The sequence below is a fragment of the Aythya marila genome (genome assembly GCF_965140915.1).
Source record: "Aythya marila genome assembly, chromosome: 20".
In the NCBI taxonomy this organism is placed as follows: Eukaryota; Metazoa; Chordata; class Aves; order Anseriformes; family Anatidae; genus Aythya; species Aythya marila.
In genome coordinates, this window is record NC_139061.1 from 6,902,565 (window position 1) to 7,334,862 (window position 432,298).

General features: G+C 54.6%; 18 protein-coding genes and 3 long non-coding RNA genes across 61 annotated transcripts; 6 read left to right on the forward strand and 15 right to left on the reverse strand.

Annotated features, from left to right (window-relative positions):
• Window positions 1–1,630: 1,630 nt before the first annotated feature.
• Window positions 1,631–12,338, forward strand: NEK8 (NIMA related kinase 8; the record flags this gene model as incomplete). The annotated part of the gene is made up of 15 exons (XM_082776603.1): window positions 1,631–1,677; window positions 2,019–2,224; window positions 3,242–3,474; window positions 4,209–4,340; window positions 4,530–4,738; window positions 5,114–5,193; window positions 5,309–5,490; window positions 5,690–5,840; window positions 6,845–6,921; window positions 8,125–8,242; window positions 8,533–8,683; window positions 8,889–9,052; window positions 9,322–9,480; window positions 9,647–9,805; window positions 11,219–12,338. The coding sequence occupies 15 exons, from the start codon at window positions 1,631–1,633 to the stop codon at window positions 11,245–11,247; spliced, it is 2,097 nt and encodes a 698-aa protein (XP_082632729.1). The 3' UTR covers window positions 11,248–12,338.
• A 3,136-nt stretch (window positions 12,339–15,474) lies between these two features.
• Window positions 15,475–20,498, forward strand: TRAF4 (TNF receptor associated factor 4; the record flags this gene model as incomplete). Its single annotated transcript, XM_082776675.1, has 7 exons — window positions 15,475–15,617; window positions 17,605–17,656; window positions 17,978–18,082; window positions 18,168–18,329; window positions 18,514–18,675; window positions 18,754–18,909; window positions 19,375–20,498. The coding sequence occupies 7 exons, from the start codon at window positions 15,475–15,477 to the stop codon at window positions 20,005–20,007; spliced, it is 1,413 nt and encodes a 470-aa protein (XP_082632801.1). The 3' UTR covers window positions 20,008–20,498.
• Window positions 20,499–25,278: 4,780 nt separating this feature from the next.
• On the reverse strand, window positions 25,279–59,949 carry FAM222B (family with sequence similarity 222 member B; the record flags this gene model as incomplete). Of its 5 annotated transcripts, XM_082776665.1 has the most annotated exons (3): window positions 25,279–29,614; window positions 34,432–34,559; window positions 59,594–59,949. In XM_082776665.1, 2 exons carry the CDS (start codon window positions 34,511–34,513, stop codon window positions 28,035–28,037), a joined length of 1,662 nt encoding a protein of 553 aa, XP_082632791.1. In that variant the 3' UTR covers window positions 25,279–28,034. The 5 variants fall into 5 exon arrangements, 4 of the variants coding, with proteins under 4 accessions (XP_082632791.1, XP_082632792.1, XP_082632793.1 ...); XM_082776666.1 differs by lacking the exon at window positions 34,432–34,559; XM_082776667.1 differs by lacking the exons at window positions 34,432–34,559; window positions 59,594–59,949 and adding an exon at window positions 51,484–51,500.
• A 66-nt stretch (window positions 59,950–60,015) lies between these two features.
• Window positions 60,016–66,128, reverse strand: ERAL1 (Era like 12S mitochondrial rRNA chaperone 1). 3 transcript variants are annotated; one of them, XR_014318861.1, is made up of 12 exons: window positions 65,991–66,128; window positions 65,627–65,773; window positions 65,419–65,546; window positions 65,241–65,318; window positions 65,021–65,067; window positions 64,698–64,759; window positions 64,136–64,248; window positions 63,402–63,791; window positions 62,785–62,934; window positions 62,418–62,498; window positions 61,909–62,105; window positions 60,016–60,170 (listed from the first exon to the last, which is right to left on the reverse strand). XR_014318861.1 is itself a non-coding variant. In XM_082776211.1 (11 exons), exons 1-11 carry the CDS (start codon window positions 66,082–66,084, stop codon window positions 61,983–61,985), a joined length of 1,413 nt encoding a protein of 470 aa, XP_082632337.1. In that variant the 5' UTR covers window positions 66,085–66,128; the 3' UTR covers window positions 61,141–61,982. The 3 variants fall into 3 exon arrangements, 1 of the variants encoding a protein (XP_082632337.1); XR_014318862.1 differs by having other exon boundaries at window positions 60,016–61,119; XM_082776211.1 differs by lacking the exon at window positions 60,016–60,170 and having other exon boundaries at window positions 61,141–62,105.
• Window positions 66,129–69,617: 3,489 nt separating this feature from the next.
• On the reverse strand, window positions 69,618–87,522 carry FLOT2 (flotillin 2). 6 transcript variants are annotated; one of them, XM_082776495.1, is made up of 12 exons: window positions 87,421–87,503; window positions 80,819–80,900; window positions 78,527–78,595; window positions 77,161–77,251; window positions 73,609–73,732; window positions 73,137–73,255; window positions 72,705–72,818; window positions 72,493–72,612; window positions 71,862–72,076; window positions 71,521–71,704; window positions 71,277–71,426; window positions 69,618–71,112 (listed from the first exon to the last, which is right to left on the reverse strand). In XM_082776495.1, exons 1-12 carry the CDS (start codon window positions 87,467–87,469, stop codon window positions 71,074–71,076), a joined length of 1,356 nt encoding a protein of 451 aa, XP_082632621.1. In that variant the 5' UTR covers window positions 87,470–87,503; the 3' UTR covers window positions 69,618–71,073. The 6 variants fall into 6 exon arrangements, with proteins under 6 accessions (XP_082632621.1, XP_082632616.1, XP_082632617.1 ...); XM_082776490.1 differs by lacking the exon at window positions 78,527–78,595 and having other exon boundaries at window positions 87,421–87,522; XM_082776491.1 differs by lacking the exon at window positions 77,161–77,251 and having other exon boundaries at window positions 78,505–78,595; window positions 87,421–87,522.
• A 1,686-nt stretch (window positions 87,523–89,208) lies between these two features.
• On the reverse strand, window positions 89,209–92,451 carry DHRS13 (dehydrogenase/reductase 13). Of its 2 annotated transcripts, none has more exons than XM_082776156.1 (5): window positions 92,233–92,451; window positions 92,034–92,152; window positions 90,910–91,033; window positions 90,489–90,800; window positions 89,209–89,549 (listed from the first exon to the last, which is right to left on the reverse strand). In XM_082776156.1, the coding sequence occupies exons 1-5, from the start codon at window positions 92,369–92,371 to the stop codon at window positions 89,287–89,289; spliced, it is 957 nt and encodes a 318-aa protein (XP_082632282.1). In that variant the 5' UTR covers window positions 92,372–92,451; the 3' UTR covers window positions 89,209–89,286. The 2 variants fall into 2 exon arrangements, with proteins under 2 accessions (XP_082632282.1, XP_082632283.1); XM_082776157.1 differs by having other exon boundaries at window positions 89,211–89,549; window positions 92,245–92,451.
• A 577-nt stretch (window positions 92,452–93,028) lies between these two features.
• PHF12 (PHD finger protein 12) lies at window positions 93,029–123,853 on the reverse strand. 4 transcript variants are annotated; one of them, XM_082776292.1, is made up of 15 exons: window positions 123,388–123,852; window positions 122,801–122,982; window positions 109,087–109,159; window positions 107,160–107,547; window positions 106,505–106,625; window positions 105,218–105,350; window positions 104,357–104,521; window positions 103,525–103,686; window positions 101,659–102,475; window positions 99,632–99,754; window positions 98,180–98,323; window positions 96,530–96,628; window positions 95,923–96,005; window positions 94,208–94,346; window positions 93,029–93,943 (listed from the first exon to the last, which is right to left on the reverse strand). In XM_082776292.1, exons 1-15 carry the CDS (start codon window positions 123,451–123,453, stop codon window positions 93,609–93,611), a joined length of 3,030 nt encoding a protein of 1,009 aa, XP_082632418.1. In that variant the 5' UTR covers window positions 123,454–123,852; the 3' UTR covers window positions 93,029–93,608. The 4 variants fall into 4 exon arrangements, with proteins under 4 accessions (XP_082632418.1, XP_082632420.1, XP_082632419.1 ...); XM_082776294.1 differs by lacking the exons at window positions 122,801–122,982; window positions 123,388–123,852 and adding exons at window positions 114,964–116,046; window positions 116,123–116,307; XM_082776293.1 differs by lacking the exon at window positions 99,632–99,754 and having other exon boundaries at window positions 123,388–123,853.
• A 1,529-nt stretch (window positions 123,854–125,382) lies between these two features.
• On the reverse strand, window positions 125,383–138,898 carry SEZ6 (seizure related 6 homolog; the record flags this gene model as incomplete). The annotated part of the gene is made up of 17 exons (XM_082776698.1): window positions 125,383–125,454; window positions 126,292–126,394; window positions 126,486–126,606; window positions 126,737–126,775; window positions 126,861–127,058; window positions 127,160–127,351; window positions 127,445–127,639; window positions 127,720–127,916; window positions 128,015–128,153; window positions 128,393–128,587; window positions 128,674–128,840; window positions 129,306–129,474; window positions 129,562–129,747; window positions 130,036–130,228; window positions 130,874–131,007; window positions 131,078–131,641; window positions 138,835–138,898. 17 exons carry the CDS (start codon window positions 138,896–138,898, stop codon window positions 125,383–125,385), a joined length of 2,928 nt encoding a protein of 975 aa, XP_082632824.1.
• A 3,399-nt stretch (window positions 138,899–142,297) lies between these two features.
• On the forward strand, window positions 142,298–145,450 carry PIPOX (pipecolic acid and sarcosine oxidase; the record flags this gene model as incomplete). Of its 2 annotated transcripts, XM_082776441.1 has the most annotated exons (8): window positions 142,298–142,423; window positions 143,050–143,198; window positions 143,411–143,612; window positions 143,701–143,883; window positions 143,951–144,103; window positions 144,175–144,333; window positions 144,452–144,527; window positions 144,606–145,423. In XM_082776441.1, the coding sequence occupies 8 exons, from the start codon at window positions 142,298–142,300 to the stop codon at window positions 144,734–144,736; spliced, it is 1,179 nt and encodes a 392-aa protein (XP_082632567.1). In that variant the 3' UTR covers window positions 144,737–145,423. The 2 variants fall into 2 exon arrangements, with proteins under 2 accessions (XP_082632567.1, XP_082632566.1); XM_082776440.1 differs by having other exon boundaries at window positions 144,452–145,450.
• Window positions 145,451–145,987: 537 nt separating this feature from the next.
• Window positions 145,988–179,044, reverse strand: MYO18A (myosin XVIIIA). Of its 13 annotated transcripts, none has more exons than XM_082776426.1 (49): window positions 177,172–177,192; window positions 172,348–172,412; window positions 171,434–171,489; window positions 170,258–170,926; window positions 169,962–170,024; window positions 169,636–169,713; window positions 169,105–169,245; window positions 168,369–168,425; window positions 167,801–167,888; window positions 167,617–167,726; window positions 167,365–167,541; window positions 167,037–167,247; window positions 166,739–166,881; window positions 166,210–166,310; window positions 166,066–166,129; window positions 165,724–165,868; window positions 164,380–164,391; window positions 163,727–163,900; window positions 163,554–163,644; window positions 163,257–163,449; window positions 162,667–162,753; window positions 161,700–161,841; window positions 161,454–161,613; window positions 161,186–161,372; window positions 160,827–161,067; window positions 159,889–159,998; window positions 159,736–159,801; window positions 159,314–159,442; window positions 158,710–158,853; window positions 157,753–157,842; window positions 157,538–157,657; window positions 157,344–157,455; window positions 157,120–157,247; window positions 156,863–157,017; window positions 155,729–155,852; window positions 155,442–155,642; window positions 154,998–155,108; window positions 154,577–154,681; window positions 154,355–154,501; window positions 154,147–154,260; window positions 153,839–153,955; window positions 153,682–153,765; window positions 153,380–153,517; window positions 152,395–152,580; window positions 152,153–152,292; window positions 151,491–151,535; window positions 149,698–149,820; window positions 147,590–148,786; window positions 146,562–146,699 (listed from the first exon to the last, which is right to left on the reverse strand). In XM_082776426.1, exons 2-48 carry the CDS (start codon window positions 172,385–172,387, stop codon window positions 147,598–147,600), a joined length of 7,308 nt encoding a protein of 2,435 aa, XP_082632552.1. In that variant the 5' UTR covers window positions 172,388–172,412; window positions 177,172–177,192; the 3' UTR covers window positions 146,562–146,699; window positions 147,590–147,597. The 13 variants fall into 13 exon arrangements, with proteins under 13 accessions (XP_082632559.1, XP_082632548.1, XP_082632552.1 ...); XM_082776430.1 differs by lacking the exon at window positions 177,172–177,192 and adding an exon at window positions 173,132–173,242 and having other exon boundaries at window positions 169,210–169,245; window positions 172,348–172,416; XM_082776421.1 differs by lacking the exon at window positions 177,172–177,192 and adding an exon at window positions 173,132–173,242 and having other exon boundaries at window positions 172,348–172,416.
• Window positions 178,136–212,682, reverse strand: NUFIP2 (nuclear FMR1 interacting protein 2). 5 transcript variants are annotated; one of them, XM_082776439.1, is made up of 5 exons: window positions 212,267–212,682; window positions 207,905–209,614; window positions 201,443–201,475; window positions 200,789–200,843; window positions 178,136–178,263 (listed from the first exon to the last, which is right to left on the reverse strand). In XM_082776439.1, exons 1-4 carry the CDS (start codon window positions 212,430–212,432, stop codon window positions 200,791–200,793), a joined length of 1,962 nt encoding a protein of 653 aa, XP_082632565.1. In that variant the 5' UTR covers window positions 212,433–212,682; the 3' UTR covers window positions 178,136–178,263; window positions 200,789–200,790. The 5 variants fall into 5 exon arrangements, with proteins under 5 accessions (XP_082632565.1, XP_082632564.1, XP_082632562.1 ...); XM_082776438.1 differs by lacking the exon at window positions 178,136–178,263 and adding an exon at window positions 198,282–200,182; XM_082776436.1 differs by lacking the exon at window positions 178,136–178,263 and adding an exon at window positions 198,282–200,490.
• Window positions 186,644–191,416, forward strand: CRYBA1 (crystallin beta A1). The gene is made up of 6 exons (XM_082776676.1): window positions 186,644–186,696; window positions 187,335–187,399; window positions 188,300–188,418; window positions 190,084–190,225; window positions 190,870–191,012; window positions 191,179–191,416. The coding sequence occupies exons 1-6, from the start codon at window positions 186,666–186,668 to the stop codon at window positions 191,324–191,326; spliced, it is 648 nt and encodes a 215-aa protein (XP_082632802.1). The 5' UTR covers window positions 186,644–186,665; the 3' UTR covers window positions 191,327–191,416.
• An 806-nt stretch (window positions 212,683–213,488) lies between the features above and the next one.
• LOC309886049 lies at window positions 213,489–222,318 on the reverse strand. Its single transcript, XR_014318888.1, has 3 exons — window positions 222,181–222,318; window positions 219,445–219,532; window positions 213,489–214,080 (listed from the first exon to the last, which is right to left on the reverse strand). It is a non-coding gene; the product is annotated as an uncharacterized lncRNA (long non-coding RNA).
• Window positions 222,319–222,723: 405 nt separating this feature from the next.
• LOC309886047 lies at window positions 222,724–233,612 on the reverse strand. The gene is made up of 4 exons (XR_014318886.1): window positions 233,282–233,612; window positions 233,064–233,155; window positions 222,914–223,132; window positions 222,724–222,804 (listed from the first exon to the last, which is right to left on the reverse strand). It is a non-coding gene; the product is annotated as an uncharacterized lncRNA (long non-coding RNA).
• Window positions 226,659–227,264, reverse strand: LOC309886048. Its single transcript, XR_014318887.1, has 3 exons — window positions 227,251–227,264; window positions 226,852–226,947; window positions 226,659–226,712 (listed from the first exon to the last, which is right to left on the reverse strand). It is a non-coding gene; the product is annotated as an uncharacterized lncRNA (long non-coding RNA).
• A 636-nt stretch (window positions 233,613–234,248) lies between the features above and the next one.
• On the forward strand, window positions 234,249–305,824 carry TAOK1 (TAO kinase 1). The gene is made up of 20 exons (XM_082776620.1): window positions 234,249–234,806; window positions 263,003–263,229; window positions 266,997–267,068; window positions 269,981–270,082; window positions 271,733–271,778; window positions 272,675–272,771; window positions 273,564–273,677; window positions 274,491–274,582; window positions 277,129–277,222; window positions 278,639–278,720; window positions 280,683–280,850; window positions 281,766–281,969; window positions 283,199–283,333; window positions 283,918–284,154; window positions 284,927–285,055; window positions 286,521–286,724; window positions 287,174–287,413; window positions 291,113–291,325; window positions 292,408–292,590; window positions 296,473–305,824. The coding sequence occupies exons 2-20, from the start codon at window positions 263,098–263,100 to the stop codon at window positions 296,932–296,934; spliced, it is 3,006 nt and encodes a 1,001-aa protein (XP_082632746.1). The 5' UTR covers window positions 234,249–234,806; window positions 263,003–263,097; the 3' UTR covers window positions 296,935–305,824.
• Window positions 298,594–308,163, reverse strand: ABHD15 (abhydrolase domain containing 15). Its single transcript, XM_082776621.1, has 2 exons — window positions 307,291–308,163; window positions 298,594–306,340 (listed from the first exon to the last, which is right to left on the reverse strand). The coding sequence occupies exons 1-2, from the start codon at window positions 308,145–308,147 to the stop codon at window positions 305,875–305,877; spliced, it is 1,323 nt and encodes a 440-aa protein (XP_082632747.1). The 5' UTR covers window positions 308,148–308,163; the 3' UTR covers window positions 298,594–305,874.
• A 371-nt stretch (window positions 308,164–308,534) lies between these two features.
• Window positions 308,535–317,092, reverse strand: GIT1 (GIT ArfGAP 1). Of its 2 annotated transcripts, XM_082776629.1 has the most exons (20): window positions 316,937–317,092; window positions 314,000–314,133; window positions 313,794–313,906; window positions 313,600–313,705; window positions 313,424–313,510; window positions 313,169–313,299; window positions 312,982–313,076; window positions 312,848–312,890; window positions 312,261–312,309; window positions 312,090–312,162; window positions 311,331–311,428; window positions 310,983–311,222; window positions 310,740–310,892; window positions 310,419–310,646; window positions 310,209–310,262; window positions 309,849–309,935; window positions 309,680–309,753; window positions 309,394–309,576; window positions 309,251–309,314; window positions 308,535–309,177 (listed from the first exon to the last, which is right to left on the reverse strand). In XM_082776629.1, the coding sequence occupies exons 1-20, from the start codon at window positions 316,986–316,988 to the stop codon at window positions 308,965–308,967; spliced, it is 2,277 nt and encodes a 758-aa protein (XP_082632755.1). In that variant the 5' UTR covers window positions 316,989–317,092; the 3' UTR covers window positions 308,535–308,964. The 2 variants fall into 2 exon arrangements, with proteins under 2 accessions (XP_082632755.1, XP_082632756.1); XM_082776630.1 differs by lacking the exon at window positions 310,209–310,262.
• A 2,369-nt stretch (window positions 317,093–319,461) lies between these two features.
• On the forward strand, window positions 319,462–327,708 carry ANKRD13B (ankyrin repeat domain 13B). Of its 4 annotated transcripts, none has more exons than XM_082776445.1 (15): window positions 319,462–319,676; window positions 323,144–323,279; window positions 323,412–323,536; window positions 323,631–323,676; window positions 323,856–323,999; window positions 324,085–324,274; window positions 324,920–324,986; window positions 325,075–325,156; window positions 325,234–325,298; window positions 325,388–325,518; window positions 325,653–325,810; window positions 325,938–326,090; window positions 326,181–326,341; window positions 327,056–327,136; window positions 327,297–327,708. In XM_082776445.1, exons 1-15 carry the CDS (start codon window positions 319,566–319,568, stop codon window positions 327,522–327,524), a joined length of 1,878 nt encoding a protein of 625 aa, XP_082632571.1. In that variant the 5' UTR covers window positions 319,462–319,565; the 3' UTR covers window positions 327,525–327,708. The 4 variants fall into 4 exon arrangements, with proteins under 4 accessions (XP_082632571.1, XP_082632570.1, XP_082632568.1 ...); XM_082776444.1 differs by having other exon boundaries at window positions 327,056–327,132; XM_082776442.1 differs by having other exon boundaries at window positions 323,814–323,999; window positions 325,938–326,341; window positions 327,056–327,132.
• A 1,156-nt stretch (window positions 327,709–328,864) lies between these two features.
• Window positions 328,865–334,825, reverse strand: CORO6 (coronin 6). Of its 3 annotated transcripts, XM_082776448.1 has the most exons (12): window positions 334,673–334,801; window positions 332,505–332,704; window positions 331,838–331,960; window positions 331,280–331,409; window positions 331,005–331,186; window positions 330,734–330,853; window positions 330,372–330,491; window positions 329,914–330,018; window positions 329,672–329,817; window positions 329,530–329,587; window positions 329,202–329,432; window positions 328,865–329,054 (listed from the first exon to the last, which is right to left on the reverse strand). In XM_082776448.1, exons 2-12 carry the CDS (start codon window positions 332,700–332,702, stop codon window positions 328,932–328,934), a joined length of 1,536 nt encoding a protein of 511 aa, XP_082632574.1. In that variant the 5' UTR covers window positions 332,703–332,704; window positions 334,673–334,801; the 3' UTR covers window positions 328,865–328,931. The 3 variants fall into 3 exon arrangements, with proteins under 3 accessions (XP_082632574.1, XP_082632572.1, XP_082632573.1); XM_082776446.1 differs by lacking the exon at window positions 330,734–330,853 and having other exon boundaries at window positions 334,673–334,825; XM_082776447.1 differs by lacking the exon at window positions 330,372–330,491 and having other exon boundaries at window positions 334,673–334,825.
• A 1,236-nt stretch (window positions 334,826–336,061) lies between these two features.
• Window positions 336,062–425,167, reverse strand: SSH2 (slingshot protein phosphatase 2). 3 transcript variants are annotated; one of them, XM_082776502.1, is made up of 16 exons: window positions 425,036–425,081; window positions 412,797–412,886; window positions 393,979–394,022; window positions 369,168–369,271; window positions 364,702–364,766; window positions 360,782–360,903; window positions 358,395–358,463; window positions 357,545–357,610; window positions 356,194–356,388; window positions 354,268–354,361; window positions 354,016–354,144; window positions 351,484–351,530; window positions 350,143–350,289; window positions 348,184–348,384; window positions 343,096–343,939; window positions 336,062–341,846 (listed from the first exon to the last, which is right to left on the reverse strand). In XM_082776502.1, the coding sequence occupies exons 2-16, from the start codon at window positions 412,806–412,808 to the stop codon at window positions 339,912–339,914; spliced, it is 4,074 nt and encodes a 1,357-aa protein (XP_082632628.1). In that variant the 5' UTR covers window positions 412,809–412,886; window positions 425,036–425,081; the 3' UTR covers window positions 336,062–339,911. The 3 variants fall into 3 exon arrangements, with proteins under 3 accessions (XP_082632628.1, XP_082632629.1, XP_082632627.1); XM_082776503.1 differs by lacking the exon at window positions 412,797–412,886 and having other exon boundaries at window positions 425,036–425,167; XM_082776501.1 differs by lacking the exons at window positions 393,979–394,022; window positions 412,797–412,886; window positions 425,036–425,081 and adding an exon at window positions 382,697–382,824.
• Between the last annotated feature and the right edge of the window lie 7,131 nt (window positions 425,168–432,298).

Genomic DNA, 432,298 nt, shown 5'->3' on the forward strand with positions numbered 1-432,298 from the left:
TGTCCGTGCTGGGCGTTGCACGGTTGTGTGTGTGCGTTGGGCGTTGCACGTCCACGCTGGGCATTGTACGTGGGTGGGGGTGTGCACCGGGCATTGCACGTTCCTGCTGGGCATTGCACACGTGTGGGGTTGTGCATTGGGCATTGCACGTCCATGCTGGGCATTGCACACGTGTGGGGGTGTGCATTGGGCATTGCACGTTGCTGCTGGGCATTGCACATCCGTGCTGGGCATTGCACACGTGGGGGTGTGCATTGGGCATTGCACGTCCATGCTGGGCATTGCACGTTCCTGCTGAGCATTGCACACACATGCTGGGCATTGCACACGTGTGGGGGTGTGCATCGGGCATTGCACGTTCCTGCTGGGCATTGCACACCCATGCTGGGCATTGCACACGTGTGGGGGTGTGCACCGGGCATTGCACGTTCCTCCTGGGCACTGCACACGTGTGGGGGTGTGCATCGGGCATTGCATGTCCATGCTGAACATTGCACATAGGTGTCTGTGTACTGGTTATTGCATGTCTGTGTGAAACATTGCACACGTGTGTGCATGCATCGGGCATTGCACCTCTGTGCTGGGCATTGCACGTGTGTGCACATGCATTGGCCATTGCATGTCCATGTTGTGCATTGTGTGTATGTGTGCACATCAGCCGTCCCATGTCTGTGCTGGGCATTGCACGTGTGTGTGTGTGTGTGCATCAGCCATTGCATGTCTGTGCAGACATTGCACATCCATGCTGGGCATTGCACCTACATGTGCATGCACCAGCCATTCTTTGTCCCTGCTGGGCATTGCATGTATTGCACGTGTGCATGCATGTATTGGCCATTGCGTGTGCATGCTGTGCATTGCACGTGGGTGTGCATCAGCCATTGCACATCCATGCTGGGTATTCCATGTGTGTGTGTGTGCATCGAGCACTGCACGTGCATCCTGGGCATTGCACAGACGTGGGCATGCATTGGGCACTGCATGTCCATGCTGGGGGGCTGGGGCTGGGGGGGCTTTGAGGCCCCTTTAGTGCACACCAGGCGTCGCCCACCCGCAGGGCGTTACACATCCATCGCAGGCACTGTGTGCGTGTCCTGGAGCCCCCCCTCGGTGTCCCAGCGCTGTCACCTCGCCCCCAACCACCCCAAACTGCTACAGGGGGGGATTTAGGGACCCCCCCAGCCCCCATCGCGCCGTGCTGGGTGTCGCTAGATGGCAGCACGGCCACACCGCATGGCTTGCGGGGGGGGGTGGCAGTGCCATCGCTGTCCCTGTGCCCCTCTTTGGGGCAGGGGGGGCTCCCCCCAGTGCCAGAGACCTCCCCCCAGGTGCCAGAGACCCCCCCAGGGGGGTCCGAGAGGGGTCCGGAGGGGGGCAAAGCTGGCTTGGGGAGGCGGCAGGGAGGGGATGGGGGCACCCAACAGCCGGAAGGGGACCCCCCGGTGGGGTGGGGAGCGGTGAGGAGCCGCCGGGGGGGCTCCGTGGCCGTAGAACGGCCCTAAAACGAAGTGTGGGGGGGGGGGAGGATAACGGGCGCGGAGCGGAGAGTTTTGTCCGCCCGCGGCCGCCGTAGAGAAACCCGGAAGTGTCTCCATGGAGACGGGGGGGGCCTGGGCCTGCAGGGGGAGCGATGGAGAAATACGAACGGATCCGGGTGGTGGGGAGAGGGGCCTTCGGGTGAGGGGGGACGGCTGGCGGCTGAGGGGGGCTCCGGGGGTGGGGGTGTGAGGGGGTGGGGGGCGGCAGGGCACCGCGGGGTGGTAGGCCGCAGGCCTCGTTACCATGGCAACAAGGCTCCGGGGCCCGTTGCCATGGCAACGCGGGGTCAGTGTGGCCCCCTGGGGTGGGGGCTGACCCTGGCTGTTGCCATGGTAACGGGAAAAGGGGGGGACATGGCACCCCCCCCGGGATGGGGAAGGGGTTGCCATGCAGGCCCCGTTGCCATGGCAACGCGGCAGGCCAGGCCCAAGTGTCACCTCAGGGCTTCCTGTGTGTCCCCCCACCCCGTGTCCCCGCAGCATCGTCCACCTGTGCCTGCGCAAGGCCGACCAGAAGCTGGTCATCCTGAAGCAGATCCCCGTGGAGCAGATGAGCAAGGACGAGCGGCTGGCGGCGCAGAACGAGTGCCAGGTGCTGAAGCTGCTCAGCCACCCCAACGTCATCGAGTACTACGAGAACTTCCTGGAGGACAAGGCCCTCATGATCGCCATGGAGTACGCCCCAGGTGCGCCCCGCTCGCCCCTCGAGCCTGTGACAGCTCCAGGGGACACCGAGCATTCAGCTCGCCTTGGGTCCATCTGCTGTGGCCTCACGTTGTCCTCCAGAAACCCCCAGGACTACAAACGAGGCCTTCTGGAGCAGATACGGCCCTTATAGATCTTTCCAGAGCAGCATCTGTGCGTCCTGGTGGGTGCCAAGCTGACCAAGAGCCAAGTGGCTGGGCGCTGGCACAGGTTGCCCAGAGAGGTGCTGGAGTCGCCCTCCCTGGAGATCCTCAGAAGCCATCTGCTCGTGGGCCTGGGCAATCGTCTGTAGTGAGCAGGGGGTGGACGTGAGGACCTCCACAGGTCCTTGCCGACCCCCAGCCATCCCGTATTTCTGTGCTCACATGCCTTATGCCCGCTACTCCTAACAGATACAAAGAGATTTCTGACACCCCTGCCGATGATAAGTGTTCCACCATCTGCCCCGGGTTTGGGTTTCGCTTATGTTTCCTTTTGTCAGCTCTTGGCCACGCTGTTGGTCGCACAGATCTGTGTGGGAAGATGTGATTTCTAACGAGCCTTGCCGTGGAGTGTAAGATTAACTCAACATTTGCATGAGCGTTTGTTAAAAGTTTCGCAGGAAACCTGAATCGAGACCTCTCCTTCTCGACAGGGGCCTCTCAGTGCCACGTGGCCTCTTGGACTGCACGAATTTTTGTCTGCAGAACAGGCTTATCTTGTTCTGCCATCGAGGTTTGTGTCCTGACAGGGCTCCAGGAGCTGTAATTTTCGCGTTCCTTTTTCCTGCTGCCTTTGACAGTGTGTCAACAGCGACTTCTCCCTCGCTGTTTCTTCATCCCACCAACTGTGCTGCCATTGTTCTCCGCACGGAGAGAACGTGCCACATGTCCCACCAGGACGTGTTCTTTCCCATGTGCTTGGCTCGTTAAGATGCTAAATCCCCCACATTTTTAGGCTGGGCTCGTGCTGCCCCGTGCAGCCACCCTTGCTGACAGCCCTTGGCTGCCCTTTTGCAGGGGGCACGCTGGCGGAGTTTATTCACAAGCGCTGCAACTCCTTGCTGGATGAGGACACCATCCTGCACTTCTTCGTGCAGATCCTCCTGGCTCTTCACCACGTGCACACCAAGCAGATCCTGCACCGCGACCTGAAGACTCAGAACATCCTCTTGGACAAGCACCGTATGATCGTCAAGATCGGGGACTTCGGCATCTCCAAAATCCTGAGCAGCAAGAGCAAAGCCTACACGGTGGGTGGCCTGGCCTCGCAGGGGAGCTGCTTACAGCCACGGCAGCAGGCTGGAAACGCTGGGCTTGGCTCGTGATGGTCTTTGGGGAGCTGCTGTAGGAGTAAGGGTGGAGGTAGGATACTCACAGTAGGCCGCACAGTGCTGCCTTGCTCCTCGGAGTTCATACAGGCTGGTAGCTTCGTGCCCGAATTTGTTGTGGTTCTTTAGGCTGCAGAAAAGTGGGCAAGAGCTGCCTGCCCAAGCCTGGGAGAGGAGAGGATGGGGTGTCTGAGCCCGCTGGTGAGGGTCAGTTGAGATTCTCCTGTTGCCACCCTAAGGGATGGTGTTTGCAGGCTCATCTGACACACACCTGGCACCTGAATTCCTGCCAGTGCCCCGCTGTCCTGCCCTGCCTTAATCTCCTCTCTGTGCCTGAGATTTTGGTATCATTCCCTACCTGTTCAGACCTGGCTGGGCGTTTATATCTTGCTCATTGCTCTGGGCTTTGATTCTCTCAAGTGAAGAGGAGCAAAATGAGAGGAAATCTCTGTATGTGCAAGGGAGGCCTCCAGGAGGCAAATCCTCATATTTTCTACCGAGATTGTCAGCCAGACATTGACACCGGGGAACAAACGCCCAGCTCCCCTGAGCTTTGGTGCTCCAGCCAGTCAGTGCCCTGGGCTGTAAACCAAGCTGATCTCCTTCCACCTTCCTGCCTTTCACAGCGTCGCTGTAGATTTCTCCATCCCTTTCAGGTTGTGGGAACTCCGTGCTACATCTCCCCAGAGCTCTGCGAAGGGAAGCCTTACAACCAGAAGAGCGACATCTGGGCTTTGGGCTGTGTGCTGTACGAGCTCGCCAGCCTCAAGAGAGCATTTGAAGCTGCGGTAAGACAGACCGGGTTTGCGTGCAGTGCAGGGAGCTGTGATCCCTTACAGAGGTGAAAATGCCTGCTTGGTTCACTCCTCGCTGCACCTGACGGTGTGAAGGCAGAGGGCAGTGCTGAGAGTGTCTTAAGCCTTGGCCTCGCCTCTGCCTGCCCAGCCACTGTACGTCTCTGTCTCGTTTTCTCTCAGAATCTCCCTGCCTTGGTGCTGAAGATCATGAGCGGGACGTTCGCCCCGATATCGGACAGGTACAGCCCCGACCTGCGCCAGCTCATCCTCAGCATGCTGAACCTGGACCCTTCCAAGCGGCCGCAGCTGAATGAGATCATGGCCCAGGCCATCTGCATTCGCCCCCTTCTCAACCTCTACACAGACGTGGGCAGCGTTAAAATGAGGAGGCAAGCGATCCTGCCGCGGCTGCGTCCCTCGGGAGGGGCTGCCAGGGCTCACGACGCGTCAGACCAGCTCGTTGTCTGTGTTACAAGCCCCACAAAGGGTTGTCCCCGTGCTGTTCTGCTGCAGTACCCAAGGTGCAGCAGCTGCAGGCCCTGTGGCTTGTGGCCGCAGCAGGTGTGGGCTTGTCGTGGCGGTAACAGAGAGCTGGGAGCTCGGGGGGGAAGCACGCTGACACCGACTTCCCTTTCTCAGGTGGCTTAAAGCACCTGCCGAGGCAGTTCTGTGAGCTAGGCAGCTGTGGCTTCTGCTGTAGGTCTGCCCAGAACCTTCTAGGGTGGCCCTGAGCTGGCGGTAAGGACTGGGCTTTCATTTGGCAGGCCTGAAAAGCCCCTGGCTCCGGTGCCAGCAGTGACCCACGGCCGGACGGGGGGACGAGTGAACAGCGCCCGGCCACGGGGTGAGTCCTGGCAGGGGGCTTCCAAAAAAAAAAAAAAACTCTTTCTTGGGTGTCGGGGGGTCAGAGAAGCACTCGGGAGAGAGGACAGTAAGAAACGTCGCTGTTTGACCCGCAGGTGTTCGAGGTGGCTCAGCCAGGACGGGAATCCCTCCTCCCCTGTCGTCCATCTACACCTGGGGGAGCGGCATCACCACCCCGCTCCGCCTGCCCATGCTCAACACCGAAGTGGTGCAGGTGTCTGCTGGCAGGACGCAGAAGGCCGGGGTCACCAAATCGGGGCGGCTCATCATGTGGGAGGTGAGCCACGGGGAACCTCGGGTGAGCAGTGGCCACTGAGGGCTCCAAGGTGATTTCTGAGGAGGAGAAACTTCCCCTCACCGCACAGGTCCTGGCCCTGCATCCCCCAGACCACAGTCTAGTCCAGGACGTGGATGGCACTGTGGGAAGGGGCCTAACTTGATCCTCCTGCTCATCTCTTGCTGCTTCTCCTCTCCAGGCTCCCCCGATGGGTGCTGCAGGAGGCCCCTCTCTGCCAGGAGCCACCGAGCAGCTGCAGCCTCAGTTTGTTTCCCGTTTTCTGGAGGGCCAGTCTGGTGTGACCATCAAACACGTGTCCTGTGGCGATCTCTTCACAGCCTGTCTCACAGGTGAGCTGCTGCCATGCTCCTTTGCCTGGATGAGTCCCAGGACTGCCTGGTTTGGTGCCTGGATGAGTCCCAGCTGAGTCCCGGCCTCGTTTGGTGCTGTTACAAACGCAGTGTGACAGCCTGGGCTACCTGCTCGGAGCAGAACTGGGAGATCCACTGGGCTGGGATGAAATGAAGGGCTCCGTGGCATGCTGTGGAGCATCAGGTGGGGTCAGGCACAAATCACAGGACCTCACATGATGTGCTGCTGATCAGCCGGGTCCCAAAGGTCCGTCTGCTATGGGGAAGGCAATAAATGCATTCAGTTTGTTGTCCTGCCTGCAGCGGTGTCACCTGAAGCCAGAAATGGCCTGAGCAGTGGGGCCTGGAGCCTGAGGAATGTCTGGGAACTTCAGGCATTTTCTGTCACGTACTGTGCGAGCGTGACAGGGACACAGGCAGTGACTGGTGGGGACTGGCACGGCAACAAGAAGTCAGCACGAGGGGTTCCTGTGAGCTCCTGGGGGGCTGGTTGTCCTCAGCTGCAGGAAGGCAGGGCCTGACGCCCTGTTAAAGCGAGCCACGAGGCTTTCTGGCTGGGAGGAGAGCACGCACACCAACCTGAGGGAGCAAAACCCTCCCGGGGGTCCTTTGGGAGCTCTGTTTGCCCTTCTGCCGGGGCTCAGGGCGGTAGATGACAGACGAGCAACCCCACCAGCATGTGTTTGTCCTCCCTCCCCGTGGCGTTTCCTGCCAGCGCTCTGCTGGGCGGCTGCTCGCTGAGCAGCTCTGTGTATTTAACACCTTGCCAGGCCGTGCAGCCAGCAGCTCCTGCGTACACAGCTGCACCAATGTTATCTCAGCGCCCCGCTATCACCCTGATGGTTGTTTGGCGAGCTGTCGCGGCGCATCGAGGCTGCTGCTCCCTGGAAGCTTGCTGAAGCCCCCACGGGCTGTGTGTGTGTGCTATGTGCCTCTCAGGGCATCACGTGTACCACTAACACCACTTCGTTCTGCTTTCCCAGACCGGGGCATCATCATGACCTTCGGCAGCGGCAGCAACGGCTGTTTGGGGCACGGAAACTTCACGGACGTCAGCCAGGTTTGTCGCCGAGGGGCCGGGCACGCTGCTCCCCCCGGGGCAGGGGACGGATTGCGCTTTATCCGCCACGTGAGACGGCTCATCCCAGCGCCAGGGGTGTGCATCCCAGGCGTGCTCTGGCATCCGCAGCCCTCCCCCTCCTCTCCTCTCCTCGTCGCTGCGGGTTTTAAAAAGCCCAACCTGCCTCTTTTTCTCTCCAACCTCCCCCCCCCGCCCTGCACAATGATCCCTTTGAGCGCGGGGGAAGTCAAGAGCTGCCTTGTGGTTGCTGTTGGCAGGCGCCCAGCTTGGAGCCTGCCTCCAATCACACACCTGCCTGCTTCACTCTTGGCCTGCAGCTGCCAGGGTTCACTGAGAAAAGTTATTTTTCCAAAGAGCCAGTATTTAAAGAAGAGCTGTGTGTTTCCGATTGGCTCCCAGCGCCGGGGCTGAGGGGCTGTTGTTCCCTTCCAGCTTCTTCCTCGCCTGCCCTCGGATGTGGCAGCAGCCGATGGCTTCCAGCCGAGGCCGGGGACTGGTGCCATTTGTCTCTGTGGTCAGCTGGCTCATTTGTGCCTCGCTCCGGCCGGAGCTGAGCTGCTGGGTGTTTATTGCTTGGGGAGGGGGGGGAAACCAATTGGGAGCAGCAGCCAGCTCCCAGCAAATGGTGCTTTTCACTTCAGGCACATAATGAGAAGGAGGCTTGCTGCGGCGAGGTGTCAGATCTAACAGCAGGTCACAGCAGGGGCTGGACGAACCGCGGAGATCGCCGTCTCCCCACGCCCTAACGAGGACGTGGCGATGGCTCACGGCTCCTCTGCACCGGAGCTTTTCAAGCCAACGCATCCTGCACCAAGCCCCTGCCTGCTCAGAGCGGGCGTTAACAGCCCCTGGCACTCCCCGCACGGGCAGGGGGGCGAATCCCAGCCCTTCGGCTCAACCTCTTCCCCCTCCAAACCGTTGTGCTGGCTGCTTTCTTCCGCCCCTGAGATGTTTGCGTTATCTTCTGCGCTGCGTGCACGTAGTCTCTTAAAACCCTTTGAAGGCTGTTTGGAACAGAAAAACAAAAAAAATTTGCCGGTGTTTGTGTTGGATGAAAACTGGGATGGTGCCAGCGCTGCGCTGGGGCTCGAGGGGAGGGGGGGGGGGACAGGGTGGGAGGGATGGGAGCAGCCGGGCGGGCTGGGAGGTCTCGGCTGACGGCTGCTGCTCTTCCCCTGCCAGCCCAAGATCGTGGAGGCCCTGCTGGGCTACGAGATGGTGCAGGTGGCCTGTGGCGCGTCCCACGTCCTGGCAGTTTCCAACGAACGGGAAGTCTTTGCCTGGGGCAGAGGGGATAATGGTAAGAAGGGCTCTGCTGAGCCAAACGGGGCTCCTGCTTTCCGTTGCCTGCTCCCACGTGGCCCTGCTCGCCTGCAGTCCGCTCCAGATGTGCCAGGCTGGGTGGGTGTGGACAAGTTGCAGCTGCTTCACCGCATACCAGGGCCCCCGTGATCGGGTTTTCGCTGCCTTTCCTGGTGATAAGTCCCAGGCTGGGCTCTCGCAGGCAGCCCCGTCGATGCAGTGGCTCCTGGGGGTGTGCTCAGTTTGTGCCTTGCCCTCAGCTGTGTCCTGTTTTGTTCCTCCTGCCAGGTCGGCTTGGGCTGGGCACCCTGGAGTGCCATAACTCCCCCCAGCAGGTAGCAGTCCCACCGGAGCACGAGGCTCAGCGGGTCATCTGTGGCATCGATTCCTCCATGGTCCTCACAGTGAAGAACCAGATTCTCGCTTGCGGGAGCAACAGGTAGGGGAAACAAGGGTCTGGGAGACCTCAGAGCCTGCCTTACAGCTTCCTCAGGCCCTTGCTGCGTCCACCACAAGGATTGTCTCGAGAAGACATCTCCGTGTGATGCTGCTCCCCAGCTTCTCACTGCTGGGGCTGCAGTTATGCTCGGGCAGGATTTGACGCTGGCTTCAGCCAGCTCTGAGCTGCCCTTTTCTCTTTGCAGGTGTAACAAGCTGGGCCTGGACCAGATCAGATCAGCAGAAGAACCTTCCCCGGAGGACCAGGTGGAAGAGGCCACTGTGTTCACGTGCGCCCAGTCAGCCCCCTTGAACCAAGAGCCGATTGTGTGCGCTGACATCGGTACGGCGCACTCTGCTGCGGTCACAGGTGAGGCGTGGGTGCCCAGACCCCTGAGAGGGGGCTGCCTTTGCTCTCTCTTCCTCCCTTTCTTGTAGATAAAAGCCTAAAAGAGGCTCAAGAGCCAGCCTGCTCCTAATGCTGGAGCTCTGTGGAGTAGGATGCTCAGCGTGGTAGAGAGCAAAGGGGTTCTATGCATCCTCGGGTGACACCCCTTTGTTTTTCCCATCTCTGTTAGAGGTTTGGGGCTTCCTTACATCCTTTGACACCCCGTTTGTTTCTCCTCTCTCTGTTGTCAGCTTCTGGCCAGTGTTACACCTTTGGGAGCAACCAGCACGGGCAGCTGGGCACCAATTCCTGCCGCAACAGTCGCGTGCCTCACCTGGTGGTGGGGCTCCAGGCCATGAAGGTCACCGTGGTGGCTTGTGGGGACGCCTTCACCGTGGCCATTGGAGCAGGTGAGGCTTAAACCCCCGCGTGCTGGGCTGCAGCAGGCCCTGACTTCCCTGTGCCTGGAGTTCACGTTGCTGGTTGAAGCAGGAGAAAGCTCCAGGTGGAGGGGAGGCAGTTCCCTGGTGAAGGCCACCGGGAGCCCTGCGTGCAGCCAGCCGTGTCCCTCTGCAGACGGCGAGGTGTGCACCTGGGGGAAAGGAGCCAGGGGACGCTTGGGCAGGAAGGACGAGGAAACGGGAGCGCCGAGGCCTGTGCAGCTGGAGGAGACCCATCCATACCTGGTGACCTCCGTAGCCTGCTGCCACGGGAACACGCTGCTGGCTGTAAAGCGTGAGTAGAGGCTTTGCTGCCGAGATTCCTGCTCTCACAGCCCAGCCAGACACAATGCCTTGTGCCCAGAGCTGCGCCGAGCAACCCCGGCACATAGCTGTGCATTATTCCTGTCCATCTAGAGGAACAGAAATAACCTGAAGTGCAGAAATACTCCCCTTCCGCCTCACCACCCTGTGGCACTGCTGTTTTCCCCCGGGCTGGGGGAGCAGAGAGGGGTGGCAGAGGCTGGCTCACGCGCTCCCAGCCAGGTGGGCTGGCCGGGCTGCAGCTGGTGGGGAGCTGGCGTGCCGAGTATCCCGAAAGAGCAGCCCTCTTAATTGCTGCTGCTGAAATAAGAAGCTGAGATTTGAGGCGTCGTTTTGGCTGCCGGCTCTCCCTTGTGGTTTGGAAAAGATAGCGATGGTTTTTGTGGTTCCTCTCAGCTGGGGCCAAAGGCAGCCTCGCTGCGTGGTTACAACGTGCCCGTGGCATCACCCTGCCCTTCCGCTGCCTGGGCGTACGATGGGAGCCTGGCCCAGAGTGCTGGAGGGGGCCTTTCTTCCTCCTTTGCCGGGCCGATTATGGCCTCGGCTCTGGGCTGAGGGATCCCAGCCCCAGCCCACTTCAAGGAGGCTAATTACAGCCCCGAGGGGAGGAGGCCCGCTGGCTGCCCCAGCGCAGCGGCATCGGTCCCGTTGCTGCCATGAGTGCTGAGCTCTCACGTGATGCGTGCTGCCGTGAAGGGGACAGGGGGAACAGCCAAGTCCCCGGGGCTCAGGAACAAGCAGGGAATTTGCCGTGGGAGCAAAATGCTGCAAGCTGCACCCCCCCCTTCCCATGCTGGAGTCACGCCGAGCTCTGGGCAGCTGGGCTGTGGGCTCCCAGGGGCTGAGCTCACAGAGGCTCGGCTGTGAGATTCAGCACCAGGGCTGAAGCTCTCATTTTGGGCTTTCACACAGCTCAGTCCTCTGGAAACCTCTCCAAAAAGAGCCCGAGCTGGCGACACGTTTGATGTTCCAGCCACTTTCAGGTCTGGCCGTGAGCTGGGAGGGGTGCTGGCACTGCCGAGCCGCGCTCCACCTTTGGGGCGGCAGTTGTGCACCGCTCTGCGGTTTCCTCCCATGTGGCCAGTGCTGTTTTTGACCGGCTTGGACTTGTGCCTGCTTTATTGTGAGACTGCTGCTGCGCCCTTTGCTCAATCCCACTGCAAACACAGGCCTGGGATAACTGGGAGAAGCCGGGCGTGCTGGAGAGGAGGAGGAAGGCGCGAGCCTCGAGATATTTCCTCCTGCTTGGGCTCTGCCACTGACGCTTCCAGGAGCAGCAGGGCAGGGTTTGCATTGCTCATCTGTTGCTGCAGGACACTCCTCGCTGCAGCTTCATCGAGCGCTGGCTGAGGGCTTATTCATGGTGTTGTTTTTTGTCTTTCAGCTGCCGTGGAAGAGTCGCCTCCGCAGTGAGCTGGAGGTGAGCGGGGCAGCATCCAGCCTCACCCTGCGGGTGCGGAGGCTCCGTGTAGCCTGCCTGTGCCGTGTCCCTGCGCCCAGAAGGGAGCAGCAACGACGGGGAGCTCCTGACGACGGTTCCCACGGAACCAGAGCTGGTCTCGCATCACATCAACGAGGGTCGTTGTGAACCTGAAGTGCCTGAGAGCCGCTGCACTGGACCTGCCGTGGGGCAGACGTCCCTAGTACTGTCTCTGCCTTTGGTGGGTGACACTGGGGCTCTTCCCCACCCTGTTGGAAGTGCCTGTAGAAGCAGAAGGGCTCTCCTCTGCCGCTGGTGAGCACAGAGGTTGTTTTCCCCTGTGGAAACTGTCTCTGGTTACAAAGCCCGGGCTGACAGCTTGGTGTCTGAGAGAACTGTCAGCCTCTGCGCAGCAGTGTCTGGAGTTACAGCCCCAGGCACTACACTGGGTGACTAAGTGCAAACCTCTTTTCTAATTAGAGAAGTCTGGCCTTTCCCATCCCCCCCTGAAAGCCTTCTGCCCGTTGCTCGAGCTGTTCAGCACGCTTTCAAGGGTCCTGGCCTGCACGGCTGGCCAAACCCAGCGCGAGCAGCGTCACTCCTCGTGGTGCAGCGCGGCCGCCCTCCCGCAGTGCCCCCCAGAGCTCTCCCCTTCCAGCCCCGGGGAGCCCAGCTGAGGATCCTCCAGCTGATGTTTGTCCTCGGGCCCCTAAATCCTGCTGCTGACCAGCTCGCTGGCTCCCGGCCGAGCTAGTGGAAGGCAGCAGAACACAGCGAGCGATTGTCTCCAGGTGAAGTTTTTTAACCCAGATCTCCACGGGGAGATGATGAATTTTCACCAGGGATCCTTTCTGCAGGCAGGAGGGGGGCATATCACCGTGTCACAGACAGGAGTTACGGTTTTTATCTCCAGAAGGGTCGTTTCCTTTCCTTTCCTTCTTTTTTTTTTTTTTTTTTCCTTTTCTTTTTTTAACTTCTGTCTGCCCTGGGCCATTTTTTGATGAGCTTCTGTCTCTGATCTGTCTGACATTGCAAATGCACTTGCCTTTCACATCCATCTTTGTGCTGTTGCCAATCTGTTGTGTATAAAGTCGGTGCTTTCATAAGCTGGCTGAGATGGAATCTCTCTAATTATTTTTGTGATTCTCTCCCGTCTTCAATGAGGGAAACCTCGCCGGGCTCTGCTAGGAGCCGACTGATCCCTCTGTCATGTGAGAGGTAATGAATTTCTGCAGCTCTCCCGCTCTTCCCTCCTTCGCCTCGCAGGCTCAGGCTGGGGAAGGGAGCAGGTCCCGTCCAGCCAGGAGAGGCGTGTGCAGTCCTGGCTGCAGACACGGCCTCCCTCTTTGGCTCCTGGCAGGGTGGGTGAATGGGTTTTTCCCCTGCCCTTTTTGTTTCTCGTGGAGCTGCCTTTTCAGGCGGTTACACCCTGCTAGCCCAGGAAGCCGGCTCGCGTTCAAAGGCTCTGCCGGTGCCTTGGCCCTCGCCTCTCGTGCTGCAGGTTACGGGGACAGCTCTGGCAGCCCTGCTGTCGGTGGAGGGGAAGGTGGAGCTGCTCCCAGACCGACCTGAGCACCGGGATAATTGCAGGGCTGTGGAAAACCACCTCGCAGCCCCTCTGGGCCGCTGTCTTTCCTCCTGTAGCAAGAGATCCCTCGTGGCTGTGCGGTGCTCACCCTGCACCCGCACAGCCCCTCTCTTGGGGCTCCCCACAGCCCACACCACCTCCAAACACACCCCGTAAGGAAGGATTCCTGCTCCAGCCTCACCAGGCGGGTGACAGGATTCTCTGCCACCCTTTGCCTCGCCAACAGTGACACCAAAATGCTTCTGCCCCCGGGCCACGTGCAGCCCTGAGAGCCCAGCTCCTTGTTCCAGCACGCTCCTGGCAGCCCCCTCTGCCCTGCTGGCCTTGGGTGGGTTGTTTTATGGCTTAACAAGGGGCTTCGCACAGCACTGCTGGTTCTGGGGGTGGCACCAGCCCGAATATTGGGACATTTCCCCCCAGGCAGGGGGCTTGGTGCTGGGCTGGGGGTTGTGCACCGAGGGCCGGAGCCCTGGGGATTTCGCAGCCTGCGCGCTCGGTTCAGCTGTGAAGCCCGGCGAGATGATTTGAATAATTTAATACCGGGCTGTGACCAAGCCTGGAGAAAGGGTAAAGGAAACAAAGAGGCCCCCAGCCCCGAGCAACAATAGCTCTTGAAACGACAAGCCGAGGCACGTCCGTGTGCCGGAGGCAGAGAGCAGCCCCGGCAAATAGGCCAGTTGCATTCCTCACGTCTGCTGCTTTGTTTCCCTGCAGAAGCTCCCGGTGAAAACTGCAGGTCTCAGGGCTTCTGCCGTGAGCCTTGCTTTGTCCCTGCACCCCGGTGCTGGAAACGCCTGGAAGAGCTCGGCTGCAGCCCAGGGGCTGAGCACAACCCGGGGCCGTGATGGGACCGAGGGCTCCCGGTCCTTGGTGGTGCATCCCTGATGGTGCTGACCTCAGCTGGGTGCCCAGGTCTGTCCATTTACACCGAGATCTGTTCATTTTCACTGAGGAAAAGCTGCCTGCAGGGAGGCAGGCTCCGAGGGCTGCAGGTTCCCATGCCTGCTGAGCTGACCCGTCCCACTGCCCTCGGCCCCTTGCTGTCAGCAGGGAATGGCCAAAACGTGCCTGCTGCTCCCTGAGCTGATCTGGGTTGGTGCTGGCACCTGGCCTGGTCACAGCCCCGTTCCCACGAGGCTTCGCAGCCACCGTCCATCCATCCATCCATCCATCCATCTGTCCGTCTGTCTGTCCAGCACCTCGCCTTCTGCGGGCACCGGTCCCCAGAACAGGGAGCGAGCTCTCCCCACTCCTTCCCCCGGGGCAAAAGGCGCCGCCTTGGCTTCTTTAGAAGCCAGAGCGGCTGTTTTCTGGTTTTCTGTCCCTAAACACAAGGAAAAAGGGAAGGAAGGAGGAGAAGGAAACCTCCCCGAGCCCAGATGGGTCCAGGGGGGGGACATAGCCCCCTCTCCAAAGGCGAGTGCCCTACCCGGAGGTTGAGTGTCGCCTTTGTGCGAGACAAACGCCGGGGCTGTGATGTGGAGTGCGGGGAGGGCTCTCATTAGGGAGAGGGGGGAAAGGAGGGGAGCTTTGTTTGCAGGGTCTGACACCTCTGAGAGCCATCCTGCCGGCACAGCCAGCGCCTTCTGATGGCTTTGTCAGCTCCGGGCTAATTAGCAGAGATGGCTCTTCAGCCAGGTTAGAAACGGAAAAATTGGGGAACATCAAAGAGGTGGGGGTAATGGTGACAAAACTCTGCCTGGTCCGTGCCTGCTGGTGCAGGGCCTGCAGGACCCTCCTGGCCATCACCCCATCCCACAGCCGTGGCCAGGGATGGTTTTGGGATCGGACTGTGTCTCAGGGAGCTGGGATGTGTGTCAGGCAGTGGCTGTTTTTGTTATGTGTTTGGCTCCAGAGCGTGCTGCGACTTGGTGGCAGAACCAGAGGGACCCAGTCCTGCCCTAGGGGCTCCTGGCTCCGAGCAAACCCCCCCAGGAGAAACCAAATTTGAGCAGCCCCAACCCCCTGTGACAGCTGGCGGGTGGCACCGCTGCCAGCTCCCTGCGCTCACCCAGCTGTCTATTATTATTATTTTTTTTTAATTTAATTTTCATTTCTTGCACGTTGTGTTTCCAGGCTCAGGTTTACCCCGCTGCTCCCCCCCCGGCCGCGGGCTGTCAGCGTGTCGGGGCCCTCGGGAAAGCCCCGGGGGTGGCCAAATTTTTTTTGTGCTCAGCACACGTGGGGCCAAGCTTCACCCAGGGCTGTTTGCTACCAGACCCAGGGGATAGGAGCCCCAAAACCTCTGCTAACTGGGAACCACTTCCATGGGGGGACTGGAACCAGTAACCCCAGCTGCTGGGAACGAAGCCCCCCTTGGGGCGCAGCACCAGCTCCCCCCAGTACCCCCTGCTGCCCCACAGCCCACCCTCCATCCCCCCCACCCCCTAAACCCCCTAAATCCACCCCAAACCCATCCAACCACCCCCGAGGGGGGGCGGGCAGAGGGGCTGGGGGCGGCGTGGCTGCGCTTTTGTCGCCGCCCCGGGGAGGAGCCGGGTGTCGGGAGCCGGGAGCCGGGGCTCGGGCAGGAGGAGGAGGAAGAAGAGGAGGAGGAGGAGGAGGAGGAAGGCTGAGCGGGGCCGGGAGCCGGCTTCGGGGCCGGGGGTGGGGTGGGGGGTGTGGGGGGGCGATGCCGGGCTACGACTACAAGCTGCTGGAGCGGCCGCGGCGCCGGGTGCTGTGCCCGCTGTGCGGGAAGCCCATGCGGGAGCCCGTGCGCGTCTCCACCTGCGGCCACCGCTTCTGCGACACCTGCCTGCAGGAGTTCCTCAGGTGAGGACCCCCCCCCCGGACCCCCCCTCCCCGACCCCTCCTTTTAACCCCGCCGGGATATCACGCAGGGTCCCCCCCCCCCCCCCCCCCCACACACACACCGCACCCAAGGGTGCGGGCGCGCACGATGGGTGCTGCAGGGGAAAAAGGGAGAGAGGGGGGGGGGGGTGCAAGGCGGCCCCCCCAGGCGTGACAGCGAGCCGGGGGGGGGCGAGGAGGAAGAGGAGGAGGAGGAGGAAGAGCAGGAGGAGGAGGAAGAGGAGGAGGAGGAAGGCCAGGCGAAGCGCCGCGCTCCCAGCACCCTCCAACATCCTGCCCCGGCCGCGCAGGAAGGAAGCAGCACCCCGGAGCCCCCCCAAAACCCACCCCCGGGAGCCCCTTGGGTCCTCCCCACTTCTTTTTCCCCGTCCCCCTCCATCTCCATCCCCCCCCCGGGCTTGCTGCGCCCCCGGCCCCGCGTTCCGCCCGCCGCCGCCCCCGGCTCAGCCTCGCCCCGCTCCGGCGACCTTTGCACGGTCCCCGGGGTGGGGGGGGGGCACCGGGGTGCCCGAGGCCGGTTTCGTAGAAACCGGGCGTTCCCGGGGCCGGTGCCAGGCTGTGCCTCCGCTCCCGCACCCACCCGGGGCCGTGGGGCTCAGTTCCGGACACGAGGGGATCTGTGCTTCCCCCCCCCAAAAAAAAAAACAAACAAAACCCTTCTATTTGGGGTTTTGGGGGGGGTCCTGCCCCTTCGCCCCTGCTCACCACGAAGGTCAGAGGCAAGGACGGTGCCCCCGGTGCTGCCTCAGCACATTCCCTGCCCGGCCGAGCGTGAGGAATGGGGAGGCTTTGTCGGGGATTCGCGCCCCGGACCCCCGCCCCAATGGGGATTCCGGCCCCCGCACCCCGATACCGGGCAGGGCCGGTGCTGCCGCCCTGCTGCGTCCCCTCCCAAAGGCCATGGGGCGATGCCACCTCCCAAAAAGGGGCCTGGGGCTGCTGCTGGTGGCGGTGGTGGTCCCGAGGGAACGCCCAGCAAACACAGCGGGCACGTGGCAGAGCAGGGGCTGGACGTGGCCATGCCCCGAGGGCTCGCACCCCGCTGTTGACCCCATTATCCCTTGGTCCCCAGCACTGGGGCTCAGGGGCTGTTGGGGATGTCACCGAGCTGATCCCGGTGACATCCCAGGCCAGCACACGCCGGTGGCACTGCTGGGATGGCCACAACACCCCGCAGCCCCTTGGCAGCCCCGGACACCCCCGTGCTTGCCAAGGGCACGCAGAGCGATCGGGGGCACGGGGCGACCTCGTCCCCTTCACATCCCTGCCTGTCCCTGCTGCTGTCCCCATGGGCAGCACCCAAAGCTTCCCACCCCGGGCACGGTGCCATGGGGTGACGGTGGCTCCCGGCCAGCCGTGCCCGGTGCCATTGTGCTCCCCGTTGGGCTCCGTCCCCATCCTGCGCCCAGGGCTGGTTCTTGGCATGAGCTCCCCCGTCCTGCTGCGGGGTGGGGACGCGGCGTGCTGGGGGTACACGGCTCCGTGTGCAGGGCCCAGCTGCAGGTCCCGTGTCCCCCCACCCCGTTCCCACCTCGCCGGGGTGGCTGGCGGGGCCGTTTCCTGGCGAGGGGCAGCCCCTGGGGCCGCGCATCCGGGCTGCACATCTGGAGCCCAGCTGCTGGCCCCGGCACCGGGGGCTGCCCTCGGCCCCCTCCGGCCCCTGCCTCCATCCCGGGGAGGGGGTGTGAGGGGGCTCCAGATGGTGCCAACCCCCCCCCCCACCCCCCCGACAGCAGGGGGGCAGCCTGGGGGGCGTCTGGCGGGGGCATTTCCCAGCTCTGACAGATGGAGCGGCTGCCGCCGGGATTAGGGCTCCCCGAGGGCTGGATTTGGCACGCCGGGCGGGCAGCGCGGATGGGCTGGGGGCTGGGGGGGTCCCATGGGATGCCGTGGATGTGTCACCGCCGTGCCCCAGCCCTGCCTGACCCCCGACCCCTTTCTCTTGCAGCGAAGGCGTCTTCAAGTGCCCCGAGGACCAGCTGCCCCTGGACTACGCCAAGGTGAGCCTGGAGCTGCAGGCACGGGGCCAGGGCACCCCGCTGGCAAGGGAACGTCCCCATGTCCCCACCGAGGGTCTCTGCGCCCCCCCCCACTTGGCACGGCCCCGGTGCCTGGCACGGGTGCCCGTGCGGAAGCAAGAGCCCTTTGTGCCGCCGCGCTGGGAAACGGAAACCCACGGCCGACAAAGGGCGCTTGTTCGCGTGCCGGCGGGGGGATCCGGCCCCGGGCACCGTGCCCACGGCTCCCCGCTGGGTTTTGGGGGGAGAGGAGGGGGCCGGTGGGGGATGCTGACAGCCCGGTGCCGTCCCGTTGCCCAACAGATCTACCCCGACCCCGAGCTGGAGGTGCAGGTGTTGAGCCTGGCCATCCGCTGCATCCACAGCGAGGAGGGCTGCCGCTGGAGCGGGCTCATCAAACACCTCCAGGTAGGAGCTGGTGGGCAGGAGAGGAGCGGGGCTGCGCCTCGGGGTGCTTTAGACCCCCCCCCTCTGACCATCCCTGCGCCCCCAGGCCCACCTCGGCACCTGCGCCTTCAACGTCGTCCCCTGCCCCAACCGCTGCAGCGCCAAGCTGAGCCGCCGCGACCTGCCCGAGCACGTGCAGCACGGCTGCCCCAAGCGCCGGGTCAAGTGCGAGTTCTGCGCCAGCGACTTCACCGGGGAGGCCTTCGAGGTGGGCACCGGGGTGGGGGACACGCTGGGCTGGGAGGGGGACATGCAGGTGGTGGGGGGGGGTAGCAGGGTCTCAGGGGGTGCAGGGTGGCCATGGGGGACCTGGATGGGGGACCCCGTGGGGACAGATCCTGGTTGTGGGGACAGATCCTGGCTGTGGTTGGTGACGCTGCTGCGGTCCCCAGGGCCACCAGGGGACATGTCCCCAGCAGAGCGTGTACTGCGAGAACAAGTGCGGGGCCCGCATGATGCGGCGCCTGCTGTCCCAGCACACCCTGGCCGAGTGCCCCAAGCGCACGCAGCCCTGCACCTACTGCGCCAAGGAGTTCGTCTTCGACACCATCCAGGTGAGACGGAGCCCGTGGGGACGAGGCCACCCCGATGGTTCTCTGCGCCACCACCTGACCGCCGTCCTCTGTCCCCAGAACCACCAGTACCAGTGTCCCCGGTACCCCGTGCCCTGCCCCAACCAGTGCGGGACGCCCAGCATCGCGCGGGAGGACATGCCCAGCCACCTGAAGGAGAGCTGCAACACTGCCATGCTGCTGTGTCCCTTCAAGGAGGCTGGCTGCAAGCACCGGGTAAGTGTGGCCCCAGCCCCGTGCCAGCGTCCCCGTCCCCATTCCATCCCGGTGTCCTTACGCCACCAAGTGCCCCGCAGCGTCCCCACAGCTCTCCTGCCCTGACATCTGTCCAGTTCCTTGTGGGGTTCCTGCTCTGCTCTGCCCCATCCCTGTGGCCACTTGGTGTCCCCATCCTGTCCTGCGTCACTTTGCCATCCTGGTGTCCTCCCCGTGCCATCCCGGCTAGATGTCCCCGTGCCATCCCATCCAGGTGTCCCTGTGCCATCCCACGGTGACGTCCCTGTGCCAATCCACCCTGCTGTCCCCGTGCCATCCCAACCACCTGTCCCCATGCCACCCCTTTCCTGTCCCACCCCTTTGTCCCCGCGCAGCCCTGCGCCACCCCTCTCCGCCACTCCATCCCCGCGGCCCCCTCCTCCTTCCCCATCCCACCCCCCGCTGACGTCCCCGCCGTCCCCGCAGTGCCCCAAACTGGCCATGGGCCGGCACCTGGAGGAGAGCACCAAGGCTCACCTGGGCATGGTGTGCGCCCTGGTGAGCCGGCAGCGCCAGGAGATCCTGGAGCTGCGGCGCGACGTGGAGGAGCTGTCGGTGAGCAGCGACGGGATCCTCATCTGGAAGATCGCCGACTACGCCCGCAAGCTGCAGGAGGCCAAAGCCCGCAGCAACTACGAGTTCTTCAGCCCCCCTTTCTACACCCACAAGTACGGCTACAAGCTGCAGGTCTCGGCCTTCCTCAACGGCAACGGGAGCGGCGAGAGCAGCCACCTCTCCGTCTACATCCGCGTGCTGCCGGGCGAGTACGACAACCTGCTGGAGTGGCCCTTCTCCTACCGCGTCACCTTCTCCCTGCTGGACCAGAGCGACCCCTCGCTCTCCAAGCCCCAGCACATCACCGAGACCTTCCACCCCGACCCCAACTGGAAAAACTTCCAGAAGCCGGGGAGCTCGCGCGGCTCCCTGGACGAGAGCACCCTGGGCTTCGGCTACCCCAAGTTCATCTCCCACGAGGACATCAAGAAGCGCAACTACGTGCGGGACAACGCCATCTTCATCAAGGCCTCGGTGGAGATCCCCCAAAAGATCCTCGCCTGAACCCCGGATTTAGGGGGGGGGGACAGGGGGCCGCGAGCTGCACGCCCAGCCCGGGCTGACCCCCACGGTGCTGAGCCCCCCGCCCCGGCGCCGGGGACCCCGCGGTGGCCGCGCCGGCGGCTCTCAGGGAGGCGGTGGAGGGGCTGCCCCCGTGCCCCCCGCTGGGGCTGGGACCCCGCCGTGCTCGGTGCTCAACCCCTTCTCAGGTGCCCGGGGGGTGCCGGGGGGCTGGGCCCCCCCAATTTCCTCACTGGGGTGCCCGGTGGCCCCCGCCAGCCTTGCTGGGGACCCAGCTTGGGTCCCCGCTGCCCAGAGCCATATTTTGTAAGCCGGTGCCCCCCGGGAGCACGTTTGTTATTTATTACCCTGGGCCGGGGCCCGATGCCCCTTTCCCTGCCTCTTTTATTTGTTTTTTTTTTTTCAATAAACTGTTCTTGTATTTATTAGGGCTGCCTGGAGCTCCTTCCTGCCCCCCCCCCTCCCTGTGTCTGGGTGCCACATCCTGGGACAGCACCGGGGGGGGGCTCCACGTCCCCAGTGCCTCCCCACGGGGGGGCTGGGGGGCACGGCGTGGGTAATCCCTGACCCACATCCCTGCGGCAGACGGGCTCGGGTGCAGACGGTTAATTCGGTAATCACCGGTTTGGGGGGGGCACCAGGCCACCCCTATTATCCTGCAGCCCCCCTCCGATGTCCCCCCCCCCCAGCCCTTCGTTAGCTCAGGGGCAATCAGCGCTCCAGGGGAGGCAATAATTCGGGGTAGATGGGGGGCGGTGGGTGGCCGTGGGGGTGTTGGGGTGGTTTGGGGGGCTCGGCTGGATCAGGGCCCATGGGGCCCCCCCCAGTAACCCCAGTATGATGGGGGGGCGCTGCCCCCAGTCCGATCCCATGGCTGTGTTCATGCTATCCCACTGGACGTGGTGCCCCCCAGACTGATCCCAGCTGTGCTGGGGGGCACACGGGGCAGCTTGTCCCACCCCGGCCCCCCCTGGCTGTCCCAGTGCCACACTGGTGCCCAGTGCCAGCTGTACTGGTGCCCAGTGGCCACTCACACTGGTGCCCAGTGCCAGCTGTACCAGTGCCAAAAGCCAGCATTGTACTGGTCGATGCCAGCAGTGCCCAGCCTCAGTTCCCATTGGTGCCCAGTGCCACCCCATACTGGTGCCCAGTAACAGCCTTTACTGGTGCCTGATGTAATCCCATACTGGTGCCAGGAACAGCCTTTACTGGCCTCTAATGCTATCTCACACTCATGCCTGGTATTTGCCTGTACTGGTGCCCCACCTGTTCCGTACTGGTGCCCAGTAACAACCCATACTGGTGCCTGCTGCTGTCCCATGCTGGTGCTTGGTATGTTCCTGTACTGGTGTCTGGTGTTATCCCATACTGGTGCCCAGTAACAGCCCATACTAGTGCCTGATGCAGTCCCATACTGGTGCCCAGTATCAACCTGTACGGGTGCCCCACCAGTCCCGTACTGGTGCCCCCAGCAATCCCATACTGGTGCCCAGTATCAGCCTGTATTGGTGCCCAGTATCAGCCCGTGCTGGTGCCCCACCAGTGCCGTACTGGTGCCCAGTATCAGCCCGTACTGGTGCCCCCCGGTCCCTCCGGTGCTCGCTGCCGCCGCCGCGCGGTGCCGGGGCTCGGGGCCGGGGCAGGGCCGGGGCTGGGGCCCCCCCTCCCGGCCGGCCGCGTTCCCTTCCCGGCGGCTCCTCCCGGAGCAGGGGCCGGGCACAAGCCGGGTTTTTCCCTGCAGAGCCCAAACCCGCATTTCTCTTTATTTTTTGGGGGGGCTCTCGTTTTGGAGAGCGCTCAGGGTGCCAGCACCAGAGCACGGAGCCGGGCTGCCCCCCCCCCCCTCCACACAGCCTTTTGCTGAGCTTTGCGCCAAAAAAAAACAGCCAACAACCCATGGAATTGTGAAAAATGATTGATGAAATGAGCTGAAAGCTGCAGGTCTCACACCAAAAGGCCAGCAGCTGCGGATCCATGTTGCTGTTGTGCGGCACGATGCCCCAAAACCGGTGGAAACCACCCCAAAAATGACCACGACCCCAAGCCACCTTTTCCCCGTTTTCACCCCCCATTTTTTTTTTTTGTTTTCCCCTCTCTCCCTTTTCAATCTCCGGTGTGAAATTTGCCCTTTGCACGGCTTCACCCCGTACCCGCTCCCCTTCACCTCTCCCCCTCCACGTCCCTCCGGGATCCGTTCGGAGCCGGGGAGGGCAAATCCCCACCGAGAACTGGGTTGAGCAGCAGGAGATGCTCTTATAATTCACGAGGGGAGGAGGGAGACGAATCGATCCGCTGCTAAATTTAGACTCAAGCAGAGAGTTTAAAAATAAACTTCCTGGAAAGTTGTGGGAAGTGCAGTGCAAAGGACCCTAAAACATATCGGGGCTCCTTGCTCGCTGCCCCAGCCCCGCTGTGCTCGTGGTCACACCTTCAGCCGAGCTGTCTGAACCAGGCATTAATATTTCATTAGGGTAAAAGAAAAACACAAAGACAAAAGTGCTTTTTGCATCCTTTATTAAAAACCTGCCCGGGCTCAGCTGCCTCCCCCAGCCCTTCCCAGGACTGCGGGGTTTGAGCACCAGGACATCAAGGGAGAGGGTTTACGGGGTGGGCAGTGAAACCCCGCTGCGATTTCACCTCTTCAGTTTTAACACATCTCCCAGGCCAGCAGCCCTCCCGGCTGAACCCACGGCTTGTACCCAATTGCCTCGAAATTAGCTTAAACTAATTAGATAAAACACTCCGGTAATTTTATTACAATTTGGCCTTGTCGAGCGCTGGAAGAGCGTCAGAAACGTGGTGGCTGCACCACGACCCCAAGAGGGCTCTGCATGCACCCAGGGCCAAGTGCTGCGTGAGGCTGGATGGCAAATCTGGGGCCAAAAACGAAGAATTAAATTGGTTTTGTGGCATTGGCCAGGCTGGAGCAGTGTGGAGGCACCGGGCAGGAGCCACCCCCTGCCCTCGCGCTGTCCCCAAGCCCCCTCCCTTCAGCTGGGGGGAAATCTGGGGACACAGCGTGGCATTTTAAGATTAGGGGTGAATTTAAGTTTAATGCTGTCCTGTCCCCAGCCTGGTGTTTTATTTGCTAGAGCTTCCCGTGTGCTGATTTTCTACACCTCTCCTAGCGCATCGCCTACCTTGGACCCAATTCAATTTTGGCAACGTGAGCCCAGCACAGGAGGAAAAAACCAAACACAGCAGCTGAACCATCAAAAAAAAAAAAACCCACACTCGACCTAAAGGAGAAGTTTCCAAGGGCTGAGCCCACTCTGCCCCCCCCCCAGAGGCTGGGTTCCCCATGCTGATACCAGGGGTAGCTGATGTGAGAGGCTTTGGAAGAGGCTCTGCAGAACGGATTCCTCCTTGTGGAGACTGATGGAGACAGCAGACACCGAAGTGTGGTTCTGGCAACCCCAGGAAAAATGTTTGTTTGTCATCAGAGAAAATTTAGACGCCCATGTCTTTCGAGCAAGTGCAGAGGGGTTTGGAAAAAATCAGTCGTTCTCTCTTCTTGCAGAGGAAAACGTGCAGCGAGTCCCGTCCAGGAGCTCCATGATCGCTGGGAATGGAGGGAACCCCCCTTGGCTCCATTTTCGGGAAGAGGTCTCTGAATGTTTTGATCCCCTTTAAAAAAGCTTTACTTATTTTTACGCTGAGAACCCAAACTGGGAATTTATTGCACGCGCTGTTGGTGTCAAGGCTTCCCAGGGCATCGCTGGGAGCAGCCCCCATACCCCGAGCCCTTCTCCCCCCACCCCGTATGTGCAGGGCGAGGGACGGACCCGACCTCCGAATTTGTTCCACCTGGGCAGGACGTCAGCCTCCTCGCCCCCTGGCTCTGTGAGCAATTCCTTCAGCACCTCCCTGCCTCTGAGCATCCCTTCTGTTCCTCCAGCCCCCCTCTGTGCTCTTAGGGGAGAAGAGCAGCCAGGTCGTACCCCCCTGCACCCCGAGCCCCCTCCCCAAATTCCTTTAGGACGTGCCCAACCCCAGCCAGCAGCAGGCACCCGCTGGGTATTTCTGTACCCCCCCACGGTACTCGCCCTGCACACAAACAGCACAAGGGGCAGAGGGACCAGGGCTCTCTTTCTCTCTCTCTTTTTTTTTTTTTTCTGCTTTACTTTTTTTATTTTTCCTGCAGACAAAAAAAAAAATAAAATAAAAAAAGATCTAGTTCATACCCGTAGCACATAAGAAGCAGCGTATATAATCAGTATGTGGTTTAATCAAATACAGCAGCAATTCCCCGTTGTCTCCACCGTGAGCCCCAGCAAACATTTCTGTTTGGTTTCTACGGGAGTGGCCAAGTCCCACGGAGACGTCTTTCACAGCGTAAGCTTAAAGAAAGGAAATTCACAAGTGTCTTTATAAAACGGTAACTTTGGGCTGTAACAAACTGGGCTTGAGATTTAACAGCTTCAAAGCTTCTGCTCAAAAGAAAAGACACGGAGATGGAAGCTTCCTCCTGGGAGGTTTTACACCACTTTCCTGTTTAACCCTTCCAGAAGCTATTTCATGCCAACCTCTGGCTGGCAAGGGTGGTGCCAGAAACCACCAGGATAACAAGATTCTGCTAAACCAGTGTGATACGGTACAGGGGACGGGGGTTGGTGCTGACAACACAGCATAAATAGTTCCAAAAAAACGCCTGCAAAGACCCTGCTCTTGGCTCAAAGAGCAGAATTGCCACCTGCGGGTACCCAGGCTCCGCGCACGAGCATGGAACCAGAAATCTGGAGCTCGCATTTCCTGCGCTAGAGGTCATGAAGCCACTGAGCTAACGAAGAAAAAAAAAAAGGCAAAAAGGCAAGAAGGGAAGATCTGCGCTGGGAGCAGGGCTGTGAACTCCTGGAAGGTTCCCCGGGAGCCGAGGGGTGCTGGTCCCTGCGCCGCTGCTGCCACCGCGTTCGGCACCGCGCGTGGCACCGGCCTCCGGGCTGTCCTTCAGCAAGGAAAGGACCCACAGAGCGTGAAATAAATGGCACAGAAACACCTCCTACCGCACTGCGGGGCCCCTGGCCTCGGGATTAAGCCTCACCCGCTCCTCCCCGAGCAGCAGTGCCCCACGGGGCTGCCCTGCAGGCTGAGGCTGGGGTCCCTGCGCCCGGGAGGGAGGCAGGGCAGTGGCTGTCCCTCTGTGCAGATCTGATGGGGAAGGAGAAAGGAGAAGCTGTTAGCTGCCGTTCAAAAAAGCCCTCGCTCCTAGAACAACAAAAAGGAAGTGTTTTTGCATGTTTTACTCGGAAAGCGATGGCTGTTTTTTCAAGCAGGCACCTGGCAACGTCCCGCCTGGACGAGGCTTGGGAATATTTTTGCTTGGGAATGGTTTTGCTTCCCAGTCCTGCGGTGCCAGGGCAAAGTCTCGGAGGTCGTGGCTCTCTGCAGAGCAAATCGCAGCGGCTCCCAGTGCACATCCAGCGCTAGCAGCCACATCAAAACCACTTCGGCAAAGGCCACGACAACGGGGCTCTGCTCAGGGCTCTCTCTTAGGAGAAGAGCAGGAAAAGGGGAAAAAAAAAAAAGCTTTAAATAAGAGTCTGGGGTCAGATTTGCAGCAGGCTAACGAAGAGAGGAGATGGCAATATTTTATTTAGTAAAAAGGTACGTATTCAGGTAGCAGAACACCTTACAGTCACTAACTTAGCAGGAAAGGTTAAAGTCATAGCACAGCCCTCGATCGATTTGGGGAGAGGGGAGACGCCAGGGAGACTGTAAGGGAAGCAGCTTCAGACTCGAACCTTGGCTTCCAATATAATGTATTCAGAAAAATATTGCATGAAAAGCCTCAGGATTTTAGTTCTTTCATAGATGTATATTTACCAGTTTTCACAAAGACTGCAGGAATACGATTATAAACAATAAATTAGGACTTCATGTTGCTATCATTTGGCATAACACAATCAGGCAATTTTTCCTTTTTAAATATAAGGCAACACAAGCCAACACATAATTTAATCCGTCTTTAGTCAAATTGCTTAACTTTGCTAAAGAGTTATCACTAAAGAACGGCTCATAGTACACTTAAAGGAATTTAAATAATGACATAAGTGTACTAACTTACGCAAGGAGTCAGAAAACGTACTCTGCTAAGCTTTGAAACCTAAATATTTGTTACAGCCCAGGACTACACATCTAAATTAAAAAAATACAAATAAATGTTTTCTAATTTTTCCATTTACGAAAAAACTTTAAGAATCTCTAGCCAACTATGACGTCACTTCAAAACTTGTAAGGTTTTTTTTTTTTGTGTTTTTTTTTTCTCTTTTTTTTTTTTTGAATTTTTGTATGATGTCTTAAGATTTTAAACCATGCTCGTTAAGGAAAGTTCAAGGAGCAAATACTTAAGGCTTTGTTTTTCAAAGGGCTGTGAGGGAGGCCAGTGGATGGCAGAGGCCAGTGGGTTCACCCATACACAATGCTACTCAAACCCACACTACCAGGCGACATTCATACAGAAATATTACACTTAAAAGTTACAGTGTAGAGCAATAGGTTTTTTTTTTTTTTTTTTTTTTTTTTTAGCCAGTGTACATATAAAGAATCAATGCATTTATTTGTTGGTTGTTTTTTTTTTGTAGTTTTTTTTTTTTTTTTTTAATTTCCAAACTTGATTGTGATCATTATGTTCAAGTATTAGCCTCGTTGACAGAGATGAGGAATTTTCTACTTACAACAAATTCGGCTCTCGGAAAAGGAAAGGTTTCAAGACATGGAAGAGAACAAGACGCTGAGGTTACCACCAGTTAGTGTCCTACCGGTCACTGACTCGACTAGCTGCTGCGAGTGACTTGGGGAAGGAACAGAAGTAGTTAGGCACCGAGACTCCGGGAAGAAGAAGGTAGGTTATTAACAGCTCCGCTAATTCCCAGAGAGGAGGGTCGTTCCAGTAAATCAGCTGGGGCGTTTTGCTGTAGGATACGGGACTCTAAAGCCCCCCCCCGGGTGTCTCGTGGCCGGAGCTTCGCTTCGGATCCACCGCCTCCCGTTCCACCAGAGCTGCTGCTGGAATGTGAGAGCATTGAGAACGTGGCCCCGCGCCACCGGAGACGAGCTGGAGTTAGGTCTCCTCGCCCTGAAATTCATCCTAGCTACCAGAGGAAAGAGGCTGAACCCTTTTTGGAGTTGTCAGTGGGTCTGGATTCCCGGCCCTTCGCCTGGGGATGGCCAGACTCCTAGCAGCGAGGGGTTCAGACGACGTTAGCTGGCCAAAGAGGCGCGGGGAAGGGAAATGTGATGCAGAAAAAGGCAGCTACCGACGGCAGCCAGGCTGCCTGGGCCCTAAAACCGCCAATCCCCCTCTCCCCACACCCTGTCTGTAAAAAAAATACCAAAAGTATCGGAAAAAAATAATAAATCTGTCGGAGACTCTTGACTTTGGACAAAGTCTAAACGATAAACGGCGGCATCTCCGCGAGAAACAGCTGGAAAGCTTCTTCCTATGTTAATGCCTCAATACGTACCCCTAGCTAGCTCTTTGCAAACGTAGGCTTCTTTTTCAATTAAATAGGCCTCTAGACAGTGCAAATGGTCAATGTTTAATGCATTAATGAAATGGGCTTTCGAGCTGAAAATAAGCCCTGCTTCCTGACAAATTCTGTTGCTCTTAATCTTCGGAGGAAATTGAGATGGAAATTTAAGCGGCTACACTACCTGGCTCTTCAAGGAGCTGGCGAACGGATGCAACTGCGAAACCCTGCAGCAACTCAACATCAGTCCAGCACGCAGTTACTAAGCAGAAGGCAAAAGCAGCACAAAGGGGATTCTGCGGTGAGGAAACAGCTGTGGCGTGGAGTAGTGTAATGAAATTCTTGGAAACAAAAGGCATGTTAAATATTTGATGCATAAAGGAGAGAGAGATAACATGTAGGCAAAGCTTTTAAATATACAGTATGTCTTCTTCCAACGGTTACTATAATGATCACACAAGTTTGCAAGTTAAAAATGCCTTGCTTATTAATTAAAATTAAGACTAAACCTCTAATTCTGTCTGTGAAAGTGACTGCAGCCTATCTATACCCTGGGTGTTGAATATGAAGATTTCGACTATCGGTTGGTTCAGGTGCTCGGTTGATGGGGGGCCGATGGACTTTTCCCAGCACGGCCATGCTCTGATCTCTGAAGCAAGACTGCTGGAAGTCCCCGCTTAGGTAATCCATGGTCTGCATCACATTATTCTGGCTGGATGGACCAGCTCCAGCTCTGTAATGAGTTCCTCCCGCGCAATCTAGCGGCGCTCCTGCCGGCTGGCCCCCGTGGAAAGGCATGGCGAGGTCCTGGGACCCGGAGCTGTCGCTGTTGGGCGTGGGCAGGATGTTATTCCACATGGGCTGGAAATAGTGCCCGTTGGTGTACGGCAAGGGTCCCTGCAAGCCGTTCACCGGCGGAGAGGGGGTGGGCTTCTCGAGGGGGGGCTTCAAGCTGAACGACTGGCCCATGCACAGTTCTTGGGGGTAGCCGGACGTCTTGCCGGGGAAGCTCTGCCCTGCCATCTCTCTCTGAGGGTGCTTCCCCGCCAGCCCGGCAGGCCCAGCAGCGTCCCCGCACATTTGCTGCAGATGTGCAAGCTGGTGCTGGTTCCAGGCGACCGATTTGATCTCGTTCTGGTAGGCGGGCGGCACCCTGTTAATATTCACCATGGGCACGTTAACGGAGGCAGAAGGAATAGCAGCAGCAGCATGGTCTACAGGGTTTACTACACAGGAAGGCATGGGCGTAGGGACGTTGTGAGTAGATACCCTGGTACTTGCATTGATAAGCAGGTTGCGACTTATGGGGCTGGGGTTGGCGATCTGTCCCTCACAGACTGAGGTAGTGCTAATGCCAGCTCTGGCCTGGCAGAACTGGTTGATCTGATGCACGATGCTGCTCAGGTCCGGTGGCTGGTTCTGCTGCAGGGTGGCAGCCATAGAGAGGGGAATGGTTGAGGTAGACACGGTCACATTCGGCGGCGCGTCTGCATCCGGCATCTTTCTGCTTCCATGTAAACCCGGCTGCAGCAAGGGGGCGGGGGGGTGCTGCAGAGTCTGGTGTGCCATGGGCTGAGGATGCTGCAAGCCCTGCGGCTGCTGCATATTCTGAGGGTGCGGCAGCGCCTGCGGGATCCCCTGAGGGTGCGGTAAGCTTTGTGGCTGTGGTATCCCCTGAGGGTGCTGCAAAGTCTGTGGCTGCGGGATGCTCTGGGGGTGCGGCAAAGTCTGTGCATGCTGGAGAGCCTGCTGGCGAGCAAGCGCCTGGGGGTGGGTTAAAGTGCTAGGTGCAACGTAAGGGGTGGAAGGGGGATTCATCATCGCTTCCGGCAGCAGGCGTGTGCGTGTCCCGTCAAAGTCCTTGATAATTCCTTTCGCTGGAGATTTGACTATGGCCAGGAGGCCCGTTTTCGTGGTGGCCTGAGACGGGTAAGGACTGTACCTCTGGCCCGAAGTATCAAGTCCGTTCACAGTACGGCGTATGTGTTTCCTCTGGGGAACCTTGACGCTGTTGGGGAAAATCTTTATAGTCAGTGGGTTGTTGGCGACCTTCTTAGCATAAGCATCCAATTCTGCTGGGGTAGGATACTGTGCAGATCTCATTTTCTGTGTAGTGTCCCCTGCGGAGAAAGGAAATTCATCAATACTGACTCCGGCAAGCCAGGGACCAACCCCAGGACACCACAACCACGCAGCAAGGGGAGGAGATCTCCAGGGAACCGAGAGGCACCAACTTCACCTTCCCACACCAGCAGATCATCTACCACATCCCTCGTTCCCTTTATTACCTGGAGACCAACAGAACCCCAGTTCAACTTCAGGATAAAACTGCCCAGAGGAGCCAAACCAAACCAGTGTTTCGCTCAGAGCACGTTTACAGCTGGACAAAACCAGGGAATGTGCTCTAAGCATTCGAGCCTGCAGTACTTATTGTGGCTGGTGGTGGTGGGCCAGCCTTTCGTCTCTTAGTTTAAGGCTGCCTCCCCGTGACCCTTCGAGCCATTTGCACAATCTTTAGCGTGTAATTCAGAAATCAGAAAGTTATGAATTAAACATGAAACTCGCGTAACGCCGAGGTGGGAGCCTTACAGAGCACTTCGGCTCAAGCCTCCACTTAAATCTGAGCTCTCTTCTAGATGCTGCCATCTGAAAGCACTCTGAGTGTCTTTTTGTCCATTAGGAAGTCCTTGTCAGTCCAAGTTCAGCAAATGGAAGGAGGCTCCACGTACGTTATTTTATGGCTAGCAATTATTTCTTCGGCTGAATTTTCAGCCTGGCACCTTGCTAGGGACAGCAGCCCGCTATCAAACAGCAGAATTGTGCGATTACCTCACAAGATTAAAACCGTGCTGCTCCGCAGACACAGACAAAAGACTTCTGGAGACAGAGGTGTGGTTTCACGTAGGCTGATTTACGGATACCTACCTTGCCTACCAGCTTGAAGTGCTTTTGGAAAGAACTTCAGAAATCTGGGGAAGTGCTTGTGCCTCCCGTTGCAATCTCACTCCAAGCAGAGACTTGGGCCCTTTCCCTACCACAAGGCTCCTACTTCAGAAGTCATTTTGTAATCTTCAAATAATGGCTCACAGCTTTTACAATCCCACTTTGCTTTTGCCTTTCTCCCCCCCCCCCCACCTTGCAAACAGGAAAAAACGCCCATCCTTTTTGCTCCACTTCTCAGCATCCCCGTGCCTGAAAGGAGGTGAAGCACAGGAGCCAGCTCCTCCAGAGCCCAAGAGCATCCCAGCCCTGCATCTGGCTCTCTGAGCCGCGGAAATCGGAGTGCTTGATGCTCTCAGGCGAGCAGCCTTTCCTTTTGAAAAATCCATCTCTGATTCTTCTAAGCAAATTGCCTCCAAAAGGCTCCCGAATGCAGCTGAAGCCCGAGGAGCAGCCGGCTCGCACTCGCTGTCTCTGCGTCCTGCGGCTTCCAGCCTTCCCGAGCCAGGAGATCAGTGCTGCTCTAAGAGCACTCACCGTCGGAAAGCAAGGGCCAGAAAACGGGAAATGGGATGAATACCGAAAGGAAGGATAATTATAGAAGTATTAAAAATACCTTTTGTGAAATGAGAAGCTCTGCAGGCGGGCTGCCGTGGGTCCCTAGCACAGCACGCACCGCGCTGCCGTTTATGCTCGTCCCCTCTGCGTGCTGTCCAAACACGGGCACACAGCACCCTTCTTCTTAATCAAAGCACTCATTTGATATTAACCTGAATATCCTCTCTGTTCCTATCCCCGTATCTTCCGCTGCGGGCAGGTGGTTTCTGTCTGTCCTTTTGAGAGCTGCTGTGTCCCTACCAGGGAGCAGAACCTCTGAATCGCGTTCACCAGAGGCCAAGGCCTCCGTGAGCTTCCCAACCTTTATTTTTAGCAGTGTCCCAAACTCATCCAGTTCTGTTTCTTCCCCCTGGGGCGACCCCTTGCAACACGAGTCAGGGAAGAGCCATCAACAAGGGACAAAGGAACGCATACCTCACGTACCTGCAATCCTGAATCTGGATGGATTCCTTCCTCTGAGGGTGAAAACAACCCCTCAGCCAGGCTTAAGCAACACACCAACGTCACGTTTGGTACCCTACAAAATGGTAAACCATCTTTTAAATCCCTTGGCTGGGATCTTCTGGAACCAACCATTCGAAACAGATCCCTTTTTGTAGACAGCTAACTTGATGCTCCTCTTACTGTGAACTACCTCAGTCCATCTCCTTAGGCCTGACCAAGATGCTGGGTCCCAGTGTGCTGTGTAAAATGTTGTGCTGTTCTCACGAGCCTGAATATCTGACCAAAATACCCTATAAATCGGTAAAAAACGATTAGGTCTTGTAGCTAAGGGAATGGAAAACCAGAATAGACCGAAAGAAAATGTTGCTATGAGGAAGAACACGTGTGATCTGTGGGCAAGCACCAGAGCTCTGCACCAGGCCACAAAGGTTCCGTGAAGAAAACAATGGGACGGTGAACGCGAGGCCGAACACTTTTTGTTGAAAAGCAATTATTTCCTGTTTACTACAGGGTAAAGCTGTGCATCCGAGCAATTACCCCATAAACTGATGGTGCTAACGCCGAGGCACGCGGCTCATCTGCTGGCATCCTTGCAGGCGTCGCACCACGCCGGAGCTATTTTTGTCAGATGAGATCCACTCCTCTGCCTCACCTCAGCGCTAATGCAGCATCTTTCAAGTGCACTTCACATTAAGCCTTTAAACCCCACGGCTTTTCGAATTGCCTATGGTTAAATTTTCATCACCGTTAAATAAAACACAACCGGGCCTTCAGGATTCCTGCCCTGTTGAGGGCGGCTGCAGCAGGACGAGCGAAAAGCAGCCGTGCTCGCCTTCTGCACAGGGGTCTCGGCTGCAGAAGACTTGAAAAAAGGAGCCTCAGCTCCCAGATCGGAGGTGATTTGGGCTGAGGATGCTGCCTTCGGCCTCAGCTGCCCGCACGGCCTGTCCTCTGATGCTGTCATAGGTTGGGATTCGAAGGAAAATAGGAAACCTGGAGTCCCTTAGTGGTTCGGTTTCAAAAGGAAGAAATATAAGTGATCAATCCTCAAAGCTCCTACTCCACGGACCATCTTTAAGAAAAATGCCTCTTATTTGAAAGTAGGAATAAAAAGGTAATCGAGCCAGTGTGGAATTTTAAGTGTGAATAAAAGTCTGATCCAGAAACCGACACTTAAACCGTTAATACAAACACATGCTCAGGCTGAATAAAGGTTATCAGGTGGAGTTCTGTGCCTTTTGCTGAAGCAACACCACCATTATTAAAGCCCTATCCCACCCCCCATCAAAAGTCACGAGTCACTGTTCATTAAAAACACTCATTAACTCAGCTTTCCCTTGGCCAGGGGCTAGAGCACTCGTGCATATACAGCGCGGAGAGAAACGCACCAATTAATCTTACACACATCTGCAGCAGGGGTGAGCGAGGTCTGTGTGAGCAGTTTCCTCCTCCATATAAATCAGAACAAACTGGAACAGCTGAGCACTACCACCGCCAGCCAGTGCCTGCCAGCTACTTTTGTCCTAAATTCTTTTAACTGCAGTGCCCCGAACACTTCACCAAGCAGCAGGCAGCGACGCTCTGGGCACGGGGATACGTCGTCCTCCGGAACAGCAGCGGGTACCATCAGGTTAAAACACTGCCTCGTAAGCTGTGTAATTAGCAAACACCTGAATTATGCACGGCTACGCTGGCGTGAACCTAAGTGATTTGCTTTCAGAGCTGAGCTTTCCAATCCGCCACAGACGCTTCTTGCAATGCCAGAGCCGAGGCACGGCCTCTCCACGGCAGCCTGCCTTTTGGGTAAGCTCGTTTTAGTCAGCAAAACTCAGACTGGGAATGGAAAGGGAGAAGGGGGAAGCCTGGCTTCGCACCACCTACTGAAGTCCTTTTGTGAGTAAGGATTTCTGCTGTAGACACAAGTGTGGTTACAGGCACCAAGCCTGTGGAGTCGGCATAAACGCTCCTCGAGAGGTGCTGGGGAGCACACGTGTACGTGAACAGTGTCACGCGCCACCGGCAGGACTGGTACTTTGAGAATGTCACCCTCAACTGCAAAATTAGCTTACCTATTTTCAGCAGCATCTTACCACGTTAACGATTTAGCTCTAACCGGAGTGTTAATTACTTGGTTTTAAAGAGTAACGAGTCCACGAGCAGAGCGAGGGCACCAAGATCTCCCGGTGCACGTTTCACGCACAGCTCACATCCCTGTGAGCCACGTACACGGCTCTGACGTAGAAACCTTCTGAAATTTCAGCTGAACAATCAGGGTACGACAATAAAGAGCAGAGACAGCGTCAGATTTTAAAAACCTCTAGCCAGTAACCCTGTATTCCCAAGTGTTAAGTCCTGAAAATACCACTTCGGCTATCGACAGGAACACTGGAGTTATCACAGTTCTCTGCAGACAGATTTTGAGAGGCACCAAAGAGACATCAGAAAGAAGACGGAAACTTTGAACTTTAGTAATTTGGGCTAGATCACGAATATTTGCAGTACATGCCCCAGGTGTGTACAACAAGAGAGCTGACCTCAAAGGGTTTGCATTAGCCCAGTCTAGCTTTTACGGGTGTCTACGAGTAATTAAACGAATCGAAATGAAAGAGAGTCGGGAAAAAGTTGTGTTAAGGAGCAAGTCAACCGGCACGCTTTTAGCACAACATGTTTCCAGCAGAGGCATGAATCTCACAGAAACCTTGCCTGCATTTTGGCTCGTGGTGGTTAAAATTACCCTTTGGAAAGCCTTGCTGCACGCACGTGAACCTCCACAGCGCTTTCTCGTAGCCATTGCTGAGGGATGCCTTGAAGGCACAACAAAACGAGGCCTCTGACATTAAATGGTTTTTCCACTGTACCCTAAATGTTTATTTCACAGCTGTACCAGAGCCAGATTTAACAGTTAACCACATCCTGCAGACAAAACGTCACTCACATTTCTGAAGTCCAGTGTTCATCTGCGTGTAAGAAAGAAGCTGAAAGGAGAGGTCACCTGGTCCTGGCAGACAGGCCAGCATGGCAGACAGGCACTAACACAACATGGGGCATTCACTCCTCTGCACACTGCAACAACAGAGAGACAATTCAAAGTTATAATACACGGAGGAACACGGAAAAGAAAGGCAGAGAGCCGTCCCTGGGAGAAGGCCTGACCAAGCACAGACGCAGGACCACTGGCCTGTACTGAATCTCGTGGCAGCAGTGGAAACACTTTGAGAAGTGGGTCAGCTACCTGCTTAAACCAAAATACCTGTCTTGCTCTCTGCTGGCTGACAAGCAGAGGGGGATCCTTAATTCTCTCTTGGATTTCAAAGACCATTGTTACGGATGGCAAAGAAACCTCTCCTTCATTTGACTGGCTCTCTCACATTGCATGAAGAGGCAGGGCACGTGCTGTCCTCTTGCTCTGCACGGGCTCAGAGTTTCTGGCCCCAAGCCCTCACAGCAAGGCACGAAGCACCAAAGCTGTTTGTATGCAAGCTCTGCACAGCTACACTCGAAGCCCATCATCAGTGTGCCAGTACAAGGTGGGTCCAGCAACAAAACCAACTCAGGATTCAAGTCTCCCAGCATCACCAGGGCTGGGGAGAGATTTTTTGGTTGGAACAAGGTGTTTAGAGGGCACCTGGCCCAAGCCCTTGCTGCAATCCTCCCTCCTACAGCAGGACACAGCACTGACAGCCAGCCACGAGCGCTTCACGAAGCTCAGGAAAATGATGCAGCTGAGCCAAGCTGGAGAAATCAGTCCGATTTTCCTCCTTGCCCAGATCTCCACAAGCATCAGCACTGCTCTACAAGCACTAGATCACACGCACTACCAGAAACGGAAGATGTGCAGCTGTAAAACCTTGCAAAACCAACTCCACACCTGGATTTTCTGCTCACCCTCTGCAACAGGTGGAGTGCTCAGAGTCCTTCCCGAGGTGCTGAGACACAAACACCCATCACAGCCACGTCTCAGAGGAACTTCAGCAACTGAGCCGTTGCTTGCCGTCCACAGATGAGATTTCTTCATGACTCTAAGTATGCAATATTCAGGGAAAACTTCACAGACATCCTGTGGGCAGCAATTTCTTGCCTCAAATTACACCCAGCAAGACCAAAAGAAAAAAATAAGACTCCAGCTCCTTTTAATCACGAGACAAAACCACCATACACTGCCTGAGCTTTACTTGCGTGAGCAACAGAAATGCTCGGAGTCAGCAAGAGAAAAAATTGTATTTTTCACATTTCATCGTCTTTGTAAGACTAAAAAACAAGAGCTATTTCTCAGTGGAAAGCAGGCAACAAAATTAAGAACCTTCACCACCAGATCACATCACATCCACCCAACTTTTGCTCTCGTAAGGTGTGATGCCAGTCCAGGATTACCTCTTAACTGCATGGCCAAGGGAGTTTGGTGTCTGAACCACCACTGATAGCGCGTGCAGCCCTGAAAGAGAGCAAAGCCTGCTGCAGAGTAGCACAGCACCCAGACTGAGCGAGCAGCAATTCCTCCAGCGAGACAGGGGCAGGGGCTGCTCACCATCAGCATCAGCATCCATGACAGCCCCAGCACCAAGACATGGATTTCAGTATTTTAGAGCATGCTGTAAAGGCAAGTTGCTCCTGCAGAGAGATAATCACTTCGGGCAATGCCAAAGGTTCACACAAGACTGGGGTGGCAATAATAATTTTAAAGGAAATATCTGACTTAAAAAAAAATCATTTTAAGTGGAAGCATAAAATCATTCTCTTAGCCTGATTTGCAATAAGCAAATTGATGCCATCTAGGTCACTGCTGAGCATTAAAAAAAGGAATTCAGACTTAGGCAGAAGTGCTGACCATGACTCCATTACTGAATTCCATATTATAATTAAAATCCTGCTCCATTTTTTGTTCTCCATGAAATTAACATTTCTACAAAACGGGTATCTCGGTACTTGACAACAAACGCATTTGAAACATCTTTACAAATGCATTCATTATTTTTTTTTTGGTTAGAAATTAATTGACGTTTATTCCTTATGAGATTTCTCCTGCTGACCCTCAACAGGAGCTGGTGCAGACAGGTTGAGCAGACCACGGGGCTGCCACGAACTGAGAGCTGCTGCGTGTTTGGGTTAAGGTGAGCATCCCTGGCTGCCTCACACCCTCATTACACCTCAGGGTCCTGACACGGGGGCTGCAGGGCCCATCGCCCCCTCTTGTGCTCGGCTTTATTGCCTCTAATTAGTCCAGAGCTGGAGAGAAACTGAACTTGGCACGGCAACAAATCCTACCAGCAGCCTTGGCTCCGAAGCTGCAACTTGTGTGGGCACCAGCACCTGCGAAGCTCCCCACGCTGCCTCGGTCCTGGGAGCACACGAACTGTGTTACTGGGGGAACTGGGAAGGGTCAAAGCACTTTGCACCATGCCAGGATCAGCAGAACCGTCCTCTAAACTGGTCAAACTGGGCAGCAGGCTGCCCGCTAGGCTCTGGCAGCTGTAAAACCCTTACCTTCAAAGTTTTTCAATCGCATTGTAAAGCGCTTCTGTGCATCACCAAGCACAGCTGAACGAGCTCTGTCTTGAGAATGTATGTAAAAAGATAACGTACGGTGCTAGAGAAAAACAATCATTAGATTAAATAAACAAATACCTCTCTTTGAAGTGATTTTAATCTAATCTGGCTGCAGGATATAATCCTACCAGCACGCGGACTGCAGTACACTCTAGGAAATAGTTAGCAGGTTTAGACACATGAATAGATTTTTTTTTCTCCTAAGATGCATTAATAATTAAAACGTTTTAAGCTTAACAAGGATTTACAGTGCTTGGGGTTTCGGAGTAACTATAACGTTGCCACAACGACTGTTCCAGCCAGCCTTACCTTGTTTTTTTTGGTCTAGGCAGCGCAGCGCATCCTGCGGAGGGCAAGCCAGGGTTCAGGGCACGACAGGGAAACTCACCTCTACCCACTGCCAGGGACACCACCCTGGATAATTTCAGCAAAACTTACCAAATATCGCCTTTCTGGACTGAATACATCGCGAAAAAATACATGCATGATTTTCTGGCTGATATCCCAAGCGTACCACTGCCTCTGCCAGGCCCCGCGCCAGGGGGAACTTTGACACGGAGGAGTAAAAGCGAGGTGTAAAGTGACTCGGCACCGGTAGGAAATCTCTCATCCTCCAACACAGCTTTATCATTACATAAACAGACCCCACACACCGAGTTATTGCCAGGATTTTAAATACGAGTGCCTGAAGCTCTCGAGAGGCCTTCCAGGGTAAGCACACAAAGGAAACGCTCGCCGTAAACCACCCCCGGGCAGTGAAATATGGGAAGCCGAGCTGCTTTAGACGAAAGCAAGCTGCTGAAGTCTAAAGTTAGGATCATGAAAGTAAACACGCATGTTTGAAATTCCAAACTGCGGGCTCGGGGCGGGAGGGAGCAGGAGCATCTACCCGCACAAAAGAAAAGCTCGCAACTATTCCAAGTTTCCAGCACCCCGGGGTCCCGTAAGCTGGGAGTTAAGCACTCGGGGCTGACCGACACGCTTCGCTTCTCCTCCTCATTCACGAGGTGGCCACGTGAGATTCCCGAACTGGAGGCAGGATTTATGGAGGACCCCCAACACGGGCTGCACGGTCCAAGTTCACCATATATATATGTGTGTATATATATATATATATATAAATGATGCAAACAAGACCAAAAACGAAGGTGGGTTGTGAAGTTTCTTGGGTCCAAACGTTTGCAGGAGCTTTCCAGGGAATATAATTGAATCTGGGCCCATCCTCCTGCTCCAAGGGAACCTCGGCGTCTCATTTACCCCCAGCAGGCTGCTCGGGACCGAATGAGACTCAGTCCTTTTCCTTCTCCTGAACATAAAGGGGGTAAAAAATTTGTTCCCATCAGCTGCACACGCCGAATCCCCTGCCAACCTCGGTGCTCAGGATGTTTTTTTCCCAGCCTGTTGGGTTTTACTCAGCACCCCGGTGGTCCTGCAGCTCCCTGCCTGTCTCCAGCCCTGCACAGCCCTCTCTGCCCGGCCACTCACTGCACCCTCTGCTTGCTCGGGGCTGCTGAAAAGCCGGAGGGAGATCTTACCTTTTCCTGGAGAGAAATTACCAAAGGAGCACCGTGCTGGCGGCCAGCTGGTAGCTCATCCCCTTAATGATTTTTTTTTTTCTAAACGGAAAAGTGCAAAAATAAGGTGCGGAGAGGCGGTCTTTTGAAACGGCGATAAATCACGATAGCACCAGGGGTGTTTGGGGGTAAATAAAGAGGAGCACTGAACAATAGCAAGGCGCCTTTCCTAACGAGCACAGTGCTCCGTCAGCGTCTGCCTGGACGGGACCTCTTGGCTTCCTGCACCCGGCTGGACCTTTTGCAGAGCCCTGCAACAGTTCCCATCAAAATCAATCCCTGCTCCTCGCGGTTTAATTACCTATGATTTCGCTTGTAAACTGCTTCACCTTTCAGGCTGACCTCCATTTACGACGTTACTCAGGCAACAAAATTAAAGAGTTTGGAGTGGAGAGCAGGGAGAATTGAAATGTGCGGGGCATGCTTTGGGGAAAGGGCAGGCACCTGCTGCAGCACAGCTCCCTCCCCGAGCCAGGATGGCAACGCTAGGTGAGTGGAGGAAAAAAGCAGAAGCTTTTGGGTAAGAGCACTTAAATGGGACGCTGCTCGTATCACGCTCCTCGTGCCACGCGTGACATCGGTTCCATCAAATCCCCTCCTCGGCTGAAGCGGCAGCGAGCTCAAGGTTATGCTCTCGGAGTTTAAAAAGCTGTTTTTAGGTCGGTCCCAAGAGATTATTTTAAAACACGGCACAAGGCAGCTGCTGGAGAGGAGAAGAGTCGGCTTTAATTGTACGATGGGTTTTTTACATAGCTTCTGACCTTTCGTCTAATTGAGGCCTGAAGAAGGGAAAAAAAAAAAAAAGAGGAAAAGCTACACGTCACTTCGGTTATTAAAATCCATCAGGCTCAGACTTTAGCCCTGGGATAACCGCAGCCAAAAAATTGACTCGCAAGTAATTATCACTGCTATCTGCAATAAAAGTTAATTGGACATAATTGAACTAAAGCCCTAATCTGAATGAAGCTGTTGCTGGCAAGAAGCCTGCTCCTGCCTGCACTTTGCAAATGAAACTGCTAAGCAGGGAAATGGACAAACACGGGGCTGCTCCCACAGCCTGCAAACAGCTCGTTAGCTGCGCCAGGAGAAAGCCATTAGCGGGGCCCATCCTCACCAGAAGAACCTTCTGACGATACCCAAGTGGGACAGAGGGAGAGAGTTTCCAAAGCAAGTTTTCAGTTTTACAGAGCTCATGGTGCTATTGAGCAAACCCTCGTATTTGTCAAAAAATGCTCAGTTTGGTGAATCTCCCGTCGCTGTAAAATTATGCACTTTTGGAGCGTGGGGAGATGCTAACTCCAAAGGTTTCCAGTGTTGATAATTCGCCGCCTTCGTGCAGTCTGAGGGGCTTTCCTGAGCTAGGACGAGCTGCTCTCATCTCCTCCGGGCAGCAGACTGAGCTGCACAGTGCAGGTGGCTGGGGGCAGGGGATGTGGAACCAAATTCTCACCGATTCGCCCAGCCTGGTTTGCATTTTTGTGAACTACCAGACCAGAAAAGGGCAGCCGTCTCCCGTGCTACTTTAGAACTTCCTCCCACTTTTAATTATTAACACCCTGCCCTTCACCAAAGCGTATCGAAGCACTTTACGAACATCACCGAGCCCGCACAACCGCTCCGAGACGGGCAAAAATTGCACAGGGCTCATTTTACAGAGGCTTAAGGGGTTTTTGGACCAGCTTTATATTACAGGACGGGTCTCATGATTATGGAGCTCGCCTACGATAGGAGAGGTTGAGGGCTGTAGCTGGCTCACCACGGATCCCTGACGTGGTTTTGGATGAAGCATTTCATCACCCCATGCCACGGTTGCTCCTTCTGAAAAGGATGGTAGCGGGTGACACTTTGCTACCACGGGAGAATATCCAGGAAGACAAATTAAACTGCAGAGCATCCAATGCCCCCTCGACGGATCACTTACAAGGTCAAAATCCGGGAAGGAAGGGACTGGAATCGGACCACACTTCGTACGCCTCAACTCCATTTACTCACCGCTGCTCCTCTTCATTTTCATGTGTCAGGACAGAGGAGAATTTTAGCTCAAGAAAGCTGCAACAGAGAACTAGTGATATAAATTCCCTTTCATGACCTAAATCAGTGGCTTATTTTACTTTACTCAAAGCCTATCACCTCTTTTTAAGCCTATTTTTAGATTTAACTCCACATTTTGCAATGTGGCAGGAGCTGATAGACAACACAGCCCTAAGTAGGTCTCGCCAGGTGTTGCAGGTCTCTTCTCAGGCTAAGGGAAGATGTAAAAAAGACAAGTCAGAACGTTTGCAGGGCCTGGCCACAGCTTCAAAGGAGGATTTCTGGCTGTGCTTGAAACACATATGCCAGTGGTCAGCTATGAGACAGATGAGATACTGCCCTCACCATGGGAACTCGAGCAAGAAATAGGAAAATCAGCCCATATTCAAAGGGAATTTGAATAACTTTGGATCTGCCTCCTCTGAATTTTCGCTAGACTAAAGCACTCTGACCTTTAATTAATTTTCCTTCTCCTTTTAAATGGTAACTTCCAGCTCCGAGGCTTTTAACGCGGTGTTGGCGGGGGTGCAGGAGCAGGCTGGGCTGTACCCCAGCGATGTCGAGCAGTGCACAAACCTGCACGGTCATTTCGGAGAGAGCACAGGGTGCTACGACGGCTGAACTGCCACAATGAACATCAGGGGCCGGGTAAATACAGCCCTGCCATCGATGTCAGGGCTTGCCCAGGATCTTAGGCTTTGATTCTTATTTTCAGAAGACAAAAAGCTCCCTGCCAGTCGCTGTAAAGGCTTTGATTCTTATTTCCAGAAGACCAAAAGCTTAACTTTCACTGAAAATACCACGTTTTTCAACGAGGTACTAAGGGAAGCGAAGCAACATTCCTTCCTCAAAAGCATCCATTACCTTTGGGGCAAACTAAAGCCACGTTCCTCCGACTGCTTGAGCACCATCTCTGCTGTAACAGGGAGCACAGACCCAGGAATCCTACACGCCGGTATTTCGGGGTATTTCGGGGTATTTAGGTTAGCCCCGATGACGTGCCCACGAAGCACGCCCCGAACAGCCAGCCTCCAGGATGCTGCTCGCACACAGCCCAGCGGAGGCAGGTTTCACCAACAGCCACTCTCCCTTCTCATGCACGACTTCCTTCTGCCTTCAAGCGATAAGAAACCCAGCTGCAGGCTGACCCTCTTCCCAGGGCAGAGGGCACGCTGTTAACAACCACCAGCAGCACGCCGGTGTGTGCCCCGTGCCTGTTCCCTGCCCCTTCCCACGCCTTAAGGTGGCCGGGAGCAGCAGGAGGTGTAATTCTGGGGTTTGTTTTACCACGAAGGACGTCCAGAGAGCCTCCCTCGCGATTTCTCCTGCACCAGTGCTGGGCCACAGGCCTGGCTGAAAAGGAAGCTTTGCTTAAGCACAGCCACAGAAGGGGAAAGGAAATGTGAAATACTTCTCTCTCCAGTGGCTGCCTTGCACAGATCACTGTTATCTTTAGCTCCTCTCATTCCAAATAACCCTGTAACAGCCCAGAATTAAAGCCTTAATGGGGACTTACACAAATGCTTATGGCTGCACAGGACAGAACAACATTTTGTCCTTTAAAAATACCATCAGAAGTTAGAGATTCTGACAGTTCCCCGAGCAGGAAGGTAGCTCTCCTCCTCTGTTTCGTACAAGCTGATTATTTAATATTTTTTCAGAGCTAACTTTGAACAAGTTTCACCTACATGCAACACACAAAGAGCAAGCCAGATGCGCTAGATATTGAAAACTCCGCTTCGAGTCCCGCTTTAAAAATAGACTCGCTTGAAAAACGAGAAAATATTTGCAAATAAGATGAGGCAGAATGAGCTGCACTTCGTGCAAAACCCAAAACGGAACTGGTGCTAAGAACAAAAGCAGTGACTCACTCGCTGAGCAGGTGCCGGGGTGCGGGGTGGACACGGTGGCCGGTGGCACGCGGGCTCTGGGTCCTGCTGGCCATGCACGTGTGCCTTCCTGCCCTGTGCACTCACACTGCGAGCTGCTGGGCTCAGGGCTGAGCTGTTTGGCCACCGAGCTCGAGTCCCACCTATGGGGCAATGGCAGCAGCCCGCTGACAAAGCAGAGGCGTGCACAGACCATTTTTGAGATAGAGGAGTGGAGATGGGCATCTAAGCCGTCACCGTGCTGGGGCTTCCTGCCGGACCCCGGCCGAATCAGCTCGGAGATAGATCCACGACCGTTTGCAGGCTCCAGATAAGAGCTTCTTTAGCTGGAGATGTCGTGCAGCCCTGCTGTCGAGATGACAAGCCTTCCAAGAACTCGAACAGAAGCCGCCACAGCAGCACACGACACTCAGCAGCGGCCAACACAAGCCGCCAGAGGAACACGGAGGGGATGGACAGATGCTGCTGTGTTTTCCTACCGACTTCCAGACAAGGTGCCACCGCCCCGACGGCTCACAGACACAGACCTACCGTCCTCACCAACCTGCCACGAAACTCGAAGGCCGTCTCCTAACTCTACAGAAAAAAGGAGAAGAAATGCACTCTTTGGGAGGTACCATACAGAGCTCGTGCTCTGCCCGGTGCCTTTCCAAGAAGGATGAAAAGTGGCCAGCGGCACCGCTGGCAGTTCAAAACAGCCCCGGGGAAAGCAACACGAGCACGCAAAGGCATTTTCAAAGGCACAAGAACCAGAGATTTTTGTCTGCTGGCCCCACAGAACAGCTCCGAGCGATCTCACCTACTTCTCTGAGCAGCCACGAATGCATCACCGTCAAGAAGAGCTTACACTCGAAGGGATTCCTTTTCCCACAGCAAGGTTTACTGACTCCAGGTGAGCAGGAGCCTTTGGTTTGCTTGCGTGTCCTTCCCCCTTTGCACTTACCTTTTTATATACGAAAAAAGAAAGAAATGGTGATAAATAAAGCGCGTGGACAGGCCACAGCTGCAGCTGTAACATCCCTTGGATGTAAGCACAACCTGGCTGCAGGGGGGAGAGCCTGGCCGAGCGCCTACCCCAGAAAGTCACCGAGGCAATCCCCCAACGGTTGCTTCATTTCCAGGCAATTTCTCTGCCCTACCATGGAGTAACCAAGCTAGCTGCGGTCAATGAATTCTAAAAGGTAAATTTTTCTACCTTCAATTAACTGCATTAGTAGTGTTTATAACCGTGCGATTGATAAACGCTCTGCAGAAGCTGTAATTAATGTATTTTTTTGTCTTGGAACACATAGCGAACCCCTTGGCACTCAGACACTTAATGAAAAGCAATTTATCAACCTGCTTTGAATAGCTCAATCCGACTCCTTAATGCAAGGAGCAGCACGCTTTGCTCAAGGCGCTCCAGCTCTGTGAAAGCAACGCGTGCTGCAGAATCACAAATGCCACCAGACACGGTTTGGATTTCGACAGGGATGACACCAACCAGGATGCTCATCGTGCTGAGGATGGGGTGTTTCAGTAGGATCTGGGGCTTAGCTGGGATCCTAGCCCCGGGTGCAGATGTGGTTTTCCAGGAATGAGGTTTAAAGGGTGCTTTTAGGACGCTGGATGAAGCTCTGGATTCTCCTCCTGTGCTTCACAGCCACGCAGCGCTGACCCGCACGGGGACGCAGACAAAAATAAAGTGCTTACGGAGCATCTGAATGCTAATTTCTCAAATTCGGTGTTGCTTCGTATGCTTGACACATGCAAAAAATAAAACAACTCCACCGCCAACAAAAAAAAAAAACAGCGTTTAGAGGGAAAGGCTTGACATCCCAGAGTTTTATGTCGGTATTAGCTGCTGGGGGGATTAGCCAGCCTTCAAAGCCTAAACTCTAAACTCGCATTTCTGGAAGCACAGGCTCCAAATATTCAATACAGAAATGGGTCTGTCCTCCATATGGCAGCCTGCATGGAAGGATTACATATTTCCATCGCACACGTGAGCCCGCTCCCCGTTCCTGCAGCGTCTTGCCCTCTTCCATTTGTCTTTTGATTCAGATAAAAGCCAGCGCAGATCCTAACTGCTGATACGGAGAAAGGCACAAGACACAGTGTGACTTTGGATGAAGGAAGGAAAAAAAAAAAAAAGGACTCGGGTCCAGACTGCTAGAGCATGTCAAGAGATTGGCTTTGAAACTACAGAACCAGAAATGAAAGCGCGGCTTTTTTATTTGATTTGATCAAAGCAACTGGGGACTGGGAGGGGGGGGGGAGAAAGAAATCACATCCTACAGATGCAGGCTAAATTTTAACTACTTCACACATAATGCGGGACCAGCTGATCCCACAGAGGCATAAATAAAGAGAGAAAACAAAGAGGTAAAGTCACTCTGGCTCTGAATGCGCTCTTTCCACAGATCGCTGCTTCAGGGTCTGCCAAAGAGCAACAGGAACCCATTTCAAAGCAAGAAAGGCACAGGAAGCATGTACCCAGCACTCTCGCCAGGGGCACACATTTGAAGTCTCCAGCGAAGAGCAGAGGAGCGAGCTCCTGACGACACAGAGAAAACGCTCACAATGCAACGGCTATTGGGGTAAATAACCTGCTCCTCCCTCCGGGACTCTGCTCCCCAGATCCGACTGCGAGGTAGCAGCAGCGTGAGACAATCCTCCAGAGGCAGGCTTTGTGCTGCCCGCTGAGAATTACCAGCAGGTAATTCTTTCTCCTCGCCCAGAGCATCCTCTCTGATCCACGCTGGGCACAGGAGGAGGAGGTTTTGCGGAGTACAAACCAGAGCACGGGTTCTTGCGGGCCCCAAACGGCAGCAGGGGAGAACCAGACGGCCGCAGCTGCCCCCCTCCCTGAGAGGAAGGGTTATAAATACCTGCCGGGTGGGCTGCGTGCTTGTGGAAATGACTGGCTGCAGAAGGTGAGCCGTTTCCTCCGGGTTAGCACGGCCAAGCTCTTTGCCTTTCGCTAAAAACGAAGCAGAAGTCATTTTAACACGTGAGGCAGACAAACAGTCGCGCCCAGGGGATCAAACAGCTCTCCAGATGTTTATTTTAAATGAAATTCAGAAGCCGGCACGAACCAGATTTTAAACGCTGAATAATCCGCACCGTAATTTGCATGAGAAACCTAGGAAAAAAAAAGGGAAAAAGGTTGCGTCCTACCGCTCCGAAACTCTCCAGGAACATGCAGGGGTCAGAAAGGACGTCCTGAGGAGGAGGGCAGGAAGCAGGGAGCACAGAACTGAGCAGCAGATCTGTTCCCAGGCTCTTCAGCTGAAACCTCCAAGCACGAACAGCCCCGTGCTGAAACCTGACGGCTGTTGAGTGCATTTCTGCCTCCTGCGCTGTGTGCTCCGACGGATGCTCCACGCACACATCCTGGGGCATCTCATGTGAGAAGCCTTTTGACCTTCCTCACCAAGATTATTCATAATCACGGGCTGAAAAGCGTCTAGAAATCTCAGCCCTACATCTTGAAGCTCCTTCCCACCTTGCTCCTGGAGTGAATGCCTCCTGATTGTGCGAAAGCAAGAATATTCAGCCCTCAATCTCGTAGCTTGGGTGTTATGCTGACAATGTCTCCGGAGAGCGGAAGAGAAGCGAGGACAGATTTCCAATAGCTCAGATGCTGCTCTGGAAGAAAAGCTGCTACACAGCAAGAGAGATAAATAGAGAGGGAAAGGAACACGCCGGGGAACTTCTCCCAAGGTCACATCAGGATGCCGAACGCCACCCATCTGCAGGGGGAGATTTAGACGCCGGGTTTAACTACCTCCATCCATTTGCTTGTTGGCAGCCACTGTCCTCATTAAACCAAACTGGTTCTGAGCATGAAAGGAGGGCGCAGGGAAGACGGTGCTAGCTAATAAATACAACAGGAAAGGCAACAGAGGCGGGCCTGGATGGAAAACGCAGCCATGCAACAGGCAGAGACTGTGCAGAGCCAGTGTGAGGCTCAGCACCATGGCACATCCCCAGCGGAGCCTCCAAGCCAGGCTCGTGGCTCCCGACCTGCAGCAAAAATGAAATTCTGCAACGTGCAGGCACGAACAGCACCGGGATGCCGGCAGGAACCGGAGCTTTTATGACTCTGCTGCCACGCAGGGTCACCCGCCCGTCCCAGCTCCTCACTGCTTCGAAACGCAGGCTGTCGACACGTGGCAGATCACCCAGGACAGAGCGTGGCGTGAAGGAAAAGCCCTGCCCCAAATATTAGATCAGTTCCTGCTGCGTGCCCTCGTCACAAGAGTGCTTCTCGCCCGTCTCAGCGCTCCGACAGACTCGCTGGGCAGAATTTCAAGCTCTGACAAAGTGATCTTATCACTCCTGCGCCGCGCTCGCTACACAAGCCCCTGATTCAGCAGCATGTAGAAAAAAAAGAAAAAAAATCTTCATTTGCATGAGAAGCACTCGCTGATCACAAAGTCTTCTGTTCAGCACTCCCCTTCCCATCGGCAGCAAGATGTGAGAGCTCTGCTCTCATTCTGCTGGCGGCCGAGGTGGAATATTCTGCCTGTGCTCCCCACGTTTGAAGGCGATCTTTCCCCAAGATTTTCGCCGTGTTTCGGAGTACCACAAAAGCTGCACACATCCAGTGCCAAGGCCCTCGTGTGCGATGCTTTCACTGGCACTTTTAATAACCCTGCCGCACAAAGGAGGTTTCATATCAATGCGCAGCCACCGCAAACACCTCCAAAATGTCTCAACAAGTCCGGTCTTTTCCAGTCTCCGTTTACAGCGCTCGGTGCCACGGCTTGCAGAGCTTAAAGAGGACGGACTGCCATCGAGAGGGAGGTGCAGTCATGCGGAGAACAACACTCTGATTGCAGTGAGATTAATCTCTGTCGTGGGAAACCCAATAAAACACGTATTTTGTTATCTTTCTTGACAAAGGGGCTGTTAAAGCTTAACTGCGTTAGCAAAGTTTTGCCTTTGGACTAAGCCATGAGCCTGCAGCATGGAGGTAATGCACACCGGCAGAGGCAATTAGTCGGTTCTCTCCTGATTCGGAGGGAGAAAGTCCACGGTTTCAGCAGCTGAAGACTTTATGCAACAGTCCCGTGCCCTTTCCCGATCACCGGTGGGTCACTGAGGCTGGTCCCAGCCTCCAGGCAGCTCCAGAGAGCTCCTACCAGCTCTCACCTCCAGCTATCCGCCAGAGTTTGTCGCATCCCACACACGCGCCCCGAAATCACACAGGACCCTGAGCTAACTCACCAGAAATACCTCCCATCCACGCAGCGACGCGGTCCCTGTTTGGAAACATCTCCTTTCATCTCAATCCAGCGCCGAGGAGTCAGGATCCGATCCCGAAGAGGTGCCGGGGCTGCTGCTGCTGCCTCCCGTGCGTCGCCGAGCATCTCGGCCGGCGCGTGGCCGCGAGGCGACGGCCCTACGACGGCTGCTGCTCAGCAACTCGTGGAGGCTGCATTTTGGAGCACGCTGCTCTAAGCTGCTTTGCTGGCAATTTCTGGCCCGCGCGGCGTGCGAGAGCACAGCCCCGGCCTCACAAAGAGCAGACCTGTAAATGACATCTCGAGGATTAAACTGATTGAGATGCAATTTGCCTAGCAACCATTCATTAAGCAGAGTTCACAAACAGGCCAGCAATCTATTCCACCTCCTTATCCGAGCAGTAAACAGATAGCAGTCTCTGCTGTGTCCTCTCTCTGCCGGCTCAGACACGTTGTAAACAGATTTTTCAGAAGTTTCGACTCCTACGGTCAACGGCGGAGCACAAATCCTGCCCTCCCAGCGCCAGGAATTCGGTTCCAGCCAGCGCCTCGCCGGCCTCGAGCAGCTCCAGAAGGACGACAACGCAAATCAGAAGGCGAACGGTGAAACATCTCTCCGGGATTTTCTCACCTCGAGCACTAAGTCTTTATCCCAGCCTCCTATCCCAATCTTTAAAGAAAAATCTTCATCACGCGAGCATTTGGCACTGCTGTTCTGATCGCTGAGAAAGACTCAATGAAAATCTTGTTCCCCTCCTTCGTCTTCTGAAAGGAATTGAAAGGCACTTCCAAAGTTTTTGATAAAGGTTCCCCCTTCAGAGAAGGAAGGAAAAGTCACATTCTCCCTCCCATTAAGTGTTTTTCCTCAAAATAAGCACGACAATGCCAGTGGCATCAGCAAAAATCAAGCCAGCTATTTATTTCAACGTCAAGAATTCAGCTGGAAAGTTTAAGCGAAATCGTGATTCTGCGTCATTGTTTCCCCACAGAAACATCCAATACTACCCCGTTCTGCCCCAAAATTAACCAACAAAGCTGAGCTCGGACACATTGCAGACTATATACCTGTACCTGCATGGTTTTCCTTTTTTCTTCTGGGAAATCACTGCGACATCCAGCACGCTCTTACAATTAAATATGCAAGAAAGAAGAATTAAACTGGCTATGAATAATTAATCTCACATAATACTACTTCATAAGGGGAGTCTGGCTGAATATTCCCACAGAGGAGACGTCCCCAAATACAAGGCACACCACGACCAGTGGCTTTCCTTTTCTTATAGGGTCTACGAGTAACTCCATGGCTGCTGCTTGGTTCTGGAGTAGGTTCTTCCCGGCCGTGCCTCCCTTCTCCTCCTTTTCCCTGCCCATCAGGGTTTAGGAGAGCTTGAAGAAACGTGCGAGTGTCGAGAGAGCTGCTGCACCGCTCATCTGCACCTCGGAGCTCGCAGGCTTCCCAAACACTACCCATTAAAAAGCAGAAAGCAATTATCTCCCTTCCCAGCGGAGGATAAAGCAAGTATGATGCAACAATTACTTACAAGATAGTATCAGGTTAAGGTTGGGAGAGAAAAAAAAAACAATTAAAAAGGTTTGCAGGAGCTAAGGAATGCAGTTTGCTCTCCCAGAGCCTATCTGGAGGAGAAAGATAGCATCAGCTCGCAGAGCAGACCTTCCTGCTCCGGGTTTAGTTTTGGAGGCTACGGGACATAAATCGCAGCAAAGCTACGGCCCCATCCCTCCTGGCTCTGCCTCACTAGTTTCTAGAGCAAAAATCAACTGAAAATAGGTTTTTAATTGAAACCCTGAGTTGTTTCACCTAATATTTACTGAAGTCTCCATAAAATTGGGATTTGGCCCTGGGCACTGTGCACTAGGTACCCGTGGGGTCAGCTCCATGCTGATCACTTGCTCCACGCGGAAATCCCCAGCTCCCCGACGTTTATCCGAGCAGCACGGCACGCAAACAGCCTCCTGCTGCAGAGCACGACTCTTGGAGACGTGCATTTGAAATCAAACCACACTCGGTGCTGCTTAAAGCAGAGCTGGGCACAGAGATGGTGACAGCCCTACGGCTCAAGCCCCCGCTGGAGGATTCGGTGCATTTCTCCACCACAAACACGAGTCGGGGGTCCTCCTCCACGCAGGCAAAGTCATGTTGGAGATGTGCTGGTTTAATATGAATTTTCTATTAAAAATTAAGAAGATTAAATGAAACCTGTGAGCTGGAAGGTGCCACGAGTGTTGCTCCGCTGCCGCGCTCGCTGCCCGGAGGAGCTGGAGGCAGAGGCAGACGGGGATGGGGCACAGCACTGCTGGCTTTGGGATCCCCCGCAGACTTCAGAAAGACTCCTTTATTTCAGCAGGAGGTGAGGACGGCGGCTGCACCCCAGTGCTGCTGGGTTTCAGCGGCACGGGGGGTTTACTGCCTGCCTTCTGCTCTTCTTTTTCCTTCATGCATGCGAGCACAGGGCAGGTGGCTCTCCATCGCATCCGTGGCGAGGGCTGGAGGAGCAGAACCCCATTTCCAGGTGCTTTTGGGGGTTGTTGCTACCAGCCAGGAGCTGGATGGAAGGTGGAGCCCGTAAACACATCATCCTGCTGAAAATCCCAGCGCCTTCTCTCCTGACATCCAGTCCTCTGGGCACCAGCACTGATCTTTGCCCATTTGCGAGCTCGTCCCTTTCTGCCTGCCCGAATTTAATCGCCTTGCCAGGAAGCATCCTGCAAATCCCCGGAGTTTACAGAAGCCAAGTTTAACCTTCAGTCCCTAGGAATGCTAACAGAACAGAAAAAAAAAAATTAACCCCGGCGCAACGACAACAAAAAGTCCATATCTGCACTCCTAACGACGCAGCAAAACGCAGCACGTGGCGGTATTTCCGAGCACCTTGCTGGGGATAAAACAGCAAATGGACCACAGCTTCCATTTTGAGGAGCAGAGGGAAAAGCCAACGGAGCCGAGGCCATCAGCAACAAGGCACAAGGGTGGGAGAATTAAAGGGAATACAGCACCACGTTTAAGCGATTTTAGAAATGTCACTGATTTGAAAACCAAGTCACCTTAAACGTTTCAAATTTCGCCATCTCTGGCACTTTTCGTGGCTTAGCCTACTTTTCCCAACCTCATTTGCATCAGCCCAATAGGCCTCCTGCTGGGAGGCATTAAAATGGCAGCCCCCCATGGAGACGGGCTCCCTTCACCAAGCCAGGCTGAAGGACTAATAAGTATTCCTAAAACATTTTAAAGCCATTAATGGTGTTTAGTAAACATTTATTTAGAATTAGTGCCACCGGTAGAAGCTGCCTTAATGTGTTCTGCTGCAGCATCTGAGGGAAAGGTCGGGCAGAGCACCAGGTACCCCCCAAAAATCCCAAAAGCCCCAAATCCGAGGCTCCTGCCCTATGCCACCCCACTGATTTGCCATCCCCGACCCCAAAGCTGTTGTCTGGGTATCAATGTGTGATTCCCAAGAGCGCAGGGAGCCTTGCAGACCTCCTGGCTGGGGTTTGCAGGGGGGAATTTGGGTTCCTCTGACCGCCCGTGGCTGGAGGTGGACCCCCAGTGCCACACCTGGTTCCCAGCAGGGAGCTGTGCAGGATCAGCACGTGTTTTTGTGGTGTTTGGGACAAATCCACTCCGCATTTGGCAATTCATTCCACCAGCTGAAGGGAGAGACCAGCACAAATGCAGCGTCCAGCTCGGCGGTACCGATACCTTGAGGATTTGGTACAAACGCAGGGTGCTCTCCACGAGTGGCCGGGCGACGCGTTATCTGCTCGGAGCCATCTGCAGAAAACCAGGTAGGGTTTTATCGAAGCTCTGGAAAGCAGAATAAATCATTTCCTCCGTATCTGTGATCCTGACAGAGACAGACGCTGCAAATCCGCGAGCCGGCGAGTGCAGGCTTGTCTGGTTAGCAGAAATAAAATTATATCGGCATCATATCTGATTTATTTTTAATAAAAAAGAAGGCAAACCAGACCTTTAATATTGAAACAGTCACAGCCAGCACCTCCCCGGCCCACAGGAGACATCACATATAGAGTAGAATTGTGAAAATAAACCCAGGATGGGCAGTGGCATTTCTCCTAGGAAGAGCCATCGCAGTCGAGACGCGTTTTAATTGTCACACGTAATGAAAAGCACCCGATTCCTTCTTCATTCGCTGTCCTTATTGCTAACAGTGTAGGGCTGTAAGGTTTCTCAGGGTGCTTTCTGACACCACCAGCGTGGCCGTGCCCCGTCAGGGGATCAGGAGCGAGCCCGGTGGCCACCACCATGCGGTAAAAATAGCGCAGCCCCCTGCCACAACGTCCCTACCAGGTTCCCGGCACCAATCCCTGAGGCATCTCTGCATGAACACCCCGTGGAAGTGGGGAAACCGGCACTGGAAACTCACCGAAGGGGAACGCTGATCCCTTGGGACATCACAGCCACTGCTTTAAAGCCTCCTTTCCCCAAAGAGCCCTCAGCTCCATCTCCGAAAGCTACCAGAGGCTAGTAAATAAATTATATTCCCCAAAAGCGCTGTGAACAAGAGAAACTCCTCCAAATTCAGCGAGAAAATCCTCGCTGAATTTGGTCCTCAGGCAGCAGCCACGTCCAAGGGTCCACATGGGGTGACTGGGATCCGTGTTTTATTTCCCAACACCCTCGGAGTAACTTCTAACACCTGAACTCGCGGCTGCCCTGGGTGTTACTGGGTGAGCCGAGCGCTCCAACGTGTGGATTACGACAAAAGAGCCACCAAGCATCTTCAGAGCTCACTTTCCTCCACAGATGGAGGTTCCTGCGCTTCCACGGGCAGTGCTGCACCGGAATAAAATCCGATTTAATTGGCTCCTAAACAGCCGAGCAACCGCTTTCATTTGATTTCAGCGGCAGTGATTCCTAAACCAAGCGGCTCGACCTCCAGCACGGGATGACAAGCAAACAGGACAAGCAGAAAGGGACATCACAAAGCTACCTGGAGCCCCAATCTGTCAGCCCTGGGATGCCACACAGCCCTGCAGCACCCACTGATTAACCAGGACCAGTAAACGATCCGATCTTTGCTCCAGAGGAACCGCTACAGCGGCTGGGATTGAACCCTAGGTGCAATTTCCCTCGTGCACGCTAGATGGGAGCATGGAAAACCTTAATTCTTTCCTGCCTTGGCTGAATGTTAAGTGGCTGAAATGTATAGCACGCTGTCACATTCGGAGAAGCCTCTTCTGTCCTTCATCTGCAGCTTGGCTAATTGACACGCTGCGAGTAAGAAGCTGCCCGGAACTATTAGGCTAAGCTGTGCTGGAAATGAGTAGTAAATAGGAGAGAATATACAGCAGAAGTATTAACCATAGCATTCAGGCCGCTTTTTAAAGCACACGTATTCCATTTCCAGAGCATTTCAATAACCAGCGCCGATGAGATCCATCACAGAAATTGGATTTAGGTTTTAGAAACCTTTGGCTTATTTTCACAACCCAGTGATTCTATAAATACCACCTTGGTCAGGAAGAGGAACGAGAGATGGGAAGGTGCAAGAGGCTTCAGGAACGTTGCTGGAGCTTTGAGTGGGAAACAAACACATTTCTGGAAGATACTGGGGGAAGCATGGGGAGAAACAGCGCCCCGGAGTCTTGCAAAAGGATCTCAACACAGATGAGAGCAGCAGAGCATCGAATCTCCCTGGGATTTCACTACACAGAAGTCTTCAGGAAAGTCTCTTAAAAGTCACTTGTTCCCAAACCAAGCCATTTCTAAATTTAACCACCGAAAAGAACTCGGCTCAGACAATGGCACCACCAGGAAGAAAGGCACTGGGAAGAGCTGCTCTCCCTCGCCCGCTTCGGTCTTTTCACTTATTGATTTTCCTCCACATTCATTCACGAACGCTCAGCACGGTTGTGAACAACCTGAAGTCAAAGAACACACGAATTACCAGCTCTAGGAACACATCGCCTGATCCAGAAAAGCCAAGGGCTCTCCTGGAAGTGCACAACAGGCTGGGGAGCGGATAAAGGGCAGCCAGCAAATGCCCGTGGTTCCCTTCCACAACGAAGCCCAAGCATCCTCTGTCATCCCCTAAATGGCTCTTTGCCCCCCCAAACCATCAGGCTTCGTCCTCGGGGTCCTCGTTTATCTCCTGAAACTCAAGGAATAGGAATAAACTCGTCAAAGAACGGGCTGGTTACAGCTGCTACGAGCCAGCCCCGCTCGCCTCGGAGAGGGTCCCGGTGTCACCTGCAGGGCCGTGGGGAACAGCACACCAAGACAAGGCTGCTCCACCGCTGCCCCAAAGCAAAAGCAACGAGAAATGGTGACAGAATAAAAGGAAGAATGGAGACAAATGACTTTGCTGGAGAGTGGAGTAATAAACTGGGCAAAAGGCTCTCCTTTCCAGGTGTTAAGTGGTTTTTTTTTCCCGTTCCATGCTAAAATAATAGATCAGCAGAGGAGGAAGTTACTCCAGGGAGTGGAGTTTCCATTTTTTTGGAAAGGCTGACACAACGCCCTTTCCATCCAATGGAATCTGAAATACACAGATTTATGGGATTGGCTCGAGACAGCCATCGTAGGACACTTTTCAAAGCCTTCTGCGTGCAGGAGCTGCCTACGGAGAGGAACAAAACGAGCGGCGAGACAACAGCCACAGGAAAGGGCAGGGCTGCGGGACGCGAGTCCTCCAAAAGGCACGTTCCAAGTTTTTAAGCAAGCTGACAGCAAGAAGAGGGATCGCAGGATACAGCCGAGGGTGCAGGGGGGTCAGGAAACAAACAAACCCCGCGGCGCTCCGTCCTGACTTCTGCAGGCAAGAGCAAACGAAACCACGTACCGTTTCTTCTTCCACTGCGCTCTCCCTCAAGCCCTGAGTGATTTTTCCCTGCCTCCATCCACCCGACAGGGCGGAATTAAGGGGCAGGCAGAGCCCGGCTCCCATCCTAGCTGCTGAGCACAGGACGGGGAGACAGCCCGAGTCTGAGAGGCGAAATTGCAGAAAAGAAGCGAAAGGGAGACGGGCTCCGAGCAGCAAAGCGCATCCCCTCACCTATTTCCACTCGCCCTCACGTGGTTCCCGAATTAGAAACAATCAGAATCCTGCTGGAAACAATATACAGCTCCCTAATTGGGTTGTCTGCGCTGCAGACGTCAGCAGCGTATCGCCTGGCAGATCGCTTTTTGAGTGTTTTTTTTTCTTTTTTTTTTTTTTTTTAAATACTAAAAATAGCTTCGCTTGCCTGGTTCACCTTCCCTGCACCGCATCGCTACGAACCTACAAATCCCTCACTCACCGCACGGCGGCTGCGAGCTGGGGGCGTTCAGGATCCGCTCCCTCCGGAGGCAGGATGCGGCGCCTGGAGCCCTTCGACAAAATCTCCCCGCGAGCCTCGTCTCGGATGCGCTGTGTTTACAGAAATCCTCATTTCTAACACATTTCCCTGTAGTACGCCCGTCAGCGCATCTCGTTAGAAGCCTGGAGCAGCTCAGCTACCTCCGAACAAATAAAGAAGCCAGCAGCTCGCTTCAGCTGCCCCGTGTGGTTTGTAAACTTTAAAGCCTCACCCCACCAAACGACACTCCTGTGAGATGATCCCGGTAACAAAATATCGCTGTTTTCTTCACAAAGCCTGGGAACTTGGATCTTCAAGCACAGCGTCAACGAGTTACACGCTGGGAATCCACAAACTGAGCATCGTTTCTGAGCACTACCGGAGAAAATCCTAACAATAAACCACATAAAAAAAACAAGGGGGGAGGCGTGATGGCAGACAGACTGCACTGGAAAAGGGTCTGCAGGGTTTATAAAGCTGGATCAGCCGTGGGCCACAGTCACTGCTTCTTTAAAATGCCCAATTTAAATCAAAAGCCGAAAGAGGCAGCCAAAGATCCTGCCAGTCTCTGGCAGTCCCAAACCGAACCCGGCTCAGGTTGACTGAGGCCAAGCTCCTGTTTTTTGGATAGGAAGTTTAGCTTTTGAAGAATGCAATCCACAGGAAAATATCTTTGGGCACGTTTAAAAAAACAACCTGTGAGGATCCCAGCTGGCAGGACACCTTTTAGTACCTCTGTTCCTCGGTAGCTGACTCAGTATTTGCAAAACAACTTCTTTATAGAAAGAAAAAAAAGATGAACAGTGTGACAAACTCCTTCGAGCATTCATAGTCAAACCGATGCTGTGCAATTAAAAATTGCTCACAGAGCCCATTGTGATTAAGATTTTACCACGAGTCACAAAATGCAGTGGGGAAGTGGCACAACGCACAAACAACGGGTTGAAATTCTTCGCTTTCCAGCCAGAAAAAAAGCTTCAAACGCAGTCCCTTCCAGATTTCACCAGCCTCTGAAACCTGTCCTCACCTCCAGCAGCATCTCACCCCAAAACCCACCCCAGGGGCTCCAGCGGGCCGGCGGACGGGCAGCCTGATACTCAAACCGTGGCTGCGGTGTCTCAGCGAATTGCTACGTGCTCCTGAGGCAGTTCTTTAAAAGTTCCAGCCGTCTGCTAAATAAATCAGGCAAGCTGAGCTTTGGCTGCGCTCTCAGTGGGGTGGTTAGTAATTCCATAAATCCTGGAATCCTGGAAATGACCAGGCTTTAGAGAAACGCGACATGGACATGACTTCATCGCCCATCCCCATCAATCAGCGCCTCCCCTCGCTGCCACAGCTCGCCTGCTGCAGATGAGGGTGCTGAGCAGCACGGGCGCGGGACGTTCTGGCTCGGGGCTCTGAGGACAAGAGGTTTTGGGGTGGCAGGAGCGTGCCTCTGCCCTCTCCATCCCTGTGGGCCAGCCAGGAATGAGTCAAGGGCGAAAACGGGGAAGAATAACCGTGAATGGACGAGCCACGGTGGAAGGGAAAAGTGAAGGAGGAAACAAGGAGTTTCCATCCCATATCGTGGTGTTTCGGTGCGTGCAGCTGAGGACGCAAGCTAAAGCTCGCACACATCTTAAAGCAGTCTGCATTTCTGGAGAGCACAGATACCTCGACAGAAGCCTGACTTCTCCTCTTCATCTCCAGTAACAGTTCCCAGAAGCAAACGTAGCTAAAGCAGTGTCTCTGTCAGAGGACAACTTGAAACAAATACAAATAAGACCGGAATTACGGCAGATAGCCAAGCTGCAAAGAACAAAAGGGGGTTTTAATTTGATGTTGGGAGAGAAAGACAATCCTACGTGGACACTCTCCAACGTACTTCTGATGTTATTAACAGCAAGAGCACCTCAGGCTGTGCTAAAGCAGAAAAAGCATGAATCTATTTGCAAAGTGAATGGAAAGGGGGGATCAAAAATACAATCTTATTAAACGGCGTGCGTTTGGTGCTAAGTGCATTATTTATCCGCTCGAGAAATTCCCCAAATGAGAGCGGGTGCCCGAAGTAAGGTCACTGCTTGATGTCAATTCCAAAGCAGAACTGCGCCTTGTGAGGATTTCAGCACATGCCTGCTCTTTTATCTCAGCACAAAACGAGATCTGTTTTTTTTTTTTTACACTTCAAAAGCCACGTAAGGCAACAAATAAAACACACGCCGAGCATGAAGGCCCAGAAAACATGCCAGCATCTCTCAGCAATCATCCTTCCCGTGTCATCCGTTCTGTCAGATTTATCTGGTTTTGCTTAATTCGGGTTCCACTGATAGGCATCTTTCCTCTCTAGACCATCAGGCCGGGTAGACTTGAACTCGATGTGGCTTCTTAAAATAGCAGAGAGAAACTACAGCCTATTCATCAACCGCTCTCCCAGCTCCAGCTCTGCTTAGGACTCTCCCCGAAGAGGGTCAATCTCTGATTTCCTCACCTCAGAAATTCTACCCGACCGCACCGTGTAAAGAGCACTTGAAAAAACAGATACAGCCTTTCTTTTTTGGAAGCTTTTCCCCCTGAAAGCTGTATTTATTGCGGAACAATCCTATATTTATTGTAAATCCCACTCTCCTTTTGTCCTGACTCATACTTGTTTGTGATCCAAAACCTCCTCTACCAAAATCTACCAAACAGTCAATTTTCCTGTGCTTGCTTTCCATTCCTGCTGCTTTTTTTTCTCCCCTTTTCAAGTCCTCTTGGACCTGTTTTGCACCGCTCCAGACCCACCTGCCTGCTGCTTCTGCATCCTTTGCTCCCTGGGCTGCTGCAGGCGGTGAGACCTTGTTCTCTTCATCTCTAATATCTGTAATATGTTTCAACAATGTCTTCCCCGCTGCCTTATAAATCTACTTAAATGAATGCACTTCCTAGCTAAGGCAGCTCCACTCCTCCTCGCGTTTTTAACCTCTTTCAGCATCAGCCCTTTCCACTTTCATCGAGTCAAGGAGCCTCACGTGAGGATCAGGTCTCTGTGACAGCACGATCCTGTAACCTGTGCTCACAAGAGCGGCTTTCACGTGTGTTTTCAGAAAAGAAAAGAATGAAACATCCACTGAATTCAGCCCATGATGGCTTTTCCCTCTACGGACTGCTTTCTAGCTTATTTTGGATGAAAAATTGCAAGTGCTCTGCTGCTGCTTCCCATCCACGTGAAATGAGTAACGCTGGGCTCTAACAAGTTCAGATTCAGGTGGCAAAGACCCGCTCGGAAACGCGTGCGCAGGGAGGAAAAAGCAACCATCACGAGTCTGCTCCTGCCAAGGCAGCAGCAGCAGCCACAGGACTGAATCAGACAAAGTTCCTACAGCACGTACACAGAGCCCACGGAGCCCAGGAGGAGTTATTTGAAGGTATCCCCGCTGCTCCGGCACAGACACCGCTCGGGAGCCCTGCAGGGTGCTGCTCTCTTACAGCCACCCCGAAAACAAAGCAGCGCCTTTCTGCAGCAAAGAGGTAAAAGCCTTAGGGGAAAAAGTTTTCTAAGCGAGCTTGTGACTTTAGTTGTGATAAAAATGAACGAGAACGATTAGGACCATCGCAGAAAGTGGGTGCAAAGTGTTCCTGAACTAGGCAAGGCCAGAACCGGGCTGCACGGGATTTATCCTACGGGCGGTACGGGGCCGGGAGAGGCAATGTCAGCGAGGGCAGCACACCTCGGCCAGCCCCACACCGCCCAGCCGAGAGCTTTCAAGCACTTCACCTCCTTCAAGCAGCCCGGTCGCACCTCCTCCTCCAGCTGTCTTTCTGCGCGTTTTTTTTTTTGTGTGTGCGTGTTTTTGCATTATTTTTTTTTTTTTTTTTTTTTGCTTTCCCCTTCACGCTCCGCCGTTCAGCTTCCCGTTCAGGTGCTCCAGAAAAAGGGCTGGCAGGAAATCAGAGGGCCCAGGGCGGCGTTAACAATGGCTCTTGCAAAACCGCGCCGCCGAGAAGCCGCTCCAGCTCCTTCTCCCCCCCCCCCTCACCCTCCTTTTTCCACACACCCCTCCCCGGTGCCTCCGGGAACCGTGGCACAAAGGAATCGCTGCGAAGCTCCCCGGGGAGAACAGAACCGGGGAGGGCCCCCCCCCCACTTTAGGAACCGGGCCCCGGGGCCTCCCGTTGGGGCCGGGCCGAGCCGTGAGGGCCCCTCCTGAGGCGGGCACCGGGGCTGTGTGAGGAGAGGAGGGGGGGGGGGGGCGGCCCCGTGGAGCCCCCCCCCCCCGGGCGGTACCGGCGGGCTCCGGTCAGGCCGCAGCCCTCACTCCCCCCCCCCCCTCCTTTTCTGTCACCATTACACCTTTTGTCCCGCGCGCGCTGTCGCGACACTCCCCCTATCGCGACAGGCGGCGTGAGGATGCGTGTGTGGAGAGATGGGGGGGGAGAAACCGGGAAGGACAATGAGGAAAAGAGGCGATGGGGGGGGGGGGGAAAGAACGGAAAAGCCCAGCTCGCCGCTTGTGCACCCCCCCCCGTACACCTCCTGGAGGCCCCGCACTTACTCTCGGTGCCCCTGCCCGGGCCTCATGGCGCCGCCGCCGCTGTGCCCGTGCCGGCCCCGCCGCTCCCCCCCTTCCTCCTCCTCCTCCTCCGCCGCCGCCGCCGCCCGCCCCGGCCGTGGTGGCTGCGCCAGGAGCCGCCGCGCATGCGCCCCGCCCGCCAACGGCCCCCGCCGCCCCGCCCCGCCGCCATTACAGCGCCCCCTCCTCCTCCTCCTCCTCCTCCTCCTCCCGCCTCCTCCCCTCAGCGGCCCCGCCGCCATGACAGCGCCACCGCGCGGCCGCCATTAAAGGGCGGGAGGAGGGCTGAGGGGATGGGGGGTTCGCGCGTTTCGGCGCGGAGCTACGGAATAAAATGTGTGAATTTGTGACGGAAAAGCGGCTCGCTGTTGAGTTTTTGTTTGGTTTTTAATAAAAATGAAGGAGATGGGGTACAGAAGGGAAAGGGGGACGCAGACAGGCGCGGTGACATGGCGCCCAGGGGCTTCTTCAGGGGGCTGTGGTGGCTCTGAGGGGGCAGCTGCAGGCTGGGGAAGTAACGCAGAGCTCCCCACACAGGGACTGGGACACGGTACTTGTGCTGAGAAAGTAGAATCACAGAGTCATAAAATCATTAGGGTTGGACCAAATGATCTTGGAGGTCTTTTCCAACCGTCACCCTCCCGCCAATGTTACCCCAAAGGGTTTGGGTTCCCTGTAGGAACCCCCAGAAGACCCTTTCAGATCTCTCCCTTCAGCCCAGAGGTGTTGGTTTGTAACAGCACACTGGATTTCACCCCAATTTCTGGAAGGAAACTATTCAGTACTGAAAAAATTGAGCCTGAACTCAAGCCCACAGACTCAGCCCCACTCCTAAAGCAGCACACAGCACCACTGAGCGCCCCCAGCCCCCTTTGCTCAGCCTGCAAAAGCCTTGCCCACACCCTGACCTGTGTCAGAAGCTCTACATCCTCAACAGCCTCCCCAGCCTGAGCTGCTGCCCCAACTTTGGCCTCTTCTTCAGCTCTGATGGTCTCTAACTTCCAGTCTGCAACCTTGGTGCAAAGAGTAATGACTCTGTAGTAATGTTCCTGTAATAAACTGAGTCCCTAAGAAAAGGGTTGCCATCTGTTTCTGCATGACTAACTAGCCCTTCTGAAGTAAGCACCTACGCAATGCTGCTAGAGGCATCTTCACTCCAAATCCCTCAATGTTCATTCATTAGCCAAACGTCCAAATGGGTGTAAAGCCAGGACACCACTGGGCACCAAAACCAAGATGTGTCGAGGCAGGAAGACACCTATTCCCTGCTCTGCATGCCCTTCTTACAAACATGCTCCAGCAAATGCTTGTGTTCAGCAAGCAGTTCTCTGGCCTCTCTGCTCCCTTCACCTGCAGTCATGGAAGCAGCTCGCATACACACCAAGAACGGATCACAGTCCAAGCTCCATTTCTCTGCTTCTTCAATAATCCACTCAGAAGAGGGTGTCACCAGGTACATCCCTCCTGAGTCAGCACCACCTGCCAGGAGCAGTGAACTGCCTAGGACACTGAGGGGAAGGATGCCAGGGTAAGGAGAAGGAACACATTTTTATTAACTAAAGCATAGAAAAGGTGAACGTGAAAGAAATAGCTGGCAGTCGTCTAAGCGGAAGGTGCACACATGCCTGTGGCAAGAGCTCCAACACAGCAGCTGGAAACCACTGGCCTTCATGACCTATAGTTTCAGAGCTCTCTGCCCCACCCCGTTATGAGAATGTTTCTGCTAGCCAGCAAACTCTTCCAACTCAAGCTCCCTGGGCAATACTGACTCCCTCGCAGCTCCACTCACAACCATGAACAGGGTGCAGGGCAAGGAGCACAACAGAAAAGAGAACACCACATGGGCTGGGGTAGCCCCTTCCTCCTGCATTACCACGGCTGGCATCACTCAGCCTTCAGAAGAGATGATAAACGTGCGCTAACAATTCTTCACTGCGACCCTTTGCTAAAGGACAGGAGATGTTCCCCCACACTTCGAAGAACCACAATATTCACCCTTCCCTTTTTGAGCCAGACTCTTGACTCAAATCATCCTGAACTTCCAGCCACAATCGCTTGGCAGCAGGGATGTGGGACACAGCCCAGAAGCAGATGACAGCTCTGCAAATGCAGTGCTAGAACCACACACGCACCAGGTTCTCCGATGTGCGTCCCGTTTCCATACGATAAGGCCTCGTAGAAGATCTGTAGAGTTTATTTCCATTTGGGCCATTCCCCAAAGAATAATATATTCTACTTCAGCCCGCTATCTGGACTCCATCCTCCTGTTTCTGGATTGAGCAAAGGTGTTAAGATACCTGCAGCACAAACTGGGAGCGGTTTCTCTGCATGACCACAGAGCTCAACGGCTGTCAGAGCCTCCTCAAAGAGTTCAACTCTTCACCTCCACCTTGAGCTTCAAGCGGACATCACAGAGGAAAGCGTTCATCAGGTCCTGGCCAGCCTCCTGAGCGATCCTGCTGATAACCGTACCTCTTTTTCCAATCAACATCATCTGCATTAAAACCCAGAGAGAACACCATCACTCTCATTCTTCCTCTGGGGAGGAGTCACCTAAGAAAACAAGGGTGCGGGCACAGAAGCGTATAGAATATAGCAGCCAGGGATGTCCTACGACCAAACCATGGGCAACTGATTGCTTCAGAAAGGTGCAAGGTGTTACTGAACAGCCTGTGACTGTCACAGACCTGGATCTTTCCAACACAGAGCCCACTGCTGAGAGAAAAGGTGTCTAACACAGCAAGGGCACACACGCAGGAGCAAGGGGGCCTCCTCTCACACTCCCCAGCTCTCTCCTCTTACTCACCATATGAGACTTCCTTGGGACCACGAGGTTCTGCACAATGAGGAGCTCTCCGCTTGGCCCTTCCTCCCACAGCTCTGTCACCTGCAACAGCAAGCACACGATCTCACAATTCAGCACAGGATCTCCGGAGCCACAAATGTGACTCTTTCACAGACTAAAGCTTAGCTCCCTGGTACATGCACATGTGTGACCCCACTTAAAACACACAAAGGCTCTCGCTGCCCGACACCCAACTCCCAGGTCATCCCACGTGGCCTGTGAAGGGTCTGGTAGATTTCACAAACTCAAAAAAAAAAAAAAAAAGGAATTTTCATCACACTGCCAACAAAATAACTTGAAGGCAAGTCCGCTTGCACACGCTTCCCACCTGAGTCACGCCATAGGGCACCTCCAGGGGCAGGTACTCCAGAATCTTCTCCCTGATGATATTGTCACAGATCTCTTGAGGGGACTGGCTGGTCAGGACCCCGCTGTGAAACTCCCACGGGCCTGGCTTGGCTTGCATCAGGAGGTAGCGCTGTCAGCACAGAACACCCATCACACCCGTTAGCTGCCGCGTGCCATCCTTGTAGGGCCACAAAGCTCTGTGGTGAGTTGCTATGAGGATGCTCCTGCTAGCCACCAGGGCGGTGGCGTAATATCTTTGGCATGGAATGGAGAAAGGGAAGCTTCTGAAACTGAAACAATCCCAAAGGTCACACCTCCCGAAGTCATTTGTACGAGCTACAAAAGCCTACAGTACTACTCGCAGCTGCGTGATGCTGCATCGGGCATCCATCATTATGGACAGGCTGCTATTTGGGGAGCCTCAACGAAGACAGAAAACTCTGGAGATGTCAAAAGAGAACACATCCCCCAGCACAGACCCACGCCAGGCCAAGGACAGCAGCTCTGCTGGCTCCTCACAGGAGGAGCAGCTCAGTACGAAGCCCTAGGGTGCCACGAGGTGTTTCACAGCCTAACAGCAGCTCAGACTTCAGTTACCTTCAGCGTATCCACCTCCTCTCCTGTGAGAGCTGCCAGCATGAAGATCTCCTGGAAGCGTGGCCAGCCCTTCCTGTTTTTCAGATCTCTGCATTCACGGGGCTTTGGCCCTTGTGCTTCTATGACACGATCAGGCTCAGGAGCCCTCATGTCACTGCTGCTATCCAAGCCAGAGCCTTCTTGGGCTTTAACTGTTTCCTGCAGACCAGGAGACTCGTGGGCCCGGTTCTCAGGTGGAGAAGCCTGAGTGTTTTTAAGAACAGTTTTTGCTGAAGAACTCAGATTGTGTTTAAATGGAGACCTCACTTCCAGCTTCTTTCCGTTTACAGTTCCCTCTGTTAGCTCAGTTACGAGTTCCAGCAGGATGTACTTCTTCTTCAGCAGATCCACCTGGTACGAGAGAGAGGTATCACAAACTTGTCCCAAATGAGGCTGGCATCTGGACCCTGGCTGTTGGGGAACTGAAAGAATCCCCCCAGGGCCAGCAGCTGCACCAGGACATCTGCAGCTGAAGCAGACAGCTGGCCAGCTCCACTGTTGGACCAGCGGTTGTTTCCAGGCTGATTTAAATTCTGTTTTGCAGCAGACAGCTGCAGGGACACGTGTGTGCAACACAGACACGTAAACACACAAATATTCTGCAGTGGAGAGGAAAATCAGTGTCCTTTGACATACCCGGAAACACATTGGCGTGACTGACTGCTAAAGGCAGGACAAACGAGCTCCTCATTTACCTTGTTCAGAACCAGGACGCTGGGGACGTGGGGAAACTCAGAAAGACACTTCAGCACCTCTTGGCTCAGACAGCTTCGTGTCCAGTGATCCGACACATCCACCAAAACCAGAACTGCCAGGAAAGTGAGGGAAATATAACCGACCTGTGTTTTCCAAAACCTTAGTTTTAAGTTTCCTTGCAGCCCGTGGTTGAATCGTTTCCCTCCTGCTGCTACTTCTCTCTCTTGTAGAGGACAGCATGCAGGTGGAGCCAAAAAGGAGTGTTTTATTTGATAAAACAATAAGCCCAATTTATACTTGCTGTCCTAAAGAGATCACACAGTCTAAAACGCAACATCCACACCCAAATATTAATCTAAGCTTCAGACCAGACAACGCTAATCCCCTCCCTTGATTAAAAAATTCAAGTTTCTTCAATGCCCTTCCCTCCTCTCTCCTAGTTCATGCTCCCAGCACTGCCCTTACTGCCCAGTAACACATCCAGATACCGCAGTAGGAGGTCTCTAGGTTTCTGTGGCAGATAAAGGGTTTGGTTTGATGCAAAGGAACTTGAGCACCCACCTAAATCTGCATGTTTCATGCTGTCCCATGGGTCTGTCAGCATGGCCTCTTCTAGTTTATGCCTGAAAGACAAAGGCAGATGGATAAGCCAGACATGAGCTGGACGACAACCATCTTCCTTCCCCCTGCAGGGGAGGAAGCAACGAGGCTGGAAGGATTCTACAGGCTCTGTGTGCTGCTGAAATAGCAACAATAAAAAGGTGAGAAACCAAAACGAGGCTAAAAATAGAAGTTCCTGCCCTTTCTATTTTACAGACTTGTCACTTCCTGCTCTATCAAACCTCAACTCGACAGAACCTCGTCTCTCCCTGCAGCAGCGATACCTTTTGGCTTTCAAGGGACTGGTGAGGCCAGGCGTGTCCAGAATGACCTAGGAAGGAAAAAAAAACAGATCCTGTCAGCCTGCCTGCAGCCAGTGGCATAACTAGAACTTACATCTGCGTGATTAATTTTATAGAAGATACAAATGAGAAAATCCTGCGCTATCTGGCTAGCACTCCCTGCTGCCTCAGGCACATCATTTCGGCAGCGCGGGAAACTCACCAGCTGGGTGTCCTCAAACGTGACGACTCCCTGGGCTTTGCATCGGGTTGTGTGCACTTTCTTCGAAACAGGGAAAACCTCCAAGAAATTAAAAACATTACACATCTAGAGCACGTGAAAGAAGGGATTTAGCAGCCCGAATTTGGTGCTGTAACACATTTATAACAGCGTTCAGTACCTTTCTGCCCAAGAGCTGGTTAGAGAGCGTGGACTTCCCGGCATTCGGTGCTCCAATGATGGCGATTCTTAAAACCTTGGGGTTCTGGGGCTGGTCAGGCCGGTCCCGTAACAGCCGTTTTTGCTCCTCTGGTGGGTTAGAAGGAACCCGAATGTTGCTAAATCCCCACTGACAGCCCCAGGGACGGCCCCGGGCCGCTACCACTCACCTTTACTGGTGGCCACGGGCGGCGGGTGCTGGCCCAGAGCACAGGCCGGCTTCTCGGCGGGGATGCCCAGGATGCTGCCGAGCGCGGAGCTGCTCCCGCTGCAGCAGGCACCGAGCCCCCTGAGGGCCCGACTCTCCAGGGGACGAGCTGAAAAAGCAGCAAAAGCTCCAAATCGTACCGAAAACGCCCCAAAACTGAGGAGAACCGTTCCCACGAAGCCCAGCCGGCTGCCCCCTCACAGAGGGCCGCTGGGCCTGCCCCCGCTTCACACGCACGGGACCGGCCCCGCTCACCCCCAGTAGCTCCGGTCCCGGGTCCCCAACCCCAAGGCCCCGGCTCCAGGTCCCCGGTCCCCGGTCCCCACCTGCCCCCCCGGGACGCGCCCCCGCCGCCGCCGCAGCCCTCAGGGCCCAGCCCAGGGCCCTGCCCGCCGCCGCCACAGCGCCGGGCGCCGCCATCTTGCCCCGCCGCGGGGCAGGGCGGGAATGCCGCCGCCGCCCGCGCCCATTGGCTGAGAGGGGGCGGGGAGCATAGAGACGGGGAGGGGCGGGGCAGAGCGCCGCGCCGCGCCGCGAGGGGTTGTGGGAAGGAAGCGGGAGGCTGGGGGGGGCGGGGTTAAAATGGGCGGGAGGGGGTTGTGGTGGTGTGGGCGGGGTTTAAACGGAGCGGGCGTGGCTTAAATGGAGTGGGCGGGGCTTGTAATGGAGCGCCCCCTGCCGGCCCCGCCGTGTGTTGCAGGAACACCCAGTTCTCCCAGTGCTCCCAGTGCTCCCAGTGCTCCCAGTGTGCCCAGTGTCCCCTGCCACACAGCCCAGTGCACCCCCAGTGTGCTCTGTGTCTTCTGCCATGCAGTCCCCTGCCTTCTGCTGCACCCTCCCAGTCCAGCCCAGCGCACCCGTCTGTCCCAGTACCCCCTGCAGCACTCCCCAGTCCATCCCAGTGCGCCCCAGTCTGTCCCAGTACCCCCTGCAGCACTTCCCAGTCCATCCCAGTGCGCCCCAGTCCATCCCAGTGCCCCCTGCAGCACCCCCCAGTCCATCCCAGTACCCCCTGCAGCCCAGCCCATTCCCCTCAGTGCTCCCCAGCGAGCCCCAGCGCTCCCAATTCCCCCCTGCAATGCACCCCAGTGCCCCACTGCACCCCAGTGCTCCCCAACTCTCCCACAACACACCCCAGTGCCTCCCAGTGCTCCCCAGTGCCCTTTACAGTGCCCCCCAGTGCTCCCCAGTGCCCCCTGTGACCCACCCCAGTGCTCCCAGCACCCTGCCCGCACCCCCTGCACCCAAACTCCCCGTAGGGCGCCCTGTCCCACCCCACACCCCAGAGCCCCGCCGGACCCCAGCACCCTGGGGGCACACAAAAAGAAGGAAAACCAGAGCCGTGGTGCCGCGAGCGCCTTTATTGCCCCCAAACCCGCTCCAGGGGGGGCTCCATCTGCGGATCCGTGCCGAGCCGTGCCGTGTGCCCGGCCGGCGGCAGAACCATTACCATTACTAAACTCAGTAATGGTAACGGTTTCCCCGCCGGCCGCGTTCCCTGGCTGCATCCAGCGCTGCCCCGCACACTTGGGGTGCCCCAAATGTCCCTAAATCCCTCCCCAACCCCAATTCCCCGTCCCCTCCGTGCCCTCGCGGTCCCACGAGGCGGCTCTCGTTGCGGTGGCGGGGTGCAGCCCGGGGGAGTACATCATCTATACTGTAGTGTCTCATAGCCAACTTACAGTATACGATGATATCCAGCCCGGGGCGGCGGGAGCAGCGCCTGGAGGAGAGGAGAATAGGGTCAGCGTCCCCCTCTTGTCCCCCCCCCACGAGCACAGGGGGGTCCCCCCGCTGCTGGCACCCACCTGGCGGGGTGCTGCCGGGCCCCCCACCCCGCTGGTTCTGTGGGGTGCCGGCTCTGCCCCTGATTTATAGGAGCTGCCGGGGCTCATCTGCATATCTCGGATCTGCAGGGCACAGCGGGGGCGGCCCCATAACCCCCCCGGTAGGGTGTGGGGGGGCTCGGTCCCCCCCCCCCCAGCAGCTCCGTGCCAGCCTGGCGAGGCTTTGACACATTGGGGACACCAAGGACAGGGGGCTCCCGGGGGGCGCCTTTGTGTTGAAGGCAATGGGGTGGCCCCCATGAGCCCCCTCCATGCGTTCCATCTGTGGCTTGCACACCCCTAAACTGGGAGCTACTGGTTGCAAACTGGTGCCCAGGGGGTGGGCTGTGGGTGTCAGGGGTGGCAGCCCCATGGGGACAGGGGTGCTGGGCCACCCCCCAGCCGCGTGTGGCCTGCCGAGAGCCGTGTCCCCGTGTCACATACGGTTCCCTGAGGGACAAATCCCTCAGCCACGTGTCCCCAAGAGGGCCGTGTCACCTCCCTGTGCAGGACCACGGCCGTCCATGTCCCCAGGCCACGCGTGTCCCCAAACCCCGTGTGTCCCCACAGGGCCAGCGCCGTGCCCGGGTGTTTGTGGTGGCGGGGCAGGGACGTGCTGGCATTCCTGGAAGCCACCTGTGGGGACACGATAAGTCCCCATCTGCGTGGGCACCCCGATAAGCAGCAGCCACGGCTGCTGGGGACCCTGCCCTGGGGCGTGAGGTGTCCCCCGGACCTGCTGTCCCCTCCGTGTGGTGACAGAAATTGGGGCAGCGTCACCTGTGCTGCCACGGCCAGGCCCAGCACGAGGCCACCAGGATTTGGGGACAACCAGGGGCCGTCCCCTGCTCTCTTTGCCCCTTGCTGTGACCCAGGGGTCCTGGGGGGGCTGTAGGATTCCCCAGAATGTGGCACAGGCACCCCAAAACCAAAAGCAGGGACTTCACCAAAGCGTCCCCATCCCTTCCACCACCCGTGGCACAAGGGGACAGCCCTGCCCCATGTCCCCGCACCCCATAGCACCAAACGGGGCCAGGGGGTCCCCAGCAGCCCCCAGACCAGCACTGAGGAGCCGATGGGGGGGCCCCGGCTGCTGCAGCCCCCCCGTGGTGCTCAGGGCAGCGCCTGGCTGCAGATAAGGAGCCACCGAGCCGTCCCCACCCTCCCTATCAGCAGAGCCACCCCGATGGGGGGGGGGGACATGGGACAGGGGCCAGCCCGTGCCCCTGGGGGGACACGGAGGGGCTGGGGGCGTGAGGGGGCTGCAGGAGGCAGCAGGACGGAGCCCCCGTTGCTGGCTCTCACTGTCCCCATGGGTGTGCTGAGGGGGGGCAGAGCCACCCTGCTGTCCCCCAGAAAAGCGGGTGCCATGGGACAGAATCACGGAATATTTGGGGTCTGGAGGGGTCCTTAAAGGCCACCGGGTCCAAGCCCTGTGCCATGGGCAGGGACAGGGACGGGGACACCTTTCACTCCAAGCCCCATCTAACCAGGCCTCCATCACTGCCAGGGACAGGGCACAAACATCTCCGAGGGTCCTGTCCCTGTCCCTCACCCCCCCAAAACCCCTTCCTTACATCCCATCAAACCCACCCTGCTGCAGTTTAAAACCTTTATCCCTTATCCCGTCCCTCCAGGCCCTGCTGAAAGTTTTTCTCCATTTTCCTCACAAGGCCCCGTGGGCAAGGCCCGGCCTGGGCCTGGGCCTGCTCGGGGACACTGGGGACAGCGGTGGTGGGAGCTGCTGGGGACAGGGGGGCCTTGTGGTGTCAGTGGTGTCCCCACAGCGCTCAGCTCCATGGGGTAACGGTGGTGACATGGATGGGGCGGTGCAGGAACGGGATGAGGCCTCAGGCCCAAACAGAGCAGCCCTGGGGATGGGACGAGGAGGCTGTGGGGACGCGGTGATGGCAGAGAGACCTCGATCTCTGCAGGGGCAGCACAAATTGGGACCACGAGCCCCGATGCCAGCAGGAACACCCAGCCCGAGCAGGGTCCCACAGCACCCGAGCAGCCCACACCACGGCTGGCCACGCACCGGCTGCCGGGAGGGCGAAGCCTCCATCCCCAGGGACGCGGCAGCAGGGGACAGGACGGGGACAGGAGACACAATTTGGGAGCCAGGGCTCGTGGTGACACGTGGTGACAAGGCTTTTATTATCGCACAGCAGTGACACGGCGCAGGCATGCACACGCACATGCAGATAGGGCGCCCTGCCCGGCACGCCCGCCGGCGAGCGCCAGATCAGGGCCGGTGGCCACGAGTCGGGGGCTGATAAGGCCGGGCCCCCCCCCACCCCATAGAGGGGACAGGGCGCTGCTGGCCCCACAGCAGGTCACCCTGGCAAAGGGACTGGCCAGTACCTGTGGCACCACCAGGGCAGGGGTCCCCGCACCCCCCTGCCACAAATTGGGGTGGCACCGAGCTGGGGGTGAAGGAGCTTGCACAGGGACCGCCGCCAGATGGGGTTTTTATGGACACATTTGTCGGCTACACCCACACCACAGGCGGCGAGACGGATGGGGACAGGGCACGGGGCGGTGGCAGGCACTGCGGGGACACGCACAGAACAGACTTTTTCATGCTGGCAGCAGGGAAAGCAAAGCCACTGGCCAAAAGACACCAGGGGACTGAGCTTTTGGGGACAAAGGGTTTTGCAGGAGCACTGGTCCCCAGGCCAGCTGCAGGGGCTGTGGTGCCAGAGGGGGAACGTCCTCACTGCGGTGCACGAGATGCACGGTGGCACTTGGGGCCAGCAGCCTGAGCAGTTCTGCCTCCCTTTCAAGATGAAGCAGCTTTGGCACCACGCTACTTTTTGGGATCCTTGCAGGGCCGGGAGGGGATCCAAACCGCCCCTAGCCTGCCTGGCCCTGCAGCACGGCCACCCTGCGGGGGTCCCTGAGCTGGGGAACCTTTGTGTGCCCTGCTGGGGAAGGGGCACGGCAGCCGAGGGAGCTGGCTCGGGGTTGAGCAAGATCCCAGGAGGAAAATCCCTGAGGGAAGGCAGCAGGGGAGCGGGCACCGTCCCCTGGCAGTGCCCCGGTGCCACCCTATCCGGGGTGTGACTGTCACCTCCGGGGAGCCCTGCACGGGCAGGACAGGGCCTGGTGGCACAGCAGGGCCCCCGCGGGCCAGACAAAGAAAGCTAGCCATAAAAACAGCCGGTGGGCAGCAGCAGGGGTCGGGAGGGTCGCTGTGGGAGGGCAGGGAGCCCAGGGGAGGGCCTGGCTGTTCTCTTCCTACAGCTCCAGGCGTCCTGCCGAGTCTTTTGGGGTGGCCGCCCGAGGCCAGAGAACAGCGAGGCAGCACCAGACAAGCTGCCAGGAGTGACTGCGGGTCGGGGGGGGCCAAAGGCCGGCCAGATCCAATACAGGGTTAGTTACAAAATAAATCTCCTCCCACCCTTTGGAAGAAAGAAAGAGTGGCTGGCTGAGCATGCATCCTTCTGGCCCTACAAAAATAAGGCACCAGAGCTTAAAAACGAAAACTCCGATTGTCTTTGATAGAAAAGGAATTCCCGAGTGTTGAAGGCAGTCGATGTCGAAGTGCAGAACGGGGAGGGCTCTTCACTAGCTTCGGGCCTCATGCCTGGGCCCCGGTGGCTTTCTGGATCAGGGGAATCTGCAGGAGGGGAAGAGAGAAGCTGTTAGGGCTGGTGGAGAGGAGGCAGGGAGCTGCGCTGAGCAGCGCTGGGGCACGAGGCTCCCCAGAAGCCTCAAGAATTTAGGGTGAGTCCCAGCACCCCGAGAGCCGCAGGGGTTGCCAGCTGGGGGTCCCTGGCTCACCTTCGTGAGGTCCACGCCGGTGATGGCACGCACGGAGGCGGGGATCTCGGCGAGCAGGCGGTTCACCTCGGAGGTGGTGCTGCTGCTCTCCCCGCTGAGAACAACGATCTCGTCCACTTTGGAGAGGGGAGCAGCCACTTTGGCCGCGATCTGGGGAAGGAAGGAGGGTGAGGACCCTGCCTGCGTGTTCCCAGCCCGGGAACTCAACACCTCTCAGAACAGGGGAGAGCCGCCCCCTCCTCACCTCGGGCAGCGCGTCCAGCATCAGCGCCAGCTGGGCGGCCTCCCCGTAGCGCTGCAGAGCTTCGGCCTTCAGCTTCATCCCCTCGGCTTCTGCCATCCCGATGGCCTCGATCACAAAGGCCTCCGCTTCTCCCAGCTTGCGGATCTTTTCCGCCTCCGCCTGAGCCATGAGGACTTGCCTCACCCTGCCGAGGGAAAGCCAAGCCCTCCAGCAGCCGGGACCCTCGCAGCCCTCACCCGGCTGCCCTCCCTCCCTCAGCGCCGTGCGTCCCCTCCAGAAGCGACCTCAGCACTTCGCCGGGGACAGAATTGGACCCTCTGACGAGGTGGGGGCTCACTCACTTCTCTCCCTCAGCGATCTGCTGGATGCGGTAGGCTTCGGCCTCGGCCGGCCGCTTCACGGTGGCGATGAGCTCCTTCTCCTTCCGGATGACTTCTTTCTCTTCGACGTCAATCTGCTTCTTGCGCTGCACCACCTCGATCTCGATTTCCTCCTGGCGGATCTTCTGCTGCTCCCGGGCGCTCTGGAGCTCGTAGGCCAGCTGGGCCTCCGCAGTCTGCAGGCAGGAGAGGGGAGAAAAAGGGGTCTTGGCCGTGATCTGCTGGGTGCAGACGTAAGGACCCTTGGCAGGCTCTGAACCAGACGTGGCTCCTGCTCTGGACCAGGCCTCCACTCAGGGAACATGTCCCAGTCCCCAGTGCTGTGCTCAGGGTCCTTCTCTGTGCTATTATTTGAGCACAGCCAGCTCTGGGTTCAGTTCGGGTGACCCTCCCCATTCTTCCACCTCCTCCTAGTCCCACCTAACTGCTGCAAAGAGGGCAGGAGAGGAATCTGCTGCGAGGAGCACACACAGAAACGTGGGGTCTCCATCTCTAGCTCTGCTAACACACGAGGAAGGAACCTGGAAAGCCCCAGAGCTACCAAGGCCACCACAAACCATGGAGCAGCAGCGGGCTGTCGGGTACCTCTCACCTTAATGTTGACCTCCTCGGTGAAGGCAGCTTTCTGCAACTCAAAAGCACGCCTGGAATCTGCTATTTTGGTATCCGCCATGAACTTGACATCCAGCATTTCCTTCTTGCACTCTGCCTCCTGCGGAGAGCAAACAGAGAGCAGAGCTCAAGAGCCTGCAGCTGGAGCACAACAGGCAGCTGAAGGGAAGCTCAGCACGTCCCGGGACTCACCCGAATGCCCGCGTCTCGCTCGGCTTCTGCCACCCCGATGTCTGCATCCCTCCGGACAGCCGCCGTCTGAGTCTTCCCCAGGGAGCTCAGGTAATCCACTTTATCGTAGACATCCTGGGGAGGAGGAGATAAGCTGCGGTCACTTCACACGAGCTGCTCCATCTCGCTCCCTTCCTGCTGGAGCTCACGGCCACCATTTGTTAGGGCCAGGTCAGAAAGGGCCGTGTCAGCCTGCTGGGCTATCGTTGAGCTCCTCCACCAGCCCTGTTTGGGGCTCGCAGGATGGGAGCTGTCATGGAAAGCCCCAGAGGGCTGTAGGTTGTCACCTACAGCTCTGCAGTCACCTACAGCAGGGGCACGGGGCCAGGCTCAGCTCCTGTGTCACAGCACGGCCGGCTGCAGCCCAGCCCCATGCCCCTCGCCTGGGCATACCTTGATGGTGAAGCTCAGGATCTCGATGCCCATGCGACCCACGTCTGGAGCTGCCACCTCCCGCACCAGCTTGGCAAACTGGTCCCTGTCCTGGTAGATCTGCTCCACCGTCAGGGTTCCTGCAGAGGGAAGGCAGGGAAAGCACTTTATTAGGGGGAAAAAAAGCCGCACGGAAACAGCAGCACGGGGCTAAGCTCAGCAACATCCTCACTGCCCAGAACCTCTCCAACCACGAGGTCAGGCCTGGGCACGAGGGGGCCTTTTCAGCCCACGCCGACATCTCCAAAGCGCAGCCACCACGCACAGGCTACCTGTGACCCCCGGGGACTTGGACATCTCTTACTGCAGGCACTGAAAACTCATTTATCACGACATCCAGCAGCAGATGCTGCAAGGGAGGAACCATCTCAGCTGTCCCATCTGCGGGGAGCAGAGGAAGCACTGCCTCAAGGCTGCGAGAGCCCCTCCGCACCTAGGATGGAGCGCAGATGCCCCTCCAGCGTCTGAAGGACCACGTTCTTCACGTCCTGCACGTTCTTCCCCAAAAACTGCTCGCAGGCCACAGCCAGGAGCTCCTTCTCGGTCATTATCTTCACCTGGAGACAGGAGACAAAAACCAAAGGGCTGAATGTGCCTCTCCGTGGCGGGACGTGCACCCAACAGCAGCAGCAGCAGCAGCAGCACCACCACCAGGCTGCCAGGCCCCCGTGCCACCGGAGCTCCGAGGACCAAGCCGAGCAGACCCCGTGCCGAGCCACCGGCCTCACGGGTGGGCTCCTGCTCCCTGCTGCTGGGGACAGCCCTGCGGGCACGCCTGAGCCCTCCCGAGCCAAGGTTGCAGTGTCTGAGGCCAGGGCAGGCACCCCAGCACCTCTCCAAACCCTGACGGTGGCTCGGCACGGAGAGGTGCTCCCTGAGGCCATCCATCCTGCAACATCTGAGAACAGCCCCACCAAAGAGCCCCAAACTACCAGTTCAGTCCCTTAACCAAAACCAGACCTAGGAGGAGAGCATTTTCTATCATTACCCTGTCCAAAAGCCATTTTATTACCCTTCTCTCCCTCCTCCTTTGCTAGAATTACTCTTTCTGAAAGGCAGAGGACAAGGAAGAGCCTGGCGTGCCCAAGGGACACCTTGGGAACGGGGGCTGTGCTCGGTGCTCCCTGCAAGGAGAGGGGACGAGATGGCTGCAGCACACCAGGTACGCCCTGCCCATACCTGGGAGCTCCTGGCCACGTTTCGTGTGACTCCTTTCACGCGTGGTGACCAGCACCCCTCCGTCCCACTCCCTGCAATCTGTTAATGGTCCCCAGAGCTGGGCACAGCCACCCCAGCTGCGCTTTCACCTCCCAGCCAGCTCCAGCTGTGACAGCACCCCCAGGCTGAGATGAGCCAGGGTCTTAAGAAGGTCCTGCCGGTCCTTTTTAAAAGCAAACCGGGTTAAAAATCCCTATGGATTTTTAAACCTCCACGCCAGGCAGTGGAGATGCAGCACACGCCCCCGGCTCACATTCAGAGCCCTACAGGTGCCAGCCACAGGGAGCTGCGGCCCCAAACGGTGGCAGCTCCTTTTGGCCAGGCCCTATTGACACGGGGTGCTGAGCGAGTCCCACAGCACCCTCTCATGGAGAATTTGGGGCTGGGCACTGCCTGCTGCTGAGGAAGGGCTCTGGCCCAGGAGATGCTAGAGGCAAGCTACATCCTACCTCCTGCCCCATGGACTGCTGCTGCCCGGCATCGTCCTGGCTCAGGGACCTCCAAAAGGGACCCCGAGGGTCTCGCCATGGGCTCTTGGTGTCAACGACACTCAGCAGCAGTGGTTACGGTGTGTGTCCTCTCCCAACAACCCCACCTTTGGGGAGCCACAGAGGAGATGGTCAGAGCACAGAGCAGGCTCACGGGGAGCAAGGGAAGGGTCCTGCCTCTGCAACAAATCCAAAAACCGGGTTTATTCGGGTGCTGCTACACCCGAACCAGCCTGGAGTCAGCTCACCACGCAAACCAAAACAGGGCCGAGAGATTCGTGCTCAGCTCATTTCCAGTTCTCATTTTCCCCTGCAACAGTCGGTGCGTCTTCAAACGTCTCCAAATCAGAGAGTTTGGCTGGCACGACAGCAGCACAGCTACAAACCAACCCCACCTGCAGGAGCAATACTGCCGTGCCCAGCTCCAACCAGCTGTGTTCCCCACAAGGGGTGAGCAGGAATAACCCAATGGGCCCAAAGCTCAGAAAAATGGGGCAGAAGACACAGCTCTGCTGGTCTGAGGCAGTGTCCCCCACACCCCAAGCGCCCAGCTGACAGGGGAAGGAGGCCACTGGAGCGCTCCTCACTTGTGGCTTTAAAAAAGAGCATCCTTGGGAACACTCAGCGCTTCTTTTATTGCAACAAACATCTAAAAAAGTTGTTTATCTGGTAGTAAATTTGCTTTTTTTTTCCCTAAAAGAAAAATGGTTGCCTCAAAAGTTCTCCCTCTGGACTTCTGCAGAATTCAGAAAAACTCTGCCCCCTACCTCCCAAACCCAACTGCCTCTGGCATGCTTCAGCACGGTAATTCCCTGCATCTCATACTCCTAAACCTTGTAAGGTTTTTAAAATGAATGAACTGACAGCAGAAAAAAAATAAGTGAATGGTGGGAAGAAAGAATAACCTAAATGAGATGAATTTGGAGCTGCGTTTTTAATCAAGGCACCTGGAGATCCAGCCTTCTAGCAGCGTGCGCTGCCTACTTTTTGTAGGCAATGGAAGAATGCCCCAAAACTATGCTAAAAAGGGAATGTTTAACAGAAATACCTCCCCTGAATGGTGTCACCAAATGCAGGACAGAAAGGACTGCAGAGTTACGACACGTGGGGGATGGAGCCATGGGCACATGCATTTTGCCAAGCATACGAAGACCACTGAGGTTAGGTGACATGTTAGTACCTAAATGGGCAGAAAGAGCTGAAAAAATGAAAATGAGGATGCTTCACACTGGCCACCAGCGAGGAAATGCCCTCAGCCCCTGGAATTATCCGAGCTGTGCTGCTCCTGTCTTACAGGCTCCAGCAAGAGCCACCCTTGGAGCCAGGAGGAGCCCACAGAGCCCCCGTGCTGGGGCTCCTGGGCACAGCCACGTTCCCAAGAGCAGCACAGCGCAGGAACAGCCCTTTGCCTTGTGCAAGAACCCAAAAAACTACTCCTGGCTGATTTTACATCCTTGTCTACGCACTAGACAACACACAATTACTCCATGGTGTCAGCTCAGAGCAAACCAACAAGCCTCAGGAGGACTCTGGTGCCCTGCAGAGCGCTGGGTGAATTCCTCCTGACGCTCCCGAGGGGCTGTGGCTGGCTCTTCCCGGGAGAGCCTCTTGACGCACGTGAGATTTTGGGTACGTCACTGCAACCTTCTCCTGCCAGCGTCCCGCCCCAGGCACAGGGACAAGCTGTGTCAGGGCAGCACACCCCAAAGCCTGGGAAATGCAGGTGTTTAAATCGGCACGAACTGGATTTCACGTGTGGAGAAGGCTTGAAAGAACCAAAATTCCTTTCAAGCCGGAAATTTTATGTACAAATTTTATCGTCCAGAGGGACCGAGCTCTTTCTTTAGGTTTTAACTCACTGTGAAGAATTACAAGATCCACGTGCTAATGATAATAAAAATAATAATAATGATAACAACCCAAAAGACGCCATCTCAGGAGGGAATGGCTCGGTTCTGTGGTGTCACACAGAGCTCCAGGGGCACACCAGCATCACAAAGAGATCAGTCACCAGCACACACCTCATTTGCCACGGGGACAAATGAGACACCAGAAAAAGAGGGATGATTTTGGGGAGAGGAGAGGTCACCCCCCCCGTACAACGCAGACATGCGGTCGTGAGCTGGAATCAACGAGGACAGCGTGGTGGTTTTTTTACAAACACTTCTTTTAAAGCAGTTGGCTTCTGTTCCTGGACAACAGCAACCTTTTAAGGGGGAAAAACCAGACGCAGGTTAGAGACATGCAATTCCTGAAAGGATGGTTTGGAGTTACTGTACCTGTGCCACACCTGTGACAGTTAAAGCTACCCCCTCCGCCGTCTCTACGTCCTCACACCTGGGCTGTAACGTCATTATCTCTAGGGAAATCCTGCCAAAAAACGTAAAATATTTGCACGTTTCCAGGTAACACAGGCTCAGCTCTCCCCTCGCGTCTCCTGCCCCAGGCCACCTGCAGCTCTCGTCGCAGGTAATGTCAGACAGGCACGGGGGGCACCCAGGGGCTGAGTCCGTCCCCGGAGGCAGACAAAATGCTTTGGCCAATAAAAGATTTCCAAATCATGCTTAAAGGCGATTTATCAGCAGGGAAAGGCCGGGAGCCAGGCTGGCAATAGGACCGTGACCCCACAGGAATGTGGCCAGGAGCTCGCGGCTCCAGGACCCCGTGGGAGGCTGGTGTCAGGTTTAAGAGCACAGCACGGACCCCGGGTGCGCCCACCCGGCATCACCACCCCCAGGGTAACCCTGTGCACACCCTGCTTGGCAAAACCCAGCGCTGCAAGAAGCCTCTGCCCCTGCTGGGTTGGCATTAACACAGACCTGCTTCCTCAGTGCCTCACCCTCCCTATTTTTCCTGTCTCGTAACCCGCAGGCAGACAGGAGAAGCGAGTCTCCAGCTCCTTGGGGCCGTCCCTGCACAGCATCGGGCACCCTGAAGCTCTTGCTGCAGCTCCAGAGCCTTCTGATGGCCTAACCCACACCTCGAATTAATTTAAATGCTGTGCAAGTCCCAGGGAGGTTTGGTGTCAGCACTACGCTGGTTTGCAGCCGCTCGCAGTGCTGAGCAAACACTCGCCCTCTGGGTTGCAACTCCCCCAGGGTCTCCGTGCCGTGCTGTTAAACGTGACAACACCCACAGCGGGCTCTGCCTCCACGTGGGGGAAGAAGGGCTCAGTGGAAACCCACATCCAAACTCAGAGAGCCGGCTACAGCTGCAGTTTCCCCACGGGTGCACGGATTTCCTTTTGAAGTGGCACAAATCCTGGCTTCCCACCTTCCCCAGAGGCTGTGCAGAGCCCGGCCGTGTACAAGCTGATGCCTTTCTGCCCTCCACCAGGCACAAAATGCGATCAGTGCTGCCGAGGGGAGGGTCACAGCCGGAGCAAACCTCTGCAGCGCCGTCGGAAGGAGCTGAATTTGGGATCTGGCCCCGTGTGCACCTGTCTGCATTACCCACAGAGCAAGGGCCGGAGAAGGGGAAGGAGAGGAGAGCTCTGAGATTTGCCCTCTCCCGTTAGAAAACCATTCGTTTTGGGTCATCCTGCTGCTGCTGCTGCTGCTGCTGCTGCTGGAACCAGAGGCAGAAGGGTTAGCCGCGCCGTGAGGAAGCCGGTGGGTTATTACCTGTGCGACCCCCGTTACGTACAGTGGGACGCCCTCCGACGTCTCAATGTTCTCGCAGCGACAGAGGATGGTCATAACCTCCAAAGACAGTCTGAGCAGCGAGGAACAAGGGCGGGACAGCAAATACACACAGCGGTTACCAGACAGTCAGACACTCGGTGCAAAGGACAGGCGGGACTCGGGGGGCTCGGCTTTTCCCTGCCCTGTTCGCATTTCTCCCTCTGCCCGCTCCCAGGACTTTGTAATGCTGGCCCAGAGCAGCCCCCTCATGCTTAAAAAGCACAGCCAGATGCTGTAACGGGGCTGGATGGGGTCTCATCCCCCCCCCCAAATCCCATTTGATGCTGAGCCATGGGTCCCACCCGCACTGCCACCCTGAATTCAGCTGGAATTTTCTCTCACCGTGCTTTTCACAGACAGAAAATTCCTTTTTGTAATCGTTTAAGTGCTTCTGTGCCAACACGTACGATGGGCTAGCAAAATAAAAGCACCAGGGGTCTGGCTACACATCCCTGGCTAAGGCATTGATGAGAGAAGGTGCTCCCAAGGCTGTCCTCAAACTCTGAATAATACCACTTGGTTCCCTGCTTCTCGGGCTTTTATTGCTGACCCCTAACCAAGGACAGGATTTTTTACTTTTTTCCCCCAATCCTCAAGGTTGCAGCAGGGCAAGAGCCCAGCTCCCTGCCAGCTCTAACTGTTCCTTTTGTCCCCAGTCAGTGCTACCTGGCGGGGTGCCGCTGCTGGCGACACAACGGCCGCTGCCTCCTCGCGGCACCGGCAGCTCCAGAAAAGCTGGCCTCATTTTGGGAATCAGCCTCAGCTCTTCACGTGCCTGCAGCAGTTTGTGGAGCACAGCTTATGGGATTTGGGCAAGACTCTGGTTTGCAAAGGAGAATTAAGCCCCGTATCCCATGGCATGAGCTGGGGGTGAAGATTTTGAAGTGAAGGATTTGTTTGGACGCTGGCAGCGCTCTCCGAGCCCCGTTTGCCGGGCGATGCAGGGACCTCCAGCTCGCTCCTGGCAGGCAGTTCTTCGCCCTGGACTCACCCCTTGCTGAATTTAGCCTCCTGAACGGGGCTGAATCTCCTGCAAACGACAGCTCAGGGCCCTGCACTGCTCTCTGGGCTTCTCCCACCGCGAGACGAACGGGAACAGCAACCAAAATTTGAGGAGGAAGCCAGACCGAATGCACTCCTCGAGCACTGTGCCAGAGCGCAGGGCCTTTCCTTCCCCTCCCACCTTACACAAGCATCGCTAGGGACCCCGGGCCGAAGCAGGGGGTGTTAGCTGGGGTCTCTCCATGCAGCCAGCGAGCTGTCGTAGCCCTCGTAGCAATCCCTCGTGGCAATCCCACGTGCCAGCCACCTGGGAGGGGACCCAGAGGCGTCGTGAGCCCATTGCCAGCAGCAGCCAGGGCTTTGAACCACACAAGCTGGGTGACCCCAGGAGAGCAGCTCCTGCAGGAGGGCATCGTCTGCAGAGCAAGGGCAGCAGCGTGCTAGCTTTGTCTGCTGGTGGTGACACGGGAGCAGGGAGGAGAGGTGGCAAGGGCAGGTGGTAAAAGGTTAACTGCAGCCGCTGGGCTTCCCTCCATGCAGAACCCCAAAAGTCACGTCTTTGGGTTTTTCCCTATCTATTTTTTTTTACATAGATAGACAAAACCTGCATCAGGGAGCGTGAGGGAGGTGTTAGGACAGAGGCACACTTAGGAACATTGCCACAGGTCCTAGGGATGAGGAGCTATGTCAGCAGGGCAGCAGCAATGACAGCACGTTAATTGAGAGCAGTAATGAGCAGCAAGCAGAATCCACGGCTGAGGAAAGGGAGAGAAAGGAAATCCCGTGGTTTTAAACAGGAACGTGGTCTGCTCTTGTGGCAACAGCAGTCAGCACACCTTTAGCAATCCAGGCTACAGGGGCAAGGGCCCGTTTGCTGTGGGGTGAGGGCTGGGGCCACCCTGGGCAGAGTGTGGCAAATCCTCCTGGTGCTCAGTGCTCACAGCACCTCTGCCCTGGGCAAGCTCAGCACTCACAGAGGACAGCCAGAAGCTGTGTGGCTGTGAGAGACCCTCTGATCACCAAGGGCACGAGACAGGGCCCACGCTGCTCCTGCCACGGCTGTACAGGGGGAGCCTTCCTCTGAAGAGCCCGGAGGTGGCTGCAGACGGAGGCAGAGGGCTGGGCTGATGCTCAGCCGTGGTTTCTCAGGTACCGGCCGGCCCTGTGCTCCTAAAAATCCTCCTGACAGCCCTGCTGGAGCAGCTCTGCCTAGCCTGTACCCTAAAACCTCGAATAACTGAGCTCTGCTTACCTTTGGGTGTCAGTGATGCACCACCACGCCCAGGCCCAGCCTCCGTACACGTACTGCTTCACGTCAGAGCCACAGCAGCCACCTGCAGCACAAAGCACAGAGATTGAGGGATTATATACACGTGCCAAGGAAAAACCCGCACCCTAATGGGGTGAAGCACAAGCTGAACAACCTCAGAGCACCGAGGAAAGGGTCACCAGCTCTGCCAGCCCCTCGGAGCAGGGAGAGCACCTTGCATCAGCTGCCTTACGGTGCTGCGAAGCCCTGCTCCACAACTTCACCCAGGTGAATCCCAGCACGCTTGCGGTGTCTGATAAATAATGAACACAGAAAACTCTTCCCAGGGCCCGCAGGGAAGAGTTGAGACTGTCCCAGCATGGCCCCAGTAAGCAGCACTGGAGCTGGAGCTCCCTCCTGGTGGACACGGGGAGCCCTGCGCTCTCCTCCCCTCCTCAGCCCTTCCTTCTCACAGCCGTTTCCCAAAGGCAACCTTTTTTATAACTGGCCTACAAATCCAGAAAACTGCATTTACAATAAATTGCTCTGACAAACAACAGCACACAAAGCTACTCTATTTCAAACCAGGGTTGTATTTTACTTTCGTAAGGCAGTGTCAGCAAACAGAACCACCCTAAGCTGGGACGCACCAGCACAGAAGGCCACGTAAGAAATCCTTCTCCTTTCCCTCACCAGTCACCTCCACTGCAAATCAGCAACCCTGAAACCTCCCAAAAAGCCAGCAGGTCAACGTTAGAGGCAGGGAGAACCCTCAAGCTACCCTTCAAACACCTCCTGGTTCTGGCAACAAGTACTGTGGCACACAAGGCTTTGATGTTCCATCACGGAGCCGACCACGAACAGAGCATGGGCAGCCCCCAAATCTCCTCCAAGAGGCATTTCCCACCCCGCAGGGCTCCGAGCAGGCAAGACAGAGCCAGCGTGGTGGTCTCGTGCTCCACAGCACAGAGGAATCGCCTCTCATGACCTTCTTCTGTAGCTGGAGGGCTACGTCAGGCGGGCAGGGTTACGGGAGCTGGTGTCACAGCCCCGCGAGGCAGTAACTCCGTGCCTTCTAACATTTCTTGGCGGACGTGAGCCCGGCCAGCTCGGCCGGCCAGCCAGGCCCTTGTTTTCCAGGAACAGGAAGGGAGGTGTTGCTGCAGCGCCGCGTGGAAAGGCCGTTGGGTCTGCGGGATCGACGTGGTCCTCTGCTGCTGCGCCGCTGGGAATTGTTTCATAACCTCCTGAGAAAACTCCGCGCCCTCGAGCCGCCGCTGTTACAAGGAAGGAACATGCCTCAGCACACAGGTTTTGTTGTTTTTTTTTTAATATTTCTTCTGCAGGCAGCACAAGGAAATGCCTCGTTTAGGATCACACCCAAAGCCAGCCCTGTGCTTGCCTCCCAGGAGCGCGTAGCGCAGCTACACAGCTCTGCTCACTGAGCTACGCTGCGTGGCAAGAAGTGTTTGAGGCATAAGAAAAACAGGGAAACCTAAGACATTAACCAGGGGAGGGACGCCAGCTGGTAGCTTTCACACAGGCTGGGCGTCTGAGCTGAGCAGAGCTCGGTCCTGGTAACACCTCAGAGCAGCCGATCGCTGATTCCCCATTGCAGCTCTGCAGCCCCGCTTCCCAAATCTCAGAGATCAAGTGAAGAAAAGGAACGACCAAAGTGAAACCCTTGCAAGGCTGAAGAACAAACCCTCTAGCACGATGAGATGTGGCAGAAAAGTTGCCTTTTCCAGCTATAATACACCCAGCCTGGGTCCCCCAGCTACTTGGACATCACCTCCATGAGCAGCCACCACACCTCATCTGGGGGCACCGTGCTACAAACGGAGGATTCACGACCTCTGCCCAGATGGAGGGGTCCTGTGTTCATGCAAGAATCCCCAGAGCCAAGAGATAGCACGTTGTCTGTTTTTTTATGAAATCAGATTAACCATTTGAGATAAACAGTTCTCTGGCAAATGCAGGAAGCCTGCCCTAATGGACAGCACGCAAGGAAGAAGACAAACCCTGAGGGTTAAGGGAACACGTGGCTCAAAGCATCAAGGCCAGCCTTGCAGGACAATTTAGGCTCGTGAACAAGCTCCGTGTCCTTTGATCTCCCGAGGTAACCTGAGGCTTGTAAGGTGGCAGGAAGCGGTGAGCGTTCAGGAAAGCAAACCATGGCAGCAGGCTGCTCGGGTGGCCGGGCTCCCTCCCAGGGGCTGCCCAACGCCCAGCACAGGATCAGAGAGCGATGCTGCTGCCTTCACGTGCACGGGAGCTTCCATCTGGCACTGGGATCGCCTCCTCTTGCTGCTGGAGGTGGAAACAAACAGCTCGGTCATGTCAGAGGGATGATGCCAGGCTGGCCGGAGCATCGGGCTTGTGCTGGGAAATGTCACGGGGTGCTAACAGCCGCGTGCAGAAGGACAAGGCACAAATTGGTAACTGGAAAGAGTTGCTGGAAAAAGGCATAAAGGAGAGGGGAGAAAAAGGCGAAGGCATACGTAAAGCATCTCATGGAATAAAGCAGAGTCTAGACTACAGTCAGCACCCTACGTCCTACCGTGAATATAAATCAGGCTTTGTCCCATTGCAGAAGTGGTGCAAGGTTAACAAGAATTTATTTCAACAGATGCAGCATTCTGAGCGGATCCGTTCAATCCTTTGCAGGTCACTACAGCAGGTGAAAGCAGGTTGTGCTGGTTAGCTTGGTTTGGAGACAAACTGAATCAAAATCACTCAATTTAAACTACGAGCACCTATAGTACAGAATGGGTTTAAAAACCACACCTTTAATTTAACCAATCTTGTAAACAGAAACCCAGAAGACTGAAACCACCATGGAGACGCATGACAAAACCACTGAGATTTTACCCAGAATTCATCCTGGAAACAAAAAGGGAAGTCCAGAGGCTATTTTGTCTGCCTCTTTTCCTGCCATCCTCTCTGAAAAGCCTTGAGGATTTAGCAAGCATCTGATGAGGGAGAGCTGGAGCTCCAGCACCTGCAAGAAGCTGAAGAATTAGCTCCTGAGAAGGAAGTTGGTGTCTCCTCGGGGGCTACAGAAACCTCCGTAGGGTTTCTGTGCTCATGTAATCGATTGTCCTCACCTAAGAGCTGTTCTTTCACATTGCCAAACCGCATCGTGTTTCTTTTGGGCCATTTGGGCAATCTGTTGAGTTCATTTCGAGCCTAATCCTGCTCTCCAAAGCTCTCAAATCCATTCCCAGCTCGCTGCCATCTGCAAACTCAATAAGCACATTCTCGATTCCATTATCCCAGCCAAAACAAGGAACTCGATAAATCCTTCCAGCCGAACAGTGAGCCACTGTTAGGTTCCCTGGCAATGGTTTTCCAGTCACTCTCGTACCAGTTTTGTAAGATCTGAGAGCTCAGCTCCTCCTCACACTGCAGGCCTCTTGCAGAACGGGCAGGGTTTGCAGAACTTCCAGAAGCCTTTATTTCAGGCTTTCAAAACTCATAAAAGAGCCTGTTCTCTTTTTATGGTACATTGGCTCAAAATCGTGACCTCTTACGGGAAGTAGAGGGCTGTGAGCGCTCAGATTAGATCTGGAAGGGTTAATTATCCCCGAGTGCTGGGGCCTGGCATGAAATGTTTACACAAACTAGAAATAAAATGCCAGCTCTTCTTTGACTTTGAAAGAGATTAAAGAGCCCCAGAGGGACTTGACTTAAAAATTCGAGAAACTGAGCTGGATGCTATTTCTCGAGCTGACTTCTGAGAAATCACAAGCCAGCGTAAGAAGCCTCAGTAAAGGCGAGGTGTGCCACAGCTGCTGCTCTTCCCCACACTTACCTCACCTGAGGGGGAAGGCAGATGAGCTGGATGTGGCTTATGTTCATCAAATACGTGTCGGGTGTTTTCTTCCGAGCAGTATTTGTTTCGGTGTTCTCCTAGGAAATAAAGCTAGACCGACTGGGCTGTCACTTCCTGGCTTTTTTGTTTTTCTCCTCCTCTCACATCACGAACTTTAGCTGAAACAGCAGTCTGTCCTGCCCCAAAAACGCTGTGGTCTGCACCGACTGCTCCCGTAACACGCCTGCAGGTGTCCAGCTCGAATTTGCCACCCTGCAGCCCTTCCAGCCAGGATGGAAGACGGCCAAGCTGCAGAGATGTGGGCAACGCTGCCTGCCCAGGGGAGCTGCAGGATGAGCAGAGCCATTAAATATCGCATCTCCTCATTACGAGGCCCTGCAGAAACCTTACAGCGCCGTCTTTCAAAAGGAGCAGATCGATCCTGAGCCACAAAAGCTGCTTTCACCCAGGCTGTAACCCAAAACCAGTGTCACGGATTGGAGAGAATCTATTTATCTTAGTGGGAAGAGCCTGACGTCAGGATGAGCAGATATTTTCTGCTTCCCCAAACTCTCGGCCGGCTTCAGCCGTGGCTCAGAGCAGCCAGGAAGGAGCCAGACACCCGTCAAAGGCTCCCCAGGGCTTGCACCGAGCCTCACTGGCAGCTCCCAGCACCACTGCTCTTTGGCAACGCCAGAGCCACGTCCCAGAGGGACCATAATCACCTAGGTATGGCTCCACGGAGCATCCCTGCCATGCCTGGCCTCCGCATTTCACAAAGGGATTGCCTGAGAGCAGTTTCTTAGAAGGAGAGGAGCGTTGCTCAAGAAGGGCAGGACGTTGCTCAAGAGGGGCAGGACGTGAGAGCCAGCAGGCAACTTCCCAAAAAATGCCACGAGGCTCCTGCACGCACACAAGTTCCCAAGCCACAGCTCCTGCGGGGCTGGAGGAGCTGAGATGTACCACGAGGAAGTGAAAAGAAAAAAAAGAACACCACTCCTCAAGGAACAGAAAAAAAAATACATGCCAGAGGAGGCACGTGACAGAACTTCCTTCAGCAGCCCCAGCTAAGTTTACAAGAAGGAAAACTTTCCACTTTGCTTCATGATGTTGAGGTGCCTTCCTGCAAAGCGAAGCCTTGCAGATAACAACCGTATGACAATTCAACACCGCAAGCCAAAAGCCTCCCGTTAACTTGCTGTTGGGTTATCCTTCCCTTCCCTCCTCCCTCCCCAAACCTGACCTAACCCCATCCAAATAAGCACTGGGCCATGAGGTCCTGTCTGTTTTTCCCCAGGGATTGCTTGAGTTTCTGGAACCAGAGCTGCCCGGGGCTGCACCCTCCTGCTCCTGCCCTGGCTCTTGCACAGCACGTGGGTGCTGAGGAGCTGTGGGGTGGCTGCAGGGCTCTGCAGGGCTCTGCTACCCCCAAGTCAGTGCTCTCAGGGGACAGTAAGTGCTCACAGGTCACAGTGGAGGGCAGCCGGGTCTGGTGGCAGCACCGAACCCAGCTCCGACCCCCAGGGCCTGCCATGATTCGTGCTTTCCCCCCAGAAGGCGGCTGTGTGCTGAGGAGCATCCTCGGCTCGCAGGCCGTAGGAGAATGCAAGCAGATGCCACAAATTCCTGCCGGCCCATCCTACAAAGCCGCGTTTTAACTTCTGAAAGGAACAGGGGTTAAACCAAGCTGTTAAAACAATGCCATACTGGCACGGCCCCTCAGTTCACGCACTGGATGTGGCATTTCACCAAGGAGGGGTCTCCTGGAGGGAGGCGCAGCATCAGCTCTAGATCTGCGGACCAGACCCCAGCTGGAAGCACCCAATTTCTTCAAGGTTTTCATGTTTTTTTCCCAGCTTTGGGACCACAGACGTGCAGCAGCTGCTCACGGACCAGGAAAGCTGCAGGAAACTGCTGCTCCAGCCAGCTGGCGGGTGCGGTTTGCGACCCCTCCGAAGCGGCGGTCAGAGGGCACATTTGTTTCCCAAACTGCAGCCTGTTCCTGCCATCTCTTCAGAAATTCCCATAATTATCCGAGAGATGAACTGACAACAGCCCAGCTGGGCTGTGGCCTGCTGGATATTTTGGTCCAAAAGCATGACGATGTGGTTTCACCGCAGAGCTGCCACCACAGCATCCCCCTGGCACTCACCCCCACCTCCATGCGAGTTTAGGTTCGAGGATCACAGCATCGACCTCAAAGCCAGCCCAGCGGTGACAAGAAGGATGTAACATGACCGAGGGCACACGAAGTGACACCAGCCTGGACCTAACCCCGTTATTTCCTTGCACGTGGCCCCATAACAGCGGGGCACGCAGCGCTCACAGCAAGCCCTAACATCACCTCACCAGACCTGCCTGCAGCCTGCCTCATGCCAACGCATGGACTCGGGGGATTTTACAGCTGGTTTAATTAACACAGCCTAATTAACCGGCTCACCTGGTGGGCTTACAGCATCAGCACCCCTGTGCAGCGCTGACACCCGGGGTGCTGGTGGCTCCTCGGCCACCGAAGGCTGCCAGCCCCAGCGTCACGCCGTGTCCCCACCTGCTGCCACCCACGGTGGGGACACGGCTGCAGCCCCTGTGACAGTGCCCCCCGCCACGTCCTCCCTCGTGGGGCACCCCAAAAACCCCTCGTCCTCCCTTCTCACCCCCTAAACAACCCCCATGACAGAACCACCCCCACACCACCTCCCCGCTGTCCCCCCTCAGGACGGGACCCCCGCAGCCGCAGCGGCTCCCCCAAAAGCCCCCTCCCCGGCTCCCCCGAGCCCCCCTCGACCCGTACCTGACACCACCAGCGCCTCGTTGGGCCCCACCGTGTGGCAGTTGCCCATGGTGGTGCCGCCGCCGGCCCCGCCGCCCGCTCCCGCAGCGCCCCGCGCCGCCCCGCCCGGCCCCGCCTCGCGGCCGCCATCTTGGGAAGGTCGGGGCAGGCCGGGGGGGCGGGGCCAAGGGAGCGCGGAGCCGCCGCCATCTTGGGGGCAGCGGGAGGGGGGTGTGCAAGGGGGTGTGCAAAGGGGGTGTGCAAGGCTGGGTGTGCAAAGGGGGTGTGCAAAGCAGGCGTTATTGCATGGTGTGCAAGGCGGGTGTGCAAGGCAGGAGTTATTGCATGGTGTGCAGGGCTGGGTGTGCAAAGCTGGGTGTGCAAAGCAGGCATTATTGCATGGTGTGCAAGGCGGGTGTGCAAGGTGAGAGTGCAAGGCAGGGCTTATGTGGGGTGTGCAGGGCTGGGTGTGCAAGGTGGGTGTGCAAGGCAGGGTGTGCAAGGCAGGCGTTACTGCATGGTGTGCAAGACTGGGTGTGCAAAGCTGGGTGTGCAAGGCACGTGTTATTGCATGGTGTGCAAGGCAGGGTGTGCAACGCAGGTGTTACGTGGGGTGTGCAGGGCCGGGTGTGCAAGACTGCGTGTGCAAAGCAGGGTGTGCAAGGCAGGGTGTGCAAGGTGGGTGTGTAAGGCAGGCATTATTGCATGGTGTGCAGGACTGGGTGTGCAAGGCTGGGTGTGGAAGGCAGGTGTTATGTGGGGTGTGCAGGGCTGGGTGTGCAAGGTGGTTGTGCACGGCTGCGTGTGCAAGACTGCGTGTGCAAGGCACGGTGTGCAAGGTGGGTGTGTAAGGCAGGCGTTATTGCATGGTGTGCAGGACTGGGTGTGGAAGGCTGGGTGTGGAAGGCAGGTGTTGGGTGTGCAGGGCTGGGTGTGCAAGGTGGGTGTGCACGGCTGTGTGTGCAAGACTGCATGTGCAAAGCAGGGTGTGCAAGGCAGGGTGTGCAAGGTGGGTGTGTAAGGCAGGTGTTACTGCATGGTGTGCAGGACTGGGTGTGCAAGGCAGGAGTTTTGTGGGGTGTGCAGGGCTGGGTGTGCAAGGCTGCGTGTTCAAGGCTGGGTGTGCAAGCTGCAGTATGTGTGTGCACGGCAGGGCAGGTGTTATTGTGGGGTGTGCAAGACAGGTGTCACTGTAGGGTATGCAGGGCTGGGTGTGCAAGACAGGGTGTGCAAGGCAGGCATTATTGCAGGCTGTGCAAGGTGGGTTGTGCGAGGCAGGCATTATGGTGTGCAAGGCTGGGTGTGCAATGCTCAGTGTGCACGGCAGGGCAGGCTTTATTGCAGGGCGTGCACACTTCAGTATTTGCAGGTGTGTACACAGCAGGGCATGTTTTATTGCAGGGTGTGCACGGCGGGGCATGCACACTGCAGCAAGCTGGTGCATGCACTGCAGAATGTGCATGTGCAAGCAAAGCAGGGCACGCACTGTGTGAGGTGCAGCACGTGGCTGTCTATGCCCGTACGTGCAAGGCAGAGCGTGCTGTACTGCAGCACATGCCCACTCTGCAAGGCTACACGTGCTGCTTTGCTGCAAGTGCAAGGCGGGGTGACCCGTGTGTGTGTGCACAGAAGCTGTGCTGCCTTGCGAGGCGTGCACGCTGCTCGGCAGCTGCTGCAGGGCAGCTCAGGGCGCTGCAACCCGCGGTGCTGGAGCAGGAAAGCAGCCTGCACTGCACACACGGCCACCGCCTCCCCAAAACGAGGGCACCTCCTCCACCACCTCCACCTCGCCGCGTCCCAACCCCGCTGGCAGGCGACGCCGTTGCAGGACGCTCGGTTTTATTGCACGGGGGACACAGGGAGGGGGACAGCGGGCTGGGGGGGGGGTCACGGCGCCAGCCCCACCAGCCTCTCGCTGGCCTCCCACAGCTCCCGGGCCACGGCGTCGTCGCGGGCGTGGGGCCACGGCTCCTGCAGGCAGCAGTCGGCGAAGTAGCGGCCGCTGAAGCGCTCGAGGCCCTCCTGCGTGGCGCAGAACAGCGAGGTCTCGGCGCCCTCGGCGGTGTCGCGGAAGAACAGCCAGGCCAAGGGCACGAAGAGAGGCTTCAGCCAGAGCGGGAGGTGGCGGAACAGCTCCGTGTTGACGAAGCCTGGGGCGAGGGGAAGGGGCGGTGTGGCAGACGAGGCCCGGTGGGGAAGGGACCCCCCGCCCACAGGGTGCTGTTTGGTCAGGGTGCTGCCTGTGCCTGAGCCTGGCCCGGCTTTGCAAAGCTGCTCTGCAGTGCACGGTGCTCTGTGTGAAAAGGATGCGCTGTGCAGGGAGTGCACTGTGCAAAGGGATGCGTCATGCAAAGGGATGCACTGTGCAAAAGGTGAGCTGTGCAGAGGGATGCTCCATGCAAAATGACGGTGCACACAAAGGGATGCAAAAGGACACACCATGCGAGGGGATGGGCCGTGCAAAGCATGCACTGCACCAAGGATGTTCCATGCAAAGGATGTGCTGTGCAAAAAAGGCATCATGCAAAGGGTGCAATGTGCAATGGAATGCACTGTGCAAAGGGACCCTGTGCAAAAGGTGAGCTTTGTTGGATGCTCTATGCAAAAGGATGGTCCACGCAAAGGCAGGCGCTTTGCAAAAGGACACATCATGCACGGGGATGTGCCATGCAAAGCATGCACAGAAGGGATGTTCCATGTGAAGGGTGCACCGTGCAACAAACACATCATGCAAAGGGTGCAACGTGCAAAGGGATGCTCTATGCAAAGGGACCCTGTGCAAAAGCTGAGCTGTGCAGAGGGCTGCTCCATGCAAAAGGACGGCCCAAGCAAAGGGATGCACCGTGCAAAAGGACACACCATGCAAAGCATGCGCTGCACCCAGGATGATCCATGGAAAGGATGCGCTGTGCAAAAAAGGCATCATGCAAAGGGCGCAACGTGCAAAGGGATGCTCCACGCAAAGGAATTCTCTGTGCAAAAAACTTCTCTGAGCACAGCCTGCACCGTGCACAAAGCAAAAACCCCGTGCTCTTCACAGGTGCAACGCAGGCACCGCATGAAGGACGCTGCGCCCGGCGGGGCCCTACCTGGGTGCACGGCGTAGGCGGTCACCTGGGTGCCCTGCAGGCGCGTGGCCAGCTCGCGGGCGTGCAGCACGTTGGCCAGCTTGCTGTCGCAGTAGCCCTGGAAGGTGGGCAGGGGGCCGGGGGGCGGGCGGCCCAGCGCGGCGGGGTTCAGGCGGCCGGCGCGGTGCGCGGAGGAGGCGACGATGACCACGCGGCTGGGAGCACTGCGCTGCAGCCGCTCCAGGAGCAGCTGGGTGAGCAAGAAGTGGCCCAGGTGGTTGACCTGGAAGGTGAGGCTGAAGCCGTCCTCCGTCGTCCCCCCGGCGCTCACCCCTGCGGAGGGGCAGCGGGCGGTGGGGACGGTGCTGGAGGTTGGGGAAATTTGGGGATGGTTTGAGGGGGGTGGGGAGGGTCCCGGTCCCTGTGCAGCCCGGGGGCTCACCGGCGTTGTTGACCAGGAGGTGCAGGTGGGGCTCCTGGCGCAGGAAGGAGCTGGCGAAGGCGCGCACCGAGCGCAGGCTGGCCAGGTCCAGGGGCATGAAGAGCACCTCCGGGTTCCCCGTCTCCTGTGGGTGCAGCGGGGGGGGTGCTGGGGGTGTTTTGGGGTGTCCCGTGGGGGTGTTTGGGAGGGATACTGGGGGTGTATAGGGGGGTACTGGGGTGTATGGGGGGTACTGGGGGTGCTTGGGGAGATACTGGGGGTGTATGGGGGGTACTGGGGGTGTATAGGGGGTTACTGGGGGTGCTTGGGGAAATACTGGGGGTGTATGGGGGGGGTACTGGGGGTGCTTGGGGGGATACTGGGGGTGTATGGGGGGGTATTGGGGGTGCTTGGGGGGATACTGGAGGTGTATGGGGGGTACTGAGAGTGTATGGGGGGTACTGGGGTGTACGGGGGATACTGGGGGTGTATGGGGGGTACTGGGAGTACTTGTGGGGGTACTGGGGCCTATGGGGGGCACTGGGAGTACTTAGGGGGTACTGGGGGTGTATGTTGGGATACTGGGAGTACTTGGGGGTTACTGGGGGTGTATGGGGAGGGGTACTGGGGGTGTTTGGGGGGGGTACACTGGGGATGTGCTGTCAGGGTGCCCAAGGAATGTCCTGGGGGTGCCCAGGGATGTCCCATGGGGGTGTCCTAGGGGTGCCGGGGGGGGATTTTGGAGGTGGCGGGGTACACTGGGCGTGTTGGGGGGGGTACACCAGGGATGTCCCAGAGGGGTGCACCAGGAAGGCCTGGGGGGTGCACTGGGGGTACTCAGGGGGGCGCTCGGGGTGGGGGGTGCAGCGGGCTGTCCCATGGGGGATATTGGGGTGTCGAGGGGGTGCCCTTGGGGTGCAATTGGGGTGTGTGGGGGCACTGGGGGGGTGCATGAGGGGTACCGGGGGGTGCACCGGGGGTGTCTGGGGTGGGCACGGTGGCGATGGTGCCCAAGGGCCATCCATGGGGGTGCAGCGGGGTGCCCGGGGGGGTTACTTATTGGGATGCCCGGGGACGTCCCCCTGTGGGGGTGGGCTTTATGGGGTTTCGGGGTGTGTGTGCGGGCGGGGGGGGGGCGCTCTCACCGTGCGGATGCGGCGCGCCGCCGCCTCCCCGCGCCGCGCACAGCGCGCAGCCAGCACCACGCGCGCCCCGCAGCGCGCCAGGCCCCGCGCCGTGGCCTCGCCGATGCCACCGCTCCCCCCTATAAAGCACGGGAAAGAATGGGAGGGGGGGTTATAAACCCCCGGGGGGGGGCCGTACCGGGCCGTTCCCGGTCCGTACCGTGCCGCTCACCCGTGACGATGGCCGTGCGGCCCCGCAGATCGGGTCGGGAGCGGGGTTGAACGGGGGCGCGCAAGCGGTGGCGCAGGAGGACGCCGAGCGCCAGCAGCAGCCCCGCGCCCAGCAGCGCCCACCCCATGCCCGGCCCCGGTTTTTCCGTTCCCGGCTCTGCGCCGCCTGCAGGAGCAGCCCCGGAGCCGCCCGGCCCGGCCCCGGCCTCCCGGCAGCCCCGGCGGGAGGAGGAGGAGGAGGAGGAAGAGGAGGGCACCGGGGGGGGGTGCTGCGCTGCTCGCACCCGCAGCTGGAATTTGGCCCCCGGAGCAAGGCGAGCTGCTGGGGAGCATTGGGTGGTTGCAGCAGGATGGGTGGAAAAGAGGGTAAAACGGTAAAAAAAAATAAGGCTGGAGGTGTGCAGCCCTCCCTCCTCCAGGCCTGGAATGGGGAAAATGAGGTTCCCCCCCCCCCCGCCCCCCGTCTCCCCGGGTGGTGGGCACAGAGTGAAGACAGACAGGCAGAGAACGGGATGTGAAGTATTTGTTTTTATATACAGAATACAGGAAAGTTTCTGTAAAGTCTAAAACGTTACAATTACTATGTACAGTGGAGCTAGCTGTTCTGCGGGGGGGGGCGAGGAGGGGGGTGGCTTATAAACAAAAGAGACAGACAGGTTACGACAAACGAGCTGCTACAATAAGACAATTTGAGGAACGTCATACCACATGTAGCACTGTACACAGCTTTAAAACATTGAAAATGCCATCACTGATGTATTTACACAGAATCCCAACACTTTTCCTTATTCGAAATAAAAAAAAAAAAAAAAAAAAGAGGATGGACACCAGGAAAAGAACTCATTTCTCACTGCCCATAATACACAGTAGCTACTTGTAGTGCAACCATAGCAGGGAGGGATGGGAAAAAAAATAACTGTGGGAAGAAGAGCGCTTCTTTACATTAAATAAAACAATGATATTGTATAGATTTGCTGTATGAAAACTGTATTTCTCTTTTAATATAAAACTATTGTCACTGGCACAAAATAGAACAAGTTTCTGATTATTTTACAACTGCATGGGAACTATCTGTCAGAGAGAGTCCTCGAGTCAGACAGCGGTCGCCCCTCGCTCTGACGCGTCCTGCTCTCGCTGCAGTTTTTCCTTTTAAAATGAAATGTATAGTACAAATATATGTGCAAATGCCCCTAAAACTTGAGCAAAAAAGAAAAATTAAAAAAAGTTAAACGTTCTTCATTTCATGCAAACGGCGTGTGAACAGTCTCTGGGCTGACATAGAAAATCCCACCTCGGTTTGTACATTTTTGCATTGCAAGAGTCTGAGGGCGTTCCCCTTGCTCCAAAGCTCTCTTCCTACAATTCCTAGGGAACAGAGTTGGACCGCAGCACGGGCACCTGGTGGGGTTTCAGAGAAAGCTTCTCCTCCAAGTCCATGTCTTGTACTAAGGCAGTGTCCCCCTTGGGCTGTTTGGTCGCAAATTCGGTAATGCTGAACACAAACTGCAGGCAGCCCAGCTTGATGTAACTGCCGTGGTGGAGCAGGGCCGTGCCCTCCCAGCCGGCCCCGCTGCCCCCTATCAAGCTGGAGCTGCTGGCTTTGCAGTTGCAGGGTTTCCGATGCTGCCCTTGTGCCTGCGAATTCATCACAGTGGCTTCTTCATGCGGCTCCTCTTCCTGCTTCCTGCTTTTATGGCGCTCTGGAAAAAGGAAAAGCGACGTCAGGTACAGGCTGGACGGAGCCAGGAGGTTGTTTTCATCAACGGGGACTGCTGCTGGGGTGCCTCAGGAGCAAAACCCTGCAGCCGTGAGGCATTTCAGCAGCAAGAGGCTGACGCCAGGGCTGCAGAGGAAAGGAGAGACCCCCGAGAGGTGCAGCAGCCCCGAGGAGGAGCGACGTGCACCCGCTCCTGTCCCCCTCCAGCAGCTCCCCCATGTGGGGCCGGCCCCGTCTCCACACTCACTTATCACGCTCTGCACTTTGGCAACAATACTGCTGGGAGGAGTGGGCGCCATCTTCTCCGAGAAGTCACACGAATAGAGGACGTTGTCCACGGTCGTCCCATGCTCACTGTAGTTCAACAGCTCGTAATGTTTCGTATTCTGAAACGAGGGAGGAGGAGGAATAAAGACACCAGGTCAGAAAGGCTTCTGCCCATCGGGAGGACTGAAACATGAACCCCTCCCTCCCTACAGCTGTTGATGGTAAAATAGGAGACATTAAATTGAGTTCTGTCTTCAGAGAGCAGCACCCCTAAGCTGGTACACGGCTCACAGCACAGCTGGCTTCCCAACCAGCTGCTGCCCAGGATGCTTCCCAGCAGGCAAATAGGGCCGGGCAGCTTTGAAGAGGAGTGGGTTTTACCTGCTGCACTTGAACCGACAGATCTTTTGGAAATGGATTCCAGCTGATCCGTGCACAGCAAGCACGCTGTTTTAACAGGCTAAGTTTGTGCCTAGTGTGGCTTAGTCCCGTGCCTGGCAGGAAGAGGTGTGCTTTGGGAAGCAGGCACAAGATGAACAGAGGGGTACCGGTGTGCAGCAGCAGACATGGGGTAGGGTGGCTTGGATTTACAAACCTTCCACGAAGGCCGAAATGCCAGGAGACATTACCGTGACATAGAGCATGACACCAGCAGCCTAACACTCAACTGAACTCTGCAGAGGATGTCGACAGCATAGAAGAGATTCCAGGTTAGCTCAGAGGAATCATCTGACAGCAAGAGCTTGTCCTGCCAGGGCTATGGAACTTCAGTCGAGTTACAAAAACTTGCCATGCACAGGGGAGCAAGTTTTCAAGTAATGGGCTCGGACTGCAAACGCCCAGGCCAGAAACTGTAGACAGAGCTAAGCAGGAGAGCTCTGCCTCTTTTTAGAGCAACCACAACCACGGGAAGGTCTCCAAAGGACAGAACAAGTTCAGTGATTCCTTCGGATCGACCGCTGTGAGGAGATGCTTCGGCTCACATTTAGGATCTGGATCCCATTACCACTCGGGCTCTGGAGCTTGTAGTGCACCCGAGGAGCAGCTAAAGCAGTTTGTGGGTTAATCCTGGATCCTGCACAGCAGCTGGTTGACAAATGGGGACAGAAAAGACTACCTGGCTTCAAAAACTGTTGCCATGCTAAGAGACATCTCCGGTGGCACTTTTATTGGCAGACCAGTCTGTTCACTTCAAGAACAAACTCATCTCTGGCCTGTAGTTAAGAGGCAACCGTAGACCTCTGTTTACACTGAGAGCTTAACTAAAACTTTAGTTAAATAAGAGGCATGAAGCAGCTCCCTGTTTTGTTCCCGTCGAGGTTCTACGTAGGCAAGTAAAGCTTAGCTTTTATTAGCACAGCTGCATCAAAAAGTATCGAACCATTTCCATGATTTTTTTTTCTTCTTCCCCTGGATGCCAGCGGTGACAGTGCTTACTTGTGGTCAGTCTTTGTCCACGAGCAGTTAGCTCAGAGAAATCCTGCTGGCAGAGCTCTGTGCTTCAGAAAAGGGGTTTGACAGAAAATGCTGACGCAGCCTTCACTGGAGTGAAACCATTCACAGCTCTGGCTCTTACTTTGTAGCCCACAAAGGAGCACCACACAAAGACAACCTGCTGCCTGCATCTCCAGCTCTCACTGCCATGCATGCCAAATAAAAAAAAATAAAATAAAAAAAAAGGACTCAGGCACTCACCTCATCGTAGAATATGCAGGCATGTTTGCCGGACACGTAGTTACAGTGACCATAGCTTGTAAGGCACACATCCATATCAGCTCCTGGCAATGGGGAGGACAAAAATACTGGGTTTATTTCAGGGAAAAAAAGAAAAAAAACCTGTCAGGCAGCAGAGAACAACAGACAGAATTAAACTTCAATTAGCAAAACAACAGGGGAGCAACTGCCTTTGTCCGCACTCCCAGGCCTGCATGAATAATGCTGCGATAAGCCACGAACAAAGTTTCAGTGGGGGAAGGGAGGGTTGGGGCTGCACGAGGCAGGAAGGCTGCAGAGTATTTTGGTGTTGCTGGGCCTTTCTGGAGCGCCAAAAGAATCTAAGCAGAGAAATAAAACCCACAAGCAACCCTTAACTCTCCTCTCCATCAGGCAGTTAACCTCTAGGAGCCATCCTGCTGTTACAAAGGTGGAAGATTCAAGTGGATGAGGAATTTCCACCCTTCTTGTTAGCAAAAGGGGTCCGTTTGGGTCCGTTTTCTTCAACGCCCACTTGGCAAATAATCAGGGAGGGCTGGGAAGAACCACCCTGAATCTTAGAGGTCACGCTGGGGAAAAAGCCACTCACCTGTCCCGATGTAGAGGGTTCGATAGCACATATTGACTGCACCCCCCAAGCCCATCAGAGGATAGAACACAGCCCGGGCTTGCACTTCCTTTCTTTGCGCTGCAAGATAAAAGAGAAAGGACTTGAACAATCTTATCAGCTACACAGGCTGCTTGACGCCAGGCTCTCCAGAAAGCACCGATCCTAAGAGGGACGCAGGCAGCTTTGGCCTAAAGGTTTCCCAACCCTCTAGGAATGCGTGTGGATTAAACATCTTTGTCACCAGGGAAAATTGTTCTTCCCAGTTACCCACACAAGCCACGCAATCGTGGAGTGAGCACAACGGAGCCGTGCTGGGGAGAACACAAGCTTCCTGCCACCAGCTTCTTTCTTAATCTCTCCCGGTTTGGGTAATCAAAGACCTGCCTCTTGCTGTAAAAGCACCACTTTAAAAAAAAAATAATAATTGGTGAACGTCACCAACTGAGCAGCTGAGATTCAGCTTCCAGTGAAGCTGCAGGAAAACCACACGGGTTGAGCGGGGTCCAGGACTGAGCCTCCAGAGCAGCTCCCTGGCAGCAAAGTTCAAATCACACCTTCTCCCATGCCCCAGTGAACTGGGCAGAAAATGGTCTTCTGTGGAACAGAGATCACACTCCAGACCCCACAGGCCTGCCAGGATTTCAGCAGCTGCCTTTTGGAGATAAGCCCCTTACGCAGAGCCTCTTCTGATAGCACATCTGGGTGGTAGTTTTGCAGCAGGAGCATGGTATCAAAGAACAGAACATGAGGATTACAAGAGATTGTTTGCAGAGTCACCTGTGTCAAGAACAGTGGGGTTGGATGTGCAGTGCTTAATACAGCAGAAACACGCAGCCTCCCATCTCTGTGCAGCTGCCCTGCAGAGTCCTTTCAGCTGTCCAGCTCTGCTGACTCAACAGGGCTCACTAGAGGTTTTAGATCTGATTTTTATTTCATCAGCAATGCTAAACAGTCAGCTGGATGCATCATCCTGCCCGGAAAGGGCCAGGGGTTAAGACAGCACCAAGCTGCCTTTTGGGAGGGAGGCTGCTGAAGGATTCTCAGGGCAGCACAGGAAAGCAGCTCCAAGCACAGCCTGGTGCTGCATCCTACAACAGGGCTCAAAAAGATTGACAAAGTGTTTAGTGAATGCTGCGATGCTACAGCAGGCAGGCAGAGAGTTTCAGAAGGTGGTTACTGGTACTAGCAGGCTTCCCAAGATCTTATCTTGGGTATTTAGCCCCAAAACCCATAGCAGGCAACTGCTCCTGCACCAAGGCTGTCCGGTTAGTGCTTGAGGGCAGATTAATCCTGACTGCATGCAGAGGAACAGGAAGGCACAATCCCCGTGCAGATTTAGGTGTTGGTAATGTTCATAACATAAATCAAGTGACCATAAACAAAGCCAATGCCAAACTCAGGCCCATGGAGATTGTTTTTATTGCTATAATTTGAAAAAAAAAAAATAATTACAGAGGGACCTGTAGGATTTTCTGGCCAGTGGGGAACCAGAGCAGGAAATGCAAGGAAAGAAGCCTGAGAGGTGGCACCAGGCAGATACCAAAAGAGGGAAGATCTTCAACCAACAGGCAAGGGAATGCCAGAGAGCTACGGCTCAACCCAAACCGACTGCTCTAGGGCTGCTCTTACCTTCGACGTGGTTTGCCACGGGAGACTGCTGATGGGCACTGACACCGCTTGCTAGAGACTGAGCTTTGGAAGGGAAAAGCTGATGTATTCTCTGCAAGGCCAGAAACTTGATCAGCTGCTCATCCAGCATATTTATCTCAATCTCTGTTAACAAACAAAAAGCAATTAGTCAAGTGATTCGCGGACAGGGTGCCATCTGAGCTGGATTTAACCGTCCCATTTTCCAGCGTGCCATTTGCTTCTCCAGCAAAGACTGCCAAATCCTGCAACACAAGAACGTTACGTACAGGCGGTCAGGCTTCATACCAACACCTCACGTGAGCAGCACGTGAGGAGAGCGTCAGCTCCGGCTAGAAAGCTGTACTTCGGGCAGCAAGCACAAGTTCAGGGCAACGAGGTCTGATAAACTGAAAATCTGCTGTTTCAGCTCAGAAGCAACAGGTCTGCAGAGGTGGACGTTGCCCCTTTTGGCAGCGGGTTGGGTCCTTCATTTCCTAGCCAGAAAGGCTGGCTCTGTGCTGCAGAGGAAAGCAGAAACCACTCTGGGGCAGCTACACGCTCCTTCTTGAGTCACGCGCGGGGTCAATTAACCAAAACAAGGTAATTCAGGCAAGATTTTCAACCAGCTTTGAGGCAGATCTGCTGCTGATAGCTGCGGAGTGATCCCGTTTGCGAAGCCCCACGGAGATCTGCCTTCTGGGAGAAAAAGCAGGCTGCCCGACCTCTTCTCCACGTCAGCAGCAGGTCAAACAGCAGGCAGAAGAAGCAGAGCCACGAGGGCCCTTCCCGAGAGCAGAGAGGCAGCCCGGCCGAGGGGAGCAGTCGGGGCTCACCCAAGAAAAGAGGGTGACCACGCCAGAAAGGCTCTTGTTCAGAAGCAGGCACCGGCGACAGCCTGCCGTGCTGGGTAGCAATCTCCTCCTCCTCACGTCGCTCTGCTAAGACTCTGCATTTCTTGCCAAGTGCAACAAAAGGAGAATAAAAAATAAAAATAAAAAAAAATGATGCCAGTCCAGGAGACGACTGACAGAAGCAGAAATCAATCGGAAAATTAACGGAGCCAGTAAAGCCTCACGAGCCGGGTGACCGCTCGATGGCACGATGGGGAGCCGTGGGCTTCCTGCACGTCGGGAAGCCCTGCGGGGTGCAGGCAGCACCAGGGCACGGCAGGGCTGCAGGTTTCTGCACGCGGATCCCACCTGGAAAGCAGCCCGTGCAACAGCACCGTGATTGTTCCCCAGAAAAGCTTCAGGCAGGAACACTTCATTGGCCTCGCTGCCTTGGCAACGCTCCGAGCAGGGAAGCTGTGGTATTTAAGGGAAGGCATTTCCAGCCCCTCCCTCACCTGACTGCAACCCTTTCATCTCGGAGCTTCTCCTGAAGCAGAGCCTGGGCGCTCGGGAAGCAAACAGGCAGGGCTAGCAGAAGACTGAGAACGAACTAAATACTCACCGCCGTCCACAAACGCTTTCAGGGAACTGCTGAGGTCCAGCATAGCTGCGGAGTTTGAAGTGAGTGATGAGGGCAGAGTTAAAGCGCTTCCTATGGATAAGGTGCTGGGACTGACCTTACCATCTACAGAGAAAGATGGTGCAGAGAAGATATGTCACTGTGACGTTCGCCAGACATGCACCCAGCCCCTCGGGCTGCTCGCAGCTTCCACGCTGCTCAGAATGATTAATTCTGCTCGGAGCCACGCTTTGAAAAAAGGCCCGAGTTACAGGCCGAGTGCTTTCGGCCCCTCGCAGAAGGATTAGCGTGTGCCTCGAACTCAGGATCAGCTCTCGGGCTCTGCACCTAAATATTTTAAGGCTCTGCTCCCCCGTCTGAAGGAGCAGCGATGAGAGGCTGCAAGCGATGTCATGCTACAGAGGCCGGGAAGATGAGCACCGAGCCCCCAGCAGCTCCAAGAGCTGGCTAAACCTTTGCCAAGTGGCTGGGTCTAGGCCTGAACATGCAGAAAAAAAAGCACGTCTGCTGCATCCTTTTGATTTCTGGATGATTATCGGCTGCGGGGTGCAGTGTGCTGCCTGGTAGGAATGTGACAGTCGTTGGCAGGATTTATTATCCACCAAATACAATCCCACTGCCTCGGCAGTGACTGCGCAGCCCAAAGAGGCAAATGCCAGGAAGCAAAATCCCTTTAAGGCATGGTCGATACCAGTTCTTCTCAAGCTGGTCTGCTCAGAGCTACGGTAAGCCTGAAGCTTATGAAAAAAAGGGTCACAAATCATTTGTATTTTTGTCAGTTTGCACCCGCTCTGCAGAGCACCATTTAAGATGTAAGCACACACGTGTGGTGTTAGATGTAGTCCATCTGAACACATTTACGCCTTTCCCAAGAGAAACTGCATCCAAATGATGGTTTAGCGGAACCCAAACTTCACGCTAGGAGAAATTTAACATCTTAAGTAGCTGCAAAATGATGAAGGGGTTGGTTTGCAGTGCTTTTCAAGCCACAAGGAAGAGGCTTCCTACAGCACAGCCCCTTTTCTTTCCTCCTCCTAAAGGCCCCCCAGCCTTGCACGTCTAAGCAGGGCACCAACTAACAGCCCTGGGGTAACTCGGTTTGTTTGGCAATAAGCAAGGAGACCAAGTGCTCTGGGGACTGCTTCCAAACACGAGATAAAACCCAGAAGCTGCCTGTAATAATTTTTTTTTGTAAAGAACAATAAAAGATGGTGCCTGCGCTGCCTGGATTGCTCCACCCAAGCCTGCCATTGAGCAAGGACTGCAGGAGAAGTGACAGCTCTGGCGCTTGCTTTCCAGCCACTGCTTCCAACCCAGCCTGCACGAGGGGGCTAACGGCTTGAGGTTAGAGCTGCTGGGGCGAAGGGAGGAGGAGAAGGCTTCAAGTGAGAGCTTATTCCAGCAAAATTTACGAATTATGGGCCGTTACTCCCGCCCTCTCCTCCCAACATCTTTGACTTGATGGTTTTATACTGATGAATGGGTGCAGGAACCTCAGCAGCAAGGTTCTGAGCTGTAACCCAGGGCAGAAGCAGTACATCCAGCCCGTGACTGCCCCGTGTGAGCAGACTGGCAGGCACTGAGCACACCACAACGCCCCAAACCCACATTTCTCTAACATCGAGGCTGTGCAGCTGAAGATTTCTAATACCTCCGTACCAGAGGACGCAACCATCACCAGGACAGAGATGAGAGGTGCAGGAGAGCTGTTCTGGGAAAGGCCTGCCTCGCAACCAGCCAGTCCTTTAGAGCAGCCAGCTGTTGAGATGTTGAGAGCAGGATTTACACCCACTGCTGCTTTCCAGAACCAATTGGATCTATCACCCTGCTTCTCAGGGTGGAGTTCCCTGCATCCCATGGAGGGACCTAGGACATAGAAGACCTAAACTTCCCCCTGCTCTCTACAGAAAGCCGAATTCCCCATTAAGCAAGGGCGTGCTGCTAGAGCCTCGAGGTTAGCTGAACGCCTTCTCAGCCCTGGGGGCCAGGATCAGCCCTTGGGCCCTTACCTGAAGGTGGTGCTGGTGAACAGAATCTGTTTGTGGACCCGACAGCTGAGATCCCATCTCCTGCAGCCTGGGGAGGGGTGAGAGCCCTGGTGGCAGTCAGAGGGGAGCCCACGGATCGCAGGTCTGCTGTCAGGGGCGGTCCGATCTGCGTCTGCACATTCTTTCTTTGCAAAGTGCTGGTGGTGTCCAGGCTGGCACAGGAGCTCGATATGGAAGTAGGCATACTCGTGACCGGCACAGAACCCCTTTGTGCACAAGAAACGGGTCCCGCGACGTTCTCCGTTTTGACGACGGTTCCGATCGTGTGATTCAGCAGCCCACACGTCGCTGGGGGCGTGAGGGGCCTGGGCCACGTTTGCCGGTGCGACAAAACGGGGATTGTGTTACCCGACCCCATCAGCCTCTGGGAGTCAGTCAACTGTGCCGCAGGTTCGGACGAAACGCCGTAGAAATGAGGCCCGTTGACCTTCACGTCAGAGGCTGTGGGCCCGTTGGAAGTCCCGCAAGAAGCCCCCTTCTTGGATTTGTCTATACAGGAGCTGCAGTTGACCTCTTCCTGTGACAAAGTCTGCTGGGGTTGCGAGGAGCTCAAGGAATTCTGAGTGGTAATCCCTGAGGTGCAGGATGACATGGAATAGAGGGAAGGTGTGGGTGCCTTGTCAGCTGCCTGGTAAGGGTTGGCGAGTGCGCCGTCTGCCACGATAACAGGCTTAATATCAGCCTTCTCTGTTTGCTCAGAGTCCCAAAGCGAAGTCATCTGCTTAGCAGATAAATGTTTCAATATGCTGCACTGGAGCGCAACAACACTACAGAGCCACTGGGAAGAAGACAGAAAAAAGAAAAAGCACGTTAGTTCTACAAGCAGACAGTGCTCCAAGCCTCAGCCACCCCATCGTCCCCCCCAGCCCGCAGAAATCCAGCTGCCCGACTGCTGCAGAGCGCTCAGCATCTGTTCTGGTGCTCATCTAGCACCAGGAGAAGTCTTGGTTCAGACATACACGTGCATGTCCAAAATTAAGTGCTGTTTATCTCTGTGCTGGGGACAGTACAACGAGGAGCTGAGATTACAGGAGAGGGAAGGCAGCAGACACTCCCCTCACTTCACATTTAAAGCACTGCAAACTTTTCAGCTAGCTATGTACGTATTTTCCACTGACACGGGCTTCTCTCCAAAGAAAACCCTCTAGCTTACTCTGTTTCACGCTGGGAAGAAATGCTGATCTACCTCACGTTACTGGGAGCCACCTGCAGGGGTGGAGAGCACCTTTTCTTCTACACCAGGTAGAAGACGACCAAAAAACTTAAATTTTTAAGCTTCACGGTGAACGTGCCCATGCCATATATAAGAACCTTGTCCGAGGTAACAGGAATCAGACCACAGAACCGATGGCAAAGCAACGTGCCTTCGCCTTGCTGAATCCAGCAAGAAATTTCATGCAAGACTTGAACACTCACTTGACCTTGATTTGAAAATCTGAGGCTATCGGCAATAAAAAGCAGCCCAGAAATGTGACGTTAACACACAAACGTGTCAGAGAGCAGCCTTACATAATCAAAGGGGAAAGTATTTCCCCTCAGCCAGGAAATAAAACTGACATCTAGACAGAAAGCCCTCAACTCCGCTGTTCAGACCAGGCGACTCTCTCACCACTTTCCTGAAGTGTCAAACGAGGAGCTTTACATTTCAGCTGCAAAGCCGAAATGAAGTTTTAATGGGCAAAAGTGTCAGAACCAAGACGAGCTATCACCTTCAGACACACGATTTTGAGACCGGTTTCCTAGACAACTGCTCTGATCACGACTGAAATGGAAGAGGACCGTCGTACCGAAGCGACTACAGAGTCCAAGCATTTTGACTTCATTTACCTCCTGTTGTTCTGTCTGGCTGGCTAAGTGCTCAGTGTTCAAAAGGTGCTTCTGCAAGGGTTCCTCGGGGATCCCGTTACAGATCAGCTCGCCGTCTCTAATTGCTGCAGGCGCAAGTAACGGGGGCGGAAGCCGGTATTGGGACTTTATAGCATCAGGAACCTACATTGTGGAGAAAGAAGATGACACATGAGAACAATTACTCAAGAATGACTGGTTAAATGAAGTGCCTAACCAGCACTGTGCCTTGTGTTTGCTGCTTTCTGACCCAGAGGAACCCTGCAGACAATACATTAGAAGTTTCAAGTGCCGAGTACTTTAATTTAATGCAACTATGCTGAAATTAATAGGTTTCATTCCCTTAGGTCAGGCATGACTTCAGCATAACGTGGTGGCTCCAGCATAAAAAAAAGTCACGCAAAGAAAAGGCGAGGTAAGAAGGGAAACGTTTAAAATACCTATATGGCATTTTTCAGGCATTCTGGCAGAAAATGCTTTTTGTGGTTTAACAGGGAACATGCGGCAGCCCAGATTCTGCCTCCAGTGCCACCTTCAATGGGTTTGTGTTGTACTTCTCGTGCCTGTGTCAGATTTACAGGCTTGCTCCTAAGAGCTGAGCGTTACGGTTGCTGGAAAACGAGCTTCTTAAATCCTACACGTAGTGAAAACTGCTCTGACTGCTGACTTCCAGACCTCTCACCACACGTTTATTCAGACCCCACCTTCTTCCTCCTGCCCCGACAAGGCGATCCCTATGGGGCACGCCGGATTCCCTTCCAAACTAAAGCACGCGCGTGGGGAATTCTGCCAGTACCTACTTGTTGACACTCACCTTCAAACCCTTTCTCTTCACTGACTGAAGAACTCTGCGATTCGGAGGATGTTTCTTATGGATTCGGTTTAAGAAATCCACTTTGACAACATGCTGAGATATGGTATCCTGGAACCGGTCAAATACTCGGCACCGATTACTCAGGGTCAAGTTCTTCTGGTTCAGCTGGGTGATCAGATAATGCCACAGAAGTTAGGGATCTGCAGGTCACTAAGGCACCCTAAGACTCTCATAACGCCTTGTAGCACTGGCAGTACAGCATCAGCTCAGCTTTAGACTATTCGCTTCCTGCGGCACTAACCCTTTCTGTTAAAGGGCACATTGCTGGAGGTGAATACAAAAGCACTTAGAGGCCTCCGAAGTAGCATCAATGCTCTCAGAAGCAGTTTCTCTGGGCACAAGCCCTTTGTTCCAGCCCCCTGTTTCCTGAGTATTTAGTCTCAAGTACAATGCTCTTCCACAAATGAAAGCTCCCGCTTGGAATGAACGCTTTTTGGGTTAAGCATGCAAAGAATTACTTCCCCTATTTGTAGCACTGTGCTGCTTTGTATCACAGTTCTGGAAGCTCATCTAGATCTTAAGAAGTCCAGTCTGAAAACTAGACAAGCTGCCAGTGAGTCACAATCTGAGCTGTCAGCTTCAGTTACGGGAAGGAGTTCCCCCATCCTTATATTTTATTGCAGCGAGCAGCATCATATTCCTTTGGAGAGCGTGTTGCTTGCAGCAGGAGCTTTACAAGCGTTACAGGGAGCAATAAGAGCTCGGAAGCTGTTTTACATTTGTTGTACTTTGTCCTTTAATGGACCTGCCAGGTTCCACTCCAGCATCCGGTTACCATACTGCAATCATAGTCCTGCTTACCACCACGTGCTCTATGTGATTTGGGCACATCCATCTACCCAGAGGCATGGCAGTAAGAGGTGGCTCCAGACAATCCATGTGGAACAGGAGTGGGCAATAATCACACTGAATGAGAGGTGCCACTCTGCAACTCCTGCAAAGAGAGAGCCATATCTTATTTCCCACGCAGAAAGCAGAGCATTAACTGAACGTGCAGGCAGGCTCGGCTGGCCACTTCGGCTTATCTTTCCCCACCAACTCCCCTAACGCTGTGTTACTTGCATCTAAAATTAGGCTTCAGATTTGTAACTCGATCTATATGGACCTTCTGCAAGGCCCACTCAGGGCAAAAGGACCTGCCCATACACGAGGGTTCCTTGGTTCAACAGAAGTCCTTTGGCAGGAGGAGATCCCATTGCTGGAAAGCTGCAAAAACCTGTCTGAGTCACATAAGAGACTTCTCAAGTTGACCTTGTGCGTTAGTTCTGAATGGCTTCATTTAGAGCAAAATTCAGAGATCCAAAGGAAATCGCAGGTTGTCACAATTTTCCTCAGACCAACCTTGTGTGAAGCTGGGACATTTACTTCAATAAGCCTGAGATGTTCTCAGAACACACCTCAAACTCCAGAAAGCTACCACCCCCACTGCTCTGGGTTCTCTAAGCAGTCAATTCTATGACAAAGCCATCAGCCGTTCCCCACAAAAGCCCACCTGAGTCTCCAGCTTCATTCCAGAAACCCACCCTGACCGGGTTCCTGAAATAAAGTTTTTTGGTTCTGCTGACATTTTGAGCCAGGATTTATCGGTGCTTTTATTTCTGCAGTTATAAAAGAGCACAGCAGTATTTTATACTAGTTCTAAGATTTACTATTTCAGCACAATACTCCTGTTTGCCTTGGGCTTGTATCTCTCTGTAGATTTCTATTTCCTAAAGGTCACCTCCTCACATATCTCCTTCACAAACCATAAACAAACATCTCAGTTGTCTAAACAACCATCACTAGAAGTCTTCCTTGTAGAAAAACACTGAAGGCAATACAGCTCGCTCTTTTCAGACTACACTTTAAAACCTTTACAGCCATGCAGGACTGCAGAAGCCACACCTATACTTGTCACTAAGCATTTGTTATTTAGCAAGGACAATTATTCCTCCATTTGTTTAGCAGATTGTAAAGCGAGAACTGACAGGGAATGGAAAAGGTAACAGATAGTTTGCTCTTTTCATCAAGAACTTTGTTCCCGTGAAGGGTGCAGCTACACCAACGGGCTTCCCTGGAAGAGTGAGCTTCCCTGGAAGAGTTACGTACCTGTTGCATGTGAAGCAGACTTTGACCGGCAAGGGAACCAAACCATTGTGGTCTAACTCGTGTTGTGCTTTCTTGACGTTCTTTCCTGTGGTTTCTTCCTTTCTCCTCCTCTTGCTAGTACCTGAAAGTAAATTTTAAAAGGCTTTGGGTTACCCACATAGCAGAGATTCGCTTCCTGGCTGATACACATAATCTTCTCAGGCAGAGGCAAACAGAAAAGGCAGGAAAGAACTGCTTAAGGAGCCCTTATCAACCACTAAATCTAGAGTCAAGTGACAGAAATGGGCTTTAAAGGCAGACATACTTTAAGCTTAAGGCACAGGATGTCACTGAAACAATTACGCTGTTACTCGACTAAGCTATTGTACCTAGAGTCAAAATCAAGTATTTGGACAACTGGAAACTTTTTCTTCAGATCAATGATCTAGACTAGGCCGAATACAGAAAACATCTATTTCAAGGAGGTGGAACTCCCAGCAGCATTCCCACTGGGGAAGCCAAGAGGCCACCTGCTGTTGTATGAGGACCAGGGGCACTTCTGCACTCTATTTTCACCAGACAGCATCACCAAAAGCACAGCTACCAAGGAGCAAAGAGGGGAGAAAAGGCAATTTGGCAGCAGGATGCAACTGCAGACACCTTTACCAACGCTCACCTGGAAGTGCTGTGGTGCAGGTCAGTTCATTCGGCAACTGGAACTGCGTTGGGTTCCTTTCCATGGCAGCAGCAATAAGAAGCTCAAAGGGTCGCTTCAGCTGGGGCTGCCCACAGTCCATTTCTGCAATGGCAGAGTCATCATCCACGTCAATTATGTCCTCATCGACATCATTCTGCTCCGAGTTGGGGGTCTCGGTGCTGGCATTGGATGTGGGAGTGCCAGGCCGGCTCGCTCTCCTTTCCAAGATCCTGGCATGCGCATTAGCCCTGATGCTGCTGCTAGACCTGTCCAAGAGGTCTGCGTCACTGGTTGGGGAGGTGGTCCTTTTCCCAGATTTGTCCACCAATCCATTTACCTGCCCCAGCTCTTTCTTCTGTTCTCGCTTCTGCACGACATGAATAGGCAGGCTTATCATGGAGGCCACAAACAAAGCACATCAACCTTGACAAATAAGCAATCGAAGACAAACAGCATCTGAAAAGGCTTCAGCCACTTTCTGCGACTTCCCCCGTGAAGTCACCATAAAGCCTTGACCTAGCAAAACCAATTTGCTTGCAGCTAACACACAGATGACAAACCAGCTGAAGGGAACCAAGCACAGGGAGGAAAATTAGCATGTCTCTCCTTTCAGGACAGCCGCATTTGAGTCCACATCAGGACAATGTTTCACAGCTTCTAGTCCTAAACACTTGACAGATCAGACAACTCTGTTTACTTTGCTAGCCAACACTGAGAAACTCCATGGTAGACCACTCATTGTCGACACAGTCTATTAACCCTGGCAGTGCATCTGAACCCATTACAGAACAAGGAGCTTGAGAACACAAGCACAACATAAAACCAGCACACTATCTCTTGACGCCAGGGCTCTTGAACAAGGTGGGCAGAGAGGACTGCAGCAGAGGAAAACAATACATGGCAATCACTGAAGGATCCATTTTTGCAAGAGAAGGGGGCAGCTGCATGGCCTGGTAGCGGCAGCTGAACTGCTCCAGTGCCAGCGTCACCAATCTACAAGATCACTATGAAGTGGTCTGTAAAAGGAGAGAAGTGTTATCAGACAATTTTTAATAGAGAATTCTTTTCGTTGGTGTTGTGGTGTTTATTTGTTTTTAAATTTGTGACCCTCCTCTGTGCTGTTAGCAGATGACTGAACAGTACCCTGGAAACAGAACAAGGAAATAGCTTCGGGAACAAAAGACTGAGTACAGAGTTTTCTTCAAATCTGTTCTGGGTGTCACTTTAAGGGAACAGTTACTAGTTGGTTGGTACAGTTTCTAAATCCTCTGGTACGCAGTCTTACGTACTCACAGCAGTAAGATGTTTACATTGTGCAAGACAGCTTCCTGGAGAAAGAGTATCAAGGAAAATAAGACAAGCCACAATCTTGCCCAGTCATCTCCTCCCCATCCTGTTCAACAGCCCAGGAAATCACAACTCACTGTGATTTCACCCTCTGCTGATGTGCAACTGCTGTGAAGTCACACTCCTAAAAAACGCACATTAACCAGAATCACAGCCCTGATGCCAAAGCTACATTATCAGGCCACCTGTTTGACCTGAACACAGCTCACCTCCTCCAGCATGAGAGCCCTTCCCTCTGTGCCTCAGTTCTCCCTCCCTTCCAGAATGGGAGAAAAGGAAAGCAGGTTAAAAGGCACAGCTTGACACAAACATAGCAGGCACTTCAGTTTTGTGGTTCTTAGTAGCAACATTAAAAAATACCAGGACAATCTCATCAAGACACCTTGGCTTTCTTGCAGCCTGTTCCTAACAAAGCCCCCTTTACGACCCTAACCACAAAGAGCAATTCTGGTGGCGTGTACATTCACATTAAGGGGAGAGGAAATTTTAAAATAAAGGGTTCACATTTCAGATAGACAGTCGGAAGGGCAGGGAGCACAGTTGTTACAAGAGACTTTACCTTTCGGCGCACAGTGCAGCGGTGACACATCCACTCCCCTGGAGGCAGCATTTCCTCACTGAGCGGAGGGTTGCTAGAAGAGAAATAAAAAGCAAAGCTTTACTGTTATTTCTGGAACATCTCATTTACACGTAGCCCAAGTCAGGGCAGCTCTGTCACCAGTGACGTTAAGTCTTCCATGACTCCCGTCTCATCTCCACGATGCAGCATGCTCCATGTTTTTAAGAGGACAGTCTTAGAACTGAACAGCAAAGATAAATGGACAATACATTTGTGTGCCATAAGTATACCTTCCCCTGACGCTCAATCCGCCTTAAATAACTTGATTACTTGATGTAACACTACACAGATTACTGTGCAGCAAGCATTCTTATAGTGAGGCATTTCTAGCCCTTGAATTTGCAGTGCAAATGCAACTGAACGAGCTGCCATGAAGCCTACCCACTGCTTCTCATGTACTCCATCCCTGGGCACACTAACTTCATGGTGGAAACCACCTCCTATCTTAAGACAACCCAAATACTCTTAAAAGTGTCACCCTGTACAGCTTGCCTTGGCTATGAAGCACAAGATGCATCCTACTCATATGGATTTGCACTTACTATAAAGGCTGTATCACATCAAAATGACATTCTCATTTTGATTCTAGAAATAAACCCAAGTAAATTAGACGAAGGAGCAAGGAAGACTATTTTGAGAAACGTTTTTTCCTCGGTGAAAGGCAGAGCAGCATATGTTAGATGATACGCTTCCCTTACAAATCCTACTACTAGCTCGAGTACTTTCCAACACCTCTTTATCATTAAGTTTTGTTATTTCAGCAAACTGCTGACTCTCGCAGGAAAAACATCCACGCTGTCAGATAAACAGCTAGTTACCACGCAGCACGGCTTTAAGATCTGCTTGAAAGAGTCCTGCCTATCGATGCTGGAGATAATTACACAGGAACTCCACAAAGCAAGGCCTGTGCTGCGTGCTCAGCGGATGCAGCACCACCAGAAGGACGTGGAGGCTCCTTCACCCACGCCAGCATCACCTCGGCTATGGCAGGGTTACAAGATGACCGCTGCGTGGCCACACCGGCGAGGAGCTCACAAGGCCTTGCCCAGGAAGCCGTGTGGGCAGCCAGCCTGCTCCAGGAGACTTGTTCCTAGCAGACTGAAATCACACAGGGTCCCAGGCCGGGCTCCCACGCTTGAGCTATAAAAACAAACGCGTTTCCTTTGTTCAGGCACGGCCCTGGCAAGCCTTGCCCCGTGCGCATGCTGTCGGTCCCACAAAGCCGCCTCAGGTGCCACAGCCACCAAGGGCCATGCTCAACCTTGAGCCACACTTTGCCTGGGTGACCAGGGGGAGAACGGAGCAAGAACCAAAGCGGTGTGAGCCGCGGCGTTTCTGGTGTCAGGCCCCGGGGAATTCAGTAGAGCCAAGACATCTGGCAGCCATTTTGAGGAGCAGCGCAGGGTTTCGGAGGCCTCAGCGTTGCAGGCGGCTCCAGAAACGCCACGCTCTGCCCGTGCACAGAGACGTACCTGCAGCTTCTGTTTCTCATTTCCTGGAGGGCCGGGATGAACAAGAGATCAGGCTCTAGATGACAGCACCAAAGCCTCAGCCACCGCCTGCTTTACACCAAGCCTCAGGTGTTTGGCTGAAGCGGCGACTCCCCCCTCCCCGGCCCACGCTAATCTCCTGCTGACAGAAGCGTGGAAAGGGGGTGGAAGGAGGGGAAAGGAATGAACGATCCCCATGTGCTCGCTGCCCTGTGAATCCAGGCTCGGCCCTGAAACAGCTCAGCTTTTACCCCTGCTGCCAGCAGGGTTTGTAGGTCCGCAGCCACAGTCAGCACGCATCGCCCGGCCCACCTCCGCCTCCCCTCCCAGCACCCCAGGGAGGAAAAAAAAACAAAAAACCCACAGCCTTTGACTCGTGGAGGAAAAAACCCACAGCCTTTGACTTGTTCGCGGTGGATCTGAGCCCTCTGAAGCCGCCGCCGAGCGTGCCTCAACTCCTGGGAACACGTCTGCCCCATCCCAACGCACGCGCGGCCTGCCAGGCGTCCACGCGCTGCCAGGTGCCTGGGGGCATCTGTTTTACCTGCTTGCCTTCGTCTGACGTGCCTCACAATGAAACAATTAATACCGCCAGGAATCCTGAGAGGTGGCTGGAAGAGTCAGAACGGGCTCCGTGGTAAAGGCGTGTGGCGTTATGGTCGTGGGTTTTTTCATGTTTGAACTATCTGCTAGGGCAGCCCTGTGTACACAGTGCCCTTACGGGACGGCTCACCCAGGATTTACTGGAATGCTTCTTCCCAAAAGGCCTGGGAAGGAGGGGAAAAGACGAGCCTCAGAGCAGCAGCGAGGTTTTGGCTCTCAGACTAGCCTCCTGAGGTGTTTTTTTTTTTTTTTTTTGCTCGCTGTCAAGGCCTAACTGCTCCAGCAAGTGTATTAAAAGACTGATTCTGCTTCTCCTGGTTAATGAACTGTTCATCAAGGCAGCTCGCTGCACTAACAAAGACTGATGAATGCTGTTCCTGGACTGCTGGCCTCTCCGCACGGAAAGAGCATTTCCTGGGTCTTCACATAAAGCCAAGGAAGTGCTAAAGAATGCTATTTTAATTGACTAGTTATGACCGCATTCTTCAACCTTTTACTGTAAGCATAAGAGAAACTCATTTTTAAATCCGACCAAGGCGCTTGATCTTCATAACCAAGGTAAGAATTAGCACTTTGGCAGGAACACCACGGCCGCTTTCTCCCTATCTTTCATACGTTCATTAGCATGCAGATCTCCAGCCGCCAGTGTTTGCTGCCAACATGACCTGTAGCTGCACAGCACCAACTTTATCCTCACTTCCAGCACATCTCCTCTGAACCACACACCACTCCGTTGTGCTGCTCTGCAAAATTTTGGCAAACATTCACTTCGGAAAGGTCCCCCCCTTTTGTCATCACAGGCAGGAGCGATGGCCGGGGCTATTTAACCTGCAGGGTTTGGTCTGACCTGAATCAAATGTGCTCAGACAAACACATTTCTGAATTTAAGACAAAGACAGATCCAAAAGATGGAGTCTGATTTTTAAGGTTAACATCCACACAAACACCTGGAAGAACAACTCTGAAAATTACACATGTTCATCACTGCCTATTCAAAAGCCACTACACCAAATTGCTTTATTTATTTATTATTTATAATACTAGTCTAATAGCTTTTTTTTTTTTTTTTTTTTTTGAAATAGCCAAGTAGCATCTCTTGAAATTCACAACAGATTTATGTTTTCACGACTTGCTTTTGCAAACTTTTGGACTAGCTCCCATGGTCTCAGCATTATGCAGAGCCCCACTTAAATAAAATTTAAATAGCTATGATGAAATCAAAAATCTCCAAGAGTCATCTGTGTTCGGAGTTTTTAATCAAGCAAACAATAGCACAAAGCCACTCAGCTTTTCAATTTCACACTCTGGAGCTCTCATACATCAGCTGCCTGATGTTCGTCTAAATCCCATAATTACTCTTCACTTTGCTGACCTCAATAAATAAGTAAACACGCTCAAAGAACGGCACCTTTCTCAATGCAAGCCGGGCCACGGCTCTCGGAGGGAGCGTTACAGGCAGACCCGTGGTTATTTACACACGGCGTGCCTGGTGGCCATCTCACGTCAGAAGCATGTCGAGGCCGCGGAGCGCATGCCCCAGACCCACTGGGCTGCAGGCTGCTGCTCTCAGGCTGGGGTAAAGGTGGCAGGAAAACACCACGGTGTCTGGAGGAGCTTTCTGCAACGACTTGCCTTTGATTTTAGTCGTTTTCAGCAACTGGGCTTAATATTTTTGCTGCGCGGTGGAAACTAGTAACCCTGTGAAAAAAAATCTAGGTAAGATTTCTGAGTTTTGTGTCCTCAGAAAACTTCCCTTTACCTTAGCAAGGCTCAGTGACAGGCTCGTGATGAAGGACGCCGGTTACGGCTGCCAGTAAAGCAGAGGAAGAAGCATTCGGCTCTTCTATCGGGCTCCTATTTATCCTGATGATGGATAGAGGTACAGCTGCTCTACCGGCTTCATAAAGAACAAGGCTCCCTGGCTTCCTACGGCAGGGCCTCAATGGCAGCCCGAGCTAAAACAAACCAGGAAACCAACCACGCTGCCCGCACATTACAAGCGCCCCATTGAGAAACAGAGAAGGTTGCATCACTGACACATTCAGGCCTCTGGAGCGGTTTTGCTGAGCCCAAGTTACACGTTTCTGCTCACAGCTGCTCCCAAACCCTGCAGGAAGACACCTGGGACACAGCGCTTGCAGCCCCAGCCGAACCCATAAAACCCCACAGAACGAGGCAGCAGCTGCAGCTTGGTGTAGGTTCCCTGCTGCAGCTCCCTTACCTTCCTACTGCGAGTCCTGGATCAAAGAGGAGTTTACTATTTTCCGTGAAGAAAGAAGTGAGGCTTCATTACCTTAAGATAATTACTGGGAATACTGTCAGCTTTCCATGCCGGCAGCGTCTAATCAGCAGAGGTCTACAAAAAGTTCTTCAAACTCCATCTGCTCCTTAAGAGGAACAAAGTCCTGACGCTCAGGAGCACGAGAAAATCCTCCTGATGAACACAAGGATTTCTCAAGCACCGAAGCAGAGACCACCAGACTTCAGACAAGCTCAGCACAATTTCTGTTCCTCGCAGTCCTCTGAGCGTGACCCGATCGTGTTACAACCAGCAGAGTTTTAGGAACTTTCTGATCTCAAATAGGCTCACATATTGTATATGTTACACCTACTTAAGGCCAGCAGTGCAATTCACATGAACTGCAGAGCATCAGCTGCTGTACTTCTGTATCTGTGGTACAGATTCCCTTCCCCTAGGGGAATGAGTGGGAAAAAAGCTTAATAGCAGCCAGCCTACGTTTGTTTACATCGAGGTGAAAGTATTGAGCATGTATAGAAAAAGCAAGGAGAGCTGTGTACATCAGCAAGGAGACCTGGGCATCACTGGACAGGTCAGTACACGATTATTTTGGCTGCCACTAAGCAAGGATGAGGACAGAAGTGACCATTTCACATGTCACAAATTATACTGTTATAGGGCCACGCTGAGAGAAACGATGCATGCAAGGGAAGATGAAGGTACCCTAACAATCTGTCCATATGCCAGGACAAAAGCAGAGCAAGACTTGAACCCTAAGAGCCTAGGACATTAATACTGCCAGGGATGCAATCTCCCAAAGTGTCATTCGCTGCGTGCTTCTTGCATCCTTCCTTACACCACTCCTGCCAGCCTGGTGCTGTGAAGAGCACTAAGTACCACCTCGTGGAAGCCTGCATTACCTGCCTTACTTCACCTCTCCTCCTCTTCATCACCAGTGCTCCTGCCCCTCCATGTGCACATGGGCACCCCTTAGGCTCTCAGAAAATCAGTAAAGTTCTCTCCAACACAAAGATGTCTAACTTTTTTGTCTTGGGCCTGAAATCGGGAGCTTCCAACAGATTGGTTAGGCTGCATGAAAAATGTGACCGCCTGATGCCACGGGTTCCTTCTATTCATAGGAAGAACCTGGCCTAGAGAGCACTCCCCAGACAACCCATTAGTTATTATCCTCATTAACAGCTGACAAAAAATAAAAAATAAAAGCCCTTTTCCCCTTAATTTCAGGTGTTGGATTTCCATATATAAAAATAAGCACATATCTGTGCAAGTAGATATGAATGAAAAAATATGTATATTGTCACGTGTACCCTCTAAGTACTTTTTTTGGTTTTAATTTAGTTTGGTTGGTTTTGAGCTCTGATATTTGGGACATACTTGCTAGCAACTGTCTGGCTTTGTATTTATAACCAGAAATCAGAGAAGTCAAGAGGAAGACTTGTTGACTTTGGAAAATTTGGGTCATACCCCGAAATTCAGACGTTTTGCACATCCCATTTCTTTCCTGCACATCACTCCTTACGCCTGCACCGCAGACAATAGTAACAATAGCCCGAATTCAATGGCCAGATCCATCATTAAGTGTTCGGATCTTTATAGCACCATCTTCTTAACAGATTAGAAGTCATCTCCTCAAAGCTGGCTGACACATAGGGCAGCAACGGGGAGAAGAAAGAGGGCTGAGGAACAACACAGCTCTAGCGAGAATCGGTTCACCCGATCGTGTCTCTAAAGAACAATAAATGAAGAGACAGCTCTGGGGGAAAGAAAAAAAAAAATCAAAACAGGTTGGAGAGGTTTCTGAAAGGTGAGCACATTCAGCCCTCGCGATACTGAATGTGTTCAAAGGAGACGGGGCTGAAAGGACGGAAGCAATAAGGTGGCAAAGGGAGACCAAACGCAGGGAAAGCAGAACATCAGAAGAGGCTGAAACGCAGGCCCATAAAAGCAAGGATACGAATTTGCTGCCACACGGCCAAGTGCAGCACAATTCTGACACCGACACGGGGGCTAGGTTTTCCCGAGAACACCGGGGAGGAGAGGGAAATGAAGAGCAAGAAAAACAGCCCCCCAACCCCAACCAAAAGAAGAAAGCACAACCCAAAAAGCGACCTTACGCCGGGGTATAAATCCTTTTCTGCCTTTTCCCGATCACCTTCATATCCTGCTCCCGTTGCTATTCTAGACTGAGATCACCGGGAGGTTCACATGACGCCCTGCCCCAAGTCAGAGGCTGTACAGGCAGGTGTTTCACACCAATCACTGCCGCTTGCCAGAAATTCAGCATGGGGTTTTCAGCCTGCCAAATTGCATCCTCAGGCCACTGCTTTCTGCGGGGTTCAAAGGCAGTAATCTCCAGCTCCATCTAGTTTACTTCAAGTGACTCGTGCAGAGCAGACGTCAGCAGAAACGGGTTAGAGTTGGGTTCAGGCGCTCCATTTCCCCCAGCCAGCTCAGAGGCTTTTTGTACTTGAGATTTGATGCTGGAAGGACAATTTAGAGGGTTTTTCCTTCCTCTTTTCTGACTACGGGAAGCGTTTACTCCGTGCCCTAAACGAAAACGTGATTGCATTACCACCAGTGCTTCATTAAAGACAAGGTGCAGCACTGTTGTTACACAGCTTACAGACACCAGGCCCCGCAGCAATCCTGGGAGAAGCTGGGCAGACATCTAGCGTGCCGTGGAGCTGCAGGCAGCGTAAGGAAAAGCCGGCTCCGACCATCTGACTGCGTCGTAAAATCCCAAGTTTAGCCAGTAACTCGACGTGGCAAGCGGCTTTTTGCTTACACTCACTCCTTTCGGATCCAGCACTTCGTACTCCCAGAACAAAGCCATATTATGTTCTGAGATACGTTAGCATTTTCAGAACTCCGAGCTCACTTCCTGACTGGTTTAAAAAAAAACAACAGAAAAAAAAAAAAACAGGTAGCTGAGCCATTCTCACATGTGATTTATATTGCAACAGGCAGCGTTCCCTGAACGTTCAGGCTTTGCAACGCCTGCTTTCAGGAAGACACACACCTCTTTCCTGCTCTGCAAGGAGCTGCTTGCTTTCTTTGCAGCAGATTCCTGCCGCTTGCTGCTCACAGTGGCTCCCGAGCACAGGACAAGCTCAGGAGCCTCACAAACCACCAAGTCAGTCCAGAAAGAAAGACAGTTTAACACCCACTTGCACTACACACAGGGGTTTTTTACACCACCACCACAACAGCAAGTGCAAACCAAGTCAAAAAGGTCACTTTCAGGGGGCAAAACGCATATCTGACCCTTTCTCTTCCTAAAAATACAAAGTTTGTGGTTAAAAATCAGTAGCTGACAACAGCACGGGAGCACTCCCACACACCAGCCCTACCAGAAGCACAGCAGGAGGTCAGACACGCTCCCCATTTACTATCCCCACCTAAAGCAACTTCGGGAAATGGAGAGAGGGGAGAATTATCAGAGCGTCACACCACTTGGTGCGCTCACACGGTGGTCCTTCTCCCATCCCCAGCTTGAAGATCTGCAGGCAGCTGCACGACCGAGCTCGCGTGCAACGAGCAGGCACCAGGCAGGCTGAATGAAGGTGAATATATTTACAAGATAGCGCTAAGATCTCCATAACAAACAGTCATTAGCAGATTAGTATTCTGAATCTAATCCAATTAAGAATTTCCTTTGCAAATGCCTGGAGGAGATGGAATTCCTCCGGGAAGACCTTTCCACGTTTTGAAACGCTCCCGTGAGTCATGCCTGCAGGTCCCACGTACCAGGAAAGACCAGCTCCGGAGCAGCTACCGAGGCCACTTCATCCGAGGGAACTTCGTCAGGATCAAAACTCAGCTCCAGGACAGCACCGAAGGAGTTCTCAGCTCCGCCAGTCCCAGTCACGGTGAAGCTGGCACCTCCCCAAGCAAAGGGATGAAACCGCCGAGAACTTTCCTTATTAACAGCCTCACGCCGTGCCCTTTTACAGGATCAGGCCGGATGTTTGCCACGGGGCTGGTCTGTACACGAGCTGCCTGCAGACAAAGCCTAAGCGAAGCAGTTAAACATCCCCTCGTTGATTTTCAGGATCCTCGGGGCTTGCAAGTCTCGCCCCTTCACGCTGATGGTGGCGATTCACAGCTTGATCCCAACGCCTGGCTCGGGCCAACTCGTGCCCACGCTGCAGAACTCGCTCATGCTCAGCTGAACCCGAGCACACACACGCTGCCAGGAGCTGGGATTTGCCAGCCCCCCAAATGAGATCAGTTCCTCCGCTTCTCCTTATCGGTGGTTTTCTGCTGCCCTCGGCTTAAGGTCACAAATTCAGGTTGACCTTATCTGGTTTTGCACCGAGAGATTTAGGCCGAAAATAAGGGGGGGAGAGAAAAGCTTTCATTGGTACGAGCGCTGCAGAGAACTGCCAGGACCGATCATGTTACCACATCTGCAGACACATGCGCAGTGACCCCGCGCTGGGAAACCAGGCCAGTGCGACTGCTTCCTTCTGGTTTGGGAGCTAGACCACGCTGGCCCCGACAGCACCGAAGTACCAGAAGGGGAGATGCAGGGCAAGAAAAGCTGCCTGCCTCTTTTTGCCCCTCACTTTCCTGTTCTAACAAACTCCATCAGTTAAGACTGAGAGAGTTAGAGCGACGTTTTGCACAGAACTGCACTCATACAGATGTTGGAGCAGGCTTTTGCCAGGCGTTTAATGTAAAAACCAAACCAGGAAACCTCAAAATAAAAGCCTTCGCTGAGTTAAACTACACTTTTTGAAACTGTCAGAAGAGCCAACGCGTCCGAATCGCACCGACATGTATTTAATTCAGAGTCCGGGAGCTGTGCTCCTCCTCAGGTCACTCAGGGCTGAGATAAGCCTCTGGGCAGCTTCCTGGCCACCTTTCCCGGCAGGGGCAGATGCTTTGGGTCCTTTCAAAGTTTCACCTGAAAGCCGGAGGCAGCCCAAGAGGCACCTTCAGGGCAGGATCAGCAGAGACAATAGCCAGGGTGATGCTCCCCTCCCCTCACCCCCTCCAAAGAATGGGGATTTATGCAAAAACGAAGGGAGACGGAATGCTGAGATAAGGCAGGGCGGTTTAGACCTGAATGAGGCACGGAAAGAGTTACTAATGTCCCTCCAGTTAAACCCAACTCCTTTTTCCATTCCATGCACCAAGCATTTAACCCGTGCGACTCAGAGAACGTCCCCAAGGCTCAGCTCTGGCTGCTCCCCTTTGCAGCTCCGTCACTCCCGTTCGTTCTTCGACAACAGCGCTCGGGAGGAGGCTGCCAAATCGGAGGGGAAACGGAGCCAAACGCTCCAAATATAAACACGGCGAGAGGCAAGTGCTGCAAGGAGTCCGATGGAGCTCGCGGGCCCCGCTCGGGATTCGGCGTGCTTGTCCCAGCAGGGCTGCGGGGAGGTGCAGCCCGGGGAGATGCAGCCTGTGGGGGAGAAGCTGTTTTGCCAGGCAGCACCCCGACGCCGTGTGCTTACGGTTAAGGGGCAGTTGGTGGGATTTAGGCAGCTCGGGTGGCTCCGCCACGCTAGCAGCACAGCTCCCAAAGCCAGCAGCAGGCGGTTTTAGGAAGGACTCGGAACGGCGGCGCCCGGCGAGGTGAGCGATTTCCAAGAGGGCTCCTCCAAGCAGAAACTCGCAGCGAGGCTTGAAAGGGAACACAACACTGGGCTGCCTTAGCTCTCCCTCCCGCCGTCGCTCCCCTCCCCCAGCTCGCTCCCGAAACTTTTTTCCTCTCGCAGGGATCTCTCTAATCCTCCGCTGAGGCTGGAACAAATTCGCAGCACCGCGAACCGGCTTCGACACGAACTCTGCTTACCCACAGCTTAAGAAAACACAGGGAGTTCTAGCAACCACACAGCGGGAGGGGAAGGATAGCAGAAGTGCTGGGAAATAAAATGGTTTTTCAATCGCACGAAGGCAGGGCACACACACAGCGTTAGCACAGAACATCAGGACGAAACGCTTCGTGCGCCACGGCCCCAGCCCAGGTCACAAAGAGCAGAGGATCAGGAGCTAGAAGCCGTACGCTCTGCTTCCACCAAGTACCAAAGGGAGAAAAAAGCCTCTCTGGAAGTTCAAACCTGAAGACAGTCACCTGGCTGTGATATTAATCCAAGTGTGTCAAAATTAAGTATCTGGAAGGGATTGTACACTTCCCCAACCGAGGCAGGTTATCTGCGCCCTCCTGCAGCAGCCCCCGGAGGAGCCTTACACCCAGCGAGGGATTTGAGTGATTCGGAGCTGGTGCTGTGAGAAGAGCCCAAACCCTCCCAGCAGCCGAGCCGGGGAGGCGCTTCCACCCACAGAAACTCAGCCACTTCCACGGCAGAGCTGGGTATTTACCCTCAGAGACGCGCAGTGCCGCCAGCCACGAGATTCTCAGCATTCTGGCCGAGCGTTTTCTGGTTTCTGTAGAAGACGAAGGGTTTGGGGGCTAAGTTGCTTGTTCTTATTCATGCCAATTCTTATTTCCAAGCAGCACTGAGCAGAACAACTGCAAAGAGCGCAAGGACCACGTGCGGCGCCTCACGTACCGACACAACCCCAGCACTGCATGGGAGCTGCATGATCCGTGCAGCTCCTTTTTCAAGGAAAGGCAAGCTTGGGAGCCACAAACTTCTTCCCTAAAGAACCAACGTGCAGCTGTGTACAACACGACACCGAGGAGCCTTCCCTACACAGAAACCATTCTGGTTTCTGGGCCAGGCTTGTCTCCAGCCCACTGCATTAACCCGGGCCGATCACGCCTCGCCTTTCATTTTCCATCATCTCCTACACAGCACCGACCACAACCCCTTGGCCTACGAGGAGCTTTTTGTTTTCTATATTGATAATAAATGCAACCTGGTGCTAGAGCTGGCAATAAATATTTAAAGAACGGTTAAGCTGTTGACACAATTCAGCTACCGTGCTACAGCAGCGTATTTAAAGTGCTGTTCCGATTACTTAAAACAAGCGTTGCATTACAGCTGCTGCTCTTTAAATAAAAAAAAAAGAAAAAGAAAAAGAAAGGAGGCAGAAAGGAAGCTGTAAGTGCAGCCTTTATGCCTAAGTTTATATCCAGAACGGAAGTTTACTTTAAGCAAGATGTAGGAGGTAAAGGGGAAGAAAATGTGGAAAGAAAAGCCCAGCATCCCTCTGACACAACCTGGCCTGCTCGGAGGACTCGGCAGGAAGGCAGGACGGGGCCCTCAGGAGCAGCACGCAGCAGGGTTTGGGCTTTTGCTGGTCATCTGAATGCTCACCACCCAGGAGATATCCCAAGGAAGGTGAGAAAAGCAGGAACTAACAATCAGAACTGCACCTTCTGACCCTGTCCTGAAGGGCAACTAGTTAGCCAAAGGGTTTTTGCGATTATAACACAAACCAACTCAACCCTGGTACAGCCAAAGCTCCCCAGCTGTCTGGCTTACACGGCCATTTCCCACTGACCAGCTGCAAGAAACTTGCCAGATTAAGTCACAAAATTTAGCCAGATTTAGCCCTGCACTGAACAGACTCGTTTACAGCCGAGGTTAACTAGGATCCAGAGCCAACCAAGCAACTTTGCAGCCTTCATGACAGGTCTCCCATCTCGAAATCTAACATCTTAGCCTCAGCAAGAGAAAGCTCAGGATGTGTTCGAGAGTACCTGAAAGCAAACGCCACGTTTTAACCAAATAGGCCCAAAATAAGGAGGAAAAACCTTCAATTAAAGCCCACCGAGACGGTGGGATGAAAAAAAACCTTGGTGCCATTCTAGCAAGCGCGGAGGATGTGCAGCACCAGCAGCAGCACTTCCCCGGGGCAGGAGGGATGATGTCATGGCTGCTACAGCATTGTCGGGTGAGCCTGGCCCTGCGCTGCTAACGGGACACTCCCTGCACGACCGCGGCCGCACGCTCAGCAATCGGTATCAGCAATCCCTTAATAAGTGCTCAGAGACCTGCAATTAGCATAGAAACACGGCATAACCACCAAGAAAAAAAAAAAAATAGGGAAAAAAAAAAAGGAGACAGCTGGAACAGGGCAGCAAACAAAGCTCCAAAGCATGAAAGAGAGAAAGGAATGCGGTTAAAAAAAAATTCTCCCCTAAGGAAGAATCCTCCGTGCGCCCGAGCTCCAGCTGTTTGACTCGCCCCGCTCCCTCCTCCACCCCGTTTCCCCGCTCTGCCTGCGCTCGTTTCGCACCAGCCACCAGCCCCGTGGCAACTGTTGAGCAGCCTCTGCCCCACCTGGGCTCTCCCCCCCGCGCGGGAGAGGAGAGAAACTTCGGGGCTGGGAAAAAAAAGTTCAGGTGTTTTTCTCCTCTGCTGTGAGGCTTTTGTGCGGACCCGGTGCCCTCCTCCCCGCTGCAGCCTCGCAAACCGCCTCCGCGCGCGCACCTCCGCGCCACGGCCCCGAGATTTGCATGCAGGAAAAAAAAAAGCAGAAAAAAAAAAAAAAAAAGCAAAGCTCGGCCTTTTTATCAACAAAGCCGCACCGACTCCGGGCACGGAGAAGAGCCGGCCACCCCCCAAAATCCACGGCGCTTGGATGAGCCAAGCAGGTCTCCGGAGTCAGGAGGAAGGCAAAAAAAAAAGGAGGGAAAGGAATAAGCCGGGCCAATTTTTAAACTCCGCAGGCCCGGATTTCCACGGAGGGGGAGGAAAAGGGAAGGTATTTGCGCCGTTGAGCTACCCGGCGAGGGCCGCGAGGGTTCGGGAGTCATATATGCAGCCAAAATGGCGCTGAGAATAAAAATATAATTTAAAGGAAGGTCGCCATATTGTAAACAGTGAGGCAGGGAGACACAGAGGCAGCAACCTCCATTATTCCCAGCAGCTGCAGCAGCACGGAAGCGCCGGGAGAACGTCAGGCCCCGCGCGGGGGGAGACGCGGCCGCGGTTTCCACCCCACATCCCAGGGGGGGGGAAGGAGACCCCCGGGGGGCGTCCCCAGGGTGAGGGGTGAGGAGGGGAGGCCGAAGGCCCCGGGGGGGAGGCGGCAGGGCTGGCGCGGGCAGGAGCAGCCAAGCGGCCGGGCTGCGGCCTCGCCGCTCCTCGGGGCCTCTCGGCACAAAAAGAAAAGAAAAAAAAGCTGGAGGTGCCCAGGGGGGTGTCGCGGTGGCTGCCCCCCCCCCAAAAAAAAACACAGAGGGGGTGCTGCCTTCGTGCTGCGGGTCTCCCAGAGGGGTTCACGCCTCCTTGATTTTTTTTAAGGTTGGCCTCCCGGCCCTGTTCGGCCCTCCTGGATCTAACGGGGAGCTGCCGGAGGAGGAGGAGGAGGGAGGGAAGGCAGCGAGGGGGACGTGGAAGGAGACGGAGGAAGGGAGCGACGGCGGCGGGAGCCTTACCAGCACTGGAGGTGGAAGGCGGCGGGGCAGTGGTCGCAGCAGAGCAGGTCCCCTCCTTCCTTGCAGCTATCGCAGCTGTCGTGGTTGGTGGCCCTGCCGCTCCGCCGGGGCTCCTTCTCGGGCCTCCTGCTCTTCTTCTCCCCGTCCTCGCTCTTGGGGGGAGCCAGCAGGGCCTGGATTTGCTGCGTGCACACGCACACACACACACAGAGAGACACAAAAACCCCCGGCGGGGCTTTCAGGGGCTGCTCCACACCCCAACCCCACGACCCCCCCTCAACCCCACGACCCCCAGCACCACCCCAAGCCCCCCACCACCCTTCTCCCTACCCCGGGGGGGGGGATGGCGGCGGCCGGGCCCGCCCTGCGCCCTGCAGGGGCCTCTCCCGGGGGCTGGGCGAGCCGCCGCCTTCCCTCCACACTTCCTTCTATGGCCACAGGGCTTTTTTTTTTTATATTTTTTAATTTTTTTGAGGGGGTCCCCGTGTGTGTGTGCCCACCCCGGTCCCGGTGTTTGGAAGCGGGGCCCGGTGTCTGTGTGTCCCCCCCCCCCTCTCCTCCTCCTCGTCCCGGCGGCCGGGCCTCACCTCCATCAGCCCCCCGGAGGTGTCCAGGTCGTAGACGATCGTCTTGGTCTCCATCTTCTCCCACATTCAGCCAGCCCCGGGAGCGGCCCCCCCCGCCCCGAGCTCACACACACACACACACACACACACACACAGAGGAGCGGAGCACCGGCAGGCGGGCAGCAACCGGAGAGGAGCAACCGGAGAGGAGGGCACCGTGAGGGGAGCCCCCCCCCCCCCGCCCCCCAACGCTTCTCGCTCCTCGCCCAGAGGCCTCGGCCCTACCCCACGGGCCGCTGCGCTCCGCCCGCCGCCGCCGTCCTCCTCCTCCTCAGCACCCAGCCGGGCCCGGGGGCGGCTGCGGGGGACCCGCCGCCTTCTGCCATCCCCGTGACACCGGCAGAGGGCTCGGGGCTGAGCTTTTGGGGTGAGGGGGTGAGGGGGGAGCGGCCCCGGCCCCGCAGCGCCCCCGGCTCCGCTCCGCACCCGCCCGGGCCCCGCCGCCGCCGCCGCCGCCGCCGCCGCCGCCCCCCGCGCACGCGCAGCCCGCGCCCCGCCGCCCCCCGCACTGCGCATGCGCGGCCCGCGCCGCCGCCGCCACCGCCGCCGCCCCTCCCCCTCCTCCCCTCCTCCCGCCCGCCCGGCGGAGGAGGAGGAGGAGGGGGGGGGTGGGGATTGCGCATGAGCGGCGCTGCTACCCCGCTCGCCCCGCCTCTTTCCCCGCCCACCCGGCTCGCCCCGCCTCTTTTTCCCGCGCAGGCGCGGCGCATGCGCAGGGGGGAGGGAGGAGGAGGGCGCGCGCGCGCAGGCGCGTGGCCGCCGGCACGTTCCGAACGCGGAGGGAGGGGGGAGGGAGAGGGGGGGCGGGGTTTAGAGCGGCGCGGTGACGTCACGGCGCGGGGTTCGGCGCGCCGGCGGAGGGCGCGTCTGACGTCACCGCGGCGCGGGCCGCGCCTCTTAAAGGCGCAGAGCACCTGGAAAATTTGGGGGGGGGGCACCCAGGGGGTGGGGGCTGGGGGGGGGGGAGCAGCGTGGGGAGCACCCAGGGGTGCTGCAGGGCGGTCCCTCGGGTGGGGGGGCGCGGTACACAACCCGGGGAGGGCTTTATAGGGTGGTGGGTGCCCCCCCACCCCCACCCCAGGGACCCCCCCATTACCCCAGGGACCCCCCCAGGACCCCCAGTGCCCCCCCCCGCTCAGCACCACTCCAGGATTTCTTCTAAAACACCGCTTTTTTTATTAATGATCCGACCAAAAGATGAGGGGGGGGCTCCTCTGAAAAGGGGGGGGGGGGGGGCACGCACCCTATGTGACACCCCCAGCCCCAGGGAGGGGGGGGGGGGCACACAGGGACACAGCCAGGCCCGCTGCCCCCCTGCCCACCCCGGGGCTGGGGGGGGGCAGATCCGGCCCCATAGGGTGCCAGGACGTGCGGTTTGGGATTTTTTTTTTTTTTTTGGGGGGGGGGGGGACACGGGGACACCCCCATGGGTGCCCCCCATCCCCCGGGAGGGTGAAGCAAGCAGAGAGGGGGGGACACCAGGAGGTGGGGGGGGGGGCAGCATGCTGGGGGCACCGGGGTCAGGAGGGGGATGGGGGTGGGGTGGGGGCACCCTGAGCCCCCCCTCGTGTCCCCCCCCCCCTTTAGGACACCCCATTACCTTGCTGGCTGCCCCCCCACACCCCCCCCGGCACCTTCAGGCTGCCCCCCAGGGACCCCTGCCCATCCCTGGGGGCTCCCCACGGCCTCGCACCCCCCCCCACCCCATTTGGGGGGCGTCCTCCATCACTGGGGAAACTGGGGGGGGGGCTCAGCACCCCCTGCCCACCCCCAGCAGGGGGGTCAGGGGGGGGCTGGGGGAGACCCCATGGGGGTCTTGGAGGGGTTGGGGTGGCGGGGAGGTTTTGGGGAGGGGGGCTCCCGCCGGGGGGGGGCTCCTTGCGGGAGGTGTGCCTGGCCCCATAGGGGGGGTTATGGGGGGGGGGGGGGGGGCAGCAGGCACACGGGGGGGGGGGCTCAGGAGGGGGCTGCGGCACCCCGGGCTAGATGGACACCTCGTATTCCCTCGTCTCCTGCAAAGGAAACAGACTGCGAGGGGTTGGACACCCCCTGGTGCTGCGGGGTGCCTGGGGTGGGGGGGAAACGTCTCCCACCCTATACGGTCCTGGGGGGGGGGCACATCCCGTAGGAAGCTTGTCCTACAGAGCCCAGTCCCTGGGATGGGTGCTGCGTCCCGTGTGGGGGCGTCTGGGGGGGCTGTCCCACCCCGGGTATAGTGCTGGGGTGGGTGTCCCATCCCATACTCGGTCCCCAAGGTGGATATCCCATTTAATAGGTGGCCCTGGGGGTGCACGTCCCATCCCATAGGTTGTCCCCGAGGTGTAGGTCCCATCCAGTAGGTGGCCCCAGGGGTGAATATCCCATCCCATACACGGCCCCGTCCAATAGGTGACCCTGGGGGTGCACGTCCCATCCCATACCCGCTCCCCAAGACATAAATCCCATGCAACAGATAGCCCCGGGGGGGGTGAATATCCCATCCCATACACGCTCCCCGAGACATAAATCCCATCCACTGGATGGCCCCATGGATGCACATCCCACCCCCTACCCGGTCCCTGAGACACAAATCCCATCCCACACATATCCCTGGGGCTGAAAATCCCACCCCACACACACTCCCTAAGACCCACATCCCACCCTATAACGTCCCGGGAGGTGCCCACCCACCCCATACCCCTCCCCAAGCCCCCCCTATCCCACCCCACTCATTCCCCAGGGGGGGTGCACGGCCCCCTGCGCGCACCCCTTGGGGACACGCAACCGGGGGAAGGGTCCCCGGGGAGCACGATCCCCCCCCTTTATCCATGGTCTTATGGGGGGGCGCAGACCCCCGGCTATGGGGGCGGGGGGGCCGGTGCTTACTCCGGTCTCGTAGGTGGGGTTGTCGAACGCCGACTCCACGGTGATGTGGTCGTAGGGGTGCGAGCCGGAGAGGGGCAGCTGTAGGGCCGGCTTCCCCTGGAGCCTGCGGGGAGACGGAGACAAAGAGGGGACAACGGAGGGGCTGGGAGCATAGGGGGGGGGGTGCTGGGGACCCCCCCCAGGTGGGCACTCACTTGGAGAAGTAGAGGTAAACGCCCGCGATGAGCAGGGCCACCACCAGCACGGGCAGGAAAACGGCGATGGCCACGTTGGTGCCCTCCAGCGCCGGCCCCGAGGGCACAGCCTTGGCCACGGCTGCCCCGGGGGGAGCAGAGGAGGAAGGAGGGGGCTCAACGGGGGGGGCACCCGGCAGCGGTTGCACCCCCGGGGTGCTCACTATGCGCTAGCACCCATGGGTGCCCCAGCAAGCCCCCGCTTCCCTTACCATCCAGGTTGCGGTTGCTGTAAAACTCATCGTAGGAGGCTGCAAAAGGAGCTGATAAATGGGGAGAAATGTGGGGTGGGGGGGTCCACGGGGGTGTCGGGGCAGGGGGTGGGGGTCCGCTCACCCGCTTTGCAGATGGGGGGAGAGCCGCTCCAGCGCGAGGGGTGCCCGGGCAGGCAGCGCAGGGTGCCCTCGCCCAGCAGCGCCCGGCCGGAGGCGCAGGAGAAGCGCAGCGTGGCCCCCGCCGGGTACAGCCGCCTCTCGGGGCTCTGCCGCCCGCCCGCGGGCACGCCGGGGTTGTGGCAGGGCTCGTACGCCTCCGCTGCGAGGGCAAGGGCACGGGCACGGCCACGTCACCGCCCGCTCGTCCTCCCTCCCCACCCTTGGGTGCACACCGGCCCCCCGGGGGTGCCCCCGACTCACGGATGCACTTGGGCAGGCGGTCGCTCCATTTGGGTCCCCCCGACGCGCGGTCGTGGCAGGTGAGGAGCCCGGCGCCCGCCAGCACGTAGCCCTTGTCGCAGACGAAGCGCACGGTGGCCCCCACCGGGAATTTGGGGCTGGAGACCACCCTGCGGCTGTGCTCGGCGTCCCCGGGGTCCCGGCAGGTGGTGACTGCGGGCGGCAGGGACGGGGAGGTGAGGGATGCGGCCGAGGGATGGGGTGGGCGAGGAGGGGACGTGGGGGGCGCGTGTCCCCGCTGCTCACCCCGCTCGCAGGAGGGCAGGTCGCCGCTCCACGTCAGGTCCCAGTGGCACATGAGGAGGTCGGTGCCGGCCAGCTCGAAGCCAGGGTAGCAGTGGAAGGTGACGACGGTGCCGTGCAGCAGCTCGGGCTGCGAGGCCGTCTTCCAGCCGTTGGCGATGTCGGGCAGCTCGGGGCACGTGTCGTTGCGGGGCACCTCTGCGGGGACAGCGGGGTGAGAAAGGGACAGGAACAGGGACGGGGAGGACGCCGACACCCCTCCTTGCCACGGGGCTCACCGGAGAAGTGGATGACGAAGCCCTGCCGGTAGGCGAAGGCGCCGGCGCCGGGGTCGGACTGGAACTGGATGGTGACATCGGCGCTGGAGGCGAAGAGCTTGAAGCGGCCGCGGGCGCCCGTGTACTGGCCCAGGATGCGCGCCGTCAGGTCGTCCCCGTCGTAGAAGGTGAGCACGTCCCCGGCACCCAGCCGCAGCCTGGGGGACACGGGGTAGGGTGTGAGGGCAGGGTGGGTGTCCCTACCCCCAAAACCCTCCCGGACTCATCCCCGTGCCGCGGAGCCCCCCGCACTCACACGCGGACGTCCAGCATGACGCGCTTGTCCTCCTCCACGTGCAGCCCCCAGATGCAGTCCTGGCCCTTGCCGTACGCCTCCGGCCAGTTGGGCGACAGCACCACGCCGGCCGCGTCCGTCAGCTCCCCGCTGCACACCGCTGCGGGCGCACGCCGGGCTCGGCACCACCGTGGGGGCACTCGCCACAGCGCCCACCGTGGCCCCCCCCCAGCTCCAGCACCCGCTTTGGCACCCCGAATCTAGCACCCAGCATCGTGGCGCTCACCTCCAGCACGCGCCGCGCCGTGGTGGCTCCACCACCCGTGGTGACCCATCCCCAGCTCCATCCCCCCCAGGTCCGGCACCCACAGCCCCCCTCCTCCCGTCCCCGGTGCCCACCGCGGCACGCCGGCTCCGTCTCGTTCCACTGCGGGTCGCTGGGGTCGACGCACTCGATGATGGTGGAGCCCTGCTCCAGCGTGTAGCCGGGGTCACAGCTGAACTCCACCGTGGTGCCCACCGGGTACCGGGGGTCGCTGGCCGTGAAGTTCCCGTACTTGACGAAGGGCTCGTAGCAGTGCCCCTGCTCGAAGGCTGCGGGCACACGTGCAGAGGTCTGTGGGGTCCTGGGGAGGGGGTGTGTGTGGGGTTGCCCCCTCCCCGTCACCCCGACCCCGTACCCTCGTAGCGCAGCGCCATGCCCGCGGCGGCCCCGCTGCTGTCGGTGGTGAGCTCCACGAAGAAGTGGCGCCCGGTGCTGAGCAGCCCCTCGATGGGCAGGTACTCCACCTCGTAGGAGTCGTACACCGGGGGTGCCTCCACGTTGTTCCCGTTGCGGATGATGAGCCTGGTGAGGCGCGGGAGGGTCAGGGCGCTGCACCCAACCTTGGGCATGGCCAACGGTGCCCATCCTTGGACGTGGCCAATGATACTGACCCTAGGACATGGCCAACGGTGCCCATCCTTGGATATGGCCAACGGCACTGACCCTAGGACGTGGCCAACAGCACCCATCCCTGATCATGACCAACGGCACCCAGCCTTGAGTATGCCCAATGGTCCCCATCCCTTGGTATTGCCAACGGTACCTTTGAATTTGGCCAACGGCACCTATCACGGAACTTGGCCAAGGACACCCATCCTTGGATATGGCCAACAGCACCCGTCCTTGAGCACTGCCATCCCCCTGTCCTTGAGCACGGCCAACATCACCCCTCCATCAGCAAGGCCAACCCCTCCCACCCCCTCTCATGGCGCGGGGCTGTCCCGAGGTGCCCCCTCTCCCCCTCTCCCACCCCGTGCGGACCCAAACCTGTCGTCATCCTCGGCCAGCGAGACCTTCTCAAAGTGGAGGTGCAGGCGGTGGCCGGCGGGCGCCTCCAGCAGCCAGTGGCAGGTCAGGTTGTTGCTGTAGTTCCCGGGGAAGCCGGGGGAGACCACGCGCCCCACCGTGGCGTTACGGATAGCCCCGCCGCACGCCGCTGCGGGACGGGCAGGGGTGGTCAACGGGTGCTTGGGTGGCACCGGCCGCGTCCCCACAGGGGGTTCACCCATGCACCGGGGCTCACCCATGCACTGGGGCTCGCGGGCGCTCCAGAAGGGCCGGGTGGCGTTGCGGCAGGTGAGCAGGCGGGCGCCCTGCAGCTGGTAGCCCGCAGCGCAGCGGAACCGGGCGTCCCCGCCGGGGTGCAGGCTGCTGACCGAGACGTCGCCGAAGGCGGGCCGCGATGGGAAGGGGCAGCTCAGCAGGTAGGCTGGGGGCGGGCGGTGGTGTTACGGGGCAGGACAGACCCCCTCCGGGCACCAACATGGGGGTCCCGCACCCATCCCTCAGCCCCAGCCCCTTGCATGTCGGTGATGTTGCTGATGGTGCTCAATGAGGGCGTAATTTCTAGTGCTAATTATCTCTCCGTTAGTGCACCCGCTTAACCCGGCGGTGGCATGGATCGCCGTGCTGCAAATTGGTGCCACACCAACGGGGGCACCCCACGGGGACAGGCAGCACCCCGCGGGGTGTCAGCAGTCCCGGCAGCGCCCCGTACCTTGGTAGTGGAAGCGGTAGGAGCCGGGGCTGGTGGGCTGGGGGCTCTGGAAGCGCAGGGTGAGCAGGTTGGCGGGGCTGCGGATGACCTGGCCCCGCAGCAGGAAGGACTCGTTGGCCAGCACCGCGGGCTCCAGCCCCGCCACGCTCTCCACCGTCAGCGTCTCGCCCTCGGCCAGGCTGATGTTGTGCACCTTTGGGGGGGAGGGGAAAGACACGAGGGGGGTGTCACCGCTCTCCCTGGCAGCGGGATCTCCCGCGGTCGATAGCGCGCCGGAGCTTGTCCGCGCGGGGCAGCGCCTTTCAAACACGGTTAGCGCCGCCGTAAATCTCCCCGTGGCACGTGGAGCAGCAAGAGCCCAGCCAGAGCCCTGCGGCACGGCCGGGCCCGCGGCAGCCAGGCGCGTGCTCCAGCACTCCGGAGCAATTTGCTGTTAATGATGTTAATTAAGCAGCGCTGCGCGGTGATGAACGGCGGCGCCGGCGAGCGCGGCTCGGCGAGCTGGGGGCTGAGCGCGGAGCAGCAACCCCGTGCTGCTGCCTGCTGCTTGCAGGAGGCTTTTGGCGATGCCAGATTGGGTGGATGCCGTCGTTAATTAAATCCTATATTGCTTCTTCGTCAACAGGTGCCAGCCGTGGCAGCCGACAGCCACGGGGCATCGCGCCAGCCCCGTGCACCCACGTCTCTGCTCTGGAGCCCGAGGGTGGGAGATGCCCTGAGCTGTTTCTCCTGGGACAGTGGCACAGGGATGGGGACAAGGACAGGGACACGGCTCTCTGCGCCCTGTAGGGCCATGCGTGGAGACAGGGACTCACGCCCTGTGCCACCCGCAGCTCACCTTGATCTCCACGCCATAGCCAGGGTAGACGGAGATGGTGTAGGTGCAGTCCAGGCTGCTGTCATACGGGGCACCGGCCGGCTCTGGGGACACCAGCCAGCCCTCGGGGCCCGCCAGCGTCCGGTTGCACGGGGCTGGTGACAAGGAGACCCCCGCATCAGCCCCGTGTCTCCCCGACCCCCCAATCTCCCTCCCGGCGCTCACCTGGCCCCTGCAGCGTGGTGACGGTGGTGGTGGTGATGGTGGAGGTGGTGGTGGTCCCCTCCTCGTCCCCGGACACCCCAGTGCCCCCCGGGGATGTGCCGGGGGTGGTGGGCACCCGGCTGGGGGCTGCGGGGCTCGATCCTGACCCCACAGTGGGTGAGGGCGAGGGGTCTGCACCCGGCGTGACCCCCCACGGCTCCCCCCACGGCCCCGGGCGCTCGGCTGGCGTGGTCAGGGGGGCGGTGGGGAAGGCGGCACGGGGCAAGGCGGGGGCACGAGGAGGGGAGCGGGGGGCTGGGGGGCCAGGGGCCGGCCGCAGGGCATCAGCAGGCAGTATGGGGCCGGGAAGGGCGGGCGGGAAGGGCGCCTGGGCCAGGTAATCCTTCTTCAGGAAGGCCTCGTGCAGCAGGTCCTCCAGCAGCGGGTGGTGGTTGAGCAGCTTCAGGGTGGGCGCCGTGCTGACGAAGCGCGCCTCGGCCTCCCGCTCGGCCGGCGTGGGCAGCGCCGTGGGGTCCCCCTCGGCCTCCGAGCTCTCCCTGGCCTTCCCCTGCAGCCCATTGAAGCCTGGGGGGAGGAGAGAGAGGGTGGGGTGGTGGGGACGTGGTGCACCACGGGCTGGCGACACACCGTGGAACGATGATACACCACGGGCTGATGCTGCACCTTGTTCCAATGCTGCACCACAGACCGACGATGCGCCTTGGATTAATGCTGCACCACGGATTGATGCTGCACCAGGGACCAAAACTGCCCCACAAACTGATGTTGCCCCACAAACTGATGCTGCACCACGGATTAATGCTGCCCCACAAACCCATGCTGCCCCACAAACCCACACCTCACCACGGCGCTGCCCCAAGCACGAGCCCCTCACTGCGCACCGATGCCGCACGCGGTGACGCTGCGGTGCCACCCGCACCTTTTGGCCATGCTCCCAGCACAGCGGTGCCATGCCGTGCCGTGCCACGGGGAGGAGAGCGGTGGCAGGGGGACCGAGGGCTGTCGATAAAGCCGATCGCTTTCTCCAGATGCATTCCTGGGTGAGCAGGGCCTGAGCCAGGGCAGTGAGCGAGCGCATCGACCGCACGCAGCAGGGCTCCGCCGCACCTCACCCCAGCGTGCTCTTCACCAGGGCAGCATGGGCAATTAGGGCTTGGCTAATTAATGCACAGCTGGGTCACGCTGCACGTTAAGGGTTGCCCTCCTGTCCTCCGAAATCAGCCCTGCTGGGGGCAGCCCTGGCCTCAGCTTGTCCTCTCCGTGGCAGGGACCCCCCCAGGACCCCCATCCCCACGGTGCAGACGTGCAGGTGGCTACCACGGGGCCGTCACCGTAGCCCCAACGCTGGGACCGTGCCCACCAGCACCCCAAAATATGCCAAACCTGGCCCCCTCCCTGCTGCCCCACACAGCCCTGAGGACCCCCCCGGTGCCACCTCCCAGCCCCCTTTACATCAACACCCAGCTCTGCGAACACCCCAATTAACCCAAACGAGAACAGGACCTCATCAGCCCTAACGAGCCACCGTGGGGGTCTCGGGGGGGGGGCTCAGCCCCTATCCCAGCCGTGCTGTGGTGCCGGGGGGGGGTGACAGTGACGCTCAGCACCCCGACGTGGCACGGAGCAGGGCGCATGGGCACATCTCGCCGCGCACCGGCGCTGATGACACGATACTGCCAATTACCGGGTAATTAGACTGAGCCGTAGCAGGGCAGGGCCCCGCAAAGATTAATTACTCTGCGACTGCCACTTTTAAGGGACTATTAAGAGACATTAGCTTCAGAGAGCAGCGTGGGGGGAGCCGCTGGGTGCTGCAGCTTGTCCCCGGCACCACGTCACCCTGTCCCCGCGTGTCCCCCCGCTGCCCAGGGGGGTGAGCGCCCAGCCACGACGCCTCCGCGAGGTTAACCTGCCCCCCGGCACCGCCGGAATTATTTTCTAACAGGATCCATTTATTAGAACATAAAAGTTAATGAGTTTATATTGAAGGGCGCCAAAAATCCCTTTTAGGCTTTTATAGCAGATCGGCGCTCCGGGCCTGGTCCCGCGCTGCTCGTGAGCTGTCCCACGCAGCAAACGGGGGCGCTGGGGCTGAGACATCCCCCCCCCAAACCCCTCACACCCCCTGCCCACAGCCTGTCACCTGCTCAGGGTGCTGGGGGCACGGTGGCACGTGTCTGGGCTGCGTGGATGGGGCCATAACACCACGGTGTTGTGGGTGGCATGGGATGCTCGTGGTGCCACGAGGATGTTTTGGGTGCCACTAGGATGCTCTGGGTGCCAAGAGATGCTCGTGGTGCCATGAGGATGTTTTGGGTACCAGGGGCTGATTTGGGGTACCAGGAGATCCTCTGGGCACCAGGGGATGCTCCTGACCCTCGGAGGACACCGGGTGCTGGGGGGCACCGCGGAAAACCAGAGCGAGCCCAGATGCCACCACTGTGCCCCTCAGGCACCGCAGGGATTACAACCTCCACCTCCGCAGACGTCTCTAAGCAGCTTATCTCCAGTGACCGTGCCACGGCTCTGTCCCTCCCGGGTCCCCGATGTGGCCGGGGACTGGTGACAAAGGGACCTCTGCTACCCAGCACCCACCACCCTGGGGCCTGGTGCTGTCGGGGGGGGCCGAGACCCTTCTGAAGGGGCCGTTCCGTCCCCTTGGGTGCCCCCTTGGCATGCGGGGCACGTGGCTGCGGCCGGGCCATGGTCCTAATCCGTCACATCAGCTTTGCCGGGCGGGAGTCTATTAACGGCGGCCGCGAGCCGGAGAGATGCTGGAGACTAATCCGTCTGCGGCGGGCGGCCGCCCCCCCGGCAGAAATCAATCGCGGCTGGTGTCGCAAATAAATAAATAAGCAGGCACGCAGCCGCCCGGGGAGCGCCGATCGATACGGCCGGCGAATAAAGCAATAACACAGCGCCCGGCAAAGCAGCCGGGATGGGCCAGATGCTCGGCTGCCCCCGGCACCGGCCCTGCGCCCTGCCTCAGTTTCCCCATCCCGGGGGTGCTGGTGCCCAGCCGGGGCGCAGGATCGGTGCAGGGAGCCGGGTTCGCCGCCCGGAGCAAGGGCAGGGGCCGTGAACGTGTAGGAGCCGAGGTTTATTTTCCAATTTAAAACCAATCTGGCTTTGCCCCCGTGGCCAGGGCTGGCAGCTGTGATGAATGAGCTGTCAGGCAGCCGGCGCCACGCTCGGCACCCTGTGGTCCCCAGACAGCCTCCCCCAGTCCCCAGACACCCTCCTGCGGTCCCCAGCCACCACGAGCACGTGCAGTGCCACCGGACTGAGCATCCCGAGCCACAGGGATGTGCCTGACTGATGGCAGCTCCCCGTCTCTGCCACCTGCCTCGGCGTCCCCAGGGATGGAGACGTGGCACGGGGACGGGGACGCCCTCCTGGGTGCCCAGGAGCAGGCAGGGAGCGTGGGTGAGTGCAGGCAGGGATGGGCACCCGTGGGTGGGCGCAGGCAGCACCAGGATGCAGGTGGGTGGCACACGAGCACGGATAGGGGTGGGTGGGCACACACATACAGCACGTGGGTGCAGGTGGGCACCACTCTGGTGCCTCCACGGCCAAACCAGGGCTGCTGTCCCCTCTCCAGAGAGGTGACAAGCAGTGACAGAACCCAGTGCAGCAGCAGGGGACACACGAGGGGCAGCCCCCGGGGACACCGTGGGCGAGCGCGGCTTCCAGCCCCGGCAGCTGGCGGCACAGCCCGGCTTTAATATTCATGGTGGCGCTCGCAGGGAAGCGTTTGACCTTGTATGTTTTGCGATTCTCCTTGAATTGAACAGTCATTTACCCGCTGACACATGTCACATGTCGCCGCAGTCGGTTCCCCGGAGCATCGCGGCCGAGCCGCCCGCTGACATCCAACCGCGCCGCCGGCACGCGCCGCCACCGAGCCCACGGCACCCAGCACCCAGCCTGGGGGCTCCGGGGGGGCCCAGCCTGGCCCCTTCCATCTTGGTGACCCCAAATTTGGGCCACCGATGCGTCGAGACCCGAGGGAGATGGGCACCCCTGGGTCGTGGTGCCCCCATCCCCTCCGTGCCGCCCTCGCTCCCCGCGCCCCCGGCCCCCGCGCCCCCACTTCCCCGCGCTCCCCGCGGCGCTAATGCATTTGTACGGCGATTTCCATCAGCAGCAGCGATGATAAATTGCATGTCTGCTGCTATTTCGGACCTGATCGCTGTCGCCACGCACGCCGGCGGAGCCAGCCAGCCTCGTGGCGGCGTTTCCCCCCTCCCCATGCGCACAGCGCCCGGAGCAGCCCCCCCCCGACCCCGCAGCTGTGTGCCAAAATCCCTGTCACAGCCCCCCCCGTGCCACCCTGGGGTGCCAGCCCCATCCCCTGGGGTGCCAGGCTGAGCTCGGGGCTGCACGGGGCAGCCTCGGTGCTGTGCACGGGTGACGTTTTTGCTCCAGTTTTTGTGTCCCCCCCCCCGACTCCCAGCCCTGCTCCTGCTGCCAGCGATCAGAACCGAAAGGCAGCGGCGCTCAGCGCATGAAACCCGCTCCTGGGGCTCCCCATTCGGCTGCTCGGCCCCAAAACCCAGCCCCAGGAGCACGGGGACGCTTCTGGGGGTGCCAAACCTCCCCCTAACCCCCCCACCAACCCCTCAGGATCATCCCTCCCCCCGTAACATAGAGCCCCGCACCCTTCCCGGCGCCCCATCGCTGCTCTGTTTCCGTAGGGCCTACACTAACAGCAGAGCCACCCAGCTCAGGCTGGAAGCCACCGAGGGCTGATGCCACGGCCACCCCCAAGGGGACCACAGCGGCTGGGGACAGCCAGAGCCCCCCCCTGTTTGGGGACAGCCCCCGCACGGCGCCGGCTGATCTGGCATTTCAAGCACCTCTCTCCATTTTCACAGGGTCACAGCGGCGCTCGCGCGGCTGATTAATATTTGATCCCTTCAGAGCAGCTCGTTACTGCATTTAAATTATATCCGTAATAACCCCCAGCGGCACGGCGAGCGGGCCGAGGGCCGGACGTGTCCCCAAAACCAGGACACCGCGCCACGGTCACCGCCACCGCGGGGTGCACGGGGCCGGGTCCCAGCGGGGAGCTTGGGGACACCCCCGGCCCCTCCAGGAGCCCTCTGGGGAGCAGAACCCCGGCACGAGGAAGGGATCCTGCCGCTCCCGAGCCACCGCCACCGCCGCCTGTTACTGGAGAGAATCCATTACCTCCCTGGTTATAGGCAGCTTTCAGAGGCAATCTTTCAATTGTGCGCATTTAAAGAATTGATTGGAAGCTAAATTATCCTCTCCTGCCGGATCCACCGGAGACACAACTTCATCCACCTCCCCGAGGGCAGCCGCCTGCGCCCCCCGAAGCCCCCAGCCCCAACCCCGGGCACCGCACAGCACCCGAATGCCCCGGCGAGCCCCGTGCCAGCCTGGGGGTCCCCAAAACACCCCGGCAGGGTGTCCCCATGCCCTTGCCGTGCCCTTCGCAGCGCACAGCCTCCTGGCACCCTGCGGCAGCGCCGTGCCCGGTGCGGTGCCCAGCGCCGGCTCCATCCCCGGTGAGTTTCCAAGCGAGGGGTTGCCGCTGGCCCAGCCACGCTCGCCGTCCCCGTGGGGCACCCCTGCCCCGCTTAAGAGCATTATCCAGATAATCCCGGCCTGGCAGCTCGGCGGCGTGGCGGCGATGCACTCCTCCAAGGCATGCAGGGGAGGAGAGCGCGCTCGGTTAATTACCGAAGCAGATGCTCGCTCGCTTCCTTCCCCGGCAGCCTCCTTGCACGCAAAGCCCCTCCGAGGGGGCACAAAGACCCCCCCCCCAGCAGGCACGCACACAGACTGCAGGTCCCCAAAACACATCGCTACCGGGTGTGCCTTGCTGAGGACGGATGGAGCAGCAGAGCCGGGGGGGCACCGCCAGGCCCCGCACCCCCCAGCCTCGATCTACGCCACCTGCTTTTGCTCCTAGGACCCCTCCTCACAACCCGGACCCTTCAGCGTGGCAAAAAAAAACTCCAAAATCCAGGCTGGGCAGGTTTCAGAGCTCGGGTGCTGCGGGGAAGGCGGGATGGAGCCGTGCCCTGGTACCGCAGCCGCTCGCTGCGGCAGCGCCACGGAGCTGCCCCGGTGGGCACCGGGGAGGGGGGAGCCAGGGCTGCCCCCAGGAGGGGACAGCACGGGGGGGGCTGGCAGGAGGGGGACAGGGTCAGACCCTTCCTCACCACCACCTGAGGACGTCTCCAATCCCCCGGCCTGGCTGAGGGCCCCAAGCCCCCATCCCCGTGCCTCCTGTCCCCGTGCCACGTCCCCACCACGCACCGGCCCCGATGCCGAGCCAAGGCCACACCGAGCGTGGCGGTGCCACAAAAGTCAGCGCCAGGCTGGGACCCCCATCTAACAGGGATTTTTTTGGGGGGCTGACCCCACAGGCAGCCCCCAGCCCTGAAACCACATCCAGGGGGCCACAGGGCGGATGGGACCCCACTGCTCCCAGCCCCGGGAAGAGCTCAGCACCTCCCAGGGCATCCCTACCTCTACGGCTCGGGGAAATACACATGCGGAGTTTAATTAACTTTATTGATATTCAGAAATTAGGGGACTGACTGGAGGTAATTGCTCATTAGAAATCATTAAACTGACACGGCAAGCACCAGCCTCCCTCCGGGGAAATCCTGCCCTACCCAGGGCCCCCTCTCCTGGGACAGAACCAACCCCAAACAGAACCAGGGACGCGACCCCCCTGCATCCCCACCACCCCCCCACACAGCAGGACAGAGCTCCCCGCAGCCTCACCCCAATTTTCACCCCACGGGAGGGGTCCCCTACATCCCCAAGAGGAATGGGGCCAAGGCCAGCAGCTTTGGGGTGGCGGGGCGAGCCGGGAATAGCAGCGGGCACGGGGCCACGGCGTCCTTCCCGGCTGGGCTCGGCGGCCAGATGGGAGTTTATGTAACTCCCTGCACGGCTGCTCCCTGCGGCTGGCTCCTCCACGCAGCCTGCACCCCACGGGGATGTGCCCCCCAACGGGGACAGACCCCCCCCTTGGGGACAGACCCCCTCACCAGACCCCCCTCGCTTGCGCCGTGCCGGATCAGGGCACCCCAAAGCTTCCCAGCTCCCCTATTTTTTATTTTTTTTGGGGGTGGGGGGCTGCCGAGCAGCACGGCGGCGAAGGTGCACGCACCCATGGGTGGTTTTAGGGTCGGCGAGGCGGGGGGGGGATGCGGGTGGTGGTCCTCCCCCTGGGAAAAGCCACCCCCTGCCCTTCCCCACCTCCCTCCCCACACCTTGGGGTCACCCCAAGCGATGCAGCAACCAAAAAGCCCCCCCCCACCAACACCCCCCCACATCCCCCCCCAACCCCACAGCGGGGTCTGCACGGAGGGAGCGGACCCCAATGGGGCGTAGCCTGCCCGTAGGGGGGGGGCGAGAAGCGGGTCCCCCCCGGGCGGTGCCAAACCGTGCTCCGCGTACCCCCCCCCCACATTTCACACCCCGGTAAAAGGGGGGGTGCCACCGGAGCCCACCGTGGGCGGCGTTGCAGGCTGCAAAACCCCACCGGGGGATATTTTTTTTTGGGGTTGGGGGGGACAAGATTAACGTTTGGTGGGGGGGGGCGCATAGAGGGGGAGGCTGGAGAGGAGATGTGGGGGGGGGGGGGCTCAAGTTGGCAAAGTTTGGAGCGGGGCCACCGGCACGGGGGGGTGCAGAATGGGTACGGGGGGGTCGTAAAATGAAAGGGGGGGGGGTGGTAAAATGAATTATTGGGGGGGGGGGTCTCTTACCGTGCGCGGGGGCGCGGAGCAGCGCGGCGAGCAGCGGCGGCAGCAGCAGCAGCAGCGCGCCCATGGCCGGCGGCGGCAGCACCGCGGACAGCTCCGCGCTGCGGGCGGGGGGGGGGGGGGGCAACGGGAACCTCCCCCCCCCCTCCATCACCACCACCCATCCCCTCCCCTCCCAACGCCCCGAGTGCGGCGCCCGCCAATCCTGCGGGCTGCGAACGGGGGGGGCTCCTCCCTGCGCCCCCCCCCCCCCCCTTTCCCTTCCCTTCCCTTCCCTTCGCCACCGCCGCCGCCTCCTCCCCGCCCAGCGCCGTGATGCTGGGAGAGAGGGAGGCTGGGGGAGGGGGGCACCCCCCCCAAAAAAAAAAGAAAAAAAAAATAGAATAATAAAGCCCAGTGCCCCCCCCCCCCCCCCATGTTGGTGGGGTGGAGCTATTGAGGGCTGTGGATGGAGAGGGTGGAAAGGCAGAGCTGCGCATCGCATCCTCTGTTTTTTTTTGTTTATTTTTCCCTTTTTTCCTCCCCCCCCAAGGACCCCCACCCCATCCCAACCTTGCATACCCCCCCCATTCCTCCCCCACCCCTAAATAGCCCCAAATAGGGCCGGGCTCATCACGCCCAAGCAGCGAAACCTGGGGGCGATGGCAGCTCGCGCAGCTTGGGCACCATCCTCCCCATCCCTCCCACCCCCGTTTCATTCCTCCCCCCCCCATCCAGGGGCTGAATCCTGCCCCCCCCCAGGACCCCTCCCTCGGGCTGCAGCCCCCCTAATCAGCAGCACGGCCCCCGGGGGGCTCGGTGGTGGGGGGGAAGCCATCCTTGCAGCAGGCAGATGGCGTTGGCACCAGCGCAGAGCTGCTCGGTGCTGGCTGCTGGACGGCTCCTGCCTTGTGTTAAAAATAATAATAAAAAAAAAAGGAGAGAAAAGAGAAAAAAAAAGGGCTCTTTGTTTAATAAACCGCCCCCCCCACCCCCCACGTCTCTGTGAAAGCCCAGATGGCTTCGCCTCGCCGCGCTGACGCCGCGCCGCGCGCAGCCCCCGCAGCCCCAAAAAGATGGGGCTGGGGGCAAACGCGGCCCTCGGGGCATCCCGGGGGGGCTTCAATCAACACCCACGGCACCGGGGGGGAGCCTGGCCCTGCCACGGGGACCCACGGCCTGGTTCAGTGTGGGGGGGGTCCCTTGGGGGTGCCGTGCAGGGATCTGGCACGCCCGCCACGCACCGAACCCCAGCGTTTGATCCGCCGGCGGCTCCGTCGATGTGCCGTGCGCCGAACCCCGGCGGGGCTGGGGAGACGGGCGTTTTGAGGCCAAACTGAAGTTTCTAGCGTGCCGATATTCAAACAATTTTAATCCGCCCGACGCTTCCCCCGGCATGCACCTGGACTGCTAATGAGGGGCTGCCTTAACCGGCTGTTGATTTTGAGACAAAGCAAACAAGCGCCGCGCGGGTAGATGCCTTCGGAGCCTTCGGAGCCTCGCGGGCGGCGCGGGACGGGGAGAGGCAAAGGAGGGCGAGAGCAGCCCGAGCCCCGCACACCTCAGCTCCTGGAGCTCCTTGGGGAATTTCTCTAGGGCTTTTGTAGGGGCTGGCTGGGTGCTGAGGGTGGCACAGCCCAGCAGGGAGCGTTGCGTGGGTGATGGTGGCCCTCGGAAACTCCAGCGCGCAGTGGGCACAGTGGGTGCATTGCATGCAGTGCGTGCAGTGCATGCAGTGGATGCAGCAAACCAGTGCCGAGCCCCACCAGGCCCTGGTTGCATCTCCTCATTCCCAATCCCTCCAGCCCTGATCCAGGCAGTTTCTGCAGCCCGGCAGGGAATATTTCATTCTTACCCCGCGGCCTGGCACCGCTCTCCTGACCTGCGCCGGCTCCTTTAGGGAGCTGACTTCTTGCTGCCGCGAGCATCGCCTGTGGTTAAGTCAAACCCAGGTCAAGAGGACGGTGGCAGGGCACGAAAAAGCACGCTCTGCCCCCTCCAGCCACATCCTGCTGCCACGGATGCAGGGCTGGAGGTGCAGGGGGGGTCCCCAAAAGCACAGGAAGATGCGGCTGCTTTGGGGTGCCGGCATCCCCCGAAGCCATAAGCCCTGGTTGTGCTCAGCCACGCAAGGAAAGCAACGGGCTGATCCTGCCCCACCGTGGGCCCCACCTGGAGGGGACAGCCGTGCCCTGGCGGGTGTCCCCGGCTGTCCCCACGGCCGTGGTGGCCTCCCCGGGCTTTTCCAGCGCGATCCATTACCGCGCCGTTAGTGGGAGAGGAGTTCATTTTTGCCATTTAACATTTCATGGATAATTAATTATTCTTCATGTTCCCAGCGAAAAGCAGAAGCAGGTACGGGCTGTTCAAAGGCTGGGTGCCGGCGGAAAAGCGAGCTGAAACCCTGGGAAATTGGTGAATTTATTCGCAGCATCAAAGGCGAGGGGGCGGCGGAGCCGCCGTAATGGGGCCCCGCGCTGCGCACAGCCCCCGGGCACCCGCCTGGTGCTGAGCCCGCCGCGGTGCTGAGCCCGCCGTGTGCTCACCAGGGGTGAGCGGGCGGGCAGCAAAATGGATAACAGCATTTAACATCTCCTAATAATGACAGCTAGCTGGCAAATAATGCCTGTTATACCACGGGAGCCGGAGTGAATTACTTCCCCGAGTTAGCAGGCAGGCAGCGCAAGCTGGGGGGGCTCAGCGCAGCCCCTGCCTGCATTATCCCACCCCCCCGTGGTGCCCCCTGTGTGCTCCCACATCCCAAATCGCACCCCAAATCTGCACGCTTGCAAAACGCACCGCGGGCAGCGGGGCGATGCGGGTGCCTGGCCGCGCACCCACCGCCCGGCGGGCCCTAAATCACGGCTATCTGCTGGCAGAGGGGGAGAAAAAAAAAACACAGAGATGGCAACCCAGTAGTTTATGGATATAATAAATTGCTCCGGAGGAAAAAAAAATGTTTCCCCTGAAACAAACGGCGCGGGCTGCAATCCGCACACAAATGGCCCCTCGGTGCGCAGCCGGGTTATGGCCAGCCCCTCGTCCCGAGAGCAGGCACAAAACAGTGGGGCGGGAGCGGGGAGTTTAGGGAAAATAATTTTCCATCGTGTTCATGCTGCCCACTTGCTCTGATCTCTCCTGGCTGCCTCCAGGGCACCCCGCAGCGCCCTTGGGTGCAGGTCTGGCAGGGGGTGACGGGTCCCTGCGGTGCCAGCGGGTGGCAGCGGGGTGGCAGTGGTGTAGGGGTGGCACGGGGAGCAGGGGCTGTGCTGGTGTTGGTGGGGAATCGGGGGGGGCTGTGAGGATGGGGAGAGGCAGGATCCGGCCCCAGCGTGTCCCCACGTGCTCCCGCTGCAGGCTGGAGGGTGGCCAAGGCTCTGCTGCCAGCTCCACCCGGCCGGACTCTGCCCCGTCCCTCCCCTTGGCTCGGCTCCTGGCGGCGCGAGGGGAACGGGGACAGGGACAGGGGACGGGGACGAGGACGGACATGGCTGCCCTGAGCCAGCCCCAGCAGGCGTCCTATGACGCCATCGTCATCGGGGCTGGCATCCAGGGCTCCTTCGCCGCCTACCACCTGGCGCAGCGGCACCGGGACACACTCCTGCTGGAGCAGGTACTGGTGTCCCCAACCCCGCTGCGTCCCCAACCCTGCTGTGTCCCCAGCTCTGCTGCATGGGGATGGGGACCTGGCTGCACAGAGCCCGACCCCGTGCCGTGCGCATGGCACAGAGCCCGGGTGTGCTGGTGGCACGACCCCAGTGTCCCCAGTGCCAGCACCCCGGTGTCCCCAGTGCCAAGATCCCCATACCCCCAGTACCAGGACCGCCGTGTCCCCAGTGCCAGGACCCTGGTGTCCCCAATGCCAAGACCCCCGTGTTCCCCATACCAGGGCCCCATATCCCCAGTGCCATGATCCCCATGTCCCCAGTGCCAAGACCCCCGTATTCCCAGTACCAGGACCCCTGTGTCCCCACTAACAGACCCCCAGTGTTCCCAGCAACAGGCCCCCAGTGTCCCCAGTGCCAAGACGCCCATATCCCCAGTGCCAGACCCCCCAATGTCCCCAATACCAGCACCCCCATATCCCCAGTTCCAGCCCCCCCGTGTCCCCAGTGCCACCCCCCAGCCCCACTCTTTCTCAGAGCAGCGTCCATCAGGGTGGGCTGTGTGCCCCGCTACCTGTTGGGGCTCGGGGACACCCGGCAGCCGTGGTCACCCCGACGTCCCCGTGCCCCACAGTTCGTCCTGCCCCACTCTCGGGGCAGCTCGCACGGGCAGAGCCGCATCACCCGCAGCGCCTACCCGCAGGCGCACTACGCCCGCATGATGCCCGACAGCTTCCTCCTCTGGCAGAGGCTGGAGGCCGAGGCCGGCACCAGCCTCTACAGGTGACGGGGACGAGGACCGAGCCCCCACGCCGGGCACTGTCCCCTCCCCGGGGAACCGGGCTGGGGGTGGCGAGGGGTCCGGCGCTGTGCGGGGAGGCAGCCCGCGGCTCTGGCTAATTTATGGGGCTCCCTAAAGGAGGAGCCGTTAAGGAAATAAGCAGCTAACGGTGCCATCCGTTGTCCCCAATGTCACCGTGGTGGTGGGGACGCAGGCGGACGGGGCTGGTGGTGCTGGGACCAGCGGGTGACCCGGAGCTGGAGGGCTGCCGGCGCGGCGCGGGGCCCGGTGACACCCTCGACGCCGCGGCGCTGGCACGGCGCTTCCCCGGCCTCCGGCCCCGTGCCGGGGACGTGGCCCTGTGGGACGGCAGCGGCGGGGTGCTCCGGGCAGACCGGGCGCTGCGGGCAGTGCAGGTGGGTGCCACCATGGGGACAAGGACGGGGGACAGGGTGGGTGTCCCCATCTCCATCCCCGCAGCCACCTCCCGCTGCCCGCACCCAGGACGTGTTTCGCCGGCACGGGGGCACGCTGCGCGACGGGGAGAAGGTGCTGAGCATCCAGCCCGGTGCCGTGCTCACCGTCACCACCACCGGCGGGGTGTACCGAGCCCCCCGGCTCATCATCACGGCCGGAGCTTGGACCAGTGCCGTGCTGGCACCGCTGGGCCTCCGCCTGCCGCTGCAGGTGAGGGTTGGTGGCACCGCGGGGCGGCGTGGCCGTGGGCACGGCTGACCCGGTGTCCCCCCCCCAGCCCCTGCGCATCGACGTGTGCTACTGGAGGGAGAAGGAGCCCGGCAGCTACAGCGCAGGCACGGCCACCCCCTGCTTCATGGCTCTGGGGCTGCCCGAGGCTCCCCACGGCATCTACGGGCTGCCTGCCCTCGAGTACCCCGGGCTGGTCAAGGTGAGCGGGGCACCGTGGTGGGGGCACCGCGTTTCCCCCCCAGTTTGTCCCCACTGAGCGGCTGTCCCCAGGTGTGCTACCACCACGGCAGCCCCGTGGACCCCGAGGATCGGGACCGGGCCCCCCTGGGTGCCCCCCACCCCGACGTCGCCCTCCTGAGCAGCTTCATCAGCAGCTACCTGCCCGGGCTGGAGCCGCAGCCGGCCGTGCTGGAGACCTGCATGTACACGGTGAGACCTCGCTGCCCCCTCTGTCCCTGGCCACGGGGCCAAGAAACACCCCCGGTGTCCTCCCTGTGCCCATGGGGTGCAGCCCCCAGCCCCGCTTGCTCACCCTGTGACCCCACAGAACACCCCAGATGGAGACTTCATCCTGGACCGGCACCCCAAGCACAGCAACATCGTCATCGGGGCCGGCTTCTCGGGTAGGCGAGGGGCACCCGGCGCCCCCCCTGTGGCACCCTGGGCACGGCCGCGTCCCCCCCAACTTCTCCTCCCCGCAGGCCACGGGTTCAAACTGGCGCCGGTGGTGGGGAAGCTGCTGTGTGAGCTGAGCCTGGGCGAGGAGCCGTCCCACAGCACGGCCCCCTTCGCCATCAGCCGCTTCCCCGGTGTGCTCCGGGCTGCGCTGTAGGTGCTTGCGCCCCGCTGTGCGTATCCCTGCACCCCAAAATGCCACCGCCTCCAGCTCCCTGCGTCCTGGCATCCTCACAGCCTGGAATCCCGATACCCTGCATCCCCACATCCCTATACCCCACTGCCCAGCACCCCAGCACCCCTCTGTTCCAGCAGCCCCACACCCCAGCTTTCTGGTCCTCTGCATCCCAGTGACCCTATATCCTGGTACCCTGCACCCCAGCATCACTATATGCTGTTCCCTGCCTCCTAGTGTCCCTATATCCTGATCCCTGCCTCCCAATGTCCCTATATCCTGCTCCTCTGCCTCCTAGTGTCCCTATATCCTGAACCCTTGCCTCCCAGTGTCCCTATATCCTGATTCCCTGCATCCCAGTGTCCTTATATCCTGGTCCCTGCATCCTGGCATCCTTATATCCTGGTCTCCTACACCCCAGTGTCCCTATATCCGGATCCCTGCCTCTCAGTGTCCCTATATCCTGGTCCCCTACACCCCAGTGTCCCTATATCCCGGTCCCTGCCTCCCCACACCCCCCACGCCACGCGTGCCAGCCCAGCTCTGCCAAGCGCCCGTTCCCCGGGAGCTTTGTCAGCCTGACGGAGCTGGAAGAGCGCGGCGAGACACACTCACTTAGGAGTCAAGTTAAATGTTTTAATGTTAAATGTGCCATTTTATTATCATTAGATCGCTCCCACTTAATGAAAGCGCATTAGCGCAGCGTGGCTGTAACAGCAGCGAGCGCCGAGCTCGGCCCATTTGTTTCGAAGAGATGCTGGGGGGGGGGGGGCAGAACGGGATGGTCTGGGGGGGTCCCAAGGGTGCCAGGGGTCCCCAGGGGTCCCCAGGGTGCAGGGAGATCCTGGGGTGGGGGGTTTTTGGGGGCAGCACCCGGTGGGTGCCTGTGCTGAAGCCCAGCGCAGGCGGCCAGCGGCGCACATCGCCATCTCCTCCTCGTTAAATAATTAACAGCGGCAGGCGGAGGGCTCCCATCTCCGCCGCTCATCTGCATATTTATGAAGATTGATAAACGAGTCGGCACCCGGCACCCCGCGGGGGCCGTCTCCCACCTCCCCTTCCCCAGCACCCGTGGGTGGGGTGGGCTCGGGGAAGGCACTGGGCTCATCCCGTCCGTGCACCCCGGGCAGGAGGTGTCCCGCTGCACCCCACAAACCCATCCTCACCCCCCCAAAAAAAAAAAAGGGGTGACCCCCCCGGGACACAGAGCAGGCAGCAGGCGGCGTCACCAGCCAGAAATGACGTTTATTTTCATACAGAAAGGAAGGGGATGAGAAAGGACGCACAGCTGGGCTAGTGCAAACCAAAAGAGGTGGAGTGGGGGGGCCGGTGAGGGTGGGGGGACACACACAGCCTGGGGGGGGGGCGCACGGGACCCCGTCCCCACGTCCCCTTCCCGGCTGCGGGGCGGCTGCTCCCGGGGGCCCGGCCGGAGACGTCTTTGGCTCAACTAAACGGGGATGGGGAGCACGGGGAGTGCCCGGGGGGGGGGGCTGCTGGAGGTGTTTTTTTTTGGGTGGGGGGATTTTAAGTTACAAAATAAGGAGACAGCAGGCACTGAGGAAGAGACCGAGGGGCGCGGAGCCGCCGGGGACAGACGGGGAGGGGGGCACGGGGGCTGCAGCCAGCGAGCCGGCCGGGCTGCTCCCCCCGCGGAGAGAGCCGGGACCCCCCTTGTCTGTGTCCTCCCCCCTCACCGTGCAAAAAAAAAAAAAAAAAAAAACAGAAATACCGGCTGCCCGGGGGGGCCCCGAGGAGCCCGTGGGGCCCAGTATTTCGGGGCCGTGAGGGGAAGGGCGGCGGGGGCTACGCAGGGGTCTCAGCGGCCCGGCTCTCCATCTCGCCGTCGCTGGTGGGGCTGCGGGACGAGCGCTCGGCACCTTCCGTGGCGTCCAGGTCCTCGTCCCATCGGTCGTAGGTGAAGGATCTCCGGCAGCCCGTGGGACTGGGGGGGAGAAAAAAGGGGTTAGGGGGGGACGAGAGACCAAAGCAGCCCTGCAACGGGGCTGCTTTGGTCACTTTTTTTTGTTATTTCTGAGAGATTTGGGCACTGCCATCGCCTGCTCGCTCTGCGTGCCCAGTTGTTGGGACCCCATGTGCACAACCCCATGTCCTGAAAACACCGGGTTTGGGGCTCACACGGGTGCTGGGCTGCACCCGCTGACTCTGGAGCTGTGCCCCCAGCCCTTGGGGACAGCCCTGAGCAGGGTGACAGCCCAGCCAGCGATCCAACAACTTTCTGAAGGCTTTCTGTCCTCCTCCTCCAGCCCTTCTCCTGTCCAAGCCGTAGGAAAGGATTGAACCCGCTCAAAACCTGCTGCTGGGCTGGCTGGTGAGCCCCCAGCACCGCACACACCCACCCTTCCCTCTGGGGTGCAGCACCCCAGGGTGCCACCACGGTGCTGCAGCACCCTAGGGTGAGGCTGCTTGCACCCCCCCATGCTCCAGGGTGGACAGGGTGCAGGATATGGCCCCAGAGGACCCCCACACAACCCAAGGCACAGCCACCCACCCCGGCCACTCACCCGCGTCCCCCCCCACATCCACACACTGCAACGGGTGCGTGTTAGTACCCGGGTACCACGGGGAGGGCTGCGGCCCCCACCTGCCCACCCCAAATTTCCTGGAGAACTCCCCACGGTGCCGGCGGGGAGCCGGCAGGGGATTTAGGGCTCCCCGGCGTCATCCCGGTGCGTCGGCTGAACACGAGGAGGGTCCCAGCAGGGATGCTGCTTCGGGGGGGTCCCCAGAACCATCCGGGGTCGGGCGAGGGTTAGGGCGAGCGGTTAGTGGCACACGGGGAGGTTCATGCTGCACTGCACACACCGCTCCCACCTCCTGCCTCAGTCGCTCTCGGGGCGGTACAGGTACTTCATCATCAGGCTGTCCACCTGCTTCTTGCGCTGCTTCTCCTCCTTTTTGCCCCGGCTGGGGCGTGCCGGCTCCTCGCCTCCCCCCCCTGCCGCCCGCGGGCCCTTCTTGACGCTGGACGTGCTCCGGTAGGAGCCGGAGGAGGAATCGGAGGAGGAATCGGAGGAGGAGCCCGATTCGGAGGACGCCTTCTTCTTCTTCTTCTTGGATTTCTTCTTGGACTTCTTGGCGCGCTTCTTGGAGCTCTTCTTCTTCTTCTCCTCCTCTTCCTCCGAGGAGGAGGAGGACTCCGAGGAAGAGCTGCTCCGGTGCCGGCTGGCGTGCCGGGACGACCGGGACACTTCGAGGGCGGATGCGGAGCGGCGGAGGCTGCCGGGGTTTCGGTCGGCAGCACCCAGGGGGGCCGCGCTTTTCACGCTGCGCACGCTGCGGCCGTCATCCCCCGAGTCGGCCTCGGGGCTGGAAAAGCCCCCGGCCCGCGGCGAGCGGTAGCTCAGCACCTCCTGGATGGCGGCCTCCAGGTCGGGGTCGAGGTAGGAGCGGTGCCCCACCGGCCGGGCGTCCCCGGGGGGCCCGTCCTCGGAGGCGGCGCTGCGGGGCCGGGGGGGCACGGAGAAGCTGCGCCCCAACGGGGGCTGCCCCCGGGACACCTCATCCGCCTCATCCAGGCGGCTGCGTGCGAGGGAAAGCCGCGACTCGGGGCGTCCATCCACCCCACTGCGGCGGCTCCGCAGGCTGCCGGGGCTGGAGAGGGCGAAGCTCAGCACCGAGCAGCCCTCATCCCCTTCGTCCCCATCCTCCGGCCCGCGCCAGGAGGCCGAGGAGGCCCGGCTCACCGGGGCGGAGGCGACGGAGGCTTTCTCGCCCTCGGTGTTAGCCGAGAGGGACCACCGCTTGCCCAGCCCTTGCCGAGCCCGGCCGCTGGCGTCGGCGAAGGCGCGGGCGATGACGGCCGCCCGGTCCTCGTGCTCGGCGCCGCGGGCCGCCCTGCGGGCAGCGCGCTCGGGGGACTCGGGCCGCTCGCTCAGGGCGCTGAAAAGGGTCTGCTCGTCCCCGCGGCCGCCTATGGAGTCCTTGAGGCTGGGCCGTTTCCTATAGCTCAGGCAGCTCGCCACCGACACCGGCCGCTCCTCGGCCTCCGGGCCGTCCGCGGGGGCCGATCTGGGCAGGGGGCCACCGGGCGCGCGCCGGGGAGGCAAGAGAGAAAGGAGGTGAGCTTGGGGGGGGGTTGGGGGGAGGCAGCGTGCGGCGAGGCAGGCTAAATAATTTGCGTCAGCGGAAAACAGCTTCATGGAAAACGCCATGCAAATGAGGGTATTGTTCTAGCCCGTCACTTTGATTCCCCTTTAAAGTGCTTCGTTCAATTTATTTCATTGTCAGCTACCTGGAGCCGCCGCGTTTGATTCCCGACTTCAGAAAAAGGTGGAATTATCTCCAATAACAAAATGTTTTACATCTGCACCGCTGAATAAATTAAAGCAATTAAGAAAAACTGGCTCAGATCTTTCCCCCTGCTCGGCAGAAGGAGGGGGGGGGGAGCCCCCCGGGACTCCCGAAGCCCTGCCAGGAAATTGGGTTTGGATGAAAGCAATCTGCACTCATCAGGCGAGCGCGCTCCCCGGGGATCGGCCCTGACCGCCGCAGCAGGGGGACGTGAGCAGGGCCACGTGTCCCCCCTCGGGGACATCTTGGGGGCGTGAGGCTGGCTGATGAGCCAGGGACGGGTGCGAGATGGAGGAGCTGTGAAAAAGGGGAGGATGGGAAGGGGTTGCAGGGGCAGGAGCTCACCACAGGTACCTGAGCAGGGAGGCAGGGGAGGGGGCTGCGGCTGGGATGCTGGGGGACCAGGGAGGTCCCCAAAAAGAGTGTGGGGAGCTGGGGACGTGCCAGCACCTGGGCACGTGTGTCCCCAGCAGAGACTGAACCTCTCACCAGCGTTTGTCTTTCCCCAGAAAACCACACGAGCATCATGCAGCACCGCAGCACCCATGGGTGATGTCCATCCCTCACCCCAGCCCCTCGTTGGCCATCCCCGTCCTCTCCTGCATGCTGACACCCCGACCTGCACCCACCTGCTGCTCTTCAGGCTGCCGTCATCCGAGAGCGCTTTGGAGGAGCCTTTGTTCTTGGACAGCCACGACTTGACCCCATCCACGCGGTCCTCCAGCTCCGAGTCCACGTCCGAGTCGCCGTCGCTGGCAGAGGGAGAAAGCCCCACGGTGAGCGGCGGGGCACCGGGTGCCAGGGAGGTGCCACCGCGCACCCGGCGTGGCCACCTCCTGGCACCCATCCTGCTCCATCCTGCTCCATCTCGGGGGCACAAACCCGCATGCTTCAGGCTCCCCGAGCCACAGCCGTGCCACGACCCCCCCCAAGAACCCCAAAAAGCCCCCCCAGGAGGACGCGAGGATGCTGGGCAGGAGGGGGCTCGGCACAAGCGTGCCGGCTGCCCCGGGCACGCGGCGCTTCTCGCCGCAGCAGCAGGAGAGCCCTGGCTGTGCACGGCGACGTGGCTGGAAAAATACCGACGAGGCGCAGGGGGAGCGAGAGGAACCACGCGGGGCACGGCTCCAGAAACCCAGGGGGGTGGATTTCGGGCTCGCCGAGAGCACGGGGCCGGGGAGAAAATAAGTGGGTTCGTTTTATAGGCCGCCGTCAGGCGCAGAATTACAGCGGGGAAGAGCCACGTTGATGTCTCTGGGTAAACAGGAGTTTAGCAGGCAGAGCTGAAATGACTCCGGCAAGGCGGGCGCACGAGCGCGGCGGGCAGATTTACGGCCCCGCCGTGACGGAGAACCCCTGATTTACACCCAGGCATAAAAAAAGCCCTATCTGGCTTAAAACATCTAATTTATAATGGCCGTTCATAACCATATTGATTGCCTTTGGAAAGAAGGTGCCGCGCGCGTTGCAAAAATCCATTGCTCCGCGTTAAAAGCATCCCTGCATAAATCTCCGCTAATACCCAACTGCTCACTGCTTTCATTAGGGTTATCGCAGCACCCGTGAGGAAATCGAAGCCTCGTGTCCCCCCCCGACCCCGCCGGGCTCCCTGCTGCCGGCCGGCACGGGGATGGATAATTTCATCCTAAACGGGTGCTTTATCCACACGGCCTTGGGCTCAGTCCCTGCCCGGGGACCGGCACGGGGAGGGGGGGGGGACACAGGCTGTTATAGACCCTGCGTATGAATCCTCCTCGTTACATTCAAAGCAACGAGCTGCACTTCGTCACACGCCGCTCCCTCCCCTGCAATATATCCAGGCAACGCTCGGCTTTTAAAAATAAATAAATAAATAAATAAATAAGGAAGGGGAAAAAAAAAAAAAAGAAGGCAAAAAAAAAAAAAGAAGGCAAAAAAAAATAAAAAAGAAGGAAAAAAATAAAAAAAAAGAAGGAAAAATAATAAAAAAAGAGGGAAAAAAATAAAAAAGGAAAAAAATAATAAAAACACAAGCCCCGTAAACAAACTCAGGGGGCAGCCGAGGTTTTAAATCGGTGGAATTAAACTCCCCGTCAAACGCAATTTATGTCCAGAGGAGAGTGCCATTAGTTAACCGGGACCCGCGTCGCGGGGGAGCGCACGAGGCAGCCCGGGCGGCGCGGGACATTAATTGCGGGTGACAGCGGGGCTCCGGCGGGTCCCGGAGCTGCTTTGTGCCCTCCCGGTGCCCGGTGGCGTGGCAGGATCCGGCCCCGGCCCCGCGGAGGCGGTTAGGGGCAGGCGGTGAGGCCGCGGGTGCTGTTAGCTGCATGCGGAGCTGGGCCAGTGGCATGCGGGGGCCCCCGGCCCCGGGGGGGGTGAGCTGGGGTTAGGGGATGGGGATGGGGTTGGGGGGGTGGAGAAGGAAAGAGGAGGTCCTCACAGTTTACTCTTTCTTTTCTGATACTTTGCCACCATGTCCTGCAAACTGGGAGGGGGTGGGGAGGGAGAAACATAAGAGAATGAACTCAAATGGAATTTAAAATAATGATAAAAAAAAAAGAGAAACCAAGTGGAGGGGGGATGAAAAGGGAGTAAATCAAAAGAGGGGTGGGATGGGGGGGGGATTTGGCTGCTCTGACCCCTTCTGCAGGGCTGGGCTGGGCTGGATCCCAGCGCCCTGAACCTCTAGCGACCTGGGGGTCCTGGGGCTGTCCCCAGAAATTTGTGGCTGGGGGGGGTCTGTAACACCCACGGCCGTGCTTCAGGCACCTCCGCAGGCTGCAGGGGGGCTGCGGGTGGAAGGGGGGGGATGGCCGGGTACGGGGCTGCGTGGGGGGATGCGTGGGTGGGTGGGTGGGTGGGTGGATGCATGGATGGATGGATGGATGGATGGATGGATGGATGCACGGGTGGCCAGATGCACGCGTGCAGCGATGCACAGATGGATGGATGGACGGACAGATGGATGGACAGCGCCCTGCCAAGGCTGGGCACAGCCCAGGGCCCCCCCCCAAACCCCCGTGGCGTTTCCGAAGTGGCGAGGAGAAGCGGTGAGCCCGGGTGAGGTGCCCCATGCGGGAGCCAGGCGCGGGGCGCGCTCACCTGTTGATGAGGTCCTCGTTGCTGTCGCTCTCCATCTCGTCCTCGATGGCAGCCTGCAGGTCCCCGATGCGCTTGAAGGCCAGCTTCAGGTCCGACTGCAGGCTCTGGTTGGCGGCTTCCAGGCTCTCCAGGTCCATCTCCTGCGGGGACGGTGCGGGGTGAGCATCGGGGGCGTGGGGCACAGGGACCCCACTGCCCTCGCAGCCCCTTTTTTGGGGGGTGCTCCGGAGCGATGCCCTCACCAGCTCGTGCTTCTTGCGGCTGGCCTCCGCCTCCTTCTTGGCCAGCTCGCCCATCTCCTCCTTGACGTCGCGGAGCTGCCGCTGCAGCCGCTTGTTCTGCTCCTTCTCCCGGTTCTCAGCGGCCGCCCGCTGGTCCCTCTCCTCCGTCAGCTTCTCCATGTTCTCCTTGAGCCTCGTGGCCAGGCTCTGTGGGGGCATCCGTGTGGCTTTGGGGGCAGCCGCAGCATCCTCCCTTGCACCCCGATGCCCTGGTCCCCCCCCAGGCACTCCCAAATCGCAGCAATCCCCCCCCCAACCTGCTGCGGTTACGGGTGCTGTGCCACCCTCCCCGAGGGCTCGTCCAGATCCCAGTCCCCATGAATTTACATGAGGGAAGGAGGCGGGAGGAAGAGCGGCATCACCGGGGAGAACCCCCCCCCACACACACACACCCCCCCCCAGGCCAGGGAAGGGGTAGAACAATTGCAAGGGCTTTGGTGAATTGGAAAAATAGATTTAACTTTGTGTGAAGTAATTACAGCATGTAATGTAGGGAAAAAATAGCTTCCATTCTCCAGCAGCCGCTGAGCCAGCCGCTGCATATTTATGGCCCCGGCAGAGAGAGCGGGAAGGGAAATAACAGCTAGGAAAATATTAAGAGGAGAGCTAAGCTGCTCAGCTCCCTCGGCAGAGAGCTGCAGAGGCAGAATATAAAGCAGGCTGCGTTTAGCAGGGCCGGGAGAGTCTATAATTTCACTTAGTCGATGCAGGGAAATAGCAGCACTTTGCCGGGCCGGGTGGCGGATTACGGTTATCAGCGCCCGCGGGAGCTTCCCCCGTGGGGCCGGTGGCACCGCGGCGGCGTGGGGGGTCCGGGGACACCGGGGATGTCCCCAGGGGACCCCTGGGCTGCTTCGTGCCTTGGTCAGCTCGCCGTGGTGGTTCCGTGGGGACTGGGGGGGTGTCGGACCCAGCCTGAGCCTGTTAGGGGGGTGCCTGCGCCTACCTCCAGGCGCTTGACTTGCGTCCGCTCGAACTCCAGCCTGGTCTCCAGCTCGCGGATCTTGGCCTCCTGCCGGCTCACCAGCGACTTGTCCACCATGGACTGCTCGAGGAACTCCAGCTGGCTCTGCAGCGCTTGTAGCTGCGGGCAGGAAGCCTCAGCGCCAGCTCTCCCTGTGCCTTCCCCCCCTGCCATCCCCACGGAGAGCTCTGGGGACCCCCTGGGATAGTCCCCGCGATGCTGGGGGGTCCCACGGGGCAAGCAGCGGGTTTCTGGGTCCCCCCGCCTCCAGCTTTGCTCCTCACCTTCTCCTGCAGCTCCTGCTTCTCCTTGTTGACCTCCTCCAGCTGTGCCTGGAGGTCATTCATCTGCGCCAGGTCCCGGGACGCCTGCGGGACGAGCCAGGCTGTTAGCGGGGCCGGCAGGGGACGGGCGTTATGGGGCATAGGGGTTCCTCCTCACCTGGGCCACTGCCGCCTTGTGCTTCTTCATCAGCTCGTTCATGTCCTCCTGGTCCTCCTCCAGGCGACTCTGCACCTCGTTCTTCTCCCGCTGCAGCCTGCTCAGCTGCTCTTCCAGCTGGGGGGGAAAACAGCACCTCCCGCTGTGCCTCCTGCCCCCCTGCACCTGGCTGAGCCCCCGGGGAGGGGGCACCCACCCTGGCACGCAGCAGAGACTCCCCAAAAAAAAACCCAGAGGGTGTAGGCTCACCCTGCTGGCAGGGGGAAGGGGTCTCCCCCCGAGGCACGGCGCACCCCAAAATCACTTACAGCTGCCTTGGCTTTGGAGAGGTCATCGATCTGAAGGTGGAGGTCTTCAATCTCCACCTCCATGGACTTGCGGGCCTTGACGGCGGCCGCGCAGGTGAACTCGGACTCCTCGAGCTGCGGGGACACGGCTCAGCACCCGGCCTGGGGGCATGGGGACACCCCCAGCCCCTCGGGGGACACGCTGTGGGGGCGGCCAGCCCGGACCCACCTGGTTCTTGAGCTGGGCGATCTCCCTCTTGCTGGGCGCATTGTTTTTCAGGTGGTCCAGCATGATCTGCGCGTCGGCCAGCAGCGCCTTCGTCCTCTTCAGGTCGCGGCGCAGGCGCTTCTCCGTCTCGAAGTCCCTCTGGTTGGCCTGCAGAGGGAAAGCCGTGCCAGGCACCGTGCTGTGGTGACCCCCCCACGGCACCTGGGTGTCCCCGCGCCCTACCTGGTCGCTGACGGCCGATAATTTGCTCTCCAGCTCCCGCTTCTCTCTCAGCACCTTCTGCTTGTCCTCGTACTCCTCCTCCAGCTGCACCTCCATCTGCTTCAGCTGCGGAGAGCCCGGGGAGCCCGGTCAGGGGGGACAGGGATGGGGACAACCCCCCAGATGTGTGCCACATGCCTCGGGGACAGGGGGTGACCCCTCGGGCCGGACACGGCGAGCACCCGTTTGCGCAATGAGCGGCGAGGTGCCCAGCGTGCGAGCGGGACCGGTCGGACCTGCCAAGCCTGCTGGAGCCGGGCAGCGGGCGCGTGGGAGCCGGGCGTTGTGTGATGGTGTCCCCAGTACCTCCCTGGCACCCAGCTGGGGCACAGGATGCATCCCGGCCTCCCCTTTGGGCAGCGGGGCCGTGGCCAAGCCCTACCTTCTTCTGGCACGACTGCCGAATCTCCTCCACCTCCTCGTCGCGGCTCTCCACCTCCTTGGCGTGGGTCTGCCGCAGCCGCTCCATCTCCATCTCGAGCCGCAGCTTGGCCTGGAAAAAAGGGGAGAGACGGGGGGGCGGTAAGAGCCAAGGGGACACGGGGACGCCCCCACGCCGCTGCCCTGCTCACCCAGTAAACCCCCTGCTCCTCGGCCGACCGCGCCGCCCGCCCCGTGGTGACCTGCCGTGCCATGGTGGCGGCGCCACGGGCCGGGAGCTGCGTCCGCAGCCGTAGCCTGGCCTGGCCTGACGCTGGGGTGAGGGCGGTCGCCTCTGCTCCCCGGGCAAGCCCGGCCCAGGTAATGACAGCCCTGCACGAAACCACCCCGCCCAGAAACCCACGCGCACGCGGGGCGGCCGAGCCCTCGCCCCTCCCCGCCGTACCTGCTCCAGCATCTGGATGGTGCCAGCCTGCTCGTCCAGTTCCTCCTCCTGGTCCTTCACCTTGGCTTCCAGGTCCCGCAGCTGCTTCTTCACCTTGGCGAGGGACGCCTCGTCCTTCGACTCCTGGCAGGAGATGTCCTGCAGCTCGGCCTCCAGCGCCTCCGCCCGCTGCGTCAGCCCGGCGATGTCCGAGTCCTTATCCTGCGGGGACGGGGAGCGGCGGTGAGCCGGGGGTGGTGGTGGGGGTGCCCGGCGTGGCGAGCGGCGAGGTGCCGGGCGCCTCTCACCTCCAGCAGCTGCTTGAGGCCGAAGACCTCGGCCACCAGCACGTCCTTCTCGCGGCTCAGCTTCTCCCGCTGCAGCCTCTCCCGCTGCGCCTCCTCGTGCGCCTGCGAGAGCTCGCCGTCGAATCTGCGCGGCGAGAGCGCGGCGAGCTCAGAGCCCCGTGCCCCCACCAGCCCTGCTCCACCTGGCATCGCTGCTGGCCGTGCTGCTTACGAGCCCTTTCGTCTCCAGCGGGGAGATGCTCGGAGCAAATCCTCCCAGCACCTTCACCCAACAGCTCCTCGGGAGCGCAGTGCTTGCGGTGCACACCCGAGCAGCCTCCCCATGGGGCTGTCGCGTGCCGGTGGGACCATGGCTGCTGGTGGGGGCTTGGCTACGTGGGGACGGCTGCTTGAAGCAGGACGCAGAGGGGCTACAACGCACAGGGGTCTCCTACAGAGGGGCTCTTGCAGTGCCTCGGCTCCCTGGTTTCATCCTCGGGTAGCCACAGGGACGTGAGCCCCCGGCGGGGCAGCGCTCAGCCCCTCCCAACGCCCCCAAGAGAGGATCAGAGGGGTTTGCTCTGAAATCGCTGCCTCTGGGGCTTGGAAAATAACCCTGCACTCGGGTTTGTGACCTGTGTTACACACCCCGGCAGCTAATCCCCATTTTTCTTCGCGCTGGGTAATAAACAGCTGCATTAACACAGGCTCCAATCCGCGGAAATTGAAATTAATTAGATTGGATTCTCTCGCTGTATTTGTGTGTGTGATCATTACCATAATGAGATGAAAGCGTCCCTGCTGCTTAATAACGTTAGCAAACTTTGGGGCTGGGAGAGGAGACGGGAAGAGAGCGGGCGCCGAGCAGAGCCGCAGGGCACAGCCCCACTTGGGGGTTCGCTCAGCCCCGGACCCCTGGGGGGGACAGCGGGGTCCCCCACATGGGGAAGGAGCTCCCCAGCCCCGAGCACCCCCCACACCACATTCCAGGGAAATGGGAGCCTCATCTTCCCCGTGCAAAGCGCCTCGCCCAAGCGGGAGCTGGTGAAGTGCCCAAATCCCAGCTAAAATGGTAAAACCACGCTGCGAGAGAGGCTCCCGGAGCCTCCCGGCGGGGGGTGCCACCACCCCGTCCCCGTCCCCGCGCCACCCCACCTCCGCTGCTTCTTCTCCAGGTCGTGGTTGCGTCCCTGCTGGCCCTCCAGGTGCAGCTTGGTGTCCTGCAGCTCGGACGCCAGGCGCTGGCACTTCTTTTTCAGCTGCTGCAGCGCCCGCTGGCCCTCCTCGCTGTCCGCCTGCAGGTCCGCCAGCTGCGTGCAGGGGCAGGCAGGGTGCTCAGGGCCGTGGGGTGGGTAGGAGGGGGTAAAAAAATTGGGGAGGGGGGTGGGGTCTCGGGGCAGAGCTCCACTCACCCTCCTCTCCAGCTGCCTCTTGCCCTGCTGCTCCACCTCCAGCTTGTCCTCCAGCTCCTGCTGCAGCCGCTTCTTGGTGAAGTCGATCTCCCGCACCGCCCGCTCGTATTTCAGCCGCCACTCGCCTCCTGTGCAGGGGGCACCAGGGGACTGTGGTGGGCGACACTCCAAGGGGGCACCCCGGGGTGCACCCAAAGTTTTGGGTGCCTGCTGTGCCACGGTACCTGAATCATCGTCGTCCAGCTCGCCGTTGAGCTCGGCTGCCCGGATGAGCCGAGCTTCCATCACCTCCATCTCCATGGACTCCATCTGCTTCTTCAGGGCATCGTACTTGGCCTGCCAGGGGACACGGCCCCGGTGAGCCCCGCGGGGACTCGGGGAGGTGCCGCGGGGGCCGGGCAGAGGCACGGTGGGTTACCTGCAGGTCCTTCATCTCCTTCTCGGCCCGGAGCCTCTCGGCCGTCTCGGCGTCCAGCAGCTGGGAGGCCGACTCGCCCGTGTTGCGCTCGTCCGTCAGCTCCGACGTCAGCTCCGTGATCTGGGGGCAGCGGGGACGTGGTGGTGGTGGTGGCGGGGGGCAGGCACCGGGGTTTGGGGACCCGCTGCGCCCACCCGGGGCCGGCTGGGACCTACCCTGCTCTCCAGGCGGTCGCTGTTGAGCCGCAGCTCGTTGCGCTCCTTCTCCACCTTCTCGAGCTTGCTCTTGAGCTGCTGGATCTCTTCCTGCAACACAGCGGCGGGCGGTGAGGGAGGGGGCAGGCGCCGAGAGAAGGGGCTGGCAGGCACGATGCTCTGCACCCCCAGCACCCTCCCCCCCCGCGCGGGGAGGGCCGGGTGGGGGCTCCCCGGGGCTGGGAGGCGCTGGCGGTGCGGGGGCTCTCCCCTGCCAAGGGCTGGGCAGGGACTTTCCCCAGCCTGCGCTGGCTCCGGCGGCCAACTCCAACCCCATAAATGGTGCCGAAACACCCGGAGGCCACGCAAAGTTGGCCTCCGGCAGAGAGGGGGGTCCCTGCACTCCCCCCATCCCCCGGGAAAAGGGGTGGGAGCAAACAAAGCCGCTCTCCTCCTCCCCCAGCACCCAAAGGGTTTAGGGCACCCAGCCCAGGCGGAGAGGGAGGGGATCCTGGGGGGATGCCCAACCAGCACAGGGCTCCGTGCTGCCTGCCAGCTGCGAGCGCATCGCTCTCTCCCTTGTCCCCTGGTGCCAGCAGGCAGGCTGGGGGGGACAGGAGGGGACCTCAGAGCCCCCACCCCGGGCGCCCGAGGTGAAAGCTGAGCCGGCAGCGGCTCGGTGCCAGGCGGGGGGGCACGGTGTCTGGTTGCCTGCACCGTGCAGAGCCCCCCGCGCACGGTGCCCGGTTTCGTTTCCATTCTCCACGCCTTGTAACCGTGCTCTCGGGATGCTAACGACATGCTGCTTGGCAAATTAGGGAGCAATTCGTGCTGGGGGGCACGGGGCAGCCGTGACCCTGCAGCCCACCCTCTGTGGGATCCTGCAGCCCACCCCGCTGAGGGTCCCTGCCCGTCTCCAACGCGCACCCGGCCCCATCCTGCCCCATCCCCGCCCCCCCCCGGCGCAGCGGTACCCACGTCTTTGCCCCGGATCTGGTCCTCGGTGAGCTGCACCTCGATGAGGGGCCGCACGGTGGTGAAGAGCTTCCACCAGGGCCAGTCCTTCACCCCCTTGTTCTTCTTGATGTTCTTCTGCACGCAGCGGATGGCCAAATCCTGGATCTGCGCGGGGCACACGGCGTCGGCACGGCTGCCGCGGGGCGCCGCCGGCCCAGCAGGACGCACGGGTGCTCAGCACCCCCACCGCCACCCCGGCGCACTCCCCTTCATTAGCATGTGGGCTAATTGCTCCTGGCTTATCTGCTGTCCGATTACCTCCGGCACCCGCACGAGCTAACCTCGCCGCGGGCGAGGCGCCGCCGCGGTGCCTATTTTACGCGCTCCTTAATAATAAAAAGCAGGAGCTGGCACGGCCGCTTCATCCCGGCAGCCCGGCGGGGCAGGACGGAGCCGACGGCCCCGGGGCTGGCCCCACGGCTCCCCACGGCTCCCCACGGCTCCCGGGGAGGGGGAGAGAGAGGCGGGAGGAGGAGGCGCTGGGCCAGGCGGCGGCAGAAAAGCTGCGCTGCCCATTTTAGGCGAAATTGTGCAGCGGAGCGGGGAGGGGAGAGGCGCCACGAACCTTCCTCTTCTTGAAGAGCTGCCTTGCCAGGAAGCCCCTGCACGCCGCCTGGAACAGGGTGATGTTCCTGCTCGTCTGCGCGTCCCGCTGCTCCTCCAGCCTGGCCAGCGAGCCCGCCCGGAAAAACACCTGCAGGAGGGGGGAAAAAAAATAAAAGGGGGGAGATGCGGTGCCACCATCCCGCTGTGCTGGCCGGTGGGGATGTGCCACTTGTGTCCCCTTGTCCCCACCACGTCCTCGCCCTTCCCCAGCCCCCTGGCCCTGTCCTGTGTGGGGTTTTCATTCGGGGTTTTTATTCCCAAGGCGTGAGGAATGGCGTGGGTGGGAGCGCACACTGCTGCCCTTGTGCCGCTGCGCCCACCCTGCCCTCAGCCAGACCCCGAAGCCTGCAGAGGGCAGGGACGGCCCCGGCGGGGTCCTACCCGGCTCAAGCCCATGTGGTAGCTGCTCTTCTCCAGGTCCAGCGACTCCAGGAGCTCCTCCACTGCCTGTGGGGAGGGACAGGGGTCAGGGACAGGGTGCGGGACCCCAAGGTGCAGGATCCCAGGACCCCAAGGGGAGCCGGGCACGCGTACCCGCTTCTCATCCACCACGATGTAGTTGCGCCCGTGCTTCTTGGTCAGGTGCGGGGCCAGGACGTCGAAACGCCGCCTGAACTCGGCAAACACCATGTGGTCGGGGTAGCCTGGGGGGGGAGCAGAGGATAGGGGGGCCGTGGGGCAGCCAGGATGCCCGGGGGATGCCCGGGGACAGCCCCATGCCCCTGCACACACGCTGCCCCCTCCCCTGTCTTTTGGGAGATCCAACGGGGCCACCCAGGACGGCTGCTGGAGGTTTTCCTTGGCCTTGTTGTTTAATAAATTCAGCCAAGATGTGGGGTGAAAGCAGCCAGATTCCTGCCCCAGGGGAGAGCAGGGACACGTGTGTCACCCGTGCAAGCAGGCGGGCCCCGCTACGGGTCCGGCCTGAGCCGCAGTTAATTGCCGAGCCTCCCCATCTTAATTAACGAGGGGGGTGCTGATGAAGAGGCTGACCCCTCTGCAGCTTGGGGGGGGTCATGTTCATCGCTGCGGGGAGGTGTGCGCCCAGAATCGATTTCCAAATGCTGCAGGAGGGGTCTGGCCCCGAGGCTGCATCCCCCAGCACTTGGCTGAGCGCGACCCGGAGCCCCCCTCCCCGTCGGGACCGGGGCCGGCTGCCAGCGGGATCGCTGCCAGCAGCCGGGCAGCACCGGCGCAGACACCCAAGTAAGGCCATGCCTGTCCCCGGCACCGAGCCCCGATGTGACAACAGCCCCGCGGGGGGGAGCGGGGCCAGCCCCCCCGGGACGGGAAAAGCTGGCAGCAACCGGGCTCTGCGCGAGGACGCGTGCCAAAGGGGTTCCCCGCGGGGCCCCGCGCTGCAGACGGGGGATTTGCTCCCCTCCTGCCACGTTCTCGCTCTCTCCGCAGCCGGGATGCCCGTGGGTGGCAGGATAGGACCCTAAATTTTGGACGGGGGGTGGGGGGCTCACCTTGACGGTACATGCGGAGGGCGTCCAGCAGGCGGGAGCCGCGGAGCTGGGCGCGCAGCAGGGGCACGTCGAGCTGCATCAGCCCCGCGGCCTCGCAGTGCTCGGCCGGCAGCTCCAGCTCGCTGCCGCTCACCCGCCGGCACGGCAGCCCCCGGGGGTCCCCGCCGCCCCCCGCCGCCTTGGGCAGGAAGCAGTGCACGAAGTGCAGCTTGGACTTCTTGATGCTGTCGATGAGGGCATCCTGCGGGGACGGGGGAGAGGTGACACGGGGCAGTGCCCCAACAGGACCCGGGGACACACACCCGTGCCATCGAGGGTGCTGGGACCCTCCTCAATCATCCTGAGGGCCCCCCACTCACCACTTGCAGCTTGATCTGGATGCACAGCGACTTCTTTTTGACGGCGGCCACGCCGGTGGTGAAGGTCTTGCGCATGCTGGTGGCGCGGCGCAGGGCCAGCTGCGAGCCCCCCTCCAGCCCCGCCACCGAGCCCGACAGCACCAGCGCCGACCCGCCCCGGCCCGCGAACAGGCTGCTGATGACCTTCCTGCGGGGCACGGAGGGGACGTCACCCCCAAAATCACCCCTCTCCCAAGCTCCCGCCCCAAGCCCGGGGGACCCCACTCACTTCTGCGACTCCTGCAGCAGGACGGAGGCGTTTTGGGTGGCCGGGTTGTGCTTGACGTGGTTGAGCCAGCCCGTGGCATCGTACTCCACCCAGTTGGTCCCCGAGCTGTGGCCCAGGAAGAAGTGCCGGGGCTTGTCGCTGGGGAGCAGCGGGTCGTGCCCTGCGGGGAGACACGGCACCGCTGGGCACGGGCACCGCAGCCGGCTCAGCCGGCGCAGCCACGCGGTGCCGGTCGCCCCCCCAGACCTTTCTTGCCCCCCTCCTGGGGACCGTAGTAGGCGAAGAGCCGCTCCAGCAAGGTGTCCTCGCTGCCGCCCGGCTGCAGCGCCTCCTCCTCCAGCAGCCACAGCAGCCCCCGTGCCTCGTCGGTGCGGGCCAGCGAGCGGACCTGTGGGTGACACCGCGTTGGTACCGGGACCTGGAGGTGGGTAGGGATGGGGGGGGGACCGGGGGAGACGCGGGGAGCATGCAACCTCCTCTGCTGCCAGCAGCACGGCAAAGCGGCGCCGCGCGAAACGGCTCCTGCTTAATGGGTACCTGGCAGGGAAAGAGGCAAACGTAACGCGCCAAGCTCGGTGGCGAGCCAAACGCTGCGCTCTGGCACCCCTAGGATCAATCCCGGTGCGGGGCCAGCGCCAGCAGCCCCACTCAGTCTCTGAAAGCCTCATCCAGCAGGGAACGGAGCACCCCAAGGACCAGGGCACCCCAAGGATGGGTGCACCCTGCAGAGCGGAGCATCCCAGGGATCAAAGCACCCCGGGGATCAAAGCACCCCAGGGATCAAAGCACCCCGGGGACTGGAGCATGCCAGGGATCGCCCCAGGGCCATCCTGCCCTCATCCTCCCCTCCCGGAGGCACCGGGGAGCACAGTGCCGGGGATGCACCAGGGCTGCCCGCTGCTCGCACGCTCAGTCACGCTCTCATTGCCAAGCACTTAGGAAATCACCTTTCCTTCCCCATAATTACCGCTAAAAGGACAGCAAAGCAGCACGGCCGATGCTATCGCCGTGCCTAATGCTCAATAACCCGCCGTAATGGATCGCGGGGCCGCCAGCAGCCGCTCGGTTACGAGGAGGAGCAGCAGCCGCCTCCAGCCCCGCTGTCCCGGCCCTCGTCCGTGCTGCAGGAGCGGGTTTTGGGGACAGAGGTGGCCGCAGAGGAGCTGGGTCACGGCCGGGATGGAGGCCGCGAGGAAGCGCCGTGGGTGCTTACCAGTGCCTGGTGTGAGGGCTGGTCTACAGTGGCTACAGAGCCCCAGGTAGCGGGCTCTGTGTCAGCCAGTGCAAGCTCTATGTTTTCCTGGAGAGGACGGACAGAGGAGCGATTAGTGCCTGTGTGACTGGAGATCAGCGTTAGGGCCCCCGCGGGCCGGTCAGTACGTTAGTCTCAATCGGATCTAGACAGGAGATGGGGGTTTCCCGGGCGTCCCACCGCCCCGCTGCTCCAGGGAGAGGTGCCAGGGGCAGTCAGGACACCAAAAAGGGTCCCCATGACACCAAAAAGGGTCCCCGTGGGCACCCAGGTGGTGCCGAGATGGAGCAGCGGCCACCATCGCCCTCCCACCACCCGCAGCAGCCCCCCCAGGGCACGTTTGCCGGCACCATCGGCGGTGGGAACCCCCCCGGAGAGACCCCTGAAGCAGAGAGCGCGGTGTCAGAGCTGATTGGGTTGGACCCGGTCCTGAGCGACCACTTGTTAAGAAATTTGGGGAGCGGGGGTGGGGGGTGGAGGTGTCACAGGAGATGCTGGAGCAGAAAGGAGAGAGGAGGGGGTGACGGCGCCCCCGGGGGTGTCCCCGCTACCTCCTTGTAGCGCTCCAGCTCCTGGGCGAAGGTGCGCTGGTGGAAGAGGAGCTGCAGGCGCTCCTGGGCGTAGTTGTGGCACAGCTCCTCGAAGGTGGCCCCGCGGCTCTGCCCCGCCACCTCGGGGTTCTGCGCCCCGGGGGTGTCCACCACCGTCACCGAGCACACCGAGTGCTGGCTGGACTTGAGCGCCCTGCGGGGGACGGGAGGGGACACCAACGGGGTGGGTGGGTGGGTGGGTGGGTGGGTGCTGACCGACCTCCCCCGCCACCCCCCAGCCCAAATCCCGTCGTGTACCTGTTGAGGAGGGAGATGAGGAGGGTGAAGAGCTCCGAGTACAAGCCCGCGGCCATGCCCTCCAGGCACTCCAGCGCCGTCAGCTTGGGACCTGGCGGAGGGGACGGCTGCGCCCTGAGTGTCCCCAACCGAGCGTCACCCCCGGGGGCCACCCGCGCCTCCCTGCGCCCTACCTGTGCCGTCGCCCATGCCCTGCTCCTCAGGGCCCTGTCGGAAGGAGGTGGAGCGCTGCAGCGTGCCCTTGGGCTGGTGCTTGAAGATGGAGGAGGAGAGCTCCTCCAGGCTGCAGCCCAGCAGGTAGGCGGCTTTCTGAGCCCACTCGTGCCGCGCAAACTGCTTCCTCCCGGCTGAGGGGGGAAAAAAAGGAGGCTCAGCGCCGGCTGTCCCACGTTTGGGGCTCTCCTGGTGCACCCCGGCTGGTCACTGGGTCCCCCACGGTGGGATGGGGACAGGGGTGGCACATAAAAGCCAACCCCGAGGCGGGGATGCTGTGCACGGCTGGCACAGCGGGAACCCGGGGCTTGCAGGTGGCCAGCACCAAGAGGAAAAATTTGGGGCTCGATTTGAGGAGATGGGGGGTAAGTGGCTTCGCCTCCCTGCAAGGCTGAGCCACGCTGGGAGATGGGGACACCCCTCTCCATCACTGCCACCCGCTCTGACACGTCCCTGCTCGGCGCAGCGGGACAGACCGCGGCTGCCGGACAGACACACGGACACAGGGAGGGGAAGGGAGGTGGGAGCGGGTTAATGGGGACACGGAGGGGGGGGGGACACGAGGGTGGGACGGGGCGGGGAAGCCAGAGCCGCGCGGAGAACAGGACTTTACCTTCGTCGGCGTCTGCATTGCAAAAGGGCAGCATGCACCATGCGAACAGAGACAGGGGTTAGCAACACCGGCACGCGGCAGCGCGGGCACGCGACGCGGGGACGCCCTCCTGCCGAAACCCACACGCACCGAGCCTGGTTCCTAACCCCCCCCCCCCGACCCCCTGAGCACCGCCACGGTGAGATGTGAGATGCTGAGACCCGCTGTGGGGTCTGCCCCTGCCCCACAGCAAGCACCACGGGCACCACCTGCCCAGATCCAGCCCCAGGAAAAAGGGGGCTGGGGCGGCCGAGCTGGTGCTGAGCATCCCCAGGGCCCGCGAGATGCAGGGGAGGCACCGGGAGCAGGAGTTGGGCTGGGATGCTCCCCCCCCCCAGGCAGGATTTGGGGATGCTCCCCCTGAGCAGGATTTGGGGATCCCTCAGCCCCTCGCAGAGGCTCCCGCACCAGCCGTGCGTCCCCACAGCGGTGCAGCAGCGGGGCCCTGCTGCCCTCTAGTGCCTCGAAGCGCCCCTGGGAGCACGCTGTGCCCGCCGAGCACCCAAAACCCGCTCCAAAACGCGGCACAAATGGGGCTCTCTGCCCATTTCCATCTCGATTCCCTCCCCCCAAGCTGATGAACCCCTCGATCCAAGCCTCCTGCGAGCATGCAGAGCCCAGGGCAGGCAGCAGAGGGGGCTTCCAGCACCTCGGGGGTAACACAAGACCCCCAGCGGGGAGAAGAGCAGCTGCAGAGGCACCCTGAGCCCCCCGAGCCGAATTTACCCCCCCCAGCAGAGGAGAGGTGAACCAGTGCCACCAGGGCAAGCCCACGGTGCACTCCCGTGCTGGGGTGCCAAGAGGTAACCCCAGGGCTACCAGAGCCCAGCCCGGGGCTGCTCCCAGCACCCCAGCAGCACCCCAAGCTCCTTTTTAGCCCCCAGACCACCACCAAGCCCGGAGCAGAGCCCTGCATGGCTCCAGTTACCAGCTCCATCTGCCAGTGGTTCTGTGGGAGGACAGGGGAGGGAACGGCGTTAGGTGGGGGGGACGACACGTATGCGCCCCCCATGCTCCCTCGTCCCCAGCCCCAAAATTCCCCGATGTGACAGGGACGGTGCCAGGGACTCGCTCTGGTGGTGCCTGGGGTGTTTGATCCCTGCTGGCTGGGAGCTACCCCGCTCACCCCGACCAAGGGGACAAATCCAGGTGCCACGGAGCACCCAGAGCACTGCCCGTCAGCTTGCACAACCCCAAAACACCCCCGGAGCCTGTCTGCAAGGCGCAGAGGTGCCAGCATCAATCTGGACCCCGACCAGCCAGCAGACCTGAGCTCTGCTGATCAACGCATCCCAGCCCCGTTACCTTTGGTGGCTCCGGCGGCCCCCAGGTGACAAATGGCCCCCAGGACGAGCCAGAAGGCTTTCTGCTCATCGCCGGAGATGCCCATCACCTTCATGGCAGCCTGCAGCTTGTTGAACTGCTGGGCTGCCTTCTGCTTCTCCTCGGGCTGCGGAGAGCAACGGGAGCCATTGGCACAGGGTGAGGGCTCCCGGTGCCTCTGGCCAGGCCACGAGCACCCAGAGGGGCCGGGGACCAGCAGAAATCCCCCTGCCCGCAGGGACAGGGCCACCCTGGCTCTCCCATCTCCTTCCCCATGCCCCCACCCCGCTGCAGCCCCCTGCCCAGCCCCGCAGCAGGCAGGACCTTGGCGAGGGGCACGATGCCGAAGACGTTGTTCTCCGCCAGGTGGTTGAAGTGCAGCTCGGTCCTGTTGGGGGAAACACCACCCAGGTTGGTCCCCGAGGTGCCGGGAGACCCCAGAGACCCCCGTGCCGGGGCCAGGCTCACCGCAGGGCGCTGTCGGGGCAGGCCAGCAGGTAGTAGAAGACGTTGAAGGTGGCCTCGTTGGCAGGGCGCCGGGCGACACGCAGCTTCTCCAGCAGCAGCGTCTGGGAGAGGTCAGGGGGGTTGGGAACCATCCCCGAGGGCCACACTCCCACCAAGACCCCCTAGCCCCAGCCTCATCCTTGCTGCCAGCCCAGGATTTCCTTTTCCCTGGGCTCCCAAGGAGATGTGGAGGTCTCCTGGCCCTGCTCTGCAGGACGCTGCAGTAAGGCAAACACCCACGCAAACCCCGAGCATCTCTCCTGGGGGCGCAGGGCTCGATCAGCAGGTGCACTGGAGCACGAAGGGGCTCTGCTGCATTTTAAGGGCTGCTGTTATCACCCCGACTGGCTGCAAACAAAGCCACGAGCTCGACGCTTGGCTGCGAACACGGCCGGGCTGGCAGGAGCGGGTTAGAAAGGAGAGCTGGCAGGAGAAAATGCCCTCGGGACGGACCGGCTCCTGCGCCGAGGGGGCCGCCCCGGCCCCTCACCTGTACGGAGGCGGACGCCACCTGCCCAGCCTGGTCGAAGTCCAGGGAGATGATCTGGGAGAAGCGCGTGGCGTTGCCGTTCATGCTGGTGCTGCTATTGCCAAAAGCCTCCAGGACGGTGTAGAGAGCCTGCCACTTCTCCGCTGCGAGGAGGAAACAAGCGGGGCGGTGGGGTGCGCGTGGCCGGCGGCGTGCACGCGGCGAGGGCGCCGGCGGTGAGACGAGTGAGAGAGCAGCACCGTGACCGCGAAGCGAGGGGCGTGAGGAGGTGGCAGGGGGCCCCGAGGCGAGCACTCACCGGAGAAGACCTTGCCGGTGCTGCCGGCGATGGTGGCGAGGTACTGGACGAGGTGCTGGCAGTTGGTGGTCTTGCCGCTGCCGCTGGCGCCCAGCAGCACGACCGCCTGGTCCTGGCGGCTCATCAGCATGCTGCGGTAGGCAGCCTGGGCCACGGCGTAGATGTGCGGGGACGTGTCCTCCCTGCGGCACCCCTTGAACATGTGCATGACCTGGGGGGAGAAGCGGGGGACGCTCGGCACCCTGCGGCCCCGCAGGAGCACCTCGGAAGGGTGACGCAGCTCCAGCGCCACCAGCGTGCGCCACCGGCCCCCCCACCCCGGCGTCACCTTCTCGGAGTACATGGAGGGGGAGCTCAGCGGGTTGATGACGACCATGGTGGGGCCGGCGTAGGTGTGGATGAGGTTGCCGCCGTAGCGCTGCCGCAGCGTGTGCAGGACGCTGGACTCGTTGAGGTAGAGGAGGCTGGCCAGGTCCTCCACGCGGTCGCAGGACGGGGGGTTCGCCTGGGAGCGGGGCCGGGGGTCAGGCGGGGAACGGGGGTCCCCACCGCCCCGCGGCCCCCCATCCCGCGGCCCTACCTTCTCCACGTCGTCCTCCTCCACCTCCAGGACGGCTCCGTCGTGGTCCAGCTTCACCTTCACCTTGCCCTCGGGCAGGGCGCTGGCCTCCTCCGGCCGCAGCTGGCTGCCTGCGAGGGAGGGCACGCGGGGCTCAGCGGGGCCGTGCCGGGCACCCCCGTGGCCTGGCCCGACCCCAACTCACCCAAGGAGAAGCCATCCTTGTGCACCAGCCAAACCTTGTCGGTCTCATACCAAGCCTCCTCGGCAGCTATCTGCTCCTCCGTCTTGGCCTGCGAGACAGGGGGACGTGGGGCTGGAGGGAGCGTGGCGCTGTGCCGCCTTCCGTGAGCCCCGAGCCTGCCCGAAACGTGTCCCCAACTTGTCCGCTGCCCCGGGGACCCCAGAGGGTTTGGAGCTGCAGAGTCCCCCTGTCCCTGACACAGCCGGGGGTAGACACAAAGCCACAACGACCCCGGGATGAAGTCACCACACACAACCCTGGCTGTGCTCCCAAACTGCAGCCCCGGCACCCACGGCACCCCCCGTGCCACTCGTGTAGCCGTGCTGGGACACAGGGACACGTGGCGTGCTGTGGGGACGCAGCACATGCTGCAGGGACACAGGACATGCTGCGGGGACATGACGCAGGGACACAGGACACAGCACAGCGGTGGCACAGTCCCACAGGGGTGGGTAAGGTCGGGCTGGCACAGCCGGCACGTGGGGGATGTCCCCGCTACCCGCGAGCAGGGCGAGCCCCGGAGCCAAACCTGAGCTGCAGCAGGGACGGGGCCAAAGGGGGCTGCCAGGACATCGTCCACTTGTCCCTATCGAGGCCGAGAGATGGGGCGTGAGGGCGAGAAGGGCCACGCTCTGCCCCGCAGCGAGCACGGGAAGCGGTGGGGGAAGAGAGCGGAGGCGTGTGGCGAAGCGCGGCCACCCCGGAGCCCCCAGCCACGCGGACACCGCAGCTGGGACAGCTCTGCCAGCACAGCAGCAGCTCCAGCACGGTGCTGGACATGCACGGAGCTGGGAAGGTGGCCACGAGGCCGGGTGGCCAAGCTCCCAGCGCAGGCTGGGGGTGAGGGCACAGCACCCGGGGCTGGAGGTGGCTGTGCCATGCGCCCAGATTACTCTGGTGCATGCCCAGCGAGTGCTGGCACAGGGACACGCGGGGAACCAGGGCACTGCCCCCACTCCTGCACCTCTCCCTGATGCTCACCGGCCCTTCTGCCTGGCTCTGCCCCTTCCCTGCCCTCCCCAGCCAGGCTGAGAGCCACCGTCCTCCTGCCACCTCCACTGACAGCAGCCGGGGTGCCTGGCTCTCCGCCACGTGCCGCAGCATGGCCACGGGGAGCCCGGAGCTGCAACAAGGGAGCCCGGGGAGAGGCTCCCAGCCCCGGCCGTGCCCTGCAGGCTCGGCTTGCTGCGACCGAGGGAGTGCGATGAAGACGCGGGGCCACCCTGGCCACTCTCTGCAGCAGCCCTGGGTGGGGAAAGCCTTACGCTCCAGCACGAGGCGCGGGCGCAGACGCCAGCCCAGCGGCAGACAGAGGACAGCGGGAGGTTGCCAGTGGAAGCAGAGAGCTCCTGAGGACAGGGGTACGGTACCTGGCTGGGTGCCGGGGCGGAGGCTGCGGGGTCCAGCTGACAGCAGCGAGGGAGGAGGAGAGAAAGAAAAGAGGGGTGAGAGGCAGAGAGCAGCAACGGCACCGCGACGCCCCACGGGGCCCCGGCACGGCCAAAACCCCCCAAGACATCACCCCAGCTGGCACAGCCGTGCTCGGGCTGCAGCGGGGACACCGACACAGGGACGTGGCACCGCAGCTCCCCACGGCCACGCACATTGCTCGGGGCAGCGATCACCAAACCCACCAGCCAGCGGCACCCGGAGCGGGGCCACGGGGCTGGCGGCCAAAAACCGGCGGTGCAAACACCAAGGGAGAGCGCGCGGCGTGGACGGGGCAGCGTCCCCATCCAGCACCGGGCACCGGGCCACGCACAATCACCAAATTCCCTCCCCCCTCCCCGAATTACAGAAGCCGTGAAGATCCTCTCCAGCCGGCGCTGCGCCTCCTCCGACGGGCTCAGCTGGGGAGCGGGGCCGGGGGCAGCCTGGAGGCAGAGCACCGTTAGCAGCGGGCTGGCTGGCACCGGCACGTCGCCGGCACGGGGGACATCATGGGTGCTTTTTTTTTGGCCCTGAAGCCCACCGACACCACGCAGGGCACCTCCCTTGCGCAGACCTACAGCGCCCTGCCCACCTGCACCCGTGCTGGGGCACCCGCAGGCACCCAGCACTGCCCTGGACAGCCCTGGCAGGCTCCTGGCACCACAAATCCCGGGTCCCTGCTCCCACGCACCTGCTGGGGGGGTCCCGGGGTGGTTTTCGCGGGGGTCTGTCGCTTCTCGCCGGGCTGCTGCTTCTTCTCCACACGAGCAGGGTGGGGAGACAAGGGGCAGCGTGATGCGGTGGCCAACGCCCACCCGGACACACCAAAAAGTGACCCCAGCCCGGCACCACACACCCCAAAAACACCCCAAAAACACTGCAAACCATGCTGGTGAGCTCACACCATGCTGTGCCGCGCGGGACGAGGCGTCCCTGCGGGTCGTGCCGCACACCCACGCCGGGTTAGAGCCGTGCACACAGCGGTACCTTGTGCCTCTCCAGGGCGGTGGGCTTGGGGGCGGGTGCCTTTGGCGGCTCCGCTTTGCCTCCCGAAGGCTGCGCCAAAGGCTCCGGCTTGGCTTTGGCACCCGGGGACACGGACGGCTTTGTGTCCCCCGCAGCAGGTGGGGAGCCCGGCGCGGCGGCTCCTTTGCCCCCCGAGGGCTCGGGGGACTTCTCCTCTCGCCTGTCTCCCGGCCGGAGCCGCGGGCGGTGCTCTTTGGTTTTGCCCTTGGCCATGAGGGTTTTGAGCCCCGCTGAGATCTCATCTTTGGGCTCCGGCTTGGCGGGGGCGGCCGGCACAGCGGGGGGCGGTGGTGGGGGCGCGGGGGGGCCTGGCTCCTCTTTTCTGGGGGGCGGCACGGGCTCGGGAGACTTGACGTCTCGCGCCGGCTCCCTGGCACCGCCGGCGTCCTCTCCCGGCAGGACTTTGCGCACCACCTTGCGCACCACCCGCACCACCCTGCGGCGGGACAGGCCCTGCCCGTCGTCCCCCTGCGCCTCGGTGCCCGCTGCGGGACCCTCGGGCCCGTTGGTGGCCCCGTTCAGCACCGGCTCCGGGCTCTTCCCGGTCCCCGGGGGCGGTTCGGGGCTCTTCGGGGGCTCAGGTTTTGGGGGTGCGGGTGCCGCATCCTTCGCGGCGCTCGGGCTCTCTGGCTGCAGCCACAAAGATAGGGGTGGGTTAGAGGAGGTCTGACGGTGCCGTGCCCACTCTGAACCCCCGTGCTGCGGGATGTGGCTGTGCTGGGCAGCTTGGGCTGGTGCCTGGGGTCCCAGCACGGCTCCTGGCCAGATTTCAGGCACCACAGGACGCGTGTCGGAGACATCCAGACATCCAGCCCCCTCCCTGAACCATCCTACAGCTCCCTGCGGTCACTCAGAGCAAGCACCGAGCCCCCGTCCTGCCGGGCTCTGCAGGGCAGGGACGAGCCCTGGTGAGCCAGAGGGGCAAAAATTGCTGTGACCTACAGCCGGGCACCCCTGCGGCTAGGTGCCAGCTCCCACCACCACCAAAACCACCCGCACACCGCACGCTGCCCTACACCAGCTCCAGGAGGGGGGACGCTGAGCCCACGACCCTCTCAGGAGGTGCCACCATACCGCAGCCAAGGGCGAGCCCCATCCCGGCACAGAGCCCCCATCCCCGTGCCCTGCAGCACTTACAGCCCCGTCCTCCTTCCCGGGTCTTTTCACAGCTAAGGCTTTGTCCTCGTCCTTAACCTGAGGGTCAGACAAACAAGAGGGGCGCGTTTCAGCCGCCGCGGGGGGACGCGGCGACCCGGTGGGCTCGGTGCCGGCCGCCTGCTCCAGCAGCACCATGGGGAAAGGCACGCAGCCCGGCGCTCTCCGTGCTTCGGGGGGGAGGAAGCCTTTGTGTGAGCAGGTGAAACAGCCCAAATTTGCAGCCTGCTGCTGAGCACGAGGCCTCGGTCCAGCCCGAGGACGGCACCAGCTGAGAAAAGGGGGCGAAGCTCCGAGGCGCGCCCCGCAAACCCCAAAGCGCGGCGCAGCCCCGCTCCCCGCCGCAGGAGGGGCTGCGTTGGCAGCTGGTGAGCGAGCTGGTAAATAAAGCCCCTTCGCTCCTCCCCGCGCGGGCTTCTGGCTTTTCGCACGTTGCTCAACTTAGCTCTGACAGCTGAGCTAAACACAGCGCTGAGCAACAGGCAAGGTGCGCGGGGGGGAAAGCGATCCCGCCCGCCGCCAGCCCGGCGGCACGGCGCACGGAGGTGGCACCAGCTCGGCTCTCTGGGCTCAGCACTGCCAATTCGGGGTGTCCCGGGTGGTAATGTCGAGCATGGGGGGGGTTCACACCGTGTTAGGGGAGGCACCAGCCACGCACGAAGCGGTGGTTAGTGTGTTAGGGGGTGCATTCGTGGCCGCAGCCGTGCAGTGGTGCGGTGCGGGGCGGCTGCCTGTTTGCTCAGCGTGGCACGAGGGCAGCTCGAGGGCCACTGGATGTGCCGGAGGGGGGAATTTTGGCCCCCCCTGGAGCGCTGCTCTGGATGCGGCACGCGTGCTGGGCAAAGTGGGGGAGCTGGTGGGCACCGTGGGGTGCGAGCACACGCGAGCAAGACTTCCCTTCTGCTCCCAGAACGCAAAGCGGGATGAGAAGGCCATGGCGATGTCTCATGGAGCCGCAGCCCTGGCTGGGGGAGAGAGGGAGAGGTGAGAGGGAGGGCTCGGGGGTCTCAGGACCCTGAGCTGACCCAGCCCCACGCAGCCTCCGAGCAGACGGAGCCTGTAGGAACCGCTCGGGGACGGGCACAGAACTCATTGTGCAAAAAAAGCCCCTTTGCTCATACGGCAGCACCGTGCCCAATTTTCCCCCCGTGCCGGACCAGCCCGCTGCAGTAAGCAGCTGCGGGGTGAGGGAAGGGATATTTTCTGCCCTGGGCACGCACTCGGCACGCAGGGGGGGCTATTCTGAGCCTGACCCCGTGCCAGCAGCCGGGCAGCCCAAGCAGGGACCCGGTGGGGTCTCTGAAACCCAGCGGGGCCGATCCTGCACTGCCCATTGGGGGGGTCCACAAAGCACCACCCCTGCCAACACAGGGCGCAGAGGAGCACCCAAACCACCCGTTTGGGGTCACAGCACCCTGCTCCCCCCATCCCCAGCACCTAGGCCCCCTCCCACCCACCGAGACACAAACCTGCCTGGGGGGTCTGGGCACAAACCTGCCCACGGAGCCCCCAAATCCTCTGCCCCCGGTGCCCTCCCCTCCATGGCGCATGGCACCAGCACCAGGGTCCCCTGCCACAAGCAGCCCTCGGCCACCACGGCGGCTCCCATCCCACCAAGGGGGTGGCCCCCACGCGTCCCCCTCGGGGTCCCCCCCAGCCGTGCCGGGGTCCCCACCTTACCGCGGGGCCGGCAGCGGGGTTCCCGGTGGGACGAGCAGGGCTCAGGGTGGTGGGAGAGGCGCGCGGCGGCGCGGGGACAGCTGGGCTGATAGGGCCACCCTAAAAATAGCCGAGGAATGCGAGGGCCCCGGCGGCGCGCGCAGCAGGCGGAGGGCGCACGGGGGGGAAGCTCGGGCAGCGGGGGCCTCTTCGCCGCCGGAGGAAGTGATGTGGGCCCGCGGCAGGCTGGCGCCACGGGGGGGGAAGCGTCCGGCCCCCCCCCTGTCCCACTGCCCGCCCCTGTGGAGCGGGATCCGTGTGCCGAGGAGTGGGGTCGGGTGCTCCCGCGCTCGCCGTGGCCCCAATGATGCTTGCTGGGGGGGAGCGGTGGAGAGCGTTGCTTTGCCAAGAGCGTGGCAGCCCCCCGAAATGCTACCGGGGGTGGAGAGCCCCGTGCACCATGGGGGGTGGCACAGGGGGGCTGTCCCCGTGCCGGTGGGACAGGGATGAGGGTTGGCACCGCAGTTATACCACGCCAGCCCGGCCGCCCCCAGCACGGCGTCACGGCCCCCGTATGGCCGCGTCCACTGCAAGGCTCCCTCCGAGCACCGAGGTCTCCCCGGAGGCACGGGACCGGCACCGAGGGCGAGTGAGGCCGGGGCCTCCCCACGCGGTGCGTGCCGGGAAGGGGCCGGCAGCAGGGAGCGGAGCTCACCGGCAGCACCACAGGAACTGCCCCAAACCTTGAGGGGACGCGTGGTGAGGGCAGCGAGCGCAGGGCACGGGCACGGCGGGGATCCCAGGTGTGCCCACCCTGGGGACACACACACACACACACACACGTCCCTGTCTGAGGACACGTCCCTTCTGGCCTCGCACGGCAGCCCCAAACCTTCAGCACTCGCCTCTCCTGGGGCACAGAGCGGGGACAGGTGACCGAAATGCCCTTGGCATTGCTGCTGTGACGTGGCAGAGGGTGCCGGCGGTGACACCGGCGTCCCCAGGGAGCACCAGCAGCAGGCACGGTGTAATAGCAAAGGGGTCATGGGCACGGCCGTGACTGCAGGAATCGCCCCGGCCAGAGGCATGTGGCTTCGCCTGGAAGTCAGCACCTGTGGGCTCCGAGGGGCACGGCCACCTCCCCGGCGAGCCCAGCGCACACAGACCCCTGTGATGAGACCAAAAGGGTCCCAAGCATCCCCCAGATCCCCGGCCACAGAGCTGGGAAGGGCCCGGTGCCCACGGGCTGCCTCCACGGGGACCCACAGCCCGGCTGTGCGCGGATGATGCACTGGCCCCACAGCCAAGCCCACTGGTCACCACAGCCCCTTGGGGGCCACCCTGCCAGCACTGTCCCCATGGCAGAAGAAAAGCCAAATGGAGAGCTTTCCACGGAGAACACACAAAAAAGGAGGAGGAATCACATTGGGGGCACTGCAAATCCCACAGCCCCAACCCCGCAGCCCCCAGCGCCTCCCCACCGCCCCGCTTTGGGGACCACACGCGTCCCACCACCACGTCCACCCATGTCCCAGCACCCTGGTGGGACACCGGGCGCAGCAAGGAGCTGGCAGCCAGCTGCACCACAGCACGTCGGCCGTGCGCCCCGGGTGCCAGCGGGCAAGCAAAGGCCAGCGCGGGGCAACCAGGGCACGCGGGGCGCGCCGGCACAGCCACCGGATGCCTGTGGTCTGGCTGAAGTACTGGAGAGGTCGGGCGCGTTTCTGGAATATTTCTGCCCTACCAGAGCCGGACGGCGCATGCCTGGGCCCTGCCCGAGGAATTTGGAGGGTAAATAAATAAATAGGAGCGTGGAGCCCAGCCAGATCGGCTGCCCAGCGCTGGGAGCGCGGCTGGGATGTGGTGGGGCTTTCCCCCGCTCCCCATCAAAGTGCTGTGCCACCAGCCAGACCCCATGAACCTCACAGAGTGGTTGGGGCTGCCCAGAGCACCCCAAGCATCGCACCCTCTGCCTCCTGGCTCCGGCACGTGTCCCCACCTCGGGGACAGGCGGAGGGACAGGGGCAGCTCGGTGGGGGCCCCTCCGTTAAACCCCGGCACCTTCCCCGCTCCAGCCGGGGAGGGGCTCCCAGAGCAACAGCCCAAAATATGCCTATAATTTCCTGTTTCAAAAAGGATCATTTTTATTTAAATTAGGACCAGAAGCATTCCAGGGAGCTTAGCTGGGCCTGGGGGAGAGCCGGGCCTCCCTGCGCGCGCCGGCACCTTGCACGGCCCCCGGCTGCACCCGCTGCCTGCCCCAGCTCCCCGGCACGGCCGCTGGCACCAGCTCCACCTGCAAAGCCACGGCCGTGTCCCCCCCGTGTCCCTGCTGAGGGTCAAGGGTCCCCAGCGAGGACACAGGACGAGCTCACGTGGAGAGGTGCCCCTGCCCCGAGCCGGAGAAAATGGACAGGGAGCACGGGGACGGCAGGGCTGGGGATGGCGGTGGGGAGCTGGCTGCAGCCCAGGCGCCCGCCCCGTTACGCTGCATATCCTGAAGATAAGCAGCGGTCTGTGGTCAGCGCACGGGACGGCTCCTTTCCAGGAACTGCTCCTGCCATGATTTATGATTTATGCTTTAACCCCCTGCAGGCACTGACCCTGCAGCGCCGGGCACGGCCTGGTCGCAGCACAAAGGGAAGGGCGCCGCTGTTACCGAGCACAGCGCGCCCACCGCAGAGCCCTGCCAGCCTCCCCTTGGCTTTCTGGTGGCTTTTTGGAAAAGTGAAACCCGGAGAGGCATGGGGGAGGCAGGGGGAGGGCGGGCAGAGAGCTCTCCTTGTGCTCTCCATGCACGGTGGGAGCAGATAGCTGCTGCCCGCGCGCGCTGGCCGTGCCAGCACCCGCCACGAGGCCATATGCTGCGGCATCTCCCCCGCAGCCCCGGCTGCTCCAAGGGCACTGGCATTTCCTCCTTCCCCTCCCCAGCCCCAGCACTGCGTTTTTGGTGCCACAAGCACCTCACCAGCCCCTACGTGCTTACATCAAACATGCACCTGCACCCACAGTGGCGTGCTGCAGCAAGAGTGACAGCCACAGGCAGGCAGCCGTGGCCCTCAGCCCCCAGCCCCAGTCCCTCGGGGCTGTCCTGGAGCCAGCAGTGCCCTGAGCAGCTCTCCAGAGCTGGCCACGCTGCAGGGCTCCAAGGAGGAGCTGCTGGAAAGCCAGCACCCAGATTTGGTGCAGGCTCCACCCTGCAGCACTGGCACCTGCTCGGGGAACTCAAGGAGCAGCCTCCCCGCACCACGGTCACCAGCAACACGGCGGGGACAGGCCCAGCTCTGCCCAGCTCTGCAGGGTCTCAGCATCCAGGGAAACAGCTGGAAACTGGCCGGGGTGATGGTTAGCCCGCGGCAGGGTCAGCAGAGCCAGCGGCACACGCGGAAGATGTGGGTCACGCAGCCATTAAGTTTCTATTTATACAGCACCAGCCACGCACATCGGGCTCTGCAAACTTTCCATCTCCCCATCGCGCTGCACGCCGCGCCGCCCCCACCGTGCCCACGGGGCCGCAGCCAGGAGGGGAATCTCGTCACTCCCCTCCTGCAAAGCTTCACAACTTTCCCCCCGAGCTCCCTTCCCTGCCAAACCTCGCTCCTCCCTGGGAGGAGAGGCAGGGGGAGGTGGGCGCGGGGGGCTTTGGGGCTGGTAGGCATCGTGCTGCGTCCCAGCGCTGGCACGGATGCTTTGCCTTCACTTATACCTGGGTCAACGCACAGGCTTTCCAAAGGAGAGCCTTTCCAGAGCCCTTCCAGCAGGAGAAAGGCCAAAACCAGCCTCACATTGAGCATTTTGGGGCCAAAACCCACCAGTATGAACTCACAAGCCAGCTGCAGACTCCTTCCTCAGCAGCGTCCTGCCTCCCGGAGCGCAGCAGGCATCGCCCCCGCATCCTCGCCACGGCCGCCCGCTCCTCCCTGAGCTTGCTGCAGCCGGGAGCAGCTGCAACGCCCGCTGCTTCCCACGCCCTGTGCCAACCCAAACACCCGCCGCGAGGACGGTGGCGGCCGGCAGAAACCCGGGGGCATCAGCCGGGTGGCAGGGACGCCGCTACTCACATCCCAGGTGGCGCGGCGCGTCCCCTCGCCGCCCCGCAGCCAGCAGCGGCTCAGCTCGCTCAGCTCCAGGATGGGCTGCACCTTCAGCTGCACCGTCTCCCCCGACTGCCGGATCATCTCCACGATCTCATCCCGGGATTTGCTCTCCACGTTTCGCCCGTTGATCTCCACCAGCCGATCGCCCGGCACCAGCCCCAGCGCCAAATCCTTGGTGCCGGCGCCGGGTTCGGCGAAGTGCACGACGCGCCGGTACACCTGCCCGTCGGGGGCACGGTCCAGCATGGTGGTGCGGCGCAGGGAGAAGCCAAAATCGCCGGTGTTGCGCCTCTGCAGCTCCAGCTGCCGCGGCACGGGGGGCTGCGGGGGCACCAGGGCGGGCAGCCGCAGGTCTGCGGGGAATCTCTTGCCCACCAGCTCCGGCACTCTGGCTCGAAAGGAGGCGGCAGGAGGGGTACGGGGGTGTCCCGGGGGCGTCCCGTGCTTGGCGAGCTGAGCCTCCAGCGCACGCACCTCCACCTGCGGGGAGGGGGCTGCCGAGTGCTCAGAGGGGGTGGAGGTCTCCGAGGCGCTCTCGTCCCGGCTCTTCTGCGAGAAGGAGAAGCGTTTGACGATCATCTGCGAGTTCTGCTTGGCCAGCGAGCCGAACTTGGCCGCCCGCTGCAGCACCGAGCCCTTGAAGTTGGCGTCGTCCACCTTCAGGTCGTCGCTGGAGCTGGCCGTGCTCAGGTGGCCCGAGTCCAAGATGACGCTGCCCCGGTTGCTGTCCGAGTCGATGTCGGTGAGGTGCAGGTCGGAGCCGCTGGCCACCTTGATGGGGATGGGGTTGGAGATCTCCAGGCGGGCCTTGGAGTCCCGCTTGGAGGCGCGGTTGAGGTTGAAGAAGCCCCTGCGCATGCTCATCTCCTCCAGGCTCTTGAGCTCGGCCGCCGACATCCGCTCCTTCTTCTCCTTCTTTTCCTTCTTCTCCTTCCGGGCCCCATCCTTCTCTTTGTCCTTCTTCATCAGGTTGAACATGGTGGAGGGGGGCTCGGGGCGCGCTCGCCCCCGCGGCAGGGTGCTGCTGGGGGCGCTGCTCACGGCACGGCCGCCTGCCTGCGGAACGACACACGGACATGGTCAGACCACGGCCAGCACCGACCCCGTGTCCCCAAAGGGTCACCTGCTGCCACCCCCAGCCCGGGCCACGTCTGGGACGCCCCAAAATGAGAGCAGAGCCCGGGCAAGACCCCCACAGACCCCTCAGGCAGTTTGGGAGCCGCACGGGCAGGCAGGGGAGAGAGGTTTCCCGAGGGCCCATGATGTTTGCAGCGGTTTCTGCTGGTGTGGATGTTTCCCCAGGCAATAAAGCCTGCGGCACCGCAGACACCTCGCCTGCTGGTTCAAAAGCCCCTTGTCGAAGGCACAGAGGCCTCTCTGGGGCTGGCCCCAGCTTCGGCCACCGCAAAGCCAGCAGGGCCGCAGGGAACAGCAGCGCAGTGTCCCCACCCAGGGGGGACAGCGGGGAGGGAGCCCCCCAAACACAGCCCTGGCCGAGTGCCCCCCTAACAAACAGGAACCTGTGAAATCGCATCCCTCCGAAAGGCTGATAACCGCCTAATTTTAGCCGGGACGACGCAGAACTCGTGACGCTGCGGCGACCTCCAGGAACAGTCGCTCTTTCATTAGGGCATCCCGCGCAGGGGGAGGGCCCCAGCCTGCAGCAAAGCCATGGCACGGCCAGCCCCAGGCCCCACCACACAGCCTGAACCCCCCCGGAGCCCCCCACACGGCCCCGGGGCACCCCCGGCCTCGGCCCCGGGGCGAGCGCTGCCTCCCCGCGCGGCCGCCAGCCACCCACCGACCTCCATTGTGCGCCTGGGCTGCGGATAAACAACTCAAAAATCAAACAGCTGGGTGGAAAAGCAGCGAGGGACGGACTGACAGCTATATATAAACAGAGCAGGAAGCCGCGCCGCGCAGGAACTGAACCTCGGCACAAAGGACAACAGGAAAAGTCCCCACGTTCCAAGCATCTGCGCTGGAGCAATCCGGTGGGGAAAGGTTTGTGGGACCCGTGGGGACAGGCACGTTCCCCACGCCAGCAGCATGGGCTCCGTGGGCACCCGGCATGCCCGTGTGCCCTGCCGTGCCATGCCGTGCCGTGCCGTGTCTGCAGAGCCATGCTTCATCTCCAGCGCAGCATCCCCACCTCCTGTGCCACCTCCCCGCAGGGCCACGTGCCCCCAGATGCACCCAGCAGGACACAGGGCCCTTTGTGCCCCGTGTCCGAGCTCTCCTCATGCTGGGGACAAGCGCAGTGCCACCGTGGCCTCGGTGCCAGCAATGGCAGCGAGGGAACCACCGGCTCGGCACCCCTCCTGCCGAGCCGATATGTGCCACCGGTGACCCCACCTGCTTGGGCATCCCCAGAGCAGCACGGTTTGGCCAGGGCAGTGCCAGGCACCCCCAGCTCACCATGGGGCACCGAAGGGGCCGGGGGCTGCCGGGACCCTCCCCGGGTACCGCGGGGAACCCCACGGGCAGAGCGGCCGGCGCAGCCCGCCAGGCAGGTGCTGCTGAGGGACGAGGCCCTTCAGAGCCCGTCGGCCAGCACCGCTCTTTGTCCTCGGCTGTTCCTCTCCCCCGCACACATGCTCCCTCCGGGCCTTTGTATGCTCGACAAAAAGGGGGAAGGAGCGTTACGAGCTGCATCACTAATGAGCCAGCAGCGCCAACCAGCCAGCAGCACCAGCCCGCAGCACCGCCACGCGCGCCCCACGCAAGGCCACTGTGCACAGGGGCAGGAGCTTTGGAAGCCACGAGGCCCCCCCAGCACGGCCAAGCGCAGACCCCCGGCCTCCCCCTGGCTCTTACGGGGTCGCTGCCTGTCCCCAAGGAAGCCCCGTGATCCCAAGGACGCCAACGGGATGCAGGCACTGGAAAAAGCCGGGCGCAGGCGGGTGCTGCGAGCAGGGGGTGGCCGCTGAGCGTTCCCCTGCTCCTGAATCACCCCGCGCACCCTCCCCAGCTCAGCCCGGGCTCGTTCCGGGATTATCCAGCTCCAGGCATGTTGGGGTGGCAGCGTGCATGAGCCAGCACACGGCGGGGAGAGGCGGCCGCGGGCGCCGGCTTCGCCCGCGTGTTGCACGCAAGGTGCTTGCTGCGACACGCGGGCTGTCAGGGCAGGGAGGACATCACCCACAAGGTCACAGCCGTAGGGGAACCGACCACAAAACCCCGCCCCGAGACCCCCAAAGGGCTCCCCCGCTGCGGTGCTGAGCCCCGTGACCCCGCAGCTTCCCGGCAGGGAGGAAGGCGTTCACTGAAACTCGGGGCCACTCCTTCCCTCCCCGCGACGCAATCTCGTCCGACGCGCTCCCGACACGGGGACCTGAAGCGCAAGTTTGCCGGCCCCTGCCCGCCCCACGGTGCCGGCGGTGGGACCTAGAGGCTGGAACCCACCCCCTCGGGACCCCCGTGCCCCGGCTGTGCCCCAGGTTTGGGGACAGTCCTGAGGACCAGGGAGCTGCTGGCAGCGATGTCCAGCTGTTCCCATGCAGCGGCTGACCTGTGCCACAGCTCCTCGCCTCCTCGCCGGACGCCGGCACAAGATTTCCGCAGAAGATTTAGGGGGTTTCCAAAGCTCTCCACTCTGCCTGCCCTTACGGACAACGCCAGGATACGTCAGGAGGAGAACAACTCCTTCCAGCGCCACCGGGCTCTGCCCAAAGCTGGATTTTGGGTCTTCCCGTGCAGGAACCCGGCAGCAGAGGACGTGGCTGGCTGGCAAACGCGTCGCCGTGCCGGCAGAGCTTCAACGCGTCACCCTGGGCTGTGGGGTGTGCGTGCCCGGCGCGCCCCAGCGCCCGCCTCGCCCCAAACCGGGGCAATAAAACAGCCTGAGCATTACAAAACACCGCTGCAGAGCAGTGACCCCGCCGGGCTCTGTGCTGGGAACGGCGGCGATTCAGCAACCGGCTGGTGGGGAAGGAGAAGTCCCCTGCTGCAGAACACCCCCTGCAAGGGGGCTTCACCCCACTGCCCACACGAGGGGTTGCCAGCAGACATCCAGCTGCCCCGCAGCACGTTTTGGGACCCCATTTTGCAGCGTGACCCCCAGCAGGGCCCAGCCCACAGCAAAGAGCTGAGCCACAGCTTGTCAGCGGGCAAAGTCCAGGGCCGGCGCAGGCGCTGCGGTGATGCTTGGCTCTGCCCAGGGCTCGGTGCAAGGGTGGGGGTCCCCCGTCTCCAAGGGACCCCCAAGGCGAGGGAATGGTGGCTGCTGCTCTCCTGGCGTGCTGTGGGCCCACGCTTTTCAGCATCTGCCCTAAGTTTAGCTCCAACGCTCGTTGACCAAGCGATTTGCATCTCAGAGGCCGGCTGGAAACCACACTATTTCTGGACACGCGTCCCAGCCCTCGCCGCTCTATATATTGCTCCCCGGGCAAATTAACGCATCGGCAGGCACCGCAGCACCCAGGGGCTTTGCCAGCCCCCCTCATTTGTTGTAAGACCACCCCCTCGGGCACCCCACAGCACCCCCAGCAAGGTGACCCGGGTGCCAGGGGACCACTGCTTAGCGGCGAGCCGGGCGAATGGCTTTGAGTGCAATTCCCTGGCAGCACGGGGGGGCCCAGACCTGCATTTTCTCCCTGCTGACACCCATGCGAGCAGGATCAGGCCGGCTGCCCCCCCCCCGAAAAAAAGGAAGACAGCATCTTCCCCCAGCACCCCTCACCCCCAAATGCCCCCCATGGGGGGCGCGCACAGCTCCCGGCACGGCACGGCTTGGCACGGGGAGGGGGGCACCCAAGGGCGCAGCGCACAGCAGGGAGAGGGAGGGGGGGGTCAGGAAAGAAGAAAGGGGAGGAGGATGCACAAACACGGGCACCGCAGGACAACAGCGCCCCGTGCGCGTGCACGCCGGCGGGGGGGTGCACGCGCACGCGCGCGCACGCACACCGGCGCGGCCCGGACCGGGGGGAGGGAAGGGAAAAAGGGATCCGGGGTGGGGGGGGGAGGGAGCGCGCTGCAGGAGCCGCAGCCCCGTCCCGGTGCCGGTGCCGGGCGCTCGCTCACTCACCCGGAGGCGCAGCGGGGCCCCGGCGCTGGAGGCAGCGGCGGCGGCGGCGGCGGCGGGGCCGGGCCCCGGTGGCGGCGGCGGCGGCGGCGGCGGCGCGGGGCGGGGCGGGGAGGGGCTGGGGGGGGCGGCTCCGTACCGGGGCGGGCACTGCCGGCTCTGCGCGCGCCGCCCGCAACACCGGGGCGCGGCCCCGGGACGGGACGGGATGGGATGGAGAGGGGTGGCTGGGGGGGCGAGGTGCTGCAACCCCCCCCCGGGAGGGTGCGAGGGATGCGGGGCTCGCCCCGGTGCGCGCGCGCACGCGGCGCCGGGGTGCGCAGCCCCGGTGCGCGTGCACCCGGTGCACGCCGGCACGCACACGCGGTGCGCGCACACAGCCGGTGCACGCACGCACGGAGGTGGCACGCGCCCCTGGTGCACAGACAGCGCGCACGCACGCATCGGTGCAGGCACACCCCCAGTGCGCGCACACAGCCTGGTGCACACCCCCAGTGCACACACACACCCCCAATGCACACACACAGCCTCGTGCACACACACACCCCCAGTGCACACACACACCCCCAATGCACACACACAGCCTCGTGCACACACACACCCCGTGCACACACCCCCAGTGCACACACACAGCCTGGCGCACACCCCCAGTGCACACACACACCCCCAGTGCACACACACACACACCCTGGTGCAGGCGCACCCCCAGTGCACACACCCCCAGTGCACACACGCACCCTGGTGCTTGCACACCCCCCCCCGGTGCACACACACAAATTGCACACACCCCCAATGCACACACACACACACATCCTGGTGCAGGCACACCCCCAGTGCACACACACACCCACCCCAGTGCACTTACAGCCCAGTGCACCCAGCAACGCACCCACCTGGCCACAAGCTGGGTTGCACACTCCCCCCCCCGAACACCCCCAGCACACACGCACACTCTTGCACAGCCTGGCGCACGCTGCTGGTGCACGCAGAGCACGCTCACACCCCCTGGAAGTGCAGCACAACGCGATCCTATGGCACAGCCCTGCAGCCCCCCAGCGCACGCAGTCCCCACCCCGTGGCACATCGCACCCCGCGATGGAAAGCACCCTGGTGCTGTAAGGAATTCGGGCAGCTTCTGGGGACAGCATGCACGGTGCCTCCAGCTGGCAAAGGTGCTGCTTTGGGGGTGTGGGAGCAATGAGGTGTGCGTGCTCCTGGGGTCCCCCTTTTTCAGAAGGATTTAACCAAGGGCAGTCCACCCGGCAAGGGGAGGGTTTCAGGCTGACCATCCCTGTATCCACCGGTGTGGGCTGAGCTGGAGAATCCAAAGCAGGAGGTGGAGGAGCTGCCTGCAGAACCATTTCATAGCTGGTGCTTCTCCCCATGGCACCTGTCCCCAGGAGGGCTGGGTGCAGGAAGCTGATGGCTCCGGAGGATGCCCGCTGCCTCGGACAGGAGGCAGCACGTGGTCAGCAACCAGCACCAAGCACCGCAGTGCCTTTGTTATGCCCCTTCCACTCGTGTCCAGCTCTGGGCAGTGTGTCTGTAAGGTTAGGCACAGCCCAGAAATGCTGCAAACCCCCGTTGGGGCACCCTGGCATGCACAGTAAGGGCTGGCAGTCTGGGGAAGCTGGAGAGAGCTTAGGGAACGGGGACCCTATAGTCAGGCAGCCACAAGCTTGTCCCAAAATCACTATTCAGTGTTCATCTCTGCCCCAAAGCCCTGCACGGACAGAGGGACCCACGGCACTGGGATCTGCCCCCGGTTCTTCCCCGCTGTCTCCCTCAGCTCCCAGCCCCGGATCCCAGCGGCAGATGAGGCCCAGCCCTTGCAGCGATGGAGGACGGCAGCCGTGAGCGCAGCTGCCTGCTGCTTTTGTGGTGCTCTCCTTTTGTCCTGGGCACGTGGCGCTGAGCGCAGGGAGCCGCGGCCAGCTGGAGAGCGGCAAGGGGGACGGGCGAGACGGAGGGTCGGTGGCTGAGGTGGCTTGTCCTGCTGCAAGGGGACGTGTCATGCTACTGTACCTCGGTGCCCTGCTTCCCAGCACAGCCCGGCCGACAGTTAGAGCCTGCGGCAGCTCCTGCTCCCTTATCGCAATGGGCAGGCAGCAGCGGGGCTGACGTCGGTTGGAGCTGACGTTGGTTGGGGCCGCCGAGCCTCAGGGCAGCACCGAGGGGCTCACAGAGCCTTGTGTGCACCTCCCCAATGAACACCTCCGTGCACATGGCAAAACGCCCAGCACACGTCTGCGGGAGCCTGTCTGACCCCACCAACCCTGCCCTGAGCAGCCCTCCCTCGGCACGGAGCTGTGCGGGGCTTTACCCAGCAAATCCCACACCCTACAAACTCCCCGTGCTGCGCACAGCTTTACAGGGGGCAACAGGTGCTGGCAGCATTTTGGAGTGCCCACGGCAGGCTCAGACGTCTGGCCACGGCAGCGAGGGCCCCGAGTTGGGCTGGGAGGGGAGGCAGCCGCTTCGCAGCGCCACGGGGTTTGCTAAATAGGTCACTGCTTTTTTATAGTCTCCGGGATCTAGAAAAACCAGTTGTTCCTGACAGCCCGCGGACCGACAGCGCTGTGGCAGCAGCGGTGGCTCCCCAGGCCCTCGCTCCCGTCCTCCCATGTCCTCGGCGGGGGGATCTGCCCCCAGGAGGGGCTCGGTGTGAGCTGCAGGGGGGACCTGCAGCACCCCGGGTGCCACGCTGTGGCCATGCCCGACACGAGGTGGTGCATAAAGGGGGTTTCTTCCCCACCCTGTTTGTGGCCGGTGCTGGCTGCCAGCTCGGGGCTTTGCCCAAGGACCATTTGTGGTGTTTTCTGTTGACAGACCGGCTGTGTGTGGGTGTAGGGGTGAGCGGTGCCGTACACCCCCTGCACACTGCTGCACGCCCGCATGCGCCAGCTGCAGCGCTGCCTGGCCGGGCTGAGCTCTCCCTCTAGCGGCACCACGCTCCTGGCAAAGCCTCCATGCCCGCAGGGCATACCCAGGGGGCTGGGGGGGGCGTTGGGGATGTGCTTCAGCCCATGTCCCCCTCTGGCAGGGTCCCCAAAAGGCATGCTGGATGATGTGTGTGCTGAGAGGGGTTCACGTGCTGCTGGGGAGGGTGCCCCGATTCACCTGGGGACACTTTGTGAGCTGTGTTTCAATGGCTGGGCAGAGGGCAGCTGCCCCCCACCCTGAATTTACTGGGATGTGACAACAAAATCAGCCATTGTGTCAGTGTCAGACCTCAGCAGCACTCTGCTTCCCCCCATTTCACCATCCCGACCCCCTTAATTCAGGGTGCCCCCATCCCCACCCCCAAGGACGACCCCAAAGCAGGGCTGCCCCGTCTCCCCGCACACCCCACCCCGGCCATGCTGCCCTGCCGGGGTCCCCGCAGGCCACGCGCCAGGCCGGGCTGTGGGCCGCGCTGACGGGGCGCTTTGTTTTGTGCTGCGAGGACAAAAGGGGCAGTCAGACGCGGGCGGGCGGCGCTTTGTGCCGGCAGCCATGCGCTGAGGCAGCAGCCCGCGCCGCCACGCTCGCCTCCTGACCCCCGGCGGCTCGGCCTACGCCCGCCATGGCACCCACAGCCCGTGCCCACCGTGGCACCCCACAGGCTGTATCCCCCATGGCACCCTCACCCTGCGCCACCCGCCCCGCCATGGCCCTGAGGGAGCCCTGCGGGGAAGGGGGAGCAGGACCTGGTTGCCATGGTTACTGTGAGGCTTAAGGCCTAGGTGCGCCAGGTTGCCATGGTTACCGCGAGGCCTATAGTGCTGCCCAGGCCTATGGCAGCCCTGCCGCCCCCACGGGCTCTGCACCAAGGCCATGGCGGTGCTGTGTGAGCTCAGGGAGCCAGCACCGTACCAAGGGCCTGGTGTGGCTCTGGGGACATGTGGGCAAGGGGTCCTGCAGCTCCCACTATGTTGGAAGGAGCAGCCTCATGGCCCCCTTGCTGCCATGGGGCTGTGGCTGCCCCACAGCCCCCGTGCCACCCCACAGCCCCTGTGACACCCCACAGCACATGGGGTGGAGGCAGGGACCCTCTATGGCCGGCGGAGCGAGGCTCACCCAGATGGTGCCACGCTGTCTCCCCCCGTGCTCACCTGCACCCAGGCCAGGCCAGCCCCGTGACGGCACAGTGCATTGCCCCTGGAAAATGCCAGAAGAGCCAAAATGTTGAGTCATTCACGCCCAAGATTATCTGTGCAAACAGCCGCCTCGATTATTTTTGTTATGATCAAATTTTTTTTTTTTTCCTTTATTATTTTTTTTTTTTTTCCCCAAGAATGTGGCCGGGCCCATGGGGATGAGCTGCTGAAATCTCTGGGGATCAGCAGAACAATGCCAGCCAGAGCATTGTGCTGACGGCTCCGCAAATGCTGGCAGCGGCTCCTGGCCAGCAGCTCCCTATAAAAGCCGGGCCGCTGAAGTAGGCAGACATGACATGGGCGAAGCAGCAGTACCGCCTGAGCTAGGTGAGTCCTGGGGCCGGCCCCGCTCCACCCCAGCCCCTCTCGCCCCGCTGCCGCCGTGTGGATGCTCCTCTCTGGTGGCAGGAGAGGAGCCAGAGGTACCTGGAGGGCCCACACGTCCCCGCTGGCAGCTCGGGCATAGCGGGTGGCAGAGAGCCCCCCATGATGTGGGATATCTCCGTGCCCAGCACCTGCCTGGTGGGGCACAGCATCCCTGTTGGCACCTCAGCCTGTCCCGATGTGAGGAAGGAGTGCCCAAGGGAGGCATCACCAGGGTAGGGATGGTAGCAGAGGGTCCCTTGGACCTCTCCAGTAACAGGGCAGAGTGTGCTCCCCAAACTGTCTCGGGGTTTCCTCGCCATGGCTGGGGGAAGAAGAAGTGGACCAAGCGCTGCATCCCGGTGTGAAATGGGTGCACGGGCTCCGTGCCATGGCTGGGAGGAGGGAAGGGGCCCCGTGGTGGTGGTGGGAAGGCTGCGGTCAGGACGGGGCACCCCATTTTGTCTGTGTCTCCTGAGCCACCTCTGTGCCCCCCACACCATTCTGCAGCTGGCGAGGATCTCACGGAGAGACCCGTGAGCGGGCAGGGGGATGCCGTGGCAGTGCTCTGCAACACCGATTGCTTTTCCTTCCTTCCCCAGATACCTTTCCAGCAGCAAAGATGGCTCAGACAAACCCTCTGCCTGTCCCCATGGGCCCCTGGAAGGTACGTCCTTGCACCCGCTGCCTCTCAGGTGTGGAGGTGGGAGACAGGGAGGGGGCAAAGCCGGTCCTCCCCAGCCAGAAAAGCTGCACCGCAGGGAGTGAGGCCGGGGGAGCCAAGAAAACAAGGCACAGGAGCATGCCTCCTGCCTGCTCAAACACCTCTGGGGAGTTCATAAGCCTCTTTGCAGCACCCTGGCCTGGCTGTGCCCTGCTGTGACAAATTGTGCCGTGCCAGGCAGCTACTGCAGCCCCCAAAGCCACACGCTCTTATTGCCCTCCCCTGTGGGTGAAGGCACGCTGGCAGGGTGGGCATGGGACTGCAGGGCACAAGGGCTGCAAAAGGGGCATTGGGCATGGTAGGGCAAGGTGGAGAGCAGCCCTGAGGGCACCAGGGATGGTGACAGCACTGGGGACAAAGCCAGTTCACAGAGGGAACCGAGAGGGAAAGGAGAAGCACGTGTGCAAGCAGGGCAAAATCCTGCCAAAGCATGGAGAGGACAGCGTCAGCCACAGCCCCCGGGGAGTTCCCCCTCACCCTTTTCCCGTTAATCCTCTTTGCCCTCGAGTGTTCAGAGCAGAGGCTGGGAGAAATGCCAGCCACAGCTCTGCCACCCTCCCGTCCCAGAATGGTTCCAGACGGTGCTGCTGCCCCAGGGACTGATCTCTGCAGGGGTCAGCAGGAGAGCGGAGCAGGGTCTGGCATGTGGCTCCCTCAGCACCAGGCAGGGCGCTGCGGGGCCAGCAGCACCGGGATGCATGAAGGCATGTGGTGCTGCATCGAAACCCAAAGGATGCCAGCTGGATCTTCCCCAGATGGAGCATGACCCTCTGGAAAAGGTGCTGGTTCTTTTGGGGCCACTGCTGGGCAGTTCACAACTTGGCAGCTCGTTCTCTGTTCCAGATCACCGTATACGACCAAGAAGGTTTCCAGGGCAAGAGGATGGAGTTCACCTCAGCCTGTCCAAACATCATGGAGTGTGGTTTCGACAACATCCGCTCCCTAAAGGTGGAGTGTGGCGCGTGAGTACCCGGCTGCCCGTGGCGTGGGTGCTTTCCCAGGTGGGGGGCTGGCAGGGCAAGGGGTGCCTGAGCACGTGCAGGGCTGGAAAATCTCACCCCACTGAGCTGGAGACAAGCACTGCAGCCGGGGGAAGCCAGGTACTGGGATCCCACCCTGCCAGGGCAGAGCAATGAGCTCTGGGCAGCACCAGCACGGACACAGGGCCAGGGGAGAGCAGCAACACCTTTGGCATCATCTAAAACTGCCTCCCACGGTCTGGGAGCAGTCATGCTGCTGTTCCCCAGTGCCCAGCATGGATGATGCCCGAGGATGCAGCAAAGGTCAGTGCTCAGTGAGGGGCTCTTGGCTCACGAGCTCAGCCTGGCCCCCGTGCACCCGTGTAACCCCATGAAGCACCATGACTAAGAACCCCATTTCTCAGCCCAGGGCCCAGCCCTGCTCCTCAGGGCCATAGCAGAGCCTTCCTGCAGCCTGCGCTGAGCTGCCCCGGTCACTGTTAGGGTATGGAGCAGAGCCAGGCTTCTCCCTGCGCGCAGGAACCTTCCTGTAACAGGCGAGACAGCTCTCGAGCTGCTCCGAGACGCTGTGCGTAAGGAGCAGTCCCCATGGCAAACATCCCGCTGGGGCTGGGGAAGCAGACAAGATAGATTTGCACTGCTATATTTAGGATTTGTAATGCTAATGGGATTACCGCAGCATGCGTGCTCGCGCCGTAATCAGCTCACTGCTCCACTTGACGTGTTCCCAGCCAGGCTGTTCACCTTGCTTCCTCGGAGGCTGACTGCAGGGCATGGGACCAGGGCTGAGTTTTGGTCAGTGGCAAGAAACCCTCAAAACCCCCACTCGGCGTGCCCCTCAGCATCCCCTCTACCCCATAAGCAGGCCTGCAGGATGCACAGCGCTGTGCCTCCCTCCTTCCAGTCCCCAGCCCAGTCTCTGCCTCCCTGCTTCCCTCAGCTGTGGATGTCCCATCCCCAGTCCCCATACAGGGACGTGCCCAGGAGGGGTCTGCACCCTGTGGGGTGCCCGGAGTGGGGGCAGGTGCTGGGCAGGCTCTTATGTGGGTGTGCAAACTGCATCCTGTGGGGTGGAGGCATCCCTCTCACCTCCTTGTTGTTTTCAGTGTAGGGGGACCCAAAAAGGGAACAGGCGACAGCTCCCAGGCCTGCCCAGAGCCAGGTTGGTTCTGCCTGGTTTGGGCATGAGGAATTCAGGTCTTTCCAGCTGTGCCAGGCTGTAATTAGGAAGTAAGGCAGAAATGAGGTGTTTGGGAGAGGACAGCCTGCTGGAGACGTCCTTTGGCACCCTAACGTGATGCCAGCCCATGCAGACAGCCACAGAGCTCTGCTGGGGAAGCGAATCCCCACCGAGGTTTGCAGGCTGGGCCCCTTGAGGGTGGGATCCCACCTCCTGCAGCAGCCAGGGGATGCTGGTGATGCCATGCTGAACGCCTCTCTGGCACTAGCCAGGCTGTTACACCCTCTCCGGGTGCTCTGCCCACATCCAGCACCGTTTCCTCTCCTCCCAAGCACCCGGGCTTGCGGGCAGAGGCCTAGACCTCAACCTCCTCCTTGCACCTACATCCACGTCCCGGTGCCAGCCCCGAGCAGGATGCCCAGAGCTGCTTGCAGGAAGCCCTGGCAGCCCTTGCTCTGTTTTTGCAGCTGGGTCGGTTACGAGCACACCGGCTTCTGCGGGCAGCAGTTCATCCTGGAGAGGGGAGAGTACCCGCGCTGGGACGCCTGGAGCGGCAGCAACGCCTACCACATCGAGCGCCTGATGTCCTTCCGCCCCGTCTGCTCTGCCGTGAGTGCCCCCGCTCCTGGGCTGCCTGCAGCCTCCTGTCCCAGCAGCAGCAGAGGCACAGGCAGGGCAGGAATTGCCCCGGGCAGGGCAGGAGCTGCCCCCAGGTGTCTGGGCTGCAGCAACCTCTGTTGCCCCAGCACGGAGCCAGGCAGGGGGCTGGAGGCAGCAGCGGGCTGCACAGCAGCTCCCAGCTCGCACGTCTCTGAGCCCAGGCAGAGCGAAGGCTCCCAGGCAGTACCCCCAGACCAAGAGACTGAGGTTAGGAAGGGCAAAACTGCTGTGCCAGGGGCTTTGCAGGCAGCAGAGGCTCTTAGAGTGGGCTCAACTCCTCCCCTAGTGCCCAGAAGGATTTGCTGTAGCTTTTCTGTTTTCTAAAGCTTTAAAGGGAATTTCTGGGCCGGCTGTACATGAGCACAGCTGTTATTGATGCCTCCCAGGACAAGCCCTGCCCCTGCCCCAGCACCTTCACACCAGCCCTGGGGGCTCTGAACATCCCCATCCCTTGAGCTGCGCACACAGCCCCCAGGAAACCCTCCGAACTGTGCTGTATGGGGGGGGGGGGGGGCAGCCTTTGTGCCGCTGCCCCAAATTGCGTCTGGGGAGGGCGCACTGCCTCCCCCTCACCCGCTGCTCTTCCATCCCAGAACCACAAGGAATCCAAGATCACCGTCTTCGAGAAAGACAACTTCATCGGCCGCCAGTGGGAGATCAGTGACGACTACCCCTCGCTGCAGGCCATGGGCTGGGCCAACAACGAAGTGGGCTCCATGAAGATCCCCTGCGGCGCGTAAGTGACAGGCAAAGGGCCACCAAGCACCAGCGTGCCTGGGCTTAGCAGCAGGGACAAACCACGGCCACCGCTCTGCTGCCACAGCCTGAGGGGGGACGCCCCGTAACTCCCTTGCTTACCTCTCGTTCCCCTTACGGCCGCCTGACGCCTCCGTTTCTTCCAGCTGGGTTTGCTACCAGTATCCCGGGTACCGCGGCTACCAGTACGTCCTGGAGGCCGACCACCACGGGGGAGACTACAAGCACTGGAGAGAGTGGGGCTCACACGCCCAGACCTCCCAGATCCAGTCCATCAGGCGCATCCAGCAGTAGCTGCCCGACGCCCGGCACCCCAACTCTCGAGCACATCTTTGCAAGGTTTCTAAAGCTCACCGGCTCCCTTTTGGTGCTAATACTCCCCCCTCCTGAAATAACGCCCCCTTCTTGTACTGCAACTGCTTTATGGAACAACACTCCTAAACGGTACCAGCTGCCACAACTGCCAATAAATGTGACTGAAAGAAAAAGATCAAACCAGCTTGGTGGGTGTTTGCTGTTGTGCGCTTGGAATCGAAGTCGCGCGTCCCCATCCCGGCCCCTGCAGGGTTCCCTTCCTCCTCCCAGCCCTCCCCATCCCCCTGAAGGTATGGGACACCTCGCCCCATTCCCCTGCGAGGCCGAGCAGTGCCCAGCACTCACATACACACAACCACGACCACGCGTGTGCTCCGTGGTCAGCATCACCCGGCCAGCAGCCACGCAGCATCCCCAGGGCCAGGGGGATGCTCCTTAAGAACGCAAAAAAAAAAGTCACACCGACACCCACAAACTTTAAAATTTTTATTCAACAATTTACATCACTTATTGTCTGTCTTAACGTATTCGATCTACACAAATTTCTTTTTTTTTTTTTTTCCTGATAAAATAATAAAATTTGGATAAATTTTGAAGACCTGTTGGTGCAGAATAAACAAAATTCAGGTAACTTTTTTTTTTTTTTTAAACATTTAGTGTGAAGTATGACATCATTGGTAAAGATACATCATGCCATTACAGCTCATGGACATTACCTATCCTTACAGTCCGTGACATCACCCATACCAGCGCAGCGGGCTGCGCCGGACACAGCTACAGCAGGTATTACACTAACTCTTCTAGCCACCCTCTCACGATCGGGAAAACGCCTACTTTTCCAGCTGGGCACACAGAGTGCGTTAACCTATTCCAAAAATACCAGGAAGGGGAGAAGAAAACAAAACCGACCTTTCCTGCTTCGTCTGGTTGCACACGACAACATCGACGACAAAGAGGGGCTGCCCCTCTCCGCAGGTCAGAGGTAATTCAGCTCCTGAGCAGGTAGAGCACAACCCCTCGCGGCGATTTTAATACACACCAGGGAACTGAAGGAAATGAGAACTATCGGCAGGGCAGGAGGAGAGGGCTCCTGCCCGGGAGAGCCGTGCCCTGCTCCTGCGGGTCTGCCTGGAGAGAGCTCTCCAGCCCAGCACGGAGTCGAAGCGAGCGGTGGTGTTTCGCACCGCTATTAACACTGAAGTATTCGGGGAGGGGGAGAGAGGGGCATCCGTCCCCCGAGTAAACAAGTCGAGGACCTCCAGAGGCTTGCGAGCCACTGAAGGTGTGTAAGTACACGTGTGATGGTAGATAGAAAAGCAGCCCTGTTCTGTATGAAAAAAAAAGCTGTCAAGTTAGTACAAATTTCTGCCATGGTGAAGGGAACACGGGGAGAAAGCTGTCGGGGTCCTTCTCCCGTCACAAAATCCAGACGCCTCTGCACAAAGGCTCTGGGCTATGCAACAAGTTTTCAAAGGGGGCACCTGCAACCCAACGCACATAACTCAGGAAAACAAAGCCAAAATAAAGCTCTCACCCCGCAGGCCGGGAGGGAGCCCCTGCTCCGCTCCGGCGGCCACAAACCGCACGCACCCCGCGCACACACACCCGCAGCGGGACAGCGAGGAAGCCTGTCCCTCTCGCTCACAGTGGGAATACAAAACGGTAGGGTTTCTCTTCGGTTATTTTGCCGTTAGAAGCCTCAAGTTTGCCCGTGCCACCAGCTCTGCCCGGCGGGCAGATCTCCATCCCCTCCTCCAAGCTGCTTCGCCTGGCACGAGAGCGCGGCCGGCGCGGCTACGGCCACCGCGCTCCCGACCAGAGAGAAAAGGGCACTCGTTCATCCAACAGCACGAAGTGTATCCGAAACAAGCCAGCTCACCCCTCTCCCTCCAATTACTAAAGTAGGCTCTTTAAAATAAAAAAATAATATATATATTTATATAGATATACAGAGAGAGAGAGAGAGAGAGAGAGACAGAGAAAGCAAAGGAGAGAGAGGCTACTAAAAAATCAAGAAGCGCCAGTTTTCTGCTACAGCTGTCAGCAAAGAACTGTCACCTTACATCATACCCTCCGAGATGGTGAAGATAATGTAGGCAATGACAGCACAGGAATGCAAAAGAGGGCAGATAAGTCACTTCTGGTAATGAGACACAAATTAAACTTTCAAAACATGTGCATAGCTTTATTCATCTGCTTCAAACTAACCTTTTCACGGAGCTTCAGCGAAACCCGAGTGTGCAAAATGCATTTCTAAAAAATAATGCAAGCAAGCTTTCACATTTACAGTGGCAGAAGTACGGAAAGACTAACAGAAATCACACGGACGGGCGAGGAGAGAGAGAGAGAGATGAAGAAACAAGAATTGCACAGCTTCATATTCTGAGTCACTGACTGCAAACATAAGCATTTCTACTTCGTTAACTGTAAGCAAGGCATGTTTACTTTTCCTTTACGAAAAAAAAAAAAAAAAAGAAAAAACCCACAGTAACAAGAACCACAGCCTGGAAGGGAATAAATCCCCTGGGCAATGGGAATCCCGGCTGCTGCAGAGAACCCCCAGTTCCAGAGTGGCGCTGGCTCTGGACCTTCACCTGGTTTTGCTCTGCAGGCAAAGCACTGCCACGCTTATTTCTGTCTGCAGGAGAACAGCAAAGCAGATTCCTTCTCTCACCCCCACTCCCCTCGAAAGTCGCAGAAAACAGGTCATGTTAGGAAAGGAAAGGTGCCATCCTGAAGGACGTTTTCCCCAAACTGTAAGACAGCCACTAGCCAGACTGGCTTCAAAGCCTCGTTTCCACCGCAGACCCGATGGGCCGACTGGAGATGGGGCAGGGTTATGGGAGATGGGAGATGGTTACTGGAGATGGGCCATGGTTATGGGACTTGCGAGTGAGCAGCCCAGCTCTCCGACAGCTCGTGAGCTGCTACCAGGTCTGTTCAGACCAAGCAAGCACACTCGCAAGGCACGTTCAGGATAGGGACACACACGCACGTGTGTAAAAGAGCAAACGCTGGCCAAAAGATGATGCTGGATAAATTAATTAAGCAGGCGGGGAATTCTGCTCTACGCCATTTATATGCTATTTTCCAGGCAGTTGTAATCCCAAAGCTTTTTTCCTACACCACTTTAGCCCTTCCCTGGCTTTACTAAGATTTTTTTTAAAGGATTTTCTATAGATAGTCAATTCCCTCTGTCTTTCTCCGTGGTGTGCAAACCCCCCTGCCAGCCCCGGTGGCCTGGGTGTCACCTATGGGGAAGGAGAGGTCCTGGAGCCACCCACGCCCCGTGGCAGCGCCCCAGGGCCCTTCCTCCCGTGCCACACGCCTTCAGGCCACGCTGCTGCAGCAGGGCTTCCTCCAGGGAGGACATCGGACACGGCGCCAGCCTCGGGGAGGCAGCCAGGCAGGAAGGAGGCCGTGCGATTTTTAATACTGCTGGTTAACTTCACATTGAGATAAAGCATTAAAAAGATTTTTTTTTTCCTTTTTTTTTTTTTTTTTTTTTCCAGAGATGAGCAATTTCCTTCCAAAGATCTATTCAGACGGAAAACAAAATATTCAAAGCGGAGACGAGACAATAGCTCATTGAGATTTTTGACCTCACAAATACTCTGGCATCTTTCCCGCACCGCCAGCCATCGAGGAAGGAGAAGGTGGAAACCTCGGGGATTTGCACTGCCCTTCCAATAGCAGCTTGAGAAAAGGAAGGAGAGGAGAAAAAAAAAAAAAAAAGCACAGTGTTCTTTCAAGTTAAGAGTTCTCCTTTTGCTTGCGTTTGCATAGAAATTCCCGTAGGTCAGCACCAGGATCAGGTACAGCCCTCTCCGACACCCCAGCTCCCAGCTCCCCGCAGTTAGTGGCTGTGTTACAGGAGGGTTCAACTATCCTCAGAGGAACTACATGGTCATGTAAAAAAAGTGCATCACACATTCTTGATTTTCAGGGTTACTTATAGCAGCAGCAGCATTAATCCAAGACATGAACAGTTGTAGATTCATTCTCAAATGCAGCAACACTCAATGAAATGTCTTCGAGGAAGGTCACAAGAGGGTCCTTCTCAAAAGGATAAAATGAAAATTAGACTATTTAATATAGACAAAAAGGAGATAAACCAACAAAATTAAAGACGCATAATCTTATTTACATTAAAAAAAACATTCTTGTTAAAATATCTTTACAACACCTAAGCAAAAAAATATGTATTTTAAGAATAAAGCAGAAACTCCTAAAGCAGTATCCATTTTTGGAACCCTTATTTAGCACCTGAGGAAAGACTGTATGGAAAGCAGACAGGTTTTTTTGTCTTTTTTTTTTGTTTGTTTGTTTTTCTTAAGAAAACTGTAAGTTGTATTTCTGCTAAACGTTCATATGTTCGCAGTACACGAGTTTCATACCACAGAAAGAAATGAACTAGTTTTTTTTATTTTTTTTTTCCTTTTTTTTTTTTCTTTTAAAGATACTCTACTCGTTAATAAGGCTGTAGAAAAGGGATACTGCTATCTTACAAAATGGCTTTAGGGCTCTGGACACGTCGCGATGAAGCTTTCTGATTAACAGTCATGATAAATACAGGTCAGCATCCCCTGGTGACGGCACGGGTAACGCCTTGTTCCTGGAGCAGCCCGAGGGGCGGCCGCGCGCAGCGCTCCCGCATCTCCCGGCACCGCGCTGCCGAGCGATGCCACTCGCGAGGACCTCCAGCAGGATACAAGGAAGCCAGCCTCACCCTGCGGCGTGATACCTATTGTGCAAATTGCTAAAGCTCTGTGAGCTCTGGACGGCAGCGCAGCCGGCAGAGGAGACCAAAATCTTCCGCTCCCGCGCGCCCAGTCCAGGCTCGCGGCTCTCGGCTGCCTGCGCTGGGGCTTTTTTCACAAGGAAAGGCCGAACACACCTCGTCCTCGTGGTGGTTGAAGCCAGAATCGCCCTCGCTCCTTCCCCACGCCAGCAGTCTCCCAGCCTCAGCCCTCCTCTGCCTTCTGCACCCGGGCGAAGTTTTGTAGCAGCTTTAAGTTACGGTTAGCCTCGTTCTCTCCCCTCCTGACCTTAATCGTCTCCCTTGTAAACAGCCTCTGCACGGAAAACAAATCACTACACACGTACATACAGAAAGATCTGCTAGGGACAAGACTCCTGAAAGCTCCGGACACCTTGGCAATTCACTGAAAACGCTGAATCAAGAGCAAAAACTGGATGCAGGGGAAAGCCACCGGCTGTGCACGAGCAGTCCCGAAATCGGCCCGAGGTGCTCCCGCAGTCACCCGCCAGCCTCTTCTGGAAAGGATGCGGTCGTGCTGAGGTGATGCTCTTTTTAAGGTGAAAAGCACTAATTACACACAGAGGACAACTTCCATCTCTTAATTTTGTTCCAAGCAGGAAGAGATTTCCCTTCTGATTTAGCCAGCCGGCTCTCCCCGTCACCGACCCCCGTCAAGCAGCTGGCACGCTCGCAACCCAGCGAGAATTTTCTTTTAAAAGAAAATCCACGTTTAAAAGAAGCTCCCAGCAGCGAGGGAAGGCAAACAGCGGGGCTGGCGGCTCAGGAAGGGGGATGGGTTGAAGCAGGTGAGCACCAGAAAGCAGACGCTGGAGCTACCCGTGTTATCAGAGAGCCTTCCGAAATCGGAGAGATTTTGGAAACGGGTTTCGCAGATGGGTTTAGAACAAAACCAAAACGCAAGCAGACCTTGGAAGCTGAACACCTGGCAAACAGGCCCAGAAAAGGGGACCGAGGGGCTTGGAGGGCCTTCCTCTGCACAGAGCAGCTTCGGGGAGCACACCAAGTGCTCCCCAACCTGCCAAGAAAGCATGCGCCCAAGCCTTGGGTACAGGAGACCCCAAAGACACCCTACAGGACCTGCCGGGGAGGCAGGAGAGGTGGGGAAAGACCAAGCCTCCATCCAGAGGAGAAAGCAGTGCCGCAGGGATGCCCACACACCTGCACATCCCCTGTCTCGGGCAGGAATCACTACTCAAATAAATAGGAAGCCAAAAAAAAAAAAAAGGGAACCGGGCAGAAAGGGACACGTAGCGCCTCCGATGAGAACAGAAAGGTGAAAGAAGCCTTAACCTGAATTAGTTCGTAGCCATTACAAAAATAGGTGGTGATTTCACCCTTAGAGCTACTTCCCAGCACTACACACACCCAAGGGGTTTTGTTTTGACCTTCCTCAGCTCAGCGTAACGAAAGCAATGGCACCAGAACCACACGCTCCTCCTCGCGCCGCAGACGCCCCCAGCCCCGGGCAGGGGGCTGCGCACCCCCTGCGGGCTGTTTTTGGTTTATGCTACAGTACTAATACTCTGAGTCCAACAAACAAACCACGAGACCGATCAGGAACACCTTAGCATTAATTCAATGCGCTAAAATTAGTCACAGCTCAATTTCACTTTTTTTTTCTTTTTTTTTTTTTTTTTTTATAAGTTTACACAAAAATAATCAGAAAACAGATTAAATCTTAAGATATTTTTAATAAGTGCTCAGTAAGGAATTGTGTGAGGACTTGGGGAGGACTGCAGACGGACAGGGCGAGTTACACAAAGCACAGAGAAAAGCTTCTTCCACGGTCCTGCCTGGCTCTGGGCGCTACCTAACCAAACCTGCGCTGCCTTCAGCGGCGGGCTGCGGCCACGAGAGCTTGGAAAAAGGATTTCCTAACCACGTAGTGCCGAGCACGTGCCGAGGAGCTCGTGCAGACAGACAGACAGACGGGTGTTTGAAGAGGGGATGTTCAAAGACACAGCAGAGGAGGGGTCTCTGCATGGGTACGGCCGGCACGGGGCCACGCGGCCGCGAGACAGAGCAGCGGGGACGGAGGTCGGGGACCAACCAACCCACCCAGCGTGTGCACCGTGCTTCCTTCAGAGCTCCTAGCCGGGGCAGGGTACCAGGACAGCTCAGACCCCCCCAGGGGAGCAAAACAGGTCTTGGTTTTGTCTTTTTTTTTTTCTTTTTTTTTTTTTTTTTTGTAATGGAACCCAGCCCTTAAGGCGACAAGTGACTACACAAGGCAAATAAATACACAGCAGAGCCTTAAAGCCAGTAAAACAAACTGGAAACTTTGCCATCAGCCTTCGACACTTCTTCCATTTTGAAAATAATAATAATAAAAAATGATTTCTTCTCCCTTACCCCTCCCACCAGCCCCGTTGTCCAGTTTGTTCAACACCTTAAAGCTCAGGAACGCCCCGGCTCTTTCGCAGGGGAGCGGGAGGCGATTCCGACTTTTGGCAAGCAGTTGGGAGACTCAACAGAAGTAAAAACAGGAAGGTAGGAGGACTAGATGTAGGGCACATCTGTAAACATGTTGTACATCTGCAAGTTACACACACCTGCAAGGGTGATACAGTTTATAGGTGAAACAGAACTACCAGCGACTGGCCAACCACAAATTTCTGAGCTTGGACTGATACAATACATCGCCACTATACAGTATCATACCAGGGTATTATACTATATAGCACTTCATACATAAAATGGAGTAGGCAATCCAGAGTCAAACTTTTAAAACTAAGCATTGCAGAAAGCTAGCACTCTTACAAAAGGTACAGAATTCGGTTTCGATGTCCCACCGTGAACCTAAGCGCTTCATCCAGGAACAATCTCATTAAAAGAACAAAAACAATTAAAAAGGCATGCTACATACTCGTCGTTAACAAAAAAAAAAGTAAAAAAAAAAAAAAAAGTGGATAAATCTAAGCACGAGGGGTAGGCGAAAGGTTTGGGCTTCTCTGCTTCCTGTAATGCCCCAGAGGATCCAGCCTCACCAGAGGATTCAGCACCTCTGCTGAGCTGGGTGCCCAGGCACACGCGAGCTGGCGCTGAGCTCAGAGGGGCCAGAAACCCCTCGGGGTTGCTTTCGGGGTTATTCACTGCTGGCTCTCGCCTTGGACCCTCCGATCCTCCCACCGGGAGCCCCCCCACGAGAACCACGCAGCCCCCAGAGGGTTTGGACGTGCCACACACAAGCTGCAACGGGACAGAGCGGGTTACACAGCTGGAGCCTGCAGGCTGAGCAGCCTTCGCTACCACTGCTAGAAAGCTCTCCTTTCGTTCATTATTTTTTTTAAATTATTATTTTCATTCCTAAGCCCTCCATTTTTTTGTAATAAAATATATTTTTATTAAGAGATAATTAGAAGCAGAGCCCGGAAATACACAGACTGCGTTAAAATATAAAAGAGCGTTTCCAACGGGCAGGTGCGGGGAGCCCAGCCATCGGTGATCTACAGACAAACTGAAAAGGATTCAAGTTCCCATTTTTCTTTTTTTTTTTTTTCCTTTTTAAAATTTTTGTGTTTTTTTTTCCTCCTTTTTTTTTTTTTTTTTTTTCAATTTTTTAAGAGAAAAAAAAATAATTAAAGAAGGGTGAGAGTTAGCAGATCTCAATTCCACTTCAGTTTTTCAATGAAAATGGGAAAAAAAATCCAGCACACGTAGTGTTAGGAGACAGACAGAGCAAGTATGAAGCACCTACGTTGAAAGCAAGAGATTTTTTTTTTTTTTTTTTTTTGCTCCCAGTAATACAATGGCATTAACCTGTGGGAACAGTGGTGTTTGTTGATTTTTTTGTCTGTTTTGTATTTTTTTTTTTTAAACCATATTAAATGCCTAAACCAATTATTTAGTTTTCCATGTTGTCTTTTAAAACGAAACAACTCTTCAGTTGCAATAGTCCAACGTGTAACCGGAGCCAGGTCAACTGTGTGACTTCACCATGCATCCTAGAACTGCAGTATTACCATCTTTCCCCCAGAAGAACGATGCTTTATGACAATTTTCCCAAAATAGGACTGGCTGCTTTACTCCTGGCAAAAATATGTTATAATTCTCTGGAAAAAAAAAAAAAAAAAAAAAGAAACTCTGCAAACTTCAAGGTGTTTCTCCAGCATTCAATGGAAAACAAAACAGGAAAAAAAAAAAGGGGGGGAGGTGGAAGGGAAAGGGGAGATGAAGGATGGTGAATCATCCTGATTTCCCTGTGATTAGTGTGTCACTACAGTCACAGAACAAGAAACAGAGACCTTGTCAAGTGGAAATGCCTCTCCAGTGGGTTGCTGTTGCCCATGCAGACGACAGCAGGAACTTTAGAACTGGGCTTGTAAATCGAGTCTGTGTTTGTTAATCACTTGCATTCACTCTTTAAACAAAAACAAAACAAAACAAAAAAAGAAAAAAAAAATCTATTCAGTACCGGAGATTAAATAATCACGTGTGTAGTCTCGTTGAAATAAATTTTCAGATTCCTTAAGAAGTCTAATTACTTTCAGTCGCCATTTTTAAATAACTATATTATATATTTGTATATATTATCCTGTGATTCTAGTTATGGTTCCTCTGCTGCACTGAAGATTTAGAAGGAGCATAAAAGCCTTTTGTCCCCCACGAACAGCACGAGTGCTGCAGAAAGGTTATAACAGGCAGTCTTGTCTTGCTACCTTCATTGATCCGGGTGATCCATGGCTTCATCGTAGGTGATTATCCTTTTGGGATCTGGAAAGAAAGCAAAATCCTAAGTTTTCGGCAAGCTACTTCCAGAACCCGTGGCTGAAGATATTCCCAACGGACCTGCAAGATCCTCAGCTGTTACCAAAAGCCTCCCACCCCGAAAAGAGGTGCAATTAAAGGCAGGTCGCCAGCTCTGTGCAGAGCTGCACTTGCTGCCCTCGTTGCATCACGTGCAGCAACACTATGGGAAGCACAAGGCCCCACATAACGCTCTCCCCACACTGTGGTCACAGCTAAAATGGGGGGGAGGCACCCGAATCTAAAGCTTAATCTTGGGTGTGACGCCCAGCACCAGAAAAATAGAACAATTACGACATGCACATGCGCAAGACTCATGAAATCTAGACTGGCTCTGTTTTTCTTTCAGGTGCTCTGCTTCACTCAGAGCCTCCCACAGCCACGGTACAGCTTGCTGGCCTGGCTTTCAGAGATCCCAGCACAGATAAACCCAAGGAGATACAAACAGCAAATGCCAAAAATCTCGAGCGTCTCCAGACACCGGCACGGCCGGCTCTCAAGACCCATCCCAGAGGTCAGAGCAGGACAGAGCGACTGGGTTTGCTTGTTATTCCCAGCATCCTTACCTTGCTTCTGCAAATTCCAAATCGATTCCATTTCTGCAAAGACAAAATGAGAAGACCGTTGTTACTAGGTGCATCTAGGTGGTACTTACGGACAACCCCAAACAGGCTTTGATTTCTGGAGCGTGGTACGACATCATAAGCGGCACGCTGGAGCTATCGGACAAAGCCCACCCGACACAGCCCAGGACTGCAGAGATCTGGTGACAAAAGGCATCGAGACAGCTGTACCACGGCTGGAGGCATCAGGCAACCAAACCCTGAGTTAGAGATGTCACCACCAGCCCCTAGTCCTACACATTGCAGTCTGTAGGACTTAGAGGATTTACAGCTCTGCCTCCAGTGATGCTTTACGCCTTGCAGCTTCAACAAGGAGCCTGCAGAGATGGTTTTCATGAGCCAACACGTTACGTGCATGATACAAGAAGTGCTGGACAGACTTCCTCGTGGCTTACAGCATGCTCCTATCAAAGCCCTCAGTGCCCAGGCTGCTCCAAGGCCACTGCCAAACAGCACCAGCAGAGACCAGGGAGCGATGCTCCAGGGGCGCGTGGCTCTTTCCCCAGTTTGCCACCATGGCACAAAAACCAACCCGACCCCCCCAGACCTCTCTGGAAGAGCACGTGCCTTCCCCTGTTTACCTACGGAGTAACAAGAAAGTTAAACGTCCTCCTCGTTCGCATTAAGAAGCGACAGAAGGCTGCTCCGTTTAAATTAAGCCCCTAAAAAAATTAAGTCACAGCAGGTCTTTAGAGACCTATTCAAAATAACTATAGCCAGCCGCTCGCAGGTTGCATTTATGAGCTGGCATATTTATGAAGACGCTAACTGCACCCTGCGCCCAAGATTAAGAGGCATCATTATGGAAAAGAGCAGCGAGGAGGAGCACGCGCTGCAGGAGCGATCTGTAAAGCCTCCCTTCTGCCAGAGGGGAGCACGGCCGCGACAGGTGGGAGCGGAGATGGCAACAGGTTATTGAACAACACAACGCCTCGCGTGGCTGCAACACAAGCAACAGGTAAAGCACACGAGGGAAAGAAGGTGAGAAAAGGCTACAAAACCCCTGGCTTGCGGCCCTTCGGCTTTTGTTCCCTACAACCTCGAGCTCCCCGGGGCAGGAAATTGCATGTAAATAAATATGACCTGTCCTCTCGGCACAATTAAGCCTTTTGTAAGGAAGGCCCTGACCCAACGTTACAAGGCCTGTTATTTTGGCCTCACAATAGCAGCAGTGCTTTACTTCCACCGAGGAACCCGAACCACTGGGACGAGGGCTCCCTCACCCCGAGGAGCCCCAGAAATGAAGCAAGCCAGCTACCGAAATCCCCTCCAGCAGAATCGGGTTTTCCATTCACCCTGAAGTCAGACGCATCGTTTCCTAACCGCTGAAAAGCATCAAATTTTCACAGCTTTCCCCAAAGGCAGGGGGCAGAAAACTGCTCTTGCACGTCGCCGGCTCCTCCACGTCGGAGCACCGAACCCGAGGCGGAGGCTGAAGCATTGCCCGTGTGGCATCTTACTGCCAGAGGTGCTTCCTTCTGCGCTTCCAGTCAGTCCTACAAGCTCTGTCAGACAGCATCAGAAGGAATTGCTTACACGTGGATATGCCTGACAGTGAAATATGGGGAGTTTCTAGCAGAACACCACCACCAAACAACTTCAAGTATCAAGATTCTGCAATCTAATGAAAAACAACCAACCAAACAACCCTCTCCAGACTCCAAACAACCTTCCTTTACTTCTTCGGAAGGAGCAGTAAGGGAGAGGGTGGTGTGAAGCACCCCGTACACCCTAAATGTGTGGATGCAGGGGCTGGCAGGTGCTCAGCCTGACCCACATACCACACCGAGCAGCACAAGCAAGCCGACCACGATACCCAATCTTCCCGACACTCCTGACGCCGCCTGCCAGCAGCACGAGCTGCAGGTAAATAAATAACTGCCATCCACAAACCCTTGCACAACCTGGCTTCAAAGCCAGCCCTGCTCCGAGCCGGGGGCCGAACGAGGTCACCTCCAAAGCCGTGTCCAACCTCTCCTCCAGGGCTTTCACAATCGAGCTGCGGGTAAAGGAGCCGCTCGTGGGCACTGCCAGTAAACCAGGGGGCTGCCGGGAGGGCTTTGATGTCAGGACCGGACCAAGGCACTCTGGTGAATTGCACTGAGGCTCCTCGTGGGGCAATAAACTTTACAGCAGGATGGGTACGTAACCTTGGAGGGGAAGAAGTCTTTACGTGGTATCTCGTTAAGATGGGCACTTTTATACACGTTTCCCTTGCTAGAGAGGATGCCCCTGCAAACAAAAGTCTCTGCACTGTGCGATGTTTTCTGCTCCTATAAACCTAACACAAAGTGACAATCGTCCCTAAATCGAACAGCTAGAAAAGAAAATAACACAGAAAGAGCATCCGTGTTTGATGGCTCCGCAGGACGCGATGATTATGTTCAGGGATTGTCCAGGAAATAAAAGCAAAAATTAAAAATTTGATGCTGCAGAGACTCATCATTATACCACTGGGCAGCGGTTCCTGCCACGTGGAAAAAGCAGAGAGTTGAAGAATTAAATCAGCTTCTGCCCCACAGCCCACAGACTGAGCCCTAGCCCCTTCCCACCGAGGCAGAGGGAAAACCACGGCTCCCCCCACCCTCTTTCCTGATGCAAAGGATGAGATCTGCTGAATTCACAGCTCTGCCGTTTCTCCTGACCCAGTTCCCCATCCCGGCGAGATCCTTGCTGGCCCACGCTGCCTCGCTCTATTTTCCACGCCGCTCTTCTGCTTCTTCATGCGAGCGGAGCCGCGGCGCGGCCGAGACGCCGCGAAGGAACAAAGCGGCAGCGCGGGCAGGAACTCGGGGGCAAGGCAGCAGAGGAAAACTGCTGCAGGTTCCTCTCTCCTCCACCTACGTGGTCTTTGCTACCGTAAGACCTCGCTTACCCTCTCCTCAGCTCGTGAGCGGGATGCCAGCGAGCCCCCAAGCACAAAAGCTGCCAGACGGAGCCCGCTCCGAGCCACAGGCACCCTCAGCCTGGACGATCACAGAGAAATTCTGCACAGCCTTGACAAAAATTACAGAATGAAATGTTTCATCCAGCTATCTGGAGGAGTAAAGCAAGGGGAAGGTGTTGATTTCAGCGGAAATGAAGCTGAGATACTCCCAAGGCTCCTCTTCTCAAGGACCAAACCACCTGCGAGGACCAGTCCCAGCCTCAAAATGATGAGGGTTTTGGCAATGCCACACTGAGATACGGTTTGGTTCTGACCCAAGAGGGAATAAAGCCCCTGAGTGAGAGCATCCCTCCTTCCTGGTCCTCACAGCCTCCCCCACAAAGCTCACAATCCTGGCTCCAACCAGACAGCGTAACCCACCGGCGTGTAAGTAACTCAGCTCCACCTTGCTAAATCCCACACGGCAGCAGCGAGTGTCTCAGGCACTGCCACGAGCGTGCTGCCAACCCAGGCAGCCCCGTTGGGGATCACGTTTTACACCCAAGCAGGTCGGATGACCAGGGGAACCTCTCTGCCCTTATAAAAAAAAAATAAAATAAAATAAAATAAAATAAAATAAAAGGGAAGCAACAGCACGGAGCGGGAGCGGACAGGAAGCAACATGAAAAGCATCCAAGAACAGGAGCAGCCCTGCCAGAACATTCCCAGCACCCCGACCTGTGGGGAAAAGGCAACCCGGGTGCATGAAGGAGCTCAACTTCCTCGGCCAGGACCTCACTGCTGGCACCCACGTCTGGCAGGCAGGCAGGAGGATCGCTGCACGTCGAGGCACTTGTCCTAAAGCCTCGAGGCTGCTTGTCCTACAGCCCAGCCCTCGCTGCTATCTCCCCGTCTCACTCTCTCTCCACGTGCTGCCTGCGCTGGATTTACTGCTGGTGGAGCTCAGGGCAGGGAACGCAGCAGGGCAGGTGCCCCGAGCTCGTCCCCGTCCTTGCCCCGCAATTGTGTCTCTGTGGCCATAACCCCGCAGGCAGGGCAGATCCCGAGATCAATGGAGACTTTGCTCAAAGGCAAACAGATTGATCTGAAGAGGGAGGAGTTCACCGGCCTCTCTAACTCCAAACCAAACAAGCCGAGGACCCAGCTACCCACGACACCTGAACGCCTGCCCGGGCACAGAGCTGCTCCTTTCCCCCCGCAGAGGCTGGCTCCCGGCTGGGACCCCAGGAAAATAACCCAGAATAAATGGAGAACCACGTGGTATTAACCACTGCTGCCCCACAAACTGCTCCCCAGCAGCTCCGTTTGCCAAATAATTTCTGATCTGGTGTGACAGAGGAGGGCACGAACACGGCCTGACTGCAGGACGGTGGCACTGGGGTTTTCCATCATGCACAGGGCAGGGAAAACGCTGTTCCTCCAACACCACTTGCACTAAACTCACCACAACAGCCTCCAGCAAACCCCAAAACACAACGTCCAGCATCACTGCAGAAAACGTACTAAGCCCTAGACTGATCTCTGCTTGGTACACCCACAATAGCACCTGCAGACTGCAGAGAAAAAGGAGCTCAGGCTGCCCGGAGCACCCTGCCACCGCACTACTGGCACCCCCGTGATCCTGTGCCCCTAAATAACCCCCTGCAGCTGGCACAGACACAGCCTGCAAAATAATTAGGCACAGAGGAGTGGCAGGGCAGGAGCCCCGTCTTCCCAGGACAGCCAAGCACCAAGGTGCTCGCTCTGGCTGCCCAGAGCAAGGCCCACGTGGGGACGCCTGCCCAGGAGAGGAAGGAGCAGAAAGCAGAGCTTTAAAAGGAGCGATTGAGGTGTCTGCTCTTGCCGCTGAATGCAATTAACCTCAGAGTTCAGAAAGACTGAACTCAGCCAGACTTTGAAGTTAACACCTCCTTAAGAGGACATGGGAAGGGAGTGGTCTTTATTTTCCTGTTGGTACTATTGTTTTACTGGGGTCTGTCTTTCTCGCAGCTGGTGAGAAAGGGAGAGCCGAGGAGCCTTGCTGAGGCTGTACAAGGTTACTTTTGTACAAGAAAGTCCAGGCTGACAAAGGGAGACAAATTTAAATGTTAGAAACATTTGCAAACTTAAGAGGATTTGCCCAGGACTTCCCTTCTACACCACACTAGGCTTGTGGCACCCCATTTCTGATGAGAAAATTAAATTCAGGCTGCGGGCAGACAAGAAATGAGTACAGAAAGCTTGCACTAAAGCTGGAATAGACCGAGCAGAGGGTGGAGGAATAAGACCCAGATAAAAATCTATCGAAAAATGAATTGTTTTTAAGTGACCGGGCTTACTATTACTGAAGGAAGTTATCTACGATTCTGTGTTTTAGACAAGGAGTTTATAAAGAGGTAACTTCACAACTTCGTGTGGGTCAAAACACAAGTTTGCCAAAGCCACCCAAACACTAACCCCTCTGCAGAGGGGCTGAGATATTACCCATGTACACACGTCGAAGCGTCCCCACAAAATGGGTGATTGCCTTCTTCACCCTCGGGGCAGGGGGATTCAGGGACAGGCAATGTGGAGGAGAACAGAAAAGGTCCCAGTGTTTGCCAGAGGGGGAGAAAACACCGTGCCAAAAGGGAACCTCAGCTCCTCCTAGCACCGAGTCAGGCCTAGGAGAGACCTCTGAGGTTTTGGGGCCGAGACCAGAGGTAAAGCAGAGAGCAAGCTGTCCTACAGCCTTTGCTCTGCTCACTCCCAGCTCTGCGCACCCGTATCGTGCTTCAGTCATTTCAGGTTTTAATAAAAAAGAGCCAGACTACAAAGGACTCCATGAAAGCAATAAAATCATCTGAAAGATTTGGCCTACAAAGAGAACAGGAAAATTCAATCTGCAGCTTGCAGAAGAGATGATACGCAGAGATTTGTCTTGCTGTTGCCATAATATTTAAGAAGGATAGAGAAAAGTGTAGGGGTGGTGCTGAAAAATAGAAATTAAAAAAAAAGAAAATAAAATAAATCACACTGTGAGGAGCCAGAGATGCATAGGAATCATTTTCCTTTCCTTAAAGCCACGATTTCATGGCCAGATCTGCCCAGGGGAGAAGCTGCAACACTTTGGTGGAAGAGGTGCGAGCACAGACCACGAAGTCCTCTCGGTAACAGGAAAGCTGGTAAAGCTGGAACAGGGCAGGTGAACCTACACACCGAACGCCTCCCAGTGCCAAGAAGGACAGGAAGACCTGCTGGTTCCATAGGAATTAAAATGCAAAACATGCTAATAGCTAGCCATTACCCCTAGCGACATCACTTACGCTTGTCCATTGGAATAGAGGAACGAGCTGCTAACAGAAGCTAAATAACTTTTACAGGAATTTTCCCAAACCGTTATTGCCATTAGACATATGCAAGCAGAAAGCCCGTTTCTAAAACAATCAGAACTGCTGTAAGAAATACACCGCGTTATAATACTGCATTGCACTTCAAAGGAAAATAAAAAGGAAAAAGAAGAACAGAGAATGCCCTTAGGCAGCGCGTTAAGCCATTACCTTTAGTGTGATATTTAACAGCAGCACTCAGGTCAAAAGAACCCCAGCTATCTTTCCTTTCTAGGCCTCTCTGGTACCCCTGTTCTTTGGCGGAGGCTAACAAATTGTTCGTGGGAGAGGCCAGAGGATTCTCTACTTCATAGTCTTTTGAAAGAAACACTAAAGCACCTTGGCTACCGGTGTCTGCCTTTTGCAGCTCACCGGCGTGATGCGACTCCAAAGCTACACCACCACCCTCGACAGCAGTCCCAGGCTTAAGAATAGCGCTAAGAATTGGAGGGCTAGTCCGTTTATCCAGCTCGTAAGCCTTAGGAAACACAGGTTGTTCAGTTCCTGAGGGAATGATTTCAGCACACTGTGAAACCAAAGTGGCAGGATATTCCCCTTGAAATGTCACTTCCATTAACTGATTATCCGCAGGTTTCCCCACAACAGTTTCGGGGCCAGCGCTGGGCTCGTTTATGAACGACAAGCCCCACTGGTTCTGGAAGATATCTCCCAGGTTCTGCTGATTTGTCTGCGATGGGAAGTCGACTTGCGCTGTACCCAGAAGCACAGTTTGCATATTTGAAGGGTAGATAAAAAGGCTAGATTTCTTTTGTTCGAGAGCTGTCGAAGCTGTACTTATGTCCTGGGGTACTGACTCAGAAGAGGTTGATGTTACAGTACTAGCAGCAGTTGTGAGCAGTGGCTGGGTCCCTGGAGAATACACATTTCCATCAGTCCCTGCTAAAATTGGCCCGTTTGAAAAGCTAGCAGAAGTAACAGATTTCATAGCAGACATGGGGACTTGGGACAGTCGACTTGATGTTTGGGCCTGAGTTTCCCCGGCAGATGACGAAGACGACGACGATGACGTGGATGGGGTTTGAGCTGCTTTGTTGAGGTTTTCTTTAACTTTACTTGCATAACTTATTTTGGGAACAATTTTAGCACTGCTATTGTCCACTGGAAAAACTGGGGGTGGCTTAAATAAGGTCCATGAGTCCTCTTTAGACGTAGCTGACGAAGCATGCTTCCCTTTGGGCCGGTCATCAAACTTCTTGCTGCTAATCCCAGGTTTGGCATCAGAGTTTTTTCGCTGTACATCCCCAAGCCCAGGCTTTCCTCGGCCTGCTCCACCAGCCCCAGCCTCGTATTTCCAAACGGGCTTAGTATTTTCGATTCGGTTCCCCTTTTGTTCACTATAATCAGGCTTGAAACTCTCAAGTTCCTGTTTTAAGGTCGGCGTGCTGACCTCCTGTTGCATTATTTTGTCCTGTACTAGATTCAAGTTCTCACAACCCTTGGCACTGTTGCGCCTGCCTTTCCGTTTCTTCGGCGTAGTATATCCACTCTCAGAGCCGCTACCATCGTTATCGGCCCCCTTGCCTACGTAGCCATTGGTGATGTAGCTGGAGTTATTGGTTACCACGCCGTTTGGGACAGACACTCCCTCTGGCTTGTCTGAGGACTGACTTTCTCTAAGCTTGTTTTCGTAGGACTTCTCATTCTTTTTGTCCATGCTATTTTTCTGAACGAAGTTCTTGGTTTTGATTCCGGCTTTCCCCAAAGCACCGGCCTTAACGGTCTGCTTTGGGGTCACATTAGTGTCTACGAGTTGCTGGCTGCCATTGGGTACCCTGGATCCTGGGTTGGTGGTTTCATCAGAGCACAGGCCCTTCAGCGACACTTCTCGTTCCCCTGCGTTACCATTTAGCTCTCCATAGCCTAGAAGAAAGCCAAAGACAACAAAAAGCAAGAATTAGAACGGGAATCGTCACACTTCTGATTGCAAAAAGCTGTAATCAGCCCCAAACATATACAGTTTCACCAAGCAGATGTTTTAAAATAGGAAAACTTTGTCTGCTCTCTGATACGTGAAAACACATCCTTATTTGCTGGAAGCTAAGGAAAAGTTCAGCAGAAGGCACCAGCAGCTATCGGCTCTCACCCAACAGCAGTGTGGTGTTTAACACGGGTAACAAAATAAAGCAAAGAGACACCTGAACGCTGCACAAGGAAAATACGCTGTACTGAAACTCCCTTGCAACCTGGCGAGCTATTTCATCAGCTGCCATTTCCAGGTCACGCAGAGGAAATTCCCAGGATGCTTCAAGAGAGAGGGCCCTGCTGCCTTCGCTCCAAAATTCCTTGAAATTCGGCATCTACCCTGTGAGCCAGCTCCACGGCCTCTGTCCTCTCACAGGCCTGTGGCACCAGCAACCCCCCCTCCCACCTTCCTCCAAGTGCCACCTCTAGAAGAGACAACAAGCCGCCTTCTGAAGGACACGTGCGAGTCCGGCTGGAAGCTGGAGGGAGGACAAGGTGGCAGCATTTCCTCTGTCATTTCCAACCGGCACCTCCCTACACGTGCTTGGAGCAGGCGAGGGAACCGGGAAGCACCGTGTCCCCCGAGCACCGCCGCCGGCCTCCTGCCCACCGAGAACATCCCAGGGAAGCGCTCGTGAGGGCTCCAGCCCACCAAAGCGGGGCACCGTGCTGTTATCTCATCTCCCCATTTTGTTTCTGGACTTCAATTCTGGGCCTGAAGGCTCTCAAGGTCTTGAGGTCATGATTTAAGCGGAGCAGAAAGCCCAGACCGAACCACCTCGCCTTCCTCGAGCCGGCGCAGAGCACCACGCGTCCCCCAGGCCCGAGAGCGGGCAGGACTCCAGCTTGGAAAAGAATGTTTTTGTTGTCACCGCTGCTGCTGAATTATGCAGCTATACTAAAAAAATCATTGTTATCCTCACATCCTGGAGCCTCAGATGCGCGGCAGATGTAACTGCTCAAGCTCTGCGCGACTCGGGAACACGGGAATCCTTGTAGGGGATCTTTACAGAAATTCCACAGCCCCGTTTGTCGAGAGGGATCAAAAAGGGTTTTACTACACTCGAGTATCTCCAACCACCACAACTTCCACTGCAACTTCCAAAGGCGCTGCTCGGAACGGGGCCCATAAATACTTCATCCCAGAGAAAACGAGCAGGGCGGGACTCTCAGCTGAGTCGAGGGCTAAAAATTAAATATTCCCTAGCAGAGAGCGGGGGAAGCCCACTCAGGAGTAACGTGGTGCAGCTGACCTTGCGCGACTCGGGGCTCCTGACACCACCAGCTAACGAAACAAAACAATACGCGCGGTCACGAGACCACTGCGGACGAGGAGCAAAAAGAACAAAAATGAAGAAAAAAAATCCATTTCACCAAGTCAGCGTGTCAGCAGTTTCGAGTCCCAGTTTTCAAGGTTTCCCAACTCGGCTGAGTTTTGCCCCAAATCAATGTTTGGGGTGGCTGGCTCCGGCCTGGAGCCAAGGGGGGCAGTGACCCAAATTTTGGGGGGTGAGGAGGACGTGGGAAGGAGGCGAGGAGCCAAGAGGAAGGGGTGTCGGGGGGCAGCATGTGGGGAGCCCCCCTGCTACCTGTGGGGCTCCTGGGCAGGAGGGAGCTGCCCCAGGGCCTCTGAGCTCCCCGCTGATGGAAGTGAAGATTTCAAGGAGTATGTGTATGGAGGGGGGGATATAAAAAAACACAAAAACCCCACCAAAAAAAAAAAATAAAACCAAAACAACCCCCCCCACGCACATGGCACCGCGACTCCTCATCCCACCCCGCGCTGCCTCCCGACCGCTTTTATTTTTATTTATCCCTCCTGCCGCACCCCCGGCCGCTTTTATTTTTATTTTTATTTATTTATTAGCAGAACGGGCGGTGTGTCTGTGTGTGTTGGGGGGGGTGAGGTCGTGTTTTAACGGGAGGAGGCCTCTCCGCGAGGGGGATGGGGGGGTTCCCCCAATATGAGGCTCCTCATGGGGCTGCGGCTGGAGGAGGCCGGGGCAGGAGGCTGAGGAGGGAAGGAGGGAGGCAGGGAGGGAAGGGGGCTGAGGAGAGAAGGAGGCTGAAGAGGGAAGGAGGCTGAGGAGAGGAGGCTGAGGAGGGAGGGAGGCCGCCGCCCTGCGCTTTCCGTGACTCATTGATTTGCACGCTCATCACTTTTCCACACGGGGCGGCCTCCCCCCCCCCCCCCTTCACCCCCTTCACCCCCTTCTTCTCCTTCTTCATCCCCAACCGCCTCCTCGCTCCCTTATTTTTTATTTTTATTATTTTTTTTTCCTCCCTTCCCCTCCCCGCACGGCCCCGGGGCCGGCCCCACACGTGCCCGGCGCTGCCGCCGGCCCCGCGGCTCCCTCAGCCGCGCCGGCTCCAACATGGCGGACAGGAAGCGGCCCCAGCGCGGCGGAGAAGCTTCCAGCCGGGCCGGGGGAGGAGGAGGAGGAGGGTGAGGAGGAGGATGAGGAAGGATGAGGAAGGCCCCGCCGCCACCCCGCGAAGGTCACCAGCCCCGTCCCGACCTCCTCCCCCCCTTCCCCTCAGCCCCCGGACCTGTTCTCCGCTTCGGCGCCTCCTGGTGCTGCGGGTGCTTGTGGAGCGGCGGCTTGGGCTGGGCTCGGCCGTCGGGCGGCGGCAGGTAGGGGCTGTGCGGGCGGTGGTGGCTGTAGTAGTAGTAATGGTGGTGGTGGTGGTGGTGGGGAGGGGGCTGCTCCTCCATGGGGAGGGGGCTGGCTCAGCTCGCTGCCGGCGCTGCCTTTTTTTTTTTTTCTCTTTTTTTCTCTTTTTTTTTTTTTTTGGAGGGAGGGAGCAGCCGGGGCCGTGCCGTGCCTTTTTGATGATATTTTTTTCCTCTCGCTGTGTTTTCCTTTTTTTTAAAAAAATAAAATAAAATATATTTTTTGAGGCCGTGCAGGCTCCGGCGGCTGGGACGCGGCTTGGCGCGGGGGGAGGCGGCGGAGGGACTGGCAGCGCCCGCCCCGCGCCCCGCCCCGACCGGCGGAAAGGGAAGGGAAAAACCCCGGGGGGGGGAGGTCAAAAAATATGGAGGGGAGAGCCCGGCCCCACGGCTCGGGGCGGTGCTGCCTCCCCCGAGCCGCTCAGTGCAGGATTTGGGAGCGGGGATGTGGGATTTGGGAGCGGGGATGGGGCGGGGAGCGGCCCCAAAAGGCCTGGGTGGGAGCGGGGGGGAGGATGGAGGGAAAAGGGGATCCCACACGCGGGTGCTCGCCGCCTTCCTGAGGATGGGGTGAGGAGGAGAAGGGGTGTGGAGCTTCTGCTGGGGGTTTCCTCGGGGGTCCCAAGCCCGTTGGAGCATCCCCTGTGTGGCAGGGCTCGGGGCTGGTTCAACGGAGCCCCCCCGGAAAGCAGAAGGGGTGTCAGATGCAGGGGGGTTTAAGGGGTAAGGAGAGGGATGGGGGACACCAAAATGTGTCATCCGGGGTCACAGCCCTGTGTGGGGGTGCTCAGGGGGTTTAAGTACCTCCAGGTGTTGGTGGTGTGCCCTACAGCAACCGGGGGGGGAGAGCGGCAAAAGAAAATCGTGTAATTAAAGACTTACAATAGCCACAAAATGAATAAACAGGGTGCATAGCCCATCCTTAAAATAGGATTGCGTAGCTTCTCAGGGCTTGTAGTTGTAGCCTTAATACCTGTGTGTTATTTTAAGAAATTAAAATAATAAAGCTTCTCTGTCCAGAAAGCCCTATCAGGCTTTATTTCTGCTCTGCAGGACATCACACAAAACACAGAGCCCTTCCCTTAATTTTATTTCATCAGAATATGGTCGAAAGCATATGCCTCCAGCACAGCTTCCCCCTCCCCGTTCTTTAACATATACAAAGTAAAACCATCCCTACCACAAATCCAACTTCTGCATTAACACCGAGGGCTCCTTTTCAAGGTTGGAGGTGCCTGAAAGAGGAGTTCTGTGCCCAAGAGGCCCTACAGTTTGCATTTCTTCCAGCACACTGCAAAGCAATTTAAGGCGCAGTGAAAGCGTTTAAAGGATGACTGCGAACTGGAGGCTCTGCCCCTGCTCCCCGGAGTAACGGTGCTGGCAGCCGCTGACTCAGAGCGACCTCACGGCGCTGAGGAGACAACTCTCGAACCGAGGAGTCAGGCTTTAATCACAGCTGACATTTTATTGGTGGCTTGGAAGAATTTATTTTTAATATAGGGAACTGGCTCGAAGACAGGCTTCAAAGGACTCCGGAGAAAGCAAACAATTACGGACAAATCAGCTGCACACACACAGACAGCAGAAATCTAAATACAAAGGGCAGCGGGTTGCACGTACATGAAAAGTGAAGCAACTCTTCTGTTTCTTAGAAGCGCTGTGTTGTCAGTTTTACATTAACCCTCTAAAGCTGGAAAAAAAAAAAAAAGAAAAAAAAAAAACAGATTAAAAAAAAACACAAGATAATGTAGCCTGGGGCCCACCAAGCCCCGTAACACACCTGGCAAAGGAAGCACGGGCACCCCGCACACCCTGCTTAGTGCCGAGATGTCTTTTCATGCACTACAAGTTCCAGCATGCAGCACTGCTCCGTGCCCTGACGTCTGCGTGCCATGCTGGGACACGTAGTCCTCAGACGCTGCGCTTTCTATTAAGGGCAGGCACAAATTTCTCATTGTCGGGCTATTTCATGCTCTCCTTTCAAGCCGACTTTGTTCCGAGTGACACCAAGCACCCTGCCCTCGCTAGCGCAGCGCTGCACCAGCTATATAATGCGTGCTGACATTCAGCAGCTGGGTGGGATGTGTTCTCTGGAGCTGTGGAAAAGGAACAGGAGACTTCCACGCTTCCTCATCTGCAGCAGTTTCCCTCCTTGCCGCTGAGTTTGGCAAGTCAGCAGGGTCTCTTGCGAAGGAAAGAGGTAATTTGCCTTGGAATTCCACACCCACTGCCAAGCATTCCCACATCCAGGCACAACGCTGGGCAGAGCCAGCATAATTTCTAGCTCCAACTCAGAAGGCTATTTTATAAAGCTTTGAAGTGTATGGCTTTTCAGAGAGCCTGCCATTTAAAGCTGCAAAATGAAGGCAGCAAGGAATGAATCAACTGCTACAGAGCTCATGAGAAAGTTTTCCTGGACAGACCTGAGGTGATTTTTGAATTCATATGAAGACGCAGTTAAGCTTAAAAGCTACTCCAATGATTTCCTAAGAATAAATTATTTCCTCTCACAGGCAACCCTCTTTAAGGCACTGCATTTAATTTCCATTAAATGTTTAGGGTGAGTTGAAACCTTCAAACTATGAAATTCATCCATGAAGAGATTCTTGTGTCTGTCTCCTGTTTAAAGCTCAAAACTGGGAAACGTCAAAATTACTGTATGCATGGATACTGAGAAGGACACTTATACAAAGCAAGATCAGCATTTACCTACCTTTTTTGTCATAATGTTTTAATTTTTAGCATTTTTAATTTTTAGCATGTTTTAATTTTTAGCAAGGATCCAAACTTGCCAAGAGCCCTATATTCTAATACACCCAACCTAACGAAGTAAAAGAGAGGATAGTTCCAGTTATGTTTATAACAATACCATTTAAATCAGTACAACATGGTCACAAGTCACCAGCTGATATTTAAATGCTGGAGGAAGACTCAGATCTAGAAGTAGAGGTTATTTAGGATGGATCATGGGGGTGACAGTGCTCCTTGCAGCTTCTGCTTGACCAGGGGTACAGCTGTCCTCACCAAGCTCAGAACACTGCCATTGACAACTGCATCCAGGTAGGGAGGGCCTTTCCTTGACTCCATTTTTGTACTTTACTGTGTATATTATTTATATACAGTCTCTTTAAAGACTTCACCCTCTAGAGGCAGTTTGATAGCAAGCTGTGGCTTCGAGGTCTTAAAAGGCAACAACAACAAAAACATTTAGTCCTTAGCAGAATTGTAGGAGTGGACACTGTGGACACTTATCTTTCCTATCCCTAATAATTTACACATTTCTACATAATAACACATGCTGAAGTAGATTTAAAATGAAAGAAAAAAAAAAAAAACAACAATACAACTTACAAATGCCATAAGCACGCACTGTTAATCTTTCAGGAAAATTAAGGCAGCCCAGCACCCAAAATATCCATAGGGCATAATTTTGTGAGACAGCAAACCTCATGTAATGGCTAGCTGCTCCCAGAAGGGAAGGTCATCCCTCCCTCTGCCTGCCTGCCTCTGCCCTGCCCTCGAAGCAGCACTGGAGCTTCTCTGATGCTGGGTGAGGCCATCTGAGAAATTAAACAAACAGAATTCCTCAGATGAAGAAGTGTACATTTTTCTTCTGGTTAAACTTCCTGGCCTGTTTCGCTGGGGAGCCAGACAAACATTAATGCCCTTAAGAATGGGCTGCAGCTCCAGAGACTTCGGAGCTGCCTTGCAGAGCCAGCCCTGCAGCAGGGATGACCCCTTCTGGGAATTGGGCAGCGGGGACACAGCTGGGGCTGCAGCCGCTTCAGCCAGCTAATTTTATTTTGCTCATATTTGTTGAGTCAATCCCCTCGAGCGCCCGAGGATGGTGTGACCACCCTTCAAAGTGTTCAGAGCAAGCTGTAACAGAAGGGCTTTAACCAGTGGGACTTCATTCTGATGGCTACATCCATTGTTTAATAGGGCTGGATCTGAGGAATGTCCCCAGTTGTAAACACATTGAAGTGTTCACACAGGCATGAGTAACATCTGCTGCCCATATCTGCATGAAAAATTGTTTACTAGAGTGCAATCGTAGAAACTGGAGGCTGCTTCCCGGACATGTATAAAGGGAGCACAAGAGGCAGGCTAGTGGTCAGCCTCAGCCAGGCCTCTCACTGTTACTTGTCCTGGATTTCCAAGAATCCTGGTTCTGGGGTTTCAGACAGTTCTGGATCTCCTCCTACACCCTAGGATCGTCACAGGGACCACAGAAATCAGCACAAGCTTCCCAAGGTGCTCCTGCAAAAGCTGTCCTGCGGTCAGCAGGTTGCTCTCCTGGGACCTGAGAGCACAGGAGGCCCTGCCTGACTTCGGCTGGGGATTGTGTCAGTCACTGCTCGCAGTAGACTTTGACCTCTGGAAGACAAACGGAAAAAGCTCAATCCACAAATTCCAAGCGCTTTTTATCTTGTTATACAACACAACAGTCACAAGGGTGCTAGTCATTCATATTTCATTCTCACTGCTTTTGGATACCGAGCACTTATTTCGAAACAGGGACAGTTTTTTTTTTTTTTTTTTTAAATACTCATGGGGTACATAAGCATCTGGCACCCAGAGACCTGAATACCTGTGTTTGGACTCCAACCTAAAAATGCCTGGCACTGGCAGAACACTGAATCTGGACGGGTTATTATTTGAGTTATTACTACAATTGCTGTTTCATTGTGTGATACAGGGCAACAATGGTTGACTACAAGATTAGGGACTGAGAAGAGCCCTTGTCAGAAGGAAAATTAAAAAGCCCAGGACCATTCACCTCTGAGGAAGTGAATCAAAAAGCCCACAGTGAAGGTATTACAGAAGACGTAGCCGAGAGATAGCAGTTTGAGAACTTTTGTTCACCTTATCTCAAATTATTGGAACACGGGAACATGAAGGGGGAAAAAAACAGCAAATTAGAAGATAAGCAGCTACCTTTTAAAGCCTTGCATAAAATATAGAGAGAATTCGCCGACACGCAACATTGTGAAGAGCAAGGCATTATTAGTATTCTCAAAGGATGGGCATAATTCAGCTAAAAGTAAATATTAACATCTAAAATTGAGCTTTTAGAAGGATTATTATCTATTACTCTCCCAGGCACAAGTGAGAGTCTACCCCTTATGATTTAAGAGGAGATTTCTGCCAGGTATCTAGCACCCGGAGAGCTCAAAAGAAGCGGGGGGCAGTATTTACTCATTATAAAGCCATCTACTCAGAAGACCTGATGAACTGAACACGAACAAGACAGCTGGTAGCTCTACCTAGACAGGGAGGAAAACAGGAGGCAGCAGAGAGGAGTAACGACTTGCAAGGCAAGCCATGGTCACTGCACAGCAGATGCCCGTTAGTATTTTCCACAGAGAAAGTATTTTCTTGCATCCTCTACTTAATGGGTCTATGCTCCAATTTAGAGAAGACAGGTGTTTGGGTTACTGTGTGACAACACTGCACAGGACAGAGTTAAAGGCTACTCTCACCTCATCATCTTTTGCCCTATTTCCTTATCTCGGAATCTGGTCCGCAGCGCCACACTTGTTCTCCCAGCCAATTTCCTTTACTTCGCTCCTTACCTACTTGTGAGGACTGAATTACAGGACGAGGCTACCGTACACAGCAAAGGGTTTGTAGAACAGTTTTTCTGGCACAGCTCCCCAGGTGGAGATGTGGTTCATATAGGCAAAAGTACTCCCTCAACTATCTCCTTAAAAGGCAAGCTATACCATCAGAATAAATCATCCACTTCTTTGCTTTTTGCATGCCATCATTGCTGCAGGGTTGAGTCTGGTACATTCCAGCCCGTGTAAGTATTCTGGCAAAACTAGTAGTTCCTTGACCAGGAAGACAAGATGCACCAAGAAGCGAAGAGCTTGTATTGTTTTGTAAAGAAATGGCTTCTTTTTTGTATTTACTGAGAAAGGAGAGTGAATGAGCCACGAGTACTGACTCCATTAACAACGGGATGGGGAACTGCATGCAGAAGTCACCTCTGGGGTGGCAAATGGCAGCAGAACAAAACAACACTCCCAATAGTTTATTTATTATACGCATTAAATAATATTATTATTTCCTAATGAAGCTATGGTGAACCCTAAGTAAAATCTAAAGACATAACAGAACTTACACATCTGGAGTTGAACCAGAATCCTAGATGTAGGACCCCCACTCTACTGGAAAGTAGCCTAGGACTTCACACACCAAGTCCAATTAGTAATATTCTTCGTTATCATCTTTAGACTGCAATAGACCTCATGTCAGCCCCAGGAAAGGATGTGAGTCAATCCTTGACTAACTGGCTCTGATTCACTAAGGAACCAACATATATAAAGTCATCCTAAAGATAAAAAATGCTAAGGTTTGCTTCACTGATAATGTATCTAATGGCTGCTGAGGTTGGAGTAATAGAAGAGAGATGAGAGAGAACAGCACTACATTGCTATGGAAACTAGAATTTTCAAAATAAATACCTTTGCAGAACTGAGGTTGCAGATCTAAAATAATCCATACTGTTTTTGACATTTCCTCCCTTTACCATGAGATTCAGACAGGCTGACCAGCCAGGCATGGGCAGCAAGCTCGCATGCACAGAGCTCAGCCTGCAGCGACACAAGGTCCCCCATGGCTCACCTTCGTTATTCCAGTGCAGGTTTGGGCCCTGAAGAGAAACATCAGCACTTGGTCTGTTACCTGTACAATTTTGGGGGCTTTCCTTCCAGACTAGACAAGCCAGAGTAAAACGAGTCTATAACCACTTGAGGGGGGAAGTGCTATTTTTATCCCACTAAACTGGGATATAATCTTTTTTTTTTTCCTCCAGTCTTTTTCTTAAGTGAACTGAGACAACACAATATATTAAGCAAACCTTCTTTATGAGGTTCTGATTCCCTTACTCACTAGGAAACTCCTTACCGTAACAGATGACTCCTCTGCAATTACCATTCAGGGTCCCTACCCAGTACGTGCTTCCCGTTAGTCCCATTTCAGAAATACAACCGGTAACTTCCTTGATTGCATTTGGGCAAAAGGTTGCTCATTTTAGACACACACATACCTCCACACCTCACACACCTGGTACCATCTCACCGACTGCTGCTATAAACGCGTCCAAGCTCTCGAAATGCTGACTCACAGGGCTAAGACTATGGAAAAAAAAAAAAAAATTAGACTTGCTAATGTGGAGCCTGGCAGGTTTCCTGCCCTTCCTTATCTGCAAGCCCCTTGCCACCACAGGCTGTAACGAAGGACCTTGTTTCCTGGGAGGAGGCAAGGAGTAGGTACTTGTTTCCTAAAGATAGCCCAGATTCCTTTCGACTCTCAGCTGCTAGCTGGTAATTGCGGACAGGAGAAGAAAACCCCCAGTGCTTACAGCGGCAGGGCTACATCTGAGGAGAGATGAATGACTTCTGGGGAGGCTCTCTTGCTTAACGCAGCATTGCCCACTTCTGTGCATGCCTGGGATGTAGTTAAGTTTCTTTAAAATGCCCTGCTATGTACCACAGGACATGCTCCTCACCCGTAGCCTTCGCTGGCCGGGGTTAGTTCGATTCCTGCCTTCAGCAGAGCTGACTCAGTGCAGACAGGCAAAAATCACTGTTTGCATTCGGAGGGTTTTCCACACATCAAGATGCAGGCGAGCAGCGCTGGGTGCAGATTGTGGTTTGCTGCAGGCATGCCAGCACAGGCGAGGACAGGGACCCAAGCTCACGCTGCGTGGGGACAGCGGGGAGCAGCGTGGGGAGATCCCTGCCACCTAGCTGGGAGCCGGGCTGGGTGCGTTCTGCCTGCGTTAGCACGCCGCTGTGCCCAAGCTAATCAGCTCTGGATCTGATCCAAGCTGACTGCCCACCACGTCAACAGCTTGTCTTCTCCCCCCCAGGAAATGACCTGTTTGCAAAAGGCTGAGCATTTAGGGAAACAAAAGTTTGATGCCCACACTTTTCATGTGGCAAAGGACTTCAGAAAGCAGCGAGGAGCTTTTGGGACTGGATGGGATGGGCAGGCTGCTCAGCTGCCTCCTCCTCCCAGTACCTACGCAACTCATTTGCGAAGAAGCAGAGGCTGACGAGCCACATTTGCAAGCTGGGCAGGGCAGGCCAGGGAGCAACTCTGGCTGAAGGTAAGGAGCAGCAGGCTGTGGTGAGAGCTGTACTGCAGCGAGCGCTTGGAAATGACTGTGCTAAAGGTCTGGATAATGACCGGGAAGGTGAGGTGCTTCAGCTCCCACAACGATGCAGAAACAAGCTGGCAACACAAGTTCTCTCTCCACTGCTCTCTTGTGTTCCTAAGCAAGTGAAAATAAATCTTCACGGCGGAGCCCAACGCCAGCTCCTGAGGAGCTCTGCCTAGGAGAGCGAGTTAGGGTGAAGACCTTTGAATACCCCCTCAGCATTTTTCTGTCAGCTGGAACCTGATTTTGAGAAGTTCCTTGTTTGAGTTCATGCCCTTAGATTACACTGAAAAAAAAACAAAGTCCTTCGTGCGCCTTGGGGACACCTAGTGCTGGAGTAGAAGAATGTAGAGTGCAACACGCAGTCACTGCAGAGCTGGGTGTGCTGGAAGCGACGCTGGAAATGTCCTGATGAGCCCAGATATTAGGGCAGCAAGACAAAGGACAATATATTTCAGTATCTGTTAGGCATGAGGCAAGAGATCATATGCTATACCAAGCATCCACAACCTCAACTCCCAATTCAAACTGGTTTTGATATAAAATACCACTTACCCAACCAGTGTCCCCTAGCAGGTTCATCATACTGGGCATTACTGTGTGCCTTCCCCCAGCCTCCCTAACTCAGAGGAGAGATTCCAAGCCGGGCAGAGGCAGCAGACCCAGCTGTGTCACTTGGCCGCCGTGTGACCAAAAGCACAGCTTTTGTGCCTCTCTCCCTATCACAAATGCATTTTCTAATGTAGGGAGAGCAAAGAGCTGCCATAAAAACAAGGCAGCTGAAATCAGGAGCAGCCTGTTTGGCTTGCAAATGGCACCTGCTAGGAGGTGGCGGCTGCGCAGAGGCTTGGGAAGGAGCGAGAAGGTCCCCCCAGGACAGGTGAACTAAGAGGTTATGGAGCTATTAGGTCATGCCACACACGTAGCAAGTAGCTTATCATCATGAGGAAGCAGTCTTTGTTTTTAAATTAATCACTTAGAGGACTCTGGCTTCCATCTTGTGCTCCCTTTTTATTAGCTTGTTTCATTTTAAAAAGCTATAAACCTTCAAAGCCGATGCAGAGGTGGGAACACAGCTAGAGAAAACTGCAACCAGACCACCACTTCTACAGATCCACAGGGCATAAATTGAGGCCACAGCCCAAAACAGCACTGAAAAAAAAAAAAAAGCCAGCACAGCCTCCCACTCCCTTTGTGTGCACGCTGTACCTGTATTTGATGTATTAGCTCCACGCTGCAAAGCCTGGGAGAAGCCCATCAGAACTGTGACGTGCCAGACCAGGCTGCCAAGCAAAGCACTCACGTGTCACTGGAAAACATTTTACCCCTGGAGGCACGGGGACTTGTTTAATACCTAGATGGGTGGTGAATGCAGGGCACCGTGTAGCACACTGCAAATTACAGCCACAGCAATCCTGTAGCAGGCTTTTCTGTTGTTTTTGGCTAGCTAGCAGATGAGAGGGGCTCTGTAAGTATCCCTCACCAGGCCTGCAGTAAACACACTGTACAGGCAAAACAGTACTGTTGTAATACAATGACAAAAATCAGGAAAAAAATACAGGAGGGGCTTTTTTTTTTTTTGCTGCTTTGTCTCACCTCAGACACCAAGAACAAACTTACCCAACATCCATTATCTGAAACGTCGCTGCTGCGATGGTTCAGATGGCTCCAGCATCTCCGTAGCAAATACCTGCTTTCAAGAGCTGTTAGAGTAGAGCATAAACATATCCTCTGGCATAAAATATGGATTGCTTGCTCCAATTTCACAGGCCTGTGTGAAATTTCAAGTAGATTAATGAGGAACAGTCCTGAACTAGTTAGATGGGCTTAAAAAAAAAAAGTTGGGACTTCTTTCTCCAGGCCTTCTGCTTGACATTAATTAACTGGTTAGCATTCAGGATCACAGTTACATTTGTGGAAGCTTCTGTATGCTGCTGGTGCCAAGGTGAACTGGCTAGACACAAGTCACGAGTTGTATTGAATTGATTTTACCCGTAACCTGTTCTAAGTACAGCCTGCAATCAACATGGCCTGTAGCTTCAAAACACACTAGAAGCACACACCTCGGGATGCAGAGCTGCCTTTTTTTATTGGCAGCTTACTTTCTGTCTCTCACTAATCTGAGAGCAGTAACTATTGTGCTTTTGCCTTGTTTATCAAGCTTACTCGAAGCAAATCCGAGGACCTGTCCTCCATCTCGCATAGCTGCTGCTGCAATGACAGCGGCTCAGTGCGAAGACAGCCCTGTATGAAGGCAAGATCAGATCATAAATGCAGAACAGCTGCTTAAGCAGAACGTAAGAAAAAGCAGCAAGGATGTTGCTGGGCAGAGAAAAGCATTGCAAGAGCTTACAGATAGCCTCCTTTCTCCAGAGGCACATGCGCACTGCTACCGTTCAGTCGCATTTCTCTCCAGCTTCCTGGTAGCAGCAGCAGCAGGCGCGGTCCGTCACATCTGACTGGCTGCAGGACTCCGTCCTCGTCTGGCAGGAATGACCCGGCCTCGATTTTTCACAGTTCTGTCACCTCCTTCCTCCCTTTTCGGCATGGTAAAAATCACCAGGCATGAAACCTGCAGCACAAAGGAAATTCTAGCCCAGCCTGCTGCAGCACGCTTCCCTCCGCAGCGCAGGCTGAAGGCACGGCGAGCCTCCCGTAACCTACATTAGGTTCCTGTAACAGGTCAGATCAGGCACCTCAGTGCCAAACCTGAGGCTTCTCTCCACGGCCAGACCTGGCACACACAGAGATCAAACCTCTGAGGATCACGGCGAGCAGCTCTGCTCCTTCAGTAAAACAGAGTGCTTTACAAAAACGAGTAGTTTAGCCCCACAAAACAGCTTTTTTTTTTGGCTCCAGAACAAATATTGAAATCCCTTTAGGCCTAAGGGCCATCCGGCTTTCCCCACACACAAATAGCACTGTGAGAGACACCAACTCTGGCTGAACAGCTACAGCAAAGCACACTTGATGCTGCCGTGGCTACGGACTCTGATCCGCCGCCTGCCAGAGGTGATGCCATGGGCTGATGTGCTCGCAGTCTGAAATTGAGGCAAGGAACACGCTGCTCTTGGCCAGCTTGCCAGTCCAGTGGCACATCCTGACACGGGCACTGGGACTGCTGCCTCTTAAACATCAGGGAAATAAAACCCAAGGGAGAAGTTACGCATTAGCACACTATCTTAGCCAGTGCCACAGGGTGTGCCCACGCCTTCAATCCTCTTGTCCTTCTCTTGGTGCACCCCTAGGTCCTCTCCCACTGCTCAGCACCTCTCTTTCCTCAGGGCTGCTTAGTAATTAACTGCTGCTCTTCCCCTTGCTTTACCCAGCTCTACCTGCACGGAACAGCAGCCAGAGCTACTCCTGTGTCATCACTACCTTTAAGAAAGGAGCTGACCCGCAAGCTATTTTTAGTGGCATTGTAAAGTTGTGGAGCTATTTTGGTCACATCCCTGTGCCGTAAGCTGCAGGACGCCGACAGGCTCTGAGCCTGCCTAGGGCAACGGGGCTCTGACTGCGAACCAGAGCGGCGCGTGACTCCGCACTACGGCCTCTCTGCCCTTCCCGTGCTGTAAGAATCTACACCAAGGTTTTATTTCTAATCATTTTAGAAACGAGCTACACATATTCCTGGGTACCAGAGGCTCTGCAGGTTCTTCACGTCGTTGTCCTCCAGCCTGCACTGCCTGCAGGTCTGCAGAAGGTGCTCTTCATTCTGCGGGCTCCCTCGCTCCCATTTGCCTTACTCACCAGGAGGCGAACGGTGCAATTAGGAGCCCGCAAAGGCACCCGACGAGATTTTATCCATCTTTTGCATCAGACCTCTGCGAGAGATCAATAAACATTAGGCTGGTGGCTGCTGAGAAGTTGGGTGTGTGTAATTCTGTGGGGGCAGAAGGGAGGCCAGGGAGGAACCACTCACGCAGCAACACGCTGTTCTGACCGCAGACGGTGCCAGGGAGCTCGGGGCACATCCAGGACACCAGGCAGGAGGTGCCTGGTCCAGACAGTTGTTTTCTCTCCAGTGCCTAAGGCTTGCTTGCCAAGTTTGCTGGGGCTACGGGGCAGGTGCAAAGCATGGGCAAGAACAGAGGCCAAAGCAACTGGATTTAACAGAATTAAATCCCTAGATACAAAAGGAAGCTTGAAGGATGGGAAGTGTGAGGTAAATGAAGGGAGATAAAAGAGAATACTGAACTGCTGTGTTCAGACAGGGATGGGTGAGTCAGACGTACAAAGGAGGAGCAAGTGAGTAACCATATACACAAGTTATTAAACAGCTGACAGCCATCCCTCCCCAGAAAACCCCTCTTAGGGCTGCTGCTGTCTTCAGCTATGGTATGTGTCTTCCCAGGACACTCCAGATAGATGCAGGACTGTTAATATCACTGTCCCGCTTGGTGCAAGCCCATCATGTAGTGAAGAGGAACCAGAATGCCCTCAAGTCAGACTTCAAGGTCCATCTTGCATTCCCCCTCCCTGTCTTCTAGGTTCTCCTCAGGAGTTCTGTTCTCACACCGCAACCCACAGCCTGCTCCTATCAGCTGACCATTAACTAATAAAATTTTATGGCATGTAAATTAAAACTAGTTTAGTGAGAAATTGACTTTTTGGTCAATATGTGGCAAAGGCACAGACAGAATAATAAAGTTTAATATATTGTTATTTTTTTCAGGACACAACGGAGCTGCAGCTCAGTTCAGACACAGATGTGTCCAGCAACAATATGTCAAGGCCTGTTGGATCAGAGGGCTCAGTGAAGTGTTCCGTGTTTCAGCTGCCCCCAGAGCTATGCACAAGACTAGCAGTAAGCATTACCTAGTGAAAACACTGGTGTGAGATGGAATAACACAGTTACATGTTGCATTCTTTTCCTGCTGAGCTTCAGCAGCCTTGCTCTGGGACGCTGCACAGGCAGGATAACAAACACAGCGTGACACAGAACCAATAACCTGCACGGTGTGCCCGTGTTACTGCTAGCAGAGCTGTGCCAGGGTAGGGAGTTACCAGTTTGCCTTTCATCACCTGTCTACGTCCTTAATACTTCATTCATTTGCACGCAATTTATCTTCCTTTTAGAGCATTACCAGAATCATCACCTGTCTCCAGCAATTATTTAATGAAGACATCAGATTGCCATCTTCGCAACGCAGGTATTTGGCTGGTAAATATAATGCAAACGCATTTAGAACATTGCTACACCTGTTCCATTTTCTGGCATGGAAACACCAGACATACAGTAACAAATCACAGGCGGCTCACCCCACAGACGTAGCCAGAGGTTGTCCACCAATTGTGCGACTCAGGCAGGAGCACACAATGCGCTCTAGCTGACAACTGCAATTGTTCAAGCCTCCTCTAGGGAGTGCAGTCGTAAAGGAAGAAATGAAACTGCAGCACGGATGCCAGCTGGTAATCTGTGACTCAGGATATTCAGGCAGCCACAAATGGTGCCTGCCCATTTCCAACTGCACACAGGGAGCAGCAACGAGGCTTGAGCTTGAGGGAAGAACAGGAGGCTACTGGAACCCTGGGTATGCTTTAATATGTGGAAGAAACGTCTTCCAAGAAAAAAGAAAAAGTAATCAATAAGTGAATCAAGCAATAGAACAACAAATACTGAACCAATCAGTTAAACCAACACGCCCGTGGGTGCATGCAGCATGGACAACATTGCTACGGGCTCTCCATCTCCTGCCCACAAATAAATCATGCTGCGTGTCCATCGGATCATCCAGGGAAGGAATGCTCAGCCTCAAAACATCATTCAGCCCTTGGCCTCTGTGCAAAGAACAGCAAATAGATTCATTTCTAGGACTAGCTGTATTTTGCAGTGCACGCGCATCTTGGCACTAGGAAGTGGGCAGAGACATCAACTTATTTCACTCTAGAATCACAAAGCAGCTGGGCAAGCAGCTGTAGTACCTGCCTGATCCTGGTGGTAAGGAATCACAGGTCCAAAGGCATAAGGTTGCTGATTTCTTCCCTACAAATCCCATGCATGCATCAACTCCAAGTCCTTCTACTCCTTCTTTAAAGAAGTACCAGAACGTGAAACAAATCCTCCCAGAACACAATCTTTGCCAAGAGAATCCATGTTCCCAGTCTCAAGAAAGAAATTTAAGGAATGCAGAAATAATACCACCATCCACCTGAGGCAAAGGGTAAGAGAACAAACATGCTGGTAACAGCCTGGATGGAAAGAGCTGATCTGCAGAACTACATGCAGACAAGTGCCAGGGTCTATCCCACAGCACAGCAAAGGACACGGTGTTTTCTGAAGTTATTTACCAGTTTGTGACAAAGCAGCTCCATGGCACTCCTGAAGTGGAAGATCCCTCAGCGTTGCCAGGACAGCACAGCTTTAAAGCAGAGCATCCTTCTGACCTGCCAAAGCATGGACACGCTTTACTTTCCTAAGTAAATGCTACATAAGAAGCTGCCATCACAATAACTAGGAGATTACATGGTGACCCACTGAAGCAGAGATCTTTCTGTATGATTCTTGCTCTCTCACAGGGTGCCAGGCTCTGGGTTCCTCACCAGATCCTGTGGGGAGCAGCAGCACTGAGGACAGTGGGACTGGGAGGCCAGGAGGCAACAACTCTTGCTGCATATGGATAAAGCACCCGGCTGGCACAGAGAACTTTGCCACAAACAGAAACCATCCACAGCAAACCAGGAACTTACGTGCACTAAGGACAACAACTGGACCAGGGACTTCGCTTTCAGCCAGACGCTCAGGTGGCAGCAGATCTGTGGGACAGCATCAGCCTTGTGCTTTTAGAGACCGAAAGTCCCCTTTGCAGCAGGCAAGAGGACGATAGCTTCTGCTGTGTCTGTTACTAGATGTGGGTTCTGCAATCCAAATGCCAGCAGCTGGCTCGGTGTAGACTGAGGAGCATTGCTAGTATCTGCTAGTGTGTAACAGCCCCTGGGAAGGAGGCACAGCCACTGAGCACAAGCTCCGTGTTTACTCAGCAAGCACCAGCTGAAGAGAACCATCTGACTTCTAAACTTCTGCTGCCTCCCACTTTTTGTCTCATCGCTGCACTACCTATCTAGGCTACAAGTGTAGGGTGCCACAAGCTAATTCACTCATTCTCCCTTTATTATACGCCCTCTTGCTATTTTCTCACCTGTCTCCTCAACCAGCCTGCTGGAAACCCTAAGTACTGACACAGAAAAAAAAATAAGGAGTTAGTAGAAGCCACAGCAAACAAAAAGGAACCATCAGCTCACCCTTGCAAATAAAGGAGCATCTCCTCCCTGTCCTATCTACCCTTACATTTCCCCATCAGCACTAATTTCTATTGCTGTCTTGAGCAGTTACAGGTGCTTTTTAATCGAGGCACAGGAAAGGCAGCCTTCACATTTAAAGATCCTCAGGAATATGCAAGGTTTTTAATGGTAATTTCTGGTGAGGGCAGATCTGATTTCTAAGGAGAATGTTCGTGATGTACGCATTTCCACAGTCTCTCCACCTCTTTAGGATTCCCACACTGGATTACAACCTACCTTCACATATAAGATGTTGAAGCTTTCAATGAGGTCACACCAGACACTGACAAGCACTGATGGGTGAGTCATGCTGCAGTAGCCAGAGATACTAGCAACAGATTTGTTAATCTGTATGCAGTCTAACCCTTTTTCTGGTCTAGAATCTTATTTCAGACTGAAACACAGTATCTCAGAGATGAGTGAATGCAGAATTGGGGAGGTACAGGGCCGTATTTTTGCAACTGTTGTACAGATGATGAGGAGAGGAGAATCAGTTCCTGGGAGTACCTTTACTGCAACACCTAATTTGTTGTTTTACTTGTAAAATGGAAGATCAAGGTCCAGATCGGGTCAATGGGGGAGCCATTCAATGCAGTTCACTGGAAAAACAGGCATGCTAATTAGGAATGTAAGGGTTCTCCTGGGAAAGCTCCACACACACTTGCTCCAGCAGTTTAAATCACCTCCAGCAAGCTGCTCTTCTGGAGGATACTGCCCTGTACCAGGGTCAGGGGGTGTAAATGCCTGCCTGTACAGCAGCCGCTCCAGCACAAAGCCCAGTGTAGGATTTGGATAGGATTTGCCCTAACATAAAGGGCAAACTAAATCTAGAAGACATTGTAGAGGGAGAAGAAAGAAATAACGTGGTGCTATGGTCTCATTGCTATGATGCTAACTTAAAACTTCCCACCTAAAGGAAAGAATTGTTAAACACTTCTCTTCAGAGGACAGCATGAGCAGCAGCTGCCAGTAGGACAACTAACACAAGATGTCTTTTTACAGGGAAAGACAACCACCTGTAGATTGCGTAACTATAATGAGTTTCTTCCTAGTTTCACGTTATTAGTCACCTTTCATCCTTCTCTGCCAAAGGCCTCTTCATATCCATCCAAACCAGAAACAGGACAGAATCTCCTCCTGTGCTGCTGCTTTCAATCACTCTTCAAGGTCAAGGACTCCATAGCAGTGAGGCTTACAGCCCATCCCAGCCACCTTGAAATAACCCCAGAGTAACACCCCTTCCAGCCTTGCTGTTGGGAAAAGGACCTGAACAGACTCTTCTTATACTTTAAAAAAAAAAAAAAAAATAAAAAAAAAAAATAAATAAATTAAAAAGTCTTTGGACCAAAACATTTTGATTTTAAAAGTGAGACAGGAGTATTATTATCTTCAACTGCGTTTAAGACATGCCCCAAAACCCTGCTTATCTTTAAGCATCTGATCAGATTTATTCAAGTGCAACGCATCTCATGGGCTCTGTCAATCACAGTAAAGCTGTACTGGTATTCTGGAAGTACTTCCTAGCATGAGTGTTTCCAAACAGGGCAATTATAGGCACCCACCAATACAGGACACAGGTACATGATACAGAGAAGCACAAGCATATCAGTGCTTCTCAGAAGATAAAAGGCCTCACCCTGTACCTGGTAAAGAGATGTGGACACAGCCAACAATGCTGGGTCATCAGCTGGCTACAGAAATTGAATGTGTGCCTTTAACTCAAGGCAATTCTCACCTTTTCCTGTGGGGGCACTGTGTGGAACAGGCCAAAATGACCAAACTTGATGTTATTTGGGCAAATTAAATCCTCCTGCTATACAATTAACTTTCAGAAAAACTGTCTCCCAGTTTTAGCCCAGAGAAAGAGTCCTGATCACATTTTATGAGTCCTGAAACTAAATCATTGCCAAGGTCCATCCAGAACCCTTCCCCAACAGAAGACATACCTACCTGGAGTTTCTTGGTAACCTGACAGGTGCAAACGACATACTGGCAATTATTTGTAGTTGCCCAGCTTGCCAATTGCTGAGGAAGGAAGAGCTGCTGAGTCACACTGCAAGCAAGCCACTTTTCCACTTTTGCCTGGCTGCCCAGAGGGTAGAGTGGGACAGTCACCAGGCTGAGATTCTGATTATGCCTGAGATTGATTTTCCCCTGTGACAGTAGTAAGTATTTGTGCCTCTGTTTCCCCACTTCTTAATGGACACCTCAACTCCCTTGACTCACGGGACAGGGATAAGTGCACAGCAAAGAACAATTCTGTTTGTCTAACAGAAAGCAGGAGAAGAGTGAAGCAGTATTGTTTTTGTGTAATACAAATGGGGTTATGTAATAGTGTCAGTATTGCCTCATTTTTGTCATTATGGCCTAACAAACTGTCAGAAGGATACTGCCTGACATGGTATCTTCATCCCAGTGAATGTACTGAGCTATTTAACCCGGTGATACAAAACCGGATCGTAACAATCTGTAAGACTACCTCGCTTCTTTTTGACCAACCTTCCTCCAGAACATGTTTTTCCTGTATAACCTCGTAACCCATAATAATGGCCTAAACTACGCTATAGGAATGATGTCATGTTTCATGAGCTAGTAAAAGCAAAACAATCCCTCACTTGTGCATTTCATAACGAGCAACACACTAAAACACACAACCACTTATCTTTACAAGCAGAGAACAAGGTGAAAGTTGGTTTCTAAATCAGTATATAATAGATTCGTAATAGCTTCTTGAAAGAATCTAAAAAAAAATGGATCAATTACATTCACTTACTTGACAAGTTCCCTAGAACAGAAGCAGTGACAAATGCAGTTCATAACCACAATTATAATTAATAACTAAATTTCATTAATTCAGGTTCCATGATTTATTCTGCAATTTATATTTGTTTGCTTAAAAAAAGGTCAGACTAAAGCAGCGTGTGGACTGAAGACTAAGGAAGGTATGCCCGTGATTACAGTGGCTGAAACTGCCCTAATCACACTCTTATCGTTCCTTATCTACTGATAGTATTTATATAGCAATGATTACTGAAGTAGGCCCCATCACTCCACTGAGTTACTACTGCACCAGCGCCTTCGTGTTGTAAGAAGTTTATACTGCTAGAGGTGTTGTCATTCTGCTGAGACAGAAAGCCAAGCTTCTCATCACTTAAAGTCATTAAAAAAAATAAACTATGACACTTCTGAAGAAGTAGGGGTGTTAACCCCAATGTCCTGGCCAAATTCCCAGCTTGAGTAATTACAATGCGCCTTGAATAAATTCTTGCCACAGCTTCCGTTGGACACAGCATTGTTCTCTACTTCCTCTCCTACAGTATTATGTAGTGCTGATGCATGCTCTTAAAGGTCCTGTCTACAGGGGAACGTCGTAAGGGTCTACCCCCAGCCCAGCTCTGCAGCAGAACATTGGGAACACCACACGGAAACCAGTTCTGCCTGTCAGCTGAACCGTTAGGCAATTTGTAATTTTTATTTATTGATGTTCTGGCACCTCCTTCAGACGGAATTAACTTTGTGTATTGCTATCTGATAGATAAACTGCTGCAAATCCCAGATGCAGACATACGTGATGTTGTTTAGTTTTTCTTTAAATCAGCTAGATTTGCATTAATAGGCTAGCAAACTATGCTAAAGCAATTTAAGCTTCCTAGAAGCCTACTACAGTCAGCAGGAAAAGCAACCAAGTCATACCTACTACAACAGGCCTAGAAAACCATGTTAAATATGTCTAGTTCAGCTAGCAACAATAAACATTGTAATTTTTATAGTGCCTGTTCTTTAACAATTTCAGTTGACTTTTTCTAAACGGGTGGTCCACAGCTGATACTGTTTACTTTTGAAGCAGTCACTGAAGACTTATCAAATGTATATCTAGCATTTTAAATAAACTACTTGACAATTAATAGTGAAGCATTACTCATGTTTTTCAGCAGCCACCATTAGACTCTACAGCTTTTTACCCAGAGATTTTATCTTTTTATGTGTGTAATACAAAGAGCTGAGGCCTAGACTCTCTGCTGGTGTTTTGCTGGGTTAGCTCTACGTACCTCACTAACTGAAGCTTTTACTCTCATAATTCACGAGCTTTAAAGGCAACTTGTCTGCAGGAAGAAGTACAAGACCAAGATTTGGAAGAACCTGATCCTTAATTCCACCTTATGACCCCATGGGCAGGCATATCACTCCCTCTTTCTGCTCCATTTAGTTCTCCCACCTGCAAAAAGTAAACGATACCCACTAATGTGACAAAACAAGTACAAAAAAAATATGTTTATAGGCCATGCTGAACAGATTTGTGTTAAATACTATTGTTCCAACATTTGCAAATACAAATATTTACCTTTCCTCGTAGGCCCTTAACTTCCCCAGAAGCATGCATCCAAAACCATATTATTTTTAAAAGACAGAAACTGTAGTTTCAGAAAGTGGATGGTTTTATTTTTGTGCCATTACAAAAATGCCTTTTAACTTGTCAAACGATACGCTACAAATATCTTTGGCAGATGAATGAAACCAAGTTTCCTGTCATAGCTGCCAACTTCAAGGTTGAGATAATCAGATAAACCTTTAGTTTGCCTTTCCCAATACTTACAACAACATATGTTTGAAGTGATCCACATTTGTCTTACTTTTCCTACTGGGATTTGAAAAGGCAAAGTATTAGACCACTATGTGACACGTTTGCAAAACACTAGATGTGGTCCACAACTATTACAGTCAACCTCTGTTCTCAACATTCCTTAGGTTTCCTCTACCCCAGGTTAAATAATCCCCAGTAGTTCTGTCTGCTTGTTTGGAAATAAATGTGAAGTTTAGATTAATAGTCTCCAGTACCATCTTCAACATCTGCTGGATACAAAGCCTTCTTACGGTACAAAATACCTCTTTATTTATAGGAAAAATAGGAAAGATGTTTGCTTGGTTTTAGTAGTATCAGTAATATAGGAGCTTACAGAATTGTATTGTTTTATACTGGGGACACCTCAAAACTCTTAAGTGTTTGCAGGGCACCTTATAACCTGAGAACACTTACTTTGTGTATAATCCTGAATTTAAGAGTGAAAGCAACACCTGCAAGAACACCTCTTCCAAGCTTTGTCCCTTACGTAATTATTTCTATCGATTTATTATCCGGACATCAGTATAAGTTGTTATTTTGATGATTCTTTGCCCCCATGCTCCTGAAAGGGAAAGCAACTATAAACACAAGGGCGACTGACCTCAGCGATTTCCTCTGTTCAGACAGGAGCACAATGCACTTAAACACCATGACAAGGAGACTTGGATTGTTTAGAATTCCTCCAGCTGTAATCTATGGTAAAAACAAATAAACAAATATGTGACTACAAGACACGATAATTAATCCCTGCACGAAGCCAACTGTTATCTCTAGCTCGTAGACAGAGATACCAAAGCACACAGAGGTTCAACAACCTACCAAGTTCAAAACCCACCGCTGAGAGCCAAGACTACCGCTCAGGAGGCCATGTGCTCGCTCTGTGAGATATTTTTTTCCCCTCTTCTGGCACTAAGCCAGAGACGGTTGGGGCAGGCGGCCTGAAACACGCTGCTGTGCTCAGGCCAGGGGCGCTGCAGACCCCTGCACCAGCAGGCCCGCAGGGGTACTGCTGGTGGCTGAGCTGCTCCAGCACAGCCCTGTTGGGTCTCACAATTCTTCTTCACAGAATCACACAGAGTTTCTAGGTTGGAAGAGACCTCAAGATCGAGTCCAACCTCTGACCTAACACTAACAGTCCTCCACTAAACCGTATCACTAAGCTCTACATCTAAACATCTTTTAAAGACCTCCAGGGATGAGGTCTTCACCCCCTCACCTGCCCCCAGTCCCCACCTTCCCCATCCCTAATCCCTCTTTCTCTCCACACCTCCTTCCTCAAAACCCTTCCTCAGTTTCCCCTTGGCTCCTGCAGCCCCACGGTGCCGTTACACCCTCAGCTCCCCCAGCCTAAAGCAGACCCCTCTCAGCCTCCCCCTCATTTCCCTCACACCCCTCAAGCACCCCCCATTTCCCTCACACCCCCTAGACCCCTTTGCCCACCTTCCCATCCCTCAGCCCCCTCCCATCCCTCAGCTCCCCTCTTCCTCAGCCCCCCTCCTCTTCCTCAGCCCCCCTCCTCTTCCTCAGCCCCCCTCCTCTTCCTCAGCCCCCCTCCTCACCAGCCCCCCCCTCCACCTCACCTCACGCCCCCATCACCCCCCTTTACCCCAAACCTCTCCCTCACCCCCTCACCCCCCCCCCAACCCCTCCTCGCCCCCTTCCCTCCCTCCACTCCCACAGAAGGAGAGGGGGGGGGGGACGAAGCAGAAGGAGGAGGAGGAGGAGGAGGAGGAGGAGGGCGGCGAAGTCTCGCGAGAGGGGCGGGCGGGGGCCGCTGGCTGCGGGCAGCGCGGAGCAAGCAGCGGCGGCGGAGGCGGAGGCGGAGGGGAGCAGCCGGAGCCCCGGGAGGCGCTGAGGGGAGGCGGCCAGGCGGGGCGGGCGGCGGCCATCGCGGCCCGGCCCGGCCCAGGCGAACCCCGCTCGCTCCGCCGCGGGCGGGCAGGCAGGCAGGCAGGCACGGCACGGCCCGACCAGCCGCCCGCCCGCCCTCCTTCTCTCCCTCCCGCAACGCCGTGAGGCCTGGCCGCGGCTCGGCGAGCGGGGCCCTGGTGGTGGTGGCGGTGGTGGTGGAGGAGAAGGAGGAGGTGGTGGTGGTGGTGCTGCTGGTGCTGGTGGCCGCCCTGCCATCTTAGCTGCCGTGCCCCGCCGCCTTTGTGCCCGCCGCGCCCGGGCACCCGGGGGGGGCCGGGCCCGAACGCCCCTCCGGGGGCGCCTCCCCCCGCGGGGCCGCCGCCCCTTGCCCCGCTCCTCCTCCTCCTCCTTCTTCTCCTCCTCCTCCTCCTCCTCCTCCTCCTCCTCCTCCGCGGGGGGCCGACCGGCGCTCCCAGCCCGGCTGCGGCGGAGGGTAAGGCGGGCAGCACCGCGGGGGGCTCGGGGTGGGGGGGGGGGGGAGGATGAGGAGGAGGAGGAGGAGGATGAGGAGGAAGAGGAAGGAGATGGCGGAGCGTGGGGGGGGGGGCTACGAGGAGAGATGGAGGGGAGAGGCGAGGCGGAGAGATGGTTGGTGAGGTATGGGGAGGGGGGGGGGAGGAAGAAGAAGAAGAAGAAGAAGAAGGCGGCGGTGGTGGTGGTGGTGGTGGGGCCGGCGCCTCCCCCGCCGGGCTCTGCGGCACTGCCGCAGGACCCGGGGCCGCTTCCCCGGCCTGGGGGGGGCTCCTCCTGAGGGGGGGGGGGGCTGCTCCTGTGGGGGGCTGCTCCGGGGGGGCTCGGGGGCTGAGGTGGCGGCGGGGAGGGAGCGGTAATGGCGCTGCCGGGGTGTTCCCCGCGCCCCGCCGCTGTCACGGCCGGCTGAGGCCTAAGGGCTGCGGCCCGGCCCCCCCCGGGATTTTGGGGATTGGGGGGGGGGGGGGGAGGTCCCGATGGGCCCCTCTCGGTACTCGCTACCCCCCCCCCTCAGCCCCGTGTTCCCGCAGATCTGACCGCGGATGCTTTATTTTTGATGATTATTTCATTATTATTTGATTATTTTTTTTTTCCCCCCAAGCTCTTTTTTTTTTTTTTTTAATTATTATTTTATTTATTTATTTATTTTATTTTTCTCTCTCTTTTCCCTACCCCCCCTCGCTCCTCCTCCCCGAGCGGTGAGTTCTCGGTGTAAATACCACTCGGCGCGGCGCTGGGGTGGGATCGGGAGGAAAGTGACCTATTTTGAAGGCCTTTTGATCGCTTCCCCCCTCCGAACGGGCATGTGCCGGCCGATTCCGTTAGCCAAATAGCGTTTCCCAACCATTTTAATTTGCCAGATTAAAATATCTCGCCGGGGCTAGGCTCCTGCAAGCCGGCGTGCGGGTATGCCTTTAGACAACCTCGCTCGGTCGCCTCTGCTGCAAGCCTCTCGGGAGCCTCGGAGTTCACCTTTGTCACTGTGGGAGCAAAAAAAAAATAAATAAATTAAATAAATAGAAAAGAGAGAGATGCCCGGCTGCCTGTAACGTGCAGTTGTACCATTGTGCTGGGTGCGGTAGGAGAACCGAGGGGGGGGGGGGGGAAGGAAAAAAAAAAAAAAAACAAGGATTAAAATGGTTGTTGTCAAACGTAAGATCTTTACGTGTCTCGGGAAGAAAACGGCAGAGAGGACTTTGGGGTTATTTTCTGAGCAAAAGGCTCGGTGGTGGTGGTGCTCGCCCCTCCTGCTTGTCACGGCGTGGGGCGTTTGGCCGGGTGGCATTCTGGTGGCTGAGGTTACATGGCACTTGCCTTAACTACTTGGCCAAATCGTGTCCTTCACCTTTGCCCATCGCGTTTGGAGAGCCCTCACGGCCGTGTGGCCCTGCGTGCCGAGGGCAGATTAATAAGATGGTACCTAAAGGTTTGGCTGCTATCGATTCCTTACTATTACTGCTATTTATAGAGCGTGTGACATGGCTCTTGTTTTATGTATTTGGGTAGAGGTTACCGGCTTGGAATGCTTCAAATGAAACGTTCCCAAAATACCACCCCTAATGCTTCATATATTGTTGAATGGTACAGCTCAGATCCCCAGAGTCTGAAAAATAGCTTTGGCTATTAGCACGTCATAATAGTGCAAATATTGTGGCAAACCCTGATATATTTTGACACTGCTGAAGGCTTGTTTTCACTTCTCAGGATTACAAAACACCAACTTTTGTTGCAATAAATGCAATTTTAGATATGTGATCCTTGAAACAACTCCCGAGTCTACGTTTTTGTTTCTATTGCCCCTGCTCCTAGTGAGCGTGCTGTGATTTTTGCTGCTTGTGTCCAAGGACAAACCTAATCAACAACTGGTTCGAGCCTTCGTGTTAGGTTCTCCACAACACTGGCCTAGTTCTGGCTGGTGCCTTTGCCATTTTTAGGACTCCTCTTCCTTTTATCTGTTGACTCAAATACATTGATAAACTTGAACCTCCATTTATCCTTTGAACTTGAGGGAATGTTTTTCTCCTCTGTTAAGAATGTCTCGCTGAAGAGAAAGGGATTCTGGCGGAACAGCTTAAATTAAATTTAATCTTGTTAAAAACTGGCTGAAGTAAGAACTCCTTGGGTAGTTTGATTTTTATTTATTTATTCTTTAACTAGGCTGAAATTAAGCGCTGCATGTAGAGGAGCAGATGTTGGAGTCAGAATTATGTACAGATAAGGTGACTTAGGCCTCAAGTGAGACTGCTGGAAAAAGTTATCTGTCATGGCCTTCCATTGAATTCTTCTGCAAGCTAAGTTGGAGAATTTTAAGTCTGTACTTCCATCTAAATAACATTTCCATTTGTGCAGCTTTCATCTGGGCCTTATCCATGGTAATTCATCAGGTTTTGTCACTAGAGTAACGTATTTTTAATGTGTTGTAAGACAGCCGCCGTTTTTGCGCGTGGTGAAATGTATCAGAAGAGAAGCAAATATCACACCAATAATTACATCTTCAGATGTATCCTAGTAGTGAATTTCCTGTAATGGGGATGTTTTGTGGAGAACAATAGATGTGGCAAAGGATTCAGAGATTTGTTTTAAAGATGTCGTAGGTAGCTGACTCTGCAGCAGAGTGCCCCTTGGACGCAACCTGTGCGTTCCCATCCCTTACCCCAGGTGGTTCCCAGGTACTTCGTCTTGGTGCTAATTCTCCTTTCCAGCAAAGAAAGAGTGGATGTGCTGCTGCTGTTCTCTCTCTCCTGCCTCTTTTGCAAGAATATGCTTCTCTAACTTTGTAGAGCCTACAGAATAGTTGCAAAATATTCCTCACATAGGTTTATTGGGCAGTATATCTGTGTTTGTCGAATAAGAAAATGTTTAGGGTTGATCTGGGCCTCTCTGATCCAGCAGTGGAAAAGAAGCCGTGATAAATATCTCTTCTCCTATTCCACTCTCAATGTATTTTGGAGAACGCTTGCATAATTAATAAGATCCTATCTTAGAAGAATTTTCTCTTCATATTAAAATCCTTTTAACTACATAATATTATGTTGAAGCGCACACCAGAAACTCTGAGGACTTCTGGCTGCTGGTGTTACCAGTGGTGATCCTGGCTCTTGTCTTCTGGATCACGGTGGTGCTGGCCATTGTGTGTTCCCTTTTCCAAGTGCACTATGGAGCCCGAGGGTTTTTGGTTGTATTTTCTTACACAAACCCAGACAAAGAGGAGAGCTTCAGCTCTGGGCCAGAGTCACGCCTGCATCAGAGAGTGTCCCGAGCCTGGGTTGAGCTGTGGATAATGTTGGTGCCCTCCTTCAGTCAACCAGGTCTGAGACAACCTTTGTCATAGCGATACAGAGAGGAATATTTCATTCCTTTTATAACTCATGAGTGTGTCCTACTCCTCTCCACAAAATGCTCGTTCTTGACTGAATGGTGCAGAACAAATCCCCGGTCTGTGCCGTCCTGTGCTCTGTGGTGAGTTCCCGAAACTATAAAAGTCAATTTGGTTGTGTGGTGCCATCCTCCACCTGCTTTTCTGCGTGTGTTGCTCCAGTGACTCTGGTCTTTGTCTGATCCTGAGCTGAGCCCCTGCGGCTGCACCAGCAGAAAGCTGACCTTGGGAGAAATCTGCATGGTTTGGTGCTGGTTTGGTGCTGGTTTGGTGAGCTGGGCTGGCTCAGCACACTGCTGGTGAGTGCAGGGACAACTATAGGCACTGGGCTGCATGAGAGCCCACAGCTGGATGGAGTTTGTGCTGCCTGCCACCACGGCTGGACCGAGGAGGGACACTCAGATACAGTGGTTGGTGGCACCTCTTCCAAAATATTTAGTAGCTAGGTTTGGGGATTCTTTGTTTTTGTTGTTCTGTAATGGGCGGAGGAGATGATCACCCTACATTGATTTCTGCGGGGAGAAGAGACTGGAAAAAAAATCCACTGGATGAAGGGTCAGGAAAGCACTAATCCCCCTGTGTGAAGCTCCAGCGGGAGCTCAGCTGTGCAGAGCTGCAACGGAAAGAGTGAAAACGGAACCTAAAATGTAAAAACGTGAAATGAGAGGTGAAGTGCAAAGTATCTGAGGGGGAAAAGTGCACGAAACAGGAGGGAAGGATGGGGAGCTGTTGGAAGCACGGGTGGCTTTTAACACCATATTCCTTCCTCCTTATCTAAGTGCTCATTTACAGCACAAAACATGGAGGCAGAAAGACTTTCTGAAGGTCCTTAGACATCAGACAGCATAATGGGTGCTCCAAACATGGTTTCTTAAAGCATTTTTTTTTAATATTTGATGATCACTGGGATGACAGTCTTCTTTATTATTATTTTTTGAAATTACCAAAGGGAAGCCATCGAGAAGTTTTAATACTTCATCAGAAATTATTACACTGGACACTCTTGACAATTTTTTATTTTATTTTTTTGACATCCTGCTAAATCTTCCTGGTTTCTCTGGCAGAAGAAAAAGCAAAGTAGCCACCGTAAACATCTGACAAAAATTGCCAAAACAGCCAACAGGCTTTGTTAATCCAAGGTGATGGCTTCTTACTTGGTGTGGACAGGAGGTGATCGCTCTGCCTCTTGTATCGCTTGGCTAGAAACCCTTTTGATTTTCCTCTAGGGGTCAGGATGGGGTGACAGCACGAGGTTTGCATATTGGGTTTTGTCCTTAGAGTGGAAGAGGCTAAAAATGGTTTGTTTTGGGGAAAAGTTAGATCTTGAGGGAAAAAGGTAAAAATTGCAGAACTTTGAAGCTTGGCTCTGCCGTTCTCTGTGCCTGTGATCTTCTGCTGACCCTTAGAGCAGTCCTACAGCCATGCAAATGTTTTGTCAGGGTGAGATGTAATTTTGTAAGAACAGTTTTCTCCTGTGCTCATCAAGGGTAGGGTGCTGCCAGGGCAGCCTGCTGTCAGTGCGGGTGCGCGGTGTCCGAATTTGGTTAGGAGCCTCTGCTGTGTGTTGGGGATGGTTGGGGATGCCAAGCCTTATTTAAAAAGTAAATTTGGTTCAATTTGGGTGTTTAATGTTAATCGCAGAGATTCTTGCTGGTAGCTTTTGGACTGAAAGCCAGCGTGTGTTTTGCTGGATTTCTTAAATTGCAAATCAAGTTGGTTGCAGTCTTCCAGTTAGTTCAGCTAAACCTAAAATCCCCCTAATTCTCCCCGTTAGTGCACTGCTGGTCACCAGATCTCCGAGTGGCATCATCCTGCAGGATGAGCACCCCTCCTTGTGCTGCTGGTTCAGCTTTGGTTCATTTTGCCCTGGGCTGGCTTCGAACCCGAGGAAATCGTTGGAGTCCAGGACCTTGGGACAGGCTGCGTGCATGTTGAAAGATAGGGAGCGATTCTTCCAACAGCTTTTGGCTTGTTCCCCATCCCTGTGCTCAGCCTGTTGTCCGAGCACCCAGAAACCTTTCCTCTTCCCTTCCACACCACTGCTCAAAGGCCGTAGCAGCCCCGCGAGCCTGTTCCCAGGGAGCTGTTGCGCTGGGATTTCTTGGAAAGAATCGCATGTGGCACTGCACATGTTCGCTGTTTTGGTTTCCCTCCCCCTTCTTCATATGCAATTGTCCCTTCCCGCCTCGGTCCCCTTTCCATCGTTGCCTGTTCCTCCCTGCCCCAGCCAAGGAGACGAGAGGAGAGGTTATTTTTGCTGCTTCTCAAATAGGCCACGAGCGTGCAGTGAGGAGCGCGGTGACTTTCTCCGTGGGAAGCCGTCGGTGGCTGGGATTTCTCAAGCCGTGTCCCCCTGGCAGCGCGAGATGTTCCTTCGCTTGCAGCCTGCAGTTGTCACCAAGCTGCCCAAGCTCCTCCCAGTCCCCACTTCCTTGTAACCCAATCTGCAGGGAGATCATGGGATTTGAATGCTTTTCCCCTGCTCCCAGTGTTTGGGTTGTCCCTGCGCTCCTCGCGGAGCCATCGCTGCGCCGCGCTCTCCATTTCTCTGGCTTTGCCTGTTCCAAAAAGCAGTTGACAGTTGTTAAAATCAGTTCTGGGCCAGCCACGATTTGATGCAATTAAACTGTGTTAAATGCGTTCCAGAACTGCTTCTTGGCCTAGATAGCAAACTAGTTAAACCCTGGGTTTGGAAGCTATTTCTGTAGGATTTGACCCTGTACCCTCGGTGAGCTCGCTCTCTACCTTTGTAGATCTCAAATGCAGCACAGGGTCTTCTGCCTTCCCGTGTCTCCTGGGGCCTTTTTGTTGCTCTTTGCTTATCTGAGCCTTGCCTTGAGAATTACAGGCTGCTCTAACCCTAATAATCTCGCCCCACCACCCAGAAAGACTAAATGTGTCGCAGCGATGGGATTTACCCCGGCACCAGCTGAACCGGTGCAAACCCCACTTCATACCTGCTCAGTACACCTAGTACAGAAGGCAGGCTCTGAGATAGAGGTTTTTGTGAACATTTGCCATTTTAATTAAAAAAGGAAGGTAACCTAGGCCTTGGCAGAACCTCCTGCTGGCTTCTAGAAGTTCGTATCAAATTTGGGAAGGAAATAATGCCACGTTCACAGGCAGTGCCTTACTGAGAATGCCAAGCTCCGTTTTTCTTACAGGTTAATTTGCCATATAGGCAAACCCTGAACTCTTACCTGGGTTTTTGGCTTGATTTTCCTCCTTCCCTTTCCACGCAAAACCCCTCTAACTCCTGCTTTGAAGTATTTGGAACTGGGTTAGTCTCTGGCTGGAGGTGTGTGGTAGAACCTCGTGTTAATTCTTGCCGGGACCTGCCCGTTTTGCAGCAAGAATGCAGGCAAACCCATCTGAATGCTGATCATCTGTCCTTTGAGGAGAACGGGAGATTATTTTTCCTTCGGTTAACACACTACGTGGGCAGACGAACCCCAGAGCATCGCCATTCCACAAGCCTCAGGTACCTGAGTCAGGGGACAGCTTTTTCGGGATGCTCGGGGCTGAGCTCCGTTGACCTGGGGGTGGTCACTGCAGTTATTTCCCTGCCCCGGGACCAGAAGGTGCTGCTGGAAGCTGCTACTAGAGGAAAATGGCCTGAAATGGCCTGGGCTTAAGAAGGGGTCTCTATGAGAGCTTTGTGTCCCAAGCAAAATATGTTGTGGAAGATGCAAGTCCTCACCCAGGCTGTTACTTTGGTTTTGCATTGCACTACACGTTTTAAATTGATTTGCAAAACCAAGACCGGACAAAAGATTTATTCCTGACTTCAAAATACCGAGCAGAGAGCTCTGGATACTGGAATAACATGACAATTGTTTACTTGGAAAGAACATGATTTATATTCACTAGCTTGTAATTAGTCAGGAAAGCATAAAAAAAATAATTAAAGAATGATGTGTAGTTTATTAAAGAAATGTTTTGACAGTCAGTTTTTGATGTATATATCAGCAGTTCTTTTATTTTTTCCCCCATATTTTGGAAGAGCCCCTACATTTTTCAAATTCTTTCGTTTAGATGGCAGGTGTTCTTTCTGAAATAGCCCTTATCTCCTAAAATAACGCGTGAATTAATAGAATTAATATTTTCTACTATCTTGTATTTTCCCCTGTTGCAGGAATTGGTGGCTGTGGGCCATCGCAGCCAGCCTGGTCCAGCACCAGGGTGCGTGGCCCCCTTTCTGTAGCCTTTCACAGTCTTCCCGTTGCTCTCTCTGGTATTGAAGGCTGATAACTGTAGTGGCTATAAACTGGCATAATCACTACACGTTTTGCAGGTATTGCAAATATTTTTATGTTTAACTAGAAATAGACGTCGTTAATATTAATACGGGGAGAAATGAAATATTAATCCACAAATAGAAATTTCAGTAAGCTGTAACACAGGAAAATTGTCTTAAATATGTGATGCTTTTATACTTTCCTCTGAGCTGGCAGGGTGATAATGGTAATCCCCGGATCTTAATTTCATCCCTAACTCTCAAGGTACATGAAATGAGTGATGAATACATATTTGTCTCACGTTTATATGGCAGGGGTAGGGAGGTCCAGGTGGAGCAATGAGTGATTTGCTCATGATCTTCCTGGAGTGGCTGACCTACTCGTAGAGCAGCCTGCAAGGGGGTTTTGTTTCTTCACATATTCACTATAGATTTTTCTCATCACAATGGTCACTTAATGTTGCTTGTGAATGAGCTGGATAAATGGTGAAATTTGTAACGTGATATATTGCTGTGATGGGACTCGTTGCCTGATTTGTGCTTATTTTATATGGAAGTGTGAAAAGGGCCTTTAAATACGCCATCAATCGGTCCTTAAACTTGATGAACAGCAAACTCAATCTTTTTGTTCTGGAAGCCGGTCACGCCCAGGGATAACTGGGGACGGCTCACCTAAGCAAAAATATTCCTGAGTGTGTGCAGTTGCAAGAAGGGGAGGTTGTCTGGGCATCTTTATGGAGATCTGTGAGGGTGAAGTGTATCCTTTTATCCTCTCTGTGCAGTCCCTACCGCAGCTGTATCCCAAACCTCCGTAAGGGTCTGGATGTTGTGCAATGCCATGACACGCTGATGTTTTTGGTAAAAAAGCTTTCTCACCTGGTGTGCTAGGAAGAAAGAAGAGCTTCGAGCCCCTGTGCCTGCCAGGAGTCTGGAAGCATGGGGCTCAGTTCATCGCAAGAAACTTTTCATCTGTTCTGGATTCTGCTTTAGCTGTCTCCACAGAGAAGTTTACGGCATTGGTATTCATTTAAAACATATCTACGCAGTAAAATTGCTGTGGCTTAGTTGGAAATAATCAAGCTAAGGATTATATTGCTTCAGTTCCATTATTTTTAAACTTGGATAACTGAAACAGCATAAAGGCCTTGAAATTTGAGCCCAAGTGTAGAAGTGCTCAGTGTGCAGGACCTTGGTTTGCTGCGGGATTTCAGTTTGGTGTTGCCACAGCCATGGAGTATACAATTCAGTGAGTTTTTTTTTGTGTGAAAATCTGCTTTTAGCTTTGGAACTAACACCACCTGTGCTGGTTTGGAATTGTTCATACCTATTTAGCGTCTGCATTGCAAAATCTACCTCCCTATTTCCACGGGTGTTGGAGAAACAAGGCTGCTAGGGCCCTGTGTGAGTGCAAGGGGAGTATCGTGTGAGGTGTGCTTCTACTTGTCTGCTTACGGTCTGGTCTGGAGGCATCGAGCACCTGCTGATTTCGGGGTTTTCTCTATGTGATTTCATGCCTGTGATTAGCATTTCTGAGGACATGACACATAGGGCCTCACCACGAAGGTATGTTCAGTAAATACATAAACAGAATTACAGCCATGGTCATTGTCAGTCTGTCCTGACTGGTTTCCAGAGGTAACCCAACAGGACACGGCATGCTTCCTTGGGTCCATGTGATATAACAGCTCTCAGGCTTGAAACTTCTCAGGAAAATTCCTGCCCTGAATGGAGTTCCCATTCTCCTTTTGATGCCTCCTCAATGGCATGTGTTTGTATTTTGTTTTTAATGATTAGGGCAGGATATTGAAGTATTTAGATGGCGTATTCCAGCGCCTCACCATTTTATTGTTCGGAGACTTCAAGTCAAGCTCTGCAGAACACTTCAGCTGCTTCACAGAAATCTGTGGTTGCATTTATCCGAACCCAACCATTTGCTTTGCCGGGATTTCTCAAGGTAGAAGATGACTGGTAATAATAGGACCTGTAAGTTCTGGGAGGTGTGAGAGGTGTGGTCTGATGGCATCTTCTAAAAGCTTTTTCTGGAGAACATCTCGGAGCAGTCCCTGGTTAGCTGATGTTATCATTGCTGCCTTGTCCCTAAGTTAACAGCAAGGCCGTGTTTGTTTTGCTGTTTGGAGAAACTATTAGTGTTCTGCCTGAATTGAGCAGGCTGCTAATAATACTGATTAGCTTCTGCATAAGGTGGAGATGGCAATCTCATTAATTTTGTATTTAATTACCAAAAAAATCAAAGCAAAGAGCTCTGGAAAGATTTGTAACCATTGTGCTCTTCGGTAGCTGTCAGTGGAGCCACGTGACCACTATATATTCAATATTTAATTCTATCATTTACCTGTTTCTTTTTGCTTTGCTGGATTTTTTTTTGGTATATTTTTACTTAAAATTAAGTCATAAATTGTTAAGAGCAAGGAACGTGATTGTGTGGCATCTGGTTTGGTGCCTTGACTCTCCACGAAGCATCTTGAAGCTTCTCTTCAAAGATCTTGAAGAGATTTCTCTCTTAAAGCCTGTTATTTCTGAGCCTGCCAGCCACGTCGGTCTGTTGAGCTCAGGTTTGACTTGAGGGATAGATCTGCTGGTGACGTGGGGCAGTCAGCTCACGGGCTTCTAGCACGGACCTCTCCTGAGCTGTAATAAACACGGACAAGGTATGAATGTCTCCTCTCGGCAGGAAACGGGGCTTTCCTGCTGCAGATGCTGCTTTCTGCATGCATGCACATCTCCACATTCCCCCGTCTCTGGCGTAGCGTATTGTACTTGCTCTGCAAGAGGGCTGCTTCCTAGAACGCTTACCTCACGTGGAAGAAATAATTTTATAAAGCTTTTAAGTAAGAGCAGCTTCAAATTTACAGCAACTCAGACGTACTGCGCTCTGCTTTGTTCCGTCATGGTAGAAGCCACTTGCCTGTGTAACTCGAAAACAATAATAAAACAGGCATAAACAGGCATAAAACAAGGCAGTGTTCGAGGTATTTTTTTGGCGAGCAGTAAGTAAACACCTTTCACTTGATTCTGCCTGGCCTGGATAGCGTCAGGGTTGTCGCCTTCCCCTTTGGAATGGCTGCTCGCGGGCAGAGCTCCGAAGGGGAAATTCTTCTGCACGGACATGTGGAGTTGTGAGTTGTCCAAACGTTAACAACCGCAGGCAGCCCCAAAGTTGAAGCTTTTATTTGCCAGAGAGCTCCTTCGCTCTTGTTTGGGTTTTGCTTTTTTTTTTTTTTTTTTTTGTACGTGTGATGTCATCATTCTGCGAGGTCTGCGCTCCGGCGTCCTCCAGGAAAACAAAACAGGGGACGAGACCGGAATTTCAAATGCAAGAAAACAAGCCGATCTGATTCTTCCTCTCCTCCCGCCCCCTTTTTCTTTGAAAGGAGCTTTCAAGCTGACTTTTTACAGCAGGAATTAGTTTAATAGAAAAAAAGAGCGTTAGGAAGCACGGCTATTTCTCTCCAGTTCTCACTACCAAGTTCTCCAAAATAAACTTTCCTTCCTGCCTTGTGTGCTGTAGGTAGTGAGGGATGTGATGCCTCTTGTGTGCCAGATAGGAGTGGATGGCTACCTTATAAATAGCCAAGGCCTTTAAATATCCAAGTCCTTATTTCAGGGATCTTTTTTTTTTCTTTTACTGTAACTTTGCTTTGTTTTTTACTGTTCGGGAGACATTCAAGCAAGCGTGGTGTAGTGGCTTATTGCCACGTTTGTGTGAGTTCCTTCCCATAGAACTATCCCGTAGAGTTTTTAGGAAGTCGTGGTACTACCAGCGGCCTTCCACCAAGGATATTGCAGGCCCTGGCCGGGGTCAGGGGAGCAGCCAAACCCAGCGGTGTGACTGCTGCAACCAGGCTGGAGCCGGAGGTGTCCCGCAGTTCTTCTCGCTTTTTTTGGGAGCCCTTCAGTGGCGCAGCAGCCACCGCCTTCCGCACACCAAGCTGTACATCCCACCTAAGCACCAACACGTTGTTCTTTTCCAGGCTAGAGCTCATTCATAATGACTTTGCAAAATAATCTGCAGAGAGGTGTTTTCTGGTATTTGGAGGACGTAAACGCTGAGTATTGGTCTTCAGAGGTAGGTTGGGGTCTCTAAAAAGCCATCCAGATGTGGTAAGAACTTGGGGCAGCAAGCAAGGCTGGAGCTGATACTTTTTGCCCCGGTGTGTTCAGGAACTTTAATTAGTTCTTGGTTGCTCTTTCTAGCTCGTGTCCCAAAAGTAAATGGCGTGCAGAGTTCTCGGTAACTCCCTGTGCAGCTGGGCTGCAGGGGTGATCCGCATGCGGTATGAGCGAGCAGCTCTCATGGTGTGCTGGCCGGTTGTGAGGGCAGGATCTGCCCAAGGTATCAGGGCTTGTCCTACTTTCCTTGCTCAAAATACAAGATCCTTAACGTGTGTAAAATGGACACCTGGCATCCCCTTGGTTTACTGGCCAACAGGAGCAGTCAGCAAATAGATCTTCCTTTTAATATTGAAACTTGACTTGTTTTGTTTTTTTTTTTCCCTAATTTGTCTGTTCCTTCTGACAAACAAAAAGCATAATCCATCATTCCAAACTGCTGAAAAAAGAGGCCTCAAATTGCCAGGTATGAAATTATGCTGCTTGTTCACTTACCAGTAGGCAACGGCGTGCCAGATGTTTCAGAACCTACAAAGAAGAAAGTTCTTTGTACGTGTGATGTTAGTATTCACAGAAGGTGTCAGATTGACAGCCTTGGAGATTGTGGAGATTGGAATGTTATTTATCCCTATGAAAGGTGCAGTGCAGACTGCAATAGTGCAAAAATTTCTTTCCTTATTCTGCTGTTACACCCTATTAGTGCCCTTCAGAGGCAGCCCCCAGGCGTAAGGAGCACTTTCTCTGTGCCCATTTAGGTAGTTGGCTGCTTTGATGAAACTGCCAGAAGGATATGAAGGTGTTGTTGTTGTTTATTTTTGTGATGTGGGTGCTTGTCTCTTGAAAGCCAAATAACAAGAAAGGAATTCACTAACATCTGCCTCTAAACAGCTCCTGCAGCAGAGGCAACCTTCAGCCACCACGTTCTCTGGTCGTATACAGGCTGCCAGGCTCAAGTGAAAAGATGCTAGCCATCCTAATTCATTCAGTGAGTTATTCAGTGAGTTACCCATTCTTCTGCAAAGCTGTAGCACAGAATCAGGTAAATATATAATGCTGTTCCTTGTTTTAATAAGCTGGGCACTGGATGAAACTTTGAAAAAAAAAATAAAAAATGAAACGACCCAGAACCTGTTCATTTAGCAGTTGGCATAAGGAACTGGACATCAGACCTTTCTGGTTGTGCTGTGAACTTGTGTGATCGTAGGTCACCTCTTATTCACATGCCTTACATCTTGTTTGTAAGGTAAGAATGCTTATTGCAACTCTACTGAGCACCCAGCAAATATCAGGTGCTTTTTAAGCGTCTATAATGCAAGTCTTATTCTGATGTTCCATTGCAATTTTGCCAATTGAATAATACCTCCTTAGGATAAAGTGCTGCAGAAGAAAAGGACAGGAGAAGGAGCAGTGTTTGCACCAGAGTTCGGACCCGTGTAAGACAATAAATGCCAAAGACCTGTGAATGGAGATACCGTAGGTGTGGTCCTGCTGCACTGACACGGTTGGTTGATGTTAGTCATGCAAAGCCTCATTCTTCCTCATTCTGCAGGCTGCAAAACAATAGATCTGGGTTGTGATCTGCTTGCTTCAAGCTGTGGTGGTGATATGTTTGAATATGGTCGGCTAATAACGTTCCAGCTTCAGAATGAATCGTCTTTATTTCAGAAATATGGCTTAATTTTACTTTTAACCAACAATTAAAAACCATCAACCGCAGTGCAAACCATCGTTTCCATCCCAAAAGGCAAGCCTCTTTGTTAAAGCTTTCAGTGTTCACCAGGACTAAATTTCTAATATATAAAATTCTAATATATTTGTAATATTGTTTCTCAGTATGAAATATCTGTTATGATAAAATTTAAATATGGATAGCAATGATTAATTAAGCTGGACTTTAGGTAACAGCTGGTCTTCTCTAGCATAACTCCATCAATTCCATCACAGCATTTTTCACTTATTGTGAGGCAGAAAAATCTAATTTTCTTAAAAAGTAAGGACTACTTCACTGCAGCTGTAGCTGACTGTAAGGCAGATCCTTCAGTAATCGTAAGGAACCTGGACAGAAATGGTGACAGTACTGAACTCTAATGCAGCCAGCTTCTCTTATTTTTTAGGAGTGTTCACCAAACTCTCCAGGGATATAGGAGGGTCTCTGGGAGCTGTCATGTGGGAAAAGCGTAGTGTTTTGTGTGAACTCAGGCCCATCTGCTAAAACAAAAGTGGAGAAAGAATGCAAAGACCTGGTTCTGGGAGAAAAACAAAACCAAACCACATCAGGGGATGTCTTTTTGGAAACTTCTAACATCCCACTGCTCTCCTGGGGCTGTTCCTGGGCTGTCTTTGTCCCCCGATGCTTTACTTCTTCCATATCTTCCCAGACCCAACCCTTTTGTGGTGTATCAGTGGACAGTGGTGAGGAAGCCCTGCTGACCACACAGCTTAATCCTGCTCAGGCTGCATGGAGCGGTTACAGCTCTGGGCAGTGGCTCCTTTGTCATCTTCAGCCTCCGTACTTCACACGATGGTGTGATTGTGTCTCTGAGTTGTGTGGTTCAGCTTTGGCCAAGCCACTGCCTCGAGATCAAAGACTCTTCACAAGAGCCACGACTGCCAGCTAGCAAAGCGCAGGCTTCGAGCTCAGTCCTGCCAGTACCGAGCGCTTAAGGAGGGGTATGAGATTATTTTAATTGGCTTTTCCTTTGCATTGCTGTTCCTTTACTGCATCTCTCAAAGGTCAGCCTCAGAGAAGTCACCTGTTGGCAGCTCCCTGCTCATGCCAAAGCTGAGGCCGGAGTCCTTGAAGCAGGCAGGACAGCCTTGTTCCAGAGAACCGACGTGAGAGCAGGGTCCACCATATTTCAATTAACCTTTTATTTAACGGCACAGAAAATAGTCTTCTCCATCAACTCAATCACATTTTGGTCACCTCAACTAAAGGGGAGGAGTGGAAGTGGTCGCTGATTTTTTTTTTTTTTTTTTTTCATTCATTTGCTTTTGTGAATGATTGCTGAGAACAGCTGGATTAAGCAGCTTTGTGTGCGAGCGCACAAAGAACCTGTGAAATATAAAAGTGTTTGGATCTGTGCTGCTGGAATAGACCAATTTCTGATTACAGCTTTCTGTCAAATTTAGGATGGATGCGTTCCTACTGTAGCTGAAATTGCCTTTCCAGCCTTAAAATACTTTAATGCTTACTAGGTACATTCAAGGAACTTAAGCACTTTTCTTCTCACTTCAGTCCAGAAGAAAGTGCAGCATTTCTTGCTTGGGAGCAGAAGAATTGGTGTACAGGAGGAAGGTTTTGGAAGTATTTCCAGAGTAACAGGCATGGAATGGAGCTTGAGCATTAAAACCTGCTCTGTGGACCTTGTTTCCGAGTTGTTCCAAGTATTTCCTTCAGGTGCAAATGTTCCCCTACCCCTTTCATGCCTTATATTCAGGACAGTTAGTGACACTGCCAAAACAAGGAAAGAACCAGCTAGCTTTTTTTAAAGCAGGCTTTTGGAGAAAAGATGTACTCGTTTACCTTCGGTGTGTGTGCAATGGCAACTGAACCTGTCTTTCTGGCGGGGAGGCAGTTAAGCAACAGGGTGCCTAAGCCCATGGGTTGATGGACATTTTAGGAAGCCCTCTGTGAGGTGAGTTCTGATACATTTCCTGGGCATATTCTGCTGGAAGTCACTCCTCTCCTCAGCTTTACAGAGCCTGCAGGTCCTGGGATCGAATGGACCCATAGCACTTGAGCACTCCGTGGATGTATCTCCTTCCTGGTGGCACACAGACATCACAAGGATGCAGGCGGGTAAAACGCACAGCTCAATTTTTATATAAGCTCATCAGCACGGAGACTCCTTGCGTTTGCAAACCCGCTGCTGCTTAGCGAGGCCCACGGGGTGCTCCCGGAGCATGCGGGGCAGTGGCAGCAGCAGTGCAAAGCAGCACCGGGCGCTGCGTGTGCAGCTCAGAGCTGCTGGTGCTGGCCAGGCCCAGGGCTACAGGGCTCAGGAGGACTTTTCCCCTGCAGCAGAAGCTCTCGTTTCCGTTTCCTAGACTGTCGGGAATCTCTGTCCTGCGCGCGGTGAATCATTCCTGGATAGCACCCAGGCAGCGTGGAGGAGGAAGGCGCCTGGTGTGAATGCAGGAGGTATAAAAGTCAGATGAGAGAGGGGAAATCAGAAGTGTAGTGAGGGACTGCAGAGGGATCAGAGAGGGTTGAACCATGTCTGATGGAGAAATGGAGCCGGAGGTTTGCAGAAGAGGTGACTGGGGAGGTGGGGAGGGAAGGCAGCGAGCGGAGGTCGGTTGGCAAGGGGGGTGGCAGGCTCAGTTCTGACACCTTCTAATTCTGGAGCGCTTGCCTTTGTAACCTTAATCATTTTGTTCTAATACACTAGATACAAAAATTACATTATATGTTCTGAGGAATTTGGTTACTATGGCAATGGGTATAGAAGTACATAAGAGATAAGATGTCAGCAATCAGAACAGCTGTAATTCAGCACACAAACCCGTGACTGCCTGAATTTGGGGAAGCAGGCCGCTGCAAACTTCTGCTTCGATCTCGTGTTTTACTGCCGGCACGTCTGTTCCCGTGTGAAAGTGACGTCAGGGCTTCTACAAGAAATCTTTCATTTTTTTTTTTTTTTTCAGGAATTTCGGCAGACGTGCCCGAAATTTCTGGGTAAACAAACCACATACCTCCCTCTGTGCCAGGGGAGGGAGGTCTCTGTGTTCCCACCCAGACTGCATGCACAGAGCGTTTTGCAGACCCGGGGACAAGTTAAAAGAGTGGCTGTCCTCGTGTGGAAAATAAATGGGACTGTACAAAGTGCATGGTCATGAGTAACAAGAAATATCCCGTATAAAACTGGTTCATCAGTTAGAAATGGAAGGATGCGAAAGTCTTGAGTATATCCTTTGGTAAGACGCTGATTGTAAAACGGAGTGCTGTGCGGCTGGGAAATACGCAGATGTGGAGAATTTTGATGTTTAAAAAAATGCTTAGTTTGGGACAGATGTGTGGAAGGACTGCTGGGATGGTCTGGGAAGTGGCTGTGTTGTAAGGGGAGGCAGAACTGGCCTGCTTTCCTGAGCTGGCAGGCTAAGGAGACAGTGCATGTCTGTGCTTGCCCTTATCCCTCAGTATTGATAAGGGAAAAGAACTGCTGAAGCTTTGAATACAGCACAGGAAAAGGAGTAAATCAGTGTAAGCTGGCACATAATAAATACAAACTGTAAATCGCTCCTAATCGGTTATTAAATTGATTCCTAATCAAATAGGAATGGGGGTCTGGAGCAGCCTTGTAGTCAGGGTCGTGGCTTTAAGAAGTCCTCAGGGAGCTGGCCATCGGTTGCTAACTGGATTCTGCTGTAGAGTCGCTTAAAATAGCAGGTACAGGACTTGAGAAGACCTTCAGCCCTATGATCCAGCTATCCAATGGATCATATTCTGTGTCTGAGCCACCGGCACCCAAATCGTTGTATGTATTAGTTAAGAAAAACATTTCCCCCCGTGAAACCGAATAAAACTCATTAAATTAAAAGGGTATGCTCGTTATCTTAATAGGCACTGAAAGCTGCTTTTTTGTTAGTGGAAGAGAAGTAGCCTAGGCGTTGTAGAACTTGCAGGAGAAGCATTGCCTCAGCTAGGTAAAATCGTGAAAAGGATGTTCTTTGTTGGCGTTTTATTTCGGTTTTAGGTTGTTTGACTAATCCTCTTGCTGTGTGCTATTTAAAAAGTTTTCCTGCTCAGTCATGTGAGGACAGGGAGAATAAATACTCAGCTTGAACTGGAGCAAAACGGGACCGGTCCCCATTACCCCGGGGGATTCCAGCAGGGACGGAGGTGTTGGGCTCCGGGTGCTCGGCGAGGGTCCTCCACTGGCTGCAGAGGATGTGGCAGAACAAACTGCACGGCTGCAGGAGGTTGCAAAGTGTCCTGATGCCGAAATACGTCCTACCTTTTTGAACCTGCTTGAAGTTGCAAAGTGGAGCAAGAAGCTTATATATGCATGTGTGTGTGTTATATCTGCATATGTGTGCTCCTTATACGTGTATCCTGCTGAACTCCTAATGCCCTGTGGCTGTGCTCCGTTAGATTGCTCCCTCCTTCATGACGAACAGAACAGCCTCCCACTGGTAATCTGTTTTTAAAAAAGCTTTGCAGCATTTACTAAGTAATGAAGATCCATCGTGTCCGTGCGTGTTACTGGAACCTAGCGAGATAATTTCTCATTATTTGCGTGCGGCCTTTCGATAAACCTCTCCTCTGGATGTGATGCTAGTGGTATATTTTATAACCTCCCGTGTTAAACAAAATTGACCTTTTTCATAACAAAGTGTGTTGATGAAATGTTTGTGTCTCGTCCTGCCTTCTGTCTCTGGCAGTGGGGAACGATTAGGTGCTCCAGCAGAGCCAGGAGCATTCAGAAATACCTCACCTGACCTGTCTGGGGATGCTCTTACGCGTGTAAACGTCTAGATTAAAAAGCAGTGTTTATATCTCTTGGACTCAGTACCTCTGCAGTATTTTCTGCAGGTTAATTTTGGTCTTTATAGCTTGGTTGGTTGAATTCCTTCACCGTTATAAATACGCTGCTCTTACGTTTTATGGACTGTCCCCTTGCACTTGAAGTGTGAGCATTTACATGACTTTCTTATGTGTCACTTTTAACTCTTACACCTTTTCTCATGGAGTTACGTTTGTCTTCTTGGACATTTATGATTTCGTACTTCTGAAGCCTTATTGTACTGTACTTTGATTTTATTGCTAGTAGATTTGAGTGGGGAATAATAGCCAGGAGCAGACCAAGGCAGAGATTTCCTTAATGATTTTTATCAGAAATTCTAGATTATTTTTGTAGTTGATTTTTCTTCTTTTTTTTTTTTTCTTTCTTTTTTTTTTTTTTTTTTATTTGACATTGTCTTCACGTAATTGTGTAATTATTTTCATTGAGCTGTCTGCCCAAGGCTCATTTCTTGTGAGTTATGTTTAGTTTGGGAGTAGGGGTGTGCTTGATCACTCATTACTTTGGGAGCTTTCATCTCTTGTTTTGTTGCTCGTTCACGTTATTTTTTTATGGTTCTTGTATCATTTTTGGTGCTGTCAACTGCCCTAAATAAAACTCGTGTTCTTTTCCTCTCTGATTTGAGATCTTAACTGCAAATATTTTGCAGGTTCTGCACAGTACCTGTGGTTGCTCAGGGGCTGCAAGGCCCTTTTCCCTTGGAGCGTTTCATCATCTATCTGATCTCTTGCTTTTTTCAGAGCTTCCTATCAGTATTTCAGCTCTCAGTCCAGAGGTGGTTTGGTTTCTACCTACGACAAACCAATGCTCAGAATAATTTTGTGTACCAGGCTTCGCTCAGTACTTCTTGAAGATCCTTCCCTGTTCTGTTATGTGAATGACAAATAGTTGTTAGTTCTTGGGGTCACCCCAAGATCAGGATGTTATTTCCCCCAAATATTCAGTCAATTCTGTTCGGTTTGGTGTGTGCTGCCCTGGAGCAGGAGCTGTTGCAAGGAGCTGACGTTGTTCTGGAGTTATTGAAGTAACTCCTGGGACAGTTGCTCATCTTCGTAGCTCAGTGATGTTTAATTTCCAGATTTATTGAGTGACCAGCTTGCTTGATGTATGATCTGTGATACCTGCTTTTCTCACAGAGCCAAGTCATCGCGATTTTGTGAGTAATTCGGCTTCCTCACTATCCCCTCGCCCTCCAGCCCGGCAGCAGAGTGGATGGGCGACTGCCCAAGGCCCCTGGCTGATGTGGGTTTGGTTCTGTTGCTGGATTGCTTTTATTTTATTTTATTTATTTATTTTTTACAAGACAGTTCCCACAGAATCTTCCAGTTCTCTCTTGGATTTCTCTGTTCAATTTAATTTCAATCCCAGATCCTTGCTGCTGGCTTCAGTGTCCCCAGGTTTCTGCTTGCTCAGGGAAGATTTGGAGCTGTGTCCCACTGAATTCAATCGTGTGCATGGTTTAAATGTTTTCCTGTTCTTACTGGTCAGAAAGACTTCAAATTGCTTCCTTTCAGGCCTCCTTTCTGAAACTGGGTATGATACTGAAACTTTTTAATTACTTCTTTTCTCAAGGGTAATTGCCTATATTGTGGGCTTTAGTGGCTTATTTCTGAGTCTGAGTCCAAAACAGCTAATTTGCTTGTTTACTGTATTCCTTGTTCTGGGGCAGAATTGGTTTAGGGGTCAAGAAAAGGTTTCTTAAAGCTCCAGTCCCATTAGGACATCTGGCTCTAGTTTCTTTTATGGGCAGCTGGAGTTTCCCTGTATTTTTCCCTCTGGACCTGATGGACTCCCATCAGCTGGCTGCTCACCAACCTTCTCCTGGCCGCTGAGCAGCATCTCCTGTGCTACAGCCGTCAAACCTCACACTCCTCAATCACTGTAGTGCCAGCTGAGAGAGGTGGGCACGAGCTGTCTGCAGGTGATTCAGTGCAGAACACGTTTTGGTGCGATGCTTCACCACGTAAAGGTAAGTAGCTGGCAGAACTTAATGAACTGCTAAAGAAGGCGGCAGAAGATTTCATTTTTTTCCAGTTGTCTTCCTCATAGCTTTGCTAGCCTAAGGAATTGCTAAATTTAGAGCTGACCTTCATAATAAATATACCAGGACTATCACAAGCAAAGGGATTCGGGAGATGTTAGTGCTGGCTATGCCAGGGTTTGGTTAGTGCTTCCTGGAGTACCTGACATTGGTCCTTGGGAAGCAAACGCTGGCCATTTTTCAGCTTTTGTGTAGGCCTAACTTGATCCAATTGAATGTTTTTGCTTTAATAAGGAGGAAAAAATACAAGATGCTTTTTGGTATTAGTGTTTCTTTCAACTGCATCACTAAGGTGTTTTCTTTGTGTTGTTTAAGCCGCAAGATCAGTGACAGATTTTGTGTTTCTTGGGTGAGTGACGCTGCAGAAATTGCCAGTTAACAAAAGCAATATTTCCAAGATTGCTGATAGTGTTAGGTGTACTCGTGTTTGTTTATAACTGGCATGTGTAACTGTTGTGAAAATAGATTCAGTTTCTTCAGAGTATCTGTCTTTAGCACGGGAACAGGCTTACCTAGATAATTATCTTTTCTGACTATTTTAAGTAATAGAAATACAGAACACAAAACAAAATGGAAAGCACAGGGTAATTGTTGCTTTGGTAATCGCTGCTGGCTTACTGCTGGTGCAGATCATCCTAATAAACACTTACACCCAACCCAGAAGATGATCCTGAGCTATGGGAAACTTAACTTTCTGACTTTTGCTCGTGACATTCCTGGAAAGTAAACATCCAAGCAGAACAGCTCAACTGGATCAGAAAGTGTGCTGGGGTAAGTAATTCAGGGAGTTATGATGGACGTTTTAGTGTCAGAATCTTGAGAGGAAATCAAAGTAAGCCGCACAGTGTACAAGTGCATGTATAAGGCAAATGCAAGCAGTACTCCAAGATAAAAGTATCTTCCTGAGGCTATTCTGTGAAGAAGTATAATACAAGAAAAAAATACAGGTAGCGAAGCAGAGAAAGAAAGGAGAAAAAAAAAATCTGCAAAGAGGTTTTTCCAGGAGAGAACCATTCCTCAAAAATCTTTTTTAAAGTAGAAAAAGGAATCTTACAGGAGTGATAGGCTTGCTTTGTCAGAAGAAGAAGAATTTATCATGTTGGGGAAGAAAAGGCTGTTTGAACGTGGCTGCTCGCACAGACAAAAAGCTGCCAGAATTCACCACAATACCCAGCTACAAATTCTTCTTACCCTTATAATCTTTTCCTTCTACACATACATACGGACGGGAATGCAGAAGGTATAAAGGGGCCAGCGTTTTATGACCGTTCTTTGCTGTAAACTTCTGCTGCAAAGGAGGACCTCGGATCACTCGCAGTGAGCAGCACTCGTGGTACCCAGGTGCATGTGGGGTTGTAGAGCTTTGTGGAGGCTGTGAGATCTCACCTGCTTCGGCCCTTGGCAGACACACTCTTGTCTTTTCACTTCTACAATATGTATTTTCAAGTACAAGCTCGAGACTGAGGTGCCAATGCAGAGAACAGTGTTGCAGTGGGGCTTTCCGTGGTCCACAGTTACTGCCTGCATTCCCGTTTCCTCAGCCCATTCCCATGTGTCTTTGTTTTGCCTGTGGTTGGCATAATTTTCAGGGTGGTTCCTTCTTTAATCAATTTAGTGACAACATTTTGGATGTGTTTTTTTTTCCCCTAAATGTTGAACACCCTCCTGACAGTCTCTGATACAGCACCATCCGTCTGCGCCTCCATTTTCCTTAATGGCAGGTGATCCTGGTGGAGAACAAGCAATCCAAAACCAATGATTTTAGGATCATGGATCAGAAGGGCAAGTTTATGACATTGTCAGCATTTTTTCATCTCAGCAGCAGCTCGCTACTAAACAGCAGAAGGCAGTCAGCAGGATCCCAGGGAAGATGTTCCTCAGTGCCTCTTGCCCCTCTTCCAGGGCACGGGAGGAGCAAAATGCCACTTGCTGCATCTCCAGGTTTTTCTTGTTTCATTTCGGGGATTTTTTTTTTTTTTTCCTTAATTACCACTCTAGGAAGACTTCCAAATTGCAGAACTAGAAGGAGAAGCATGTTGTTAGCTTGATGGGAAAGGCTTACCCAAGTACGCAAGCACTCTGCGGTGTGTGGTTTCACATGAATCGAGTGCTAAAATCAGTCATTTTGTGAGGCTTGAAGATGCTGATAGGCTTTCCGCTGTGAGAGTCACCTAGAATGCACCTGTTTTGATACCATCTGCCACGGCGTAATCGAGCACGGACAGGAAACTGATTTTTAGCTGCTCAAGGAAATGGTCTTTTTCTGCAGTGAGCAGAGAATAACTTGTTTTCCACATTGAGCCACTGGAGATGTTCTCCACTTTTATCAGAACAGGAAAAAAAAGAGTAGACTGGGTGGGCCAGAGCCAGTGTTAAGAGATGTTTTAAGGAACATCCACAGCACTTGGTGACTTGGCAGGACTTCTTATTTTTCTTTTTTTTTAAATCAGGTAACAGGTATATTGTTTGGGCAAGCTTGCTGGAAGGAGGAATTGCGTCCCATGTCTTGGAGGGGTAGGTGCCAAAGCAGCACAAACCATTTCTATCTCTTGCCTCAGACACTGCATACGCTGTTCATCGTGCTGCCTTCTCTTTGCATGCACCGTGGCCTCATTTTGCAGTGCTGTAGATGTTTTGCTGTCAGCCTCCTGGGCTCGGCAGTGGAGTCTTGCTGAAGTGATGCCTGTGCTACGTAGTTGTGAACCAGGAGAGCCTCTTTGGCAGCTCACCTGGGAGTCAGAGAAGAAACTTCCTCTACCTGCTGGGCAACTCCTTTCTTCAAAGTCCAGCTGAGGTTTGCCCTGCGCGGTGTGTGAGCAGACAGCTCCCACGTGCTGTGTATCTGGTTGGGATGCTGTGTGGTTCATATTTAGGAAATTGCCTGAAAATGCATAAATAGCGACTGCTGCACGTTTTGTGTACAGTCAGCAACTTGCTTTCTATAATGTAGCTTTTTTTTTTTTTTTTTTTTAACCTTATTTGTTTCTATTCAGACTGTATTTAAAAATGTTTTGTCTGCTCCTTTAAAAAATATAAAATCCTGGGACTGTAAGTCAAGGCTTCAGTGCTGTACTGAAAGCGAACAGAAATTTCCGAGTCGGTATTTTAAGCATTCGTACCATCTAACTCTTGCTTTAGGATAAATTGTAAGTAAAAGAAAAAAAAAAATCAAAGTCAGTTCTTTCAATAGTTCCAGTTTACCATATTTATGAAAGTGGTGGAAATTTTTAGTGTCAGCTGGAAGCCATTCAGGAAAATTTTAATAGTGTGTTGAGTGGATAATTTAATCTCGGCTTCATACACTCCCTGGATCTGACCCATATGCAAGTGAGAGAAAATCCTTTTTCCCTCTTGACGGTGGCATGATGCACTCGTTGCCCATCTATTTGATGCTTTTGCATTAGGTCCTAGTAGAGGAAATGACTCCAAAATTTAGCAAGTGTTTGCGCTGCATGCGATGGAGATGCTTAAAGGAATAAAAACTAAATACCAGTTTCCAAATGGTGGTGGTGGGCTGTGTGTTTGTTCCCCCAGTTCCGTAGCTTTGATTAAGGAGGATATCAGAGGGTTGGTGTGTTTGTGCTGGATATTTTATTCTCCTTATTGTCTGCTGGCAGAGTGCAGCCCTAAAAATCACGGGTAGTGGCCTCCTGAACAGGTCTTTAAGCCTGATGCACATATTATCAGGGAGACCTACCTAGTGTACCTACACTTGATGTTAAGGATAAGTTTTTATTAGTTTTGCTGTCCGAAGTGTATCGTGTGGTAGATGACTATAACGTGAAGCAAGATTTACATCTCAAACAGCAAATAATTGCTTGTTTGTAGGTCAGTGATGGAGGAAAGCGTTCCTCTTTCCTCGTTAGCCATTGCCAGAGCCCTTGCGGTGTGCCCCTGGTACCCAGCGAGATGGAGAGAGGCAGGGTGGTGGGCTGCCTTACCGTGCAGAAATCTGCTCACTGCTTCCATTTCAAGCTCCCGAGGTGTTTCTTTAACCCCAGTTATAATATTCCTACGTAGAGAAGCCGAAGGATGTTGAATATGTTGGTTCTTTGAAACTTCATTTGTATGGACAGCGTGCGCTGCTTTTTAATGCTAATATCCTACAAGGCAGCCCGTGCATTAGCTGTCACGTTTGGGTCTCCACGAACTTTTGAACCATCTGAAGGAACTGGAAGTGCTTTGAGGCACTGGTGCTTCATGTAGCCAGGTGCCTGTGGTCATCATCATGGCTGGGTTTGGATGGGAGACTGAGGAGTTGCAGGGCAGGTAGGTGGAAGTCTCGGTGAGTAGGCTTGCCTCTCGTTGGCAGCACAGACCCGGTGCCTTGGTTTATTAATGGGAACAGCTCCTTGGGGTGCTGTAGGACGGGTGTTTGGGTGCAGCGTGGACAGGAGGAGCCTGACCAGCCTCAATAAATGTGCACCCAGCATTATTTCTCCTAATTTCTCTAGAGTTTCTGTAGTGCAACGCTTCAAGAGGCACATAAATACAGCAGAGCAGTGCTCATGCTCTGCAGGATCCCGGGGGGACTTAGTCACAGGGCTGGGTCCGGCTCGAGCAGGGGATGGCCCGGCAGACGGGAGGCAGAGGTCCCAAGGAACAGGTCTTACCCCTTCTGCACCATCCAGCTTCCTAGGGGCCGCGGGTCAAGGCGTGCGTGTGCTTTTAGCCTGGCCACGATTACAGGGAACGCGACGCCTTATTCACGGCCTGCTGTGGATGCGTGCACGCAGCTTCTGCTAATTGGCAGTTGTTCAGATGAAAGTAAGTTGATAAAAGTATTTTGGCCTGTAATCAGTGCCATTAGTACTAGTAATGGTAGCCAGCCAGTCAATCTAGTTTGGCCCAATACGTGAAAATAGAGCTGGTCTGGACTTGTGCTTTGCTCCAGCCCTGGTTTGTTTTGAGTCCTTTTTGCCTCCTCCAGCATCTGGGTGGTTACGAGTGGAACCAGTTGCAGTAGGGATCGTGGTGGTGTACGCCGTGAGATGTTTTTTCTGTCCCTTCATTTGGGTACGAGTACCAATGGGGCAGAGCAGGGGGCTTCACCTCACTGCAGCACACATACCAAATGCCCCCCGGGCGGCAGGGAGCGGTGCGGGCACCCAGGGCACCCATCTGTCGGCCTCCAGACCTCCACCACCACCATGAGGTGACTGGTCCTGTCCACTGGGAGCAACTGGGTGTAATGGGAGGGCTGCGCCGACCCTGGAGCTGCAGGAAAGAGAGAGCCCGGGTGGAAGAATGTGAAATATGTAACTGCGACCTGACTGTCATTTAGAAACCAGCTGCTTGGCGGTCTATAATTTAATTTTCGGTGCAGTTTAGCTGCAGTTTCATTTTTATTTTTTTTTCTTAAGGTTCATCTGTATTTTCCTTGACCTAACATCCATTCCCCAAAGCGTTCAGGTGTTGTTTCTGCACGAGGGGGCTGAGCGTGTCAGCTGCTGGACCGGCCGAGCTGTGGCAAGCCGGGCATGTTGTCTGGGCAAAAAGATATCTGGGGAGCTTTGGTGTTCTCACATCCTTAAAAAAACAGGAGCACTGCAGGCAGCTTTCTTAAGGATGGACTTTACACCGATGCATTTTATCGATCCGTGTGAGCAGGAAGGATGACAAGCAGAGTGCCACAAATCCTCCTGCACCTACTCTCTTCAAGTTCTTAATACCCGGTGGTTTTTACCCTCGCACATCTCCAAGCAGCAGTTACTTCCAAGAACAGGGATAAGGACATCTGCCTTGATGCTCGCAGGACTTGGAGCTCGCCCCAGTGGGCCCAGCCTGGCCCCTGGGTGCCGCCTGGGAGGAAGGCTGAGCGGAGGCTGCGAGGGGTCCTGGCCGTGTGTGTGCAGGGCTTTCTCCTCCGCTGGCTCGTGTGCCTGCTGGCCATATTAGCAGGTTTATCCAAGCCTAGCCCCTCTGACTAACAGATGTAGGGAAAAGGGCATTCTGGGATCGCAGCAGTTGCTTTTGAACAACAATGTCCTTTTTGTAAGAATCCGATGCTTCTTAAAAGATGGAACATGACATCATTACCGTCGATCCAAGAAGCATTCCTTCAATAACACTGAGTGTGCTCTGGTTATCAGCTCCCTTCCCCCAGCCCCTTTCTCTCCCTCCTCTGACTGATGCTTTTTGTCTATTGTTTCGGCCGGGGCTGTAAATGCGAAACAGTTGTCTTTCAGTGTTATGTGCTTGTTAGGGCTGGAATCAAGTGGAATATTGTTGGCTCCTTTGAAAGAAAGGCCGAAAAACAACAACAAAACCCAACTTGCCTTGCAGTCTCCAGAAACGTAGCGTGCTGCAGGTAGGGGCTGAGTCGTGGCTATCGATTTCCCTTCCCACACCGCCTGAGTTACTGCCTCCTGCAAGGGAAGGTGGGGAGGTGGCAGCCCTGTTCCCGTGCACCCTGCTCCGTCGGCTGTGTCCTGTGCTAACGGGCTGAAGGCTCCCACGACGATGCTGGCATCGATACAAAATGTGCCTGTGCACGCTCGTGAGAGGGGTACGGCAGAGCTGTGAACAGCTGCCTGGCTTCTGCATGGATTTTGTACTTGCTCCACCGCTGGGATTTCAATCCCGTTTTTTCCCTCGGCCCCCGAGAGTGGGCTAGCGTGGAAACACATCCAGGGTTGCGTTATAAATCTTGTTGAATCCGCTTGGAGGAGAGCTATGAAAATGCTGGATTTCGCTTCCCTGCTCTGCCTTCTCTCTCCCACGCATGTCTTCAGGAGGAAAGCTGGAGAACCTTGCAGTTGCAGCTAGGTACGTCTTGGCTGTCTCTCGCACGATCGTGCGCTCCTTGTAGCCGTGCTGGCAGTTGTTTGAACTAACAAGGAGCAGGCAGTCTTTGGCACTTCCACGTGCTGCATCTGTCTAGAGGAGAGTACCACCGAGCATAAACACGCAGGGGTATGGCTTTTTCCATGTCAGAATCGCTCCGCAGGGAGGGGAAAACAAATGATTCATTGATGGTCTGGAGGCTTGGAGAAAGGTGGAGCTCTTACTGTCCTGGGAAGGAGGAGAAATGGGCAGCAATAGAGAGATTGATTCAACTCAGTGCCTTTTTTTCTGCCATAAAGATGTAAAACTTTAAGGGTAGGTTTTGAGATGTAAAATATGAATTAAAAGAAGTACAAGTCTCGACCAGATAAGGGTTGTGTGAAGGAAGGGAGCTGCGTGAGCAGCTGTTTGCCAGTGACACGGGGTTGGGTTTATTGGTGATAATTTGCGGGGAACCGAGAGGACATCCCAATCCTCGGGCTCTTCCCCTAGGATGAAAAAGCAGGCGTTTCACTCGCGATGGCTGCGTGGCTTTCACCTGTAGCTAAGAGATGGGAAGATTTGAGCACAACCTCGTGATGTGTTATGAAATGGACGGGCTCCAAGGCGCGTTTTCAGTAAATGACAGCAAAATGTAAACAGGAGAGGTTCCGTGTGTCCCTAACGGGGTCTGAACATGCAGTTGTGGTCCACTTCAGGAAGTCCACCAGTAATTTAATGGCATGTGTAACTCTTCAGGGAGGGGATATTGGAGTAAAACAGGCTCGCTAGTGACAAACTGGTTATCACCGCGATTCTGCTGACCCCTGTGCAGGGGGCTGAGCAGATGCTGGGGCAGGAATGCGCCTCGTTTTGTGCTTTGATTTCAAATTGTGTTCTGTAGAAATAAATACCTGACCGGTGCCTCAGTGGGACTTTGACATCCCGGCAGATAGGTTGTGCTGCTTCGTGTAAGGGGGTTGCTTGCTCTGGAAGAAGTGGAGGCTGCTCCTCCGCTGCTTTGTTTCCGTGTCTTTGAGCAGAGGATAACCAGTGAAGGCTTGCGATCTTTTTCTTGCAGTGATCCATGCTGAAGAGGCTCCATTCATACAGATGAGCCAAGGGTTGAGGCAGCACTTTAAACCCAGATAGTCGGTCGGCTAACTGCCCAGCAGGATGCCATCAACCAGCCGAGCGGGCAGCCTGAAGGACCCCGAAATTGCAGAGCTCTTCTTCAAAGAAGATCCAGAAAAGCTCTTCACAGATCTCCGAGAGATTGGCCATGGAAGCTTCGGAGCAGTTTATTTTGTAAGTAGCCTTGTGGCTCGTGAATTGCAGCTGTGTTTCCTTTTGTCTTCAAACTGTGGACAGAGAATTTTTTTGAAATTATTGAGGAAAAGAAACTGTGAATCTTTGTATGGTGCTTGGGGAAGAAGGATTTTCTTTTATGTCTGCACAGTCTGCCTGTTCACAGGCTGACAGCATCTTTAAGGTGTTTGCATTCAAATGGAAAGAAAAAACGGGAGACGTGGCCCTTGTCCAGTGCTTTTAGGTTATGTGGCAAGTAGGGATTTTTCTGCAAATCAAAAAACGTACTTTGGCTCCATCGTTTCTGATCGGCAATGCACTTCTTTTGATTTGATTGTCTCCTTGTCATCTCCTGTTCCTTGAGAGAAATAGAGTTCTCTCCCTTCGTGCATACCCCACAGGCTCCCTTAAAGACATTCTTTGTATTTGACACCTGAATGTTGGTGCTTTTGTTATCCTTGGGCCTGTCACATCCTCCTTCCCTAATGCAGGCAAGAATCCCAGTATTTATCTGTACAAAATTTACTCGATGTGAGCGTCTGGCCAGTAGTTTCTCCCAGGCTGCTTGTAGAGCTCGACTGGAGGTGGGATATTGCATGGGAACCTCATGTGCAGGTTGCCGTATGTTAACCCAAGTGCACACTGCGAGACCTTCATTAAAAAACCATTTTCCTCAGAAAACCTTTTCACGTTTATAATTACAGGAGGTGTGGCCAAACCTGCCAATGTTCCTTCAGAAAGCCATTTGTGTCAGTATTTTATGAGGTGCCTATTCATTGGTAATAATTGCAGCAGACCATGTTGGGAACCTTCCAGCACAAATTTAATGCAGCACAGATGAACTAATTAGGAAAAGCTTCTTAATTTTGTTCCCTGCTTAAAACTAGGAGCTGCCAGTGTCTGGGAACAGATCTGGAGGAGGAAATGTTTTCGAAGGGAGCAGTACTCACCTGCGGCCTTTACCTCACTCATTTGCTTAAAGCGTGGCTATGAAAGGAAGGAACACAAAATCTGTCTTCCTGCTAAGTGGAAATATTATTGAAGTTTTTCAGAAATACTGTAACTTACAAGGGAATGCATGCACCACATGAGTATGCAAAGCCAGCATTCAGCTGGAGATAACCTGCAAACTGTGCTAATGTCTGTTTGGGGGACTCTATTTTTGCTAAATAAGGGAGTGTTTCCAGCAGAGAAGATAAACTGTTGTTATTTGTGTGCTACAAAGTTTTAACCTATACCAATATTGAATTATGATATCTTTTTGTTGCCAGTAATACTAAGAGCTGGAATCTGAAACTGTTCCACATGATGCTTGGTATCTCAAGCAGAAACCCAAAAGGTGGGATGGGCGGCCTGGGAGAAAAATTTAGTTTAGGTGAAATAAGCGTAAAGAAATGAGGCAGAGGGCACGTGTTTTGGGTCCTTTATTATTCTGTATAGCTGGAAAAAAATAAAAAAATCAAGTTTCTTTAACAGGATTTTGATTCTGCTAATGTAAACTATTAAATTTTATCTAATCAGTGTAATATTGGATTAGAGTAAATAACTGCTTAAAAACGTATTACCAATGTTGATGACATACTCCACCTTTTGTTTGCTCGTGCCTGGCTTGTGTCACTGCTCAGGGGCACCAGATTTTAAACCTTTGTATGGAGTTTTCAGAGGATATATGCCCCTAAATGTCTGCCATAAAGCACGCCTGGTTTGGTTGGATGAAGTCAGCTGGCCTTCTAACAACTTCATGGCTTTTGTCTAGGAACTCTCTTTTTTCCAGTTTTTCAAGATCACAAGGAAACTTAAAAAAAAAAAACAAGCAAAACTATGATTTTAACATTCACTGGGATGTCAGCTGTGGGGTTGTCTCTCTTCAGTCCCCCTACAGCAAAGAAGGGCTCCAGGTGTTATGCAAATGCAGCCAGTGGTGGCTTGCTTGGGTTTTCTAATATTTAGCACCCTGCCACCAGCCTGCTTTCATTGCATACAGCCTGGGCCCAAAATGTTGATGATAAATAGATGTGGGAGTAATGAACAAGTAGAACAATCCAGATCCTGTCTTTCCTTTTACTGGTGATCCCCAAAAGGGGGTGATATGTTTATCTTACGTGATAATTGGCTAAGTTAACACATCAGAGAAACTGTTCTTTTTTTCTTCTTTGTTTTTGTCACATTAAACATCCTGCAATAGTGCAACAGCAACAAAAGTTTATTTTATAATTAACACGACTTTTGCTGGTTCACCTCATGGGTTTAGTTTCTTAGAAACTGCAAGTCTGGCACCTCTGAATCATTTTGGTATTGTCCTCACCCTACTCCATGTTCTGCAATGTAATAATAGCTTTCATTTGACACAGGAAACCTACTACACGGGAACACTGCAGATGGAGCAGAAGAATAACCCACTCTCTTTTGTTAGCGCTGTGCTCCTTCTGCTCCACTGTAGTATTTTGCTTGCCTGCTTTATTGCAGCTCTTCACTGGCTCGAATGTCTCAGAGATGGCCTATAATTAGCAAAGGTCTAGGAGTTAAAAATTTATTCTTCTTCGCTTAAAAAAAAAAAACACAAACAAAAAAACCACAAACAAACATAAAACCAGACCCCCCTCTCAAACCTTAAAATATTGCAATATCAGCAGGGCTGGAGGGAGTGTCCTCTCCGACAGAAAGAAAACTAAAAATAGTATTGGTTCCAGCATCTCATAGCTGGCTGAAATCAAGACTGACAGGGAATTCTGGGAGCCTTTTTTTTCAATGAATGACAGAATTAAAATATGACTGAAAACCCTTTTTACCAAAGGCAGAGTCCTCATACTTCATTAATCCCTGTCCGGATAGGCTGTGCTGGGTAGTACCAATACATTACAAATCAGCGTTTTCATCAGTCATCAGCGAGTTCGGCGATGCACATCACTTTGATTTATATCATTTGGCTTCGTATCCAAGCTGATGATGCTTATCAGAGAGGCTCAGAGTTTCCCCCCAGTGCTGTGCCACCCAAACCCTTCAGGAGTGCAGGCTGGGGTTGGGGTTGGCACCGACATCCCAGCGGGGTGAAGCGGTGCTGGGCCCTGTCCTGTAAGGGCACCTGGGCCACCCTTTGGTGCTGAATTAAACAAAACTCATCTTAGCTTGGATTGTTGATGTGTGAAAAACCACGTGCATTTATTCTGCAGTATAAACAACAACGTCATTAGGCTAAGAAAATGAAAGTCTGAGCTGGAGCGTGACGATGGGTCGCGTAGAGTGCTGCCATCTCTGTAGGATCTTTCTTCCCTCAGGACACGGCAGCTTATTTGTGAGCACTGGGAAGAAAGTCACCAGCTAGAGCAGGTATCTCCTGCGCATCCTGTGGCATCTTTGCTTGTGTTTGAGATGGAATAAGGGGGCTGAGCCTTGCTTCTGTTTTGTCTGGAATCTACCTGGGATGTGAGAGAAGCTGATTTAGAGAGGATCCATCCTGCTGGAATTGCAGCTGCTTTTATAAGCTATGATTTTTAGTTTAGGAGTGATGGCATTCAGCTCCTGCAGAGACTTGCTGAACACAGAAAATTGTTGCACCTTGTCTCACAGATTTCTCATAGATGCAGCAGTCACACCCCTTGGAAGACATTTTAGTTTTTACTCCCTATAAAAGTTTTTTTTTTTAAAAAAAAAAAAGGATAAAATTTCTCTTTGCTTCTGCCAGAGTTAACTCCCTGTGTGTGTTTGTTTTACATCCTATGGGAAATGATGATTTGAAGAAACTGATGCCTCATGTTTTCGTGTTTCAGGCACGTGATGTGCGCACCAATGAAGTGGTGGCCATCAAGAAAATGTCATATAGTGGGAAGCAGTCCAATGAGGTATGTAGAATATCCTGCGTATTAAATCTTGACCTCTGCAAATGCTTATTATGTGGGATGATTTTAATTAGCTTCAGCTACAGCAAGAGAGATCTTCCCTGTAACTGTAAAGGTGAATGGGGAGACTGTATAAACAAAACAAATTTGTTTACTGTTCACAGTGTATATCTGTCTAATCTGCTCCTGGGAAACGTCAGTAAGGCTCATTGCTTTCAGACATGAAGTGCACATTTGCAGGGCCACATAGTATGCTTGTTATGTTTGTATTCAATCTTAAAAAAAGGAGTTGTCGTTTTGCCCTTAGACATTCAATTCTGAATTCCTTTTTCCCTTACTGTTACCATTTTGCTTACTGTACAAAAATTTATTAGGAATTACGGCAACGGATGCAGCCGTGAAAGATTTAGAGAGAATTTTGCATTCTACAAAGTAGTAAGGCAGAATGCATCCTTCCCTGAAATCAGTCTTGAGGAGGAGGTAAAACAAAAGCAAAAAGCAACAGTGAATGAATGAGTGTGAAAATCTGAACAGCAGCACAATCAGGGAAGAGCTGTCAGAGCTGGGGATTAAGGTAGCCCTTGCAGAGTGATCTGTAAAAGTAGGCCTCTGAGATTTAAATGTTAAATGTTTTCTTGGCCACCCTGGATGTGTGTTTTTTCTTAAGACGCTTAACAGAGATAATTGATTTTATACTTCAAGCGTTTAAGTGCTAATACAGATTCTTGAAAAGCCCAACAAGACGTGAACAGCTGATTTGGTATTTCTGGTAATGACATCTATTAAGTTAGGGTGCCATTTTTTCAGCAGAAGTATTTATTGCAAGCATATTGTTCGAGGCATTTATAGTTGAGTCCTCCCTCCATGCTCTTTATCCCAGTCCTAGAAGCAGTCTAACTGATAAGTTTGACTAACAACTCGTTGCTTTCTGTGCTGCCTTTTGTGTATTGATCATCTGCGCTACAAGGAGCTGAAGCATTGCCTCCTTTCTGTGTGTGTCTGTATGTCTATGTGTAGGAGGTAGAGGTGGCAATGTCTCCAGCACTCCTAAATTCTAGCTTCACAGTTAATTTTGCTATGCATGTTTCTATTTTGTCACTGCAGTGACTTGTTTAACTGTGTACTGATGAAAGAATAATTTGTACTTACTACTTGTCCTACTGTTTTAATTACTGTGAGCTATAAATACTCTATTCACATGAATGAAACAAACTGTGCATGCTTCAGAAATAGCTTTTGTTTGTCTTCAATGCGTATGTTTCTTTATTTTGAAGAAAGTAATAAGACCAGGATTAAAACGCTTTATATTTTACTTCTATATTTATTTGTTTTATTCAGAAGTTTGCGAAAGTTATGATCTAGTCTGTGTAAAGAGAATTCATTAAGGGCATTCTGGTATCGTTTATATTTACTTCGTTTTCTTAATAAGATTTTATAATTGGTGGGATAAATCACTCCTTAAAATAAGCACATTTCGTTTTTAAAATAAGTTTAAAACCTTTGAAATATGTAGCACTGCGCTCCTAATGTGATCTCAGAGCTTTTTTTGCTCAGGAAATCATGAATAAGTCTTGACTAATATATCGCCTCTCTCATCCCAATATAGAAGAAGTTCGAGTGGCGCTTCCTCGCTTTGGCTTTTAGTGCTTAGTACCTCAAAGGCAACCAGGTCATCCTTGCGCTGGAATGAGAGCGTCAGTGAGAAAATTTATATTAGCATAGCTGCACGAATGTCCTTCTCATAAAATTTCTGGTATTGAGAAGCACTTAGTCAGTGAGTTGCTACCATGCTCCCTCATTTCCTTTGTGCCTCTAACCTCAACATTTTTACTGAGGAGGACTGGGGGCTTTTACATGTTTTCCAAAGCATTTGAGTCTCTGGACCCTCTGTCCATCGATGACTGCAAGCCACACACACGAGGTATTGAGATCAACAGGGCCTGAAAGACAACCTTTGACCCTTTTGGTTACTGGGGGAGGTTTCTCTGCTTCTGATTAACTTCAGAACTGATATTCTTTCTCAAAAACATTTTCAGTGTCAACACTGTCGTGTTGACATCTGCATACTTAAATGGTTTTGGCTACTGCATTTGTTTTTGAACATCTTTTCCAGTAGTTCTTGTTTTTACCATTGCACTTTCCAGCTTCTGCTTTTCTTGCCTGAGGATGGGTGGATGTGCTGCAAATGGAAGGACTTGGTGATTTTCTCCAAGGGAGCAATGAAAGTGTCTAAGCACATATTGGAAAATGACATTTTGCCCTCTTCTGTACTTTTAAGTTGTACTGGCAAAGTTCCCCTTATCATACACCTGAATTTTGTTTTATCTGTTTATTCTTTTACTCCTGCAAAACTGTTCCTTTATTGAAAGATAACTCATGTTAAATTGTTCCTTGTAAGGATTAAACTAGTAATGGAGAAGTGTTATCAAGAATGTAGATATTTGGCAGCTGATAAATGGAGCATCATCCAGTGCAGTGTACTTCCCAGTAGGGATAAGTCTTTATAGGAGTTAAATGAGAGACAGCTGATCCTGCCAAAGGACACTTATCCACACCTTTTTCAGGTCAGGATGTATGTTTGATTTGACAGCAGAAATGGTATCCCTTAGAAAAGGATTGCTTCAGTACTTCCTCAGGTACCATGTGCTTACCTGTATATCCTATGCATACCTATAAACACAAAACATTACATCGAAGAGAGATCCTTCCCCTACATTTTAATTGATCAACTTCTTATTTTGTAGGTCAGTTGAGGAGTTAAGTAGTGAGCATCATGGTGTTGATAGAAACTTTTTTGATTTGGAATTTGAGGATGATTTCTGGCTTTTAAAATAAATGAATGACATACTAACTTGACCAAAAAAAAATAAACCAACAGTTTCATGAAGTCTTTCTGTTCCTTTTTTTTCCTACAGAAATGGCAGGATATTATTAAGGAAGTCAAGTTCCTCCAAAGAATAAAACACCCCAACAGTATAGAATACAAAGGCTGCTATTTGCGGGAACATACAGCATGGGTAAGCATCTGCTGCACTCTGCACTTCTCTTGCCTTGGTTAAGGGTGCTTTAAAATATCTCCAGCTGGCTCTCAAGAGGCACCTGAACATTTACATTGCACAGACGCAGATAAGTGTAGCCAAGGACCTTAGAGATGCTCAGCAAAACTGCATGTAGTTTTTGGAAACAAGATTTAGAAAGTTTTCCCTTTAACTTGCAGAGTCAGGTGACTGTGCTGTTATTGTGATGTGTTTAGCTTGGTGGACTGACTATTTAAAATATAAATAAAAACCGGAGAAAAAAAATATCTCCATCGCTTTTCTCACTTTAAGGAAAAGTGAGAATTTCACTGGTACTGCCTGGGAGACAAATATGTCAACTTTATTGGATATTTGAGATCACTGAACAGAACATTTGGTATGCCCCTGAGTGTTAGCGGTTCAGTACTTTACAGGTTGACTGAATGTGTTCCAGAAGTAAGTGTTCAATTGTGTTTTAATGGAATAGGCTTGAATCCCTACTGATAATTGTAAACAAAGTATGTTTTGAATTGTTAGTATTTCTGCTATCTAACTAAATGCTTCTGTTGTATATTGTTTACTTCTGCTGTTTTGTTTGTGGTGGTGGTTTTTTTTCTGCGTGTGTTTTAGTGACAAAACCAACTAGCTGTTTTTATCTCTGGCAGTCATCTCCTAACCAATTTCAGGCATTTGATTTAAACAAACAAAAAAACAAACCCTGAAACTAAATGTGGTTTATTGGACTTTGTTTGCTTAAAACTGTGTGTAGGAATAGATGCGTTTGGTTATGTAGAGGAAGCATCCTGTCAAACTAAATGTGATTTAGCACCTTTCATTGACAAGGTCTTTCTAGTATTATGGACTAAAGAAATCACATCACTGAAGCAATATTTTAAGTTGTAAGTAGTGTTCATGTATCAGCTTCAATAAATCTGTAGGACAAAGTTTTAGGTTTTTTTTTGAAATCTGACTGGAACAAAATCTGAAGTAAATCTCTAAATAGCCCCTTAATACTCTGACAAGCTTGTTACGTGCAGTTTAACGTTTGTCTTGGGTACATTCATATAGAATAAGGTACGTAATACAATACATAACTGGCTCTGAAAATGTTCTTGCCTTCCTTAAAAGTGTTGTTGCTTGGTATCTTACACAAGAAGGCAGTGCTAATTCCAGTGAGAGCTGCTCTTGTGTGAGGGGTCAGTGCTAGGATGGGGCTTATGTTATAAGCAATACTTGCATTGTTGTAGCTGAGCACTGCTGATTCCCAGCTAAGTTTAGCATACAATCCGTGCTAGGATTTTTGCTGGTCACTCTAAATACCATTTTATTGTTGTTTATTATAGGTTTGTTTTGCAGTACAGTAATTTGCTGCTTCTCGTGGATACAATATATTCTGGAATATTTTTTCACCCGCCTTTCTTTCTTGCATAAAAGCTATGGAGTTCTAAGCATATGGAGTTTATTAAAGGGCAGTCTGTTGTTATAAAATGTCATGCTCCTTCTCCTCCTTGCTGGACATGGGGCAGACCAATAGTCTAGGCTGCATTTTATGCACCAGTAATTATTTCTAGATTTCTGTGGGAAAATCTAGAAAATCGGCGTTTGCTATCAGAGATTTTCTAACAACTATTTTGATTTCTTCCCATACAGCTTGTTATGGAATATTGTTTAGGATCAGCATCAGACTTACTAGAAGGTATGTCACACATGCTTACTTGACAGAAAATCAGTAGTACAGAGGTAGGATGTTAGAGAATCATAGAATGGTCCCTGAGTACATAGTTTTCTTTGGGAGAAGAGTATGTGTAGACAGTTTGGGAAATTCATATGTGAATGTGGTGTTGTTCTGTAGAATATTAACTTTCCTGGACAAGCCTAGTTTTTCTTTAGTTCATATTATTTTTAAGTAAGTTGTCAGTCATCTCCTTATTTTCTTTTGAGTTTGAGATTCTCGTGTCACGGCAGTTCAAGATTTATTTCTGAAAACCCTTGCTGTTGATCCTAATGCTTACTAACAACTGTAGGCCTATTGACCGAAATAGCACTGCAGCAGTATTAGGGTTTTACTTGATGGGATCTTTGGTTAAAGGGTCGCTTTTCTGTCAGGCTTCTTGAAGTGAACTTTCTTGGAAGAAATATGTGTGTTCAGGAAGTTGCTCATCTCCTTCCCTTGCCAGAAGCATTTCAGGACAAAAGGCTGAGCTGTCTGGGAGTCACCTTTATTGCTGCAGTTTGTTTATTTGTGTCTGAATTGTCATAAAGTTCTAGGGTTTGGGAACTTAGATGGAAAATTGAGTTTCAAACATATCTGGGAGAATTGTCATCAAACTGACAAGAATGTAGTTTTCAGTTGCAAAGTAGTCTCTTGATAGTAAATAGCTGCTGTTTTACAGTGAAAGATTACATCTGATTATAGAGTATATTTTATGCTGTGAACTACTTTTAAATTGCACATTTGCTTCTCGTGCTGGACCTAGTAAAATTAAGTTTTAGTATTTTCTCTGTGTTTACATTGTTAACAGTACTCACTTGCATGCTGCAAACTACATTGTTTTCTTTAATATTGAATTTCAAATAAATTCTTTCCTGAAGTTCATAAAAAGCCATTGCAAGAAGTGGAAATAGCAGCAATTACCCATGGTGCTCTCCAGGGATTAGCATACTTGCATTCTCACAATATGATCCATAGGTAAGTGGTAATACTTTTGCTGTCTCATGCACTTATAGATAATTTACCTTGTTGATTGTATCCTCTTCATCCCAAATTTAATATTCGTAAGCAGGTATTTTCTTTTTGCAGTGACCATATGCTCCCAAACTAGTAATTTATAATAATAAAAAAAAATCCTAGCAAGCTATGTATCTCTGTATGCAGTGTCTCTGGCGTTCATAATTTCTGCACAAGGGCAGAATTTGCTAAGCTTTTCAGTGCTTGGTATGGTGCTGATTGTTCCCTGAAGCAATGAATAAAAAGGTAGACTGAGTTCACCTAAACAGCTTGCAGCAGCTTCAGTAGAGACATTGTTGGGAAGAGGAGAATGTTAATATTAAAAAAAAAAAAAAAAAAAAAGGCTATATATGAATTCATGTGTTGAGAAACACACAGCAAGGATAGGATGCAAATGGCTCTTTTATTTAAAGTACCAGCTACATTTTAGTAGGACAAGTGATTTGAATAATTGCACTGTTAGGACTTCCTGAAAAACATTTATAAATGTTGGTTAAGGAGTTATTGCTGAACTGTATATGAAGCTTATCTAGGTGTGCCATTAGAAGTAGCTGAAATTTTAAGTTGATTTTTGAGACAAGCTAGATTCAAAGATCAAGGGTAATATTAAGATATTAGCCCAAAGATTAAAGGTTTTGTCTTTGGAGGAAATGTGGGTATTTTGCAGATTGAACATGTGAATGCTTGTCGTGTCCTATAGAAGGTTTTCTTTTTTGGAGAGGAATAATACTGACGTTTGTATTCTATAACCAGAGATATCAAGGCAGGAAACATCCTGCTGACAGAGCCAGGACAGGTGAAACTTGCTGACTTTGGATCTGCTTCCATAGCATCTCCTGCCAACTCATTTGTGGGGACGCCATATTGGTAAGCCAAGTGTTTTAAGCGTTTCTGGCTATGTGAAGTGAAAGGATCATTTACTGGGTATTTAATGTATTTGGACTTCACTGGAGCTAGCTTTGTAATCCTCTAGTTGTGGTAGTGATAAAATGTACTTTGCAAGAGATTAAATCATAATTAGGTTCTGACTCCAAGAAATTGGGACTCCTTGTACTCGTAGTTCACCAAAAAAATGTAATAAAAATATTTTGTTGTTCTATTTACCCTGACTTTAAGTGGTGGGGGTGGGATTTAATAACCTGAGGTATATTTTAATCCCTCCCCCCAGTGGCTTTAACAATTCGTATGTTCTTACCGCATCTGGCTGTTGAAATAACTGAAGTGTTTTTTCTTTCATAGGAAAGGCCAGGTTCATTGAACAAAACCCTTTGCAGATCCCTTGTATGCTTTTGATCTCTTACACCGAATCTGTGGTGTTTACACAACTGCATGCTATAATTATTTCACCAGAGTTGGCCAGCCAGCTAAACTATTGGAAATGTGGGAGGGCGAGATGGTGGCGATGCTCATGAATGGAGAGCTGGGCAAAGCACAAGAAAACATCATGCAGCCTCCTTAGGGGGTTGTACTAGCGTGGGTGCCCAGCTGAGTGGCATTCTAAGGTCCATCCACATACAAACTGATCCTTGTTTCCAGTATCCCATGTTCATGGCTGGTATCTTGGGGAATTTTGTGTTCGTGGTAGCTGAAATCAGTGAAATAGTCTGTTTCATTGAAACACTGCTGATGATAATGTGTTCGGCTGAACAAAATTGTATGAGCACTGATTTACTATTTTAGGATGGCCCCAGAAGTGATTTTAGCCATGGATGAAGGGCAGTATGATGGCAAAGTAGATGTTTGGTCTCTTGGAATTACCTGTATTGAGTTAGGTAAGTTATTTTCTTTGCAGAAATTATGAAATAGAACTGTTTAATACTTAGAACTTTTCAGCTGAATGACAGTGCTGAAGACATATGTTTGCATCCTGTCCTGGTTTTCTCAGGGGCTTGAATTTTAGGGAAAAGAACTAAATGTGCTCTACAGAATTGGAGACCAAGTCTCCAACTTGATGTTAATTGAGCTGGTGTTTTCAGTACCCAAAGAAAGAGTTACATAAACAAAGCAAATAGCTAATCTATATCACTAAACGTGTTCGCATTCTGTGAGAGAGGCAATTAACTTTTGAACTGAAAAACAGTCTACTTGCTGAACAGGTTTATAAATGAACCATTGAAAATACCAATGTTAAAATATATTTAGTGGTATAAATTGATGTTGTTTGCCTGGAACTTTCGGATATATGAATCAGTCCTGCAATGATGGGACGTTTGGGATAAGTGAACAGTTTCAAAGCTATATTCAGTGTACATTGCCATTTGTGAATAGATTTGGCTAGAAAATCGCTTTTTACCAAAAGGAAAAAAAAAAAAAAAAAAGAATAATCTAATTTGAAGTGTTAACCTATAAATCAAAACCAGAAGAAATTATGCTACTGCCATTTGAACAGACTTCCTAAAGCTGAACATCAATTGAAAAGGACTACGTTAGTATGGCATTCTATTTAAATGTACTGCGTGATATTTTCTAGGAACAAAAATACACTCATGGAAGCACAACACAGCACTACTTAGATGTTAGTCAGGACCCGGCTCTTTAGGAGCACGTAGCTGTAAGTTCCAGGGATGGTGAGGTTTATTCCTGCTCGTTGTACCTGAGGCTGTCCTGCCATCCTTGTCAGATCTCATCGCTTGTGCTCCAAAGCGACCACGCAGGAGGAGCAGCCTGGTGGGGCAGCAGGAGCTCTCAGGAAAACGCTAATCCATGTGAACTGCACAGTTTAGCTAAAAATGCTGTCTGGCATTCCAAACTGTCAACTTCATTTTCTTCCAGGACGCGAAATAGATTCTTTCTTCAGAGCAGAGATTTTTTGTTGCCAATATAAAGCAAGTTCAAGGGGTGTGACTGCCATGACAGAATCCTGCTCTGAGTGGACCGAGGAGATTTGGCTGGCTGCAGTGCTCCAGGAATGCAGTTAGCTCATGGCCACCACACCCCCGGGTGCTGTACTGCACGCTGCATTTTTGCAATACGAAGCGTTAGGCTTTGTGTATGGCTTCTAACTTGGTGGGAGGTGAGGCCAGGTCAAGACGGCAGAGTATTATAGGCTGGATCGGTGTGGTTATCTCATGTGTGTTGGTTTGAGTAAGCATGGGAAGAAGGCAGGAAAATGAGACATCTCACAGTCTTCTCAAACTGTTGCTTAGTCTTAGAAATGGCCCTCACTGAGGTCTTGGTTTCGCTGTTTCCTGAAGATTTGTACTTTATCCAGGTGAGTTAAGAGAGAAAAGATAGGGAGAGCAGCCAGTTAAAATAGTTTAATGGATCATCAGTCTGATCCTGAGTAGAGACAACTGGTTATCTGACAGCTTAGAGCAGGTAAATTGCTGCATGGGGCTTAACTCCTCAATTTACCAGTTGTCAGGAATTTGTAGGGCTTAGTCTGTTCCCTGACAGCAACAAATAGCTGTGATCTCTGATACATAGGTTACTGCTACTATTCAAGTTAAAGAGCAGTATAAAAAACTATTTTTTCTCCTTTTTTTTTTTCCCAGGAAGGAAAGCTTTCTGTTGCATTTTCACTGGTGCAGGAATGTCCTCATGGCCTGACCAGCTTCTCTGGAATGTTTATAGTGAGGCTGAGCTTTATAGGTTTACCCTATAAACATTCTGATGAAGCTTCAATTTTGTTGTTACAGTGAGATCATCTCCTTCCTCATTAAGTTTTCATGCTGTGTCAGTCTATAAGAGTAACACAAGCTTGAAAGAGAGAAGAGCCAAAGAGAATGCAACTCTCAAAATAGTATAGAGTTAGCCTGTGCCTGACTTCCTGCCCGGGTGCTTAGTCAGTTCAGTGTGATTCGATGGCTGTTGTAACCAGCTTTTTCTACATCACTGCCGTGATGTCCTGATAAAATGAAAAATGTATTAGCTTTTTAGCAACTCTAGTGTTGTGCTGTTTTGTTTTCAAACAAAACAAGCAAACAAAAGCAGAAGGGTGACACCAAACCAAGGATGTTAGTGGCTAAACACTGAGTATAGATCTTACTGTTAACTTACTCCTATTTTAGGACATTTAAATGAGTCAGAGAACTCAACTATGATAAACCACGTAATTTAGAAACTTGAGAGGACGAGGCATTTGATCTTCAAAGTGCTTTCATCTTCTGCAGTGGAGAAACTGATGGTATAGGACATATGCCAACATATCTGTCTGATTGCAGGGTAGGGTTGGTTTGGGGTTCCGTGTTCAGGCAACAGTGATTCTGCTGATGTGGTTTTCTTGTTAAAGGGATGTAAACTAAAAAATATAAAAGAGCTAAAAAAAACAAACCTGAGACTATCTCCCTATATAAAAATTATTTTCTTTTGTGTGTAGCGGAAAGGAAGCCTCCTTTGTTTAATATGAACGCAATGAGTGCCTTATATCACATAGCGCAGAATGAATCCCCTACACTACAGTCTAATGAATGGTGAGTATTACTGAGGGAGGAATGTTGTAGGGAACTGCTGTAAATGGAGTGCTTTGTCATGCTGAGTTCTTGAAATGGCTGGATTCCTATTGGGAAGATGTGAGCTGGAAGGTTCTTATTAGGATCGCTGTACACTATACACAAAATTGACCAATTACTAAATATGCATTTTAGGGTCTAGAATGTAGTAGGAACAGGACGAGCTGCTGGAAGAATGCAAGATCCTGTAATAAATACGATACATGGGCCAGTAAACTTTTGAAGCTCAGAGGCTAGCCAAAAATGTGGGGTTTAGTGTTTTTTGTTCTTTTTGCTTTTTTTTTTTTTAAATCACAAACCACACTGTCAATTCCTAAACCTTGTTTTGTTGAAGTATTGCTCTGAAAGATGAAGACACTGCTTGTATGTGGCAAGTGTCTGTTGCATAAACTTCAGAAGAATAAATCACAGTAGCAACATTTTGTGCCTCCCAGCCTCAAATGACTGTCTTTTTTGAAACAGTAAACTGATTTCAAAAGTTAAAAACTTCCTAATTATGTTTTTCTGAGCTGTAGTGCTAGGCCCCTAACATAATACATTGTACCTTATTTTTAGATTTTTTTTTCTACTTCAGAGATTTTCTGGTTAGGCTATTTCACACCCTGGTGCTTGACAAAACATTTGACTCATTTGCTGCATTTTTCTGACCAAAAGATGCAAGAACTTAATTTACTGAAAAATTGCGGTAGCAAAACCCCACATTACATGGTGGGGGGGCGGGGTGGGATGGAAAAAGAAAGAAAACCTGTACAGCCGACGTACCGCTATTCTCAGTGTTTAATCGTGCTCTTCTGGAAACTTGTGTTCAGGGGAAAAAAAAGATGAAATAGGGAATTTTAGCTGATGGGGGAAGAGGTGGTGTTACTAAACAAATCGTGGCCTTAAGCCTTGCTTGTGACAGATTGCACAACAGGGTGGAAGTCGGGTCTGAAGGCATTTCAGGAATGGTGTGTTGATACAGTCTGAGGATGACACACACCTGCACACGGGGGGCAGAGCAGGGCAGAAGCTCTGCTTAGGCCTTGAAGAGTTTGTGCAACATGGAATTTGACAAGTTAGATGCTGACATGGAAACGAGTGGGTGTTTGCTTTTATACAAAACTTCTGTTGCTCTCGAATTGCCCCGTGTTTTCATGTTCTTGAGCTGAAACTTTCTCTGAAAGCTGAGGTTACAGGAACCTGCCCACTGATAGCTGTGAGCTTTGGCTTGATTAGGGATGTCAGAGGCTGTGGTACAAGGTGGTGGGTCTGTTTGATTTCCCCCCACTCTTTCTACTAGCAGCACCCAGATGTGAATGTCTTGATGCCTTACTGAGCTTTCAAAATCAACTGGGTAGTTAATTCAGATGGATTTTTTTCCCCCTTTCCTTGCCACAGGTCTGATTATTTTCGAAACTTCGTAGATTCTTGCCTCCAGAAGATTCCTCAAGACAGGCCCACATCAGAGGAGCTTCTGAAGGTTGGCTTGCTTGTCCTTTTTGTTTTCCACGTGGTGTTAGAACGGGGCTGTGCCCTGTGACATTCTTCTGTCTCACCTACAGTACTAGGTTACAGTTAACGACGCTCTGCCCGTTAGCCTCAATGTCTTTGAGCTAAGGGTCTGGGGAGTGTAATCAGCTGGCATTCCTAGCTGTGCTGACCCTTAGCAGCATCTCGGGCAGCTCCCCAGGTGATTCTCCATGCCAGCCTTGTTCTCACGATGAGAACACGCAAGTGACACTGGCTGACCATCAACATGTCGAGGGTTTCGGTTGCTTAAGCTCAGTTTATCCTTCCAGTGATTATAATTAATCCTGACAGAGCTGCCATGCATTAGTTAACAAATGCCTTTCTTTACTTCCCTCTTTATTCTATGCTATATATACCCCTAAAGGCTTTTTATCCTCTCCCATCACCTATGTGCTTTACACGTAGGACTGAAATCTGCAGTTCTAATGGTATCTCTGGGGGAAGGGGGGCAGAGAGAGGCAGATTTTCTTCCCCATACTTCACCTGGACATGAATATGCCTCAACCATCTGCAGATTATCTCCTGCTTTATTTCTTGTTTTGTTTTGTTTTATTTTTCCTCTGGTATGCTGCAGATACTGGGTACCAGTGTGGTAGATGGTTGCAAAAAGCTGACGTGTTCCCTGAGCGAACACGACTCGCACAGAACTTAGGTGTTAGAGCTGCTTTATTATAAGTGTGACTTTGATGGATTTCCTCTGTGGCATCAGGTGGCATTCAGAATTTTGCTAGCTTGTCATTCTCTTTGCAGTGCTCATGACATTATTTTGGGGAATTTTTTATCCCTGCCATGTTTCTGCTAAACTGCCATTTTTCCAAAATACTGCATTAACTGAAAATGGATGCTATTTATGAAGGTTTTATCATCACCTTCTTGCATGTTTTTACTTAGCTGGTTCTGAGGACTTTTGCCTCTTTAAAAATGGTGCATTCAGAAAGTAAAATGCAATTACCCTGTAAAGGTTTTGGTGTGGGTGTGTAGTCCTGCCATTTCAGAATTCTGCAGATTGGTTTTATTTTGAGCAATGCACTGCAATTAAAGAGAACATTGATGGAAATTAAACGTTTGTGAATGTATTCCTTCCATATCTATAGTCTGAAACAGCTGCATGCCACTTTAGAGGGACAGGTAGGGAATGTGACATGTTGGAAATGGCAATACAGCCCTCCAAAGGAACAAAATGAAACTAGTGGTGATGTTAATAATGACTCATGCTTGCACAGCACATTTCATTTGGAGACTGGAAAAACTGCTTCTGACATATATAGGGAAGACTTGTTTTAACTATTAGCAAAATGTAGCTACCTTTGCAGTGAAATGTAGTGAATATCTCTCAAAAAGAAAAAAAAAAAAAAGCATAACATGGCTTTTAGGATTGAGCGTGCAGTTCACGGCCTATTTATGACTGAGCTGTATGCTTGAATATTTGATTCTCAAGCTTTATTAAACTAGGAAATTGGTTTTATAGGAAGAGTTAGCTGATATGTTCTTTAACATTCGGTTAGCGATGTTAACCAATGTAAGACTTTTAATATTTGTATGTTATTTGCTGCTCTTTCCCTACTGAGACACAGCTAGATAATGTATCCAAATACCCAACACCCAAAGAAGTCTAATTTTAACCTGAGCCTGTTTTCATAGTACATGCAATACCACTTCTGTTTTTTTTTTTTTTCCCTGTTTTGTTTCACATCGTTATTTTTTGGTGGTTGTCTCCCATCAGAAAACAATCATTCAGAAATCTGTCTGGATCATGAAATCTAAATATAGTGACAATGTAAGCTGTCAAGGTATTCTCCTCCTGTGCAGAAAAGAGGGCTAACAAAACCAACAAGATTTCCTAACTGTTATATCCTCAAAGCATGTGCACTGGAGGCATGAGAGGTCCCTCACCTATTTGTGTGTTCTGCAGCACATGTTTGTTCTTCGGGAGCGGCCTGAAACAGTGTTAATAGACTTGATTCAGAGAACAAAGGATGCAGTGAGAGAACTGGACAACCTGCAGTATCGTAAAATGAAGAAGCTCCTCTTCCAGGAGGCACACAATGGCCCTGCAGTTGAAACACAGGAGGAGGAGGAGGTGAGAGAAACTTTGGATGTCATCACTGAACCAGAGAAAGATGATGTCATTTAAATAACTGTAGCTCAGATATTGCTAAAATGAATAGAGGACATTTACACACCTGGCTATAAACTCTGTCTTCCTGTCTGTACTTGGAATAAAGCCTACCTAAAGGCACATACAAGGACAAACAAGGTAGATGGCTAGTGCTGGCAAGAAGCCGTGCCATTTGCCTATGCCTGAACAGTTAACTTCCAGTTATGCAAATCTTACCTTCTTTTGTCCATTTATAAAGCTTTACGAGGACTTTTTCAGCAGCTATATTTAGTCCCTAATTTGACTGTGTGTACCGGGCTCATGCTAGTCTTCTGGATACACCCAGAGAATGTTTTTCTGAGATTTAAGACAGAGAAATTCATACCTGATTTTAAAAAAAAAAAAAAAAAAAAAAAAAGAGGGGGAGAAAAAGAATTTTATTTTTCCTTTGTTGGGTTGCATTCTGCAGTCACCACATGAAAATTCAGACTCCCTGAATTGCAGAGAGTCCAGTGCTCTCATCTACAGAAAGGAACTGTGCAAGGTGCGGGGTCCCAGCTGAACGCTTACTTAGATGATGCTGGTGTCAGAACAGTCTCTGGTGACACGCTGGTGCTGATTCAAGATAGAGTTCAGCTTGTTAACAGGCTCGCTGTTGAAAAGAACCTGACATCAGCCAGTTAATCTTGACAAGGTTGCTTCTTTCTCTCCCCAGCATCCCACAAGAGAAATGTTTCACGACAATGCCTGGAGGGTGGGAACTGCCATAAGATGGCAGGTAGATACCTATATAAAGGAATGGAATGAGCATATAATTTGGTAATGTCCACAGATAGAGCTGTAATGGATTTGAGTTTTCTTGTTTTCTAATTTTTTCTAATAATTCCTTTCTTCTAGGAACAAGATCATGGTGTCGGCAGGACAGGAACAGTGAATAGTGTCGGAAGTAATCAGTCCATTCCTAGTATGTCTATCAGTGCCAGTAGCCAAAGCAGTAGTGTTAACAGTCTTCCAGATGCCTCAGATGATAAGAGCGAGCTGGATATGATGGAAGGGGACCACACGGTGATGTCAAATAGCTCTGTCATTCATTTAAAGCCGGTAAGCATTGGATTTTTGGCTGCATAACTTTGAAAATATAGAATGGGAGTGGGTTTGTATTGATACAATGATAAAAAGCTATTGAGTGTTTCCTATTCTAAATCATTATTGGCAGTTCGTGTGATGTGTCCCAAATACATTAATGTGCATTGGAAACTTTGGACGGTAGCTGTAAAAATCATTTCTATTAATTCAGTAACAATTATTTCGGTAATTGAATTGTTTCAAAATTGTTTGCTTGATCATGAGGACTTGGAATGGCAGGTTGTGAAAACATTCATTTAGTGAATGCCCTTACCTTGCAGAGCACTGCTTCATGGCACAAAAGGATGTGAGAGTTCCCCTGTTTTTCCTCCTAGGTAGTGAATTCTTAAATTTAAGACCTCCACTAGAGATTGAAATCTGTTCCTAATGCTCCCAACTTCCCAGCACTTGATTGGAATATTTGGTTAATGAGCAAAGAGGCACAGAAAAGGAAATGCAGCACTGTGGCCATGGCAAGCTGTGAAATCCCTTTGAGTGCCTTACCCCTCTGCATGATGAAGGATAACTGCAGATTGTCACTGAACCGTGCTGCTCTTGCTACGGAGGGGTTATCATACATTTTCTCAAACCAGTAACGTTTCCCTCGCTAATGATAGGTGTGGTTAGAATGTTTTGTTCTTTGCCCAGATATGCAACAAAGACACAGGTATTTCCTCAGGGAGTTAATTAGTATATCATATCTAACTACTAATCGCTCTGTGATGAATGACAAACTCAAAATAAGAATGTGGAATACACCATGACAAATTTTAAATTTTGCTTTGAGGTATTTCTGTAGTGGGTGTAATGAAAATCATCCTCTGTCTTTCAGGGTTACAAAGATGTTGTTTTTGTCTCTCTGGCTTGATATAATCTACTTTATAGCTTTTATGCTTTGTTGAAGTAAACTATTTAACTCAGTTTTCAGTTTTCCATTTATTTTTTTCATTTACAGCAGTAATTAGTAATTTTCCTCCTAGTAATAAAATTGCGCAATGAAATTTCCAAATTAAACATCCTAGACCACAGCTCCCGTTGCAATATATTCCTTTGTCCAACCTGTTGGCAGGAGGATCCCTCAGAGCCAATGAATGTAAAATGGGTTTACTTTCTTCTCTTTTAAATGTTTTTTGTAGCAAACTAAAACAAAAATATTTAGTAATGGTGATTCTTTTTATTCTCTCGTGTTAATATTTGCTGATAAGGAGGAAGAAAACTACAGAGAGGAATCAGATCCTCGAACAAGGGCATCAGAACCCCAGTCTCCTCCCCAAGTATCTCGCCACAAGTCTCATTATCGCAATCGAGAGCACTTTGCTACTATACGCACAGCATCGCTGGTATGTTAAGCTTTTTATTTTGATGAAGTTGTAGAGGAAGGGATGCCTTTGAACACGGCACTATTAAACTACTTAGAGCTTTTAGGATTTCATGAGAATATGAGCTATCTTCATTGACTGAGATATTATCGCTGAAATAGCTTAATGGGAGTTAATAAAAGCATAAAGGAGACACCTGGACAAATGTAATTTGTGTATATTAGGTATTTATAAAACCAATAGGCTTAGTAGAATGCAAGAACCAGCTTATAATAATAATAAGCTGGCTTTTATTTTCATATGTATATTATGTACATTTGTGTATGCATGTACATATGCACACTCATATTACATTGGGCTAAAGAGACATTATTTAGCACCAGCTTTATAACAATTGTACAGTTTTTCTGCTGGTTCCCTTGTGAGCTTATCATCTACAGCAGAATTCAGTTTTTAATCTGCTCTACTGCCATGAGGAGGTGTGCTTTTCTTTACAGCAAAATTACATTTCTTTACTGAATAGTTTTCTTTTGTGGTCTGAAGACTGCTGAAAAGCAGAAGAAGCAGCATTAACTTACTTTGCCCCGATGTGGTTATCTTCCTAGGTGACAAGGCAAATGCAGGAACATGAACAAGACTCTGAACTCCGAGAGCAGATGTCTGGCTATAAACGTATGAGACGGCAACACCAGAAACAACTGATGGCATTAGAGAATAAACTGAAGGCAGAGATGGACGAGCATCGCCTCAGGTTGGACAAAGATCTTGAAACACAGCGTAACAATTTTGCTGCAGAAATGGAAAAGCTAATTAAAAAGCACCAAGCAGCCATGGAGAAGGAGGTAGGAGATTACAGTTTAACAGACTAGTCTACATTTGTTAATTACATTGAATTGTCCACTTCCCCTCACTGATGAACAGATGACATTGTAGTCTCTTACATGTCTGTTTTCAGGAGCCAAGCAAATTGCTAATTAGAAAAAGGCTAATACAGCACCTCCTTACACTAAGGGGTTTATGTAACTAGAGGAAAGGTATGTCCTTCATCGCAGTGCGTTATACTAAATGTTAGTATGCTGACCCCAGAAAAACTACTGTAAGGGTTTTCCTTTCTTTTGCCTTGTGTATGCTGTCAATAACTGACTGCCATCGAGTGTTATGGAGGCAGATGAGCCTGCAGAGAAATGTGCCAGCTGTGCTTAAAGGCTCACTGTCTAGTTGCTTGTGGATATGGGGGTTTTTATGCTTTTAAATAATTTATAATGAAGTGGTGCCACCTACAGAGATTATTATTGATTATTTGTTCATCTTAGATCTCTTGGTGGAGGGCTATGAATATAGCTGGTCATAAAGTGTTGACTTTGTTAGGAAAGAATAGCTGAACAATAGGATTGAGAAAATGAAGCACTGAAAAAGGACTCCTACTGGTGTATTGTTGGGGGTGGGAGGGAATAAGAAGAGGTTAAGGGCAAACTCCTGAGGCTTGTGCTTTTTCAGAGTCATGGTGAGTATTGTGGTTGTTGAACCATGAGTTCCAGGTCTTGGGGCTAAAATGGAACATAAGCTACAATTGATTAGGCCTCAGAAACTGATCTGCTTCTGGATTTGCTGTAGGCTAAAGTGATGGCCAACGAAGAAAAAAAGTTTCAGCAGCATATTCAGGCCCAACAGAAAAAAGAATTGAACAGTTTCCTGGAGTCCCAGAAGAGAGAATACAAACTCCGTAAGGAGCAGCTGAAAGAGGTAACCTGTCTGTAATGAGGAATGTGAACCAATAGTACAGTGTATGATACAGTGTGAGTGGTGAACGGTCAGAAATAAGAGGGCCAATGTGAGCAAGAAATCTTTACCTAAACTGCAGCAAGTTCTGCATTTCATGAACAAAGTCTTGTATGTACTGTATTTGTTTCATGTCTTTGACCTTGGAGGAAGAAGGTTGAAAAAACAAAGATTAAGGAAGGTTATGAGCATTTTTCTCATACCTGGTTGCTGCAGATATTGAATGTGCACTGCAGCAGTTAGTGAAGTTTCTCATCACTAAATATTTCTGCAGCATGAAGAAAACGGAGCAGTAAAGGTGACTTGCAGATTATGTTTAAAGGCAAATATCTGTGAAAACACTTAATTTTAATGGGAAAAGCAGTCCAATAGTTCAGTAATCACTGTATTGTCGTGAAAACCATGACCTTTGTGAAATGCAGAGAAACTGTAGAATCAAACTTCCTGATTCTTTTTATGGAGTGGCTGAAAGTGTAAGCACTATAAATAATTTTTTTGAAAGAACCGTTTAGAGCTCAACCATCAACTTCTGTGACGCAGCCTTGGAACTTTCCCCAAAGGAGAATATTCCCAAACATAGACATTTCCTGGGAGAAAAAGGCCAAAGAGCAGTAGAGCCATGAAAGATCTAACAAAAACTATAGTAACATGGGCTTTTTATAATAACATGGAATCTTTTCCTGGGCAGGCAGTAGATTACAGTGTAGCAAAAAAAAAAACGTGATATACAGAGGAATTCTGTCTCATACTTCAGGTGAAATGTATCACAAATCTAGTTACTGTATGGGCACCTCTAGCATGCGGTTCAAGTAAGCAGATTCTTTTGTGGCAGATGCCTCAAGCTGTGTATTTATTACAAATGTGGAAACTGTGGCCTTACGTTTCACCTGTGCACTTCTTTTTATTGTTTTTGTAAGTTATGAAATCTTAGTGAGTAGTCCCACCGTGATGAGTTCCTTACAAAATGTGTATGTGTTCTGATCAAGGAAGTGCAGGAATTTTCTGTTGTGCTTTGTGTGACTGGAGATTTGTGTGAACAGTGTTTGTAAATGATATGGGGTGATAGTGCTTTTCTTCTCATCCCACTCCTTTGGGACCATGTATTTGGGGCCTGTATTTTCTGTGGCAAACCATCCTTTTTATGTTTTGAGCTAATATATATGTCTGGGAACTGTGGACGTGAACCCGATTTTGACTCATTAAAAGGGCCAATGCAAAACCAAACCAAAACAAAAGGCAGCTATGAACTGTCTCCTGGTGTTCCCTTGGATATGCGATATGATGTGCTTTGCAGAGGCTTAGATCATACTGAACACGAGAAGACCGTGTGGAATGGCTTTGTCTGCAGCATAGTTTATTAGGCAGATCCACCCAGCTGTTCAAGGCCGAAGAGCTACTATTCCACAATTAATTACCTTACTCTTATCAGGAGCTGAATGAAAACCAGAGCACTCCAAAGAAGGAGAAGCAGGAGTGGCTCTCCAAGCAGAAGGAAAACATCCAGCATTTCCAGGCAGAGGAAGAAGCCAACTTACTGAGGCGTCAGAGACAGTACTTGGAGCTGGAGTGTCGCCGTTTTAAGAGACGGATGCTCCTTGGCCGCCATAATCTGGAGCAGGACCTGGTTCGGGAGGTAAGAGAATAGGCAGAGATGGGGCTCTGGAACCATCTGTGTGAAATGTATCTCATCTGCAACCCAACTCCAATCTCACCTAAGTGTTATTTACCAATCTGAAATATTTTAGTAAAATGATGGTTTGGTATTTTCTGCGATCGTTAAGAGTCAAATGTTCAGATTAGTCTCCTATTTTGAGAGAATTGTTAGGTCCAAAAAGTCAGCAGATGGAACAATTAAGGTCCTTTCCAGAAAGTGCTTGCTGTTTTGCATCTAGAACAGGAAGAAGAAAAGTGAAATGAGGAAGGAAAAATTACCTGTAGCGTACTTCTGATAAGGTGTAGAAACGCTGCTTTGTCCTCAAATGTCTTGAAAGAAGTGCCCTTGTGAACAGAGTGAAATGTCATCTTGTACTTTGAGATTTGCATTCTCCAAGAAGCTAATAATTCCCTTTGCCGTCCTGTTAGGAGTTAAACAAAAGGCAGACCCAGAAGGACCTGGAGCACGCCATGCTGCTGCGTCAGCACGAGTCCATGCAGGAGCTGGAGTTCCGCCATCTCAGCACCATCCAGAAGATGCGCTGTGAGCTGATCCGACTCCAGCACCAGACCGAGCTCACCAACCAGCTGGAGTACAACAAGCGCCGGGAGCGGGAGCTGAGGCGTAAGCACGTCATGGAGGTCCGGCAGCAGCCCAAGAGCCTGAAGGTACGGCACGGTGCAGGGCTGCTGGGTGTGAGCTGCAGGAACGGGGTGGTGGTGGTGGTGGTGGTGGAGGTGAAGTGCTACGTTGCAGCTCGGTTCTCGTTTGCAGTGTATGTGAGCCCAGGGTATTTCGAAGCTTGTTAATTTGAAGAGGTGTCTAATTTGACAGTGAATATCTTGTTACAGAAGTACCTTGTTTGTCGAGTTGTGTGACCGCACCAGGTGTCTACAAGCACCATACGTACAAACAGTAGCAATGGTGAGCAGGGTTGCAGGGCGTTGTAGGCAGGCTGTAACAGCACTGTTCCCTCATTTTGTTTGAAAAGCTGTTATTCCCAGCAAAGCGTCTTCCTTTTTGTGGTAGTTTAAAATCTATTTAATCTTTTCAGTGTCATTTCCCCCCCCCTTCTTCTTCCTACGCTGTGTTCTGATCCTCTTCTCCTCACATACGCAGGGAAGAGAATCCACTTTTCTATAATGAAGCTGTGTCATTAAAAAAAAAAAAAAAGTAAAAAAAAAAAAAAAAAAAAAAAGTGAAATGCACTATCAGTCTTGGCTTGCACACCTTGTTGATGGTTTTTATATTGAAGCTGGTATGTTAGCAAGCGTGGGGAAGAAAGAAAGATACCAGCCAACTGCAGTGTCCTCAGGAAGCTCCTAGCACTGACCTTTGCCATGAGGTGCTCCCATGGGCTTCTTGTAACTGCAGTGGCTGACCAGAACTATAGGGCCTCTGTAATTGAGGCTCTTACTTGTTTTCATTGCAAACCCTCACTTCATCCAACGAAGTCCAGTGGTTTATTCTGAAGTGTCTAAGAATGGAGTGTAAGGCTTCCACATAGCTGCCTGGTACATGGCCTTTGAGGAGGCAGACTGCTCTCCACCCAGTGTTCGGCTGTGCCAGTAACACAATGGGTGATGGCATACTGAACACGAGATCTTTGTTGGTCTAGGTCTTCCTGCTTTGTGATATTTCACATCTGACTTAGCTTGCACCAACTGCAAGTCATCTCCTTGCAGAGAAGAAAACAAAACAGCTCGAAATGAGAACTTCAGCAAGAAAAAGAATGTTATTTGTCAATATTAGAATAATATTTAATAGTGAAAACCTAGCTTGTGAGTACAAGGGACCATCTGATCACTGTTGAGAATCTCCAAGGATATAAAGTATAAATAGCTGATGACTTCACAGGGAAGCTGCGCCGCACTCTGAGCTGAATAAAACTGAAGCAGCTGCATTAGGTTGATCCTTCGGAGATTAGCATGAATGAGTTCTGCCTCCCCAAGGTGATGCGGCGCAAACACGAGTGGGCAGCACGTCCCTTTGCGCTCCTCGCTGGCAGCAGGGACAGCAGAATCGGAGGCCTGTAGGGGCTTAGCTGCCCTCTCACCTCTGCAGACCACCCAGCCCCGTCCCTTCTGCAGTGAGGACAGGGCTGGAGCGTTTTGGCAGCGGGCACGGAAAAGCTCGCACTGTGCCTTGCATGGCTGTTGTGCGATTAGGGAAGGATTTCAGGCTTGAGCTGTCAATCCAGCACCTTTTGCATGCACACAGCGCTAATAACGCAGCCTGCTGGACAATTGTTCGGTTTATAGTACAATCCCCCATTTATTGAGGCTGTTTCCTAGAATTAACTCATTCTCTCGCTTCTAATGCAGGCGAATGTATTCTTATTTGCCTAGATAATTTGACTGTTTGTTCAGTTTCTCTCTCCAGCCATGTTTTCCCTGGAGGGCACATCTCAGGCTTTCCCTTTGTTACTTGGTGAAGGCTTTTGTCCTGAAAACAGTTTTTTTAACGGTCAGTGTCTGTCGCTGCTGTTACGGCACCAGAAGGACTGGTAACTAGAATTCAGTAGAAACTGCTCTGTTATTATTTTGAGCGCTTTAATTGTGATGCAAATGGCCTCTTGCTGGTGTTTCACAATACTAGGTCAAAATGATCTTGTCAGAAGTCTGACTGGAAACCTTACCCCTCCCTTCTGTTTCCTGTTGTTGAAGGCCTCGGGTTGGAAGGCAGTAAACAGGCTGGTGTCCAAGTGAAACTTCGCAGAAAGTGAGGACAAAATAGATTGCTGGTGGTCTGCTGGGACCAGGTCCTTGATGGGAACGTGTAACCTGCAGACGTTTCTCTTAGGGGCAGGGAGACACCACCTGAGAGGTTTCCTGGTGGGAAATAACATACTGTGAATTAGAATTGGTAAAAGCGATGTCTTCCTCTCCGTGATAGATTTGTTTGAATAAAACCCATCTCTGTCCTGTTTCCTGCATCAGGTTGGCAAGGTGGAGTTGTTGGTTTATGCAACAAAGCTTGGTGATGGCTAAATTGGGCTGGGTGCATTGTCTGAGCCCACTGGGTCTTTGTAGGTAGCTCCAAGTGCTGTGCTCATCGCCTGCCCTGCTCAGCCTGGAGCTAGTGCCAGGAGCAGCCAGTGGAGGAGCTGATGGGAGACGTGCACACATCTGCATTGCTGCTTCAGGTCCCAGGGCTCTCCCAGCTTATTCCAGGGACACAAATCCGCTCCTATGCTCTGTTCCTGCCCCAAGTGCATCAGGATGTGACCGTGGTGGCTGACGGTGTGAATGGCCCGGGCTGTAGTGACTGTGCTGGTGTGGTTTGTTCTGTTCCATTTCATCCTTTGGTTTTGTGTGGTGGTGTTTTTTTTCTGACCATGGAAAACTTGACTGTCTGTCAGTTACCTGCTGTCACTCATCACTTCTGGATTTGTTCGGGTTTTGTTATAAGTATCCCAGCCAGTCCTCCTGTAGAAAGATGCAGGAAACTCCACAACACCTTCCTTTTCAGGGCCTTAAAACGTTTGGCAGGTGTTACCCCTTACAAGCTGCTCTGCAGGCAGGTAAGGGAGGTGAAAAAAAAAAAAAGAAATAATTTATCCAAGGTCGTACAGCAAAGTCAGGCCCGGGTACCTTTTCCAAGATTGATGTCTCCCGGCCCTGTGTGCAATAACACAGTTATGTCTCTGCACAGTACTGAGATGCAGCAAGTGCAAAAGGAAAACTCAATCTCCAGTAAGCCTCCATGGGACTGGGGAATTGTTTTGTTTGCTAGACTGGCACCATACCAGTGTTGCTTGTGGTATACATCTTCAAGTGTCAAACCTTTCCCAGCCATTTTTGCTTATCTTTATGAAAACCAGACTCTTAAAGTTAAGAGTTAAGCATATCTTACGCTCATCAAACCATCACTGGAAAAAGTGTTGCTCTTTTTCCCTGTCCTTTCCCATACACCAGATCTGCTTCTTCTCATAACATTAAGTGCTGTTCATCTATACGTGCCATACAACCATGGTCATGTGCAAGTATGGCTTTTGGTGCTAATTAATATTAGTTCTGTCCCTCAAGAACTCTTCTTGAAAAGCAACACCCAGCACTGGATCCAGTCCAGTGACAAATGTGAGGCTCTTTGTGCGGAGACAGCTGTATTTAGGCTGGAGCTTTGTTATAAAAGTGTCTCTATTGTAATTGTTTTGCACAGTGGCAGTGTCAAAGCAGCTGCAGCAGTAGTCATTGCCTCTTGTATATTTTGCTTCCCTCCTTGCACTGTAGATGTTAATATACATTTGTGTATTCTTGAACTCATATCCTTAATGTAATCCTAAATATCCATTTGAATGGATATTTCTCCCATTTGAAACACGCTGTTTTTTTTTTCTTTTGTTTGTGTCCCCTCCATCTTTCCAGTCAAAAGAACTACAGATAAAGAAGCAGTTTCAGGATACATGCAAGATCCAAACCAGACAGTACAAAGCACTGAGAAACCATCTGCTGGAGACCACGCCAAAGAGTGAACATAAAGCTGTCCTCAAACGGCTCAAGGAGGAGCAGACCCGGAAGCTGGCTATCCTGGCTGAGCAGTATGATCACAGCATTAATGAAATGCTCTCTACACAAGCTGTGAGTCGCCTCCGAGGGACCCAGGGTTCCTCAGCCAAAGAGGGATGTTTGCATTTTAACCGATCTGTATCCTGACAGCAGGCTATCTGCTTCCTTGCTACACATGCCATACCCTGCGCAGTCGTTCCTCTGTATTTAAAAAGCTGAATTCAAATACAGAGGAAAGAGGTGTTACTCCCATCAGACAGGTTGGAGCTGAAGCTGCTCTTGCAGAGATGCAAAGTGATGCATCCGTGTGGCTAAAGGTCTGCTTTTGCATGAAGTCTGACAGCGTGAATGTCTCTGTTAGAGCATCATTAAATCATGTGCAACTTGCTGTCATAAGTCGTTTAGGTTTTGATTTGTCATTGATACCAACCAAAGCATGTCCCACTGGTGGAAGATGCTCGGTGAGTCATGGAGGAGTTCAGAGGTTTGACTTTAAACCTGAAAAAAAAAAGAAGTGTTAAAAGTGTTGTGAAGGTTCTGTAAACCCTTCTTAAAGAATGACCACCTGAGCAATTCTTTGAGTCCCTGCTATAACTGAATGTGCAGTTTTCTTTGCATTTCTTGCATATTGCATCCTGCTTGCCACTCTGCACAAATTTGACACTGTGAGGCAGGGAATCTGGCCTAATTTATGTATCAGAAGTGAAAAGTTCAGTATTGTATTGCTTTTAGGTTTGTGTCATTTTATTCTTTTGCCCTAAGTCATACATTGGCAGGGATATGAACTTAAAGTCTCCTGCTCACAGGAAATTGGTTAATCCAGTTGAACAGAGCAGGAGACCTTTTCTTTGCCTCTAGCAAAAGGACAGCTGTGGATATTAGCACCTCCAGCAGTCTGCTCTCTGCAGCATGGATCGTGGTTCCTGAGGCGCCACCGCTCATCAGCGTCACTTGCATCAGCACTGTGGGCTCACAGTCACCAGTCTTTGTCACTATAGGTTCTCTGTTCAGTGAAACCAAGTACAATGGAGACCAGTTGTATTGCTAAGAAAACAAAGACCCATCCCATTCTCTCCCTCTCCCCACAGTCCTCCCCGAGAGTGTCATGAGTGGTTACCCCATAGTGAAACATCTCTATTGTCTGCCTTTCCCAGCTGCGTTTGGATGAAGCACAGGAAGCAGAGTGCCAGGTTTTGAAGATGCAGCTGCAGCAAGAATTGGAGCTGCTGAATGCATATCAGAGTAAAATCAAGATGCAGGCAGAAGCCCAGCATGATCGGGAGCTGCGTGATCTTGAACAGAGGGTATCCCTCCGTCGGGCCCTCCTTGAGCAGAAGGTAAAATGGGCATGCGAGCACCATTAGCACACTCCATAATTCAGAACTTAAATTGCACTGTACCTATCAGTATAGAGAGAAATTGCTTTTACCTTGCTGTATACAGTAACATGGATCATTTGGATATTCGCCTTTCTGGGATGATAGCTCAGTGACACGCAGGCTAAACTTTGCCAGCTCAGCCATCCTATGTAAGCAGCTTCTGGCTGGGATAGAACTGCTTGAGGCATGCCAGAGCCGGAGGGAGTCATGCCTCTCTGCACAGAAGGGAAAGCAAACTCTTCATTCTGTCTCTGAGCTACAAATTAAAATCCCCAGTTTATAAAAGAACAGATATAACAACCTAACATGAAGTTTTTTGGCTTTTGCCTTGAAGTTTGCATGGTACAAGCAATTTAGGGGGGCAAAAAGGTGGCAGGGGGACGGGTTAAAATGTATTAGATGGTCTTGGGATTTGAGACCCTGTTTTTTATGGTAATATGTTTGATTATTTTGGTGTAGCTCTGCTCCATTTGTCAGTGTGCGGAGACCAAGCTGCAGTTCCCTACGAAATGACACTTGTTACAGAAACACTGCTGTCAGCAGCATTGCCCTTAAACTGCAGTAGCCAGAGCCACAAGCATGGGCAAACTGCTGCTCCCCGGGTTTCAAGTTGAATTGGCTGTTATATGTGTTAAGGGGCTCCTTGTTGAAGCATGCTTTCCTATGCAGTGCCAGAAACATGGTGTTTATGGAAACGTGTGCGAGGGAGGGGTCTGTGCAATCCAGAAGAAGAGTAGTTAGTGCAGCAGTCAGTGAAAGGAAATGCACAGCTTTCCTCCTGCAGCTTTTTTCCATTTTTGATTTGCTCTGTGGGTGCCAGCTGTCACCATTCACACAGCAGTCCCAAACTTTGCTGCTGCTCGGCGATTATTAAATTACAGCAATTACTCTGTGGCCTCGAGGTTCTTCACACTTCTCCCAGAGGCTAACAGATGGATGCTTGGCTGGTAGAGGGCCCTCGTTGGAATAAAACTGCTCCACCTCATGGTGAGCAGAGGAAGCATCTCCAAGAGCACAGCATGGGCCTGCTGTGCTTTGGTCCCCTGCAAGTAGCTGAATCTCTGGAAGTAACTGAATTTGTGAAAGCAGAGATCCTGTGTGGCACCCACGCGTGGAATAGCTGTCCTTAAATTCCATCGCTAGTCGTTCTGCTCCCATCCAGCTCCTGTCACAGCCCTGCACGTAAGCATGTAACCAGGCTGGGTGTGCATTGCCCTCTGGCGGTGCGACCTGACGAGGGCTCTGGGAAGAAGTGTGACATAGCAAACCTGCTGCTGGTCACTGCTCTTTGTGCGGGGGATCAGCAGAGACTGCACTGCACACAACATGATGCCAAAAGCTGAACTGAGGCCAGTGGCTTATGGAAAAGCACATCAACCAATATTAATGTTGTACCAGTCTGTCAGCATGCACAAGGATCAAAGTCTGTGCACAGAAGGCCCATACAAATCATTTGCCATCGGTAATGGGAAAGGAAGCTTAGTAAAGTTATAGTATAGAGGAGAAAAGGAAACAATAACAATAAGTTCTAAGATAATTTTTCCTTTTTTAATGTGTCCTGTATGCCTCTGCAAGACTACCACCTTAAAAATAGATAAATAAATAAATAAATAAATAGCAGTCCATCAACTTCCATGGGAGGGAGCCTTTATTTAGCAATATAAGCAATGCCAGTGCATTGCTGCTCACGAAGTTGTGGAGCAGTGGTGAGACTTTCTTGCTGGGATTACAGTTACTTAGTGGCAGCTCAAGGAAAAACACCTGGGTGCAAAGGTAGATGCAACCTACTTTTGCAGGGATATTCCTTACAGGGAGGGGTGGTCTGACTTTGTAGGAGTTGCCAGTGCTCTGGTGTGGGTTGCTCAGCAGTGTCAGCTGGGATTTGTGTGCCTGTGCTCACTGAGGCTGTCTGGCAGCCAGGGAGAGGGCAGGTACGTGCACAAGTCGAATGTCTGAATTCACGTGCACAATTACATACCTAGCCTGTGGCAAAGTCAGTCCCTGATGTTCAACGGTAAACGACGTTCCAGAAGTAGGCATGTGCATAGGATTCTGCTTCCTTCTCGGCGCAGTGCTCTCCGTTTTTGGTGGTGCCCATCACCACAGTAACTCAACAGAGCGTAAATGACTCAGGCTAAGGAGCCAGCAGCCAGCCCCATCCCTGCACAGTCTGTAAGTGCCAGTGACTGAGGTCCAGTTACACCCTGATGCGATGTTGTTTGTATTGCACCAGTCACAAGCGTGTCCCAGGAGTGTCTTTAAAAGACTTCAGATTTACTCATTTCCTTCTCATGTGCCTCAGGCACCTCATCTTCAGTCCTGCATCCTGAGGTTGTTTCTAAGTGATGTCATTTTAATGCAGCGCGTTGGGCACGCAAAGTTTGATTGCACAAAGTCCTGTTTTGTTTTGTTTTCTGTCGCAAAGACTGAAAACTATGTGCAGCTAGATGTGCTGAGGATGCTCTAGTTCTGCAAGAAAAGGGGATTCTTTTTATATAGTGTCACTGGAAGAAATAAGTGCAGCATTTTGAAGAGCTAACATCAGAGAAAGCACCTTCTTCCTCTTGCTGTTTGCAAGCCAGCTGACCACTGCGTGGCTCTCAGCAAGAGTAGGGAAGGCTGCTCCGTGGAGTCAGTGTCACTCACCCAGCAATAAGAAGCAGACAAGTGGAGAAGGCTGTCTCTGAGAGCCCAGAATGGCTCAGGAGATGACTCACATGGGAGCAGATTGTTTCCTAAATTCCAGATGAAGTCATTTTGAGTATTCCCTGACTAAGGCAAGAGAATGCTTACAGCGCTCTGCCCGGTACCTCCAGCACAGACCAAAATAACTCCTCTTGACCACATTGCTGCTGATGCTAGTGAGCTCTGCTTAAAAGCCTTGGCTACTGCTTTTTACCCTTTTGGCCTATTTCACTGAAGCCAGAAGTAGCTTTTTCAGTGCTGGCAAGAAGATAATGGAGCGATTCTTTGGTTCTCCACCTGACTGCAAAGATTTCAGTAAGAAAGGCTTTCATCCCTCCCTGACGGGTGTCAGGAGGCTGTAGCCCAAAGTTACCTGCACTGAAGAGAGCTGATCCCAGCGCCCCTACCAAAGTACAGCTGGAAACTGGTTTGGAACAGTGTCACAGGGAGGATACTGGAGTTGCCAGCTTGCATATCATCCAGCTAATAATCTGCCACCCGGTGCAAACATCACTGCCTGCTTTCTTAAGTCGCACGCACTGGGGGAAGTATCAGGGTAACACAACCAATTTAGGAAACGGATAGATAAGAGGTGATAAACATGAGCTAAGAAAAGCTGGCTGATGAACATTGGAGAGGAAATTGAATGTGGGCTAGTACATTGAATCCTGGAGAAAAGAGCAGCTGTCATCGTCGGATTCAGCGACGAACAGTGGAGGTCACATTAAGCTGTGTTGGCAGGTATTTGGCTGTATAGATACTGCGCTTGGCTCTGTCTAAAGGTGCTTTTGCAGTAGGTTACTATGGCAGCTGTAGGCTTTGCTGCATCTTAAAAGATTTATCTGTGTCAAATTGTTAGTATCACTGCAGGCTTGGGATTCACATCCCTGAAAGGCTCTGTATTGATGAGGGAGCAGGCACCAAGACACTCCAGCTAGTACCCGCTGAGCTTTGCCATGCACAGGACTGAGGCTTACCCTTTTGCATTCAGAACAGATTGTGTGTTGGGGACATCTGAGCTAGATCCAGCCTCCTTTAGAAGTCCGGGGAGAAGGTTTTGCATTAGTTTGCTGTTTCAGGTCCTTCGGAGACTTGAGGCCGTGCCCGTAAAGGAGCCCTGCTGCTACAGACTCTCTCTTCTTTTTTTCTTCCCAGATTGAGGAGGAGATGCTGGCATTACAGAATGAGCGTACCGAACGGATACGAAGCCTGCTGGAGCGTCAAGCTCGCGAGATCGAAGCCTTTGACTCAGAAAGCATGAGGCTAGGTTTTAGTAATATGGTTCTTTCTAATCTCTCCCCCGAGGCGTTCAGCCACAGCTACCCGGGAGCTTCTGGCTGGTCCCACAATCCTACTGGGGGTGCAGGACCTCACTGGGGTCATCCCATGGGTGGCCCACCACAAGCTTGGGGCCATCCAATGCAAGGTGGACCCCAGCCATGGGGTCACCCCTCGGGGCCCATGCAAGGGGTACCTCGAGGTAGTGCTATAGGGGTCCGCAACAGCCCCCAGGCTCTGAGGCGGACAGCTTCTGGGGGACGGACGGAACAGGGCATGAGCAGGAGCACAAGTGTTACTTCACAAATATCCAATGGTTCACACATGTCTTATACATAACTTAAACAATAACTGAGGGTGGCAATTCCACTGGAGCTGTCTGCCAACAGAAACTGCCTACAGACACCAGCCCAGCAGCCTCCTCAGTGCGGTGCTGACGTGTGGAAGCTGGGTGCACATGGAATATTGTATTCATTTTGTAAAGCATTACGTTTTGTGTTTACTAACTGGGATGTCATAGTATTTGGCTGCAGGGTTTGGGGGGGGTGGTTTTTTGTTGTTGTTTTTTTTTTTTTTTGTCGTTGTTGTTGTTTTTTTTACTTTTTGGAGGGGTCTTGGGAGGGCGTCTGAGAAATATATGCAATTAGTCAGAAGAGTTGGCTGGTGGTCATCACACTGACAGGACAGAAGGGCCTCAGACTGCCCTCGTCACACCATCCGTAGTAAGTCTGAGGGAGAATGGAGACCTCCTCCCATGTCCATAAATTTCGAACTGCCACCCTGCAAAAACCAGGCAAGCTGCCTTTTAAACCAACATCCAGGGGAGGAACAGCTGGATCTTCTGTTCCGTTTTTATTTGTCATTAAAGTGGAAACATTTCTAGGGTATTGCCTCTTCTAGGCATTTTCAAAAGACTCGTAGGTGAGGAAGAAGGGTCAGAAGAGAGGCCAGGAGACACCAGGGCTCGGCAGGGCCCTTCTACCCAAGTGCCCGCTCCGTGTTGTGTAAGAAGTGAAGTTCTCTTAGATGGCACTGGTCAGCTTCCCGAGAACTGTGTAGGTAAACCTGTTTGGAGGGAACAGGCTAGAAATGTTAAAAAAATAAATTAAAAAATAATAATAAAAAAATTGTATTCCTGCTTTAGCACTCCCTGACTGTGCTGCTGGTAGCTCAGACGAGGTTGGGCAGAGGAGCGTAAGTAATGCACTTGTACAGCTAATACTGTGACATCTCATTTTAGCTAAGCATCAGAATAATTCTTGGAGCCCAGCGTAGTCCTTTTTGCTCCGTTCAGAAATGTTAGATTTTCAGCCAATCAGTCTCAAATGCCAGAGGTATTTTGAAGGATGCCATAGTCACAAAATGCCATTGATCGGGTTTTTCATTATTACACTACATCCACCGATTTATTACCTTTTTGGCTTGTTGCAATTTCCTGTTTACATGTAGAGTGTAGCCAACTGTTTAAATGTTTAGTTGCCACAGTGTACCAGGAGGAGCTGAGCCAATGACTCTTCCCAGTTGATGACTAACCCACATCACCACTGTAGATCTTGCTGCATGTGAGGCTCCTTTTTATTATTTTCGTTGCTGCAATACTTTACAACCTTTACAGTCCCTTGAGATGCTGTGATTGTTTGGCAGCATATCACACCACGCAAGAAGGCACTACTTCCAGAGGCTCCTCGGAGCTGCTGTACTACTGAAAGGAAGCAAAGGAGGTCGTGAAATCAATACAGTGATAAAAGGGCAGGGAGTCGAATTAACCGAGGGACTTTGTGGCATAGTGTCATCCCTTAGTGCTGGGAACTGGAGATGCCGCCATGCTCTTGTGTCAGTGCCCGAGCGGTCTGGGTCAGCCAGCGCTGTGGGGTTAGGAGAGGTGCAGGTAGATGGAGTTTGGCTTGAGGCAAAGATTTCTGTCTTGGGGACTGACCAGCCAGGGTTCTTTGTAAATGTTTTTCCTTGCACACTAATCATCTTGAAGAAAACACTAGCTGCTAACTCTAGGATTTGCCTTTAATATGTTTATAGGGCTCAAAAGCAAGGTTTTCCGAATGTGTTTGTCCACGTGACATATTTATAGTGTGAATACTCTAGTGTCTCGCTGCTGTTCGGAACTCTCAACAGGGCGACGTTCTTTCGTTAGCTAAATTAACATCCACTCCCAATCCTTAACACTCTGCCAGTGTCCAGTGAATCCAACTGGGACTTTTAGCATCTTGACGTAGCATATCACTCTAAGGAAATATGGAAACTACCAAAACATGTTTGAGCAGCCCCTTAGTAAAAGAGCTTTGTAGTGCTAAGAGGTCACAGAAGCTTGGGACGAGGCAGTGGTCCCGAGGAAGTGACTGGTTGCCCCCTGCGGACAGTGGTGACTATGAATTGTCCTGTCCCTTCCTCTGCTTTGTTTTTATGTGGATGTTTTGGGGTCACTCCTTTGCATCGCAATATTGTTAAAAAAAAAATGCAGTGAAACTGATTTAGGAAAGGTACCTGTATTTTCCTGGGTTTGGAAAAGAAAGACAAAAGAAACGAGTTGAAAGGCCAAAACCCCCCAAACTGTATTGGCATTTACCATGTGAGTGTGGAGTGTGTGTCCAGAGCATGGTGCTACCACGAGGTTTTGAAGTTCAGCTCCTCTATCGCGAGCAGCAGCAGCGACAGTGGGGACAGGCTGTACCCGCGAGGTCAGCGGGTTCGTTCTTTTGCTTCTGTTATGGTTTGAATTTGGTCAAAGTCTCTGGCTTAAATTGAGCTACTTCAACAGAATTCTCTCAACCCATCTCTTTGTGTAATGTCGAGCATGACTGAATGCTGAATCCAAATGATGGCTGTCCCATATTGGCTTTTTTTGTATTCAAAAAGAATTGTGTAGTAACCATTTTTACATGTATATCATGTGCAGACCTGGACTATTCCAACAAGTTAATATTTTAATTAAAATAGTTTGCAAAAACTGATTCAGATCAACTGGTCTAAATGTGTGTGTCCCTGTGTGTGCCTGGGGGAAGGAGAGCTGTCCTAAACAAGCCTGGTCTCGAGAGGAAGCACCCCGTTACGCAGGTGTAGCCCGAGGGATGCAGTCAGGTTGTGCGTTGGAGGTGTATGAGGAGGTCGTTGGTGTTGAGAATTTGATTGCATCTCGGATGTCATTCTGAGATGCTTGAACAACTCTAAATTACGCTAGAGCGACGCAAACGCTTTCTGAATCAGTTTGCAAACTCTGTTTTTAAAAGCAAGACCAATTGCTCCCTATTGTACTTGTTGCAGTCGTGCCCTAACCTTGGCTTTTAAAATACTGTAATCTCTAAATTGTAGAAACTGCTCCAGTACCTCAGCAAAGATGTTTTTTACATCTTTTATGCTTGTGTTTAACACTGGGGAATCTCTGCTGTGTGGACTACTTTGCAAATTTTATTGCAGTATTCTCAAATCACCAGCTTGACACCTAAAATCTGTTTTTCTGTGGTTATTTTCTTTTCCCCTTTGCAAAGACCTGAAGTTCTGATGTAGTTTAGCTCAGAGATTGGAAAAACAGTGGAGCCAGCATTTTCACCTCGTTACCCGATTTCAATTTCTTTTGATTTTATTTAAGTAAAATCAGTGAAAGGGACCACATTTTTTCTTGTTCTCCGTGGTGTCGCAGGGAGTCAGCAGCCACCTCTCCCATCCGTGTTGAGCGTTTCGTGCTTTCTTCCCGGGATGCAGAGCTGAAATGGAGCCCGCCTCTATTTCACCTGCATTCGGTCCGAGCCTGTGAGCTTCAAAGGGGTTGAAGAAATCAATGTGGTACGATACCAAGCTTCCCACAGAAAATTCCCTGCAGCCCTTCCTCGCCTGGCTTTTGGGGACGGGCTGGCATTGCTCTGCACCCCCTTCAGCCCTCACGCTTCAGAAGAAATGTGCACTGCACGTGAGCTGTAACCTGCCCAGAGTGCACCGTGCTAGATCCTGGAGTAATGCCGTTCATTCACCCCCCAGGGAAGAGGGCCCGTTGCACTTCCAGCCGCCCTGCCCCGCTCCCCCTGTCCGTGTGCCATTTCTTGAGAGGCAATAAATCGTATTGTACCACTGTCTACCATTACTCTGTTGAATACGCACATCTCTCTGGATATATATATGGTCTCTCGTGTGTATATATTTATATACTCTGTGGAAGCGTGTGTGGGTATGCGTGCACACACGAGTCATGCTGTGCATTTCTGTCAGGGCACTTCAGTTCTGCTGTTCTTTAGCACTCCCTCCCTTCGTGAGCTAGCTCAGCCCGTGCAGCGGGGCTCTCTTAGGACAAGGGCACGAACAAAAACTGTGCCGGGGCTGAACGCCGTCAACAGCCCTGGCTTCAACGCTGCCCTGTTAATTGTAGCTTTCTTTTTCTGGGGAGCAGGAGGGCAGGGTAGCTGCTGGTGGTGTGCTGTAAAGCAGAGACGAGAGCTCCCAGAGGGTACCAGGAAGTCAGAAGACTGCAGAGAAGAAAACAGGATGGCATAGAGATAGGAAAAGCGGTTCAGGCAGCGCACAGACCTGCAGGAGGGGCGCTGGGTGGGCAGGTGAAGTGCTCAGCGGGCTGAGCTCAGAGTCCCCGGCTGTGCCTCGCCACGGAAGATCGCGAGCCCAGCGTGGTCCTGGCACGCCGCGCAGGCACCAACTTTTGGCATTCCCCAGTTTAAGCTGCCACTGACCCCGAACACGATGTCTGCCTTTGTTCGTGGCTCATAGCTAGAGCAGGTTACGTGGAGGATGAAAAGAGAAGTGAAGTGGGAAGATTTCATGTAAAGGTGTGTGTGTACACACGTACGTATATGCATACACCTCTGGTGCGTTCTTTATTCCGCTAGGCACGTGTGCTTTGTTACTCAAGTCCCGTGAACAGAGGACAGCCTTGTTCTTCCCCTGGGTGCCTGCTGTGGCTTTCTGGTGAATCTGGCTGTGGTCTTGTCTCGTAGCAGAGGGGCGAGAGCCACGCTGGCCAAGTGGCTGCCCTCAAACACGAGCTCCTCAAGCTGTGAAGACCCTTTCTTCTAACCTCCTCCTTTGTCCTCGAAAGACCCCAACATCTTAGTGAGACATTTGGCACGTTGGGGGATAAAAATGGTTCTTTTGTGCGTCAGATCGTTCATCCAGCCGCAATCTTTCCCCTGTGGGGCAGAGCAGCCCCGAAGCCCAGCCAGCTCAGCAGCATGCCAAACACGGGCTCTCTTCTTCGTGCTACCAGAGAATTCGGAGTTGGTTTTCTTTCCCACCCCCCCCCCTACTTTCAGAAGGTCTCCTGCAAGCTTTTTAGGAGAGGCTTGGGTTTGGTTGTGGCATCCAGGAGCTGAGCTCCTGCTCCTGGGACTGTCCCGTGCCGGGGGCGAGGAGCGGTGGGTGCCAGGGCAGGGACGCTGCTGCGCGTCCCTCTGCTGTGGTTGTTTCAGTTTGCACTTTTAAGAGTCGATTGAGCCGGAGTCTGTTGAGAAATGTACCTGAGGCACTTCAGAGGGTTGTGGGTAGCTGTTTATGGCCAAAAGAAGAAAAAAAAAAAAAAAGCTGATAGACCTGGTGGTTGTAGTAAACATCACCCCACCGGGGAAAGATGGCAGCAGATAACCCCGATTCCTGTTGTGCAACGCAGCTCAGCCAGCTGCGCCTGTGCCGTCGCCTCGCCGCATCCCTCCCCTGCCCGGCCCCGCTCTGCTGGGGAAGGAAAGGCCTTTGTCAGCTAGAGAGGGACTTAGTGAATGAGATCTGCCGGCAAACAAGCACCTTAACCACTGAGCTGCGGGTCTCCGAATACTTGCACTTCACCCGCGGGCTCCTCGGGGAGGGGGGGGGGGTGGGTGGAGGAAGGCACTTTGGCACAGGACCGTTTGCTTTGCACCTACCCGGTGGCCTCGAAACATCCCGAAGCCATGTCCTAGAACAACCCGGCGCCGGTTCCCTCTCTGCTTGCTTCCTCCGAGTGCACACACCGAGTCCGGACACCCGGGGTAACCCGGCCAGGAGCGGCGGGCGCTGCCACCGCCGACGTGAACGAAGCCGGGGTGCCCGCCACCCCGCCTCACCCCTCTGCTCCCCTGCTCCCCACCCCTGAGTACGGGTACCTCAGAACATGCACAGTTTGAATTTTTCACTGACAATTAGTTTAATTATTGTGAGTGAAAACAATTGTAAGTATCTGTAAATATGTAGTTAACAAATTGACCTAGTTTCTGTATTTTTTAAGTTTTTGTACTAAAATTTATAGATACAGTATGTGCCAGCTAGCAGAAAGCTACTGTAATTGCCAGTCGTAGTTCAGCATGCGTCTAATCCCTGAGACTTGTCGAAGTGACACTGTAAGGATTTGTGCTTAAATATTGCGAGCTGGGGAGGCGGGAGCTGCGGCCGCAGCCGCCGAGCGGGGCCGAAGGACTTCTTCCGAAGCTCAGCCGCGCCTGGCAGCTTCACGAGGTCGGTGGGGTTCCCTGCTCTGACTGCTCCTCTCCTCCTTCCCCTCCGTGTTCTGTGCAGGTGCTGTAATGTAGGCGGTCCGAGGGACGGCAGCGGTGGCTTGGAGCTTTTTTCTGGGGCTGAACTCCACGGGAACCGAGTTCAGTTTCTTTGCTGCGGTTTTAATATCGTCTTCTTACTCTATTTTTCAGCCTCTGTAGAAATGATACGTTTCCCTCCCCCCCCCCCCCCCCTTCTAAACGCTTTTGTCTTAAGCCCGAGCTCATCTAAACTGGAGAGAGAGAAAAAAGAAAAAAAAAAAAAAAAAAAAAAGAATTTCGCTTAAGATCATTGCCTGCTTTCGGCGCCAGGATCGCGCATTTCTATGGCAACTCGGAGCTCGGCGCGGCTCAGGCACCGGCGCAGTTGCCGAGGAGCTGAAGGACGCGGCTGCTGCTCCTGCATGGCTCGCCGTGGGCGTCTCGGCGAGACTCGGGCACCCACGGGGGGGATGCACGTGGCGGCCGAGCCCCGCTCGTCCCCAAAGCCCTGTCGCCAAGCGAGGGCTGGGTTCGCCCTCGCCGCGCTGCCTCCGGGTGCCGCCCGTCGCGCCTCCGCTCCTCGCCTCGTGGCAGAGGCAAGTCTGCAAGTGGGGCCTGGCTTCGCCGCGTGTCCTGGGAAGCTGCGAGCAGAGGAGGGCGGAGGCGAGGCCGTGCTCTCGAGGGCTGGTTTTCCAGCCGCCCCCGTCGGTCGGTGGGGACGGGAGCTTTTTTTTTTAAGGACTCAGAGCGGCAGCAGAGAAGGAGAGGCATCCTCGCGCGCACGGGTTTGGCTTCTGGCAAGCAAACCACCTGCTTCCTTTCTTCGGCTTTTCCTTTCCTCCTAACCCCTCGCAGCTCTTCCCCCTTCGCTTGCTTGGAACAGGGACATTTTTACCTGCCTAGGAACAGCTAACCGTCGTGGGGGAGGGAGGGGGGGGCAGACCCGATGTAAATACTTAACCGTTAACAAAGTGAAGTGTGTATAACATAAAAAGGCTACAGCCGTTTTGGTGACTTGTGAGAGTGCTTGAGAAGGTCGTGTTACCGCGTGGGTCGCTCGGTCCTGCTTGCGGTGCCGCAGACACCACCGGCCCGTGGACACCGAGCAGCTGGGGCGAGGATGGACTTACCTTGCGTTAAGTTAGCCGTGAGACCCCCTTGGTTTAGTGTACGAGAGGGTAGCGTAACGTGTGTCATAAGGGTAGGAGAAGCTGTGTGAGGTGTGTATAGTGTATATTTTTAAAAAAAAAAATAAAAATAGCTTGCTTGTATTGTGAAGATTTTAAAGACAAACTTGAGAATTCTAGCCTAACTATTAACACAAGTTTAACATCAGTTACCCCACTGGGTTCAGAGCCTCTTGAATGTATATTCCTTTTTGTAACCTAAATGACCTATTCTTCTACCAGTCAGCCAGACATCCTATTTATATTTTTAATTTTATATATTACTTTCCATTTGTTTTCATTATTTCCAGCATGTTTCTGGTTTTGGTTTTTGTTTGTTTGGGGTTTTGTTTTGTTTCTTTTTGCACAAGCATTGTGTGAAGTCAACGAAATGTTAACTCGAACCTGGTATTTTCCAACCTGTTTCCCCACCCCTTCCTCTCCTCCACCCCTGTTTTTTTTTTTTTTTTTTTCCTCCACCATCCGTTTGGGTTTTTCTGGGATGGGATGCAGCGGGTGGGAGGAGGGGATGGCTATTTTCCATTTGCAGCTTCTGTGCAAATGCCAGGTCTTTTGCCAGTCAACTACAAAAACGCTTCACTTGCTGGTTGCTTTAAAGAAAAACAAAAAAAAAAAAAGAAAAAAGAAAACAAAAATGTAACCTTATCAGTGGAAGTAAACCATGGCGGGAGGAGGGGAAGTGCACACCTGTAGCGACACCAGTCTAGCTTTGGCTGCGAAACAAAAGCAAACCCTTTCTGGCGAGGCCTCAAGGCAGCTTCCAGCCCCTTGGGCACCCCCTGCCCCGTTGGGGACGGGGTTTTGCCGGGCTGGGATGGGGCTGGCAGAGCGACGTGCCCTGGGCTTGCTCCTACCCCCGGTGCCCGCGCGTTGGAGTGCACAGAGCCCAGAGCTGCCTATTGCCGGCAGCGAGGCCGTGGCTGCTTTCCCAATCCTCCTCCTCCTCCTCCTCTTCTTCCTCCTCTTCCCCCATCAGGACGTCCAGCTCCCCACCAAGAGCTCGCCCAGCGCCGCGGGGTTTCCTCCAGGTACAGCGCCGCGGCTTCGGCAAAGCCAGGCTGCCGCGGGGGGGCCGGGGAAAGGCACCCGGCGTCGTGGTTCTGTGCTGCAGAGCATCAGGTAGAAAAACACACACATATCTGCTGTTTTACTATGAACACTGGTCTGAGGGTTCCGGGCCCAGCGCCGACGGTGGTGGGCCGCGAAGGATTTAAATAGGGGAATTGAACTCCTTCCTGCTTCCGTGTCTGGTAGCGCCAGCTGGTATGAGTGAATCTACAGGTGTGCGTTTTCCTTCTGGTAGAAAATGCCACGAGCACTAACTGGTAAGGCTTAATGTACAGTATATTGTCAGTATTCTGGTATTCTTCTGGTTCAACATACATTATAGCTCATATATAACCTGTATTAATTGTATAGATTGTGCATTTAAAGCTGTTACCAAGTTGTCAGAAAATAAGAGAAGAGAAAAAAAAAAAAAATAAGGTCATATGTAATATTTTGTTTGTAAGTATCCTTTGTATCATAGCAAAGGAAATGTTAAAAAAAAAAAAAAATCAACTGTAATAAAGTAATTTTAGTACACGGAGTGTCTGCCTGCGTTCCTGAGCCGGTGACGGGGTAGGGGCAGGGGGCTACCTGGTGTAGGACCGCTGCCAGGTGAAGGCGGGGGGCTCGGGGACGGGACCCCCCCACCGCCGGGGCTGCGGCACCCCCGTCCTCCTCTCCTCCGCCCGCAGGAACTCCCCGATGGCCCTAAAATATTCCAGCACGGCCTCGTGGGCCCAGCAGCGCCCGGGACCGCGCTGGGGGAAGCCGCAGTGACCCCCGCGCGGGGTGAGCAGCAGGAAGAAATAGGGGCTGCTGCGGAACAGCTCCCGGGGCAGCGTGCGGGCAGGGGGCCCGCGGACGGGGTCGTCGGCGCTGCAGACGCACAGCACGGGCACGGCCACCTCGTCGGCGTCCCGCAGGGGCTCGTTGCGCTCCCAGTAGGTTTCCCAGCCCGTGGTCCCGCAGAAGAGGGCTTCCTCCAGCTCCCGCAGCGAGCGGCTGCCCAGCAGCTTGGCCACGTCCACCGCCTCGGCCAGGGCGCCCACGTACCTGCGGGGATGGTGTGGGCTGGGGTGGGGGGGTGTGCTGGGGATGGGGGTGTGCGCCCCGGAGGCCCTAAAGCAAAGTTGGGGATCCCCCTCCCCATGTGCTGTTGTGGGGTGGGGGTGTCCCTGCAGCATCCTAGCACACAGGAGCCATGGCAACAACAGGCAGCGGCACCATTGCTGTGAGAGCACCGGTAATAAGGGGTAGGGGGAAATGGGGGGGGGGCCAGACCCCTCCCTGCTGCCACCTGGCCAGCAGGAATGTCCCCGTTTAAAACCCCAAATCCCCAGCCTGCATCATACACAGCCTGGAGGCACCCACCCAGGCTCTGCAGAGACTTAGGGCTGCCATGATTTGTTTATGTCCCCTCCTCAATCAGTTTTGGAGTTGATTATTATTTTTTTATTATTTATTTATTTTGACCCTCATTCCACCCCCCCATTAATCCCCTTTTTCCCCCAAATCTCTCAGCACCACCCCTGGAGGTGATACTTGCTCGAGGCACCCTGGCACTCGGGGTGACACCGGGTGACAGGGACACGGCACACTGTGGGCTGGGACGGGGGGGCTGCAGCCACAGGTGGGTGGTCAGGGCCCCCCCACCCCATAGGGCAGCCCCCCAGGGTGCTGGGGGCAAGCAGCGCTGTGCCTGGCCCCTCTCTAGTGCTGGGTCTCAGGGGAGGTTCAATAACGCACCCAGTGCTGCTGTGGGGGGCAGGAGGGAGGTGAGGGGGGGGCTGTTTCCCTATGGGGAGAACCCCAAATGGCTGCCACAACCCCGCAGCGCGTTGCTGAGGAGCCCAACCCCGCCGCCACCACCAGCTCCTGGCTTTGGTGTTCATTAACCAGCGCGTTTTGCTGCCCTCAGCACCTCCGCCAACGCTGGGACTCCCGGCACAGGGACACCCCCAACCCCGTCCCCATCCCCGTCCCCATCCCCGATCCCCACTAACCTGCTGAGTCCCCTCTTGAGGTGCAGCAGCAGCGGCCACTCGTAGAGCCGGGGCAAGGAGGCCTCGAACCAGTCCCGGGCGCGGAAAACGGGCGAGATGCAGGCGGCGGCGGCCAGGCGGCTGGAGGAGCCGCTCTCGCCCAGGTAGGCCAGCAGCAGCCCCGAGCCCGAGCCCTCGCTGACGGCCAGCAGCGGGGCGCCGGGGTGCCGGCAGCGCACGTAGGCCACGGCCTCACGCAGGTCCCCGGGGTCCCCGAAGGGCTGGAGCTTGGGGGTGGCCAGGGGGCAGCCGTTGTGGCCCCGCCGGTTGAAGACGACGGGTTCGTAGCCCAGCTCCAGCGCCCGGCGGCCCAGCTGCAGGAGCCCCCCCGGCACCTTGCCGACGGCGTTGGGGATGAGCAGCAGCACCGGGCTGGGGGGGCCCCCGCTGCCACGCCGCCGGCTCCCGGCACCCCCCCGTGGCCCTACTAACCAGTCCAGGGCCACCAAGCCGCCGTCGGGGACCTGCAGGTGCTCCCGGACCAGCGCCGGTGCTGGGTCGGGGGGCTGCAGGAGCTGCTGCAGGAGACGGAGACGAGGCCAGCGGGGCCACGGCCAGGGGCCCCCCCTCAGTGCTGCCGAGCGCCCCAAGCTCCGCTCCAGGTGCTGGGCCAGCGCTGAGGGCTTGCAGAGCAGCCGGCAGCACCCCACGCCGTCCTCGGTGAGGATGGGGGTCCCCTCCTCTTCCTCCTCCTCCTCCTCCTCATCCTCCTCCAGGCCTCCGGGCACCTCCAGCCTCGCCACCAGAAGGTGCCAGGCCAGGAGGCCCAGGAAGGTGAGTGCAGCCACCACGGCCACCAAACCCTCAGGGGACAGCATGAGGGTCCCCGGCCGGCAGCCCCGGTGCTCGGCGGGTGCTCGGGGAGGTGGCGGGGCCCTGCCGGGAAGGCCCAACCCCGGGGCTGGGCGAGCAGCAGGGGCCGTGCCGGGGACGGCGTGACCGGCCGCCAGCCGGGGCCAAGGGGAGTGGGTGAAACTGGGTGAAACGTGAGCGTGGCGCCGGGCTCCCTGCAGCCCTCGTCACCCTCCCCGTCGCCCCAAAGCCCCCCCCTCCCCGTGGTGTAGGAGCCGGGGGGGGTCCGTGCAATGCTCACATCTTTATTGATACAAATGTACAAGAACACATCTTACAGTAGGGAGCGCGGCCCCAGCATAGGGCAGGACGCCCGGGGAGAGGGTTTTTTTTTTTTTGGGGGGGGGGGGGGGGGGGGGCCGCGGGCATCCCGGTCCAGTGTAACGCTGCGGGTGGCCTCGGGGGGTATCGGCCACCCGGCGAGGGATGGGGGACAGGGGGGGCATCGCAGCTGCCAGCATGGGCAGCTCCACACGCTATGTACAGGATAAGTTAGGCGCATGCCCCAGGGTGGGGGGGCTGCACGGGGCGGGCAGGGGGCTGTACAGGGGGACGCAGGCACCTACCCCACAGCTGAGCACCAGCTCCGTGGAGGCACCAGGGGTGGTTGGGGGGGGGGGGGATACGGGGGCTCGCCCCGCTCCCTGGCCCCGCAAGGGCTAAGGCCACTTGCACCCCCGGGTGCCAAACGCCGTCGAAAAAGAGGGAGGAGGAGACGGGGAGGGGGGGGGAGAAGGGAGGGGAGGAGAGGCCGGGGAGGTGCAGGAGGGCTCGGGCCGGCGCTCACTGCTTCTTCTCGCGGGTGGTGATGGTGACCAGCTGCTTGGCGGCCTTGGCGATGTCGTAGGCACACTGGATGACCTGCTGGGTCAGGAGCTGGTAGTCCACGGCGGCGCCCGGCTCGGGGGGCACGGTTTTGCGGCACTCGCTCTGCAGCCGGTAGGCGCTGGCGTTGAGCAGCCGCAGCGAGCTCCGCACCGTCTCCAGCGCCGGCTTCTGCAAGGAGAACAGCGTCAGGGCATGGGGTGATGGAAACGGGGGGCAAGGGGGGACACCCCAAGCCTCCTACCTTGGGGAAGAGAGATGCCATCTCCGTCACGGCCGAGTGGATCTTCTCCGAGCAGGGCACGAAGCTGGGGGGAGAGGAGAGGGGTTAGGGAAGGGGGGGACACGATGGCTCCTGACCCCCCCGGGGTCACGGCGCAGCCCTACCTGTCGTGCTTGGACTCCTGGGCAGCCCGCAGCAGCTCCTGGATGTTCTTGGTGACCTGCTCGGTTTTGAGGATGACGTCCTCCGTGCTGGGCAGCCCGGGATCCAGCTCCCCGTCCAGCGGGTCCAGCTCGTGGGGGAAATCCTCGTCCTTGCTCAGCTCCACGAAACGCTTCCCCTCCATGCTGCGGGGACCGAAACACCCACAGGTCAGTGCCCACCCCATGTCCCCACGACACCATGTCCCCAAAGCAGGGTGGCAGCGCAGTCCCCAGCCCCAAAGCTCACCCAAGCAGGATCTCGCCCGCCTGGGTGTTGTCGTAGTCACTGTCGGTGCCACTGCCGTGCCGGTCCAGTTTGCTCTGTAGGGCAGAGGAGGGGTGTCAAAGCCCTGCCCAGCCCCAAATCCTGCACGGGGCCGGGGTCCCCCCACCCCGAATCCTCCCCAGTACGTCACCATGTGCCGGGCACCGTCAGGCGGGCAGGAGAGCAGCGGGGAGGACGGGGGAAAGGGCATGGAGGAGGCCGACGGACCTTTCCGCATCTGGAGGGGGGAAAAAGGGGGGAGACGGCGCTGAACGGGGCGCACAGGACCCCACGGAGCCGACCCCGGGCACGCAAAGGGGAGGACGAGCAGAGGGGACACGGCCACCCTGCATGCGGGAACCTCCCGGGGGGGGGGTCCCGGCGGTGCAGGGGAAGGAGGGGGGGGACACATCCCAGGAAGACGTGCGTGGAGGGCTGGCAGTCGGGAGGATCGGGAGGACGATGGCCACCACGTCCCATGCAGGAGCCGCCCCCGCCGCGGCCCCCTTACCCGGTACACGCTGGCCGGGATGTGCATGGAGTACAGAGCCTCGTCCTCCGCCTCCTGGCGACACACGAAAGGGTAAAGCCCCCGCCGCCCCCGGCACCCCCCCCGGGGAAGGAACCCAGCTCTGCAGCACCACCAATCCCCCTCGGGGTGCCCTCAGCTCCCCCCCGACCCCCAAAAATCTCCCCGTGCCCCCCCTCTGGAGCCACTCACGCTGCTGCCGAAGGGCTGCAGCCTGGTCACCAGCTCCTCCACCGGCTGCCCAAAAGGCTTCAGCGCCGAGCCGGGCTCGTACATGGAGAAGGCCTGGCGGTCCCGGCGGTGTGGGGGGGCCGTGCCGGGGGGGTGCCCGTGCTCCGGGCGCTCGCTGGGGGTCGGAGCCGGGTGCGGGGGCCCCGTCTGCTGCCGGATCTGCGTGTTCTCCGACTGCAGCTTGTGGATCTGCAGCAAGGGGAAGGAAAAATTAGGAAGGGAGGGGGGTACGCAGGGATAGGGGGGAGGTACGATGGGGGTCCCGGCGTCCCCGCGCCCCACCTCGCGCTGCAGCCGGCGCAGCTCGTCGCTCAGGCTGTTGTTCACCTTCATCAGCTGCTGCACCTTGGCCTCCGAGGCGGCCAGGGCCTTCTTCACCTCCAGGTACTCCTGCAGCGTGATGGGGCCATCCGACAGATCCGAGGAGTCCATGCTCTGCGGGGAGAGGGGCTCAGCGCCAGGATCCGACCCCGGCAGGGGGGCTGCTGAGCAGCGGGGAGGTAAGGGGGGGCGCACGGGGCTCACCCGGGCACGGTTGTTGCGGGAGGCGTTGCGCAGCAGCTCCTGGTCCGTGTCCTCGTCGGAGGCGACGCTGTCGTAGTCGTGCTGGTCGTCCAGGTCGCTCTGGCTCCGCAGGGAGAAGTCGAGGTCGCCCGTGGGGCTCAGCAGGCTCTTCCCTTGCTGCCGGCGCTTGGCCTCCCCCAGGATGTCGATGAGCAGCGTGGCGAACTCCCTGGCGTTGAACCTGGCCAACTTCTGCCGGCCCTGGGAGGTGAAGGAGGAAAAAAAAAAAAAAAAAAAAAAAAAAGGGGTGAGGGGGGGGGGGTCCGGGTGTAAATCCAGGGGGGGCACGAGGGGCCCAGCAGGGCTCACCTGGTTGCGGGTGGCCGAGTACTCGGGGTTGACGGGGAGGAAGGGGACGGCGCTGCGCTCTGTCACCAGCGTGCTGTGGTTCTGCGTTGTCAGCCACACTGCGGGCAGGGACCTGGCATCAGGGGGGGGGCTCCGACACCACCCCAGGGGGTGGCTGTGTGGGTGGGGGGGGGCCCAGGGGTGCTGTCCCCACCCCGGGCAGGCCGCGGGGCCGGCAGGACGCAGGCGCGGGCTCGGGGCCAGCGTGCTGGGGCTGGGAGCGGAGCCCAGCTGTGCTGACGGAATCGCCTCCCCCAGCCACCCCCTCTGCCCGGGGGGGGGGCTCCAAACACCCAGGACCCCCAGATCCCTTTGGGGGCACAGCCCCGTGTCCCCCCCAGCCAAGAGTGGAGCAATTTTGGCATGCCCATCGCTCCTGCCTTTCCCTGGAAAAGGGTCCCCCCCCGGCACCCTTCCCTGCGGAACCGCACAAAATCAGACCAGGGCTTGTCCCCCAGCCCCACAGCTCGGGGGGTGGGGGGGGGCACCCAGCACCCACCTCCAGCACCCCCACGTCCCGTGGCGTGGCAGCAGCCCCTTGCGTGGAGGAAACGGCCCCTGGCCCCGGCCGGAGGAATGAGGAAGGAGGGGCCTGCGGTGCCGGATCGCCCCCCCCTCGCCGCCTGCTCCTCCCCGAGCCGGGACGCCCGCCAGCACCGAACGGGGGGGGGGGGGGACACCCTGCGGCCACCCCCGGCTGCTCCCCGTGGCCCCGCTCACCCGCGTCGTTCTCCCGGCGATCCACCTCGTCGTACACGTCCATGGCCAGCTCCTCGAAGAGGCGGTTGCTGAGCTGCAGCGGGACGGGGGGGGACACATAAATGTCAGGTCGGGGGGGTGGTGGCAGGCGCTGAGCCCCCCCCTCCAAGCCTGGCCCCGCTCCCCACTCACCGCCTGCAGCTTCTTCTTCGCCGCCTTGGCCAGCTCGGAGAGGTCCAGGCTGTGGGGTGCATGGGGGGGGGGGGACACACAAATTGGGGGGTTATTCCTGGTTTTCCTCACCAAAACGCTCCCCAGATGCACCCCAGATACCCCCGGGCTTGGAGGGGGCTTCGCCGAGCAGGGAGAGGGGCTGGCGGGCAGGCACGGGGCCGGGGGGCGAGGTGGCACGGGGCGAGCGGGACCCCCCCAACCCGGGTGCCCCTCGCCGGGCTGCGCCGAGCGCCGGGGGCTGCAGCGGGGGGGCCCCCGGTGCCGAGAGCCGAGCGGACAATACCTCTGTGCCATGCACTTTGGGCGCACCCTGCGCTCCGGAGAAGGCAGCGGAGGGAAGAACAGGATAAAGGAGGACGTTAAACCCCACCACGCTGCACACGGACCCCCCCACCCCATCCCATTTCCCCCCAACCCTTCCCAAAAAAGATGCTCCAGCGCCGGTCACGGGCAGGCAGCCGCGGTGCCCCCCTGGGCCCAGCGGGGACGCCGGGGGGGACGGGACGGGGGTGTCGGCGGCGTGGCCGCGGGCACGGGGCGCTCACCTGTCTGCCATCTGCGGGATGATGTAGTGCCCGTTCTTGTGGTCTGCGCAAAGACAGGGGTGGTGAGAGCAGCCCCCTCTTTTTACCCCCAACCTCCCCAAGGGCTGAGCCCCGGCGCCGAGCCCGGCACTCACCCGGCTTCCTGCCGCAGAGGTAGAAGGCCAGCCGGTCGGTCAGCTCGTACTGGCACTCCACCAGCCGCTCCGCCAGCTCGTGCTGGGCCGCCTGCCTGTGTGGGGGCACGGGCTGGGGTGATGCCGGTCCTGGGGTGCTGGTGAACCCCCCCCCCATCCCCATTTTTACACCCCCCCCCCATCTCACCTGGCGTAGTCGATGGGGGTCCGGCCGTTCACGTCGGGCGCCCCGGGGTCGGCGCCGTAGACCACCAGCAGCTCTGCCTGCAGGATCTGCCCGGCCTTGGCCGCCACGTGCAGCGGCGTGGTGCCCTTCTCCTGCGGGCAACCGCGAGCATCAACCTCCAGATCCGGGGCTGGAGCACACCCCGAGACCCCCGGTGCCCCACAGCCGGCCCCAAAAGCTGACCCCACAACCAGCCCCACGGCGCGGGGCGCTCACCGGGTGGAAGAAGTTGGCCTGAGCCCCCAGCGAGAGCAGGCGCAGGCAGGTCTCCAGGTTGCCCGTCCGCACGCTGGAGTGCAATTGCTGCGGGGTGAGATGAGGGGTGTGGGGGGGTAAGTGATGGGTTTTAATCCCCCCACCACCACCGGGGGGGGTGGTCCCCACGCCCCCACCTTGCTGAGGTCCTTGGCGGTGACGCCGTCGTCGTCCCGGCAGGGCAGCTTGTGGACGAAGGCCAGCATCTGGTACTTGGCGCGGATGAACTCCGACTTGGTGGGGCTGGTGAGGATGGTGGGGGGGGGGGGTTTAGCAGTGAGGGAGGGGGTCACCAGCCCATCGCAGCCCCCTCCCCGCGGCCCACACTTACTGCACTTTGTCCTGCGGGTTGGCCTTGCGGCGCCCGCTCTGCACCTGGGCCGGATCCAGCAGCGAGTGCTCCCAGATGGAGTTGGCCCCGTTGCTGGCCAAGGTGTGCACCATCTGCGGGGCAGAGGCACGGCGCTGGGTGCCGGGACCCCCCCCCAGACACCCAAATCCCCTCCCCGGCCCCCTCCCCAAGGCCGGGGCACCCACCTGGAGCAGGGTGGCGGGCCAGGGGCTGTGGCGCAGGTGCTTGACGATGGAGATGTGGCGGCCCAGGCTGCGGTGCACGCTGCAGCACTCGTCGCAGATGAGGACGCCGCGGTTGATGGAGGCCCAGCCGGGGTCTGCGGGGGGCACGGGGCGTTACGGGGGGGGTCCCTTCCTTCCATCCAACACCCGAATTTTTTTATTTTGGGGGGGGCAGCGTCGCCGCAGCAACGCGGTGGTTTCCCAGGCGACGGCGAGGGGCTCATCCCACCGCCGGGGGAAACCCAAAGGTTTCCATTGGCAACCAGGCACCGCCTGGGGGGGGGGGACAGGATTCGGCCTCCCCCAGCACGAGGGCGGCTGGCAGCGGGGGCGACACCAGCCCCATGCTGTGAGCGGGGGCACCCCAAAACCGGGGGGGGGGGGGCTGTGCACCCCATGAGCCCCGGGCTGGGCATGGGGAGGGCATGGGGGGGCCTCCGGCTGGGTGCAGTGCGCCCCCAAAAGAGTGGGCACCCCGTGCCGGTGCTCTCCCATGCACGCAGCCATCGCTGGCTCTGCAACCCCTCAGATTTGGGGGGCTGGTGCTGTGCCCCCCCCCCCCCAGCACTGTGCCCCCTCCCCAGCCCTGGCTGTTGCCCCCCCCTCCTGGCCCGGCCGGACTGGAGCCCTTTGTGTCCCCATGAGAACAAAGGGACGTTTGAGCGGCCGCGCCGCTGGCACCGGCCCTGCTCCAGCCACGGCACCCACGGGGGCCCCGCTGCTGGCCTCAGGGGGGGGCAGCTCCCTCCACCCAGCACCCCAAACAGGTCCTGGCCCCCACCCTGCACGGTGGGGGACAGAAGGGGCAGGGGGTGTCACCCTCCTGCCCACAGGTTGTCCCCGACAGCCCCTCTGGTGCGGCAGAGCTGTGCCAGCCTCTGCCCAGCCCCACAGCCAGCACTTCCACCCTTGTTTCTGTAGGGCCTACACAAACACCCCGCTGTGCCATGGGAGGAAGGGACGCACGCAGGGGCACACAGCCCGGGGGGGGTGACAGCACTCACTGCCCACCCTGTCCCCAAATGCTGCCTTGTCCCTGCGACCCCACAGAGGAAGGCGGGCGAGCGGCCAGGCTCCGGCGCTTCCTTCCTGCCCGCGGGGTCCCGGCCCCCTCCCCAAAACCCCACTGCCGGTCCCACAGCGTGACGGGCAGCCCTGAGGACCCCATTTTGGGGGTGATCCCAGCCGTGGCCCCACAGCACCCCCCACCCCCCCCATCCTGGCAGCGCTGCCCGGGCAGATGGCAGCGCCTTGGCAGCCGGCACGGCTGCATCTGCGCCTCCGCGCCCGCGGCCCACGGGGCGCTGCCGGGAACAGGACGCTGCGTGCAGGGCCGTGGGGGGGGGGGAAAAACACACACCACCACACCGGCCAGGCTGCTGCAGCCCCTGCACCCTACAGATTTGGGGTCCCACAGCGTGTCACCCCCTCTGCACCAGCGGGACCCAGCGGGATGCGCGGGGGCATCGGGGTGGCTTGGAGAGCCTCGGCACGGAGGGACCCCGCACCCCGAGGGAGTGCCAGAACCGTGTTGGGGTGTGTGTAACGGGGGGCTGATGTAGAAACCCCCCCAGCCCCAGCGAGGGGAGGGTTGGGGCCAGCTGGCAGCCCCACCTGGGGACAGCAGGGCGGGTTTTGGGGTGAGCAGGGCGGGCAGCGAGGCCGGGGCACCCCTGGCACCCCTTGGAGCACCCACGTGGGGCCGCGCATCCCCAGCACGGGCACTCCCAGCGCGGTAGGAAGCGGCCTCTGGACTTTATAACTCATTTCCTCACATGGCTGCCGGGTGATAAGAGATTGGAAGAAACTGGTTTCCATTTCACCCCCCAGGCTGGGAGCTTCGGCACCGCCAGGCTCGCGGCGCCCTGCGGAGAGCCCCGGGTACCCCCCGCTCGCCCACCACCGGCCAGGGCAGCCCCGCGCCCACGCGTGCCGCCGGCTCTCCTGGCAGGATCCGACCCTTGGCACGTGGCCGGAATAATTTGGGCACAGCCTTCGCCCGCGGGCAGCTTTCCGGGGCCGGCTGCGAGGCCAGCTTCGACGCTCGGGCCCCGGTTCATTCATCGCCTCGGCGCCGCGGGGCCGGCCACCGGCACGGGTTTTTGGGGGAGCGGCCCCCGGCGTGACGCCCGCGGGGCTGGCACCCGGCGCTGGGGCTGCGGGCACCGGCACCGCCGCGGATGGGATCCGTCATGCCCAGGCTCAGGCTGCGGCTTGCAGCCCCGCTCTGCCCGCCCCGCAGCCAGCCAGCCCCATGGCGTGGGCGCTGGGGGGGCCGTGGGGAGGGTCCCCCCCCAAAACCCTACCCTGGGCCGGGTCCCCAGATGGCACCGGGAGCGCCCGTGCCGAGGGGCGCGGAGGCTGGGGGCAGATTTGGGGTGCTCCAGGAGATTCCTTGGGCTGGGGGGGTGCAAGGTGGGGGGTGCTCGGTGTGGGGGGGGTATTTGGGGCCCATTGCAGGGCTGCTGGGGGGATGCGGGGGTCCCAAGGGGTGCGGTGTGGGGTGCAAAGGGGGCGCGCCGTGGGGTGTGGATGCGGCCCTTGGCACTGCTTTTTGAGGGGGGGGCGCACAGAGGGGGGTGCAGGGTTTGGAGAGGGGGGGGGATGGGGGTGCTGCGGGCGTACCGGGGGGGCACAGCGCTTGGTGCACCCGGGGGGGGCTCAGCGGGAGGGCTATGAACCGGCTCCTGGGGGGCTCCGGGGGTGCGAATGCACCGTGGGGGGGGGGGGCACAGACAACCGGGGGGGGCTCACGGGCAAGGTGCAAGCGGAGCCGCAACCGGAGCCCACCGGAGATGGGGGGGGGGGGGCAACGGAGACTCCGGGGGCTGCAGCCCCTGCACGGGGAAGGGGGGGCTCGGGGGGGCCGGGGGTCGGGAGGGGGGGGTCTGCCCTTACCTGGGGCGCTGCAGTCTGCGCACACCTCGGCCCGCTGCGCCTTCCGGGACATCCTCAGCGGCGAGGCGGGCCCGGGCCCGGGCCTCTGCGCCAGCGTGGGGGGGGGGCGGCGGCGGCACAGACCGGGCCCACCGGGGGCACCGGGCCGGGCGGGGAGGGAGGAGGGGGGAGGAGGAGGAGGAGGAGGAGGAGGAAGAAGGGGAAAGGGGAGAGGGGGGGGGGGACAGACGGCGAGGGGCCCCCCGGCCGGGGCTGCCGGCTGCTCCCAGCGCCCGGCGGCTCCGCAGGAAGCGGCGCAAGCCCGGCCCCGGCGGAGGAGGGGCCCCGCCGCCGCCCCCGCCCCGCGTCCCGGTACCGGCACCGCCCGCACCGGTATCGGCACCTCCGGCACCGGTACCGGCACCTCCTGCAGCGATACCGGCACCTCCGGCACCGCCCCGGTACCGAGACCGGCTCCTCCCCGCCCCGGTCCCGGTCCCGGTCCCGGTCCCGGTCCCGGTCCCGGCACGGCCCCGCGCGGCCGCCGAGCGCACCCAGCCCGCGGGCACCCGCTGCGGGGAGGGGGCAGCGCTGATGGAGCAGCCCCAACCTGCTGCCCGGTTCTGGTTCTGGGCAGCAAATGGGTCTGGTTCGGAGCTTGGTCCTGGTCCTGGTGGTCCTGGTCCTGGTCCTGGTCCTGGTCCTGGTCCTGGTCCTGGTCCTGGTCCTGGTCCTGGTCCAACGCATCTCCTGGTCCTGGGCATCTCCTGGTCCCAGTCCTGGTTCTGGTCATCTCCTGATCCTGGTCCTGCTCCTGCTCCTAGTCCTGTTCTTGGTCCTAGTCCTAGTCCTGCTCCTAGTTCTGGTCTTGGTCCAGTGCATCTCTTGGGCCTGGGCATCCTCCAGTGCTGGTCCTGGTCCTGGGCACCCCCTGGTCCTGATCTGAGTCCTGGTCCTGGTCCTGCTGTAGGGCATATCCTGGTCCTGGGCGTCTGCTAGTCCTGGTCTCGGTCCTGCTCCTATTCCTGGTCCTGGTTCTGATCCTGATCCTGATCCTGGTCCTGGTCCTTGTCTTGGTCTAGGGCATCTCCTCATCCTGGGCATCCCCTGGTCCTGGTCCTGATCCTGGTCTTGGTCCTGGCCCTGGGCATCTCCTGATCCTACTCCTGATCCTTGTCCTGGACCTGGTCCTACCCCTGCTCCTGGTCCCAGCTCTGGGCATCTCCTAATCCTGGTCCAAGTCCTGATCCTGATCCTGGTCCTGATCCTGGTCTTGGGCACCCCATGGTCCTGGTCCTGATCCTGATCCTGATCCTGGTCCTGATCCTGTTTCTGGTCCAGGTCCTGGTCCAGCCCCCAGCCCCCCCAGCCCCGGGCACTGCTCCTCTCTGCCCCCAGCCCTGCACCCCCAGTCCTGCCCAGTGCCCCCCAGCCCCGCGCCCCCACTGCCCCCAGTCCCAGCCGGTGCATGGGGTCACTGCGGGCAGCCTGGGCCGGGTCTGGGGGGGGCACAGGGGTCACTGCCACCCCCCCCACCTATAGACCCCCCCGGAGGGGGGATGACACCAAGGGGAATTGGGGTGAGGGTGGGGTTTGGGGTCCCTCTGGGGGCCGGCCCCACTGGGGACCCCCCCGATGTCACCATAGGGACCCCAGGCCACCAGAGGAGGGGGGGGGGATCCGGATCTTGCCCCTTGCCCCCCCCCGGGCCTGGCAGCGCTGTGACCTCACCGCTGGTTGCCATGGGGATGACCCATGACGTCATGGGGCATTTGGGATGGCGGGGACATGGGGGGGTCCCGGGGGGGGGGGTCCTGGGGAGAGGGGGGGGGCTTGGAGAGGGGGGGTCCCGGCCACCGGCTGCCACCGGCTCGGCGGGGGGGGGGGGGGGGGGCAAAACACGGCACCGGGGGGCTGGGGGGGTCCGGAGGGGTCCGGGAGGGTCCTGGGGGGGTCCGGGGGGGTCCGGGGAGGGGGGGGGCGGCGGGGGGGCCGGGCCGGGCAGCGGAGGCCCAGCCTCGCATTGTTCTCGGGAGGCCGCCGGAAAAGGCAGAAACGCAGGAGGAAAAGGGAAACGGGGGGGGGGGGGGGGGGGAGCCGCTGCTGATGTGGGGGGGGGTCGAGGCTCTACAGAGACCCCCCCACGGCCGAGGGGGGAGAAGAATCATCCATCCACCTTGGGGGGGCGCAAATCGGACTGGGGGGTGGGGGAATACGGAGGGGTGGGGGGAAATTTAGGGAGGTGAATATAGGGAGGGGGGGCACAAGGGTGACCCTTGGCAGCCCCCCCGCACCATGCACACACACACACACGGCGGGGGGGGGTGGCTGGGGGTGCGGGGCGGAGGAGGAGGAGGAGGAAGAAGAAGAGGAGGAGGAGGAGGAGGAGGAGGAGGAGGAGGAGGAGGAGGAAGAAGGGGGCGATGCCCGCTGCCTACAAGTCCCATGAGGCCGGGCGGTGCGGGGAGGGGGAGCCATAGGGGTGTGTGTGTGTGTGTTTGGTGGGGGGGGGGTTTGGTGGTGGTGGTGGTGGGGGGGGGGGGACAGCCCCGGCCGGGAGGTGCCCGCCCCGCTCGGCTCCGCTCCGCTCCGCGCCCCGCGCCCCGCTCCGCCCCGCTCCGCGCCCGCCGCTCCCCGCAATGCACGGAGGATGCTCGCGTCTTGCTCGGGCAGGAAGGGGCCGGAGGGCAGGTACCCGCTGCACTACCTCGTCTGGCACAACCGAGCCCGGGACCTGGAGCGGGAGCTCAGCTCCAAGCAGGTGGGGAGGCGGGGAGATGGAGGTTTTTTTTTTTTTTTTTTTTTAAGGGGGGTGGTCCGGGGGGGTGGGGGGTGGGGGTGTTTGGGGGGCATCCCCGGCACGGTTAGGTGCGCGGAACGGCACGGTTGGGGCTGATGCAATGCTGGCTGCACGGGGTGCTGAGGATGAGGATGAGGAGGGTGAGGGTGAGGATGGTGGTGAGGATGAGGAGGATGAGGAGGATGATGAGGATGAGGACGGGGATAAGGATGCGGATGGAGGTAGGGATGGGGATGGAGACGAGGATGGAGATGGGGTTGGGGTCCCCCTCACCACAACGCCAGCAGGGCTCAGGGTCCCCCCATGCCCCCCCCCCGGGCACGGCAGGGCTGTGACAGCCCCACCAGCTCTGGCACACGGCGGTGCCCCCCCCCCACGTGCCCCCAGCCCCCTCCTCTAGGCCTCCGCGCCCCCCCCCTCCAAACCCAAGGTGCCGAGGGCCCGGCGGGGGGTGCGCCCCCAGCTCCCCACCCTGTAGGGAGGGCGAGGCAGGGCCCCCAGCCCCAGGAGGCCCAGCACCTTCCTTCTGCCCCCCCCCCACGGTTTGGGGACCCCCCCCCCCAGCTCTCCGATGACCGCGGGCGCGTTCCCAGCCCCCATCTCCCCGCTGGCGTTGCAATCCAGGTAATTAAAACCCAACCCTGAAGACGCAGGAAAACCGCAGGCGCTGGCGGAGGCCGGCGGCGAGGCTGTGCCTTCCCCCCCCCCCCCCCCCGAGCCTCAAATGAAGCTGCTCGACCCCCCCCCCGGCACCCTCCCAGCACCCTAGGGTGCTGCGCGGCCCCGTGCCGGATGGGTGCGGGCAGGGGGTCCCCGCCGTGCCGTGGTGCCCCCGCCACACCCGCCTCCATTGTGGGGGCCGTCTGGGGGGGGGGGGCTGCATGCCGGCATCGCCCCCCCCCCCTCCATCACCGCTGGGTTTATTTCCGCTGTAATTTGGGGTCGTTTTGTTGTTTATTTTTATTTTTTTCCACCAGGAGCGGCAGAGATCAAAGCAGGGCGTGGGGGGATGCGGGGGCTGCGAGCGGGGTTTTCTAAGAGAGCCCCCCCCCCTCCTTGCCCTAATGTGGGGGGGCTCCTCCTGGGGCCCCCACCGTGCCCCTGTGGCTGGGGGGGAGCAAAGCCGGCCCTGCGAGCACCCAAGGGTGCTGGGAGTGCACTGGGGGGGGTGCTGGGTGCTGCAGGCCAGGCTGCAGGGCAGGAGGGGTTTGGGGAAAGGAGGGGGGGGGGGGGCAGCCTGGCCTGAGCCCCCTCCCCATCCCCACCCAGGGCATTTGGGGACACGGCTCGGCCCTCTGCAGCCCCGAGCTGAGCGGGCCCATGCGGCTTCTGCGGGGGGTGCTGGGGGTGCCTGTCCCCTGCCTGGGCACCCTGCCCTCCTGCCACCCCAGGGACCCCCACGGGGGGCAGTGGCACCCCACGGGACCCCCCCCTCTGCGTGCAGGTGCGTGGGGCTGGGAGCGCTGGGGCAGCTCGCGGGGCTGCTCCTCGCCGTGCCTCTCGCCGTGCCGCATGTGGGTCACCCCTGAATGTCACCGCCGGGCCCCAGGCTGCGCTTGTCCCCACCTGGGGACCTCGACCCGGCGTGTCCCCATGGCAGGGACGGCGTGAGGACACGGCAGGCAGTGCCACGACCCCACAGTGCCAGGACGCCCCACGCCACCGCCTGCCCCGTCTCGCACGGCAGTAATTGGGGTCACCCTGCTGTCCCCTGGGGCTGCGCAGGGACAGCAGCGCCCAGCACCGCCACCGCCACCCCGTGCAGGTCCCTGTCCCCCGCTGCCACCCGGGCACCGGCTCTGGGGTCTGTGCCCACCCTCAGGTCCCCCACCCTGGGGACAACCCGCAGGGTTTGGGGCGAGGAGTGGCCGTGCTGCGGCCTCACGTGGCACCGCCACCGCCCCAAACACGTCCCCGTCCCCAGCGGGTGTCACAGCCCCAGGACAGGAGCTGTGCCCCCCCCCGGCCCGGAGCCGTCCCGCGCTCTGCAGGGTGGAAATTGGGTCACACCGTGTCCCCTGGGGCTGGCTCCGGCATCGTGTCCCCAAATTGGTGGCCCTGGACCCCCCCCCCTTGCCCTGTGGCGCTGGGGCACGGCTGCGGGTGGGGAGCCCCGCGGAGCCTGCAGCACCCGTCCCCCAGCTGGGGGGCGATTGCTTTAATTAGAGTCATTTCATTAGCGCAATTAAAAAGCAGCAGTCGCCTGGAGAGCGTTGGAGCAGCACGCGGGCTCCTGGGGAGATGGAGGGGGGGAAATCTGTTTGGTTTGGGCGGTGGGGGAAACCTGGGGGGTCCCCTGCATGATGAGCCCCCCAGGGACATGGGGACACTCACGGCCCTGGGGACATCCCCAGGACATCGCTGCGAGGAGCAGGGGGACACAAGTGATGAGTGGGGGGACTTGCTGGGGGGGTGAGGGCCCTGTCCCCAGCAGCAAGAGCCCCCACCTGACCCCTGCCCATCCCCAAATCCCTCTGGAGTGCCAGGTCCCAGCCGGCACCTTTGGGTGGCACCTTTGTGTCCTGCAGCTGCGCCTCCTGCCCCGGCACCATCCGAGTGCCTCCCTCTGGGTACCGCCTGCTGGAGGGTGGGGGGGGGATGCTGAAGCTGGGGGGCTTCCACACAGCTCCATCAGGCCCCCAGCTGTGCCCCCAGCCCTGGCAACGGGGTGGCTGCAGCTTCTCCCCCCCTCTCTTCCCCCAAGTAGGTGCTGGGTGCTGGGTGCGCCGCCGCCGCTGCCATCGGGGAGAGCCGGAGCCCGGGGAGAGGTGGTGGGGGGGGATTCCTCAGGGCTGGCTCTGCGCCAGCCTCCAGGCTTGGCACAAACAATCGCAGCCCCAGCACGGCTCCCCGGGGCTGGGGATGCTCGGAGCAGCCGCTCGCTCCGCTCACGCAGCGCCGCCCGCCCCCGGCTCCGGCGGGGAACACGTGCGCCCGCCGCAGCACCAAGCGTCGCCCGCCGTGCCGCGGAGGGGGCTGCCGGCAGCTGCTGCCTGGCAACTGGGCGCAAACCCGCCCCAAAACCCCCTCCCAGATCCTCAGAGGTGGGGGATTTCCTCAGCTTGCAGCTGCATTGGGTGGTGTGGAGCCCCGTGCAGCGGGCTGGGGGCACGCACCCATCGACCGCCTGCACGCGGTGACCCTGCTCCGTGCCCGTGTCATGGGTGCAGCCCTGCCTGGCTGTACAGAGCCGTGCTGGGTGCTGGCAGTGAGTCCGTGGGGCTTGGGGGGAGCAGGAAAACCTTTGGGTTTTGAGCATTTTGGGGTGCGGTGCACACACATCTGCTCAGGGGGATGGGGATGCTCATGGAGATAGAGGCAAATGTCGGCTGCTTTCCCCGGCCACGAGCCTCACGTCCGTGGGAGGGCACGGGCAGGGGGTCCCGGCCATCCTGGTGCCCCCTGAGCCCTGCCAACCCCCCCGGCAGGCCGACATCGAGCAGCTGGACCCCCGAGGACGCACCCCGCTGCACCTGGCCACCACGCTGGGCCACCTTGAGTGCGCCCGGGTGCTGCTGAAGCATGGAGCTGACGTGGGCAAGGAGAACCGCAGCGGCTGGACGGGTGAGCAGGGGCTCGGGCACGGGCACGGGCACGCTCACCCCGCTGCCCCAGCTCCCCGGGGGGCTGCTTGCACAGCACTACGTGCGTGTGGCCCCGTGCCATGCCGTGCCGTGCCGCCCCTTGGCCCCGCAGTGCTGCAGGAGGCCGTGAGCACCCGCGACCTGGAGCTGGTGCAGCTGGTCCTGCGCTACCGCGACTACCAGCGAGCCATCAAGCGCCTGGCCGGGATCCCCATCCTGCTGGAGAAGCTGCGCAAGGTACCTGCCCCCGCCGGGGCTGGGGGGGCGGCTTTGGGGAGGTGGGGGCACCACGGCCAGCCTCCTGCCCACCCCACTGCGCTCCCACCGGCAGGCCCAGGACTTCTACGTGGAGATGAAGTGGGAATTCACCAGCTGGGGTAAGCTCGGGCAGAGCGGGAGCTTCCCAACGCGTCCTCCCCCACCCCTGCCCCGTGCCCACCCCCCAGGCTTGCCCCTGTCCCTGGGTGCGTTCCCCCGCCCCGCTCAGCGCTCGCAGCCCACCCGGGGGACGCAGGGTGGCCCCGTCCCCGGCTGGGCTATCGCCGTCTCCCCCCAGTGCCGCTGGTGTCCAAGATCTGCCCCAGCGACACGTACAAGGTGTGGAAGAGCGGCCAGAACCTGCGGGTGGACACCACGCTGCTGGGCTTCGACCATATGACCTGGCAGCGGGGCAACCGCAGCTTCGTCTTCCGCGGGCAGGGTGAGACGGGGGCCTGGGGGGTGTGGGGACAAAAGGGGGGGGGGACACGGGGGCCGTCCCCGCGCCGACCGCCCGCTCCCCGCAGACACCAGCGCCGTGGTGATGGAGATCGACCACGACCGGCGGGTGGTCTACTCGGAGACGCTGGCCCTGGCCGGCCACGACCAGGAGGTGCTGCTGGCTGCTGTGCAGCCCACGGAGGAGCAGGTGATGGGGCGGCTCACGGCCCCCGTCGTCACCACCCAGCTCGACACCAAGAACATCGCCTTCGAGAGGTGGGCACGGGCTGCGATGAACCCCCGGGTGTCCACGTCCTGGCCATCCAAGAGCAATGTCCCATCCCATCCCATCCTATCCCATCCCATCCCATCCCATCTCAACCCATCCCATCCTTTCCATCCTGTCCCTTCCCATCCCATCCTATCCCATCCATCCAACCCATCCCATCCCATCAGATCCTTCCCATCCCATCCTATCCCATCCTATCCCATCCTTTCCATCCTGTCCCTTCCCATCCCATCCTATCCCATCCATCCATCCCATTCCTTCCCATCAGATCCTTCCCATCCCATCCTATCCCATCCTATCCCATCCTTTCCATCCTGTCCCTTCCCATCTCATCCATCCTGTCCCATCCTGTGCCATCCCATCCATCCTATCCCTTTCCATCCCATCCTTTCCATCTCATCCTATCCCATCCTTTCCATCCTGTCCCTTCACATTCCATCCCATCTCTTCCCACCCTATCCTATCCCACCCCATCCCATCCCATCCCATCTAACCCCATCCTGTCCCTTCCCATCCTTCCCATCCCTCCCATCCCATCCCATCCTATCCTTCCCACCCCGTCCTATCCATCCCATCCCTTCCAATCCCATCCATCCCATCCCATCCCTGACAGCGCCCCACCTCACCCCCAGGAACAAGTCCGGGATCCTGGGCTGGCGGAGCGAGAAGACGGAGATGGTGAACGGGTACGAGGCCAAGGTGAGGGGCAGGGGGCCGAGCCGTGGCGGGGGTACGGCCGGTTTTCGGGGAACACCCACCACCTCTGGCACTCCCCTCCCTCGGACAGGTCTACGGGGCGTCCAACGTGGAGCTGATCACGCGGACGCGGACCGAGCACCTCTCGGACCAGCACAAGGGCAAGAGCAAAGGTTGGGTGAGGGGCTGTGGCGGGCAGGGGGCTGCGGCGGGCAGGGGGGCTTCACCGGCCCCCATCCTCACCCCGCAGGCAGTAAGACCCCGCTGCAGTCCTTCCTGGGCATCGCCGAGCAGCACGTGGGGCCCAACAACGGGGTGAGTGTGGGGGGCACGGGGAGGTGGGGGGGGGTCCCCGTGGCCGCGCTGCCCCCACGCTGAGCCACCGTTGGGGGCCGTCCCCGCAGACGCTGATCACGCAGACGCTGAGCCACGCCAACCCCACGGCCATCACCCCCGAGGAGTACTTCAACCCCAACTTCGAGCTGGGCAACCGGGACATGGGGCGGCCCATGGAGCTCACCACCAAGACGCAGAAGTGAGGGGGCGAGCGGGGAGGAGGGGACCCCAACCCTTGCCGTGCCACCCCCACCCCCCCCCCCGCCGCCCCCGCCATCGCGGGGTCCCCGGGGTCCCCAGCCCGGCGCCTGTGTCCCCCCCGCGCCCCCGCAGGTTCAAGGCGAAGCTGTGGCTGTGCGAGGACCACCCGCTGTCCCTCTGCGAGCAGGTCGCCCCCATCATCGACCTGATGGCGATCAGCAACGCGCTCTTCGCCAAGCTGCGGGACTTCATCACCCTGCGCCTCCCGCCCGGCTTCCCCGTCAAAATCGGTACTGGTTTGGGGGCACCCGAGCACCCATGGGTGCAGGGAGGGGGGCCCTTTGCCGCCAGCACAGCCCAAGCAGCCAGCTTCAATCCCTGCCCTTTACAATTTATTTTTTGTATTATCTGGGGCAGAAATCCCCATCTTCCACATCCTCAACGCCCGCATCACCTTCGGGAACCTCAACGGGTGCGACGAGCCCGTCAGCTCCCTGCGGCACAGCCCCAGCAGCGAGGCGCCCTCGCCCAGCAGCGACTCCTCCAGCGTCAGCAGCTCCAGCTCCCTCAGTAGGTGGTGGGGGAGGACCTGGGGAAGGGTCCCGGCGGGGGTCCCGGGCGGCGGGGTGCCCAGCCACGCCGGCCCCTGTCTCCCCGCAGCGTCGTGCCGGGCGTGCGAGATGGACCCGGCGCTCTTCGAGGTGCCGCGGGGGTACAGCGTGGTGGGCACCCACCAGGACGCCCTGCGGGAGGACGAGGACGACCTGCTGCAGTTCGCCATCCAGCAGAGCCTGCTGGAGGCGGGCAGCGAGTACGACCAGGTGGGCACCGCGGGGAGAGCCCATCCTCGGCATCACCCACCGGCCTCGTCCTCATCCAACATCCTTAGACTTATCCTCCACATCCAACATCCCCGGCCTCATCCAACGTTTTTCCCATCCAACATGCTGATCCTCCTCATCCAACATCCTCCTCCTCCTCCTCCTCATCATCATCCTCATCCAACATCCTCCTCCTCTCCCTCCTCCTCATCCAATATCTTCCTCCTCATCATCATCATCGTCACTCAACATCCTCCTTCTCCTCATCCTTCTCCTCATCTTCATCCAACAACCATCCTCAGCCTCATCCAACACCCTCAGCCTTGTCCTCCACATCCAACATTCCCCAGCTTCATCCAACAGTTTTCTCATCCACCATGCTGATCGTCCTGATCCAGCATCTTCCTCCTCCTCATCATCACTATCCTCATCTAACATCCTCCTCCTCATCATCATCCTCATCCAACATCCTCCTCCTCCTCCACAGCCTCATCCAAATTCCTCAACCTCCTCATCCAACATCTTTCTCATCCACCATCCTCCTCATCCTCATCCAACCTCCTTCTTCATCCTCACCCACCGCCCTCCTCACCCTCCTTTGAGCCCACAGACCCCATGGGGACCACCCACCCCTCTCCCCCCACCCCCACGTGCCACAGCGGGGCTGAATTTCCCCTCCGAGCCCCCCCCCAGCCCCCTCTCCACCACCCCCAGGTCACCATCTGGGAGGCTCTGACCAACAGCAAGCCGGGCACCCACCCCATGTCCCACGAGGGCCGCCGGGGAGACAGGTTGGTAAGGTCCTGCCAGCGCCCCCCCCCCCACCCCAGGGTGCAGAGGGGGGGTTAAAAATAAAAAAAAGGGTCAGGGGGCAACCACCAGCGGGGGCACCGACCCCCGGCACATCGTGGGGGTCCCGGGGGGATGCCGGCTGAGGCCGTGCCGCCCGTCCCAGGACTCCCCAGCACACGGCAGCCCCCCGAGCCCCGGGCAGCCCGTCCCCGGGGGGGGGCGGGGGTCCCGGGGCGCTGCTCCCCAGCTACGCGGAGCAGCTGCGCTTGGCCATGGCGCTGTCGGCGCGGGAGCAGGAGGAGGCCGAGCGGAGGACGAGGCAGGAGGAAGAGGAGCTGCAGCGCATCCTGCAGCTCTCGCTGACCGACAAGTGACCCCGCGCCCCCGCTGAGCCCCCCCCCCGGTTCCCCCGGTTCCCCCCACACACACACCGGGGACGGGGAGAACGCGCGGATGGGGCACGGGGTGGGGAGGGGGAGATATGGGGGGGACACGGTGGGAGTGGGAGTGGGTAAGGGGGGGCGCGCGGAGGAGAAATGGGGGCGCACGGGGGTCCCCATAGCTGGGGGGGTGAGGGTCTAGCGGGGTGCTGGGGGGGGGGTGGCAGGGAGCAGGGGGTGTCCCCCACCCCTCCCAGCCACCCCCCTGGGGTGCTGCCCTCGCCCTGGGGAGGTGGTGGGGGCACCCCGAATGGTGTGGGTGGGGGGGGGCTATCCCGGGGCACCCCCAGAGCTGTGGGGCTCCAGGCACCCCCTGCTGCCCCCCCCAACCCCCCAAATTGGCCCCACTGCCCAGGCGCTACCAAGTGCACTTACCCGGGAGCTGCTCTGCCTGCCAACGGGGGGGGGGGGCTCAGCCCCACTGCACCCCCAGCCCACATGGGGCAGCCAAGGGGGTGCCCACAAAGGGGTGCCTGGTTTCACATCCCCCCCTTTCACCCCCTGCTTGCACCCCACCCCCCCCTCAAATTTCCCTGCTCGGCTGCCCCCCCCCCACCCCCTTCTCCCAGCCCCCCCATCCCGGGCACTGCCCCCCCAAGCCCCAAGAGAAACCTTACATCAAATGGTGCTAACCCCCGGGCCCCCACCTCCCCGCCCCGGGCTGCTCCTTCTTTGCACACTGGGGGGGCTATGGGAGGGGGCCCCCGGCTCGCTCCCGCGGGACTTTTCGTAGCGGCCCCCCCGCCACGCACCCCAAAAGCGACGTCTGGGCCAGGGCCGGGGGAGCCCCGAGCAGCTCTGAGCGCGGCCGACACCAATAAATGCTCTTGAACGGGCGCCTCTCGGCCTCTCTCTGCCCCCCCCCGGGGCCGTGCGGGCAGGGGGGGTGCAGGGCAGGGCCCCCCCATACGGCCCCCAGGTCCCTGCCCCGCAGCCACGGGAGGCCGAGCCCTTTATTGGAGGGGGACCCCAGGAGCACCCGTAAATAGGAGCTGTGGGTTCGGGGGGGGGGGTAGCACTGTACCCCAGTGTGTGGCTGGATGGGAGGGGGGGGGCACAACCCCACAACCCCCCCCCCCCCAGTCCTGGGAGGATGCTCCGGGCACCGAGGTGGGACCCCCGTCCCCTGGGTCATCCCTGGACACCTCTCGGCACCCGGGGTGCAGGGGGGGAGCGATGCCGCTGGGGAGAGGGGGTGCGAGGTGGGGTTGGGGAGGGGGCTGCATTTGGCCCCCCCCTCCCTGCGGCCTCGGCTCCTGGGGAAAGAACATGGCTCTGGCCTCCTGCCCGCTGCGGGGACTCGGCTTTAATGCCTGCCTCAGGCGGGCGCAGTCCTCGCCCTGCCCGCGGCCGCGGCGCTAGTCCGTGCCGTTGGTGAACTGGCAGAGTTTGTGCTCCAGGTCGGAGATGCGCTTCTCCTGCGCCTGCACCGTCTCCTTCAGGACACGGATCTCCTCCAGCACCTCTTCCAGGGTGGGCAACTGCATGGGGGGGGGACACACATACATGGGGTCACCCTCCTGCCTCCACCCCAACCCAAAACCCCCAGGAGAAGGGGACGGCCCCGGTGCCGAGGGGTGGCACGGAGCCTGGGGTGCCCAGTTAAAGGAAGGGGGGGGGACACTCACGGAGAGGTCGGCGTTGGAGGTGGAGTGGCTGCGGCGGGGGCCCGGGGGGGGCCTGTTGTCCAGGATGTTTTTCTTGACCACCTTCAGCTCCCGGTTCTTGACGGGGACGTAGCCGTCCCGCAGCGAGATGAGGATGGGCTCCGCGTCCTTCCCCGACAGCCACTCGTCTGCCTCCAGGGCCGGCTCGGGGCCCGGGGTGTCAGGGTACAGGTCATCCTGGAAGAGGTCTGACTGCGGGGACAGAGGGGTGGCGGTGAGATGAGGTGTCCCCCACCCCCCCAAAAATTAAAAATAAATCCCATTCCCATCCGTGTGCCCAGGGGCTCACCTTGCGCGGCACCGTCATGACGATGGGCTCGCACTTGCGCTCGTGCAGCTTGAAGAACCTGCGTGGGGTGGGGATGCTCAGGGTCCGGCTGCCCCCCTCCACCTCCCACCCCCCTCCCACCCTAAACATTCCGGGCCCCCACCTGGCGATCTCGCACTTGCTGACGTCCAGCCCGCGTTTGGGCATGAAGCCCATGCCCCGCTGCGGCTCCTTGCTGCTGTAGGTGTTCAGGTAGTGCACGTAGGGCGCCTCGTCCGTGATCTCGAAGTACCGGATGCTGCTGTCCCCCTGCGGGGACAGGGGGGGACACGCACATCAGCCACCCGTGTCCCCAGGGGTTGGGGGGGGGGATAGCAAAATGGGGGGCAGCCCCCCCGGGGTTACCTTTCCGCACAGGTAGACGATGCTGGAGTCGGCGTCGTAGAAGGGCAGCAGGACCCCGTTGCTGGTGTCCATCTCCTGCAGGGCGATGGGCTCCTCGAAGTTATTCTGTGGGGTCGCAGCAAGGGGTTGGGGGTGAGGAGCAGCCCCGCTCCCCCCCCCCCCAGCTCAGTCACAACACGCCTTGGCCACAGCACACTGCGGGGACGGGGACGTCCCCCCCAGGACCCACTGCTTGGCATGCCCCTGCCCCACACCTGCTTACCTGCACCGGCCCCATTCCTCTTCTGGGGGAGCCCCCCAGCCCCCCCAAACACTCCCCACGCCCAGGCACAGCACAGCACACATGGGAACTTGGCATGGTTATTTTTTTTTTCTTTTAGGGGGTGGGGAATTTGGGATTGGGGTGGGGACCAGGGGAGCCACGTTCCCAGGAGCATCACTCCATGCGGCCTCGTTACCGGGTCCCACAAGCCCAGCTCCCGCTGGCTCATCCTGGTGAAGCCCGTGGTAAAGATGTGTCCTTCCCGCGTGAAGATGGCCCGCACGGGCCTCAGCCCTTCGTGGGGGGCAAACCTCTCCTGGGGGGGCGGAGGGGGGGCACAGAGTCAGCACAGGGCAAGGGGAGGGGATGAGAGGGGAGTCCGGATCCGTCCCTGAAACATCCGCTGGGTCCTGCTCGTGGTGGGCACGTGGTGGGCACAGGGGGAGGTCCTGGGGGGGCGCACGAGGTCGGGGGGGGGGCCCCGCTCGGCACGGCACAGCACGGCTCGGCACGGCGGGGTCCCCAGCACGGCGCTGGCCGGGCGCCGCCGTCTCGTACCAGGTCCCAGAGGCCCAGCTGCCGCTCGCTCATCTTGCTGAAGCCGGTGGTGAAGATCTTGCCATCGGCCATGAAGATGGCGCGGATGGGGCGGGCGCCGTCGTGCGGTTTGTCTTTCTCCTGCGCCGGCCGTTAGCGGGTTAAAGGCAAAGACAGAGACGCGCGGGCGCGGGCGGTTAGTAGGGTCGGGGGCGTTAGCGGGGCCGCGGGGAGGTGGGTGGACACAGCAGGGACACGGACACCGTGTTGAGGGGGGGGACGGGACACTCACCGCCACGACCTGCTGCTTGCGGGGGTCGATGACGCGGACCTTCTTGTCCTTGCAGGTGGTGACCAGGAGGCTGCCGTTGCGGTTCCAGCCCACGTTGTAGATGAGGTCGGTGTGCATGTCCTCCAGCGCCAGCAGCATCTCCCCCGTGCCCACGTTCCAGAGGATCACCAGGTTGTCGCAGCCTGACCGGGACACACGGACGGGGGTGGATAGATGGATAGGTGGACGCCGTCGCCCCCGTGGCCGTGTCCAGCCACCCCCCGGGGAGCCCTTACCTGCGCTGAGCAGGACGTTGCGCGCCGTGGGGTGCCACGAGATGATGCCCACCCGCTTGGAGTGCCCCTCCAGCGTCACCACCGGCTCCGTGATGCTGCGCACGGGCACGTAGTCGGGGATCTGCCACACCTGGGGGGCACGGAGAGCACAGCGCGGGGGTGGCGACCTCCCCCCGGCGAGCGCTAAGAGCACCGGAGCCAATTAACAGCATCATTAATTGCAGCTCGTGCCACGGGGACGACAGCGGCGCCTCCGTCCTGAGCCCCAGGGGGGGGACACACACACAAGACCCCATCCTGCCCGGTGCAGGACGCAGCCCCCGGCCCCCCCCCGCGGCTATTCCTGGGTGCTGAGTCGCCGGGGCGGGTATATTTAGCACAAAGTGCTGCATCATGGAGAGAGCAGCCACCGCCAGCGCGAACGCATGGCACCGGGGCTAAAAATAGGCCGGTGACACTTCGCAGGCTGCGAAGCACAGGACTGGGGGGGGGTCAGGGCCTCCTTTAGCTCCCTCCTTTTAGCTCCCTCCTCCCCCCCCGGAGGGCTGGGCCCCTCACCATGACGGTGGTGTCCTCGGAGGCGCTGGCGATGACGTTGTCGTTGTGGGGGCACCAGTCGATGTCCAGCACGGGCGCCGTGTGCCCCGTCACCAGCGGGTGGTTCTTGTCCACGCGCCCCGTCTGCAAGGCCCAGCGCCCGGCATCAGCACCCAGGGGACGGGGAGGGGAGAAAAAGGGGAGGGGGGCACGCTGGGACCACCCCCCAGACCCCAGCATGGCTGCTCAGAGGGGGGACACGCAGGGGACCCTGACCACAGGCAGAGTTTTGCATCTGCCTGGGGGAAACTGAGGCACGAGGCCCTGCAGGGAGGTGGAAGGGAGCGATGTGCCTTGGACCAGGCTGCTTTGTGTCCCCTCTGATGGTGGGGGGGGGCTAAAAGAGGGGGTCCCCAGCCCCTCTGCTGGGGTGGGCAGGGCAGACCCCATCCCACTGTAGTGCCCCCTGGGTGTCGCACTTAGAGGGGGAATTTGGGCAGGGGAAAAAGCAGCTGGGGGGGGTCCCACATCACCTCGGTTGCCCTAGGGTGCCTCTGCTCAGAGCCCCCACATGGGGACGGGGATTTTGGGGCAAAGCTGAGCAGAGCAGAGCCCGTCACCACGTCCTGCATCCCCCCTGCGTCCCGGGTGGGGGCCGTGTCCCAGTGCCCCCCCCATCCCCGCTCACCTTGGCGAGGGGCAGGACGATGAAGGCCCCCCCGCCGCCGGACTCCACGATGATGGCCAAGAACTTGGGGTTGACGGCGCAGAAGGAGCTGTCCCACGTCACCTTGGAGACGCGGATGTCCTCGTACATCTGGTCGGCCTTCACCGGCTGCCCGAAGACGTGCCGGAACTTGCTCTGGCGCACCACGCGGCGGCTCATGGCTGGGGGGCGCGGGGTCAGGACGTGGGACCCCCCCCAAATGGCACGGGGGTGTTTTGGTCCTCCCTAAACCCAGCGCTCCCAGGGACCCCTCCCTGACCCGGGTACAGGAGGGAGCCAGGGGACACGGTGATGGTGGGGATGGAGGTGTGGAGGGGGGCACGGGATGGAGCCTGACGTGGCCCTGGCCCTGTAACAGGGACCTGGGGTGGCCCCGGTGCACCCGGGTGGGTGCTGGGCACGGGCATCCCGGGGCGTGATGCTTTCTGCCTGCTCCATACCCCATGGCCGTGCCGTGCCCCATGGCTGTGCTGTGCCCTGTGGCCGTGCCGTGCCCCATGGCCATGGCCGGGGTGGGCACAGGAGCAGTGGCAGTGGAGGAGTGGGGCTGAAAGGAGAAGCCCCAAGGGGACGCGGAGGTGCCACGCACCAGCTCACAGCTTGTCCCCTCGTGTCCCGTCCCGCAGCGGTGGCCTGAGGTCACCCGGCTTGGTTGTGCCTCCAGCAGTGCCTCCAGCCTTGCGCCCACCCACGCCCACCCGCTCTGCACCCCCCGCCTGCCCAGCACCTCAGGACCCCAGGTGAGGGTCGGATCCTGCACAGGCTCCACTGCTGGCACAGCCCCACGGCCCCACGTGCACAGGGGGTGCAGAGAGGAGCCCCCAGTGCTCAGCACAGCCCCGGGGGGGCTCCAGCCCTGGTCACAGCCAGGCACGCGGTGCCCCCATCACCCTGTCCCCTCCTGAGCCTGCGCTGCTCCCAACACCTGCCTGGGGGCAGCGAGCCCCCTGGGCACCCCAAAACCCCCCAGGTTGGGGCTCTGCAGCACCCATGAGCTGCTGACCCCTCCTGGGGGCACCCCCACGTCCTTCTGGGGGTGCAGCCACTGCCGGGGCCGTGTCCAGCCTTCAGAGCCCAGCCTGTGGGGCCGGTGCGGGCAGGGGCAGGGGAACCTCAGCTCCCGGTGTCCCGGCCGGGTGGCTTTTGGCCAGGCCACGTGCAGCACCGAGCCGAGCCGCCTCTGCCGGCTCCCTGCAGGTCCCCAAGGGTCCGTGGCCCTTCAGCATCACCCCAGCGGGTGCAGGAGCCAGGGGTGGGGGTCCCAGAGATGGCACCACTGGTGTCCACCCCCTACACTGCCCTAGGACAGGGTCCGCAGTGCTGGGGGACAGCGAGGGGGCTCCGTGGGGGACACCCTGAGGGTGCTGCACAGCTCCCAGTGGGAGCATGGCTTGGGGTGCAGATGGGGACAGGGAGAGGGGGGCGGCCTGGCTGGTGGGGTGGGGTGAAGGCGGGGTGCAGGAGGGGTGCAGGAGGGGTGTACATGGGGTGTGTGTGGGGGGTGTGAGCAGGAGGGGTGCAGGCAGGTGCAGGCAGGAGACCGGGGGGTGCAGGAGGGTGCAGGCAGGGGACTGGGGGTGCAGGTTGGGTGCTGGCGGGTGCACGCTGGGTGCAGGTGGGGTGCCATTGGGGTGCCATTGGGGTGCCATTGGGGTGCCAGCAGGTGCAGGCTGGGCACAGGCTGGGTGCAGGCGGGTGCACGCTGGGTGCATGCGGGTACAGACAGGGTGCAGGAGGGTGCCGGTGGGTGCGAGCTGGGTGCCGGAGGGTACAGACTGGGTACAAGGCGGGGTGCACGAGGGTACAGGCGGGGTGCAGGCGGGGTGCGGCGGGCCAGCCCCCCTCCCGGCCGTGCCATTACGTTGCCACAATTGAATCCGCAGCGGCTGCCCGGCCGCCCGGAGGTCACTTTCCATTTATAGCCATCTCCCGCCGGGCGCGGGCGGGCGGGCGAGGGGCCGGGGGCCCGGCACCCCGCACCCAGCTCCGGCCGCCCTCTCCCCGGGGCTCCCCACCCCTTCCTCCCTGGGCTCCCTCCTCCTCCTCCTCCTCCTCCTCCTCCTCCCTCCTTTCTCCCCATCTCAGCCCGGCTCGGCTCGGCCCGGCCCGGCCCGGTTCCCGTTTCCCACCTGCGCTCCGCGGCTCCCTGCGCGCTGCGCCCCGCTCGGCTCCGCCCGGGTTCGGCCCCGTTCCCCCGTAGCCCCCGGCCCCCGGCCCCGCTCCTCCCGGCTCGGCTCGGCTCGGCTGGGGCTGGGGCTGGGCGCGCAGTGCCGCTGCCGCAGGGAACAGCTGAGCCGAGCCGGGAGCCGGGGCCGGCACGGCCCCCCCGCGGCGGGCACCGGGAGGAGGCGGAGGGGTAGCGGGGAGGGACGGAGAGAGAGGAGGGGGGGGGGGACCCGGCCCCGCCTGCCCCGCACCGGCCCCTGCCCGCCCCCGACACCCCCGGCCCTGCCCCACGAGCCCCAAATTGGGATGAGGATGGGGATGGGGATGGGGATGGATGGGGAGGGGGTGCCCGGAGCCTCCCCGCGCGCTGGGAGGGAGATGGGGAGGGGGGGGTGCAGGGAAAATCCGCTCCCCCCCCCCCTTCCCCTCCTTGTCCTCTTCCCACCCCGCAGCATCCTCCCCGCAGCGCGCAGCCCCTCCTGGTGTCCCCCCCCCCCCCCTCCGCAAGGTGTCCGTCCCGGAGACCCCAAACCCAAACCCCTCCCTGGGGATCACGGCCGTGGGATGGCTCCTGGGGGGCCCAGCACCCCCGTAACCCCCCCTCAGGGGGTTGCAGGCAGGGGTTGAGCCCCCACCCCACGATTTGGGATGGTTGCGGGGACGCTCACCGGCTGCCTTTAGGATTTAGCAGAGCCCGGCCCCGCAGGGATGCCCTGGCCCAAGGGGATTAAGGGATTGTAGGGCTGGGGGAGCTGGGGGGGGGCAGCCCTGGGTTCCTGGAAAGGCAGCGAGCGCTGGACCCTACAAGGGCACCGAGCGGAGCCGGGCCCAGCATTGGCTGAGGCGGGCAGGAGGGGGCAGCTGGCGAAAAGGCAGCGAGAGGTGACAGCCCCGACCCGCCTGCCAAAGGGGTGGTGGGCAGGGAGGGGGCTGCAGGGGCACCCCCACACACCACACCTCGTCCCACCACGGTCCCAGCTCGCTCCGTGCTTGGAGCTGGGGCACAGAGCGAGCCCCGTGTCCCCAGCACCTCAGCCCTGGCAAGGTGGGAGAGGCCCCAGGAAGCCTTTTCCCAATGGGTGCTGGGGGAATGGGGTGGGACGGGGCACCCCAAAACTCCCCAAGCCCTACAGGGATGGCTCCGCACCCCCACCCCTCATTTTAGGCCCAGATTTGGCACAGGGAGCCCGCAGGGGAGCAGCTGGGGCTGGGCTCCTGGGTCCCCCCACACAGGTCCCTTGTGGCAGGGGAGGCCATTTACCCCTCTGGTGGGGGCCACGAGCAAACCCCACAGCCCCCCCATGTCCCTGCTCTGCCAGTACCCAGTCCCAAGCAGGGGGCAGCACGCGGACGTCGTCGTCAAAATAAAACTTTATTCATTCGGTAACAAGAACATTGAATCTGCACGTCAGTGCACAAGTTCACATTTAAAAACAGCTGAGCACATCGGTCTTAAGTCTAGAGGGGGAAAGGGACGATCCCAGCCACCACGGAAGGTCCGGGAGGGGCCGAGGGCAGCGCTCAGCTCCCCTCCCCGGTTTGCAGCCCCCGGGGGGCTCGCTGCCCCACGGCCAGCCCGACAAACCCCGCATGGACATCGCATCTCCAGGGAGGAAAAGAAAAGGCACCGGCACTCGCATTCGTGCCAAGGGAGATGTCTGCAGGGCGGCCGGGCTGGGGGCACTGCTCGTGGCACTGCCAGAAGGTGGCCGAGCCCCTGCCCAGCCCGACCCCGGCTCCCACCTCTGCCCACGCCAGCAGGGGTTTAGGGCTCTGGCCCCTTTACGCAGAGCCAGGACGGGATTAAGGCAGGAGGCACCGTGAGCAGGGACCTGCTGCAGGTGTGGATTCCTCGTCCCAGTAGGGCTGGTGGGGCTGCGGGGCTCCCAGGGCGAGGGCGAGCGGCACCACGGTGCCCACACCGAGTCCGAGCGGTGCCGGGTGCCACCGGGCTCCCTTCCACGGGGCCCTGGCCCAAAATCCTCGCCCGGCTTCGAGCCCAAAAAGGAGCCCAAAGCGGCGTCGCCTCCTGCCACCCGCTGGGACCGTGCCCCCTGGGAGAGGGCCGAAGGGGAGAGATCTGTACAGGGGGCGACTTCTCAGCAGACCGGACGCACGCACGCACACGCACACACACACACCATCGAGTGCAACAGAACGCAGTGTAAAAACCAGTTTCACGCACACGCTATCCGTTTGTGCAAGGCTCACACGTTACAGTACAGCCGGAGATCAGGCGGGCAAGGGGTGGGGTGGGGGGGGGAGGCAATGGCTGAGATATTGTACAGGAGTCAATGTAAACAACAAAGCGTCCTCGGAGAGGGCTTCGCCAGAGACCAGGACAGCTGCTTTGTACAAAAATGCCCTTAAAACAACGCGTTTCTCCTAACCCCACTCTGTCAGCGAGGCTCGTCAGCTGCCGAGCGCCCTGGAGATGCTGCTCCTTCCCTGGGGGAAGGTGCTGCTCCCCGTGGTGCTCAGCGGGGCGCAGGAAGCACTGGGGTGGCCGCGGGGACCAGGGGCGAGCCAGCGGCACGGAGAGGGGACAACTGTCCCCGGGCAGGGACCTCTGAGCCCAGGCACTTGCCAAGGACCTGCGCTGCGTCCCCTCCAGCCCGCTCCCCTTCTGCCATCGAGTTCAGAGCCTCCAGCCCCCAAGGCTTTCATCGCTCTGCAGGAGAGGGACCTGCCCTGGGACAGCACGGCACGGCTCCCCCCAGAGAGGAGCAGAGTATTGGGAGGAAGCAGCGCTGCTGGTCTGCAAAAAGCAGGCACCAGATTAAATCAGGCAAGAAGAAAACCCCAAACCATCGCCTTCCTGCTCCTGGAGGGGACAAATGACACAGGGCTTTCCCTCCCCAGCAGCTCCTTGCCCTCCGGGGCACCCAGTCCCTCTGCCCCTGTGGGCAGTGGGGTGTGCGGAGGGCAGTGGGGGAGGCGAGGGCTGAAGTTGCCCTTCAGCGGGTGACACGAGGCCCTTGGCCTTTCCTCAGTGCCTGCCCGGCTCCAAAGCCAGCTGGAGCTGTCTGGGAGAAGCCAAATGTCTCCTGGTGTCCCGGAGGAGCCAGCCTCCCAGCTCAGGGCCTTGGGTGACTCGCAGGGAGTTGGCTGGGGCCACACCGTGCTACCTGACCCCCGCAGGGCCCTGCTGGGCCACCTCGGGCTGCGCTCCAGCCCAGGCTGCACACACAGCCCAGGCAAGGAAGCGAAGGATCCCTCGGATCTAGAGGAGGGCAGGGAGGTGGGATCCCACCCCAGGCTCACTTCACCTTGCTCACTGCAAAATCTGCCCTGCCACAGGGCTCCAGCTCTCCCACTGTGGATTTGTGCTGCTTCCCAAATACTCCGCCACGCTCCGGGGTTTTTTTTTTTTGCTCCTTTGCGACTGGAGCTGAGCTCGGCCCAGCAGAGCCCGCAAGGCTGTGCAGCATGGGTGCTGCTTTCTAGGCACGGCCTCGTCCGCTGCTCCTCCCACCCCATGTCCTCTCCGTGCCGGGCTTTCAGCAGCTGGAGCCATTCTGCATCTTCTCACTGCTGAGCTCCTCCTGGGAGCGGGCCTGGGCCGGCGCCAGGCACCAGCTCAGACACGCCGTGCGTGCCCTGCCATAGCCCTGCCACGGGACTGCAGACAGGACCCAGAGCTCCCCTGCAGCCCTCAAGTGCCTTTTTCTCTGCTCCCGACAGCAGCCGGGTAATTTGCGGACATGCACGGCTGGAAAGGAGGAGTTTGGATTTAGCCAAAGTGCTCGGGAACCGTAAATAATGAGCTGAAAGTGGGAGCAGGCGCTGCGCGAGGGGAGGCGAGAACCTGCAGAATGGCTCGGGGAGGGCACGGGGAGGGCTGGCCACGTCCCCCTGGCACTTCTGAAACCCAGCTTCAGGCAGGAGGGAGAGGGGCAGAGGCACAGACCCCCTCCTGCAGCAGGGTGACAGGGGTGAAGGCAGGACTGGAGGGGCCGGGACACATTTGGCAAAAGCCAGCATCGAGGCTCACTGGTGGAAGGGGAAGACGGCTCACAAAGTCAAAGCCACTCCGGTTCTGTGCAGATTACAAGGAACAGCACTGAGTGTGAGTTAGGTGGTTTTGTTTTCCAGTTTACAGAATGCAGTCTTGCCCTTTAAAAAAAAAAAATAGAAACAACAACGAAAAATCTATATAAATACCGTATGTACAATTTAGGCAAAAAAAAAGGAAAAAAAAAAAGACTTCCAGAAAAGATCTTCCCTCCGGGTTGAGTGGTAGGAGTGACAGCAGAGAGGACAAAGCTTTGCATTCAGGAGGGGAATACATCATGTAACAACTTCAACAGCCTCTGGGTCGGGAAGCGAACAGAAGTGCCCGTGAGCATGGCAGGGGGAGAGGAAAACTCAGGCAGCACGAGACCAGACCAGCGTTCAGGTGGAGGGGAGGCAGCAGGAGGGCAGAGGACAGGTGATATGGCCATGAACTGGGAAGGCCCACAGCAGTATTCAAGTAATGGAAGGGTTCACACCCTAACGAGGCGCTTGTTTTAGAAGAACACCCGGGTTTCACAGGCTCTGGCTGGGGTAACAGAGGATGGGGCAGCTGGCGGAGGAGCTGAGCCCCCAAAAAAGCGGGGCTGAGAGGTGCTGGGGGGCTCGGAGCCCACCCCGTGCATTCCTTGCCAGGAGAACCGAGCCTGGGGGCTGGTCCTGGAGCAGCTCCACGAGACCTGCCAGCACCGTGCAGTTCCAGTTCGCAGAAAGAAAAGAAAAGGCCAAACAAAGGGGTCTTGGCACAGCCTTCACAGTTACGTGGGCTCTCAACCCAGCTGCCCAGCACCATTTTGTGGCATGGGGAAAAAAAAAAAAAATTCAAGTCAGAGACTAGGACCTGCTTCTAAGCAACATTCCACCTTGCCGAAGCGAGCCGATAGCGTTTTGCTGGGTAAGGGTGTTCTTTTAAAACAAGCCAAAAAAAAAAAAAAAAAAAAGAACGTTTGAGGTTATCTGAGTTAATAAAAAAAAATTAAAAAACAAAAAACCAAACAGTCCTGCAGTCAGAGTCACACACAGAAGAACCAACCCACACCTACATGCGCCAGGAACAGTCAAATGACAATATATATATATATATATAAAATTAACCCATAAAGTGCATGATCCTTATATTACACCTGCCCCTTGCGTGAACGCAACCACACGGGTTCTCTGTAGGAAATGGCAGCCGAGGGCTCGGGATCACATGGTGTTATAGAGGGGATTGGTTGTCCGCTTTTTATCATTGGTCTTTTTCAGTCTCCTCAAGGGGTGAGTTCTACCGTGCTGCTGCCGGGGGGCGACAGCCGGGCCCCGCGCTGCCGACAAGGGGTCCAGGAGCAGCGGAGGACCCTCCGAGGAGGTAGTCCACGTGGGAGCCGTGCCGGGAGCCGAGCTCTGCTGGCTGGAGCCACAGTCTTTGGCGTACTGAGCCAGCGGTCGCTCCACTGGCTTGCTCTGGGCAATGCACTCGGCTGTTCTGAGCTGCTCTACGAAATGCTGAGCAGGTTTGGGATCCCCGAGGGCCGGCGGGGAGGACAGGCGGTGCTTCCCCCACGGGCTCTCCAAGCCCTCCTCCAGCCTCCCCCCGCGAAAGCCTCGACCCAGGGCGACGCAGGTGAGAAGCACGGGGGGGTGGGAGTTGGAGGAGGCCGACTGCCTCTCGGATAAGTCGTCCTTGGAGAGGTCCAGGCAGTCCAATTTGGCCAAGGACGCGGAGCGTTTCATGTGGGAAGGCGTGGTGAGCCCCGCATGCCGGATCCGTGCTTCTATTTCCTTCGCTCGCTGCTTGACCAGCCCGGGGTTGTTGCTGCGCTCCTCCACGCTGTGGCTGCTGGAGCTGTGGGGGAGGCCGTAGCACAGGAAGGAGATGTCCAGCAGGTCCATGTTTTCGGCACGATGGCTGGATAAATCCTCGCCGCTCAGCTGCCTCGAGGAGCCAGCACTGCCCCGGCACGGAGGCTGGCTGCTGTCCCTGAAGGGGAGATCTGCATCTCCCTCAGCGCCACACGGCACCACTGGCTCATTGTCTGTGCTCGTGCTCTGCTCGGTGACGCCTTCCAGGTGAACTACACAGGGGTAAGACGAGTGATCGGGGCTGGCTGAAGGCGTACTGGCCACCTGGGCAGAGGGGGAAGCAGCACCGGGGTGAAGAGAGAGCCCACCACCTTCCTCGCTGGGGCTGCCCCGGGTGGAGGTGGCTTGCTTTTGTACCGCGTGCTCTGGCAGTGACAGATTTACCAGCGTGGGAGCTCCGGGACAGGTCGGTGCCTTCTCAGAGCCCAACGAAGGGTTCAAGTTTTCATCTAGTGGAGGGACGGCTGCAGCCAGCTCTGCAGCCCTGACCGTGGGAGTGTACTCGATGATTTCGATTCTTTTGGGGAGGAGGGAAGGCAGTGCTGGCTCTTCCGTGCCATCAAACGAGACCACCGTCCTGCGCTCTTGCACCTCCTGCCCCGGGCTGGGCTCTGCGGGCAGCGGCTCCTGCACAGGATTAGCACGAGGTGCGGGTGGGTGCCTGCCTGCAGGCTGCTCTGCCCCCGGGAGCAGCAGCTCCTCGCTCCGTGCCCTGTCCTCTGGAGCCAGCTCCAGGGGTGGCTCCTCCGTCTTCCCCCGCGGCAGGAGCTCGGCAGCAGCGGAGTCGTTCCTGGAGTTCTTGCGGGTCGGTAAGACGCAGGCCGGGGGCGCGTGCTGGTGCTCCTGCTCCTGCCTCAAGCGCTCCTCGAACTCCAAGGTGGCTCGCCGGACAGAGCCGGGGCACCACTTGGGCTCCGGGTTGGAGCTCTGCTGCTCCCCCGCAGGGCTGCTCTCCTCCAGGTCAGACTTACAGGAAGAGAGCTGCGGCGAGGAGGCAGCGTCTCGCTCAGCTTGCAGAGGGTCCCTCTCCTTCTCCTGGTGTCCAGCGCAGGCTCCCTCGCTCTGCTCCACCCTTTCTGACGCCCAAAGTGCCTCCACCGGCAGGTCGTGCCCCGTGGTCCTCTTTGGTGTCTGGGTGGCGGTGGCTGAAGCCTCCTTCTGCTGGGCAGGTGCTGCTCCCTGGTTGATGGACTCGATCTCCGTGATGATTTCCTTCACAGAAATGGCGTTTTCGGAGTGGGACTGCGTGAGATGGCCTGCGCCAGGCAGCTCGGGGACCTCCTGCAAGGCACAAACAGGGGAATTACAAACGGGTCGGCTGTGCTGACACACAGCAAGCTGCCTAAAAGCAGTGGGGGAGCATCCCCCAAAAGGAACAGAAAGGACAAGTGCTAATGTGCAAGCACACAGCGATTACCAACACAGCAGCAATATTGTCTCTGGGACTGTGCGTAACATATTCCGGGCTGGATTTCCACCTGGGCTGAGATTTAAGAATTGTTATTTCATTGCCACGAATTCCAAAGGATTTTTTTTCCCTAAATATAGTTCAGTTAACCAAAAAAAGAAAAAAAATCCAGATGCTGCTAAAAGTGCAGTTTTGAACCGAAAACGTGGAAGATTCTGCTCACGTAGGGGAGCAAACAAAAACAGAATGGCCAAGCACTGAAACACTCCCCGAGGAAAATGGCCAGAGAGGCTCCCCCAGCAGCACAGACGCTCCTGCTGCCAAATCACAGGAGAGAGCGTCGGCCTCTTGTGTTTGGAAGAGCCTTATTGCCTCACATGGAGATGGAAAAGATTCAAGCAATGCAGGGTGGAATTTAAATAAGAGAGGCTCCTAGAAAAGGATGGCCCTGGACACCATCAGTCCCTGTGAGAGCCCTGCAGGGTGGAAAGCAATTAGGACAGAAAGGTACCTAAACGCAGAGGTTGCTAAATTCTGTCAAATCTCTCTCTGCCCCAGGAGAGAAGCCAACCAGGACGTCCCTGACTCCATCACCCTCGGCCCAAACGAGCTCATTTTATTCCATCAGTGGAAGCTCTACACCTGCCCCAATTTATTGTCCCAGTGCCGGTGCTTTCCAACTAGGGAAAAGCGCCAGCTTTGTCCCATTATTTGGTGGATTCCTCAAGTCAGATGAATATCCGCGCAGGTTCAGGATGCTGGCTGGCCTCGGCTGTTCAGCTGCACTAATGGGTCAAGTCCCACCTATCCGCTCTCCTGATGTGAAACTCAAAAATAAGTTTCTCATGAGAACAGCAGACCAGGGCAGGGCAGGGTTGACTCAGCCAGCGCCCTGCCACAGCCAGTAAATAGATGTTTAAGGAAAAAAATGCAGAAAATGGCAAGTACCTAAATAGAAAAGAAAAGGGTAAGTAAGTTATCTAGCAATCCCACCCCTGAGGGCGGCCCTGTTCACTGACAGCTAGACCTAGAAAATCCCCTGCCCGCAGCAAGCTCCCAGCAGAACTACCCACAGCCACGTTTGAGCAGTACTTCCTAAAAAACCAAGCAAGTTATTTTAACCTTTTGTTGCTCTTCATCTGTGGAAGAGTCATCGGATGCCTGAGGGGAGTTTCCAGAGCTGTTTCTCCGAGCATCTGCACCCACGTCTGCAGCTGGGGGCACTTCCAGCGCGGGCACCCTGGGGACCCCGTTCCTGCCACTCCCTTGCTCCTCTGTCCTGGAGTGGGAGCAGGTGCGTGACCTGCTCTCCTGAGAAAGCTCCACGAATTTCTCTAAAGCGCTGAAGAAATCAATCCTGTCTGTGCTGAGGTCTGTCACTTCGGGCTGGGCGTTCTGCTGGGGACTCAGGGAATTCTGGTTTGGGGACTGGGGGAAGTCTTTTAAGCACGAAGTGAATTCTTCCATGGGAACCAAGTGCACGTTCATATCAGGTTTGAGGGCATCTTTTTCCAGGTCGTCCACCGTCAAATCCGGGAACTCGGTTATTTCCAAGGGGCGCTGGAGCTGCATTAAGGCCTCGGAAGCATGGCAGTTATCAGTGGGGACAGAATCCACGCAGCACCCTGCCGTACAGCCGTTGATGTTGTTGAGGTTCAGCTTGTCCTCCATCTGCTCAGCGTGGAAGTCTCTACACGTGAACTCCAGGTGGATCCTCCTCTCCTTCACGCACGTCTCCTCGATCATGTTGGCATCCTCTGGGAGCTGCTGCTCCCTGTCCAGCTCGGCCGAGTAGATGGGAGACATGGGCTGCTGGTTGTCGTTGGTTTTGGCCTCCGAGATCTGGTCGGCCGAGCTGGTGATCTCCTTTTTGTTCAGCTCCAGCCCGGACTTGCAGATGGGCTCGTGGTGGTCTGAGAGGTCGCTGTCCGAGTGCGAGCGCCACAGCTTGTTATGGCGCTGTTTGCTGTGGGAAAGAAGAGCAGAGGAAACACTGAGCTGTGTTTTCACATACCAGGGCCAGACCCACCTTGTTCTAAGAGGATGCAGCCTACATGAAAAGCCGTGACAAATACCAGAGTCATCAACCACAACTGCAGCTGAACTTAAACATCTCAGGGCCAAACCTGCTGCTGGAGAGGTTGATCCAACACCACGCCGCTTTCCAGCCCCTAAATTCCACCGCACTGTTTTGCTCCACACACACACGTACTCCCCAGCAGTGTTTTTATCAGCTTACTCAATCAATTGCAGCATTTAATTGACTACAGGATCTGGTTCTTAGCCAACACACACTTCTCCATTTGCTAGCAGGTAAGCACTGGCCAGATGGGACAGGGTCCCTGGTCTTGGATGGTGGCACTGAAGCCCCATTTCCTTGTGGCTCCTTCTTTGAATAACTTCAGTGGTCAATCCCCAGGCCCTGGTAACCAGAAAGGGCTCTGTGTGCGTGTGTACGTGTGTGAGAGAGACAGGAAAACACAGAAGACATCCTCTACAGTCAACAAGCGGCCCCAAACACCACCTGCTTTTCCACAGGAAGGAAGGTCAAAAGTTCTCCAGCTCTTGGAAAGCCCCTTTAGAAAGGTCTGAGCAGTCACAAAGCACTGCACCAGCTTCATTATTCCCACCTGCCAAAAAAAAGAAACAGCCCATGTTCTGGGCTTACAGAGAGCAAAGGAGGCAACTTCTAGCCATGAAACCACACCAGCTGGCCACATCTGCCAGGGCTTTGCAGAGTGACCACGGCCACAGGGCTGTGCTTCCACCGCTTGCCCCTAGGAGGAGAGCAGATACCACAAAAAGTCCTCGAATCTGCAGGAGACTTGGCCAAAGCTTCCTCGTCCCCTGCTAAGCGTGAGCAGGCGCTCCCAGACACATCCACGGGCTGCAATAAGTTAATTAACAGAGGCTACTGAACTAATTATAATGCAGCAATTTAGTTGTGGGTGCCCAACAGCTAAGGAAAATGATCCGCCGTGGATTTAGCTGCCTAGCCCCATAAACCAGCTGCAGCCTTCACATGTGGCACAGGGCAGACCCAGGTCCTTTCAGAGGAGAAGAGGAAGGTCTGGATGCTGCAGGGCACTGCTGCGGGGTGTACGTGCTCCATCCCTCATGGGTTTTGGAGCAAAGCAGGACACCAGCACCAGAACCGGTCTTGTCCATGAAGGAGGCTCCTGCTGAGGCTCCATACAGGATGACAAGGATGGCCTGTGCCTCTGCTTGGGTGACCTGGGGAGAATTGCTGATGTTTTCTGAGCTTCAGCAGAGCTTCAAGCCTTTCCTAACACCCTCCTCAAACTCTGTCCACCAGAGCTGCACCAGCTTACAGGTCCAGTCCTGCCCATGGCTCAGCACCTTGTGCTGGGGCACTTCCAGCCCTGCTGCTTCAGCGCTCAGCTGTGCCTGTGGTTTGAAAGTCAAAATTGCCTCTGTGCAAGGACAAACCAAACGTGCTTAGCACAGCCCTGACCTGCGAATCAAAACAGATGTCAGCCAGCCCCGGGTAGGTGCCTTGCATCCTGTTAGCTTGTCACCTCACGCTTCCTCCAGCCTTACAGCCTGCGAGAGGTGCTAAAAACAGGTCCAAGAACAGGAGCCCACGGCCCTTCCTGGAGCCCACAGGCACTCTTGGCCTTCTCAGGATGGGGAAAACAGCTCATGGATGTGCTAGCACTGAACCTGGAGTTTCTCGTGGCAACCCCACACTGCATCCAGGTCTCCAGGCTCCCGTGTAAAGCCACTGCTGCTGGGTCACAAACTGCACAAGGACGAGCAATGCCAAGCACTCTTTTGCTGCAACTCACCCATAACTAATAAAAGAAACAGGGCTAACTTCTCTGTCACTATCACCGGAGGGAGGGGATGGTTTAACCAGCCCCAGGAAGTACAGCTGTTCCAAAGCCCAGCACACGTGTTGTTGTGCAGGCAGGGGGTTTTCGTTTTACAGCTGGAAAACATATCCCAGTTGCTGTAAGCCCAGCACAAAACTGTAACCAGATAGTGCGAGCACATGGCTGCCCTCCCAAACCTTCCCTCTGAAATCCGAGCAGTCACATGAGCGTGAATCCGATGGTTTCTTGTTTTTTGTTTTTACCTGGCCTGGAATACCACGGGAATAAACAAGGCAGCCAGAGGGCAACGCTAAATAACAGCCAAGAAAGGGGAGAAAAAGCAGTTAGAGCCGAGAAAGGAACCGCATAAAGGAGGACCGTTTCTGCAGCACGGAGGCTATTCCTTGCTTCAGTGAAGCTTCATTTACTGCAGGCTTTTTAGCCCTCCATGCACAGATGTAATGCGGTGTTCCTGCATTTTTTAAAGCCTCACGAGTAACTGTGTTCATATGGGGACTTGCAGAGTAGGTCGGGAGCTGTGCTGCGCTCAAGTGGGAGGGGAGCCACACACCACGCAAATGTTGGCAGCAAGAAAGATTTACCTCCCGAGGAAAAAAAATACTGAAAGAGACAAGAGGAAAAAAAACATCCTTAACCAGAATGTTTGTACAGGGTGGCTTTGTACGTGTGCCACCAGCTCGCAGGCTGACAGATTACCCGAAGTGATTGCAGGGCTTGAAGATGTGGCACACCGGCTGCTACCAGCCTAGGGCTCTTCGCAGGTGCTCACCAACCTGTGAGGGTTGCACAGGATGTCGGTGTGCTTTTCCCATCTGAAAAGCTTCTTTTTGTCCATCCAGTGCACCCCAGGGAGATCTAATTTCCTAGCCTGCCGGCACTATGTAGCACACCACAGTGCTCAGGTCACCTCTAGCTCAGAGTTAAGCACTGACCTTTATTTACTGGTACCAGCAGTGGCATCACATGAGGCAGCCAAGGCAGGTGTGGTATTTGTCTCAAATGGTTTCCTCAGTGCAGGAGAGCAGCATTTCTTAAAATATCTATTTGACTGTGACCTATCTGGAGAATCCTGCTTTTTCAGGTAGAAAGAGTCACTGTGGCAGCCAGCGTTTGGGAAACAGGGAAGAGGAAGGCATGGGAAGAGGTGGAGGACAAAGATCCTGTGGGTGCACCTAAACAGGGAATAAATGAGCTGGGAAATGCCCTCAGGTTGCTCGTCTGTGCTGAGAGAGAAAGAGGAAGCATACTGCAGTGATAGGAGGAAGTCACACCAGGGGTTTGGTGTAAAAACCAGGAATCCAGACCTGGCCCAGCAGCAGAGATGACAAGAGGGCTGGAAGCAGGTGGACGGAGAAATCCTGAGCACAGAAAGGGGAGGGAGGTCTTTGCAAGTAAATAGGAAAGACCAAAGGGACAAAAGCAAGATGAGGACAGAGATGAGTGCCCTGGGTGTCCTGAAGACAGCACGTGGGTACCTGAGCTGCTGTGAAGAACAGCAAAGGGCAGGCACATTTCAACCGCACTAAGGTGTGAAATACTTGGGTCAAAACATGCACAGAGCCACCTCCTGTGGCAGGAAGGGCACAGCTTGGGTAAGTTCTGCTTGAAATTGCTCCCCTGCAAGGCACACCAGGATCCCAAACAAAATACTGTACTCTGGTGAAACACGGAGTATCACTACCTCCTTCCAGCTGATCACGTGGAGGCATTGCTTAACAGAACTTACAAGCAGATTTCTCAGAAACTTGCAATATTTATGTCTTTTTGCTAATCAGGTGATAGGTTCGGGGTTACAACACACTTGCCCATGCCCAGGCCCAGCTCCAGACCAGCCTCAGGACTCCATGCAGGAATAAACACTGCTGTTGCAATGCACAGAACATCCTGTCCCCTCCCCTAACACCAACACTCACCAAAGGGATCTAAATAAAACCGCACCAGCTGCTGAGGAGGGGCATGTTCAACAGGGAACTGTAAGGCTGAGATGGAGACAAAGCAACTTCCCTGCCAAGTGATGTTACAAGCAATGGGGACATCGTTTATCTCTGCTGGAGCCTGCACAGATCTGAATGCTGCGCCCAGATAGCAGCTCACGGGATGCTACTCTCCAAAAATAAAAACAAAAACAAACCAACCACCAACCCTAGAAGCCAAACAGGCTCCTAAAAACTCTTTATTACACACATTTTCCCAAGCTCAGCTGAGATAACCCAGGCAAACAGAGCACTATCTTCCCTCAGATAACCACGACCTTACTTAACGCAGCGATGAAAGTCTTAATTAAAATAACAGAGTCAATCATTTAAGTGTTATGACTTAAAATGGGTAAATCTGGGTCACTCTTTCCGCTCACCTGGCCAGCAGGATGCCTTGGTATTCCTCCAGCTGCCGCATGAAGCTGGGGTTGGGCTTGGTGACGGTGCGCCGCTCCTTCACGTAGTCGTAGGCCCTGTCCAGGTTCCAGCCGTACTCCTTCATGGCATAGGCGATGACCGTGGACGCCGAGCGGCTCACTCCCATCTTGCAGTGCACCAGGCATTTGGAACCATTTTTCCTAGAGCAAGAGAAAGGCAAAGAGTCATTAAGCAGAAAACACAGCCTCTGAGAAGCTTAAGAGCACAGCGACTTCTCTCCCTGAGCACTATCAAACATGTTTTCAACACTGTGGCCTCGCTTGTAGCCTCTTGGATGTGATCTGGTAATCCAATTTACAAACTGGGGCAAGACACAAAGAAAGTGAAGAACAAGACCTTAATATTCTTAACAGGTTTTGTTACAAGAGTTCTTCCAAAGCTTTTATCACAACGTGGACAAACATCAGTTGTTATGAAAACTGCTGACTGATACAGCATCCCTGCACTACTGACAACACACTGGGTTTGGCAGCTGGCTAGACAAAACCAACAGTGCTATGGGCTGGTGTAAGAAACCCTGCCTACCCCCCTCCCAGACCTCTCTCCCTATTGAGAGAGATTTTTCTCATTGAAAGGAAAGCAAACAGAGCCTTTGAGTATGATGAGCAGCCGCTCTGCCTGGGGGAGGCTGGTCCAGGTAGTGCCCAAAAGGGCAGCCAGCACCCAAGGAATTCAGAAGTGTTTCTCAGCCATGAAATCGGAGGAGGGAGGTTAGCAGGCCCTTATCTGTCTGCTCCATGCACTGGGCAGCGCTGGCACAGAGCAGGATGAGAAGATTTTGATTTGGCACCTAGAATTTTCTCCTTTAAGTGCCAGGTTTCTCAACTGCCAGCCACGTGAAGTACCCACAGGACAACCAGGGAGGCCACGCTCCTGGTGACCAACAAAACCCCCAAACCTCTGCCTAACAAGCAGACAGTGCAAAGAAAGGGGTACGGTAACTGGTCCAACCTGGAAGATTAACAACTTCCATCACCTCACACACAGAGCTGAGGCCCAATCATTCAAGCCCCAGTGGAAAATATTCTGGGCAGAAGAACACTTGTGAGGATGACAACACTTCAAAGTCAATACTGAAGGGGAAACAGTGATGTCTTTTGAAGAAACCATCTTAAATAAAATAAATCTCTGTAACTTGCTCAAGAGAGCCATACTCAAACAAGTCAGCTTTTAAAGTCTATGAGAAATTGCCAGCACCAGCTGTGGTTAAGAGAAGACAGACTGCTCTAATGGAAATAATACTTTAAAGGCAACATATGCCAATCTGCTTTCTGACCAGTTTTCCCTCAAGGAGGCTGCTGAATTAGCTGGAGGCAGCTCATATAACTGGGATGCAGTTCTTTGCAGCAAAAAGGGACTACTTCCAACATCCACTATCAGATTACTCGGCGTAACTGACAGCTCGGAGACCTACCCAGGCATTTATCCTGTAAAAGGGAAGGGTTTGCTCTGCGTCACACAAGAACCCACTTCCAGACTATGGGCTTCACAGTACTACCTAACAAAGCAGGGAGCAGCTTATGTTTGTGTTCAGTTTGCAAGATTTTACTTCTTACTTTTGATAAACCCTACTCGATTTGTTATTGCCTTTCCCTCCCACCAGCACACTGCAGATCCACTGCGCTCCTTAAGCAGCAGGCAAACTGTGAGATCTCTGCTACAGATCTCCACGATTTGCCTGGACTGCAACTGGGCAGAAACCACTCATTAGTCCTGCCTGTTTCTTTTACAAGCACCTGTAAGAATGACAATGTGTGGAAGGCAACTCCAAACACTTAGAAAGACTACAACATGAATAGGCAGGCAAGGAGGAAAAGCAGTTGAGAAAATCAGTAGAAGAATAATAAATGGTTAGTAATACATCTTCTAAATGGGTTTGTTCTGTTCTGAAGACTTACTTTGCCTTGGAGATGAATTTGTAGGTGTCATTCCAGTAAGCCAGAAGATCTGTTGCTTCTTCATCATACACCCGAATATTGTGGTACTCAAATAGGCCTGGGAAGAAGTTATCTATTTCTCGAGTCACATTCAAAATATACCGCACCCTGCATGGAAACAGACAGCAGATAAGAATGCAGAGTGTGCAGAGCACAGTGAGTTCAGAGACATCACAGTTGCCAGATAGCAGCTTCGCCTCACTTTGTGATTGGCAAAACTCAAAGCATAAGAAGCTGTAGTCTTGAACATATCTCCTTAGCACAAGGAAGCATTGGCTCATGCAGACAAAAGGTTTTCCTGAGCAATTCAGAGCTCAGCCCCTGATTTAGAGCTTAGCCTCTTCCTGCACAGTCTGTCAGGATGTTCTGCTTGCCCCCACCACCTCTCTGTTTTAAGTGTTAGCACCACCTGTGCCACAGGAGCTCCTGCCCAGACTGTTCAGTTAGTGTCTGGATGCTTTCTTGAAGCCCCTTTGTGAATCTTTCCCCCTGCTGCAGCAGTAACACAGAAGAGCACTGCAAGGGAGTGACATCCCTTTTCCCTAGCAGGTCTGAGATTGTTAGCAGTCAAGTGGGACCCAAGGAAACCACAGCAGACCCTTAGCTCAACAAGGGGAGTCAGTTTTGATATACTGATTCTCCATGGAGCAGAAGTAATTCAGTTCAGCAGAGTGATTAGTATTTTTTTTTTCCTCCCAATGGACTAGCATAAATAAGCCAAGCCTGTAAATAATGGTTTAATTGTGCAATCCTGGTGCTCAGACCCACCTGGTCTAGAGACAGGACACTAACCTCAGGTCTGAAAGAGAGGAAAGGCAGAAAGCAGAGGAGCCCACCTAAGCCAAGGAGCGACAGGACTTGGTTTCCTCCGGGCCCCACTCAAAGGAACAAACTCTCTTTGACACGTTTTCCTTCCTGCCACAGCCCGGAGGTCCAGACTCCAGAAGGCCTCTGTAATCGCGAGGCCTCAGCCCAGAGCACCAGGCTGGAGCAAAGGGCACGGGGCCAACTCCGCAGCACCCAGCTAAGGAACTGCAGCTTGCTGCTGCTTATAGCTGTGAGATCACTGCTGGCCTCCTTCGTTTGCCAAGGGGATGTCAGTCAAGGTCAGGGAACGGGATTCCTTTACTTTAGGGTGCCTGCTTGTGGGACACAGATTTCAGAGGAAGCGAGAGCTTGTTCAGATCTGCAAACCCTTTAATGAGACTCAGGTTACACAGCAGGTAAAGGATAGAGTTTGTTGCATAGACAAGTGTTGAGGCCAAGCTCTCGCTTTTAAGCTGATGGCCTGGAGCTACTTACCCTCTGTTCTGCAAGTCTTCCAAGTTGGAGGCGTTCCATTCCGAGCCCTGCAGGGAAAACACACACAGAGACACATCAGCCAGCAGGAAGGCATGGCCAGACAGCTGGTGGAGGGATGGATGGTCACCAGTGAACCTGAGGAAGCTTGCAAGCCAAGTGTAGGTGTCTCTTGAGTAGAGGAGCACACAGAAGGGTGGTAACCGGGCTGGTGTTCAGCCCCTTATCTCACCCCATCAACCAGACCCGGCCCGAAGCAGCGGGCAGCTCTGCAAAGCAGGAGCCCAGCACCATACCCTGGCATTTCTTGTAAACCGCTGAGGAATCGACCTCAAAGATGAGACCGCTCCACCCTTTCCCTGGAGGCTGCTGACAGCTCTGCCCCACAGAAGGGAGGCTGCTGGTGTTTCAAGCCATCCAGGTGCTCTTTATACATGAAACACCCATCTCGCACATCAAAGGCAGCAACACTGTAAGCTCGCTCGATATACACATCGCCTCCCTGAGCTCAAAGCCTGTGTGAGCACAGGAACAAGCAGGCTTTACCCTGGTGAGCTAATTCTCTTCCCCAGGGCCTCCAAGCCGCTTGCTTCCTGCCCAAACACAAAGAGCTCAGCTGAGGACAAGGCCACTCAGACAACAGCTTCCTTCAAAAGTCACGGTGTGCAGGCTATCTGCTTCACAGGCGTGCTCCTGCATCAACTACAGAGCTCGCAGAGAAGCCCTGAGCACGCACAGCCCTCATCTAGAGGTAGGCACACACTCAGGGAGGGCCGTGCTACTGTTCTGCTAGTGATCAAGGACAAGTCTGGTGTCTCCTCCTGACACAATAAACAAGATGTCTTATCCTGATGCAACAAACAAAACGCGGCTGAACTACTTCCCAAGAGAAACCTTCATAATGAGGGCATCGCTCACGGGTTCAGCACAGATGGGACTCTGAGTTCTGAGCAAGACAAAGGGGGCAAACATTTCATGCCTCGATGGCCCAGATTCCAGCAGAATCTGCCTGTGGCCACAGACCTGGTCAATCCCAAAGTCCAGAGCTGCGCACAACCTGAAGGAGGACCATGAGGCTCTGTGGTGTGCTGTTCAGTACCTGCCAACAGATGTATTGTGGTTCTTGGTGTACCACACTAGCCCCCAGACTCGGTTTTATGTTGTCTCCTTCTGGCCAAGGAAGGGTCAATTTAATTCAGACCCAGGAAGCACCAGTTTCCACAGGTATGGAGAACAATGCTGCAGTGGGTAAAGCCTTTTCTCCTGTCCTTTGATCCACAATCAGCAACATCATCAGGTCTCCCATTTCCTGCTGTGTTATTTTAGCACTCCCTACGTAGGATCCCACAGGGCTCTTGCCTCCACCCGGTAGGAAGCAGCTCTGGGCCTCCCCAAGACCTCACAGCACAGCTCTGCCCTGCGGTGCACATGCTGCTGAATTAAGCTGCTGCTCATCAGCACAGGGCCTGCTTGCAAACATTTCTATCCCACACATTAGCCTCAGCCCTCCTCCTTGGTGTTGCCTGCAAACTTTATTTAATGGTCTTGTTCCCATTAAACGTACTCAGAGCCAAGACTCCAGGCTCTGCTTTGGACTGAGCTGCCTGCACTGCCTTTGCCTAGCACTGTAATCCTGTAACAAGCCTCTCCTGGGAACACCTAGTCCACAAAAACACATTACATCGGAGGTACTTGAAGTTTCCTGGCTCCACCCCACCACAATTTCTTGGGAGCACTCACATTAACATACCCCATCCCTTCTGAGCCATAGCATTAAGCTTCAGGAGGCTGGGAGAGGCCGTCTCCGTTTGGCCAGACCAGCTGGTCCAAGAGGAATGGCTTTGTTTAAAGCTGAGCCAAGCTCGCAGGCTAGGCAGCCCAACCAAACCTGCGTCCGTTCCTCCAGGGCTGGGAAATCCAGCGGAGCGCTGACTCACCAGAAGGAGGTGTAGCAATTAGACAGGCCCCAGCAGCAATGAAAGGCAACTAAGCAAGCAAAATATTAAGAGGCGAAACATTTATGTTTCCTTAAGCGAAGGATCTCCAGGATTCTTGGTTCAACTCCTCCGCTCCCCCTGGATCGCATGAACTCAGAACTTTCCATACTGTAAAAGTGTCGTTCCACCTGAATTTTACACAGCCTGTGCCAACTGCTCCCCTCCCTCTTCGCTGTAGCTGAGTCCTTCCCAAGAACTTGATGTGTGGGTACCCTGGCCAGCTGAAGCTACAAAATTAGTCTTACGTCAGTGGAAACAGCGCCGAGAAGTTAAAATTGAAGACTTTTTTTTTCCATTTCACCCTCTAGTGACAGGGACTACAGACTGGCTGGTATTTGGTAAAACTTAGCACAGCCAAGCAGTGCTCAACAGCCCTAGTGTTGTGTGTCTTGCTTAACATTATGTGACCTTGGGACCAGCCACCCTCTCCTTTGGAGATCCCTGAAGTTCCTCCAAAGCCCAGTTTCACCCATGACACGGTGAGAAGGGCTAGGTGTGCTCACAGCTGGAACTCTGTGGAACTTGCTGGCAGACTTACCAAAAAGACGTGATCAAATATCTGCGTGGGGCTGTCCATCTGCCCGAGGATCACTATCATTTCATTGTCTATGAACTCTTTGAACTCCCGCAGGTTGCACACCATCTGCATCTCCAGCTCAGTGCGTATCTGGGTGGGGAGGAAGAACGCAAGGAAATCACGTGAAATTTTCTCTTTTGGTCTTTTCTCACGGCCAAAAGAGCTCTCTACTTTGTGCAACAGTGCCTCCGGTGCTGCTCCCTCACCACTCACCTCTTTTGATGTGATGTTCTCCAAATCTTTCTGCATCATAATCTCCCTTAACTTGGTCTTTATTAGCCGTTCCGTGCGTTCCCGCTCAGTCGGGCTATCACAAGAGAGAAACAGAGTCAACAGGAGGGGAAATGAACCAAACTTAGGGCACTTTTAAAACTGGCATTGTTCAGCCTGGATACCCCACAGAGTCTCAGATACTCCTGCTACTTTCCCCAAGCACATCCTCAGCTGAAAGGAATTCAGGTGACTGTAAAGCCCGGTTTACATTCCCAGTTGTATATGAAAGAGACCAACTGAACTCTCCTAATCCATTGTAGTCATCCAGAGACCCTCTGGTATTTGGTAAAATTTAAATTGGGAAGGCGGCATTATACTCTCTGGAGCAATATCTGAGCCTCTCCCTACCTTTCTTGGAAAGGTAACAGCTCCAGAGTTCCTTACATGGAGAGAAGAGGGCAGCTAAGCCTCTGTGCATTCCTCCAGCCTCTGCTGCCAGGGGCCTTATCACCAGCTGCAAAAATAGCCTGACTAACACCAGGGGAAGTTGCAACAGAGCAGCAGCACAGAGCTGCCTGACCCATCACCATCTCAGAAGGGGCCCAGCGGTAACATCTCCCACCACCTTTCTGTTCCTCTGAAAGGCTGCCAGGATGGCGACCGCACAGACACTTCTGCTTTACAAGTGCCCAACTGGTGGGTCACAAATAAAAACCATCAAAGTTCCCGGTGCCTTTAACCTCAAGCATTACTCCAGGAATCGATTAAGAGAATGCTGCCCAGGTGTCCCCAGGAGATAATTCAATTCCTGCCACCGGGGAAAGGGTGGGCTACCTAAAACATATATGAAAAGCTACAAGAGTATTAATCTGACACCCTGCCAAAACTTCTCAGCCGCCCTCCTCATACATTAAAAAACAATCAAGTGTGAAGACCTGTTCACAGCTGAATAACTGCGTTAGCATTGTTATTCACTCACTGAACTCCAACAAAATGAGATCTCTGAGAGCATAAATCAGCCAATGGCACCGTTACACTGGGAAAGCAGCTGGGGCTCGTGAAGTCATTTCTTCTAAAAACCAGGCAACTAAGCCCTCATACTTGGCAACACATCTGGACACAGAGTACTTTGAGGTTAAATGGTATCAGTACCATCAGCAATTACTAATTACAGAGGTTGTAACCCTTGAATATTGACAGCCTATAAATTCTGCCTTTCCAAACTGACTACGCATCTACGTCAGCCACTGTTTTAGACCATACATCACCAGACATCCAAGCATTTAGCTGGAGACAGCTTGGGACCTACAGACAGCCCTGTTCCATGCTTAAAGAGCTCCTCAGAGCCAAGAAAACTGGCACTGCTCTTTGTCCTCATTCTCTCGTGTATCAGATGGATGCCGAAGAGGATGCTTCTGAGCTCACAGACTCACAAGTCCTTACCTAAAGGCTTCACACCAAAACGAACCGTGTAAGGAAAAAAGACCATGTTGTTCTAAACATGTGCTGAGACATGCTTCAGTGTAAGAGCAAAGTCCAGAGAAACCTGTTCCTTCCAGACAGCACCAGGCCTGGAAACCAGAGGACAAAACTAGCAAACAGGAAGGCCCAGGCAGCAGATTGCACCACACCTATCTCTACTGCAGTAACACAGCACTTACCTTGCAAAGATACGAGAGCCTAAAGCCCAAGGTAAACAAACAAAATGTAAACAGAGGCTGGAGGAGATGGAAGGGAGCCCCAAGAGGGCAAAAAACTTCCAGCACCGGTGTTTACCTAACCAGGTCCGTTTATTACCTTGAACAGGAAATCTCTCCTCATTAGTACCTAATTAAGAGCAAAGTCTGTGCAACCAGGCTTCCTCTTCTGGAGACTGCACTGCTCAAAAGCCAAACACCTCTGCTCAGCGGAGCAGGACCGACTTACACATCTGTGAAGAGGGCGGGCGAGTCGGGCCGGTGGGACTGCACATCTTGCATGGCATTCCACTCGTTGACCGACGACTGGTCGGAGTTGATGTGGCTCTCATAGTAACTGACCCACGTGAGGAAGAGGCTCCCCGGGTAGTAATTGTTGCTTCGCGCCACTTCACAAGCCTTGTGTAAACTCTGCAGGGCAGACCTAGGAAGGGAAAAAAATACTTGCAGGATTATTATTTCTTCCTCAGGCTGGCACTGAGCACAAAGCAGCTGCCAAATCCCGGGTGCTGCTTGCGACCCAGTGGGTACAAAGTTTGGTGCTACCTGGGCAGGGGCTGTCCTGCAAGGATCACCACACTGCAAGAGCCTGCTGCCTTAACTGAGGTATGCCAAGACACACTCCTCTTGCCCGGATTGCAGCAAAGATGCCCAAAATTCAGAGGGCAGAGGCACCTGTGTCGCTGGCTCCAAAATCTGCTGCAACTGCCTAAGTTGTGAATATGATGCACAGCATTTGTGTCCCATACGGGTGCTCTGACCGATCCTGCTGTGCTGTCACCTCTCCATATGCAGGGCAGGGACATCCAGGAACGAGACATAGAGAGCTGCACACCCAAGGGTTTAGGGCTTGACTTCACTGAGGTGTTTGGGTGTCTGCCCTCCCTCACTGCATGAGGGATGTTAGAAGTTTCTTCAGCTGCTGCTGGGAAACAAATCCCTCTCCCCTATTTTTAGCTTGTTTTAAATCTTTGACTGTGATCAGAAGAATCCAGGTCAAAATCACTGGGGTGACACAGTAGCATGACACTCTGACGGGGGATGTATTTCTGCAATGCAAAGAAGCTTGAGCCAGAAATACTTTAATGGCCACTACATTCTTACATGAACCACCCTAAAAGGAAAGAAAAATGCAGGCAGCTTCTCTTTCCTTCTTGCTATCACAATGTACATGTCTCACTGAAAACAGAGACTCCTAAAATACATCCAGCATGTATTTCCTTATTTACGTCAAATAAAATATTTCAAATGCATGCTCGCATTAATAGCAAGTTCTGCTTTGGAGAGCTTCAAAGCAGCAGCCCTTTGCAAAGAAAATTGCCCTACTCCCTCCTGCCCCCAGCTGCGATGAAGGCGCGGCTCCAGCAATGTTATGAGCTCGCTGCTGCCTACCAGCACTCGCAGGCTTTTCTTTTTTCCTTTGGCATCAAACTTCCTTCCCTGTCTCTGAAGGAGACTGCTGGCTGTTGAGCAGGTCTCAGGATACCCGTAACGCAAAGCAGCACCTGCTTTTTAAGAGCCCGAGAAGCCAAAACACCTTGGAAAAAGGATCACTGGGACAGATTACAGTAAGTGCTTACCACATCGCCTGTACAGACACTGGCTTGAATATGTGAACCCTGTTATCTGTTGATACGCTGAACCCACTGGAGAGAAGAAAAAAGGCACAGTAAAAACGTGTTCCAAAAGTAGGTTTTCCGTTAACAACAGAGTTTGTAGCACGCTAGAACAGCAAAGGACTAGCCCTATGTGCACACTGCTGAGTTCAGCTAGCAAACAGATCAAAATAGCAGGCTAAAAGCTCTAAAGTGACTTTTTTTTTTTTTTAAAGCGGCTGCTGTTCAGGAACAAAAATAAGACAGGGGCACAGTGCTGGGCTGTGCTGATTACCTTGGCAACACAAATTCAGTGCCACAGCTGGGAGCAACAGAGTGCAGCTAAAGTGATCCTGGGGCAGCTACCAAGGAAAGAAAAGTCATTCCAAGCGCTGCGCCGGACAGCCTTTGTGACTGGCACAAACAGGAGCCTGCAAGTCAGGCGTCTGCTTGGCAGAGACGCACCATTCTTACTTCATGTTCAGCAGAGCGCTGCCTGCTGCAAGCGTGGTGGAGGAACACATAATAGGATCCCTTTAAGAAGCTTTCACTACACACCCACTCAGCAGCAAAAGCTCCTTTACTCCAGCTTAAACACACACACACGAGCCACTGTCTCGGTGCGTGTTTATTCACAGGGAAGTCAATTATGGGTGTTCCCTGTGACAGCCGCTGTGATTTAGGCGCTTTCAGTCTACCAACCCGGGACAGGTCAGTGGCAGGAGGCCTGCTGGACCTGCTCAGGCCCTGACATCATTTAAGGCCTCCTCCGCACCCCATACTGCATGGGCTAAGACCCTCTGCTACCGACCTAGAAGGTACAAAGGACACTCACCCGTCCCCATCCAGGTGGATCAAGGTGTCACTCCACAGCGGCAGCACCAAACCCATTGTACAAGTGCTACTGCAATGAGAGAGAGGAGGTCAGGGCATCTACGACAGCACCATGCAGTTATCCAGATCTCACAGCAATGGTTGCAGACGTTTGTATTCATTAGGAAAAAATAAATAAAATAGATACCATGGTTGCTTCAGGAACAAACAGAGTCAGTGTTGTTTTCTACAGGTGTCTGGCAGGGATTATCAACCAGACACAAGGTACAGCAGTGCTCTTTCAACCAAGCTTAAAGGGTTAACATAAACCCAGGGGAAAAGCAAACAGGATTCAGAAGCAGCAAGCTCCACACAGGTCAGAGGAGGCTCTCAGTGTTGGGTCAACTCAAGGCTTTCTTTACAGATTAATTCAGCTCAGGCTCAAGTGGTAAGTGGTTTGGTTCTCGCTCTGATCTTGCGATCCCCAGCTTTGTTTTCTTGTTTGTCCCTCGGCCACAGGTGCTGGGAACTGGGACCAGTGTGGTGTAGTAGTAGGGTGACTCCCTCCCGCACCTACAGGCTGAGCACAGCCACCTCTTGGTGATCCTACTCCTCTCTTTGCCCTCATGGTCACCTGCTTTCTGCAAGGCTGAGCAACAGGCCAATTTCAAAGCAGAAATCAAGCGATGAAAAAAGGCATGGGCAGAAGAACCCCAACACAACTTGCAGCAGGCTGTCAAACAAAAAAGCGCAGTCTTAAAGCTGCAAAATTGGTCCATAATCGAGGCAGCATCTTGGAGAAGAGTCAGAGCCACTCGCCTCCTGTCCTTAGGCTTTGCTCTAGCTGCTCTCAGATTTCCACCAGCCCTAACAGCCCCCATCGGTGCCTGCAGCTCACGAAAAGTAGGGGAAGAGGGCAAGACGTGAGGCTTCGGAGGGTCAGCAGGCACGAAGCCCTGTAAACGCACACGCCTCGGAGCAACCGGTGCCCAGCACAAGGAGACACTGCGGCACGCAGCTATTTCTGTTGACAACATGAGATGAGCTCATGGAAAGATGTGTTTTTAAAAGGCTTCCCGAGGTGGCCGGGGTATTTTTAGTGATACTGTTCAGCAACCGCTTATCAGAGACCATAGCAACAAGTCTATATTGAGTTATAAATACCGAGTGGGCTAGGGGAGGGAGGATCGGACTGACCATCCACAACCTCAGTAACTCTAGGAGAAAGCTGAAACAACCCCGCTATGTTATTAAAGCCCGGATGCCAGCGAGCTCTCAGCTATCAAAGGTGGCTGTGCCGGTGTATCACAGCCAACAGCGGGTTCCAAGCTCACGGCAACCTGTGCAAGGACAAGTTATTCTTATACTACCCCGAGAGCATCTCTGAGCTGCAGCTGTGCACGCACGCACAGGCAGGGACCTGGGAGCCAGCAGCAGCATCAGGCTGTTCCCCCTTTTCAGCAGGCATCCCTTGAGCTGAGCATCCCAATCAAGCCACTCGAAACTAAGCGTGGTGGCTGTCGTGCTCAGCAGGCTGCTGGGAAGGTCATTTCATGGCCAAATAGTTCCAAAAGGTTTCTAGTGACCCTGCTAACTGCCTGAAAGTAATTTCTACCAACTGTGGTCATCAGCAAGATTCACTTCCATGTCTAAAAACAGAGCTAGAAAAAAAAGTGCCTGTACTAAAACTTCCAAAATGTTTTGCATATTTTTTTTCTTATGTAGACCAAGATTTACTTAAAATTCGTTAAAAGATCTGTGCTTCCCCATGCCCTCTCCAAAGAGTCCCCCTCTAAACTTCTGCTGCTGAGGATGCTGCCTCCTGGCTTGCAGTCACTCCTGCAGCAAAAGCTGCTCCCAGCCACGTTCTCCAGCCCTTGGAGAGGTGAGCAGCAATTAAAATCGATGAAGCTTTTGCTACAGCGATGACACACTAATGCCTGGGGAGAACACGCGTTGTGTCAGATGTGCCATCAGCAACCCTGACATTCCCATCGGGCCCTTTGTGCCTTGACCTTGGCAAAGCGCTGCCTGGCAGTCGATTTCCTAAGTGCTCTCCTGAACCCTGATGTCCAGCTTCTCAAATCACAGCTTTGCTTCTTTGCATCCAAGTCCCCCCCATGTCTCATGTGCAGATACAAGGGTTAGGGACCTTGCCTTTCAGAGACCACTTAGGGCTCTTAATGTACTCACTCAGGCCTGAGACTTGGAGGAAATGCTGACCTGTGCTGTTTCCCTTTTTTTTTTTTTTTTAAACTCCTTTCAATTCTGGAATCCTGTTTCTGAAAAAAGGCATTAGGCTGGAAAACCTGAAGCAGCCTCCAGAAAGCAGATACCAGCCAGTGGTTTCTGCACTTGACCCAACACGTGGTGAACACAAGGACTTGCCCACCCAGACAGCACACGTACCTGTCGTTAGAAGAGAAATCCATCCCGAGGACGATGCTCTCCTCCGTGTCTTGCCTGCCGTTGGTAGACACTACCACCATGTATCGGGTGCGGTTCTGGTACGTGCTTTCCAGTCTTACAGCCTAAGGAAATGAAGGAGAGAGGTGAGCAGTGCAGGCAGCAGGACACACAGCACTACCTTCACGAGCCACCTTTCCATGCTGAGCGGCAGGCGCGGAAGCGGTGACACAGCTTGCACAGATGTGATGGCCCGTACTGCTCGGCCAGGGAACCAGCAGAGCAGGGAGAAGGGACTTGCTCTTACACACAAAGCTCTCCTCGACAGCTGGGGTGCTCCCAGGGCCTTAATATACTTTTTTGTAGGCCTGCTCCGTCCCACCAAGGCTGTGTTGAAGCAGCAGCCTACACGGCCCTGGTTTATGCGCCCTCACGGAGCATTACACCTTCAGCAAGGCTCAAACATGCTTTTCACCCTCACAGGGTTTTGTTCCCAGACAGCTGAGGTTCCTGTAGCACTGCGCCGTACTCGTGCAGCTAAGTCGTGAGCGTCAGACCAATGAGGAAGTTCCTGAAAGCCTGCACCAAGGCGTAACGCTCCTCCAGGAGCCAAAGGGAAGTGAGAACTGAAGGGACTCAAGCAAGTCATACAGACAGACTGTTGTTTTGCAAGGAGCCCGGGGAAGGGAGCTCAGCTTTGTGAGCTTTGCCTATCCCTATCTGCAGCAGACAACGTTTTACTTGCAACACTTTTTAGACTCCTCACCCCTCGCCTATCCACCAGCCAGTTCTCAGCCACGAGATAGAGCCAAACCTACAAAAGAGGTTAAAACAGCACACGGCAATTAAATCAGAGCTCACCGTTTCTCTAGGGCAGGAGACAATGCTGTGAGCAGCTTGAAAAGCTTCCCAGTGTTGCGGGGAGCAGCAGCCCTGGTGCTGGGGGTGGAAGAGCAAGTGCAGGCAGAAGTGTTCACTGCGCTTTCTAGACTCGTCCTATTAGTCTGAGACTAACAGAAGGTACCCAAAGGCTGATGCCAGCGGACAGATGTGCTCTGTATAGCAAGACTGTGCCCCACCCCGTCTCTTTAGGGTAAGTCATGCTAAAACCAGCCTTATTTTCCTCCTTGCGCCTCGAGTCACTGGGGTTCCTTTGGGAAGGTGGCGAATCAAAGCGGGCAGGCCTTCGAGGTGCGTGTTCTGCCAAGGGAGGCTGTTTCTACAACCAACCACTGGCAGCAAAACAGAAAGGGTGCTCTTCAACCTAGAAGAGCAAGCAGTCACCGAGGTCTCGGTGGTTAGAGTCAGCATCGACATTAGGATCCAAACCTCAAAGAGCAACGAAGATTTGCCTAAAGCAGGAACAGGCAGCCAAGAGCTGCCACATCCAGGGCATCCCCACGAGTGCTGTTTGCTGCTCGAGGACAGTGCAGCAGCAAGAGGATTACCATAATCTAACTTACTTTGCTAAACCAATTTGGCTAGCAGTAATTAGAAGTGTGGCTTTAATGCAAGACCCTTCAGCAGGGGACTGGCCAAACAGCGACCCAAGGTCACGCAGCTCCACGTCATTGGGGGAGGATTTCCAGGGGACAAGTTAAGAGAAACAGGGCATGGCTTGTTGAGGCTCTCCAGACCAACACTTCCATCCTTCCCTCAAAGCAAAGGGCCAGCAGTGGAGCAGATAACGCATTCTGCTAAATTTGCTGGAATAATGTAAAAGTGAGCTTCATGTTCTAAACCAGCCAAGCTCAAAAGTTACTGTGAGAGGTTGAATATGCCCAGCAAATGCAAATTGGATGTCTAATCTCTTCATTAAGCACTAAGTCCTTATGCTTACCCAACAGTAGGAGTGCACCAAGTAACTAAATGGTCTGCTGCCTTTTAAATTAAGACATTTGAAATCCCAATCAACCTATGGAGGATGGCCTAGCTTCAGAGACCATGACGACGTGGGAAGGTTTCTCTACAGCTCATCTGCACAGAGCCTTCTCCTCAGTTTGGTGACGTTATTTATAGTCTGTTCATGAACAAGAAGTTCTCTGCATCCTTCCAGGATCAGCAATGTTTTGCTTAAGTTTTACGCTCACCTAAACACAAGCCAGCTTTAGCTTTTGTTGCGTTCCTGTTTCATCAGAAGCGTTGAGTATTTTACCTGCCCTCATGAACAGCACCTTCCAAAGTGTAAGTTCATACTGACCTTTCATCTTTTTGATGCTACAGGATAGCAGGTGTTTCAAACAGGATCACAGTTCTCACTGGGGCATTTGATTTGAAGGCAAAAAGAAGTGCTCGAGTCTTCTGAAGTATTCTTTTATTATTAAACACAGGTAAGTGAACAACTCCCTGCTCCGCTGAGCCCCAGGAATACTTTACATCAGTTTGTACACTTTCAACTCCTTTTCCTCCTTCCTACTGATCTTACACTCACACCATTCCTCTGGTTCTGCTCATTTGGAGCTAAAAGCTCTGCTGGTAGCTCCAACAGAAACAAGAGTTGTTCCAGAACTTAAGTGTAGGTTTGTAGAGGATTGGATTCCTCCGCTGCCCTCTGAGCTGTGAAGCCTGCCCTCGGAGTGACAGCAGCCAACACAAGAAGATAAGAATGCATTTCTCTGGGTACTGTTTATATTTCAAATCTCATTTGTATCTACTATTTTATGAGAGAGTCTATTGCAGCTCTGCACACCCTTCGTTCGTCAAGAATCAATTAAATTCAAGTAGACTATCGAACTTAACCTCATGCAAGATTTCAGCATTCCAAATGTAGCTCTGAACAAAAGGGTTTATGTCTCAGCCCACAAAGTCCTCATTCAGCTGTTAAGGCTAATTTGTCCCAAATCACACAATGTAGCCAGTGATATCGCCGAACAATGACTTGTTCAATAGCTTCCAGTGTTCTAACCCCAGCTCATATTTTGAAAAACACTGAGAACCCCCCAGTCCCATCACTTTCACTGAAATCTTCACAACAGCAAGGTGTGCCTGACAAAATTTGGGAGTAGGTCCTTCAGTTTGCTTACGACAAATTAGTTTCTGGTCGTTTTTAGAGTTAAAGCACTCTGTAGTAACTTGGTCTGTTTTATAACTATACTCCTAAGATCAGTCCGGCTCCAGCACAGCTCAGGAGGATTCAACAAAGTAGAGGTGCCAGAATAACACTTCTGAGCCTGGCAATCCTGCTTTGGGCACACGTTGCTAAGATGCACCAAGACAACACAGCAAAGGAACTTCAGGCTATGAAGTGATGAGAGATGCAGAGGCACTGCAGTCATGCCTGACCTTGTAGAGCACTTCAACATGTCCTAGACAAATTCCTCACTGCTCTTCTTCAGCTTCTGGAGGTCTCTAATGCAGCCTATCAATGCTATAAACGGCAGCACTTGGTTTTCAACCTATCATTATAGGATGCAACAACCCAAAAAAGCAGAAAGACAGGAATCAACATGGGTACAGAGCCACAAGGGGATCTTGTTCGTTCCTTCCTGATAAGCCTCAGCCTTTTGGGATGCAACCAGTTAGGAGAGCAGAGTGAGGAATACAGCTGAGCTAACAGGGAAAGGCAGGTATTTGTGCTGGTCAGACGTAAGTCACCTACTCCTGATATTTTAATAGGACACCACGTTAACTTACCCAGCTTCTCAGAAAGGAGTGTAACAATTGCCAGAGCACATAATGACTCAGTACTTGGTTCAGACAAAGGCATTCTGCTCGCCATACAATTTGTCTCCCTGAACAAGCAGGCCTTTTTATAAAAAGTTGCTTTTTTCCCTGTTGTGGTTGTTGAGAGGACTCCCCAGACCTGATGATGAAACCACTGGCACATACACACAGCACTGCTTTTGGGAGTTACACAGGTGTATTTGTCAAGTGGAACTTAACCTTTATATTCCTAGCAGGAGATAAGCAAAAAGCCAGCCTACCAGTCTGATGTTGTCTTCTGGGCGGAGCAGTATGAACATGGCCTGCAGGTGTTGCTGGAGATCCCCTGGAGGAAAGAAGGAAAGGTGAACACTCAAAAATAGCTTTAAATCACATGCAAGCTCCTCGCTGTCCAGCCAGAGCAAATGTCCCCCAGGAAATTTGACACGTCACAGTGAGTGTCGCCACTTCCACCCACCCCGAGATGACAAAACTCCAGCTCTTAGTCAGCTGCTCTTTGCTCCGTGTGCTCACCTGTTCCCATTTCACCATGCTCTCCCCTGCTAAATCCTGTTATCTTTTGAAACGAAGTAAAAAAAAAAAAAAGTTTCAGTACTCTTTGTTCCTTTAAAAGGCAAAGCAAGCCAAGAAGAAATAGACCCTACCTCGTCGTTCAACATCTCATCTACCGCATGGCTCACATCAGGAGTCTGCCGTTCCTTTTGCACCAACTTAGTACTCCAAGCAAAACTCTCACCTAGACAAAAGGGTCCCCTTCTAGGTGAGGTTTGGTCCCGTCTTACAGCCCACACAGTTCTGTGCCAACCCCATCCAAGAGTATCTAGGAATTACCACCTGAAGACGACACAACTGTAATTTTTCCTACAAAATGCTTGCTACTCCTTTACTGGTGAGGCTGAGAAATAGTGAAAGAAAAAAAATATCAGTCACACAGTAACTGTGAAGTCTTAAAAGGCCCGAGGGGCACAGGATCCTCAAGTAGCAGACAACTGACAGACATAGGAGGTGCTTTCCATCACTACTCCTGTGCTGACTTCTCTGCTCCACTCCCTGGCCCGCAGGGAGCCACGAGCTTTTTGCTCAGCGCATCGCCCGCCGGGCATCAGCAAGCAACAGCACCTCCAGCAACGAGCTGCTTTTTTTGATCATTACCTGGAAATTTCACCTGCGTTCCCAGAAAGGAAAGCTCAAGGCTGCCAGGTGGCACACATTGTCAAGCCGAGGAGCTTTCCCTCTCCTGCCCTCTGCCACCCCTACGCAGCGGGGAAGCTAAGTTGAGGCAACGCTGCTGGGAAGAGCAGGAGTGCTGGAGCATTTGGGACAAAGTTTTGGGGATTTGTAGAAATAAGGGAAGTTTGGGCATGGGACAGCACCCAGAAGTGCCACATAGGAGTAGGGAAAGAAAGAAAACGCTGCTTAAGGAGAGCATTGTAATCACTTATCGCTGCTGCAGCCCCTCTCCTGGTGGGAGGAAGATAAGCTTGTGCGGAGCGGGCTACACAGGACGCAGCATGCACTGCTCCCCCCTTCCTTCCTCCTTTAGACACATTTCAGCATATGGAGAATGAGTCAATGCTCCGGGAGAGCATTTTCACTGGGGGGTGGGAAATCGAGGCGAGCAGCCGTGCTAGAGCAGTCCCACACAAAGCAGCAGAGGTGACGGGCACCCGAAGCCGCTTCCTGCCCCAGGACATTGTTCTCGGTGCTGGCACACGCTGCCCTAACCAGCGATTATTTAGGGAGACAGTTAACGAAGGAAAGGCCAGCTCATCCATCGGATGCTTCTCCTCCCAGGGGTGCAGTGGGAGACAGGATTTCCCCGTGTCAACACCAGTGCACGAGCCCTGCTCAGTTCCTCCAAGCCCCAGCTGCAGCAGGGACCAGGAGACCAGCAGGCTCGACACTCCCTCTGCTGCAGGTGCCAGCAGGCACCCAACTTGGGGTATCCATGTGTCTGAAGCAATGTGAAACAGAAGATGCTTCATTTTGGTTTTTCCCTCCCCAAAACGTAACAGCTTCCACCTATTGCTGCCGCTAACTCAATGTCAGGAACCAGTTTAGGAGCTGAAGTTCCCAGAGATGAATAATACTTGAGGAGGTTTCAAAGACCCCTTTCTGCAAGGCTCAGGCAAGGAGCTCCGTTAATCCTCAACCCTCAGAAAGTTTATTCCACTCTCTCCTGTTCCCGGCTGCCCACCAGCCTGTCCCGCCAGCCTTGGAAGCCGCAGAGCTGGAGCCCAAAGCACTGCTTCCTCGGCCAGCTTCGCTCGACGTGCAGCACTTCCAGCCCCAAACACACAAGGCATTCTGTAAGCTTGCTGGGTGAAGAAAAAGCCAAAGGAAGGTTTCAGCATGCCAGAATCAGCACAAAGATACCACATCCTGCCCTGTGAAGAGCTGCCGGCTTTGCTGGCATTCCTGGCACGGCTGCTGCTTCCTATCACATTGTCCAGCAGCGAGCAGATGCCTTTGTTTCCTCCGAGCTGGCAGGCTAGGTGCTAGTGCTCAGATGGGATCTTAAAACCGATTTATACTATTCCAGAGATGGCAAAAGCCCCAGGGAATTTGCATCCTTTTCTGGCCTTCTCCAGCACCACCAGAGCATGAAAGCAAGCCCCCAGCCCCTAGATCCGGGTGGCACGGCGCACAGGACCACCCGGGGAGAGGGGCAGACAGCTGGGGCCTTATCTAGTCTGTCTGCCAGCAAGCGATTTCCATTTCTGAAGGTGATACAATTAAAGAAATGGGTGTGAGCATTAATTATTTCCTGTTACGCATTTACCCTTCACGCTGGGTTCTTGCACCCCGATGAATTAGGGAGGGAGGTCTGGGAGGTCAGGGAGCCTTCCCAGAACGCAATCCCGTGGCCACTTGAAGCACGACTGCATCCAAAGGCACGATGTACGGGGAAGTTACGCCCGCTCCCCAGCCCCCTTCTGGCTTTGTGTGCCAGAGATAAGCCTCGACACACGCGGGATGGAAGCAGAGCCCGGATCATCAGAGGCCGAGGAAGGAGGCTGCTTCCTGTGCTGCACACTGAGCTCACCGCCAGCGGCCGGTTCCGCTCCCTGAACCACCCTCTCTACGCTGCTGGTTTAATTCTGGTGGCACAGATGTTTTGCTCAGGAAGGAGGCACACGGATCCCTCGGTGCCTTGGTCTGCTGGCACATGCTGCAGGTCAGGAAGGTCCACAGAAGAGATGAATGGGGTGTGCTCATTCAAAGGACACTTTGCAGGGAAATCTCCAAGTGCCTTATAAAAATGCCACAGCATTAACATCACTTGACCAGCTGGGAAGCTGAGGAAAGGACGAGTGCTGATGCCTTGGAACAGTCACCCCCTAAGTGAAGTCTTCTAAGAACAGAAATCCCATCCCTTAGGCAAGCCAGCCTCTTATATACAGAGCACCTTGCTGTAAGCAGTTACAACACACCGGGTTTGCTTTCTTGGCAGCCCAGCTTCCAAAATCTCTGTGCTGATTAGCCAAGCACCACGATTTTCCACCAAGCTCTCCAAACCTCTCATAGGTTATCTGTAGCAAGTAGAACGTGAGCAACAAGAGAGACCCAAAGCTGTCTGCAGTGCCTCACATGGGCTCACAGGGAAACCTGTGCAACTTTCAGCTGGGCTCCTGTGCAAGGTAAAGCCACTTCAGCTCCAATGAGAAGGGCCAGCTTTGAATTAACTTTAGAACAATTTATTTTCCTTTGAAAATTGGCAATTAATGCATCCCAGTCAAAGCAATCTGGGTACTGATTATGCTGTGTGTAATTAACTGCCTTTTGACTTAAACTCCGTCTATAAAGACGTTTGTGAACAGGTTTTGAGGTGGATCAGCCCAGTAACTGCCGGATGGAGAGCTGGGTGACACTCTGATGGTATCAGAGCACAAAGAAACCTGCACCTGGAACCAGATCAAATCACTTTTTGGGGGCATTTTTTGGCAAAGAAAGGCAGCTCCAGCCTCTCTGCTTCTGCCTCTGCCTCATACACAAAGCCCGAAGGTCTGCATGTTGTTTTTTTCCTGCTGATAGTTTAGTGGCAGGGAAAAACCCCACACTATCTGATCCCTGTAACACACCGTCAGTGAATAAGCACCGCTCACACATCGGAAAACAACCTACCCCGAGATGTTTGAGTTTCATTATTCAGACTGACTTTTCAAACAAAGAGTCAAAGCCAAAACACAAATCTAACGTTCAGGTGATAAAGGGGGCGGGATTCTGCCTGCCTCCACATTATTCACTGCTGATACGTCTGCAAAGTCACTCCGACGTTGCTCAGAAGTTTCCTCACCACCACGCGGAGGTGAGCAGCCTCCCTTTCCTCCATCAGAAGTTACTTTCAGATCAGGAAGGGCAATTACTCATCTCGTATCTAACCTCAGGTTTTCCAGCAGAATGCAGGAAACTTTGAGTACAATCCTCCCTCACACAGAAGGTACAGCAGGACCTTTTTGGGGGGTGGCAGTTCTTAACCCTTCACAATGCCGTGATTACTGCCCCCAAAGTCACTCTTTTTGTTTGATTTTGCTGGGTTACAAGGAGTACTGAAACTTTTTTTTTCTTACTGGTATAAAATCTCTAAGTCCTGAGGCTGGGAGGTCTAGCTCTAAGGCACACCTGGTGCAAACAAGCAATGTGTGCCATCTGCTGAGAGCGGATTTGAGAAAGGTGGACTGGGAAAGAGGAGAGCAGAGAAGCCTCAGCCCTCAGCTGCCCCTACCTGCATGCTTGTTGCGCCTGTGGCTGATCCTGGGAGTGGAGGAGCCGTTCCCTCGGGGCAGGAAGAGCGCCGCTCCTTTCACCGTGAGGAAGCTTTCGCTGATGCTGCAAGGGAAGAGACACAAACAGTGAGCCAGGGAATCGCTTTATTGTCTTTTAGAAGGAGAAAAGCAACAAAATCAGCTGGATTCACGGAATGAGTGCTCTGTTCTTTTGCACGAAATAGATTTAGCTCAAATTATTTTGTTGGTAGAGAACTTCCCCCAAAAAGTACTGCAAACATCACAGAGGAACCTCGAAAAGCTGAACATGTGCCAGGTGCTGTTCTGCCCACAGAGGTGGAACCTGAGCAGGCAGAGGGGATTAACCTATGGCTATATTTTGGACTTGAAAGCCAAGATGAGAGATCCACATTTCTAAATGGTGATTAATACGGCAAGCCCACGCATCGCTGCGATTATGGATCCTGTTAACCCCGTGCTTTGTGGTTCAGGCACAGCTGATGCCCTGTAGAAACAAATGTCTTCCTTCAGCAGTTAGCCAAAAGAAAATTAATTAGTGCATGCAACAGATTAAGAAGCCATGAAAATACTACAAATTGTGTGATGTTTTACTCACAGACCGACAAATTAAAAACAAAAGTGTAATGCTGTTCAATTCAGACATCACTTGCTGCCCTGATTTTGCCCTTTATAGAATCAAACAAGGAGAGAGGTTTGTGTGAAGGGGCAATACCAGGAGTCCTCAAGCTCCGTGGTACAGCTGAGAGTTTGAGCACATCTTCCAGTAACTCTCTAAAATGCTGCAGCACGTGGAAAAAGCAGAGCTCTCTACAGATGTTGCAATTAAGCCATCCTGTTGCAGCACAGTTCAGGGTTCCTGCTTTTCTCAGAAGTGATGAGATAGTCGTACACGCTTTGAAGAAAGCCAAAAACAATCCTACAGTCAACAGGATGGTTGATGAGCACGATAAGACAGGATGGGAGAGTCCCTGGCATCAGGCACCGCAGCAGCTCCATGCCCTCAAAAAGCAGTCGGTGTGTCCTTGTCAACCAAAGAAGAGACTGGGAACGTCTCAGTTCCTTTCTCCGCTTAAGCAAGTAACAGAAATGATTATTTACTCCCTTCCCTTAAGGGCCAAGGGCCAGGAAATAACAATAGGGCAAAAAGCCCCGCCATGTGTTTGAAGAACCTCTACGTACGGAGGGAGGGCGAGCGCTGCGCCAGGTCACCGCCTGCAGGGCCACGTCCCCGCTGCTGCTGCCCCAGGGACACTTTTTGGTGGCTCCTCGGGGCAGATCGGTGCCTAACCACAACCAAAGACAACAGCATCAGAGAGAAATCATGCTTGACTGAGATCCAGGAGCCAGCGTGCCACGAGCTGGCTTCCTGCTTTACCCCCAGGCGTCACCTGCTGGGTTCCTGAACCGGGGAGTTACAAACCCCGCGTTACGGCTGGATTTCCCCCTAACCTCACGCACACGCCCGGGCATCTCCCTGTTTTCCTGGTGGGGATATCACACAATCAAATTCCTGGAGCCCCAGCAAGGCAGATGCACATGCAGGAAGCCCCTTTCTGAACCCGCAGCCCACCCCGCTGTGCAGGCTGCACCTCGGCACCCTCTTCACTGAGGTTTCTCCCCAGGCTGTTTTCTAGAATTATAGCAGACGTCAAAACACGCACTGGATGTTTCAGCAAGACAGAACTTTGAAAAGGAAAAAAAAAAAATCACTCTTTGCAAATTAAAATTGATCAGAGATCCTTATCCGTGCCAAAGAAGAAGTAGAAATAATTGGGCACAGCGCACAGACCCTGCTCAGGTCAGGAATTTTGCCTGAGCCTTCCTCGCTCCTGCTGGCACACAGATCCTCTGAAAGCCCTCAAGCTGCAGTTTTTTTAAAGCCTGGGTACTAGAGCAGGCGCACAGAGCTCCTTCAGACCAGGCCGCAGACTCAGAAGACTTCTCACCTTTTCTTCCTCCCTTTACAACCTCACCACAGAGGCAAACACACGTCAGGGAGGAGACAGAAGCCGGCAATCACAGCCTGTTCTCACGTAGTTCATTTTATCAGCCCAGCCTCCAGGCAGCATTAGCAGCCCTTAGCCTGTGCCCGAGGTTTCACCCCTAGGGATTTAACCACTTCTAGTGGGTAGCAGCACGTAGGTAGGGGGCTGCAGGTTAGGACTCTTCTCATTCCCATCACACAGGGCAAAACTAACCCCGGGGCTGACCAAGGGGCAGCAGCCTGAGCTGGGAGCACAGTGCTGAGGTCTGTGCTGAAGCAGGCAGGAGCTGGCTCTTTCCCTACGGCATGGGACACGGCATCGCCTGCTGTGTGCCCACTCGCCCACGAGGGATGAAGCCCCAGTTCCTCCAGCACCAGCCCCAGCCCAGGGCGGTCAGCACAGCTGGGATCTGAGGGTCCTGCTCCATCAAACCTCCAGGCGAGAGCATCACCAGCTCCAGCATCCCTGCCTAGAGCAGTGCCCAAACTCCTCCAGCTCACCCGTGCATCAGTTTTCATCCTCCCTCTTTCCCTTGCCTGCTTTTTAAAGCACTTTGTTTTAATTATTGCCTACAACAGCAGTATTTGTGACTTCTGTAGAGGAGGGCAATGCTTGGCTCCCAGTTCAAGCTCTGCTGAGTGATGGAGCCTGGTGAAATGATTCACAATTTAAGTCTGGTGAACAGCGATGGCAGCCGGTTATCCTCATGCACAGGACTGGGAAAAGCAAAGCAGCACCCGTCACTAACAAAAACCCCACAACAAGAAGCAGGAGATGGAAAAGGCAAGAAAAAGCCTCAGGACCGCTCTGTACTGCCGTATTAGCAGGGGCAGCAGGCATGGAAACCGCCTGGTCCCCTCTGAGGTTCAGAACAGAAACGAGCCCAGCACAGAGCAAAACAAGGCCACGGCTTCCCGAAAAGGGCTCTGCGGTGCTGTCAACAGAGGTGACACCGCCGAGGGCAAGGAGAGAAAGGGGAAGTGGTTCTCCAGCCCGGCAGCCTCTTGCCACTCAGCACTTCTGCAACTTCAGAACCGGCCCAAGGAGGAAAACAAACAGAGCGTGGGAACCCTCCCCATCCCCAGCGCCTGACGCACGCTGCGTTTTTAGCAACATCTGCATTTGTGACTTTTTTTTTCCTCTCCCCTTAAAGGGCTGTCTGCAGGCATTTCCTCTGCTCCAAGGTGGGGCCCCCTGGGGAGAGAGCTCGGCTGCGACTGCACCGACACAACCACAGGGAGGGCTGCAATGCCCACAGGAGTTTGTCTGTGCTGTCCTACCAACCAAGCCCTTCTCACCTTAGCCAAGCCATCTTCTCCCTCGCTTTGGTCTCCACGATGGGCAACTGCTGGGGCTGAGCTGAGAGCCAGGACAAGTTCCTGTTTGCAGAAGATACCCAAAGGTGGGGTGGTGGGTGCGAGCCTCAGCTCTACAGGCATCACAGCCCTAAGGGCATCCCCTCTGCTTGCTCCGAGTGAGGGGTTTATGGCACACACGGAGCCTTGCAGAGGGGAGCACTGATGATTCTGGCTGTGTTTGCAAGCAAAAAGCAGCCACCTGAGCTGCACAGACCAAGCAGCTCAGGCAGTATCAGAGAGGGGATCTCAGCAGCCCCGGGTCACCCAACGCAGCTGCAGGGAGTTTTGACACCCACTCAGCACCCTGCCGAGCTAACAGCCTGTTGGTTGAGGCCACTGCTGGAAAAAAACATCGTGCCCACGTGTCATCGGTGTTTCTTTGCCACCAGGTGTGTTTGAATTGAACCCCAGAAACCTTTCTGCAGCCTCCAGAGCAGGAGCAGCCAGGGCATGCCAGCAAAGCCTGCGCCTCTGGCAGGACATCACATTCACCTCTCCTGCTTCAGGCCATCACAGCAGCCAGAGCTCAAGCCCCCGGGGGAAAAGCAGGCGTCCTCCTGGTTCTATTGCTCTGGCCAAACTTCAGGGCATCCCCCTTTGAAGCTCTGCATGCTACATGGAACAGAAACACGGAGCAGTGGCATCCATTGGAGATGGCACCAAAGACAGCGGCTCTGGGCTGAGAAACTCACCCCAGCCACATCCCCTGGGCACCGACCAGATGCGCTCCCTCATGGGCAGGGGGACTGAGTTTGCAGCAGGGAAGTAAAGCGGGTTGTAAGGCAGACTCGAGAAGAAGTTCCCAGAGTTGTTTTATCATTCACCAGCTGCTGCAGATGTCAAAGCCTGCCTGAGTTCCCCGGTAGCCTCAAGTCCTCGGCTGTGCTCCGGGGGATGCACCCGGAGGGCAAGAAAAGTCCCCCAAAGCAAGAGAAAAACGAGTTGTGCAAGCAGGGCTCTGACGTGCTCCGGAATGCAGGGCAGCAGAGGAGCACAAAGCATTTTTCCTCCAGCAACGCAGAGCTCACGCAGCAGGAACGGGCGGCTAACACAACCGGGGTGCTGACTGCGAGATCCGGGCACTCGGTGCTCACAGCAGAAACCCGATTCTGTGCACAGGGCTTTAGGCTAGAGACCGGGGCAGGAAACGAGGCTGCGAAAGGAATTTGCTTTACACGATAGTCCCCGAGGGCTTCCTCCAGGTCTCCAAGTCAAGACGTTCCCAGATGGAGCCCCACGGACTCCAACATGCACTCGGAGGGCACCACCTCGTGCCCCACACCACCATCCTGCCAGCTCCTCCTGCCCCCAGCACCCACCCAACACCTCCAGAAATACGTTCTTTAAAAACACTTTAATCGGCGTGAGAAAACATCATAAGGAGAACCTGCCACGTCAAGGATCAAAGGAAAAAAAATAGTGTTTTGATGAGTTATCTCCAGAAAAGCGCCCCTCTGGCTGACACGTGCTGATCTTTTCTTCCTCCCCCCCCGAATTATCTCGGTGCTCACCGATCGCCCTCACCCCACACCACCTCTGCAGCAGCTGGCTAACACCCAGCACACACACAAGCTCTCCCACCACATCTATCCACGTTTAGCTCCCTAATTTCTCCCCAGACCTCCCCACACACGTGGTGGCACCACTCCCAGCTGCCACGGCCCTGCCCGTGAGCCCACCACCCCCAGGACCCTGATGCTTTAAATACTGCCGTGACCCAAGGCACACGAGACACCCTAAGGTCACCGCGCCATCCTGCACCACCCAGGTTTTGGGGGCAGCTATATTTAGGCCAAGCATGCTCAGCACTTTGGGGACACAGAGCCCCGTAAGCACCAGTCCTGGGGGCTCCTGGGGGAGTTCAACTCCGTGAGCACCCGGCACGGAGGAATTGTGCTGGGGGAGCTCTGGTGGCAGCCTCGCTGCCCGCACGTTAATGGTCCCCTGCGAGCACAGCACCAAAACAAGGATGGCTCTGTCTGCCCGCACAGAAATCAATGCCTAATAATAAGCCTTTCCTCTGTGCTAAAAACAAGCAGATGCTTGATTACCCCAAAGCATCACAAATCTTCAAGAGGCTGTTGGACTTCGCTCATATAATACAAGGAAGTTATTTGTTCGGTATTTTAACTTCTGCAGTACTCAGCACTTCCAATTTTCTCTCGTTCTCCTTGCATCCTCCCCATCCTTGATCCCTAAATGACAGCTTCCAGCAAGAAGAACAAAACCAGCTCGGAGCTGGCTGCCCCTTTGGGCTGGCACAGAGGGCAGCGGGTGGTGAGCAGCTCCAGAGGGACGGGAACCCGGCGGGTGGCTGCTCAGTGGGTGCTGATGTGAACTGGAAGGTGCTCGGAGCTCCTGCTGTGCTGATACAGCCCATAACCAGGGCAATGATCTGCTCACCTGCCTAGCTGGTGGACCAATTTGCAAATGCATCTGTGAGTTCGTGTTAGGGAATAGCTCAGCCACAATTGAGAGGGAATAAAGTTTAACAGGGCTGTAAACATCAGCCTGAAGTTTGGGTTGGTTAGCAGTGAGTAAGCATCGTAGCCAGACTCAAACATTTTAAAGTTTAAGTAGTTTCATGCATCTGTATCTTTTCTTTAAGGCTAATGTAAGTGGGGGGAGAGTCCTTAACATAAGCAAGGCCAACACAAACTTGAGATTTGTTTTAAAGCTGCAAACCGAAGAGGAAATGCAGCATCACTTTAGGCTCCCTGACCCCACAGTGCTGAGGAACGGGGCAGCCCGGCCTTTGGAGAACTCACCCCATTAGAAGGGAAGGCAACGAGCAGAGAACAGCACTCCAACGTCCTGCTGGCGTAAGTGACAATCCGGAAAGAGCAGGAAAAGCTCTCCGAATTAGACCCTGAGATGTAATTATGACGCATTTCAACATGCAGACTCAGCACTGCTCTCCAGTCCAACTCTTCCCCCCGCGGATGCGGCGAGCTCTTCCTGGAGACGATACCCCTTGTGACTCTGCTTTTCTTCTGGCCCTCTCAATAGGGATCGGCTTACCAGGAGGCCTTTATTCCTGAAATAATTTCCATTAATCACTCACCATACACCACTTTAAACAGAAGCTGACAGACTGGGGGATGTCCAACAGCACCGCTGCATCTCCGAGCCTAAAGAAAGGCTGAAACGAAGGGCGGGACGAGAGGGGAAAGGAGCTGGAACATTTCTACAGAGCAGACAAGTGAACTTCAAACCATCCAACGGCACTGCAAGGTGCTTATATAGACCCTTGCAAATTTGAAATAAGAAGCAGCATCACTTGAACCATGCATATTTTGTGCTATCTGACCATAGAACAGGAAAGAAAAGGCAACACCAGCACACATCGCCCCGAAGCACGGCCCTGCAGCAGCTTTGCATCTGAGATTCCTCGGCACAGCTGCAAATTAACTTACTCTTAATATCTTCCCGTGACTTCCAGCTAAAGGAGATGTCAGCACTCCTCTTTTCAGTGTGTTTTCAGGCGTTTTTAACTCAACACAAGAACCCTGCGAAGTTTAGCTGACTAGGTCTCGGGCTGGAAACCCATTAAATAAAGTTTTATTTTACAAGAGCTTGAACTCAAAGAGCAGAGATTCCAGATGTGTTTATCCCTGCGAAATCAGGTGCTAAATTTCATCAGAATTAGCACTTTCAGCACTTTGGCAGCCAATTTTCAGTAGCTCTTAACGCAGGGCCTCGTATTTCCTAAAAACATGAGAACCCATTTAAAAACCACACGTGGAAGCAGCGCGATCGATGCAACACCGAGCGCGGACCCGAAGAAGCCTCTAAGAACAGAGCGTACTTTAGGGAAAAGGCTCTTAAACAGCTTTTAAAAAGCCTCTACGATAGATATTTGCTTAATTTCAAGTGTGAACAACTACCGCAAAGCATTTCATGATGTGCTTAGATGAACTGAGGACAAAGCAGGACCATTGCAGTGGGGTCAGGGTTTTGCAACGCGCTGAGTGCCTGCCCTACATCTCCCTGCCTCCCTGCTTGCTGCCAGAGGGACCTGCTCTCAAAAACCTCCACCTCTGGGCCCATCCAACAGCCCTGACATTCGCAGGCAGTGCTCAGCAACCCACAGCTCCCTGCACACACCGAATGTCCCACGGCCCGGCTCGCAGCTGGGTGTTTCTCCCGCACTCAGCACCCCGCCTGCTAACGAGGCACGGCCCCGCTCCGTTTGCTCTCCTGCAACCTTCTCGCCGTGCTAAAGCAGCAGGGGGGCTAGGGATGGTGCTGACAAATTATTTGTTTTTATTTAGACTAACTGGCTTTCCGTCCTTGCGACACACGGAGGAATGCAGCTGTGCCGCTTCCCGCTGGGGTTTGGGTTTCTCCTCCTCCTTTTCAAAGTAAATAAAGGGAAAACCACCACCACCAAACTACCATCATCATCATCATCCCGGCCAGTGACGAACTCATCACACGCTGCCACTCAACGAGCTTTAAAAAAATAAAATGAACGGGTGTGGGCACAACTCTGAGCTCATTTTAATCCAGCATCAAGGTAAAGAAAGCAAGACACCAGCAGACCAAGTTTTAGAGGACAAAGGTGAAACCGATGATAACTTCTCTTATCTGTAGCTGTGTGCAGCTGAAGGTTCCCCTGAAATTATGGCCTGGTGGAGTCGGTTATCGTTGGGTAATCAGAATAACACCACTGCAGTCCCACCTGCCACTGGGAGCCTTTTTATCAGCCCCGGGACATCAGGAAAGCCGCCCGGCGTCTCGGTGAGCTGAACGTGCCCAAGTGACGACACTGCTGGCCACAAAGCGACCTGCTGGGCGGCCCAAGGGCTGAGGCTGCGGGGAGACCAGAGGCTTGGACGAGCAAATCCGTTCTCTGCATGCTGGAGAAGGAGGTGCAAGGAGATCGGAGACACCCCGGAGCTCAGACACGGCAAGGAGGTGATTTCTAAATGCAGGAGGCAAGTGCAGAGCAGATGACAGCTCCTAAGCCGCCTGTGTGCTGGTGTCAGGGTGCTTCACTCCAAGCTCAGCTCGTCCGAATGAATCCCAAACTCACCCAAGTTGACCCCAAGCTCAGCTCACCCCAGCAGTCCTCTGTAGGGCCGGGTCCCTGCCCACAGAGCCAGGGCGCTTTGGTCCAGCGCTGCCTCGAAGGACAGACATACCCCAGCTCATCTCTGGGACTGCAGAGCCAGAACCCAGCTGTGACAAACCTGCACCTCCCCAGGGAGAAGCCTGGAGTTTCCCCGTGTAAACCCAACGCAGGAGTCACAGAGACCCCAGAGCCAAGGAAGCACACGCTGGGGGACGGCACGGACCTCGTCCAGCCGTTGTGGGAAGCGTGCGGGCAAGCCGAGGGCTTCACTGCGAAGTGACAAAGATCATTTGTTTACAGAAAGGGCTAAATCACTTCTGGTTCAGCAGCCCGCGGGTTTAGCCTACTTGTAACAAAGGTGTTTTGAGAAAAAGCACGCTTCTTAAATGGCTTATTACAAATACACCGACAGACTCCAAAGGGCTGAGGAGGGCCAGATAAGTACGGGATAAACAAGAAAAATGCACTGAACGAGGAGCCTGTGGCCTTAATATCCCTAAAAATGCCCAAATGGGAAAAGCTGCCAACTCCAAGAGGGGCTGACCCTACCCTCACAGGCTGGGCTGCTCCAGCACCCTCAGCCCCAGCTGACACTGGGGTATGGATGAGGTTTTATTCTCCCCTACAGGGTTTTCTCCTCCCCAGCTGCGACTGCTTGGTGTCCTTGAACCAGAAGGCTTCTCCCTGTCGCAAAGCACTTGGCTAATCCCCCCCGGCAGTCACAAGTGGCTGCAGAGCCACCGCTCCCGGTCTCCAGTTACTTCCAAGCTGCTAAATTAAAGCCCCGGCCCACACGAGCAGGCAAAGCAAGGGGCTGGCTGCTGGACACATCACCAAAAGCACAGCCGTGCAAGGCTGAAGGGCAGCGGGGGAATTTCACCCCCTTGCATTTGGGGAATTAATTGGGAGCCTTCAGCTAGCTGCTCCGGGGCGCCGCGGCTGGAAACTCAAGCTGCAGAGTTGCTCTGGACACATTACAGCCATTACACTGGAGAAAAAATATTTGCTGAACTAGTTTTAGGCCCATACGGGCTGATAACTTGGATGCTGTTTGCCAGACCGATGCAGAGGAGGCGGCAGCTCTCCGCAGCCCGTGGCGGAGCGGGATGCGGGGTTTTAAACTCTCTCTGACCCTGCAAGCACTGGTCGGGAGCAACGTTTCGAGAAAGTTTGCCTGAAGTTGTTTAAAAAACAATGAAGCAATATTTTAGCCAGGGGCTGTCTGATAAAGGTACGAGGAAGTAAGAGTCCTGTGGAAAAATCCCAGGCAGCCTACGAAGCGGCCCCAAAAGGTCCTTTTCTGCTGATAATCTCGCCCCGGGTCCTTCTGCTTTGTAATCCTGCAAAAAATCCCAAGCATTTCCAGAGACAAGGAGCATCTGCAGAAGTTCCAGGACGATGGGGAGTCCTTCTCAGAGGCAACCTCTGCCCCTCGCAGCCTGTTTGGCAGGAGCTGGGCAGCCCTGCGGGGGCTTCCCCCATAAAATATCCCACCTCATAGCTGCTGGGTGGTGTGGGGAACCCTCGTGTGCTGCCCAAGTTTTGCTTTTACATCCCATAACCTCTCCCATCCCTCAACCTCATCCCATAACCTCCTTCCATCCTTCTCCCTGCCCCCTACCAGGAAGGCTCAGCGAGACAAACACCCGTAGCTTCCAGGGGAATAAAAGGAAAAGCCAAACAGGAAAAGTAGTTATGAACAATAGGGCCCTGCCTGGGTTAATGATCAGCCCGGAGCAGGCAGCACGCTACTTTTACCCAATTACCACAGCTTATTTGCACGGCTTTTAGTGCTCAGCAGGTAGTAAGGGACCTTTTACACGTCATATTTGTTATCGGGGCGAGAGGAAGGAAGATGAGAGAAGGCTGGCAGCCCTGCAGGGCAGTGGGAAGCCCAGCACGAGGTGCTGTGCCCAGGGGCAAGGGGCCAGGCTGGACCCCCAGGGGCTGCCCGAATGCTGCTCCGTGTCCCTGCTGCATCTGGGGCCATCCTCTGGAGCCGCACACACCGGCTTTCCGAGCATCATCTCTTCAAACCTGAAGTATCGCCGATTCTCAGCACAATGCTAAAGTACTTCGGGAGCTACAGAGGCGATTAAAGATTTCCAATAGCACGCTGCTCCGAGGACGGCAGCCTAATTGCTGAGCGAACAGGGCTTTTGGCAGCAGGAACGTTGCGAGCAGGGAAAAAGTAAAGCTTCCCGTGCAGCAAAAAATAAATTAAGAGCTCTCCAAAGCGCAGCACCGGTGGCCATGCACTCAGCGAGGATCCTGGCGGGGCACGTGGCACAGCTTCAAGCGAGGTGCCCTCGGGACTTCACAGCACCGAGGCGCAGCCGCAGGGCTTTGAAGACGAAAGTGAACGGCAGGGTGGAGAAGGATGAGGACCCGGGCACAAGGACACGGTGCGGTGAGGTGGCGGCGATAAAACGGGTCCGTATCACGTGGTGATGCCGCCCGCAATCACCTGCAGCTTCCTCTTACGGCGTCACGCCGCTTCTTCACACCCCAGCGGAGGGCTGCTGCTTACGGGAAGAGCGATTCTGGGGGACAACAAGCCTGCAGCAACGTTTTGTGGCTACCTTTAACCCTCTGCTGAAAAGTGTTCTGATAAACTTCTGGGTTTTACTTCTCTTTTTAAGAGCTCCGAGCCGTACCCGTAACGCTGTGAATAAACCACACGTACTGCTTCGATCTGTCCCCCAGTGTTTAAAATACTCGTTGTAAAAACTCTCAGTTAACGTCTTATAATAGGACACAGGCTGGGATGAAGCAAGCGTGTTCATTTTCAGATCCATCTGGCTCCAGGAGCGTCGGGGGATGCGGTAGTAAACACTCGGAGCGCTCCAACACGTGCTCGGCGTGGGCTCCCAGAGCTGCTTCAAGGCACAGGACGCAGCCCAAAACGCACCCAAATCCCAAGGGATTTAAAAACCACAGCTGGGTGCTGGGGTTTGGAAGCAAGGGCAGGCACCCACCGACATCCTCAGGCACTGCTGGCTGTCCCGGTGCCCTCCCAGTGGGTAACCCTTCCCTGCTACCACCACAAAGAGGGGAACCGGGCGGCAGAGGCATCTGGCACGAGGAGCAGCGCTATCACAGGGCCACGGAAAAAGCACTTCAGGGGCACCAGCAGCGAGTTAGATACCTAAAACTTGGCACGAGAAAAAGGAAGCGGCTGCAGACAGGAAGAAGTGATCTGCGGCAATCTCTCCAGGCTGCTTCTGCTAAAAAAATTCTCTGGTATTCGCAGGATGTCTGAAGTTTGGCTTTTTTCCTTCTATCTCTCCATCAGCTGCTTTAGGGTTTCATTAGACCAAAGCGAATTCTGAATCCCACACAAAAATAAAGCCAGGAAATCGGCAGAAGTCCCACTAGGTTCACCCAGAGTAGCAAGACTTTCTGGAACAAGTTACAACCGTAAATCCTGAGCGTTTGGAGAAACCCAAGTCCCTCAGATATGGATTTGAGTCCTTGTGAACCTGAAATGAATCAGACCCAGGGCAGCTGACCACGTTAGTGGCTAAAAGCGTCAACACAGGAGCAATTTGTGCTGATCTCTGAAAGCCAGAGCTGACCAGCCAAATACAACTACTAAAGAACACTGAAACACAAGTTCCCGACAACATTTGGGTCGCCGACGTCCTCCTCATTCCGCAGAGAATAACTTTCAAAAGGAACAAAATCTAGATTTTTAGGTCTTGCCCACAAGGAAATCAGGACGCCTGATATTACCCAGCCTTTAGGAACCTGTAATTAGAGCAGTGTAAATTTAAAAACAGGTCCTTCTTGTGCCAGCCCCGGACACTGTCCTGATTGAGACAGCTCTCAAAATATTAATCCAGCCTCGTGCAGACATTTATGCGTGGGCTAAAAGCTCTGTCACTCTCACGCTTGTTAATCTTTCCTTGCAGGAAAGGCAAAGGACGGCGTGAGCTCCCCGATAACCCAGTTATCTCCCCAGCCAGAGGAGGAACGGGTGCGCCCTGCGCCCAGGTGGGAGCTGGGGCTGCCAGCGCCCCGTTTCCCCTCTCCTTCCGTCCCTTTCCGGACGGCCTCAAAGCCTGCGTTCAGTGTTTGAGCAGCGTGTAGAGCAAACACCTTAAAAGCACTGAAATTGTTACCTAGCTACCTGACAGAGCTCGGTAAACCCCACCGATCCGTGAGGCAGGGCTTCAGCCTACAGCGGGTTCGTTGGGGTTTGGGGTTTTCTCCCCACAATCGCAGAAGTGTTTTTATTTCCCAAAGCCCAGGGCACGGCCAATTTGCATTCCTGCTCCTACAGAACAGCTCAGGTAAATCGCTGCTAAACCTTCATTATCAGCAACCGCAGGGAGAGCTGGAACACTTACAGGCACCGCCGCGAGCGAGCGGGGAGGAAAAAAAAAAAAAAAAAGACCAATTACAAGCATTTTGGGTCAGGTATGAAAGGCTCAGAGAGACTTAGCTGATTACCCAACGCAGCAGGGATTGCTTGTGCTCCAAAAAGAGGCCACGGAGTCCTGGGACGGGTTTCCACCCCGAGCACAAGCAGGGGTCCCTACTGCGAGCTGGGCAGCGCCGTGCAGCTCGGGGCTTTGCCAGGGCTCCTGGATAGAGGCACGCAGCCCCCATGGGACCCCCGGTGCTTTCTCCTGCTACCTTTAAACCTTCCGTGATGCCTCCATGGGACAAAACAGCGGTAGAGAAGCCTCAAGCAGGACCTGACCGCGCTGCCTGCCTCCCTAAAAACTCCCCCACCGCCCCAAAGCAACCCCACAACCCCGTACCGAGCCGAAGTGCTGCCCGGAGCACTGCTACCGGGCAGCCCACGGGGTAAAGGAGGCGATTTGGGGCCGGCACCCCGGTGCTGAGCGATGTTGGTGCTCAGCACCCCGGGGCTCAGCGCTCCCCGGAACGAGCCCCTGCGGGCACCGAGCGGGGGCGGTGGGAAAGCCCCGGGACGAGCCGCGGCTGCCGGAAAGAGAAAAGTTTGCTCGGAGGGACGGGGACGGAGCAGGAGGGGGGGGCACGGAGCGGGGACAAAGCGGGGACAGGAGGAGGAAACCGGCACCGGGGACCCCCCCTCCCCGGGTGCTGCTACTCACAGCTGGGCGATGGCTCCCTGCGAGATGACGGCGTTGTCCGAGAAGTAGGGGATCATCGCGGCGCCACCAGCGGCCCGGCCGCCCCGCGCTGCTCCGCCCGGCCCCGCGGCATGGGGGGGGTATTGAAGGGGGGGGGGGGGGGGAGCCGCTGCCGCCGCCGCCGCTGCCCCCGCTCCGCGCCGCGCCGCTCCCCGCCGCACTGCGCAGGGGCGGCCACGCCCCCCCGCCTGGACACGCCCATAACCACGCCCCCGTCCCGCCTGGACACGCCCACAACCACGCCTCCGTCCCTGTTGGTCACGCCCCCCGCAGCACTCGCTTTCGTGGTGGCCACGCCCCCTCGTGGTGTGACCACGCCCCCTCATGGTGTGGACACACCCCCTCGTGGTGTGACCACGCCCCCTCGTGGTGTGGCCACGCCTCCGGCCGCACGTGGCTGGGGGCAGCGGGGGGCAGCGGGGGGTGGTGGTTTTAGGGCGGTTTTTGGGGTTTTGGGTTTTTTTTCTCCTCATTCGGTCAGGTTGAGGCCGGAACACCCTCGTTTGAGGTTGTGGGGGTCCCTCCCTTGGTGCCCAAGGCCAGGTTGGGTGGGCAATGCAGGCTGGTGGCACTGTGGGGCCAGGGCTGGGTGGGCTTTAGGGTGCCCTGCAGCCCCCCTGCAGCACCCCAATGGGGTTTGTGGAAGGCAGGCAGTGGATCGGCCTCGATTCCTTGCCTGCAGGAGGCAGGGCAAGGCGGTGGTGGCTGGAAGCATGGTGCTCAGCGACCTGCCAGCCCAGGAGCCAGGCAGCCACCTCCCGAAGCTATTTAATGCCCAGCTCCAGCACCTGCAGGGTGGAAAGGCAGAAAAGAGGCTCCTGCCCACAGACCTCATCCACTACCCGGGATTTTTCCACCACCTCCGTGCAGTTTTCCACCAGGAGCCCCACGCAGCCCCGCACACACCAGCCCGAGAGCCCAGCTGCGTCCTGCACCCCCTGCTTCGTGCGGAGGAAAACAAGGGAGAAGGGTTGGAGGCTCGCTCGGCCTTCCCCTTCCCACGGAATGCAGGCTGTCCCAGCCCAAGGGGACACAAACAAGATGCTATTCTCGGGCGGTGCACATGCTCAGGGTGGTAACACGGCACCAGAGAGCTGGCACTGCAAGGAGCGGGTTTAAACGCGGTGAGGATGGAGGCAGCCATCCAAACTCCCTGGGTTTGGAGCACAGTGTTAGTCCTAACACCTCCCCAACGGGGAAAAAAAAAAATGTATTATTGCCAGGGCATCACTGCAGAACTGCCCGCATGATCAGGGAGCAGAACTAGAGGCCAAAAGACAGCTTCAGCTAGGGATTGTTTCCAACTAAACTTCCAAAGGGCAGAGGAGCTCTAAAAGTGACACAAGCGGTGGCAACAGCCCCAGGTCCCACTGAAAGGTCCCCGCCAGCCCCGCTCCCAGCGGTCCCAGGGGAAGACGAAGCGGCAGAACTCGTGATTCTGCAAGTTCTGCTAGGACATGGTTGGGCTGCATTAATTCAAGCAACGTCATCTCATATAGCCCAGAGCACATCCCTGGTAACAGTTCTTCCTCGCAGCTGTAAAGAAGACGCCGTGCCAGCTCGCTGCGGTGCCAAAAAAAGTCATTTTGCTGAACAGAAATGAAGTGAGCTGCAAGAAGCGATGGAAAAAATCAGAGCATTAGAGAAATGGAGGGTAACTCAATCCTTCCAGAGGTCAAGAGACTGGCAGGAACCTCCCATCGGTAGTAACGCATACCACACGTTCAGAGACTGAAAAACAAGCCCAGAACTTCTCCTCTATTCTAATTAACAACTGAAGGGCTTTATTCAAGCATTGTGGAAAAACAACTGCGTTTAAATAGAGCCCAGAGAGATGTCAGGCTTGTTACCTGCAACTAGCATCACAAAGGCAAGCCCTCAAAACTGCTAAAAACAAGCGCGGTGATTAACTCTCCTTATTCTTATGTGGAAGTCCTCTCGGCTCAGCTAACAGCCGGATAATGGGGCTGCACATGAACGAGCCCGGGATTAACACGGACACAAGCACTGCGTCTCCATATGCTAGGAGACCAAATGGAGACAGAAATATCCCAGCTCTTTCCTTTCAGAAACTTCAGAAAGCAGGAGTGGGAAACGCTCAGAGAGTCCGCATATTGAAATCCATCCTAATAAAAGGGCTTTCAGTCTGGGTTTGTTGCCACAAAGACTGGAATATTAGCCCGAGAGTGGCCCTGCCGTCAGGCAGAGTAAATCAGATCGGTGCCTCGGCTCCCGGTGCCCATTTACGCGTTATTTTCATCCAAGAGCTGAAGCGTCAGCCCACCAGCCTGCGGGAGGAGCTGGGGCAGCACGAAGGGGCTTTGAGGGGATGGAGACGAAGGCAGCGGGACACGAGAGCCGAGGAACCGCTCGGTGCTGTGAGCGGCTGCACTCTGCTGGGGTGAATGCATGCGGAGATTGAAGCGCACGAAATCGCAGCGATGACAGGTAAGAGCCTAAAGCACGGCCGTGCCGCACAGGGCATGTGAGCCCAGGCATTAATCACGGCGTGACAAGCTGGAAATAAATCCGTCCGGGGTCTCAGGCGCTTCCCAGCCCCGCTGCATGAAATTACATTTTGCTGCGGGGGGGGGGAAAAGGGCACCGCGTGGCCGAGCTGTGGGTCGGGATTCACACTCCTGGGGAGGCCACAGGATCAGTGCCACCACGCTGCTGCAGGGCCGGGCAGTAACCAAGCCCCCAGTCTGTGATTTCGGCCCCACATCGCTCTCACTGGGCAGCAAGGATTCCATCTAACCTTTGAACACCACGCAGACTCATCAGCTCCAGCTAGATGCATGGTGTAAGACACCATAAAGGGACCCAGCCGTGGACCTTTGGAAAGCCAAGCACCGGCCGTGCGGGCAGGCAGAGCCAGGCACGGAGCATCCTGATAAAAAATGAGGACAGAGCGCTGAGGATGCACGGCCAGGCACTTCGGAAGGAGGGACCGGAGAACTGCCCCTGGAGAGATGTTCAAGGGGCTGGAGGGAGAAAATCTAGACACGAGTCTCTTGCCCTGGCTGTTAGTGTTCTGTTCTGCAGACAGCAGGGCTGAAAAAGGTGCAGTTTATTCCTAAAACCATCATTATCCCCACTGTCTGTACCTCAAAGCTGCAGTCACAGCAGCGTACACCCACCTGCCTTACCTTCCTCGTGCATTTTCACCTTGCAGTGATCTAACAGGGTACATCCACGTCCCGCACGGAGCTGGCAGCTTGAAAATGGGATCCTCCTCGGACAGCCGAGGCCTGGCTACACCAGCCATCAGGAAAACTGCACGAAGCTCTCTGGTCAGGCTCTGCATTAGCATCTGCAGATTTGGCAGTTGCAGAAGCAAGCTGCAGGACAGGGTGTCATCAGCACAGTGTCCACATGCAAAGAGGGCGTTAATGGAGCTGGTGGTGCCATCCAAGATTAACAGTTTAAGGCTGAATTGCTGCTTCTGGTCAGACCACCCAGAGGTGTGGGTGTCACCACAACCCACCCACCTATCTCACAGGGGTTTGCTGGGCGTCTGCTCGCATGAAGATGATTGAAGTGGGAGCAGGGATTGTCTTATCAGGCACGTTTGGTTCGTAACACAGCCCCACACGGGCCCAGCCACCTCTCTGCATTTCGGTTTGTATGCCAGCAAGCCTCTGCTGCTCTCAGTTCCCTCATTCAACAAAACCCTGATGAACATGAGCTGTTATCATCATGTCTCTAGAAACTGCTTTCAGTGGCTAAGAAGGGTAAGGTGTTATTTTAAGTTTGCCCAAAGTCCAGGTACTCTGCAAGAGCAAGGAACAGTCTTCCCTTCCTCCAGCACAGCAGGGTGAGCCTGTGGAAGGGGCTGCAGCTGTAACGTTAGCCATGTTCAGGGTAAAAGGGACAGCGGGATGTTGCCAGGCATGGAATTTAGACCTATTAGCACCAGTGTAATAGGTAAGGCAATGCAGAGCCTGGACCCACGTTTCCAGGTTATAGCAAAAACTCTGGGGCTGCTGCGTTCGACAAACACCCCCCATCACATCCTCCCTCCCCTGGGAAATGCACGGCTGCAGTGCCCGCGTGGCCACCTTCACGGCACGTACGGAAAGTTTGCTCCGGCCTGCCGGGCAGCTGTTTCCACCGTCGTTGTGAGAAGTCAGAGTTTGAAAACAACACGTCACTGCCCGCAGATGAGCACGAGAGCCCTGCACAGGCAGAGCCGCAGAGATCAGAGGTAGCGAGTTCATTTCCGTGTGCGCAGGCGGGGCGCAGCGCTTTGTTTTCTCACCGGCAGCTCTACTCGATCTTTCCCCACACAGGCAGCTGTCTCGGCATCAGGCCTGGTGGGGAAAAGAGGGTCTTACGAGGCAGATTTTAAGGACGGGGTGCTAGACTCTGCAGCTGTTCAGGAGTCAAAGGCTGTAGTGTGCCTTCTCTCCCGGTGAGAGGTCAGCTAACTCATCCTACGGCTCGGCGGATGTGGAGCTCTTGGTAGTGAGCAGTCCAAGCTGAGATGGAGCGGATTAGGAGCACAAACAGATGGCTTAGCTGGGGAGAGCCTTCAGTCACTGCAGCCAGCCTGTGAGCAGGCAGAGACTGAGCCTCTGATAGCAGCACCTCCTGTGCTGGTCTCCTACCGCTGCCCCGGTGCCCCGCTTCGGAGGGAGAAGTGCATCAGTGAGAAGTCGCCTTGCAGCACAAAAACCAGAGACAACTGTGTTATCTCGTCTCATTTATCAGCACAACACGAAGCCATTTCGGTAGCAGTGGTCATAAACAAGCCAACGCACGCAGGGCAGGAGGAGAAACTGTGTAAAGAAACAGAACTTTCCCAGCGCTAAGAGGCATGCCACCCACCAAGGCAACACTCGCACGTTAGGCACAGCAAGGGAAATACAGCAAAGTAATGAGAAAGGAGCCTGTATCTGGTTTGGAGAAGGAGAAAAAAAAAAAGAGGGGGGAGGCAGGAACCGGGAAAGCATGCAAAACTGTACTTGAATCCTGAAGAACCAGTCAGAACAGGAAGCCACACTCTAAATTTGGTTATTTAAGCTGTCAAAGAGTATTTCTGTTTTCAGTTCTTGTGCAAAGAATCAGACAGGAGCAGAGGTAGGGCGATAAGCATCACAGACAGAACAAAACCACGCTTTTAGAGCCCGTTTGGTCAGTTGCCCATCACGATCAATGATTAGGCTTCTCAGCTGAGAATTCAACACCTATTTTGCAATATTATCACTTCATTAAACCCTTCCCTCACAAAACCCACACCCAATCCTTGTACAGTTTGCTTATCGTTAAATCTCAGAGGGTCTGACACAAAGAGGTCAAGGCTCAATTACACCCGCTGCACAGCTGCAGAAGCACGGGGAGCTGCAGGGACTGGAACCAAAGGGAAGCACAAGGGACACGAGCAGCGTGGCTGAAGGTCTGGTACCAGCGCTGATGTTGGACGCTGCCAGGCACAGAGAGACTTTTGCTGAAACATCTTGCCCACAGCTGCCTTCTCCTGCTCCCAGCAAGGATGTTTAACATGGTGAGCTTCCTGGAGAGCTGCTTTCCACACGCACTCAAGCGATTGCCAGAGCAGCTTTGAAGAAAAGTAGCTCTTTGGATACGCAACTGCAAAGCATCCTGTTTATGCAGCAAGCTGCTCTCCATGCGAACATCCGTGCTGCTTCTGAAACGCTAACCCAGAGCCTTGCAAACCACTACAGCACTACCTGGAGTCCAGCAAAGAAGAAATGCCAAGCTGACATGGCTGAGATGATGAAACAGCAATGTGCTATTTCAGTGACCTATAGAAAAGGAACAGGTAAATCCGCTCAAGTGTCAAGCACAACCTGATTTTTAAACTAATTTTAGAAAGGAATGTGTTTGATGCAAAGATACCAAAGCACTGAATGGCAGTAAGTCCAGAAACCCTTGCTGGATTCTCACCATACATTTGAGTGCCTGAAATCCACGCAGAGCTGAAAACAAAGGATTGCTGTGTAACTTTCAAGCCTTGCCAAGGTACCCTACCAGGAAAGGGACCAGAGCTGCTATATTGGAGTCTCCCTTTCTATTTACAACTGGAATCTTTCATCAGCTTAGACTCCTCTGGCCCAGAGAACCTGGTTCATGCTCAGCAGGAGACACAAGAACGTCTGGAATCCCCGTCAGCCCCTCCTTTGTAACCTCTGAAGGAGGAGCACAAGTGCAGGGGGGCAGCTGCTCCGGGCTTGCTCGGCGCTGAGCAGACCCTCGTGGTAGCTGAAGGATCTGACCCACCTTCATTCCTCTCACTTCCAAGTTTGTCCTTGCCTTGTTCCTCATTCTCTTCCGTTCACACACTTACAATGACAAATTATCAGACTTTTCGTAAGCCTTCATATTTTGAGCAAGCTCCTTGCAATAGCAGCGTGCGTTTACCTAGGAATTTGGTAATGCAACAACTCATACGGACTTGCTTGATCCTTCAGCTACGAGGACCGAGTCTCAAGCCTTCTTCTTGCTTATTGTGAACCACGGGTATGTAATCGGACTGGCCTGAACACACTGCAACCACAGCAAACCTGCAGTAAACTAGCCCTGCAGGTATCTGTTACCAATCTAATAAACCTGATTTTACTACAATTGCTATACCTTTGCTCACAGTCTGGTGATGAAACACCTGGCACTCAGAACGAAGGCTCTCAGGAATCGTGCTGCGTGGCCCGCAGAACTTTTCCCAGCGGTCAGCAGAGCTGGCAGATGAACAGAGCAGTTCTTTATCTTGGTATTACATTCTCCACAAGCAGCTGTAGTAAGTGCCACGGAGAGACTAAGCTGTCACCGAAAGGAAGGACAGAAAGATGGATTCAGGAAATGCATTCTGAAGATAAGGTTCATGCTACAGGAGCTTAGTAATCTCCGGCATGGATAAACACAAGCTCTTCTGCACACCACACACGCAACTCCCTCTTACTCAAGATGTGGAGTTAACCAAGTGCCTTGCAGACCCACCAGAAGATCCAGCTGCAGCTCAAGTACTGACAAAATGATGGTTTGGCAGCTGGGGCAGCAAGCAAAGGAAGCACAAGGAAGGTTTAGGTGCCAGAACGGGCAGCGCATGGTTTTCGAAGTCTCTTCTAACGTGAGAGATGTGCTCTAAGGATAGCCAGAGGTGATAGAAGATAACCAGAGCCTGCCACAGGAGCACCAAATGGCAGCGATACCCATCTCCCACAGTCACAACCGACACAGGATGGTGAAGAGTCACGCATCTCGGTGTGGATGCTGAGAGCCCTTTGAAGTGCAGTGGCTGTGGAATCACCCGGTCCCTCCTCTCCTCTCAGGGACCCGCACACATCTGCTGTGACCCTCGGGTGGTGAGGAGCCTGCAGGGAGTCTCAGCTTAAAAATCAAAGAAGCTGGCTTACCTTCCACACCTCGCACAAGGAAACCCATGCATTGCTATCAAGGTAGCTGAAAACAACTTCTGTGCAGTAATTAACCATAAGCTTCTGCATTAAATTGGCGTCTTCCACTCTTAAAACAAAAGGTATTTACTCACAGCTTGAAACCTTGAGGCACCTTGGCACATCCAACTCTTATCACAGCAATAATCTGATTTGTTTTCCTTCCCAGTTCACTCCTGGAAGGAACTACTTTGACTAAAGAAGAAAACCAAAGCAGAAGGTAAGCACACGTGGGCTGCAAAAGTAACGCAGCCTCCCCCCTCAGGCGGGGCAGACAAGCACTTTTAGAGAACATTTTCAGGTGGCAAGCCCCAAATTCAGAGCAGGACCCGACCACTTTCTGTGGCACTCCCAGGGAACACCAGGCCCCGTGGCTTTACCTGTGCAAACGGACTTTAGCCTGACCCAGCAGCAGGCCATAAAAGTGCAAAGATTTCCTCGGAAGTCCCGGCAGCCTGGCTGGGGAGCACTGCAGGTTCAATTTTATTCTCAGCAGCTTCTGTGCGGCCTCAGAGGCTGTGTTGGGGCAGCGAGTGCTGCTCCAAGGTGTGCCAAGTGGTGAGCGCACAGCTCGCGGGGAAGCAGAGGCACCATTTCAACACAACAAACACAAACTGCAACCGAGAGGTTCTGGCAGCGCAGCCAGCATAGGCTGCAGCCCGCTGCTGCCCCAGGGATGTCGTTTGTCAGCAAAACAAAGATGCTGAATCCCTGCAACCCTGGCACGGGGCACACAAAAACTGGACGGTGTGAAGCCGGTTGGTGTAAGCACAACTCAGAGCTCGTTGCATTTTAGGTGAGCTTTAATGACGCTGGGGTGATGCAGAGGTTGTTAACGCACGGGGTTCGTTAAGTCAGTTCTGTGTGATAGCAACAAGAGTGGGGACAGGAGAGAGGAGCAGGCCCTGTACAGCTTCCAGATAGCTAATAAAAACGTCTGGAAGGTAGTTATGAGGGCAATAAACGTAATAAATAGGTCATTCGGTACACCTGCCTGTGCAGTAGCTCCGTCTTAGTCTCATTAACCAAGAATTAGGTGACAAGGATTGGCTTGGTCAGGAGCTGCAGAGCAAGAATATGGACTCGTGCTAAGGATTTGGGGATTTCACCCCAAAACATCAAGAGTGCTGACAGCTACGGCAGGGTGCAGTGACCCTCCGGGGCTTCACTGGGAGCAGGGTTAAGGGGTTCTGGAAAAATCCTGAAAAATTTGAAGAGTAGGGAAAGCCAAACTGGTTTTCACCTACTGTCCTAGCGCCAGGTATTTGCAGTAATACTTTTCTGCAATTTTCAGTAACAGAGCGAGGTCTTTGTAAAGATCAGGTGCTTGTTCACTATCCCTTAGCATCTCCCTCAAGCACAGAACCAAACCATTTCGCTTTGCATCAGTACAAAACAGTCGGCCAGAGAGCACAGAAGTTTGCCAGTGGCAGAGCACACACGAGCTCTCTTTCTAATATTTAACACCTCTCAGGGAAAACCTTTAAGCAGATTGTAACTCGGAGCAGAAAACTCCTCACCCTGTCTGCGATGGTGCTGGCAGAAGCACTCTTAAGAGCATCCTAAAGGAAGGAGCAGAGCTCCCGGCAGAGCAGACGTCGAGGGCTGGTGCTGCTAGGGGAGAGGACGGGCTGAGCTGTGTGCTGATGCTCCCTTCGTGCCAGCAAACCCCAAGGAAGTGCAAGTGCAGACTCGTCACGTCATCTGACTGCTGCCTGCAGCAGGTTGAAGCTCAAACACCGTTTCCACACACTTCCTTTCCCTTCTCTGTCAGGCTCCAGTCCGTGTAATCACAGCGTCTGTGGTGTGAGCCCTCAAAGAGCACACACAGGTCAGCGCCTGGATACACGAATTGCTGCAGGCTTTCTTGAGGTACCTACCTGCAAGTTTCAGCTCATGTTTGAAACACATTTCTCTGCCACCGTGGAGGATATTTTAGATCGGTTGCTGGATTTTTTAACAGCTACTACTTGCTACCTTCCCCTGAAAGCCGGGGATTAGATAAATTTACTCAAGAGCTGTTTACAGACATCTGTTGCTCCTCCACAGCAGGACTTCAGGTTGATGACTTACCACGTTTGACCCTTATTTTTATCCCACTGTAATCAAACACATTTCACACCCATCCCCGTGTTTTCCTTATGAAGGATCTTGGCTTTGGTTAGCTCTCTGACCCCAGCCACAGGAGTCACTGAGTTCAGATCATCACATAGCAGCAGGTTGTCATTTCCTACCCTAGGAAGTTATTTCAGGTATATTAAAAGAAGAAATGTTTGTTTCAGCCCTAACCTACCATTGTTGCTAAGTGCCCACAACAATGAAACGCCTCCCATCCCCTCCAATACATTATGTATACTGAGACAGGTCATGAGTTGATCTTGTGACTGCTGGAAGGCTAAGAGAGAAATTAAAATTAAGAGATTAGCTGAGTTCAGTCTGAGCCTTTGGGAATTGTGTTTTCCAGCTTTCCTAACAGTCCTGAAAGCTGTAAAATGAAGAAACAGCGATTCTTAAATCATCATTTAAGGGTAGGAGCCTGGAGGGAACAGAACAGTCACCTTCCCCGAGCCAAGCAATTGCAGGACTACACTGAAGTCATGGGAATGTGCAACCACGACTGCTTTTTCTTTTGCAGATTCATCCAAGTTGGTCCCAAAACCAAGGCCCGCATCTTTTTGAAGCCCTTTAAATACTAAAAATGACAGCTTTTGTAGTTATCTACCCATGCAAATGGCATTAAGCAAAGAACTGTAACAGCCAAAGAGCTCACGAAGGGAGAACTACTTCACCTTCACTTCTCCTTTACTCCCCCTGGAGGGAATCTCACTCCTTTCAAAGGTTTGGCTGCAACATTTTAAGCCATGAAAGTGCTCCCGCTGCTGGACAAGTTACCCAGTTATATACTGAGGTTGCTTATTTTAAGTTTAGATGAAATAATTCTTTTGATGGCTTAGAGGGTAGGAGAAAAAGCTTTCAAGAGGTCTACTGTTGAGACTATGACTACATTACAAAAACACCAGATACCTGTCACCATTAATACTTGTCACCATTCTATCAGATGACTTCCAGTATTTGTTTGGGTTTCAGATATAAGCATTTAATCGAAACAAGTTCTTCCTGAAGCAACTGAAACTGGCACGTACAAGAATGCACGTCTCCATACAAAACAATCCCAATTAAAACGAAAAGAGTAGCACCTCCTGTGATACTCCCACTAACTCACAGAACCCAGCTCAGCTCGTGAGGGCTACAGGGACTTCTTAAAACCAGAGAGCAGAGTGTTTATGAATGTGGCCATCCTTCTCAGAATATTCTGATGTTGGGCCAAACCCTACGGTACAGCACACAACGTCAGCGGGAGATAAGGAGAACACGACCAGGATTTGGTCCCAAAATTCAAGGTCTCCACAAACACCAAGTGCAGCATCACCGTCTTATTCAGAATTGGCTATAGGCAACACATCATCCCTTGGATGCAAACAGCAATTTGGAGAATATACTCACTGGTATCTTTGTGAACTGTTCCCCATGTATAGTTTTTAGTGTGTCATCATTTTTTCCCCATTTCCTGCTGCAGTAGCCCCTTGACTGAGGGCATCACTTAGGTCACAGTTAAATGTAAATATATATATATATATTTTAGGAAGGTACCCATGAGACAGTTACACAAGATTAACAATAGACAGAAAGTTATGTGTGTTTATGCTGGTAAAAAAAAAAATCCAGAATAAAACAAGCAGAACAAAACCCAAATAAACTAAAACACTGGGGAACACTTCACGAAGAACAGCGTCCTTGGAGACTCCCACAAGCCCCAAGTGAGAATCTTACCTTCTGGGCTGGGACCGGCATTCTTCTTCCCCGCTGTCTGCCTCCTGCACACATAGGAGAGGAAAAAAAAAAAAGGGTTAATATGCTTTAACGTAGGCAGAATCCAAAGACTTGCATTTCGCTGGTTTGACTGCAGAAGGCAAAGGAAATCCGCACTGCTTCTGCACGTAGCTGTCACTACCCAGGAACTCATTTTCTGCTCGGTTGTCACTTGATGTTCACTCACGACCCTTTTAAAAGTCGACCTACAAGAATTTTTGCCAGTGCAGGATTTAGCAGGCATTCACATTTCCTTCCAATGACCCCTGCCAAACATGGCAGGCCAAGAGCCAAACACGTGGCTTAATTCTGGGCAAAAACATTACGTTTTTTAATTATCTTTATATATATCGTATTAATTCGTATTCTGGTGTCAGCAATCAAGTTTAAGAGCCCACAAAACCAGAAAGTAATAAAGCTGCCAGCTAGGAGCTGGGGAGCACAGATAGGCTAGGAAGTGGCAACATGAAATACGACGCTGCTTTAGATGCAAGATTAATACACACAACCTCCAGTGCACTGGGGAATTTCACTAGGCATACCTCCTAAAGCCCAAAGCAAGACCTCGGCAGAGAGATCTCAGCAATTAATTCCTCGTCACAGGGCATTTAAGTATCTGTTGCCAGGCACTGGCTGAAGATGGAGTACAGGATCTGCTTTAAATCAGTGAAACCTTACTGTGTTTATGCGGGCCTGCGGAAAGGAACATATTTTAAAGCATTCCAAGCATTCGGTCGTGCAGGGGCATCCCAAGAAAACCAGAGGTCGGCACAGGGAGCCAAAGGAAGCAAAAGGATGATTTTGTGTCTGGCTGGACACAAGCAGGTGGGTGCAAGAGCCCTCAGGCGTTCTGCCCACAGGGGTGCTACCCACGCCAGCCCTGCTCTCCCATCGACAAGCCAGGTGGGACCGCACGGTCCCCTCCAAGGGGAGCAGCATTTTCTTCCCCTTCAGCTTTCTTTGGGACAGCAACGCAGCGGATGGAGACAGAGAGAAGGCACAGAAGGGATCTGGGCTAGGGGAAGTGTCTGCTCTCCAAGGAGTCAGCGGAGAAGAGGACGAGGAGCTGCACATCCCAGGCCTCTCGCTCATCCCTACCAGTGTGGGCATGCAGCTGCCCGGGCAGGAGAGCCGGTGAAACAACAGGAGAGGGAGCGACTCCGGAACAGACACCTTACCAAAACACACAGGAACTAACAGGTTTAAGCATCAGGCTCAGAAAAGGGGAGGAGTGGAGTAAGTTAAGTTTCTGTAAGAGAACTGTATGAACAGATGCTTTTGCCTGGAAATCTTTTCAGGTATGTTCTTGTGCTTACTGCATGCAAAGCTTGAGTTGAGTTCCTCTGTTCTTCTATTGTTTGCAAAGCTTGTGTTGAGTCTATTCTTCTATTTTGAAGAACAGAACTAGAACAAGGCCATGAAGGAGTTCACTGGGAACCACCTGCAACCACAAACTCAAGCTAAAACCCGCAGACCATCGACAACAAGCAGGAGCTGGCACAAATACCTTTTACTCATCATACCTTAGAATTAGCTCAGCATTTCAGCAACTTGATAAGGAAGCTGGCATGCCCGTCTCTGAAAATGGGAGCCCCAATGCCTTCCACAGACAACAAAAACCAAGCCATAGCGTCATTCAGAAAGGTGCAAAAGCACGGGTGAAAAGCAGCCACCCAGGGAGCAGAGTTTCTCTGCGGGGAGCCAAGCCCTCCTTGCTGCGATGGGATGTCAGCATCCCTCCAGCTGCGTTCAGGGGCTGGCAGGACACTTCTGGATGCTCTCTGGGCTCCAGACCCGAGGCTGGCCTTGCGAAAGAAGAAATCCAACGGCATAAAGTCACTTTCCATTATTCAAGCTTTTGCAATAACCACACTGGCTCAAGACCTATCTGCCTGACTGTTGTCCACGGCTCCAGACACTGGACAGCTGTCCTGGCAATCTGTGCTCCCAGGGCGGCCAGAGTCTCTGTGCACTTCAACTGCTTGCTTAACACCTCAGGGCCAGTGGTTATCCCGTGGACCACGCTACTCACTCTGCACTTTGGTGTATTTTGTCTTGACGGGTGGTAACAGCAGCATGTTAAGTTTGCAGAAGCAAGGTATCGAGCACTTCTAAGAAGTTGGCTCGTGCTTAACTAGCACAAAAGCAGCAAGTATTTGCATTTCTAGAGCAAGCAAAGAAAGTCTAAGTCAGTCCTAAATACTTCACATACCTCCTTTCCTTGCCCTCTTCCCCTAAATTTGTTATCCGAACCACCAGCACTTCCCAGGAGAGTGCATATTTTATTTCTCACCCCAGCACCGGAAAGTGCAGGCACTTCTCAGTGGTTTGGAGCGGAAAATCCGATGGTGAAAAGGGCAGCTCTGATGGCTGAGACCACACGCTCGGTCGGGCAGCCAGCATCGGCACAGAAGCCACAGAGGCCACCTCCTCGGTGCCACACAGCAGTTAGAGCAAACTGGAGTGATGTGCAGAGCTAAACTCACCTCGGGCTGTGCCAGAACAGACAACTATCTGTATGCTGATATCTGGGTTTGAAAACAAAGGTCTGGATTAGCTTGGGCAGACTCTGCACTAGGTTCTGGAGACCTGCCTGCAGAAATGGAGGGATGTGGAGCGTCCTCCACACTCCTCCTTGCTGAGTCTTGCAAGAACTTAGACAGCTTGCGATGCTCTGTTGGGAAGGCTCCTTATCAGAAGTCCTTGCAGAATGTTAAAAGCAAAACAAAACCAGAAGTTGCACACAAGATTTGCAGGATAAGCATTCGCATTTGCAGACCAGTCACTCAAGTACCATCAGCAGGAGAGCCCCACGAGCTGACAAAGACAGCAGCACCACAGCTGTCTTCACTGGCTTTGACCAGCTCTAGGAGCTGGACTCAATGATACTCGTGGGTCCCTTCCAACTTGGGATATTTTGTGATTCTATTGACCAGTTCCCAGCCCCGCACCGTTACTTGGGGTGGCACAACTTGATGCAGCGACCTCACAGCACTAGGATGGCAGTATCAGATGTGGGGGACAATAAGGAAGACACTGGAACCACACGCCCTGCATCCAGGAGGCCAAATCACCTGGGGGCCTTGGCGTGCCAAGTGTCCCAGACAAGATCAGCAAGACAAGAAGCTGGGAGCCGGTGCCAGCCACACGGTTAAATTCCTCTGAACAAATTTGTTGGCTATCTGAAGTCCTTCCGAAAGCACCACTAGCTGTGGGTGTGTGCTACTGCTGGAACTTCTCAGATCCTGCCAGAGCATAGACTCTGATGAATTCCCCATGGGCTGGTGAAAAAGTTGATGAGGGGCATGGAGAGGACATGGAGACACAGACAAGGGAAGAGGTCAGAGCGGGGGGAAGAGCTCTCATACATGCAGGATAGCTGAAGACTTTTTTTTATTTTTTATTTTTTGAGTAAGCCAAAACAGCTCAAGAGCACGTATTTGTCTAGAGAACAAAAACAATTGAAAGAGCACTTGCAATCTCTACCGTGCTGTTCAGGAAGCCCAGCTATGCAAACATTTTCAGTATGGTAATGATAACGAATGGCCATTTCCACATGCCAAAAAAAAAATCAGGTCACAGCAACTGGCAAGCCTGGCACGCCATAACCAGAAGTCCCACAAATGACAGGAGAAGAGCCTGAAATATGCAGCTCGTTAACGTGGCTCCACTCAAAATTCAGCCCTCAAGAGCTCGATGTGGAGGAGGCTAGACACAGCCCAGTCAACCACCATCTGTCTCTGCCGAAGCTCTTACAGGATTTCTTTAATATTAGACATAAATGTAGCAGATTTGTGTCAGGAGCACATCTATGCAGAATAGAGCTGGCTGGCTGTAGACAAGTGTGATTTGAGCAAGAGATGCATCGCCTGGGATGCTATCTGGAGCAGAACTAACCTTCACTTTGAGGATGTCACGAGGCGCTTCTGAGCTCCTCCTCAGCAACGACAGCCATCCCAGTGCATAAAATGCTCCTTTGCTGCATCCCCCTTGTGTCCTGCTATTTACAGGGTGCTGAGATTTGGGTGGCTGAATGCTGCTAACACATCCCTGTGATCACCTTACCCCACTGACCGCCTCCTTTGCACCCGTAACATCTCATGGACAGAAGGCTTTGGGGATGCAAGAAGTCACTTCCAGTGCTCCCGTACCACACATAACCAACCACTGCTACTTCTCCTCTCCCACACCAGCACCCCATAACCACACAGCTGGCCGGCAGCTCTGTGCTGAGCCCCGCACACCCTGCAGTCCTGCAACTGCAAGAGACGCAAAGCCCAAAGTGTCCGGCAAGGTGGAGCTGCAGCGACGAGCCGCAACACTAGAGGGGGAGGCAGGACAGGGCAGGCGATGCCAAGCCATGGCCGAGCGCAGCCTTTACTGGAGGCAGCGGCTCCGACTGACGTGTCTGCTAAAACAACACGCTCCCCGTCACTCGGCCGTGTCAGAAGGCCACGTTGCTGCCAGTGCCCTGCTGCACCAGGGCATGGGTCACGGCCTGTGGTGGATCACGGCCTGTGGTGGATCACGGCCTGCGGTGGATCACGGCCTGTGGTGGATCACGGCCTGCGAGTGCCCCTTTGTGGGGACAGCTCTGAGGAGCAGCTTGCTGGTTGTGGGCAGCTGGGGTTGGCCTCTTCTCACACATAACTAGTGATAGGATCAGAGGGAATGGCCTCAAGTTGTGCCAGGGGAGGTTCAGGTTGGAAATGAGGAGACATTTGTTGTCAGAAGGAGCAGTCAGGTGTTGGGACGGGTGGTGGCGTCACCGTCCCTGAGGGTGTTCAAGGAGAGGTTGGACGAGGTGGTTGGGGACACGGCTTAGTGGGTGATACCGGTGATGGTTGGCCCAGATGATCTTGGAGCTCTTTTCCAAGCTTAATGATTAAAGAATCATTATGATCCTATGCTTGGGCAGCAACCCCAGACCCTACAGCCCGTCACCTGTGGCAGTGGCGAGAGCCTCAGCTCCTCTCCCAACCTGGGCTGCCCACACCCTGCGGCACCCACACCATAATGAAGGGTGAAGGAGATGACAGCATCCATGCAGGAATGTGGAGCCCCCTGATGTGGGACTGCTCCGGCCCCACAGCAGCCTCCGGCCCCAGCCTGCACGGAGGAGGGAGCTGAGCAGCACCGAAAGGCTCCAGAGGGAGTCGTGCCCTGCTTTCCTTGACCAGAAACACAGGCCTCGGGGGAAACGGAAGGAATGAGTCGCATAGCTCTAAACTAGGCCACATATTAAATGCAGTTTAAAGTGGAAGATGAAAAAATTCCATCTCTGCTCCTTTCAGGCCGTGTAGGACAGAATATGCAAAACATTAATCCTGTTTGCGCTTTGATCCGCTGCCAACTATCTGTCATCAAAAGGCTAAGAGAGAAGAGAGAAAATTTTGAGCATTATTCTGTTCCATACAATGGGAGTCACTCCATGTCACGCAAACAATTCTGCTCTTAGAAACCTCCTTTCTGCAGACTGATGCAACGATAAACGAGATTCAGTCTGTGTTATGGACAGGGACTGGAGCTGTCTGCCTGCATTTAACACTGGGAACATCAGAGCAGCTTCTTTTGTTGTACGAGATAGGATTATTAGCATAAGGCATGCATCTAACATTCACAACACTTTTACTAACCAGGGAACATTTCACACAGACTCCTCTTCACACAGACTACACCCTGAAAACACATCTTGCAAACCCTGAAAGTGATTCCAAGGTAATAACTGCTTGCTGCACACAATTTTATGCCAACATACCTGACTGCACAGACAATGCCTGGGAAGTGTTTGTATCAGGAGCGTGAGCACGCCACAGCCATCAAAATCAAGAAAGCACTGACACCCCAAACTGGACAAGGATTAGAGTTTCTGTCACCCTGCAAGCCTCAACATTTTGCTAATAGCTGTAAAGTGCACACTTAAACATTTGCAGAACTTCTCTCCCCTTCTCCATTTTCTAACTCTTGGCTAGGTGTTACTTTTTGTGTGAGCAACTTCATTATTTTCCATCGTTTGGCATGCTTTTATAGAAATCTTCTGCACAGTAACAAACACCACTAGTGAGTGATCCCAAATTCCCTACAGGAAGGCAGACCAAGAACTGGATGTCAAGTTATTCTCGTTTCTTGAAGCTGCTAAATTTCAAAGTCAATAGTATTCTTTTTAAAAACGATCCTTACTAAATCAGCTGAGGTCTTGTGCAAGAGTAAGAGCACAGAAGCTAATTTAAAATGCTGTGAGACAGCCAATTTGAAGCTTTTTCACCTCTCTTAGCGAAGGGCAACCGGCAGCTTCTTATTTATACAACAGAAGCTGAGTTAACATGGATCCCCCCAAACCCGCAGCAAGATGCAGCCGTGCCATCAGAGAGGCTTTTCACTGATCACTGTCAGGCCACTGTCATGTGAACAACTCCAGATTTATAATTAAAGAGCGACCTCCTAGTTCCCTGCCTACCCTTCCCTTGGCTAGATCTCATCCAGTTGTTCAAACATACACAAATGTGTGGATAAATACCCCAGTCTGGTTGAGTATTGCAGAGCGTGCCATTTCTGCAGCCACAGCCTTTCTCCTAACGCAATACCACCAGAGATGTGAGCATCCACTGCACGTTTGGATTCCTTAGGGCTCAGTTCAACTGCTGACACAGACACGGTGACATTACAGCCACCCTGGGGTACCTGAGGTCTGCACAGCTCTGGCATGAGATGCCCAAAGAAGCGACCGAACAGAAGCCCCTAAAGTCAAGGGGACCAGAAGTCACGGATATCACGCAGGAACAAAGCTCAGCACCTTCCAAGATGAAATAAATACTCAACTGATGTCTACTTAGCAGCGTGCCCTGGGTAAGGCTGGTCCTATCAATGATCTCAAATCATCTGCTGGAAGAAAACAGGACAAATGGTTGAGTCAGACTGCCAAATATCTATTACGTATTTCTGTAGCAGAGACTTTCATAGAGTTGTATCAACCTCTTAAATAAACTGTGTTAGCATAAAGCCCACACATGCTGCATTTGCAGCAAGGCTGAAGTGCCAGCAACAACACTCTGGCTGGTAAAAAAGAAACAAGGGCTGACTTGAAAAGCTGGGTCGAGAAAAGGTTCCCTTTTTCTGCTAAAAAGCTGAAGAATGCCCCCAAATTCACCAGCGAGAGCTTCCGGGGCAGCAGGAGGAAGCCAGCTGAACTACAACGGTTTGTTTCCAGCCTGACTTCATCTAGGAGCAGTCACTCAGCACTAAGCAGGGAGATTTGACCACAAAAAAATAAATGGACAGAGTTCACAAGTTCCCCAGCTGCACAGCGAGAACAAAGCCCAGCAGAACCCGCAGCGCTCTGTGCGAACTGACTCAGGGAGCAGACCACGGAGAGCATCGCCCCAGCAGCAGCGTGCGAGCACTCACAGGCACGGGACAGGTCTCAAGGCTGGCTTTAAAACCAGTTCACTTCAGAATCCCTTGATCTCTGGAGAAGGTTAACCTTAGCCATTATTAAAAATGATGAAGCTAATTAATAAAGTCCCCGAGTATGCTCTAGGGAACTAGCTCGTGGCCACCTTTGGAAATACTTACATCTGCCATCAAACTCTTCTCAAAAATAGAAGCTGCTGCCAGGAAGCCTTCAAGTTTGACATTAAAGTTCTTTGGAAAGCTAAGCGGAGCAAACGAGGCCCCAGACGGGAAGGGGAGAGCTACGCAGTGCTTTGCATAGTGTTTTTACCTCTCCAAAGCCGCCGTGCCAGGGGTAACCAAGCAGCTTTCCCCAGCAGTTTCTCCCTCACCCATCACTATTTGCATGAAATAGTTTGAATGAACACTTTTTTCTCCTCGCATTTCTTCTGTGCATTAGGTTCTACGTAAGCAGCAGCTTTCTGCAGCCAGGCTTTCATTCACAGGTTGCCATTCCTTCCAGACTGTTTTCTGCATCGCTTTGCTGTGTCAGTAACCGGTATATTTAGGTCAAAGACACTGTGCTCTCGCTCTAGAAGAAAAATAAAAAGTTCCTTATCAAAGCTTTCATCTTTCCACTGGAGCTAAGGGATTTATGCAAACTTTGTTTAGATTGGACCTCACTGAAAACTGCAGAAATGAAACTCAAAACATTTGAGCACAAGAATGAGAAGCCTCCAACTGGAACAACAAGAGGCAGGATGAGAAATCCAGTGTGACACAGCCGGCTACGCTGCCCTGCGAGAGCAGATTGGAAAGGAGATTACGGTCAATTTCTGCAGCGAAATAAGCTCGCCTGATGGGGAGCACAACAGCTTCTGCTTTAATCACAGAGGCGCACCCAAGGGAAAAAAATAACCCAAACGCTATATATCCACATTAAAACCCTACACTGAAGCAGCGTTACACATGGCTTCTCTCTAAAAACTGTAGTGGCGTATCAGTCGGCACCATCTAGAGAGGTACAGACACTAAGAACCAAAATCTGTCGTCTCCCCGAATAGATCTTTCCTCTAACATTAGCTGGCCTTTCAACACAGTGCACGTATGACAGTAAAGACTGGTATTTAACGTAATCATGATTCTCTGCTAAATTCAATGCTTCCCAGAACCTTGAAGGTATCTGCTTACTCTCCTTTCAGGCAAAGATAATGAAATTGTCCATTGGAAATCTTTAAATCTTCAGGCATTCATTTCCCCACAGCAGTAACAACTGCTTACGGTGATGGGACGAGCGCGAGAAAACTCATCTGCTGTATAAACACGGGCGCTAGAACTCCAGTTTTCATACCAGGGATCGTTGCTGATGTCACAGGTGTAGTTTGGTTAAGACCAAGTCAAAAACATGCACACATACACTGCTGGATCCCAGGTGGGACTTCTAGAGATCCCCGACATCTCCGAGGTCTTGGCCACAGGGCCCCTTTCCTGCTGGGAGAGGCAAAGGCAGCGAGAACAAAACAGGGCTGAGGAAGCTGGGGAGGCAAACCAGCCGGTAAGGAGCTGTACGAGGAGAAGCTGGAGACCTGGGACTGCAGCCGAGATCTTCTATAATTCATGAGCAGTACTCTCACACGTTACAAGGGACAAGGATGTAGAGCAGACGTGGCTGATGCACACCACCAGCTTCTGGTTTAAGCCACCAAAGTTGCGTTTCCCATTGAAATGGATAAACATGAAATGGGCTTTCATAGAAAGGGAAATATTTGGGTTTTGCTCCTAAACCCAAAGGGCTATTTTAAGAGGAGGAGGAGGGTGGAAGGAAGGGAGGTACACTGCAAAGGGAAGGGTCTTTGTCTTGCAATCAGCCATCTTCCTGTTAGCATCAAGTTTACGAATAACAATAAGTTTGGGTTGTTTTCTTTTTTTTTTTTCTTCTTTTTGCACACAGGTGCACGCTCACAGCAGCCCCATCTGTATCCCACTGCAGTTACCTACAGCAAAAACCAGGGAGCTATTCCGGGGCTCTGTGCAGGCACAGTTCAGCGCCAGAGCTTTGACTTTTCCTTTAATCATCAGGTCACCAAAGCACTGCTGATCCACCTGCATCATATGAAATACTGCATTATTGCTGTGCTGGGACGGGAGGGGAGCTATCTGGATACTGGCCCCGTTTGTGCCCTGTGCCCACCCTGTGCAGCTGTGCCAGCACAGCTCCGACTCGTGGGCAGGTTTGTCATTTCCACTGCTTGCCATGCGGACAGAAGCACACGCAGCCATCTCTAAAGCATGTTTAATTTGAATCTTCACCCCATAAAATCTCAGGAGTACAAGCCTAAACCCAAGCAGTGGCTGTAACACGTGCGCATCTCTCTCCCTGCCAGCAGGCAGAGAGCCTCTCACCCACTCGGCTCCTGTGAGATCCAATCCCTCCCAGCTGCGGCCAAATCCCCCCTTGACGTAAGGAGCAGACGACGCAGGGGATGAATTGGGAGCAGCACAGATATCTTCATGACCTACCCAACTACGAGGCCCTGGGCCTCTTGCATCAAGCATTAGAAGATGATTTTCTGGATGAAAAAAAAAAATCTGCACGTGGGAAGTTATTTAAGACTTAAGAAGGTGAAATACAGGCTCAAAAGGAAGCAGAGCAACACTCTATGTTTTTAATTCCATGATGCTCGACCTCTAAAAAGCAATACGGGCGGGAGGGGAGGAGGGCAGGAGGTCAGCCCTGTTTGAAATTGTCAGCTCTTAGTGGTGGTTGATCTGAAATGGTGCTCAGCGGCGCGATTACAAGTGTTGATTGTTACCTGGCATTCGTGAGAAGCAAAAAAACAAAGCACAAACGGGGGTATCCAAGCAAGAACATCGCGCGGCGTGCCTGGATGCAGCAGCATCTGCGCTGCCTCTCACAGACGGCCGCGGCGTGCCGTGGGACTCGAGCAGAGCACAGCGGGAGAGCAGGAGCAGGAGGCTGGCAGAGGTTTCCCAGCAGGAGGTTAGGCTCTGTATCAGCGGAGGAAGCGGCAGGGAAGTCTCTTCACCCCTAGACTCGGCTTGGGAAAGGAAAAAAAGCAGCTCTTTTGGGCAAAACTTTGAAAGGAATGGCAGGGACAGCTGTCTGGATGTGCAGGACACAAAGCGGAGCCTTTGGAGGGCAGGCAAGGGCTGCAGATCCCCCCTGGCACACCCCTCGCTCCCATCCTTCAGCCCCCGGGAGCAGAACAGCCCCCGGCTGCCCACTCCCACGAGACCACCGCTGCTAAAACCGGCACACAGCAGCTACAAAATACCCAGAATCGGTTATTTAAAAAGAAAAAAGAAGAAAAAAGCACAAACCCAGGCATTAATGCCATGCTGTTGGAACCCGAGCCAACACGCCGAGCTGTTTTATTGCCTGATCCAAGCGGGTTTGTGCGCTCTCATGGGGCATTTCCCCACAGCACGGCTCTGCCTACGCTCGGCCAGCCCCGCGTGCCTTCCCCACTGGTGGGGGGGACCAAAACCAAGGCAGCAAATACAAAAATACAACAGCACCTCCTCCAGCAGGGGTGAAAGAGAAAGGAATGAAGCTGAGGAGTGAGAGAAGGCTTTCTGGAGCGGTAAGATGCGAGCAGAGCTGAGTTGCATAATGACGGCCCCTTGACTTTTGTTATTTCTCCCAGCCAGCTCCTCCAAAAATCTATTTGTTATTGTTTATTTGGGTACCAGTCCAAATTGCTGTGGGAGGAAAGAGATTAAAAACAAAAAAAAAAAAGGAAATGCTGTCCAGCTATTCCAGCACTGCAGCCATCCAGTACTCTTCGTCTGTTAACGAACCAGTGCCCTGCTTATTGCAACACTCGTGCACACAGCCTGGAAGTTCAACAGGAGAAGAACAGATCTTAACGAGACTCCAGCAGAGCAGCTCTGGCAGTGTTTCTCCTCGGGCAGGATCACTGTGCCCCTGCTGATTTACCCACAGCTCGGTCCAGACCCGCAGTTTTGCCCCACATCTGTCCCCAGAGAGAGGTGGCAGCAGCACTCCTGAAATGTAAATCTCTGTGAAACATCTTACTGCCATAAAGGCCGGGCTGTGTCAAAAGCTGGGAGCAGCCATCCGTCCTCCTGGGATGGAAAAGAAGTCACGTTCCTGCAGGTTACAGGAAAAAGCCCTTTCTGACCCGGAAAGCAGCGCTCTGTTGGGTTATTTTCCCCTCCTGGGCCGTAAATGTCACTGCCAGCGGGTACAGCCTGGCCTTGGTGGGTACAGTCCGACGTTTTGGCCAGGTTCTTGCTTTCACACAGCCACCTCCAGGCTAAATTTTGGCACACGCCTGGCTTTGCCCGACCCCTGAAGTTCCCAGCCCTACAGCCGCGTGGCCCTGCGGTGCTCGGCTGCGTAATCCCAGCTCCTTCCCACCATCTGTTCCCCCCTCGGCAGCCCGGCCATCAGAGACGATGCTGCAGCTCGTGTCTCCCTAGTAACAGGGTTTTGTCGATCCTTCCCCGTCTTCCTACCAATCCTGCCATCTACCAGGATTTTCCCTGCAGGGGATGCGGAACAGCATTGGTGGAAAAAATGTAAGGGATGACAAACACTTCAGGGCAGGCATAGAGGGGGTGAGAGCAGTGCATGGGGTTAGGAGGGCTAAAAGCATCCTGAACCCAGGTGTTCTCATTGTATTGGAGTAAGACACCAACACACCTTCCGTGAGCCAGGTCTGGGATCTCACCTGAGCACTCAGCGCTTCCACGGCTCCTCTTACAAAGGTGCCAACTATGTAGAGCCTTGAATTGATACACAAGTCTTAAGAAAAACACCCTACACGTCCCCAGCATCCCTAATACCATCTACTGTATCACCTCCAAGGCTAAAAACGCCGCCACTCTCACCGTGCAGCTGGGGAAGGGCTGTATCTCCAGCCTAGGGACTGGCTCTCTCACTGCAGGTTTTCTGTCGGTGACTGCTGGCTGCCTTCAGTTCCTTAATCCTTAAATCCCTACACTCTCTTCTGGAGGTTAATCCAGTTAAAGCTGTCCCCTCCCTTTGGCCGGGGCTCTGCAGAAATGACCACCTGAGGGGCAGAGCTGCCGAAGCCAACGCTCAGGGTACGGCACCTCCCAGAACCAGGACACAGCATGGGATAAGTGCTCATTGCTGGTGCCAGACAAAGAAATGAAGATCAGGCAGCAGAACTTGCCTTCGAGGTCGTCTCTAAATAAGATGGCTACATGGCATTGCTGTGTCTGGGAAAGCAACCACAACCAGCAGCACGAGATCAGTTTCTTCAGGCAGGCCACGCGGATCCTGCCCCAGTGCCCATGCCGTGCATCTTCTTCTCCTTGTGAAGCTGGCCCAGAGACCCTGGAGCAGTGCGTGTAGCTGAGGAGCTGTCAGAGAAAACTGCTGCACATGGGCTCCCCGCTGCTTGCCAAGCTCTTCAGGCTATGCACTAGAGCCAGCCCTGGGACCATGAGCTCTTTGTGTCCCTGGTCATTCACAACGCCGAGAAACACAAGCCTGGTTTCGAGGACTGTTTGTCAGCCTCGTCCTTCCCAGATCCTCAGTCTCGGGATGGGGATGAGCAAGCCCTGCAGCGTGGCTGCCTGCCGGGGAGCCAGCAGGAGCTGTGTTCTGCTCCCCGGAGGGGAAGCAGCTACCCAGAGACAGGCAGGTGCAGGGAAAGGGGACGAAGCGAGGGGCAAGCCTCCCGTGCGGCTGGGATCCGTAGCACATTGCTGACTCCACTCACCCAGATACGGAGAGCCGCTGCTCGGTCTCTGGAGCATATTTAAACGCTCCTTCTGAATGGCCGATTAGTCAGAAGTGGAATGTTGCTGCATTCATGGAAGAGCTATTTTAGGATTACATTATGCGCTCTGCTTCCATTAATAGGTACACTCAGAAAAAAAAAAAAGCCGAGGCGCTACACCCAGCGCTGCGCTCGCCTCAGCAGCCTCGAGTGCTGCAAGCACAGACAGCCAGGGCAGGCCGAGGACAGCCGGGTCCTGCTACTGACAGACCACATTTTTCTTCACCCTTCCAGGGATCACCTGCTCATTAGGCGTGCCAAATCCTCGTGGAACAAGCCAAATTGTTCACCAGCCACCCCCTTCACAGGCCTGTCAGCCTGCGTCTTGCAGAGATGGAACATCGCCGTAGTGCCTCCAGCTGAAGGAAGTTAACCACACCAGGGCAGCATCTCCCGTGTCCCGGGGCTCTGGCTGACCCAAACGCTCTCGTTCCAGGCTCCAGTTGTCCTGCCAGTGTAGCCCACGTTCGCCAGCACTACTGGGGCTCACCTGCACCCTGTCGGTACTGCTGGGTCCCCTTCCTCGAGTCCCACGGTTCTTTGTCAAGCTGAAACTCACTGCAAGGTGTTTTGGAGCGAGTCGAGAACTTTCTGGTTTCTTCAGCTAGCAAAGCTCAAATTCTTGATTGCTGTCAAGGGTTTAAGAAAGCCAAAGCCTGGTGACTTTTAGGAAAATTCACACTTGCGTTTGGCCCAGAAGAGCTGTGCGATGCAGAACGAGCAGATCAAAACAGTTTGGTCAAAACCCAACCAACCACCAACAAAACAAACCCAACCCCCCAAACAACCGCACCCTTTGTTTCTTAAAAAAGCTTAAAAACGTGTAGGCGTATACATGGTGTTGGTCACCAGATGAGGAGACCAACAGAGCTGCAACTTCTCTTCCAAGGCTCACAGCCACATCTGTACCACACATGGATCTAAGGCAGAAAGATTCAGCAACCTGCTGCTAACACACTCTACCCATACGCTATATGCTAACAGCTCTTCAAACCCCTTCGTCTTCTCTCCTCCATGTATTGGGACTGCTGCTGCATCTATAAAGCCACACGCAGTGACCTGGCTGCTGTGACATCCCAATTTCTTCCATCCCCTCACGTGTGAGCTGCAATATCAGGGTTAGATCCACGGGAGAGCTGGGGAGGAGCTAAGGAAGGAAGCATGAATGCAAGCACTTGGCAAAACACCACAGATAAGTTGCATGCCAATGCCACAAATGACGTTATTCTTATTTCAAAAAAATAAAAATAAATCAATAATCTTAACACGGGGCAGGTTCAGGATGAAGATCAGCTTTCTGTCAGTCTTGCTTTTGCTGGCAGATTTATACAGAGGGGTTTGAAGACCAAAGGCAGCAGAATCCAAAAGGTGCATGTATAATAAATCTCATTAAAGCCAGAACAGGTTAGCCCTCTGATGAACTTAAGCTGCAGATCCTTCTAATGCGCTTGAAGAAAGCTTGGCTGACCGGCCAAAGGAGGAGGATTCCCTCAGCTCACACATCCACATCTACTGAGCCCAGTGGAAATACGGTGAGCTGCGCAGGATGAGCTGAGTTCTGGTGGCTGTTTTTTTTTTTTAATGTAAGCGTGAAGAACAAACAAAAATCCTGAAGTCTGATGCAACAGGTAGTAGAGGCAGAACACAGAACACAGAACCCCACAGCAGTCACAGCACATACAGAATCCCAGAACAAAGCAGATCATTCGCAGCTTTCTCACTTGAAGCACGCTCCCCAAAAGTTAGGGGCTCTCTGAGCAAGATGTCAAGGCACTTCTTTTTACCAAAGCATGCTTTTTTTTTTCCTTTTTTTTTTTTTTTTTTTTTTAATAGAGGATGGGGGGGTGGGAAGCAACACAACTTCCAACGCACAAAACATTTCTGTGAAAATACAGAAGAGTTAGGTTAACGTAATCCAGGGTTCTCTAATGAACAAAGTCACAAATTAAGCAGTCTGAGAATTCCTAGTAGCCTGGCTATGACACAGCCACCCCCCCCCCTTCACTACTTAGCTCAAAATGCAAGAGCAACAAGAACACATGGTGCAGCCTGCGCTGGTACGGGCAAATACACGGCTGGAGTCACAGGAGCACATTCTTGGGGGCTCATGAACCATCACATGACGGGTATCACAAGGAGCCAATTTACTAAATACAATTTCAACTCGTGGAAGTTACAAATAATAATAAAAGCCATTATGGAATTCCCTTGGGAAGGGGGGAGCTGCGCTTGAAAAGCAAGCAGCAAACAGCAAAATAACGATCGGTTCTTGTGCTGTCAGAAACTTCAGATTCAGAATGCTAAACACATAAGCTAATATTGGGTAAAAGTCCCTAATAAATACATGCTTCTAGTTACACAACTTACAGCCAGTAAAAAGCCTACCAGCCGTCACTGAAGACCTTAGCAATGAGCCTCCCAAGCACGTACAAACTTTTGTATTAAGTTGTACAGACCTGAGCCCGAATGTTTCTGATCCTGTGTGTCTGACAGCCAGCACGCCGCTCGTTTGCTATAAAGCTGAGTGACTTTTTTAATAACTCAAACCAAGAGGACGTGCAACGCGCAGTCCTTCGACTGCCAAGACGCACTGACAGCTATTCAGAATATACTCACTGCTTCTAACTCCAACCACACAAATGAAAACAAAGGCAGAACTGCGTCTCAAGAAGAAGACAATAACAAATCAATTTTCACACTTGCACTATTTGTATTGATTTCTGTACCAGGACAAAGGAACCTGCTTTTTATTTCATAAGAGCCACCTCCATATGAGATCTCAAAGCTGCATTAACATTTGATCTTGCCGTTTTCATTAAGGATTGGCCCAATCCCAGAGCAGTGCTCCACATTCAGGGATCCCAAAGGCTCCTGACTGTATAAAAGGTTCTGATGATGCACGGGGTCACTATCAAGCAGATCGCTCCAGACTCATCCTCGGGATTAAGTCATCTCTATTTATGAGCCCTGATGCGATGATCTGTCTATTACAGAGCCTAAGTGCTGCGTGAAAGCCTCTTCAAGGCCTTCGCCATCTGTGAATTACATTATTAACAATGGCACGAACTTCCTAAGAGCATCTGGTTCTCTCCCCACCCCCCCAAACCGCTGGAAAATTGCCCTTCAGCATCCAAACAGGCTCGGCTCGGCCGCCCGCCTGCCCTCCGAGCGCGGAGGGAGGACGGGGCTCAGCTCCCCGCTCCCACGCCCTCCGCGTACTCTGAACGACTCCTGCTGTTGTTAAGTTAAAGAGAAACTAAAACAACCCAGACACGTGTGCCACAGGCACTCGATTGGGAAAAGCCTGGGTTTATTTCGTCATTTTGCAGTCCTAAGGGTGATCCTGGCTGCTGCAGTGCTATCAGGAGCTGGCAGCAGCCAGCACGCCGCCCTGAACAGCCACTGCTGGAGGTAACTGGCGAGATGTGAATAAGCGTGTTGTCATCCCAAACCTCTGCCCCACCAAGGATGTTTCAGAAGCTGGTTCTGAAAACACGCCAGCTTCTCGTAAACAAGGGAGGAAGGGATCGTACCGCCCAGGGCATCGGGGCGCGCTCTCCGCGGAGCTTTGCAGAGTCCCTGTCCCGTCGCCAGCATCCTTGGCTCCTCGGCAGCACCACTTACCCTCACAGGACCAGAGGACCTAGCTTCTTTTCCTGCTCTGTACCTAAGGTTTTTAAGAGCTTCTCGTCACCTCCGCTTTCTGTATACACCACCAGCAGCTTTTCCAGCCCTTTCTCAAGGTGTAATTCCTTGTGTTACAGATCACAGCACAGGCAGTGTTGTTAGAGCCCTGTGAGATCCAGTACCTTCCTCTGTCTCAACTTCACAGCAGGATTTCTTGCAAGAGCCCAGCAATGCTATGGGCAGCTCAATAAAGATTTCTATTCAGCAGGGAACAGCACCCAGAACAAGCAGTCCTGTAACATACAATAACAGGCAGAAAACACGGGGTGGGGGGAGAAAAGATGACAATGTTTTGGGACAAATTCACGAGAACCCTTCTGCTGACACACTGGCTCTCCGATTCCCATCCTTATAAAAGAAATAAAAATGAAACCAGGCGTGCATTCAGCTGCTCAGCCACTAGCGACCGAAACATACTCGTGCTATGACTACAGGTGAGCACTTAATTTGTTCAGGTGTCCAAAATAATGGAGCAGTATGTTTTTCCATGGTCATCATCATTACACCGTGCTGCCCGAGCGCGCGCTCCGTGCAGGTCGTGAGAGGAAGTGTGCAATTACTGGTGACCTCAAGCTAGAGGAGATGAGGAAGCTGGAAGCACACAGCAGCTAGCCTCCAGGATGGTCTTGCCAGGGTTTAATTTCATTTCGGCCATGACTAGTCCCTGCAGTTTGGATGGCAGGTTGGAACCACGGCCCAGGCTCCCGGGAAGGGACATTCCTGTGTTTTTATTCAGCCATTTGAACAAGAGAGCCAAAAGTAAGCAAGTTTTATGACTGCCTTCCGAAGGCCTGCCTAATAACAGGGTCCCAAACTCTTATTTCCATGTAACTTGTTGGGAGGGGTGCGGGGACAAGAAAAGCAAAGGAACGTGGCAAGTCTTGCAGCACGGCCGTGGCAATCAGGGATGGGCTCTGCCAAGCCCAGCTCCCGACACAGCAGCAGCAGGGCATCCTGTCCCCAGCGCCTGAGGGTTACGACACTACTGCTCCACCAGCAGCAACCAGAACTGGAATGAAGTCCCAGCCCTCAAACAGTAAGCGCAGGTGATCATGTAATCAAATTATTAGCTAATATTATGCTAAATCGCTGCATTGAATATCAGCCAGTGAGCTCATTTCTGGAGGCAGTTCAACGCCTCACTTCTAGGACTGATGTCAGTGTCACATGCCTGGAGAGGATCAGTCTGCAGCTGGATGTTTTAAAGCCTTCTATGAGGAGCGCAGAAAAGTCAGCGGATTTCAACAGCATCAACTAATGAATTTGTGTTTTATCATAACAGTTCAGTCACCAGACCCAGCTGGCAATATCGGAGAGCGTACCAGGCCATCCCAGAGGTTCCCCTTGCCTCCTCTTTAAGCCACTAGACGGAAACAGTGGGAAAGTGGGGCAACACTTGTTTGAGCAGAGAAAGTTGTGTTTCAACAGAAAAGGAAATCAACAGAAAGCTGAGGAAACAGGAAACTCTCACTGATTCTCAATGATTAACCATTGAGAAACTCGGCTCAGTACTTGCAAATAAATCACAGCAGAGCAAAAGGCGCTGAGCATGGGGAGCACGAATGCTTCACACTGCAACGTTCAAGCCTGCATCCAAACCCCGTTCAACTCACAGATCAACCGTGAAGCCCTATTTCATTGTGACATAACAGAGGGCTGCCTGGAGTTCAGTGGCAAGTGTTCATGCAGTATCTGTGAGGTCTCCCGCACCCTGACACTCGCTGCTTGCACCCTCCCAGCGGCTAGGAACGGATCTGCGTTACACAAATAAGCAGTGTCTTCATTGTGCGACTGCATGCGACTTTTTTTGGGGAAAAACAATGCTCAAATACAAGGGGTGTTGTGTGCATCAGGCCGCAGAGTGGGTGGTAGTGGTGTTGTCAGAAAGCACTCAGCGCTGCTTACCTCCACGCCCATTGACTTCAGTGGAAGAAGGCTATTTAGGAAAAGTCTCTGAAGCTGAAGCGTTCCCTAACCCATGGTGCTGTCCATATGCTATACTCAAGAAGAGAAAAAAAAAAAAAAGAAAACCAAAGAGGTGAAGAAGCATGAAATCGTAGGGCCCCCATCTCTTCCTTCCTTGAAGGCTCTCACAGTCCCCATTCCAGCCAAGAAACCAGGCTGTACACCCATCAGCTCCAAGCAAGCCCTTCACCGCGCTCCCCGAGCCTTTTACACCTCCAGAGAGGAGGATGAGAACCACGCTCATCATTTCCTGCATGCTCACATCGCTCCCAGAAGACCTTAGATGAAGATGCCTTAAAGCTTCATATTCTGCTCAACTATTCAATCATTCAGTGACACTATCGAGCTCAGTCAGGGGCTGCACGAAAACCCCCAGCCCTTGTGCAGCACAGCGCAAGGACAATTTGCAAAGATCCCTGAGAGCTTCTCTCAAAGCAGCTCCCAAACCCTGAATCTGTTTCAAGGGCGATTCAGTTTGCCCTTACCCCTGCTACAAGTTCCACTTGTAGAAGTTTTAGGAGGAGCCAGAGGCAAGGAGCACTGCGCTGCCACGAGCACGAAGCCCCCCGCATGGGTCTGCTGGAGCAGCCAGCAGCTCGGTGCCGCTGGAGGAGCTGGCAGAAAAACCAGGCACTGGGATGCTGGGGTGTGTGACAGGCACCGTGCTCACCCCGGGTGAACCTGCGGGTGAATAAATGTGTGTGCAGACCGCAGCTGGGGTCAGGGAGGGTTACTGCACAGCCAGCTCTCTAGTAGCACCAGTAGTAGCTCCCCGAGGCTTACCACTCATTTTCAGACTGCACTTTTCATCCTGGGCATTCAGTCAAAGAAAGAAGAGACTAAAGGAAACTACAATGTACGAGTTCTTATTTTGCTGCTTGCGGTTCAGTAAGACATGCCCCTCCTTTTAAGATGAGGTTTATAAGCTCAGTGTACCCCCAAGGTTTTATTAAAGCGAGCAGAACGCAGCCTTAATTCCAAACTATCCCATTTTCAGCCCAATTCCTCCATACAGAGCTCCATTTTTCAAAGGTTTGAAGCTACTTGGCAGTTGTGTGCAGCCCAGACCAGCCTGTACTTTTTTTTTTTTTTTTTTAATTTTAGACTTAATGTAGCATGTACTCTCAGAAACGTTTACAATGCAGCCTTTTGTAGTTAACTTGCTCCAAGCTGGGCCGCTGCCAGGTTGTTATCAATGACATTTTAAAGCAGATGAATGAAGTTCTTATGTACAGTGACAAGCAGAATTGTGATATGGCACATGCATACCCTGAAAGAAGAGAGCTTGCTATTAGTTTGTCAGGTTAATAAATAAATAGTGATTTCAGGAATAAAAGCCTTTTATTAGGAAACAAAAGAACAAAATTAATATTTATAAAGCTTCAGTGGTTAAGAGCACTCCTTAAAACAAGATTATTCCATTTCAGTCGGAGCCACCACCACGGACCAGAGATCCTCGACCGTGGCTTCCCCTCCCAACACCCCGCTGGTGCTGTGCTGGGCAGGGGACGAGGCTCAGCTCCTGCTCCTTCGGGGGCAGGCTGCTCCCTCACACCTCTGGAAGCCCACGACACGGCCACAGCTTTGGGGTTGCAGCTGCTAGAGGGGCTGCCTGCGGGTTTGGGATGGCTGCAGGGAGCCTCTGTGCTCGCTGAGAGCAAACCCAAGGGAGATGATGTCCTATTTCACAGCGACCAAGCGATGTCCTGACAAATGCAGACTGCTTCTCCCCCACGCTGCCTTCACACTAACCCCCCTCTGCTCAAGAGGATCTGTGCTCATCTGTCCTAAAACCAAACCTGTAAGCTTAAACTTAATAACAATAAAATCTGCGCTTGTTTTACTATTTTTTAAAAGAGGTGCATCTCAAGTTTAAAATCAAGACACGAGCACTTCCTCAAGCTTAATTTATTTTGCGTCGAGCCACCTTCAGCCCAAATTCCAACAGACATCAGGCTTTCCTCCTTCTCTAGAGAAAATCAAGTTGGACTTCCTCCCGCATAAGAGAACGAGGCAGAAACCGCCCCAAAATAACCGTCTCAGCCATCCACACTCACAGTCACAGCTCTCAGTTAAACAGAGCTTCCTCCAGACTCCAGCAGTTTCTGGTGTACGTGTAAGAGCAGAATTCCACTTCAAAGCCCCGAAGTGTGGGCTGCAGAAGGCTGTGGCACAGTTGATATCTTTGCAAGCACAAGTTGAGCTCGGGGATCTGCAGAGCATGCGACAAACACTCCTTTCACCCCCCGAGACTGTGCAAACTCGACTCCAGCCGTACTATAAGCGTTAACTGATAACGTCTCCCTTGCCTGCCAGTTTATGTAACTATGCCCAACTTTGGGGAAGGCGTCTGAAAATACGCTATGTTCGTGTTGCTTTGCCCCGACAGCTGCTTATTCAAGACCTGGGAGCGGAGCAGAAGGCGCCCAGATGAGGGTGAAGGATTTCCAGTGCAGAGGAGGCACCCGCAGCACGTGCCGAGGCGGCAGCAGCAGGCGGACAGGAGCTGCGAGACAGCCTGAAATTTTCCTTTCCACGTGTGATTGTGCTGAGAAGGTTCTGCAGTATCAGACCTGACCCTCGCTACGGGGGAAGCAGCCGTCTGGAGATTTGCTGTAGAGCTGAAGTTTGGGCTTCCACGTTCTAATAACTGCTGTGAGATCAGAATATCACCGAGAAATGTCAAAAAAAACAAAAACAAAAAGCACAAAAAGCAGGTTGTCCTGTTTCACTTCACTTTTTGAAGTCACAAGCTCGGTTCCCCACCTAAGCACAACTCAGCTGAAACCAAAAACAGAGGAAACTCCCACTAACAAAGCTCACAAGATGTTACATAAGAAAAACACTTGTTCAGTACACGAATTAGGTCTTTGTTAACTGTGCTGCAATTTTAAAAGGTAAAGGAGAACTCTGCCATTTCAAGGCTTACACTGCACCCGGGAAGACAAGAATATGGCAGCTAGTTAACTGCTTAACGCCACCTTCTGAAGCACTATGTTTGAGTCTGAAGCATCAGCTGAAGAACATGCCCAGATCTGTGTCCTTTGGCTATTTTACACCATGCAGGAGGACTGTAGAGAGGAAAACAAACAGAAAAGGACTGATAAGAACAGAACAAAAAGAATCAATCTGTACTCCAGAAACGCCGTTCCCTTGTCCCCTAGTGCTTCCTCCTGCAATTAGGTTGAGTTCCCTACGCCTGCTCCCTACCAGGATGCTCCCCAACTCAGCACCGCTGCAAACTACCAGCAGACACAAAAGGATGCCCGCTGCTGAACAAGTCATCAGCCGCCTCCCAGAGAGCTGAGCTGCTCACCCTCAGCTCCTAAGCATCAACAGCCACCTCCAGAAGGAGCTCTGGTTTTTAATTCCCGGCTGAGCAACATTTACTCCAAGTAAAGGTCCGGGGCTCTTGGATTTGGATGCCTGGACGATGGCACTCAGCACTCCTAGTAGTATTCAGCAGCTTCAGAAATTTGCAGCAAACTCCAGCTGCAGATGGGTTAACACAAAGGGCTGGTTCTACTTCACGCAGAGGTTCAGACTACCTCTGAGTACCAAAGCTCTCCTTCAGAAAGCAAAGCGTTTTACACATGCACGGCACATCCCCTCTCCCTCCCTCTCATCATCACACCAAAAGGTACAGAGATGAAAAGCCTGAAGTGTTTTTTATTTTCCCTTAAGGATCCTAATATACGCATTTCTCAGATGTTGGCTACTGAAGCTAAACCAAGCCAGTTGAGCAAGTCTTAAAAGTTTTCACGTTAATGGTAAACGTGATAATTCTGTACATCAAAACAGAAGGGATGTGGTAGCAGCCAGCTGGAGTAACTGGACAACTGCATTCCTTGTGACAGGGCCAGCTTTCCACACTGAGGATCCACCTCACAGATATTTAATCCAGTTACAGGCTGAAGACAAAGGGGCTCAGCTCAGCAGCTTCTGCATTTTTGCTAAGGAGGCCTTGAAATCTAAGAAGTAAAAGCAGCGTCCCTCAGCAAGAGCCTCCCGGTGCCATTCTTCCCTATTTCTTTTGTTTCTGATTGAGAGAGGAAGAAAAGGTAAACTCTTGTGTCTGGAACCTGCCCCGACCTGCCTTTGGGGTGTCCCCACTCGTATGACAGCAAAGCCAGATGCAGGCCAACGAGCAGAACACATCACGTACCGGCTGCTGCAGGCAGGCCCAAGCCAACTGGGGAGAAAACGCGACTCGATGGGACAGAGGAGTCAGGTCAGGGTCTCCTGCCCTTCGGATCCTGCTTTATCTCACCTCAGACTGGTTTCTGGCTCACCTCACCAGGGTGTGGGCCCTGCAACCAGCAGCTGGCATCACGATGCCAAGACGACGCCTTGGAACCTACTCCCTGTGCCACTGCTGAGCAGGGGGAAGAGCGGGCACCAAGCCACCTGCTGATCTCTGGTCTGAGCTCAGCGCAGGGCCGGGGTGATCTGTGATCAGCTAGTTTGAAATAGGCCAGAAGAAACTTCCCGTGTTGGAGTAATCACAGAATACTTAAGTTGTGGCCTTGAGTGCCCCACTAATTTCACCCCGAAACAGCCCACGCCGATGCCATACGGTCGCTGTTTCACTGAATCCTGAGCTGAGGAGCCCCTTGGGAGGAGGAGGGCTGGCACAGCCCAAGGCAGGGAGCAGCCACAAGCAAAGCGCATTTCAACAAGTGCCACGGGCACTTCGTTTACCAAGGCCGTGAGAAGTTCACGTCACAGGGCATTTGCCGGGAGTTTCGTGCTCGCTGGCATGCACACGAAGGGTGCGTCTCACCATGGAAGCAGCGAGCTGCTGAGCTGGGTGACTCATCCCACGGCAACGTTTTCTGCCTTCCGACGGGAGAGCGGCCTGCAGTGAGCAACGCCGATAAGGAGCACACTCAGAGCAAATCTATTTGGGCAAAAAGCGGCTGACACATCCACAGCTGCAGGTACAGGAGCCTGCCCAAACGCTAACTGAAACGCACGGACACCGCAGCATCACGCTACTGCACTAAGACATTTTGCAGGGGGTCCCAGTGATCCGGTCAATCTGTACGGCCCAATTCAGAAATGCAGAGGTGGTTTGACCCTTCACACCTCTTTTATCCCTTTAAACAGAGCCCTCCAGACATATTCCAGCCAGAATATGAGAAATCATGTTTCCCTTGTCTAAATCACTCACTACCTCCAGCAGGCATCACTCATTTCTTCCTTTGCTTCCAAAATACCTTCATACAAGACATGAGTTTCACTGCTGCCGTCCAGTAAACAAATTCAAAGCATGCTCTAACAAATCAGTGAAACGGAGAGGAGACTCTTCGTAATTCACAGGCTGAACCACACAGCTCAGAGCAGGCAGACAAGCATGCTGCTTTCATGGTGCCAGGCCAGTGCACGTAGAGCAAGCAGCAGTCACAGAAGACTCAAGCTTTAGCACATACTTCCTGCTAACGGCATCAGCAAGACTCTGGTGTGAAGACAGTAAAAGCTCTGAGTCAGCTGAGCTCCAGGAACACAAGAGCATTTTTTGAAGTCTGCTGTCCAGGGCATCCCTGCAAGGACAGCAGGAACTTCCAGCGCGCGGATCCTGAGAACCGGGCTGTAAGAACTGCCCTCCCACATCGGCAGAGGGGAGCTGCGCTGCCATACCGGGAGGATGTGGTTGCTGCAGAACGAAACCTTGAGCTGCAGGCTGTGAGCAGGGAGCAGCTACACTGAACTAAGCTGCCCAAAGGCTGGTCTCTTTTTTTTTTTTTTTTTTAAATTTCCCAAGACAGAAGAGCTGCAGCTATAGATCTTTCAGGATTTTATTCCAAGTGAGTTGAAATCCTCCATCACTGCCCCTGTGTGAAGGCAGTCCTCTCACATTAAACTTCTTCCAGCAGACTGGTTTTTGAATGGCAGCCTTCACTCAGAGAGCACTCTTCTCTTAAGTAAATGTTTCATTGACTCAGAATAGCTGGAGATAGCACGCAGCACCCCAACCCTTTCACCCTTCTTTCATTGCTGCAGCAGCAAGGATCAATAGCGGTCAGATAAGGACAGCATTGCAGCCTGTTTGCATTTTCAAGTGACAAACTCCTTTTCAAACAAGAATTTACGTGCAGCTGCAACTCAAGAGGCAACAACTTTGGTGTACTTCCACTCCCCCTGTTTCCACATAACGTCGTATTTTGGAAAATGCAACTGAGCTGAGTGGCAGTTTTATACAAAGTGCCACGAATGGCACCACATTCAGTAAAAGAATTAATAAAAGGCAAAATGGGTACAAGGACAAAACTTCCCTCAACCTAAAAATGACCATTTGGGGTCAACGTTGAAGCATATTGACAAAGTGCTACAAGAAGCCTGGCTTTTCTGTGAAATGCAGGTTTCAGCTTCTAGGCAAACTCCCATAGCTTCTGGCTGGACTTCACTGGCCATGCCAAAAATACTCCAAAGCTGATAACTTGTGAAGCAATGTTCCAGTAAACAAAAATATGGAGAATAGAGGCTGCCAACTTTGCAGAAATATCCCTGTGATCCTCACTGAGATTCCAGTTCAGCTTTCCTCATCCTCCTCAACTCCAAATACTCCAAATACTGTTCTCAAGCTAAAAGAGGACCTGGCATTTCAGGCAGACCTCCAGAAAAATCTGCTGTGTGTGTATACGCTAGGCAACAAACCTTCAGAAGGACTGGCCTGGTGTCACCACGCAGGTGACAGTCTGCTTGAGGAAGAGAGTCTCTCCACAGGTGAATAATTTACACATCCAAAAGTTCCTCTCTGTGGTCAGAAGCCTGGCCTGGTGCAGCCAGACAGCAGCCTTCATCCTTCAGCAGGACAGCGGCACCGCACACGAGAGGCAGAGGCCTCCTGCCTTCCTTGAGGAGCTTTCAATAGACGTGGAAGTCTGACGGATGGGGAGGGAGTCACCGATCATCTCACCAGTACCTCTCTGTGCCACCTCCCAAACGGTGGCAGATGACAACGCGGGCACCTGAGCCATCTGTGAGGCACTACGAGGAGTTTGTCTAAAGCAGGCATCAACACATCCTCCCGGGCTGCTGCCTTTGAGAACTTCAGGTACTGGCATAGCTCATGACAGACTGAAAAACATCAGCTGATGAAAAACAGCAAGTAAGAGATGACGGCAGCTTTAATAAAAGGCATTTCCAGTCTATTAACTGGTTCATAAGAAACTACTGTTCTCCTAGCTACACTGGAGTCCCCTCTGAAACGCAGCTCTCCACAACCTTACACAAGCAGAAGCTATCAAGATAGTAACTAAAAAAAACCCAACACACTTCTACAAGATAGAGACTAGACCTGTTGATGATTGAATGAGCTCACGGTTATCACCTTGTTTAATCATAATCGCAGGACCAGAGGTAGAGAAGCTTTATATTTAGCTTCCCCATAAATAAGTGGGAAAATATTTCCTGTGTGTTCCACCAGCAAGGAGCTTTCAGACAAAACATGACAGAGACTCCCAGCCACATTTGCAGGACTCTGCTTCCTGCTCAAGCTGTTCCCCTGGGATTAAGGAGGGGAAGTCAAATGGTTTATATTTTCATCTGCTTTAAACTTTTTTTTTTTTTAATAAACCCTGCATTTTAGAACAATGTATGCAGCATAGCCTCTTTTTCTGGGTCAGTCGCTCCCTTCCATAAGAGCACATTGTGTCCCTGAGGGTAGGGAAGACAAGTGAGCTGCGAGAGGCAGACTGCCTGCCCAGCTTCCTCACTTCCAGAAAGATAAGTATTAGGCAGAGGAAAGACAGCACTTAAAAGGAATTACAGCTTTTGTTCTGTGCATAAAATTAATTTATAAAGGCAAGTTTCAATCTATTATTTCCCGTTCCACATAGTTATCAGAGGTCTTTTGGAAAGCTACAAAGAGCTCAAGAGCTGTTTTTCACTGCTTGCATCAACACGACGACACAGATTTGATGCTAGCCTGGTGACTGACGTTACCCAACAACATCCAGGGCCTTAGAGAACAAGGCTCACAAAGGATTTTGAGGCAGGCGTCTTTTACCAGTGATTCTCTGCTTTAGCCAGGCTGCTTTCACGCTGCTCGTCCTTAGAGCTGACAACGTGACTGCTGTGCCCACCCTTAGCTACGGGGTGAGCAATACCCCAGGTCTGTTGGAGCAAGGCTTCTGCAGTTTATCAGCAAGGTAGATTCAGAGATGGTTCATTGCTTAGAGATACAAACAGCCAAATTAACTGAAAACTGACACGTAAACAAGTACGAACAGCTGCCTTGAACAACAGTGCACGCACACCACCAGTCCCAGCAAAATATCCTATTCCCTTTTCAAAGGTTAGATTTTATTGAACAATGGTGAGCAATTTTTTTTTTTGTTTAAGTCTCCAAGCAAAGGTTATATCAAGTTAGATCCATTGCGATTTCTTTCTGTCCACTATCTTAGGAGTTGCCAAGAAAGCACCCAGACAAAATACGTTTCCATTCTTTTCCAGTGAAATGAGAACTCTAGAAGGGAAAACCCCACCACCTGCAAGGCAGGAAATACGGCACAGACACTGGGAGCAGAGTCAGAGAATCCCAGGCGTGGGGAGGACACAAAGAGGCCAGTTTCTTCAGATCACCCTAGCAGAGCTCTGACTGAGGGGCACTTATGAACGAGGTGTTTTTATTCCCCTGCTTTTGGCGATAAGGAGAGCACCGCGCCCACCTGCTGTAACCCAGCTGCGTGCTCCCAGGGCCCTTCTCTTGGGCACAAGTCTTCCTTGTGCCCAAAAAAAAAAAAAAAGAATTCTTCTTGCAGTATGGGATAAATAAAGGGTGCTGACCTGCACCAAGCAGCCCCTCTCCAGCCCCTGGTACCTGCACCTTCTGGAGCAGAGCAGCCCTGCCTTCCCCCCCCTTCTGCCCCCACGGTGCTCTGAAGGCCAACTGCTCTGCTCTAGAGAGGAAGGTGAAGGCTGCTGTCTTGTGTCTCAAAAGTGGCTGCATAACCAAAGGCCAAAACAAACAGCTAGCAGACAGCTGGACTGACAATTAAGGGAATTTCGTAAGTCATCAAGTGACCAGAGAGCTGTAAATCTACAGACAGCACCGCATGAACTGTGCCTGTCCTGAAATGAATGCCCACGAGATGCTCTATGGCAATGAGAACAGGATAAAGACCTATAAATAAAAGCCATCCAATTTCAGAGCGATTCACATCAGCTATTCCCCTGAATCCATAAAAGCCAATTATAACTGTTTATAGGGCATGCTTAATGCAAAAATACAGTCTGAGGACATCAATTTCATCCTTCTCCTTGTCTGACAAGTTCATCTCTAAAGAACAAAAAATAAAAACCAAGCAATTTCAACGAGAATCCATTTCTGTCTTCAAAATTCTCAGTAACCTGGAAACTGAACTAGGCAGAGCCATATGCTTGCACACTTGCATACGTCTTGCTTGCCCACAAGCCAGAACAGCAAGCTTCCCACAGCCACCAGACAATCTTTCTCCACAGGGTTTCAGGCAGCAAGCTACAGCTTTACACTGCTCACCGAAATTATTTAGCAAGATGAACTTCCTTTCAAAGAGATAACTTGGAGATAGTTATCAGCCCATAGAGAAGGAAGCTGTCATCAACGGCCTACAAGAGATTGGTTGAAATAATTTAATATTGAAAGAATCAAGCTCCCATCAACGCACTTGTCAATGGTGATCCATAACAAGCATGGCCAGCGTGCAGGACCAAAGCCTTCACAAGGATTAAAAAGGCAACTGCCCTGTTCACCAGCCCTTTGCTGTCTAGGAAGGACCATCGCCTGAAATGCTGCTGCCATCAAGAAGAAACAACTGAGAGAGGGGAAGATTACACAAACCAGAAGGATGGAGAAACAGCCAGCCCCAGCTATCTAACAAGAGGCTAAAAGGGCAGTCAAACCCCTAACACGTGGTTAGGAAGCTGTGACAGGAAATGCAGAAGTTGAGAAGTACGCTCAATAGCTGTTGAGGGCAGAATATGATGAATTGCATTTCCACCTTAGGCTGCAAAAAAAAAATAATTAAAAAAAAAAAAAGTCTGAGAAAGAAGAAGTAATTTTGAGAAGCAAAACCAGGCCATGGAAACAGTCACACGCACTTTTGCATTGGGAACTTGGGAAGAGAGAGGGCACAGCTTACATCTGAGCACTCTGAGACTGAGGAAGAGAATGCAGATAAACTCACTGAAACCTGTATTCGCTGGACTTGTCAGGAGGGAGTTGTTTGTATATTTAAGAACTATGTAGAACTCAAAAATTGAGATAGATTATTAAAAAAGAAGAAAAAATGTTCCTGTTATACTGAGTGATTGTAAGCAAAAGAAGCACACGTGGTATCCTGGTCAGGAAATAGACTGGCTGTTCCAGATGGGAAATCCTTACAGAATGCTGCTAATTAATTGCTCCTGTGTATCAAATATCTAACACAGAAAAGGGTTATGCATCCAAGTGGAAGACAGAAGGACACCAAGAGAGACCTTTCTCACAACAAGATGTCTTAAATGCAACAAGTTCATCGAAAAGGAAGAGCGGAGAAGGTAAAGAAGTCAAAAGGAGGAAGCAACCTCTGAAGTAATGCAGCACGTTAGTCTACAGCAGAGAAACAGAAGTGGAAATTAATGTGTTGCCAAATAAACATATCTTAGGAGAGCCATGGGAGTGAAATAAAGAAAAAAAAAAAAAGTGTTCTGACAGCTAAAATGCTGTTGGGGCAGGCAGGACCTGTCAAGTAGTTGATCTAGTTTCAGCAGAGGTTACCTAACACAACAAGAAATATTTTCAGAGTAGCTGGCTTTTTTAATCCTCACATGATGGAAGCAACTGGGATTTCACACCCTGTGTCCCCCCCAGCACTTCCAAGCCTGACATAACATCAGTGGGATAATGTATGAGGTTTTTTAAGGAGAAAAGCCAACAGAGAATTAAGCATACAGAAAGTGAAAGCAAGCTTACTATTTTCATTCCCATCCTCATTTATAATATTAGAAACAAGCTGTGCAGTCGGTAGGCGGCAGCCCAAGGGGTTAATGTGCCGGACTGTACAACACAGAGGCACTAAAACACCAGCCTGGCCCGAATTTAAAGAGTAAAGAGCGTGTAAAGCAAGGAGCCCTGGAGTTGCCTGCCTCGCTTCCTGATTCAGGGCACTGCTGGGCACATGTCCTGCACGTTTCACCCAGAGATGGGCGATCTGGTGTTCTGTGCCAGCCTCGGGCTTCACACAGCCTCTTGAAAATTATATGCAAGATGAAAAAAATAGAATAGAAAGGAAAAAAAAAAAAAAAGAGATATAGAAGTCACAGCTCTTCCCAAGGGAAGGGCCACATACTGGAGATACCCAGAGGGTGCTGTCAGGTTGAATCACCTCACAGCACCCATGCCCGACGGTGCCAGCTCGCATATACACACAAAATCAGAATTCAGCCAGGCACAAGGGGGGGGGGGACAGCACCCACCCAGGGTCCCACCATTCAAGGGGACAGCACCCACCCCCCCCGGGGACAGCTTGTCCAGGCTGAGAGGGGGACAGGGGTGACCCAGGCCTCTCCCTCTGCTTGTCACCAGGCCACAGAGACCCAAAGGAGCAGGGGGGAGGGCTGAGAAGGGTGCTGGGGGAGCTGAGGAGGGTGCTGGGGGGCGTGAGGGGGTGACGGGAGGCTTGAGGAGGGTGATGAGGGGAGTGACAGGGGGCTTGAGGGGAGCGACCGAGGAGGGTGATAGGGGGCTGAAGGGGACGACAGGGGCCTGAGGGGGAGCTGAGGAGGGTGATGGGGGCGTGAGGGGGCGACAGGAGGCCTGAGGAAGGTGACAGGGGCATGAGGGGGATGATGAGGGAGCATGAGGGGAGTGACTGGGGTCGTGAGGGGGGCGACTGAGGAGGGTGACAGGGGGCTGAGGGGAACAACGGGGGCCTGAGAAGGGTGACGGGGGGCTGAGGGGGGTGACAGGGGGCTGATGGAGACGACGGGGGGCGACTGAGGAGGGTGACGGGGGGCTGAGGGGGTCGGGGGGCGCTGCCCCCGCCGAGCTGTCAGGGCCGGGGGAGGCGGGAGGGGGGGGGGGAGCGCTGAGGTGAGGGGAGAAAGGGGGGGGGGGGGGAAGCGCGATGGGTCCGTGCGCATGCGCACCGGCGCCGGCCCCTAACGGCCACCAACGGCCGTGCCGCCCTCAGCGCCCGGCGGGCGGTCGGACTCACCGAGGCGCAGGGGCTGGAGGTGGCGCTGGGGGTTGGCGAGCGCTGCACCGTGACCAGAGCCATCGAGGCGCGGCGGGGCTCCCCGTCCGGCCGGCGGGGGGCCTTACTCCATGGCGAAGGCGGAGGAAGGGGGGGGGGAGAGAGGGGAGGGGAAGGGAAAAGGGAAGGAGGGGAGCGGAGCGGAGCGGAGGTGGCCGCAGGGGGCAGCAGCTCCGCACCCGCCGACGGCCCGCGGCCGACTGAGGCGCTCCGGGGCTGGGCCGGCCGGGCACAATGCGGCGGCACGGCGCATGCGCCACCTGTCAGCGCGGCGCCGCCCCCGGGCCGCGGCGAAGGTTTAACCCCTGCCGTGCCGGAGCCGGGGGGGGGGGGCAGGCCCGGCACGGCCCCGGGCTGCTGAGGGGGGGGGGGAGCCGCAGCTTCGCCTGGCGGCTGCCTCGGTTGGGCTGTGAGAGCTCTGTCAGGGACAGAAAGGGAATAAAGTTTTTCTTTATACGTCAGTGGGCAACTACAAGTACCGCAGAGCGAGTCCGATACGCGTACGGGAGGTTTTAGGCATGAAAATGTCCCCAAAATGAGGTGGTGCCCGGCGCTTTGGGCCCTGAGGCAAAGGGCCAGACGCTGTCAGGTGTCATCCCTTCGGTTTAAAGGCTGGTGCTGCCAAATTTGTGGGGAGATTTGCCACTGTGATCGAAAATTGCCTTGGGCATCTAGCAAAAACACTACAGACGACAAACAGAAGGCATTCTGAATATAAACGAGAACAAATTCCTTGTCCGAAATGTCTGTTAGCCCATTGTTAGTCCATTTGAAGCACTTGGTCCATGTTATTCTTATTTGCTCCTCAGGTTGACGGGACTGTAAGGGACTCAGACTCATTCAGAACTCTGCACACCACAAGACCCACGTAAGTAGCTCTTCAGGCTCTGCCCCCAGTGCCCTGCAGTCAAAATAATTAGCTGGGAGGCTCTGCGCACCCTGGAAGCTGGGCTTTTGCCACAATGAAAAAGTCAGGCTGGCTAATGAGGCGTTTTGCCTCCTAGTGGACAAGAGAGGATGAAGGGCAGGCTCAGGAAGTGGGACTAAAATTGAGCATCGAGAGTGAATTGCACAGCAAGCCAGAATCCTGGATGTGAAAGAGTCCAAAAGGACCCCCAGTGGGATTCCAGCACATGGGGAGAATAAGCAAAAAGCATGGGTAAACAAAGAGTCATTGTCCTGCCTCATACAACCATCGTGTTTTTATTTTGAAACACAATATTTATGGAAAGTGCACTAGCAGTGAACTCTGATTTATGGCACAAAGGTCAAGAAAATGCCTTCCGGATCCCTTTTAAGTTAATATCCCCCATGTTCTAAATATTCTACAACCTCCCAATAAAACAAGATCTTTTTCTAAGCAGCCTTTTTTAGTCCCTCCCTCCCATTTATTTATTAAACACCTTATCTTTTCTGTGGGGAAATGTGCCAGGCAGATGTGTCTTTGGTGTGTCTGTACAGTAGAAATGGATTGGCAAAGGCTACTCTAAATACGGACATCCTTTTGCGTTTGTAGATAAAGGATCTTCTCTGTAAGTTTTGGGAGCAAAAGGACCGCTCTCTGTGTTTGAGAGTTGCACATACGTGATGAAAGCGTGTATGACTTTTTTCACATTTTCAAATAATACAGCTAGACCAGTAAGACATCCACTCACATACAATCATGGTTCTCCTAGCTATGTTTTTCTGTCTGATTTATTTTCTCTGAAACTGACAAAGTGGTTTGTCTCCTGGCACAGCACTTCTTCCTTTCAGCTAAAAATGATCCTGCATCAGTTTGTAGGCCCTTTGCAGAAGGTTTGGGGAACATACAAGGTCCAAGATTTTTCTTCTCAATCATATGACAAGAATCTTAATGCTATTCACCGTTCTCTAAAGGATGATATCTACTTTATTGGTTTGTTCTCAGCAAATGGATTTCTGCAAATACAGGGCTGCTTCAAGGCACGTAGCTCGTGCTCTGTTTAGATGTGTCTGCATTGGTACAGGGTATAGGTGGAGGACTGCAAGTTGCCAGAGTATTCCTGCAAATCCCTCACCTGGGATTGGTGTTTCATTCTGGATTTTGAGAAATAGTAATGCAGGGATTACTATCAGTAAATGATTATTTAAACCAGCTTCCAAAATAGACTCTAGTGTAATATTCAGATATTCTATAGCTTTTCCAGGTATTTGAACAGTGAACACTTCTAAAATATATTTACCACAAGTAAATAATGGAGTTGCTATCTACAGTTAGCTAAAGGTTGAACATATCAGTTATTAACTACAATAATCACATATCGCAATGGTTCCTTGAGCTATTAGAAAGGTATAATTTGTATGTGCAATGTTTTGTAGCAGGAGAATTTAAATGTGAAGGAGGCGGCTGGCTACAAGCAGATGCATTCTGATTGAAAAGAGCGATTAGAGGGCAGCCTGTGGTCACAGCATCACGGCTGGTACATAAAGGAGACTGGAAGCCTGTGGCCAAGTTCTCCCCTGTGCTATAAGCACTGTGGTCAGCACCTGGACCTCTAGCCCACTGTATCATCTGAAGGATGTGAAGCTACACACTGTCTGTCTTTGTATGCATTTCTGAAACTGTCTATTTTCTTTCTTTAATGTACTGCAAACATTTCTCTGGCTAACGCAACTTATTATTACTACGTGTCAGGGCTTTTATTGCGTAATCTTGGCATCAGCTGCAACAGGCAACAGAATGCTTCCAAAATGTATCTTAAACAGAAAAACAACAAAAAAAATGATAGAAGAGGCAATTCCAGCAAAACATCTGTGATGACATATTCAGTCCATTATTTTGTCAACAGTGCAAGTATTTGATGGCATAATAAAAGGATACACTTTGCTTAGCAAAAACATTACGAGATAGCAGCCAAGTTAAATAGGGGGTGATTAAAGGTTTGCTTAACCCACAGGATTCCATTTCCAGAAAAATAAAAACAGAACCTCGCACATCCCTCCTTCCAAATTCTATTTGCATGCACTTGTCAGGAGTTTAAAAAAAAATCATTGTAAGAAAAGGGAGAGTATTTTTTAATTGATGTTCCATACCATCAAAAAATGCACAGTTCAATTTAAAGCTTCATTTTAAATAATTCCTGTGCATCAGTTTTCTGCTTCATTTTATTGACATAATCAATGCTATATTTCAACACACCTTGGAAATAGACTGCAATAAGCATATTTCCTTCTTTTGTTCAAATCATAGTAGCAAAGGAATTATAATATATTACAGTATTTTCCACGTTAAATTTGATATTTTATTTTTTTTTTTTGTGCTTTGTTTCTTTTCTACAAGCAACTACTGAATTCAAAAATCAAGTCAGTGTTGTAGTGTCTGCAGTTGCAGGCTTGGTATTCCAGTGATATTTGAGAGTGTCCAGAAGAAACATTTTTTCAGTGAGACGCTTAGCACAGATGGCCAAAGGTGTCTGTAGAAATTACAGCCATACAAATGTTTCTGAAATACGCACAGGTGGACAGAGGAAAATAAATGTTGCTGAGTACAAACACCAGGGATTTCTGTAGTGGAAAAGAAAGTATAAAAAGAAAATAAAAAATTGAGGCTTTTGACCGTCCTCTAAAGTACAATTGTTATTGTCATTTATGAGCAAATTCCCTCCTGTGTAAAGAGCCTGTACACAAGATGTGTACTTTCTAGCTTCCATGGCAGGTTTTAGGAATAAAACTAAGTATATATATTTTTAAGTGCAGCTTAGGTATTTTAGTAAGTTCATGTTGGGACAATGGGTGCATATCACTTACAGCTATTTCCAATTCCAGAGGTTTTTACAAATTGAATAATATTTACTTTAGTTTTGTGGGTTCTGTATCAAGTAATGAATGACTTGGTGAAAATAAGAGAGAATGACATTTTGGATTCGGAAATTAAAACTCTAGTTCCCGAACTGGAGAAGAAATGTGACTCTGACAGTAACTGCATCAGATTTTGGGGATTAAATCTCTTCATTATGTTTTGTAACATGTTCAGCTGCCCATAAAATGGAGACTAATAGTCTTACTAGAGGATAGGGACGTAGGAACAGTACAGCTGTTCCAATGACGATACCATGAAGTCACAGCTCAGAGTTTTCATGCTGGTAGATAATCCAAAGATCAAGCTTCTTCCAATGTAAAACACAGCAAAAGAAATAGCATTAGATAAACCTCATTTCCTGGCAGAAGTTGCCATTAATTTCTCTGTTGGAAATCCTGCATAACACGAATGAAATCACTGAACAGACACCTGATTACGTGGGTACATATAAAAGTGTGCAGAATGGCTATTCCTAGATGTTATTTTCTCTTCCTTTCTCCTTCCCCTGTGTTGCATATTCTTCATGAATATAAAAGAAATTATTAAAGGTGATTCATTAAATTCCTTTAGATTCTGGTTTAAAGGCAGTCTAACAAAATGGCATTATAAACTTCCCCCTTATTGGTGCTGTACATGACTTTCCCACTAGGCTGCTTCAAAGTGGTACAGTTCTTTACAAACGGAAAACCTGAAAAAGGTCCGTTTAAATTGAGTTTGTACTTCATGTGTTTGTTTTTTTTTTTTTTTCTGTCTTAGATTCTCCCATCTGGTTAATACCATCCTCAGTTTAGCTCGTAAGGGACTTTCAACAGTTTTGGATTTGAACCTGAAGGTAAACCTTCTGTCACTGTGCACCTGTGGATTCCCTCTGATTATTGGTGCCCTTAATATTGCCTGTTGCTATTCTTAGTCTTTATTTTATTTTATTTTCAGTCATGTGACACAATGAGCTAAGTTCAGTACAGAAGAGTGTGTTGGCCTGCCAAAGCCAAAAGACAACCTACGGCAATTCCGAGTCGTGGATGAGACATAGCAACCTTTGGGATTATTGCTTAGCAACTGCAAACACAGAAAGGAGTAAAACTCACAGCCTGGCTCCGCAGCAGGTCTGAGAAATCCCTAATTCACTTTAAGATTTTTAATGCCTGGGAGCAGATGGGCATATATTAAATTCCTATTCATTTGCAAAGCCACTCTGAAAGCAGGAGGAATAAGATCTATTTTGATACCTGCTCCAAAGATAAGAAAAGCAGTTCTTTAGAGTGTCAGAAAGCAAAGAAAGTCTTTGTTTAATTTTAATTTTAATTGAAAAGAAGATCAGATGTGAAAAGGGTATCAGGCTCCTTGTGATTGGTGTGGTAAACATGCTCTGTGAAGAACTTCAGGGAAAGGCAAAACTATTCCTGAGCCATAGAGGGTCAAAGAGATTGGACTCTGTTTTTGAAAGGACTTTGGAACTCCAACATCTCCAAAATATTTTCCTAGACAAATTTTAGTCTTTCCTGGCCCTATCCCACCCATCAGAATGCTCTAACAGAATAACAATGAAACCATAAAAATCTTATTTATGAGCAGATTTGTTTTTTTGTACAGAAGATGGAGAGATAATCGTTTTGTACCTGCAGGGTTTACAGCAAGAATATTTCTCTCATAGAAAAGGAGCCAGGAAAGTGGCATCCTACTAAATAATGAAAAGCTCATCTTGCCTTCAGCTTGAACAAAGACTTACAGGAAACTTAATATCACATTTCAAATTTCCTGGGTGCTCCTAAAGCTTGTGTCTGTGCACTGTGCTTACTTTTATTTGGACAATCAAGCCTCTACTTGGGAATGTCATAGAACTTGAGAGCTTTATATTTTATGGGCCCAATTCTCAACTGATGTAAATCAGCATTGAAATTTATGAGCTGAAGTTGTCTTACACAAACTGGAAGTTTGTCCCCGCAATCATTGATAAATTCCAAGTTTTAGGCCCTGATTCTAGCACCCCTTTGTTGTTTATTTTAACAGTTATGTGCTGTGTGTATGCTTTTCCATACCCTCGTAGCCTGATTTATCTGCTCCGCATGAAAGTAGTTGTCATAGTTCTGCGTGCCCTGCTTCCACTCCTGGAGATATGCCAATCCCATGGAATTAAGACAGAGCAGCAGCACTTAGGTTTTTCTGTTGTTCAGAGACAGAGGCACTTCATAAACATATGCTAATCCTCAAAATCTTCCTAACAAATAGTTCAGAGCAGTGTAGAAAATATGTTCATCATCATTCAGAATAAGCCACCTCCTAACGCAGAGTGCAATTGTCACCGTAACGTTGCACAGAAACTGCAGAAAGGTTTCACAAAGGATGTTCGGAAATAACATGAGTATTTGATTCTGCAAGAATAGTTTATTTTGGCACAAAAGAAAAAAAAAAAGTTGATTTGGAATGTGACCAGAACGTTTGTTTAACAGCCTGCTTTGAACCGAAAAGAGTCTGGTTTTAAAGCTGATTGAAACTCACCTAAGCAAGGAACAATTTGACAGGGTTGACAGGTTTCTTTTTCTACCATTATAAATCTAAACTGCACAGTTCATGTCCTTCAGTGGCAAAACCAGCCACCATTGTTACAACACTGAGTCACGCAGGCAGCTTGATCCATAAACCCATCTCACTTCCCAACAGGTTATGCTTATTACAAACAAATTAGCAGAAGATGCCAACAATCCCATCTAGAAAACAGAAATTCAGTGCTGTAAAGCATCCTACCTATCCGAGCAGTATTTGGATTCAAACAATGGTTATGAACCAGAAGATCATCGTACTAGCAATTACATTTGTGTTTCTGGAGGGCTTTAGTTCACATTTATGCAGTCCCTAGAAGGCTAAGTTCTCTACAGAACAGCTACAAATGCTTAAATATGAATAGCAGAACATAGTGAAAGCGATGTTATTTCTATGGATACTGGAAGGCCTTAGTGAAAAGCACTTTTAAGTAAGAGCTGCAAAAGAATAGCATGGCAGCAAGTTCAGAGCAGAGTTTCATCTTTGATTTGGAAGGGCCTTAGTCAGGCTCTCTTAATGTCACCAATCCCTTGCTGTTGTTTAGCACTGAGCTGTTTTTTTTTCACAGCATGCTGGTGATTTTTCATGCAGTAAATCAAGTGGGTTCTGCTCACATTCTGCTCCATTACATCCGTGTAAGTTCCACTGTAGTTGCAGACATTTATGTATGGAGATATACGGCAACAGTTTTTCAATTGTGCCTCGTGAGCAATTCTGTTTTTTCCTGGTATTTCACAGTATTCATATTTTGAGAAGAGAACAGTGTAGTCTGGGAAACTAAAGGGAGATCTCAGCAACTCTCTGTAGGTCTTTTACAGAATAATCTACAAATTATGTGTTTCTGAACAGTTTAGTTTCAGGGT

Excerpts from the sequence above, each read along its gene's own strand:
- ERAL1 (XM_082776211.1), bottom strand. The coding sequence starts at position 66,084 with ATGGCGGCGCCCGGCGCTGTGGCGGCGGCGGGCAGGGCCCTGGGCTGG. Across the intron at positions 65,319-65,418 it reads ACCAGCTCTTGGGCAGAAAG|GTTTTCCCTGTTTCGAAGAA; the intron begins GTACTGAACGCT and ends AATTTCTTGGAG. Across the intron at positions 63,792-64,135 it reads GCGTCCTGGTTCTGAACAAG|GTGGATCTGCTGAAGAAGAA; the intron begins GTAAATGAGGAG and ends CTCTCGTACCAG.
- FLOT2 (XM_082776495.1), bottom strand. The coding sequence starts at position 87,469 with ATGGGCAACTGCCACACGGTGGGGCCCAACGAGGCGCTGGTGGTGTCA. Across the intron at positions 73,733-77,160 it reads CTGTCACAGGTGTGGCACAG|GTGAAGATAATGACCGAGAA; the intron begins GTACAGTAACTC and ends TCCTGTCTCCAG. Across the intron at positions 71,113-71,276 it reads CCGGCGTGGACCTCACGAAG|ATTCCCCTGATCCAGAAAGC; the intron begins GTGAGCCAGGGA and ends CCCCTCCTGCAG.
- DHRS13 (XM_082776156.1), bottom strand. The coding sequence starts at position 92,371 with ATGGGGTGGGCGCTGCTGGGCGCGGGGCTGCTGCTGGCGCTCGGCGTC. Across the intron at positions 92,153-92,232 it reads CGTCACGGGTGAGCGGCACG|GGGGGAGCGGTGGCATCGGC; the intron begins GTACGGACCGGG and ends CGTGCTTTATAG. Across the intron at positions 91,034-92,033 it reads CGGCGCGCCGCATCCGCACG|GAGACGGGGAACCCGGAGGT; the intron begins GTGAGAGCGCCC and ends CTGCACCCACAG.
- PHF12 (XM_082776292.1), bottom strand. The coding sequence starts at position 123,453 with ATGTGGGAGAAGATGGAGACCAAGACGATCGTCTACGACCTGGACACC. Across the intron at positions 106,626-107,159 it reads CTGCACCACAGCACTTCCAG|GTACTAGCAAGAGGAGGAGA; the intron begins GTGAGCGTTGGT and ends ATTTACTTTCAG. Across the intron at positions 96,006-96,529 it reads AACCCTCTACATCGGGACAG|GAGCTGATATGGATGTGTGC; the intron begins GTGAGTGGCTTT and ends CCCCATTGCCAG.
- MYO18A (XM_082776424.1), bottom strand. Across the intron at positions 169,246-177,171 it reads CGCGCCGCGCCACCTGGGAT|CTGGACCCCGCAGCCTCCGC; the intron begins GTGAGTAGCGGC and ends CGCTGCTGTCAG. Across the intron at positions 165,869-166,065 it reads GCATCGTGCCCCTCGCCAAG|CCCGAGGAGAAGCAGAAGGC; the intron begins GTCCTGCCTGCT and ends TGCTCTCCGCAG.
- CRYBA1 (XM_082776676.1), top strand. The coding sequence starts at position 186,666 with ATGGGCGAAGCAGCAGTACCGCCTGAGCTAG. Across the intron at positions 186,697-187,334 it reads AGCAGTACCGCCTGAGCTAG|ATACCTTTCCAGCAGCAAAG; the intron begins GTGAGTCCTGGG and ends TTCCTTCCCCAG. Across the intron at positions 187,400-188,299 it reads TCCCCATGGGCCCCTGGAAG|ATCACCGTATACGACCAAGA; the intron begins GTACGTCCTTGC and ends TCTCTGTTCCAG.
- NUFIP2 (XM_082776439.1), bottom strand. The coding sequence starts at position 212,432 with ATGGAGGAGCAGCCCCCTCCCCACCACCACCACCACCACCATTACTAC. Across the intron at positions 209,615-212,266 it reads GGCGCCGAAGCGGAGAACAG|GCTATGGAGAGCTAAATGGT; the intron begins GTCCGGGGGCTG and ends GCTTTCTTCTAG. Across the intron at positions 201,476-207,904 it reads TGTTAAATATCACACTAAAG|AAATGGAATCGATTTGGAAT; the intron begins GTAATGGCTTAA and ends TTGTCTTTGCAG.
- TAOK1 (XM_082776620.1), top strand. The coding sequence starts at position 263,098 with ATGCCATCAACCAGCCGAGCGGGCAGCCTGAAGGACCCCGAAATTGCA. Across the intron at positions 281,970-283,198 it reads CTGTCATTCATTTAAAGCCG|GAGGAAGAAAACTACAGAGA; the intron begins GTAAGCATTGGA and ends TTTGCTGATAAG. Across the intron at positions 283,334-283,917 it reads CTATACGCACAGCATCGCTG|GTGACAAGGCAAATGCAGGA; the intron begins GTATGTTAAGCT and ends TTATCTTCCTAG.
- ABHD15 (XM_082776621.1), bottom strand. The coding sequence starts at position 308,147 with ATGCTGTCCCCTGAGGGTTTGGTGGCCGTGGTGGCTGCACTCACCTTC. Across the intron at positions 306,341-307,290 it reads CTCAAGAGGGGACTCAGCAG|GTACGTGGGCGCCCTGGCCG; the intron begins GTTAGTGGGGAT and ends CCATCCCCGCAG.
- GIT1 (XM_082776629.1), bottom strand. The coding sequence starts at position 316,988 with ATGTCCCGGAAGGCGCAGCGGGCCGAGGTGTGCGCAGACTGCAGCGCC. Across the intron at positions 313,706-313,793 it reads AACCCGCAGGACAAAGTGCA|CCCCACCAAGTCGGAGTTCA; the intron begins GTAAGTGTGGGC and ends CATCCTCACCAG. Across the intron at positions 309,754-309,848 it reads CTGACGGTGCCCGGCACATG|AGCAAACTGGACCGGCACGG; the intron begins GTGACGTACTGG and ends TCTGCCCTACAG.
- ANKRD13B (XM_082776442.1), top strand. The coding sequence starts at position 319,566 with ATGCTCGCGTCTTGCTCGGGCAGGAAGGGGCCGGAGGGCAGGTACCCG. Across the intron at positions 325,519-325,652 it reads CTCACCACCAAGACGCAGAA|GTTCAAGGCGAAGCTGTGGC; the intron begins GTGAGGGGGCGA and ends GCGCCCCCGCAG. Across the intron at positions 325,811-325,937 it reads CGGCTTCCCCGTCAAAATCG|AAATCCCCATCTTCCACATC; the intron begins GTACTGGTTTGG and ends TATCTGGGGCAG.
- CORO6 (XM_082776448.1), bottom strand. The coding sequence starts at position 332,702 with ATGAGCCGCCGCGTGGTGCGCCAGAGCAAGTTCCGGCACGTCTTCGGG. Across the intron at positions 331,410-331,837 it reads CCGAGGACACCACCGTCATG|GTGTGGCAGATCCCCGACTA; the intron begins GTGAGGGGCCCA and ends CGTGCCCCCCAG. Across the intron at positions 329,433-329,529 it reads TCATGACGGTGCCGCGCAAG|TCAGACCTCTTCCAGGATGA; the intron begins GTGAGCCCCTGG and ends CTGTCCCCGCAG.
- SSH2 (XM_082776503.1), bottom strand. The coding sequence starts at position 425,098 with ATGGCTCTGGTCACGGTGCAGCGCTCGCCAACCCCCAGCGCCACCTCC. Across the intron at positions 394,023-425,035 it reads CCTCCAGCCCCTGCGCCTCG|GAGGCAGACAGCGGGGAAGA; the intron begins GTGAGTCCGACC and ends CTATGTGTGCAG. Across the intron at positions 354,362-356,193 it reads CCCGCCCTCTTCACAGATGT|CCCGACTGAGCGGGAACGCA; the intron begins GTAAGTCGGTCC and ends CTCTTGTGATAG.